Source organism: Bufo bufo, chromosome 8 (genome assembly GCF_905171765.1).
Source record: "Bufo bufo chromosome 8, aBufBuf1.1, whole genome shotgun sequence".
NCBI lineage: Eukaryota > Metazoa > Chordata > Amphibia > Anura > Bufonidae > Bufo > Bufo bufo.
In genome coordinates this window covers 135,252,808-135,829,523 of record NC_053396.1, presented here as the reverse complement: position 1 = coordinate 135,829,523, position 576,716 = coordinate 135,252,808, and the positions used below count along the sequence as shown (strand labels likewise).

Sequence of the window (576,716 nt, the reverse complement as noted above, 5' to 3'; positions counted from 1 at the left end):
CAAAACGTTGACATTTTGGGTCCATGGCCTGGAAACTCCCCAGATCTTAATCCCATTGAGAACTTGTGGTCAATCCTCAAGAGGCGGGTGGACAAACAAAAACCCACTAATTCTGACAAACTCCAAGAAGTGATTATGAAAGAATGGGTTGCTATCAGTCAGGAATTGGCCCAGAAGTTGATTGAGAGCATGCCAAGTCGAATTGCAGAGGTACTGAAAAAGAAGGGCCAACACTGCAAATACTGACTCTTTGCATAAATGTCATGTAATTGTCGATAAAAGCCTTTGAAACGTATGAAGTGCGTGTAATTATATTTCACTACATCACAGAAACAACTGAAACAAAGATCTAAAAGCAGTTTAGCAGCAAACTTTGTGAAAACTAATATTTGTGTCATTCTCAAAACTTTTGGCCACGACTGTAGTAGCAACTGTTTCCTGACTGTTTCAATTGCCTCTGTAGTGTGTATGCCGGTGAAGAGGGATGTAACATCATAGGAGACCATTGTTTCTTCTGTGCCCAATACCAAGTTCTGGATTTTGGTGGTGAAATCCTGAGTGTTCTGTATGTGATGTTGTGCGTTTCCAACCAAGGGCACTAGGATTCTGGCTAAGTATTTTGCCACATTGTAGGTCACAGAGTTGATGCTGCTGACAATTGGCCTGAGAGGGGTCCCATCCTTATGTATCTTAGGAAGTCCATAAATACATGGAGGGGCTTCCCCAGGGTAGAGGCGATGATACATGGCTCGATCAATGATTTTGTGCTTTTCTATTTGTTGTAGTAGTTCTATAACCTTCTTGTAGCCACTGGTTGAGTCTCGTCTTAGGGCCTCATATGTGTTATCATCCAGGAGTGTGGTCACCTTGGCATCGTAGTCAGATGCATTAAAGGATAACTGTCACATTTAGACCCTAATTTCAATTTTCATATATGTAGTTAATAATAACATGATATTCCAGAATCAGTTACTATTAGACTGACTTACCCCATATTTAATAAGATTCAGCCCTTAGCAACCAGTCTGCATAAAACTGCAATTTCACTATTCAGTTAAAATGGCCGCCACTGCCCTCACCCTGAGGCTAATCCCACCTGCCCTCACTAGCCAGTAACAATAGCCCCCGAAAAATGTCAGTAACCAGAGCCCTCCCCCCTAAAGGGTTAATCTCCTGCAGCACAAAGGGGTCCTCTTACCACATGTTGCTTTCATTTATACACTGAGCAGACAGCAGATCTCCCTTCCCTGGTCTGCGCTGCTTCAACTCTACTTCTCCTGCTCTGCTGAGTGAGGGAGCGTCTGCCAAGCGCAGGGACAGGGAGAAGTGCACACAGCCCAGGCACTGTAATCAGCTGCTGGGGAGGACCTGGCTTTAATCATTTACTTACAGTCCCTGGCTGTCAGTAATGTGACCCACATGCATCAGTCATGAACGGATTTGGTTTTATGTCTAGCAACTCTATTTTAAGCACAGGTAAAAGTAGGCAGTACAGGGGACAAAAATGTGGAATTAAGGGGTAATTGAATACACAGTAAAAAATTGAAATAGGGCCACCAAGGTGATATTAATCACCACAATCCAATACTCCAAAATACAACAGTTATACTTTAAGTACAACCGTGCATCTTCCTTTATTCGCAGGCAGGATGCTGATGTTTGTGTCTTTCTTCAGGAATGTAACCACCTTCCTTTCTTCTCTAGTCAAGTTTGAAGGAGGTGGCTTTGCACTGCCCAGAGCTGCAGACACTTTAAGGCAAAGTTGTTCAGCCTCACTCTGTGGTAGTTGGTTGTTGTGGATTGAGGCTTCAGTGGCTGAAATATCAACTATTTGTATGGTTCTTGGTGTGATTGCGAAATTCAACCCTTTAGCAAGGACATCCATCTCAAACAGATAAGGATCTGGCTGTACATGTAGGCACAATATCAAGCCACAACATAGCAGTGGTAATTTCCCATGAGTGCTTCAGGAGATTCTCACATTTTTAGAGCCTACAATAACCCAAAAACTGAACCTCACTCCCCCAACTTACTGCAACTTGGTACAAAAAAAGAGCAAGGATATTAACAAGGTAAAAAAATCTCATTTTATTAATTATAATATCAATGGACATTACAGGTGAGACTCAAAAGGGACAGAACATGTAGACTGGGCCACAAAAGGGCTCTGCAATGTGGAGAATCACAATGGGGGATAATGTGACCATATACAGCAGGTAACAGACAATAAACAGAAGCTGTGAACATTGGAGTAGTTGCTGGGTGCAATTGCTGTCCCCTAGTGTTGAACAACTACCTAGCTCTTATTCACAGCGTCCAAGCAATGGATCCTGTAGGGTGAAATTGGACGGTGCAATACTACTCATAAAGATGGCATATAACAATAACTGTAAATCACTAGTCCCACCCTAATCCAGATACCATGTTACCTACCCATGTTTGCTCGCTGAAAAATGGTGACACGGTTCCCCCACTGCTTCGACCTCAACACGTGTTTCGCCACGTAGGCTTCGTCAGGAGGTACAAACACACTAAGACAAATTTGGGCATATAAATGCTAAAGAGGAGGGATTAATTATCACTAACCATGATCATCTGTACCAAGGGTATTCATGTTGTGAGACAGCCTCCTTCAGTGCTTCTGGTCATTAAAATGCAACTGATCCAGCACTTCCGGGTGGCAATCACACAGCACATATGTCAGCCAATCACATAATCGCTACCTGGTCACATGGTCCTGATGTCATTCTCACATTTTTATCCATGGGATCCCTTAGGCTACTTTAACACTAGCGTTTTTTGCAGATCCGTCATGGATGTGCAAAAATGCTTCTGTTACAATAACACAACCACATGCATCAGTCATGAACGGATTTGGTTTTATTATGTGTTATATAGCCAAAACGGATCAGTCATGAACACCATTGAAAGTCAATGGGGGATGGATCCTTTTTCTATTGTCAGAGAAAATGGATACATCCCCATTGACTTACATTGTGTCTTAAAACGGATCCGTCTTGCTCCGCACCACATCACGGACATAAAAACTTTATTCTGTTTGCGATGGGAGTGCAGCCAAAACGGAACGGAATAACCCAGCGATATTTCTTCACTGCTGTAGGTCAGCTTTAAAGGGGCAGGGTGCTGTGGATGACACTGTTAAGGGAGTGGAGGAAACCCAACACCATTACAATGAGGAGCAGGAAGAGCAACTAGGCCTGAGAGATAGGATAAGGGAGCAGGTAACCTCCTATTGCTTCCCTAATCCTGGCCCTTTCTCCTCACCGTATGAACAGACCTGGATGGTAGGACATCTCATACCCAGGAACCTGGGACCCCGAGTTGCCCTAATAATACCTCAAATAAAGAAAGGGTTGAGACGACCTGTTCATCCCAGACACGGGTGAACAGGAGTCTCACTGGCCTAGCTGCCAGGGAAGGGACAGACCGTGCACAGCTACTGAATCGGCAGGCAAGTGCCCAGAAACAACACGCACTTACCTGCTGCGACAACGACAAACTGAGCCCCATGCGGACAGGATGCATGGCGGCCCCCCCCGACAGAGATGCACATTGACTTGTGCCTCTGGAAGGGGGTCTCAGTGTTCCTCGAAGGGGGAACCACAACACACAGGAAACATGTCTAGCAAACATGCTGGACTACTAACAACCACTAGACAAGACAACAACCACCCATACATAAACATCACCAAACATATGCAAGGGTAAAGACATCAAGACATTGATGTCTAGCTAGGAGGCCCTCCTACTGGACAGATGGCATATCCAGGATAGGAGCAGCACTCCAGCTCTCACAAAGGCTGAAGGGCAACTGACCTCAAGATCACAACACTACATATAAAGAGCCAAGAGGCCACACCCAAGACACACCTAATACCACACCCAGCCAGATAATTAACCCCTCCAGCACCAGACAGGGAAGGACCCAGGGGAAAGGAGGGGCCACCCACATGCTGCACAACACACGTTGCCGCAGGCAACAGCATGCACGGCAACCGTGTCAAGGCGCACACAACAAAGACAGTGACAGGTGGCCAATTAGGCCACCCTCAAAAGACGGACTTAAAAACCCCTCCCCAGGCCCCACTAAGCCACACCCCCATCTGGTAAGGCCACACCCCTCCCACTCCGCAGCCAACGGGGATTGAAAAAATGAAGGTAAAAATCAACTTCTGTCAGCTGCAGGGGTGGAAGGGAAGGTTACTTTCTCCCTGCAGCTCACGCTCAGACAGCGCAGTGCTGCTGTCTGAGGGAGCTGTTCAAAAGGACATCCCTGTGCGCATCCAGGCCCTGTGCCGGACAGAGAACGGAGTCTGAAAACCAGACCTCTGGCCACCTTAGGGGCAGGCTGCTGTGGAGGTCACAGTTAAGGGAATGGTCCGCTATGGTGGTCAGTGTCAAGGGGCAGATTCCTGTAGAGGCCACTGTTAAGGGGACAGCGGTGTTGTAGAAATCACTGTAAATGAGATGGGGTATTGTGGAGGTCACTAATAAAGGCGCGGGCCGCTGTGAAGGTCACTTAAGTGGGCAGGATGCTGTGGAGGTCACCGTTAAAGGAGTGGGTGCTGTGGATGTTACTGTTAAGGGGGCAGGCACTGTGGAGGCCACTATTAAAGGGGCAGCGAGGTACTGTGAGGTCACTTAAAAGGGCAGTCTCTGTGGAGGTCTGTTAAGGGGGACGGGAATGGTGGAACACAGTTAAGACGACTGTAACCTATGGTCAGTGTTAAGGGGCGGGTGCTGTAGAGGTTACTGTTAAGGGGACGGAACCCGGGGGAGGTCATTGTCAAGGGGGTGGGGTGCTGTGGAACTCACTGTTAAAGGAGCAGGCTGCTGTGTAGGTCAAAGTTAAGGGGGTGGGCTATTGTGGAGGTCCCATTTAAAGGCGACGTGCAATGTAGGAGGGGGGAGGAGCTGTGGAGGTCACGGTCATAATGGATATGGTCAATTTCTTTTATATTTTAATGACACAAACATTAAATGAAATATACCCGTGCGAAGCCGGGTCCTTCAGCTAGTCCCGAATAAGAGAGAAACAGAAGACGGCAGCAATGAAGTGGGTGTGTGTAAGAGCTAGCTGAGCTGAACCTGATAAATGAAAGCACTAGCAGATTCCAAAAAAGGGAGCCGCCCTCTACTTGTCAGAGAAATGCATCGAGCTGTGCAGCTGAAGTAGGGAATAACTAGGCTGAAAAAGTCATTAGGGAAGCCCAAAAAAAGACCACTTCCTTCACACTTGTACAAAGAAACAAGGCCATTATGCAAACTTTTATTTTTTTTATTCAGGTATGTTTTAAACAGACCTATATCTTCAAAATGAAAGGGAGGATTTTTTTTTTAATTTTTTTTTTTTAAATGCAAGCAACTGGGGGTTCAATTGTAGGAGTCTTATCCTACAAAGCAATATCTTTTGCTGAAAAGGCATACTTCCTTTTAAACACGTTATAGACTGCTGTTCTCCCCTCTGGGTCCCTCTATTCTTTAGAGATTAACTTCTTGACATTAAAATGGATTGAGAAGAATATCTTTTTCCTTTCACCTAGACCTTGGAACACCTGATCCTGAATGGATTGAGACTCTCTAATGTTCTCAATATTCATTGTAGTCCTAATGGTTTTAAGGAGTGACTATGTACCTAGATAGGTGGAGGCCAGACCCATTGTCTGAGGAATGAGAATCGAAAACAATTACTTCTTCATCAAGATCAATACAGACATTAGAAGCATCTGAGGCCTGTTGTCTGATGGATATAGAAGGACCAGGAGAAGAGGGGGCTGTCTTAATTCAATTACAGAATAAATCTGTTCCTTAATGAAAGTTCTTAAAGCTATCCAGTAGGAGTATCCTTCAAAACAACTTTATCCATGCATTTAAAGCAAAGCATCTTTGTATAAGTGGGAGATAAGGCATTTCTTCAAATGACAATACTTATGAAAAAAGTCCCCACCGGAGGACTTTGAAAAAGAGGTTTCCCTGCCCTAAGGGCCCATAAGAATATGTGAACGCATTGAAACCTAACATAAAAGGATCATGTAAGGGGACACTTGCATAAAAGTGAACTTGAGAAAAACCACACCACCAGATGAAGAAATAGCCCATCTCTGTCCAATAGGTTAAAATGGAAAAGAGGAGGAGGTTTACCAGTCTCTAGGCAATACAGGGATCAACAGACATGCTGGAGGACGCTTGGGCTTTTCTGGGCACAGACATCTTGAATCCACAGGTACATATATACTGCAGCTAAAAGAAGACGACACCAGCAGCCCACCATCTGGCCCGGCACACTGCTGGCCATACTTCTAATGTACAGCACAACTGAAAGAGAAGCACCAGAAGTAAGGAGGCAGAATATTCTGAGCCTGGCAGGATTCCCAGTCTGAAGTTTGCACCCATCTCGCAAGTGATCCCCAAGTGCCGGAACTAGTGTAGGGCTGGAACACGATATCGGGGGCTGCTTCCAGGCCGAGGAACAGCAGCCACAACGACCCTGAATCCCCTAGCCTCTGCACCAGCCTTTTCAGCAGACTGGGAAAAGGACAGGCTGGGCACTTAAAATTGTACCAATAGATGCCCTGGCAGGAAGGCTTCCACACATCCCTTGAGGAACAGGAAACAAAACTAAAGCAGGCAGAGGGTGAGGGAGCTTTAAACCTTTTGTGCTTTTACATTGTTTCTTGTCCCTAGGAGGTGGGGAACCCTTCTGTCAGTGCAGTTGTTGATGGGAAAATTGCAGCTGTATCCCCCCTCCTCACCCCTATCTTCTATTTATCATACTACTCTATTCACAGGAAGACAGATATCTAAACAAAGGAAAGTAACCACTCAGAGAATCACTGGGTGAGGTGGGTTATTATTGACCATCAATTGGCTGAGCAAATACATTTCCTATGTCGAGACTGACCATAAAGTAGAGGCCAGTGGAGAATATCAGACACATCGGAAGGAGAACGGCAGTGGATTGGTGAAGTGAGCCTTTAAACACTATTTTTGCCTTCAATATAATTCCTGGCCAGACAACACATTTATATCTGAAAATACAAAAGTTAGTAAAAAGTTTTGTTCAAGTCACATTTTGCCCAAAAAACAAACAAAAAAAACTTTTTAAAAAGGGGTTTGGGCATGGCCTCTCGACCAATATATTTACATAAAAAACAGCTGTAAAATAGAGCAAATCTACGCCAGCTCATAACTGGAGAGATTTGCTTTTCTGGTACATGGACTGCCAGACAATGTTCCAAATGTATTAAGAGGCCTGCGCCTCTTAATCCAGCACACTGCTTAACACTGGCACATAATTCCCTCCCATAATGTGGAACTCTTCTTGTAATTGCCTTGCTGTTGCCCCTCTGTAAATGTAAATACTATGCTACAATTAATTCCCAGCCGTCTGCAAACTATGTACAGCATTAAGCACATTATTGAAGCAGAAGATCAAAAAACTAATTCAGCATTAAAAAAAAAAAAAAAAAGGCAGAAAAAAAATTATATATTAAATATATACACTGCTCAAAAAAATAAAGGGAACACAAAAATAACACATCCTAGATCTGAATTAATTAAATATTCTTCTGAAATACTTTGTTCTTTACATAGTTGAATGTTCTGACAACAAAATCACACAAAAATAAAAAAATGGAAATCAAATTTTTCAACCCATGGAGGTCTGGATTTGGAGTCACACTCAAAATTAAAGTGGAAAAACACACTACAGGCTGATCCAACTTTGATGCAATGTCCTTAAAACAAGTCAAAATGAGGCTCAGTAGTGTGTGTGGCCACCACGTGCCTGTATGACCTCCCTACAACGCCTGTGCATGCTCCTGATGAGGTGGCGGACGGTCTCCTAAAGGGTTCTCCTCCCAGACCTGGACTAAAGCATCTGCCAACTCCTGGACAGTCTATGGTGCAACGTGACGTTGGTGGATAGAGCGAGACATGATGTCCCAGATGTGCTCAATTGGATTCAGGTCTGGGGAACGGGCGGGCCAGTCCATAGCATCAATGCCTTCGTCTTGCAGGAACTGCTGACACACTCCAGCCACATGAGGTCTAGCATTGTCTTGCATTAGGAGGAACCCAGGGCCAACCGCACCAGCATATGGTCTCACAAGGGGTCTGAGGATCTCATCTCGGTACCTAATGGCAGTCAGGCTACCTCTGGCGAGCACATGGAGGGCTGTGCGGCCCTCCAAAGAAATGCCACCCCACACCATTACTGACGCAATGCCAAACCGGTCATGCTGGAGGATGTTGCAGGCAGCAGAACGTTCTCCACGGCGTCTCCAGACTCTGTCACGTCTGTCACATGTGCTCAGTGTGAACCTGCTTTCATCTGTGAAGAGCACAGGGCCCCAGTGGCGTATTTGCCAATCTTGGTGTTCTCTGGCAAATGCCAAACGTCCTGCACGGTGTTGGGCTGTAAGCACAACCCCCACCTGTGGAAGTCGGGCCCTCATATCACCCTCATGGAGTCTGTTTCTGACCATTTAAGCAGACACATGCACATTTGTGGCCTGCTGGAGGTCATTTTGCAGGGCTCTGGTAGTGCTCCTCCTGTTCCTCCTTGCACAAATGCGGAGGTAGCGGTCCTGCTGCTGGGTTGTTGCCCTCCTACGGCCTCCTCCATGTCTCCTGATGTACTGGCCTGTCTCCTGGTAGCGCCTCCATGCTCTGGACACTACGCTGACAGACACAGCAAACCTTCTTGCCACAGCTCGCATTGATGTGCCATCCTGGATAAGCTGTACTACCTGAGCCACTTGTGTGGGTTGTAGACTCCGTCTCATGCTACCACTAGAGTGAAAGCACCGCCAGCATTCAAAAGTGACCAAATCATCAGCCAGGAAGCATAGGAACTGAGAAGTGGTCTGTGTTCACCACCTGCAGAACCACTCCTTTATTGGGGGTGTCTTGCTAATTGCCTATAATTTCCACCTGTTGTCTATCCCATTTGCACAACAGCATGTGAAATTGATTGTCACTCAGTGTTGCTTCCTAAGTGGACAGTTTGATTTCACAGAAGTGTGATTGACTTGGAGTTACATTGTGTTGTTTAAGTGTTCCCTTTATTTTTTTGAGCAGTGTATTACATACAGAACTCACAAAAAGTTAGGGACACAGGTGAAATTTATGGAAAACGTAAGAAGTTCACACTAGTGATATTATATCATAAAATTAGGGCATTTAAGTAGAAGCAGCAATAGTGTTTGATGAGGAAATCTATTTATTGAAACAAAAGCCAACAGTGGTAGGTATACCCTCATAACAAAAAGTCAATGTCTAAAAAACTTGTCACGTGGCCTTATGCATCAATTACAGCTTGACAATGACATCTCCTGCTGTTCACAAGTCTACTTCTGGTCTGCTGAGGCATGACATCCCACTCTTCTTGAAGGGCGGCCCTTACAGAGTAACGAGCCTCTACACGACAACTCAGCTGGTCCCATAGGTTTTCAATGGGATTTAGGTCTGGAGAAAGTGTAGGCCACTACATTTGTGGTACCCCAGTCTCTAGGAGCCGTTCCCTAGTGATGTGACCTTGATAAGCTGGCGCATTGTTGTCCATGAAGATGAAATTAGGCCTGCATTGTTCATGCATAGGCACTAAATGGATTAATGATTTTATTCAACTAGTATGGGCTTGTCACTGTACCACTCAAAGTGTAAGGCAGTTCTGTATTGACTACACACACCAGCCCACATTAACACCACCACCAAACGCAAAAAGTGGCTGATGCATAGTGCTCTCCTTGATGCCTTCAACATCGTTGGCAGCTATCATTACTGCTCCGTGTGAATCGACTTTCATCAGTGAACAGCACTGAGGCCCACTGGTCCTCCATCCAGTATAGATGCTCCCCAGTCTATGCAAGACGAGGATGCCTGTGCCTGGTGGTGTGCAGGTACACTCTGATGTTAACAGTTTCAAATGGTCTGACATGACACATGGGTGCCTCTCACCTCCCTTAAATGAGCCTGGAGTTGTGTGTGGCATTCATCATACGGCTCCACAGGGCATTGTTCACAATGAAGAGGTCATCAGTGTGGGATGTGGCCAAAGGACATCCACTTATATGCCCGTCTGTGACTCTCCCATTCTCTCCCACTGTTGCAACCTGCTGATGACACTCTAAGCTCAGTCTGTACCTGGTGTTTTCTGCCCCGAAACACATTGTACCACCTACTAAACCATCAAGTTTGTGTCGTCAAAGATTGGTTCTTTGCGCCGTGGGATTCTTCTCTCTATTTGGATCTATCCGCCTTCTTGGGGAATCCAGGCATCCCTATGTGGAAGTGCGTACATCCCTGGCTGCATGACCATCTGCTTTGGGTTCGATTGCACCTTTTTTTAAGCCTTCAGTAGTGTTGTGCCTATCTATTGCACAACTCATTAAGGTGAGCCTCCAACTTGGAGTAATTCACGTTTGCTTATTGATCTGGACTGTACTACCCTATGGTGCGCCTATTGTGTTTTTCATGGAGAAACACGGCCTGTTACACCGAACTCTAAAGCTCAGTGGCCACTTCCATCTGAGAATATCCCGCTTAAAGACAGGCAATGGTGAGGCACTGTTTATCAATTGTTAGGTATCGTCTTGGTCTCATGATGTCAAAATGTGAACAGCATGATGAGGACTATTTAAATACGAATTGTAATTGAGCCAGGAAATTTATTGGGCGATTCATAGATTAAACACCTTTTGCCATTAAGCTCCTTGTTAGAGAACAAGTTGTTCAAGAAGTACAGAAATGTTGGACATGTGCATTCAAAAGTTTAGAGAAAGTCACATTAAGTTCACATGTAAAGGTTAGAGTGCATTTTAGGTTCATTCAGAAATTTCCCCCACAAACCAAATATCCCTAACTTTTTGTGAGTAGTGTACATATACATACACACTGTATATAACAAATACATTATATGTATCGAAAATAGAAACACAACACCATTTGGTTATATGATAAAAATCCTATTTATTTTTTTTAAAATGTCTGATAAATAAGCACATAAATACCCTAAAAATGCCTGTTTACATTAAATTTCATATAAAACCAAACACATTTTTTATATTACTTTAAGGGGTACAAAAATACACAATTTCTAAACTCTAACCCCTGGCTGAAGAGGATCAGGTACCCATGCCTATGGTGGGAAAAAGAAAACAAATACCATACCGAAAGATGACGCAAGAGTCGGCACAGACAAAAGGAGTAGGCAAGTATGATTCGTTCAGTAGGGTAGGCAGGCTGCCAGCACCTGTTAGAATTGACTGCTGAACAACACCTTTGGCTGCTCCCTGCAAGTGCACTTGTTGGCTCCACAGGCAAAGAACCAAGAGGAACAAAGGATATTTGAAGAGGTTGTGACTTCAAATCAAAGTTAGATAGGTGTGGGTACCACCTCTGAGACCCACACCTATCTGGAGAAAGGCCCCCTGAATGTGAAGCAGGGGGAACTGCATTCACCATAATGGGATTTCTGAAATTTGAAGAGCGATTGTGCTTGGCTATTTTCAGAAGTCCCATAGAAATTAATGGAGCTTACCCCATGCACTACTTCATTAACTTCTCTGGGACTGCCATAGATAGTAGAGCCAGTGCTCCACTATTTTTGGCAGTCCCATAGAAATGGAGGGCAGCTGCACAGGCATGCTCACTTTGTGGGTCCTGTTCTGGAAATAGGCGCAGGTCCCGCCCTTAACTGACAAAGGTGGCATATCCTAGCGATACACAACCAATGTCTAGAATGAGATAACCTGTTTAATACAAGGTACCTTTATTATTTTGTAGCTCCCTATTGATCAAGAGTTCCTCAAAACTTTAAAGGATTTGGTCACTTTGTGGTTTATGGGCAGCAATTCACAAAGGAAGAAATCAGCAATAAGTTTTTAATAACAATATATTAAGTTGAACTTCATAAAGTAGTTTACAACATATTTATTAAAATAAATAAAGTGGCCACCCCCTTTAAGGCTGGAATTGTATGGTAGTGTTGTACTTTTAACAAACTTTACATAAAGTTTAAAGTCAAATAAAGATATATTGGACAGTTTCTTATATCAGAGGAAAATTCCATTTTCTCCCTCTAGCAGCTCTCCTTCTCACCACACCCCTCTCCATAGACTTTTATAGGCAGCACATAATCTGATCCTTCAGTGAGCTGGCAGTTTATGAATATTCATTTAGGAGGGAGGAAGTGGAGAAAGACATTTTTCTATGATAAGATAATATTACACAGCTTCTTGCATTCGCCTGTACTATCAATTTATGAAAATTCTGTTCAAAAGTACATTGACCATTTAAATACGTCAGTATTCAGCTTAAAAACTTAGTGTGATTCCAGCCTAAAGAAAGTATATTTACTCAACATAAAATACAATTAAAAGTAGAGTTACGATAAATTACAATACAATTTACATTTTAATACTGTGAAATATTTCTAATAAATTAACACATGGGTTTCCAGAATGCTCTTAAAGGGGCTGTGGTGAGATAAACGTATTTCCTATTTCAAGGATAGGGGGTAATGGTGATTGGGTGTGCGTCCAACAGCTGGCATTCCCCACCCATCTCAAGTACTGTGCCAGCATATTATTGGAGTGGCAGGTCAAGCATGCATGATGCTACTCCATTCATTCTCTATAGGACTGCCCTTGATGGAGTGACCTGAGCAGCAGCACACCTGCTCCTCCATTCAAAAGGAATCCCACCGATCAGATACTTATACCCTTAACCTATGGATAGAGGATTATCCGATAGGTTTGTGCAAACATTTTAATATCCTTGTTCAGACTATGGCGTTTCCTTCAGGGGTTGCACACAGGATTTTATCACAAAGAAATTGGTGTTTACAGACATGTTTATGGGGAATACAAATAGAGGCAGATATACATAAGACCCTAACCGCAATATAAAAGTGAATACATTATAAAGTGTATGATAGAGTACAAATAAAGCTTTCATACTCTACAAGTAATGGTACTAACATAACACACCCATGACACAAGCTAGAGTGCACCAGATAACAGCAGGGGTATTCTGAAGGCATTATGATAGCCAAAAGACTACCACATAAATGGAAATCTTTTACCAGGTAGATACCCTTAATAAAAGAGCTGCCATCAACACCATATGTCTTATGCAAATTAAGCAGTCTCCTAAGGCCTCTTGCACACGAACTTTGTGGCTGTATTACACTGGCACCATCCCACATGCACTACGGAGTGCTTCTGTGGTGTTCCTGTCCGTGCCTCTGCACCGCAAAAAAAAAAAAATAGAACTTGTTCTATTTTTTGGGGGCGCAGACAGATCACGGACCCATTCAAGTTGAATGGGTCTCTATCCGTCCCAGCCACCGCACGGACGTGCATTGGGGACCGCAGATTGCGGTCTCCAATGCACGGAACGGATGCACAACGTTCGTGTGCAAGAGGCCCAAGTCTATGCTATGGCTACACTTGCTTGAGGAGTCTTATTTACTAAGACTGGTGGGTGCCATAATTCTGAACACGCACAAAATGGGTGTAAAGGCCACTGTTCAGAAGGAGCAATATAGAGGGAATCTTAGAAAATCAAAACAGTATCACTTAAAACAATGCCACACAAACAAAATAGTGCCAACAAAAGGTTAGTTGTATAATCGGTGGTGGTTGTAAGCAGTAAATTAATAGTAGTCTAGGATGGTGAAGTGGTTAGTGTCAATTTGTTTTGTTTAAACTAGACTAATAATTTTGTGCAAATTAAGTTTATAGATTTTTTTTTTGCAGGTACTGTGTAAATAAATAAGATGCTGACAATTTCATAGTTTGGGTTGTCATAAATGTGATCGTTTGAGATAAAGCATGTTTAATTCAGAAAAGGGTTTGTTGTTATTTTAAAAAAAGAAAATGTATATTTGCATTTTACTTCGTTTAGGCTAAACATTTTTTTCAATTGGTCTTTATTAAAAACATTGAGCCGTTCTTTCACAAAGGGTTAACCATTTGTCTAGCTGTGTGAATAGTTCTCACTTTTTGCTTCATCTAATAACCCTCATCTCTAAATTACTAAAAGGTCATAGCATGGTCGCTCAGTGGTTAGCACTGTTGCCTTGCAGCACTGGGGTCCTAGGTTCAAATCAGACCAAGGACAAAATTAGCATGGCGTTTGTATGTTCTCCCAGACTTACTGATTGGGGCTCACAATCTATGGTCCCTTACAGGACAGCATGATGCTAATGTCTCCAACATGAAGTAATACTGATGGCACTCACTATGATCGTCCAGATAATCTTTATTTTCATCCAAAGGATTATGCAGTGGCAGCAGGGGTACAAAGCGCCACACAGGCACCAATGGCAGTTTCCCGTCAACCGGCTTCCTGATACTAATGTCTGTAAAGCACATTATACTATAAGAGTATAAAAAATGATAAACACTTATTTAATCCACATTCTTATCCGTAAGATAAGAATTGAGCTTTAATGAGTGCTTATAAGGTCAGAGATAAGGAACCAGTCGGTTCCCTGCCTGACAAAGCAGCCAGAAAATACAGTACGTAAACTGAAAGTTGTGCAGGGAAAACAGCTCATTTTTAATAAAGACAGTCGAAAAAAAAAGATTTTTAGCTCAATAAGTAAAATATATATATATATAAATATAAATATATATATATATATATAAAAAAAAAAACACAAAGGTGTACATAGCCTTTAAGTCCTGTTAGAGGTCTTCACCACTAAGAGACTTGATCTTTGTTATAATACACTGCAGTAAATATGTAATGCAATATTTTATGTATACATATGTATGCAGTGTATACTAAGAGGCATATTATAAGACCCTTGGGGTGATGGGAATGTAGGTCACTCAGCAACTACACATAAGGAGTTTAGCAATCAATTCCATCCGAGGAGTTTTATGGCCAGGATTTGAGTTCTCGCCAATCCTGCTAATTCCAGGAGGCTCAACTCTGGCAGTCACAGCCAGGTTCTCAAACTGTTTCTGTACTCCAGTATACATAGGTAAATCTTCAGCAGGTACATAAAGCAAATGTACATATACGTTCTGCATTAAGGGATTAAAGGCTAAAATTGTGTCCGCTTGCAACAGCCACTGGAGAATCCCATTTATAAAGCTGCCACAGACGTTAAGAAAGGAAGGTCTAGGTTGAAAAAAAATGGCTGCCTTCTTCTAAAAACAGTGCCACACCTGTCCACAAGTTGTATGTATTATTTTAAGCTCTGTTCTATTCAGTTCAAAAGGAGCCAAGCTTCTAGAAGAAGGCAGCCATGTTACTGTAATTCTGAACATCCCCTTCAAAGTGGTGTACTTAACCTTTCAATAAATTTTGCATTAATCAATAGTACAGTGTGAATGTGCGCATGAGGGAAAACCCTATTTCTGTTCATTATTTGACTTGTATCTGGCATTTTTACCAGTTTTAATCTGTGCATGCTGAATGTCTAGTTTGCGGTTCTCCAAGATCTGGTGGGTGGAGACCAGCTGCCCTCCACTGCACATAAAAAGGAGAATCTGCTTCCAAACTTTCTCACACTCATTCATAAGCAGAGCCAAGATCATGGATGACATTACAGAGAGGAGCTGACCTGTATGGATGCGAATTTAGCACTTGGCTGATACAAACTTTTTAAGCAGTCTTTCTTGCCATATCCTGTCTCTAAGCTACTGCTCACTCCTTCCCTTCTCCATAGACTTATGTGATTATGTAGTCTGATCCTTCAGTGGGCTGCTCTGTTCTGGACTGCTTCAAGAGAATTTTCATAGAAAAACCTTAAGCTATCAGAGAAGGGAGGTATACAGATAACCAGGAAAATGTAACACGTCTTTATCAGAGAAATGCTACTAATAGTCTCTTGTACTATTGATTTATACAAAGTTGTGTGAAAAGTTAGTGACTATTTAAATGTGAACCGTGTAAATAAATGTGTTCAGCTGCCCCAAGAAGTGGTCAATCGCAGAAGCAAATGTAAACATAGTTACTCCACTAAGGGATGAAGGCGAGTGTAAACCTCTTATTTCTTTAGTACAAAACATCATTTGTTTGTCCATATACAACTGTAAAAATGTAATCTTCCTGCTGGCACCACTAGAGGGTGAATCTGTGTCTACCATTATATTCAATCAGAATCAATTTTTCTCATCAGCAGGGCTTCTTCAGCTGTGAATGCTGTGCTGGCAGGTGATTAATTGCCCACCCACCGCCACAAGATTTACAGCGTCGGACATTTTACCTAGCCTTGACAGTTTTACTGCCTGCATCCCGGGAGAGGGAGAGAATAAATGTTATACAGGGTGGGCCATTTATATGGATACACCATAATAAAATGGGAATGGTTGGTGATATTAACTTCCTGTTTGTGGCACATTCGTATATGTGAGGGGAAACTTTTCAAGATGGGTGGAGACTATGGCAGCCATTTTGAATCCAACTTTTGTTTTTTCAATAGGAAGAGGGTCATGTGACACAAACTTATTGGGAATTTCACAAGAAAAACAATGGTGTGCTTGGTTTTAACGTAACTTTATTCTTTCATGAGTTATTTACAAGTTTCTGACCACTTATAAAATTTGTTCAATGTGCTGCCCATTGTGTTGGATTGTCAATACCACCCTCTTCTCCCACTCTTCACACACTGATAGCAACACCGCAGGAGAAATGCTAGCACAGGCTTCCAGTATCCGTAGTTTCAGGTGCTGCACATCTCGTATCTTCACAGCATAGACAATTGCCTTCAGATGACCCCAAAGATAAAAGTCTAAGGGGGTCAGAGCAGGAGACCTTGGGGGCCATTCAACTGGCCCACGACGACCAATCCACTTTCCAGGAAACTGTTCATCTAGCTGGCACGTTCCCTGAGTTTTTCCAGCAAGATGGTGCACCACCAATTATGGGTGTCAGGTCCGAGCATTCCTAGATGAACAGTTTCCTGGAAAGTGGATTGGTCGTCGTGGGCCAGTTGAATGGCCGCCATGGTCACCACCTATCTTGAAAAGTTTCCCCCCTCTCATATACTAATGTGCCACAAACAGGAAGTTAATATCACCAACCATTCCCATTTTATTAAGGTGTATCCATATAAATGGCCCACCCTGTACATTAAAAAGGCTTACTAAAATATGACAGATTATAAAAATAAAAGCAAGAAACAAGAAATACAATAACAGGAAGCGAAAATATAAATATAGTTCAAATATTAAAAAAAGTCACAAAATCTTTAGTGGTTTAAAAACCACATCACATAATCTTAGGATTAAAAAAAACTTACCAATAAAAATATCATTTATCATAGTTTCCAAATGTTTGATAAATGACAAAGTGCAATAGAAAAATAGGACTGATTATTGTAATGCTATATTTTAATCAGTGCAGTCTATTGTTGGATAATATACTCTGTTTAAGAAAACTTCCACTTTGCTTTCTCCAAGGTGACATATGTCCAAGATGCAGATGACATGCAGTCTGTCCCGTGTTCTTGCATATTCTACAAGCTCACCTGAAAATAAAAATGTGCTGTTTGACAGTGGTGTAAAGTACATATACATTTAAAAAAAAATATATACTAATTTGATCAGTTAATGGTGAAGGGTGAGGAGGTCATGACAAGCACATCCCTAGAGAATTAGCTGATCTACTGTAATTAAAATGAGACAGTAACATTTTTCTACATCAGAATTACACTAGTAATGCACAGTAAAGGGTACACTTCGCAAAACATGAATAATCAGAGCAAGCTTTATTGAACACAATGAGCTAGCAAGGAATGCTGGGATATTTTAAAGGGGTTGTCTGGCCTTGGTGCTGACCCATATGGTGGGGACTTGTGCCCATTAAAAGGTGTTCTCTCACTTCAGCAAATGGCATTCATCATGTAGAGAAAGTTAATACAAGGTGCTTACTAATGTTTTGCAATTGTCCATATTGCCTCCTTTGCTGGTTTTATTCATTTTTCCATCGCATTATACACAGCTTAGTGCTCCAATGGTTACAATCCCCTTGTAATCCAGAAGCAGTGGTCGCGCTTGCACAATAGAGGAAGAAACACTGGCCTATGTGCACTCTCGCGGTCCTGGCCACCAGAGATGCCAGCACTTCTTCCTATAGTGTGCCAGCACGGCCACCGCTGCTGGATTTCAGGGTGGTCGTAACCCCAGAAAATGAGAAGTGTATAATGTGATGGAAAAATTCACCCAGCCAGCAAAGGAGGTAATATGAACAATCACAATACATTAGGAAGTGTTTGGTATTAAAGTGTAACTGTCATTTATTTTTTATTTGCTAGTTTATTAGAGCTAGGCATGTATACCTGAGTTAGTCTGTCAATGATTGTCAAAAGATCTGTAATCACCTTATAATAACAGCTTTCATTAATGTCCTCTGTCCCTTTCCACTGCTCCCTTAAAAGACAGTTGCTATGGCTTGTCTGTCTCCGGCTAAGAAGACAGAGACAGAGGGGCGGTCCTTCACACTGCATGCCTGCATTAGGCTTCAGAGTGAGGAGGCGTGTCTCTCAGTAATCCAATCTCATTGGCTGGCAGGGAGCTGCTGGCTACAGCAAGTGTGTATGGGAAGTGAGGGGAAGCAGTTTTGGCCTCAGAACTGGCAGAGGAGCCATCTTGAGAAGGTCCTTATATTGTAAAATGTTTGAACAGCCATAACTAAGGGAAAAACTCAAGGGAAACTGTGGTATGTGAAGAAACTAAAGATTGCTTTATGCATAATGCTGCATCAGCAGTAACATATGTTAAAATAGATTTTTTGATGAAAACATGACAGTTACCCTTTAACTTTCCCTTCAGCAAATGGCATTTATCATGTAGATAGACAACCCCTTTAACATAAAAAGGCAGACTCATTTGCCAGTGGTCCCACTGATGCTAAATTCCTGACCGCTTGTGGTTGCTATCCACAGGCCTAAACGGTCTCATCAGCTTGAATGTTTTGTCACAGCTGTGAGGAGACGTAAAATTCAAAACCATAACGGTCATGGGATCCAGCCGCTTCTTGGTCCTGCAGGAATCAGAAGCAGCCAGGAATGGAGTGGTGACGTGGCCACTGGCAGATAAGTCTGCTTTTTTTTTTATGTTCAGGGGCACAGGGTGACAAGGGTTGGCGGCTTCAAGGTCGGACAACCTCTTGGAGCCTGCAGAATTGTATAGTAGCTCTGGAGTATGAATGTTTGAGGTGGGCTGGGGGCATGCGACGCAGGACCAACCTCTTCATATAGTGTGGGGGATTTGTGGGCTCAAGTATATAATATAGTTTAGTATCTAATAATTCGCATTTTCTGTTACTTAAATAACCAAAAAAAAAACAACCTATTTTTCTTTGCTGGGTAGGTTTTTTTTACATTTTGGCAACCAGATGTATAGTTAACTTTTCAGTTCAATAAATTTTGTGTGTGTATATTTGGTCTAGGGTGTGATATTCTAATAAAATGGGGCATAGGAATATATATATTGATTACGGTTGATTATTTCGTTATTTATTTATTTTTTGTAACAGGATTACAGGCTATAACCCAGGTGGTCAGTAGTAAATACACCTTAGGATTCTGTGGTTCTGTAACTCAAGTTGGGATGAACCAAGGAAGGTACGCGTTGTGTTCACAGAAAAGCACCTGTATTACAACTGTCTGAAAGTCTGTGGCAGAGTTATCAAAGCTGGTGTAAAGCAAAACGGGCTTAGTTGCCCATAACAACCAGATTAACTCCGAAAAATTTAATATGTAATCTGATCGGTTGCTATGGGCAACTAAGCCAGTTTTCTTTTACACCAGTGTTCTAAATTCCCCCATGTGTCGGTAACGTGGCACTGCTCATTTAGTTATTGGGTCTTTAAGGGGACCCCATAAGCACCAACACAGCAACTAAACTGCCTGCAGTACCTTACATCGGATGCCATCTGGTTTCTACTGATGCGCTCTTCTAAGTCGTCTGATGGGCATGATTGCTGTAAAACAAGTTTTAATTCACTGCAAGATGTATGCAAATAAAGATTGGCTTTCTTGTGGTCTTCATGTGCGATTCCTTCTTGAGATCTTGTGAAAGCACACCACAGATCATATGGCTCATGCACAAGATCTCAAGAAGGAATTGCACATGAAGGGGCACAGCAAGCTTGACTTCAACATCCTCATTTGCATACAGGCTGCAGCGAAATAAAACTTGTTTTAAAGCAATCCGTCGACTTGGATAAGCACATCATTAGGTACGGCGGGCAGTTTAGGGGCCATTTTGGTGCAGACAGGTTTCCTTTAAATGGTAAAATATCTCCTTACGTTATTACAACTATCTTACCTCTTAGAGAAAGCCATTGGTGGCCTTGGATTTCATCATTAATACCCGATCCAGCAGGTTGGAGACGATTAGGAAGATAGTTCTTACCAAACACACTGAAGTTTTCAAATGTTGGTAAAGATACATCTATTGCTATATTCTGATTTAGTCCTGTTGAGAAGAAAAGGCAAAACCTTCAACATTAAAAATCTGCTCATAGCAACTGAACTGCAATACATAAAAAAAAATAAAAAAATTAAAAGGTAAAGTAGTAAAACAAAACTACATACACTTTGTATCATAATCATGTCGACAAACAGAAAATTTAGCATGTCCTTTACAGCACGTTGGACCCAGTAATCATTCACCTCTTCTGAATGGTGTGCACAAGCTCATCAGCCCTGTTATGCAGATAGGCAGTACTGAGGTCTCCCCATCTGCTCGGATATACACCATCCCAGGCAGCATGGGAGCTGCTGAATATGAATATTCAACAGGAGGTAGAGAATGCCTGGAAGGAGACTGTGTGGTTGTACTACTCAAATCCTTAATTTATGAGAAAATGCAGGTAAGTTTTACTAAAAGTAATACATATTAGAATCAGTCTGTCCCACTATGCATTTTCTTATGTTCATTTGGAGGACCGCTCAGCCATGTACTGTATTTTACACCCTATAAGACGCACCTAGGTTTTTAAGGATAATAAAAAAAAAAAAAAATTTCCATTACACCTCAGGTCAGACCAGCAATCAGACACCCAATGTTAATCAGACCTCAGATCAGCCATCAGCGCTTAACTCTCCTGCTCCTGGACACCGCCACTCCTCACCACCAGTGCTCTCTCTTCTTATGATTCTCGGCTGTCAGCTTCGAAGGCTGCGCACAGTGAGGTCACATGGTGCGCAGCCCTGAGGACCAGGAAGCGGCGATCTTCACCGCTTCCCGGTACTAATTAAGCGCTTCCAAAATGGAAGCACTTCATTAGTATTCACCCCATAAGATGCAGGGGCATTTTTTCCCCCCACTTTGGGGGGTGGGGGTGGGAAATGTGTCTTATGGGGCGAAAAATACAGTACATAAGTTCTCAATGGGGTTAGGGAAGTAAACTGCCAGACACGTCTGATGCTGGCTTATCTCCATGAGAACAGCTGAAATCGACATTTCAACATACCCAACCCATCTCCCTCACGACATCAGCCTTTGGGAGGTTCCATCCAAATTTGGTAGGCCGGTTCCAAAGTTATCGGCAGGTTTGGCCAACATAGACCTAATGAGCATGGCTAGTTTTAGTTTTCACAGTTAAGTTCATTATTTCACTTACCTAGAATTGTCAGTTGGTAGTGGCCAAGCGTGCTGGCACTGGTAAGGCTGGGGCGATGTCTTGTTAGGCTAGTGACTTTTGCTGAATGCAGGTTATATTGCTGTATCAGCAAGTCTTTCATCTCCTTTTGTTTATAGTCATATTTCTGAGTTAAACTTTCTGGAAATAACTTGCTGTAGCATAGATGTTCCTTTACATTCTGCTTAACCTCAGACCACAAAGGATTCTCCCAGGACAAACTAACACATGAGGTTTCATCACTTGCATCACTTTCTGCAGCACAGCTTCCAGCTCCTTCATCTGCACATGTGGTAACAAAGTGCAAGACACACAGTTAGCAAATGTCACATCCCGGCCAATTTACAAACATGTAGATATTTTGTGATCATGTCGATTTCTGGACACTGATTGGAACATTGGTCCAAATACGAAATGACACTAACCTACATGAAGACGGCAAAATACTGCTTGGCAGAGGAAGAGGCAAATGCTTCCGCTTACCATATAAACGTGCCTGAAAAGTTACATTTTGTTCAAGGATATCCTGGCCATAGCAAACAACTTGCTGATCAGTGGGGGGGTCAGAAGAAAATGGGTGGCCAATGCGGATCCATTCATTCTCTATGGGACTAATGGAAATAGAGCACAGCACGCCAATTTCAGTCAGTCCCAAAGAGAAAGGAGTGACAGTGTCCAAACATGAAACACAGGCGCCTCACTGTCATGAACCCCCAGCAATATAACAATCATCACTAATGTACATAGGTGATGTTATGGCAGGAGAACCTGTTAAATGAACTAATCACACTGGCAATTTTTTTTATTTTATTTTTTAGAAATTTAGGTCTTTGAGGATCTGACTCTCGGCATCACTTATGACCAGCTGTTTTAAAAGGGCATCTGTCAGATTTGTTCCTATGAAACTGGCTGACCTGTGCGCTTGGCAGCTGAAGTCATCTGTGTTGGTCCCATGTTCATAGGTGCCCGCATTGCTGAGAAAAATGATGTTATATGTAAATGAGCCTCTAGGAGCAATGGGAGCGTTGCCATAACTACTAGAGGCTCAGCGCTCTGCAACATCAGTCAGGCCTGGCCCTGTCAAAGTGCAAAGGGTGCAGTAGAGGGAAGAGCCTACAGCAGGGCATTGTGGGAGTTGTAGTTTTGTAACGGATGGAGGGCTGCAGTTTGAGGGTGCCTGCTCTAGGTGTAATGGCAACGCCCCTGTTGCTCCTGAAGGCTCATTTGCATATATTAAAACATTTTTCTCACCAATGCAGGCACACAGGACCAACACATATGCCTTCAGCTGACAAGCGCACGTGCAACAGGTCAGACAGTTTCATAGGTACAAATCTTCTGACAGAAGCCCTTTAAAAGGGCTGCTAAACGTGTGCAATCACTGTGGCTTCTTCACATCATACTTTTTGTAGTAGCCGTTCTTGGAATTGCAGCTTTGTACCATTCAAGTAAAACTAATGTAAAAAGGATTGTTTAAATAAAAAAAATGCACCATATCCGATATGGAAAACTACGCTAATGTCGTATAGAGTTAACACAAAAATACCTTCAAAGTGTAGGGATTCCCAAGACTCAGGGTTCACTTCTTGGCCTAAGTGCTGTGTGCCTGTGATATTCTCAGGTTTGGAAACTGTACTAAATGAAGAGAGAAAATAGTAAAGACCAACTTATATGATACTTTTCTCTTTCACGAGTATTCTCTCTGGTGTGTGATGGAAAATAAGCCTACCTAACCAAGTCCTCCATCTCTCCTGCCTCGATTTCCACTGCTCTCCACTTCCTGGTTCAAGCCTGACATACAGGAAATGTCTCCTCAGCTTTTTTTTTTCATTAAAAAAAATTCTTCCCCAAAAAAAAATCCTTTAAAAAGGTGTATTATGAATCAAACGAATAATATTTTTTTTTCAAATTGGACTGAAGTTAAACTGGAGCCTCTTAGGGTCCATTCACACGTCCGTTGTTTCTTTCCTGATCTGTTCCGTTTTTTTGCGGAACAGATCTGGACCAGTTCTGTACCCATTCATTTTCAATGGGTCCTGAAAAAAAATCGGACAGCTCAATGTCTGGACCCATTGAAAATGAATGGGTACAGAACTGGTCCAGATCTGTTCCGCAAAAAACGGAACAGATCAGGAAAGAAACAACGGACGTGTAAATGGACCCTTAAGCGCACATTAATGGAATTATTAGAGGTTGTATTATCAAGCTAAGGCTATATTCACACGTCAGTATTTTTCTATAATCCGAATTTCGGTCCGTTTTTTACGGATCCGTTGTTCCTGAAAATGTTTCCGTATGTCATCCGTTTTTTGCGAATCCGCAAAAAACAGAAACATGTATAAATTTCAATAAGCTAATAAAGTTGTTTGGATTTCTTTGAAAAAAAAAAAAAAAATTTAAAATGTAATTTCCAGGAACGGAATCCGCATAAAACGGATGACATACGTAATGACATCCGAATGTCTTCAGTTTTTTGCGGATCCATTGACTTTGTATTGTACCAGGATCCGAATTTTGCGGAAAAGAATAGGACATGTTTTATATTTAAACGGACACGCGGAACGGAACAACGGAAACGGACAGCACACATTGTGCTGTCCGATTTTTTCCAGGACCCATTGAAAATGAATGGATCCAGATCTGTTCCGCAAAAAACGGAACAGATCAGGAAAGAAAAAACGGACGTGTGAATGGACCCTAAAAGTGACTTTTATTGGCTTTGCAGAAATGGGACATTTAAGAAACATTTTATGAAACATTGGATTAAAGCAGGGCTGTTGTAATGGAGGATCATCAAAGCTTTTTCTTGACCCCAGCCTAATAGCTTAGACTTAGTAGGGTGCCATTTTTAACCTTGGCTGGGACCATGATGGGGGGCCTTTTCAGCCTCCACACCCAGAGCAAAGTTAAAACTTTTCGAATGCTGCAATGTAATGGTTAAATTACTATTTGGAAATCCTGATAATATCCAAAATATTTAAAAGGAGTTTTCTGGTCCTTTTATATTTATGGCCTATCCTGTAGTGGACGAAGCTGGTTACTGCAGTACTGTTCCCACTGAACTGAATGGGAGCAGTGCTGCATTAACCAGCTGTAGTTCTGGCACTGACTTCTTAACTTCAGACTTAAATCTGCATTTATTTTCAGCCTTCTCATTCAGTTGACAACCTGCTCCTAGTTTCAGACTTTTCTTATGTGGACGTGTCCCTCCCAGTAATATAGGCTGGATGTGAGATCTGTGTGTCAAGGATGCTGCTGCCTTCACCACGTCTCATGTATAGGGATGAGCAAACTTGTGTTTTCAAGGTTTGGGTTCGTGTGCAACTTATGGTCCGTAGTAGCGGAATCCATAATTTAATTCTTCGATAACCCGAACCTTGCATGCCAAACTTGAAAAGACTAGTTTGCTCAACACTACTCATGTATACATCAATCTTTTAAAGGGCTGTCTGGCCTAAGAGCTGATCAACCCAAATGTGCCCCATTAAAAAAAATATATATAATTATATAAAAAAAAAATAAAAAAAATACAGGCCTGTGTGCCTGCACCACTGCCCCATACCAAATTAAAATCTAAATGCTGGACAACCCTTTTACGAGTGTTTCAAACAGTGTTTTTAGGAAGAAAAAAAAAAAATTCCACAAAAATGCTGCAGCCAGATATATGCTAAAAGCAATTAGTTAAATATAAAATGCACTATAGGCAAACAAAATAAACCCCACTAAAAACCTGTATGTGAAAGAAGCATACAGGGGGTTTCCAGCACCAGGCCATCAGTATTCTATCCTTAGAATAAGATATCAATATATGATCAATGGGGGCTCTAACTTCCAACACCCCCATCAATCAGCTGAATACTGAACGGGTCTCAGTGGTCCAGCTCTAGTGGCTCTGCCGGGTATTGCAGTGGGGTACCAGGAGTCATACCCCGAACTATCTGATATGGATGGCCTACACTAAGCATAGGTCATCATTGTACTACTACAGTCCCATAAAACCCATTTAAAAAGTGTAAATGAAAATTCACATTAAAACAATGTACTGATGTACTGCAGGATTTATCAAAAAGTTATATTTACTTGAATGTCTTAGCAGGTAATCCATGAAAAAAGTGGTATTTAGACAGGTAAGATTGTAGGGAGGAAGAACTCTTTGGTGGTTTAAAAAAATGTAAGTTTCTTTCTTTTTTAAGTTGGATGGCAACCCAGGTTGGTAAACGATGTAAAAATTTTGTATTTAGAATGTACAGGCAAATCCTGGTGAGGTCAATTCCCATGCTTCTACTGCAAAACCTATTTTTTTTTTTTTTAGCAAGATAAAAAAGTGGGAAATTTCCACCTCATTTTTTAAGTAGCATCTAACCATCTGTGTGATGTCCGGCCAGCTGCGTGTTCAGCCTCAAACGTTATCACTACAGAGAAAACCATTTGGTATCTGTGGTTTTTCACAGAACTAGATGTAAACCCTCTTTAAAGTGAATGTCTTATGTATTTAAAGGCAACCTGTCACCATGAAAATGTGGCACAATCTGCAGGCAGCATGTTATAGAGCAGGAGGAGCTGAACAAATTGATATATAGATTTCTGGGCAAACATTTCAGAACTTGTAATTTATGCATTTAAATTTCCGCCCTTTCTGAGCACAGTGGCCAAGTGGGCGACTAATACAGGGAAGGCTGATCACATGGCTACTGAGCTCAGAAAAAGCAGTTTTACATTAACCACCTCAGCCCCCAGTGCTTAAACACCCTGAAAGACCAGGCCACTTTTTACACTTCTGACCTACACTACTTTCACCGTTTATTGCTCGGTCATGCAACTTACCACCCAAATGAATTTTACCTCCTTTTCTTCTCACTAATAGAGCTTTCATTTGGTGGTATTTCATTGCTGCTGACATTTTTACTTTTTTTGTTATTAATCGAAATTTAACGATTTTTTTGCAAAAAAATGACATTTTTCACTTTCAGTTGTAAAATTTTGCAAAAAAAACGACATCCATATAGAAATTTTGCTCTAAATTTATAGTTCTACATGTCTTTGATAAAAAAAAAATGTTTGGGTAAAAAAAAATGGTTTGGGTAAAAGTTATAGCGTTTACAAACTATGGTACAAAAATGTGAATTTCCGCTTTTTGAAGCAGCTCTGACTTTCTGAGCACCTGTCATGTTTCCTGAGGTTCTACAATGCCCAGACAGTACAAACACCCCACAAATGACCCCATTTCTGAAAGTACACACCCTAAGGTATTCGCTGATGGGCATAGTGAGTTCATAGAACTTTTTATTTTTTGTCACAAGTTAGCGGAAAATGATGATTTTTTTTTTTTTTTCTTACAAAGTCTCATATTCCACTAACTTGTGACAAAAAATAAAAAGTTCTATGAACTCACTATGCCCATCAGCGAATACCTTGGGGTCTCTTCTTTCCAAAATGGGGTCACTTGTGGGGTAGTTATACTGCCCTGGCATTCTAGGGGCCCAAATGTGTGGTAAGGAGTTTGAAATCAAATTCTGTAAAAAATGACCTGTGAAATCCGAAAGGTGCTCTTTGGAATATGGGCCCCTTTGCCCACCTAGGCTGCAAAAAAGTGTCACACATCTGGTATCTCCGTACTCAGGAGAAGGTGGGGAATGTGTTTTGGGGTGTCATTTTATATATACCCATGCTGGGTGAGAGAAATATCTTGGCAAAAGACAACTTTTCCCATTTTTTTATACAAAGTTGTCATTTGACCAAGATATTTCTCTCACCCAGCATGGGTATATGTAAAAAGACACCCCAAAACACATTCCTCAACTTCTCCTGAGTACGGGGATACCAGATGTGTGACACTTTTTTGCAGCCTAGGTGGGCAAAGGGGCCCATATTCCAAAGAGCACCTTTCGGATTTCACTCCTCATTTTTTCCTGAATTTGATTTCAAACTCCTTACCACACATTTGGGCCCCTAGAATACCAGGGCAGTATAACTACCCAACAAGTGACACCATTTTGGAAAGAAGACACCCCAAGGTATTCCGTGAGGGGCATGGCGAGTTCCTAGAATTTTTTATTTTTTGTCACAAGTTAGTGGAAAATGATGATTTTTTTTTTTTTTTTTTTTTTCATACAAAGTCTCATATTCCACAAACTTGTGACAAAAAATAAAAACTTCCATGAACTCACTATGCCCATCAGCGAATACCTTGGGGTCTCTTCTTTCCAAAATGGGGTCACTTGTGGGGTAGTTATACTGCCCTGGCATTCTAGGGGCCCAAATGTGTGGTAAGTAGGTAAATGACCTGTGAAATCCGAAAGGTGCTCTTTGGAATGTGGGCCCCTTTGCCCACCTAGGCTGCAAAAAAGTGTCACACATCTGGTATCCCCGTACTCAGGAGAAGTTGAGGAATGTGTTTTGGGGTGTCTTTTTACATATACCCATGCTGGGTGAGATAAATATCTTGGTCAAATGCCAACTTTGTATAAAAAAAATGGGAAAAGTTGTCTTTTGCCAAGATATTTCTCTCACCCAGCAAGGGTATATGTAAAATGACACCCCAAAACACATTCCCCAACTTCTCCCGATTACGGAGATACCAGATGTGTGACACTTTTTTGCAGCCGAGGTGGGCAAAGGGGCCCATATTCCAAAGAGCACCTTTCGGATTTCACAGGTCATTTTTTACAGAATTTGATTTCAAACTCCTTACCACACATTTGGGCCCCTAGAATGCCAGGGCAGTATAACTACCCCACAAGTGACCCCATTTTGGAAAGAAGACACCCCAAGGTATTCGCTGATGGGCATAGTGAGTTCATGGAAGTTTTTATTTTTTGTCACAAGTTAGTGGAATATGAGACTTTGTATGAAAAAAAAAAAAAAAAAAAAAATCATCATTTTCCACTAACTTGTGACAAAAAATAAAAAATCCTAGGAACTCGCCATGCCCCTCACGGAATACCTTGGGGTGTCTTCTTTTCAAAATGGGGTCACTTGTGGGGTAGTTATACTGCCCTGGCATTTTCCAGGGGCCCTAATGTGTGGTAAGTAGGTAAATGACCTGTGAAATCCTAAAGGTGCTCTTTGGAATATGGGCCCCTTTGCCCACCTAGGCTGCAAAAAAGTGTCACACATGTGGTATCGCCGTATTCAGGAGAAGTTGGGGAATGTGTTTTGGGGTGTCATTTTACATATACCCATGCTGGGTGAGAGAAATATCTTGGCAAAAGACAACTTTTCCCATTTTTTTATACAAAGTTGGCATTTGACCAAGATATTTCTCTCACCCAGCATGGGTATATGTAAAATGACACCCCAAAACACATTCCCCAACTTCTCCTGAGTACGGCGATACCAGATGTGTGACACTTTTTTGCAGCCTAGATGCGCAAAGGTGCCCAAATTCCTTTTAGGAGGGCATTTTTAGACATTTGGATACCAGACTTCTCACGCTTTGGGGCCCCTAGAATGCCAGGGCAGTATAAATACCCCACATGTGACCCCATTTTGGAAAGAAGACACCCCAAGGTATTCAATGAGGGGCATGGCGAGTTCATAGAAATTTTTTTTTTTTTGGCACAAGTTAGCGGAAATTGATATTTTTAATTTTTTTCTCACAAAGTCTCCCGTTCCGCTAACTTGGGACAAAAATTTCAATCTTTCATGGACTCAATATGCCCCTCACGGAATACCTGGGGGTGTCTTCTTTCCGAAATGGGGTCACATGTGGGGTATTTATACTGCCCTGGCATTCTAGGGGCCCTAAAGCGTGAGAAGAAGTCTGGAATATAAATGTCTAAAAAATTTTACGCATTTGGATTCCGTGAGGGGTATGGTGAGTTCATGTGAGATTTTATTTTTTGACACAAGTTAGTGGAATATGAGACTTTGTAAGAAAAAAAAAAATAAATTCCGCTAACTTGGGCCAAAAAAATATCTGAATGGAGCCTTACAGAGGGGTGATCAATGACAGGGGGGTTGATCAATGACAGGGGGGTTGATCAATGACAGGGGGGTTGATTAATGACAGGGGGGTGATCAGGGAGTCTATATGGGGTGATAACCACAGTCATTGATCACGCCCGTGTAAGGCTTCATTCAGACGTCCGGATGCGTTTTGCGGATCCGATCCATGTATCAGTGCATCCGTAAAAATCATGCGGACATCTGAATGGAGCTTTACAGGGGGGTGATCAGGGAGTCTATATGGGGTGATCACCACAGTCATTGATCATGCCCCTGTAAGGCTTCATTCAGACGTCCGGATGCGTTTTGCGGATCCGATCCATCTATCAGTGCATCCGTAAAAATCATGCGGACATCTGAATGGAGCTTTACAGGGGGGTAATCAATGACAGGGGGGTGATCACCACAGTCATTGATCATGCCCCTGTAAGGCTTCATTCAGACGACCGGATGCGTTTTGCGGATCCGATCCATGTATCAGTGCATCCGTAAAAATCATGCGGACATCTGAATGGAGCTTTACAGGGGGGTAATCAATGACAGGGGGGTGATCAGGGAGTCTATATGGGGTGATCACCACAGTCATTGATCACGCCCCTGTAAGGCTTCATTCAGACGTCCGGATGCGTTTTGCGGATCCGATCCATCTATCAGTGGATCCGTAAAAATCATGCGGACGTCTGAATGGAGCTTTACAGGGGGTTGATCAATGACAGGGGGGTAATCAATGACAGGGGGGTGATCAGGGAGTCTATATGGGGTGATCAGGGGTGATTAGGGGTGATCAGGGGCTAATAAGGGGTTAATAAGTGACGGGGGGGGGGGGTGTAGTGTAGTGTAGTGGTGCTTGGTGCTACTTTACTGAGCTACCTGTGTCCTCTGGTGGTCGATCCAAACAAAGGGGACCACCAGAGGACCAGGTAGCAGGTATATTAGACGCTGTTATCAAAACAGCGTCTAATATACCTGTTAGGGGTTAAAAAAAACACATCTCCAGCCTGCCAGCGAACGATCGCCGCTGGCAGGCTGGAGATCAACTCTCTTACCTTCCGTTCCTGTGAACGCGCGCGCCTGTGTGCGCGCGTTCACAGGAAGTCTCGTATATGCGTGACTGTGCGCAGCGCTGCCACCTCCGGAACGCGATCCTGCGTTAGGCGGTCCGGAGGTGGTTAATTACAAGTTCTACTGAAATCTTGTCCAATAAAACTATATCTAACAATCTGCTCCGCTCTTTCTGCTGTCTGCAGATTGCACTACATTGTCACGGTGAGAGGTTCTCTTTAAAAGGCTTGGCCACCTAATATACACTCAGTACAGAGGAGTTGGTGAACAGGTTACTAATGGTCTTCAGAAATCTTACACCATTTTTTTCTTTTTAGTCTCACCCTTTTGCTATCAAAGTCTTCTCTGCAGACAGCCCGTTTCTCCAGCACCAAAAGTGGCCTCTGATGGAGGACACCAGACATAAGCTCGCCCATCAGCACTTAAAAGCATTAAAAGACGCTGTGCCGCAGCAGTCTCCTATCAAGATACAGGTCGTAGATGACCAGGAAACTTTATTAGGAGGCACTGACTGCTGAGGTCGCATGGCATACCCCTCCATCAGCAGTGGTAGGGCTGTGTGTGGAAAGGACTTGGATGGCTAGGGGGCGTGGCTATAGAAATAGAAAACGGCACAGAACATATGAAGACCATTGCATATTTTAAAGAAAGTGTGTAAAGAGGATATAAGCAACATATTGAGAAGATACGTAAGGTGACCAACCCATGCAATGTTTACATTTACCATGTAGAGGAGGTTAATACAAGGCACTTACTAATGTATTGGGATTGTCCTTTGCTGGCTTGATTCATTTTTCACATTATATATAAATCACATTATATAATGCTCATTGCCATGGTTTACGACCACCCTGCAAATCTATCAGTGGCGGCCATACTCACACACTTAGAGGTTTTCCGAGATTTATTTTTACTCATGACCTATCCTCTGGATCGGTCATCAGAATGTGAAAGGTGTAGGTCCACCCAGAACCCCTGCCAAATCAGCTGTTGAGCGCCAACGCATTCTCTCTGCTTTGCTTAGGTCATGTGACGGGTACTTGGTAAACTATTTTCTATGTTCTATTTTTTTGCGGTGCGGAGGCACGGACAGAAAGACCACGGAAGCACTCCGTAGTGCTTCCGTGCCTCCGTCCTGCACCACAGCTCCGGATTGCGAACCCATTCAAGTGGGCAGGCTGCAATACGGCAACGGCCATGTGTATGAGGTCTTAAATCAGATATAAAGTCTGTAGAAGAAAAAAATATATAATTTTTTTTAAATGTCGTATTTTATTTTAGTTATAGCTAGTGTTGAGCGAACTTGTGTTAAGTTCGGCGTCTAAAGTTCGGGTTATCGAAGTATCCAGTTATGGATTCCGCTACCACGGACCATAACGGAATTTAGAATCCATAACTGGATACTTCGATAACCCGAACTTTAGACGCCGAACTTAAAAACACAAGTTCAAAACAACACTAGTTATAGCCATATCGGTGAGACACACTTTCCTGTATTGAGTATATAGACAGTACATCAGTTTGTGTATCAGTTTCATGGAGAGCCATATCTGTGCGTTTATAGTATAGGGTCGATACCTCGCATTATCTAGATTTCCAGCAGTACGGCACAGCAGTCATTAAATGCCTGCTCTCCGCTGATGCTATTCAAGTCTACAAAACAAAGCTGTAAAGTAAGCTACAGGCACCCTACTGCGACTGCTCTAGTGGCTAGTGTGTAAATTGGAACACATTAAGTTTTTTTCCTGAAGGCAAGTCACAAAAAAAGTTAAAGAAATTTATAAATAAAACTCTGTTCAGTACTGAATTCAGTAAGTCCTGAGTACTGAAACAGTTCAGTGACTAAATCAGCTGTTACATCTGTACCTGAGATGTACATAATAATAATAATAATAATAGTAATATATTTTGCAGCACTTTACAAATTTAGAGGGTTCATGTACAAACCAAAAGACATCAAAATATAACTGGCTAATACACAGCTGAAACACTAAGACCTCTTTCACACGGGCGAGTTTTCCACGCGGGTGCAATGCGTGAGGTGAACGCATTGCACCCGCACTGAATCCGGACCCATTAATTTCTATGGGGCTGTGCACACGAGCAGTGATTTTCACGCATCACTTGTGCGTTGCGTTAAAAATCGCAGCAAGCTCTATTTTGTGCGTTTTTCACGCAACGCAGGAACCATAGAAGTGAATGGGGCTGCGTGAAAATCGCAAGCATCCGCAAGCAAGTGCAGATGCGGTGCGATTTTCACGCACGGTTGCTAGGAGATGATCGGGATGGAGACCCGATCATTATTATTTTCCCTTATAACATGGTTATAAGGGAAAATAATAGCATTCTTAATACAGAATGCATAGTACAATAGGGCTGGAGGGGTTAAAAAATAAATAAAAAATTATTTAACTCACCTTAATCCACTTTTTCGCGCTGCCCGGCTTCTCTTCTGCCTTCATCTGTGAGGAAAAGGACCTGTGGTGACATCACTGCGCTCATCACATGGTCTGTCACATGATCCATCACCATGGACGATACGGATTGGCTCAAGATGCATTCAGTGAAACTCGCACAATTTTGCAAGCAAGTTCAGTCAGTTTTGTCTAAGACTACTTTCACACTTGCGTTTTGGAGCGGATCCGTCTGGTGTCTTCACAGACGGATCCGCTCCTATAATGCAAACGATGGTATCTGTTCAGAACTGATCCGTCTGCATTATATTTCACCAATAAAATCTAAGTGTGAAAGTTAGTCAGATGGATCCGTCTAGACTTTGCATTGAAAGTCAATGGGGGGCGAATCCGTTTGAAAATTGCACCATATTGTGTCAACTTCTAACGGATCCGTCTCCATTGACTTACATTGTAAGTCTGAGCGGATCCGTTTGGCTCCGCACGGCCAGGCGGACACCCGAACGCTGCAAGCTGCGTTCAGGTGTCCGCCTGCTGAGCGGAACGGAGGCTGAACGCTGCCAGACTGAGGCATTCTGAGCGGATCCACTCAGAATGCATTGGGGCTGGACGGATGCGTTCGTGGCCGCTTGTGAGAGCCTTCAAACGGAGCTCACAAGCGGAAGCCCGAACGCAAGTGTGAAAGTAGCCTAAGACTGCATTCAGTTCAGTTTTTTCAGCACTGGTGCAATCCATTTTGATATGTTTTTCATGCGCGTGAAAAACTACTGAAGGTTTACAAACATGTCCTAGCAACAAACAGTGGAAAAACGAGATTTTTGTATAACTTACCAGTAAAATCTCTTTCTCGCTCTTTCCTTGGGGGACACAGAAGACCTTGGGTATAGCTCATCTCCCTAGGAGGCGTGACACTAAGTGAAGACTGTTAAGCCCCTCCTCCACAGCTATACCCTCAGCCTGGAGAGAGAGACTGCCAGTTGCGTGTCCAAGTAGTGAGAAAAGGCAAAGTCCAAAAACTGGAACCAACAAGCCAACTACCCAAAGGGTAAACAAACTCGGAAACAGTCAGAGAAGAACAAAGAATGGGTGGGTGCTGTGTCCCCCAAGGAAAGAGCGAGAAAGAGATTTTACTGGTAAGTTATACAAAAATCTCGTTTTCTCGCCCAGTTTCCTTGGGGGACACAGAAGACCTTGGGACGTTCAAAAGCAGTCCAAAGGGGGAGGGACCACAGCACCAAGGCGAAGCACCCGAAGGCATCAAAAAACCCGCCGCCTGCAGACCAGGCGGCCCGAAACAGCATACGCCGAAGCCCGAGTATGCACCCTGTAGAACTCGGTAAGGTGTGCAAGGAAGACCAGTGACCGCCTTGCACAAATGCATGGCCGAAGCCTAATGCCTCCGGCCCAGGAAAAAACCGACAACTCTGGCCAAATGAATGGTGACACCAAAAGCAGAACCCTGCCCTTGGTGCGGCAACCACAACAAGAGCCACTCTGAGAAAGCGGAGGAAAGCCACCCTGGAGGCCGTCAACCCTTTGCACGGACCTCCTGGAAACACAAGAGACCGAATGTCGACAAGAGTCGGAGATCTCCAACGTTCCCTGGGGTGGGAAGGGGAGGACGACTGCCTCAATGAAATGAAAGACAAACACCATCTTCAGAAGGAAGGAAGAGACGGAATGGAGAACAGCCCTGTCCTGGGGGAAGACAGAAGGCTCGGAACAAGAAGGGCCGCCACTCAGGCACCCATCAGAGACACGATGGCTACAGAAACCCAACTGTTAGTAGAGGGAACTTCTGTAACGGCTCCAAGGAAAAATTGGAGCGCCAAGAGCCTAGTATGTAGTTCCCAGGACGGTACCGGAGGACAGTACAAAGGAACCCAAGAGCCGCTCCATGGAAGAAGTTCCTGACAGGCCCAGAGGGCCTGGGAACGCTGAAAGAGGAAGGACAGGAATGACACTTGATACTTCAAGCAACAGAGTCCCAGCCCCAGGTCCAGGCCGGACTGGAGAAAGACAGAACCATGGAGAAAGGCAGAGTGGGGGAACGCCCAGCTTCCCACAGAACCCCAGGTAAAACCCTAAGTCCTACCACAGATCCTGGACGAAAAACTCGGCTAGAAGCGAACACTAGCGAGCCCACTAGAGTTGCCTGGGCAAGCGGGTGAAAACCCAATGATCAGGCGCAGACCCGTAACACGGGAAGAACAGTCGGTAGAACTGGTCCCGTCGGCCCCCGAGCAAGGTTGTCCCGTATCCCCCCAGAGTGGGGAAGCAGAAGGACAAACGGACAGGAACCGAAGGGTCCGCCCAGCAACCGCCAGGACAAGACAGGCTAAAGCCGAAGCCAATGTAGCCACCACAGGAAGACGGACTACAGTTCCGGTGTGGGAGATTTAAAAGACAATCCTGACCAAATGGTAGTCCTCCCAAGTTACCGAGAAGGTGAATCCAAAGCAGAAACATTGCCTAAAATGGAAAAAACGCAATCTGCACCCAGCGGGAGGACAGAAAACGGTAGACCCGGTAACTAGGCACACAGCTAGTACAGCCAGTGTGGACAAGGGAGACTCAAAAGGAACACCAGAACCATCCACATGAACAACCATGCTTTCCCCAGAGGGAAGGGCAGTGAAGGAACAGCCTCTGAAGCGTGGCCGGAACAGACGCCACATCGGAATGATCTGTACCGAGTGGGAGCCAAACAGAGCCGGCGAGAAAAGGCAGGCGAGACAGAGGCCGGTATAACACCCTCCAACCGAAAGGGGGAGTGGGCAACAGAGAGGCCATAGGACAGCTCAAAAGCAGAACACCGCTACACAGAGACGCCCGGTTCACCGCCTCGCAGAAGGCGAATACCCTGAAGAACCCAAGGTGGAGGTCCCCCAGACCTGTATAAGCGAGCACCCAAGAGAAGTTGGGTGACCTTCCCAAGAATAGCGGCCCGAACCTGGTAGCAGATCAGACTGAAGCACCGAGGGCGCCAATCCGGAAAGAATCATACCACACTGCACCCGAAGAGGAGGAAATGGTATTAGGCGAGGGGACCGTAGTCCCGCCAGAGCCAACATAAAATGCGAAGGGCGCTGCAGACAGCGCTCTCGACCATGTGACCACTAGCACAGGGAAACAATGCCGCGGAAGGACAAATGGGCCAACGAAATGAATGAGTACCACCCAGCTCTGTGCAGTAGCGAACAGTAGAGCCCGTCTACTTAAATATAAGGTATTCATTTGTTGTTTATTGGACAACACCTTAGGCTTACACAGATGGACAGAATGATCTCCTTAGAGAATAGTGCAAGGCTTGCGGCAATCATCGTATCCCAAGAGAAAAAGTATGTCGCAGGAGGAAAGGAGGCATACGTACGAGTAGCCCCGTAAGCAGTGAGAAGGCCAACCCACCTACGGGACGAGAAGGAAACAACGCACAAGAACGTCCGCTCACTGCAAAAATATATCACTCAGCGAAGAGGGCCAGCCACAGAGTGCCACAGTATCTACGGGAGTGCAAACTGAAAGGAGTTATGCACAAGACTAGTATGGTATGCGATGGAACGCAAACTGACCGCCCCGAAAAAGGGGGGAAATGTACCTGGCAAACTGCAGTGGGCAAGAATGCAAAGGCCTGCCCCAAAAAGGGGGTGATGCCCAAGGCCGTACCTACGTCAGAGAAGTAGGGCATACCATACTTCGCCCAGAAAGGCGCCATGCACATGGCCACACAGTATCCAGCAGGAACGCAGGAGGTCCACCTAGTGAAAAAGGGGGGCATGCACAGGGCTATCTTAGCATTAAGTGAGTGTGCAACAATTCACCCAACCCGAAATTTCGTGAGAGTGTAACTACTCCGCCAATGAAGGGGAACATGTGCAAGTCCAGTACAGCACATACAAGGACAGCCTTGAATCTTGTGAGCGTGCAAAATTCCACCCATGGAATGAGGGGTGGTCACGCACAAGGCCAGCACCGTATCCAATGGAAGCGCAAGCGTTCCACCCATGTTAGAGGCCATGCTCAAGGCCAGCAACGTATCTGGTGAGAGTGTAGTATGCCGCCCAGAAAAGGAAGGGGGGGGGGGGGGGGGGGGTCATGCACATGTCCAGCATCGCATCCAGGGAGAATGCGAGCAGTCGGTGAGAAAGTGTGTATGCCACCGAAGGAGGCATGCCCATGGCCGGCAGCGAATCCAGTGAGAGTGCGTACACCGCCCACAGAAGAGGGGTCATGCATATGGCCGGCCGCGGATCCAGAGAGAGTGCAAGCACCCCGCTATGTATAGGGGTCATGCACATGGCCAACAATGTACCGGCGAGAGAACAACCACCGACCGAGGGAGTGTATGTATGCCGCCACCCGGGAAGGAGGCATACCCAAGGCCGGCAGTGAATCCAATGAGAGTACATCATACCGCCTATGTAAGGTGGTCATGCACATGGCTGACAGTGAATCCAGTGAGAGTGCCGAATGCCGTCCACAGAAGGGAGTCATGCCTATGGCAGGCAGCGAATCCAGTGAGAGTGCCGTGTTCCACCTATGGAAGGGGGGCACGCACATGGCCAGCAGCGAACCCAGTGAGAGTGCCGTGTTCCACCTATGGAAGGGGGTCGTGCACATGGCCAGCATTGTATCCGGAGAAACTGCAGTAGGCCGCCAATGAAAGGGGGATCATGCACAAGGCCAACCCGCAGTTAGGGAGAGTGCAGTATCCCGCCCAGGAGGGGGGTCCTGCACATGGCAGGCACCATAACTGGAGAGGGTGACGAATGTTGCCTACAGAAAAAGGCATGCACTTGACCAGCGCCGTAGCGCGGAAAGGGCAAGAAAACCACCTAGAAGGGGAAAAAAAGACCCTGGCAGCGCCGCAGCCGGGGAGCGCGACACCATGCCGCCTATGGAAGGGGGGCATGTATACAGGCAGCACTCTGAGATGAGGCTGCAGCGTCCTGCGCAGCCCACAAGTCATATATATAATAAAAACTTTCTTTTTTTTTTTTTTTTTTAACACACAGCCTCACTGAGGCAGAAAAAAAAAATAAAATAAAAGGGGGGGGCCACCTACAGGGCACAGATCCACCCATACAGGCTCATCGGAAGCCGGCCTGTACCCAAAGGGTTAACAGGGATCCGGCCTGGGGGGCGGCACTGCGATCCTCTGGGGGCGGGGGAACCTCCAGGCGGGAAGAATTCGCGCCTGGAGAAGTTCCAGCCCCCTCCAACAGAGGCCTGAATTTGCGGCCTAGTAGCGTGAAGCTGGGGCCTAAATTTTTAGCGGCGCCCGGCTGACCGGGGCCGCACAGTATTTAAAGTACCGGCCGGCCTACGGAGCGGCACATACCGGCCGCGGGTGCCCACCCCGCGGGCCGTAAGAGCCGGGGCCTAAATTTTTAGCGGCGCCCGGATGACCGGGGCCGCACAGTACTTAAAGTACCAGCCGGGCCTACGGAGCGGCACATACCGGCCGCGGGTGCCCACCCCGCGAGCCGGGGACCCGGATAGAGCGGGATCGCGGCCTTGAAGTGGAACACAAGTTTTGTTCCGACGGTCGGCCGGGGCTGTTGAAGCGCTCATTTTGCAGGCCACGGTGCCCACCCAGCTGTCCGGAAGTGAGGACCCTGCACCCGGCAGCCATTTCACCCCTGGAGCGGGCACCTGCCTAGAACAGCGCTCCATATGGCCGGCAGCTACAACCTCCTTTCCCCTGGAACGGTGTCCGTGAGAGTAGGGAGGGTCAGTGGCAGCAAGGCGCGGGCCCTCTGGCCCTGAAGTAGTGGCCGGTAAGAGGGAGGGGGACCCTGAGACCGGGTCTGTGAGGGTGGACGCCTGCATAACCCCTCCATCAGGGGCAGCTAGTTGCGGACCTCCGCAGCTCCCTAGGCATTCTTCTTGTAGGGAGAAGGGTGCCAATGTCCTGGAGGCCAGGAGAGAGGGAGCAGAATGTCGCCCTGCGACAGCCCAGGAGCCAGCCTAGGTCTAGCATGGGCAGAAGGGTCCATAGGCCCAGTATAGGGTCAGGCACGCAGGAGACCGGGGGGGGACGGGGGACGTAGGGCTGGAGAAGCCTCTCTCTCACCATAGTCGTCTTCACCCTCGGTCCGTTCCAGCAGGGTCGCCCCTTCAGCTACTGGCACCGTAGTGGCAGGACGCTGGGAGAGGGACTTGGCGTGCGGGCGACCCTTGCGCTGGCGGGATGTAGGGGAGCGAGGCTGCCCTGATCCACCTTGCCTTCTGTGGGGGAGGCAGCAGTGCGGGTGACCGGCACTGGCGCAGCTCAACCCCGGGAGAAACAGAGAGGTCTAGTGCGTCTCTGTTATCCCTGATGATCTGGAACAAAAATAAAATAAAAAAGTAAAAAACTAAAATTGAAACAAGGAGAAAGCAGCCCTGCAGAGCAGGGAGTGTCTTGCCTCCTTGGACACTAAGCAAAAACTGGCAGTCTCTCTCTCCAGGCTGAGGGTATAGCTGTGGAGGAGGGGCTTAACAGTCTTCACTTAGTGTCACGCCTCCTAGGGAGATGAGCTATACCCAAGGTCTTCTGTGTCCCCCAAGGAAACTGGGCGAGAAAAACGCATTGCACCCAGACTGCATCCAGGTTACATCTGGATGCAATGCGTTTTTCACTGAACCACTTCTATGGAGCCAGGGCTGCATGGAAAAATACAATATAGAACATGCAACGAAAAAATAATGCGTGAAAAAAAACCAAAAAAAAAAACCACTCATAAGCACAGACCCATTGAAATGAATGGGTCAGGATTCAGTGCGAGTGCTATGCATTCACTTCACCCATTGCACCCGCTCAGAAAACTCACTCGTGTGAGAGGAGCCTAAGAGTGAGGGTCCTGCTCGCAAGAGCTTACAATCTATGAGGAATTGAATACTTATGCTTATATAGCAGCATGCTATATACTAATGTTTATACAGCCAGCATACCATCATGGAAAGTGCAGCCATTTCTTGTAAATAGGCAAGATCATTAAAAACTGAAATTGGGCACCAGCATTGGCTTAAATCCAAAAATTAACCTAAGAAGTACAAATAAGTGCCTCTCAGGAAAGCAGAGTGCACAGTGCCGCTAGGAAGCGCCTCACTTACGGGCCCACTCCTGAGTCCGGCAGTTTCCTTCTCTTTACCAGGTTAGGAGCTTCCTTCAGAGGTGTCAGCTGTTCTGCACATCGTTTTGAAATGTTGACAGAGTGGTCCGCCACTGCAGAGACCCCGCACAGAACCTGCTCCTGACAAACAAAGAAAAAAAGTTAGGGTCAAGTTAAAAAGTAAAGTACTAAAGTAAACCCAATTACAAATAAATAGCATTTATACGTAAAAGAGAAAAATGTATCTGCAAATGTTCCTCCTGTAGTTTCATCTTCAGGAAAATAGTTAGAAACCTGTATATGGTGCATAACTAAGCACATTTGCCATTCAGGAGTACAAGAACGTTTAGTGACCATCAATATTACGAGACCATTAAGGGGGTGGACTTTTAAAACTGGATTAAACAATTTATTTATTAGTACTTTTTACATTTTTTTGGGCACAAATGCTACTTTATTCTAGCGACTGCCAGGGGCCACGGCAGTTGGACCCCCACCCACTGGGGATAGATAGATAGATCTATATATATATTGCAGTCGTCTCACATAACTTTAGAAACAGGATGAGTGCTGACAAATAACACTTATATGCAGGGAAAGGATCAACGCCAAAGACAATGACATAATTTGGCCACTAGGAGGCACTCTTTTTGCATGGTACATTAACTTTCTTATTAGTTACACTCACCATTTCAGTTTTTGAGTCATTTTCCACAAATGTACAAGCAGCAATAATTCCCTGAACAGCAACACGCTTGTGCTCCCTGTAATGAAGCTGCTCAACCATTGCCTTCAGTTCCAAGATTGTAATTAATATTTCCTCTGCTGCAAAAAATAAATAGTTGGTAGGATACCATTGGTATGTTGTATTAAAGGGCACAACTGCCATTACATTTGAGGATAACGCAACTACTAACAGGACACCCTATACCAGTGATGGTGAACCTTTTAGAGACCGAGTGCCCAAACTGCAACCAATACCCACTTATTTATCGCAAAGTGCCAACACAGCAATTTAACCTGAATACCAATGTAGTATATCTTCCATGTACTTTATCATTTAGCTATAATAGCTTATTAGCCTACATTCAGTGCGCTGCCTGTGCTGTTCATAGTGCGTCCTGTGCTGATGAATGGCAAGAAAAGTCTAAAGCATATTGGTACGCCATAGACTTTTTCCAAGGTGTGGGTGCCCACAGAGAGGGCTCTGAGTGCCGCCTTTGGCACCCGTGCCATAGGTTCGCCATCACTGCCCTATACATCTGCATAATATGTAGTCTCTTGAGAGAGAGAGACTCTTGAGAGAGTTAAATTCCTGGATATTGGAACTGTCTTAGTAAGTGCTGTATTCTCTAGGGATTGGTCTGCTTTAGTAGGCCTCTTTCATATCTCAAAGTGAAGATATATGGGGAAGGCTTACTGGGAATTTGGATATAGTGACATGCAGTATCCCATCCCATGTGACCGTACCTTCAGGGTACGATGCCTACAATGTAAGGCCTCATTCACACGTCAGTGTTTTGGTCAGTGATTTCCATGGCGATTGTGAGCCAAAACCAGGACTGGAGCCTCAAACAGACATAAGGTATATGGGAAAGATCTGCACCTGGTTTTGGCTCCAAATCACTGACCGAACACTGAATAAGGCATAACACCCTACTCAGTGCTTTTTAGTGGGCTCACTTATACCCACAATTTTAAAAGGAGTTAGCTACCATTTTACATTAAGGGCCCATCCTTAGGCCTTGAGTGGGTAATTGGGAAGGCTTCCCCCTACACTATTGCAGGATGAAGGATACCTGTACTTCAGATACCGCTACTTCATTGCAGTACTTGAACCAAATCAGTCAGCAGGAAATTCACTGTTAAACCAGGCACAATGTCTTGAAGGGCTAGCTCAGCTGAATGTAATTCACTTGTTATATTCTGTGGAAAAACTGTTTTTAATCCATATGCAAATAAGCAGTTATGTGTACTAAGTGCGAGCCCAAGCCACTCCGTGCATCCTTGCTCCTGTACAGTAGAAGCCGTTGCTTTATGGTGCAGCGGGCGCCATAACCACTGGGTTTCAATGTCAGCGATCGGCCACAACACCAATATCATACACTTAACCCCACAGATGCAGCAATCAAATGTGAGCACAGCATCTGAGTGGTGGAAATGTGGGAGTCTAGCGCTCCCGCTCTGGTTGAGAATGGGGAAGCTGTTAACTTGTACTGAAAGGCCAGAACTTTCTTGAAGCTCTGATGCCCATCGTTGATATATTCTAATACAAACTGTTGCTCTATTCTGGAGAAAAAGTGCTTTCAATTCATATGCAAATAAGCAGTTAAGCACAGTGGGGGTGGCAGCCTCTGTGCACCCTTGCTCCTCCTGCTCCTTCTTCCAGCCATTCCCTCTTCTTAATAGAAATGGTCAGGTTCCTGCATAGTCATCTGGCCCTATCCATCAAGGAGAGGCTGGCAGAGGAAGAGTGCACGGAGTGGCTTGTGCACTTAACTGCTCATTTGCATATGGAATAAAAGTAGTTTTTTTCTCCAGAATGAGGCAACAGATTGCTAAGTGAATTCTGCTAAGCTAGCCCTACAAGGCATTGTGCCCAGTTAATCAATGAATTTCATGGTGGTTACAGGTCCCTTTAACAGAGTGACATCTATGTGTACGCATGCACTGAAATGAAGTAGCAACTAAAGATCAGCAATCAATGTAAAGTCTCAAAAAGTACTTAAAACTATAAAAACAAGATGTACATAAGTCACTTCAGTCAAGTTTATGTAAAGAGAAAAAAAATCATGCCTCAGTAATACAATGTACAGTATGTATTCATTATGTAGACCTTTCAGCAGATTGTACTTACAAGCAATATAGTGTGAATAAGGTATAAGACACTAACTTTTTCTATCATTAAGGAACTTGGAAAAGGTTGATGGGATTGGTGGATAGGGATGGTAGCCACCAATTGATGTTTTCTGCCCGATTTCAGCTTCATTTTGAGTTTTCATCCATTTTATATAGTTCTTTACTTTCTCATCGCTTGTATACGGCTGCCCTTTATGATGACCTGAAAATGAAAATGTCACCATCATAAATGCCACATGACAAAACGAAGGCAAGATTCACCAGCCTCACCTCAAGCAGAAGACAAAATTACTAATAACAGCGACTCCGGTGTGAAGTCCTAAACCCTAAGAATGACATATTTGAATCTGCCATACTATAAACATATTGCGGGTAATTTACCAACGACATTTTTTATATTAGTTGCATTTCTGGTGCAGATTGCAGCGCAAATGTTCTTTGCGTTACAATCTGATTTTCCCCACTCACGCCAGGTCTAAAAAAGCAGGTGGGGCTTGAACCAGGAAAGGGGACGGGCTGGCAGGCCCATCTCATTCATCATTTTCTACGCCTGTTTTTGGTGTAGAAAAATGGTCTAAATCTATGCCAGCAAGGGAGCTAGAGTAGATTTAGAAGTGGTGGTGGATCCACTGAAGTTATGTAGAGGCCGGTAAAATGCAGGTCTTTATAAATGACCCCTATTTTTTTTTTTTTTTTTTTTAATTCTTGAAAATTTTCAGGTTTCACACTGGCATCTAGAGCAGACATACAATAAACTGATGTTTCCAGTTTTCCTCAGCTAACTATCAGCTTTGCTGTGTAGCCTGGGACAAGATTGGCAGAGGGGATTTAATGGCAGCTTCTCTGTACTATTTGAGGTACAGATAAAGTAGGACGGCAACACAAAACTCTAGAGGTAGCACCCCTGTCACTTTCTTGTCTCTGGGAAAGGGATCTGTAAATCACTTCCTGGAGACTAATAGTATAGTGACATCTCACTGGCAAACTCTCTACAGACTTTTTTCAATATAATTCATGAAAATAAGATGAAATACATGGTATTTTCCGGAGATCACAAAAACGCCTGTACAAACGTCATAGATGGCCATTTTACTTGCTGAAAAAAAAAAAAAAAAATATTAAAAATAAAAAAATAAAAAGGCTGATGCATATCAATAAGTATTAGGCCTCTTTCACACGGGCGTTGCGGGAAAATGTGCGGGTGCGTTGCGGGAACACCCGCGTTTTTTCCGCACGAGTGCAAAACATTGTAATGCGTTTTGCACTCGCGTGAGAAAAATTGCGCGTGTTTGGTACCCAAACTTCTTCACAGAAGTTCGGGCTTGGGATCGGTGTTCTGTAGATTGTATCATTTCCCTTATAACATGGTTATAAGGGAAAATAATAGCATTCTGAATACAGAATGCATAGTAAAACATCGCTGGAGGGGTTAAATTTTTAAAAAAATAATTTAACTCACCTTAGTCCACTTGATCGCGATGCCTGGCATCTCCTTCTGTCTTCATCTGATCTCTGTGCAGCAACAGGACCTTTGGTGACGTCATTCCGGTCATCACATGATCCATCACCATGGTAAAAGATCATGTGATGGATCATGTGATGATCGGAGTGACGTCACCAAAGGTCCTTTACCTGTAATTAATGCTCACCACAGGTCCTGTTCAGCAAAGGAGACCGAAGAGATGCCGGCTACGCGATCAAGTGGACTAAGGAGAGTTAACATTTTTTTTATGTTTTCTTAACCCCTCCAGCGATGTTTTACTATGCATTCTGTATTCAGAATGCTATTATTTTTCCTTATAACCATGTTCTAAGGGAAAATAATAATGATCAGGTCTCCATCCCGATAGTCTTCTAGCAACCGTGCGTGAAAATCGCACCGCATCCGCACTTGCTTGCGATTTTCACGCAACCCCATTCATTTCTATGGGGCCTGCGTTATGTGAAAAAGGCACAAAGAGGAGCATGCTGCGATTTTCACGCAACGCACAAGTGATGCGTGAAAATCACCGCTCATGTGAACAGCCCCATAGAAATTAATGGGTCGGTATTCAGTGCGGGTGCAAGGCGTTCACCTCCCGCATCGCATCCGCGCGGAATACTTGCTCGTGTGAAAGGGGCCTTAGACTTTTCTCTCCTCCAACGAAGATGTGAACAAGCCCTTAACATTATGTAAGCCTACATATTATTTATTTGAATTACTGCAACTTTCGCACTGCTCCTCGGTCTGAAAAAAATATTATTAAAATGACGATCTATGTTAGAAGCCATAACTAAGGTATTGGAAAACTAAGACAAGTAATTTCCACCAAACTGCTTATTTTTTAAATCAGGTAACAGATACGATCAGCAAGAATATCTAAATCGAAAAAGTGTGAAATTATCTGCAGAATTAATGAGCCCTTTATTGTAGGCTGTATTTTGTCACCAAGGAGAGAAAAGGGGCTGTTGTAAAATCTTCAGTGTCTTAGTGGCTCCAACCAACCGTGCCCGTATTCTGACTATGGACTGCAGTGGTGGCATATACCAGTATGTACTAAAGAATAGGAAATATTAACCCCTTAAGGACAGTGCTCATTTTCACCTTAACCACTTCAGCCCCCAGTGCTTAAACACCCTGAAAGACCAGGCCACTTTTTACACTTCTGACCTACACTACTTTCACCGTTTATTGCTCGGTCATGCAACTTACCACCCAAATGAATTTTACCTCCTTTTCTTCTCACTAATAGAGCTTTCATTTGGTGGTATTTCATTGCTGCTGACATTTTTACTTTTTTTGTTATTAATCGAAATTTAACGATTTTTTTGCAAAAAAATGACATTTTTCACTTTCAGTTGTAAAATTTTGCAAAAAAAAACAAGATCCATATAGAAATTTTGCTCTAAATTTATAGTTCTACATGTCTTTGATAAAAAAAAAATGTTTGGGTAAAAAAAAAAATGGTTTGGGTAAAAGTTATAGCGTTTACAAACTATGGTACAAAAATGTGAATTTCCGCTTTTTGAAGCAGCTCTGACTTTCTGAGCACCTGTCATGTTTCCTGAGGTTCTACAATGCCCAGACAGTACAAACACCCCACAAATGACCCCATTTCTGAAAGTAGACACCCTAAGGTATTCGCTGATGGGCATAGTGAGTTCATAGAACTTTTTATTTTTTGTCACAAGTTAGCGGAAAATGATGATTTTTTTTTTTTTTTTTTCTTACAAAGTCTCATATTCCACTAACTTGTGACAAAAAATAAAAACTTCCATGAACTCACTATGCCCATCAGCGAATACCTTGGGGTCTCTTCTTTCCAAAATGGGGTCACTTGTGGGGTAGTTATACTGCCCTGGCATTCTAGGGGCCCAAATGTGTGGTAAGGAGTTTGAAATCAAATTCAGTAAAAAATGACCTATGAAATCCAAAAGGTGCTCTTTGGAATGTGGGCCCCTTTGCCCACCTAGGCTGCAAAAAAGTGTCACACATCTGGTATCCCCGTACTCAGGAGAAGTTGAGGAATGTGTTTTGGGGTGTCTTTTTACATATACCCATGCTGGGTGAGATAATATCTTGGCAAAAGACAACTTTTCCCATTTTTTTTATACAAAGTTGGCATTTGACCAAGATATTTATCTCACCCAGCATGGGTATATGTAAAATGACACCCCAAAACATATTCCCCAACTTCTGCTGAATACGGAGATACCACATGTGTGACACTTTTTTGCAGCCTAGGTGGGCAAAGGTGCCCAAATTCCTTTTAGGAGGGCATTTTTAGACATTTGGATACCAGACTTCTTCTCACGCTTTGGAGCCCCTAAAATGCCAGGGCAGTATAAATACCCCACATGTGACCCCATTTTGGAAAGAAGACACCCCAAGGTATTCAATGAGGGGGCATGGCGAGTTCATTGGAAAAAAAAAAATTTGGGACAAGTTAGCGGAAATTGATTTTTTTGATTTTGTTCTCACAAAGTCTCCCTTTCCGCTAACTTGGGACAAAAATTTCAATCTTTCATGGACTCAATATGCCCCTCAGCGAATACCTTTGGGTGTCTTCTTTCCAAAATGGTGTTATTTGTGGGGTGTTTGTACTGCCCTGGCATTTGAGGGTCTCCGCAATCATTACATGTATGCCCAGCATTAGGAGTTTCTGCTATTCTCCTTATATTGAGCATACGGGTAATGAGATTTTTTTTTTCCGTTCAGCCTCTGGGCTGAAAGAAAAAAATGAACGGCACAGATTTCTTCATTCGCATCGATCAATGTGGATGAAAAAAATCTCTGCCAAAAAAAGAAAAAGGAGGGGAAAGGCGTCTGCCAGGACATAGGAGCTCCGCCCAACATCCATACCCACTTCAGCTCGTATGCCCTGGCAAACCAGATTTCTCCATTCACATCAATCGATGTGGATGAATAAATCATTGCCGGGATTTTTTTTTTTATATATACAAAGTGTTTGCCAAAGTATAGGAACACCGCCACCTCCTCAGCTCATATGCCTCGGCAAACGTATCTTTTACTGCAGAGGAGAAATCTCGTCTTGCAGCGCCGCATACACCGACTTGCGTGTAATCTGACAGCAGCGCAATGCTTCTGTCCGAATGCACATCAGTGCTGCAGCTAGTCGATCGGTTGGTCCACCTGAAAGGTAAAAAAAACAAAACAAAAAAGAAAAAACCAGGCCGCAAAGCAATAACTTTATTAACTGTTGAACAGAACATAGAAACTTTTTTAAAACTTTAACTGAACATTTAACTTTTTTACTTACCGGTATTTTTTTTTTTTGTTTAGTTTTTTTTACCTTTTATAGAACAAACCTCTCCTTCCCCATGGGACAATGTGCAAAGCGCAAATCGCCCAAAGATGTGGCGAAGTACGTTATGCACTTTATCCCAGGTGAAAGGAGAGGTTTGCAGCAGCTGTGAGTGAATGGGCCCTAATAGCCCTGTGTGCCTGTCCTGGTGAGATGTGATCCCTATGCTAGGTGTACCTGTGTGTGGTACTTCCGGAAACACTCTCCATAGCATAGGGCAGGGTGGTCAGCACAGTCAGGACAGAAATAGCGGGTGTCACGCCTTATTCCACTCCTGCTACAGACACGACATCTTTTTCGGGGTGACGGTTGGGTTGAGGTACCAGGAACGACACTGGGGAAATGTCGCTCGTGTAGACGGCTAACTACACTGGTGGATGGGGCCACGGAACCTCCTGGGTAAAGGAGGTTCTCGATGATCTCTTCCTGGAATTTGAGGAAGGATCCTGTTCTCCCAGCCTTACTGTAGAGAACAAAACTATTGTACAGCGCCAATTGAATCAAATATACAGACACCTTCTTATACCAGCGTCTGGTTCTGCGGGAAACTAAATACGGAGACAACATCTGGTCATTGAAGTCCACCCCTCCCATGAGCGCATTATAGTCGTGGACACAGAGGGGCTTTTCAATGACACGGGTTGCTCGCTCAATTTGGATTGTCGTGTCTGCGTGAATGGAGGAGAGCATGTAAACGTCACGCTTGTCTCTCCATTTCACCGCGAGCAGTTCTTCGTTACACAAGGCAGCCCTCTGCCCCCTTGCAAGACGGGTGGTTACAAGCCGTTGGGGGAAGCCCACGCGACTAGTTCGCGCGGTGCCACAGGCGCAAATCCGTTCTAGAAACAAATGCCTAAAGAGGGCCACACTTGTGTAGAAATTGTCCACATAAAGATGGTACCCCTTGCCGAATAAGGGTGACACCAAGTCCCAGACTGTCTTCCCACTGCTCCCCAGGTAGTCAGGGCAACCGACCGGCTCCAGGGTCTGATCTTTTCCCTCATAGATCCGAAATTTGTGGGTATAGCCTGTGGCCCTTTCACAGAGCTTATACAATTTGACCCCATACCGGGCACGCTTGCTTGGGATGTATTGTTTGAAGCCAAGGCGCCCGGTAAAATGTATTAGGGACTCGTCTACGCAGAGGTTTTGCTCAGGGGTATACAAATCTGCAAATTTCAGGTTGAAATGGTCTATGAGGGGCCGAATTTTGTGGAGCCGGTCAAAAGCAGGGTGGCCTCTGGGACGGGAGGTGGTATTGTCGCTAAAATGCAGAAAACGTAGGATGGTCTCAAATCGTGTCCTGGACATAGCAGCAGAGAACATGGGCATGTGATGAATTGGGTGCGTTGACCAATATGACCGCAATTCATGCTTTTTTGTCAGGCCCATGTTGAGGAGAAGGCCCAAAAAAATTTTAAGTTCGGAAACTTGGACTGGTTTCCACCGGAAAGGCTGGGCATAATAGCTTCTCGGGTTAGCGGTTATAAATTGTGTGGCATACTGGTTGGTCTCTGCCACGACTAAGTCCAAGAGCTCCGCAGTCAAGAACAGCTCAAAAAATCCCAGGGCCGAACCGATTTGAGCCGTCTCAACCCGAACTCCAGACTGGGGGGTGAAAGGGGGAACTACTGGTGCGGCTGAAGTTGGTGACTGCCAATCAGGATTTGCCAGCACCTCAGGGACTCTAGGGGCTCTACGGGCCCGTCTTTGTGGTGGCTGCGACGGGGTAACTATTGCACGTGCCACCGTACCAGCTTCAACTGCCCTTCTGGTGCTCGCTACTTCACCAGGTTGTACGGCAGTGCTGGTACTAGGTCCAGGGAGGGCTGCGCTGCTGGTGTATGCCTCACCACGTGATCCGGCAGCGCCAGCCCCACTCTGCTGCTCTTGAAGCGGATCCTGCGTAACCTGTGGTCTAGCGACATGGGGCCGGGTACGCCTGGTGCTGCCAGGGACCTCCACCTCCTCGTCCGAACTTTGGGTCAGAGAGCCACTGCTTTCCACAGGTTCATATTCTGACCCGCTAGATTCGTCAGATGAGGGTTCCCACTCCTCATCCGACTGGGTCAGAATCCTGTAGGCCTCTTCAGAAGAATACCCCCTGTTTGACATTTTGGACTACTAAATTTAGGGGTATTCCCTGAGACTACCCAAGAAAAAAAGCAAACCTGTCTTACAAAGGGGAGGCTAGCGAAGTACCGGAGGCTGCTGCGGTTGATAAAAAATATCAAAACTGATTTTTTTATCGCCGCAGTGCGTGTAAAATGAATGTGCAGTGATCAAAAAATATATATTTTTTGTCACTGCGGTGGGGCGGGCGTGGGTGAACGCACGTGTGGGCGACCGATCAGGCCTGATCGGGCAAACACTGCGTTTTGGGTGGAGGGCGAGCTAAGGTGACACTAATACTATTATAGATCTGACCGTGATCAGTTTTGATCACTTACAGATACTATAAAAGTACAAATGCTGATTAGCGATACGCTAAACAGCGAATAAAAGTGACTGCGGTGCGGTGGGGTGGGCGCTAACTGACGCTAACTACCTAACCAAGGGGCCTAAACTATCCCTAAAACCTAACAGCCAATACCAGTGAAAAAAAAAAAGTGACAGTTTACACTGATCACTTTTTTTCCTTTCACTAGTGATTGACAGGGGCGATCAAAGGGGTGATCAAAGGGTTAATTGGGGTGCAGGTGGGTGATCTGGGGCTAAGGTGTAGTGTTGGTGTACTCACAGTTCAGTCTGCTCCTGTGCTGGATCCAACCGACGAAAAGGACCAGCACAGGAGCAGACAAGCCATATAAACAGATCATATTTACTAATATGATCTGTTATATGACTTTGGATTGGATTTTTTGAAAATCGCCAGCCTGCCAGCCAATGATCGTTGCTGGCAGGCTGGTGACGAAATACTTCTTTTAATTTTGCCGGCCCGCGATGCGCATGCGCGGGCCGGCTTTGAGCGAAATCTCGCGTCTCGCGAGATGACGCGTATATGCGTGACTCTGCGCAGCGCTGCCACCTCCGGAACGCAATCCTGCGTTAGGCGGTCCGGAGGTGGTTAAGGACCAGGCCATTTTTTGAAAATCTGACCAGTGTCACTTTATGTGTGAATAACTTTAAAAACACTTTTACTTATCCAGGCCATTCTGAGACTGTTTTTTCGTCACATATTGTACTTCTTGACACTGGTAAAATGAAGTAAAAAAAGTTATTTATTTATAAAAAAAATACCAAATTTACTAATAATTTAGAAAAATTTGCAAATTTCCAAGTTTCAATTTCTCTACTTCTATAATACATATTAATACCTACAAAAATTGTTATTACTTTACATTCCCCATATGTCTACTTCATGTTTGGATCATTTTGGGAATGCCATTTTTTTGGGGACGTTACAAGGCTTAGAAGCAAATCTTGAAATTTTTTAGAGAATTTCTAAAACCCACTTTTTCAGGACCAGTTCAGGTCTGAAGTCACTCTGTGAGGCTTACATAATAGAAACCACCCAAAAATGACACCATTTTACAAATGACACCCCTCAAGGTATTCAAAACGGATTTTACAAACTTTGTTAACCCTTTATGTGTTCCACAAGAATTAATGGAAAATAGAGATAACATTTAAAAATTTCACTTTTTTTGCAGATTTTCAATTTTAATATTTTTTTTTCCAGTTACAAAGTAAGGGTTAACAGCCAAACAAAACTCAATGGTCGTAAACTGCTGTACGGGCACACGGCAGGGCGCAGAAGGAAAGGAATGCCATACGTTTTTTGGAAGGCAGATTTTGCTGGACTGGTTTTTTGACACCATGTCCCATTTGAAGCCCCTCTGATGCACCCCTAGAGTAGAAACTCCCAAAAAAGTGACCCCATTTTAGAAACTACGGGATAGGGTGGCAGTTTTGTTGGTACTATTTTAGGGTACATATGATTTTTGGTTGCTCTTTATTACACTTTGTGAGGCAAGGTAATAGCTGTTTTGGCACAGTTTTTTTTTTTTTGTTATTTACAACATTCATCTGACAGGTTAGATCATGTTTTATTTTTACAGAGCAGGTTGTCACGGACGCGACAATACCAAATAGGACTAATTTTCTTGGTTGTTTCAGTTTTACATAACAATGCAGGGCATTGGGCAGCCTCTGCACGGCATCTGGCTGCCTTGTCACGCATTGGGTCCCCACCAAAGCAGCGCGGGGGACTCTATGCGATCACTCACCCGCCGCAAACCACTTCTATGTCGCGGTCAGCGCGGACCACGGCATAGAAGGGGTTAATCAGCAGGGGCCCGGCTACCAGGGACTGCTGGACCCCTGCAGTTATCGGGCGCGCACCGCTCCGGTGCCCGCCCGATCATCCCGCCGTGCATGTACGGCAGAATGCATTCTGGCAATGCATCCCTCGCCATACATGTACAGCGTTCTGCGTTAAGGGGTTAGAAATCATCCACTGGTTAAAGGGGTATTTCCAGCAATTTTGACTGCCCGCTAAGCCTCAGCGCTACCCCACCTCAGGCTACTTTCACACTAGCGTTCTTGCTGGATCCGACAGGGTTCAGCAAAAACGCTTCAGTTACTGATAATACAACCATCTGCATCTATTCTGAATGGATCCGGTTGTATTATCTTTAACATAGCAATGACTGATACATCAAACGCCATTGAAAGTCAATAGGGGACGGATCAGTTTCTATTGTGTTAGATTGTGCCAGTGAAAACCGTCCCCATTGACATGCATTGGGGTCATGACGGATCCGTTTTGCTCAGCATCCCAGGACGGAAAGCAAACTGCAGCATGCTGCAGTCTGCTCTCCGGTATGAGAACAGAACGGAATGCATTTTGGAGCACTCTGTTCTGTTCAGTTACTTTTTATCCCCATTGACAATGAATGGGGACAAAACTGAAGCGTTTTTCCCGGTATTGAGACCCTATGACGGATCTCAATAACAGAAAATAGAAACGCTAGTGTGAAAGTAGCCTTAGCCAGTAATTGGCAAAATGACCAGTCCAAGCAATTTTGCATCTAAGCCGGCACCAGAATGGCGACAATGGAAGAGAAGGCGAGTAATCACTGTATTCAGTTTAACCCCTTTTGCATTTTTTATCTTTAACACAAGAGGATTACTAAAATACTGTAGTTTGCTTAAAGGGAATGTGTCATCATAAAATGACATTATTTAAATCACTATGTTAAAACACATTTTTTAAGAATTTTTGGTTCTTTTTAATTTTCCATGTCAATATCTACATTTAAACAAAAAAAGTCTAATAAAAAGGCGTCACTTCTTGGCCTGTACAGATCACTTTACTGCAGGTATCTCATTACAGGCAGATTTAGAATGGCATATATCACTGCTGTGTACAGATAAGACCGTATTCGCCATTCACAATAGGTGATTGTCAGAGCTTATCTAGTCTTCCATTGTACAGTGACCTCTACACAGGGCACAGAGCATGCCTAGAAAGCTCCTACAGAAGTCAATGATGGCCCCTCCTGACCATTGTGTCTATGGACCATGGGGCTGCCATAAAGCAATTTTTTCTTAATGCTTTCTAAATGCTGTTAAATTCTACTATAAATCCCTTGAACAGGGTTATGTTCAATCTGAGTTAAAAGCTGTTAAGAACAGATCAGGAAAGATTGACACCCCCATAATAATGTTCAGGAAATGGAAAAAAATAAATAAAATAAAAAAACACAGTCACACATCCTTTCTAATCTGGTTTTAACTGGTAGAAAAATAAAAAATAAAATCGATGACACATTCCCTATAACACTCTTAGCAGCCTATGACATACCAGTTATAAATACTTGACTTTCATTGGTGGTTGTAAGATAAGCATTGTAGGTGGTATCATCCGGATATTCTTGGATCACGCGCATCTGAGTGCACACCAGATAAGACACTAGCATAAGAGAAGATAAAAAATAAAAATAAAAAAGTTAGGCCAAGTTCACGCTATATTTGGTCAGTTATTTCCACCAGTTATTGTGAGCCAAAATCAGGTGGGTGTCAAACGCAGAACAGGAGAAAATCTTTCTAGGATAGTTTAAAAACTCTCAGAAAACCCCTTTAAATGGCAGCCATTCAGATAAAACAGACTTTCATGTAGAAGTACACCCAGAAAAGGAGACAACGTCCATACGGCATAATAGGAAAGGGTGCACCTTAGGAGTGCCTTTCATTTGTGAAAGGAGCTGCCTCTGCCGATCGGCATCAGTGGCCTTGCAGTCGCTGACAGCCGAACCCCTGCTGTATACGCCGGCAAGAGTGAAAAACACCTGTTCTGCCTAGCAGGGTTAGAAAAGGATTCTAGCTCATTCTGCCACAGTAATGGTATTCTTGAAGTGGTTAGTGTGGTTATAGCACCATCTAGCGATGTTAAGTTGTATTACACTTTGTTTTTCTGTTACAAAGACTACTGCATTGTGGTGGTGAAAAGCATCCTGGTAAAGAGAAGTCTCCAGCCTCCAGGACACATTAGCAGAGCTGTCCTTTTGCATATCTCCTTCTTAAACTTCACCATCCTTGGAAAAGCATATCTGGTGAGAAATCTACTTTTGTTTCAGGTATTGTGTTATGCAAAGCTGTTCAGCTAGTTGTAATGGTTACTCAGGGAGTTGTTACTACTGTTAGCTAGACATGTAATCTTATGTACAGGCAGCCATTTTACCATGTGCTTCAGTGTTAATGCAAATGTTATAGTACATGCTATCTATACTTTATACTTGCTATTTGTATTCTTGTAGTTTTACCACACTTGTACAATCTCTCACTTAGGGTCCATTCTCACGTCCGTATGTGTTTTGCGGATCCGCAAAACACGGACACCGGCAATGTGCGTTCCGCATTTTGCAGACAGCACATCGCCGGCTCTCTTATAGAAAATGCTCAAATGCTCTATTTTTTTACGGAACGGAAGTGCGGATGCGGACAGCACATTTCGGGATCATTGAAAATTAATGAGTCTGCACCGGTTACGCAAAATTTCAGAATGGATGCAGACCCATTTTGCAGACATGTGAATGGACCCTTACGCGCATCGCGCAGAGTACAACCTGTTGATCTATAAACAAGTTAGACTTCAAAGAACGGGAAGACAGAAATGATTTATGCTGAATGTCAGACTGCACACTGTGTAAACGTGTATGAAGACAGAACACCGATGATTTAACCCTCTGTATGCCATGGGGCTGCCTTCTATGGAAGCCTGTGATACCCAGCCCCCTGGGTCTGACAGGCAAGCAGGCTGTGTATTACACTGGTAATACACTGACAGTCAATGCATTACAATACACTTGTATTGTAATGTATTTTAAAGGGGATAAGACCCCCAAAACTGGAAGTCCCACAGTGGGATAAAAAAAGAAAAAAGAAAAAAAAGGCTCTTTTCCCATAATTAAGTCATTTCGTGTCTGCAAATTGTGCATCCGCAAAACATGGATGCCGCGCGTGTGCCTTCCCCAACGGGCGGCCCATTATAGAACATGATCTATAATTTTTGCGGGGCCACGGAACGGAGAAACGAATGCTGACAGCACACATTAAATAGTAGGTATTGCCACGTCCGTATCGACTGGCTCTATAAAAATAATCACATGATCCATCCCGTTAGGTGAATGCCCAAAAAAAAAACAATGGCAATCTGTGAACTGAGTTCTGCCTCAGCTCTGCAGCACTGCGCAGCGCCGCAGAGTGAGGAGCGGTATCTATCAGGAGCATGCACGCACCCTGATTTATCACCAGGGCCGGGCGCGCACGACAGTACGAAGCTCCGCCCACCTTCTGGGAAGGAAAGACATTGCGGAGCCGGAGCAAGAAGAGTCGCCTGCAGTGTGCCGGCCACTTCAGGACTCCACAACCACAGGCAGCCTGAATGAATGAGCGAGAGCGACACAAACAAAGTGAGTGACTGACAGTCAGTGTCACAGACCAGTCAGTGTGACAGTACTCCCTGAGTGTTAGGTGTTGGGTGTCCAGGCGGTATATGAAGGGGCAATACTGCCTGGTATTATATGGACAGCAGATATGGCATCCTCTGGGCAGTACTGTCTATGGTCAATTCATCTTTCACAAGCACCTTGACTGCCACCTGCTTGGCTATCAGTGAGTGACAGTCAGTCAGTGTCACAGTGTGACTACTGAGTCACTCCCTGACCCTGAGTGTTAGGTGTGGGGTGAGTCACTGATAGCCAAGCAGCAGGCAGTGAAGTGCCATGAGAGCCAGGCCAAGCAGGTGGCAGTCAGGGTGCTGGTGAAGGATGACCATAGACCGTACTGCCCAGAGGATGCCATCTCTGCTGTCCATATACCAGGCAGTATTGCCCCTTCAATCATATACCGCCTGGTCAGGGTGACCAGGCAGGCGGTATATGAAGGGGTAATACTGGTGGTAGGTCTGGTATTCTGCAGACTATCTGCTTGTAAGTTACATATGACAAAAGCCTGGAAGCGTTCAGGTACAGAACACAACATTTCATTTGTTGGCGACAAAATGCAAATTAACATATTGCTGAATGCTGAGACTATAACAAAGGGGTGCAAAAATAATATCAAATTAATAGACATTCAAGTGAAATAAGAAGAATTGGTCTTTCCTTTTGTGGTGGCTTCCCATTTTAAAGTTTAGTCCCTGTACACAAACGGGGTTCCGTTCCACCCTCTTATATCTGCAGTTAGGCTTCATACACGTGCCCGTTTCAATGTCAAAATTATGCCCCGCCTCCTGGAAAAATTTCTGCGGACGCCCATGCCTACACGTATAACATGCTGCTGAGTATCCCAGCAGGCAGACATGTCACTCAGGGCAGATTTATTCACTCCCTTTGCAAGAGGAGGGGCAGAGATTGTTGTTACTGCAGATAAAGGGCCAGAAGAAAACCAGGGAAATGAGGAAATATTTTATATTGACTAAAACTTGCTTAGCTTCGTTATACATTAATGACCATCAGATTTACAGTGCTATATATTTTTTCATAACTTGGACAACCCCTTTAAGGACAGGCCAGCAATATTGTAGTCCTGGAAAGCCCCTTTATATAAAAAAATAAATAAAAAAAAAAAAAAAACACAACATACCAGACATAAATAAAATAGAGAATTTTTATGTGCATCACCAACGCAAGCCACCAATTGCCAGTTTTTAGTAGGTGGCACAATCGACTTTGTAGCAGTGCATCCTATCAACTAGACCACCACATTTATTAAAGGATATGTGGCAATACTAATCATTCATATACATACTTGGACATATATTTTCAAAAATATCCGGCTGTGAGGTTGCAAAAATTTCAAGTAGAAATGGCTGGTCTGAAGTCCCATCAATCATTTGAACCCATCGATATACCCAGAAATCTTCCCAGTCATCTGAAGAAATGACAGAAAACAATAAAACCCTGTTTAGCACTGGATGGCAAAAAACAACCTCAGGACTCAAATTTTCTAGGGCGTAATACAGACTTACGTCACACAATACCAGATTCATATGAACATGTTAAGGGATCCTGTCATCTAGCTTTAGCTTATAGAGCTATTTACATGTGCTACTAGATCTCCACTAGCATGTCCGTAATATACAAGCGCCCAGCACCGCCCACTGTGAAGGCGCCCAGCACCGCCCACTGTGAAGGCGCCCAGCACCGCCCACTGTGAAGGCGCCCAGCACCGCCCACTGTGAAGGCGCCCAGCACCGCCCACTGTGAAGGCGCCCAGCACCGCCCACTGTGAAGGCGCCCAGCACCGCCCAGCATCTTCCAGCTCCCCTCCGTGCTCCCCCGATGTCACATAGTTGAAGCGCCGTAATCTCGCACAGTTTGTAACCCGAGGCCGATGCCAGCAGATTTGTCCCTAGGAAACTGGCTGACCTGTTGTATGTGCGCTTGGAAGCTGAAGTCATCTGTGTTGGTCCCATAGCTGAGAAAAATTTGGTTTCATTATATGCAAATGAGCCTATAGGAGCCACAGGGGCGTTGCCATTAAAGAGGACCTTGGATCCCTGCTTTGTGCCCTACATATCCTGATACTTATTTCATAATGTCTGGATCCATGAAAGGTCCTCTTTAAAATCTGGAGGTACTGCTGTCTCTGCAACTGCCACAGACTCTCCACTCTGACAGGGCCGTGCAGTGAAAACATCATCATGCCTAAACCCGTCAGTGGAGAGCGCGGTTGCATCGAGGACAGAGCCTCTAGGTGTACGGGCAACGCCCCCGTCGCTCTTAGAGGCTCATCTGCATATATTGAAACAATTTTTCTCAACAATGCAGGCACATATGAACACGGGACCAACACAGATGCCTTCAGCTGCCAAGCACACATGTAACAGGTCAGCCAGTTTCATAGGTACAAATCTGCTGACAGATGCCGTTTAACACTTTGTCATATACAGATACAACCAGACCACCACTTGTGCAGAGTGGATGCTCATAACTGGTTACCAACACTACCGATGTAGCCATTCAATAGGTTCTCCAAGACATTATAAAAATAGTCTATGTACACATACCTTGACTTAGATACGTGCTGTATGTAACAAACAGTGCCATCTCTGTAGATGAGGCCCCTACAATCTGCACACAGGGTCCAAATTGCTGCAGAAGACAGTACAAAGTGTGAGTAGAGAGTTCTTTCTTCAATCAACTTTATTTACAATGTCCTGGAGAACCCCTTTTAAATAAAAAATGAGCCATAGTTCAGTTTTGCAAATCTGTGACTTACCCCTTTTTCGTAATCGTTCAGATCTTCCAACATAAGTTACAAGTCCTATGACGTCACAGACTCTGTTGTGAGGTAGGTCGTTAAATTCCAGTCTAAAATGCATAAAATGCCAATAGGCTATTAAAAAAAATACCAAGATACGAAAATACCATTTTTATCATGTTTTCTATGGAGCCTTGATTAAAAGGGAAATCCCAACTGAGACATTTAGAGGGGTTGTCACTTCAGCAAATAGCATTTATTATGTAGAGAAAGTTAAAGGGGTTGTCCGGGTTCACAGCTGAACCTGGACAAACCCCCATTATTACCCAGGCAGCCCCCCTGACTTGAGCATCGGAGCAGTTCATGCTCTCATTTGCCCTGCGCTAAATTGTACAGGGCAAAGGCTCTTGTTTACAATAACACACTGACGAGCGGAGGCTTCCGCCCGGCAGTTTGTATTCGGTGAAGTCACCAGCTCTGATGGGCGGGCTTTAGCACTTCCCTAGCCGTTTTACTGGCTAGAGCAGCACTAAAGCCCACTCATCAGTGCCGGAGAGGTCACCGGGCTTACTGAGCAGCCGGAAGAAGAGGCTTCAGCTCGCCTGCAAGAGACCCGGAACGTCACAGAGTATAAGAAAACAGTCACTTCCGGCTAAGAATTTCCTATATGAAAAGGAGACTTTTGTATTACTTACCAGTAAAGTCTCTTTCTCGCTCTTCCTTGGGGGACACAGGAAACCATGGGTATAGCTCTGCTCCCTAGGAGGCGTGACACTAAGTGAAAGCTGTAAGCCCCTCCTCCATCAGCTATACCCTTCAGCCTGGAGAGAGAGAGACTGCCAGTTGCGTGTCCAAGTAGTGAAAGATAACCACCAACCGGAAAAAAGAACTGTCGAGCCCCAACGGGGGCAACCAAGCCGGAACCACAACTGTAAACCCAAATGAAGGGCGGGTGCTGTGTCCCCCAAGGAAGAGCGAGAAAGAGACTTTACTGGTAAGTAATACAAAAGTCTCCTTTTCTCGCCCATATTCCTTGGGGGACACAGGAAACCATGGGACGTTCCAGAGCAGTCCCAGAAGGGAGGGACCAGAACAAACTAGACCAACACTAGAGGCATCAATCAACTGCCGCCTGCAACACCAGACGGCCTAAAGCAGCGTCAGCCGACGCATGAGTATGCACCCTGTAGAACTTGGTGAAGGTGTGCAAGGAGGACCAAGTGGCCGCCTTGCAAATCTGCTCCGTAGAAGCCAGATTCCTCTGAGCCCAGGAAGCCCCGACAGCTCTAGTGGAGTGAGCGGTAACACCAAGGGGCGGAACCTTGCCCTTGGCGAGATAAGCCTCAGTAACAGCCATCTTGACAAAACGGGCGATAGCAACTTTGGACGCCGCCATCCCTCTGCGCGACCCCTCTGGAACCACAAAGAGCGAGTCAGTACGCCTGAAAGAGCTGGTTACCTCCAGGTAAACCTTGAGCGCCCTGACAACATCCAGGCGATGAAGCTTCCTCTCCCGGGGGTGGGAAGGGGAAGGACACAAAGAGGGGAGAACGATGTCCTCGTTCAGATGAAAGGCAGAGACCACCTTAGGAAGGAAGGAAGGAAGGGACCGGACGAAGAACCACCTTGTCCTGGTGGAACACTAGGAAAGGTTCCAGACAGGAGAGTGCAGCCAATTCGGACACCCTCCGAAGAGAGGTGACTGCTACAAGGAAAATAACCTTGCAGGACAGAAGTCGCAAGGAAACCGTCCGCAGAGGCTCGAAAGGAGAAGCCTGGAGCGCTGAGAGAACCAGGTTCAGGTCCCAGGGCGGTACCGGAGGGCGGTACGGGGGAACCGCGTGAGCCACGCCCTGAAGGAAGGTCTTGACAGGACCAAGGGGTGCCAGTGGGCGCTGAAACAAAATGGACAGCGCAGACACCTGACCCTTCAAAGAACTAAGACCCAGACCTTGGGCAAGTCCGCTCTGCAGGAAGGACAAAACGGTGGGGAGAGAAAAGCGGAGCGGAGGAATCCCCAGATCGGCACAGAACCCCAAATAGGTCCTCCAGGTCCTATAATAGATCCTAGAAGAGGACGGCTTACGGGCGCGGATCATGGTGCGGACGACGTCCGCAGAAAAACCCCTACGTGTCAGGACGGTGGTCTCAACAACCACGCCGTCAAACGTAGGGACCTTAAACGCGGGTGGAAGATCGGTCCCTGAGAGAGAAGATCTTCCCTGGCGGGCAGCGGCCAGGGCGCGTCTGCCAGGAGCAGCATGAGGTCGGCATACCAAGACCGGCGGGGCCAGTCCGGAGCGACCAGAATCACCGAGACACCTTCCGCCGCGATCTTCCGAAGGACCTTGGGCAGGAGTGGGATGGGAGGGAATATGTATGGACGCGCGAAGCCTCGCCAAGGAAGAACGAGGGCGTCTGCTCCGCAAGCTCCCGGATCCCTGGCCCTGGACAGATAGGCGGGGACCTTGTGATTGAATTTGGAGGCCATGAGGTCCACATCCGGTATGCCCCAACGAAGGCAAATGGCCTCGAACACCTCCGGGTGAAGAGACCACTCGCCGGGGTCGACGGTGGTGCGACTGAGGAAGTCCGCCGCCCAATTGTCCACCCCTGGAATAAAAATTGCAGATAGAGCCGGGACGTGGGCTTCCGCCCAACGGAGAATGCTGGTGACCTCCCGCATTGCTGCAGCGCTGCGAGTGCCCCCCTGGTGGTTTTTGTCCGATTGCACACGAACTGGATGACCCTTCAGCAGATGAGTCCAGTGTCGCAGAGACAGAAGGGCCGCTCTCAGCTCCAGGACATTGATCGAGAGTTTGGACTCCGATGGAGACCAAATGCCCTGGACGGATCGGGGAGGAAACACGCCTCCCCAGCCCAAGAGACTGGCATCGGTTGTAACCACCAACCAGTTGAGCGGCAGAAAGGACCTGCCCAGAAGAGGGGACTGTAACCACCAGCGGAGAGATGAACGCACCGGAGGCGATAGATGGAAGGGATGATCCAGAGACTCCGGCGATTTGTCCCAGGAGGAGAGGATCGCCCGTTGGAGAGGGCGGGAGTGAAACTGCGCAAATGGGATCGCCTCGAAGCAGGCAACCATCTGCCCCAAGACCCGCATGCAGAAGCGGAAGGACGGTCGACGGTGGGTCAGTCGTTTTTCCGAGGGAAGACTTACCTCCGCCGCTCCCGTGTCTAAAAGCATTCCCAGGAAGACCAGTTGTCTGGAGGGGGGGAAGGGAGGACTTGGGGAAGTTGATGACCCAACCGAACCTCGCCAGAGTCTCGAGAGTGAGATCCACGCTGGCAACCGCTTGAGAAAGGGACGGAGCCTTGATGAGGATATCGTCCAAGTACGGTAGCAGAAAAACACCCCTGGAACGGAGTAAGGCCAAAACCGGGGCCAGGACCTTGGTGAACACCCGGGGGGCTGTTGCCATCCCAAAGGGAAGGGCGACAAATTGGAAGTGGAGGTCCCCCACGGCGAATCGGAGGAAGCGATGGTGACACCGGGCTACCGGAACATGGAGGTAGGCATCCTGTATATCGATGGAAGACATGAAATCTCCCCGCTCCAGGGAAGCCACCGCGGAACGGAGGGACTCCATCCGAAACCGTCGAAGGAGGAGAAAACGGTTGAGCTTTTTGAGGTCCAAAATGGGCCGCACCGAACCTCCCTTCTTGGGAACTACAAAGAGGTTCGAATAGAACCCTTGGAACCTTTCCTCTAGAGGAACGGGGGTAATCACCCCCCTGTCCAGTAAGGCTTGAACAGCCGTGGAGAACGCAGCCGCGCTTTTCGGGTCCCGCGGCGGGCGGGAGCGAAAGAACCGATCTGGAGGGAAGGACGCGAATTCGATTTTGTATCCGGAGGACACAATTTCGAGAGCCCAGGCGTCGGAGACGTGAGCCATCCAGATGTCCCTGAAAAGGAGGAGCCGGCCCCCCACCCGGGTGGGTGGGGGCGCGCCTTCAGGCAGAGGACTGCTTTGCTGCGGGTGTGCGGGCAGCCTGCGGCCTGCGCCCGAAAAAACGGCTTCCTACGCTTATCCTGGGGAGGGGCCGAAGCGGCAGCTGTGGGGGGAGCCCCAGAGGTCCTGCGGGAGGACCGAAAATGAGACGCACCAGGGCGTCCGCGGGGGGCGCCCCTGGCTTGGGGTTGAGGAAGATGGGTGCTTTTACCACCCGTGGCCTCCGAAATAAGCTCGTCTAGGCGGAGCCCGAAAAGGCGGGAACCCGTAAACGGTAGCCCCGCCAAGGAACGTTTGGAGGCAGCGTCCGCTTTCCAAACCTTCAGCCAGAGTTCCCTCCTGACGGAAACTGCCAGGGCGGAGGAGCGTGCTATAAGGGCTCCCGCATCAAGGGAGGCCTCACAAACAAAATTCCCGGCACGAATAATAAGCTGGGCCAAGGAACGTAGGTCCTGGATGGGGACGTCCGAGTCCAACTACTGTTCCAGCTGCGCACCCCAAGCAGAGATTGCTTTACCTGCCCAAGCAGAGGCAAAAACCGGTCTGAGGGCAGAACCGGAGGCAGCAAAAATGCCCTTGGAAAGGGTCTCCATGCGACGGTCCTCCGCTGACTGAAGAGAGGACCCGTCGGGAACAGGGATGGCCGTGTTCTTTGACAGACGGGCCACAGGGGGGTCCACCTTGGGTGGGGACGACCAGGTGGCCACGACATCGGCTGGAAAAGGATAGCAAATGTCCAGCTTCTTGGGGTTGACAAAACGGGCGTCCGGGCGAGCCCAAGCCTTAGACACCACGGAGGAGAAATCAGAGTGGATTGGAAAGACTTTTGAGGCCTGCCTGGGTCTGATAAAGGAGACGCTAGCTGCGTCAGAGCTAGGGGGGTCATCTTGCACCTTAAAGGTGTCACGAATATCAGAGATGAGTTGACCCATCGCTGAGGCTAGCTTGGACGGCAGGGCCGAGTCCATTTCCAAATCTGAAACCGCCAATTCACCTTCAGAGGGCGAATCCTTTGGAGAGGAGAGGCCCGTCTGAGTGCGCACGCGTGGCGGGGAGAGGGAGGCTTCCGAGGAGGAGGCTCGCTCTACTCTAAAACGCTTCTGAGAGTGCCTAGCTCGGGAGGGGTCACTAAGAGAGGGTGAACCCGCTGCAGCGGCAGAAGCGGTGGACCCGGAGGGCGCGACAGTAAGAGTGGCGTCCTGCGGGGTAGGCGGCCTGTCTATTAGGCGGCCCACGACATGAGTGAGGCTTTCCACGGCCTGGGACAGGGATCTAGCCCAGTCAGGCGGGTCAGAGGAAGCAGGGAGCGACACAGCGGGCGACTGAGGCTGCGGTGGAGCTCGGCATGCAGGACAGTGCGGATCAGACTGCCCCCGGGGAAAGGGTTCCCTACAAGCGGTACAGGCATGGTACCAAGGCTTGGCAGCTGCAGAAGGGTCTGACATGGTGGAAAAAATGTTGCCCTTAAAGTGGGAGACCCCAGGGAAAAAACGGAACGGGGATTACACCCAAGCAACAGTACTGGTGGCACGGAGGGGGTTAACAGTCCTACCAGACCCGGATGATGCAAGCGGCAGCAGCAAGGGCAGCAGACTGAAGGAGGCTGTGGAGGAGAGGCAGCAGGCACGGAGATGAATAGCTTCAGGATCGGACGGCAGAGAGGATTCCACGCAGCACTAGAGATGTGGAGCCCGACGAAACAGGAAGTAGCGGAGCGCATGTAGGAAGCTCCGCGCCCCCCCCCCCCCCCCTGCCGCGCTGAAGGAGAAGCAGAGCCGCGCGCGCGCGGCAAAATGATTTAACCCCCGAGGTAGATGAAGTGCCGGCCAAGATGAAATGGCGCCGTTCGCGCCAAGTAAGCGGCCCCCGCCGTGCCTGGATGTGGCAGACGGCCTCCTGCCTACAGCCGTCCCCCTGATGCCCTGCCGCTAAGGAAGACGAAGTCCCCCCCAAATGATGCCCGGTAAAGTTGCCGGCCCCGATATGCCCATGTGGGGGGGGGGGGGGGGGTTGATGATGGAAAAAACGCTTGCCTTCAAGCGTAGATGTAGCAGCGGTGGGAGGAGGGAAGGGGAGGCTGGAGCAGCCACTCACCATACGCTGTCTTCGCCCTCAATCCATCCAGCAGGGTCGCCCCTTCAGCTACTGGCACCGCAGTGGCAGGAAGCCGGGGGAGGGACTTGGCGTGCGGGCGACCCTTGAGCTGGCGGGACGCAGGGGAGCGAGGCTGCCCTGGTCCACCTTGTCTTCTGTGGGGGAGGCGGCAGTGCGGAATTACCGGTACTGGCGCAACTCAACCCCGGGAGAAACAGAGGGGTCTAGTGCGCCTCTGTTGTCCCTGTAAGTAGAAAAAAAAAAAACAAAAAAAAAAAAAACAACGAATTAAAAACAAATAACGCAAAAAAAATAAATTATAGGAAAACAACCCTGCCTAAGCAGGGAGTGTCTTGCCTCCTTGGACACTAAGCAAAAACTGGCAGTCTCTCTTCTCCAGGCTGAAGGGTATAGCTGATGGAGGAGGGGCTTACAGCTTTCACTTAGTGTCACGCCTCCTAGGGAGCAGAGCTATACCCATGGTTTCCTGTGTCCCCCAAGGAATATGGGCGAGAAAACAGGGCTTCAGAAACATGTGGAAAAGGTAGGACATGTATGTATGTATGTATGTATGTATGCATGCATGCATGCATGTATGCATGTAACTCTAGTACTATTACACCAATTTTCCCAATCCCAGACAACCCCTTTAATAAAAAGGCACTTACTAATGTATTGTGATTGTCTATATTTTGTTCCTTTGCTGGCTTGATTCATGTTTCCATCTCTTCATACACTGCTCGATTCCATGGTTACGACCACCCTGTAATCCAGAAGCAGTGGCTGTGCTTGCACACAATAGAAAAAAAAAAAAAAAAGCACTAGCCTGTGTGTCCTCCCACGGTCCCGACCACCAGAGGCCAGCACTTTTTCCTATAGTGTGCAAGCACAGCTACCACTGATGGATTGCAGGGTGGTCGTAACCATGGAAATGAGCAGTGTATAATGTGATAGAAAAAAGAATCAAGCCAGGGAAGGAAGCAATATGGATAATACAATAGTAAGTGGCTTATATTAACTTGTACATAATAAATGCCATTTGCTGAAGTGATAACCTCTTCAAAGTCCATCCTTGGAATAGATGTGGGTCCCTCCTCTACTCTCAGCAGTCAATGGAGTGAGCAAAACATCCGCAGCCACCTTTCCATTCATTCCTAATCTAGATGTGGCAATGGCAGCAGTCATCAGGTGCGGTGAGAAACCCTCATTTTCCACATTTCAGAACGTAGGACCATGCCTGTGAACTACTATCAGTCGGCTATATATGTGTACACACTTACACAGAGAATGCTTTCAATCAGGTTACACTGCATTTCGTGGTAACCAGTTCTATTTAAACGCTAAATATAATTTTTGGGAAATTTAACTCCTTAGTGACTACCAATGGGCCTTTTTATGGCAGTCACTATAAAGCCTTAGGCTAGGCTACCGCCTTTTTACAAACTGTGCAGAGGAGATAAGGGGCTCATCTCTCACATGAGAGCTGGGATACTGCTCCAACATCCTGGATCTGCAGAAGTGCCTATCTGGACCATTGAACTGCTAGGGGGGGGGGGGGGGGGGCTTTTTTACTAGCGTTTTTCTTTTCCGGTATTGAGTTCTGTCACAGGGGCTCAATACCGGGAAAAAAGTGATCAGTTTTACCCTAATGCATTCTGAATGGAGAACATTCCGTTCAGGATGCATCAGTTCAGTCCCTCTTACGTTTTTTGGCCAGAAAAAATACCGCAGCATGCTGCATTTTTCTCTCTGGTCAACAATCCTGAACACCTGCGGGATCCAGCATTAATTTCCATTGAAATGGCATTAAAATTGCCTCATTGACGGATCAGTTCTTCCGGTCCGCGCATGCGCAGACCTTTAAATCTGTGAAAAAAATTTAATACCGGATCCATTTTTCCAGATAACACCGGAGAGACGGATCTGGTATTTCAATGCATTTGTCAGACTGATACGCATCCGGATCAGTTTGCGTCCGGATTTCCGGATCCAGCAGGCAGTTCCAGCTACGGAACTGCTTGCTGGAATCCTCTGCCGCAAGTGTGAAAGTACCCTTAGATGGTTAATAGCCACTGCAGCATCTAAGTGGTTTAGATGCAGGGTGCTCCCTCGAATGAGAACGCAGTCGCCGATGTAGTCGTATGGGAGCCTAGGGCCTCATGAAGACTCCAGGCCTGCTTGCAGTGTATCCCTATCAGACTGCGCCTCTCTGGCACAGCCTGTTAGTGACAGTATAATACACTCTACTGCATAAGCAGTACAGTGTTATTATAGAAGTGATCAAAAGGTCACCTGTTAAAGTTCCTTTGTGGGACATAAAGAAACAAAGGTTAAATACAAAAAACCTCCAAGTTAAAAAAAAAAATTAAAAAAAAAAAAACAACAACTCGGAGTCTCCTAAATGAATAGAGTGATGGTCACACAGGCACGTTGCCACTCTATGGGACTGCCGAGATAGCCAAGTTCTCTACTTTTTTTTTATTTTTTTTATCACATTTTAGCATTTTTTTTTAACATAATACTAGGTCGCTGAGCACGTATTCACATGTTACATTAATATCTCAGTCTATCACCAAGGATAAGTCCGCACAAGGTGATTAAACTGCAGCATCCATGTGTCACATGAGGACTTTGTTGCAGATGCACTGCAGGATTTCAACCTTCTATACATAAGAGGTGAAATTTGTAGTAGAAATTTCAGCAACAAAAAAAAAAAAAAAAAAAAAATGGGCAAAATTTGAAAATACAGAACATTCTTGTTTTTATGCGCAAAACATTTCCACTAGGTGTTTCCGCCATGCTCGGGCACACTGCCAGGAGATGGCCATCGGTAGATTGCTTTTTGGCTGTTTTACGAACATGCAAGTCACAGGATGTCACTAGCTTTGCATTCCTAGAAGCAAAGTTTTCTGAGGTTTTTCTTTTTAAGTTTAAATTTCACGAGCTCAATATTTCTTAGAACCTCTGAGCAAAATACAAGTTTTAACTGTTATTTTTACCACTATGCACCAATTGGCTATTCTAAAAACAGCAGAGACTCCCCAGGATGCCCTAGGGTTGAGCGATATACCGGTATCCACGATATAAAAAAACCCGGTGATGTGGAGACATCAGTTTCCTAATAACCACAGTATTAAATGACGTCATAGGAGCGGTCGCATGTGTGCTAACCGCTTCTAAAATGTCCGTTCCTGCCACCTGCTTACGTTCCCTGGTCACTGGCCTCTGCCTCCTGCATTACTACTAGTGGGCGGAGGGCTGGACATGGCTGCAAGTGCAATGGAGGGAAGGAACGAGCAGGTTCCCCCCCCCCCCCCCCCACACTTTATTTAAAGCTGTCAAACTGCTACTCCACAGCTTGCGTCTTGCTCTGCTCCTCCGCCTCTGGTCATTGCAGTAGTTTGAGTGACATATGACTAGAACTCGGTGGGACCTAACAAATAGACTTCTCTGTCCCATGGGGTAGCTAACATATAAAGCAGTAAGTGATCTTGATGCCATCTGCTGCAACATTACCAAGACTTTGTACAAACATTAATATGTGTCACCAACACATGTGTTTTCACTCCAGTGTCACTGGTTGTCCACCTGTGATGTGATGCACATAAATAGAGACGCCACTGTGTACACACATGACGTGTACAGTACAGACCAAAAGTTTGGACACACCTTCTCATTCAAAGTTTTCTTTATTTTCATGACTATGAAGGCATCAAAACTATGAATTTTATCACAAGACACGGAGGCTTCGTATTGCTTTAAACTTCCTTTACTGTTACCATAGCAGCAAAGAAATGAACATGTCAATCAAAAGAAACACCATAGTAACCGACTCCACCCCCTTATCCCAGTATATATAGACTCCACACTCTGGGATCATCCTCTTTCTTTGCTGCTGCCATAGCAGATAAGTATCCTCTTTGTTAATAGGATCCTTACTTGTCATTTTGTCGATACAGCGTTTTATGTGTATTTTTACATCCTTCCAGGTTTGCTGTGGGGGGCTTGCCTTTTCCCACTTCACTGCGGCGTTCCTACCTAGTATCGGTAGTTATTTTGCCCTTTTGGTTTTTTCTCTTTTCCCCTTTTGAGTCCGCTCCCCAGTTCCCTTATTTTTCGTCTGTTTGCAGACTTTTCCTATACTCCTTATCGGTTCTCTCCGGTCCTTTTCGGCCTGCTCGTGCCCGCCCCGGCCATTATCTCGCGTCACACGTGACTTCCTCCTCCTTCCTGATTCTCCCTGCGCTTGCTGTGACGGCCGAAGTCTCGCGATCTGCGAGATTTCGGCCTCGGCTCTCCCGGCATCGGCGCTCCTATCCTGGACTGCGGCCACCTGAGATCTCGCGAGATCTCGGCCTTTCCTCAGGATTTTCGCGCCGTTTGTCTCAGCTTGTGCTCCGGCAGCTCCCACCTTACTCGGTGCCGGTGCTCTTCTTAGGCGAGTGTTTATCTTTGCGCCCTGTTTTATCCTTTGGCGTCTCTGGTCCTCATTGCCTTTTCTTCTTTCTTTCAGGTCTTCGTTCCTCTTGTGGTCTGGGGTGACTAACTCCTTTCCACTCTACTCACAATGTCTCGCCGCAGTAGTTCCTCTTCCGTTAGGCAGGACCCTGCTGCCCCCCCCCGTCCTTAGCCCCCCTAATGCTCTCAGCCTAAGGAATGATTCCTCACAGGAGAGACATAATGCTGCGCTGCAGCAATCTATTTCTGAGGCGATCATGGTTGCTATGGGCTCCATGTCCTCAGCTTTATCACAGTCATTATCTCAGGCCTTATGTGTTCAGCCCCCTAGGGTCACACAGGATCCTATATTGGTCTCTGAAGGACCATCCGCCTCCAGAACGCTTAGAACCGATGGTAATCCATCACATGACCACGCGGTTGTACCGCGAAAAAGAGCCTGTGCACGACAGGCAGAACATTCTCGTGCTTGGAAATCGGCCAGGACCCTTCCTGAGCCTTTGACTGATTCTGACAGGGAATCGATTGAGGAGGTTCAGAATGAGTCCCATTATGACTCAGGGGAGGAGCTTGAGGACGTCGAAACTGACCCTCTGAATATATTACCAGCTCCCATCCCACCCACGCCTACAGGCGTCTTACAGGAAGGCCTTCCAATACCTGACGACCTTATGATTGACCCGCTAGGTGCCCCCCTGTTTAATCCGGATGAGTTACATCATCCCAGATCAGCAGAATGGCTTCCCGCCACACATGTAGCACATTATTTGGAAGAGAAAATCCGCGCTCCCCTAAGCAAGGAGTCCCGCAGTAAATTGCGAGCGGAATGCCCCCGCCCTTTGATCCCCAATAAAGTGTGTGAAACACCGACTGTTGACCCTAAGATGGTCCAATTCCTCACGAAAACAAAGTTTAACCCGAAAAAAGGGCTTGACTCAGCTTTGCGGGCGGTTCAGGATAAACTTCTGGACATCACGGGCCCTCTTGCAAAAATATTCGACATGGCCGAGTCCGCCAAGGCGGAGGGTAGACAGGTAGATCCTGTCGAGTTAGGAGGATGGGTTCAGAGGGCCATTTGCATTGCAGGCAATGTAAATACCTCCTTAGCCATCGAACGGCGTAAAGCCATCTTGATGAAGGTGGAGCCTAAGCTCTCCAACCTTGCACTGTCAGAAGCAGGAAAAAATGCTCAGGGCCTCTTATTCGGAGACTCGTTTATTAAAGAACTGGGCAGATATGTCGGGGCCTTTACGGCTTTAGATAAAGCCCAGACATCAATGAAAAGGGTCTTTAACACCCGTTTTTCCAACAGGGCCGGCAGCTCTAGGGGCAGTCTGTCCGGCCGGTCCGATTTCCATTCCCGTGGTACAGGAAGAGGCTCCTTCAACTATAGATCCTCCCTCCAGGATGCCAGACATCAACCATCCTTCTTCCCATCCAGGGGTTTTTCAGGACGGTCCAGGAGCTACCGTGGAGCTCCATCCTATCGACAACCAGTTGGTAAGTGCCCTTCCCGTCCTACCGTTGCTTTCTTCAACAGGTTGTGTCGGGGGCAGACTCCGTTACTTTTCCAATGCCTGGTCCGAGATCACCTCAGACCGGTGGGTTTTAGACACCATCATGGGTTTCACTATAGACCTGGTAGCCCCTCCAAGCCTACTACCAATCCCCAGACACGTTCTATTCACTGGGTCGGTGCAACGACAGCTGCACAGAGAACTGAAGGAACTCGTCCTCAAGCAGGCGATAGAACGCACTTCACCCCATTCAGCTGCGGTATTCAGCAGTATGTTTCTGGTGCAGAAGAAGGGCGGCCAGTCGCGCCCAGTTATAAACCTAAAGTCTCTCAACTCTATAGTCCAATATCGCCATTTCAAGATGGAGGGCATCCATCTTCTGAGAGACATGCTCCTTCCAGGCGATTGGATGGTCAAACTGGACCTCAAGGATGCCTATCTCACGGTCCCGGTGGCTCCGACCTCCAGGAACCTGCTTTGCTTTCCTTGGGGAGACCAACTTTGGCGTTTCACTTGCCTGCCTTTCGGTCTCTCGTCCGCCCCTTGGTGCTTCACCAAAGTAATGAAGCCCGTAGTATCTTGGCTCCGCAGCAGAGGGGTACACATGATAATTTATCTAGACGATATTCTGATCGTTGCACGGAGTCCGTCCCTTCTTCACTTACACCTGTCTATGACCACCAACCTCTTATCCAGGTTGGGTTTCATCATAAACCAGGAGAAGTCATGTCTCAATCCATCGACTTCTATAGAATTCCTGGGATTCAGGATAGATTCCTCTTCTCTGACCCTTCATCTTCCTCTGTCCAAGGTCCGCGCTATTCGCAAAGAGCTGCGACATGCACTGCTTCGACCCCAACTATCCCTGCGACATTTAGCACGCCTTATAGGTCTTCTAGCATCGTCCATCCAGGCCATCTTCCCGGCCCCCTTACACTACCGAGCTCTCCAGAGGCTCAAAATTGCACACCTCCGGTCCGGAGCCGCATACTCAGACATGGTCACGCTCGATTCAGAAACGAGAGACGAGCTTCAATGGTGGATCCAGAATCTATCAGTCTGGAATGGCAAAGCCCTGTTCGGTCCCCTACCGGATTTGATTATAGAATCCGACGCCAGCTTACACGGCTGGGGGGCACATTGCAATGGGATATCCACCAGAGGCCCTTGGTCCCCAGAGGAGTCGCGCCTCCACATAAATGGCCTGGAATTACTGGCAGGGTCATTGGCGATTCGCAGTTTCGCCAACGGCACAGTCACGACCTGTATCAGATTACGGATGGACAATGTCTCCGCGGTCCGATACGTAAACGGGATGGGCGGCACTCGTTCTTCGGTTCTGACTTACCTAGCTCAAGATTTCTGGGAGTTCTGCCTTACCAAAGGCATTGTGGTCATAGCGGAACACCTGCCTGGTCTCCGCAATGTGGTAGCAGACTGGAATTCTCGATATATTGCGGATTCCAGCGATTGGAAGTTAGACGAGGGAGTATTCCTAGCTTTATCGTCTCACTGGGGTCCTCCATTGATAGACCTATTCGCGAACCGTTTGAACGCCCAGACTCCCAGGTTCTTCAGCTGGCGTCCGGATCCGCTGGCGGAAGCGGTAGATGCTTTCCTACAACAGTGGGGGAAGGGGGGGGGGGGGAGCACGGATGTATGCATTCCCGCCGTTTGCTTTAATTCCCCGGGTTCTCCTCCAAGCCCAACTCCAATTGGCGGATCTGATCCTGATCGTTCCACTGTGGCAGTCTCAACCGTGGTTTCCACTGCTTCTGGACTTATTGGTGGATTGTCCAATCCTCCTCCCGAACCTCCCCTGGCTCTTGCGGGATCCTTTGGGAGAACAACATCCCCTCATTCGATCAGGCGGTCTTCGTCTTCTCGCTTGCAGGATCTCGGGTGTCCCATCTCACTGTCTGGAGTTTCGGACACGACTCTTTTCTTGATGGAGAACGCATGGGCTCCAGGAACTAGACGGGCTTATCGCTCCGCCTGGGACGCTTGGGCTCGCTGGTGCGGAGAAAGGGACCTGGATCCCCTTCGGGCACCTATAATGTCGGTTTTGTCTTTTTTATATGACTCAGGTAAGGCCTATCGCACTATTAATCTTTACAGATCGGCCATATCTTCCCGACACGAGGGTTTCGAGGGTACTCCTGCGGGTCAACATCCTTGGGTGTGTCGTCTGTTGAAGGGCTCTCGTTTGTCTCGACCTCCCAGACCTCGCTTCTCGACTACTTGGGATATGGGGTTGGTTTTAAATTTTCTGATTTCCTGGTCTTCCAATGACCAACTATTACTACGTCAGTTATCAGCGAAGTTAGTTACGCTGTTATGCTTAATTTCGTGTAAGCGGGTGTCGGATGTGCGAGCATTAGATCACGATGCGCGGTCTTTTACGCCGGAAGGGGTTTTATTCAACATTTCCAGACGCACTAAGACGAACATTCGTTCAGTGACTTTTCCCGCTTTCCCTCAGTCCCCACAACTATGCCCGGTGGCGTGCCTTCAAGAGTACGAATCTCGTACTGCGCCTTTTCGGGTCTCTTCTTTCCCTAATCTGTTTATCTCTTTTCGGAGACCCTATGCTCCAGTCGCCAGTGTGACTTTGTCTCGTTGGGTTAAGGAAATTATGAGTCAGGCTGGTATTGACACCAATATCTTTACGGCTCATTCCGTCCGCAGTGCTTCCGCTACCTCTATGTCGGTCTCCGGGGCCCGTCTGGAGGATGTTATGCATTTAGCGGATTGGTCTAGGGTGTCCACTTTCCGGGAGTTTTACTTTCGCCCGGAGTCTCATGCCTTTAATGCGGTTATCTCTCAGCTTTAAACTAGCAATACGAAGCCTCCGTGTCTTGTGATAAAATTTCATGATTTTCCTATTACATGACGTAAAGTCATGATTTTATTAAAGACACGGAGGCGAGTATTGCCCTCCCTTACCCACCCTGTTGGGTTTTTTCAGTAGAATCTATTACGGTCATTTTATCTATTTATGCATTATTTGTTGTTTGATATATTCTGAGTATTTTGTATGATTTACCTTTCTTTCATGTAATATCCTTGTGATACTACCTCGTATTTTGTGTTCTCGCCCGCAGGTTGAAGTTCCTCCTCAGCGTTTTTGGCCTAAACCCGCACGATGGCGCGTTTCTTGCTACTAAAGTTCGACTGTCTGGTCGGTTGATGTGTTGGTCCTAGGTTCAGTTTCGTTCAGGAAGATCCAGTTCCGGAAGGGTCAGCGGTTAGAGTGGCTGTTCAAAGAAAGAGGATGATCCCAGAGTGTGGAGTCTATATATACTGGGATAAGGGGGTGGAGTCGGTTACTATGGTGTTTCTTTTGATTGACATGTTCATTTCTTTGCTGCTATGGTAACAGTAAAGGAAGTTAAAGCAATACGAAGCCTCCGTGTCTTTAATAAAATCATGACTTTACGTCATGTAATAGGAAAATCATGAAATTAACACATGTGGAATTATATACATAACAAACAAGTGTGAAACAACTGAAAATATGTAATATTCTAGGTTCTTTAAAGTAGCCACCTTTTGCTTTGATTACTGCTTTGCACACTCTTGGCATTCTCTTGATGAGCTTCAAGAGGTAGTCCCCTGAAATGGTCTTCCAACAGTCTTGAATGAGTTCCCAGAGATGCTTAGCACTTGTTGGCCCTTTTGCCTTCACTCTGCGGTCCAGCTCACCCCAAACCATCTCGATTGGGTTCAGGTCCGGTGACTGTGGAGGCCAGGTCATCTGGCGCAGCAACCCATCACTCTCCTTCATGGTCAAATAGCCCTTACTTTCAAAAGTTTTCCCAATTTTTCGGCTGACTGACATTCATTTCTTAAAGTAATGATGGCCACTCGTTTTTCTTTACTTAGCTGCTTTTTTCTTGCCATAATACAAATTCTAACTGTCTATTCAGTAGGACTATCAGCTGTGTATCCACCTGACTTCTCAACGCAACTGATGGTCCCAACCCCATTTATAGGGCAAGAAATCCCACTTATTAAACCTGACAGGGCACCCCTGTGAAGTGAAAACCATTTCAGGGGACTACCTCTTGAAGCTCATCAAGAGAATGCCAAGAGTGTGCAAAGCAGTAATCAAAGCAAAAGGTGGCTACTTTGAAGAACCTAGAATATGACATATTTTCAGTTGTTTCACACTTGTTTGTTATGTATATAATTCCACATGTGTTAATTCATAGTTTTGATGCCTTCAGTGTGAATCTACAATTTTCATAGTCATGAAAATAAAGAAAACTCTTTGAATGAGAAGGTGTGTCCAAACTTTTGGTCTGTACTGTATATCTGCATATATTGTGTGTACTGGGCTCCGGTAGACTGATGGTTTACATTGATGGCATTTTCAGTTGCGTCGCCCTTTGTGACCGACAGCCCACTACTGACTGCTAACATAACCCCTGGCTATTTCACTACTCCTTCAGGTAATGACTGCAAGTCGCTGTCCATGAAGGTCTCCCAAAGAAGACATCCTACACGAATTACCCTAATAGGATCTTACCCCAGTTACATGGATCGCAAGAGGCGTCCCTACACTACCACACACCGCCCCATACAGTGCAACGTCTCCTTGTGAAATGCCGCCCCCATACAGTGCAACGTCTCCTTGTGAAATGCCGCCCCCATACAGTGCAACGTCTCCTTGTGAAATGCCGCCCCCATACAGTGCAACGTCTCCTTGTGAAATGCCGCCCCCATACAGTGCAACGTCTCCTTGTGGCCCCAAGTGTTTTTTTTTCTTCCAAATGGGTATTTATCGTGATATACATAGTTATCGCGATAAATTTTTAATATAATTATCGTGGGAATATTTTTGATATCACCCAACCCTAGGATCTGTCATACTTTGCATTGGTGATAAAGGGGTAATCCAGGATTTTTTATATTTTTACCCTATTCTCAGGATAGGCCATCAATATTTGATTGGCAGGGCCATCATTTTTTGGTGGGGCACTTGTGTGTTTTTTGTAGGGCTCCATGTGTGGTATGAATATTTTTCTGTGGTACGTTGTATGTGGCACTATTATTTTTGTGGGGCGCTGTGTGGCACTTCTTTTTAATAGGGCACCTTGAGGCATTAATTTTGTGGGACTGTGTAGCACTATCATTTTGTCAGGGGCACTAAATGTGGCATTTATTTATGGGGTGCTACAATTGTTTGGTGTTATATTAAAGGGGTTATCCAGGAATTACTATTAATGACCTACCATCTGGATAGGTCATCAATATCAGATCAGTGGGTGTCTGACACCCAGGATCCCTGCTGATCAGCTGATAGAAGAGACCTGAACTCTGAGCACTGAGGTCTCTTCCTAGGGCATAGGCTCCATTGAGGTGAATAGAGAGGAGCTGCATAACCAAGCACATGCACTATACGGTACTATGTATGGGACTGTGCTTGGAGAGATGCTGGCTGCGTACCGGTGAATGCGGCAGCTCCCTGTAACAGCTGATCAGCGACCGGTACTCAGACCCCCACTCATTTGATAAGGATGACTTATCCTGAGGATAGATGATCATTATATTTTCCAGGATAACCCCTTTAAGAGGCACAGGGCACGGCACTGAAGATTTTGTGGTAGCATACAATGCAAAAATGTTCTGCAACAGTGATGAACCAAAAGATATCAGCAAACTCTAGACTAGTCATAGTGGTCTGGGCCAGATGGAGCAGAAAAGGAGAACGTCTCCAATTAGAGAAGACTTCACTGAATGTCATGGTTTACTCTCCCTCTGACTGCAGTGTATCAGCAGTGGATTCAATTATGGTTTTTAGTGATAATCTAGTTTGTGAAGGAGCAACTCCCATTATACCATTTATTGGTCAGATAATACTGGAAGCATTACTTTTAGATGGTAGATACTTGCATACCAAGGGTTCTCCCGACTTGAACGTTGTGCTGAGCTTGGCTCTAGCACTGTATTTCGGTTATGACCCTAGTTCTGGTTATCATATATGTAATGACTTTGGCTCTTTTTACTGCATTTATACAGTAGTCTAAGCTCTGGTACGATACTGTGTACGTAAAAGACTTTTTTCATAACAATCTTTTTGCAGGGATTATAAAAAGCATGGCCCAGCAAAAATATTAAAGAAAAAAAGAAAAAGAAAAACAACCCCCCCACCCCTAACTGATCGATAACTTACAACTGTTGGCAAAAGTAAAAAATACAACATATTACATAATAAAAGGGGATTCACAAACAATTATGTAACTCACTACCTTGTGACAAACAGATATTTCACAGCTGGCAAATTCCACTCAGATTTCACATTACTTTCAGAGAGAACAGTAATTTTGGGTGCAGGATCTCTGGCATTCAAGCTTATTTCTGAAAAAAAAAAAAAAAAAAAAAGTCAATTTGAATCATCAATGTTTGGACTTCGACACAGAGTAAGGCCTCATGCACGCAGCTGATTGGTTCTGCAGCTAAGCCGCATTTTTTTGCAGCTCGGAAGCGGACCTATTAACTTCAATTTGACTGCAAAAGATGCCGACAGCACTCCATTGCTCTGTTCCGTGCCCCCCCAAAAAATAAAATAAAAAATTTAACAAGTATTTTGCGGTAAACAATGGGCATCTCTATTATGGGCGGCCCGTTCCATTCTACAAATTGCGGAACGCACACTGGCGGGATCCATGTTTTGTGGATCCGCAATTTGCCCAACGCAAAACATGGTGCGGTTGTGTGCATGAGGCCCAAGTGACAGTCTTTACTAGATTATTTTTTGATAGGCTTTCCATTTAGAATATTTTCAGACATCTTAGATTTATCAGAAATCCACACCATAGATCAGTGACAATTTACAATAATTGTGAAGGAGTTTTTCAAAACTCCATCCACACGTCGAGGAATAAATCCATGCAGATTTCAAATCTACAATATGCCCATTATGCTGCTGAACTGTTGTGGATTTATGGTAGATGTTGCACTACAAAAGGTGAAATCTGCAGCAAAGCTAATTATCCCCAAAAAAATAAAAAATTTGTAAAAATGTGCCCAAAAAATAAGTAGGAAACCTTTTGGATCCATTTAAGTCTACTGAAGCAAAAACGGACTTGTTTTGAGCTAGGCTCCAGTAGTAGACAGAGCCCATACACAGAGTGAAAGGGGGTTGAGCATTTTCTTGCTACTGGATACCAATATGTGTTAAATCAACTGTGGATCCACTAATTTCGGGGCTCCCCCGCTGTTGCACACGGTGCATATAGTCGCCTTCCTGCTCACATGAACAATGCTGGCTCTCTCAGCAGGAAAGGTCTTGGACTACTGATATAGGCAGTATGAGAAGTGGTGTGGCCATCTAAGAGGACAAAAGAAGATCCCGATAATCAGCGGATCTGCAGTTGAAAAGATGAGAAGGAGGTCACCAAGTAAGTGTTCTGTTCTCCAGTTAGCAAGATTTTTTTTCTTCAACCAGAGGATCACTTTAATGTCGGCCATATGACATTTCCCAACAAACCCTTTTTTTTATTTGGCCTTCTCCAAGAGCCAACAATGCTCCCTTTCCCATGGCTGCATATGGAGGAATACGGGACCAAACAAGTCATGTATTCTCCACTGGAACACAGAGCTATTGCCATCTGCCCAGGTACTGGACATTGGGAAACTAACGCACTGCGTCTCAATGGAGGAGACATAATGGCATGCTTTGTCACATGTGCCCCATTTTATGGAAGAGAGCACCAAATGGATGGACAGGAGGCGGACTAAGCTGGGGAGATGGCTTCAGTGATAAGGAAACAAATGAAGAGGTAAAAATAACAAATAAAACACAAACACACACATTAGTAAGTGGCATATACTCCTAACAGGAGCAATAAACTGCCCAACCCTATGTTGGGCTGATCTGTTACATGTGCACTTGGCAGCTGAAGTCATCTGTGTTGGTCCCATGTTAATTTGTGCCTGCAATGCTGAGAAAAATGATGGTTTTATTATATGCAAATGAGTGTCTAGGAGCAACAGGGGCGTGGCCATTACACCTAGAGGCTCTGCTCTCTCTGCAACTGCCGCGCCCTCTCTACTTTGATAGGGCCAGGTGTGATGACATTTACACTGTCCTGTCAAAGTGGAGAGGGCATGGCAGAGGAAGTTGAGCCTCCTGGAGTAACAGTAACGCCCCCGTTGCTCCTAGAGGCTCATTTGCATATTATAAAACATCATTTTTCTCAGCCATGCAGGCACATATGAACATGGGACCAATACAGATGCCTTCTGCTGCCAAGCGCACATGCAACAGGTCAGCCAGATACATAGGGACAAATCTGCTGATGGATGCCCTTTAACACTGTACCAGTAGTGCTAAATAGACCCACCTTTCCATACACCCTATTAAAGAATATGGAGGCAATGAGTGAACACATACTCGTTAGCCATATGCTAATTGCAAGTCATTTACCACTAGACTATAGTAATGCAAGTTACCACCTACTTCTCCGCTTCATACTAAGAGTTAAAAAAAAAAAAAATCCTGCCGTCCACTAGGAAACTAATTGACAACCAGCAAAGATGAATGAATATTTACACCAAGTTATACTCTGCGTTCTCAGCATCATAAATCACAATTGTGCCCCGATCTAAACCCTAGAAACAAGCTGAATGAGCTGGGATGCTGTCACTATGGGGCGTTACAAGGCTTAATAGGTCAGGTTTATTGGATTAGTGATGGTCACATGCGCAGGTAACGGCGGAAAAGTATCGCAGGTGGATTAGAGAATATTTAATAAGGAAGTCTATTATAGACGGATTAGAACAAGCTATATTATCTGAAAAGATTAAATATGGCGGAAATGAGGAGAAGGAACAGACACGTTCCGTTTTCATCCATAAATAATCCAATGATGGAAGGCGAGACTGCTTACAAATGTGGTTTAAATAGCGATAGATCATATTAGCCGCATTGCGAGGCGTCTCACCCTGGCTGTCTAAAGCCAGCCCCTTCCTTGTAATGAGGCCCTTGACTCATCCATCAGTCTCTGACAAGTAATTTGCTTAGTTCATGCAGGGAAACAGAAACAAATCCCATCTACTTGTCAACAGGCAAGATAGTTCACGAGCAGGAGGATGGGAAGACCTCAGAATTAGCAGAAGACGGCGTATCTGACAGTGAGCAACAGCCATAGGATATGAACCCAAGACGAGACGTGCTGCTTGTGGATTTATGCAAAGCCCCAGGCATGGCGCTCCTGGAATATGGAAAGAGCTCTTTAATACCGAAAAGCAAGAGACACACATACCTTTTGGGCTTTGGGAAAGGAGACTATACATAAGTCTACTGTGAACAATAGAGAGCATCATCTAGTGGGGCAATTTTAGTTCCAAGAAATATATAAAAACTTTAAGAGTAAATTCTTAAAGGAGTATTCTAATTGCAACAATTCATCACCTATCCAGTCGGTAGAGGAAAAATGCTAGTCCGGTGGGTGTCTAACCCCTGGTGCCTATGCCTACACAGATTATGAGAATGGGGGTCAAGTATACTTTCTTTGAATGAAGCGACGCCTGCGCAAGAACACTGCCACTTCCTGCACTCCCATAGAGGGAAGCGGCCTGTTAGGGAGCATGCATCGCTCCATTCATACTGTGGACACAGTTATCACCCTCATTCACATAATCAGCACAGGTCCTAATGGTCAGACCCCTATCAATCTAAGGCTACTTTCACACTTGCGTTCGGGGCTCCGCTTGTGAGTTCCGTTTGAAGGGGCTCACAAGCGGCCCCGAACGCATCCGTCCAGCCCTAATGCATTCTGAGTGGACGCGGATCCGCTCAGAATGTATCAGTCTGGCAGCGTTCAGCCTCCGCTCCGCTCAGCAGGCGGACACCCGAACGCAGCTTGCAGCGTTCGGGTGTCCGCCTGGCCGTGCGGAGGCAAACGGATCTGTCCAGAGTTACAATGTAAGTCAACGGGGACGGATCCGTTAGAAGTTGACACAATATGGTGCAATTTTCAAACGGATCCGTCCCCATTGACTTTCAATGCAAAGTCTGGATGGATCTGTCTGACTAACTTTCACACTTTTTTTGTGAAATATAATGCAGACGGATCCGTTCTGAACGGATACCATCGTTTGCATTATAGGAGCGGATCCGTCTGTGCAGACACCAGACGGATCCGCTCCGAATGCAAGTGTGAAAGTAGCCTAAGGCTGGGTTCAGACGGGCGTTGCAGGTGACGTGCGGGAAAATGCACGATTTCCCCCCGCAAGTGCAAAGCATTTTAATGCGTTTTGCACGCGTGTGAGAAAAAACGGCATGTTTGGTACCCACACCCGAACCCCTTCACAGAAGTTTGGGTTAGGTGGAGTGTATATTATTTTCCCTTATAACATGGTTATAAGGGAAAATATTAGCATTCTTAATACAGAATGCTTAGTAAAATAGTGATGGAGGGGTTAAAAAAATAAATAAATAGGGAATTTTTTTTTTTAAAGTTATCTAACTCGCCTCATCCACTTGTTTGCGCAGCCCGGCTTGTCTTCTGTCTTTGATCTGTGAGGAAAAGGACCTGTGGTGATGTCACTGCGCTCATCACATGGTCTGTCACCATGTTGTTGGATCGTGTGATGGACCATGTGATGAACGCAGTGGCGTCACCACAGGTTTTTTTCCTCACAGATCAAAGAAGACGACAGAAGAGAAGCCGGGCTGCGCAAACAAGTGGATGAGGAGAGTTAAACTACTTTCTCCCCCCCCCTATTTTACTAAGCATTCTGTATTAAGAATGCTATTTTCCCTTATAACCATGTTATAAGGGAAAATAAAGATCGGGTCTCCATCCCGATAGTCTCCTAGCAACCCTGCGTGAAAATCGCACTGCATCCGCACTTGCTTGCGATTTTCACGCAGCCCCATTCACTTCTATAGGGCCTGCGTGTGAAAAACGCATAATATAGAGCATACTGCAATTTTCACGCAACGCACAAGTGATGCGTGAAAAATCACTGCTCATGTGCACAGCCCCATAGAAACGAATGGGTCCGGATTCAGTGCGGGTGCAATGCTGTTCAGTATCTGACGCAGGCGCAGTGAGGATGCTGGCAGCCTGTGAGCGTCTTTCCCTCACCGCGCCTGTGCCGAATGGCGCAAGATTTCACAAGAGCACAGGGCTGGCAGACAGAGGCGAGCGCTGCCTGGCCCTGTCAATCAGGACTTGGAGGGAGGCGACCAAGGTGGGAGAACGGAGCCTCTAGGAGGCTAATTAGCATATTATAAAAAGTTAGATTTCTGGCTTAACGGGGGCATAGATAAAAGTAGGAATAGGCTAGTTAGGTTTAGTTGACATTAGCACATCGCTAATGTCAGCTAGCTTAAACGGGTTTTGCACTTTGTTTTAACTGATGATCTAGCCTCTGGATAGATCAGCTTCTGATTGGCGGGGGTCAGACACCCGGGACCCCCGCCCATCAGCTGTTCGAGAAGGCAGCGGCGCTCCAGTAGCGCCGCGGCATTCTTACTGTTTACCGCCAGCCCAGTGACGTCACGACTAGTATCAACTAGCGTGGGCGGGGCTAAGCTCCATTCAAGTGAACAGAGCTTAGCCCCGCCCACGCTAGTTGATACTAGTCGTGACGTCACTGGGCCAGCGGTAAACAGCGAGAAGGCTGCGGCGCTGCTGAAGCGCCGCTGCCTTCTCAAAAAGCTGATCGGCAGGGGTCCCGGGTGATAATCAGTTAAAACAAAGTGCAGAACCCCTTTAATAGGGTAAAATCTGGTGACAAAAACTAATTTTTACTCTTTTTACCTTATTAAATCAAGTTAATCCAGTTTAACACTAGGTGGGGCACTAGCCATCCAGCCTCGTGCAATTATCACCCGAGCAAGTAAGATTACTTTAGAAATACATTTAGCCTTGCTAGTTGAACCAATAAGATACGTTAAATCATTAAGGATAGCCACCTTAATGTCAAAACAAAGCAAAACCCCCAACTTATTCTTAATGTATCAGAGAATTTTGGCAGGAAGTTTTTGAATGTATCTACAAGACCAGGATAAGTGAATGAAATCGGCAGAGTCTTGATCCCCACAGGGGCAAACTGCCCTCTGGCTTCCATACATCTTGGCTACTATCACAGGAGAGAGATCTAATGTATGTACAAAATTGAATTGCACCAAGACATGGTTACGATTAAGGCTACTTTCACACTGGCGTTTTGGCTTTCAGTTTGCGAGATCCGTTCAGGGCTCTCACAAGCGGTCCAAAACTGATCCGTTTTGCCCTAATGCATTCTGAATGTTAAAGGATCTGCTCAGAATGAATCAGTTTGCCTCCGTTCCGTCTCCATTCCGCTCTGGAGGCGAACACTGAAATGCTGCCTGAAGCATTTTGCTGTCTGTCTGACGAAACTGAGCTAAACGGATCCGTCCTGACACACAATGTAAGTCAATAGGGACAGATCAGTTTTCTATGACACAACCTGGCACAAAAGAAAATGGATCCGTCCTCCATTGACTTACAATGGTGTTCAAGACGGATCCGTCTTGGCTACGTTAAAGATAGTACAAACGAATCCAAACCAAAAGAGTGTGTGAAAGTAGCCTAATCAAACTACTACCCATATTTTTGTAAATTCTAACCCAGTCATCACGGTTTAACCCAGGAACACAGCGTTTCTTTAAAGGGGAGGTCTAAGAGCAGGACATTATAGGGACATGTCCACTCTATTAGCTCCAATGACTCCAAATGAAATATACTGCCATTTCACTAAGGCCCCTTTCACACGAGCGAGTTTTCCACGCGGGTGCAATGCGTGACGTGAACGCATAGCACCCGCACTGAATCCTGACCCATTAATTTCAATGGGTCTGTGTACATGAGCTTTTTTTCACGCATCAGTTCTGCGTTTTTCACGCAGCCCTGGCCCCATAGAAGTGAATTGGGCTGCAGTGAAAAACGCATTGCATCTGCAAGTGCGGATGCAATGCGTTTTTCACTGATTGATAAGAGATGTTGTTTGTAAACCTTCAGTTTTTTTTATCACGTGCGTGAAAAACGCATCAAAACGCATTGCACTCGTGCGGAAAAAACTGAACACAATCGCGGACAACTCTGACTGAACTTGCTTGCAAAATGGTGCGAGTTTTACTGAACGCACCCTGAACGCATCCGGACCTAATCTGTCACGCTCATGTGAAAGAGGCCTAATAGTAATAGTCATGAGGATGCGTCACTCACGAATACAGTGGACTCCAATATACTTGGATGCTGCTATTAGCTAAATGGCACAATGTCAGCCCAAGTTATGGGGAGATAGCCCATTTATACAGCAGATATGGGCCTACTAAGACATCGTAGCACTAGCTTCATGTACTGTAGAGACAGCTTTAATCCACTCAATTTCTAACATGTCTCTGGTTAGGCATAAAGGTGGTCATACACATTAGAGAAGACAATCATCTAATGTATATGCTCCTCAAACAGCAGATGCCAGGGTGAAGAGTCAGACATGTTGGGGGGCGAGATTAGGAAGTGTCTGGCCAGTCTAACTTAATCGCGAGCCTGCTAAATCATGGAGGCAGATCATCAATCAACAGTGGATGCTGGGAAAAGGGGTTGTCGGAGAAATCTGGTGCCACTTATCTTAGTGAAATAATAGGACCGGACAAGTTGTAATATTCATGCACCTATACATATAATCATAGAGAATCTCAGTATGTGCTGGATAACCATCTCAATTTTTCTTATTTTTAAGAATTACATGAATATATAATTGAGGCATACAACATGGCGGAAATACTTTACCAAGTGAAGGCAGTCTCTTCACCTGCGAATTCCCTGGAGTCGGGAGGGTTCTGCAGACGTAACCCTTCTTCACGGCATATTGGTGCAGTAAGACTACATTGCCAACCTGGAGTGTATTGTACCATTCTGGACAGATGGAATTCCAGAGCACAAGAGACATCATACCAGAGTGATCAGCAACCTCGAAATAAGCCTAGAAAGAAATAAGATATAAAAAAAATAAAATATATATATATATATATATATATATATATATATATATATATATATATATATATATAGCCATTCACCTTAGATAGCTAGCGGCCAAAAGCATCTTCTGTGGACAGCTGATCCTTTGGAACCTCCCATCCACATGCACGCTCAGCTCAGGAAATACAGAACTACCAAACATCTCAGCTGATCCCACTTTAGAACAAAAGGATCAAGAGTATCGAAATCCAACACAGCAACCTTCTCCCCATCCCTACCCGGAAGGACCGGACGGACAGTACTGCAAAGCATTGGTGCAGGCGCAAGATTGACAGGGCCACACAAGATTTCTGGCGGTGTTAATCAGAATGTCTTGAGCAGCGGGACCATCCCCCCCAACTGCTTAAGAAGTCAGATTTTTCTTTTTTAACAAATCCGATTCTCACAGATTGATTCGGTCATCTTTACCGCATGCTATACTTTTTTTTTCCCTCAATAGGACCCTATATGTAATGCATGACTCTATATGCCATTTGTCACAAGAAAAAAACATAATGGAAGCCGGGAACACCGTGTATACAGAGGCTAAGCTGATAAAAAGTCCTGCAAAAAAGAGACACCATTTGTAACCACTCCCACCAAGAGACAGAAGTGAACTCAGAATTTCCTAATAACATATGATAAGGGATGTTCCAGATTGGACAACCCCTTTAAGTTAAAGGAAGTGTATCACCGAAAAAAAAAAAAAATTCTGCCAGTTAAGGGAGTCGTTCACCAAAAATCACCATTACACCAACATCAGGATCTCAATTACATTCCCCATATTAAAATGCTACCTTCCATATTGCTGTCCAAACTTTTATTCGATACGTTAATTAGCTTCTGATGGTGCCCAAGGGCGGCGTTCATGCGGCCGATGCCCGGGCCCATCGGCACTTCTCATACGAAACCCCTCCCCTTTCACCCCTCTGGCCCGCCCTAAGTTCTTCTGATTACGTCCTCCTCTTTGTGAGAAATCCAGCGCTGTTCAAGAGCGTTTAATGCGCATGCGCCGGCCGGTACATACCAAGCTAGCCGGCCTTGTGCCTCTGTCCATAATGGGGAATGAAATGCGCAGGCACAGCGAACCTGTTGAACGGCGCTTGATTTCTCACTAAGAGGAGGACGTAATCAGAAGAACCTAGGGCGGGCCAGAGGGGTGAAAGGGGAGGGGTTTCGTATGAGAAGTGCCGATGGGCCTGGGCATCGGCCGCATGAACGCCACCCCTGGGCATCTTTAGAAGCTAATTAACATTGAATAAGTGTTTTTCTGAGAAAATCGGCGATGGACAGCAATATGGAAGGTAGCATTTTAATATGGGGAATGTAATGAGATCCTGATGTTAGTGTTCTATAATGGTGATTTTAGGTGAAGGACTCCCTTTAAAAAAAATCAGATATTAACACACATCCTTTTTTCTAATCTTTTTATTTTCTGACCGCAGATTTTTTAAATTCTATTTCCTGAACACGATTATGGGGGCTGCCATCTTGACTTTAAAATGCTGTTTCATGCTCAAAGCATTAAAAAAAAAAAGGTGTTATCCAACTTCAAGAACCCCCCTCCCCCCCACTTATGCCAGGGCCCCTCATCGGGTGGGACTAGGGGTAGCAGCCAAAGGCAGGCGGGGTCGAACCTCCCTAGCATCACGGGTGACACTAGGGAGGCTCGTCCCCCCGTCCCAGCCTGCCATTGGCTGCTCCACCCTCCCGAGGACTCCAGCATAACGGAAACCGGACGGATCAGTTATGCAGCCCATAGACTTCTATTATGACGGAATGAATAACGGAATGCCTCTAAAGGCATTCAGTTATGCTTTCGGTCATGGAATTGCGTTATGGTCCGTCGTAACGGAATTCAGTATATACCCCAACCCGAACTTCAAAATATGAAGTTAGCTCATCCCTACTGCTGACGAATGAAATTTTCTATCAGTGGCCACTTTTTGGAGCACAGCGTTGGGCAGCCAGGTGAGCGGACCAGCAAGTAAACCTAAATTATTCATATTAAACTATTGGTGGCGATAATTTGATCATATTTATTACTAGCTGCAAGCATGTGCTGTTCTTAAAGGGACTGTCCAAAATAAATAAAATCCCGGGGCAGCAGTATGCGTCTTCCTGCATCATGCTCCAGTCCTGGGTTCTTTTTCTGGCTACAGTGGTGACTTCCCATACACACCATGTCACCACTGCAGCCAAACATTGGCCTCAATAGTCATGTCCTGTATACTGCTGCCAGTGACTGGCTACATGTTGACCAGTTTGCACGGATCGTCACTACTGCAGCCAGGAAGATTGTGTCAGTGCTGCAATGCTAAAAGCTGAAGGGGCGAGTATGACTTTTTTGTTAAGGTATTTGCTGCTGACCAAGTTTTTACATACCTTGGACAACCCCTTTAAAGGGAACCTGTCATGTTGAACATGGCGTTTGAGCTGCGGGCACCATGTTATAGAGCAGGAGGAGCTGAGCAGGCCGATATATAGTTCTGTGGGGTGTTCATTTAAAGGTGTTTTCTCACTTAGACAAACTACATTTATTATGTGGAGAAATTTAATACAAGGCACTTACTAATGTATTGTGATTGTCCATTTTGCTTTCTTTGCTGACTGGATTCATTTTTCCATCAAATTATACAATGCTCGTTTCCACGGTTACGACCGCCCACCAATCCAGCAGTGGTGGCCGTGCTTGAACACTATAAGAAAGCATCAGCCCGTGTGAGCTCCCACAGTATAGTGTGCTAGCATGGCCACTGCTGCTGGATGGTCATAACCATGGAAACGTGCAGTGTATAATGTGATGGAAAAATTAATCAAGCCAGTAAAGGAAGCAATATGGACAATCACAGTACATTAGTAAGTGCATTGCATTAAATTTCTCTACCTGATAAATGCCATTTGCTGAAGGGAGAACACCCCCTTTAAATTCCTGCTCATTCTGAGCTTTGAAGTCAAGGAAGCTGTCCTATCAGTGATTGACAGCCTGCCCTCTATGACTGTGTATACAGAGACAGCTGTCAATCACCGATAGGACTGCCTCTGATGTCAAAGCCCAGAATGAGCAGGAATTGAAATCGATAAATTATATGTTATATTGAATCTTTTCCTATAAAACTTTATATCAATCTGCTCAGCTCCTCCGGTGCTATAACCTGCTGCCTGCAAATCAAACACCATGTTCAACGTGACAGGTTCCCTTTAAGATACTAAGCAAATTAACTTGATGTGTATGAGATAATGGGCACAAGTCCCTTACTCAAGGTATAATAAGCAAATTTATTTTTTTTCTGTTGCACGCTTACTTCCCTAGATTGGGATCAGTTCCTTTTTTAGAACAAAGTTTCCAGAGGAACACACAAACCAGAAATATGCAAACTGCCTTTAAAAGACAATGCACACCTACAAATCACATTTTTTATTGCATCAATTACGTAATAAAGTATATTTTGCCATTTAGGTTTTATTAAAAATGTTGCTCGGTTTGGCTTGTGTAACCTGACTGATTCCAATGCATAGCAAGCTCTAGAATATACTTCACCTTCTTTCTTCAGAGGTTTTCTCTCCTCTCCTGCGCGATCATTTGAAGAATTCTGATCAAATCTGTTTACGGCAATCTGATCAATCATTTGCAGATTTCTGCTGAGGAGAGGAGTGGGGCTGAGCAATCAGTAAGTGAGTGTGACGAATTAAGCACAGAACAGTATTCAGGAGATGCACTGGAATAAATGCAAGTTGCAAGAGCCAAATGGAGAAAAATGTTGAAAAAAAAAGAAGTACATAAGTTGTCCATTGCCTTTAAGTCTGCAAAGCCTTTATCTGCAGAGACTGCTGATATTTCACAGACAATGCATAAGTGGAATATGCATAAGTGATATACTGGTGTCTTAATAATATATTGAGCCTGTGACTAAACCAGCAATATTTATTAGCTTTCTAAGCATAGAAAACCTTTATTCAATATAGTAAAGAAATAGCCTTTTATTATGGGTTAAATGAGGCAGAAAAAAAAAATGAAGTATGTTTAACCTCTTAAGGACACATGACGTACCGGTACGTCATGAATGGTTCCGATCACTGCCGCTCGGCCGGCGGTGATCGGAACCCGGTGCCTGCTCAAATCATCGAGCAGGCACCTGGGGCAAATGCGTCGGGGGGTCCTGTGACCCCCCCATGTCGGCGATCGCAGAAAACCACAGGTCAATTCAGACCTGCGGTTTTCTGCGTTTCCGGGATATTCGGGTCTCTGAAGACCCGATAACCCGGAACAGGATGGTGATGGTGGTGTGATTTCACTCCACCAATCACCATCCAGCGATCCTGAGTGGTGATGGTGACATCACCACTCAGGATCGCTTTCTGATTGGTCTGTGGGCGGTCCGGCGGCAAATTCAAAAGAGGCAGGCGCTCCTCTCCTCCTTTTGTGTTCCGGAGCCGGAGGAGAGAGGAGCTGCCTGCACGTGTGTCTGCCAGCACCCCCAGGACCCGATCTGTGCCCCCAGGACCCGATCTGTGCCCCCAGGACCCCCCATCAGGTACATAGGGACAGCACAGGGAAAGTTTGGTTTAGGCAGGGAAAAAAAAGGGAAAGTTAGTTTGTGAACTTTTATTGCATCACCCTAAGTTAGGGTGTCTGGGGTCCACAGCACAGCTGTGTGACCCTAGACCCCCCAGGGGTGCTGCCACTTCCCCCCCCCCCCCCCACCTTTTTTGGGGTGCATTTTTTTCTTTTTTGGTGTACTCTGACTGTGGCCGGCACTTAGTGTCCGGCCGCTGTTAGCGCATCGCACACCTCACCGCTGATCAACTTCGGACGGTTGATCAGCGGTTTTGAATTTTTTTTTTCACATTTTTTGCACTTTTTTTAGTTAGTTGTTTTGTTTTTTTTTCTGTTAGTTTTAGGGTTAAGTCCGCGAACACCCGTGCCCCCACACACACGCACACAAAATAAAGAGTTACACACACGCACATATACACGCAGACACACACTCCCCTATGGCCCGCCGGACGTTCTCGGCCGAGGAGGCATACGCCCAGCTTGCCTCTGACTCCGAGAGTCCCAGTGAGGATGAGGATGACCCCACATTCCTGTTGTCATCCGCGTCCTCCTCATCATCTAGCGATGATGATGAGCCCCCAAGGCGGCGGAGACGCCGCCAGGCGGAGCAAGGGGACCGCCATGTTAGGGACCCTGTGGCCCAGCCTGGTACGAGCAGCTCTGGGGCTCGTACTGGTTTCCCGGCCCACCAGTTAAATCCACCGGAGCCCCCTGCCGGTGAACTTGTCTGGTGTAGCCCAGAGCGATACGAGCCTGTGATTCCTGATTTTGTAGGCCAATCAGGAATCCAGATTTCCACAGTGGGCTACACTGAATATGACTTTTTTTGTCATTTTCTCAGTGACCCACTGGTAAATCTGATGGTGGAGCAGACGAATCTGTACGCCCAACAGTTCGTCGCTCAACACCCGGGCTCCTTTTTGGCCAGGCCCGGTGGCTGGACGCCGGTCAGTGCAGCCGAAATGAGGACATTTTGGGGCCTCGTGCTGCATATGGGCCTGGTCAAGAAACCCAGTGTCAGGCTGTACTGGAGTGGGGACGTCCTATACCAGACCCCACTTTACAGTACAGCCATGACACGCTCCCGGTTTGAGGCCATCCGGAAATGTCTGCATTATTCCGATAATGCAGCATGTCCACCCCGAGGTGATCCTGCCCATGACCGTCTGTATAAGATACGGCCGGTCATCGATCACTTTGGGGCCAAATTCATGGAGGCCTTTGTACCTGGAAGGGAGGTCACAGTTGATGAGTCTCTCATTGCGTTCAAGGGGAGACTCATTTTCCGCCAGTATGTGCCCTCCAAGCGGGCGAGGTATGGCGTAAAGCTATACAAAATTTGTGAGAGTACCTCAGGGTACACTTACAAATTTCGTATATACGAGGGGCGAGATTCCCGGATTCAACCACCAGAATGTCCCCCCACTCTGGGTGTTACCGGGAAACTTGTGTGGGACCTTATGTACCCACTGCTGGATAAGGGTTACCACCTGTACGTGGATAACTTTTATACCAGTATCCCCTTGTTCCAGTCCCTTGCCGCCAGATCCACGTTCGCTTGTGGGACCGTGCGGAAAAATCAACGCGGCCTCCCTGCCCTCCGCCTCCAGGTACCTATCCCCAGGGGTGAGACCCGTGCCCTTACCACTGGAAACCTGTTGCTGGTCAGGTATAAGGACAAGAGGGATGTCCTTATGCTGTCCACAATTCATGGTAACGGCATCACCCCTGTCCCTGTGCGAGGTACCGCGGCAACGGTCCTCAAGCCCGATTGTATCGTCGCCTACAATCGGTATATGGGAGGAGTTGATCTCTCGGATCAAGTCCTCAAGCCATATAACGCCATGCGCAAAACCCGGACATGGTACAAAAAAGTTGCGGTCTACTTGGTGCAGGTTGCCATATACAACTCTTTTGTACTATCCCGAAGCGCTGGCAGCACAGGGACATTCCTGCAGTTCTATGAGGCAGTCCTCATGGCCCTGATCTTTTCGGACCGGGAAAGAGCAGGCCGGAGTACCTCGGGAACTGTAGGTGCCCGGATCGTCCCTGGCCAACACTTTCCAGGTGTGGTCCCCCATACTGGAAAGAAGGGACGAACCCAAAAAAGGTGCAGAGTGTGTCACAGGAGGGGGATACGGAAGGACACCACTACTCAATGTGACACGTGCCCCGATCATCCGGGCCTCTGCATTATTGGTTGCTTCAGGGAGTATCACACTTCCATGGAGTACTAAATTTATATCCCAATTTAGCACTGACATCGGATAAAAAAAACTGGTTCTCAGACTTGAGACATCCAAAAAAACGAAAATAATTTATTAAAAGTAGACATATTAGGTATTGCCGCGTCTGTAATAATCTCCTCTATAAAAATACCCCATGACCTAACCCCCCAGATTAACACGGTCAAGAAAAAAAAAAAAAAAGGTGCAAAAAAAGATTTTTTTTTGTCACCTTACATAACAAAAAGTTTAATAGCAAGCGATCATAAAGTCATATAGCCCCCAAAATAGTGCCAATAAAACCGTCCACTCGTCCCGCAAAAAATGAGCCCCCACATAAGATAATCAGATAAAAAAAAATAAAAAAAATGACACCTAGACTTTAGAGATCCAAAAATTTATTTTTTGTATCAATAAGGATAATAGTCTAAAACCTAAATAAATGTAAAAAAAAAAGTAGACTTATTAGGTATCGACGCGTTCGTAAGAATCTCCTCGATAAAAATACCCCATGATCCAACCCCCCAGATTAACACGGTCAAAAAAAAAAAAAAAAAGTGCAAAAAAAGATTATTTTTTGTCACCAAACATAACAAAAAATTTAATAGCAAGCGATAAAAAAGTCATATAGCCCCCAAAATAGTGCCCAAAAAACCGTCCGCTCGTCCCGCAAAAAATGAGCCCCCACATAAGATAATCGGATAAAAAATAAAAAAATGACACCTAGACTTTAGAGATCCAAAAATTTTCTTTTTGTATCAAAAAGGATAATAGTCAAAAACCGAAATAATTGTAAAAAAAAAAAAGTAGACTTATTAGGTATCGACGCGTCCGGAAGAATCTCCTCTATAAAAATATCCCATGACCTAACCCCCCAGATTAACACGGTTAAAAAAAATAAAAAAAACGGTGCCAAAAACGCAATTTTTGGCACTTTTCCATTTCAATCCGTTTTTTCCGGTAACAAAACGAGGGTTAACAACCAAACAAAAGTTAAAATTTATTACCCTGATACTGCAGTTTACAGAAATGCCCCATTTGTGGTCGTAAACTGCTGTATCAGTAAAAGGGAGGCCGCAAAAGGAAAGGACCGACATGGTTTCTGGAAGGCCGATTTTGATGGCCTTTTTTATTGACACCATGTCCCTTTTGAAGCCCCCCGATGCCCCCATAGAGTAAAAACTCCTTAAAAGTGACCCCATCTAAGAAACTACACCCCTAATGGTATTCAAAACTGATTATACAAACTTTATTAACCCTTTAGGTGTTTCTCAACAGTTAATGGCAAATGGAGATGAAATTTCAGAATTTAAATTTTTGGTAACCTTGCCTCACAAAAATGTAATCTAGAGCAACCAAAAATCATGTGTACCCTAAAAATAGTCCCCCAAAAAAATGCCACCTTATCCCCTAGTTTCCAAAATGGGGTCACTTTTAGGGAGTTTCGACTCCAGGGGTGCATCAGGGGGGTTGAAACAGGACACGGTGTAAATAAACCGGTCCATAAAAATCAGCCCTCCAAAAACCAAACGGCGCACCTTTCACTCTACGCCCCGCTGTGTGGCCGTACAGTAGTTTACGGCCACATATTGGGTGTTTCTGTAAACGGCAGAGTCAGGGCAATAAAGATACAGTCTTGTTTGGCTGTTAACCCTTGCTTTGTTAGTGGAAAAAATGGGTTAAAATGGAAAATTTGGCAAAAAAATGAAATTTTCAAATTTCATCCCCATTTGCCAATAACTCTTGTGCAACACCTAAAGGGTTAATGACGTATGTAAAATCAGTTTTGAATACCTTGAGGGGTGTACTTTCTTAGATGGGGTCACTTTTAGGGAGTTTCTACTCCAGGGGGGCATCAGGGGGGTTGAAACAGGACACGGTGTAAATAAACCGGTCCATAAAAATCAGCCCTCCAAAAACCAAACGGCGCACCTTTCACTCTACGCCCCGCTGTGTGGCCGTACAGTAGTTTACGGCCACATATTGGGTGTTTCTGTAAACGGCAGAGTCAGGGCAATAAAGATACAGTCTTGTTTGGCTGTTAACCCTTGCTTTGTTAGTGGAAAAAATGGGTTAAAATGGAAAATTAGACAAAAAAATGAAATTCTCAAATTTCATCCCCATTTGCCAATAACTCTTGTGCAACACCTAAAGGGTTAACGACGTATGTAAAATCAGTTTTGAATACCTTGAGGGGTGTAGTTTCTTAGATGGGGTCACTTTTAGGGAGTTTCTACTCTAGGGGTGCATCAGGGGGCTTCAAATGGGACATGGTGTAAATAAACCAGTCCATAAAAATCAGCCGTCCAAAAACCAAATGGCGCACCTTTCACTCTACGCCCCGCTGTGTGGCCGTACAGTAGTTTACGGCCACATATTGGGTGTTTCTGTAAACGGCAGAGTCAGGGCAATAAAGATAGTCTTGTTTGGCTGTTAACCCTTGCTTTGTTAGTGGAAAAAATGGGTTAAAATGGAAAATTAGACAAAAAAATGAAATTCACAAATTTCATCCCCATTTGCCAATAACTCTTGTGCAACACCTAAAGGGTTAACGACGTATGTAAAATCAGTTTTGAATACCTTGAGGAGTGTAGTTTCATTTTTGGGTGGTTTCTATTATGTAAGCCTCGCAAAGTGACTTCAGACCTGAACTGGTCCCTAAAAATTTAGTTTTTGTAAATTTCTGAAAAATTTCAAGATTTGCTTCTAAACTTCTAAGCCTTATAACATCCCCAAAAAATAAAATATCATTCCCAAAACAATTCAAACATGAAGTAGACATATGGGGAATGTAAAGTCGTCACAATTTTTGGGGGTATTACTATGTATTACAGAAGTAGAGAAACTGAAACTTTGAAATTTGCTAAATTTTTCCAAATTTTTGTTAAATTAGGTATTTTTTGGTGCAAAAAAAATTTATTTTTTGACTTCATTTTACCAGTGTCATGAAGTACAATACGTGACGAAAAAACTATCTCAGAACGGCCTGGATAAGTCAAAGCGTTTTAAAGTTATCAGCACTTAAAGGGACTCTGGTCAGATTTGCAAAAAATGGCCTGGTCCTAAGGTGTAAAAAGGCTGTGTCCTTAAGGGGTTAAAAAAAAATAAAAAATAAATCTACAAGTCTTGTGATATCTACATGCAATGCTGTCCACTTACCTCCAGGCTAAAGCCTTATTATATTAAGAAGAATGGTTTTCTATACTTGGAAAGCTGATACATATTACTGGTGTCTTTATAATCATATTGTTCCTGTAAATAAACCAGTAATATGTATTCGATTTCTAAGCATAGACAACCTATCCTCAACATGGTAATGCTATAGTAAATAGTGTATACGATACGTACATGCCAGGAAACAGCTCTGCCCTCAGCATGTCTAGCACTGTCAATCAAAGAGAAGGGAGGAGTGTGCAGAGCACAGGGGTCTTACAAAAGCAGTGATCCAAGGATTCAGCCCTGCCCTCTGGTGCTCCAACGTACTTGTTTAGATATGAATAAAAATGCAGATCTCAGCAGCTGCTTAACATACAGAAACAAGAAAGGTATTGTTTTAATCAGCAATTAACCCTACCAGGCAGTATGCCTGGTTTGATCATGCAGACAGTCTCTTTAAGGACTTCTAGGACTGAAAGTAAGGGTAGGTCCGGTTTCCTGCTCCTAATCATATAAACCTAAATGTGCCAGAGCTCAGCTTCTCTCCCTCAGTCATAGGCTCGCTATAAAGGACTACAGTTTGCATGCCATTATCTACTGAGGTCTTTTCTTACTTGATAAGGGTAGTCAGTTCTCTTCTCTGCTTTGCCAAAATAGCGAAGTCTGGATTTGTGCATGACCCGTACAAGCAGGGGAGGTAAGGTTACTCTTGACAGCCCCATCATTTCCAGCTTCTGTAATGAGCAGACTTTGGTGACTATGAGGAAACAGAAAATGGGACATTAGTCATAATAACTAACACTGCCTCATTGAAAGGCATGACTCTACAAAACTCCTATCTGCCCGGAACAGGAGGAAGCTGCAACATCTGTTAGGCGTTCTGGCAAGATCTTCAAAATGATACAGAAACCATGAAAACTAACACCGTATGGAAACCTTTGTTTGCTTTTAGCCTTCAATTAAATACATAAAACCATGCTGGACACAACTGATCCTGCTGAAGGCTGCACAGTTTAGGGTACTTTCAGACTAGCGTTTTTCTTTTCAGGGATTGAGTTCTGTCACAGGGGCTCAATACCAGAAAAAAACTGATCAGTTTTATCCTAATGCATTCTGAATGGAGAGCATTCCTTTCAGGATACACCAGGATGTCTTCAGTTCAGTCCCTCTTACGTTTTTCGGACTGAGAAAATACCGCAGCATGCTGCAGTTCTCTCTCCGGCCAAAAATCCTGAACACTTGCTGGAATGCAAAACTATGACTTAACACATGTGGAATTATATACATAGCAAACAAGTGTGAAACAACTGAAAATATGTCATATTCTAGGTTCTTCAAAGTAGCCACCTTTTGCTTGGATTACTGCTTTGCACACTCTTGGCATTCTCTTGATGAGCTTCAAGAGGTAGTCCCCTGAAATGGTCTTCCAACAGTCTTGAAGGAGTTCCCAGAGATGCTTAGCACTTGTTGGCCCTTTTGCCTTCACTCTGCGGTCCAGCTCACCCCAAACCATCTCGATTGGGTTCAGGTCCGGTGACTGTGGAGGCCAGGTCATCTGGCGCAGCACCCCATCACTCTCCTTCATGGTCAAATAGCCCTTACTTTCAACGTTTTCCCATTTTTTCGGCTGACTGACTGACCTTCATTTCTTAAAGTAATGATGGCCACTCGTTTTTCTTTACTTAGAATTTGTATTATGGCAAGAAAAAAGCAGCTAACAGTCTATTCAGTAGGACTATCAGCTGTGTATCCACATGACTTCTCCTCAACGCCACTGATGGTCCCAACCCCATTTAGAAGGTAAGAAATCCCACTTATTAAACCTGACAGGGCACACCTGTGAAGTGAAAATAATTTCAGGGGACTACTGCTTTGCACACTCTTGGCATTCTCTTGATGAGCTTCAAGAGGTAATCAAAGCAAAAGGTGGCTACTTTGAAGAACCTAGAATATGACATATTTTCAGCTGTTTCACACTTGTTTGTTATGTATATAATTCCACATGTGTTAATTCATAGTTTTGATGCCTTCATAGTCATAAAATAAACAAAACTCTTTGAATGATAAGGTGTGTCCAAACTTTTGGTCTGTACTGTGTGTATATATATTTTCATGACTGAAAATTGTAGATTCACACTGAAGGCCTCAACACTATGAATTAACACATGTGGAATTATATACATAACAAACAAGTGTGAAACAACTGAAAATATGTCATATTCTAGGTTCGTCAAAGTAGCCACCTTTTGCTTTGATTACTGCTTTGCACACTCTTGGCATTCTCTTGATGAGCTTCAAGAGGTAGTCACCTGAAATGGTCTTCCAACAGTCTAGAAGGAGTTCCCAGAGATGCTTAGCACTTGTTGGCCCTTTTGCCTTCACTCTGCGGTCCAGCTCACCCCAAACCATCTCAATTGGGTTCAGGTCTGGTGACTGTGGAGGCCAGGTCATCTGGCGCAGCATCCCATCACTCTCCTTCATGGTCAAATAGCCCTTACTTTCAAAGTTTTCCCAATTTTTCGGCTGACTGACCTTAATTTCTTAAAGTAATGATGGCCACTCGTTTTTCTTTACTTAGCTGCTTTTTTTCTTGCCATAATACAAATTCTAACAGTCTATTCAGTAGGACTATCGGCTGTGTATCCACCTGACTTCTCCTCAACGCAACTGATGGTCCCAACCCCATTTATAAGACAAGAAATCCCACTTATTAAACCTGACAGGGCACACCTGTGAAGTGAAAACCATTTCAGGGAACTACCTCTTGAAGCTCATCAAGAGAATGCCAAGAGTGTGCAAAGCAGTAATCAAAGCAAAAGGTGGCTACTTTGAAGAACCTAGAATATGACATATTTTCAGCTGTTTCACACTTGTTTGTTATGTATATAATTCCACATGTGTTAATTCATAGTTTTGATGCCTTCATAGTCATGAAAATAAACAAAACTCTTTGAATGAGAAGGTGTGTCCAAACTTTTGGTCTGTACATATTTTTTTTTAAATATAGTAAGAAGTAAAATGTTTTTAATCAGATATTACAATTTTATGAGCAGCGTAAAATACTAAACAAAACCCAAACCCCATACCTCCTCCCCACTCAGGTTTAAAAAAATAAATAAAATAAAAATTAAAAATAATAAGTTGTATCATACATCATATACAAGATAGAGAGAGATATCATACATACACACAGTCAGGTCCATAAATATTGGGACATCGACCTAATTGTAACATTTATGGCTCTATACACCACCACAATGGATTTGAAATAAAACGAACACGATGTGCTTTACCTGCAGACTGTCAGCTTTAATTTGAGGGAATTTACATCCAAATCAGGTGAACGGTGTAGGAATTACAACAGTTTGCATATGTGCCTCCCACTTGTTACGGGACCAAAAGTAATGGGACAAAATAATAATTATAAATCAAACTTTCCCTTTTTAATACTTGGTTGCAAATCCTTCGCAGTCACTTACAGCCTGAAGTCTGGAACGCATAGACATCACCAGACGCTGGGTTTCATCCCTGGTGATGCTCTGCCAGGCCTCTACTGTAACGGTCTTCAGTTCCTGCTTGTTCTTGGAGCATTTTCCCTTCAGTTTTGTCTTCAGCAAGTGAAATGCATGCTCAATGGGATTCAGGTCAGGTGATTGACTTGGCCATTGCATAACATTCCACTTCTTTCCCTTAAAAAACTCTTTGTTTTCTTTTGCAGTATGCTTTGGATCATTGTCCAATGAGTTCTGAAGCATTTGGCTGAATATGAGCAGATAATATTGCCCAAAACACTTCAGAATTCATCCTGCTGCTTTTGTCAGCAGTCACATCATCAATAAATACAAGAGAACCAGTTCCATTGGCGGCCATACATGCCCACGCCATGACACTACCACCACCAGGCACTGAGGAGGTGGTATGCTTAGGATCATGAGAAGTTTTTAGAACTTTCCTTCTCCATACTCTTCTCTTCCCATCACTCTGGTACAAGTTGATCTTGGTCTCATCTGTCCATAGGATGTTGTTCCAGAACTGTGAAGGCTTTTTTAGATGTCATTTGGCAAACTCTAATCTGGCCTTTTTTTGAGGCTCACCAATGGTTTACATCTTGTGGTGAACCCTCTGAATTCACTCTGGTGAAGTCTTCTCTTGATTGTTGACTTTGACACACATACACCTACATCATGGAGAGTGTTCTTGAATCTGGCCAACTGTTGTGAAGGGTGTTTTCTTCACCAGGCAAATAATTCTTCTGTCATCCACCACAGTTGTTCCGTGGTCTTCCGGGTCTTTTGGTGTTGCTGAGCTCACTGGTGCGTTCCTTCTTTTTAAGGATGTTCCAAACAGTTGTTTTGGCCACGCCTAATGTTTTTGCTATCTCTTTGATGGGTTTGTTTTGTTTTTTCAGCCTAATGATGGCTTGCTTCACTGATAGTGACAGCTCTTTGGATTTGGAGAGTTGACAGCAACAGATTCCAAATGCGAATAGCACACTTGAAATGAACTCTGGACCTTTTATCTGCTCATTGTAATTGGGATAATGAGGGAATAACACACATCTGGCCATGGAACAGCTGAGAAACCAATTGTCCCATTACTTTTGGTCCCTTAACAAGTGGGAGGCACATATGCAAACTGTTGTAATTCCTACACCGTTCACCTCATTTGGATGTAAATACCCTCAAATTAAAGCTGACAGTCAAAGCACATCTTGTTTGCTTCATTTCAAATCCATTGTGGTGGTGTGTAGAGAAAAAAATGTTAGAATTGTGTCAATGTCCCAATATTTATGGACCTGAGTAAAATATATATATATATATATATATATATATATATATATATACACATATATATATACATATATATATATATACACACATATATATATATATATATATACACACACATATACATATACACACACATATACACATACATACACCATCTCAACGTTCGGGTCTTAACAGGTCGGTAACGCTATAAATCCTCGTACCGATTCTGAGCTGTGTCACTTTTTTTGTAATTCTGTCAGCTCCTTCTTAGAATGTACGGTTGGAGGAAAAAGAAACAAGCATGAAAACAGCATTTAGACTGATTTTATGTTCCTCCCTCATAGGTAAAAAGGGAATCAAGACCCTTCATTCTCAGGGTCAGTGAGGGTCCCTGAAGTACAACCCGCACTGATCACAATGTTGTGTCACATGCTAGTGATTTTTTTTTTTAAGGAATCAAGCTGATTTCACAGCTCATATCATTGCTTTTTAACCGCTTGCTGCCACTGTTACGCCGATAGGCGTCAGCGCTCTCAGGTTTCAGCGACGCCTATTGGAGTCATCTCGTGAGACCCGAGATCTCGCGTGAACGCGCGCGCATGCGTTCACAGCGGCGCGCAGCTCTGAAGTTAAACTACAGCCTGCCAGCGCTGATCATTCGCTGGCAGGCTGTAGATGTTTGAAAAAAAATAAAAATAAAAAAATAAAATAAATAGCATCAGAAAAGGTATATTAGACGCTGTTTTGTTAACAGCGTCTGATATACCTGCTACCTGGTCCTCTGGTGGTCCCTTTTGCTTGGATCGACCACCAGAGGACACAGGCAGCTCTGTAAGTAGCACCAAGCACCACACTACACCCCCCCCCCCCCCGTCACTTATTAACCCCTGATCACCCCATATAGACTCCCTGATCACGTCCGTATGTGTTTTGCGGTTCCGCACATTGCCAGAACTATATAGCAAATGCCTTTTCTTGTCCGCAAGAATAGGACATGTTCTATATTTTTACGGAACGGAAGTGCGGACCCAGAAGTTCAGATCCGCAATTCCGGATCCGAGCAGGACAAAGTCTGTCCCCATAGAAATGAATGGGTCCGCAATTACGTTCCACAAAATGCGGAACAGAATTGCGGACGTGTGAATGGGGCCTAAGGGTCCCTTATCACCGCCAGTTAGTTAGCTACTTGTTAGGTAGTTAGCGCCCACCGCACCGCAGTCACCGATTAGTCGCTGATTAGAGTCATCGCTGTCGCTAATCAGCACTAGTACTATATAGTATCTGTAAGTGATCAAGACTGATCGCAATCCTCTATCAGTACATTAGGGTCACCTTAGGCTCTACAAAAAACGCAGTGTTCACCCGATCAGGCCTGAACTTGTGTGCACACTTGCGTTGAGTCCGCCCCACCGCAGTAACAGAATTTTTTTTTTCTGATCACTGCAAAAACACCGTAAAATCGCTGCGGCGCTATAAAGATCACTTTTGAGCTTTTTGGATCTTTATTAGCGATCACAGCTTTACTTCGCAAGCACTCCTTTTTACTAGGCAGGTGAGCTCTTTTTCGTGGGTAGTCTCAGAGGAATACCCCCTAAATTTAGTTAGCCCAAAATGTCAAAAAGGGGTATTCTGCTGAAGAGTACTTTTAGGATTTCACAGGGCATTTTTACGCATTTGGATTCCAAACTACTTCTCACGCTTTAGGGCCCCTAAAATGCCAGGGCAGTATAAATACCCCACAAGTGACCCCATTTTGGAAAGAAGATACCCCAAGGTATTCCGTGAGGGACATGGCGAGTTCATAGAAGATTTTTTTTTGGGCACAAGTTAGCGGAAATTGATAGATAGAGATAAATATATATATATTTTTTTATATGAACTCACCATACCCCTCACGGAATACCTTGGGTATCTTCTTTCTAAAATGGGGTCACTTGTGGGGTATTTATACTGCCCTGGCATTTTAGGGGCCCTAAAGCGTGAGAAGTGCCCTGTGAAATCCTAAGGCTGGTTTCACACGGGCGTTGCTGGAAAATGTGCGGGTGCGTTGCGGGAACACCCGCGATTTTTCCGCGCGAGTGCAAAACATTGTAATGCGTTTTGCATGCGCGTGAGAAAAATCGCACATGTTTGGTACCCGAACTTCTTCACAGAAGTTCGGGCTTGGGATCGGTGTTCTGTAGATTGTATTATTTTCCCTTATAAGATGGTTATAAGGGAAAATAATAGCATTCTGAATACAGAATGCAAAGTAAAACAGCGCTGGAGGGGTTAAAAAAAAAAAATTATCTCACCTTAGTCCACTTGATCGCGCCCGGCATCTCCTTCTGTCTCCTTTGTTGAATAGGACCTGTGGTGAGCATTAAATACAGTTACAGGACCTTTGATGACTTCACTCCGGTCATCACATGATCCATCACCATGGTAAAAGATCATGTGACGTACCATGTGATGACCGGAGTGACGTCATCAAAGGTCCCGTAACTGTATTTAATGCTCACCACAGGTCCTATTCAACAAAGGAGACAGAAGGAGATGCCGGGCTACGCGATCAAGTGGACTAAGGTGAGTTAAATTATTTTTTATTTATTTTTTAACCCCTCCAGCCCCATTTTACTTTGCATTCTGTATTCAGAATGCTATTATTTTCCCTTATAACCATCTTATAAGGGAAAATAATAATGATCGGGTCTCCATCCCGATCGTCTCCTAGCAACCGTGCGTGAAAATCGCACCGCATCCGCACTTGCTTGCGGAAGCTTGCGATTTTCACGCAACCCCATTCACTTCTATGGGGCCTGCGTTGCGTGAAAATGCAGAATATAGAGCATGCTGCGATTTTCACGCAACGCATAAGTGATACGTGAAAATCACTGCTCATCTGAACAGCCCCATAGAAATGAATGGGTCGGTATTCAGTGCGGGTGCAATGCGTTCACCTCACACATCGCATCCGCGCGGAATACTCGCCCGTGTGAAAGGGGCCTAAAAGTACTCATTGGAATTTGGGCCCCTTTGTGCACCTAGGCTGCAAAAAAGTTGCACACATGTGGCATCACCGTACTCATAAGAAGTAGGGCAATGTGTTTTGGGGTGTATTTTTACATATACCCATACTGTGTGTGAGAAATATCTGTAAACTTTAATTTTTTTTATACAAAGTTGTCAATTTACAGAGATATTTCTCTCACCCAGCACGGGTATATGTAAAACTACACCCCAAAACACATTGCCCTACTTCTGAGTACGGCGATACCACATGTGACACTTTTTTGCAGCCTAGGTGCGTAAAGGGGCCGAAAGTCCAACGAGTACCTTTAGGCTTTACAGGGTTGCTCACAATTTAGCCCCGCCCAAAATGCCAGAACAGTAAACACACCCCACAAATGACCCCATTTCAGAAAGTAGTAGGGATCGACAGATATTGATTTTTTAGGGCCGATACCGATAATTTGTAAACTTTCAGGCCGATAACCGATAATTTATACCGATATTCTGTGAATTTTCATTTTTGAGAGAAAAAAAAAATGTTGCTACACAAATCTGCTGAAAATGAATGTTTATTGTTAATGTGCATTTTTTTTTTTGTAAATCTTTTTCATTTATACTTAATATTTTTGTGTTTTTTTTTTTTTACTAACTTTTAGCCCCCTTAGGGACTAGAACCATTGTCCTATTCCCCCTGATAGATTTCTCTCAGGGTGAATGGGAGCTCACACTGTCCCTGCTGCTCTGTGCTTTGTGCACACAGCAGCAGGGAGCTGAACATGGCAGCCAGGGCTTCAGTAGCGTCCTGGCTGCCATGGTAACCGATCGGAGCCCCAGGATTACACTGCTGGGGCTCCGATCGGAGGAGCAGGGGAGAGGGGATCCTGTGGCCACTGCCACCAATGATTAATACTAGGGGGCTTGGGGGTGGGGGGCGCACTGCGCCACCAATGATTAATGCTTGGGGGGCGCACTGCGCCACCAATGAAGATAAGTCTCTCAGTCATTCATATACAGGAGGCGGGAGCTGGCTGCAGAATCACATAGCCGGCTCCCGACCTCTATGAGCGGTAGCTGCAATCCGCGGCACCTGAGGGGTTAACTACCGCGGACCGCAGCTATTGCTCATAGAGGTCGGGAGCCGGCTATGTGATTCTGCAGCCAGCTCCCAGCTCCCGCCTCCTGTATATGAATTAATGAAAGACTTATCTTCATTGGTGGAGCAGTGGACACAGCCCCTCCCCTCCTCTTATCTCCTCTCCTCCCATTGGCGGCAGCAGCAGCACAGGGGGAGGAGACACTGCTTCCTTCTCCCCTGTGCTGCTGAGGGAACACAGAGAGCGCTGAGAGCAGCGCGTTCTGTGTTCCCAATACGTTATCGGTATATCGGCAAAATAGATGCCGATAACGTTCAAAATCCTCAATATCAGCCGATAATATCGGCCAAACTGATAATCGGTCGATCCCTAGAAAGTAGACACCCCAAGGTATTCACTGAGGGGCATAGTGAGTCCGTGGGAGATTTTTAATTTTTTTTGCCAGAAGTTAGCAGAAATAGAAACTTTATTATTATTTTTTTTCCCTCAGAAAGTGTCATTTTCCGCTAACTTGTGAAAAAAAATTAAATCATACATGAACTCACCATGCCCCTCCGCGAATACTTTGGGGTGTCTTCTTTCTAAAATGGGGTCATTTGGGGGGTATTTATACTATCTTTGCATTCTAGCACCTCAAGAAACATGACAGGTGCTCAGAAAGTCAGAGCTGCTTCAAAATGCGGAAATTCACATTTTTGTACCATAGTTTGTAAACGCTATAACTTTTGCGCAAACTAATAAATATACACTTATTGGATTTTTTTTTTTATAAAAGACATGTAGCACAATAAATTCTGACAAACTTTTATAGAAATGTAATTATAATTGAACAATTTTACCAGAAAAATTAAACACTTTTTTTGAGAAAATTGTGTTTTTTTTAATTAATATCAGAAAAATGAAAAATCTCAGCAGCAATCAAATACCACCAGAAGAAAGCTGTATTTGTGAGAAGAAAAGGAGGTAAAATTCATTTGGGTGGTAAGTTGCGTGACCGAGCAATAAACCGTTAGGGTCCATTCACACGTCCGTTTTTTCTTTCCTGATCTGTTCCGTTTTTTCAGGAACAGATCTAGACCCATTCATTTTCAATGGGTCCTGGAAAAAAATCAGACATTGAGCTGTCCGTTTTTTTCCAGGACCCATTGAAAATGAATGGGTCCAGATCTGGTCCAGATCTGTTCCTGAAAAAACGGAACAGATCAGGAAAGAAAAAACGGACGTGTGAATGGACCCTTAAAGTTGTGAAGTGCCGATTTGTAAAAAAGGGCCTGGTCACTAGGGGGGTGTAAACCTGTGGTCCTTAAGTGGTTAATTTGTCATAATATTTTTTTAAAATAGAGGTCAGTTGGAACTCAAAGTGAAAACTATAGAGGTTTTTTTTTTGGTTTTTTTAAACTCTCCTAAGATACAGTAAATGGAACACAATTCTGGACAATTTATAAAAGGTGTGTATAAAAAAAAAACACTTCACGCTTGTCTTGTAAAGCTTCCTTTAGGCCTCCGTCACAATGTGGCTAACCACTGTGCTGCCTTCACATACTTTCTTTAGAGAGTTGAAGTCTATGACTGCAGATCATATTAGATCATCACTGGGCTCTGCTGTGGACATTGTGATTGTGAATCCAGCCTTAACATAGGCTACACCTGCACAAACATTTCTTTGTTAGTGTCCACTCCGGGTTTTTTTTTTGCGGCCCATACACTGAATAATAATAATAATAATCATCCATGTCCTGTTATTGTCCACTTCGTGGACAAGGATAGGACTGTTCTGTTAGGGACCGGCTGTTCCATTCTGCAAAATGCAGACCGCAAAACAACAACGTTTCTGTGCATAAGCCCTAAGGGTATGTCCACACATGACAAATGCCACTGATTTTCTGCAGCATTTTATGGAAATTCGTCTCAGAAAATTGTGCGTTTTTTGTTGTTGAGGAAATGCTTCATTTTTCATGTAGATTTCATTCTTTGCATTGCAAGGGGTTAAACTGCCAATGAAAATCTGCAGCATAAATTGACGTCCTGTCTGTACCACAGGACAAAATCCACTGCGCATTTTTTCTCCCTTATGACATGGACGAGTTTCTGACAGCCCATTTACTTGGCTGGTCCTGCACCGCACGGCAGAACTCTTCACTATACAGAGATTACTGGAAAGAGCTTCATATAGAAAAGAAAACTTATAAAAATATCTGTAAATGACCCCCATCATGTGAAGACTTTATTGCAGTTGTTTGTGCATCAGCTCGTACCAGTCAAGCAAAATTGTCTAAGGCTGTGTTCACACAGGCGTTGCGGGAAAATGTGCGGGTGCGTTGCGGGAACACCCGCGATTTTTCCGCGCAAGTGCAAAACATTGTAATGCGTTTTGCACTCGCGTGAGAATAATCGCGCATGTTTGGTACCCAAACTCAAACTTCTTCACAGAAGTACGGGCTTGGGATCGGTGTTCTGTAGATTGTATTATTTCCCCTTATAACAGTTATAAGGGAAAATAATAGCATTCTGAATACAGACTGCATAGTAAACTAGCGCTGGATCTTTTACCACGGTGATGGATCATGTGATGACCGGAGTGACGTCACCACAGGTCCTTTACCTGTAATTAATGCTCACCACAGGTCCTGTTCAGCAAAGGAGACAGAAGGAGATGCCAGGCTACGCGATCAAGTGGACTAAGGAGAGTTAAATTATTATTTATTTTTTAACCCCTCCAGCGCTAGTTTACTTTGCATTCTGTATTCAGAATGCTATTATTTTCCCTTATAACCATGTTATAAGGGAAATAATAATGATCGGGTCTCCATCCCAATAGTCTCCAGCAACCGTGCGTGAAAAATCGCACCGCATCCGCACTTGCTTGCGATTTTCACGCAACCCCATTCACTTCTATGGGGCCTGCGTTGGTGGTGAAAAATGCAGAATATAGAGCTTGCTGCGATTTCCACGCAACGCACAAGTGATGCGTGAAAATCACTGCTCATCTGAACAGCCCCATTGAAATAAATGGGTCGGGATTCGGTGCGGGTGCAATACGTTCACCTACAGCATTGCACCCGCGCGGAAATCTCGCCCGTGTGAACGCAGCCTAAGGCCTCCTGCACACGACCGTATGGCTTTTTCAGTGTTTTGCGGTCCGTTTTTCACGGATCCGTTGTGTTTCCGTTTCTGTTCCGTTTTTCTGTATGGCATATACAGTATACAGTAATTACATAGATAAAATTGGGCTGGGCATAACATTTTCAATAGATGGGTCCGCAAAAAAACGAAACGGAAGACGTACGGATGCATTTCCGTATGTGTTCCATTTTTTTGCAGACCCATTGACTTGAATGGAGCCACGGAACGTGATTTGCGGGCAATAATAGGACAATGTTCTATCTTTAAACGGAACGGAAAAACGGAAATACGCAAACAGAATGCACACGGAGTACATTCCTTTTTTTTGCGGAACCATTGAAATGAATGGTTCCGTATATGGACCGTATACAGAACGAAAAAAAACGGCCAGTAAACGGGGGAAAAGAACAGTTTTGTGCAGGAGGCCTAAGGGCTCGTCCTCGTTATGGCCAAGGATAGGACTATCCGTTCTGCTCCGTGGAATGCACACAGCCGGTATCAGTTTTGCCGATCTGCCAACATTGGGGGCATGATCCCTTTTCTGCATGAAATCCACAGCAGAAGAAAAAAAAAAACAGCAAATAGTGATTATTTTTTTGTTGCAGATTTCATTGCACAAATGCTGCCGATTTGACAGATTGCACTTTCCGAATTGCAAAGTTAACAAGGAAAATCTGCAGTACGAAGGGACATGCACCGCAGATCAAAATCCACTGCAGATTTATTTTCCCACAGCAAGTGGATGAGACTTTCTAGAAACCCATTGACGTTGCCGGCACTGTACAACACTGCAGATTTGCCGCACAAAGATACGAAACTGCAAATCTGCGGGTGCGTTGCGTGAAAAACGCAGAATATAGAGCATGCTGCGGTTTTCACGCAACGCACAAGTGATGCGTGAAAATCACCGCTCATCTGAACAGCCTATAGAAATGAATGGGTCGGGATTCAGTGCGGGTGCAATACGTTCACCTACCGCATTGCACACGAGCCGGAAATCTTGCCCGTTGTGAACGCAGCCTTAGGGTACTTTCACTCTAGCGTTTTTCTTTTCCGGCACTGAGTTCCGTCCTAGGGGCTCAATACCGGAAAGGAACTGATCAGTTTTCTCCTAATGCATTCTGAATGGAGAGTAATCCGTTCAGGATGCATCAGTTCAGTCCCTCTTACATTTTTTGGACGAGATAATATCGCAGGATGCTGCAGTTTTCTCTCCGGCCAAAAATCCTGAACACTTGCCGGAAGGTCGGATCCGGCATTAATTTCCATTGAAATGCATTAAATGCCGGATCCGGCCCCAAGTGTTTCAGGCAAAATGGATCCGTTCTTTCCGTTCGTGCATGCGCAGACCATTAAATCTGTGACAAAAATAAATACCGGATCAGTTCTTCCAGATGGCAACCGGAAAGACGGATTTGGTATTGCAATGCATTTGAGAGACTGATCAGCATCCGGATCCGTCTCACAAATGCATCCGTTTGCCTCCAGATTGCCGGATCTGGCAAGCAGTTCCGGCGACAGAACTGCCTGCCAGAATCCTCTGCTGCAAGTGTGAAAGTACCCTTATTCGGCAAGCAGAGCAGGGGGGCGTCTTGCAGGTCGTGTGCTCGCCCCAGACATGATACCAGGACAGAAATGAAGCAGGACTATTGAGCCGCAGACACGTGTCTCTGCTGTTTGCAGGCGGATGTGATGCAATGACTTGGCCACAGATGAGACGGTGACCTTCGATGGAAAACCATCATGTGGAAACATCACGCTCTGTCTCACAGCTCCACAATACAATGGTAAAGGAGTCAAACAGTAAGGCTAGTTTCAAATATGTGTTAAAGCTATCCAGCAAAGGAAGAGCCTGCCGGCGTTCACCGTATCCGGTTACTGCCGCTCAGCCGCTGGGAGCTATTGACTAGAATGGGACCTGGAGGGGATCCAGCCAGACTATCACAAGCACTGGTTTTTTGTCCGGCCAGATCCCCGCTGGGTTCCATTATAGTCCACTAGGGTCTGACAGTGCGCGCAGTCCGCTACTTTCACATCAGTATCTGCAAACCAAAACCAGGGGTGCTACATATACACCAGGGGGGGCACAGCCTTTTCTGGTTGGAGGCCACATTATCAGACTGAAGGAATTCTAGGGGCCGAAAATAAAAGTTAGGGCTCCATTCACACGTCCGCAAAATGTGTCCGCATCCGTTCCGCAATTTTGCGGTACGGGTGCGGACCATTCATTCTCTATGGGGACGGAATGGATGCGGACAGCACACAGTGTGCTGTCTGCAGCCGCAATTGCGGAGCGCGGCCCCGATTTTGGGTCCGCAGCTCCGCAAAAAGATAGAGCATGTCCTATTCTTGTCCGCAGCTTGCGGACAAGAATAGGCATTTCAATGGGGGTGCCAGGCTGGTGTGTTGCGGACCCGCAATTTGCGGGTCCGCAACACACAACGGACGTGTGAATGTAGCCTTAAAGGGAACCTGTCAACATGTTTATACATATAAAAGTAAAGGTACCTCCAAACTTTTCTTCTAATACTCTTTAGGCTACTTTCACACTTGCGTTCGGGGTTCCGCTTGTGAGCTCCATTTGAAGGCTCTCACAAGCGGCCCCAAACGCATCCGTACATCCCCAATGCATTCTGAGTGGATGCGGATCCGCTCAGAATGTATCAGTCTGGCAAACGGATCAGTCCAGACTTACTATGGAAGAAAATGGGGACGGATCCGTTTGAAGAAGTTGACACAGTATGGCTCAATTTTCAAACGGATCCGTCCCCCATTGACTTTCAATGTAAAGTCTCGACGGATCCGTCTGAGCAACTTTCACACTCAGAACGTCATAGCCTATTCCCCGCCCCCTATTCATAGGATCTTTAGTAGATCTTGTACTTTCTGATTAATCTCGCGCATGCTCTCTCCTCTCTTTTCTTTCCACCAATAAAATAGCTTCTTTTATGTATCCTCCCCCTCACGCCACAACGTCCTAGAAAGTTCCGAACAATCCTGTCCCCCAGCCAGGGCTGGTGCAAGGATTTTTGCCACCCTAGGCAAAAGCTAATTTTGCCGCCCATTGACCACACCCCTTTTTCAGCCACCTATTGCATGCAACATTAACTATGGTCGTGTACCCTGTGCCAGTCTATGGTCATGTACCCTGTGCCAGTCTATGGTCATGTATATATAATATCCAGCCATTGTCTGCCACCTAGTACCATCCCAGTGATGCCAATTACTCTGCGCTGTTCAGCAGGTTGGCACACCAAACACGAGCAATGCCACCTATTTACTGCCAGGCGCCATTCAGCCACTGTCTGAAATCCTGTGCCACCAGGGCAACATAAAACAGTATGCTGCCTTGTGCCCTCTGCCAGTCTGGCACTGTCCTGCACCCTATACCATTCATAGCCCTTTAGACAGTCTGTGCCACCTATTAGGCTCCATGTGCCACTGCTGGGCACCCTGTGTCAGTCAGAATCTATGGCCCCTAGTCAAGCAGCAGGTGTGCCCTGACCCCTGTACACAAGTGTGTGCCACCCTGCTGCCAGTCACTGTCCTGCAGCATCTGACACCCTAGTGCAGGTTGTCAGAGTGCGGTTGCCAGGGGTGCTCACCAGGTTCTGCTCCTTGCTGTGCTCCAGGTCCGCATTGCCTTGGCTCTTGCCAAGATCATGTGTCTTTGGCGCGTGATCCCGCAAAACCCACCTCTGGAGGTCACTGGTCTCGCGGGATTGCGCGCCCGAAGTCAGGGCCGGTGCAAGGATTTTCTCAACAGAAGCAAATGTACATTCCCCCCCCCCCCCCCATCATTTCACATTTCTGCCCCTAATGATTCATGTCCATTTCTTGCCCCCCCCCCCACCCATCATTTCACATTTCTGCCCCTCATGATTCATGTCCATTTTCTGCCCCCCCCCCCATGTGCTAATATCATAGTGCCATCCTCTCCCCCTGCCCACTAATGTGCCAGTATCAAGTGCCTCTCTCCTCCACGCTCCATGTGCCAGTATCATGGCACCAATAAAATATGCAATTACCTTTGCTACCAGCAAGTAGGGCGGCTACTTGCTGGTAGCCACCCGCATCCTCCCATCCTAAAGACGTCCCATCTGCATGGTTGATTGACAGGGCCAGCGGGATGAGATCTCTCTCTGCTGGCCCTGTTTGCATTCAAAATCTGGCGCCTGCACCGTACCTGTCTTCAGTCGGCGCAGGCGCACTGAGAGGCGGACGCTCGCTCGGCCGGCTCCATCCTCAATGCGCCTGCGCCGATGAACGATCACATCTACACCCGGCGCAGGCGCATTGAGAAGGGGGGACGCTCGCTCAGTCCGCTCCTTACCTCAATGCGCCTGCGGCCGGTGTAGATGTGACGTCATCGAAGCAGGCGCATTGAGAATGGAGGCGGCCGAGCCAGTATCCGCCTCTCAGTGCGCCTGCGCCGACTGAAGACAGGTACGGCGCAGGCAAGCGCCGCACAGACCTTTCACTTACCAGTAGGAGGAGCGGCCCGGCCGGTCACAGACTCGCAGGTAAGTATAATGCTTCTAAATTTGCTAAGGTAACCATGGCAGCAGGACTGCAGTAGCTCTTGGCTGCCATGGTAACCGATCGGAGCCCCAGCGATTTAAACTGGGACACGGATCGTAACTCTCCGCTGCCACGAAGATAGGGGGGGGGGGGGGTAGGCCGCACTGGCCACCAATGAGTTAAATACAGGGGGGTGGAGGGGGTCTGCCCCCAGCTGCCTGGCAGCAGTCATGTACACAGTTCTTTTAGTATATTCTAACCTGAAGCTTCCCCAACGCCATGGGAACGCCTCTTTGTTAGAATATACTGTCGGATCTGAGTTTTCACGAAGTGAAAAATCAGATCTAAAAAGTTTTTATGCAGACGGATCAGCGGATCCGTCTGTGTGAAAGTAGCCCTACGGACAAGGATGACAGAAGCGGATAGCAATCTTGTGTGCATCAGTGTTTTTCTCACGGACCCATTGACTTGAATGGGTCCGTGAAACCGTTGTCCGTCCAAAAAAATAGGACATGTCATATTTTTTTGGACGGACAGGGAAACACGGATCATGGATGCGGCTGCAAAACGGTTGCATTTTCCGATTTTTCCAAGGACCCATTAAAAGTCAATGGGTCAGCGGAAAAAAAAACGGGGAAAACGGAACGACCGCGGATGCACTCAACGGTCGTGTGCCTGAGGCCTTACCCAAGGACTTCAATGGGCGTGTTTAGCCCACATCACTGACCAAAACAGTGGCATGTCGCCGTGGTTTTTTTTAACTGACAAATGCATTGGACTCAATGGTTTCCATGTGCAGTCTATGCAGAACACAGAACCGCACACGTCCGTGAGTTTGAAGTGTGAAGGAGCCTTTGGCCTCCTTCACACGGGCGTCGCGTGTGAAGGCCGGATAGGATGCGGGTGCATCCGCGGGAAAATGCAAGATATTTCCGCGCAAGTGCAAAGCGGTTTAATGCGTTTTGCACACGCATGAGAAAAATCAGTATGTTTGGTACCCAGACCCGAACTTCTTCACAGAAGTTTGGGTTAGGTGTTGTGTAAATTTTTTATTTTCCCTTATAACATGGTATAAGGGAAAAAAATAGCATTCTTAATACAGAATGCATAGTACAATAGGGATGGAGGGGTTAAAAAAAATTTGAAATATTTTAACTCACCGCATCCACTTGTTCACGCAGCCCGGCTTCTCTTCTGTCTTCTTTGATGACCTGGGAGGAAAAGGACCTTTGGGGACGTCACTGCGCTTATCACATGGTCCATCATATGATCCATCACCATGGTGACAGACCATGTGATGAGCGCAGTGACGTCACCAAAGGTCCTTTTCCTCACAGGATCATCAGATGACCGAAGAGAAGCCGGGCTGCGCAAACAAGTGGATGAAGTGAGTTAAATTATTATTAATATTTTTTTAACCCCTCCATCCCTAATTACTAAGCATTCTGTATTAAGAATGCTATTATTTTCCCTTATAAACAATGTTATAAGGGAAAATAATAATGATCGGGTCGCCATCCCGATCGTCACCTAGCAACCATGCGTGAAAAATCGCACCGCATCCGCACTTGCTTTGCGATTTTCACGCAGGCCCCATTCACTTCCATGGGGCCTGCGCTGCGTGAAAAAACACAGAATATAGAGCATGCTGTGATTTTCACGCATCGCACAAGTGATGCGTGAAAATCACCGCTCATCTGCACAGCCCCATAGAAATGAATGGGTCGCGATTCAGTGCGGGTGCAATGAGTTTACCTCACGTATTGCACCCACGTGGAAACTCGCTCGTGTGAAAGGGGCTTTATTCAAGGAGGAACACCGAGCACATATCCATTGACTCTAATGTGTTTACTCACACCTCTTTGCATACAACCTCATGCACACAATATGGACGTACACCTCTGATCTGCATTTTTTGAGGGTTGGGTGTGGACCCATTTATTTCCATAGGCGGCAAAAGATGCAGACAGAACACAGCGTGCTGTTCACATCCGTATGTCCATTGTCGCAGCCCCGCAAAAAAAAAAAAAAGTCCTACAAGGATGGGGACATTTCTAGAGGAGTTTGAAAAAAAAATTGTGGACCACAAAACACTTAGGGCCCCAATTCAGACGACTGTATTTTTTCTTTCCTCATCTGTTCCACATTGTTTGAGGATCGGATGCAGACCCATTCATTTCCATGGGACCGTATAATCCAGACAGCACAGGCATCCGCTTCCGTGTGTCCGCATAAAGATAGAACGTATCCTGTACTTGTCTGCAAAATAGCGGTCCGTGGGCCCATTTAAGTCTGAGGATTGAATTCCCGTATGCAATACGTATTTTTGATGGAAACTTTAACGCCCTGTCAGGTCATCTTTCCTTTGAATCTTTATTAAATGATAACCTCCCATTTTTTTGCGGATCCGCAAAAATAACAGAAGAAAATACATTCCATTTTGTTGTGGACATGCAGAAGATTTAGCTGAACTGATCCAGATATCTGCGGACCGCAAATAACATACGGCCTTCTGAATGGGGACTTAGGGCCTCTTGCTCTGAACGTATTTTCCTTTCTGTGTCCGTTCTGTTTTTGGGCGCGGACTTTATACTGAAACCATTCATTTCAATGGGTCCACCAAAAAAAAATAAAACGGAAGTTACTCTGTCCGTTCCGCAAAAGAATGGAACATGTCTTATTATTGTTTGCATCCACGGACAAGGGTAGGGACTGTTCTATTAGGGGCCGGCTGTTCCGTAAAAAACTGAATGCACAAGGACGTCAATCCGTTTTTTTTCGGAATCAGTTTTTTGCGGACCGCAAAATACATAGTTCATTTGCATGAGCCCTGACTTTGCACCAAACTTACCCATTGAATTCTATGTGTCTGAAAACCCTGACAGAACACATGTGCATCAGTGTTCCGTCAGTGATTTTTCAGAAAATCCAGAAACATGCGCCCCTCACAGACCATCGCTCACGTAGACAACCCCGACTTTCCTGTCACAGACGGGTTTGAGCATTAAACCCGTGGTCGGAGCCGAACACGATACAGACAATAATCCAGCCTCACACTACACTCTGCTATTATAACCCCCCACATCTAGATAAGGGTACGGTACTTTCACCCACTTGCGGCAGAGGATTCCGGCAGGCAGTTCCGGATGCTAACGGATGCATTTGTGAGGACTGGATCCGGATCCGGTCCTGACAAATGCATTGCAATACTGGATCAGTCTCTCCGGTGTCAATCCGGAAAAAACTTATCCGTATTATTTTGTTGCATTTTTAAAGGTCTGCACATGCACAGACCTGTAAACCAGATCCGATTTGCCAAAACACTTAATGCCGAATCCGGCACTAATACACTTCAATGGAAATTAATGCCGGATCCGGCAAGTGTTCAGGATTTTTGGCCGGAGAGAAGACTGCAGCATGCTGCGCTATTTTCTCCATTTAAAAAAAGCGGGACAGAACTGAAGACATCCTGAACAGATTTCTCTCCATTCAGAATGCATGGGGATAAAACTGATCAGTTATTTTCCAGTATTGAGCCCCTAGGACGGAACTCAGTGCCGGAAAAGAATAGCACTAGTGTGAACGTACCCTAAGGAAGAAAATAAATAAAAAAAATATATATACTTTTGCCACCGTCTACTAGCCGTACAAAATTGGGCAATCCCGTTAACTAATTAGATGCCAGACAGAGGCAATTCCGTGATTGATAATGGGCCCCCTCTCCCCCATGACTCAGCCTGACGCCAAGGGCTCCACCTAAACTCTTTGTCCCCAGACTGTCGTGGTATAATTGTGAATTAACCCAGTAGATTGGAGTAGTCCTGCCACACGATCAGAGTTGTTGTAGGCCACGTCTTCCTGCCAGGAAAAGCCACAATTTTACCATAAGGATCACGTGCCCCATCCTAAGGCTACTGGTTTTTGCTTGCAAAAGTTTGTCATTTTTGACAGGTTTTAGAGTTTTTTAGTTTTAATAATTTTTTGATCATTTTTTGTTGCTGAGTGTTTTATGGTTTTCTAGCTAAAAATAAATTTAAAAAAAAAAAGCATAATTTTTTTTTTTTTTAAGAAGCAGTATTCAAGCCCCCTGTCACCTGCCCAGACAGATAGAAGACAGCACGATGACGTCACAGCACAGCCCATGACGTCACGGAGAGGCCTCACCGTCCACGCCGCCGTCCTGCCCCTGCTCTCGCCTCCTCCACACGTCCCCGTACGGGTCCTCGTTATTCCACAGCGGCAGATAATGCCTCCTGTCCCCGGAGAGCGGGCTGGCCGGTGGCCGGAGCTGCTGCGGCTCCCCGGGGGGGCCCCTCCTGGCCCGGGCTCCAGCTCCTCTATGCACCACCAGTCCGCTGGCCACCTTCTTCTCCAGGTAGCGGTACAGGCAGCAGCGGACGAGCACCGAGCAGCCGCAGCGCAGCCGGTTCCCCTGCACCAGGTGCCGGAGCTCCGGGGACAGCAGCCAGGTGTCCTGCTCGGCTCCGGCCCACAGGGTGACATCGTATGAGTAGCCGGAACTGCTGTCCCCCAAGTACCCGCTGCACGGCCAGCACGGCCCACCGGCACCGGCTCCCGCACCGCCGCACCTCAGTCTCAGGGACACACGTTCCCGGGTACGCCGCAGCCAGGAGGACCGGGGCCTGCCCTGCCGGGGGGACTGGGGGACCGCCGGACGAGGGACCGAGGGCTCCCGGGGGCATCGAATTCAGAGAAGGGCTCGTACATGTTGTCCCCCGCGGGTGGAAGGCGCCGGGGGGGGGGGGGGCCGTCCGCTCTTCCGTACACAGCACGTTTGAAAACAGCACAGAAAATGTGGGGCTGGCCAAACAACCGCCCACCGGCCTCATGCCGCCTTCTTATTGGTCAGTTTCTCTCACGTGATATCTAGTTTTCTTTTTATGAATATTTGAAAAGGACATTTCAATTAGTTGCGGTGACGAGCTGAGGTAAATCAGCTGCAAGGGACTGGCACAAAAGACTGTGATATAAAGGGTTAAATGAATTCAGGCCACTGATGAGGGCCTTACCTAAACTAGTTCTGGGCGCAAAGCATAGCTGCCAGCTGTCCCAGGCTGGAAATGGGTGGGGCTTACACAGACCCCACCCACAAGAGGGTGTTCCTAGGCAGGGGGAGGCAGCAACTGTCAACATTGACCAACTGAACAACTGTCAACATTGACCAAACATGTCAAAGTGGGCAGATGGACTCTTTTCACCGATTGGAATTAGTAAATGGTGTTTTTAAGGGTTAAATGAATTTAGGCCGCTGACGCTGCCAACATACACAGGGTGGTCCCCGCACCATATATTCGTTAATTTCTAATGATAATTTGTTTTCCCTTAGTCCTAACAGTGGCACAGATGGGGTATTCTGCCCCTGTGGACTGGTTAGAACAGGTGGAGGTTTTAATGAAATAAAAGAACTGAACATATACACGCCCTCCCAGCCCCCAATAAAGAGGGGCGTGACCCTCAGGACATTGTGTAATTACAAGTAGACAAAAATAACCACAATTACTAAAAAAAAAGGGGGGGGGGGGAATTTGTGTGCCACTGTTAGGACTAGGGTTGTCCCGATACCGATACTAGTATCGGTATCGGGACCGATTCCGAGTTTTCTCGGCGGTACTCAGCCGCCGATACCCCGCCCCGATACATAAATAGAATACTATGGGCGTAACTATGGGCGGGGCCCGGTGCAGTCACTGTACTCTTACACCGGGCCCCGCCGCTCACCGAAGTATTTATAAACGTGAATCCTTATCCTGTTGTTAAGTTGAACTAACGCTGCCCTCTCCCATGTTCCCATGTCCCCCCTGTATCCCCACAGCACTTACTTAAGCTTCCAGAGCAGGCAGAGCAGACGGCAGCAGTAACGTCACTCACTGACGTAGAGCGCCTGCTCCGCCCACTTATGAGTGAAGCAGGCGCGGCAGGCGCGCGACGTCAGTGAGTGACGTTACTGGTGCCGTCCGCTCTGCTGCTATGGAAGCTTAAGTAAGGTGCTGTGGGGATACAGGGGGATACAGGGGAACATGGGAGGAGGGGCAGCGTTAGTTCAACTTAACAACAGGATAAGGATTCACGTTTATAAATTACTTCGGTGAGCGGCGGGGGCCCGGTGTATTGGGGGACACCTGTTATGAGGGGGATCTGTGGATGACATATAGCAGTGTCATCCACAGGATCCTCCCCATAACAGTTCCATCACAGATCCCCCACCAAATAACAATGCCATCCTCAGATCCCCCCACCCCATAACAATGCCATCCACAGATTATCCCACCCCATAGCAGTACCATCCACAGATCCCCATAACAGTGCCATCCACAGATCCCCCATAACAGTGCCATCCATCAGATCCCCCTTAACAGTGCCATCCACAGATCCCCATAACAGTGCCAGCCACAGATCCCCCATAACAGCACCATCCACAGATCCCCATAACAGTGCCATCCACAGATCCCCCATAACAGTGAGCCAGCCACTGAGCCCCCCATAATCAGTGCCATCCACAGATCCCCATAACAGTGCCATCCACAGATCTGCCCATAACAGTTGCCATCCACAGATCCCCCATAACAGCACCATCCACAGATCCCATAACAGCGCCATCCACAGATCCCCCATAACAGGTGCCATCCACAGATCCCCCATAACAGTGCCATCCACAGGTCCCCCATAACAGTGCCATCCACAGATCCCCCCACATGACAGTGCGTCATCCACAGATCCACAGATCCCCCAAACGGTCACATGACATTTATAAAAAGTATCGGTATGCGGTATCGGTGACGTACTTGAAAAAAAGTATCGGTACTTGTACTCGGTCCTAAAAAAGTGGTATCGGGACAACCCTAGTTAGGACTAAGGGAAAACAAATTATCGTTAGAAATTAACGATTCCCTTACGTCCTAACCAGTGGCACAAATGGGGATTTAGCAAGTAGAAACCCCCATGGGAGGGTCCTCATGCCTGGCGGAAGATAACACTGTCCAGCCAAATGAGGAATAACTATGTATTCTAGCTTCAACTCTATAGTGTGAGATAAAAGTGGAGTGAGAACTCCAAGAAGTTGACTTACAGATCACGTCCAATGGGATCGAGCTTCTCTCTGCAAAAGAAGTGGCCACTGCTCGAGTAGAGTGGGCCCTTCCAAATTCAGGGGGCTCCGAGCCCTGAGACATATAAGACTCCCGAATTGCCTCTTTAATCCAACGACTGATGGAGGGCTTAGAGGCTTTCCTCCCCTTATGGGTACCGGAAAAAAGGATAAGGAGGTTTTCATCCTTTCTAAATACCTTGGAGCGTTCCAGGTAAATCCTAAGACATCTCGAAATGTCGAGGGTATGGAGCCCTCTTTCCTCAGAGGAGGGGGGTGGAGCCAAAGTTGGCAGGGAGATCACCTGGTTGATATTATCAAAGGAAGGAACCTTTGGAAAGAAAGTAGGCAAAAATTTGAGAAGTACCCGATCCTGCAGGAACTTTGTATAAGGCTCAAAGGCAGAAAAAGCCTGGAGTTCCCCAACTCGCTTTGCAGAGGTAACAGCCAACAAGAAGGTGATCTTCCAGGTCAGGAACTTGAATCCCGCCTCCTCTAGGGGCTCAAAGGGGGGAGATGATAACCCCCTGAGCACGACCGATAAATCCCAAACAGGGATAGGTCTGATTACTGTAGGCTTTAATCTTGAGGCTCCCTTCAGGAATCTCTTGATAAGGGGGTCTTGAGAAACAGCTCTGTTGAGACAAGCAGAGATTGCTGAAATCTGCACTTTAAGGGTAGCGGATGATAGCCCCTTGTCCAGACCGTCTTGTAGAAATTGGAGAATTATCGGGATGGAAGCTTCAGCGGATGTTTGCTGATGCCTAGTACACCAGGATGAGAAAATCTTCCAGATTCTGGAGTAGGCCTTATTGGTAGCTTCTGATCTAGAATGCTCTAAGGTTCTGAAGACAGACCCTGATAGCCCTTCTATCCTTAGAAGGGACTGATCAACCTCCAGGCCGTCAGGTTGAACATTTGAAGATTTTGAGGAGATCTGGGTGTCCCCCGACACCAGTACTCTCTATGGGGGAAGCCTCAGAAATTGACCCCGACTCATCTGTAAGAGTTGGGTAAACCAAGCTCTTTTCGGCCAGTATGGGATAATGGCGATGACTGACGCTTGGTCCTGCCTGATTTTCATCAAGGCCCTTGGTATCAAGGAAATTGGAGGGAAGATGTAGGCCAGCCTGAACCTCCATGGGATTGACAGAGCATCTATAGCCACCGGGTTGTCCTCCCTGTAAAGGGAGCAATATCTCTCCACCTTGGTGTTGAACCTCGTTGCCATGAGATCGATCTCTGGCATGCCCCACCTGAGCGTTATCTCCTTGAAGACCTCTGGATGAAGTGACCATTCTCCGGTTGGAAGACCTCGGCTCAGGCGGTCCGCTATCACATTGTGAACTCCGCGGATGTGAACGGCTGACAAGTGGGTGAGGTTCATTTCTGCCCAATCCAGTATCACCCCTATCTCTCTCAGGAGACTTTGTGAACTCGTGCCTCCCTGCTTGTTGATATATAGTACAGCAGTCATGCTGTCTGATTGTATCTTCACGGCCTTTCCTCGAATGGAGGGAGCAAAATGAAAAAGAGCTAGTCTGATCGCTCTGATCTCCAGGAGATTCGATGACAATAACCTCTCCTGAGGTGTCCAAGTTCCCTAGACTGTCTTGTCCTGAAGATGCGCACCCCAGCCTACTAGGGATGCGTCTGAAGTAAGTATGATCCAAGAGGGCTGGATCAGGGACTTGCCGTCCTCGAGGTGGGACCACCACCTTAGAGAGGATCGGACTTTGTAAGGCAGGGAGAGCACGGAATTGAGTCCCACTGGACCGTGATTCCACTTGGCTAGTACTTCCGACTGGAGCGGACGTAGATGCCATAATGCCCAAGGTACCGCTTCTGCGGTTGAAGACATTAGTCCTAACATCTTCATCCATGTTCGAATCGTTACCTATTTTGGTACAGAGAGAGAACGGGCTGTTCGTTGCACGGATTGCCTTCTTGCGGGAGTGAGATGAATCGTCATCCTGACTGAATCCACCATGAACCCCAGGAACCTTACCGAGGTGGCTGGTTGAAGTTGGGATTTGTCCCAATTGATTATCCATCCCATCTGATGCAGGAATGTAACAACCTGTTGGATGTGTTGGGACAGGATCGCTTGGGAAGGAGCTCTGAGGAGCCAGTCGTCCAGGTATGGAACTATACTCAGGCCCTGAAGCCTTAGAGCGGCCACCACAGAGACCACCACCTTGGTGAAAGTGTGTGGGGCTGAAGAAATCCCAAACGGGAGGGCCACAAACTGAAAATGTCTTAGGACCCCGATCCTACCGCGATCCTTAAGAATCTTCTGGACCCAGGATGGATGGGAATATGGAGATAAGCATCCTTGAGATCTAAGGTTGCCAAGAAATCTCCCGGCAAAAGAAGATTGGTCACCGACTGGATAGTTTCCAAACCGAACTTCTTTTGTTTTATGAAACGGTTGAAGAACCTCAAATCTATAATCATCCTCCAACCTCCGGTATTCTTGGGTACCAGGAAAACTGGGGAGTAGATACCTGTTCCCCTCTCTTGGAGAGGAACCTCTTCTAAGGCCCCCTTCTGAAAGTATTCTAGCACATAATTCTCTAGAATCTCTTGCTTGTTGCTGGGAAGAGGCCTTGTTTGGACGAACTTGTCCGGAGGCGGACTGCTCAAGTCCACAAGGTAGCCCTGAGAAATTATGCGCAGGACCCAAGCGTCCTGGATATGAACCTGCCAACAAGGTAGAAAATGCTGTAGGCGACCGCCTACGGGAATGTGGGGAGAAGGGAGCCTGGGATTTCCAGTCAGACCGGCTAAATACCAAGAGCCTCGAGGAGGCCCGCAATCAGAGCGCCGAGGATTTCTTGGGGGGTCTAGAACCCCGAGAGTATTTTCCTCCTCTACGGGAGCCCCAATCCCTCTGGGCTCTGGGTTGAGGTTCAACCTGGAACCGAACCTCTTGCCCCGACCACGAAAGGTCTGCTGGGGAAGGGACTTGCCCTTCTTGTCCGACAGCCCTTCCATTATTTGGTCAAGCTCTGCACCAAAGAGTTTGCCGGGTTCGTATGCCATGGCACAAAGATTGTGCTTCGAGGTCGTATCGGCCTTCCATGGTTTCAACCAAAACGGACGCCTGCCCGCGGTTGAGAGAGCCATGGACTTAGATGCCAGCTTCAACTGTTGTGGAGCTGCGTCACACAGGAAGTCTATGGCAAGGCTGGCCGTTTTACATGAGGCCAGAATGTCGTCCCTAGAGACCCTCTGGTCTAGGTCATATTGAATCTGGGTGAATCTTGTCTTTAGGAAATTCGCCACTTCAGAAGAAGAAATCGCGACTGAAGCGGAGGCCGAGGCTGAGGAATAAGAGCGCCTAAGGGCGCAATCCGCCTTCCGATCCATTGGATCTTGCAAACTTGACCCGTCGTCTGATGGGATTAGGGTCCTTCTTGATAGCTTCGAAATCGCCATGTCCACCTTTGGGACAGGCCCCCAGGAAGATATCTGATCCTCTTTGACCGGAAATACTGCCTTAAATATTTTGGTCAACACTGGACCTTTCTCCGGCTTTCTCCATTCCGTCTTCATCAGAGACAGGAGAGAATTGTCTGCTTTAAAGGCCTTAGGCCCCCTAGAGGCAGAAGATGAGGCTTCCCCCGGATCAACGTCCTGGTCCCCCGACCGGATGGATCTTAATAGCCGCTGGGCTTTTTCAGGTGGAAAAAAATACGAAAAAAACCGTCCTCCTCCTCAGGGAGGAAGAGGCCTGAACCTATCTCTCGCATCCTGAACCACCCCGATACCTCCATCGCGGTGATGGGGAGAGGAGGAACGACAGCGTTTAGAACCCTGGGCATCTTTCAACTCTTCTATGGAAGCGTTCACTCGGTTCATATTGGTCTCCATATAGCCCTTTACCCAATCGACAACGTCGTGGACCGTCGGCTCCAGCTGGGGGAGTGTCTTGGCCTACAGGAGGGGGGCACCGGGAAAAGTCGTAGGTGTCCTCCAGCTCGATCTGGCAGTCATGGCAACTGCAGGTGACGTTTCTTGACAGTGGACTTCCTGCTGGGCTCTCGATCACCGTCCCCGGTAGAAGACATGGCTGAAAATAGAAGAGATATGAATTAACCATAAATTCAAAGAAAAAAGACCTTTAACAGTAAGCTTCAGATCTTTACCCAGAAGATCCTAGCAAGGTCAAAGAAAAAAGCTTATTAGCAATAACAGAGGATTTGCAAGTAAACGGCACTAGCCAAACCAACACACACGGACAATCTCAAGGTTGACAGAAAACTGCGCTCCGGGAGACTGAACCTGGAGCCTCACCACGCTAAAGGGCTTCTGTCAGCCCACTAACCCGTTTATTTTTTTTTTGCTAATAATAACCCCTACACTGCGATTTATCCATACATAAGTAAAATAATAATTTTGTTCAGTAGAATTTGCTAAAACCCTATTTTTTATAATATGTAAATTACTTTGCTACCAGCAAGTAGGGCGGCTACTTGCTGGTAGCAGCCGCTCCTCCGTGGTAATGACGCCCCCTCTGCTTGTTGATTGACCAGGGCCAGCGGACGGGATCTTCTCCGCTGGCCCTGCCTGTTTTCATTCCATATCTGGCGCCTGCGCCGCGGCCGTACCTATCTTCAAATCGGCGCAGGCGCACTGAGAGGCGGCCCACTCACTTGGCCGCTTCTATCCTCAATGCGCCTGCACCGATGACGTCACATCTACACCCGGCGCAGGCGCTTTGAGGATGAAGCGGCCGAGTGAGTGGCCGCCTCTCTCAGTGCGCCTGCGCCGATTGAAGATAGGTACGGCCCGCGGCGCAGGCGCCAGATATTGAATGAAAACAGGCAGGGCCCAGCGGAGAAAGATCCCGGGCTGATTAGTGGGCTGACAGAAGCCCTTTAAATAGAGTGTTTGGGTGCCCAAACAGAAGCTCCCGCCCACTAAAAGGCCCGGGGTAAACTTTTAAAGCCTACTACCTTGGCTTTATATAAAACATCCTCTGGACCCCAGAGAGGTCCCCTAAATCTGATAAAGGCGCAAAAAAAGCCCTTAACACAGAAATTATTCCCCGGCCGAAGCTGCTGCCAATCGGCCGGAGAGAAAACCGGAACGTGACGTCACTGACGTCACTTCCGCAAGATGGCGGCGCCCAGCAGAAACTGTGGGACGCCAGTACCGCCGCCTTCAATCCTCGGAACGAGGTAAGGCCGAGCGATCCAGACCTAAGGGAGCATTAGACCTCAGACGGCATAGAAAGGAGCGGAAAAGCGCTCCCAAAGGGAATATAAAAACACTCTCTCCACCGCTAGGGATGGAGGAGTAGCCACCCGACCTGTCTTGTCCGCAGGACAGAAAAAAACACGATGTCCTGAGGGTCATGCCCCTCTTTATTGGGGGCTGGGAGGGTGTGTATATGTTCAGTTCTTTTATTTCATTAAAACTTCCACCTGTCCTAACCAGTCCACAGGGGCAGAATACCCCATCTGTGCCACTGGTTAGGACGTAAGGGAAAGTGGAGTTCAGCCTGGGCAATACAGGTTCTGGGCACAAGTACTCTCCTCACACTGGGCAGACTGACACTTTCTCTTTATTTAAAGGGAACCTGTCACCTGGAAAAGACCATTTACACTAATCACAGTACCTTAAAGTATCTCTCATAGTGTGCCCAAAGATTTATTCATATCTTCTTTCTGCGTTGTGCTGTCTCATAAAATCGACTTATAAAACTGTGTTTGGCATCTTTTTGAAGTCGTGCTGAAGTCACGGGGGCAGTGGCCTCCTTGACTCAACCGTCGGATAAGCCCGCCCTATACCGCTCCTCCGCATATTGATGGACATTTTTCCCTGTAGCCGTGACCGCGCTCTTCTCGCGCATGCGTCGTGCGTGTCCTGCCACAGCATGATCCCGGCTACGGCTCCCTCCCTGGCATCTTCTTGTTCACTGCGCCTGCGCCGTTCCTATACAGCGCGCTCGCGCCCATCGCTTCTCCCCTGCGGCGTGAGCGCGATCACTGTCTGCTTGCACTGCAGCACAGGCGCAGTGAACATGCATGCATTACTATATTACTATAATATAGTAAATTAATATACTATTACTACATTGTTTGAGTCGCATTGCCTACCTAGTGAACCAGGTATATGAGTGCCCATTCTATTTTTATCAATATACTGAATACTATGAATAGCCCCTGGCCCTATCTTATATGAAGGATGGCCTTATGCCTATCCCATGCATGCTTAAACTCCTTCACTGTATTTGCAGCTACCACTTCTGCAGGAAGGCTACTCCATGCATCCACTACTCTCTCAGTAAAGTAATACTTCCTGATATTACTTTTAAACCTTTGCCCCTCTAATTTAAAACTATGTCCTCTTCTAGCTGTTTTTCTTCTTTTAAATATTCTCTCCTCTTTTAACTTGTTGATTCCCTTTATGTATTTAAAAGTTTCTATCATATCCCCTCTGTCTCGTCTTTCTTCCAAGCTATATATGTTAAAGGGGTTATCCCACTTCGCCTATTTATACTTACCTGTTGCCAGCGCGCCTTTCACTTCCTGGATTCTGGTTGGGGGCGGGCTTCATCTTGATTGAAGTCTTCTCCCGGCCGGGTCGCGCGCTGAGCTGAACGCACACACGCCGCCGCGCATGCGCCATGGTGACTTATACTCACCTAAAGAATTATTAGGAACACCATACTAATACGGTGTTGGACCCCCTTTTGCCTTCAGAACTGCCTTAATTCTACGTGGCATTGATTCAAACAAGGTGCTGATAGCATTCTTTAGAAATGTTGGCCCATATTAATAGGATAGCATCTTGCAGTTGATGGAGATTTGAGGGATGGCACATCCAGGGCACGAAGCTCCCGTTCCACCACATCCAAAGATGCTCTATTGAGTTGAAGATCTGGTGACTGTGGGGGCCAATTTTAGTACAGTGAACTCATTGTCATGTTCAAGAAACCAATTTGAAATGATTTGAGCTTTGTGACATGGTGCATTATCCTGCTGGAAGTAGCCATCAGAGGATGGATACATGTTCTCATTCGGTTTACGCCAAATTCGGACTGTACCATTTGAATGTCTCAACAGAAATCGCAGACTCATCAGACCAGGCAACATTTTTCCAGTCTTCAACAGTCCAATTTTGGTGAGCTCGTGCAAATTGTAGCCTCTTTTTCCTATTTGTAGTGGAGATGAGTGGTACCCGGTGGGGTCTTCTGCTGTTGTAGCCCTCCGCCTCAAGGTTGTGCGTGTTGTGGCTTCACAAAGTTTTGCTGCATTACCTCGGTTGTAACGAGTGGTTATTTCAGTCAACGTTTGCTCTTCTATCAGCTTGAATCAGTCGGCCCCATTCTCTCTGACCTCTAGCATCCACAAGGCATTTTTGCCCACAGGACTGCCACATACTGGATTGTTTTTCCCTTTTCACACCATTCTTTGTAACCCTAGAAATGGTTGTGCGTGAAAAATCCAGTAACTGAGCAGATTGTGAAATACTCAGACCGGCGCCCGTCTGGCACCAACAACCATGCCACGCTCAGAATTGCTTAAATCACCCTTTCTTGACATTCAGTTTGGAGTTCAGGAGATTGTCTTGACCAGGAGCACACCCCTAAATGCATTGAAGCAAACTGCCATTATGATTGGTTGACTAGATAATTGCATTAATGAGAAATAGAACAGGTGTTCCTAATAATTCTTTAGGTGAGTTTTTTCTGTCCAGTATAGTACAGAGCGGCGTGCACGTTCGCGGCTCTGTACTATTCTGTCCAGGAAGAAGTCACCATCGTGCATGCGCGCGGCTTGCGTGTTCAGGACAGCAAGCGGCCCCGGCCCGGGAGAAAAGGAGGAGTCTCTGCGGAAGCGCGGCCACAGGATTCCGAGAAGAGAGCGGTGGCCGTAACCAGGGGAGGACCAAATTGCAACAACGAGGTAAGTGGGGATGAATTTTATCCTAACGTGGGAATTTGTTAATCAAATATATTTAACAAAATGATCACTGTCAAATCATTAACAGATTGAACAGTGATCATTATGATGGAATACCACTTAAGGTCCCTTTAACCCTTTACTGTAGTTTTATCCTGAAATCCATGTACTAGTTTAGTAGCTCTTCTCTGAACTCTCTGCAAAGTATCAATATCCTTCTGGAGATATGGTCTCCAGTAATAGCGCACAATACTCCAAATGAGTCTCACTAGTGCTCTGTAGAGCGGCATGAGCACCTCCCTCTTTCTACTGGTAATTCCTCTCCCTATACACCCAAGCATTCTGCTAGCATTTCCTGCTGCTCTATGACATTGTCTGCCTACCTTTAAGTCTTCTGAAATAATGAACCATAAATCCCTTTCCTCAGATACTGAGGTTAGGACTGTATCACAGATTTTATATTCTGCTCTTGGGTTTTTACGCCACAGGTGCATTATCTTGCACTTATCAACATTAGATTTTAGTTGCCAGATTTTTGGACCATTCCTCTAGTTTTCCTAAATCCTTTTCCATTTGTGTATCCCTCCAGGAACATCAACCCTGTTACAAATATTTGTGTAATCAGCAAAAAGACACACCTTACCATTGAGGCCTTCTGCAATTTCGCTGATAAAGATATTAAAACAATATGGGTCCCAGAACAGATTCCTGAGGTTACCCCACTGGTAACAAGACCATGGTCTGATATACTCCATTGACTACAACCCTCTGTTGTCTGTCCCTCAGCCACTGCCTAATCCATTCAACAATATGGGAGTCCACGCACAAAGACTGCAATGTATTGATAAGCCTTCTATGTGGGACAGTATCAAAAGCCTTACTAAAGTCTAGATAAGCGATGTCTACTGCAACTCTGCCATCTATTATTTTAGTCACCCAATCAAAAAAAATCAATAAGATTAGTTTGACCTGATCTCCCTGAAGTAAACCCATGCTGTTTTTCATCTTTCAATCCATGGGATTTTAGATGTTCCACAATCCTCTCCTTAAGTATGGAAAAATTCCCCATTGTTGATGTCAGGCTTACTGGCCTATAGTTGCCCGATTCCTCTCTACTACCTTTCTTGTGGAATTGGCAACAACATTTGCTAATTTCCAATCTTTTGGGACGACTCCTGTTACAGTGATTGGTTAAATAAATCTGTTAATGGTTTTACTAGTTCACCGCTAAGCTCTTTTAATAGCTTTGTGTGTATCCCATCAGGCCCCTGTGACTTATTTGTATTAATTTTAGACAGCTGACTTAGAACCTCTTCCTCTGTAAAGACACATGCATCAAAAGATTCATTAGTCTTCTTTCCTAACTGAGGTCCTTCATTTTCCTTTGTAAAAACTGAACAGAAGTATCATTGAGGCAGTCAGCTAGTTCTTTATCTTCTTCCATATACCTTCCTTCTTTTGTTTTTTAATTGGTAATTCCTCGTTTTAGTTTCCTTTTTTCATTTATGTATCTGAAGAATGTCTTATCGCCTTTTTTCACTGACTGTGCTAATTTCTCTTCTGCCTGTGCTTTAGAAGCTCTTATAACTTGCTTGGCCTCTCTCTGCCTAATCTTAAAAATTTGCTTGTCATCCTCGTTTCTTTTATTATTATAATAACTAAATGCTATCTTTTTGTTTTAATGATTTTGGCCACTTCTGCTCAGTACTACAGTGGTCTCTTCTTTTTTTGCTTTTACTGACAAGCCTAATGCAATTATCTGTTGCATTCAATAGTGCCACTTTTAAGTAGTCCCATTTCTCCTGGACTCCATTCGAAACTGTTCCAATCTGATAGGACTCGTATATCAATAATCTAATTTTAGAAAAGTCTGTTTTTCAAAAATCTAAAACTTTTGTTTTTGTGCTTATAGTAACCACACTGACTGGTGATCACTAGATCCCAAGCTTTCCCCTACAATAATATCAGATACCAAATTCCCATTTTAAATACTAAGTCTAAATGGCCTCCTTCCGGGTTGGCTCCTCCACTACTTGCTGTAGAGAGAATCCCAGTAGGAATTTAGAATATCTGTACTCCTGGCGAAACTAGCTATTTTGGTTTTCCAGTTTACATCAGGAAGATTAAAGTCTCCCATGATAACTTCCCTTTCAATTTCATTTAACTATTTCCTCAACTATTAGATCATCTAATTCTTTGACTTGGCCTGGTAGTCTATATATCACACCTACACGAGTTGCCTTATGATTATCAAGCTGCAAGGTAACCCAAACTGACTCTAAATTGGTCTCACCAACTTGTTTAGAATAGATTTTATGCTATCTTTCACATACAGGGCCACTCCTTCCCCTTTCTTGCCTTCTCTGTCTTTCCTTAAAATATTGCTTCATTAAATAATTCCCAAATACCTTACATTAGTTATAATGCTTGTTTTGTCTGGGGAGCAATTATTAGGAGAAACAAAATTGCCGCTGTCCTATTAGTCCACACAAAACCTGTCCTAATCACACAGGATGACAAGTTACTTCAGAACACTGAGCTAAAGAACTGCCTCATCTTCTCTCTGCTTTACACTGTCAGGATTATGATCCTGAATACAGATGATAAGAGCTTTATCTGAATCCCTGTTGGAATTGAGTTCATGAGCAGATGTGGCTAATAAGTCAGCAGCACTTGTATGCAGTCTCCATTACCACAGCCCCACATTACCACAGTCTGGCCTGTCCTTCCTCTCTGTACTTCATGTCTCCTCATGAACTCCATTCCACAAAGATTCAGCTAAATATCATAATTAAACTGTTAAGCAGAGCATAGAGGATAATGAGGCAGCTCTTTATCTCCAGTGTTGTGAAGGAACTTGTCCTCCATGCGTCGATTAGGACAGGTTTCTGTGCATTAACAGGACAGCGGCCATATTTTTTCTCCTGATGATTGCTCCCCAGACAAAACGAGCCATTATAATTAATGTAAGGTATTTGGGAATATATTTATATAAAGTAATATTTACGTATTTTAATTTTCTTAATTCCCAGAGAACCCCTTTAACATTGGGGGTCTGATTGCTGGTCTGACCTGAGGTCTAATGCAAAATATTTTTTTCTTATTGTCCTCTCTAAACACCTAGGTGCGTCATATGGGCCGTATAGTACAAAACATGCGATAACGTGTTTTCAAGGGTTAAATCCAACTCGGCCACTGACCTCGCACTGCCAACATAGAGACATAGAGCGTGATGTCCTGCATCATGTGCACTTCAGTTCAGCTGGCTCAAAGAGGTTGGGCACAGGATCTGGCAATAAAGTGGCAGATGGACACTTTTCACTGATTTAAATTAGTCACTGATGTTTTTAAAGGGTTAATGAATTTGGGTCTCTGATCTCTCACTGGCAACATATAGAAAGTGCAGTTGAATTCAGCCTGGGCCGAACAGGTTCTGGGCACAAGAACTGACATCAAAGTGGGCAGACAGACACTTTTTAGTGATTAGAGTAACTAGCTGTGTTGATTGACTTTGAGCCACTGATCTTTGTGGGGGTTCACATCAGGTTTTTTAAAATATATGCACATGATGTATACATTCAAAGGGTTTCTCAGATGCGATACAGTGGGATTTGTCAGGAGTGGGTTGTAATAAAAAAAAAGTTGAGTACAGGCCAAGGTCAGGGCAGGCAGATATTTGCAATCTGACAAACAGTCCAAGGTCAGGGCGGGCAGCTCAGGGTCAGAACAAGGATGAGGTAAGAAATGAGGTCAAGAAGTGAAGGCCAAAGCCGCAGAACTAGCAGAAATCAGTACACATGCAGATGAATGTAGAACAGCACACCTTTGCTAGACACTAGCAGACTAGAACCTGCTGCTCAGTCAACCCTCCCACAGGAGAAGGTACCTTAAGGGCCGTTTCAACATGAGCGAGTCCATTACGGGAATCACATTCTGTGTGAGCGTGATCCTCCTTTCTGGACTTGCAAGAGCGCAGGGCATTACACTGATTTATAATGCTATGTGCCTCTGATTGACCTTACTTCTATGGGATCATACTGACAGCTTTATGTGTCGTCCTCTCTGGTGGCCGGGACCAGATAGGTTAGTGCTTTTCGCTATAGTGTGCAAGAATGACCACACTGATGGATTGCAGGGTGGTCATAACCATGGACACAAGCAGTGTATAATATGATGGAAAATTAATCCAGCCAGCAAAGGAGGCAATATGGACAATCACAATACATTAGGAAGTGTCTGGTATTAACTTTCTCTACATGATGAATGCTATTTGCTGAAGTGAGGCATCCCCTTTAAAGGTGTCCTCTCACTTCAGCAAGTGGCATTTATGTAGAGAAAGTTAATACAAGGCACTTGCTAATATATATATATATATATATATATATATATATAAAACCTATGAACAGTCATTCAGAGAACACAACATATCAGTACAGCTAGTCCAGGGTGTAGACACTTTGGGGGTCATTTATTTAGACCAGCGTTTTAGACGACGGTCTTAATAAGCCCCCTGCACTAGCAGTGGATCTGCCGAAGTTATGTAGAGGCACACATAACTTTGGTGTATCCACCGCGGCCTAAATCTACGCCAACTTCCTAGCTGTCTTACATTTAAGACAATTTTCAACACCTAAAACAGGCATAGAAATGATGAATGAGATGGCCTGCCGGCCCGTCCCCTTCCCGGCCCAAGCCGGGTTGCAAATGACCCCCTTTCTCTCTTCCTTTATACTTCATTTTATGACATGGTCTCTCACAGTCTCAGCTCCTACCTCAGTGGAATATGTTCCTATTCCACTGAGGAAGGTGTTGAGACAACACGAAACGCGTCTGAATATATATGGCAGCAGCATCGCCAGCAATATTTTAATATATCAAGTACTGGCATTATTGCAAAGATACATCTGTGTCCTATTTGCGGAAGCCGTGACTCTGGGTTCCAACCGTCACAGCAATCTGGCAACGTACAGGAAGATTCACAAGAATGAGGAGCTGGCGTACCAACATACACCTGAGACGTCAGGGGTAAGCAGGATGCCGCACGTGGGGAGAAATTGTGGCGGCTCCACTCTCAGCTGGAGGGACATCGTGGACCTACTGGCAACTGAGAGGTACGGGCGTGTTTTACAGAAGCAGAATTTGGAATGTGGGATCCACCAGACTATATAAGGGAACATAGAACTCAGAAGGATTCATCCACACAGAGACTCCACCACTACATAAGGATCAACAGGGCAGTAAGGCGCAATGGCACACCTCTCCATCTTTATATTTTCAAAATGATTAGTTCTATATGCATGGGAATAACAGTGCACCGCATATATTAATTGTGATGGCACTATGAGAAATATTTATACTACAAATCAATCTACAACATGAGATTTATAAATATATGATTTGGGAACTATTTGATTATTCAAATTTTTTAATTATTTTCATTTTTTATTCTTTTTTTAAACATATTTTTTAATGTGTAAATAACCAAAAACCACGTGGGCCCAGCGGTAAATATTACATTACCCCTTAGAAAGGACTGATTAGAAATTTAGTTATACCACCATTTATCAGTTATAGGTATTGATTTACAGTTGCAAGAAAAAGTATGTGAACCCTTTGGAATGATATGGATTTCTGCCACAAATTGGTCATAAAATGTGATCTGATCTTCATCTAAGTCACAACAATAGACAATCACAGTCTGCTTAAACTAATAACACACAAAGAATTAAATGTTACCATGTTTTTATTGAACACACCATGTAAACATCCACAGTGCAGGTGGAAAAAGTATGTGAACCCCTAGACTAATGACATCTCCAAGAGATAATTGGAGTGAGGTGTCAGCCAACTGGAGTCCAATCAATGAGATGAGATTGGAGGTGTTGGTTACAGCTGCCCTATAAAAAACACACACCAGTTCTGGATTTGCTTTTCACAAGAAGCATTGCCTGATGTGAATGATGCCTCGCACAAAAGAGCTCTCAGAAGACCTACGATTAAGAATTGTTGACTTGCATAAAGCTGGAAAGTGTTATAAAAGTATCTCAAAAAGCCTCGCTGTTCATCAGTCCACGGTAAGACAAATTGTCTATAAATGGAGAAAGTTCAGCACTACTGCTACTCTCCCTAGGAGTGGCCGTCCTGTAAAGATGACTGCAAGAGCACAGCGCAGACTGCTCAATGAGGTGAAGAAGAATCCTAGAGTGTCAGCTAAAGACTTACAAAAGTCTCTGGCATATGCTAACATCCCTGTTAGCGAATCTACGATACATAAAACACTAAACAAGAATGGATTTCATGGGAGGATACCACAGAGGAAGCCACTACTGTCCAAAAAAACATTGCGTGCACGTTTACAGTTTGCACAAGAGGACCTGGATGTTCCACAGCAATACTGGCAAAATATTCTGTGGACAGATGAAACCAAAGTTGTTGGAAGAAACACACAACACTATGTGTGGAGAAAAAGAGGCCACAGCACACCAACATCAAAACCTCATCCAACTGTGAAGTATGGTGGTGGGGGCATCATGGTTGGGCTGCTGTTACGACCAGAGGATGTGGATCCTCTGTGTCAGCTGATAGAGGACTGGGAATAGTCCAATATTGCTGACTGCTGACTCTCAGAGACAGGACCCTGGTGTCTGCCACTGGTTACCTTGAATGCAGCTACCTGCAGTAGTGTGAACAGAGTCAACAAAGGCAGAATAAGGAACAGATGGTCCTTACTGGCAGACAATATTCAAAAAGTCACTTGACAGATACAGGCAACACAAGTTCAGAGCAATATAGCATGCAGATATAAGCAGTCTCATAGGCAGCGCAGGGTCTGGATCCAGGCAGACTTACAGGAGGAGATGGCGATGAGTAGCCAGGCTGTGCAGATATAAGCAGTCTCGTTGTCAGGCAGTGCAGATATAAGCAGTCTCATAGGCAGTGCAGGATCTGGATCCAGGCAGCTTACAGGAGGAGATGGGCAGATGAGTAGTCAGGCTGTGCAGATATAAGCAGTCTCGTTGTCAGGCAGTGCAGATATCTATAATCAATGGTGATCCAATAAACAGACAGCAGGCAGATGCGTGGTCAACGAAAGCAGAGGTCAGAATCCAGGAAATCCAATAACAGACACAGATGAATGCTTCAGCGGGAGTCAAGAGGTACAACAACCACGCTTGGCACTTCATGATGAGTGAAGCTGCCTTAAATACAAATAGTCCCGCCTCGGTGTGGGGATGGTAATCAGGACCAGCAGCCTACTCCTATAAGAAAGGGAGAGGTGCGCGCGCGCATGCTATAGCACATCAGATGACACCTGGCAAAGAGGACGGATGCGGCGGTATGCTGGCGGGCACCTGCGTCTCCTATAAGGTAAGCCAGTACTGGGACCCATAGTGCTGCAATGTGTAGACAGCGGTCTGCCACCCTGCAGTGGAGATGCAGATCCCATACTGACAGTACCCCCCCTCTTACGCCCCCTCCTCCACACGGCTGACCTGGAGAGGAATTTCTTCAGCAACAGAGGGGCATGAATATTCTCTGCAGATTCCCATGACCTTTCTTCAGGCCCGTAGCCCTTCCAGTCCACCAAATAGAAGGTCTTACCTCTGACAATCCTCCTGTCTAGAATGTCCTTAACTTCAAACTCATCATCCATAGTGACAGGAGGAGGGTTCTGTGAAGTGCCTTTGCAAAACCTGTTAAAGACAGCTGGCTTAAGTAACGAAACATGAAATGAGTTGGGAATCCGCAAGGTAGCAGGTAGTTTGAGCTTGTAGGCAACAGGATTAATTTTCTTGATCACAGAAAAAGGTCCCAAGAATCGCGGAGCCAGTTTGTAGGAGGGAAGTCTGAGACGGATATTCTTAGAAGAAAGCCATACCTTGTCTCCAATGGCAAACTGAGGAGGAGGTCTGCGCCTCTTATCCGCAGACCTTTTCATCTGGTCCGCTGCTCTCCGAAGCGATACTTTAGTGTCAGACCAGACCTGAGACAGCTGCTCCACACAGGAATCTGCCGCAGGAACTCCAGAAGAAGGCCGCACGGGAAGAGGAACACTTGGATGTCGTCCATAGACCACAAAAAATGGAGATTTACCTGTGGCTTGGTTGACTCTATTGTTATGAGCAAATTCCGCCCAGGGAAGAAGCTTCACCCAGTCATCCTGATGGGCATTGGTGAAATGTCGCAGGAAACTGACCAATATTTGGTTCATGCGTTCCACCTGGCCGTTAGATTGTGGATGATAGGCAGAAGAAAAGTCCAAAGAGACATTCAGAGACTTACATAAAGATCTCCAAAACCGGGAGGTGAATTGTACTCCTCTATCCGAGACGATATGGAGGGGAAATCCATGAAGGCGGAAGATATGTAAAATGAATAGTTCAGCCAGACGAGGAGCAGATGGCAGACCTGGAAGCGGAATAAAGTGCGACATCTTAGAAAAACGGTCAACGACAACCCAAATGACTGTACAGCCCTCTGAGACAGGTAAATCAGTTATGAAGTCCATACCAATATGCTGCCAGGGGACCTCAGGCACCGGAAGAGGCAATAATAAACCTGCAGGTTTCAGTCTGGGAGACTTATTCTGAGCACACAAGGTACAGGAAGCCACAAAGTCTACAATATCCGCGGTTATGGATGGCCACCAGTAATGTCTGGAGATGAGATTCAAGGTCCCCCGTTGACCTGGATGGCCAGCAATCTTGGATGAATGCCCCCACCATAAAACCTTCCTTCGTTTAGATTCCGGAACAAAGATCTTACCTGGGGGAACCTTGGACAGGTTAACTGGAGCCACTGGGACTACTTTAGTTGGTTCAATGATGAACTGGGGTTCGTCTTCTGAATCTGTGGTTTCAAAGGACCTCGAGAGAGCGTCCGCTTTGATATTTTTGTCAGCGGACCGAAAATGCAATTGAAAATTAAATCGGGCAAAGAAGAGAGACCAACGGGCCTGACGAGGATTAAGTCGTTGAGCTGTCTGCAAATAGGTGAGGTTCTTATGATCGGTGTAAATTATGACCGGTAGGCTAGAACCTTCTAGAAGATATCTCCATTCCTCTAGAGCCAACTTAATTGCTAGGAGTTCCCTGTCCCCAATAGAATAGTTTTTTTCGGCAGTGGAAAATGACTTAGAAAAAAAACCACAAGGAGACATACGACCTGAGGCATTCTTCTGTGACAGGACCGCCCCGGCTCCCACGGAGGATGCGTCCACCTCCAAGAAGAACTGTTTGTTGGGTTCTGGGCGTCTAAGGACTGGAGCTGAAGAAAAGGCTTGCTTGAGGGAGGAAAATGCCGTCTCTGCTTCAGGGGACCATTGTTTGGGATTGGCACCCTTCTTGGTCAGACCGGAAATAGGAGCTGTCAGGGTAGAAAAATTACGGATGAATTGACGATAATAATTGGCAAAACCCAAGAACCTTTGTATTGCCTTCAGGCCGGAGGGACGGGGCCAGTCGAGCACTGCTGCCACCTTTCCAGGATCCATTTTGAGACCAAGATCTGAGATGATGTACCCCAGGAAGGGCAGGGACGACTTTTCAAAGACACACTTTTCCAATTTAGCGTACAGACGATTCTCTCGTAAGCGTTGTAAGACCACCTGCACATGCCTGCGATGAGTTCTGATGTCACTGGAAAAAATAAGAATATCATCCAAATAGACAACAACACAAGAATAGAGGAGATCTCGAAAAATGTCATTGACAAACTCCTGGAAGACAGCAGGGGCATTACTGAGCCCGAAGGGCATCACGAGGTATTCATAGTGGCCATCCCTGGTATTAAAAGCTGTCTTCCATTCGTCACCCTCACGGATCCGTATTAAATTATATGCCCCCCGCAAGTCCAGCTTAGAGAAGATCCGAGCCCCACGGAGTCTATCAAATAATTCTGAAATTAACGGTAAAGGGTATTTATTCTTGATGGTGATCTTATTCAGACCACGGTAGTCTATGCAGGGGCGAAGAGACCCATCTTTCTTTTTCACAAAAAAGAATCCTGCCCCTGCAGGTGAGGAAGACTTCCTGATGAAACCCCTCTCAAGGTTCTCCTTAATGTAATCTGCCGTTGCCTGCGATTCAGCAGGAGACAGAGGATAAACACGACCCCGAGGAGGAGAAGTCCCAGGTAGTAAATCAATTGGGCAGTCATAGGGGCGATGGGGAGGTAGTGTCTCAGCCTCTTTTTTATCGAACACATCCGCAAAGGAATGATAGACCACCGGCAAGGCCTCCAGGTTTTTAGGGAGGGATATAGAGACCCTTCGTTGAATAGAACATAAGCACTTGCCTTGGCACAGCTGACCCCACTGAAGAACCTCTCCAGAGCTCCACTCGATTACTGGATTGTGCATCCTAAGCCAGGGCAACCCCAGCAAAAGAGAATGGGACAGTTCAGGGAGCACATATAGAGAAATCTTTTCAACATGTAACCACCCTACCTGCAGTTCCAACGGCTCAGTGATGAACCGGACTGGATCCGTCAGTACTTGTCCACTGACGGCAGTCACCAGCAGGGGATTTTTAAGCAGGCGTACAGGAATGTGGTATTGACTCACCATAGCTTGGTGTATGAAGTTCCCCGCAGACCCGGAATCTAAGGAAGCAGATATGGAGACCTTGGTGCCCCCAAGAACCAGAGTCACAGGAATTTGAAGAGTGGAACAGTTTTCGCCTAGGGCCGCCTCTCCCAAAGACCCTAAGCATTGGAGTTTCCCGACTTCTGGGGACAGTTTCGGACACGGTGACCCGGACCACCACAGTAGAGGCAGAGTCCAGAAGACATGCGAAGACGACGTTCCTCATCCGAGAGCCGAGTGGAATTCACCTGCATGGGTTCAGGATCCGAAAAGGAGGTGCGTAATGGAGGTTGAGACGTATTAGACTTAAACAGTTGTTGTGGAAGTCTTTTTTCTCGACGGGCCTCCCGAGCTCGCTCCGAAAACCGTATGTCGATTTTAATAGCCAGAGAGATCAGAGCCTCAAGGGAGGTAGGCACATCACGACCTGCAAGTTCATCCTTAATACGTCCAGACAAACCTTCCCAAAAGGCCGCCACCAAAGCCTCCTCATTCCACGAAACTTCAGACGCTAAGGTGCGGAACTGAATCGCATATTGGCCCACCGACCAGCTTCCTTGACGGACGTGCAGCAGAGAGGAGGCCGCAGAAGAAGCTCGACCTGGCTCCTCAAACACCCTCTTAAAAGAGTCCATAAATAGTGCCACATTATTGGTGATAGGACCAGATCTCTCCCATATTGGATTCGCCCAGGCCAGAGCCTCACCCTCGAGATGGAGATAATAAACGCCACTTTAGCGCGGTCTGATTGAAGTGATGAGGAAGCAGTTCAAGTGAATTGTACACTGGTTAAGAAACCCACGACAGACTTCTCGGTTGCCGCTGTAACGGGGCGGAGCAAGATAATCGTGGTCCGGAAACGCTTGGCTGTGCTGCAGCGCAACAGGGACAGCAGAAGCAGTAGAGCCTGTGCAGACTGTGCTGTAGAAAGGGAGTCCAGGCGAGCAGCTACATGCTGCAAGTAATTAATCACTTGTTTCTGGGTGGTACGCTGTTGTTCAAGTTCATGTAGTACTTCAGACATTCCTGGTTTAGAGCCAGCGGGATCCATGGCCCAAGCGTACTGTTACGACCAAGAGGATGTGGATCCTCTGTGTCAGCTGATAGAGGACTGGGAATTAGTCCAATATTGCTGACTGCTGACTCTCAGAGACAGGACCCTGGTGTCTGCACTGGTTACCTTGAATGCAGCTACCTGCAGTAGTGTGAACAGAGTCCAACAAAGGCAGAATAAAGGAACAGATGGTCTTTAACTGGCAGACAATATCAAAAAGTCACTTGACAGATACAGGCAACACAAAGTTCAGAGCAATATAGCATGCAGATATAGCAGTCTCATAGGCAGCGCAGGGTCTGGATCCAGGCAGACTTACAGGAGGAGATGGGCAGATGAGTAGCCAGGCTGTGCAGATATAAGCAGTCTCGTTTGTCAGGCAGTGCAGATACAGCAGTCTCATAGGCAGTGCAGGATCTGGATCCAGGCAGACTTACAGGAGGAGATGGGCAGATGAGTAGTCAGGCTGTGCAGATATAAGCAGTCTCGTTGTCAGGCAGTGCAGCTAACTATACATCCAGGGTGATCAATAAACAGACAGCAGGCAGATGCGTGGTCAAACGAAGCAGAGGTCAGAATCCAGGAATCCAATAAACAGACACAGATGAATGCTTCAGCGGAGTCAAGAGGTACAACAACCACGCTTGGGCACTTCATGATGAGTGAAGCTGCCTTAAATACAAATAGTCCCGCCTCCCGGGTGGGGATGGTAATCAGGAACCAGCTGCCTACTCCTATAAGAAAGGGAGAGGTGCGCGCGCGCATGCTATAGCACATCAGATGACACCTGGCAAAGAGGACGGATGCGGCGGTATGCTGGCGGGCACCTGCGTCTCCTATAAGGTAAGCCAGTACTGGGACCCATAGTGCTGCAATGTGTAGACAGCGGTCTGCCACCCTGCAGTGGAGATGCAGATCCCATACTGACAGCTGCTTTGCTGTGTCAGGGCCTGGACGGATTGCTATCATCGAAGGAAAATTGAATTCCCAAGTTTATCAAGACATTTTGCAGGAGAACTTAAAGAGGACCTTTCACTAGAATAAAACATCTAAACTAACTATACAGACATGGAGAGCGGCGCCCAGGGATCTTCCTGCACTTACTATTATCCCTGGGCACCGCTCCGTTCTCCCGTTATAGCCTCTGGTATCTTCATAGTTAGGCTCCACCCAGGGGAACCTGCGGCGTCTCATTCTCCCATGCTGTGCGCTGACCAATCGCAGCGCACAGCTCATAGCCTGAGAGGCTTTTTTTCTCTCAGGCCATGAGCTGAGCGCTGCGATTGGCCAGCGCTACAGCATGGGAGAAAGGACACCGGCAAGTTCCCCTGGGTGGAGCCTAACTATGAAGATACCGGAGGCTATACCGGAGAACGGAGCGGCGCCCAGGTATAATAGTAAGTGCAGGAAGATCCCTGGGCGCCGCTCTACATGTCTGTATACTTAGTTTAGATGTTTTATTCTAGTGAAAGGTCCTCTTTAAGGCCATCTGTCCACCAGCTGAAGCTCAACAGAAGATGGGTGTTGCACCAGGACAACGACCCAAAGCATAGAAGTAAATAAACAACAGAATGGCTTAAACAGATGAAAATACACCTTCTGAGTGGCCCAGTCAGAGTCCTGACCTCAAATCGATTGAGAAGCTGTGGAATGACTCAGAAAGCGATTCACACCAGACATCCCAAGAATATTGCTGACTGAAAACAGTTCTTTAAAGAGGAATGGTCAAGAATTACTCCTGACCGTTTGTGCCACGTCTAATCTGCAACTACAGGAAACGTTTGGTTGAAGTTATTGCTGCAAAGGAGGTTCAATCAGTTATTAAATCCAAGGTTCATATACTTTTTCCACCTGCACTGTGAATGTTTTACATGGTGTGTTCCAATAAAAACATGGTAACATTTAATTCTTTGTGTGTTATTAGTATAAGCAGACTGTGATTGTCTATTGTTGTGACTTAGATGAAGATCAGATCACATTTTATGACCAATTTGTGCAGAAATCCATATCATTCCAAAGGGTTCACATACTTTTTCTTGCAACTGTATCTGTCTTCTATTTATTGTATCTTATTTGTTATTTTTATCTTTTTTTTTTTAGTAAATTTACTACCATTTGTTCAGTGTGTGTCAGCTTGAATATTCAGTATAAAATTTTGTTCTAATACTGTGCTTGTTTTTTTTTTTTTTTTTACTTTAACTTGTCTTTGGCGTTGTGAGCAGTCAGAGACAAAGCTGCCTGACTGCGTGTGGATTGTAGCTAGTCCTATAATACTTAAATACTGCTAGAATTACAAAGCAGTGGTTATTGTAATATCTTCTGGGAAGCGCTGATAAAAAAGATTCTAGCCTAGTATAGGGCCAGCAGCATTTATTATTATTATATTGTTTTATTATTTTTTTCATCATTTTTTTAATCAACCTATGTCTATGGTTATTCTAATAACTGTGTATTGTAATGAGTATTTATCAGTAAATCTTTAGGATCTTCTCATACTGGATTTGGTTTGATTTAGGCTAATTTCACATTAGTGCTAAAATGTTCATCGAAATTCATCGTATCCGGTATGAAATTCATCGCTTAGGCCAGGCTGGATCCCCGCCGAAACATTTTAGCCCTAGTTTGGAACTAGCTCTATGCCTTGGGTGCCATTATCTTGCTATACAATTTAGAATTTGTGCATAATTTTTGTGTGCTGTGTTTCCTGAGTAGGTATAATCATTATATAATTAGCATTGTCAAGTATAAAATGTCATAATCCAAGTCTGATACATTTGTCGCAGAGTATACAGCATCCATTCCAATGTAACCTGCTGTTGATTCATTACCCGGCCCTGCTGTATGTACAGCTCCTCGTGCTTGATACATATACATTTCCTGCGGTATTGTGTATGACACTTGTTTCATACCAGGATCTCCATAAAATGAATAATACCACTTAACTCCTCCATTGCAGAGAACCCCACCTTGGTGCCTTGTTGTCAGGGGAAACATTCAGTCGCTGGATTCCTTTTGATACCAGGTGGGGTACATTGTCCTTATGATGCCTGCTGGATGCCCTCGTATCCCCCGTTATTCTAGTAGTTGGTATTCCAGTTGGTAACATGGCATCTGCCACATGGTCTATTGTAATATTACCATAGGTACGCGGCATGTCTTCCCGCAAGAAAACTGAGCCATTCAGATCAGGAAGTCTTACAGCGTGGGCTCACCTTTGACACTATTTTACAGTTTAGATCTAGATGAAATCTTTGTCAAAAGTTGTGCAACTTCAATGTAATTCAAAAATACAACCTTAAAGGGGTTGTCAGGCTTTACTATTGATGACCTATTCCTCAGGATAGGTCATTAATATCAGATCGGCGGGGGTCCGACACCTGGCACCCCGCCAATCAGCCGTCTTTCTTCTCTCTCCCTGTTCGTCGCTGCTGCTGTCTATGGTCTTTGCCATTGACAGCAACAGAAACAGAGAAGGGAGACGGCACGTGTGCACTGTGCGCGCCGTCTCCTGATCCATATATCAGCGGGGGTGCCAGGTGTCGGACCCCCACCAATCTGATACTGATGACCTATCCTGATAGGTCATCAATACTAAAAACCCAGACAACCCCTTTTAAAGAGCTATAATGCAATGCGCCAATTAGCATACACTGCTTTAAAAAGAAACTGAACATCAGGGGGTGTTCACCAGCACATCTTAGTCATTATGGAGACTAGACCCAGATGTATAACCCCCTCAGTTGCTGCGGTCAATAGCAATCATGGGACAGGGAGGGGGCGCTTTCTGTCCCCCAGTGCACACATTGCACAATTAAGGGTTGTTGAACTATTGTCATGGCATGCGGGGGCCTAGGTAAATGCCTTAGTCCTGTCGTGGTTAGCACTCCTATTACACCCACACAGAAGTATTGGAGTGTATTGCACAAGCAATCAGTGAACCCAGGTTCGAGTACCCTAGGGTGGGCTAAAAAAGTAATAAAAAGATTAATTACATTTCTAAAAATATATTAAAATGACCTCAAATATTACATTTAAAAAAAACAAACCTTTTCTATTATCATATAAAAAATAAAAAACTATACAAAAATAAACATAATTGGTATCGCTACATCTGAAAATTCTGAATTAGGCTACATGCACACGAGCGTTGTTTGTTTCCGTGTCTGTTCAGTTATTTTTGCGGATAGGATGCGGACCCATTCATTTCAATTGGTCCGCAAAAAATGCGGACAGTACACCGTGTTGCTATCCGCAATCAGTATGTCCCGTTCCGTAGCCCCGCAAAAAAATAGTCCTATTCTTGTCCGTTTTAGGCATTGTTACAATGGATCCACAAAAAAAAAAAACGGATGGCATACGGATGGCATCCATTTTTTTTCTTTTTCGGATCCGCAATTTGAGGACCACAAAAACACATACGGACGTGTGCATGTAGCCTTATTAAAATATCACGTTATTTATCCCACAAAATGAACACTTTAAAAAAAATGGCATTACCCTGCACTCTCACAGCTCAAGTGTTTTGGGCATAGCTGCTCTGGACACTATGCAGTGTACGGAGCTGGAGCTGGAAGCAGACAGCTCTGTGCCAGGGTACTGCAGCTTCCATTCAGGTAACTGGCAGTTGAGTTGCACTACATTGGCACTTAAAACTACAGCTTCTGATTCCGCTTTGCACACTGTATAGTTTTCAGGAACTGCGCCTGCCCAAAACAGCAGAATGGAGGGGGGTGCCCTGTGTTGGACCCTACATATCTGATATTGATGACCTATCCTGATGATCTATCTGATCCTCCTGGATAATCCCTTTGTCTGTTATGATGCAAAATCTCCATTGAGGTCCCTTTACATACAATTTACATGCCTCCTAAATGTCCCTCTTTTGGAGGTACAGTCCTTCTTTTTGACCCAAGTCCCTCTCTCCCTCTTTGATATTTAAATGCCCTCTTTTGGACCTTAGTAAAAATCGAAAAGTGGCCCCATGTTGTAGGTAGGTCCAAACTGACAGAAGGCGGGGCAACATAATAGGCAGAGCCAACAGAAGTAGGCACGGCCAGCAATACCATAGTGCAGAGCAATATACCGCCTCAGCTGAACCAAATACCACAGTGCAGCACAAAATACTGCCACCTGCTGAACAGTATTCAACTGTATTGTTGTCCTGAGGACATAGATGCAGTTCAATTCAGGAGGACACCTGCGGCTGCTGGCCAGGTGCGTAGGAGAGAATCGGATCATTGTGTACCTGGCTAGCGGCCGTGAGGAGGGCTGAGTGGCCCTCCCAGGGATCGGCCCCCTGGAAAATTTCACTGTATGGTCTATGGCCAATCTGCCCCTGATGCCCACAGAAGCAGGAGCGGGACTAACTGAGAATTTAGGTTCCCATCAGAATATCGTCCATCCCAGTGCCGGAGCGCTGCCCCTAGTGTCTGTAGCACAATACTCTAGGTTAGCTCTGTAAAAGAAAATACGTTACAGGGTGGGCTCCTGATGATACTTGTTATGTAGAAACGCGTTGAGCCAGGCACCATGTTTCTGTAACCACAATTAGAGCATGGCCTGTGTTTTACTTCGAGCGGGAGAATTCTTTTTTTCTTCCTTTACATGTGGTCTGCAATAAGCTGCAGCTGGTAAACGTCGGCGTGTCCGTGTGGCGTGTATCCGCGTTCACATTTTGGACTATAGAGTTACATTGAGTCCATGTTGTGATACTTCTAGTGGATGCAAATTTACACGATTGTTGCGGACCACATTTGTAGTGATTGTAGGTGGCTGGTCAACTGTCACGGTGGTGTACATGACCATAGCCTCCTTTCTGTACAGTGAGGTGGAGTTCAGGGGCTATTTTCCACCATTGTGATACCTGTATGGTGGGCCTCTGATAGATTTTTCTCCCCCTGCCCTGTGTATTTCATCAAATCCCCCCCTTCCTTTTTTAGAATGTATATTTAAAGAAACTTTTTTGTTTTGTTTTTAAGCATTCCCCACTACTGGACTATATCCCATCAGAATATACATAATTCCTGATATGGAGATATCATTTTCTTTTTTATTTGCACAATTTTATACATGATTTTGGTACAATATAAAAAGATAAGATCGTAATAATTAAAATAATCACATTAGCTGTTAGTAAGCAGAAAATAGAAGAACTGAATGAGTTAACAAAGCTGCCAATATCCAAAGGGAATTAAACTTATTTTATGTCTATATTTGAAAAGGGGATTTTCGTGAGTTCATCTAGCAATGTGATGCAAAGTATCCATTTGTGCAGTGAGTCAGAACCCGCCGGGCATCCGGCTTGTGATAACACTTTCCTATTATGCATACTCTGCAGTAAAATATTCTCCTATGGCATCGGCCGAAGACAAGATTCGGCGGCTTACGAAGGCGTTCCCGTGTATCATGCTTTGTGCATGTTCGTTCTTAGCTCTGGAGTAAAAATTTAACTTATTTCATCAGTTCATTTCTTTTTTTACAATAGACATTATTTTCTCCTGCACAAAAATATTCCGACCCATTCATACTGTTTATCCCTCATGCATACAATACAGTACTGCCTTTGTATAATGTGGAGGAGACCCTCTAAATATTGTTAGAACCGCTCTACCATTTGTAGTGTTCCCTGTGTTGAGGCTTAGGATTTTATATATCTTTTATGGATAGTAGTGTGCAGGGGCGTAGCTAAAGGCTCATGGCCCTGGTGCAAGAGTTTATCTTGGGCCCCCCTTCCCTCAGTGCTTTGTGGCCAGGGGCACGTAGGCTTTATGCTGCCTGAGGCAAAATTGAAACAGCACCCCCATCCCCATGCCAAATTCTTGACCTAACCCCTTCCTTCAGCCAGAGGTGTAACTTGACCAGCATGCACTTTCTGTAATACTGGTGTTTTCTTATGCGGCACAAGGGTGCTTGGGCCCCCTTAGGCTCCTGGGCCCGGTAGCGACTGCTATCTCTGCACCCCCTATAGCTAACACCCCTGGTAGTGTGGTGATGTGTACAGTATAAATGCTGGGAGGCGTGTATATTCCACCCAGATACCTCAGCTGGGTGAGATAACTGAAATCCAGAAAGCTGCAGTGGTTTCAGCAAAGTGTAGTTTGCTGAGACAGTTTTGTCTAGATGTTGTTCTGGGCTGGATTTCATGTGGACTTGGGGATAGGTTTGGTAGTGGGATCTACCAGTCCACACCCTTCCACTACATGTATTGTCTTTTGCCGGAGGTGATCGCAGGTGAGGCCTGCTGCTGTAAACACGGAGAGATAAAACAACCCTCTGTGTATGAGGTAGAGGAAGAAATGCTGAGGAAGCCTGAGAGGCTCTGTGTGGTCTCAGCCAGGAGGGCTGAGGGGCCATGGGGCTTTGTAAGCCTGAAGTTTGGGGGGCCCAGCGACGCCTACGGAAAGAGGGTCGCACGGTCAGAGTCAGGAGGACTTCTGGACCATCTCCCCACCCCCAAGGGTGCTGGCGTGGTCACAACCTGCAGGCTGCTAGACCGCATATGGCTGAGGAAGCCGGATCTAATCCCGTGTGTGAACGGCGCTCTATTGGTGAGGTAGAGACAACACGTGTATTAGGTAGAGCCCAGACTGGCAGGTGTTTATTTTCGATGTTTATGTGTGTGATAGTGCTGAAGTGCCAAAATAAAGCACCTTTTGGACTTGAACCCCGTTGTCAGAGAAGTCTGTGATTGCGACCCCCCTGTGAGAGAGCGATCCCTTACAGTAGTTATACTGTGTATCTTGCATATTACTGTATGTTGGCTCTCCAGTTACAAACACTTGATGTTGACTGTGCCCTTTCCAATGTAGCGACAGGTGAAAACACAGCCCCAGATTGCCATGATTGGCGGACAGTAGTGTATACAGTGTTGGCCCTTTTCAGTGTTGGAGCACACAGACATAGCGGCACCATACTGCTCTCCTGGGCTAATGGCTAACTGATAAAAGAGGATGTCCTTCCTCCAGGGAACCTGATTGGGTTGTAAGCCCATGTAATTGCATTGGCCCTGTGATGATCTGGGTCAGAGGCCAGAGGATACAGTGATGTTGCTGCCAGCTGGTGTTTTCCAGGATTCTGCTGCAGTCCATGTGGCAATATCAGCCACACAGAGACCAATGCAGTAGGAGGACCTTGCGTTGAGAGTCTTAGGAGACCTCTATAACATCAAGTCACCATACAACGACTGAATTACTACTGCATTTATTGCATTATTCTAAGTTGAAATAGAAATATATTGGGCGAGCACTCTAACATCAAACACACATTTATTATATAAAATGATATCAGACACTATAAAATCAATTTAAAATCAATTAAATCACAATGTCCACAAAGGAGGCAACTACTGTGTGCCACTATGAGAGTCCGTAATGCAAATGAAGATCTCTTTTACCATACAAGTGCATATACTGCTCTTTGTTTCCTTATGGAGCTTAGAAAGTTGATGTTATATCGACAAAAATAATCGCAATTGCTGCAAGTAGTGTTGTTACTTTTGGGTAAGTTCTGATACAATCCGAAGGGTCGTAGTATCAATAGTGATCGTATTTAGTCAAATTGTAACAGATGGTAGTGTCGGCTATTCAGCCGCTTACCTCCTCTCCTTCAGGAGTTATTCTGGCATCTCCGCTGATGTTACCGACGGGCGAGCGGTGATGTTCTCGAGGTCTGTATTGACAAACTCTCACGGAATCACGCTTACAGGATTTCTCTCTCGTCCGGAACTGACGTCTCTGGTATGTTGAGTCAGAGCCCGATTTTCGAATTCTTTTACGATGATGTCTGCATGGCCATGCGACTAGAAATATTTGACAGGTGTGTGGCGTTACCAGATGCGTTTCGGGATATGTCACTACCCCTTCCCCTTCCACACACCTGTCAAATATTTCTAGTCGCATGGCCATGCAGACATCATCATAAAGAATTGAAAAATCGGGCTCTGACTCGACATACCAGAGACGTCAGTTCCGGACGAGAGAGAAATCCCCCGTGAGCGTGATTCCGCGAGAGTTTGTCAATACAGACCTGTGTTTGATGTTAGAGTGCTCGCCCATATATTTTCTATTTCAATTTTCTTCTCTTTTGAGAGGTAGGGTGTTCTCTCTATTGGGTTGGCAGCAACCATACCATAGGTAATAGGGAGTGAGCCACCACTACAATCGATTTTCATTATTCTAAGTTGGACAGTGTAATGTTTAAGACTGTGCCTCTCTTGTGTGTAAAAAAGTGTTGCACTGCTACATGTCCGACCGAAATTGCCATGTTTCCATGTTGTGTGATTTCACTATGGAGGTATGTGGGAGCTTGGCTGTAAGTTGTATCTTAGCACCATTCAGACCGTGTTCACACACTGTAGGTAGCTTAATGTAGGAACCCATGCCACACTGAGATACCTTGACGGTGGTGCTAAAGGGCTCCGATGTGTTCCTGACAGGAATACATTGGCTAAAGTCTCAGTTCTTAACATCAGCTTGAGGGATTAGCCAGGTTTGTCAGTTGCATATCATGGTGGCGCACCTTTCGCAGTGATTTATGTATTTTTATGTTTGCATCCACACATTATTCCATCTTGTGCAGGATGCTTTTGTGGTGCATGTGGTCCACTGCCGACATCCTCCATTGTATGCATTTTTGCTGGGGATCACCATTAGCAACGGATCACATGCGGAGGAATTATAAACACGCCACAGTGTTTGGGGTTTTTGAGAATTTCCTCCATTTAGGCCACTTTATTTCAGTTATTTTTCTTGATATGTTTCCATGTTGTCATCAGATCTTTCTGTTCTCCAGTCTCAGACTTAGGGGTGACCCAATAACTTCTGGAAACTATGTATCACTTGTATAGGTTTCTTCTAATAAGCAGTATGCTTTCTAGCATTAGTTAGCTGTTTATGTTGTTTACCTCTTTATACCACGTCTTTTGCTTTTAGTCATCCGCAGTATATCTACTTTTGAAAGTACCTAATCAGCTGTGTGCTGTAACATTTGCTACTCCATAAAAAAAAAGACAGTTTGATGACTAATTCTTTGAGTAAACAAAACGTGGGGGTTTCTAAAAATGACACCAAGGTTACAATTTTCTGGTGTTATTAATGGGGTTTTAACCAAAAATATTAAAATAAGCTAAGTATGTGTATTTTAAATCCCCTGCCACTCCTGCATCTATACCATTCCCATCTGCTGATCTTTGTCTATATGTCTGCAGATATGACATGTCAACCCCGGCAAGAGGTAGCCGATTATGTGCTGCATTAGTGACCATACCTGATTGACTGTTGTGGTCATATAGGAGTCCAGCACACTGGTGGAGTGGAACAACAAGGTGAGTATATAATTTTGTTATTTTAGCACCACATACATTAGAGATGAGTGAATCAGTTAAAAATAAATTTGTTAGAAATTTCACAAAAGTTTATCTGCCATATGAATCAGAGTTTTTTTTGTGATTCGTCTAGGACAAATTGTGTAAACATGCCCCCAGCGCCATTTTACTGTGAGTATTGGCAGGTAAAACCATGAGGAGGAACAAGATGGAGGATCCCACAACACTGGAGGAAGTGGGGGGGGGGGGGGAGGCTTGCCTTGATTGGTTTAGAGGCTTACAGACAGCCTGTTCAGCCAATCAGGGTCAGGATTCGGAATGGTCCTTTGCTTTGAACATCATAGAACGCCATTCTGTGATCAGCTTGTGACATGGAAGTAGGTGTTGTGGCAGTATCTGGCTAAAAGCAATTGCGCACCATCAGTTCTGACTAGTCAACCGTCAGATGGTCAGATAGTGAAGAAAGTGGAGAAGAAAGGAATATAATTCACTGAAAGCACTTCTAAAACGTAACTTTTAATAGAGATATCATCCCTGATAAAATCTGCAATATTCACTTGGCCATTTGTATAAGGCCTCATGCACACGACAGTATTTTTTCACGGTCCGCAAAACGGGGGGTTCCGTTGTTCCGTGATCCGTGTCCGTTTTTTTTCCCCGTGTGTTTTCCTTGATTTTGGAGGATCACCAGACAAGAAAAGTGAAAAAAAAAGTCAAGTTTGCCTTGAGAATGATAGGAAAAAAAACAGACACGGATCACGGACGCGGATGACAATCTTGTGTGCCTCCGTGTTTTTCACGGACCCATTGACTTAAATTGGTCCGCGAACCGTTGTCCATAAAAAAAAATAGGACAGGTCCTATTATTTTGACGGACTGGAAACACGGATCACGGACGCGGATGACAAACGGTGCATTTTCCGAGTTTTCAACGGACCCATTGAAAGTCAATGGGTCCGCAGAAAATCACGGAAAACGGAACAACGGACACGGATGCACACAACGGTTGTGTGCATGAGGCCTTAAGCTGAGTACATAAAAAAAAAAATTAAACAGTGCATGCAGACTAATAGGCACCAGTGATGGCCAGTTCGCAGTGTTCGCCGACGAACACATGCGATCTGCTATCTTTATTCCCAAGCCCAGCGATGCAAAGGTAAGTCCTTACCTGTGCCTGAGCCGCTCTGAAAACACATGCGGTCACCGGGAGCAGGCAGTTCCGAGAACAGCCCGTTGAAGGCTGTTCTCGGAACTGCCTGCTCCCGGTGACCGCATGTGTTTCAGAGCGGCTCGCGGCGCAGGCACAGGTAAGGACTTACCTCTAGATCGCTGGGCTTGGGAATAAAGATGGCAGATCGCATGTGTTCATCGGCGAACACTGCGAACTGGCCATCACTAATGGGCACATATAAATATCGCTATATCGTTAATCCTGGTGACAGAATCCCTTTAAGCCCTACCTATAGGCGGAATAGCCGCCCTGATAGGGGCGATCCCGCGTCAGGAACCTACTAATTGCCCTAAAGGTCCCTGGCACAGTGATAGATCCCATCACCAATGAACTCGCGATGTCCGTCAATCAGGTAGAGTATAAACATCCACTGTATGGTTAACTTGTAACGTACAGTTATAACGAGACATACAAAAAATACAAGAAAAATCTTCAGAGAGTATATATATATAGTGATGTAAGGTTATTGCCACACCAAATTATTTCTAAATCACGTTCACGACCCAACACGTTTCACTGTGCCAGAACAGGCCACAGCCCATCAGGGGACAAATCACATTAGATTGTATCCTGAGGATAAGATACACACATACAAATAACTCAAACAAATTTTTCCCCCAGGTTTCAATGAGAGATGTGATAAAAAATATACTGGTCTTATAAGTCATGTTTATATACCAATCTCCGTGAGCCTATTAGGGACCAACAAGTAGAGCACTAATTTAAAAGGTATAGACAAAAGGGGTATACACAAAAGAGCCCCAGCAGATATTCAATGATAAGGGGGATAAATAAATGCTTTCAATAGATCATTTGCTCAAGGACCTGTGGGATTCGCTCTGGTAGGCAGGTTAGCGGACACAGTATAGAGGCAATCACAAAGTCTTTAACTTAACCCCTTCAACCCCGGGCCTGTTTCCACCTTCCTGCCCAGGCCGTTTTTTGCAAATCTGTCACTTTATGTGGTGATAACTTTAAAACGCTTTCACTTATCCAGGCCATTCTGAGATTGTTTTCTCGTCACATATTGTACTTCATGACAGTGGTAAAAATGAGTAAAAAAATACATCTTTTTTATTCATAAAAAAATACAAAATTTACCACAAATTTGGAAAAATTAGCAAATTTCAATTTCTCTACTTTTATAATAGATAGTAATACCTCCAAAAATAGTAATTACTTTAACATTCCCCAAAAGTCTACTTCATGTTTGGATCATTTTGAAATGACATTTTATTTTTTGGGGACATTAGAAGGCTTAGGCTACTTTCACACTAGCGTTCGGGGCTCCGCTTGTGAGTTCCGTTTGAAGGCTCACACAAGCGGCCCGAACGGATCCGTCCAGCCCTAATGCATTCTGAGTGGATGAAGATCCGCTCAGAATGCATCAGTCTGGCAGCGTTCAGCCTCCGCTCCGCTCAGCAGGCGGACCCCTGAATGCAGCTTGCAGCGTTCGGGTGTCCGCCTGGCCGTGCGGAGGCAAACGGATCCGTCCAGACTTACAATGTAAGTCAATGGGGACGGATCCGTTTGAAGTTGACACAATATGGCTCAATTTTCAAACGGATCCGTCCCCCATTGACTTTCAATGTAAAGTCTGGACGGATCCGTTTGCATATCATGAACAAAAAAAATAAATAAAATATATATATATTTTTTTTTGGTTCATGGTAATGCAAACGGATCCGTTCTGAACGGATCTAAGCGTTTGCATTATAGGTGCGGATCCGTCTGTGCAGATACCAGACGGATCCGCACCTAACGCAGGTGTCAAAGTAGCCTTAGGCTACTTTCACACTAGCGTTCAGAGAGGATCCGTCTGGTGTCTGCACAGACGGATCCTCTCCTATAATGCAGACGTTTGGATCCGTTCAGAACGGATCCGACTGCATTATAGTTTAGAAAAAATTCTAAGTCTGAAAGTTGTTCAGACGGATCCGTCCAGACTTTATATGGAAAGTCAATGGGGGACGGATCAGTTTGAAAATTGAGCCATATGGTGTCAACTTCAAACGGATCCGTCCCCATTGACTTACATTGTAAGTCTGGACGGATCCATTTGCCTCCGCACGGCCAGGCGGACACCCGAACGCTGCCAGACTGATGCATTCTGAGTGGATGCGGATCCGCTCAGAATGCATCGGTAGCTGGACGGATGTGTTCGGGGCCGCTTGTGAGACCCTTCAAACGGAGCTCACAAGCGGAACCCTGACGCTAGTGTGAAAGTAGCCTTAGATGTTTGGAAGCAAATCTTGAAATTTTCGGAAAATTTCCAAAACCCACTTTTTAAGGACCAGTTCAGGTCTAAAGTCACTTTGTGAGGCTTACATAATAGAAACCACCCAAAAATGATACCATTTTAGAAACTACACCCCTCAAGGTATACAAAACTGATTTTACAAACTTTGTTAACCCTTTAGGTGTTCCACAATAATTAATGGAAAATGGAGATGAAATTTCAGAATTTCACATTTTTGGCAGATTTTACATTTTAATATTTTTTTCCAGTAGCAAAGCAAGGGTTAACAGCCAAATAAAACTCAATATTTATTACCCTGATTCTGCGTTTACAGAAACGCCCCTCATATGTCATCATAAACTGCTGTACGGGCACACAGCAGGGCGCAGTAGGAAAGGAACGCCATATGGTTTTTGGAAGGCAAATTTAGCTGAACTGGCTTTTTAGATGCCATGTCCCATTTGAAGCACCCCTACAGTAAAAACTCAAAAAAGTTACCACATTTTGGAAACTACGGGATAAGGTGCCAGTTTTATTGGTACTATTTGGGGTACATATGATTTTTAATTGCTCTATATTACGTTTTTGTGAGGCAAGGTAACAAAAAAATTTATATTTTTTATTTTTACAGCATTTACCTGAGGGATTAGGTCATGTGACTTTGTTATAGAGCAGATCGTTACACACGTGGCAATATCTAATATGTCTACTTTTTATTATTTATTTAAGTTTTACACAATAATAGCATTTTTGAAACCGAAATAATGATATTTAGTGTCTCCATAGTCTGAGAGCCATAGCTTTTTAATTTTTTGACCAATTCTCTTAGGTATGGTCTCATTTTTTGCGGGATGAGGTGATTGGTACTATTTTGGGGGGCATACGCCTTTTTGATCACTTGCTGTTGCAATTTTTGTGATGTAATGTGACAAAAATTGCTTTTTTTTTACAAATTTTTAAAAAATTTTTTACGGTGTTCATCTGAGGGGTTAGGTCATGTGATATTTTTATAGAGCTGGTTGTTACGGACGTGTCGATACCTAATATGCATTTTTTTTAATGTATTTCACTTTAGCACAATAATAGCAGTTTTGAAAAAAAAAAAAGATGTTTTAGTGTCTCCATGTTCTGAGAGCTATAATTTTTTAATTTTTTGGGTGATTGTCTTAGGTAGGGGCTAATTTTTTGCGGGATGAGGTGACGGTTGTATTGATACCATTTTGTGGGACATACGCCTTTTCTATCGCTTGGTGTTGCACTTTATTAATATATCACATGATCCACCCTGTCCGATAAACACCATAAAATGGCTTTTTTTTACACCGTTTTTTTTTTATGGTGTTTATCGGACAGGGTGGATCATGTGATATATTAATAGAGCCGGTCATTACGGACGTGGCAATACCTAATATGTGTGGGTTTTGTTTTTGTTTTTCTGTTTTTTATAATAAAATAGGGGGAAAGGGGCATTTTTTCTTTTTTACTTTATTCATTTTATTTCTTAACATTTTTTTTTACTTTTTTTTCTTTACTTTATTTATGACATTCACTTTTGGGGGTCTGATCCCCTCTGCAATGCATTACAATACATCTGTATTGTAATGCATTGCCTGTTAGTGTATGACACTGAGCTATACACTAACAGGTTGCCTAGGAGACGGGCCTGAGGCTGGATCTCCTCGGCACCCGTAGAAGGCAGTTCCCGATGCCGCGCAAGGCATTGGGCAGCCTCTGTACGGCATCGGGCTGCCTTGTGTCGCATCGGGTCCCCTCCACAGCAGCGCGGGGACTCGATGCGATCACTCACCCAACACAAACCCCTTCTATGTCGCGGTCAGCGCAGACCGCGGCATAGAAAGGGTTAATCCGCCGACATCGGCTTTTACAGCGATGCCGGCGGATACAGCAGGGGCCCGGCTACCACGGACTGCCGGGCTCCTGCAGTGTTCGCGCACGCACTGCTCCGGTGCCCGCGCGATCACTATGACGTACTATTACGTCAAATTGCGGGAACTCACTGGTTCCCATGATGTAGTAGTATGTCATAGGTCAGGAAGGGGTTAAACAGTTCAGTGTTTATTCACACAGAAGGCAAAACAAAATAACAGTTCGCAGTCTTGGTGTTTGTTCACACCATGCAAAGTCCACAGAACACAAACATTCACCTTGTTAGCAGTTTTTCATCAGCGGTCCCCAGCAGACTTTAGGGGCCTAATATGTATACTTTTTTTTATTTATGTAAGTTTTACACAATGATTTCATTTTTGAAACAAAAAAAAACATGTTTTAGTGTCTCCATAGTCTGAGAGCCATAGTTTTTTTCAGTTTTTGGGCGAATATCTTGGGTAGAGTATAATTTTTGTGGGATGAGATGACGGTTTGATTGTCACTATTTTGGGGTGCGTATGACTTTTTGATCGCTTGCTATTACACTTTTGGTGATGTAAGGTGACAAAAAATGGCTTTTTATTTTACACCGGGTTTTTTACGGTATTCACAATGATTTTAGTTTTTTTTATTTTACACAATGATTTCATTTTTGAAACAAAAAAAACATGTTTTAGTGTCTCCATAGTCTGAAAGCCATAGTTGTTTAAGTTTTTGGGCGATTATCTTGGGTAGGGTATGCTTTTTGCGGGATGAGATGACGGTTTGGTTGGCACTATGTTGGGGTGCGTATGACTTTTTGATCGCTTGCTATTACACTTTTGTGATGAAAGGTGACAAAAAATTGCTTTTTTTACACCGTTTTTGTTTTTATAGTTTTTTTACGGTATTCACCTGAAAGGTTAGGTCATGTGATATTTTTATAGAGCAGGTTATTACGGACGCGGCAATACTTAATGTATACTTTTTTTTATTTATGTATGTTTTACACAATAATATCATTTTTATAGCAATAGTTTTTTTTTTTTTTTAGTGATTGTCCTATGTAGGGGCTCATTTTTTGTGGGATGAGGTGACGGTTAGATTGGTACTTTGGGGGCATATGCCTTTTTGATCACTTGGTGTTGCACTTTTAGTGATGTAAGTTGACAAAAATGGCTTTTTTTATATTTTATGGTGTCTATCGGACGGGGTGGATCATGTGATATTTATAGAGCCATTCGTTACAGATGCGGAGATACCTAATATGTGCGGTTTTTCATTCAATTTTTTCATTAGAAAATCAGGGGAAAGGGGCGTGTTTTTTTTAACAATTTTTTTATTCAAAACACTTTTTTTTACTTTTTTTTAAACTTTATTTCTGTCCCACTCTGGGACTTCAACTTTTGGGGGTCTGATCCCCTCTGCAATGCATTACAATACATCTGTATTATAATGCATTGCCTGTTCGTGTACTACAGTGAGTAGTACACAAACTGGTTGCCTAGGAGACCCAGCCTGAGGCAGGTCCAGATGCCGTGCAAGGCATTAGGCAGCCTCTGCACGGCATCTGGCTGCCTTGTCAAGCATCGGGTCCCCGCCACAGCAGCGCGGGGACTCGATGCGCTGCTTCACCTGCCGCAAACCACTTCTATGTCACGGTCAGCGCGGATAAACAGCGATGCCAGCGGATACAGCAGGGTCCCTGCTACCAGGGACTGCCGGACCCCTGCAGTTATCGGGCGCGCACCGCTCCGGTGTCTGCTCGATCATCCTGCAGTGCATGTTCGGCGGAATGCATTCTGGCAATGCATCCCCCGCTGTACATGTATAGCGTTAAGGGGTTAATGTTGCTGTAGGCCTCTTGGTAGCCTCCCAGACCAGTTTTCTTCTTGCCTTTTTTTAATCAATTTTGGAGGGACGTCCAGTTCTTGGTAATGTCACTGTTGTGCCATATTTTCTCCACTTGATGATGAATGTCTTCACTGTGTTCCATGGTTTATCTATTTCCTTGGAAATTCTTTTGTACCCTTCTCCTGACTGATACCTTTTAACAATGAGATCCCTCTGATGCTTTGGAAGCTCTCTGTGGACCATGGCTTTTGCTGTGGGATGCGACTAAGAAAATGTCAGGAAAGACCAACTAGAGCAGCTGAACTGTATTTGGGGTTAATCAGAGGCACTTTAAATGATGGCAGGTGTATGCTGACTCATATTTAACAGGATTGTGAATGTGATTGCTTAATTCTGAACACAGCTACATCCCCAGTTATAAGAGGGTGTGCACACTTATGTAACCACATTATTTTAGTTTTTTTGTTTTCTTCCCTCCACCTAAGACCGAATGCACACGGCCGTGTTCCGCGGCCGAGAGCGGTCCGTGGTATGCCGGGCTGGATTCCTGTTCAGAGCAGGAGCGCACGGCGTCATTGGTTGCTATGACGCCGTGCGCTTCATGCCGTCGCTGCTGTACAGTAATACACTATACGAGTGTATTACTGTACAGCAGCGGCGGCATGAAGCGCACGGCGTCATAGCAACCAATGACGCCGTGCGCTCCTGCTCTGAACAGGAATCCAGCCCGGCATACCACGGACCGCTCTCGGCCGCGGAACACGGCCGTGTGCATTCGGCCTAAAAGATTTCAGTTTGTTTTTTAATTGAGTGGTACAGTTTATAGGTCACATTAAAGGTGGAGAATGTCCAGGGCGGATATTCTGTCTATAGGTAGGGCTTAAATAGATATAGGGTGAGAGATAGGGAATTGTTTTTCTTTTCCTTTTTTCTTTGATGTACTCAGCTTTATACAAATGGCCAAGTGAATATTGCAGATTTTATCAGGGATGATATCTCTATTAAAAGTTACGTTTTAGTGGTGCTTTCAGTGAATTAAAAAGCAATTGCAGACACAAATAAAATACAATAGATTTAAGGGGCTCACCAGAGTGGACCTCAGCCAGCTAGAACCACTTAGCTAATTTAAAACAGTACAAACAATGGCCGGCTCACAGATTCAAAATACAAAAATACAATTTATTACACCATTCACAAAATTCATATCATATAAAATGTCTAAAACCTTCTAATTCATACCAAATACTGTAGTTAAAGTCTCGGTCCCTTTTGATAACTTATTGCGGAGCTCACGCAAACAGAACCAAAATCAATTCACACAGTGCGTTATATAGTCTCTGCTTCAATGTAAATCTTTACTTGATCTCTATATGTATTATTTATTTATATGTGTCAAGTAAAGATTTACATTGAAGCAGCTTTTAAAAACAAACAAGGGGGTCATTTACAATCAGAAATACGCCTGTATTAGGTATTTCTGGCGCTGATTGTCACGCAAAGGTTATTTGCGCCGCAATCTGTGACTTTTCCCTGCTCATGCCAGGTCTAAAAAAAGTGGGTGTGGTATGCACAGGGAAGGGGACAGATTGACAGGCCCGTCTCATTCATCATTTTCTACGCCTGTTTTAGGGAAGCTGGCTTATAATTAGACCGGTGCTGGATACACCGAAGTTATGTAGAGGCTATCACCGCTACGTAACTTCGGCGGATCCACTGCCAGTGCAGGGGCATATTAAGACTATAATATTAAGCACATTATAAGGGAGCATTTTTCTACTGTCACACATTATAAGTAGAATTATTACTACCAGGGGCATGGTGAGGTTTATTACATGGGGCTATGGGGAATATGAATACTAGTATGGGCACTATGGGAGCATTATTACTTCTGGGACACAGTGGGGACATTAGTACTGTTGGGGACACTGTAGGAGCACTATTACTACTAAGTGCACTCTGGCAGAGAATTATTACTATTGTTGGGACTTTGGGAGCACTATTACTGTGGGGGGCACCCTGGCACTGTATCAGCTTAGCACAATTCTTTTTGGATGACATGTTTACACTATTAGTGTCAGGGACAACATTCGCTGGGTGCAGTTATTTTTTAGGGCACTATCCACTAATTATTGAAAGGGCACTATCTGTGTGGTACTAGAATTTTCAGGGGGTTTATCTGTTTCTACAGTATAGTATTGGGGAGCACAGTGGGCACAGTATTGGTGGTGCACAATGGGATGTTGAGAAGGTGGGGAGGATGATGGAAAAGTAGGAAACTAAGATGTCTTTTTGTCAAACAGACATCTAACGAGAGATGGCTGTCAGGCAAGAGATGGCTAAGGCTACTTTCACACTTGCGTTCAGAGAGGATCCGTCTGGTGTCTGCACAGACGGATCCTCTCCTATAATGCAGACGTTTGGATCCGTTCAGAACGGATCCGTCTGCATTATAGTTTATAAAAAATTCTAAGTCTGAAAGTTGTTCAGACGGATCCGTCCAGACTTTACATTGAAAGTCAATGGGGGACGGATCCGTTTGAAAATTGAGCCATATGGTGTCAACTTCAAACGGATCCGTCCCCATTGACTTACATTGTAAGTCTGGACGGATCCGTTTGCCTCCGCACGGCCAGACGGACACCCGAACGCTGCAAGCAGCGTTTTGGTGTCCGCCTGCTGAGCGGAGCGGAGGCTGAACGCAGCCAGACTGATGCATTCTGAGCGGATCCGCGTCCACTCAGAATGCATTAGGGCTGGACGGATCCGTTCGGGGCCGCTTGTGAGAGCCTTCAAACGGAGCTCACAAGCGGAGCCCCGACGCTAGTGTGAAAGTAGCCTTAAAGAAATCATCATGGTGGTCTGGTCTGAATAGAGAAGATGAGGAAAGAGAACATCTACATCAAGGAAGATGTCATTGCATGCAAGAGGTATGTAGCGCTGTATTAGATTACCTTCACATCTGTTTTAGTCATTCACTGGATCCGGCAGTGCTGGATGCAGCCGGAATACTGAGGTTCTGTGTCAATTTGGTGGATGTCTTTTAAGTGCTATGACCTGTCCTGGTTGTGCAATCATGTCTTTCTTTCTATGTACTCTGTTTGCTTGACATTTTCATGGATAGTATGTCCTCTGCAAGAGTCGGTATGGAGCTTATCTGTCTGTGTGTGCCTGCTTCAGTTCATATTCCTGCAGCGCTGTGTCTGTACTGTATCCTGTAGTAACAGTGTGAGCGTCTTGTGCTTCCTTCTGCCGAGATGTTTTGACCACTGCTGTCCAGTATCCGATAAGTATGTCTGTAGCATCTACGGAGTGTGATCGAGTTCCCACAGCACCTTCTAAGGGTCCATTCACACGTCCGTTGTTTCTTTCCTGATCTGTTCCGTTTTTTGCGGAACAGATCTGGACCAGATCTGTACCCATTCATTTTCAATGGGTCCTGAAAAAAATCGGACAGCTGAATGTCTGATTTTTTTTCAGGACCCATTGAAAATGAATGGGTACAGATCTGGCCCAGATCTGTTCCGCAAAAAACGGAACAGATCAGGAAAGAAACAACGGACGTGTGAATGGACCCTAAATGTGACCATGTTCCTGCAGCCTTTATTGAGTGTGATTGGGTTCTTGCAGTATGTGACAAGTGTGAACGAGTTTCTGTGTCCATCAGCATGGGTTCCTGATCTGTTCATCTGCCAATACTCCGTGTTTTATGCCATGCTTGTGTCTCTGGTGTTGTTGCCAGTGTCCATGACCATAGTAGGTCAGCTGTCAAGTACACTGGGACCATCCCAGGAGGTAGCAGTTTGGTTGTTAACCACATCACAATACAGAGGTGAAAGGGTGAATACTGGGAGGTGCCAGAATAACGCTTTTACAGTTTGGCCCAACACCAAACCGATTACTTAGCATAGTGGTTCCACAATCATTAGTCGTACTGATGTCCCTAACAAAAATGCTGAGCAATTGCACATTTTCTTTCTTCCAAAAAACAGTTTAAATTTACTGTTTGTAATTGGGCAAATCAGTGTATTGAACATGTTTCTTATTACTGCAAGATAATGGATAGTTACATCAAAAGCAATACTGCAATGCCATTTTTTACCCATTTTACAGTAAACATTGCATTCTTATACCCATGTTAGTGAACGCTTAGTTCAAATACATTCTACCACAAACATTGTATTCTTATAACCGTGTTAGTGAACGCATTACTGCAACAGCCAGTAAATTGTCAATACCAGTGTGCAGTTGTCATGCCCTGCTCTGACTATGAGCGGAGGTCGGCCAGAATAGCAGCACGTGTTTAGTTTTGTTTTGGAGTCGTGCTGGACCCGCCTCCCATCAGGTGCACTGGGTGGGGTCATTGGTTTAAATATCACTCTAGTCCAGTGTTCTGAGCGGGTTATAGAAATCAGTCTGGCCTTGGAAGCAAGGAAGGAAGGTTGTCTGTTCCAGCTCAGAAAAGATAAGTGTGGTTTCAGTTTTTGTTGATTGCTATCTAGGTTGTGTTTGTGTCATCTTTCCCATCCAGGTTCTGTGCGAGCAGGCTGCTCCTTTTCCCCTTTTCACCATCTCAGGGAATCTAGAGTGTTTTAGCCCAGGCACGAGAACACATCATTCCTACTTTCAAGGTCTGAATGTGGGCTGAGCAGTGCAGGAAAAGAGGTCAGGGTTTAGCTAGGAGGTGACCCTTCCCCTGCTTCTCGCCTAGAGCCTGGTTGTTGGTTTATCTGTGTGTCTGAGTTCCCCGTCCGCCGTGACAGCAGTGTATTTTTGCATGGGGAGAGACATTTATTTGTGCCTCTGTCTTTAAATTAAAGAAAAAAAAACACTTCTAATTTTGCTAGTACCATTTAATAAACGGTGTACCAAACCCATGACATTTCATTTATAGGAAGCCCATGACTTTTGATTTAAAGGCTTGATAATAAAATGTCTTGAAAATGAAAGGGTAAAAAAAGGAAAGACCCAGGCCTCGTCATCCAAGAGTCAGAATGTAGGTAGTATTAGTAGTAGCAGCACCAGTAATCAGGCCAGTTGTAGTAGTAGTGGCATTTTTAGCCACGGTGGTTTCAGTAGTGGCAGTAGTATCGACAGTGGTACTTGGGGAAAATACTAAGCAGAATGGGGAAGGAGGCCAAAGAGCTAAACAATGACATATCAGAGTCTGATAAAAGTGGAGGGGTGTGTGAGGATTATGACGATAATTGAACAGGTCTTGAACAGGACCTGGGAGCCGGATCAAGTTGCTGAGGAGGAGACATCCATAACAGAATGTGCGGCAATGAGAAAACTATTTGCGACCAGCAATTAGATTGTGTGCAAGCTGCACTTCCACTTCGCCAGGTTGCTGACGGTACAGTTGTTGCCATACCACTTATGGTAATGGTGGCGCAGTTCTGCACCTTCCCCAAAACTTCATTCTACAGTATGATAGTCATACTCCTGCCCAGCTGTCAATTTCTTTTTCAAAACAATTGTTTAAAATTGCAATTCTCATTGTGCTGCAAGGTGCAAACCACTGTGGACACCGCGGGCAGTTGTTACGGGCAGGGTCAGTACATGTCTTTCATGGACCACTGGGTCACTGTTTTTCATGGTAGCACCAAGGCAGCACCACAGCAACAAGGCCAGGTCCTCTTGACACATTTGTGTCAGTCTGGTTTCCATATCAGGCACTTATCCACTTCCTCCATGTCCTTCTCCATGGACATACTGGTGAGAATGGAACCTGTATGCTTACTTGCTTACTTAATGACAGGCTTATTGTTCACATGAAGCAGTCTGATGATTACTGGATAGCTATGCTTTTAGACCCTCGCTATCAAAGCAAAATGGGGGAATGTTTTCCTGTTGCCTAAAGGGGGGCCAAATTGCTTTATTACTAGGATATATTGTGTACACAACATGCTGCAGCTTTCTGTGAGCAGACTCCTGCTGCCTGCATATGTCACCAAGAGGCTCCTCTCTCAGCCAGTTCAGTATCATCAACATGAAGCAATTTTTCCATGTGCTGCACGAGAATGTGATCACGTTTACACTGCGGCAACACCCCCGTTGCTCCTAGAGGCTCATTTGCATATATTAAAACATTTTTTTCAGCAATGCAGGCACATATGAACATGAGATCAACACAGATGCCTTAATCTGCCAAGCGCACATGCAACAAGTCAGCCAGTTTCATAGGGACAAACCTGCTGATAATGTTGTTTCCGTACAGCATTAAAATGTATTGGCTCCGTGTAGCCAAACTTCGTCTTGCGTACCTTTGGTGAATTACTATGGTATTCCTATTTGCGTATTTAATAACATTTTAGAATAGGAATCCGAAGTGGGCTTTGGTACTGGCTAGTGCCTCGGTACTAGTGTTAAGCGAAGCGAGGTTCAGGTCATAGATCCAAAGTCGCTTCGGTCAAAACTTTTTTTTCGATACTATTCGGTACCGAAGCCAACTTTGGATCCATGTTTTACAATGGTTTTACATTTTAAAAATCAATGGCCGAAGTTATTCACCGAAGTCTTGTGAGACTAGGGTGATAACTCACTTCGCCTCGCCGGTGTCCGTACAGCATTAAAACGGAGTTTGGAACGATTTTACTTCGGTTCTGGGATCCCAAGCTTAATTCACTGAACAATACTCGGTACCAAAGCCCACTTCGGATTTATATTTTAAAATGTTTATTTTATTTTTTTTTCAGGCCAATTGGAGCATATTTGATTTGTGCAGAATTGATTCTGTCACGCCTTGCCCGGTGAATGTGCGGAGATCTGCCAGGCTGGCTGCACATGTCTGACTCTTCTCTTTGTTTTGGTTTGGGTTTGAGCTGGATCCACCTTCCCTCAGGTGTACTGGGTTGATTGTTAGCGAGGCTATTTATTCCTGCTTCTCCCAGTGGCCTGTGTGGGTTATAGTTCATTCCTGTTGGCTTTGGATGTGTTGTGGATCGTCTGCTCCAGCTCAGCTCAGCTCAAGATAAGTCCTATCTGTTTGTTTCTTCCCCTGGTGTCTTTTATCTAGGCCTCTAGGGAGAGGCTTGCCTCCTCCTGTTTGAAGAAGCAGGTCGCCTCTTCCGCTTTCCCTACTGCTCAGGGTTTTCCCAGGGTATATAGACTTAGGCACGAGGGGATGTGCATATCCACCATAAGGCTCCATTCACACGTCCGCAAAATGTGTCCGCACCCGTTCCGCAATTTTGCGGAACGGGTGCGGACCCATTCACTCTCTATGGGGACGGAATGGATGCGGACAGCACACAGTGTGCTGTCTGCAGCCGCAATTGCGGAGCGCGGCCCCGATTTTGGGTCCGCAGCTCCGCAAAAAGATAGAGCATGTCCTATTCTTGTCCGCAGCTTGCGGACAAGAATAGGCATTTCTATGGGGGTGACGGGCTGGTGTGTTGCGGACCCGCAATTTGCGGGTCCGCAACACACCACGGACGTGTGAATGTAGCCTTAGGGTATGCACATGTGCACAGCAGTATAGGGAAAGCCTTAGGGATCCCTAGGAGGTGACCCTTTTCTCCCTAGCTTTTGGGCCTAGTAAATTGTTCTAGTTGTTTTCCCTGTGTTTGGTTATTTCCCTGCTTACCTACCTTCCGTGACAGATTTGGACACAAATAAAAGTTTTGGAAATATTCAACAAATCAGACCCAAAATGAATTTCAAGAAATTCTCTCATCTCTAACTTAAATATACATATATTAAAGGGAATCTGTCAGTGGGAAATCCACTGTTCATGGAGGCACAATGCCTTGTAGGGCTAGCTCAGATCACTTAATAATCCGTTGCTTCATTCTGGAGAAAAAGTACTGTAAATCCATATGCAAATGGACAGTTAAACGGGTTATCCAACCCCTATAATGACCCCCCAATGCATGGGCCCCTCAGATAGTTAAAAAAAAAAATTATAATCACAATAAAATAAAATTACAACTTGGATAAAGCATCCTAATTGGTGCGTAGAAAGCTATCAACAGTAAAGGAAGGGCGGTAAAAGGCTGAGAAACTGGGATACAGGGAATAACTATCCCTAAACTTCCCTCCACAGCTGCTCAGCCCAGAGATACACCTTAATGGTAGGTGTACTCTGTCCGCGTAACAAGGACTGAACTGTCTTTGAAAAGACCCTATTACAAGATGTAATTGCAAGATGTATCCCAATTTCACAAGTTCCAACGTGTTTCCCCCTATTAATCTAGTAATGCAACAGAGGGTTCATCAGGGGACAATACCTAAATGGGTCAATACAGAAAAAGTGTGCGGCCTCTTAATGGACTAACAGCGCATTGATATAGGGGCATAACGCACAAAAATGGAACCAGTGGTAAACACATGTACTCCTAAGATACAGAGTTTATGGCAAAACAATTCGGCAGAATTGTAACCAACAGATAGAAACAACATTAGTCACAGTCCCTTAGCATTCATGCTATGCAACAGTGCAGGGACTAATATTACATGCACCATATATTCATGAAATGCTGAGTTTGAAACAGAGGGGTTATAAACAAACCAATCAATGAGACCATAATCACAATTGCTTGACAGTCATACTGTGACACAATGCATGGGCTGATATTACCTGCATCACTGCGTCCTGTTTTGTTTCCATTAGATACTAAATGGGATCATACATACCAAGCCGCTTGAGGTGCAAGTAGAATTAATACAAACTCTCAATCTGCCAACTGTGTGACCAGAGATGTGTTCCTGGGGCCAGATGATAGCTCCATTATACCTGGGAAGTGTCTGATTTAAAAAGGGGGGCAAGGAGGGTGTGGGCTTCACATGCAATCTCCTGATTTGCTGGCTACCTGATCACTCAAGCAATTTGCTACAAGATTAGCAGGGTGAGTAATGAGAAACACACCCACAGTCTCCAACATGCCTCCAAACAATATGCGTTCCAAGCCTCCTTCTCATGTGGAGAAAAAAACAAAAAACAAACAGGGGAATTGGGAAAAATCCGCAATCTAGTGCAGTTAAATAGTTATTACCCCCCCCCTTATTACACACGAGAGAACCGCAACATCACGTTCATGTTGATATTAGCCTAAAGTACACTTCCCAGGAAAATGACATCAAAATATATTACAGATTTATAATTAATGGATATCAGAGGAGGTCAAAATAAAGAGCCACCATAGCAATAAAGACTATTAACGCTTCTCGCGTAGATACATGGATTCCTATACTATTGGAGATGAGGTTACTTATAAATAAGGGCCAAGGAAAACTGGGTTAAATGAAGCATGAGAATGTCAACCTCTCATTAAGTCCTCCGGGTGACTGGTACCGAAGCCTATAGATCCAATCATGTTTCTTTCTGAAGGATTCTTCAGTCCCAGTCACCCCTTCTAGGAGAGGGTCTCACCAATTCCAGTGCCGAAAATGATATGGCCTTGGGATTGCTATTATGGTGTTCCCAAACATGGTCGGCCACCGGAGTATTATTATTTTTTTTTATGTCATTAACATGTTCCAGAATCCTACGTCGGAACTCTCTAACTGTTTTTCCGACGTAGTCAAGGGGGCAGGAACACTGACACAAATAAACCACTCCTTTACTCCGACAATTAATAAAGTCTCTTATCACATAGCTAATCTTCGTAGCCGAACATACGTTAGATTTAGTCTTGTTGATATAACCACATGCCAAACACGTACCACAATGAAATGTACCTAATGGTTTACGATCAAGCCAAGTGCCTGATGGTTTTGGGCGTGCAAAATGGCTGCGGACAAAACGATCTCCTAGACTTCTACCCTGTCTGAAGGTGATGCCTGGGCTAGATGGAAGGGCTTCTGCTATGTCTGGATCCATGAGAAGGATGGGACAATACCTATTAAGTATTTCCCTGATACCCCTATTCTCTACATCGAATGTTGAGATGATTCTCATAATTAAATTTTTCGGGTCAGAGTTCCTGAGCACCAGGAGATTTTCTCTGTCACATCTTTTGGCATTTTGGAATGCATCCCTTAGTATATTTTTGGGGGTACCCTCTTGTTCAAAACCGGTCCTGCAATTTCCTAGATTCGTCATGGAAACTTTCAGTGTCTGAGCAGTTTCTCCTCATTCTAAGATATTGGCCTCGAGGTATCCCTCTCTTCAAGTTCGTTGGATGATAACTATCCCAATGTAGTAGACTATTTGTGGCAGTTGTCTTTCTGTAGGTATTGGTTACCAGTCTATCCATGTTTTTGGTGACCCTGACTTTCAAAAAGGTGAGTGTCTCATGATGGAACTCGAACATAAATGACAATCCTATCTCATTGGAGTTAAGGATTTTTACAAACTACTTAAATTGATCCAAGGCACCACTCCAAATGAGAAACACGTTGTCAATATAACGAGTCCAGAAGATAATTTTTTCACACCACCATGGTTGCACTTCAGGGAAAACCAACTTATCCTCCCAGCAGCCCAGGAGGAGATTAGCGTAATTGGGGGCACAGGGGCTCCCCATCGCGGTCCCCTTGAGCTGGTGGAAGAACCTGGCATCAAACAGAAAATAATTGTGCATAAGCACAAATTCAAGCAACGTGAGAAAAAAGTCATTGTGTGCGTTAAAGCTGACCGCTCTAGTTTTCAAAAACTGTTACTGCCATAAGACCCTTTGAGTGAGGGATGGAACTATATAACGATTCGACTTCAATGCTAGCAAGGGAACACGTTGGATCTATCTTGATGGTCTCGATCTTTCTGAGAAAGTCCATCGTGTCCCTTGTGTATGATGGAAGAGCTGACACAAAGGGTTTTAAAATTTTGTCAATATACAGGGTGGGCCATTTATATGGATACACCTTAATAAAATGGGAATGGTTGGTGATATTAACTTCCTGTTTGTGGCATATTAGTATATGTGAGGGGGGAAACTTTTCAAGATGGGTGGTGACCATGGCGGCCATTTTGAAGTCTTACATTTTGAATCCAACTTTGTTTTTTTCAATAGGAAGAGGGTCATGTGACACATCATACTTATTGGGAATTTCACACGAAAAACAATGGTGTGCTTGGTTTTAACGTAACCTTTTTCTTTCATGAGTCATTTACAAGTTTCTCTTTGTTTACAGCCATTGACATGTCGCCAAGGTTAACACGTGAGGAGCGGATAGAAATTGTGTTGATATCTGGTGAACGCAGTAACCGGTCATTGCAGCAGATTTCAATGCAAGACACCCTACGAGACCACCCATCTCCCATGCTACAGTTAGAAAACTGCTTGCTAAGTTTCGTGATACTGGTTCAGTATTGGATTTGCCAAAATGTGGACGCATGAAATCTGTCTCTAATGAAGAAACATCAGTGGCTGTCCTTGCTTCATTCAGCAAGAGCCCACAGCGTAGCACTCGCCGCATGTCACTGGAGAGTGGCATTAGTCGAACATCCCTTTGGCGGATATTAGCTACTCACAAATGGCACCCTTACAAACTCCAGCTACTGCAGCATCTCAACGAGGATGACCCAGATCGGCGCACTGAATTTGCAGAATGGGCAAAACAAAAATTGGAACAGGACCCTCAGTTTACGCAGAAGATTTTGTTCAGTGATAAGGCAAACTTTTATGTGAATGGTGAAGTTAACAAACAAAACCACCGCTATTGGTCTGACACTAACCCACATTGGATAGATCCCTCCAAGACTGTTGGAACAAAAAAATTGATGGTATGGTGTGGTATATGGGGTACAAAGATAGTGGGGCCTCTCTTCATCAATGGAAACATCAAGGCCACTGGATATGCAAAATTGCTACATGATGATGTGTTTCCCTCTTTATGCACTGAAGCTGGCACGTTCCCTGAGTTTTTCCAGCAAGATGGTGCACCACCACATTATGGGTGTCAGGTCCGAGCATTCCTAGATGAACAGTTTCCTGGAAAGTGGATTGGTCGTCGTGGGCTCCCGATTTGACCCCCTTAGACTTTTATCTTTGGGGTCATCTGAAGGCAATTGTCTATGCTGTGAAGATACGAGATGTGCAGCACCTGAAACTACGGATACTGGAAGCCTGTGCTAGCATTTCTCCTGCAGTGTTGCTATCAGTGTGTGAAGAGTGGGAGAAGAGGGTGGTATTGACAATCCAACACAATGGGCAGCACATTGAACAAATTTTATAAGTGGTCAGAAACTTGTAAATAACTCATGAAAGAATAAAGTTACATTAAAACCAAGCACACCATTGTTTTTCTTGTGAAATTCCCAATAAGTTTGATGTGTCACATGACCCTCTTCCTATTGAAAAAACAAAAGTTGGATTCAAAATTGCCAACTTCAAAATGGCCGCCATGGTCACCACCCATCTTGAAAAGTTTCCCCCCTCACATATACTAATGTGCCACAAACAGGAAGTTAATCACCAACCATTCCCATTTTATTAAGGTGTATCCATATAAATGGTCCACCCTGTAGATCCCACAATTCTGGGTAATGGAGTCTACCCCCGAAACAATCAGGCGACCCTTTAAGGGGGTCAGACCTTTGTGGATCTTCGGTAGCCTGTAAAATGTAACTATCTGGGGCAGGGTGGATTTGATTTAAATCAAAATGATTTAAATCACGATTTAAATTACTAGTCAGTAAGGCTTGATTTAAATCATAGTTTTCTACATAAAGACTAATTCTTGCTGGTATAACTTATAATATGCAAGTAGATGAAGATTTAAACGACTTTTCATATTAGTTTGATTAGGTTGATTCTGCATTCATAGGTTTGTAGAAGTTAGGATTAAGGTATTTTTCTCAACTCTGTTCATGTTATAACATTTTTGCTGTGAAGAAGAGGCATGTGATCTCTGCTGAGTCAAATTCAGTTTTGAGAACTGCAAAAGTAAACCAAGCATCTGTGATAATATCTTGTAGGCAGAGAAACTGCCCAATAATCTTACAAATACCTCTGGAAGAGCATGACATTGTGAATGGATTAATGGAATTTATTTACCAAAAAAAATTACACATATAGAAACATAGAATGTGTCAGCAGATAAGAACCATTCGGCCCATCTAGTCTGCCCAATATACTGAATACTATGGATAGCCCCTGGCCCTATCTTATATGAAGGATGCCTTATGCCTATCCCATGCATGCTTAACCTCCTTCACTGTATTTGCAGCTACCACTTCTGCAGGAAGGCTATTCCACGCATCCACTACTCTCTCAGTAAAGTAATACTTCCTGATATTACTTTTAAACCTTTACCCCTCTAATTTAAAACTATGTCCTCTTGTAGCAGTTTTTCTTCTTGTAAATATTCTCTCCTCTTTTACCTTGTTGATTCCCTTTATGTATTTAGCAGTTTCTCTCATATCCCCTCTGTCTCGTCTTTCTTCCAAGCTATACATGTTAAGGTCCTTTAATCTTTCCTGGTAAGTTTTATCCTGCAATCCATGTACCAGTTTAGTATCTCTTCTCTGAACTCTCTCCAAAGTATCAGTATCCTTCTGGAGATATGGTCTCCAGTACTGCGCACAATACTCCAGATGAGGTCTCACTAGTGCTCTGTAGAGCGGCATGAGCACCTCCCTCTTTCTACTGGTAATGCCTCTCCCTATACACCCAAGCATTCTGCTAGCATTTCCTGCTGCTCTATGACATTGTCTGCCTACCTTTAAGTCTTCTGAAATAATGACCGCTAAATCCCTTTCCTCAGATACTGAGGTTAGGACTGTATCACTGATTTTATCTTCTGCTCTTGGGTTTTTACGCCCCAGGTGCACTTATCAACATTAAATTTTAGTTGCCAGATTTTTGACCATTCCTCTAGTTTTCCTAAATCCTTTTCCATTTGGTGTATCCCTCCAGGAACATCAACCCTGTTACAAATCTTTGTGTCATCAGAAAAAAGACACACCTTACCATCGAGGCCTTCTGCAATATATATTAAACAATATGGGTCCCAGAACAGATCCCTGAGTTACCCCACTGGTAACAAGACCATGGTCTGAATATACTCCATTGACTACAACCCTCTGTTGTCTGTCCCTCAGCCACTGCCTAATCCATTCAACAATATTGAAGTCTACGTACAGCCTTATTCTACATAATTAAAAAACAAATCTTTATTTCATGATGGAATAACCTTTGGATGGTAATATATTTTCCTCAAAAAGCATTTTATATAAAAAAATCATTGATTTTTATCCACCCTGATCTGGGGTGAGTTTGGTTTAAAGTATACCTACTAAAATTTCCATAAATGTCTCTGTGGGGTCAGCTGGCGATAGCAATCACGGTCGCTAAGTAAACGTTCACACATTTATACTGACAAATGTCCAATACGACCAGGTTCCCACCCTTATCAGCCGGTTTTATTATTATTGAAGTGTCTTTTTCAAGACATAGCAAAGCCTCCATCTCTAGCCCAGATAGATTACTAAATGGCCGTGCTGAGGAATTGATACCCTCAATATCAGTAGTCACCATCTGTAAAAAAATGGCAATGTGGTCGTAATTCATCGGTGGTGGCAACCTATTCCTCTTTGGATATAAGTTGGTGAAAGAGAGTGGATCTATAGGCTTCGGTCCCAGTCACCCGGAGGACTTAATGAGAGGTTGACATTCTCATGCATCCTTGTCCCTTATTTATAAGTAACCTCACCTCCAATAGTATAGGAATCCATGTATCTACGCGAGAAGCGTTCATAGTCTTTATTGCTATGGTGGCTCTTTATTTTGACCACCTCTGATATCCATTAATTATAAATCTGTAATATATTTTGGTGCCATTTTCCTGGGAAGTGTACTTTAGGCTAATATCAACATGAACGTGATGTTGCGGTTCTCTCGTGTGTAATAAGGGGGGGGGTAATAACTATTTAACTGCACTAGATTGAGGATTTTTTCCAATTCCCCCGTTTGTGTTTTGTTTTTTTTCTCCACATGAGAAGGAGGCTTAGAACGCATATTGTTTGGAGGCATGTTGGAGACTGTGGGTGTGTTTCTCATTACTCACCCTGCCAATCTTGTAGCAGATGGCTTGAGTGATCAGGTAGCCAGAAAATCAGGAGATTGCATGTGAAGCCCACACCCTCCTTGCCCCCCTTTTTAAATTGTAGCATTCAAACCGCACAAACACTGTGCGGTTTTCGATATTTTGATACTATTTGTATCTATTACTCTGTATCTTTACCAGCATGAATGAACAGTATGAAATAGACTGGTATATGCAGAGTGAAGATGGAAAATAGTAAATATAAAATATAAAATAAAAAATAAAAAATAAGAAATAAAAAGCCACAACTTCTACAAGAGTGTATTGTATTCTATGAAGGTGTTGCGGTTGTATTTATATGCGTATATGTGTTTATATAGACATATGTGAATCTTTTAGATATGTATTGCCACAATTTGTAGTGTGTAAGTGATATACTCATTCTATATATTTAATTTACTTTTATTGGTTTTATATTGAACTAGTAAGGGATACATTTGCACTTTAGACTTGAGAAAGAACATATGTCACTTCCGATTCCAAGTTGATTAATCTAATCCGCACCTGGTTCAGGTGTATAAAAGTTAGTCATTTCCATGGAGATTTTAGCCACTGATGAAGGAGTCGTAGCCAACTCCGAAACGCGTTTGGTAACTATCCCATGGAATAAAGTACAGTACCGGAGGACCGAAAGCGCTTAAAGAAAAAGAAAATAAAGAAGCAAAGGATCGGTGATTTTCCATCTTGAATAAGCAAAGATAAGCCGGATACCTGTTTGTCTGGAGAGTCGGCCTTGTGGCTGAGTCCACTCCTGCTAAAATATCTGTCCAGATGCAGAAGGAAGACACTACCGACTGATCTCCAACACAGTACGGCTATATAAGAACACCGAGGATCCTGAAGTCGCACCATCTTTACATGCTGGTACCTGTGTAACAACTGCTTACCACACGTGGGACGCCACCTGTGACGCAGCAAAAGCCGATATCACTGCATAATAAACTGTGAGTACAATAGCTTCGGCTCTTCTCTATTAACAGGCAGCAGCAGTGTAACACTTTAATACGGATAGCGACTATTGAGTCGCAACAGTCGCAAAGACATTGGTGACTATTTAAAAAGACTCTATCCAAATAACGGATTCACTCCCCACTCCATGCATTGGAGCATCGATTGGGTTAATTAACCCATTTGGAAGGACATTATTCACCTCCTTAACGCACCTTGGTATATATTTAGTAGAACTATTGAAACCTTTAGGCGTAAAGTGTAGAAGTTATTTATACAATACTGCATACTTTTATACACATTATTGCAGATCTAATTATTGTATTTAATAGTTTTACTACTTACTATGTTTATATTGTATTTTTAAGAGTGCAATTTTTTATGAATCTTTTATGAATTTTTTATGACATTTTTATGAATGGTTATTGAATGGTTATTTAATAGTATATCACTAATAAAAATTGGTTTATTAATCATCCGTGTGGTACCTAATATTGGTGGGCCCTACCATTTTTCTTCTTGATTCTACCATTGCATTAAGAGGATTGGGTGAATCCTCTTGGTAGGTGCACCCTTTTCCACTCTTGATATACAGGTGAGCCCTCTCTACACATTTATAATGATAAAATAGTTGAAATATTTATAAAAAATAAGTTAAGAGTCGACCTATGCATTTCTTTATCATGGTGTGTTTATCACCAGGTTTGCACTGCGTATTGTTAAGTCCCTTTATTATCTGGGGGTGGGAAACTGCATTTATGTGTTGTAATATTGCATCGTATTTCTGTACGTTGTTATTAGAATTTTTATTAGGTTTTTAATAGCTTGATAGGTGTTTTTTAGTATTTTTATAGGAATTTATTAGGCTTTTTATTAGTTTTAATAGCTTGATAGGGGTTTTATAGAAATTTATTAGGATTTTTATTAGTTTTAATAGCTTGATAGAGGTTTTATAGGCTTATTAGCTATAGACAGAGATGAATTTATGAACAGCTACACATTTTTTGCATTTGTGTTTATAGAAATTTAGTAGGATTTTTATTAGTTTTAATAGCTTGATAGGGGTTTTATAGGATTTTTAAAGGAATTTGTTAGGATTTGTATTAGTTTTAATAGCTTGATAGGGGTTTATAGGATTTTTATAGGATAAATTGGTAGATAGTAGATAGATAGATAAATAGATAAAATAGATATTAAATTAAATTAGTTTTAAATATTTTATAATAAAATAATTTTGTAAGAAAACTGTTAGAAAATACTGACACGCATTTATCACTCACACCCGATAATATTGTTTGGTTTTATGCTTGTTGGCAAAAACTTTATGACGAACTTTCTCTATGCTTTCCACACATCAGGTTTATTGAAGGTCTGCCCCATACGTTTGTAGATGATGAGTTATTCCCACCCGACAAGGTAAATTTAACTATTGTTGATGATCTTATGGATTCCGCTAGTGAAAACAGCGAGCTTGAAAAGGCATGGTTCTCTTTAATAATCCGCCTGATAAATTGCAAATTCTAACATTAGCGAGACAAATGTATCCTGGGAAAACACACTTCTTCTTGGATGCTTTTGAGGATGCTACGCGGGATCCTTATGGCCACCTGCTAGTAGATTTAAGGGCTACTACACCAGAGCAAATTCGTTTAAGGTCGGGGTTCTTACCGCCAGCATTGCCGGCTGTGTATATCCAGAAGAGAAATAGAGGGTTACGTGCATTCTAGGACGTTTACACAGCAGCGACAAGATGTCAGAGAGATTATGCTGTAATTGGGCTCTCTTAAAAACGCTTGTAAAAGCGACACCATCTGTCAGAAAATCTTGCGCCATGCGAGCGATGATTTAATAGCCGCCATAGGCGAGATCGCCTTAAACATCCTAAAAGGACGAATTCCGCTAAAGGAACGTCAGAAAAAGATACTAAAGAAGTGGCGTAAGGCTATAAGGCGGCTGTGTGATAAAACAATCCCCATAATGAAAAAGAAGCGCTTAGTGAATCAGACAAATGGTTTCATAGGACCGCTATTGGGGTTTGCAATTCCATTAATAACGAGTTTGCTTTTTAACAAATAATGGATCATGCGGAGAAAATGTACTTGGTTCCAAAACACGAGCTCAAGAGGATGAGTCAGGTCTTTACACCGCCGACCGGTGTAAGGCAGAGCGTGATACAACGCTTGGATGATGAAATTAACGGTATTTTACACAGCTCTGGATTGCCGGATGATGTGAAAATTAAAAGATACACAGATATAATGCCAAACAGGAGACTAAAGAGCTAGCGACTTTAAACCTTGTTAACCAATCTGATCCTGATCATCAACAACTGCCAAATACACCTGCTAATAAATATGATTCTGTCCTTGAAATTGTAACACATGTCAACCCCCGTTTTAAGAAAAATGCTGAACTTTTGTTAAGCAGGTTGAAGCAAAATGCCAGTGTTACAACGTGGAATGATAAAGGTGTATTTATTTATAAGGGTGATGTTATTCCTGGTTCTAACATGATGGATCTTGTGCGCAATGCGACGCAAAACCACAGACTGTCAAAAAACAAAAACCCGCCAGGCTGGGTTGCATTTATGCATGCCATGGCGGACATAAATATGGCGTCTACTGTTGTGGGTAATTCATCTACTAGAGAGATTCTGGACGGTTTAAAAACGAACTTGAATGAGTCGCCTGTAAGTGCCACACCTAATCGCACACTCCTGACCGCCCCCTCCACACCTATGGGTATAAGACAGGGTATTCTGTTACCTAAAAGAAGGACATCGCCAATGTTACAATCTTCTTGGTTAAGCTTGTGAATACGGATTATGTGTAGATATTATTAATGTAATGTATATTGTAACCCAGCTAGACGTATTTTTGTGTGAATACTGATTATGTGTAGATATTATTAATGTAATGTACTGTATATTGTAACCGTGCTAAACGTATTTTTGTATTTATATATGTGTTGTAACATTGCCGCTTTTCTGCAAGTTGTTTATCTGCTCAATAAAGTTTTTAAAACTTTTATTTTGTTTGTGCTCAATTCGTTTACTGTCAATAAGGGGCTCGCTGTGCGGGCCTCTAGACATGTCCAGGCACGCATCTACCATAATAATATAAGTGCAAAATACATGAGACCCCTGCCCTGAGAGGAGGTCGCTATCTACCATAATAATATAATGTGGTCTCTAGACATGTCCAGGCATGCATTATTCAGATTTGGGTGGGTAATAATATAACGCGGTCTCTAGACATGTCCAGGCATGCATTATTCAGATTTGGGAGGGAGGAGGCGAATGGGCGGGAGGAGGCGAAGGGGTGGGGGGCAGGGGACCTGTAAAGAGGACGAAAGGGGCGTGTTGACGAGAGGGGTTTGGTAAACAATGAAAGGGGTGTGGTACCTGTCACTTTTTGACAAATAATATAGAAGCTTCACTACTTGTATGATCCCATTTACAGGACACAGTGATGCAGGTAATATCAGCCCATGCATTGTGTCACAGTATGACTGTCAAGCAATTGTGATTATGGTCTCATTGATTGGTTTGTTTATAAACCCCTCTGTTTCAAACTCAGCATTTCATGAATATATGGTGCATGTAATATTAGTCCCTGCACTGTTGCATAGCATGAATGCTAAGGGACTGTGACTAATGTTGTTTCTATCTGTTGGTTACAACTCTGCCGAATTGTTTTGCCATAAACTCTGTATCTTAGGAGTACATGTGTTTACCACTGGTTCCATTTTTGTGCATTTTGCCCCTATATCAATGCGCTGTTAGTCCATTAAGAGGCCGCACACTTTTTCTGTATTGACCCATTTAGGTATTGTCCCCTGATGAACCCTCTGTTGCATTAAGAGGGGGAAACGCGTTGGGACCTGTGAAATTGGGATACATCTTGTAATTACATCTTGTAATAGGGTCTTTTCAAGGACAGTTCAGTCCTTGTTACGCGGACAGAGTACACCTACCATTAAGGTGTATCTCTGGGCTGAGCAGCTGTGGAGGGAAAGTTTAGGGATAGTTATTCCCTGTATCCCAGTTTCTCAGCCTTTTATCGCCCTTCGTTTACCGTTGATAGCTTTCTACTCACCAATTAGGATGCTTTATCCAAGTTGTAATTTTATTTTATTGTGATTATAAATAAAAGTTTTAGGTCCTTGCCCTCAGTGATACATTATATACATTAGCAAGGATCAATTGCCAATATACCTTCAGTGATTACTTTGTGGCCCCCCAGATAGATTATACTTACCCCGCTCTCCGCGGATCAACGCAGGCCTTAACTGGATGAGCCTCCCTAGCATTGCGGGTGACGCTAGGGAAGCTCGTCCCTGTCACAGCCTGCTATTGGCTGCCCCCACTTTCTATGCGCCGGATGTTTTGCCGTGCTGGGATCAGGAGCGACCCTGATGCTGGGGAGCGGGTAAGTATCATCTATATGAAGGGCCGAGGCATTAGGGGGTCATTATAGGGGTTGGATAACCCCTTTAAGTGCACCAAGGGTGGGCCCAAGCCTCTCTGTCGACCCTTACTCATCCTGCTTCCTTTTCCAGCTCTTCCCTCTTATTCTTCATTGACAGGGCTGGGTGAGATGACCATGCAGTAACCTGAATGTCAGATATTCATATTGTGGGGAACTGGAGCGATGACTGACTGTGGGGTTCCAGCTGAAATGGGTGGAATCAGAGATAACTCCAGTCCAGATGTTTAGTCCCTTAATATTAATATTTTAATATCTTAATATTTTACAAAGAAAGGGGCCTCCCTCTATCGCACCAGTGGAGTGATGGGGTGACTGTGGTTGGTATGGCAGCTGGGAGCCTAACACTGTCCCCTAAGTCTGGTATCTTAGTATCTCTATTAAATTCTTCCCAATAAGCAGCCCATGAAACATTTCTCGGGAGCTGCCAACTGTGTCATCATTACACTGTGAATGGAATAATTGTCTCCAGGCTATTGCCCAGTTGACTGCCTGAATGTTATTCAAAGAGAGGGAAAACTGGCTTAGTTGCCTATTGCAACCAATCAGATTGCTCCTTTCATTTTCAAAAGGAGCTCTGAAAAATGAAAGGTTGTATCTGATTGGTTGCTATGGGCAACTAAGCCAGTTTTCCTTTACACTAGTTTTGATAATCCCCGTCCCCATTTTATGACATATGCATTTACTATATTTATGCACAAGGTATTAATAGGCCATATTCTCAGCCACCACTAGATGGGGTTGGTGTCTCCGTCTCTATATAAAGAGTGAGAATATTCTGGTCAGTCAGTCTAATCAGCCAGTCTAAACCAGTTTTAGGTCTAGCCAGCAAACATTTCAGATCAAATGTAGAAGCTGACAGTTTAGCCTGTCCTGGAGTAAGTACCAACCAGGACAAGGCCAGAAAAAGAACATCTACATAAAGCAGGCCAGAAGAGAGGGAGAGGCATAGAGTAGAAGTTGTGTATAGGCTTCTGGCCATTGAAATACTTAGCAGCTTGATCACCTATGTGAGAAGATATCTACATCCAGCAGTGGAAATTGTGGACTCGCAACCTGTTCAAAAAAAGCTCAGAGAATAGTCTGATGTTTAGTGTCCGCTCTGTTTATTTAATTTCAAACAGAAATATGCGCACCCCATGCCTGGATGCTTAAGTCAATGTCAGCATAAGAAGTGCAGCATATGAACCACTTGTATATAAATGAATTGACACCGCGCTCAGCCTATCACTGGTGACCCTTACTGCCACCTTAATAGGACCGTGTTGTACCGTTCCACATCAGCCTTGTCATCAAGATTACCTTGTTTCCGATGTATGGAGTCGTGGTTCCGCTTAGTCCAAAGTACCGATCTATACAGATTCTTTTACGCAGGGGGTCTTGCAGATGTTAGGCTGGTAGTTAGGAGTTCGCACCGGCCGGTAGCGAAACTCCGCTTGTCCTCACGCTCGCAAAGGGAGCCGGTGACGTCACCACTTTGAGCTGTTGTGAGCACCAAACAACCACCCAACGCGTTTCGAGCAGTGTGCTGCTCTTCGTCAGGGAATCACTCGGGTGCTGTTGATGGCCTCCTTTTATTATCCCCACTTTTCGATGTTAATTTCCTCCAGTGTCACAAATCCGATAGTATGTTATTCAAAACCGAATAATTTGATTTCTGTATTTAGACCCTTGGATATCAATGTATCCATATTAAAAATCCATTGCGTTTCTTTCTTTGACATACTTTTAATATAGTCTCCTCCCCGTGTGTCCATTTTAACTATTTCTAGCCCAAAAAATTAAGGCCCCTCAAACTTCCCATTATTCTTTTCTCTAAAGTGCCTTGAAAGAGAATGCCCTTCGGATTTTTTATTAATGTTATACAAATGTTCGCTCACTCGTTTTTTTAGCTGTCTCTTTGTACGTCCGATATACAGTTTTTCACATGGACACTTTATTGCATAAATAACTCCTTTTGTACTGCATGTTATATAATCTCTAATGCTATATTCATACACCTGAGTATGCCGCCACACTGTGTCTGGTTGGTGGTATACCCATTTTCTTGTGTTTATCATTTTTCATTGTGTTCCAAAGTGTGTACTCTTTTCCTGCATCAATCATTTGATTAGGGCCTTAACAGGGCTATTTACTAGGATCAGAGTTCCTGTCTGGGCCACCCCTTGTGGGGCATTTTGGACCCCGTCCTTTGGATACCATACAGGGTGTTACAGGACAAGTAGGGAGGTATTAGGGCCAGTGGATGGTACACATTACAGCCCTTGCCCCTATATTTACCTACCCTCTTCTTGACCTTCTCCCTTATGATATATATTTTTTGTATGTTGTGTCGTTTTTGCCCAACCTACCAAAAGGGCACGTCTTATTTGTTGTTTGTGTAGTAGGGGCCTTTTTATCTCCTATTTAAATTAAAGCGAAGTTTTATATTAGTCTACTGCCCCTTTAGTTTCTTTTTTGCATCTCTTGAGCAGTATATCAGGGTGGCTCTGACTGCCCCTCCTGAACGACCACTTATTGTGTATTTCATACGTGCCGTCCCTATTTTTTATATGAGTCAGTTTAATATTGTTCTTCTGTGTTTTCTTTCTTGCGGGCCTCGTCCTCTGGCGGCGTTTTATAGATGATGTTATTTTCATTTGGGAAGGGGGAGAAATTGTTTTAAAAGAGTTTTTAAAAGAAATCAATAGAAATGAGTTTTATTTGGATTTTACTCCTACTTATAGCTCAAAAGAAATTAATTTTTTAGATCTCACTATTTATACAATGGGGGAAAAGATATGTACTAAAACGTATGAGAAACCCACAGACTCCAATAGTTATATCTCTAGGGGCAGTTGTCATTTAACCCGATGGCTGGATAATATACTGAGGAGTCAATGCCTGCGCATTCGGATTTGTGACGCAGGAGGAAATTAACATCGAAAAGTGGGGATAATAAAAGGAGGCCACCAACAGCATCCGAGTGATTCCCTGACGAAGAGCAGCGCACTACTCGAAACGCGTTGGGTGGTTGGTGCTCACAACAGCCCGTAGCTCAAAGTGGTGATGTCACCGGCTCCCTTTGCGAGCGTGAGGACAAGCGGAGTTTCGCTACCGGCCGGGGCGAACTCCTAACTACCAGCTTAACATCTGCAAGACCCCCTGTGTAAAAGAATCTGTATAGATCAGTACTTTGGACTAAGTGGAACCACGACTCCATACATCAGAAACAAGGTAATCTTGATGACAAGGCTGATGTGGAACGGTACAACACGGTCCTAGTAAGTTGGCAGTAAGGGTCACCAGTGATAGGCTGAGCGCGGTGTCAATTCATTTATATACAAGTGATTTGTAAAGTTTTTTGTGACAGCTATTACGGAGCTGTGACGACACTGCTGCTTGATTGTTGTAACTAGCGCCAGTGGCCAATACATTTTAAGTGCAGCATATGGCCCATTAACTACCTATGAAGCTATGAAACCAGTACATCTGTGGAAAGTGCATTTTATGTACCAGCTGCCAGTCCATGCATGGTAAGAACTATCCTAATATGTTTGTATTTGCTTTCATCAGTAAATAACTGTTCTACTGCACAACTGCCTCATCATTGCTTTCTGCACTGGCACCAAGGGGCCCTGCCTTTCACCTCAATACTCAGGGCACCTTGTATATAAATGGGTTACTTTAGATTTTCCCTTTAAGAGTGGCACTTCCCTTTACCTGGAAGGGTTAATTGTCTAGTAGACACATGGCTGTTCCCAGCCCCCCAGCCTCAACAGAGAAGACTTGTTAAGAGCCCCCAGTCTTTTCTCCTAGTACTGGAGGCACCATAAACATTCCTTAGAGAAGGGATTTTAGATTCTGCTCAATGCTGATTGCTTTGTTAAGAAGGCAATGCAGTTGCCTGACCCCCAGCAACTTGCTACCCAAATTGATATCTCAAGTTATGATGCATCACAAAGACAGGCCACTGCAAGTGTGGGCTGGATTTGTGTCAAAGCTTTGAAAAAGTTTCCAAGAGCAGAATAATAGTTTATATCTTTAGCTGCAGGCAGATTTGGAACAAAGGGTTAATTTGCAATTAGTCTTGAGAGTGCAAATAAGGTTACAAGCTTATAGCAAAACTTTGAAGCATATAGGTGAAACTCCAAAAGTTAGAATATCGTGCAAAGTTCATTTATTTCAGTAATGCAGCTTAGAATGTGAAACTAACATATGAGATAGACTCATTACATGCAAAGTGAGATACTTCAAGCCTTTATTTGTTATAATTTGGATGATTATGGCTTGCAGCTTATGAAACCCCAAAGTCACAATTTTGAGGTCCCCTTTGCTCAGGATTATGGATTAATTAGCTGACTAGAGTGTGACACTTTGAGCCTAGAATATTGAACCTTTTCACAAAATTCTAATTTTAAGCTGCATTAATGCAATTCCTTTTCATTTGCATTACTGAAATAAATGGACTTTTGCACAATATTCTAATTTTTCAAGTTTCACCTGTATATTGCAACGCGTTAATAAGACTAGAAGGAGAAGGAAACAGCAGCCTGTTGCTTCAAGCATTGGTCACATTAGAATCCTCATTGCTTCTGAAAAGTGGGAAGATTTGCTTGAATGGGTGGGGTTCTACTGTTGAGCTAGAAGATACAGATGTGAAAATAGAGGCTAGGCCTATAGTTACCACAAAGACTAAGTGCCACTTAATTTCTTATTTCTTTGACCGGCTCATTAAGATGGCTGCACATGCTCAGTTTCATCCTTCAACTGCCTCCTGAGCTGTGATAGGGAGAGAGCTGCAATGAAATGGAATGGACACACCCATGAGTTGTAGCAGAAAAGACACTCCCCTTGAGCTGTCAGCTTGATATAAATCTAGCAGAGCTTTTATAGAAAGGTATTGTCATGTACTATATGGTAGTCTGGTTTTTATTTTTTTAATTATCCATGGGATAACCCCTTTAAATAGCAGAGAGGCAATATGAATTGGTAGTATCACAACTGATACTAGGGTACACCTGAAAATGAGGCATGCTCGTGGCATATCTGAGAATTTATCTTTGTTACACTTGGTGAGAGATTAAATAGCTCAAGTGTATGATACGCCAACTGATTTAGTTGTAAGTGAACAATGAAAAACTCCAAATGGAGTATAAAGATTACGAGAAATAGCTTGTATCAATGGTATAACATGTAATCCTTTGTCTAACTGTGAACTGGTTGAGATTGTGGGTATACAGCATTGGAAAGGTCCTGGCATAGCTCACTTCACTGTTCAGATGAGGAACAAACTGATAGAGACTGCTCCATCTTCTTACCAAGCATCTTTGTTCACAATGTTTAGTGCTCTGACAGAGAATGCTCCCACTGTTTATACTGCCTATAATTTGATATCCCATCTAGCTGCTCTAGAGAAAGCTAAGAAATCTGAAAACAGCGTTATAGAGCAGAAAGGGAAAAGAGATGGGACAAAGGCAGAGAGAGGAACTTGCATTAAAAAGAGAAGGAATGAACTGTTTTATGATTTACTAGCTAGTGGGGTCCCATTTGAAGAAATAGTTGGGATCAGTAACAGTGAACTCTTGGCTAGATGGAGGGAACTGGAGAAAAATGAGAAGTTGCAATTTGCCAGAGCCAGGAGAGTGGCAACTACTGACATAGAGAGATGGGAGGAGAAGAGCAGGACACAAAAACAAAAGAGAGATACATACAAAAAAGCTCAGACAGAGAAAGCCCCTTCTGCTCCTCTCTTATCACATATGTCATTCCCTGTTCTCCTCCCAAAAAGATACACCGACAGACTTACCCATATGCAGAGGCAAAGGAACTGTTGGAAGAATGGAGTCTGTCACAACCATTATGACTTGAAGTTGGGTCCCCCTTCCCCAAGTGTATTAAAAGTGGTGTCCATTCAAGCCATGGAAGCTGTGGATCTAGGCCCTTATGTCTGAGTAACTCTATATTGGTGACACTTAACCAGACCACAACATATAACTGCTTTGTTAGACACTGGGGCAGAAGTATCCTTGTTTCAGGGTTCAGGAAAGGAATCATGGCTGTGTGCTGATACAAACCATTGACATACATGGTGAGCGTTATACATTTGGTACTCTGTACTCTTTGGTACTCTGTACTCTATTTGGTTATCTGTACTCTTTGTATTGCAGCCATCAAGCCTATTGTAAAAGGGAATGCCAAGTGGACTCCAGTGTACATCCCAGCCCCAGCGAGTCCATGGAACACCAAGCAATACCGCATCCCAATGGGACATAAATCACATAGACAATACAGGCTTTGTTATAGTGTGGAGTCTTCAGACATGCAATAAGCCAATGGAATTCGCTGGTGTTCCCAGTGAAGAAACCAGATGGTTCTTTCAGAATGACCAAAGACTATAGGGAGTTAAACAAGGTGGCTTCACCTTTATATGCTGTTGTTCCTGATATGGTTTCTTTGGTGGAAATGAGTGCCATGCAGTAATTGACTTAGCAAATGCCTTTTTCTCTATTTCAATTGATGAGAGCTCCCAAGATTAGTTTGCTTTCACCTGGGAAGGACATCAGTATGCACCAACAGTATTGCCTCCAGGGTATATGCACTCTCCTTCCCTTTGCCATGGACTCATAGCTAGAGATTTGGAAAATATACCAATGCCTTTGACCTACAACATCTATGATTATATTGATGACATTATGTTGTCAGGTGATTCCAAAGATATTGTGCAAAAAGAATTGGAGGGGTTGAAAGAATGGATGTTGAACTGGGAATGGGCCATAAACAAAGTCTAAGGGCCTTCCCAACAAGTGAAATTTCTTGGAATGATGTGGCATGGACCAGAGAAAACCTCAACCAGTTCTGGATACCATTGCCAATCTAAAAGATCCCACTAATTTTAAAGAGGCTCAAGCCATAGTGGGACTTTTTTGGATTCTGGAGGTCATTTGTACCTCATCTGGAACTCATTCTACGACCTATCTATGATGTCACCAGAAAGAAAGCTCACTTTTTCCGGGGCAAGGCTCAGGCAGACGCATTAAACTGTGCTAAACAGGCCATCCAGGCCCATAACAGACTAGGGCCTATTAGACCAGGCATGTCTTTGGCATTATGGCAAAAGGTTCCAATTTGGTTCAAGTCTAAGCAGTTTACACTGGCCCAAATAAAGTATAGCCTGTTAGAAATGCAACTTTTGCCAGCCTGTACAGCTTTATAGCATACCGAAGCCACTACAGGACTTCAGCTTGTCACTGTTCGCACAGATCTACCGATAGGTAACTGGGTTCGTCAAGCCGTATGTCAGTTGCCCAGATGCAGACTTTTCAACAGTGGAAGTGGTATTTACTTATGTACTTTATATTGTACTTATGAGTCTAGTAGAAGCAACACTGGATATCTGCTGTAGAATTTAATGACATTTATACACGATTATTTGAGTATGTATTGTGTGGTGAAATTATTATTTGCTTAAACTTTGATCCATATATTTTCTATTATTGGTTCAGTCTATTGTGATATTGGATCGCATATACATATATGGGAAAAGTATTCATTGGTTGCCCAAATAAAGTATAGCCTGTTAGAAAAGCAACTTTTGCCAGCCTGTACAACTTTATAGCATACCGAAGCCACTACAGGACTTCAGCCAGTCACTGTTCACACAGATCTACTGGCGATTCTGGATCAAGTTAGAAGAACTCATGGCTATTCTATGGTCCTTAAAGAAGCGAAAGGTGAGGTGTATATCTACACTGATAGTTGGGCTGTATTTTAAGGTCTCACTACTTGGATATGCATGTAAGCTGTGTACCAGGATGGGCTCCCCAGGATACATCGAAATCACAAACAAGAAAAGAAACTGAAACACCATTTTTGCCAAAGCCGTTTTTTTTTTTTTACTTAAACATGGTCATGAACGCAACCCCAGATGCTGATTACACACAAATAAATTTACATACACCCAGCCAGGGGCTTGGCCCCTTTTGCTGTGTGCACTCGGCTGGTTGCAGGGGAATGAGTCATGTGGCACTGGCCACGTCATATGACTCTTCTTGCTGGGGAATGAGTCATGTAGTGCTGGCCACGTCACATGACTCCTCTTCCCCACTATATATACAGGCAACCTGTTGGACACAGGTTGCCTGAGAATAAGGTCCTTTCTAGTGTTCCTTAGTGTGATTCCGTGGCTTTTGACTCCTGACTGGTTTATCATCTCCATCCTTGCTTGCTCCTTGTGTCTGCTTCGTTTCTCCTGGTATTTGACTTTGGCTTGTTTTTGACCCGTCTTTGCTTATTCTCTGGTACTCTAGTTATCTCCTGGTTCTAACTCGGCTTGTTGACCATTCTATGTTTGTCTGTCTTGTTTGTCCCTCTGCACTTACCAAGGCTAGTGAATGCCTCCCAGTTGTGCTCCATTACCTAGGATGGATAGTGCAAGTAGGCATGGACAGGGGTGTTGGTGGAGTCAGTGGTGCTCCATCCCTCCCCCTCTTTGTGATACCATTGCAATATGGCGCTGGCACCTAGATGTTTACATAGTTTACATACCAAAGTTTGTAAAATAATGCGCAGATGCCAAGTGTTATCTCTTTTCTTGTTTTTGTATTTTAGCCAATGAAATAATGGGATGAGCCTCAGTAGATGAACACCCTCTCTGATGATATAAAAACTGCTTAAAGGGCTTCTGTCACCCCACTAAACATTTTTTTATTTTTTTTTGGTTACTTATAATCCCTATACTGTGATTTATGCATACATACTGTAATTAATCATTTTGGTTCAGCAGATTCTGTTAAAAACTTACTTTTTGAATATGCAAATTACCTTGCTACCAGCAAGTAGGGCCGCATCCTCCTATCCTAAATACGCCCCCTCCGCATGTTGATTGACAGGACCAGCGGACGGGATCTTTCTCTGCTGGCCCTGTTTGCATTCAAAATCTGGCGCCTGTTCCGTACCTGTCTTCAGTCGGCGCAGGCGCACTGAGAGGAGGTCTCTCGCTCGGCCGCTCCTTCCTCAATGCGCCTGCGCCGGGTGTAGATGTGACGTCATCGGCGCAGGCGCATTGAGGATGGAGCCGCCGAAGGAGCGTCCGCCTCTCAGTGCGCCTGCGCCGACTGAATACCGTTACGGCGCAGGCGCGAGATCTTGATAGCAGACAGGACCAGCCAGAGGACGATCCCGTCCGCTGACCCTGTCAATCAACATGCGGAGGGGGCGTCTTTAGGATAGGAGGATGCGGCTGCTACCAGCAAGTAGCCGCCCTACTTGCTGGTAGCAAGGTAATTTGCATATTATAAAAGTATGTTTTTAACAGAATCTGCTGAACCAAAATGATTAATTACAGTATGTATGCATAAATCGCAGTATAGGGATTCTAAGTAACCAAAAAAAAAAACTGTTTAGTGGGGTGACAGAAGCCCTTTAACTTCCTGTAATAAATGAGAACTGCTTTGACCCTGCCTGGTGTCAGTGTTGTTTCTTCCATGCATGTAAAATCCTAGGATTAAGACAATTTGGAGCAGTAGAGCAAATACATTTGGCTCTGATTGAGAACAGCTTTAACAGTTTGGCGCCCAATGTGGGGCTCGAGAGAACGTAACATCAGTAGCCGACGTAGATGACCTCCGAGACCTAACGAAAGGCACTTAAGGAGGGGACCGCGGCCCCAAAAGTAGGTAGGAAAACTTGTTAACCCTGCCTGCCTCTCGTTGCTTTGTTTCGTTAGGTCACGGCTGTCTGTTCTGCTGGACGATGGTTACACTGTGAGTAACAGCTTCGGCTGATGTTGAAATCTCAAATCCCTAGAACCTTATACTGAGAAGGAAGATTTGCTCTACTGTGGGTACTTCTTTTCTATGTTTTTGTGTCAGACGCCTTCCCGGGTAACAATAAAGCAGAGCAAGAAAAATCCCCTGGGGACTACAATAAATTTCTGCCTGAACTGGGAAATCCCCAGAGGCGGTGGCAGATGGATTAGTCCTGTGGAACTACAATACATTTCTTCCTGAACTGGGGAATCCCCAGAGGCGGTGGCAGATGGATTAGTCCCGGCTGGCAGACCAGATGTTGGAGCCAGGAAAAAATACTGCCAGTAGAGGTGAGCCCTGCTTGTTGTTAAAAAGGGGGGAGGTACCAGCTGTTTTTGTCTTTTATACTTGTTGATTGTGTGTCTCACCTGGGAGGAAGGGCTGTCAAGAGTTAAGTCCGGTTGTGACTGCCAACCCTCTCAGAGAGTATCGTGTCTCGTCTGTCTGTGTACCATGGGAGATACCGTGTCTCTGTTGCCCGGTAAATATACCTTACCACAGCTGGTGGCTGAGGTGTATGAAGGGAGACAGTGGGGGAGTGACATCATGATATTGGAATGTGTGATAGCGAGTACAATGTCTGCATCACTAAGACATAATAACAAGGCAATGTGTGTGAGGTACTGAGTGTGTGTGTATGGAGCTCCAGAAAATGTTATTTGTTAGTAAGTTCAAAGACTTGTGTGTGTTAATGTATGGGAAATGTTTCTTTATGTCAGTCTGTTTCTAGGTCTGTTCTATGTTGAATGTTATGTCTGTGTGGACCAAGAATCTGACCTTGTGTGTTGCCAAATAGAAAACTGACTAGTAGAGGAAGGTCACACAGCCAAGTTTAATGTGAGCGAAATCACCTCTACTGATGTGTTGATGAGGCCAAATTAAGAGTTAAGTCGAGAATGAAAGAAATCATCACAGAGACACAGGGAGGTGTGTGCTCTGGCTTTAGGCCAAAAAGGAGTGAAATTATTACAAAGTTTCTCACAGGAATGAACACAGGACATTCAGCCTTGAAGTTAGAACATTCTATTCTAGATAATATAAGAAATTAGGCTGGACAGAAATGTATGATGAACAGACAAGTAATTATTTTTACATGCCACTGATACTACCCTCCAAGGTGGTGCTGAGAAACCCTACCGCCCCCTTAGCAGCCATCTTAACTGAGGTAACTTCCTCACCAGCGGACACCTTAACTAATCCAACTTCCGGCCTGGCTGATATCTTAACTCCTGCAACATCCGGTGGCCATCTTAGTTACTGGTATTTTTCCTGATACGGCTACAAGCACGAAAAAATACACATAGATCTAAGTAGTACAACATAGAGTATTCAACTCAGTAAGTGAAGGATACACATATACCTATAATTAGTTATTACTTGTAGTATTGTTTAATTAGATAAAATGCCTTAACTAGGGATGAGCGAACCCGAACTGTATAGTTCAGGTTCGTACCGAATTTTGGAGTGTTCGTGACATGGACCCGAACCCGAACATTTTCGTAAAAGTCCGGGTTCGGTGTTCGGCGCTTTCTTGGCGCTTTTTGAAAGGCTGCAAAGCAGCCAATCAACAAGCGTCATACTACTTGCCGCAAGAGGCCATCACAGTCATGCCTACTATTGGCATGGTTGTGATTGGCCAGTGCAGCATGTGACCCAGCCTCTATTTAAGCTGGAGTCCCGTAGCGCCGCATGTCACTCTGCTCTGATCAGTGTAGGGATAGGATGCAGCTGCTGCTGTTAGGGCGAGATTAGGCAGTGATTTAGTCTTCAAAAACAATTACTGACGTGATCGATGTACAGCTGTGTATCATTCAACCTCTGCTATTTAATTGCTCACTGTTTTAAGGCTGCCCAGAGCGTTTTTCTGTCACTTTTTTCTGGGGTGATCGGCGGCCATTTTGTGTCTTGTGGTGCGCAAGCACAAGCTGCCACCAAGTACATTTAACCATCAATAGTGTGTTGTTTTTTTTTGCTATATCCTACATCAGGGGCTTGGCTGTGCTTGCTATTTTATTGAGGGGTGAACTACAATTGCCAAAATAGCAGTACCCTAAATCTGGTGTTTCAGCTGTAGCTAGCCAATTGTAATACTGTCTGCTGTCTGGCAAAGGTTATATTTTTTTCTGGGTTGAAATACGATTCCCAAATTAGCAATTCCCTAAATCAGTGGTTTCTGCTGTAGCAGGCCAAGTTTAAATCTATCCATAAAAGGGTATATTAGATTGAAGGTGCGGATAGGGTCATTCTCAATAACTTCAAATGCTACTGTGCATCTCCAAGTCTAATTCTGCCCGTAAACGTATACCTGTCACCCAGCGCCTAAATAATAGGCCTACAATTTATATTCAGCTAAATCTGTGTTTACTGCTGTGGCTGGTAAAGTTATTTAGTGTCCGTCAAAACACAGTTTTTGTTCTGGGTTGAAATACAATTCCCAACTTAGCAATTCCCTAAATCAGTGGTTTCTGCTGTATCAAGCCAAGTTTAAATCTATCCATAAAAGGGTATATTAGATTGAAGGTGCGGATAGGGTCATTCTCAATAACTTCAAACGCTACCGTGCATCTCCAAGTCTAATTCTGTCCGTAAAAGGGATACCTGTCATCCAGCGCCTAAATAATAGGCCTACGATTTATATTCAGCTAAATCTGTGTTTACTGCTGTGGCTGGTAAAGTTATTTAGTGTCTGTCAAAGCACAGTTTTTGTTCTGGGTTGAAATACAATTCCCAACTTAGCAATTCCCTAAATCAGTGGTTTCTGCTGTATCAGGCCAAGTTTAAATCTATCCATAAAAGGGTATATTAGATTGAAGGTGCGGATAGGGTCATTCTCAATAACTTCAAACGCTACCGTGCATCTCCAAGACTAATTCTGTCCGTAAACGTATACCTGTCATCCAGCGCCTAAATAATAGGCCTACAATTTATATTCAGCTAAATCTGTAATTACTGCTGTGCCTGTATTAGTGTAATACGGTACCTAAGTAGATAGCCAGATACTGTTAGGTGCCCGTAAAAAATGGCCTGAATTTGAATTCAATACATTGGGCCAAATAATTTTTTTCTTATTGTGGTAAACGGTAACAATGAGGAAAACATCTAGTAAGGGACGCGGACATGGTCGTGGTGGTGTTAGTGGACCCTCTGGTGCTGGGAGAGGACGTGGCCATTCTGCCACAGCCACACGTCCTAGTGGGGCCCAATGCCATTCTAAGGATGGTAAGGCATGAGCAGGTACAGGCATTAGTCAATTGGGTGGCCGACAGTGGATCCAGCACGTTCACATTATCTCCCACCCAGTCTTCTGCAGAAAGCGCACAGATGGCGCCTGAAAACCAAGCCCATCAGTCTGTCACATCACCCCCATGCATATCAGGGAAACTGTCTGAGCCTCAACTTATGCAGCAGTCTCTTATGCTGTTTGAAGACTCTGCTGGCAGGGTTTCCCAAGGGCATCCACCTAGCCCTTCCCCAGCGGTAGAAGACATAGAATGCACTAACGCACAACCACTTATGTTTCCTGATGATGAGGACATGGGAATACCACCTCAGCACGTCTCTGATGATGAAACACAGGTGCCAACTGCTGCGTCTTTCTGCAGTGTGCAGACTGAACAGGAGGTCAGCTAGGAAGACTGGGTGGAAGACGATGCAGGGGACGATGAGGTCCTAGACCCCACATGGAATGAAGGTCGTGCCACTGACTTTCACAGTTCGGAGGAAGAGGCAGTGGTGAGACCGAGCCAACAGCGTAGCAAAAGAGGGAGCAGTGGGCAAAAGCAGAACACCTGCCGCCAAGAGAGTCCGCCTGCTACTGGCCACCGCCATCTGGGACCGAGCACCCCAAAGGCAGCTTCAAGGAGTTCCCTGGCGTGGCAGTTCTTCAAACAATGTGCTGACGACAAGACCCGAGTGGTTTGCACGCTGTGCCATCAGAGCCTGAAGCGAGGCATTAACGTTCTGAACCTTAGCACAACCTGCATGACCAGGCACCTGCATGCAAAGCATGAACTGCAGTGGAGTAAACACCTTAAAAACAAGGAACTCACTCAGGCTCCCCCTGCTACCTCTTCTGCTGCTGCCTCGGCCTCTTCCTCCACCTCGGGAGGAACGTTGGCACCTGCCGCCCAGCAAACAGAGGATGTACCACCAACACCACCACCTCCGTCACCAAGCATCTCAACCATGTCACACGGCAGCGTTCAGCTCTCCATCTCACAAACATTTGAGAGAAAGCGTAAATTCCCACCTAGCCACCCTCGATCCCTGGCCCTGAATGCCAGCATTTCTAAACTACTGGCCTATGAAATGCTGTCATTCAGGCTGGTGGACACAGACAGCTTCAAACATCTCATGTCGCTTGCTGTCCCACAGTATGTTGTTCCCAGCCGCCACTACTTCTCCAAGAGAGCCGTGCCTTCCCTGCACAACCAAGTATCCGATAAAATCAAGTGTGCACTGCGGAACGCCATCTGTGGCAAGGTCCACCTAACACAGATACGTGGACCAGTAAGCACGGCCAGGGACGCTATATCTCCCTAACTGCACACTGGGTAAATGTAGTGGCGGCTGGGCCCCAGGCGGAGAGCTGTTTGGTGCACGTCCTTCCGCCGCCAAGGATCGCAGGACAACATTCTTTGCCTCCTGTAGCCTCCTCCTCCTACTCAGCTTCCTCCTCCTCTTCTTCCACCTGCTCATCCAGTCAGCCACACACCTTCACCACCAACTTCAGCACAGCCCGGGGTAAACGTCAGCAGGCCATTCTGAAACTCATATGTTTGGGGGACAGGCCCCACACTGCGCAGGAGTTGTGGCGGGGTAATGAACAACAGACCGACGAGTGGTTGCTGCCGGTGAGCCTCAAGCCCGGCCTGGTGGTGTGCGATAATGGGCGAAATCTCGTCGAAGCTCTGGGACTAGCCGATTTGACGCACATCCCTTGCCTGGCCCATGTGCTGAATTTGGTGGTGCAGAAGTTCATTCACAACTACCCCGACATGTCAGAGCTGCTGCATAAAGTGCGGTCCGTCTGTGCGCGCTTCCGGCGTTCACATCCTGCCGCTGCTCGCCTGTCTGCGCTACAGCGTAACTTCGGCCTTCCCGCTCACCGCCTCATATGCGACGTGCCCACCAGGTGGAACTCCACCTTGCACATGCTGGACAGACTGTGCGAGCAGCAGCAGGCCATAGTGGAGTTTCAGCTGCAGCACGCACGGGTTAGTCGCACTGCGGAACAGCACCACTTCACCACCAATGACTGGGCCTCCATGCGAGACCTGTGTGCCCTGTTGCGCTGTTTCGAGTACTCCACCAACATGGCCAGTGGTGATGACGCCGTTATCAGCGTTACAATACCACTTCTATGTCTCCTTGAGAAAACACTTAGGGCGATGATGAAAGAGGAGGTGGCCCAGGAGGAGGAGGAGGAGGAAGAGGGGTCATTTTTAGCACTTTCAGGCCAGTCTCTTCGAAGTGACTCAGAGGGAGTTTTTTTGCAACAGCAGAGGCCAGGTACAAATGTGGCCAGACAGGGCCCACTACTGGAGGACGAGGAGGACGAGGATGAGGAGGAGGTTGAGGAGGATGAGGATGAAGCATGTTCACAGCGGGGTGGCACCCAACGCAGCTCGGGCCCATCACTGGTGCGGGGCTGGGGGGAAACACAGGACGATGATGATATGCCTCCCACAGAGGACAGCTTGTCCTTACCTCTGGGCAGCCTGGCACACATGAGCGACTACATGCTGCGCAACGACAGCAGAGTTGACCACATTTTAACGTGTGCGGACTACTGGGTTGCCACCCTGCTGGATCCCCGGTACAAAGACAATGTGCCCACCTTACTTCCTGCACTGGAGCGTGATAGGAAGATGCGCGAGTACAAGCGCACGTTGGTAGACGCGCTACTGAGAGCATTCCCAAATGTCACAGGGGAACAAGTGGAAGCCCAAGGCGAACGCAGCTGTGTCACGGCCAGCTCCTCTGAGGGCAGGGTTAGCATGGCAGAGATGTGGAAAAGTTTTGTCATCACGCCACAGCTAACTGCACCACCACCTGATACGGAACGTGTTAGCAGGAGGCAACATTTCACTAACATGGTGGAACAGTACGTGTGCACACCCCTCCACGTACTGACTGATGGTTCGGCCCCATTCAACTTCTGGGTCTCCAAATTGTCCACGTGGCCAGAGCTAGCCTTTTATGCCTTGGAGGTGCTGGCCTGCCCGGCGGCCAGCGTTTTGTCTGAACGTGTATTCAGCACGGCAGGGGGCGTCATTACAGACAAACGCAGCCGCCTGTCCACAGCCAATGTGGACAAGCTGACGTTCATAAAAATGAACCAGGCATGGATCCCACAGGACCTGTCCATCCCTTGTGCAGATTAGACATTTATAACTACATCCCCTTAACAATATATTCTTGTACTCCAGGGCACTTTATTCAATCCTCTTTTTTTAATTTTACCATTATATTGCGGGGCAACCCAAAGTTGAATGAACCTCTCCTCCGTCTGGGTGCCGGGGCCTAAATATCTGACAGTGGCCTGTTCCAGTGGTGGGTGACATGAAGCCTGATTCTCTGCAATGGGACCTCTCTCCTCTGTCTGGGTGCTGGGGCCTAAATATCTGACAGTGGCCTGTTACAGTGGTGGGTGACATGAAGCCTGATTCTCTGCAATGGGACCTCTCTCCTCTGTCTGGGTGCCGGGGCCTAAAAATATCTGACAGTGGCCTGTTCCAGTGTTGGGTGACATGAAGCATGATTCTCTGCTATGACATGAAGCCTGATTCTCTGCTATGGGACCTTTCTCCTCTGTCTGGGTGCCGGGCCTAAACATATCTGACAGTGGCCTGTTCCAGTGTTGGGTGACATGAAGCCTGATTCTCTGCTATGACATGAAGCTTGAATCTCTGCTATGGGACCTCTCTCCTCTGTCTGGGTGCCGGGGCCTAAAAATATCTGACAACGGCCTGTTCCAGTGTTGGGTGACATGAAGCATGATTCTCTGCTATGACATGAAGCCTGATTCTCTGCTATGGGACCTCTCTCCTCTGTCTGGGTGCCGGAGCCTAAACATATCTGACAGTGGCCTGTTCCAGTGTTGGGTGACATGAAGCATGATTCTCTGCTATGACATGAAGCCTAAATCTCTGCTATGGGACCTCTCTCCTCTGTCTGGGTGCCGGGGCCTAAAAATATCTGACAATGGCCTGTTCCAGTTTTGGCTGACGTGAAGCCTGATTCTCTGCTATGACATGAAGCCTGATTCTCTGCTATGGGACCTCTGTCCAATTGATATTGGTTAATTTTTATTTATTTTATTTTTATTCATTTCCCTATTTACATTTGTTTGCAGGGGATTTACCTACATTTTGCTGCCTTTTGCAGCCCTCTAGCCCTTTCCTGGGCTGTTTTACAGCCTTTTTAGTGCCAAAAAGTTTGGGTCCCCATTGACTTCAATGGGGTTCGGGTTCGGAGCGAAGTTCGGGTCGAGTTCGGATCCCGAACTCGAACATTTCCGGGAAGTTCGGCCGAACTTCTCGAACCCGAACATCCAGGTGTTCGCTCAACTCTAGCCTTAACTTCTATGTTTTTTTTTCCTTTACTAGGAATAAGTCAGCACTTGGAGGCAACTTCATCTCCATTCATAACAGGTTGTTGTGGTTGGTGCAGATGTTCAGGACTCCAGGTCAAGTGAATTAAGCGGCCCTGGGGGTCCTGCCCATCTGCTAGAATCGCAAAAGGAGGGGATTGTGATGGAAATGGTCAACTGTGGTAAACTGAATCCAGAGTAGTGAGAAAAAGCATGTAGGGAAATAAAGGGTGGCTGAAAGATAACAAGCTCACAGAACAGGCAAAGGTCTGGCTGTGATTAGTGAGGGAAGGTTATAGAGGAGGTGTAGAGAGACAGAGAAAGTCGAAAGTATTATTATGAATTTTATCATGATAATGTTAAACTACCTCTCCAACAGAGAAAGGAAAAAGTAAGTCTGCCACCCTATAATGGTCCTGGGGGATGGACCTGCAGAGTCTGCGAGACCCAGAACCCAGATGGGAGAGAGTGTTGTGTTGTGTGTGGTACTCCTCGTCCACACCATATGAGAGGATTGTATTCTTTGTTGACCATGCCCAGATTACTGTCCGTCCCCACAGACACCCATGTTTTTAGGGATGGCTGGGGAGGCAGTGAGGCTGACACAAAAATAGGTGAGGAGAAAAAGTTAGACTAAGATTAGGAAACAGGAAATCCAGTATCGACTGTGCCCTTAAACATTTTAGCAGATTCAAGTCCGGCCCCAATGATATCCCTTATTCTGGGTGATAAAGAAGTAGTCCCGTTTTTGATTGATAATGGAGCAGCCAAGACAGTTGTGCACAGCAAACATTTGCTCCCCTGACCTTATCTCCACGGACACCCGTTCTTGTGTAGGAGTGGATGGGAAAACAGTACACTCCACTTTTAACATAACCTATCCGTGTTAGATTTGCTCTTAACCAGGAAGTGCTTGCCCGTTTGCTGGTCAGTGATAACGCCCCCTGTTGCCTCCTGGGTGCAGATTAGTTTGCAAAAGTACATGCCAGCATCTCATACCAGGAGGATGGTACTTTGAAACACACAGGTGCCTTTTCTGCGTCAGAGCTATAGCAGTTGTACAAGATAAAAGCTCTGAGATAGTCCTGAACCACAGTGACAGTGCTTGCTCCTCATGATATTACATCTATCCTCATGAAAGTACAACTCAAAAATCTTTTTGTTGCCCGCCATTTGAGAATGCAGTGTTCCATTTTGTTGCCTGACAATGTTACTGTCCAAAGGTGTAATACTTTGAATCTGGCCACCCTGTTGCCTCTGGAGCAAGGGGGGAGGGAAAAGTTAGGACACTTAAAAAACTTTTCTTCCAGAGGAAGAGGCTCATGACTGTTTGCAGATGATGTCACGAGAGACAGCGGGATTTTACCATATGGTAAATCAGCCATTAGATAATCCAGATCATGTGCTCTTTGTGTATGGATCGAGGTATGGCCAGAATGGCAGGTACTACACAGGTTGGGCAGTGGTGACTAAACATGACACTAATAAAGCATAGTCATTACCACCACACATGTCTGCATAAGAAGGAGAACTAAAGACTCTGAAGATGGTTTTCAGATATGTAGAGGGAAAAGCAGCCAACATTTACGCTGATTCCAGGTATAGTCCATGACTATGGGCCCATTTGGAAAGCCAGAAACTTCCTGACTGTTTCAGGTAAACCCATCAAAATGGGGAAGCAGTGAGGTCTCTTATGGAAGCCCTCATGTCGCCAACTTGAGTGGCGGTGATAAAAACAAAGGTCACTGTAAAACAGACTCAGAGGAGGTAAAGGGAAAAGCCAAGGCAGATCAGGCAGCAACAATGACTGCCAAATTGCCTTGGCAGACCCCTGCCTTAGTGGACATAGCTCACGTCCCTGAAATAACTCCTCCTGTCTCCCTGGAAGTTCTTAAGACCTTGCAGAACCAGACAGGGAAGGAGGAAAGGGACTAGTGGATGTAAAAAGGAGGGACTGCAAATGAGGAAGGCCTAATGCAGTTCCAAGGGAAACTCTTCCTTCCCAGGTCCCTCTAACCCACGATGGCACAGGCAACCCATGGGGTGATGCACCAGTCAAAAAACTGATTTGTGTGATTTAGTACATGGTTCGCCCCAGGGTTCAGCACTGTAGCAGCCAGATATACTCAAGGATGTATTATTTGTGCCCAGAATAACGTGGGCAAGGTGGTTAAGGTACCCCAGAAACACACGTCTTGCCCTTTGTATCTGTTTCAACGCTTGCAGACTACATTCAACTACCCAAGATGGGTGTGTATGAGTATGCATTGGTATGTGATGACTTGTTTTCAGGATGGCCAGAAGCATACCCTGTAGCTAAGACCACAGCAAAGAAGATTATGGCCAAAGTTGTATGCAGGTATGGGGTACCTGAGACCATTGAAAGGGACAGAGGTGTTCACTTCACAGGTTAAGTGATGCAGGAGATGATGAAGATTTTGGGTGTAGAACAGGCCTTACATGCTTCGTACTATCCACAAAGCAGTGGTAGGGTAGGGAAAAAAAAGAACTGAACGGGACACTAAAGTTAAAGATTCAAAAAGCCTTGGCAGAGAAGTAAGCCATGGACAGAGTGCCTGCTGGTAGCCCTCTTTTCAGTAAGGTATACTCCTAACCATAAGACAGGCCTTAGTCCCTATAAGGTCCTTTTTGGGTCAGCCCCTAGGACAGGATTGTATTTCCCACAGCAGCTCCAGATGCAACATGGTTGTCTGACAGATTATGTGATCAGTTTGCACAAGCATTTGACTAAAATATATTCTCAAGTTTTTGCTTCACTTCCAGATCCTGATAAAGTACCAGGAACCCACTTGTGTATGGAGATTGGGTGGTGGTAAAAAGACACGTTAGAAAAGTCCTCAAACCCTGTTTTGATGGTCCATTCCAAGTGTTGTTGACCACAAGCACATCAGTGAAGCTCAAAGGAAAGCCTAATTGGATCTATGCCAGTCATTGCAAGAAAAAAAGTCTGGAGACTTGAAAGGATGGTGTTTCTTGTTCCCCCTTGTGTGACTGCTGATCCTGACTCAAAGAATATGGATTTCAAATGAGTAAAAATAGGTTTCTGGGCCGTAAAAAAGTTGTGTAAAAGGAAGAACAAAGCTGTTACAGTTACTTCCAGCCCAGTGACCCATGGATAGTATTGCCCAAAGATTCTCAGTATTAATAGTTTTATATGTTCACAATAATTGAGAAGTTGAAGACTGAAACCCAACTAAGCATCCACCACTCAATATCACCCCCATATATTCTGTATTAGGGATAGGTGAAAATCTGACTTCCCATTGTATAAGTCCATTACGAGGGAGCCTATCCAATAGGAATAGGTTTTCTCCAAAGTGGTGAAACAACCAACAGGTACAATGTGACAGATTGTAGAACCTACGTAGATTAGGGACAGCGTCCAGCCAATTAAAATGGCTTCAAAAGGGGGGACTGATAGAGATGTGGATATCATTCATGATATTAATGTGAAGCCATTGCAATATGGCACTGGCACCTAGATGTTTACATAGTTCACATCCCAAAGTTTGTAACATAATGCACAATGCGCATATGCCAAGTGCTATCTCTTTTCTTGTTTTTGTATTTTAGCCAATGAAACAATGGCATAAGCGTCAGTAGAGGAACACCCTCTCTGATAATATAAAAACTGCTTAACTTCCTGTAATAAATTAGAACTGCTTTGACCCTGCCTGGTTTCAGTGTTGTTTTTTCCATGCATGTAAAATCCTAGGATTAAGACAATTTGGAGCAGTAGAGCAAATACATTTGGCTCTGATTGAGAGCAGCTTTAAAGGGATTCTGTCACCCCTTTTTACTCTATAGCGATGTGGACATGCACTGCTAGATCGCCGCTAGCATGTCCGCAATATACCTGTCCCATATCTCTGAGTGGTTTTATTGAGTGTAAAAAATGATTTTATATATATGTAAATCAGCCTGGTAAGGAGCCCAAGAGGCTGTACTAACCGTTCTGGAGCCTAGCCATGCCCCCCTGTGAAGGAGCCCAGCACCGCCTGTATACAGGAATCTCCTCCTTGCTCACGAAGTCAGATCGCCGTAATCTGGCGATCCGCAAGCTCGTGTTCCTTCCCTGTGCTGGCATCAGCCTCAGGGAAGGAACTGTTCATGCGCGAGCTCGCGGCCATCTGACTTTGTGAGCAAGGAGGAGATTCCTTGATACAGACGGTGCTGGGCTCCTTCACAGGGGGGCATGGCTGGGCTCCAGAACGGTTAGTACAGCCCCTTGGGCTCCTTACCAGGCTGATTTACATATATATATATATAAAATAATTTTTTACACTCAATAAAACCACTCAGAGATATTGGACAGGTATATTGTGGACATACTAGTGGCGATCTAGCCGTGCATGTCCGCATCTCTATAGGGTAAAAAGAGGTGACAGAATCCCTTTAACAGATGCGTCCATGAGGAGGTGAGGAACCCAGAACCAAGTCCATAGGGCAGTCATATGGCTTGTAAGGAGGTAGCGTCTCAGCCTTTTTCTTGTCAAAGACTTCCGCATAAGCATGATAGGCTGCTGGCAGACCCTGGAGATTGGGTGGGACCTGAGACAATCGAGCCAGCTGAACAGAAGAAAGACACCTCCCAAGACAGGACTGTCCCCAATGAAGCACCTCTCCGGACCTCCGGTCAAGAACAGGTTCATGAATACGAAGCCACGAAAGTCCCAGGAGGATAGAATGAGACAATCCACGGCACACCAATGTCTTTTGTTTTGCAAATTTATTATTGGTACAAAAATATTCACAAGTTTGTCAATATATGACTGGTCGCGCCATCATAGTAATATCAGCATAATATATCTTTGTAGGCCGTGATGTATCCCAACGTTTCGGTCCTGTCAAAGACCTTTCTCAAGGGATCATGGCCGGGTAGCAAACGGTTTGAAGCAGGCGCCTGCTTCAAACCGTTTGCTACCCGGCCATGATCCCTTGAGAAAGGTCTTTGACAGGACCGAAACGTTGGGATACATCACGGCCTACAAAGATATATTATGCTGATATTACTATGATGGCGCGACCAGTCATATATTGACAAACTTGTGAATATTTTTGTACCAATAATAAATTTGCAAAACAAAAGACATTGGTGTGCCGTGGATTATCTATACATCATTTACGACTCAAGTCCTCTGCGAGCACCCACCACTATATTAAGGTGTGCGGACTCCACAATTTCCCTCAATCGATAGAATGAGACAGACTTGACATGACAGTCATGAAATCTCTTCAGTATGAAGTGCTCCCTCTCTAAATTTTACAGGTTCATTGATGAACTGTATGGACTCAGATAGAGCCCTTCCATCGAACAGGAATCTGATGATCCACTAGGCCTTGTTGTAGGAGGTTCCCTGTTGATCCAGAATCCTCAAGCGCTGTCTCTGTGAATCGAACATCTCCCAATGACAGGGTTACCGGCAGAGTCAGAGGGGGAGAGGAATTGTCTTCATCTAGTGTTGTCTCTCCAACAGACCCTAGGCTCGGGAGTTTCCTGGCTTCAGAAGACAGGAACAGAGAAGATGTCCAGCACTGCCACAGTAGATATGACGGTGATCATGTTGTTCAGTCAGCCCGACTCAGTCAACCTGCATGGGTTCTGGTGAAGCAGTATACGTGGAAGGCTGAGGGACTGAAGACCACTGGAAAGAGGACACTGAATGATACAGTCTTCTCTCATGTGCTCCCTTCTTATCACGTTCCTGAAAGTGCAGCTCAATCTGGGTGGCCAGGGAAATAAAGTCATCCAGAGTAGAGGGGATATCCCGATCAGCCAATTCATCCTTAATTTTCCCAGAGAGACCCCCCCCAGAAGGCCGTCACTAAAGTCTCATTATTAGGTGCAAGGTTGTTGGATGTCAAGTCATTAAGGCGCATGTTCATATTGCATAGATAGGACAGAATTTGATCCTGAAATTCTCACTGCTGAGCCACCTCCCGGTACAGTTCGGTGAGGTTTGGCAGGTTCTGATTTGACAAACTGTTATCTAAATGGATGTGGACCCACTGTGCCACTGACTGGCTATACCCTGGAGGGGCATGACTAAGTAACTATTTAGAATCTCTGATGGTGAGGATAGGCTTGGGCCATTGGAGTAGTCACCAGGTACTAGTGCAAAGCACCTAGGGTAAAGATGTGGTCAAGTAGTCCGGAGTCAGGGCAGGCAGGGCAGGCAGGGATCAAGTAAGGTCCGTAATCGAAGTCCAAGGTCAGGGGCAGGCGGCAATCCAGCAAAGCCCATTTAATCGAGAAGCAGGGTCCTGTACACAGTAAAGCAGAAACTTACCAAGCACCTTCACACAAGGGACTAGACTAGCTAGTGACCAAGATTACTCAGGCGCCTTCCTGAGGCAAGAACCACCTTTAAATACATTCTGCAACCCAGCCATATGCCGGGGACATAGTAAGTGTGCATGTGCTGCCTCACAAAAGATGGGGAGACGCGCTTATCCTAACAAACAGTACAGGACTCTAAGCAGGAAGGAGGATGACAGAGACACATAGCTACACTCGTGCCAGCAAGAAAGAAAGCTCCGGCTTGGACGCAGATATAACAGTTTAAATTACCTGCTGCCCGCACTTATCAACACGGCGCATGGCAGCAGGAGTGAGGGAGCTGGCACCCTTGCCTGCGTGTAGGGGCAGCGGCGCAGGCACAGAGCACCAGGCTAACACCAGTTGACAGACATTGTCTTTTTAATGTGTATAACTTTTTATCTGCAGCATATCATTTTACAGTCAGCTGACTGTTTGTATATCAGCAGGCCGCAGAACCTTTGTGGTGTAATATACACAACAGTATAGGTACAAAACTTTCATCCCTTTTGTATAAAGGAACTAACATATCTGACATATTTCTAGGTGCTAGTAATATATTTCAAAGAGTGGGTACAGTGGTGACCACCAATGAAGTAATTGGTATGCTTATGCTTATAAACTCATGCTTGTAAATTCTACCCTAGGAGAAATGAATTGTACCAACAAATTACTGGTGTTACATTATTTTTTGTTATACAATCCAAAGTTACCCTTCAAAACACACCTAATCCGTCATCAGGCAGGAGAACCCCAAAACCAGAGTATTCCCCAAAGGGAAGAACGGTGTGCCCTTCCAATTACTGCATGGCCTAGGGGAGCGACAGAGTGAGTACCACAACAATTACTCTTGCTACTATCATTCCTATCCTGCTCCTCTGCTCTCCTCCCTTGCAGCACATTGCACAGCTCCAATTTGTCTCCAAGATACTACAAACAAACCTTATATAGTATGAATGTGCAATTGTACTCCCTTTTACCTGTTCTCTGTTTCTCACAAACATAGATTAGAAAACACATAGGGGATGGATAGAAAGTAACATAACTGAAAGTTCAGACTACACATAAGTTTGTTTGTAGTCTGAAGCTATAGAGACATGGTGTTGTTAAGGGGTTTTAGACACAAATTGATAGATTTTTCTTTTTCAAAAAATGTATGCTTTACAGAACAAAATAACAGTTTCTTGGCATTGTATGGTACAGACAACAAAATGGCTCAGCTTGCCCAATCCTAAATTTGGCGTAAGCTTAGACAGGCCATCTAGACTCATCACAGTGGCTAAAGCTGGATGATAAATTTGGTGCAGGGACAGACACTGTTCTCTGACTCTATACCAACTATTGGTTGCCTTAGTTTGATACAGATTTGTATGCCAGAATTGTTGTCCAGTCCCTTTCTAATGAAGCTCCCCCATTTCCGCTAAGCCCTGCCCTACACTTGAGCATGTCTAAACGAAGTGTACAAACCATAGACGCGCCAATTTGCACCAGTTTTTAGACACATTTTTGGTGCAGACACATTATTGTCTGTGCCAATGTTTGTACTATAATATGTCCATTATTCAGAGGTAAACAAGTGTCATAAAATTATCAGTGGTTATAAGAGGTTAAGGTAAATCATCATGTATTTACGTTGAACAATAAGAAATCAAAAGTGTGTGAACATTAGCCCTATAAGAGTTGGGGCAAATTGATACATAGTGAACTAAAGTGTTTCAAGGAGTACAATAAAGAGAGAAAAGAAATAAAAAAAAGATAAAAATAATATGGTGGAAAGGGAAAATGAGAAGGGATGGAATGTTAATGGAAAGAACTGTGGGAACTATACCTGGAGTGTACCTCTAAGAAATAACAACTATGTATAAGAACAGTCATCAATTTAGGTGGCTGTAAGAGATCCAAGGACATTAGACTCTTTAAAATCAGGTGGCAGTATCTTTCAGTACACTCATTAACCATATATTTATCAATTCTGACTTTAACCACATGCAAAGGTCAGACTGGCGACTTCAAGCCTGTGCTATAGTTTGTTTTGCTGCTATAGAAACATTTGTCAGAAGTTTAATTTGATAGCAGCCAAACTAGAGACAGAGGGATTCATTATCAAAGAGAGTAAAACTAACTCTTAAATGTTCTTCAATTATATAAATGGTAAAAAGTATAAATCTGAAGGTGTCGGCCCTTTACAAAATGATGATGGGGGAGTTGCAGACAGTGATGAGGAGAAAGCAAAGGTATTATTTTTTTCTACACTCTATTCACTGAGGAAAATAAACTGTCAGATGAAATGCAGAATGTAAAAGTAAATTTCCCATTAAAAGTACCCTGTCTGACCCAGAAAGAAGTACGGCGGCGTCTTAAAAAGATCTGCAACACCCGTCTGTGTGACTAGGGTCCTTTTAGTATGTGGTAAATATAATTTTCCGTGACGCCAGTTGCATTTCAGCAACGAGGGACAAGATCCCCCTATGCAGAAGGTGTTGGTGGGACCCAGGTGTAGGAATGCCAGAATGGTGTAAGGGTTGCCTATAGTGTCCCTTTAGGTGCAGCTTGTCACTTGTCACGGTGCTCCTACCTGGATATCTGGAACCCCAGGCGTCGCCAGACGAAGCAGAGCAAATAAGGTGAATAGGTGGTGGAGAGGATAATGAAAGAGATTGAGTCCAGACTTTGTATATAGTTCAACTGCAGCTTTACATTGCAGAAATGTTTCTTCAAACAGTTTACAGACTTGGTCTTGGTTTCCAGCTAGTTTTAGCATGAAAATGGCAGGCAAACACATTCGGCTCTGCTACATCTGTCAGGATTAAATAGGAACTTTTCCTTTTGCTTTCTGCTGCAACTTCTCTCTTTTGGTGTGACTCTATGGCAAGGCACAGGGCAACTTCTTCCTGGCTAATGAGACTTCTAGAAGTGGTCTCTCTGCTCCAGCAGAACTGAAGGTGTTCTGGCTGGTGTGGGCAGCACACGTCCAGGAGGGACGTAGCACTGCAGACCTGCACTCCACTAACTGGAAGTCACTGGTCCCCACCCTTCCTGCAGGACATGGGACTCACCCACTCCTCAACAGGGGAAGGGGGGGTTAGAATGGACTGGAAGGCTCCATTCTATTCTACATACTGCTCTGCCATATTCGCTGCCACCTGCTGGTGAACCTGGCACATTACATTTGAACATAAACAGATGCATAACAGGAAATGCACATTATATGGGACCTGAAATAAATGTATAAAATGACATTGAGATTGCATACCCAGACAGAAATACTTAAGAGGCAAGCCGTCCCTGGCTTGTGCTTAGGAGGTGCTCTAAGGGTACAAAGTAAATGTTAAGGTGCTGCATTAAACTATGTACTATTACTCATTGATAAAGCAACGGCTACCAAAAGGTCTCTGCCCATGTGAGTAGGTTATACATTCACCGTTTTCCCTCTTGGTATAAACCACAGAACCAAAAGGTGTGCAAAAAGCACTCATGACTGTCTTTCTTTTGAATATTGTGGCCACTAATACCAAAGAAAGCATGGGGGTGTCTTCACTCCGTAATCCCACCATAATGCAATGAAACGCCCGCAAATAGAAGGGTGGCCTAATCCTGAACTCCCCTCTAGCACCAAGGTCTAATCATGCTTTACGCTTTGTCATCTTGATATATGTAGAGGTAGCTACAAAATTTCATTATGGCGGCGCGCAAGGCCTTAGGACATAAATAACCTTGGCGTTGTCAGACCTGCCTGTGACGTATATTAACGTACTCAGAGGCAGTCCATAATAACTAAGCAATACAATGCTAACTATCTGACAAACGGTATAAAGTCCAAAGTCCATATAAAAAGTGCATAAAAGATCACATTGCGGTACCTGCAAACGAAATACACATAATGGGCTATATACTTGAAATGTTGCTGAAAAGGTAAAAAGTTAATGCAAAAATATGACAGTAGAAATCACAAAGAGTTTAGGTATACGTTTAAGTCTATTCTTTGGGTGCAGGCTTTTAACGTTGCTAAAATGGAACACATAACGCAAAAAGTTATTTGTAATCCATATGAGGTAGCCAAACTGGTATTTGTAATCCATATACAGTAGGGTATGGTGTCAAACTGCATAGGATGATGAATAAAGTCCATGAAGTCCAGGCACATAAGGGCGGATGAAAAGAAACCAGTCAAAATATAACCACAAAACAAGTGGAAGGTTTCTCAAGATGTGTCCATCGCTAAACGCTGGTTTCAAAGAATTCCCAATAACGGGCAGGTGGTTTACCTTTATTGTTGGGACCTCCGCAAGGGCAGTTCTGAGTCTCCAGGGGTAGAGGTAGGGTCCTGGACTTGTGCAGGAGGTTCAGCTGTTTGACTTGGAGTAATCTCAGCATCAGGACTCGAATTTGAGGCTGGAGTAACCACTGAAGGGGGTCAAGAATGAAAGGCAATTCTGTTAGAGTTTCACTTTCTGAAGGCAATGGCAGTTCGGGTGCCTTATCTACTTCACTTGACTGCTCCTGAACAGGTTCCTGCAGGCTCGCTGAGTACCTTTATCTCCTCTGTGGATCTCGTAGACTTCCGATGAGGGGACAGCCACTACAGTATATGGCTCGTGATCCCAGTGACTATCCAGCTTGCTCACTGGGTGATTGTTTCTGAGCCAGACCTTGTCTCCTGGTTGTAATGGCTCAGCATGTGCATGTAGATCAAAGTCCTGTTTTTGTTTTTGCTGGGCCTTCTTTATTTTAGAGTCCAATATTTCTCTGGCATCCTCTAGGCACTTCTGATGCTCTTTGACCCACTAAGATTGAGGAAAGAGTGGTTCAGAGTCTGGCACAGGGACGTCAAGGGCAAGGTCTGCAGGTAAATGGCCCTGTCTTCCGAACATGAGGTAGTATGGGGTGTACCCAGTGGAGCAATGAGTTGTGTTGTTGTACAGGTACACTAATTCAGGGAGAAGCAAAGGCCACTCGGCCCTCTTGTGAGGTGGCACAGCCTTGAGCATATTGATCAGTGTCTGGTTCATCTTTTCGCACAGTCCATTTCCCTGTGGGTGATATGCGGTGGTCCTCAGTTTTTTGCAGTTGTGCAGTGCACAAAGTTCATAGAACAACTGAGACTCAAATGCGGATCCTTGATCAGTGAGTATCTTGTCAGGACACCCATACGGCAGAATGAAGATCTTCCACATGGCAGTTGCTGCAGTTTTAACAGTTAAGTCCTTGACAGGTACAGCCACTTGGTGTAGTGGGTGATGATTGTCATAGCATAAGTGTATCCGGATATGCTGGGTTCCAGTTTCACGTGGTCGATAGCCATGATTTCTAGAGGACTTACTCACTATTTGATGAAGGGGTCCCGCTGATCATGTTTTTCTCTTCTGGCCACAGCACAGGTGGGACACTCCCGGCACCAGGCTTCAATATCACTTCTCATCCCAGTCCAGTAGAAACGCCGCCTGATGGTGGCTTCCATTTCTTGGGTTCCAAAATGACCAGACCTGTTATGGTACACGTCCATTACCATCTTAGCATCTTTTTGGGGCACCACTATCTGATGGAGGCGCTCACAGGTGACTGGATCAAGTATTCTCCTAAGGAGCAGATCTCTTTGTAGGAAGAGCAGTTTCTGTTGTCGCCAGAGGCGAATTAGCTCCGAGTCAGCTCTCTGCTGCCGGATTCTCTCAGGTACATGCCCACTGGAAAAATAGTCCAACAGTTCTCCGATAACTCTGCTCTTTGCTTGTAATTGGAGCCAGAGCTCTTTCTCAACTGGAGGTGATGGACCACAGGTCTTTTGAGAACTAGTGGCTTCGGAGACCTGGTGTTTAGTGCGTAGAGCTTCCTGTCGGGTAAATCGGGAGTAGAACATTGACATTTCCACATCTTCTGTAACATCCCAGAGTATGTCACGAAACTCTGTCACCCAGCTTCATTATGTTAAGATGTGAATGTGTTAATATCTGATGTAATCTCACTGTGCATTGCCATGTATTATCTGTATTTTATATATTTGCTGTAATTTCCATGTACACCAGCAGGTGGCAGCAGTATGTAGCAGATAGTCTGTAGGAAAGTTAGTATACCTAGACTGGAATAGACCATTCCAGCCTAGCTTCTCCCATCTGAGGAGGAGTGGAATGTTCCCACTCTTACTTCAGAGGGAGGACAGAAGGTTCTATGCAGTGTACCAGCCACCCCCTGTTGGGGAAGGCTGTGTGAATAGGAGCTCCCAGAAACAGGGATCCCAACAAAGGATTCAGGCCTAACCTGAGGCCTAAAGCAACATTCCCAGCCTGAGTTCCTTACCTCAGCTGGAGGACAAAGAAAGCAGCAACTGCAGTACTTCTAGATAGATCTCCAGGATGAAACCACCATTCCCTGCGAGCAGTCCTGTAAGTACAGATTCCAGAACAAGGAGAAGATAAGTACCTCCATAGCTAGTCAGGCCCAAACAAAGCAGAACCCAAGACAGAGCAGAAGACAGATACCTGCCAGATCTATAGGCGTATGTTCTAGATGCAGAATATAGATATAATTCCTGCCACATATTGCCAATACCTGCTGGGACCCCAAGACTATTGCTGTATAATTGTATGGATCTAAAGCTGCATATAGTAACATCAAGTAAAGACAAGTTGGACCCTATTATCTGTGTGGAATTCCATCATTCCTATTTACAGCACTCATTTTATTGCATGTGAGCCAGCATACAGGAGTTCAGCCGTACTACAGGTAGGAGACACCGTTGACACTACAATATCTACCATACAGAGATAATATCCCCCTCTGGCATTCCTCACCTAGTACGTGTGCTCATAACATCTTAAAGGGCCCTGCTACAGTACCTGCGCAAGCTGCAATTGGCGTCACAAACTAAAAACTATTAATATTGCGCCAGTGTGCATTAGTCACAATCCGGCTTACTGCACTTTCCACTGATAATCTTTAGAAATTAGCTCTTTCTGGGCCTGTAGCCTGGACAAGGCGTCGGTAATGTCATTCGCTTTGCCAGTCCGGTACCTGATGGTGAAGTTGAAGTTCGCCAGACTAGAGGCCCATCTTTGCTCTAGAGCTCCCAGACATGCAGTGTTCAAGTGAGCCAGTGGATTATTATCAGTTTAGACAGTGAAAGGTGTGGCCGCCAGATAATCCTTAAACTTCTCAGTTACAGCCCACACCAAGGCTAGGAATTCCAGTTTGAATGAGCTCTAATTGTGGTCATTCCTCTCCGGCTCTCGTAAAGATCTGTTGGCATAGGCGATGACTCTATCAGTTTCGGCTTGTGTCTGAGATAGTACAGCTCCTAAACCTTTCTTACTTGCGTCAGTATAGAGGCAGAAGGGAAGGCTATAGTCAGGGTAGCCCAGGACTGGTGGCTCAGTAAGTTTTTCTTTTAACCGTTGGAAAGCAGTCTCTTGCTCTTCGTTCCACTCTACCGATATCTTAGAATTCTGACCACCTTTGGGATGACCTTTTAAAAGCTCCTGGATAGGCTCCGCAATTTGGGCGAAGTGTGGGATGAATCTCCGATAGTAACTTGCAAATCCAAGAAAGCTCTTGACGGTCTTAAGGGCTGGCCAGCTTTGTACTGCAGCTATCTTACCAGGGTCTGGTTTCACGCCCACTGCACTCACAACATGTCCCAGATATTTCACTTGGGGCTTCAGTAAGTGACACTTTGAAGGTTTTACTTTCAATCCATACTGGGTCAGAGTCTGGAACACCTCCACCAAGTGCTGTAGATGCTCTTCGTAGGTCTTGGAGTAGACAATCACATCATCCAAGTACAGCAATACGGACTTGAAGTTTTTGTGCACAAGACATCTCTCCATGAGTCTCTGGAATGTCCCAGGGGCATTGTACAGCTCGAATGGCATGTAATTGAACTTAAACAAACCCATTGGGGTAGTGAAAGCGTTTTTTTCTTTATCTACCGGTGCCATGGGGACTTGCCAATAGCCACTGGTTAGATCCATCGTTGAGAAATAAGCAGCAGATCCTAGGGGTGCTAGAGACTCCTCAATTCGTGGCAGGGGGTACGCGTCCTTGTGCGTAATGTTGTTAATTTTGCAATAATCCACGCAGAAACGGATGGTTCCATCCTTCTTTTTTACTAGAACCAAAGGGGAAGCCTAGGGGCTGTGACTATCCTGGATGACATTAGCTGTCTTCATGTCCTGAACCATCTTCTTTACCTGCTGGTATAGGGCTGGAGGCACTGGCCTATATCTCTCTTTGATTGGAGGATGAGCGCCGGTTGGAATAGTGTACTGTATTAGGCTAGTTTGACCATAGTCCAGGGGGTGTTTGCTGAAGGCTTGATGATGCTCCTTGGCTAAGTCCAACACACCTTTGAGCTGTTCGGCAGAGGTTGTGGCATCTCCAGTATGCAGTTCGGCCCACCAGGGTTGTTCAGGCGGAACGTTGGCTGCATCCGCTGTTTGAAGCGATTGTTGTGCAGCTGCGGTAAAGGAATCCAGGAAGTCTTGCAGACGGCCATGATGTAGACTCGCTATGGGATAGTACTTCTTTAATTCCATAGCTTCATCACTTAGATTAACCAAGAGTATGGGTAGATTTCCGCGTGACACAGTGACCAAGCTCCTGGCGACTCGGACAAGAGGGTGATCTTGTAACTGTAGGAGTTCCACGAGGGACTGGTAATCCTGGCCTCGGACACCGATGCAAGCCCTGCACCATATCAGGGTCTCTGCTCCAGGCTGGACTCTAATAGGTTGAGAATACTTGATGCGAATGCAGCAGATTTCTCCCTTCGGTTGCTGAATTTTTGTTGGGCGGTCAGCACTTGGATGGTCTGGGTTATGACCCGTTGAGTTACACAGGGTGTAGTTAGTAGGGTTTTCTTCAAGGCTTCTTGTACTTCAGTGTAACAGTTACCAATTACATTCATCCCGAGGACCACAGGGCACTCCTCGTCGTCTGGAACCTGAATCACGATAACTCCTTGGTGTAGGAGATCTGTAAGTTGGGTTCCCAATAGCCTAAGATGGGTACCGTTTGGCCATTAGTAGCTCTGAAGTGGATCCAGGATTTCGGGGGTTTCGGGAGAAAATGTCTGTATGTGGGTAATTAACTGGCTCAGTGATAAAAGGCAGAGGGTGGTTATTAACGGTACACACTCAGATCAGGTCACTGTCATTAGTGGGGTGCCTCAGGAGTCAGTATTGGGCCCTATTCTCTTCAATATATTTATTAATGATCTTGTATAAGGCTTACTCAGTAAAATGTTAATTTGTGCAGATGACATTAAACTGTATACTGCTACAGAAGGATCTGGATAGATTGGAGGCTTGGCCAGAGAAGTGGCAGATGAGGTTTAACACTGACAAATGTAAGGTTATGCACTTGGGAAGGAAAAATACAAGTTACCAGTACATACATACTAAATGGAATTTTAGTGAACAGCAAACTAAGCTGTAGAAACCAGTCTCAGGCAGCTTCTCCCACGACCAATAAGATAATAGGTTGTATCAAAAGGAGCATAGATGCCCGTGATGAGAACATAGTCCTGCCATTTTACAGATCACACACATAAAGTATTGTGTACAGTTCTGGGCTAGTGTTGAGCAAGCATGCTTGACCGAACTGCTGTTCGGCTCGAGCATCGCTATGCTCGGCACATCTGAGTGCTCGACCAAATACTACGGGTGCTCGAGTACAATTTAATACAATGAAAGTCAATGGGAGACCCGAGCATCAAACCAGGCACCCCCTGCTCTGAAGGGTGTCTGGTTCACAAAAAAAGGTTAGAAATTGATGGAAACCCCATGAAAATGGTTTGGAAACAGCATTCGGAGGATGGCTGGATGTGTCTTGGACTCCTATTATCTACGACATACAATAGACAACCACACAAAGGCTACATGCCAAAAGCCAGCTATATGCAAGCCATTAATCTTTTTATGAGACAGATGACAGGCTTAGTCAGCATACCTTACAATGGCAGCCTTGTGCACTATGAGACATTCCAAACCAGCTCTCATCTGACTGAGAGCCAGTAAACCTCAAAGTTACTTCAGATCTGTTGGATGGCTTGGGTGGACCTGCGCATCTAGATCAATATCATTAGGGAGACAAAAAGTTTTCTGATTGTCCTAACATAATATTCTTTCTATACAGTTTTGTCATGTAAAAACTAATTTGCATAAACATGGGCATATAGGAAAGACATGCAAATGAGCAGAATCTGCCTTGTTTTTCAGCTGAAAAACCATTTTCATGGAAAATTCATGATCTACACTACTCATGAACAGCGCCATCTATCGGTTTCATAGTCTTATGACAAGAGTAATAGTATTGTCATAAGACTATGAAACCAATAGATGCCGCTGTTCATGAGTCATGAACAGTGCCATCTATTGGTTTCATAGTCTTATGACAAGATTATTACTCTTGTCATAAGACTATGAAACCAATAGATGGCGCTGTTCATCTTGTTGGGGCGCTAGTAAGTGGGGCACACTGCTCAACAGACTCCACACATCGTGTAGCACTCAGCCTATAATAGCCTGCGCTAACACTGAGGTGTATATCGGATTGCTGCTATCATTCACACATCTTCTAGCACTTTATCTACGGTAATATAAGCTTGCTAGGGTGTTTTTGAGGACTATTGCCCTGCTTGTAATGACTCATGAACAGCGCCATCTATTAGTTCCATAGTCTTATGACAAGACTATGAGTCCACTAGATATTCTAATCGCGAATTTTTATCAAGAATTTTACATGCAAAAGACTACACTAATAATCTTGTCATAAAACTATGAAACCAATAGATGGCGCTGTTTATGACTCATGAACAGCGCCATCTATTGGTTTCATATTCTTATGACAATACTATCACTCTTGTCATAGGACTATGAAACCAATAGATGTCGCTGTACATGAGTAGTGTAGATCGCAAATTTTCCAGTCAGTCAGATGAGAGCTGGTTTGGAATGTCTCATAGTGCACAAGGCTGCCATTGTAAGGTATGCTGACTAAGCCTGTCATCTGTCTAATGGATAGATTGATGGCTTGCATATACCTGGCTTTTGGCATATATCTTTTGTGTGGTTGTTTATTGTATGTCATAGATAATAAGAGTCCAAGACGCATCCAGCTATCCTCTTAATGCTGTTTCCAAACCATTTTGAAGGGGTTTCCATCAATTTCTAACCTTTTTTGTGAACCAGACACCCTCTTCTCTTCCATGCAGGGGGTGCCTGGGGTTCTCCCATTGACTTCCATTGTGCTCGGGTGCTCGGTAGAACGCACGAGCATACCGATGTGTTCAGTCAGAGCACCCGAGCACACAAGCACTTTGGTGCTTGATCAACACTATTTTGGGCTCCTCTGAACAAGGCAGACATAGCAGAGCTGGAGAGGGTTCAGAGAAGGGCAACTAAAGTAATAACTGGAATGGGTGGACTACAGTACCCTGAAAGATTATCAAAATTAGGGTTATTCAGTTTAGAAAAAAGACGACTTAGGGGAGATCTAATAACTATGTAGAGTATAACTATATCAGGGGTTAGTGTACAGATGTTTCCCATCATCTATTTATCCCCAGGACTGTGACTGTGACAAGGGGACATCCTCTGCGTCGAGCAGAAAAAAGGTTTCTACACAAAAATAGGAGAATAGGAAAAGCGGAGAACCCCTTCAAGTTGGACAACCTGTAATGCCTGTGCCATTGACAACTTTAGCAATATGTAGAAGATCTTTATTTGTACACCAAAAGCACTGATGTAGGCCAGGGGAAATCCCAGTTATTATCAAGAGGTGAGAGGAGTGACAAGGAGAGCAGAGTTGATATTGTAAAAAATATTACTGTAGGTTGGAAAGAAGGGTTGGACAAAAAAAAGTTTTTATATAAACTGATAGGATATTTTTAATCATACTACTTACTAATTTACATTTTTTTGTAGGATGTACGAAAAATGGTCGCATAGGTGAGCATCGGTCCTATGCTGGTGCCGAAAATTCTACATCAGTAAACCATACTGACAGTGTTCCTAGATGGTTGTGTCCCCCAATCGATAAACTCACTTTTCCCCTCTTTCTTTACTCCAAGAAAACAGCATAAAATGATTTATGCAACATAAATGTATAAAAGCTTTTAAAGCAAAACTGCTGTTACGCATCAAAAATGCTCCCTTTGGCAAAATGAGTAAAAATGTTAAATGGATTATTTTCCATATCTGTGACATTTTCCGAAAAGCATTTACATAATAAAAGCAAAGCCAGACAACAATAATGTTTATTCAGTCCCCATGTTTTATTTATTCATTCATTTATTATTTTCTTTGCCTAGAATTCAGAAAATACGACTTCTCCTGAATAAGCGCTTCCGCTGCGCTTCCTGTGTACCGGAGAAATAGCAATGCACTTATTGTGTAAATAGGAAACATAAAGGTGAGTTTTGCATGCGGCACTACAATGAAGACTCCCAGGCAAGCTGTTACTGGTTACTATGAATGAATCAATGCAGCGCCTCCATATTTTAAGACCTTTGTGCACTTGTGTTTGGGGGCTCATTGTTGGATATAAGACACAAATAAAGCTGCAGAAATTCAACTTGATGAAGTGTTTAAACGCAAAATTTGGTTTGCCGCTTTCATTTATTTTCCATTTATGTGCAAAAGTATCCTTACCTGTAGACCAGAACCTATGTATCCAGGTTGTGAGTCCTAGTAATAAACATGCAGCTACCTGCAGTTAGTAACCCCTTCTATTTTTAAAATATATGTATTCATGTGAATTTTGCCAGGAAAACATAGTTTTTAACCCTCCAGGCCCAAAACTTAACTTGACATCATTTTTCTCAACAATGCAGGCACATGTGAACATGCGACCAACACAGATGTCTTCAGCTGCCAAGTGCACATGTAACAGGTCAGCCAGTGTCATAGGAACAAATCTGCTGGCAGATGCCCTTTAAAACAAACTAAAAAATGTATTATGTGTTTGACCTTTTCTAACTTGTAAATTGATCATTTCCTCTCAACAGTATTTTATTAAAATTATATACACTGACCAAAAATATAAACGCAACACTTTCGGTTTTGCTCCCATTTTGCATGAGCTGAACTCAAAGATCTGAAACATTTTCTACATACACAAAAGACCCATTACACTCAAATATTGTTCACAAATCTGTCTAAATCTGTGTTGCCGAGATAATCCATCCCACCTCACAGGTGTGGCATATCAAGGTGCTGATTAGACAGCATGAATATTGCACAGGTGTGCCTTAGACTGCCCACAATAAAAGGCCACTCTGAAATGTGCACAGTTTTGCCTTACTGGGGGAGGAGGGTCAGAAAACTAGTCAGTATCTGGTGCGGCCACCATTTGCCTCACGCAGTGCACGATGACGTCACCTCTAAACCCGAAAGAAAAGACGTCATCGGAGCAGGCGCACTGAGGGAGTGCTGAGGAAGCGAGCGTCCTTCTCTCAGAGCACCTGCGCCGAATGAAGACACGTAAGGCGCAGGCGCGGGATTTGAAATGCAGACAGGGCCAGCCGGAAGAGGAGAGCGCTCGCTGGCCCTGTCAATCAACAGGAGGAGGGGGCGTTTTTTTGAAAGGAGGATGCGGCGGCTACCAGCAATTAACCGCCCTACTTGCTGGTAGCGAGGTAATTAACATATTATAAAAGTGCGGTTTTTAAAGAAACTAAGCCACAGAAAAAGGTAATAGCACTATATATTGAATAATTGCACTATAAGGATTTTAATTAGCCCAAAAATGAAAAATGACTTTTGGGGGGTGACAGAAGCCCTTTAAGGGCTGTTGGTATTTCTCACTTCAGGCATTTTGGATAACTTACTTCCAGATACATCTTTTTATTACATTAATTTTAGGTATATTACCCAATCAAGCCAGCAACTCTTTTAGTGGCAGAGCCTGCTGTATTCCTTTATTTTTGTCTACTGGTGAATGATGTTTTTGAGGTCTCAGTTGGTGAAGTCTGCAGGCTGGAGCAGAGGCCGTGAAAACCAGAGAAGCACTTCTCAGAATTGTGTCTGTTGCACAACTCATTCTTTGTTTTTGCAAGAATGGAGGAAAGACTGGTCCAGGGAAATGCCATGCAAGCTACAGGAGGTACCATAGCTATACTTTCAATAGCAATGTTCCATGGGGCAGATTTACTAATCCTATATATGGTGTAAGCTTAGACAGACTGTTTAGACCTGCACCAGGAGCTCAGGCTGGATGATAAATGTAGTGCAGGGATAGACACTTTTGTCTAAGTCTACACCATCTAATGGTTGGCTTAGTCTGAGACTGAATTTTACACCAAAATTAAAGGGAACCTGTCACCGGGATTTTGTGTATAGAGCTGAGGACATGGGTTGCTAGATGGCTGCTAGCAAATCCGCAATACCCAGTCCCCATAGCTCTGTGTGCTTTTATTGTGTAAAAAAAACGATTTGATACATATGCAAATTAACCTGAGATGAGTCCTGTCCCTGACTCATCCCGGTGACAGGTTCCTGTCACGGCTGTATGTGAGCAACAAGAGCATGCACAGAAAATAGAGCTACTGACCGGACCCAAACTAGGGAGGATAAAGGGTTACCCCTGTCAGACCCTCGAAAGCTCTCCCTATGCTGCTAAGCCCATGCCCGGATCCAAATGGTGGAAGGAGGCATGCCCGCGTACCTAAGACTGATGAGCACTGTAACCCCTACAATAGTGGAAGGGGCACGGCCACCGGTGCCCTGCTCAGTATATGGAGGGAACCGTGGTCGCCTCGGATCCAGTCAGAAAACACACAGATACACAACAATGTCTGCACACTTAGCTGAAGGGGCTGCAGCCGCAGTGAAGACGGATCCAAAGACAGGCTGGCAATATCCGGAGTACTTGCTGCAGCAGAACACAGGTCCAGTGAAAGGATAGCATGCAAGGGAAGGTACTCAAGCAAGAGCTACAACCCAAATGAGAAATATAATCCACACCTACAATAGGAGGAGGGGGAATATAAAGGCAGGGAAATCAAACGCAGCTGGGAGGAAGGAAACAGAAAACTCCTCCCTGCTCTAGTAATGACATCATCACAGGGGTGGAGAAACAGAGCTGTGAGAACGTCCCAAAGCTCTGGTAGTGACAGTTCCCTTTAAAGCACAATTTTGGTGGAACATCTCACATATTAGGCCATGACCTGTTTCCTACTAAGCAATGCCTCTTTGTCAGGCACAGATAATTTTTCTAAGCAAAGATGTGCCAAGTTACATCACATTTTGGCGCAATTTGCACCAAAATCAAGGTGCACTAACATTAGTAATTTTGGACCATTGTGTGAAAAAGGACAATGAAGCCTCTAAAAAAGATCGGGGGAGATTTATCAAAATCAGTGCAAATGAAAACTGGCTTAGTTGCCCATAGCAACCAATCAGATTGATCCTTTTATTTATTTTTTCAGGAGCTCGTGTGCCTGGGCCAGGAACAACATTTACCCAGTGTGCTCTGAATGACATATATTGTCCTTGACCATAATTACAACTCCATATGTCAGCGCTGGCATAAACTCTACCAGACCCCGACAGGCCCAATGTCTTGCCCACCTTCTGCTCAACGTACGTGTGCAGGGCTAGTACAGCTTTTTGGGAAAAGTAATTTCGGCTTGGGACTCTCCACCTTGGGTGGGCACAAGCCATCAGTTCTCTGAAATTTGCAGAGTCAACTACATGGAAAGAGAGGGAGTGTAGTACCAGCAACTTGGCCAGGTTTACATTGATGATGAGTGCTTGCATACTGTTGTCTTTTTGCAATGGCCTTGGTGATCGTTTGCTGTCAAAACAAATGAGGAGGAGGAGGAGAAGCATCAGGAGCAATACAAGACATTGAAGTTGATGGGAAGGAATGACAGCTTCCTTCTGCTGACATTGATGAGCCCTGACTGCTGGAGAGGGGGTGTGGGCCAGTGGGAGATTCAGCGGTTCCTGCATCAGGCGGTAAGACTAAATGAGTAGCACGGTTTTCCCATGCCATTTTATGGTGATGCTCCATGTGTTGACGCAGGGCTGTCGTGCAAACATTAGCACCCTGACCGCCCCTCACCTTCTGCCCACACATCCTCCATACCACCACGCTAACGTCCCCCAGTGACCGTGTGAAATATTCCTACACTGAGTATCGCATTTTACTTCCACCACTGCGTGATGCCTGCTTACCGCTGCTTTTATGAACCCGTGCACTGCCATTGTGTTCCTCACAGGTAGTTTTCTGAGTAGCAGATATTGTACCGCTTCTGCTTCAGATCTCCCACTCTGCTGTCTCACGGGCATGCTGCCACCATTGCCCCCTGATGATGACGATGTCCCCTCTTCATCCGGCTCCCAAGTGCGATTGGCTACATCATCATCTACATATGTTTGCGAGTCACTTGTGTCACCCTCACCTATCTCTTGCGCATGTCCCTGACCTCTCGCAACATGTGCTCCCACCCGATGGTCATCATCGGTAGTTGCATGCCTAAAGGTGTCCGCAGCGGACCATTCCTCCAAGTCTGTACTGGCTTGTAACTGTTGACTGTCCTCACAAAGGTCATTGTCGCTGTAAAGCGGAGCAGAGCTAGTGGCTACCATTGGCTAACAGATGGAGCAGCAGAAGCAAGAGGCAGGCTCAGGACAAGTGAGGGCATAGAGGCAGTTCCTGGGCCATGCCAACTAAGAGTGGTGTCAGAAGAACCCACCGATTCCTGGCTGTGTGTATCTGTTGTAACTTGAGATTATCGTGAAGAGTGAGTCAACCGTTCCACTACAGTTGGATTGTTGGTCAAAACACGACCGCTGGATGACAGTGGCAGCTCTGGCCTGTTGCTGCGGCTACTAGCACCGCCCGTTCTTCTGCTGCTACTTGTGCCAGCTACAGCATAATTTTTGTCACAGCCTGTTCCTTTGAGGGCCCAGGCAACTGTCTGTTGGCCATGGTGTATAACAACTGTATCGCTAACAAAACGGATTAGCTATGAATTTTGGTGCACTGCACAGTTTTGTATATGGCGATACATTAGACCTGCCGGTAACAGTGGCCTGTATTACTGACGCACAGTAACTCTACAGCTAAGAGAAAGGATTAGCTATGAATATTGGTGCACTGCAGACTTATGTACATGGCAATAAATTAGACCTGCTGGTAACAGTGGCCTGTAATACTGACGCACAGTAACTCTACAGCTAACAAAACGGATTAACTATAAATATTGGTGCACTGCACAGTTATGTACATGGCGATAAATTAGACCTGCCTGTAAGGGCTCATGCACACGACCGTATGCCCTCCAAGACATACGGTCCGTGAGCGGGCCATATGTCCCGGAGCGGCATACATCGTGTGCATGGGAGCGCACAGCATCATAGGTTACTATGATGCTGTGTGCATCGGGCCGCCCGCGGGACTATTGTCCTACACTCATAATATCCTACACTCATAATATCATGAGAGTGCAGGACACTAGTCCTGCGGGCGGCCCGATGCACACAGCATCAAAGTAACCTATGATGCTGTGCGCTCCCGTGCACACGATGCATGCCGCTCCGGGACATATGGCCCGCTCACGGACCGTATGTCTCGAAGGGCATACGGTCGTGTGCATGAACCCTAATACTGATGGTACAGTAACTCTACAGCTATCAGAATGGATTAGCTATGACTCTTGGTGCACTGTACTGTTATGTACACGGCGAAAACTTGTAGCAGAGTTCGTAGTTCAGCAGTCTCCTATGCTCTCCCTTCATTCTCCCTGTACTCTCCCTCTCCAATACTGTCCTACAGTCTCTGTTAACAGTTTGCAGCAACACTGTCCCTATTGCATAAGCGTCTTGTCACATCTCTCCCTAAACTCAGCTCACAGGAAAATGGGTTGTATAGGGCTCTGCCTAGCTGTCACATCGCAGGGGGGTGGCTACCTGTGGATTGGCTGGCTGCACGACAGTATGCATTCCCGGGTTGTCTCCTCTACACTTGCTTTCACTTTTTAACACGTGCAGCCGCCATTTTAGGAAAACTGATTTGTTATCTCGAAGTGTGAAGAATTTCGGATTCATTTAGAATCGAAGTTTTCCTAAACTTTGGACCGAAGTTTGCTTCGCATGCTTTGCTTTGATCAACACTACTCATTATCTTTTCATCATCTTACCTCCTAGAAGACTACTTTTTAATGCAATTTTCAGTGGTCAAAGAAGTTTCACTTTACTTACGTGTACTGTATCTGCTCAAGGTGCATGTGTCCTATTAATATGTGCAGCATCAATCTGGTGTGTGAGTGGTGTGTATGTGTGTGTAATATATGAGTGGCATCTGTGCAGTAGGTCACAATTTGTGTGGCTTGTGTGCAGCATACGTGTATATATATTTGTGGTCAGGGCGACGGCCCCTGGACGTAGGAACTAGAGCTAACCTCAGGCTGGGAAATGCCGGGAGCCCGTAGCGAGGATAGGCCTAAAAGGGGGCCTATCCTTAAGGAAGAGCTAAGAAAAGGGAAGGGAGGGAGGGGTACCTGGCCACACGTCCCGTCCCCTGACCTGCGTGGGGGTTAATATAGCCAAGGGGCGTGGCCTCTGCCCCTCCCACAAATACAGGCTGCACGGCAGCCTTAACTACTTGTGGTCAGGGCGACGGCCCCTGGACGTAGGAACTAGAGCTAACCTCAGGCTGGGAAATGCCGGGAGCCCGTAGCGAGGATAGGCCTAAAAGGGGTCAAAAAGGAGACCCAACCATACCATCAAACACTCATTGCACCGTACAGGGCAAGTGAACAGAAACCATCACGGATCTCCGACCGGAGGATTTGGACCATATCTGGAGAACACGAGTACCTCCAACGTCCCATGCACCTGATAACCTGAGGAGGCACCTGGTGCTTAGACACCGCCTCAAAACGAAAGGAGTGAAGCAGACCCTGTTTAGAGTAAATATACCCTACCGTTACGACACCCGTTTTGAACGAAAAGACCCTTCAGGATGGAGGTGCGGGATATACCGTCTCATATCACAGTGACTTCCATTTACCTTACCTCCTTGTCATGTGTACCGCCACACCGTTCTTGGAGCTGGTTAAATGCTGATGCAATTGAAAGAGTGTCTGGAACCAGGAACGATTTACTCCTATGTTGACTAACAGATGACCATATACGAGAAGGTCTGAATCCTTAGAGCTGCAGACTGAAACAAACAATGGTGAAACGGTTGGAAGTGCCTAGATCAGGCATCCCAAACCGCGGCCCCTCAGCTGCCGCAACCACAACCCCCACAACGCCCTGCTGCAGGCAGATACCTGCAGGCTGTCCGGGCACCGCGGGAGCCACAACCCCGCAACAGCCTGAGGGCCGCAGCCCACGATCCCCGGCCCAGATGAACCCCAACCATCCACCAAGGGCCCCGATCGGGCACCAACTGTTCCTGGTGGCAAAATACTTACCTCTACTTATTCCCCAGGCCACACTTCCTAATAAGGGCCAAAAGACAGAACATGGTGCCTGTTGTCCTACCGAAGTAGCAAACTCAGTGAAGTGTAAACCCACCAGGCCTTGGGAACCATCCTCAGAAATATATGGCTATTTCGAATAATGAGCTAATGAGCTTGTACTAAGGACAGGACGTACCCCAATACCTGCAGTTGAGACATAAAAATGCTTAAGGTCGTGATAAACTATGTATGCTGCGCCTGTAGTCGTGATAGGACTTGTCGTGTCAGGCGACACGACAGACTTCGTAACTTGCGCCTTATTACTGTACCTCCTACTGGAAGATGGACCGATACCCAGGACTCAGGCCGGACACCAACACCCTCAGCCCGAGTTTGTAGATGAAGTAAGCCTGCCTGGGGGAAGATGATGTCCGCAAAGGCCGGCTTGGAATGACTGCTTACAAAGAAAACAATGAAACCCAACAACCTAGAAAATAAAAGAGTCAGAGAAAACAATAACGAGAGTGGGACTCTAATGGCACCAGCCACACGTGCGAGCCACCCCAAGAAAATTGTATTGCGAGCTGACCGAGCCATGCGAGCGGGACTGAGGACAGAAAAGACATGGAGCTTACCTGTTATGGGACCACGCAGCCGGCCTCGACTGGCGTTGTGTGTTTTTTTTTTTTTGAGAAGCCATGCGTGAGAGACTCTAATGGCAAAACACATGTGTCACCCTAAAAGGGGGAAGCCAAGCGTGAGAGACTAATGGCGGCATCATATGTGTACAAACTAACACGGAGAAGCCATGCGTGGGACACTTAATGGCGGAGACATATGTGTAACACTAAAACGAAGCCATGCGTGGGAGACTAACGGCGGAGTCATACGTGTAAGACTAAATGGAGAAGCCATGCATGAGAGACTCTAATGGCAGAGACACGTGTAACCCTAAAAGGGAGAAGCCCTGCGTGAGAGACTAATGGTGACTTCATATGTGTAACACCAAAAGGGGAGAAGCCGTGTGTGAGAGACTAATGGCAGAGTCATATGTGCAACACTAGAATGGAGAAGCCATGCATGAGAGACTAATGGCAGAGTCATACGTGAAGACTAAACGGAGAAGGCATGCGTGAGACTCCAATGGCGGAGTCCTATGTAACACTGAAGGGGGTAACCATACGTGAGAGACTCAAATGGCAAAGCCATGCGTGAGAGACTCTAATGGCGGAGTCATGTGTAACACTCAAAAGGAAAAAACACACGTGAGAGACTCTAATGTCGGAGGCATATGTAACCCTTAAAGGGAGAAGCCATACGTGAGAGACTCTAATGGCGGAGTCATATGTGACACTAACAAGGGAGAAGCCATGCGTGAGAGACTCTAATGGCACAGCCATACGTGAGAGACTCTAATGGCGGAGTTATATGTAACACTAAAAAGGGGGAAGCCATACGTGAGAGACTCTAATGGCAAAGCCATGCGTGAGAGACTCTAATGGCGGAGTCATATGTAACACTAAAGGGAGAAGCCCTACGTGAGAGATTCAAATGGCGGAGTCATACGTGACCCTAACAAAAAGAGAGGGAAGCCATGCGTGAGAGACTCTAATGGCAAAGCCATGCGTGAGAGACTCTAATGGCGGAGTTATATGGAACACTAAAAGGGAGAAGCCATGCGTGAAAGACTCAAATGGCTAAGCCATGCGTGAGAGACCCTAATGGCGGGGTCATATGGCGGCTTAATTTCCCTCTTAATTAATTAACAACCACTATGCCGCACCAGTATGACCTGGAGACTCGCATAACCATTATCCTCTCCGACAATGACCTAGGACGCTACCCAGCCTACAACCATATTGCCCCCCACCGAACAACATGAAGAACGAACACCGGGCCCCCGAAACCCTGCGGCCCCCCGAAGCCAAGGGATCGACCCGGAATACCTCACCGTGATGATAAGTAATTAAACGTGAGCCCGACCTAAAGGCAAATGCATAGACATTAGTGATCCGAACCACTTGCATGAATGAACATAACCAACCGTGAAATTGAAACAGATGGGAGAAAACCAGAGCCAGAGGCATTGCAGTTAGCTAAGAAAAGCCCCTAGTCGTGACAAACACATGAATAACTGTGAAACATAGTAGTAACTTACTCCTATCGGCCCACTGTCCGCTAGGGAGCTATTTGGTTCACTGGGGCGGGAGATCCAACTGCGTAAATGCGAACCAGAAGTACAGGAGATCAGTCTGCGCAACCCACCACCGAGGAAAGAAACTCAAGCCTGAAGAAGCAGCTACGTTTAACGGAAGAGCAGAATTAGAGTGGTGCGCTGATAGCCCTAGCAAGAATACTGAGTAACCATGATGTAGAAAAGAAAGAAATGCAGCTTAATGTGGAAGCAGAGTAGAACACATAATGCAAGAACAAGTGGGTAAATGCAGCTCTGGATGTGAGAGGTGCCTAAAACATGGTATGGGCACAGCTCTGAGTATGAGCATGAGGAGCATGGTATACTGCAGCTGTATGAGTGCAAGCTGAAAGGAACCGAGTATTAATGTAATGCAACCGCGACCGCTGCACTAGAAGTGAATGGCGTATAGGACAAAAATGTAAAAGCAGACACACGGCTGTAGCTTGAAGGTAACAATCCTAACCACGATCGTCTGACCATGGAGCCCAACTCCCTTCGCCCAGAGCGCTACAAGTCACTGACCGTGGAACCAAGTCCGATCCTACGGTGAATGTAAGCACATGATCCCAGTGAGAACTGTGCCACCATGAATTCATGTCTAGGTTCCCCGACGTGTGTCATATTTCTCCGACCCGCCAATTCAACTAAATGTGGTGTTTAGGAAGTATACTGAATATTAACTGTGTCTTGACTGCACAACATTACCCTATGGGAACTAATAGCAGATCTATGTGGTATGTAGGAAGACAGCGGCATACGTTTGAGCGAATATGCCCGTGAATAAGCTAAAATCCCCGCCACGATATCATGGCCCATTAGATTTGAAAGAGGTTGTGTTCAGTAATGTATAGCACCTATAACAATAATACCCATCTGTGGAACACTGGGAACCGGGTAAATGGGTGACAGCTCCCATGAAACCAGCCCCGAGCCTAGGAATGTGCCCGTGCTGGTGTACCTGCGCCTCTGTACGTGCGGCCGGCGGCGGGGTTACCAATACCGTGCGAGCCCCAGGACTGCCAAGTAGGCATGCAAACGTCACATATTTGGCCACAATTGAAGCGAGACTGGAACAGTGAGTGGGGAACAACAGAATGTTCCCCAATGATGATCAGCAACGTGCCTGACCGAAAGCACCAGACGAGCCGCCGCAGCCAATACTCACCCAGCCGAGACGACAAAAAAAAAAAAAGAGATTCTCAATTGGATTCAAGTCTGGACTATGGCTGGGCCACTCCAAAACATTAATGTTGTCTGCTAACCATTTCTTCACCACTTTTGCTGTGTGTTTTGGGTCATTGTCATGCTGAAATGTCCACTAGTGCCCAAGGCCAAGTTTCTCTGCAGACTGCCTGATGTTGTCGCTGAGAATCCTCATGTTTTGCTCTTTTTTCATGGTGCCGTTTACTGTGATTAGGTCCCTGGTCCATTGGCTGAAAAACACCCCCAAAGCATTAGGTTCCTAACACAATTTTTGACAGTGGGGATGGTGGCTTCTCCTTTTTTACGCCAAATGAAGGAAACATCATTGTGACCAAACAATTCAATTTTTGTTTCATCTGACCATAATACAGAAGACCAGAAGTCGTCTTCTTTGTCCAGATGAGCTTTTGCAAAGGCCAAGCTAGCTTTTGTGTGCCTTATCTGGAGAAGTGGCGTCCTCCTTGGTCTGCATTGTGCAGTGTCCGTTGGATTGTCTGCCTTCAGACATTGCCACCAGCAGAGCCCAGATTCACCAGGATGGCCTTGGTGGTGATCTTTGGATTCTTTTTCACCTCTCTAACTATCCTCCTGGCCAGCACAGGTGTCACTTTTGGCTTCCGACTACGTCCTCTGAGATTTTCCACAGTGCGGAACATCTGGTATTTTTTGCTCAAATGTAAATAAAAGCTGAGAAATGTTTTTTTTCTTCACAATAATGCTTCTTGTTTATCGTCTTATTATCTTTTGGGAGACACCTATGTCATTTCCCGTCAAAAAAATACTTACTGGTTAAATAAAAGTAACTTTAAGTCAAAATTTGCCAGAGGTATGAATAATTATGGGCAGCACTGTATATATACAGTACAGACCAAAAGTTTGGACACACCTTCTCATTCAAAGAGTTTTCTTTATTTTCATGACTATGAAAATTGTAGATTCACACTGAAGGCATCAAAACTATGAATTAACACATGTGGAATTATATACATAACAAACAAGTGTGAAACAACTGAAAATATGTCATATTCTAGGTTCTTCAAAGTAGCCACCTTTTGCTTTGATTACTGCTTTGCACACTCTTGGCATTCTCTTGATGAGCTTCAAGAGGTAGTCACCTGAAATGGTTTTCACTTCACAGGTGTGCCCTGTCAGGTTTAATAAGTGGGATTTCTTGCCTTATAAATGGGGTTGGGACCATCAGTTGCGTTGAGGAGAAGTCAGGTGGATACACAGCTGATAGTCCTACTGAATAGACTGCTAGAATTTGTATTATGGCAAGAAAAAAGCAGCTAAGTAAAGAAAAACGAGTTGCCATCATTAATTTAAGAAATGAAGGTCAGTCAGTCAGCCTAAAAATCTATTTGACCATGAAGGAGAGTGATGGGGTGCTGCGCCAGATGACCTGGCCTCCACAGTCACCAGACCTGAACCCAATCGAGATGGTTTGGGGTGAGCTGGACCGCAGAGTGAAGGCAAAAGGGCCAACAAGTGATAAGCATCTCTGGGAACTCCTTCAAGACTGTTGGAAGACCATTTCAGGGGACTACCTCTTGAAGCTCATCAAGAGAATGCCAAGAGTGTGCAAAGCAGTAATCAAAGCAAAAGGTGGCTACTTTGAAGAACCTAGAAATATGACATATTTTCAGTTGTTTCACACTTGTTTGTTATGTATATAATTCCACATGTGTTAATTCATAGTTTTGATGCCTTCATAGTCATGAAAATAAAGAAAACTCTTTGAATGAGAAGGTGTGTCCAAACTTTTGGTCTGTACTGTATATACAGTGGGGGAAATAATTATTTGACCCCTCACTGATTTTGTAAGTTTGTCCAATGACAAAGAAATGAAAAGTCTCAGAACAGTATCATTTCAATGGTAGGTTTATTGTAACAGTGGCAGATAGCACATCAAAAGGAAAATCGAAAAAATAACTTTAAATAAAAGATAGCAACTGATTTGCATTTCATTGAGTGAAATAAGTATTTGAACCCCTACCAACCATTAAGAGTTCTGGCTCCCACAGAGTGGTTAGACACTTCTACTCAATTAGTCACCCTCATTAAGGACACCTGTCTTAACTAGTCACCTGTATAAAAGACACCTGTCCACAGAATCAATCAATCAAGCAGACTCCAAACTCTCCAACATGGGAAAGACCAAAGAGCTGTCCAAGGATGTCAGAGACAAAATTGTAGACCTGCACAAGGCTGGAATGGGCTACAAAACCATTAGCAAGAAGCTGGGAGAGAAGGTGACAACTGTTGGTGCGATTGTTCGAAAATGGAAGGAGCACAAAATGAACATCAATCGACCTCGCTCTGGGGCTCCACGCAAGATCTCACCTCGTGGGGTGTCAATGGTTCTGAGAAAGGTGAAAAAGCATCCTAGAACTACACGGGAGGAGTTAGTTAATGACCTCAAATTAGCAGGGACCACAGTCACCAAGAAAACCATTGGAAACACATTACACCGCAATGGATTAAAATCCTGCAGGGCTCGCAAGGTCCCCCTGCTCAGGAAGGCACATGTGCAGGCCCGTCTGAAGTTTGCCAATGAACACCTGAATGATTCAGAGAGTGACTGGGAGAAGGTGCTGTGGTCTGATGAGACCAAAATAGAGCTCTTTGGCATTAACTCAACTCGCTGTGTTTGGAGGAAGAAAAATGCTGCCTATGACCCCCAAAACACCGTCCCCACCGTCAAGCATGGGGGTGGAAACATTTTGCTTTGGGGGTGTTTTTCTGCTAAGGGCACAGGACAACTTATTCGCATAAACGGGAAAATGGACGGAGCCATGTATCGTGAAATCCTGAGCGACAACCTCCTTCCCTCTGCCAGGAAACTGAAAATGGGTCGTGGATGGGTGTTCCAGCACGACAATGACCCAAAACATACAGCAAAGGCAACAAAGGAGTGGCTCAAGAAGAAGCACATTAAGGTCATGGAGTGGCCTAGTCAGTCTCCGGACCTTAATCCAATCGAAAACCTATGGAGGGAGCTCAAGCTCAGAGTTGCACAGAGACAGCCTCGAAACCTTAGGGATTTAGAGATGATCTGCAAAGAGGAGTGGACCAACATTCCTCCTAAAATGTGCGCAAACTTGGTCATCAATTACAAGAAACGTTTGACCTCTGTGCTTGCAAACAAGGGTTTTTCCACCAAGTATTAAGTCTTTTTTTGTTAGAGGGTTCAAATACTTATTTCACTCAATGAAATGCAAATCAGTTGCTATCTTTTATTTAAAGTTATTTTTTCGATTTTCCTTTTGATGTGCTATCTGCCACTGTTACAATAAACCTACCATTGAAATGATACTGTTCTGAGACTTTTCATTTCTTTGTCATTGGACAAACTTACAAAATCAGTGAGGGGTCAAATAATTATTTCCCCCACTGTATATACACTCACCTAAAGAATTATTAGGAACACCATACTAATACGGTGTTGGACCCCCTTTTGCCTTCAGAACTGCCTTAATTCTACGTGGCATTGATTCCACAAGGTGCTGATAGCATTCTTTAGAAATGTTGGCCCATATTGATAGGATAGCATCTTGCAGTTGATGGAGATTTGAGGGATGCACATCCAGGGCACAAAGCTCCCGTTCCACCACATCCCAAAGATGCTCTATTGGGTTGAGATCTGGTGACTGTGGGGGCCATTTTAGTACAGTGAACTCATTGTCATGTTCAAGTAACCCATTTGAAATGATTCGGGCTTTGTGACATGGTGCATTATCCTGCTGGAAGTAGCCATCAGAGGATGGGTACATGGTGGTCATGAAGGGATGGACATGGTCAGAAACAATGCTCAGGTAGCCCGTGGCATTTAAACTATGCCCAATTGGCACTAAGGGGCCTAAAGTGTGCCCAGAAAACATCCCCCACACCATTACACCACCACCACCAGCCTGCACAGTGGTAACAAGGAATGATGGATATATGTTCTCATTCTGTTTACGCCAAATTTGGACTCTACCATTTGAATGTCTCAACAGAAATCGAGACTCATCAGATCAGGCAACATTTTTCCAGTCTTCAACAGTCCAATTTTGGTGAGCTCGTGCAAATTGTAGCCTCTTTTTCCTATTTGTAGTGGAGATGAGTGGTACCCGGTGGGGTCTTCTGCTGTTGTAGCCCATCCTCCTCAAGGTTGTGCATGTTGTGGCTTCACAAATGCTTTGCTGCATACCTCGGTTGTAACGAGTGGTTATTTCAGTCAACGTTGCTCTTCTATCAGCTTGAATCAGTCGGCCCATTCTCCTCTGACCTCTAGCATCCACAAGGCATTTTCGCCCACAGGACTGCCACATACTGGATGTTTTTCCCTTTTCACACCATTCTTTGTAAACCCTAGAAATGGTTGTGCGTGAAAATCCCAGTAACTGAGCAGATTGTGAAATACTCAGACCGGCCTGTCTGGCACCAACAACCATGCCACGCTCAAAATTGCTTAAATCACCTTTCTTTCCCATTCTGACATTCAGTTTGGAGTTCAGGAGATCTGTCTTGACCAGGACCACACCCCTAAATGCATTGAAGCAACTGCCATGTGATTGGTTGACTAGATAATTGCATTAATGAGAAATAGAACAGATGTTCCTAATAATTCTTTAGGTGAGTGTGTATATATATATATATATATATATATATATATTTATATGTAATTAAAGGCACACGGGCAGGGGTTTAGCTAAAGGCTCATGGGCCCTGGTGCAAGAGTTCAGCTTGGGCCCCCTTCCCTCAGTGCTTTGTGGTCAGTGAAGCACTTATCCTTCGTGTTGGCTGAGGCAAAAATTGAAAGGGTACCCCCCATGCCAAATTCTTGACCTAATTCCTTCCCTCCAGCGAGAGGTGTAGCTTGACCTGCATGCACTTTCTATAATACCAGTGTCCTCTTATGTGGCACAAGGGTCTTTGAGCCCCCCTCAGGCTCCTGGGCCCAGTAACGACTGCTACCTCTGCACCCCCTATAGCTACGCCCCTGCATACTGACCCAGACACTCCTCTTGCACAGGGGCATTTGCTGCCATTGTTCACCCCTAAAGCAGAAAGATTTACCCAACTGAGATAGACCAAATCCTCCTCCTTTTGGGTAGTGTGGACATCATGCACAGGCTTCTTTCTCTGCACTGGCTCTGAAATGTTAGCAGGAAAGCAGTCCTGAGGGTCTCACTTAGAATACGAGAAGTAAGAAAGGCAAAACAAGTACTGATGTTCCTTGAACTGCAGGTAGAGGGTTCCCATTTTGCTTTTTGCTCTGCATCTCTTTATGTAAGCCATTTTTCTTGATTTTATCTTTTACAGTTTCATGATTTTTGAAAGAATATCATACTCTGAGCAATGTGTATTCTAGTAGGATGTAAATTATGCTTTAATTTTCTTACCATTTGTACCATTTGTACAGACAACTTCCAAGGCGCACCACCAAGTCTTTGTACAGCTGCTGCTCGAGGCACAGTAATCTCACTTTCCCATGAGGTAGTGTAATGTGTATTTTACCACAGTAAACAGGCAGTGGAGCCATTTCCAATATTCACATTTTGAAAGACAAGCTTATAGCTGAGTCTTATGAGGCTTCACTGCCAATTAAGTTGCATCTGTGGTAATCAAACACAATGGCAGGCAGGAAATATTCTTCGTTTGATGGTCAGGCAGTGCCCATGTGGATATTTGCCACTTACCCAAAGAAAACAAAAGCACACAAAGCAGATGCGCCTTTGGCAGAATCATTTTATTATTAATTGGCAAGTGATTTCACATAATTCGGAAGTATGATGAACATATGTTTGATTGAAATTTACAAAGAGAGAAAAGATGTGAGATTTCAGTATTGCTGGTCATGGGTGAAAAGAAGACTTTTCGAGTGACTCACATTTTTGCTTTATTCAATATTTTATGTACAGGGTTTCACAAAGTATTTCCTGTGTAATGTAGTCACAGTAGCTAAATGACAAATTCACAAGGAGACATGTCAGCACATGTTCGCTGACAGTATGAAGAATAGCGTTAATTTTTTACCATTTTTCATGACAATAGTTTTAAAGGGAATATGGAGGGTAAAAATCACCTCAATCTCAGATATAATTTAGAGGGTAAAAAACAACCAAGTCACCGTCACCCGTAAATTCCCTTATTAAAACATAACTTTTACTAGATACATAAAAAATACAAAAAACCCACATTGGAGCTATATAAATTCAATAATGCACAACTAATAGTTCACAAATGGGGACTTAGGAGATTTTCAAAACATTTAATAATTGGGGACAGTGTACTCAATCATACATGGTCCAGTCCTACTTACAAGCAAGCAAAATGGTGGAGAATGGCCATCTGGCTCAGGTAGTGCAGCGTAGGATGTTAGTATAATGACGCAGATTAGGACACCAGAACTCTCCCTCAGGTGCCCCTAGCACCTCGGTGGCTAAGCCCTCACCTGCTCCAATAGTGTCCCTCTCAGGTGTGTCGACGCATTTCCCCGATGGCCGACCTCCACCACTTTGCTTGGTCGTAAATAGGACTGGACCATGTACGATTGTGTACAGTGGCTTAAACTATTAAATGTTTTGAAACTCTGCTATGTCCCCGTTAGTGGAGTATCAGTTGTGGATTATTAAAGTATATAGATCAAATGTGGGTTTTTTGTATTTTTAATGTATCTAGTAAAAGTTATGTTTTAATGAGGTTACGGTAATTTGAATATGGAGTGTAGCCCCCTTACTCAGAGACCAGGGTAGATGTACAAGGAACCTATTCATATTGTGTATGATGTTACTATTTTATCTTATTTAGTCCTCCTACTGTTGATAGAGATATCAATAATACCCCCTGTTCTTTAACAATAATGAGATGACTTTGCTTATTGTGACACAAACTATGCAGTAAAGCTGAGGTGAGCTGCATAAAACAGAAGTAACATATTATTCTGACTGAAAAATGACAAAAATATTTTTATAATAAAAAATTTGATTTAAATAATATGTAATTTATTGATGCATTTTCCCACTTCAACAACTTAACCCTTATGCACAAGATAGGGAATACGTGTCTGATCGGCAGAGGTCGAACAGCTGGGTCTCCTGCTGATCATGAGAAGGGGGACCCTTGATCCCACATCTGAATGGAACAACGGATGCACATGCAGGCTGCCACTTCAAGCTAAATTCAAATGGGGGAAAATGGCCTCCATTCTCGTGCCCAGCAGGTCCCAGCTGTTGGACCTTTACCAATTAGACACTTAACTCCTACCCTATGGATAGGGGATATGTTACTGTAATGGGACAATCCATTAAGAAGTTAATAAACATAATTCAGCATGACACAACAAGAGTGGAATGTGAACATAAATTCCCCATATGTTCCCCAAACTTCGCTCCGTACAGTATTACAACAAAGTTTTATGCGAATCGACTTCATATGAAGCATCCGAAGTCGATTCGCTCACCCCTACTGCCGATATATTGAATTAATTTTCAATTGCAAAAATTTCTGCAACAAATCTGTCTCATGTGGACATATCCTAAGCTTGAATTTGAAGTTTAATTATGCAAATCATCCTTTCATCTGAAATGTAAGTATCATCATCAGTAAGAAGAGGATAACTGTGGGAATCTGGGAGCTAAAACTGCCTATTGACTTCATCCTTTGGCAGGTCAGTAGATTCATTTGAATACTTTTCAAAGGGAGTGTGTCATTAAGACAGATAACTTTAGGGTATATTTACATGCGACAAAACATGCTTAAAGTGGTTTTCTGGGATGACTATGGTTTTTAACAGATAAGCTCATGTAGTTGCTTACCTCATGTACATTTTTCCCATTTTTTTTCAGTTTTCATCATGTAAGGATACTTTCACACTAGCGTTTTTGTTTTCCGGTATTTAATTCCGTCACAGGAGCTCAATACCGGAAAAAAACTGATCAGTTTTATCCTAATGCATTCTGAATGGAGAGCAATCCGTTCAGGATGCATCAGTTCAGTGCCTTTTACGTTTTTTGGACGGAGAAAATACCGCAGCACGCTGCAGTTTTATCTCCGGCCTAAAATACTGATCACTTTATGACATGTACAATAAAATATTTTACAAACTAAAATACTGATCACTTGCCGGAATGCCAGATCCGGCATTAATTTACATTGAAGTGTATTAGTGCCGGCATTAAGTGTTCCAGCAAAACGGATCCGGCTTTTCGGTCTCTGCATGCACAGACCTTTAAAAATGCAAAAAAAAAAAAATTTATACCGGATCCGTTTTTCTGGATGACACCGGAGAGTCGGATCCGGTATTGCAATGCATTTGTCAGACGGATCCGCATCCGGATCAGTCTGACAAATGCCATCAGTTTGCATCCAGATTGCCTGACGGAATTCTCTGTCGCAAGTGTGAAGGTACCCTAAGGCAGTCACTCTGGTTTCATTATATCCTGTATGTCGCACTTCTGGTTGCTGTATAGTTACATAGACACTCCCCTATCACTGCCCCTAACAATGCCCAGCTAGTTTATAGCTCCTCCCACCAGCTAATTACATAGACACTCCCCTATCACTGCCCCTAACACCCAGCTAGTTTATAGCTCCTCCCACCAGCTAATTACATAGACACTCCCCTATCACTGCCCTTGTTGCTGCTTTGACACACCCATGGCTGTAACATCACAGGAAATAAGGAAGAGCTGCATGGACATGGTCACACAGCTCAGAACGGGAAGTAGGAGAAATAAAGGTAAAAGAAAAAATCACAAAATTGCAGCTATCGTCATAGATGATTACTGGCTGTTGAAGCAATTTGGAAAACCCCTTAAAACATGTTAATAGAAACTGGAGCATCGGAAAATCCCTCATGTAATAATGGACTAATGGAAAAATTTGCAGTCTACTCCTTCCAAAGCACATGGACAAATCAGAATGTCTTGTGTTACCCATATTTATATAGCACTAACCCATTCTGTAGCTCCATACAGAGGGAATGATCTAACATAAGTCCTTGTTCCCAGAGGGGCTTTGAATAAAATGTATCTTTCTTAAAGGGGTTATCTGCTTTGGACAATCACTTTATGTTAGAAGAGCCTCCTATGATAAGCTGACCACAGTGATCGTCTATGAGGGAATCCTACTGCAAGTGTTCAATTTCACTGCAGTGCCACCACAGGAGAAACGAAGCATTACACAGTTCCTATTGAAATTAGTTGAATGTCCATGTTATGTAGGTTGACCAGAGAAAGAGACAATCCAACAACTTCCCAAAAAGCATATGATATCAGTATATGTACCATGCTTTACTACACTTTGTGTACAATAGCATCTAGTTACGGATTCACTAACTTTAATGGGTCTACCCTGGTGACTCTGAAGAACAGAGTTTAACCAAACATTGTATTATAGAAAAAGAGAAGAAACCCACCATATGACACCTAGTCATACACAAGATAATATAATTCTTTCTTCTGGTGTGAAGTACTTTTGTGAGGGTTACATTCTCATTATTCCTGTTTCATATTAGCATAATGCTGCAGAGATGTGATCTAGAATTACTTTAAAAAGTGACTTCTTCCCACCTTCCTGTTATGTAATTTGGCACACTTACAAATAAAGAAGAATAGATGGTGAAGTTACTTATAGGATGTACAGAGGGGAAGCGGAAACTATGTTCTTTTATAAAGAGGAAGGATTACCTTGGGAAGAGAAAATCTTATCTAGCGGGGGCACAGCAGGGTCAGGTGACTGTTTTAGAAACTGTATCTGGGAGACTGACATAAAGGCATCTAAGGGTCCATTCACACGTCCGCAAAATGGGTCCGCATCCGTTCCGCAATTTTGCGGAACAGGTGCGGACCTATTCATTTTCAATGGGGCCGGAATGTGCTGTCCGCATCTGCATTTGCAGATCCGCACTCCCGTTCCGCCAAAAAATAGAACATGTCCTATTCTTGTCCGCAATTGTGGACAAGAAAAGGCATTTTCTATGAGAGTGCCGGCGATGTGCGGTCCGCAAAAGTGTCAGTGTTTTGCGGATCTGCGATTTGCGGATCCGCAAAACACATATGGACGTGTGAATGGACCCTAACACTGGTCATTTCATGGTATTATGCTATGCACTCTATATAACAGACTGTGTTCAGAATAAGGCCTCATTCACATGACCGTATGTATTTTTGCGGTCCATAAATCCATGACATCCGTTTTTTGAGGACCCATTGTAACAATGACTTTTTTTGTCCACAAAACGGACAAGAATAGGACATGTTCTACCTTTTTGGGGATCTTCAGAACGGACATGCAGATGTGGACGGCACATGGTGTGCTGTCCGTATTTTTTGCGTCCTCATTGAAATGATTGGATTGGATCGGATGTGGAGCAAAAATACAGTCGTGTAAATGGAGCTTTACACTATACAACCAAACTGCCTGAGCATTTACTATTTAGCTGCAGAGAGGCCAAGGTTATACTTTTCCATTGGATGCCATTTTTTCTATAGCCTGAAGTGAAGGGAAGGATAACTGTAATCTTTATATGACTCCTCTGATTAAAATGTACAGTATGAACTGGTAACATACTTGCAGCGTGTGTCTAAGTGGGAAAGGTTTTATATATGAGTAAAAGTTATCCAGTTGGGAGCAAATTGTTAATTCAGAATCGCTTGTTGGAGATGCACCAGATTTAAAGAGGACCTTTTACAGATTATTACACTATGAACTAACTATACAGACATGTAAAGCGGCGCCCGGGGATCTCACTGCACTTACTATTATCCCCGGGCGCCGCTCCGTTCTCCCGTTATGCCCTCCGGTATCTCCGCTCACTAAGTTATAGTAGGCGGAGATTCCAGTCACTAAGTTATGGTAGGCGGAGTCTGCCCTTGTTCTGCTCTAGCGCTGGCCAATCGCAGCGCAGAGCTCACAGCCTGGGAGGTTATTTTCTCGCAGGCTGTGAGCTCTGCAATGCGATTGGCCAGCGCTACAGAAGAACAAGGGCAGACTCCGCCTACCATAACTTAGTGACTGGAGATACCGGAGAACATAGCGGGAGAACGGAGCGGCGCCCAGGGATAATAGTAAGTGCAGTGAGATCCCCAGGCGCCGCTCTACATGTCTGTATACTTAGTTCATAGTGTAATAATCGGTGAAAGGTCCTCTTTAATGAGGTATACATCTCTTTTTGGCCCATCTGTGACCCTAAACTGTGCCTGACTCTGAAATCTAGGCCAGGCTTGAGCTGGTGTAGATTACACCTATAAATTGCACCAATTTTTTGGCATAAATTATAGTGAATATGCATGGCCCACTCTCTCCCCATCTCACTCTAGCCCATTTAAAAATAAAATGCCACACTGGGGGTACAAATGGGAAAAGTGACAATTTTATTAAATGTGACTTGCACCACTTTTTAAGACAAAAATGGTCAAACAGCCCATGATAAAGTACATCAGACCAGGGTATTACTGGGTAAATGAGAATTTTGAAATTTGGTATTGAGTACTCATACTTTCTTATTCCTATTTGGGAATTAAAGAGTTTGTGCCAAATTTTCAAGTTATCCAAAGAATAGGGATAACTAACTGATTGGTGGGGATCCGACTGCTGGGACCCCTACTGATCCCAAGAACGGGAATTCCGTTCCCCTGTTCTGGTTGAGTGGCAGGCCGCACGTGTGCCCTCCATTTCCTAATTCAATCTGCTTTATATTTTCTTCCTACATTTCCTACACCTTCTTCAACTTTCATTTTCTATTAAGTAAACAAACTTTGGCCTCATGCACACGGCCGTTGTTTTGGTCCGCATCCGAGCCGCCGTTTTGGCGGCTCGGATGCGGACCCATTCACTTTAATGGGGATGCAAAAGACTGCAAAACACACCACGGTCGTGTGCATGAGGCCTTTATCTGACATCTATCACTTTCAACAAAACTTTCCTCCCTTTATCTTTCTTATATACACGTGCCATCCCCGCTATCATGTGTTTTTCCAATAGTATATGGTTCTTACATCAACACAGGTTCAGTTCATCATAAGACTTATGCCTTGACCATCCATTTTTACTTTTATAACCTTTCAATCAGCCAGGTCATGAAAGTAAGTTAGGTGTGGATATGCCTTGTAGAAAACCCACTGTTGCTGAGAACAAGGGACCCCTTTCATTGCCATTTTTTCATTTGTTAACATGGCCCTACTGTTTATGACCATAGAACACTTTCTTTTGCAAACATAATTTCACATACATATTCCCTCATTGCTGTCAAGCATTAATTTGTTTTATATAGAATGATAACTGCACATAAGTGGCAACACAGGTCTGGATGGCCAAATGAGTGATGGTGTGCATCCACGAGGGTCAACACTGGGGATGGTGGACTTAACCATTGGACACCAAGGTGAATCATTTTTAAACAAATTGAAAAGGAGTAGCTATAGGAGGTAAAGGTGTTGCAGTTGGACATGGGCTCTGGTATCTGGGGGAGCCCAAAAGCTCCCTTGATCCTCCTGAAGAAGCCACAAATGGTGCATAGTATGTTGGGGACCCTGATACAACTTTAGGGTTCAGGTGCTTTGTGTTATACTTTTATTATTTCAGGTTCACATTGTAAACCATGTGGGATAAGAATGATAGTTGTAAGGCAAATAAAAAATGCGGTTCATTTAATAACACGAGATGAAGGTTATAATGGCATACTGTAAACTGCACTTAATAACTAAACATAGGGGGACATTTATTAAAAGGGGAATTTTAAATCTTAATTTTGCAGGAGTCTGTGTTGCTGTAGTTTGGGCCAAATATATCAAAAGCGCAATGTCTGATAAATTTTGGGCATCTTTAAAGATGTACTGAGATATACAGACGTCCCGGCGACAGTGAGTGGCAGGAGATCTGTGAGACTGGCAACACGTGGTTTGATCTGACAGGTTTTCCTTGTGGTAATTGCCACACCCCTTGCCTCCAGGTGTTGCTTATGTGGTCATTTAACCTTCCTTATTCATAGTTGCTTCTCCCACTATGCTGTGCGGTTTATAGCTTCTCTGCCTGTGGATTGTTTGTGGTTGGATCTTGGCTGAGTTCCTGATGCTTCCATAGCCTCTTTGAAGTTATTTTGTTTGGGTTCTGTGTGTTGCATGTCCCTATTGTTTGTATTAGGTCTGAAGTAGACTCCTGTTAGTCCTTCATTTTGGAGGAATAGGTAGTCCCGTCTCTACCATTAGTACCAGGGTCCTATAGAGCTAGATAGGACTCTAGGTATTCCTGCATATGAATTCACCTACCTTTGCGGTCTGTTCATACTGGTAGTCAGTCAGGATTTTGGTTAGGGTTTTCACTAGGAGGTGTCCATCTTCCTTCCCTAGTTCTCAGGCCTGATTCCCTGCTTCCCCCTTCCCTCCTATGCTCTGTGTGGTGTTTCCCTCCCACACCAAAGCGTGACACACACATACACATTCAATAGCTGTCAGCTGACAGCTCTCCCTCCTGTCTCCCTCCTGGTTTCCCATACACATACATGTTCAGCTTGGTTAAACATGTCTGAGTATGCTATGGATGGAGCCTAAAAAGCCACTGCCAGGAAGTTCTGGTGGTGGCTTATCTCCCCATAGTACAAAAAGATCAGGCAAAAATATTCATTTAGCCTGATCCTTGTCTTCCCCACCTTCATCAGTCAGGGAAGAGTCATGAGCTCCCCAAACACATTGGTGTGTCATCCGAACCAACCATTCTCGGCTGACAAAAAAAAGTATAATGTGTATGGCCAGCTTAAGACTAAAAGCCGGTTTACAGGGCCTGATGAGGCAGGTGCCTGCTCATCATGCAGTGATCCCCTCTACTGTATGGGGATGAACGATGGCCACCGCCATCGCTCAGCCTCATTCCCATACAGATTCATTGTTTCTAGGCAGCAGATCTCTGTTCACACAGCAAAATCTGCTGACCAGAATTGCTCATTGAGGTTTAAACATGAATGATTGCTTTACACAAAGAAGGAGTGGTTCGCTCATTCATCCAGTGATCGGCAACAACTTCTCATAGATTATCTGGAACAAGCGTTTGTTCATATGTTCGCCCCCAATAATCGGGCAGTTTAAACCCATCTTTACACTTCTGTCTTGGGATATTACTCCACTTTTTACCCCCCCCCCATTTACTGGCGTAAGACTGAGACAATTTTTGTCACAGTTGATAAATCCTGCCCTAAGTCAGCTCAACTGGCTAACCACGCCACTTTCCCAACACTTTTCAAAACTGGAGTGAGTGGTATAAAAACACAAAATTTCACAAACACGTGCCGATAAGTCCAAAAAGTCACATAACTGTATTCTGGAGCTTTTTTAAGCCAAAATTCTGTATAGCAGAGTTGGATAGATTCCCCCCATAGTCCTAAAGGTAAAATACTTTCACAAGTAAAAATGAATATAAAAAATTAAGAAACCATACTAATTTTATACTAATGTTGAGTTGTATTTCTCTATTCACATAGAAAGCTTTTAAAAATGCTGCATTAAGTAAAGGAAAGGTAAAACTACAATCTACAAAATTGCTCAACTGTGAAGATACACGTTCTGCTTCTTAAAAGGAAAGAATGCTATATCATTTTATTAGTATTATCTTGAATTACTGTGCATGTCATTTTAGAAATCATAAGAAATGGCTTCACAAATGTAACTCTGATTAACTTTCCATGCAGTCATTTGCTAACTAAAATATCATTCAAACTATATTACAGGAATATTTTACATTGCCGACTATAGGCTTTCTACATTTTAATAGAATTTGCAGTCTTTCAAGTAAGATTTATATTACAGTGTCAGCGAAGCATGATCAAATTCTGAGACAAAAGTGCAATATCATAGAGTTTGCTAGTTACCCAGAATACACAATTTTTAGATATGTCTTAAATTTTAAGTAGCAGTAGATTCATAGCAATACAGTAACCGTTCTAATATTTAAAGAGGTACAGGACGAAAATAAATTCTTCTTTATCAAGTGGACATCCAGCATACCTTACAACATTGTAGTTGGTAAAATAAGGGCATATAATCCCCACCTGGGAATTCCCCAAATCAATCAGGACTGCCCACTTGTTGGCTGGTTTTATGCAAGTCCCATCCATTTGTGGCCAGCACAAATTTACTGGAACTGTCTCTGACAATTAGGAACAGTCTTTGCAATTTCCTATAAAGGGCAAGTCTAATAAGATATAAAACTACAAGACTGATAAAGTCTAAATACTTGTCCATAGGAAGGGTATAGGGGGTAATTTACTAATTGATATACGCCAGTTTCCTGCCATATATCTGTCGCAGCTTGTGGCACAAAGGTTATTTGCGCAGCAATCTGTGACTTTTTCCCGCTGACGCCATGTCTAAAAATGGGGGCGTGGCATGGGTGGGGAAGGGGACGTCCTGCCTTGGACGGGATGGCCCGCAAGAAAGCTGGCTTACATTTAGACCGGTGGTGGATGTACCAAAGTTATGTGGAGGCCGGCCGGATCCAGCGCAAGGGGTCTGAAACGCCGGTCTTAATAAATATCCCCCATAGTACATACCACTTAGGCTATGTTCACATTCGCATGCATCACAGTTTGTTCCATCAAAACAATGGATGCCTCAGTGGAATAGACCTCATTATAAGGCAATGGGATCTGCTGGGTGGGTTGTAGTCTGTTGTGCGACAGATCTGGTAGAGCATTGTGAATTCTATTGTATATAGAAGCCGTAATCTAAATAGAGTAAGGCTTAAAGGAAACATGTGACACTGATCTACAGGCAGCATGTTATAGAGCAGGAGGAGCTGAGCAGATTGATATATAGTTTTATGGGAAAATATTCAGTAGGACTTGAATTCATTTTTTTACAGTAAATCTCTGCTCTTTCTATGTTTAAGTGTCCAGGTTGCTGTCGATAAGTTTATCTCCTATTTACTTTTATCATTTATTTCTAGGTTTAGTGTTCCTTTAGGAATGAATGTTAACTGTATCATTAATACTAAAGGAGTCAGAGGTTAGAATGCCATTGATAGATTTCTTGTTTGAAAACCCATTTAATACCTGTCCTGACTGAGATTTCCCTATTATACACTGCTATGCAGATCTAATTCATGAGATATTGTACCAGTATAGTGTGTGCAATGCTTGTTTCCTCGGGGATAAATGTATCTAACCTTAATCTATATGTCTTCTGCTACATTAACTCTATGACCTCCGGCACTCAGCAATATTGGTTCACCAATAGCCAGAGAAACAATTTCTTCAATAACCTGAAAATGGCGTGTGCAAACTGTAGATGTAACCACAAGATATAACTAATGCTACAAGCCATTCCCAGACTCTGTTTCTTCTTACTTCATACTCAGGAGTTACATTCACTACAAATGTGCAGCTCCTCTGGGTTCCTGGTTTATGGTGCACACTTTTAGGAGGCTTGTCTCACAGCCACCGCTGTGGTCTGCAATTCCCAAGATGCTTGACACCAAGTTACCAGTTGAAGAGAACATTTTGTCCTAGGGTCATGAAGTAAATCTGACTGCTGCCACCAGATTGTATCGATGAAAAAAATACCTGAAAAAGATCACATAAAATTATAATCAGGGCAAAAAAATGACAATTTATAAAAATACTGCTCACAGAACAGAAATCAGGAATCTATATATCTATCTAGTATATAACTAATTATCTATCATGTACCTATCTTTCTATCTATATGATTATCTATCTATATGATTATCTATCTATATGATTATCTATCTATCTATCTATCTATCTGATTATCTATCTATCTATCTATCTATCTATCTATCTATCTATCTATCTATCTATCATATAACCAATTATCTATCATGTACCTATTTTTCTATATATCTGATTATCTATCTATCTATCTATCTATCTCTTTCTAATATCTATAATGTATCTATAGTGGGGATTCGCTCTGCTAGACAGGGTATACAGACGCAGTACAGAGGCAAATTACCAGTTCTTGAATCAAAATTCCATGTTTATTCACACGCAAGACAAAACAAAACGTCACTTCGCAGTCTTGGTGTTAGTTCACACACAATGGAAAGTCCACGTAGCAAAAATCACCTTGTTAACAGTTCTACCTCCAGCAGTCCATAGCAGGCTTTTAGGGGGCCTGTTTCCCCTAAACACAGGTCTCAGCTCTCTTGCACGGCACAAGCCTCAGATTCCAGCACACACACCTTGCTGCTGAGCCCAGCTGTCTTTTAAGGACAGCTAGGTACTGCCAAAACCTGGACCGGCACTTAGACGCCAGTCTGGTGTTTGACCCCACCTGGCTGCAAGTTAGCCCAGCAGCACACGCTGGGAGGAAAATACCTGTTTTCCCAGACCATACCCTTCACTGTGTCACATACCCCCCCCGTTTGTTCAACCACGAGGGGGTGAACACTCGTCAGACAATGTACTCGGGACAGGGAATCCGCGTTTCCCTGTAACCGGCCTGCCCTGTGTTCCACTGTAAATTTAAAGTTCTGTAGGGAAAGGAACCATCGGGTGACCCGGGCATTTCTGTCTTTGGCCTGGCTCATCCAATTAAGAGGAAAGTGGTCGGTCACCAAGCGGAATTTTCTCCCCAACAAATAATAGCGGAGAGACTCGAGTGCCCACTTGATAGCCAGGCACTCTTTCTCCACTATACTGTACTTGGTCTCGGCTGGGGTGAGCTTACGGCTGAGGAAGACAATGGGATGCTCCTCCATGTTGACTTCCTGGGACAGTACAGCACCGAGGCCTACTTTAGAGACATCCATCTGTACTATAAATTCCCTCTTGAAATCGGGCGTCACCAAAACCGGGGACCCACACAGGGTCGACTTCAAAGCGGAGAACGCCTCTTCTACCCAATCATCCTAGTGAACCATCACGGACTTATGTCCCTTAAAGAGCCCTGTCAGTCAGTGGCCCGGCTATTGTAGCAAAGTGGGGGACAAACCTCATGTAATAGCCCACCATCCCCAGGAACGACTTTACTTGCCTAGAGGTGACAGGTCGGGGCCAATTCCGTATCGCCTCTATTTTGTTTACTTGGGGTTTGATGACTCCGCGGCCAATGACATACCCTATGTATTTAGTCTCCTCTAACCATATCGCACATTTCTTTGGTTTAGCTGTTAGTCCAGCCTTCCGAAGGGAGTCCACTACGGCCTGTACTTTGGGCAGGTGACTTTCCCAGTCGGTACTGTGAATGACAATATCATCCATGTAAGCTGAGGCGTACCGCCGATGTGGATGAAGATGAAGCACAATGTCCATTAGACGTTGAAAAGTGGTGGGGGTACCATGCAGGCCAGAGGGTGACACCTTATACTGATACAGCCCCTCAGGCGTGATGAAGGCAGTTTTCTCTTTGGCAGCCTCCGTTAAGGGAACCTGCCAGTACCCTTTCATGAGGTCCAAAACAGAAAAATACCGTGCTTGTCCTAACTTCTCTATTAGCTCATCCACCTGGGGCATGGGATATGCATTGAATTTAGATATCTCGTTCAGCTTACTAAAATTGTTACAAAACCGTAACATCCCGTCCAGCTTGGGTATTAAGACTATAGGACTGGCCCACTCACTTTTAGACTCCTCGATGATGTCTAGCCGCAGCATTAGCTGCACTTCCTCCGAGATGGCTTGTCGACAAGCCTCGGGTACCCGCTATGGCTTTAACCAGACTTTTGCCTGAGGCTCAGTGACAATGTCATGCTGGATTGCGGAAGTGCATCCAGGGATGTCCGAGAACACATCCATGTTCTGACTAACGAACTCCCTGGCCTCTTGAGCCTGTTTAGAGGAGAGGCTGTCAGCAATTTTTACTGTGGCAACCGCTTCCCTTGCATCAGACAGAGGGGTCGGAACCTCTTCCCCTAGAAAACCCGGTCGCGGGCTGTCTTCAGTACAGGTCTCCCTATCTTTCCAAGGTTTTAGTAAATTAACATGTTAAACCTGCTCTGGCTTTCGCCACCCTGGCTGGTGTACCTTGTAATTTACCTTTCCAACTTTCTCGAGTACCTTGTAGGGCCCCTGCCACCTAGCCAGGAACTTACTGTCCACGGTCGGGCCTGCCGATTATAGATCCGACTTTGTGCTTGCTGAGCTGCCTCCATATGCTCTCTAACAAGAGGTAACACTGTCTCTATCCTTTTTTGCATCTGGGTAATGTACTCAAGGACACTTTTGTGCGGAGTAGGTTGCTGTTCCCAAGCCTCTTAGGCTACGTCCAACAAACCGCGAGGATGTCTGCCATATAGCAGTTCAAAGGGCGAGAACCCAGTAGGGGCCTGGGGTACCTCCCGCACAGCGAACATGAGAAAGGGCAGAAGAAGGTCCCAGGCCTTCCCATCTTTAGACACCACCTTTTTTAACATGTTTTTTTATGTTTTGCTAAACCTCTCTACCAGACCGTCCATTTGCGGATGATAAACGGACGTCCGTAGCTGTTTTATGTGCAGTAACTTACAGCCTTGGACATAAAAGGGGTCCCCTGGTCGGTCAGAACCTCTTTAGGTAGTCCTACATCTCCATTAACTTCTTAGCTATGAGTTTGGCCGATATATGTCGCAGTGGCACCGCCTCCGGGTACCGAGTGGTGTAGTCTAGGATGACCAAGATATGTTGGTGCCCTCTAGCGGACTTCGGTACTGGCCCATGAGATCCATAGCGATTCTCTCAAACAGTACCTCGATGATCGGGAGAGGTACTAAGGGACTGCGGAAAAGGTGCTGGGGGCTAGTTGTCTGGCAGGTCGGCCAAGACTTACAAAATTATTCCACCTCTCTAAACACACTGGGACAGTAAAACCGCTGTAGTATACGGTCCTGTGTTTTCTGCATTCCCGGATGACCCCCAAGAATGTGTTGGTGGGCTAGATCTAACACAAGTTTGTGATAAGCCTTGGGCACCACCAACTGTTTAATATGCTAACCCCGTAGTTGGTTTACCCGATACAACATATTCTGTTGAACCACAAAATGGGGAAACACCATCTTGGCTCCAGGTTGTTGTGGTTCACCATCAACTATTAATACATTTTCCCAGGCTCGGGATAGGGTTTGGTCCCGGTGTTGTGCGGTACCAAAATTATCCCCGGAGACATTGAGGTCTGCCAATTCAGGACCCGGCGGCAAGTCCTCCACGTCTCCCACCATTACACTCAGCAGGGTTGTCTCCCCCTCTTCCACCAAAGTGGCGGTCGACCCCTACCGCTGGCCTTTCGGCCTCGGGTTCCAAGCGTTCTGGCCTTCCTCTTGAACAAGGCCACTCTACTAGGCTTACCCCTGACTCATGGGTATCAGTCACTCTCGAGGCAGGCCACAGTGTCGGGAAGCACGGGAAGTCTCTCCCTATTATAAGTTCATAGTGTAAGTTTGTGGCAACTGCCACTTCGTGAGTCGACCTGCCGACCCCCTTGGCTAGAGACACCAGGGCAGTGGGAAAGTATTTTAAGTCCCCATGAATGCACATGACCCCGACTTTCCGGCCAGGATACTCAGCGTACCGTACCAGTGAAGCCCTTACACCAGACTCCCTGAGTCCAGCAGGTCCTCCACTGGAGTGTCTCCCACTTCCACCTGGCACAAGTGGTTTAGAGTTTCTGGGGTACCTGTTGGACACAGCTTCCTGGCATATAGCGACTGACAGTAGCCATAGTTAGTGTCCATGAGCTCAACCCGATGGGGACAGTCAGCCCTTTCATGGACAGGCTCCTGACACCGCCAGCAGACTATCAGAGCCAGGTCCGCAGTGGGTACATCCTGAGCAGGTTTTATCGGCTCAAAACTCTTGGCCTGGGGTGGAGATTACCGGGGTTTGACTGGCCCCCTCCCGAAAGAGCCCCCCTTTAGATTCCTGGTAGCCTCATAGCGTTCCACCAGGTCATTGCCAGGAGACACCTGGCTGATCCAGTGCTGGAGAGGGGGTGGCAAAGCCCTCCAGAACATATCAGCTAACAGATGATCCAGCATAGCAGTGGGGCTCGACACGTCAGGCTGTAGCCACTTTTGCAAGAGGTGAAGTACGTTATAATACTGGAACCCCCACTGATGCACCCACTGGGCCCGGACCAACACATTCACCCCCAGTCTTGTCAGAATCTCACCCTTGACTTTCTGGTAGTCAGCCGCTTGATTGTCCGACAAGCTGAAATACACCCGCTGTGAATCGGATGCCAGGAACGGAGGGATGACCTCAGCCCACTGATCTCGGGGTAGATTCTCCGTTGTGGCCACCTTCTTGTACATCGTCAGGTAGGTTTCGATGTCATCTGAGGGTGTCATCTTGGGGATCGCCGCACGGACCACTTTCCAGACATCATGGACACTTTGGGACGCTCCTGCCGTCTGTAAAGCCATCACGTGTTGTAACAGCAGCTGGTTTGTTTCTTGCTGGTGTTGGTTAGCCTCCACGAGAGCTTTCATTACAGCATCCATTTTGTCACTTGACACAGGTTTGAATTTAGCTTGTTTAATCCAGGACATCCAGCCGTACCCGGAAAAAAAAAAAATTGGCGTTTATGCCAGCCTCTCTGTGCGTGCCCGCATCCTCCACCAATTGTGGGAATTCGCTCTGGTAGACAGGGTATGCGGATGCAGTACAGAGGCAAATAGTACCAGTTCTTAAATCAAACTTCTGTGTTTATTCACACATAAGGCAAAAACATTCTTGAGAAAATTAATGTTTTATAATATGCAAATAAGCCCCTAGGAGCAACAAGGGCGGTGCAGTTACAGCTCATTGCTCCCAGAAGCTCTCCTTACTGCCCCCATGACATTTCCCATCAATGACTGACAATACCAGCTAATGAAGATGTGAGGATGTACTCACACTTAGCCCTGAAGCCTCACGGGAGCTCATTTGGCGCATGCGCTGTACGGGGATGGAGCACCACCTTCCTTGTTGCTCCTAGTGGGCTCATTTGATTATTCTAAAATATTGATTTTCTCAAGAATGTGGGAGCAATATCATGATGTTCAACTGTCAAGTGCACGTCTCAGGTGAGATGGTTTTAATGCGACATATCTGACGATAGAACCCATTTAAAATCAAACTTCCTGATCCTTCTCTTCCTCAACAGGAGGCCATCATACAATAGATGGTAATCCGATTTACTCTTTTTGTTCATCTGATTATCCATCCTTTTACCAGCAACTCTTTTATGAAGGACACTTCCATTGAGTGGACTTTTTATATGACTTCTAGAGTCGTATGTACTATTTTGTTCCCCTCGTTAAAATTGGATAAAACATATAATATAACATGTCCAAGCTTTAAATAGAATATGTGGATGGAGACGCATTTCATGCTGTTTGAGAAGAGTCGTCTCTGACAGCTTTCCCCTCAAGACATAGATTTTCATAAATAGTTCACAGCAATAAAGGAAATAACTCAGGGTCGGTCAGACTGCTGCCATTAATGCCCAACCCCTGTCCAGTTTATTAGATATGTCCCCGTCACATGCAGTACTCCTCTAAGACCATTATATGGGATAATTATCAGATGACAGTAGAGTTCATATTGTGACAGGGGCATTAGCTTCTCTTATTTATTAGCCAAATCCAGTTTGTGATTTCGAAGGCGTGAGGAGAATGGCAAGTAAATCATCCAAACTCAGTATGTCCAATTATAGGCAATCAAATCATAATTCCTAAAATACAGAGCTGGACGGATTATTCATGCTGACATCAACTCGTTCTTTAATGCCTTGTAGGAATACAGATTTTACAGTTATATAAGCGATTATAACATTTCACGGTTTTATTTTCCATTTTCATTTGTATGGTGTAGTACAGTGGTGCCCAACTTACGGCCCGCGGGCCACAACCGGCCAGCGAAGCTGTGTGATCCGGCCCGCGCAGTGACGGGAGGCGGAGCTTGCGCCCAGCTGGAGAAGCAGAAGAAGGTACACTCCAGGGCGGCTGCAGTGGCGCAGTACAGAAAGCCTGGAGGCAAATCAGGGAACGAATGTGAGTAGTAAATGATTTCTGTGACTGTAGGGTGTTGTGTGTGTGTGGACTCTGCAGGGTGCGTTGTGTGTGTGGACTCTGCAGGGTGCGTTGTGTGTGTGGACTCTGCAGGGTGCGTTGTGTGTGTGGACTCAGCGCGTCTCTCACCGCTGGGTAGTTGCTTGCAGTGCTGGGGTCCTACTGTGCAGAGGGCTCACAATTCCCCATTTTGTGCGAGTGCTGTGTCTGGATGCGTGCGCTGTGCTGGTCTTTGTGACCGGACTGTACCAGAGGAAGGAAGGGCTGACTCTTAATGGCGGGCACAGGCAGTGTGGTTTCAGGAGGGCTGTCCCTGTAAGTGTGGCTGGTTCCTTAGTGAGGATAGTTGGGATATCCTGAAGGGCCAGTGGAGTCCATTTGGCAGGGTCCGGCAGTACATGGCTTTGAGGGGTAAGAAGGGAACCCCTCCTTGTTGTTTGGGAAGGCCAGGACATGAGTGGTGTTCATTGGTCTTGGTTGGAATTAGTGTCTGGTAGTGGTGGTCTGCGCTGTGGTAGAGAGAGTGCCCCCTTCACAGTAGTAATGCTCACATGTGCCCCTTCACAGTAGTAATGCTCACATGTGCCCCCCTTACAGTAGTAAATGCTCACATGTGCCCCCTTTACAGTAGCAATGCTCACATGTGCCCCCTTCATGGTAAAAATGCCCAGATGTGCCCCCTTCACAGTAGTAATGGTCACATGTGCCCCCTTCACAGTAGTAATGCCCACATGTGCACCCTTCACAGTAATAATGCTCACATGTGCCCCCTTTACAGTAGTATTGCTCACATGTGCCCCCTTTACAGTAGTATTGCTCACATGTGCCCCCTTCACAGTAGTAATGCTCACATATGCCCCCTTCACTGTAGTAATGCTCACGTGTCCCCTTCTTAGTAGTAATGCTCACATGTGCCCCCTTCATGGTAAAAATGCCCAGATGTGTCCCCTTCTCAGTAGTAATGCTCACATGTGCCCCCTTCACAGTAATAATGCTTACAGTTGCCCCTTCACAGTAGTAATGCTCACATGTGCCGCCTTCATGGTAAAAATGCCCAGATGCACCCCCTTCACAGAAAAAATTTCCAGATATTTGCCCCTTCACAGTAGTAATGCTCACATGTGCCCCCCTCACAGTGTTTGCATTTCCTTCTGGCAAAGCTACCTGGTTCTGGCCCGCAAAATTTATACCATGTCTAGTGCGGCCCTCAGACGAAAAATGGTTGGGCACCACTGGTGTAGTAGATCTGTTTTCTAAATTCTGTCAGTACAGTTAGCCACCAAGCAAATTTTCATTATTCTTTTATTAATGATTGTTTCTTTGTACAGAGGTTGCAGTGTCACCATTTTGGCAGAGACCTCCAAATATTCTGATTCCTCTCACGCAGTCATAGTTACATGATACAATTTTGTCTGTGTGCAGCTACCACTAGGGGGAGCTAATGCCATATGAATTTATACAGTAATATTTAACACACTAGAAGCTGTATAAATCTAGATGCAATGAGCTCCCTCTAGTGACAGCTCTAGAAAAATGCCCTGACTGTGTCAGGAAGCAGTTCCTATGCCATAGGAATAGGGTAGTGTCTAAACTCCATGCTCCTTGAAGTAGCACTCCCACCAAAAATTTATATTCTGACCTGTAAGAAAGGTATATGATGTAAACTGTAGAGTAATTTTCTAACCTGTGAAATTTTGATTTGCCGGTTCAGCGATTTTATTTTTTTACATTTTGATCCGAATACATTAGCGGCGAATTTCGTTAAAAAACTGCTATTTGCTGGCTGCAGAGAGCCTGTATAGTGGTGTAGAACACTGTGCCTTGCAGTAACACGCATAGGGAGTCTGCTTTGGTAGTAAAATAATACTGTGACTCCGTATGACATGCAGATGACAGGCGGCGCTCTTAGAATCATTGCATACTTCACTTATTTGGGCAGTCACGGGGCCAAAACTGACCAAATAGCTCAAGTATGAACTCAGCCTTACAGGTTGATGTTAGCGCCAAGAAGAAGCGCACTCCTTTTAAACCGTCGTCAGCTGATTCCACATTGATGTCTACAGAACCTGTTCTGTTACACGCTTATACATGTAGAGCCCCCTGGCAGGGGAGAGGGTGTTAGCAGTAAGTTTGTGTTGACGTCACTTATTATTTTGCCCTTCCTCTGATCCATCAGAACAATAACCCACAAAAAACGAATCCTGTCTGTTGAGCATCCATCAGCATTTGGTCAGTAATCTATTAGTATTGCTAATGCCAAAAAAACAGGAGTTGTCCAAAACAGTGATGACATGTGAACGGAATATTTGCAAGTCTTCTGTGTTTTGTACCCACTCCTGCTTTTGGCTACCAAATCATAAGCCAATTATGATGGGACCATACAGGCCTTACAGCTGCTACACAGAGATGATCCATTGTGCGTCTCATTTTACCTTCCTTCCGACAGATCAGAAGAAGGGTCGAATAAATGATGTCAGCCAAGCCAAAAAGGCAAAATAGTGGCCCAGTCATAAAGTGGGGAGGGTGGGAACAGCATGAGAAGTCCACAGAGTGGCCCTATGACATAGTGGTGAGGTGGAAGCAGCATGAGGAGACCACAGAGTGGCCCAATGACAGAGTGTGGAGGCGGCAGCAGCATCAGGAGGCCACAGAGTGGCAAGGTGACATAGTGTGGAGGTTGAAGTAGCATGAGGAGGCCACAGAGTTGCAACACGACAAAGTATGGAGGTGTCAGCAGTATGAGGAGGCCACAGAGTGGCACGACGACAAAGTGTGGAGGTGTCAGCAGCATGAGGAGGCCACAAAGTGGCATGACAACAAAGTGTGGAGGTGGCAGCAGCATGAGTAGGCCACCTTAGCTCAGCACGATTCAATAATACACGTTCTCCGGCACAAAAGGCTTGGCAAATTGATTGTCAGGGAATTTCCATCGAAGATTGGGATAATATATTGGCGAATTTAAGTTTAGTTGCTTATAAGTGTAATCAAGTTTTGGTTCAATTGAGTATTAAATATTTAATAAATTTATTAGAAAAAATTAAGTGTTGCCTAAGACAGGAGAGCATGGGCCAGTCTTCTGGTTATTCGACGACGTGGTTGCGATGGAGAAAGCATTCCAAAAAACAATTTCTCCCCACCTGGAGACGAATCCTGTCAAGATTGATGCAAGTGTCATCGAGCCAGATACTTCTGGGGGAACCTGCCTGGCATGAACAGGCCTCTAGTAGCTACAGACAATGAGAAGACAAAGCTTCAAGATTGCTTGGAGCCCGGAAGAGTCGCAAAGTTCATCAAGATTCAAACCATAACTAACATCCCCTGGTCTCTTCGTCAGGAAAAACATCACGAGTTTCCAGTCATCATGGATGGTAAGGAGGACATCCTGTGGCACACGGAGATAGAGAGGGTCTTTGGATACCCCACGCACTATACGGACGTCTCAGAAGCTCCTGGGAAGGTCATGGAGCGCCCTGGTCATCCGGCAACTATTCGCCCCGCTGAAGGATTATTTTGAAAGTGTGTAGAAGCCACACAGGGCCCCCACGCTACAGATTTATCATGGAGACACCGGATTTTATAATATTATATTATTATATAAAGAGAAAAAAAAATGAAGCCCCTTCGTCACCCGGCTCCCAAGTGCGATCAGCTACATCATCATCATCGAGTACTGTTTGCACGTCACTGATGTCCTCCTCAACCATCTCTGGGTCAGGAGCCTGACCGCTCACAACACCAGCTCCCACACCACTCTCCTCATCACTACTTGCCCGCCTAGTGAAGGAAAGGACAGACGCAGGTTGAGGACAGGTGAGGGCATAGGGCCTGCTCTCGGGCCATGCCAACTAAGGGTTGTGTCTGACGAACCCACTGACTCTTGCCTGGGGGTGTCTGATATCACTCGCGACTAAGTCGAAGGTCGAGTCAGCCACTCAAGAACCGCTGGGTTGTTGGTCACGACACGACCACTAGCTGACACTGGGAGCTCAGTCCTCTCGAAGTGACCTCTGCTGCCACGGGCCCTTACTTTGCTGCGACCACTGCCTGCGCCAGAAACATTTAGGCCTGTGCCACTCCCCTTTGCAGGGCCTGGCATTTTTCTGCCTGACATACTGTTAGAGCAAATAAATAAAAAGGAAATTAAAACACCCCACAAAAGCCTTTACTGCAGATAACTACACCGCTGAGCCGCAAATATATTTTTTCTTCTTCTGCTAATACACGTCACAAAAGGCTGTACAAGAAATAACTTCACCGCAGAGCAGGAAATTTATTTTTTCTTTTTCCGCTAAAACACCCCACAAAAAGCCTTTACTACAGATAACTGCACGGCTGAGTGGCAAATATATTTTTTCTTTTTGCTCCAACACACGTAACAAAAAGCTTTAAAATAAATAACTGCACCGCTGAGCGGCAAATATATATATTTTTTTCCACTAAAACACCCTACAAAAGCCTTCACTACATATTACTGCACCGCAGAGTGGTAAATGTATTTTTCCTTTTGGCGCTAATACACGTCACAAAAAGCTTTACAAGAAATAACTACAATGCTGAGCGGCAAATATATTTTTTCTTTTTGCGCTAAAACACCCCACCAAAGCCTTTACTACAGATAAGTGCACCGCAGAGCGGTATATGTATTTTTTCTTTTTGTGCTAATACACGTCACAAAAGGCTTTACAAGAAATAACTGCACCGCTGAGTGGCAAATATATTTTTTCTTTTTGTGCCAAAACACCCCACCAAATCATTTACTACAGATAAGTGCAGTGCACAAGGGCAAATACGACATATAAATATTTCCTTTTAATAACCCTTGTTAATGCCTGTATCAAACAGCACTTGCACCCTAATAAGAACGGCTTGCTGGAATTTCAGAGCGGTATAATGGCAATTTGGGTGCCCAGTCAGTGCTGCAAGGTCTAATAGAAATGTTCCTATTACCCAGGCTGTCACCTCCCTGAATGAACCCAGTTCAACAGAAATGCGGTGGAATGATTCCTCCCTATCCTTTCCCTACACCTTGAATAATCTTTCTCTGCACTTGTAAATGTTTTTTTTTTAAGTAGAATGACGATTTTTCTATCACTGTCCCTAGCATCTGCAGACACATCTCTCCCTGCACTAAGTACGCTGGTGAATGGCAGCAAGAAAACCAGTCATTTACTGGTGGAGCAGATTGCTATATTGAGAGAGACTCTTGTAGCTCCAGCCCAACGGGTGGCGGTAAGCCCCCCAGAGACTTTAGTTGTGATGAGGAGAGCTGTGCAGCGGGCCTTGCAAAAGCTGATGCCCAAAGACGATATTGAGGCCTACCTGAACATGTGTTATCGGTAATGGGGAGGGGATAACACTAAATGACACACAGAAGGAATAGATCGGAGTCTAGGCCCCAAAGCTAAGGGAGAGGGAAGGTGACTTCCTAGGAATCCCTAGACCTCTCCCTGACTTCTGCCAGTATGAGTAGACCCTGAAGGTGGAAATACTCATACACCGGAACCTTATCCCTGAAGACCCAGGAAGGCCCTAGGAGTGGTGGTAGGGAATAAGACTACTGGTTCCTCCCCAGATGAAGGAACCAGCGTCTCCCTGAGGCCTAGACAACAACACACACAAGCGAACAACAAAATGCAAAACAAAATGCACTTAGCTTCAAGAAAAATGGAGGAGCAGGAGATCCAAAGGAACAACACACCAGCTCAACCAACTCCAGCAGGAAATATCAACCGCATGGTAAGCAGTGTGAGTCAGGACTAAATAGAGCCTCAGTATTGACTACAAGCTGCACCTGCTAAGAAGTTTGGTCATTACAGAACAACAACACTGCAAAAAGAAAACAGAGACTGTCAGATACCCTCACATGCCGCCAGTCTTTTCAATCTTCTCACCTCTGTCATGGGAGGGACCGTGACACCATGTTTGAGAGAGTGGCGGAGAGAGAGAGACTGCCAGTAGCAGAGTGGGCAGAGGTCCTTGTGCCCTTTCTGTCCAATGAACCAAAAGGCCTACTATGACCTCAGGGAGCATGATATCCGGGACTATGCCAAGTTCAAATGGGAGGTCCTGGCTCGCTTGGGCGTTACACCGGCTGTTCGCACCCAGAGGGTCCACACGTGGAGCTTCACCATGGACAAGCCTGCACGATCTCAGATGCATGACCTCATCCATCTCGTATGGAGGTGGCTGGAACCCGAGTCTTCTACATCGGCCCAGATCGTGGAGAAAGTAGTGGTGGATTACTATTTCAGAGCCCTCCCTCCAGAGCTACAGTGGTGGGTCAGACATGGAGACCCCAAAACTGCGAATTTTTTTGGCGAATATCGCCACTTCCAGCATTCGCGAATATTTAGAATATAGTTCTATATATTCATATTTGCAAATAGTGTTGATCGCGAATATTCTAATAGCGAATTTTTATCGCGAATATATTACATTGCCGATTTTCGCAATCAAGTAAATAATGACCGTAGTTTACGAATTTTCGAATTTCCTAATTTATGGCGAATATTCGACCAATAATTCGGAAATATCGTTAATTCCAATATTGCCTATGCCGCTCATCACTACTGCTGACCAGTTCGTTAACCTGATGGAAAGATTCCTGGCAATTGAGGACTACCTCCGTGATGTCCCTGCCGCTTCAACACCTCTCCGGAGTATAAGACCCATCTATGGGTAAGAGTTCCGGCTGTTGGGGGTGTATGGAAGGGTGCAAGAGGGAGCAAGGTTCTAGAGGTTGGGAGTGGGCATAAGACTGAGTCCCACGGGCAGTCTGGTCCTGGAGAGGTGTTCTCACCAAGGAGACCTGGGATGCTCCAGTGCTGGAGGTGCCGTGAGTGGGGACACATTGCTGCCCATTGCCCTCTTACCTCAGAGCCCATGGAGTGTGGAGCTAGCCGGAGACAGTCGCTGTATGCGGTGCCAGTTTGTGCGGCCTCACCAGGACTAAAAACTGAGCCGCAGATATGTACTCTGGTAGTAAACGACTGCTCCGTCAGGGCTCTTTTGGACTCCGGTAGTCTGGTCACCTTGGTGCGTGCAAGTTTTCTGGCTAGGAATTATGTGCCGGACAAAAGCATAAATGTGCTGTGCATCCACGGGGATGGCAAGTCTTGCCCAGTGGCTCGGGTTAAGCTGGTGACTCCGGATGGGACTGTAACCTATGAAGGGGTAGTCAAAAGACTTTTGCATGATGTGATATTGGGCCGGGACTTCCCATTGTTTTGGAAATTATGAAAGAAGAAAGACTCCTCTGCAGCCAGTGAAGAAACCCCTGCAGAATCTGTGCCTTCCCCTTTAAATGCTTCAAGTGAAATGCATGTTGATGATGAAATTTTTCCGTTGCAGGTGTTAGCAGGGGAAGAGGAAGCTTGCCCATCTGGGCAGAATGTGTTGGACTTAGAAGTGTCTTGAGGTAGCTTTGAATGCTCGAGGAAATGTTACTGTGTTAGATGGTGTACCACAGGAACCAGAAGCTGAACAGAAATTTCCGCATTTTGCCATGAATGGAAACCTACTGTATCGAGGTACCAAATGCAACGACGAAATTGTGGAGCAGCTTCTGTTACCAAAACCCCATCGCCGTATGGTACTAGATTTCACACATAACCACTTACTTGGGGGTCATTTGTGCACTAGCAAAACACAAGAGAGGGTACTACAAAGGTTTTACTGGCATGGAGTGTATGAGGAGGTAAGATTATACCGCGAGTCTTAACCCCACCTGCCAGATAAGTGCCCCGGCCCCACATTTTCGTAGTCCTTTAGTATCTCTTCCCATCACTGAGGTACCTTTTGAAAGAATTGCGATGGATTTGGTGGGTCCCACTGTTAAGTCGGCTAGGGGACACCAGTATATCTTGGTTGTATTGGACTATGCCACTCGGTACCCGTAAGCAGAGCCCCTACGAAACATGGCGGCCAAAAATATTGCCCGGGAGTTGTTATTCATGTTCCCCCGCATGGGGATCCCTAAAGACATTTTCACAGACCAGGATACACTCTTTATGTTAAAAGTCATGAAAGAATTATGTAAATTGCTTAAAATCACCCAAATACGTACATCCGTGTATTACCCTCAGACAGACGGGTTGGTCGAGAGATTCAACAAGACCCTGAAGCAGATGTTAAAAAAAGTGGTAGAAAATGATGGCCAGGACTGGGACTGCCTCTTACCCTACCTTAGGTTTTCTATCAGAGAGGTGCCCCAGGCTTCTACAGGGTTTTTGCAGTTCGAGTTAGTATATGGCCGTCACCCAAGGGGTTTACTAGATGTGGCCAAAAAAACCTGGGAGACCGAGGCTATTCCCTATAAAAGCGTCATCGAACATGTCGCTTAAATGCAAGACCGGATAGCAACCGTTATGTCCATAGTTAAATAGCATCTGCAAAGAGCTCAGAAGGCTCAAAGCAGAATCTATAACAGATCTGCCAGGGTAAGGGGCTTTAATCCCAGGGACAGAGTCCTGATCTTAATTCCCACCGTAGAGAGTAAGTTTCTGGCAAAGTGGCAGGGTCCCTACGAGATTGTGGAAAAAGTGGGCGAGGTGAACTATCAGGTGCACCAACCAGGAAGGAGAAAACCCTTTCAGATTTACCACGTAAGTTTGATCAAGCCGTGGAAAGATCGGGAATCCTTGGTGGCCACACAGACCATGACTAAGGAGGTGTCGCAACCAATTCCCCCGGTAAAAATTAGTGAGGCATTGTCAGGTCACCAGAAACAAGAAGTAAAGGAGTTTCTGCAGAGAAATAGAATGAGGTTTTCTGACCTACTAGGCTGTACTCACCTGATAAAACATTACATGAGAACTGATCCCCACAGTAAGGTGAATCTAAAGCCCTACAAGATCCCAGAAGCATGCAGAAAAGCGGTATCCTCGGAAGTCAAGTGTATGCTTGAATTAGGGGTCATTGAGGAATCTACCAGTGAGTGGTCGTGACCTATTATATTAATCCCGAAGCCCAATGGGACTTAGAGGTTCTGTAATGATTTTTGGAAGCTAAATGAGGTGTCGAAATTTGACGCGTACCCCATGCCCAGAGTAGATGAACTAATTGAGAGGCTTGGGAAAGCAAGGTACATTACGATCCTTTACCTTACAAAGGGTTATTGGCAGATACCATTGTCATATGGGGCTAAAGAAAAGACGGCATTCTCCACTCGTAAGGGGCTGTTCCAGTACACAGTGATGCCGTTCGGGTTACATGGAGCCCCTGCCACTTTTCAAAGGTTGATGGACCTAATCTTGAGGCCACATCGTGACTATGCTGCCGCTTACCTTGATGATGTGTTAATTTTTTCACCTGATTGGAAAAGTCACCTCTGGAAAGTGCAGGCCGTGATAGACTCCATTAGTGATGCTGGCCTAACCACAAACCCTGAGAAGTGTGCAGTAGGGCTAGAGGAAGCAAAATACCTGCGCTACATTATTGGTAAAGGGCTGGTTAAACCCCAGGTCAATAAAGTAGAGGTAATACAAAACTGGCCTAAGCCCTTAATGAAAAAACAAGTCAGGGATTTCCTTAGCATAACTGGGTACTCCCGCCGGTTTGTACCGAATTTTGCCTCCATGGCAGCACCATTCACTGACTAAGTCAGTAATGGTGAAGTGGACCCCAGAGGCAGAAAAGACTTTTCAGACCCTAAAGTCTGTCAACAACCAGTGCTCATTTCCCCAGATTTCAGAAAGGAGTTTCTGGTCCAGACTGATGCGTCTCATACAGGCTTGGGAGTGGTCCTGTCACAAGTGATAAATGGGGAGGAGTACCCAGTGATGCACCTAAGCAGGAAGTTGACCCCGGCAGAGAAAAATTATGCTATAGTGGAACGAGAATGTCCGGCCATTAAATAGGCTCTAGAGTCACTTAAATATTACCTGCTGGGTAGAAAATTTCTGTTGGTGACAGCTCATGCTCCTTTAAGCTAGATAAAAACAAAACAACTGAAAAATATAAGAGTGACAAGGTGGTTTCTCCCCCTGCTAAATTTTAATTTCAAGGTTGAGCATAGGCCAGCGAAATTGCAGGGAAACGCTGATGCTTTGTCCAAGATACACTGTATGGTTGCTGAAAGCGCCCAGACCTCCGGTCTGGAGAAGAGGCGGGGGTGGGATATGTGGTAAAGTCTTGGAAGGGGTGTATATCTCACCCAGGTTCCTCAACTGGGTGAGGTAAGTAAACCAGAAAAGCTAAAGTGGTTTCAGCAAAGTGTACGTTGCTGAGATAGTTTTGTTAAAGGTTCAAGGGCTGGATTTTACTTGGACTGGGAAGGTAGGTTTGGTAGTGGGACCTCCCCAGTCCACCCCATTTCAGGGCAGATTTCCCCCTAGCCTGAGGGATCCCCAGGTGTAGCCAGATGGGATCGTTAGGGGGAAATAAAAGCACATCCCAGGCTGTCAGTCTGGGAGAGTTGTGCCTGGAAAAGTCTAGGAAGCTGGCTGCCTTGCTGGCTAGAGACGCCAGATTCTCTGTGTGTGACCTGAACTCAATAGGTGAGCTAGAAACTAATCTGTATTAGTTAGAGCCCAGATTGGTAGGAGTTTATTTTGTTTGATTTATGTTTTGTGGTGCTGGAACTTCACCGTACCTAGTGAATTATAACTGGGTTTGCCTGTAAATTGCCGGACTGTCATAAAATAAAGCATCAATTTGGACTTTAATTCTGTTGTCTGCAAAGGAATCTGTCATCGCCGCCCTGCTTGAGAGAGAAAACCCTTACAGCAGGTAAACACCCCCAACTGGTTACCACCCCTCTGTACCCTTACTGCAGACTGCTAGCAATTAATTCAGAACTTCTAGTTGAAATAATAAAGGAATGGCACAACATAGAGCCGTAAGAATAGATGTTCCAGAATTGTTATTACAGTATGTGGGGAATGCATGTAGCTATTAAAACAGGCATTTCAGGAGTGGTGACAGGTCCTCTTTAAAAAACTGAATTAAAAGAAAGAGAAATGCTCTCTAAAGTGTGATCTATTTGTTAGCACTATGGATGGAGCAATTAATACTAAGTTATTGGTTTTCTAGAAATGTATATTTTCATCTTATTTGTTTTCACTTGAAATAATCATTTCTTATCCTGTATAATTCTTCCAAGAAACTGCACTAAATGCATCTCATGAGTAACAACCTAGCAGTGAGTGCCTATAAACATCATATATTTCCTTTATTCTGCACATAAATAGTTGCTATCATTCATAGATATGATTTACCTTGTCGTTTCTTTCACACAGAAATTTTAACTTCTGTGCCTTTTTGTGCATGAACACTCCTTCTAGAGTTCCCGTCTCTCCAGAACGCAGTTCAATAGCCTTCTCACCCCAGCCCATGATTTGATTGGACTGAAGATATGCTGGAAAATGAAAAATGTATATAAAAAATTTCATTAATGTTAAATATATGACTGCTGCATTTTCCTAGTTACAATATACATTGGAATTCATTTCTTCAGTGGGTTATATTTGCCAAGGAATTTAACAAAATATGATACAGTATGTGTGGAAATTACCAAAGCTGGGTACTTCATCAGCATTTCAAGGGGGTGTCTGGTTTCAATAGAAATCTCGATAACTCAGGGGATTGACCTGTAATAAAGAATAGATGATTACTTACCTGCAAGATCCTGCGCTGCTTCTCCTCTACCAGCAGGGCGTCTGCAGCAGTGACATAATTAACACATGAAAATGGCAGCCAATCACTGGCTTCTTTGGTGCACCCCTGAGGTCAGTGATTGGCTGCAGTGGTCACTTGTTGAACGTGACGTCACTGCTGCAGACGGGAAGACATAGCCCTGCCAGAAGAACTTGAGTTGGGGAGCCGGATATGTCAAGTATGTAGTGATCTATTCTTTATTATAGATTGATCCCTTGAGTTGTCCGATTTCCTCTTAAAACTGGACAACCTCTTTAACTCACTGTGCTATTTGCATGTGAACAACTCTGTGCCCAAACACTAAATTATGCAGCTACTCCTGCCTCTCTCAGAGCGCTGAACATGAAAGCCATATTACAACTGAAAAGCAGCACTGATACTCTAATATTTTAGAAGCAATATTCAGATGCTTCATATTTTCTATGAAAATCACACAAACTGAATCTCCCATCTTATTTCACTGTTGGCAGCATGTTGAAATTTGACTACTTAAATTTTAGTACTTTAACCCTGTTATTTTTTTTTGTAATGGATTAAAAAAAAAAAAATCTGCTTAAAAGCCTCCACTCAATTGATGAGAGGACATGCACGAGGGAAGAAAGGTCAAATATAAAGATCTGCCCATGCTTTTTAATACTTTAAAGAGGGTGCGGCCAACAGCGTAGAGCAGCTGAGTGTAATGAGGCATACGAACTCAGTATGACATCTACAGACCTGCACCTGATGCCATGTTCAGATCACATCACGGAATGTCCTTTCACAGGGTTGATGTGGGCATTATTTATAGTATCTGCATTTATACATGAATATTCATAGCTCATTTTTCACTGTAAATTTAAAACTCATCCTGACTATGAAACAGTCGTAAAAAGCTTACCTAAAAAGGTAATAATACTATATAGATTTAGACAGCACTCCAATGGTAATGATGATAATCAGTAAATGTTTATTTCATAACATTTCAGCCGGGCACAGTGGAACACAAGTTGCAACGTTTCAGGCTAACATTAGCCCTTCATCAGGCAATAACGAGACCACATGTCAAACGCTGCCGGTTTGACATGTGGTCTCGTTATTGCCTGATGAAGGGAAAATGTTACCCCAAAACGTTGCGACTTGTGTACCACTGTGCCCGGCTGAAATGTTATGAAATAAACATTTACTGATTATCATCATTACCATTGGAGTACTGTCTAAATCTATATGATACATACAGTTCTTGAGGTGGAGTTAAAGAACAAAACCCGGACGTGCACCCACTTTTGCCAGATTTAGAAAGAGTGCTGTGGTCTAACAGATTTGAAATTACTGAACAATAATACTAGACAGGGGAATATACATGCAAATGATGTCCTGCTGCTATAATGTCCAATACTGATATGTTTGTAGGTAATATTAGATAATATAAATGTAAATAGATATAAATGCACAAAAATATTAACAATCAATAGTTTAATAATTAGGAGCATAGCCCCCCCCCCCCCCAAAAACACAAACAAGTAAGTAAAAATATCAATCCATAAATTGATATTTATGTTTGAAGTTTACCTCCATTTAGAAAATGTATTGATATGCCATAAATATCTGGTGGGGAATAAACCACTGGGACCCCCACCTATTAGGAGAACATGGGTCTCCTGACACCTATTCCACCAGGCCTGGCAATTTGCAGGGTAAATATTCAGTTGCAGGTCTGCTTGACTGTTTCGATAAGGCTGGTTTCACACGAGCGTTGCGGGAAAAGGTGCGGGTGCGTTGCGGGAACATGCACGATTTTTCCGCGCAAGTGCAAAACATTGTAATGCGTTTTGCACTCGCGTGAGAAAAATCGTGCATGTTTGGTACCCAAACCCGAACGTCATCACAGAAGTTCGGGCTTGGGATCGCTGTTCTGTAGATTGTATTATTTCCCCTTATAACATGGTTATAAGGGAAAATAATAGCATTCTGAATACAGAATGCTAAGTAAAATAGGGCTGGAGGGGTTAAAAAATAATAATATTTTTTTTAACTCACCTTAATCCACTTGTTCGCGCAGCCCGCATCTCTTCTGTCTTTAACTGTGAGCAATAGGACCTTTGATGATGTCACTGCATTCATCACATGGTCCATCACATGATCCATCACCATGGTGATGGATCATGTGATGAGCGTAGTGACATCATCAAAGGTCCTATTGCTCACAGTTAAAGACAGAAGGTCCTATTGCTCACAGTTAAAGACTTGCGTACAAGTGGATTAAGGTAAGTTAAATTTTTTATTTTATTTTTTTTAACCCCTCCAGCCCTATTTTCTGTATTCAGAATGCTATTATTTTCCCTTATAACCATGTTATAAGGGGAAATAATAATGATCGGGTCCCCATCCCGATCGTCACCTAGCAACCGTGCGTGAAAATCGCACCGCATCCGCACTTGCTTGCGGATGCTTGCGATTTTCACGCAACCCCATTCACTTCTATGGGGCCTGCGTTGCGTGAAAAAGGCAGAATATATAACATGCTGCGATTTTCACGCAACGCACAAGTGATGCGTGAAAATCACAGCTCGTGTGCACAGCCCCATAGAAATGAATGTGTCATGATTCAGCGCGGGTGCAATGCGTTCAACTCACGCATCGCATCCGCGCGGAATACTCGCCCGTGTGAAAGAGGCCTAAGGGTGCATTCAGATGACCATATGTAATTTGCTGTCCGCAAAATGCGGACCTGCAAAAAATACAGATGACGTCCATGTGGCGTCCGTTTTTTTTGTGGATCCATTGTAACAATACTTATTCTTGTCTGCAAAACACACAAGAATAGGATATAAACCAAACAAGGCATCTGTGGATCACTACAGCTGGGTAATTAGGATAAGGTGCTCTTGGTCTATGTGACCCACCCAGTCACAAAAAGCAGAAGTACAAAGAAAATAGTAAGACCAGGCACTCAAATATGGAGTCAAAAGTGAGAACAATTTAATAGAGATTTTGCCCAATTGGTAATATAGAGCAGTTAAAATCAATACAATAAATCAATACAATAAAATAAAGCAGCATATAAATAAATAGATCGTATATACACAGCAGCATATAAATAAATAACAGCGATCGGTGTAGCGTATCAGACCAGAGTCATATTCATCAAAAGCGTAGATATAAAAGGCGTAGATATAAAAGGCGCAGATATGACAAAACCGCAATTCCTCTTTCTAATAGATGTTACTCTTTCAGATAATCGTATAATCGCATATAACTCCAATAGGGTGATCAGTCCTATGTGCCGCCCCCACCGACAATCAGCAGAGCATGAGCAGGTATCGCAAACACTATTGGAAAGTCACGAAGACACAGTGTGATAGTATATCGAGGTGGCGTCCCACCTGTTCACGCAACTGTGTCGATTTTTACCTAGATCGAACCGGTGTCTTCTTGTCCTTATCCGAACTTAGAATATTCGCAGTAGACCAGACGCCAACTGGATATCCGTTCACGTGGCTCCAACGGATATCCAGTTGGCGTCTGGTCTACTGCGAATATTCTAAGTTCGGATAAGGACAAGAAGACACCGGTTCGATCTAGGTAAAAATCGACACAGTTGCGTGAACAGGTGGGACGCCACCTCGATATACTATCACACTGTGTCTTCGTGACTTTCCAATAGTGTTTGCGATACCTGCTCATGCTCTGCTGATTGTCGGTGGGGGCGGCACATAGGACTGATCACCCTATTGGAGTTATATGCGATTATACGATTATCTGAAAGAGTAACATCTATTAGAAAGAGGATCTGCGGTTTTGTCATATCTGCGCTTTTTATATCTACGCCTTTTATATCTACGCTTTTGATGAATATGACTCTGGTCTGATACGCTACACCGATCGCTGTTATTTATTTATATGCTGCTGTGTATATACGATCTATTTATTTATATGCTGCTTTATTTTATTGTATTGATTTATTGTATTGATTTTAACTGCTCTAAATTGCCAATTGGGCAAAATCTCTATTAAATTGTTCTCACTTTTGACTCCATATTTGAGTGCCTGGTCTTACTATTTTCTAAGAATAGGATATGTTCTATCTTTTTAGCGGCACTACGGAACGGACATACAGATGTGGACAGTGTTTCCGTCTTTTTGGTGGACCCATTGAAATGAATAGGTCTGCATCCAATCCGCAAACAATGTCGATCGGATGCGGACCAAAAAGATGGTCGTGTGAATGGGGCTTAATGCCCATAGACTTGAATACAGAGTTGTGTGTCGACACCTCCTCACTCAGCCTGTGGCCCCCAACTATTAGATCTCTATGACATATATTGCAGATACACTGTGAGGTGCCAACTTTAGCGCTTCTCCAAATGCCAATTCAGTGTCTGCCCCGTGTGCTCTTTCACTGTCAGTAGTGTTGAGCACGAATATTTGAATAGCGAATTTTTATCGCGAATATCGCCACTTCGAGAATTCTCAAATATTTAGAATATAGTGCTATATATTCGTTATATTGACTATTCAGCATTTTTTTTCCATCTGAACACGATTCCTCTCTGCTTCTTGCTTGTGGGCCAATGAGAAGGATGCAATGTCAAGTTCACAACAATACTTAGTGCACCAATCAGTAATCTGTAGTCAGACCTGCAAAAAGTTGCACGTAGTGCGAAAAAATATTCTAATCACTGCCGATTAGCGCAATCGCGAAAATATTGGAGCACTTGACTCTATCTGCATGTAAAGCTACTGTAATCTTCTGCCGTGCCAACCATTTTCTCCAGTCTCAGGAGAAACTCATGAAACTTCTAGCAGCTTGAAAAATGTAGCCTAAGTGACCCACCCTGTATTTCATGTTACGAATTTGCATTATGCGATTTTTACATTGCCATTTTTCGCATTCAATAAAATAATCTTGAATTCTCGAAATTCGAGAATATATGACGAATATTCTACAAAATATTCGTGAAATATAGCGAATTCGAATATAGCCCCTGCAGCTCATCACTAACTGTCAGTGTAAAGTGTTAAGAAGGTGGATATATTGGGGGATCATAAAATTGAACAGCAAGAACAGAAAAGTTTTAGGGGTTGTTTGTAATCTGTAACCACGGAAACACATAGGTTTGCATAGGAGCTGTGTACACAAAAGATAGGAATTGCAAAGTGGCTTCAGGAGAGATGAGGAGAGTGGTTGTAATAATGCACATATTGTATCTTTAAAACCAGGCATTTTAGAGTTTCACGTGCCCACACAATATTTATTTAGCAATAACTGACTAAAGCACATTGGGATTTGTACAGATAGAGATCCTGCCATATGAAAGAAGCTCAGAATCAAAAACCTGCCCTGCTAATCTGCTAATGTATTCTTGCAAATTGATCTAACAAAATAAAAAGAGTCTTAGCATCCATGGGAGATTACAGCTGACTGTAAACCCTGATAAAACATGGCACGTGTATATACTACTACAGCTGACAAGATAGTAAAACACGTCTGCCCTCCAGACGGATATGGGAAAAATGGTTGCAAACGACGGCCAGAAGGTTGAAAGCGATTAAGCTATTGATTAACATTAGGCATGATCTCTAAGGGAAAAGTCAAATATTGACTGAATAAAGAGCCTCTTGCCGCCTTTTATCGCTGAACTTTCGTGTTTACATTGGAGAAATGGCTGCGCAGACAAATGTTCTTCTCGCTGGTCATATTCCGACTCATAGAAAGTGTGTGATAGATGCAAACGTTATCCCTTCACTGCAGGCACATGACTTGTCTGTATATGAAGTTAAAGAGGTATTCCTGGTAACTATCAGATCGGTGGGGGTCCTGGGAACACCACTGATCATGAAAAACGGGGGCCCCATGCCCTGTACAGCCCCCCTTAAATGGATGGAGTGGCTGGTTGGAAAAGTGCGCCGTCGCTCCATTCATTTCTATGGGAGTGCCGGAGATAGCCGAGTACTACTACTCCTATCCTGCACTTTACTACCACTGGCCTGGTTACTGACTCCTCAAACATCTGCCAGCCAGTCCATTCACAATCCTGCCTTGCACCCTGCCAAAACACCTAACAGGGGCAACCCATTCATGACCAGACAGGAACCCCAATATCAGGGTTTCCCCCGAGGAAAAAAAGGTTATATGCCCTCCTGTCACTGCCCTATGAAGCATTGAAGGGTGGTGTGTGGTCCGTGTGTACAGCTACCATTGCCAGAGTTACTACTACTCCCATCCTCCACCCACTTCCCCTGGGCTCACTGCAGTAGTTTTAGATACATATATAATTAATAGATTGATTTCAGAGGAAAATTAAATATGGCTTTGATATGATCAGTTAAAGAACACAGCAGTTAAAGTAATGAGCGATGTTTAATTAAAAGGGTCCACTTGTGTGTAAATGAAATCCTAATGACGGTCACAGCTTTTCTATTTCCATGTGTCATGTTTCACAATTCATTTGCTGCCCTCTCTTAAACAAAGTTCTGAAGGTCATATTATGGCCTGTGAAAACTAATTAAACTGAAAAGTCCCCTACAGTTAGACTTCAGATGACATCACTGCAGACTTAGAACTGAACCCTGGTTGTGCGTGAGTATGCTGATAGCTCTTTGGAGAAATTAAAGGACAAGAAATTAAATTTTTGAATATAAACAGCCCATATAATGGAATTTATTGTGCAATTCCTGATAGGCACAAATCACTGCCTTAGATTTGATTTGATCAGATTTATTTCTATAGGTGGCCATAGACAGATAATTGTGATTCTTCATAGACAGATAATTGTGATTCTTCTGACAGCTATCAGCTCCAATTCTCCCATTAAGGGCTCTTGCACACAAACGTATTTTCTTTCCGTGTCCGTTTGGTTTTTCTGCGGACCGTATGCGGAACCATTCACTTCAATGGGTACACACAAAAAAATGGAAGTTACTCCATGTGCATTCCATTTCCGTATGTCCTTATTTCGGTTCAGCAAAAAAATAGAACATGTCCTATTATTGTCCGCATTACAGACAAGGATAGTACTGTTCTATTAGGGGCCAGCTGTTCCGGTCAGCAAAATACGGAATGCAAACGGATGTCATCCGTATTTTTTGCGGATACGTTTTTTACGGACCGCAAAATACATACGGTCGTATGCATGAGCCCTAACACACATTTTTTGACTCAACTGCACATAAAGATTATTTTATTGAGGCAAATAATCAGCTGCTTGACACATCTGGCACCACTGATCTTCGAGGGTAGCAAAATAAAAATTTTGACTACATTTTGTATTATGGCAATGAAGAAAGTAGGCCTGGGAAATCTGACATCTGTTTAGTCCTACAGCTGCTCCTACTTAATAACCATGGACACCTTTGGGGGCATTGTTTATAAATGCAACGTACTTAGTTTGGGCTTAAATCCATGTTTCTAATGGGTCTTTATAAAAAAACTAGACAGTTACAATAACGAGCGCTAGAACAGTAGTGCATAAACATTAGTAGGAACAGCCTATATTAAATGGCAAGGGGACAGCTGGCACTGACTTATGGCACTGACTGGTGGTGCTGAGACTGCTGGCAGTGACTGGTGGCTGAGACTGCTGGCACTGTGACTGGTGACTGTGGCTGGTGGCACTGACTGATGGCTGAGACGGGTGGCACTGGCTGGTGGTTAACCCAAAAGGCATGACCATATTTTCAAAATGACCTTCAGGGGTATTAAAGGCTGTCTTCCATTCGTCCCCCTCCTTGATCCTTATCAGATTATATGCCTCCCTCAAATCCAACTTCGAGAACACCTTGGCACTAAAAATCTGATTGAACAAATCCGGGATCAAAGGAAGGGGATAAGTATCACGGACAGTAATGCGATTAAGCTCAGAGAAGTCTAAACATGGCCTAAGAGTTCCGCCTTTTTTCTTAACAAAGAAGAACCCTGCAGCCACTGGGGATTTGGAGGGTCTAATATGACCATTGGCCAAACTCTCGGTGATATATTCTCGCATGGCAGCTCTTTCAGATTCGGAAAGATTATACAACCGAGACTTGGGCAATTTAGCTCTGGGAACAAGGTTGACATGGCAATCATACTCTCGATGTGGAGGTAACTCCTGGTCTCTTTTAGAGAATACATCAGAAAAATCCGAAATAAACGAAGGTACAACTTTAGTGGTTACACCAGAAAGCGACGTGCTAAGACAGTTGTCTATGCAAAAATCACTCCAATCAAGAATCTGTCTCGCTTGCCAATCAATGGTAGGGTTATGTTTGGATAACCACAGTAAACCTAGCACCAGAGGAGCAGGCAGACCCTCCAGCACAAAACATCAAATGGATTCTTGATGAGAATCTCCCACCTTTAGGTGAATGTCCTGCACTATTTGTGACAAATACTTTTGTGAGAGTGGAGCGGAATCAATTGAAAACACCAAAATATTTTTGTCTAATGTGCTTGTTGTCAAACTATGCATACGGACGAATTGGCCATCCACTAGGTTAGCCACTGCCCCACTGTCAATAAATACTTCAATTCCCACAGTTTTACAGTCTAGCGCCACCTTGGCAGGCAGGAGAAATCGGTTACTACCGGTAAAAGACAAAAGAACATTCTCAGATTCCCCACCCACACCACCAAGAGTGAGAAGAGGACTAAACACAGTTTCTTTTTTTCCTTTTTCACCTTGACGTTTAACATAAGGACATATGTTAACAAAATGTCCCCCTTTACCACAGAAAATGCCTCTTTTCTTAACACTAACGTCTTTATTACCAGGTCCAGGAGTGACTTCTCCCGACTGCATTGGCTCATCACCAGACATGAGCTCAAGTGCCTCCCTACCCAAAATGTCAGAAGAGGCCGCCTCCCCATATGATAGTGCGTCCTGAGCGAGAGAAACCTTAGATCTCTCCCTCAGGCGTCTATCAATACGTATAGCCAGAGACATGGCTGCCTCTAATGACTCTGGATATTCGTGAAATGCCAATGCATCCTTTAGGTTCTCGGATAACCCTTGACAGAATTGACTATGGAGGGCTGGGTCATTCCACTCAGTATCAATTGCCCATCTCCTAAATTCAGTGCAAATAGGACCCAGCAGAACGCTCTCCCTGCCGTAAACCACGCAACTTAGTCTCGGCCAGGGAGACACAATCTGGGTCATCGTAGATAAGTCCCAGAGCTCTGAAAAATGTATCTACCAACCGGAGAGATTGTGATCCGGTCGGCAAAGAAAAAGCCCAAGACTGAGCGTCACCTTTCAGTAGTGTAATAATAATCGCCACTCTTTGACTCTCGTCCCTAGAAGAGTTAGGACGTAGTCTAAAATATAGTTTACATGAACCGAACAAAGTTGTCACTTCCCCCGGAAAATCCGGGAGAACGACCTTAGGTTTCGGGCAGGCCTGGTTCCCACTGCTGGAAGCCACTGCCTGTGGTCTCTGAAACTGCAGGACGGCCTTGCGGAGGTCAGCCACCTCCAAAGACAGCCCCTGCATACGATCGACCAGTGCATAAACAGTATCCATCTCTGCACTGACACAAACAAAATGTCGGTTTTAGGCGGTTGATAATATCACATGTATAAGTTAGGGGAAAACCAGATGACACACAGAAGGAAATAGACCAGAGACTAGGCCTCAAAGCTAAGGAAGAGGGATGGTGACCTCATAGGTATCCCTAGACCACTCATTGACTCTTGCCAGTATGAGTAGACCCTGAAGGTGGAAATACTCATACATCGGAACCTTATCCCTGAAGAACAGTCGCAGGGAATGAGACTACTGGTTCCTTCCCAGATGAAGTAATGGAACAGAGATTACTCCAAGAGGTAGCAGCCCAGTGGTTCCCCTGCAGCAAAGTACAGATCCCTGTATAGGAATTAAAGAGTGAACATCTGGGGCCCAGTTAGATAATGTCCTTAGGAGTAGCCGCAAGCCAAATCTTCGTAAAACACTTCTGTCTGAGAGTTGCTCTGATGGCATCTTCTGTAGCCCTTACCTCTGGTCTCCTGATAACTTAATATTCATAGAATTTTTTTTAGAATTTTTGACTGTTTGTCTTTTTAATTTCAGCAGTACTATGCTATTGAAAATAAAATATAAAATATTCCTTTAAAATACTTCTATAAAATAACCTTCTGTAGCAATCAACAAAAAGGATTAAACCTCCTAAGTAAATGGGTAATCCATTACTGATCCTGTGAGGGGAAGACCTGCAAGTAAATCCTCATGATAATAGTAGGTGTAGAATTGGAATAAAAATATGACAAATCTATTGTTCTTATGATGGGTCTAGATAAAAACGCATACAGAAGAAGTGGGAAGGTGTATGAGAAAAGGGGTAGGAAAGTGCACATATGAAAAATGGGAATATGGAAAAAAAATATGCAGTGTTTGGGGTACTCTGAGCAGATAAATAATCATTATGAAACCGGAGAACTCTTTTGAAAGGTCACTAATTTTTGATATGTCATAGAGACATATCAAAAGTTTAGATTGGTGGGCGTCTGAGTGCTGAGACCCCCATCAATCCCTAGAATGACGGACGGGAAACATGCAATCTCTCTCCTAGCTGCTGAAGACTGAATTGATACGGGCTTATGGACTTCTATGGAGCCTGTCTTGTGCAGTAATAAGAGAGACCACGCTATGAGCATGCTTCTCTTCCCTCGTTATAGGAATTGTGGGGGTCTCAGCACTCACAACCCCGCCAATCTAAACTTATGATATGTTTCTATGACATATCAAAAGTTTTTTGAAAACTTAGTGACTCTATACAATCTAATAGTTACACCTCAGCACTTCCAGTAGGTGAAAATAGTGGGATCCTTTTATTCACCCATGCAACGTTTCAATCCACTTGCTGGGACCATTTTCAAGGCTTGAAAATGGTCCCAGCAAGTGGATTGAAACGTTGCATTGGTGAATAAAAGGATCCCACTATTTTCACCTACTGGAAGTGCTGCGGTGTATTTTTTTCTATTGAACATCACTTTGGTAAAGTGCAATACCGCCGGCACCCGCTGCTACAGGTTGTTTTACAAGGTGTGCTGCCCTGAACTTCTTTATTTGCTGCAATCTAATAGTTAAATACAGGTGAATTATTGTCATAGTTATGGAAATACAGAGTTAGGCTACATGCACACGACCGTATGTGTTTTGCGGTCAGCAAATTGCGGATCCGCAAAAAAATGGATGACATCCCTATGCCATCTGTTTTTTTGGGCGGATCCATTGTAACAATGCCTAAGGCTACATGCACATGAACGTTGTTAGTTTCTGTGTCAGTTTCATTTTTTTTGCAGATAGGATGTGGACCCATTCATTTTAATGTGTGCTGTCCGCATCAGTATGTCCGTTCTGTGGCCCCGCAAAAAAAATAGAACATGTCCTATTATTGTCCATTTTAGGCATTGCTACAATGGATCCGTAAAAAAAAAAAACCAACAGATGGCATACGGATGTCATCTGTTATTTTGGGCGGATTCGCAAATTGCGGACCGCAAAACACATACGGTCGTGTGCATGTAGCCTAAAAAGGACAAGAATAGGACATGGTCTTTAACTGAATACTTATTCATAAGCTTATACTCACCAACAGAGGCTGGCATTTCACCCCACTGTAAAACTGTTTCCTTTGTGAAGTGTCCATATGTATCAATATAAATGCCTTCATCTTCATAACTCAGCAGGAGCTCCATGCCGTTTGTATTGGGAAGTATGATAATTGCATGAGGGTGAATATTTCCCTGGATCTGAAATCATAAACATACTTTTCAATAAGCATTTTCCAAAAATGAGGATGATGAGGATAATGTAGTACAAATAGGCACATTAAAATGGACATTATTCAGGGCTGCAGAGAAAGTATGTATGCCTGCAAAGCACATTTCCTGTGGGTCAAAAAAGACCAAGAAGAGACCGGCATGAGTTAAAGTGTAACTTTTGTTTCAGTTTATATTTAATATAGTGTAGGGATGTAAAATATTTTTTCTATGTACTTTAATAGTGAAAGATGTTTCTTCTTTTTGAAAACAGTGTAAAAAGTTTTCTTAGAAAATATCTAACATAGAGTTGCTAAGAATAGCTAATCTCCAGTCTTCAGTTCTACTGAGTGCTGAAGATTAGAGATGGCCCGAATAGTTCGCCGGCGAATAGTTCCCGGCGAACATAGCGTGTTCGCGTTCGCCGCGGCGGGCGAGCATATGCAATGTTCGGTCCGCCCCCTATACATCATCATTGAGTAAACTTTGACCCTGTACCTCACAGTCAGCAGACACATTCCAGCCAATCAGCAGCAGACCCTCCCTCCCAGACCCTCCCACCTCCTGGACAGCATCCATTTTAGATTCATTCGGAATCTGCATTCTCAGTGAGAGGAGGGACAGTGCTGCTGCTGATTCAATAGGGAAAGCGTTAGCTAGGGCAGTGTTCTGTGTCCAAAGACTCATCTGCTGTAAGGACAGCGTCCTGACAGCACCCCAAAAAGCCCTTTTCAGGGCTGGTACATCAGTCTGCTTTTTTTATTTTATTTTATATATACATATATTGCAGTTGCCTGCCCGTGTGTCAGAGGCTGCAGGCTCAGTCACAGACAGTACTGTGTGCACACCATTCATACAGGGTGTGACAGAAAATACCTTGCAGATAAAAAAAATTATATTTAATATTTTTCTGTGATCTAATCCCATTTGCAAGCCCGTGTGTGTCAGGCCCACACAGACTGTATTGTGGCCACTGGCTAGTGGCTAGACCTCCACTTATACCGTTACAGGGTGTCATTCACTCACAAATACCTCGCAGATAAATAAAAATTCTATTTAATTTTTTTCTGTGATCTAATCCCATTTGCAAGCCCGTGTGTGTCAGGCCCACAGACTGTATTGTGTCCGCTGGCTAGTGGCTAGACCTCCACTTATACCGTTACAGGGTGTCATTTACTCACAAATACCTTGCAGATAAATAAAAATTCTATTTAATATTTTTCTGTGATATAATCACAGTTGCAAGCCTGTGTGTGTCAGGCCCACACAGACTGTACTGTGCCTACTGCCCACCACTTATATAGGGTGGCACAGTACCTTGCACGCATAGTAACACTTATCTAATAAAAAATGACAGGCAGAGGCAGGCCACGCCGCAGGGGCCGTCGTGTTCGTGGTGCTGTGATTTCCACTGGCCCCGGAATAATGCCCAGTGTTCAGAGGCCACGTACCCTGAACCCAAAAAATTCGGAGAAAATAGTTGACTGGCTTACACAGGACACCCAATCTTCAACAGCTTCCGCTAAGAACCTTGACGCACCATCCTCCTCCAGCTCAGCTTTGGTCACCTGCTCTCAAGTTACCACTCTCCCGCCCGCCGCCACCACCACCACTACCACCACAGCCACCACAGCCGCTTCACTTGATCCCTCAGAGCAGTTATTTACACATCATTTGGATGAAATTAGTGATGCGCAACCATTATTGCCAGAGGATGGAGATAACAGGGATATGTCTCAGTCAGGCAGCATTACACACATGGACGTACAGTGTGATGATGATGATGATGTTGTACCCGCTGCTGCTTCCTTTGCTGAGGTGTCAGATACAAGTGAAGTGGTTGATGATGACGATGTGTCCATGGATGCCACGTGGGTGCCTGCTCGAAGAGAAGAAGAAAAGTTCAGAAGGGGAGACAGAGAGAAGGAGGAGACGAGTTGGAAGCAGGGGGAGGTCGTCGCAAGGAGCTAGTGGCACAGTCAGACAGCATGTATCGGCACCCGGGGTCAGCCAGACAGCACGCCAATCAACACATGCTGCTGCCACCACCAGAATGTCGTCATTGCAAAGCTCAGCAGTGTGGCATTTTTTTTGTGTGTCTGCCTCTGACAACAGCGATGCCATTTGCAACCTGTGCCAAAAGAAACTGAGTCGTGGGAAATCCAACACCCACCTAGGTACAACTGCTTTGCGAAGGCACATGATCGCACATCACAAACGCCTATGGGATCAACACATGATGACGAGTAGAAGCAGCACACAACCTCAAAGCCACCATCCTCCTCCTGGTCCAGCATCTTCAGCCACGTCAACCACTGCTGTCCTCCTTGCCCCCTCTCAACCACCCGCCACTCCGCCTCTCACCTTTAGCAGTTCCATCTCATTTGCCCACAGTCAGGTGTCTGTAAAGGAAATGTTTGAGCGTAGGAAGCCAATGTCCCAGAGTCACCCCCTTGCCCGGCGTCTGACAGCTGGCTTGACAGAACTCTTAGCCCGCCAGCTTTTACCATACCAGCTGGTGGAGTCTGAGGCCTTCAAAAAATTTGTCGCTATTGGGACACCACAGTGGAAGGTACCCGGACGAATTTTTTTTTCAAAAAAGGCAATCCCAAACCTCTACTCAGTGATTGAAAAGGAAGTCATGGCATCTCTGGCATACAGTGTTGGGGCAAGGGTCCATCTGACCACTGATACCTGGTCTTCAAAGCACGGTCAGGGCAGGTATATCACCTACACTGCGCATTGGGTCAACCTGCTGACGGCTGACAAGCATGGAATGCGTGTCTCTGCAACGGAGTTGGTGACACCGCCACGACTTGCAGGCAGGCCTACTGCCACCTCCTCTACTCCTCCTACTCCATCCTCTTCCATAACCTCCTCGGCTGAGTCCTCTTCTGCTGCGGAGTCTGGCTGCACATCAACTGAATCCCCCCAGCTCCCCAGGGGCTATTCCACATCCCGGATACGACAGTGTCGCGCTTTCTTGGGGCTGACTTGCCTGAAATCAGAGAACCACACCAGACCAGCACTCCTGTCCGCCCTGAACGTACAGGTGGATCAGTGGCTGACCCCGCACCAACTGGAGATCGGCAAAGTGGTGTGTGACAATGGAAGCAATTTGTTGGCGGCATTGAATTTGGGCAAGTTGTCACATGTGCCGTGCATGCCGTGCTTTGTGTCTAAGTACCCAGGCTTACAGGACGTCCTCAAGCAGGCCAGGAAGGTGTGTGGCCATTTCAGGCGTTCCTACACGGCCATGGCGCACTTTTCAGACATTCAGCGCCGAAACAACATGCCAGTGAGGCGCTTGATTTGCGACAGCCCGACATGTTGGAATTCAACACTCCTAATGTTCGACCGCCTGCTCCAAAAGGAAAAAGCCGTCAACGAGTATTTGTATGACCGGGGTGCTAGGACAGCTTCTGCGGAGCTGGGAATTTTTTTGCCACGTTACTGGACGCTCATGCGCAATGCCTGTAGGCTCATGCGTCCTTTTGAGCAGGTGACAAACCTAGTCAGTCGCACCGTAGGCACCATCAGCGACCTCATCCCATTTGTTTTCTTCCTGAAGCATGCCCTGCGAAGAGTGCTGGATCAGGCTGTAGATGAGCGTGAAGAGGAAGAGTTGTGGTCACCATCACCACCAGAAACAGCCTTGTCATCATTGCTTGCTGGACCTGCCGCAACGCTGGAAGAGAAGTGTGAGGAAGAGGAGTCAGAGGAGGAATGTGGCTTTGAGGAGGAGGAAAACCAACCACAGCAGGCATCCCAGGGTGCTTGTTGTTGTCACCTATCTGGGACCCGTGGTGTTGTACGTGGCTGGGGTGAAGAACAGACCGTCAATGACATCAGTGAGGACGAGGTACGGGAAATGAGTAGCTCGGCATCCAACCTTGTGCAAATGGGGTCTTTCATGCTGTCATGTCTGTTGAGGGACCCTCGTATAAAAAGGATGAAGGAGAACGACCTGTACTGGGTGGCCACGCTACTAGACTCCCGGTATAAGCAGAAAGTGGCGGAAATGTTACCAACTTACCGAAAGTCAGAAAGGATGCAGCAGTTCAAAACAAAACTAAAAATATGCTTTACACAGCTTATAAGGGGGATGTCACAGCACAATGGGAATCTAACAGGGGAAGAGGTGAAAGTAATCCTCCTCCTACCACGACCACGGCGGCAAGGACAGGACGCTTTACAGATGTGTTGTTGATGGAGGACATGCAGAGCTTTTTCAGTCCTACACATCGCCACAGCCCTTCGGGATCCAGCCTTAGAGAACGACTCGACCGACAGGTAGCAGACTACCTCGCCTTAACTGCAGATATCGACACTCTGAGGAGTGATGAACCCCTTGACTACTGGGTGTGCAGGCTTGACCTGTGGCCTGAGCTATCCCAGTTTGCGATAGAACTTCTGGCCTGCCCCGCTTCAAGTGTCCTGTCAGAAAGGACCTTCAGTGCAGCAGGAGGCATTGTCACTGACAAAAGAAGTCGCCTCGGTCAAAAAAGATGAATGAGGCATGGATCCCGAAGGGACAGACAGTGGGGGATACGTTTGACTTTGACATGCCTTGGCCTCAAAATGGTCCCCACGCTGCTGTATTTAATGTCTGCATACCGGATGACTTTCGTGAATTCTCCGCCTCCAACTAGGGTTCAAGCCGCAATGTTTTAGTCACCTTTCTGCCTTGAAAACATCAATTTTTCCGGCCGCTGCTACAACAGCGGCTGCAACAATAACATTATTTTTCAGGCATGTGTACATGCCTAATTTTTCTGGCCTCTGGTGCTGCACTGTGGCTGCAAAAACAAAAACAAAAAAAAAAGGCACATACAAGTGTCAATTCCCCTTCGTGATCGTTACCTTGTTGTGGTGAAGGGGCTTGCATATCACAATGAAGCGATTATCACCTCTATGAGTGTGTTGGCCATGATGCCACACCCCAGATGATAAGGCCGTTGCTTCATTATGATCAGACAAAAAGCGATCGGCTGGATAATTTTTCATAGAAAAAACATAAAAATTTTTATATATTTTTTTTAAGTGTTATGGGTGGGTTTTTAATACATAAAATAAAAAAATCATAATAAAGTCTCTTAATAGTTTATTAGAAATAATGCAGACAATTTAAAAAATCCCCATCAATTCCAATACAAAGCAAGTACAAAGCTCAGAACTAAATTATTCCAGGATGTCGTAATGGTTCGTTAATTCGACAATGGTTAATCAATTCGACACACGTCCCCGGATAGGGGACGTAACAGGGATTAAACTGATAGGAATAGTACTAGTTAAGACACCACTCATATAGGGTGTCACAGCAGGACCGACCAAGCTGATTTTTCCATCTCCCGGTTCCTAAAATCAATTCATTTTGGTGTATCAGAGTTTGGTCTGTCACTGTGAAGGCAGTCGAAGGTACCCGGCCTAAAAATTTTTTCACAAAAGGCAATCCCACCCTGATATGGGACGTAACAGGGATTAAACTGATGAGAATAGTACTACAGAAAATAGCACTCATATCGGGTGTGACAGTAAATTGCACGGCGCAGACGCAGTGACCGTGGCGTGGATTCGAACAAAGAGGAGGGAGCCACCATTTTTTTAACCATCTCCCCGTTCGAAAAATCTATTTAATAAATTGACCCCAGATTGGGGACATAACAGGGATTAAACTGATGAGAAGAGAGAACTACAGAAAATACCACTCATATCGGGTGGGGCAGTAAATTGCACGGCGCAGATGCAGTGACCGTGGCGTGGATTCAAACAAAGGGGAGGGAGCCAGCATTTTTTTTAACCATCTCACCGTTTGAAAAATCTATTTAATAAATTGACCCCAGATTGGGGACGTAACAGGGATTAAACTGATGAGAAGAGAGAACTACAGAAAATACCACTCATATCAGGTGGGGCAGTAAATTGCACGGCGCAGATGCAGTGACCGTGGCGTGGATTCAAACAAAGGGGAGGGAGCCAGCATTTTTTTTAACCATCTCCCCGTTCGAAAAATCTATTTAATAAATTGACCCCAGATTGGGGACGTAACAGGGATTAAACTGATGAGAAGAGAGAACTACAGAAAATACCACTCATATCGAGTGGGGCAGTAAATTGCACGGCGCAGACGTAGTGACCGTGGCGTGGATTCAAACAAAGGGGAGGGAGCCAGCATTTTTTTTTAACCATCTCCCCGTTCGAAAAATCTATTTAATAAATTGACCCCAGATTGGGGACGTAACAGGGATTAAACTGATGAGAAGAGAGAACTTCAGAAAATACCACTCATATCGGGTGGGGCAGTAAATTGCACGGCGCAGACGTAGTGACCGTGACGTGGATTCAAACAAAGGGGAGGGAGCCAGCATTTTTTTTAACCATCTCCCCGTTCGAAAAATCTATTTAATAAATTGACCCCAGATTGGGGACGTAACAGGGATTAAACTGATGAGAAGAGAGAACTTCAGAAAATACCACTCATATCGGGTGGGGCAGTAAATTGCACGGCGCAGACGTAGTGACCGTGGCGTGGATTCAAACAAAGGGGAGGGAGCCAGCATTTATTTTTAACCATCTCCCCGTTCGAAAAATCTATTTAATAAATTGACCCCAGATTGGGGACGTAACAGGGATTAAACTGATGAGAAGAGAGAACTACAGAAAATACCACTCATATCGAGTGGGGCAGTAAATTGCACGGCGCAGACGTAGTGACCGTGGCGTGGATTCAAACAAAGGGGAGGGAGCCAGCATTTTTTTTTAACCATCTCCCCGTTCGAAAAATCTATTTAATAAATTGACCCCAGATTGGGGACGTAACAGGGATTAAACTGATGAGAAGAGAGAACTTCAGAAAATACCACTCATATCGGGTGGGGCAGTAAATTGCACGGCGCAGACGTAGTGACCGTGACGTGGATTCAAACAAAGGGGAGGGAGCCAGCATTTTTTTTAACCATCTCCCCGTTCGAAAAATCTATTTAATAAATTGACCCCAGATTGGGGACGTAACAGGGATTAAACTGATGAGAAGAGAGAACTTCAGAAAATACCACTCATATCGGGTGGGGCAGTAAATTGCACGGCGCAGACGTAGTGACCGTGGCGTGGATTCAAACAAAGGGGAGGGAGCCAGCATTTATTTTTAACCATCTCCCCGTTCGAAAAATCTATTTAATAAATTGACCCCAGATTGGGGACGTAACAGGGATTAAACTGATGAGAAGAGAGAACTACAGAAAATACCACTCATATCGGGTGGGGCAGTAAATTGCACGGCACACACGCAGTGACTGTGGATTCAAACAAAGGGGAGGGAGCCAGCGTCTTTTTAACCATCTCCCCGTTCGAAAAATCAATTCAATTCCCCTTTCGGGGACCCTTGGTGTTGTACGTGGCTGGGTGGAGGAAGAAACCTTCAATGACATCAACGTGACATGGCTAGCTTGGTATCCAACCTTGAACAAATGGGGAGTTTGCGGTTGGGCAAATGGACTGTTTGCGGTTGTTTGCGGTGCATTAAAAGGGGAGTTTGGTCTGTCAATGTCTGTGAAGCGGGCGTAACCCTTACACTACCTGATCGATACAACATCATACCTGATCGTATACACACACTGGATGTTTTAAACCACGTTGTTCAAAAAAAAAATTGTATTGTTAGGTGATTTATGCCCTTTATGGATTAAAATCCAACTCTGCGTCAACTACATAATTTTCCATGGGAGTTTTGCCATGGATCCCCCTCCGGCATGCCACAGTCCAGGTGTTAGTCCCCTTGAAACAACTTTTCCATCACTACTGTGGCTAGAAAGAGTCCCTGTGGGTTTTAAAATTCGCCTGCCTATTGAAGTCTATGGCGGTTCGCCCGTTCGCGAACATTTGCAGAAATTCGCATTTGGCGTTCGCGAACGGAAAATTTTATGTTTGCGACATCACTACTGAAGATGCCTGTGTGTAACATACAGAGGCTTCCAGCCTGCCTCTAGTCACTACTCCTTTTGCTGATTATGTATATTTGCCCTATCACTGCATATCACCCTGCCTACCTAACTTGTTATACACAGGCATTCTCAGCCCTTAGTAAAACACTGAAGACAGCTTTGCTAAGAAGACTCTTTAAAATGAAACATGGGGGATCGGTGAGGTGAGTTTGACCATGTAAAAAATACCACCCAGATATCCCATTTGGCTTGATCCTATAATTGTTCTATATTCCAATTTACTTCATTTTTTACACTGTATTGTATCCAGTATTCATATTACGTTGGCAAAAATTTAATGGCTTGTACACTTTATACAAATTATTTCTTTATGTGTTATATATACAGGTCCTTCTCAAAAAATTTGCATATTTTCTGTCATGTACTGATAAACATTAGACTTTCATATATTTTAGATCCATTACACACAACTGAAGTAGTTCAAGCCTTTTCTTGTTTTAATATTGATGATTTTGGCATACAGCTCATGAAAACCCAAAATTCCTATCTCAAAAAATTAGCATATCATGAAAAGGTTCTCTAAACGAGCTATTAACCTAATCATCTGAATCAACTAATTAACTCTAAACACCTGCAAAAGATTCCTGAGGCTTTTAAAAACTCCCAGCCTGGTTCATTACTCAAAACCGCAATCATGGGTACGACTGCCGACCTGACTGCTGTCCAGAAGGCCATCATTGACACCCTCAAGCAAGAGGGTAAGACACAGAAAGAAATTTCTGAACGAATAGGCTGTTCCCAGAGTGCTGTATCAAGGTACCTCAGTGGGAAGTCTGTGGGAAGGAAAAAGTGTGGCAGAAAACGCTGCACAACGAGAAGAGGTGACCGGACCCTGAGGAAGATTGTGGAGAAGGACCGATTCCAGACCTTGGGGGACCTGCGGAAGCCACCGTGTACAGGCGTGTGCAGGAAATGGGCTACAGGTGCCGCATTCCCCAGGTCAAGCCACTTTAGAACCAGAAACAGCGGCAGAAGCGCCTGACCTGGGCTACAGAGAAGCAGCACTGGACTGTTGCTCAGTGGTCCAAAGTACTTTTTTCGGATGAAAGCAAATTTTGCATGTCATTCGGAAATCAAGGTGCCAGAGTCTGGAGGAAGACTGGGGAGAGGGAAATGCCAAAATGCCTGAAGTCCAGTGTCAAGTACCCACAGTCAGTGATGGTCTGGGGTGCCATGTCAGCTGCTGGTGTTGGTCCACTGTGTTTTATCAAGGGCAGGGTCAATGCAGCTAGCTATCAGGAGATTTTGAAGCACTTCATGCTTCCATCTGCTGAAAAGCTTTATGGAGATGAAGATTTCATTTTTCAGCACGACCTGGCACCTGCTCACAGTGCCAAAACCACTGGTAAATGGTTTACTGACCATGGTATTACTGTGCTCAATTGGCCTGCCAACTCTCCTGACCTGAACCCCATAGAGAATCTGTGGGATATTGGGAAGAGAAAGTTGAGAGACGCAAGACCCAACACTCTGGATGAGCTTAAGGCCGCTATCGAAGCATCCTGGGCCTCCATAACACCTCAGCAGTGCCACAGGCTGATTGCCTCCATGCCACGCCGCATTGAAGCAGTCATTTCTGCAAAAGGATTCCCGACCAAGTATTAAGTGCATAACTGAACTTAATTATTTGAAGGTTGACTTTTTTTGTATTGAAAACACTTTTCTTTTATTGGTCGGATGAAATATGCTAATTTTTTGAGATAGGAATTTTGGGTTTTCATGAGCTGTATGCCAAAATCATCAATATTAAAACAAGAAAAGGCTTGAACTACTTCAGTTGTGTGTAATGAATCTAAAATATATGAAAGTCTAATGTTTATCAGTACATTACAGAAAATAATGAACTTTATCACAATATGCTAATTTTTTGAGAAGGACCTGTATACATGAATTTTTAAAGCTCTGCAGAATATAGGGCACTATATCAATACATATATATATATATATATACTTTACAAATGACGAGGCTGCGCTTCCAGCTTTAAGGTGACAGGGTGAAGACCCCAAAAAACTTTAATCCCGCCAACGTTTCGGCCTGCTCAATGAGGCCTTTATCAAGCTACATAACCATGACCCTAAATTTGAAGTGATGAAGGTAATCACTAGAGTATTGGATAGAGCCAAAATGGGGGGTCTGATTGATGAAGCTCTGTATAAGTACCTAATAATAACTCAGCCTAAGACACCATTGATATACGTGTTACCTAAGATTCATAAGTGTGTAAAAAAAAAACCCGGGGAGACCCATTGTCTCCGGGAGGGAGTCCGTATTCTCCAATCTGGCGATCTTTCTAGATAAGATTCTACGGAAGTTTGCGGTTGGGACTAGATCTTACATACGTGACACAGGTGACTTCCTGGATAGAATCGCTAACGTGGGGGTAACGGCAAACACACTGCTAGTTTCATTTGATGTGGTGAGCCGCTACACCTCTATCAATCACGACAGGGGTGTAGAGGCAGTCAAGAAATGTTTGATTGAGACAGAATACACTGAAGAATGCAGGGAGTTCATTTTGGACCTGCTCGGTGTAGTACTGAGATATAATTACTTTGCGTTCCAAGATGGCTACTACCTTCAACAGCGGGGAACCGCAATGGGTTCAAATATGGCGCCGACTTACGCCAACATTTTCATGTCGGGCCTGGAGGCTGAACACGTCTATGTGTCCCACCACTTCAGCCATGTGCGGGGGTGGTGGAGATACATAGACGATGTTTTTGTCATCTGGGACGGCACTGAGAATGAGTTGGCCAGTTTTCATGGATTTCTAAATGAAATGGATCCTGAGATCCAGTTCACTCTCACGTACTCCACCGAGCAGGTCCAATTTCTGGACACCATGGTTATGATGCAGGACACTGTACTTGTAACCGATTTGTTTACCAAGCCGACGGACTGTAACAAACTATTGAGGTTTGAGAGTTGTCATCCGCGGTCCATGGTTAAGACATTGCCACGGAGTCAGTTCCTCCGTGTGCAACGTATAGTAAAAGACCCACAGGTACGAACTAAGAGACTGTCTGAGATGGCAGATAAGTTCATCAATAGAGGGTACCCCAGAAGACTGGTTCGTAGACAATTGGATGAATTGGAAACAGAGAGTCCGAAGGAAGTAAATAAGCAGGATAGGGTGCCATTCATTTCGACATTTACTGAAGGCAGTTACAAAATAGCAGGTGCCGTTAAAAAACACTGGCCCATACTAAGCAGCAACTTTGGTAAAGTGAAAGAATTCACTGTACCCCCCCTAATGTCATATAGGAGAGCAGATAGCCTGAGGGACAAGTTAGTCAGAGCAGAGGTGGCTGGTGATAAGGCTAAAGTCCAGACGTATATAGGTCGCAAAAAATACGGATGTTATCCGTGTTTGAGCTGTGTTAACTGCAGCTATATGCTAAAAAGGGGAGAAATTCACACACCCAGTATTAAATACGCAGTTTGACATACGGCACTTTCTAACCTGTGATAGCTCATATGTGAATAAAATGAAAAAATGCTCCGGCACCCAAGGACGTTCTGTGCAAAAAATCCCGGTCTTTATTTATTCTTCACCAAAATACAGGTACAGACAGCAACAGTGACACGAGGACCCCACTGCTCCCCACGATCTACGCGTTTCGAACGGTGTCGTTCTTACTCATGATCTAAGGTGTCTGGCGTGCACCTCGCTGAAATAAGGCCCACCTTCGGGACATCCGCCCATAAGGAGGAGTCTCAAACCAGGGTGAGTCAAAAATCAGCTCGGTGGACGCAAGACACCTGTGCAAACAGGTTCACCCGTGACATAAAAACATTTCCATACCTGAAGTGCTACAACATAATTATATAATATAATACAACAGATAAAAAGTAGCGAAATGTAATTGCTCTACTCCCAAAACAAAAACCAAACTGTATAATACCAGAAAGCATGTATGCATAGGATTTGCAATTTGACAGTCCAGCAAGATATAAGTACATTAAAGTTGATCACCGGGAACGAACAAGTGATATATACCACTTGTTCGTTCCCGGTGATCAACTTTAATGTACTTATATCTTGCTGGACTGTCAAATTGCAAATCCTATGCATACATGCTTTCTGGTATTATACAGTTTGGTTTTTGTTTTGGGAGTAGAGCAATTACATTTCGCTACTTTTTATCTGTTGTATTATATTATATAATTATGTTGTAGCACTTCAGGTATGGAAATGTTTTTATGTCACGGGTGAACCTGTTTGCACAGGTGTCTTGCGTCCACCGAGCTGATTTTTGACTCACCCTGGTTTGAGACTCCTCCTTATGGGCGGATGTCCCGAAGGTGGGCCTTATTTCAGCGAGGTGCACGCCAGACACCTTAGATCATGAGTAAGAACGACACCGTTCGAAACGCGTAGATCGTGGGGAGCAGTGGGGTCCTCGTGTCACTGTTGCTGTCTGTACCTGTATTTTGGTGAAGAATAAATAAAGACCGGGATTTTTTGCACAGAACGTCCTTGGGTGCCGGAGCATTTTTTCATTTTATCTACTTACCGCTGGACTGGCTTGAGTCCGCCCCGTGCACCATCGCATAGGATCGAAAGGTGAGCTGGCTGTAACCTTTTTCTATAGCTCATATGTGGTCTATCTCTTGTCTTGCCCCTGCAATCTTTTGTATGTAGGGGAGACTATATGTGATGTCAAGACCAGGATGAACTATCACAGATATTCTATTCGCCAAAAGAGGAAAGATCTTCCTGTGCCCAAGCACTTTATTGAAGCTGGACACAGGGAGAAGGACCTCAAATTCAGGGTGATAGATCATATCCCACCACTGAAAAGGGGAGGTAACAGGGAAAAGCTTCTCAAACAATGTGAGATTATGTGGATACACAGGTTACATACATTGAAGCCTGATGGCCTCAATGCAGAATGCAGATGGGAATTATGTGGATAGTAGATGTGCAGTTAGCTTGCTAGACGTGGGGGTCCTCTTCCATTTTGTTTGGTGTGGGGGATATGTAACAGTGTATATTCTTTCTTGAATCTAGCACATTGTTTATAAGTTGATACATTTTTTCATCTATTTCAGATAAATCTGTAGATGAGCCCAATGACCCTTTATCTGTTTCATTACATGGAGCCGCCTATGGACCCTTGAACACGCTGGTGAATGAAGTGACCACAGTGAGGAGATTAGATGGACGGTGGCGGATATGTGTCCAAGTGGGCGACTTGATGCGCAATGTGCCTATTGACCTCGATAAATTATTTTACAATTAGCGAACTACATGAGTTGATATACGATGTTCACTGGCCACAAGCCGGATAGCGAGTGGATATATACTGATGTCAGAGTTCGCGGTGCAGATATATGGGAAGGGTTTGTCCCATTGTAATTGCACATATAGAATGATTTTGACAGTTGGGGACCCGGTGGAGGAGATGAGATCGCCTCTGGCTAGGGGCCGAGTTCATTTTTTCCACCCCGTCCGCCCTCTATACATTGAGGTTGTAGATTTATTGTAGCATGCAAGGTTGCGCACTGTTACTACAGGCACCTCCGCGATTGTCCACATTGAAATATTTCATATCTCCTTGGACACTGAATACGCCCTCTGATGCAGCGAGGTGTTTTCGCCGTGTCACATGACCTGGCCCTCCTCCCTCCTATGCTGTTGTCCCTGCGATGCGCTCCATTGGATGACGCTGTGGTCCATGGAGTTGGCACGTAGGGGCGCGGCGACGTTGGGGGCGGGACCAGTGACGTCTGACCCGGAGCATGAACACGCCCTCGGATGTTGAGTGATGCTTGGCCATGTCACATGACCTGGCCCTCCTCCCCCCTTTGCTGTTGTTCCTGCGATGCGCTCCATTGGATGACGTTGCGGTCCATGGAGTTGGCACGTAGGGGCGCGGCAACGTGGGGGGCGGGACCAGTGACGTCTGACCCGGAGCATGGACACGTCCTCCGATGTAGCGTGACATTTTGCTGTGTCACATGACCTGGCCCTCCTCCCCTCTTTGCTGTTGGTCCTGCGATGCGCTCCATTGGATGACGCTGCGGTCCATGGAGTTGGCACGTAGGAGCGCGGCGACGTCGGGGGCGGGACCAGTGACGTCTGACCCGGAGCATGCGCGCTGCAGACTGAGGGACGCCAACGCCGGCTTGTTCTATGGGTCCATGAATGGTGAGCTTCAACAGGTTGTTTTTAAGTTTAGATATGATGCAGCTGCATCACAAATAAAAGATTTTAACTCTTTATGCACGGAGCACATAAGCACTTTATGTACATCTTGGGGTTATGTATGCAGGAGACATAAACTCTTTTTAAACTAGATGTACGTACATATATTGATTGAAATGCACATATCTATTGTAATCATGGATGATCACTATTTGTAATTTTTATATCTTTGTATGACTCTTTTGCAAATGTTTACTATGCACAAATGTCACGTGACGATGGAGTTAGAGATCATGTGACCTGATTGATGACATGTGTAATCACTGATTGTAATTGTTTTGTATTGGATTGTGGGTATATATACCTGGTTGTATACACTGTTATGTAGCTTGATAAAGGCCTCATTGAGCAGGCCGAAACGTTGCCGGGATTAAAGTTTTTTGGGGTCTTCACCCTGTCACCTTAAAGCTGGAAGTGCTGCCTCGTCATTTGTAAAGTATATATCTTGGAGGAGGGGCCGGCCTCTGTGAGGAATTGCACCCAGTGCACAACGTCTGACTGTGCTGCTGCAGTATTTGGGATTTTATATATATATATATATATATATATATATATATCACTATAGGGGGCTTTAGGACTACTGTGAGTTCTATAGGGGTGTCTTATAGATCAGCCTTATTACTACAGGGGGCTCTAAAGGGGTGCCTTATTATTGCTGGAGGCACTATAGAGAGCTTTATTTCTGTTAGGGGCCTTATGGGGGCATTATTAATATTGTGAATACTGTGGGGCATTATTATTGGGCACAATATGAAGGGCATTACTGAGTTTTGCTATGAGGCCCCATGACTTCTATGTACGCTCTGGTCTATAGTAATAATTAAATGCAGCACAAATGTGTTTTTATAGTGCTTTTTGACACTTGAGGAGTCAATTTTTGGGTCAATAGCATATTTTTGAATTTGATGTGCTCTGGGAGTGGCTTTCTTCCCTAATTTTCCAGCATGTTTGTGTCATAGACATCTACAGTAAGTTAAAAAATAAAAATAAAAGATTTCCTATATACTTCCCCTCCCTTTACAGCCTTTACAGCTCACTCCTGGCATATGGGTGTCAAAACAACATCAAAGGCATGTAAGAACGTTCCCTAATAATTGTAGAAAAGCGCACTGGTTTGTATGTAAATAACACAGGAAATACATGCAAATACAAGATATGCATTATTATATATACATTATATATTAAAATGTATATTATATATCCAACATACATTAGCAAATTGTAAGCATGCACATAGCAGCTGTTTCTTGCCCCCTAAATACAATGTAGGTTAGCCAATAATTATATGGAACAAATACAGCACAAAAAAATCTAGTAAATATAAAGATTTTTTACTTGCCAGGAACAACAATTGGAGGCCAACCTCTGATGTCCATTTCTCTGCTACCACTATCCGTAATACCAATACAGGTATCCACAGCTGGAGAGAAATCTTTATACGTTGCCTTGGTATTTTCATGAGCAGATGAGCCAATGACAGATATGGGCAGAGGACCAAAAAAACATTGGCAGTAAAAGAAGAGAAAGAACAGCTCTTCTGCTATCTGTAAATGCACTCCTAAATCAAATGCCCCTTTTAGATCACAGCTGCCGTATCTGGACCATGGGCTGTAGAAGAACTGTGAAGATCCACGCATTATTTCAGATCATTCACGCTGAACAGGGAGGGAAGATGTTTATTTTTAGATGAAAAAAAAAAAAGAAAAAGACACAATTGCAAGAAAATCTCTGAGGGGAACCTTAAATTAAGGACATAATTTCTTGAGAAATATTCAGTCTGTTTTTTTTTTAACAAGCTGCTCTACTTTCTATAAGTAAGGCCAGAAAAAAGACCTCAATTAGTTTGAAATTCAGGTAGCAATTTAAATAATTACAATGTCCCCCCCCCCTCCCATTTTTTAACCTTGTCGCTTACAAAGTTCCTTGCTCAGGCTTCACTCTGACAATAGAGAAGATGATGATGGTTGATTTTACTTCTTCTAATAACTGCCACAACATGTTCATATAGGCATTTAGGGGGTTTAAGCTAAACAGCTGGCTTTAATTAATAATTATATGTACCCAAAATGGAGCATTAAAAACTATAACTTGTGTTGCTCAAAATAAGCCATTATACAGGTACATTGATGAAAAAACAAAAAAGTTATAGCTCTTGGAATGTGATTATTTTTATTTTATTTGTGTAGTTACAATGACCGGTCAGGGGATCGGTCAGTTATTTTAAGTCTTAAAGATGCTCCTCTCCAGCCCCAAGGAACCAAGTGCCTCTGCTGATTGGGAACTCATCTGCTATTCATCTTCCAATATTGTAAATTTTTATGAACAATGGTCCATATTGTGCTGGAAGAATAAATCCTTATTCTGACTTGTTTCAGTGAGACATGATGTTGGAGAGCATTGGGGCCACACAGCAAAAAAAATCACCATGTACCATTGTCACGGATGAAGTTGCAGATAGCTGGAACTTATAAATAAACGACTGACTGGCTTGATCCCAAACTAAGGAGCATATAGGTGAGCCCTTAAAAACCCTAAGAGCTCTCCCTGACTGCTATGCACATGCAAGGGTCTCAATGGTAGACGATTGCATGCCCACGTACCCAAGACTGTGTGACACCTGAAAACCCTATAATAGTGAGGGGACACGACCACCGGCTCCCTGCACTTAATACGGACAGAGTCAGGGTCACCTAGAATCAAGCCAGCAAGGAAACACAATAAAGGAAAAGACTTATCTGAGCAAACAGCAGCAGCCTCCAGCAGTGAACACTTCATCCAGGAAGTAGTATAAACTGCAAAGTGAGGCAGTATGGGAGGGAATATAAAGGAAGGCGATTAGTCTAAATAAGTGACACCTGGCAGAAGGAAAGGAGATGACAAAGTGAAACCAAAATAAAGAACGTCATACAAGAGGTAGAGAAGAACGCCTGCCAGACCTTCTCACAGAACTGGCGGTGACCGTACCCCTCCCTCTACGGGTGGACTCCGGACACTCAGAGCCCACCTTCTCAGGATGAGACCTATGGAAAGCCCTGATGAGACGAGTGGCCTTAATGTCCGCCACTGGGACCCACATCCTCTCCTCAGGACCATAACCCTCCGAATGAACGAGGTACTGAAGAGAACCGTGGATAATGCGAGAATCCACAATCCTAGAGACCTGAAATTCAAGATTACCATCAACAAAAATCGGAGGAGGAGGCAAAGAGGAGGGTACAGTGGGTTGGACATAAGGTTTTAATAGGGACCTGTGAAAAACATTATGGATCTTCCAAGTCTGAGGAAGATCAAGACGGAAGGCAACGGGATTGATGACGGACAAGATCTTGTAAGGCCCAATAAACTTAGGACCCAACTTCCAGGAGGGAACCTTCAGTTTTGTTTTTTTTTATATAATTTTTATTCGATTTTACCTTTACAAGCATCTGGGTAAACAGGTACAAAATGTCCAGCATTTCATTGATTACAGGTAATATTACATAACCAATAGAGATTGATCATTGATTTGAAACATTAATAAACGTTACAACAGTGAGAAAACTCTTCCCCCTCCCCCCCTTCAACCTTCCCTTTCTCTCATCTCGCGACCCCTTCTTCCACAAAAAATTTTTTATTTTTTTTTTACCAAACTTTTCAGTCCCCAATTAGTCGATTAGGAGTTTGCCTAGAGTATTTGCTGTCTTTCCTTTCAGGTACCATTCTGAGTATATAAAGGGTGTCATTATTTCCTTTATTTCCTCATTGTTAAATGCTATTGCAATAAAGACCTCCCATCTACGGAAAAAGGTGTCAATGAATCTCCCTTGGAATTGTTCCGCCTCCGTTCTTTCCACGAGAAAACAGGATTTTGTGTGGACAAATACATCTGTCATTGATGGCGTGTTGGGTTTTAGCCACTCTCTGAATAAACATCTTTTTGCAGCGAGGAGTAAGAGATGTATAAGCGGAGTCAGTTTTACTTTTTCTGGACCTACATGAAACAGGACAGTTTCAGGAGTGCAAGGTATTGTTACTTTTAGATGCTGTTTAATCTGGTTCCTAATTAAGGCCCAGAATCTCTTTGTCTCTGGACATGACCATATTCCATGGTAAAGATCGGTGCCGTTTTCCTGACATTTGGGGCACCTCGTGATTCTATCTAAGGAATGTGCCGGAGAGGCAAACTGGAAACCATATATGGCTTTGTGTATCATCTTAAAGTGTGTTTCCCTCCATATTTCATTTGGCGTTACTTTCCTGACTGTGTCCCACCCTCGCAGAATAAGTTGTCTGATGTCTATGGACGGAAATTCCTTCTTCCATTGGGAGAAAGTATTCTCTGCTACTTGCCTCTGTTTCCTGTCTCTAATTCCGCGATATATTTCTGATAGGGACTTCTTCCTAAGCCCTTGTCCCACTAATAGGTCAAAGTCATTTGAGGCTATATCCCTAGATAAATTCAATACTCGTTTTGTGAGAAAGCCCCTGACTTGCAGGAAGGCCAGCAAGTGCTGGTCTGAGTTCAGCTGGAAGTTATTTTTGAATTCTGGGAAAGAGCAGTATCTAGTTTCCTGCGTGTTCCATATTTCCCTCACTGTGGTGATCCCTTTCTCTTTCCATAGTTTAAAATGTTTAGCCTCCACCCCAGCTGGAAATTCTGGATGGCCCCACAGACACATGTATTTGGAGAGTGCAAAAGGTAAAGAAAACAGCTTACGCGTTGCCTTCCACACTGCCACTGTGTCTTTCACCAAGAGGCTCTGCTTAATTATAGAAGGCATGGCACCATATTTGGTATGAACTAACCCAGACAAGTTCCATGGATATACTAACTGTTCCTCTATAGGTGTATTCGTGTAGTAATTTGTTTTAAAAAACCAATCTATACTATGTCTTAGGAGGCTTGCTAGGTTATATGCCCTTATATCAGGGAACATCAGTCCCCCTGCGTTTTTGGGTAGCTGGAGTTTTGCTAAGGATAGTCTTGGTTTCTTCCCCGCCCATAGGAATGATCTGAATGCTTTCTCTAGAGAGTTTACATCAGCGTGTTTTAGGAGAATAGGCATTGTTTGCATGGGATATAAAAGTTTAGCTACACACATCATTTTCAGGAGTTGGCTTCTACCTCCCAGGGATAAGGGAAGTTTCCTCCACCTTTTTATGTCTTCGAGGATCTTTTCTGATTAACGGCGGGTAATTTAGCGAATATAACGTCTCAGGGGTTTTCCTTATATTTATACCCAGGTATTTAATCGAACGGGAAGCAATTTGAATAGGAACCCCCAGGGGTTGTTTATAAGAAGACGATGTCCTGGTTCCCAAAAACATTAGTTCCGACTTATCCGTATTTACTTTAAATCCTGACTTGGAGCCAAACTCTGTCAGCAGTCGGAATAAATGTTTGATGTCCCTATGCGGATGTTCTAAGAATATCAAGAGATCGTCTGCGAATAGTGCATGTTTACCCTCCGTTTGCCGAGTGAGCCAATTTTGATGCCCTCTAGTTTGTTGTCCTTCTCTATCTGTCGGGAGAGAGGCTCCAGTGCTAGATTGAATAGGAGCGAAGACAGTGGGCATCCCTGCCTAGTACCTTTCCCCAAGGCTATAGGTCCAGATATGAAACCCGGCGTAAGAACTGTTGCCTGCGGATTCGAGTAGATAGCGTTTACATATTGTCTGAAGGGGCCTGAAAATCCCATGACATCTAAGACTTCCCCCATCCATCCCCATTCCACATTATCGAATGCTTTTTCTGCGTCTATAGTAATTATGGCCGGAGATGGATGACTGGCAGGCCTGATTTTGACCTCGTCCAGCATCATCAGCACTTTTCTTATATTCATTACCGCTGCCCTCACCTGGATGAAACCCACCTGGGCTGAAGACACTAGTTTCGGCAGTAATCGGGACAATCTGTCAGCCAAGATCTTGGATATGATTTTAAGGTCGACATTAATAAGGGAGATTGGGCGATATGAAGCCGTATTGGTGGGTTCCTTACCGGGTTTTGGCAGGACTCTAATATAAGCTGTATTAGTTTGCGTTGGAATCCGTTCTCACTTCATGTAGTTCGAGTAGACCTGTGAAAGGATTGGGGCTATATCTTGGGCGAGGATACGAAAAAATTTGCCACTAAAACCGTTCCGTCCCGGGGCCTTCTCTAAGGTTAAATTTTTGATATATGTTAGTACCTCTTCTGATGGGACTGGGGCATTTAACGATTCTCTATCCTCATCTGTCAGTTTTGGAAGTGGAATCTTTTTTAACCAGGATTTCCCCTCTGCCAGCCGGTGCGATTGGGATTCATATAGGTCTGCATAAAATTCCTTCAGAATGTCATTAATCTCTCTTGGATGTGTGGTTAATTTCCCCCCCTTATCTCTAAGAGATTGGATAGTGGAAATCAGTCTCTGCCCTTTTGCTAATCGTGCCAGGAGCCTACCCGCCTTGTCCCCATGCCTATATAAAGTCGCCTCCCATCTAGACTGCGCCAGGCTGTCCCATTTGTGAATCCATTGCTCATATTCAGTTTTAGCGTTCCACCATTTCAAACGAGCATCCTGATTTGGATTTCCCTGGAAAGACGTGAGAGCCTGCCTTAGGTCCTCACTTAGTTGATACATTTTTTGTTTCATCTTTTTCCGTTTGCTGTACATATACGCCATAATCTGTCCCCGTAGGACCGATTTGCCCGCATCCCATAGAAGCTGAGGGTTGTTAATATTTTTATTTTCCTGTTTATATTCTAGCCACCATCCACTCAAGATCTTTTTAAACTCCTCGTCTTTGATCATGTTTGATGGGAATCGCCAGAGAAAATCAGTGCCTCTAGGAACATCTCTTTTTAATAAAACTGAAACTGGAGAATGGTCTGAGATGACCATATCCTCAATTTGTGGGTCGGAGAGGTGATTGACCCCTCGTTTGTCACATAGTATATAGTCTAATCGCGACCAGGATTGGTGCGCACATGAATAGTAGGTGTATTCTCTGCCTTCTGGATTGCGGATCCTCCACAGGTCTACCAGATAAGTATCTTCCATGAGCTGTAGTAATCTGTTATCTTTACACCCCTGTTTCTTACCCCTCCCTTGGGCTTTCCTCCTATCTTCCTCCTCATGGACAACGGCATTTATATCCCCAGCGAGTATTCTTAGCTTCGACGTGTCTCTTGATACAGTACTACCTAACAAGCTGAAAAAGGACTTATCTGGATCATTAGGGCCGTATACATTATAGATACTGATATCACCTCCTGGTCCTGTCATTCGTATGTTGGAGATTCTACCTTGGCTATCATGAGTATGACCTGTTACTTTGTACGGTAGGCCCTTTTTCAGTAATGTTAACACCCTCGCCTTTTTTCCCAACGCCCCCGAACCATGTACTTCCCCCACCCAGTATCTTTTCATTCTAATAAAATCATCTGCGAGCAGGTGCGTCTCCTGCAAAAGGGCCAAATCAGCGCCCAATTGTTTAAGGTGCTTTAGTATCAGTCGACGCTTGTTAGGGGACCTCAGTCCCTTTACGTTCCAGGATATAATTTTAATAAAACTATCCATTTGGGGGACAATATGATTCTTTAGCAAGTCCCATGGTCACGAGTGAGAGATGAACAACCCCCCCTTCCCTTTTCCCAACCAGAAAGAACGGCAAATAACCTAAATTTCTAATATCCATTTCTTGTCTTAACCGACAAAGCCTTCCCTTAACAACAATTCCGACTTCGCCTTTTTCCAGCTGAGAAAACCAGTAATAGTGTTGATAATAACTTTCTATCTACCCCCCCCACCTGCACCCGTTTGGGCTAGATGTACATTAACAGCAGCAAAGGTACTGTAACATCAATAACATAACATCAATATATATGGTATCGAACATAATACTTATCCCCATTTCTGTGAGAACAAGTCCCAGCTAATCCCAGGTCTGAGTCCTTAGAACCAAAGCGTGATTAATTCTGGTTCCTTCCCGGTGTGGGCCTCCTGACGCCAGGGTGTTCCTTGCCTTCAGCTTGCAGCGGTGATGGTGGTGTTGGGTCGTCTGCACAAGTAATAGCTGGTAGCTGGCGTGGGCCCGTATGGCTGATCCTCAGTGCTCTTGCCGCTTCCTCCGGGTCCGTAAAGGTTTCCACAGTTCCATCCGAGGATAAGACCTTTAATATGGCCGGGTACATAAGAGAGAAGCGGATTTGATTTTTAAAGATGGCCGAGCACAAGGGTGTAGAGGCTCTCCTGCGCTTCGTGACCGCCACCGAAAAGTCGCCAAATAGTAGTACACGATGGCCTCTTAGCATGACAGGCTTTCCTCCCTGCTTGTACTTTTTCAAGATGGCGGTTTTGTCAGAATAGTCGAGGAACTTAACTATGACCTGGCGAGGTCTCGTCGCTCATATGGAGGCTGAAGGTAAACTCTGCCACTTGCTGGGATTGTCCATTGGCACGTACGGACCAACCCTGTGAGCTCTCTCCACTTTGCAGTGGGCTTGCGGGAGTTCATTGCTGCAGATATAAGTCAGCTCTTTGGCCGGTATGTTTTCAGGTAGGCCTATCAGACGGAGATTGCTCCTCCTCGAGCGGTTCTCCAGATCTTCAATTCTTTACCACAATTTAGCATTCTCCCTCATAGCGTCTGAGAGGCGAGAGCGATTAAGGTCGTTATCAGATTCTAGCGTTGCCACTCTCGATTCCAGGTCTTCTAACCTCGTGGTGTGCAGGCTCACTTCTGCCTGCTATGCCACAAAAGACTGTGTGACTGGGGACGCCAGCGATTCTTGGAGGTCGGGTAATATACGAGACGCCACTTCGACCACCAAGTGTTTGTAATCAATTTCTATGTTGTCGTCTCTCCCGTTCTGACCTTCCGTCATAGTTTCCCCCATGGAAGAGGACTGCAAGTTATCGTCCCCTTCTAGAGGCGCTGTCATTTCATTTTCTTTTGGCACCCTCCCGGGCTTTGCCGAATTCTTCTTTGATTTGCTCCCCATCTGAAGTATATAACGGTCCATAGACCGGCTGTAAAGGTGTAGGTAGGCAAAGCAACCCTTATTAGCAATTTTAGGGTCAAGATATCTGGGGATTTTGCGCTTTTAGGTGCAGATATTCTCGGAGCTCTTAGTGGCTGCGTCTTCTCATGCTGGCGCCGGAACCGGAAGTCGGGATCCGGAAGTTTGATATTTTTTTGTAGACAACCACACCAGATCACCCACATTCAGGTCCGGACCAGGCACACGTCTCTTATCCGCCACACGCTTATATCTCTCACTCATCCTCTTCAGATTACCCTGAATCTTTTGCCAAATAAATGACAAAATCTCTCCTCATCAGGTAAACTGGAAGACCCCTCTCCAGAGAATGTCCCAAACTGCGGATGAAACCCATATGCACCAAAAAATGGTGACTTATCAGAGGACTCCTGGCGACAGTTATTTAAAGTAAACTCAGCAAGGGACAAAAAAGTATACCAATCCTCCTGATTCTCCGCCACAAAACAGCGCAGATATGTCACCAGATTCTGATTGACACGTTCGGTCTGACCATTCAACTGCGGGTGAAAAGCAGAAGAGAACGACAACCGAACCCCCAAGCGAGAACAGAAGGCCTTCCAGAATCTGGAAACAGGGCCCCGATCAGAAACGATGTCTGAAGGAATGCCATGCAATTTAACAATGTGATCAACAAACGCTTGCGCCAGCGTCTTAGCATCGGGTAACCCAGGAAAGGGAATGAAATTTTTTGCTAAAACGGTCCACTACCACCAGAATCACAGTCTTCCCCGAGGAACGAGGCAGGTCCGTAATAAAGTACATAGACAGATGCGTCCAAGGACGGGAAGGAATGGGTAACTGGCGGAGAGAACCCGATGGCCGTGAATGAGGGACCTTGGCACGAGCGCAGGTCTCGCAGGCTGCTACAAAACCCTAAACCGCCTTATGAAGAGCCGGCCACCAGAATCTCCGAGCAATGAGATCCACTAAGGACAGTATCGTGGTGCTCCTTAAAAACCTTGTGTCGTAAAGCGAGAGGCACAAACAACCTCCGAGGAGGATAAAGATCCGGAGCCTCTGCCTGGGCTGCCTGAACCTCTGCCTCCAAATCAGGATAAAGAGCAGAGACGATCACCCCTTCAGCCAAAATGGGACCCGGGTGTTCAAAGTTCCCCCCTCCCGGAAAACAACGTGACAGGGCATCCGCCTTCACATTTTTAACCCCAGGGCGGAACGTACTAACAAAATTAAACCTAGAAAAGAACAAAGACCATCTGGCCTGTCTCGGGTTCAGACGCTTGGCCGATTCCAAGTAGGCCAGATTCTTATGGTCGGTAAACACGATAATAGGGTGTCTGGCTCCCTCTAACCAATGGCGCCATTCCTCAAAAGCTAATTTGATGGCCAACAACTCCCGATCTCCCACATCGTAATTTCTCTCTGCAGAGAATAGTTTCCTTGAGAAAAAGGCACACAGTCGCCATTTGGCAGGAGAGGGACCCTGAGATAAGACCGCACCCACACCCACCTCAGAAGCATCCACCTCAACAATAAAAGGTAGAGAGACATCAGGTTGTACCAAAATGGGAGCGGAAGCAAAACTCTCTTTAATACTAGAAAAGGCTTTAAGCGAATCTACCGACCACGAGGAAAAATCCACCCCCTTTCTGTAATAATTGGCAAACAACAAAAACCGCATCAGCGCCTTCTGATTCTCAGGAAGCTCCCAATCAAGCACAGCGTGGACCTTCTCAGGGTCCATCCGAAAACCAGAAGCGGAGAGAAGAAAACCAAGAAATTGAATCTCCGGGACCGCAAACACACATTTTTCCAGTTTAGCGTACAATTTATTCTCCCGCAGAATCAGCAAGACCTGACATAGGTGGTCCCGATGAGTCTTGAAATCAGGAGAAAAAATCAAAATGTCATCTAGATACGCCAGTACAAATTTCCCCATTAAATGATAAAAAATGATGTTCACAAAATGTTGGAAGACGGCCGGAGCATTCATCAAACCAAAGGGCATAACCAAATTCTCAAAATGACCCTCAGGGGTATTGAAGGCCGTCTTCCATTCGTCCCCTTCCCTGACCCTGACTAGGTTGTATGCCCCTCTTAAATCCAACTTAGAAAAAACTTTAGCCCCAACAATCTGGTTAAACAGGTCCGGGATCAGAGGAAGCGGATATGGGTCACGAATCGTGATACGGTTCAGCTCCCAGAAATCCAGACAAGGTCTTAAAGAAGCATCTTTTTTCTTAAAAAAAAAAAACAGCAGCAACAGGTGACTTCGAGGGTCGGATGTGTCCCTTTCTCAGGCTCTCAGAGATATAAGTACGCATAGCGACTCTTTCAGGTTGGGAGAGATTGTATAGTCGTGATTTTGGCAGCTTGGTGCCTGGGATGAGATTAATAGGGCAGTCGTACTCTCGGTGAGGGGGCAACTCCTGGACACCACTCTCGGAAAACACATCAGAAAATTCAGAGAGAAAAGATGGCACAGTCTTGGTAGAAACCTCTTAAAGAGACGCCGTGAGGCAATTCTCTCTGCAAAACTCACTCCAACCATTTATTTGCCTTGCTTGCCAATCAATGGTGGGGTTATGTTTAGTGAGCCAGGGTAGCCCCAACACTAGAGGAGTAGGTAATCCGCTTAAGACGAAACATGACATATCCTCAACATGAGCGTCACCCATAGTCAAACGGATATTGTGAACTATGCCCTTTAACGATCTTTGAGAAAGTGGAGCGGAATCGATAGCAAAAACAGGTATATCCTTTTCCAAAGTGTACACCTGGAAACCATGCGTTGTTGCAAATTGATTATCAATGAGATTAACAGCTGCTCCACTATCTACAAAAATCTCACAATGTTCTTGCTGTCTAGCGCCACCCTGGCAGGTAGGAGAAAACGGGAACTACAAGCAAACGGCAAACCTTCAATTTCCGCATCAACCTTGCCAATAGTAGCAAATGGAAAGTTTTTAGAGGGTTTCTTTTTTTTCTTTTGAATCTCCTAAAGGGCAAACATTAGCCAAATGATTTATACCCCCACAACAGAAACAAACCCTCCTCTGAGAGCTGAATCCTCTGCTATCAGAGGCAAGCAAACCCAGCTGCATGGCCTCCTCCTCAGAGGGGATTAAGACAGACTGAGACCCCTGCGCACTGAATGAGACAGCCCCACTGTCCTTGGGCTGAATATGACAGGAAAGAGTATTCTCCTCTCTCTCTCTAAGACGCCTGTCAATACGAACAGCTAGAGACATGGCAAACTCTAACAACGCTGGTCTCTCATGAAAAGCAAATGCATCTTTTCAATCTTTCCGAAAGACCATGGCAAAATTGACTTCGGAGTGCAGCATCATTCCAACCAGTATCAGCTGTCCATCTCCGAAATTCAGAACAATATATCTCTGCGGACTGTTTACCCTGGCATAAAAGACGCAGTTTAGATTCAGCCAGAGCAATACGATCCGGGTCATCATATATCTGCCCCAGGGATACAAAAAATTCATCCACCGATCGGAGGGGCCGTGCCCCCACCGGCAGCGAAAAGGCCCAAGACTGAGCGTTATCCCTGAGCAGCGAGATGATGATCCCCACCCTCTGCTCCTCATCACCAGAGGAATGGGGAAGTAGGCGAAAATGGAGTTTGCAAACCTCTCTAAAGCGAACAAAATTCTCACTACCCCCGAAGAGCGTATCCGGAAGCGAGATCTTAGGCTTGGAACAAACTCCATGAACTATCTTCAACACAATTAAGAATAAGGAGTCCTGGAAGTGATGATATGGCTCCCACAGAGCCCTGATGTCTGAGATTACATAAAGAATTTCAGCAAGCCTACATCCACAGAAGAGCTGTGGTTAGTTGTCCAAGATGTTTGGAACAACCTCCTTGACTAATTCCTTCAAAATCTGTGTGTAAGTGTACCTAGTAGAACTGATGCTGTTTTGCAGGCAAAGGGTGGTCACACCAAATACTGATCTGATTTAGATTTCTCTTTTTGCTCATTCACTTTGCATTTTGTTAATTAATAAAAAAAACTTTTTTAAAGCGTTCTTACATTGCAGTATTTTTTCAACACCTGCCTAAAACGCATACTGCAAAAGATCCTGTGATAGAACTGAAGCATTGCTGTTTTTTTGTACATGGAAGAATAAACAGCCTTCTTGAAGTTGATATTTTTGGAGTGCTGCAACATTCTTCATTTATGTTTCATTCATTGGGCAATACATGCATACGTAAACAACAATATGGAGTAAGTCAGGTGCAAAAGCGCATATTAAAGCATTAATGGGTCAGCTCAAAGAATCATGAGTAGGCCTTGCACTCTTCCTGAAAATATTTTACCCACCAAATTTGGGATAGGGGACGGATGTTCAATCCCCTCCTCTGCATGTATTGGATAGAATGTTATGTAACATTGTGAGCTAAAAAGGCAGGTTTACACCACATGATGTAAAAGCCAATTATCGGGAAGGAAGCGTTCTTTCCTGACAGTCTGCTGCACATTCAATGAAGGAGACTGCTGCATTTACATGTAAGTATGAGGACGAGCTATCGCTATTGCTGCCCAGAACCGATGATTGGTGGTGCCTGCATGAATTACAGGATCACCCCATGAACGAGTGTTTTGCTCATTCAACGGGTGATCGGTGGCACATTTAGATGTCGGAAAAGAGTGTTCGCAGGAATGGTCGTTTTCCGATAATCTGTCTGAAAATCTGGCAGTCTAAATCCACCTTAAAACTCATTATAGCTCAGTTCTTCTCAAACTGATAATAATTTTGTGTTTCTGAGCTGTTGGGAGTTCAGAGATAAAGACTACACATGAGCAGCCTGGGCTTCAATCTGACAGGAAGGACTTCCTGTGAACAGAAAGCTTGCTTCTCTGCAAATACACAGGGAATGACATCTTTACAGAGAAAAGAGCAGACATTTTTTTTATGAAGACCAATTGAAAAAATTATTTGTGGCCCAAAATGAATAGAAAGCAATAATAAAAAAAAAAACATGGTCCCCGTAGCCTTGATAACAATAACCTACAGAATCATAAATAGCACTGAAATAACCTAGTGCAGAAGAGCTGTTAACAATGATCCTTACAGCCCATAAGACCCGGCTGCCAACAGATTCTTGTACCTCTTCCACTTCTCACCCAGAATTTAGAGGGAGTGGGCACTGCAATAAGTGGTTATGGAAGATGTCACACTTCAGATTTTTCCTTCTTGATCTGCTGACTGTTACTGTTTACAACAATTAAGCAAAGTGGATAAAGCGCTACTCGAAAATCTAACTCTATTGAAATCAATGGTATCTGACAATTACCTGGCATGCAAAGCCTAATCAATGCAGTTAGGCAGCTGTTATTTCCATGCATTTCAAGCCTAAACATTGCTGAGAAAATGATGAATTTTTACAACACTGATGTATAGCTTAAAAGTTTGAATGTGGGTTTACACAAATATACACCAAGATATGATCGGCTTGATTATGTTCTATGTGATACTGAATGTTCTACCCACAAAACGAGATACCAGTCTGCTCAGCTTCTTCTGCTCTATAAGGCCCTCTTCACATATTTCAGTGCTCTGACAGTTGTTTTGTGGCATGGTCAGACACAGCTGATACAGTATATTTGTACTCCACTTCAGTGATATAGACTGATAGCGCCGGACTGAAAAACGTAGCATGCGGTCTGGTGCTACTTGACATCATAAGTGATGCACCGGATGTATGAGCACAATCCCATAGAATACGATGGGATCAGTATAGGCTTCAGTTCCCCTCCCCCATTTATTGCAACACGCCAGAGGGGAACCGAGCTGGATGGCCTGATAAATGTGGAGCAGGCCTAACATGCTGCACTGCATTTTCATGGTCACAGATTTTCTTTAATGTCCTGATTTAGATTTTTTAAATGTTAGTAAGTATAATAAGATAATAGCTGTGTTCCTGCTTTTATTTCTAGACTGTATTGTTAAACGTTACAAAAGTTTAGACTTGGACTCAGTTCTGCATACACGTCACTCGAGATGAGGATGTACCTATCACAGCAACAGATCATGTTGCTGCAATGGGGCCCTTAGAGATAAATCTTATTGTCGCCATCATGCCCTTTGCTCCATGAAAACAGGACTCCTTTATCCTGAAATGCTGTATAGCCCAGTGGGACAAGGGAATTAAGATCCCTCCAGTGAAATTCATAGGGATTCCATTTATTCTATGGGAATGATTTTCATTGTTATTTGCTAAATTTGCATTAGCAAACAGGAAACTGACTACTGAATTTCGGACCCATAAATGCACCCAGAATACTTGTCAGTGACCTCACCCCACCAAGAATTGATGGTAGGATCGCCACATAACATCACAGAAGAAAATTTTGGTTCTTCAGTGGCGCATGGAATATCAAGACGGGCATAGCTGAAATGATGACTGAGATTTCAATCTAGGCACATGGACTGCTGCTGGATGGGCTTAATTTATGATGTGCGCCTCTTTAAAAAATTAATTGCATCCTCCAGCAGTGCAAGAGATGTCAAGACCGGTGTAGCAAATGTTAATCTCCCCTTATGTGCTTTTTTGTACAGTAGTTCGAGCTCACCCACTCCTTTGGAGTCACCATGTCTATGCGCATACATTGTGTCAGTTACATAATCCAAAGGTAGAAAGTAAGTCCAGCACCAGGTCTGGAAATAAAATTCAATTCTTTATTGAAACATTGTAAAATCAACTGTAGGATGTTAAAGGCTATGGACACCTTTCACATGGAAATAATTATTTTTACATATGTTAGTAATTACCTTGAGTAACAAAGGATGCAAAAAAGTTTCAGTCTGCAATCTTTATTCCTTGTTTCCTTGATGCTAAAATTTAGTTTGTATGCCATGCCTAGTTTCTGACTTTTTACATGAGGATTCCGAGTTCCGGCAGAGGATTCCGATTCTGAGTGTTCCGGCAAAACTGATCAGTTTTGGGGCCGGATCCGGCATTAATGCATTTCAATGGAAAAAAATGCCGGATCTGGCATTCAGGCAAGTGTTCCTGAATTTTGGACGGAGATAAAACCGCAGCATGCTGCGGTATTATCTCTGTCCTTAAACGTCAAAAAGACTGAACTGAAGACATCATGAACGGATTGCTCTCCATTCAGAATGCAATAGGATAAAACTGATCAGTTCTTTTCCGGTATTGAGCCCCTAGGACGGAACTCAATGCCAGAAAAGAATGACATTAGTGTGAAAGTACCCTAATACATGCTGAATCTGTGTGTTCAGGATGTTGCTGCCTTCCCCCTGTAAACTTCCTTGTGTATGCTTTCTACCCTATCTACAGCCTGTCTATGCAGCATTCCTTGGATCCCCCCCTCCTTTTTTTCACACACATCTGCTGTGTACACCCACCTCCATCTATGCTGCTATCTACAACAGTGAGAAAAGGGGGATAGAGCAGACAGAGCTGTCAGACACAGGAGCAATGCACTGATGAACTTGTGTCAGATTCTGCAGCAGCATCAGCTAGGTGCAGGAATAACACAAACTATGCAGAGGCAAAATGGAAGGATATTTTTAATGAATACTATTTAGAAAGTTGTATTATTTTGCATTTAGGAAGCAAACAAGCAATAAAAAAATATCAATGCAAAGGTGTCCATAGTTTCTAAGCTCTCACTGGGGTTCCAGATCAGTCATCAGTCTAGTTTCTCAGATTCAGTTGAATAATAATTTTAGTATAATTATACCCACCTAATTTGCATAATTTGTACTTTCTTCTAAGAATTGTTGGAAAGATGCCTCCAAATCTAAAAAAAACACCAGTTGCATATAATACTTACATGTGTGGGCAGGTAAAGGTCATACACTGTCCCAGAGTCAACATCAATGGCATGAAACCCCACTGCAGATCCAAAAATAACCTTCAGCCTCTGCCCATTTTCCACTGTTAGGTCGACAAATAATGGTTTTTGATGCAGAGATGAAAATGACTAAAACAAAAACAGACAAATAGAAAATTACACAGTAGCAATTATTTCAGAATGACTATTCAGTTAGTAATGCAGTCTATCAGTTGACCATAAGTAAACAGAACTGATCCACTGCAGCATCATAATTACAGTTGCAAGAAAAAAGTATGTGAACCATTTGGAATGATATGGATTTCTGCACAAATTGGTCATAAAATGTGATCTGATCTTCATCTAAGTCACAACAATAGACTATCACAGTCTGCTTAAACTAATAACACACAAAGAATTAAATGTTACCATGTTTATTGAACACATCATGTAAACATTCACAGTGCAGGTGGAAAAAGTATGTGAACCCCTAGACCAGTAATAGGCAAACTGCGGCTCTCCAGCTGTTGCAGAACGACAACTCCCAGCATGCAAAGACTGCCTACAGCTTTCAGCCTACAGCAGGGCATGGTGGGAGTTGTAGTTTTGCAACAGCTGGAGAGCCGCAGTTTGCCTATCACTGCCCTAGACTAATGACATCTCCAAGAGCTAATTGGAGTGAGGTGTCAGCCAACTGGAGTCCAATCAATGAGATGAGATTGGAGGTGTTGGTTACAGCTGCCCTGCCCTATAAAAAAACACACACTAGTTCTGGATTAGCTTTTCACAAGAAGCATTGCCTGATGTGAATGATGCCTCGCACAAAAGAGCTCTCAGAAGACCTACGATTAAGAATGGTTAACTTGCATAAAGCTGGAAAGGGTTGTAAAAGTATCTCCAAAAGCCTTGCTGTTCATCAGTCCATGGTAAGACAAGTTGTCTATAAATGGAGAAAGTTCAGCACTGCTGCTACTCTCCCTAGGAGTGGCCATCCTGTAAAGATGACTGAGAGAGCACAGCGGAGACTGCTCAATGAGGTGAAGAAGTATCCTAGAGTGTCAGCTAAAGACTTACAAAAGTCTCTGGCATATGCTAACATCCCTGTTAGTGAATCTACGATACGTAAAACACTAAACAAGAATGAATTTCAAGGGAGGATACCACAGAGGAAGCCACTGCTGTACAAAAAAACATTGCTGCACGTTTACAGTTTGCACAAGAGCACCTGGATGTTCCACAGCAGAACTGGCAAAATATTCTGTGGACAGATGAAACCAAAGTTGAGTTGTTTGGAAGAAACACACAACACTATGTGTGGAGAAAAAAAGGCAAAAGCACACCAACATACCAACATCAAAACCTCATCCCAACTGTGAAGTATGGTGGTGGGGGCTTCATGGTTTGGGGCTGCTTTGCTGCATCAGAGCCTGGACGTATTGCTGTCATCGAAGGAAAAATTAATTCTCAGGTTTATTAAGACATTTTGCAGGAGAACTTAAGGCCATCTGTCCACCAGCTGAAGCTCAACGGAAGATGGGTGTTGCAACAGGACAACGACCCAAAGCATAGAAGTAAATCAACAACAGAATGGCTTAAACAGAAGAAAATACGCCTTCTGGAGTGGCCCAGTCAGAGTCCTAACCTCAACCCGATTGAGATGCTGTGGCATGACCTGAAGAAAGCAATTCACACCAGACATCCCAAGAATATTGCTGAACTGAAACAGTTCTGTAAAGAGGAATGGTCAAGAATTACTCCTGACCGTTGTGCACGTCTGATCTGCAACTACAGGAAACCTTTTGTTGAAGTTATTGCTGCCAAAATAAGGTTCATCCAGTTATTAAATCCAAGGGTTCACATAGTTTTTCCACCTGCACTGTGAATGTTTGCATGGTGTGTTGAATAAAAACATGGTAACATTTAATTCTTTGTGTGTTATTAGTTTAAGCAGACTGTGATTGTCTATTGTTGTGACTTAGATGAAGATCAGATCACATTTTATGACCAATTTGTGCAGAAATCCATATCATTCCAAATGGTTCACATACTTTTTTTTGCAACTGTATATAAAAGCAACCTCCAGAAATCAAAAGGACTTACTTGCTGACGAAAAGGCCACCTACAATTGCCCAAAAACATTCTGGTATAAAAAAAAAGAACATGTTGCAGCAACTGAAACCCCTAGTAGTCAAAAATGACTTAGTAGAATAAGAAATAATAGTAATGCGAAGGCATCAGCTATATAGAAAACATAAAATACCTAGGACAAACCAATGTGGAGGTCCCTTTGTGTGTTACTCCATTGACCTACTTTCATAGACACTGCTGGACTCTACCACCCACATTCTTGGGCAGCTAGAACCACTTGACACAGAAGCCGCTAAGTATGGACTCCCTTGTACTTGCTAGCACCCGCAGTACATTCCTGTACAGCACTTCAATGTGGACACTGAATGCAGCAGGAGCCATTGTGCACAGAAGCCATTGAACACTGCCCCCCAACTTGATACTGCCCACATCACTCTGTGCATCCCTGTACAGCGGTTCCATGTGGGTGCTGAATGCAGCCTCCCTCCCTGCTTAGTACTGCCCACATCACACTGTCTATTCCTGCACAACACTTTTATGTGAGCGCTGACTGTGTGTAGCAAGAACTGCTCTCCGCCACACTGGACAGTGAGTGGTGCAGCATTTTTTTAACTCACCCCCCCCCCCCCAAACTGGTAAGTGCGGACCACAGTGTTCACTAAATTATAAACAATTAAAAATTGGTCCAAAAATTATCTCTTTTTGCTTGCAAATGCTTTCCATTTTGATTCATCTGATTTGCTACAATTAGAATTTTTTCATAAATTTGTTAAGAATAGAATAAATCCATTATTTAAGCTATGGAGCTTTCTTGAAATAACCCTATATATTGGTATACCAGAACTGTGACCGAAAGAATGAAATAAAGGTCTTTAACATCTTCCTAACATGCACACACTTCATCTACACTATTACATTTGAAGTCTGTAATCTAGGCCAAATGGCTTATTATAGATCAGGCCTAAGACTTTTTTCCAAACGGTCATCATTGTTTGACTTACATTTCTCATGAAAGATTTTGTAGAAAAAAAGCAGTGAATGTATTAGAAACTAAACCTGACTGAAAATAAGATGTCTCCTATGACAATGTTCCCAGTGTGTGTTTCTTCTGAAATCCCCTGTTACATCTATACTCGAATATCCGCTGTTTGAAGACTGTACAGGGGATTGTATCTTAGAACTCTAAAGACTTCCAATCAGTTTGATCTAGGACCTTGCAGCTTGTGTGATGCCCGCCGCTGATCCCTCTGCTGATACTCAGATATAAAGAGCACAGTCTCACATAACTAACCTTTGATTTGAAGGTTATAGCTTTGGATTGTAGTGTTCAACTGCACTGAGCTTTATGCCTAAATTATTTTATTTCAAAAGCAATACTTCTCTAGATCATTCACAAGACGCCACCAAGTAAACCTAATTTTAATTTTAAATATCTTTGATGCAAATGTTTAATGTTGCATTAAGATAAGATGCAGATATTTTGTATATTTAGAAATTTAATCTGACTCCTTAATACAATTTATTAGCATTACCTACTAATTAATAACTGCTACTTTGCCCTTGGATGAGCAATGTCTAACTAATTTCTCTGACATCGGAAGTAAAGTCATAAAAATGCAGGTCACCAGCCATGACAGATTAAGATCTTTTGAGGTCAGAACTAGCTTAGGCCTATTTCACACTGCCAGCAGGAGTTCTGGCAGGCTGTTTCAGTAGAGAACAGCCTGTCGGAGGTCTCTGGATCTGGCTTTGCAGGACATTACTGGAATACTCTCCGGCCCCATTGACTATAGTGGGGTCCTGTAGAGATACGACTGCTACCTGGCAAATATGCCTGGATTTGGACGGACAGATACCGCTATGTGCTAGAGCAGCCTGCCAAAACTCCTGTGGGCAGTGTGAAAGAAGCTTTAGGCAATGTTCTAGGTCTTCTTAAAAAGATCAAATATGAATGGAGACTTATAGACAATGGGAAAGCAGCATGCAAAGTAGTATCTTCCAAAGAAAAGAACCACTTTGTCACAAACCAGTGGGTGGGAACCCACTGTGCCATGTGACCAACCTCCTCTAAGGGCGTTGTCTAACTGAACCGCTTGTTCTTCACATACCCCTGATGGTGGGGATAAACTTTCCCAAGAGGAACACCAGGTTGCTACCTATTGAAGAGGATTGGCACACGAGGCAGCTGGTCCAGGTAGACCAGGAGGTACCACAGCAAGGTCACTTCGGATATGAGATCATTCTTTCAACCAACCCATCGACAGCCGCCCTCCAGATCCAGCCTCCGGGAACGCCTAGACCGACAGGTGTCTGATTACATCGAGTTAATGGCTGATGTCGACACTCTGAGAAGCGAGGAACGCCTGAACTACTGGGTGTGCAGGCTTAACCTGTGGCCAGAGCTGGCACAATTTGCCATGGAACTCTTGGCTTGCCCCTCGTCGAGTGTCCTGTCCGAAAGGACATTCAGCGCAGCAGGGGGGGTCGTGACTGATAAGCGCACTCGCCTAGCTCACGACAGTGTGGACTACCTCACATTTCTAAAAATTAATGAGACATGGATCTCGGAGGAATTCAACACCTGTGATGGCCACGTGTAATTGAATTTCCTCATGCCAGCCCACACATATCCGCCACCACTTAGAACAAAGAATTGTCCTTGTCTTATGTATATACAGCACTGGCCGACAGTAAAATTAGCATCCAGTGACCGCCTAATGTACCTCCAGCCACATCATCACAAGTTCTTTTCTGTCAGGTGAATGCCAAATTTTTTGGGCCTGTACTCCCCTTGCCTAAAATAAAAAATGTTTAGGCTCCAGCAGGGAACATTTTTGAGAGTTTCCCTTTAGGATGCATAAAAATGGCCCCTGATTAAAATACATATTTTTTTGTGGGAATTTTTGCCAATGATCCACCTTTGGTATGTCACTGTCCATGTTGTGGGACTATTTTTGCACTTCTAGTAAGTATTTGGTGGCTGCAAATATGACCTGAAGGTTTTTTAGGTTCGCCTGCCATTAACCCCTTAAGGACACAGCCTTATTTCACCTTAAGGACCAGGCCATTTTTTGCAAATCTGACCAGTGTCACTTTAAGTGGTGATAACTTTAAAACGCTTTGACTTATCCAGGCCATTATGAGATAGTTTTTTCGTCACATATTGTACTTCATGACACTGGTAAAATGAAGTCCAAAAATTTTTGCATAAAAATATACGTAATTTACCAAAAATTTTGAAAAATTAGCAAATTTCAAAGTTTCAGTTTCTCTACTTCTGTAATACATATTAATACCCCCAAAAATTGTGATGACTTTACATTCCCCATATGTCTACTTCATGTTTGAATTATTTTGGGAATGATATTTTAGTTTTTGGGGATGTTACAAGGCTTAGAAGTTTAGAAGCAAATCTTGAAATTTTTCAGAAATTTACAAAAACCCAATTTTTAGGGACCACTACAGCTCTGAAGTCACTTTGCGAGGCTTACATAATAGAAACCACCCAAAAATGACCCCATTCTCTAAACTACACCCCTCAAGGTATTCAAAACTGATTTTACTAACTTTGTTAACCCTTTAGGTGTTGCACAAGAGTTATTGGCAAATGGGGATGAAATTTGAGAATTTCATTTTTTTGCCTAATTTTCCATTTTAACCCATTTTTTCCACTAACAAAGCAAGGGTTAACAGCCAAACAAGACTGTATCTTTATTGCCCTGACTCTGCCGTTTACAGAAACACCCCATATGTGGCCGTAAACTACTGTACTGCCACACAGCGGGGCGTAGAGTGAAAGGTGCGCCGTTTGGTTTTTGGAAGGCAGGTTTTGCCGGACAGTTTTTTTTTACACCATGTCCCATTTGAAACCCCCCTGATGCACCCCTAGAGTAGAAACTCCATAAAAGTGACCCCATCTAAGAAACTACACCCCTCAAGGTATTCAAAACTGATTTTACAAACTTTGTTAACCCTTTAGGTGTTGCACAAGATTTAATGGAAAATAGAGATACAATTTCAAAATTTCACTTTTTGGGCAGATTTTCCATTTTAATATTTTTTTTCCAGTTACAAAGCAAGGGTTAACAGCCAAACAAAACTCATTATTTATGGCCCTGATTCTGTAGTTTACATAAACACCCCATATGTGGTCGTAAACTGCTGTACGGGTACACGGAAGGGCGCAGAAGGAAAGGAATGCCATACGGTTTTTGGAAGGCAGATTTTGCTCGACTGGTTTTTTGAAACCATGTCCCTTTTGAAGCCCCTCTGATGCACCCCTAGAGTAGAAACTCCAAAAAAGTGACCCCATTTTAGAAACTATGGGATAGGGTGGCAGTTTTGTTGGTACTAGTTTAGGGTACATATGATTTTTGGTTGCTCTATATTACACTTTTTGTGCGGCAAGGTAACAAGAAATAGCTTTTTTGGCACCGTTTTTTTTTGTTATTTACAACATTCATCTAACAGGTTAGATCATGTGGTAATTTTATAGAGCAGGTTGTCACGGACGCGGCGATACCTAATATGTATACAATTGTTTTTTATTTATGTAAGTTTTACACAATGATTTCATTTTTAAAACAAAAAAAAGTTTTAGTGTCTCCATAGTCTAAGAGCCATAGTTTTTTCAGTTTTTTGGCAATTATCTTAAGTAGGGTCTCATTTTTTGCGGAATGAGATGACGGTTTGAATGGCACTATTTTGGGGTGCATATGACTTTTTGATCGCTTGCTATTACACTTTTTGTGATGTAAGATGACAAAAAATTGCTTTTTTTACACCGTTTTTATTTTTATTTTTTTATGGTGGTCACCTGAGGGGTTAGGTCATGTGATATTTTTATAGAGTCGGTCGATATGGACGCGGTGATACCTAATATGTATACTTTTTTTTATTTCTGTAAGTTTTACACAATGATTTCATTTTTGAAACAAAAAAAATCATGTTTTAGTGTTTCCATAGTCTAAGAGCCATAGTGTAGGGAATTTTATTTTTTTCATTTTTTATCAGTGATAAATGTTTTTTTTTGATTTTTACTTTTTTTTAACTTTTTTTTACTTTTTTTTTGACCCAGACCCACTTGGTTCTTGAAGATCCAGTGGGTCTGATGTCTGTATAATACAGTACAGTACACTATATAGTGTTTTGTACTGTATTTTACTTACACTTTGTCTGAACAGATCTATGCCTTTAGCACAGATCTGTTCAGCACCATGGACAGCAGGATGCCTGAGAAGGCGTCCTGTTGCCATGGGAACCTTCCCCGTCAGGTCAGTTGTGGCCACAACTGCGCAGACGGGGAAGGGTAAGGAGGGGAGCTCCCTCCCTCTGTCACCCCATCCTGTCTGGGGGCTGCAAAGGCACAGCAGCCCCCCGATGGGAGAGGGAGGGAGCTCCCCACTGTTAACCTCTGCTTAAGTACCAGGACATCATGACGTACCGGTACGTCATGTGTCCTAAAGAGGTTAAAGTCAATGGGGCCTGCCGCGAACATGCGGTTCGTGAACATTTGATCGTGAATGCGCGTTCGCGAAACATCCCGGCCAATGTTCGTCCATCACCAGTTCTAGGCAGGTGTGGAGTCCTTGGACTGTATTCTGACTACGTCCTTTGTCTGGTCCCTTGCTGCTTCAAACCAGTGTATCTGAACCCCCAGTAGTGTTGAGCGAACTTGCGATTAGCAAGTTCGGCGTTCGGGTTATCTAAGAATTCCGTAATAGATTCTATTACCACGGACCATAACAGAATTCTATGATGGCAGGCACCAGGGATGCCTATATGAGGTATTCCGTATTACATTCTGTCATCATTGAAGTCTATGGCCAGCAGTCTATTATTCACAGGGCCCTTTGTGTAAATATGAAGCAGGTTTAGACAGTTGGTCCAAACACTTACCTAATTTACAGGATTAGTACAACTGCCCTAATAATAATTTGTCCATACAGTACTTATTCTCCTATTTTCACACCTCTGTGATTAAAACTATTGTGGTGTTAGTTTAAAAGGGGTGATGCCTAAATGTATCTTTTTGCTCCAACATGCACCAGGATATCTATAGATATGCGAGCTGTATCTTATTGAGCAGCTGTGATCATTCTGGTGCATTTAAAGGGATTATGTAAGACCTGCAGTGGTGATCATACTTACCTGGTTACATTCGGGGAAGGGAAGGAGATCACTGATGCAATCAGTGATTGGCTGCATTGTCCTTGCGATGCACCACTGTCAACAGGATGTTCATTTCAGAGCAGCAGGTAGATGAAGAGTCGGCCGGGGAGAGATGAAAACCAAACCCAGAGTTGGGGACCAGGTAAGTATGATCACCACTGTGGGTCGGCCAACTTGGGATATCTGTTATATCTGTAAAGAATAAATCAAGGCAACTGGACTTACTGTAGATTTCTTGAAAACAAAATCTACAGTAAGTCCAGTTGCCTTGATTTATTCCATGTTGCCTTGTCCAGTTGCCTTGATTATACCATGACCTGGATAAATGAGAACCTTCACAGAGATATCTGTTATAGTCTTGTATAAACTCTTTAAAGACTCCCCGTCTACATATCTACCTTGTCTAAAGGCCTCTTTACACTGAATAATTTAGCAGGTGATTGTCGGGAAGGAAGCATTCCTTCTTGGCAAGTGCCTGCTCATCAGTGCAACTAATGCCTCTACGTGCAATGATCTCGACCACATTATGTGGAGGAGCTATCGCTAATGTCATTGCTTGTCCCCATACAGAATCATTATTTGCTGGCAGCAGAATGTGATTAGACGGCACTATCTTCTGCCGGCAAACAATGATTTTGGTGTCCTCACAAATGATCATATAATCCGATGAACGAGCATTTTGCTTGTTCATCAGGTAATCAGCGGCACATTTACACCGGCAGATAATCGCTAACGAGTGTTCCTAAGAATGCTTGTTAGCGATTATCTGGCTGATTCTCTGCCAGTGTAAAGAAACCTTAACATCATAGTAAATCTCAGCCTGTATTTTTTTAAAAAACATCACTTTTTGCCATTTTGCCATTTTTCACACATATTTTTCTAGACTAAAAAATGTTGCAACCAGATGTTACGTGACAGTCTACAATTAAATGTAAAAGACAATACAAATTGGTGTTTTGGTAGACTTTTTTTTAGATTTTTTGGGTGTCTGAATTGGGTTTTTTAACAGCATTTTTGTTTTTTTCCCCCAATGGCTTTCTCTTTAGGACATGAAAAATACCCGATAAAAATGCATGTTACGAATGTAACAAGTTTCAAAGCACCCAACAAAAGTGCTTGTTAAAGACAGACCAAAAGAAAATGTCTGGTATTATTTTATCAGAAAAAAATAAAACTCACTAAAAAAAATTGCAAGGGAAAGAGACCTCAAAGAAAACTGGAATACATTTCTATATTAAATGTCACTTCAGAGTTATGAAATGGCAGATTGACGCACAAAGAAGCCTATAAACTCATATATCCGAGTAATAACCTAATAGTCCTAGGTCACTGAAACTTGTGAATAGTTAGATAAACGACCAAACTGTCATAGAAATACTGAAAATAAATCAATGACTTCAAATACGAGTATTGTCCAATTTTCTGTTTGAGTCATCTCAGCAGTGGTTAATTTCTGCTGGAGCAAGTCACTGCTATAGTGCTAACGTAAGTTATAGAAAAGTGCAATAATCTGAAATAAAATTAAACGAGGAAACACTTTTAGGGGAAAGAAGAAGGAAGAGGAGAAAGTGTATTTTGGAAAGCGCAATTTAACGCTAGTTGGACTGACACTGTTCAGTGCACAACTGGCACATTTTATACAGAAATGATGGATGACTCACCTTAAAAGCCATAAATTTATGGTATGGCTTTGGTGCCCATGCATACACTTCCACAGAGTTCTTCAGAGCAATAACAAGGAATTTTATTCTTTCATATTTAACTGCAATGAAAAAAAAGAAAAAGAAAGATCATGTGAAGAGCAAGAAACATGTTATCTTACAGGATCTTCATGAAAGTATCCTACAAATATATACCTACCAAATTGAATGTGTCCATTACCATAATACTTTTTATAACATCCATAAGTTTTGTCCTATACTATATGGTAAGCCTTATTCACACGTCCGTGATGACATCCGTGACAAGATGGTCAGTGATTTGGTCTTCGTGTCCATTTTTTGCCTTCCATGTGTCGTCCGTATTTCAGGGAGGGAAGGGATGCAAATGAGCTCTTAACAAGCTTTGCCTCTAATGCCACCAGATGTAAGGCAGCTATCCTAGAAGTCAATGTTCAGCTCTTAAAATAAGCCTTGAGACACGACTTGGATATTAAATAGGCCAGCACCTCATCTGCAGACAGCTGCTTCGGGGTGATTGCCCCTCATCAGTGCAAACCAGAGAGTACTGGCTTAACTGGGTAGGAGGCCTGTGTCCGAGCAAGGGGGAACTAACTCTCCTTAGGGAGATAGCACCTTAATCAGTGTGAGGAGACTTACAGGCCATACATGCTCCTCTGGAATTCTGGGAAGGAAGGGATGCAAATGAGCTCTTAACAAGCTCTGCTTCTAATGCCACCAGATGTAAGGCAGCTGTCCTATAAGTCAATGTTCAGCTCTTAAAATAGCTGCCTTACATCTGGTGGCATTAGAGGCAGAGCTTGTTAAGAGCTCATTTGCATCCCTTCCTTCCCAGAATTCCAGAGGAGCATGTATGGCCTGTAAGTCTCCTAACGCTGATTAAGGTGCTATCTCCCTAAGGAGAGTTAGTTACCCCCTGATCCGTATTTCATTAAAACTGCTAGGCTACTAATGGTCCCTGAAAACCACAGACCTAATATGGATGGCATCCGTGTTATGTCTGTGGTTTTCACAGACCCATAGACTATACCGTGTATGAGGAATCCATAATCTCAGACAAAATAAGGCATGCTTCTGTGGTGTCTCCATGGACCCACAGTCCATGGAAGACCACTGATGTGTGAAAGTCATTGGATACAGGAGCAGTCCTTGGAGACCATGGACAGCATACTTAGGCGAATCACTGACATGTGAAAGAGGCCTTATTCAGAAATACACATAATGAGCAGAAATGCAATAATTTGGGGTTCTAATCTAGAAAAGAATATGATGGTTGAGCCATCAGTAGTGTAAATCTGTAGTGTGTTATTTCCAAATAAAAGCTAGAAAGCAGAATTGGCTAAAGATCGTTGGTGAACAGAAATAGAAGTAGGAGCGTGGGGGCTGCAGGTGAGTATGGCTTCATCAGTAAGGTGCAGCTTGTGGCCACAACACTACTGAAGCCAGTTATTGGCTGCAGCAGAGTATGTGACCGTGCCCATGCAGCACCTGCTGTAAACATTCAGTGGACCGGAACATGGACACAGGAAGCAGCGCAGAGGACTGGAGCAACAGAGAACAAGTATGAATTTTATTTTTCAGGAGGCAGGCTGCGGACATTACATAAAATGTAATCATTGTTGGAAAAACCCATGAAGTGTATGCTTGTCCAGATCTTAAAGAGATAGAACCCCTAACTGTGTGGACTCAGGCTGGAACTGTGACTGTCCTGTTGGGTCTAGAACCATTCTCTAGTTTGCAGCATACAGATCATGCAACCGGTACATTGCATACTTATGGCTGTGGTAGGTCAAGGGTCTGAAAGTTTGTTCCGTAGTGGCCATAGTGACTTTGGGAGATACAGAGTATTTATTTTTAAAGTGGTTGGAGCACTCCTGCAAGTGTCATCTAGGCAGGTGAGGCTGTGGCAGAAGGTAGTTCCTCAAAGACAACACGTAGCATGGTATGGAAGGCAGCATAACTTATAGTCAATCTGGCACAATCCAACCTGGTGGGAACTGCTGCAGAAGTGGAGTTCTCCAAACCTGGTTTCAGAACATGATGTAAATGTAAATTGTTCCACTTGCTTCTAGTAAAACTGTTATTCTATAACATCTGTCTTCCTTGGAAGCTCCCCTTACATGTATGTCTCAGTTACTAAAATTTGGAAACGTTTGTTAATATGCCCTGGACTGGCCATACTATATAACCGATATCTAGATTACTGCTAAGATTAGTCAAAGGGATTATGAATGATCCTTCTCCCAGGACCTGAGCTGATTCATTGATGGAAACCAGGCTTATAACAGATGGGTGTCTTATGAAGACAAACCCTGAACATACCTGAAGATAACCTTTAAGTGATGACGTTTAATGACAGTACATCTCATAATCCAGAAAAAAATGATGCCGTGTTTATAGAGTTCCGGAATATTCTGGATTATCAGGTGCTTCTGAGATTTCTACTGTATCGTGAATAGGCCAGCATTACCTCAGATGCCTTGTACAGTAGTAAACAATTTAATGCCATCTGAATTTACAATGAATACAAGAAAATGATATAGTAATTTCATTTATTTTTCATTTTTTAAAGTATACTTATGCCTATTACACAATGCACATTATCACTTACTGAAGTGTTTTATTGCACTAATTTAATACAATTAACTGTAAATGGGCTGCAGCCCACATGGTATTTATATTATAATTAGGCATTTCCTGGAATTAGTTGGATTAAAAATTTGGGAGTACCTACACTCGAAAACTGTTCTTTAGAGCAAAATGCAAATGACCAGGCTTTCTTTTTATTGTGCTAATAGGTGAGCATCTGCTTTGGAATTGTAACAAAAAACTATTGTGCAGTTTACCTTTCATTGCTTCTCATTTTATATTCTATTCAAGCTGGAGCAACAGAATTTGTACTTAGTATTGTCACATAGATCAATTCTTTTCCTTGGATTTGTGTGGAAAAATGAACCATTATAATAACAATAAAAAAAATGGTTGTCAATTTATCTTAGAGAGAGATGTTTATTCCACATAGTCTCCAGAGATCCAGGAGCAGGCAAAATGGATGGATGGAAATGACAATATTAAAAATTAGCTGTAGCTTCAGATATATTCCTTCACGATACAGTACCTCTGTCACATACAGACAAAGCCTTATCAGGTCAATATTAGAACTAACAATGTTAGTTTTTGTTGTTTTTGAAAAAGAGCTGCTGGTCATGCACTGGTCAAATTTATTTTGAGAAAATAAATCAGGGATATGCCAAGAAATATACGTTCATCATCCTTGTTAAAATGTCAGGTTTCTGTGATGTAAAAAAATTAGACAAAGATAAATCATTTCAGAACTTTTTCCACCTTTAATGTGACCTATAAACTGTACAACTCAATTGAAAAACAAACTGAAATCTTTTAGGTAGAGGGAAGAAAAAATAAAATAATATGGTTGCATAAGTGTGCACACCCTTAAACTAATACTTTGTTGAAGCACCTTTTGATTTTATTAGCATGGCACATTTTGACTTGGCAAGATTTGCCCACTCTTCTTTCCAAAAACACTCCAAATCTGTGAGATTGCGAGGGCACCTCCTGTGCACAGCCCTCTTCAGATCAGGTCTGGGCTCTGGCTGGGCCATTCCAAAACGTTAATCTTCTTCTGGTGAAGCCATTCCTTTGTTGATTTGGATGTATGCTTTGGGTCGTCATGCTAAAAGATGAAGTTCCTCTTCATGTTCAGCTTTCTAGCAGGAAAGACCAACTAGAGCAGCTGAACGTTATTTGGGGTTAATCAGAGGCACTTTAAATGATGGCAGATGTATGCTGACTCCTATTTAACATGATTTTGAATGTTATTGCTTAATTCTGAACCCAGCTACATCCCCAGTTATAAGAGGGTGTGCACACTTATGCACTTATGCAGAATATAAAATCAGTGATACAGTCCTAACCTAAGTATCTGAGGAAAGGGATTTAGGGGTCATTATTTCAGAAGCCTTAAAAGGTAGGCAGACAATGTCATAGAGCAGCAGGAAATGCTAGCAGAATGCTTGGGTGTATAGGGAGAGGAATTACCAGTAGAAAGAGGGAGGTGCTCATGCCGCTCTACAGAGCACTAGTGAGACCTCATTTGGGAGTATTGTGCTCAGTACTAGAGACCATATCTCCAGAAGGATATTGATACTTTGGAGAGAGTTCAGAGAAGAGCTACAAAACTGGTACATGGATTGCAGGATAAAACTTACCAGGAAAGATTAAAGGACCTTAACATGTATAGCTTGTAAGAAAGACGAGACAGAGGGGATATGATAGAAACTTTTAAATACGTAAAGGGAATCTACAAGGCAAAAGAGGAGAGAATATTTAAAAGAAGAAAAACTGCTACAAGAGGACATAGTTTTAAATTAGAGGGGCAAAGGTTTAAAAGTAATATCAGGAAGTATTACTTTACTGAGAGAGTAGTGGATGCATGGAATAGCCTTCCTGCAGAAGTGGTAGCTGCAAATGCAGTGAAGGAGTTTAAACATGCATGGGATAGGCATAAGGCCATCCTTCATATAAGATAGGGCCAGGGGCTATTCATAGTATTTAGTATATTGTGCAGACTAGATGGGCCAAATGGTTCTTATCTGCCGACACATTCTAGGTTTCTATTTTAGTTTAGGAGTCAGCATACACCTGCCATCATTTAAAGTGCCTCTGATTAACCCCAAATAAAGTTCAGCTGCTCTAGCTGGTCTTTCCTGAAATTTTCTAAGTTGCATACCACAGCAAAAGCCATGGTCCACAGAGAGCTTCCAAAACATCAGAGGGGTCTCATTGCTAAAAGGTATCAGTCAGGAGAAGGGCACAAAAGAATTTCCAAGGCATTAGATATACCATGGAACACAGTGAAGACATCATCAAGTGGAGAAAATATGGCACAACAGTGACACTACCAAGAAATGGACTTCCCTCCAAAATTTATGAAAAGACGAGAAGAAAATTGGTCTGGGAGGCTACCAAGAGGCCTACAGCAACATTAAAGGAGCTGCAGTAATATCTGGCAAGTACTGGCTGTGTGGTACATGTGACAACAATCTCCCATATTCTTCATATGTCTGGGCTATGGGGTAGAGTTGCAAGACAAAAGCCTTTTCTTACGAAGAAAAACATCCAAGCCAGGCTACATTTTGCAAAAACACATCTGAAGTCTCCCAAAAGCATGTGGGAAAAGGTGTTATGGTCTGATGAAACCAAGGTTGAACTTTTTGGCCATAATTCCAAAAGATATGTTTGGCGCAAAAACAACACTGCACATCACCAAAAGAACACCATACCCACAGTGAATCATGTGGGTGGCAGCATCATGCTTTGTGGCTGTTTTTCTTCAGCTGGAACTGGGGCCTTAGTTAAGCTAGATGGAATTATGAACAGTTCAAAAAATTTGTCAATATTGGCACAAAACCTTCAGGCTTCTGCTAGAAAGCTGAACTTGAAGAGGAACTTCATCTTGTTGAAAAATTGCTCCAAAGATTTCCAGCTGACAAGGCTGGCAGCAGAGTACGTAGTTCCTTGGGCAACCGAGGAGGGGAGACGAGGAGAACACACAGCAGTTTCAACAGAGGCAGGGCAACACTTTCCAAAGCCTGGGACAGTTTCATGACACCCCACCAGCACCCTCAACCTTATACGCGGCCTAGTGTCACAAGGAGGGAACATTTTTGGAAGATGGTGAAGGAGTATGTAGCAGAACGTGTCAGCATCCTCAATGATCCCTCTGTGCCTTACAACTATTGGGTGTCCAAGCTGGACACGTGGCACGAACTGGCGCTCTACGCCTTGGAGGTGCTGGCCTGCCCTGCCACCAGTGTTTTGATAGAGCGGGTATTTAGTGCTGCTGGTGGCTTTATAACAGATAAGTGCATCCGCCTATCAACTGAAAATGCTGACAGGTTGACTGTTATAAAAATAAACAAGGCCTGGATTGCCCCTGACTTCTCTACTCTACCAGAGGAAAGCAGCTGAACATAAAGGCACTTTAAATGTGTTTTTTATAATGTACTGAATACACTGTATTCTCATGCACCCCTTCCACCACAAAAAAAAGAGTATATGATTCAATCTTCCTTTTCTCGTCCTCCTCCTCTTCCATCATATCAACATGCTTATTAGTCTGCCCTCGCTCCTAATGTTGTAGAGGGTCAGCTCACCTGCAGGCCCTCACATATAATGTTTTAGAGGGTCAGCTCACCAGCAGGCCCTCACCTACAATCTTTTAGAGGGCCAGCTCACCTGCAGGCCCTCGCATGTAATGTGCTAGAGGGTCAGCTCACCTGCAGGCCCTCGCATGTAATGTTTTAGATGGTCAGCTCACCAGCAGGCCCTCACCTACAATCTTTTAGAGGGCCAGCTCACCTGCAGGCCCTCTCGTGTAATGTTTTAGAGGGTCAGATCACCAGCAGGCCCTCACCTACAATCTTTTAGAGGGTCAGCTCACCTGCAGGCCCTCGCATATAATGTTTTATATGGTCAGCTCACCAGCAGTCCCTCAACCATAGTGTTTTACAGATTGAGCTCACCAGCAGGCCCTCGCCCATAATTTTTTTAATGGTCAGCTCATCAGCAGGCACTCGCCCATAATTTTTTCGATGCTCAGATCAGCAGCAGGCACTCGCCCCTAATGTTTTAAAGAGTTAGCTCTGCAGCAGACCCTCACCCCTAATGTTTTAGATGGTCAGCTCAGCAGCAGGCCCTCGCCCTTAATGTTTTAGAGGGTCACCAGCAGGCCCTTGCTCCTAATGTTTCTGAGGGTCATCAGCATGCCATCAATCATAATTTTTCAAGGGTGTATGATGCCCTCCTTTATGTGTAATAAAGGGTGTATTGTAGTGCCGGTTTCTTGTAATTTTTGGCAGCCCTTTCACTTAGTGCATAGGCTTTATGAGTGTAGGAGTCCCACTACCTGAGCAATTGTTCCACAATGTGAATTAAGCCCTCCTTTATGTGATATTGAGGTTGTATCGGAGTGCCTCTTCCTTGTAATTTTTGGCAGCACTTGCACTTTATATACAAGTAAATATACAGGAATGTTTACTAACAATTTTTCCTCTAAAATCTATTTTATCTTCGGTTTTGTGTCTATTAGTGTCAGTCTGTAAAAGTGGCGTACTACTACAACCTGGGAGTCCAAGATGCATCCAGACATCCTCCCCATGCTGTTCCCGAACCATTTCGGTGGTGTTTCCATCTATTTCTGACCTTTTCCTATGAACCAGACACCCTCCCCTATTCAGAACATGGGGTGCCTGGTTTAAAGGGTTTCTGTCATCAGAAAAATCGTTATGTATCTGGCTGACATTAGCGATGTGCTAATGTCAGCAGAACATAACTGTATGATTTTTAACTCCCTGACTGCCGCCGTTTCCTTAAAATAAAGACTTTTATAATATGCTAATGAGCCTCTAGGTGCTAGTGGGGCGTTGCTGCAGCACCTAGAGGCTCCGTCTTCTCACCCTTTGGCACGCCCATGTCCAGTTGATTGACGACCTAGTTCTCATCTGTGCCCGTAAAATCCTGCGACTGCGCCGTCCCGTTTAGTGTTCGGCGCAGGCGCAGTGAGTGAAGCCGGCAGCAGTAGCGTGTCCTTCACTCACTGCGCCTGTGCCGAATACTAAACAGGACGGCGCATTAGCAGGGTTTACGGGGCACTGAGGAGAACTAAGACGTCAATCAACTGGACATGGGCGTGCCAAAGGGTGAGAAGACGGAGCCTCTGGGTGCTGCAGCAACGCCCCAATAGCACCTAGAGGCTCATTAGCATATTATAAAAGTGTTTATTTTGAGGGAACGCGGCAGGCGGGGAGTTAAAAATCATACAGTTATGCTCTGCTGACATTAGCACATCGCTAATGTCAGCCAAATACATAACGATTTTTCTGATGACAGAAACCCTTTAATGCTCGGGTTCTCTGTGCTCGGGTGCTCGGTAGAGAACCCGAGCATCCCGAGGTGTTCGACCCGAGCACCCGAACACCCGAGCACTTTGGTGCTATATCAACACCAATGATAACGTTTGTAAAGCGCTGTGGAATATGTTAGTGTTATATAAGCAAGTTGAGATTGAAAAACAAAAAATGAGGGAGCACTCCAATAGACAGTGAATAGGGTGTCGGACCTGGTTTATTCCCCAGGCAATGTTTCAGCCCAGCACAGTGAAGCCTTTGTCAAGTTCATTATGCTAGGCTGAAACGTTGCTTGGGGAATTAACCGGGTTAAAACCCTATTCACCGTCTATTGGAGAGCTGCCTTGTTTTTCTGTTTTTGGATCTTGTGCTTGTGGTCCTGGGACTCCTGGGGGATTGCACCCTTCCAATTCTAGTGACTTTGCTGCTGTTTTTTTTGTTTGTTTTGTGATAGATAGATAGATAGATAGATAGATAGATAGATAGATAGATAGATAGGAGGTGCACTGTACAGCTACTTTATTACAGATAAGCATCAGTTAGCTAACAGCTGATCTTGGCCCAAGTTTACAGTCTATGAGACAATTAAAGGGGTTTTCCACAGCTCATTGGCAGAGGCATATGCAAATCAGCACATGACATCACATCATTCCATGACATCATGGCATTCCATGACATCACAATGATGGCCCTTGTATAAGAACATCAGAGCCAATTTGGCTGCTCATTCCTTTGCAGCAGGGCGACCTACATAGTCAGAGGCTACAGCAGGTATGTATGGAGATTCTACAGCTTCATCTATGCTCATAGGACACACTGGGGGGGTTTCATCATTGGAACAAGATAGATAGATAGACAGATACGTAGGTAGGTAGATATGTAGATAGATCTCTCTGTTGCCACTCTTTCAGTGTGTCATTTGCTGGCCCTCAGGGTTTAGCCTAAGGTCCTCTCCTCTTTTCTCTTTACACAGCCCCAATTAGACAGACTATAAGTAGATTTGGTCTTCAATACCATCTCTATGCTGACAACACCCAACTATATAATTTATCTTGTGACCTCATCACTGCTGTACTACAGAACACTAGTGAATGAATGTCCACTGTCTCCAACATCATGTCTTTTCTTTATCTGAAACTGAATCTTTCAAAAATTAAACTACTTGTGTTTTCTCCATAACTTGTCTAAACTTTAGTGATGAGCGGCAGGGGCAATATTCGAATTTGCGATATTTAGCGAATATTTGGGCGAATATTCGCCATATATTCGAGAATTCGTGAATTCATGATCTCCAGGCATTATTTTCTCGATTGCGAAAATCGGCATAAAATTTGCATAAAATATGTGCATACAAAAATTGCATGAACTGGTATTTAAAAAAAATCTAATATTCACAATTAAAATATATTTTGCGATATTCTAAATATTCGCGAATTCTCGAAGTGCCGTTATTCGCGATTAAAATTCGCAATTCAAATATTTGTGATCAACACTACTAAACTTGATATCCCCCTCTCAGTGTGTGGAACTACCATAACGCCTAGGCAGAACACCCACCGTTTGACACTGATCTTTTCTTCACCCCTTATATTCAATTGCTTGTGGCCTACAGCTCAAATGGTTGCCTTGAGCCATTTTTGACTTGATTGCTGTAACTCACTGTTAATTGGTCTTCCCCTGACTAAACTCCCCCCTCTCCAATCCACCCTGAATACAGCAGCTAGGCCCATCTACAGTATCTGTCTAACCACTACTCTGATGCCTCCACCTTGTGCCAGTCATTGCACTGGTTACTCGTACGGTGTAGGATTCAAGTTAAAATTCTCACCCACAGAACTGCACCCGCCTATATCTCTGTCTACCACCCTACCCCTGCTCTATGCTCTGCAAATGATTTAAAGGGAACCTGTCACCATGAAAATCCAAATTAATCTGCAGGTAGCATGTTATAGAGCAGGAGAAGGTGAGCAGATTGATATATCATTTTGTGGTAAAATAATCAGTATAAACTTATATTTCATTCATTTAAATTCCTGTTCATTCTGGACTTTGAAGTCAAGAAGGCGGCCCTATCAGTGATTGACAGCTACCTCTATGTGCACATAGAGGGATGTCATAGAGGAAAGGCTGTCAGTCACCGATAGGACCGTCTCCTTGACTTCAAAGTCCTAAATGAACAGGAATTTAAATGAATGAAACACAAGTTTTACAAAATCTTTTCCTTTGGAGGAGGGTGACCTGTGTGCTCAGAGGATATAGCAAGCATGTAAGTAGGTTCCCTACTTTCCTTTATGCTCACAGGACACACTGGGGGGATTTATTATTGGTGATAGATATATAAAAGAGGTTTTGATTCTAAGGAATAGACCCTTGTGGCAAGGAGCTTTGGTGCCCACCATGGTAGAGCCTTGGCCTACTGTAGGATCCTCTGGTACTGTGGTGGGTCAGTCCAATACCAAGTAAGTAAAATAAATAATTAATACACAGATATATTGGGTCCTCTAGAGAAAGAGGCGCTCTTTGTAGGCACTCTTCACTGCAGTCAATAGATGAGAGTCCTCCATGGAGCACCTTCTCAAACAATTCTAATGCCCTAATAGGGTATTTATAAAAGGGCTTTCTAAACCTTCTTTATCTTTAAAGGAAATCTGACAGCTCCAAAACAACCCCAAAACTAGAGTAAGCGGTGGAGGCTTGAGCAGAGAAGTGGCAGATAAGGGTTAACACTGACAAATGTAAGGTTATGCACATGGGAAGGAATAATGCAAGTCACCCGTACATACTAAATGGTAAAACACTCGGTAACACTGACATGGAAAAGGATCTAGGAATTTTAATAAACAGCAAACTAAGCTGTAGAAACCAGTGTCAGGCAGCTGCGGCCAAGGCCAATAAGATAATGGGTTGCATCAGAAGGGGCATAGATGCCCGTGATGAGAACATAGTCCTACCACTTTACAAATCATTAGTCAGACCACACATGGAGTACTGTGTACAGTTCTGGGCTCCTGTAAACAAGGCAGACATAGCAGAGCTGGAGAGGGTTCAGAGGAGGGCAACTAAAGTAATAACTGGAATGGGGCAACTACAGTACCCAGAAAGATTATAAAAATTTGGGTTATTCACTTTAGAAAAAAGACGACTGAGGGGAGATCTAATTACTATGTATAAATATATCAGGGGGCAGTACATCTATTTATCCCCAGGACTGTGACTGTGACGAGGGGACATCCTCTGCGTCTGGAGGAAAGAAGGTTTGTACACAAACATAGAAGAGGATTCTTTACAGTAAGAGCAGTGAGACTATGGAACTCTCTGCCTGAGGAGGTGGTGATGGTGAGTACAATATTACGGAATTCAAGAGGGGCCTGGATGTATTTCTGGAGTGTAATAATATTACAGGCTATAGCTACTAGAGAGGGGTCGTTGATCCAGGGAGTTATTCTGATTGCTGATTGGAGTCGGGAAAGAATTTTTTTTCCCTTTAAGTGGGGAAAATTGGCTTATACTTCACAGGGTTTCTTTTGCCTTCCTCTGGATCAACTTGCAGGATGACAGGCCGAACTGGATGGACAAATGTCTTTTTTCGGCCTTACTATGTGTAAGTGGTGCAGTCCAATTATGTAATTTGTATCTTTGTATTCATTTGCATTTTGATGTAGTGCACACAAACCAGAAGTAAAATGCATTTTTTTTTAGTCCTCTCCTATATGTGAATGAGCTCAGGAGTCCTCTCATTGCATTTTACTGCTGTTTTGTTGGAGCACAGCATCGAAATGCAAGTGAGTATGAAGATAAAAATTACATAACCGGACTCGGCATCATTTATACTACACCCCACTTACTTTAGTTTGCAGATGTTTCAGAGCTGATAAATTTCCTTTAAAGGGTACTTTTCAGCACAGTGAACAAAGTGCATAAGAAATTATAGTATGTGTGAAAAAAAAGATACAAAAATTTTCATATATACATTTCACTGATCTATATTATTTACTCGAATAAAAAGAGAATGCATGTAATAAAATGATACTATGATAAACCAATACTATTATACATGCACTTACCAACTTTGTAGTGTACACAACTTTCCAGGTCCCCCACAGATACCCAGCCTTGTTTCTTTTCTACTTCTGGATCATTCCGTAGAATTTTATTTCTCAACCATGATAAGTAATAAACCCGCAATTTGTTCTTCTTGCCTTAAGATACAAAAATAGACACATATTTTAGCTTTCCAGTAAAGATAATAGGTAGTATGTACAGCAGGTGTCCGTGACACATTATCATTACAGGTTTTATCTTGCCATGTTGGTTTCCTTCCATAAAAAATATGCTTTTAAGTTTAATGGCCTGACTGCGTATGTGTGCCTTTTGTAGAGAATGAAGAATTAAAGAGGTTGTCGGCTGATCGGATAAAAAATAAATAAATCAAAAGGCTCAGAAGAGTGTAAAATAATAAAATAAGTCATACCCAACCGATCCCAGCTACTCCTGTTCCAACTTATCAGTCCTCCGCTAGTCAGTATTTTTTGGTGCCTCTCGACAAACAGGAATTTACCGCTCAGCCAATCACTGGCCGCAGCAGTGACCTGAGCCATTGTTCTTAAAATTTCTAGAGGGACCAGGAAGTAGAGACCACTGGGGACTGGGAAGCATCGGAAAAGGAAAATCAGGGAATGGTAAGATGACTATGACTTCTTTTATTATTTTACACTGTTCTGTTTATGGATTTATTTATTTTTTAAGAAAATGAAGTTGTTAGTAGCCCCCTGTTCACTGTTGGTAAAGTTCTATATCTTAACAGACCTATCTCCTGAAGAAATCCTCTTTTACAGGGACATATTCTGGTTTCTTTGATTGTAACTAATGTTGAGCAAACTTCTGTTTCAAGTTCAGCGTACAAGGTCCGTGGTAGCGGAATCCATAACAGAATTCTTAGATAACCCAAACCTTGTACGCCGAACTAGAAAACCGAAGTTTGCTCATTCCTAATTGTAACCCATTAGATATGATCAGCAATATGAGGTGAAGTAGGACGTATGATGTGTATTGATTTAGGAGCACAGCCCACAGAGGAGGTTTTACCTTATGCAAATATTCTGCTATGTTATGGAGGTTTAGCAAGGTATTTATTATTAGCAATATTTAACACCCATCTCATGCATATGGCCCATGGAGTCCCTATGCATTGCATATTAAGGACCAGTAGGTACTCTGTATCCTACTACGTTTGTGCTTGCGGGAGGACACATATTCTTCACTAGAAGCAAGGATCTCAGAGGAGTATGCCTCCATTATACAGCCTGTGATGGATTTTTTTTCTCATGGATGCCTTTGTATGAAAGCAAGGTCTATAGCAATCTATGGATGCTGTATCATGGACCCATGCAACGCGGGTCTATAATACGTTATCTGCTTGTTATCTTATTCCTTTTAAAGGTTTCCCTGTATGGCGAACATCCTATCATTCCTATAAATTTGAACATTGTCAGGAGACTGGACTTTACTGGGTAATGCCAGATAGAAATACGTTCAATCGCCCGACAATGCAGAAGCATTAGATACTTTTACAGTCATTAATGACATTATAATTAGAGATGATGAGCGAATCTATTTGCAGATTCGGAGATTCATTCCAAATTTCCGATTTTTTAGGCATTGAATCTTTTCTGGTACGATTCGGACAAATCTTGAAAAACGGCACCCAACACATAATCAGTCGATAGTGTTCTGTCACCACCAGGCAGGAGGTAATTACAGTCAGTTGCAGCCGAGCAATAACGGCAGTTTGCTTGTAGATACAGTTACACCTGATGCTGTATCAGACCGAGGGGACGGGTGAGGGAAAATGAAAAAGAAATTCGTAAAAAATTTGTGAAACGAGATAGAAGCTTCTCATTAAAAAAAACTGGGTTTTAGAGGACTAGAGGGGGTTATATACCAATTTCCAGGGCAATTGGAGCAACCTTGGTTTGGAACTAATAGATTCGGACCCGAACCCAACTTTTTGAAAAATTCGGCGAATCCGAAACTAAACAAATCTTGGAAGATTCATTCATCTCTAATTATAATTATGAGTGAAGAGCAAATATAAGGATGTGAACATTCCAGTGATATCAAAATCAGTGTGTAAAGTCCACTTGTAAAGACTTGTGGTGCCATCACCCACCTGAAATGGTGATGAGAATATTCAGTCCTTCCAGAACATCCATTTGGTAGAAGCGTCTTCTGCTTATAAGGGAATAAACTCTGCCTTGTCCACTCCTGTCCAGGAACCATAGGCCATGCTCTGTTCCAACCAGAAGGTTCACACCTGCAATAACAGGGCAAAATGTACACGAGGCACATCGCACAAAATAAATACCACACAACTCACACGGGCATCATAATGTATATACCAGCAACTAAATGGCATAGGAGTCTTCTAGAGGGCACAATGCCAGCACTTTTCTCTATTACAGAGAGAAATGCTCCAGGAAGTTTAGCCATTTCTCCCATATTGATAATTTAATTTCACTGCAGCAAGTGTATTCTTTTTTTTCTTGAATAGCTAAAGTAAGAGTATGACTTAGACAACTAATTTTCTCTGTATGAATCAACTGAATAATTAGGGTGTTTTTACAGTGGGTGAAAAAACTACCAGAAAATACAAAGGTGTGGATTTTTACAAAGTTAGGCCTATTGCACACGACCGTATGGTGCACGGCGAAAGGCCGCCGGACTAAAATTACTGCATGTCAGGCTTTTTAGTCTGCCGGCTTTCGCCGTGCACTGCCGTGCTGCGCCGGAGCTCCGCCCGCGTCCCCATTATAGTCAATGGGGACGGAGCGGCGGTCTGGCAGCACGGCGAAATAGCCGCAGGACAGATCCGACATGGTGAACAGCATGTCGGATCCGTCCTGCCGCAAGTGTGAAAGTAGCCTTAGAGCCTAACAAACATGTTTATTGGGGGAAGTCTTCTGAAAGTGTTTACATGGGGTACTTTGATGGTGCTGTTGTTACTGTTCTTGTTACCCCTATGAGTAACATAACGGATTAGGAATAATTTTTATAGGCTCTTTTTTAAACTCTTTTGTCACACTCATTATGTCTTGTTTTATAGTAAGCTCTTCAGGTTCAGTTTTTTTTTTATTGAATACTCCGTTAGTGTATATTTGCCACATATTGTTGATATAAGGTAATTTCAACAATTCAGAAAAGGAAATGTGTACATTTCACTATTGAGATAATCCTTGTATGTTTTCTGTAAAATGCAGAATTGCTTCAAATAAAAAGAAACTCAGGGTTATTATATTTTCAATGAATAAATAGCTGCTGTACACCTTCAGTTTGGTAATAATATTCAGCCCCAGTGAAACAAATATTGACTTTGTGTTTGTTCTTATAACTTGCTGCCTCAAAATGTATCATTAATTCCACTGAAAATAGGTAGAACCAGCTGTGTGAACATATTTGTAAGACATTTGGAAAAGATTTAAGGTCAGTAGAACAGGTAAGACATAGTCCTAATGTTATGAGATCCTATTACCGGTTACGTATTGCAGGTCCACCTATCAAAGGATGGTCACAAGATGTCTTGGTCTAACCACACATTCTCAATTTTTCAATTTCCATCTAAAATTAAATAGTTATTCCCATCTAGTACATTTATGGCATATCCACATAATTTTCCATAAATGTCCAATAGGTGTAGGTTCCTCCTCTGGGACTTGCTCCTATGTCTACAATGGAGACCCCCCCCTCACTTGGCTATTGAAGTGAATGGAGAGGCCATGGCCACCTCTCCATTCCCGGCTGAGCATGATGGGTCCCGTTCTGGAGATAGGAGCTGGTTCCAGAGATGGGACCTCTACCCTATCGGACACATGGTATATCCTGTGTGTATGTCATAAATGTCCCAGATGGAGCAGCTTGTTGTATTAGTTTATCTGTCAACGCAGTGTTGACAGATTTCAATAGCAACCAGCAGAAAGCTAAATGAAGCTCTAGGTTAATTGGGTAAAAAAACACTATACACACTATGAACAGTGTTAATGACATATGGACAACACACTACTGCAGTTTTCTTTATATGCTGAAATTGCTGCTGTTCTACATTGAACATCACTGTAAATAGTTGTTTATTGCACCAGGAAACTTTTGTGCAAAACATCTTTGTTACATTTACATAGTTGTGAATTGACACAAAAATATCAATTTCCAGTTTCCTTCAGTTAAACCAATAAAAGCCCCGAGAAACATTTTGAGGAACAAGAAAGATGGTAATGTGTGTGCAATCTCCTACTGAGAGTTATATTTGAAGGAGACAAATGGAGATGGGCCTTAAATAGTCATTTGCAAAAACAAAAAATATATTTATATTGCTATACGTGTAATTCCATAAACTCACCCCATAGAGCAGCGCAGAGGATCTCAGAATTGAATTTCTTTTTATACTTGCGAATCTCAGGGCTGTCACTTTGAGGTCGAATATTTGTTGGATTAACATTGACAACCGATCCTTTCCTAGCATTTTCTCTGCGGAAAGGCTCAACTTTTGTGCCACTAGCTAAATGTAAAGGACAAGGGCAAGTTAGACATGAATATGACTTTAAAAACATTTAAACATTGTGCATGCAGAAACTTTATTTAGGGCAAGACAAAGTACTAATTAAAAAAGGAACAAAATTAAAATATATTTATATATATATATAAACTGTGTATGGTAAAGTACTGGAGGGGGTGTATATCTCACCCAGAATGCTCAGATGGGTGAGGCAAAAAGAGTCCAGGAAAGCTGTGTTGTTTCAGCAAAATGTAGTTTGCTGAGGCACATTTCTTTAAAGTGTTTTTATAGGCCTAGATTTTTATGGAATGGTGGGTACCTTGGTAGCTACTGGGCTCATTGCGGTGAGGCTGAGTGCCTCATTCAGGGTCAGAGCCTGGAAGCTGCATGACCTGTTGGCTGTGCAAAGCCGGATCTTCCTGTGTCTTGGAGTACTTAGGTGAGGTAACCTGATGTATAGTTAGTGCCCAGATGGGCAAGGTGATTTATGTGTACATGTGTATGCTGAAAAGTGAATAATGGACTTGAATGTCACTATCTTGTGTTGTCTGTCATTGCTGACCCCACCAGAAGCACACAGACCCATGACTATATATATATATATATATATATATATATATATTTATTTATACGTATATATATATATATATATATATATATATACATATACATATTTATTCTTGCAAAATAAAATATCCTGACTTGTGAATGTTACTGTCGCCATTTGGCCCTATTCCACCAGCTTTTTGGACCTCAGTTTGAGAGTTGGGCCACAGATGCTATGGCTCATCTCCATCATGAGTGTGCATGCCTTATGGGCTTCAGCCAATTGTCCCACAGGGTCTAAAATGTGTAGCTTTTGCCATGACTGACTTTGTGGTTGTAATCAGAATGAACAGTTTTATGATATGTTAGGACTAAAGACCGCACATCATTGACTGTTATCATCTGCAGACCCACATCTTTCTCAAATGTACTCACAGGAACATGTAGGGCTTGTTGGAGGTGAGAACTGCAGTAGCCGTGGGTCGATGAATGCACTAAATGATGAAGTGGAGGATGAGCTATTCTTTGGCAGTGGACTCTCGCCATTTGGCATCTAAGATAATTGTAGAGAAAATATAACATTAAATACAATTATGAGGATAATTTAAGTGGTTATCTACTGTATGAAAACATAAAAAATGCTGCTTTCAGGCAAGTTCAGTCGATAGTCATCTCAATGACTAGGATTGACATCTACTGATATATAAATGTAAACTCCAACTTGATTAGCTAATCAATTGAATTAATTGGCAGAGCAAGATTCTAATTAATATATTTTGTATCTAATTGCATTTTAAATAGCCACACTGGCCTCAACATGGTTAGGTGAAGCTAATAAAACTCATGTTAGATTAGCCATACATTATGATGAGTAAGGATTTCCCGAAATAGTTTTTATGTACAGTACATGTGGAAGTAAACTGCTGCTATGCAGTGGGATTATATTGGAAATTGGGCACAGTGAGGCTTTTAATGTTGCTATAAATCAAACACGTTTTTGATCTTCAATTTCCTTTTTATGAAATAAAGTAGGCGTATCCATACCTAAAGCTGTCCATGCTGTCCATGCACATTAGATGTCAGCTGAACCCAACGATTTTGAGACCAGACGACCATCCTATGAGCAAAGGGTGACCCAAATTTCGACTGAAGGCAGACGTCAGGGAAAGAAGGGAATAGGACATGTTGGGTTTCAGCATGTCCAATGATTTGCTCTCATGGGAGATAAACCACCACCAGAGGTGTTTTCCAGCAGCTTATTCCTCTTTCCAATGGCTCTTTAAGGTGTATGGTCACATAGAGCCATTGCTCCCAACTGACTGGGCCCCACAGCACATTTTTAAACAGGGCTCCCCCACTCCCACTCCTGTGGCTAGTCAAGATCGCTCTTAGGCTGGGTTCACACCTGAGCGTTTTACAGCGCGTTCCTACGCGCTGTTAAACGCTCAACAGGCAAGAACCAATGATTCCCTATGGGAATGGTTCTCACCTGAGCGTTTTACAGCACGTACGAACGCGCTGTAAAACGCCCTACGTGTAGTTTTGCGCGTTCCCGTACATAGACTTCCGGGAACGCGCGACAATGGGCGTTCGCTTGCACAGGAGCCGCGTATGTGAGACGCCCATAGAATCGTGCATACAGAGTGCTCCATCCAGTACGCTCAGGGCTGAACCCAGCGTTAGACCAGGCCAGGCAGCAGCTCAGTCCATTTCCTACAGTGTCTGTATATAATGTAATTTTATAATACTGTTAAGGAAGCCTTAACAATAAAATATTTTAGTCCTGGGTGAGCTCCTTCTGAGTTTGGGCCCCAAAGCAGTCGCTTCCCCTGGAGAGTTGGGTGCTCCCCATTATTGTGTACGGACCCATCCCATGTGGGGACCCACTCAATGATTACTTCAGGGTTGTCCACCAATGTAGATACAATTCTGTCCACAGCACATTACATATTTTTGGTTGCTAAGAACCCCCGTTGCCACTTTTATCACATCTTACATTTTACGACAACTAATGAGTAAAGGAAAGAGTTGTGTCAAGCAAAGAGATTGCCAACAAGGTGAAAAATTAACTTGTTTAATATTTATTAGCACAAAGGCAGAACATGAGTCTTAGGCTTCATGCACACGCCCGATGCAATACGCGGGCACCGGCCGCGTGCTCCCCGGATGCGGACCCATTCACTTGAATGGGTCCGCAATCCGGAGCTGCGGTGAGGAACGGAGACACGGAACCCCACGGAAGCACTACGGTGTGCTTCCGTGATGTTTCTGTCCGTGCCTCCGCACCGCAAAAAAATAGAACATGTTCAAGTTGAATGGGTTTAAAACCGTCCCGGCCGCCACACGGACATTGCCCGTGCATTGGGGGCCGCAAATTGCAGTCCACAATGAACAGAACGGCCGCACAACGGCCGTGTGCAGGAGGCCGTACTGTGTTATGTCAAATAAAAAGTTGTCTCATTTTCATTTCAAATGATGTTTACATCTAATGCGTAGTTTCGGTCAGCATCTAATCCGCATTTTGTGCTGATCGATCCACATCCATTTGTCCGTTCCGCAGCCCCGCAAAAAATAAATTAAAAAAACGGACAAGAATAGGCATTTGAAACATATTGCTGTACCTGCAGGAGGGAAAATGTGGGATGCAATCAGCCGGTGCATGATGCCTTAATGATATTGTACTACATATATATTATTACCCTGTAATACAGTTTTTTTGTTATGCCTTTGGTCTGTTAGCAAATTTGGTAATGACAACTAACAACCTATAGATGTCACTATTGTGACAGTTTTTAAGAAAGAGTTTTGGTCTACAACTAAAATAACACAAACTGTATATTAATAAATGCCAGCAACGTAAGAAACAACTATTTCAAACCTGTACTTTTATTTGTAACGTTTATAAATGGTATATCAGACAAATTATTTTCTGTGTATCTCTTGTGACACTTTTGTGCAGCTAACAGACTTCTGCATTATGTAAATGATTTATTATTACCTTATTTGGACTTTTTTAGTTTAGTACAGGGTTATTTTTAAATCCTATAAAGTCGCTTCTGCTCTTACAGTTTTTTTTTTTTTTTTACTGAGATAAATGTAGAAAACAAAAATAAGAAAGAAAAAAAGGAAACATTTAGGATCTGTCACCATCGATCACTCTGGTAAAAATTCTATTTAGCCACTTCTTAAGATGGCCATACATAGGGAATAGCAGCTAGACAGCTAAGACTTTAATTGCCACAATAAGCACGTACACCTGAATTGGCTGAATATGTGTACTATTATAGTGAGACCATATATTGCATGTGTTCAAAGCCCCTCCAACACGCGCTGTGGCCAATGGCTGTACAAGCTTAGTGCAAAATCTTGCGGCTGTTGCCTGCTACATGAATTGTTTGGTAACCTGCAGCCAGCCACGCCTTGTGGTGGCAAAACTGTCTTATCATTGAATTAGGATAGGTTACACTTCAGTTTAACTGATTTGGCAGGCTTTTCGGGCAGAGAACAGCCTGCCGGAGTTTACAGGATCCGGCCCAGCTGGATACTGACTCCGCACCTCGTTGACATTGGCCCCTTTCAGACGAGCGACTTCTGCACTCTGGACTCACAGCATGAATATGCAGCAGCTCCTATCCTAACCTTTCAGCACTAACACTTGCAGCATTATGTACTGTATAACACTTGCAGCATTATGTCAGTGTTATCCAATACATTCCAGAACTGTAAGGAATCAGTATAATGCTATGCAACCCGTCAGTGCTGGGAGGTCAGGACGGGAGCCGCCGCATACTCACGCTGCGAGTCTGGAGTGTGGAACTCGCTCGTCTGAAAGGGGCATATAATGCAACAGTTTTTGTCTGGTTGAAAACCTGCACTTATGCCAGAAGGTGACTATATCCCAAACGGATCCCATTATAGTCAATAGGGTCTGGTGGTGAATGGCAGTATCCATCTAGGAGGCATCCGGTGAACTCAGACAGGCCGTTCTCTGCCGGAACAGCTTGCCTGGTCAGTAAAACAGAGCTGTGAACCTACTGGGGCTAAACCGCAATCTTGAGCGAGAGGTGTTGTGCGACCAAGGAATGCAGTGTAGCAGTGCGGCCATAGAAAACAATGAAGTTGACCCCAGGGTTGGAATAAAAACTGCTACACTGTGATCCTTGGTAGCATGACAGCCATCGAGCACAAGATTGCTGTTTAGTCCTAGCCTAAAGTTGGGAGTACACATTAAACAAACGCTGGCCAGACACGATTTCAGTGGAACAGATCAATCATCTAATGTGTTTGAGGTTGGTCTGACCATAATCTGATGGGAGATATCGTAGGGAAGAAAGAATCTGTATGCTGTCTTTAAAGATACACTAACAATTGTTCTAATGCAGTATACCAGTACTGGGGTATCTGCAATTATTTGGCAATGTACTGTACGGCAATGTAAGGCAATGTTATTCTATGCAATGCAGTGTATACTTAGTATGTCTATGCATTCGGTAAGCACAAGCAGGTTTAATTATCCAGGCTCAGCCCTCTTTGGAGGTAGCTAAGAGATGGCTGGCTCCACCCCTAGCTCTAGATAGATCTAGGTAGTCTTAAGGAGGCTCCTCAGGCCTCCAGCTTCAAGAATTTGCAGACTAACAGATATCCATGGGATCCTCTGCTTTTGCTATAGCAATAGAGGAAGAAAGACAAAACTGGAAAATCTGCAGGGCCAGGAGAGGAGTCAGCCAGCAAGGAAGAGTGCATAAATCTTTCCAGACCCTGTTGCTGCAGAAGGGTAACGTGTTAAGACACCCTATACAACTCAGTAACGATTTGGCTAGTTGTATTATTGAACCTGCATGTTGCAATGTGCATTGTAGGAGTTATTGATAGAATACAGTCACCAAACAGAGATTCTTTCAAAAGAGACTTTATCAAGAGATATTGTAATCAGAGAGCCATTACTTCCAACATTGCCTAACTGATGCACAGACATCTGAGGAGAATGTGCACTGTGTACAGGCTGTTGTTGGATGTACCACAATTCCTATTTTGTATTCAACTAAGGAAGGACAATGTGTTGAATCTGGCAGGGATAATGACTCCTACTACATCACATATTGGCCATTGGACCATTTAATGTCCTGCCTTTCACTCATACAACCACCAAAATCAAAGACTAAAAAAACTACCATCAGGCAGGAGCCTTAGCTAAAGGAAGTCCCCAGAGGAATGAAAAGGTGTGTTTTCATCTCACTGCACCCGCCCTAGGGAGCAACGGCCTGGGGAAGACCACTGTAAGACATCCTATAGTCAGGGCCACTACCACTCCCATCCTTTATCTTGGCTCCCCATGGACTTACTGTTGATAAGGCACTGTCAGATGTTGTATCAGTCGGCTATACTCCCACAGGCTGTCACTTAGCTTTACATTTCTGAATGTGAAATATGCCTAGGAATCCAGTGATATGATAACAACTAAGAAAAATGGTCATTTGGCAGCAGATAAAACTAAGAAATGGCTGAATCAATTTTTTTTATAAATTTAAAAAAGGGACAAATCATGAATTTATATTCTCCACATCTCTTTTTTGGATTTTAAGGGGAAGTGTTCTGCAGAAACCTGATAGTACTGGAACATAAGTATTCTGCACTGACAGGATCTACTCTGTTGAGAATATAGGTACGAAAGGTGACCTGCGGAAAGGAAGACAAGTGATCATTCTCTTTGTCTCTTTCATGTTTGGGTGAACAAGCAGAGCAGGATATAAAACATAATGATTTCACCTGATCATTCAGAGATTTGTTCACAGGCTTGTGACTTTTTTGAGGAGTTTTGTGCTGATTCACTGAGGTCTCTGAAGGATGGCTCTGTTGCAGAAGATCTGGCAGGAGATAATTTTGATTGTAAGAGCTCCAGAGTCCTTGATTGCTGCTACAACTTTGCTGTTCAGCCGCCTGTTAACACATAATGCAGCAGATTGAAATATAAACTAACCCGGATCCCTCTGCACCATGAAAGATAAATCTGTCATCATTCCAAAAGAAATGTAATCTGTGGCAAAGACAAATGTCAGAGCGGAGGACTATTCGCTGTACCTGGCAGCAGCAACTCTCTTATTTATGATGTAATAAACCTATTTCTCATGTGTGTCGCTAATACAAATATTTGGTTGTACACTTAGTATGATATATAAGATAATAATGGGAATACAGCACAAACCCAAACAGGCTCAAAGCAGAAATTATTCCTCCTGTATTCACTGTGCCAACATTTTCACACCTTTCCCTCATTCGATCAGAGGAAACCTCCGTTTTTGTTAACCCCCTATTCAACCCTCAAAATGATTGTGTCTAGTTCCCTCATCCCATGTGGGTAATGTTTTGCTTATAGAAGTGTGAGGAATATGGATTATTATTTTATGTCAGCCATGTTCCCACACCAGCCATCAGTTGTTAGATAGCGGCTACAGGTTAAAAGGCTTGTGCCAGCAAGCGGGCATGTTTTTCTCTGAAGGAAGGTCACATTGTGCCATGTGTTTAGAGGGACCTGAAACCAGCTGACATCACTGCTTCCCATGTGACCACAGCTTAGAACTCATCACAACCCAAAGGACTCCTATACCTGGTAAACTGACTTTTGTTCTGATTAACCCCGTTGTACCCTATCATCTGTATTTGTAACCTCAGACCACTGTATATATTCTTTGTGTGTATAGTGTAAATTCTAGTGAGCCCTTACGGACAGGTATGGAAGGGGGCTCTAGGTCCCTAGAAACCCCCAAGGTACGGGTGCTATGCTGGCCCTATCGTCCTAGCCATGGAGCAGCCATCCTAAAAAGAATGACTCTGTCCGGAACCTTGCCCCCAAGCTACTTGGCCCCAGAATGCCCTAGTGCAGCTTGTCCCTACATGCATGTTTCGATTTACTCTAGTAAGGACTAGACGCACTAGGGTATTCTAGGGACAAGTAGCTTGGGGGCAAGGTTCCGGACGGGGTCATTCTTTTTATGGCTAGGACGATGGCTAGGACGATGGCTAGGACGATAGGGCCAGCATAGCACCCGTACCTTAGGGCTTTCTAGGGACCTAGAGCCCCCTTCCGTACCTGTCCGTTACCTGCCTTGATTTTTCTGGATCATATTATCTGTTTTGTATCCACGAAGTCCAGAAGAGCTCCACGATATGGAAGGACTACCGGTTATTTTTTTAGGTGGCGCCGTGCACCACAATGTTTGAGTGTCATTGAGCACTCCTATTGAACTTTTTTTCTTGTCGATCTGTTATATTATTAGGGACTTTTTATTAATTTAACTGATTAAAAGTTATGTTTTACTAGGGATCACCATTCACAGATGTAACTAAAGTACAGATTATATAATAGAATAAAAGCTAATTAAAAGAGACTTTTTTTTCCATATGCTTCTATTCAACAAGATCTATTGACAATGTTATACATGGACCTTCCTCTCACTTTTATCACCCTTCTTCACCTTAAGGACATAACATGCACATTTGGGTGAGCAAAGTAAAGGTCCCATACACATAAGCAGGGGTATAGCTAAAGGCTCATGGGCCCTGGTGCAGGGGTTTAGCTTGGGCCCCCCCTCCCTGAGTGCTTATTGGTCAGGGGCAGGGAAGCACATAGCCTTTGTGTTGCCTGAAGTAAAAATTTAAATGGCACCCCCGCCATGCCAAATTCTTGACCTAAACCCTTTCCTCCAGCCAGAGATGTAACTTGACCAGTATGCACTTTTAATAATACCGGTGTCTTCTTATATGGCACAAGGGTCTTTGGGCCCCCTAAAAGCTTTTGGGCCCAGTAGCGAATGCTACCTCTGCACCCCCTATAGCTACGCCCCTGCACGTAAGTGTATTGCTGGCTGAAACCACAGATGATGTCAGGCAAGAGAAGGATTGACAAAATTGTTGTGGATAGCTCACCCCCTTCCTCTGTATGGCCAAGGTGCTCTAGCCAGAAAACTGATCACCCAATCAGTCAAGAGCAAGAAAAAATGAATAAAAAAGTGGCTGGCACTCACTATATGGTTCACATCAACAGCAATTTATTCGCCTCTCACTCAATATTGGAGTGTCGACAGCAATGCTGTCGACACTCCAATATTGAGTGAGAGGCGAATAAATTGCTGTTGATGTGAACCATATAGTGAGTGCCAGCCACTTTTTTATTCAAGAGAAGGATTGGGCAAATTGATTTTTTTCAACCAATCCTTTTGCTTTCCCAGGAGAAAAGCCACCACCAGAAGTGTCTGTCAGCGACTATTTCCCCATTGACAACACATGTATGTCTATGGGAGGTTCATAAAGACAGCTATCTCCCGAACAATCTACTGAATGTGTGGCCAGCTAAGGCTTCGTTCACATCACCGTTCAGCCTTTCCGTTCTCCGGGGCAGGAAAACGGAAAGGACGGATTCGGCACATAACTGAGCCGAATGGAATCCACGGGCCCCATACACTATAATGAGGTCCGTTAGTTTTCTGCTCAGAAGAAGATTTTGGAGCGGAGATAAAAAGTGTGCATGCAGGACTTTTGTCTCGGCTTCAAAAATCTTCTTCTGAGCGGAAACTAAACGGACCCCATTATAGTCTATGGGGCCCGTGGGCTCCGTTCAGCTCAGTTATGTGCCGAATCCGTCCTTTCCGTTTTCCTGCTCCTTAACAGGGCAGGAGAACGGAAAGGCTGAACAGTGATGTGAACAAAGCCTTAAGCATGTTAATGAAGGCTTTGAGGGATCAAGTACAGCTTAAGCCTCTAAAGAAAAAGAACAGATTTTACAGTTGGGGCAGCTATAAGACAAGAAGGCTTACGCTGCAAATCTTCTGTAATTTTTTAGCTAGAAGTGTGCCTTTTAACTGCCTTAAAAAAAACTGTGAAAACTGGCTGCTGCCTGGGAATGTGAGTCCGGCAATGGACCAGTTTGCCAGTTGACTCATAAGGGAACAGAACAGATGTTATTTTTCCAGGACACCCCCTATTATGATATCACGAAGTTGGTCATAAAATATTTCCTGTTCTAATGATCCGAGTGTCTCATAGGAAGTGATATCAGTATTAAAATCAGTCTATCCCAAGGATGGTTGACTTTCTGTACAACCTAACTACTAAGGTTGGCATAATGTATGTAGCAGTTAAATTCAGGGCACTGAATACTGAACAAATTACTTTAGTGCTGATCATACCACCTGACGGCTAGAATGACACTATAAATGTCACAAGACAGCCAAGGGTAAATATTCAATAACCCGAGACAGGGCATTGACTGGAATCTCAATATTGTGGGTACTATATAATTATCAAAGACCAACAGGGATCAGATGCTGGAAGTAAGGGACACAAAAGTTTAAAGGCGTTGTCTCAAAAACAAATATTTAATCAAATTTGTCTATATCGCGCTACCTACTGTTTGTACTTTTCCTTATTTCTCTGTCCACCTTGCTGAGGTGGTCGTGCATGCCCAATCCCATCCCTCAACTGCCACCAGCCTTATTTACTGTTAGAAGCTGTGACAGTTTACGGGGAGAGAGCTGTAGCAGATAGGACACACATCCTAAGAAAAGACACACAGTCTGAGCTTTGATAGGTAGAGAACTGCAGCAGAAAGACACACCCTCTGAGATGCCAACTTGAAATAAATCTAGCAGAGCAATTAATGAGGAGATTGCTGAGGCGTATGAGGACCAGGGCTGGTTCTGGCATTGTTAGAAAGAGATCAGCATATACGGTATGTACGGTATGTATATGTACTATAGATCTGATTTTAATTTTTTTACATTAATCATGGGCAACACCCTTTAATTTCTTGGGCTAAACACATAAAAGGTTGAGGATCCAGTTGGGCAAGGAGCTAACATTGTATATATTTCATAGAAACATGGATGCAACCATTATTCAATAAATTGCATTTATCACAGCACCAAGTCCCTGTCAAAAGTACTTGATTGCAAGGCTAAACTTCTGCCAAACTTTGTAAGGCAATTTCATTTTTCTAACAAAAAGTGATCAAAGGAAGAAATAAAATAGCAGTTTAAAACAGTGCAATGTACAAGTCTACTGACGGTTGCTTATTTCATGAAAAAGACCCAAGGGTAAAGTGCTATAAGCGATTCCAGAGCTTTCTTTTTATGTGAGACTCTTATCAGCTGCAAAGAAGGGGGGAAAGTGGCCTTTTAAATTATAAAATTAATTTGTATGTAATGTGGGTCACTTAAATGCAATTGTTTAAGCCCATTGAAGAAGATAATATCTTGAACAAAACGGAATTAGATTTTAGCGCATACAGTCCTTGGAGCATAATGTAGTATTAACGAGATCTTTCAGCACAACTTAAAAGTGATTTTCAAAAGATGGAAGGAAATGGCCTAGTGCTGCCATGTAATAAACAGGTGGAAATTTAGAGGCTGAAGAAATGGATATGTCTGTAAATTTCAGTATGGTGTAGCATACCCTGAACAGAAATGATAGCACATTGGTGGAGTTAGACATCATGGTGTTGGGTAGCACACGGTCCTAATGATTAGCAATGTATTCAAACCCCGAACTGGAGTTTCACAACTAAGGGCAAAATCTGCATGGACCACGCATGTTCCCTTTTTTGTTTACTCCTAGGTTTTCCCCCAAGATATACTGACAGATTAGGCTACTTTCACATCTGCATTGTTGATTCCTGTTTTCAGATTCGGCAGAGGATCTCAAAACCAAAATTAAACGGATCGGTGCCATTTAATACATCCGGATTCATCTGTTTTGGGCGGATCTGGTTGTATTAAATCAAAACTGAAAAAAACTGATCCAGTATGGAAATCATTGTAAGTCAATGGGCGCCAGATCGTTTATTTTCGCTAACAAAAAAAATACTAATACAAAACCGCAGCTTGCAGTGGTTTTGTATCCAGGACCAAAACGCAACAAAACAGAATGGATGCATACTTATGCATCCTGAGGAGTTTTTTCCCTATTGACAATGAATGGGGACAAAACTGGACCGTTAAATTCTGGTTTTGAGATCCTCTGCCAGAATTGAAAACGCAGATGTGAAAGTAGCTTAAATTGATCTTAGTGTGCATGTATAGATGAGGCAAAGTAAATTATTAGACTCACTGGGGACAAGGACCGACGTGAATAGTGACTATGAGAGAGAGATTCGAGAGATCTGTACATCTATGGAATATCTTGATCATATATAAACAACTTAATAGAAATTTTTAAGAATAAACGTATTGCCAGACATAACAATATAGAGAACCACTCAGGAAAAGAGTAGGAACTTAAAGTGGCCCTGGAAAAATTCTAAAAGTGGCCCCATGTTGTAGGTGGGTCCAAATTGACAGAGGGCGAGGCAACATATATAGACAGGGTCATCAGTACCAAAGCATCAATGCACAAAATGCCATCAAAGCAGAACCAAGTATCACAGTGCAGCACAAAATCCCTCCCCAGAAACTGCCCTTTTTTGATGGTCAGCACTAGTGATGAGCGAAGCTAGCTTTGGATCCTAGATCCGAAGTCGCTTCACTCAAAACATAGGATTATGGCTGTACGTAGATCCATCCCCGTACAACATGAAAATGTACTTAGTTGAATAAATTCGGTATTTGACTTTAAAAAAACTGTTTCAAACTTGGTCCAAACTTGGCTTTGGTCCCTTGACAGCTGAAAGATTACACAGGCCATATATAAAGTATCTCTTGATAACTTTCTCTGAAGGATTATGGGAATAAAATAAATAAGAGACAGGATGTAAAATAAGAAATAAAAACCATAAGCCCTCATGTGGAATAAATGCACAGTAATTGGATGATTTTCACTATATTCAACTTTGATCTTTTAAAATGTTTAAATTAATATTTTTTCTAAATAATACATTGTAAAATTTAGAATGATAACATGATTGATGTAAAAGCTCTGTCTGCATTTGCAAAGATTAAAAAAATGCAAATTGGCCAAGAGATGATGATCTTGAACAGGGGATCCCACTCTATTAAGGCTACTTTCACACTAGCGTTTTTACTGGATACGGCAGGGTTCAGCAAAAACGCTTCCATTACTGATAATACAACCGTCTGCATCCGTTATGAACAGATCCGGTTGTATCATCTTTAACATTGCCAAGACGGATCCGTCATGAACTCCATTGAAAGTCAATAAGGGACGGATTCATTTTCTATTGTGTCAGAGAAAACGGATCCATCCCCATTGACTTGCATTGTGGGTCATGCCGGATCCATCTTGCTCCGCATCCCAGGATGGAAAGCAAACTACAACATGTTGCGGTTTGCTCTCCGGTTTTGGGAACGCAACTAAATGGAACGGAATGCATTTTTGGAGCATTCCGTTCTGTTCAGTTCAGTTTTGTCCCCATTGACAATGAATGGGGACAAAGCTGAGGCTTTTTTTTCCGGTATTGAGCTCCTATGACGGATCTCAATACCGGAAAACTAAAACGCTAGTGTGGAAGTAGCCTAAGTCATAAGAAGGTAAATCAAAATGGACACTACCTACCTTCAAATACAATTAATATATAAAGGCATCTTGATCTTGTGGTTATCTCCATTAGCAGACCATGCCTTCATTCAGTAGTAATTCACACCAGGCTCCCCCCACTGCATGGCTGTAATAACATTCAAAAAGGTGCTCTGTCTCATAGGCGTCCATCAGAACTCTCAGTCTTGCTAGGAGCTGAGCAGCAGAGACCTCAGAGTAGATATTGGTGCCCAGGCTTAGACTAGCCCACAGGGGAACAGGTGAATCCCCCAGTGACCCCTGACAAAGAAGGGCCCCCAGCACAGCATCTCAGCCAAACTATATCCATATAAAAACTGGGTAGATTATTTAAAAAACTATTTATTATTATAGATGCATCAGGTGACTAAAATATCTTTTCCCTGAGCCCAAACTTCACAAAGTTGTTGGACCACCAGAATTGATCATCTTGAGTATCTTATTGCTGCCTGCCACTGGGTGGGCAGGTAGTATTTGCACGTAGCTGTATAATGGGTGCCCAGATTGAATTTTATTAGTGGGCCCTAGGCACTCCAGTCCAACAGTGTTGCCAATTAGGTAGACCCCGCCAACTGAGCATACATGTTCATGATGATAACACCTTGCAGGACTGAGTTATCTAACTACGTGGGGCAAAGCTAATGTAAAGGGGAAAAGGTTACAAATCATATCGCGATCTATGAAGAGCACCTTGTCTTGATGCTTGCTGCTCGGAGGTTTCTCTGCTTTTCCATCTGCAGGTCTTGTTCTTGAGATGTCCAATATACCATTGCTCAATGGTTGCCTGAAAACATTAGTCAATCAATATAGCATGGTTTTTATGAAAGATATTTTTAAACATAAAAAAAAATGAAAATCCACAATAAGTTTTAAAGATGGTAATATGTCACCAGAGGCAGATGCCTCTAGGGAAAGATTAGGTCTATGTTAGTGGGTACAATGGAATCTGCTGCATTTCCCCAGTATATGTCTGTCACTGGGTGAAAAGAATCACTGGACTGGCACACTAACACTTTTCTGATGGTCAGATTATACCTGTTGGGATAATCAGGGGGAGAGTTGTGCTGTTCTGCCCAATGAAAACAAGCTCTTATCCAGGAGGACAAACGTTGGCTTGCTAGTGCGATCTATTGAATGTCTACCCTATAAGTCAATGTCTAGCCCTTTATAGAGGCCTTGGAACATGACGTAGATAGAAGCCAAAACCAAAATCTTTTCCATAAAAAAAGGCATCCATTTCAGGGGTTTCACTGCTTGTCGGTAAAGATCAGGGTCCTGGTTTGGCTGGATAAGAACTTATTTTCATTCTCTTTTTCCCAGGGAGCTTTGCTTGGCCTATAAGACTTGTTACTCTAACTTGGTGGTCTCCACAAAGAGGGAATTTATTCCACCAGTCATTGAGCATTACTAGCTTGGTGCTGTAATGGCAGCGGTGGCCGTGCTTGCACACTTTAGGAAAAAGTGCCAGCCTCTCTGGTGGTCGGGATGTTTGGAGGGTCCATGGGCACACATGCAGCAGCTCCCGTCTGGGCCACCTCACCTCATATCTGTGCTGCAGTGGTGGCCGTAATTCCTGGAAACAAGCAGTGTATAAAGCGATGGACAGGGCACACTGAGAACTTAAAGTGGCCCTGGAAAAAAAGCTAAAAGTGGCCTCATATTATAGGTGGATACAAATTGAAAGAAGGCAGGTGGGTAAGGACACGTAGGCAGGGACAACAGAAGTAGGCAGGACCAGCAATACCATAGTGCAGTACAAAATACTGCTGGCCTCAATTGAGTTGAGGAGGGCTTCTTCGGCTAATGCTCATAGCATTAATTAATGCTTAGACCATTAGATCATTATGTACCTGTTGGGCAGCCATGAGGAGGGCTTGGGAAGCCCTCTGGGAATCGGTCCACTGGGAAATTTCCCTGTAGGGTATATGGCCTTAGGGTATATCCGCCCCTGGCAATGGAAAAATTAATCAAGCCAGCAAAGATGAAGCCAGCATTTGGTGAAGTGAGACAACCCCTATAACACTGTACACAGTCACATTTACAGTACAGACGTAAGTATCTATATGATTGCTATTTTTAATCCACTAGGGGGAATCAACACCCCACTGTATATATTTCGGATTTTGCAAAGGATAGACTTGGTTAGACTTTGATTAGAATATGGTTAGAAAAATTGATGTTAAAATATGTGCAGTAACAGTTAATGTAAAATCTGAAATCTGAGGAACATATAATGGGAGCTTTCAGAAAATTTTATGAAAGCATAACTATCACTATAACTATCATAAGGGACATAACTATGGTATATACTAAAATCCCCATACACGTCAGCATATTGTTAATCTAATGTGTATGTGGAGAGCCTACTCCCACCTAGAAAAAGATCATAAGTGGATCCTTTTGTTCTTCTGAGAGATAACGGCTTTCTCTCCTCTCCCCATTGAAAACACATACATGTTCAGTGAGAATGCATATGTACAGAGGAGTCATGAGTGATAGCTGTCGGCATTTAGCTGCAAATACTTGAAGGTGTCAGGCAATTTAAAGGGGTTGTTTTACTTCAGCAAATTACATTTCTAATATAGACAAAGTTAATACAAGGCACTTACTAATGTATTGTGATTGTCCATATTGCCTTCTTTGCTGGCTTGATTGACTTTTCCATTGCATTATACACTGCTTGTATCCAGGAATTACAACCACTGCTGCAGCCCAGATACGAGGTGGCCAGGACAGGAGTTGCTGCGCATCCGTGCCTATGCACACTCCCATGGTCCCGGCCACCAGAGAGGCCGGGCTCTTTTTCCTATAGTGTGCAAGCACGACCTCCACTGCTGCCCAATTGTAGTAGTGGCCATAATCACTGGAAACGAGCAATGTATAATGCAATTGAAAAATGAATAAAAAAAACACTCCAAAACCTATTAAGATAAATCCATGTTCTGTGTCTGTGGACATCTGTGTGTAAACCAGCCCTGACCCATTCCTTTAAGCATTTGTAATTCAATATGACAGAAACCAACCTTTTTTTCTGGATATCATCATCACTGCTGCCAATCTCATCACTGGAAGAGGAGTAATATGATGCTTTTAAGTAGGACCTGTTACTTTCACTTCCTTTTGCCACAAAATTGTGATTCTGGGTGACAAATAATAAAAAAAAAAAACGATTTATATAAAAAAAGAGATTGTGAATATAGTAAACCACTAGTATATAATATGTATAAACTAAACTACATAAATATTACTCCGCTCAATTTTACACCTTGTAAGATATTCACTGAAACAATGCCAGGCCCTCAGAAGGATAAACCCTGTTCCATGGATTTCTTCCAAGAACTTGGATAAGACAAGGTTGCAGTAAAGCACATGCATTGTTATAGGTCCAAAAGTTGTGGTGACTCAACTGATATTTCCTTCTCTGATATATGACAGGCACAGTTCTCTTGTAAAAAAAAAGTGTGGATTCAGATTACTATTCCTATAGAATGCCCCAAAACGATGGCAGCCAGAATACCTCCTTTAGAGAGACCCCATATAAGCAACAGCCATAAATAAATAAAGCCAAACAGAGAGCCTCTATATACAGTGACAGGCAGATTTAAAGTTTCCTCTTTTTGGGAAGACAATCTAGCTTGGTACAATATACAGCTGCAAGAAAAAGTCAGTGAACCCTTTGGAACTACCAGGATTTCTGCATTGATTGCTGAAGAAATGTGGCCTGATTGATACATAAGTCCCAATTGTACACACTGACGATCTAAACTAACAACACACTCAGTTGTACCGTTCAAGCCTTTTACTGAGCACATCGACAGTGTAAAATAAAAAAGTAAATGAACCCTTTAGTAACCCTTGTTAAATTAATAATCTGTAGATTTCCCTTTAAAAGCAATCAATTCCACCAAACTTATCCTGTAGCTGCAAATAAGATTTGCACAAGTAAAAGATATACAGTATATCAGAGAAGCTCGACCAGTATGTGCTGGAGCTCAGCCCATCAACTACCAATTAGTGATTTATAATAATAATCAATATGGGAGTGCTAACAAATTTAATACCATTCAGACTCCTAAATAATGAATCACAAGTGTAACAAAACCGTACATTTTGTATTATCATTATATATACATTTTTATGCGTGAGCTCCGCATTTAGAAATATATAAAGGGACCGAGAGTATGTTTTAATATTTTTATTATTCTTTTAATTGAAACATTGTTTTGTAATATTGAGGTAGTAAAATTATATGCAAATTGACTGTGAGCTAGCCAAATTTTCTTATTTTAAGATTTGCACAAGGTTGTAGGGGAAAATTTGGACCATTCTTCCCTTCAAATGTTTTCAGTTCATCAATTTTTCTGGCATTCCTTGTATGCACAGGTCCTGCAGGTTCTAACGCCAGGCTAGGATCACGTGTCCAATGTACGGCACTTGATCCCAGAAGTGGCCGCTACACGGGATTGTGGAACAACCTGGACATGCCTTTAAGTTCAGAACTCTAACTTGGCCGCTCCAAAACACAAATCTGTTTCAGACGCTTTTTAGTTGATTTACTTCTGTGTTTTAAGTCATTATCTTGTTGCATCATCTAATGACCCTTCAGCTTGAGGTCATAGACTGCAGCCCTTACAGTCTCCTGTAAATTGTTTTGATACACGTTCAGATTGATTGTTTCTTCAATGGTCATAAGGTGTCAACTCGGAGTTAGCAAAGTAGTCCCAAACCATGTGTCACGGGGCGCCGAAGGCTTCGGGAGCGAGGATCTGTGTTCGGCCTCGTTCCCAGGGCGGCTTTTGCTAGCTGGGAGGCTCCCTGCTCCTAGGTCTGCCTTGAGCACCTAGCTGATCACTCGGTGCTCGACTTGTCTGTTTGTCGGTCATGTGACGCTGGCCACGTCACATGACCTTCACTCCCCATTATAAATACAGGCAACCTGCTGGCTACAGGTTGCCTGTGATTTTGGTCCCTTATGCTGTGTATTATTATTGTTATTAAGCTTACCTTTGGATTTGACCCTTGATCTGCTTCCTGACACCTCTTCTGCCTGCTCCCTGAACCTTGACGCTACCTCTCAGATTTTGACCTCGGCTTGCTTTTGGATTTTGTCTTTGCCTCTTCTCTTGCACTGACGTGACCTCACGGATTTTGGCCTCGGCCCGCTCTCGGATCTGTCTCTGTCTACTCCCTCGTACTGACGTGACCTTCTGGACTGACCCCGGCTAGTTGACCCGCCTCGCCCTTCCGTTTTTGGTGGTACCTTGCTTGTTCCACCTTTCTGTCCGCTCTAGTGCTACCTCTCAATGGCTGTCCACTTCCCTGCTGTCTCTATCTCTCTGCTTGCACTTACTCAGGTCAGGGACTGTCGCCCAGTTGCGCCCCGTCACCTAGGGCGGGTGGTGCAAGTAGGCAGGGACAGGGGACCGGGTGGCAGCTCAGGGGGTGCACCTCCGCTCTATCTTTATACCCGTGGCACTACCCCGTGACACTATGATGCTCTCTCTACTATTCTTTACAGTTGGGATGAGGTTTTGGTATGGATGTGCAGCGTTCTTTTATCCTCTATACATAGCATGCACAGGTGCTAAAAAGCTCAAATTTTGTCTCAGTTGACCATAGAAAATGAGCATCATATAGCATTTGTTATATTATAAGTTGTCTGGGCCAAACTTAAGATACCGTAGCATATTCCTTTTTGGTGCCCTTACATGAACTCCATTCTTTCTAATAGTGGACACATGAGCAGAGGTTTTTGCAGTGTGTAGATATTTCTGTCGGTCTTTTGCGGTTACCCTTGAGTTTTTTTTTTTAACCTCCTTCAGGATACCCTATTGTGCCCCTGGCATGATCTTAACAGGACACCCACCCCTAAAAAGAGTAGCAACAGTCCTAAAATTGTTTCCATTTGTAGATGCAAATTTGTCTAATCATTGATGTAGTCCCAAGTCTTTAGCAATGCATTTGCAGCCTTAAAGGGTGTGGTTACATCGAGGATTTTGTCCATGACTATCCCATGGCAAAAACTGTGGAGCTAATGGAGCTAAAGCGCGAGCAGGCTCCCACTGCAGTGGTAAAAATCCTTGGTGGCATGAACTGCAGCGGGGCCTCACCGAATCCACGCTAGAACTGGATAAGGTTTTCTGAAACTTGTTTGCATCAAGGCATGGTTTACACTAACCAATCTTAATTGAGAAGAACAGATCTGTCAGTAACCAGGCTTTGTGTGCCTTATTTTTTATGGTCAAAGCACCAGCAAAGCCCATGCTTCCAATCTCCTTAATTGAAACACCTTTTGTCAAGACGGGCAGATCATCGGGCAGAAACAAACGTCGCTGCAAACACTTGTTCCCGAAAACGTGCCCGTGTAAGGGTGCCATCAATCACTGGATGAAGAAGCAAACCGCTTGTTCATCGGGTGACCCTGTCGTTCGTGCATTTCTGGCATCAGATTGTGCTTTCTAAACATCGATCTGCTGCCCAAAAACAATGCAGCCCTATGAGGACAAGCAATCGCAATAGTGATTCCTCATTCTCATACTGTGGAGGTGATCACTGCATGTAAATGCAGCGCTTGACCTCCATGGTGCGAGCAGCTCTCTGTCGGGAAGGAACTTTTCCTTCATGACAATTGGCTGTTCCTCAGCGCCTTAACTGTTCATGTGCTATTAGTTTACTTAGATTGTTTGTGTCTATAATTGTGACTTGGTTAACAATCAGACCACATTTTATTAAAAATCTGTGCAGAAATCCAGGTAATTCTACAAGAGTCGCTTACTTTTTCTGTAATTGTTATGACACTTACTGAAATCTTTCTGAAATCCAGATGTAATTCATTTTCAGCCTTCTCTAATTGCTGGGGATAATTCTGTACCACTTGCTTATCTTTTGGAGACTCTAAAACAATAAAATGAAATTATATGATCTTAATTGTCACATCTTTTTGTGGAGTGTTCTATCATTCATAGTTAGTGTCATTCACCATTGTGGCATCTGGTACTCTATGTCACTCCTCATTCATCAAGCATCTTTCTTTTATCTTAAGGGAAATCTCGTCTGAGTTTTAAGCCATGCATCATAAAAGCACTCAAGCAGCGCTCTTGAACCTTTGCAAGATTCTAGAAATCCAAAGTGACTTGTAATACAAGATGATCAGCAAATAGAGGAAACCTGCTGATAACCATGTGAAACCAACAACAAAGTGTGCTATGAAGTATAATATAGTATGATCAATGCACTTCACAATACAAAATATGTCAGGAGATACAATAAAAACGTGTTATGTAAATTTTTAGTGAATTCAGGGAATTGCAAAAAGTCCAATATTTTCTAATTCAATCCCTATTAGGCAAGAGAACATTCTGATATTAACCCTTGTCTGCAAAGGAATTTTAAATACCCAACAACTGGCTAGAGCTGGCTATACACATACGATAAATGATCGTACTGTATGTATATTGGGCCTCCTAACAGCAGATGACTGGAGAAAGAGAGATTGGGTATGTTGGACCTCAAGACACCTTATCTATGTTCCAGAAGTTAAGCCTCTGCCAGATGTGTCTGGAATGGCTTATGTCCCTCTAACCTTTGAAATAATCATACAGACTTGGCCAAACGGGCTGGCTGTGCAGGAACAGTACATGTGCCCCTTGTTTTACTGTTTTACCTTTGCCAATTTGATACCACCATAGAGCTAGCCATAAAACGCCTCTATTAAATCTCTCAAATGCAGGCTTGGACTGGCCCACAGGGATACAGGTGAATCCCCCAGTGAGCCCCTGAGCAAGGTGGTCCCCTAGTCTCCCACCCTCTGCACAAGTGGCACATAACACAGTAGACTTACTGCAATACATATATATATTCAATGTACAGCACCTCAACCAGCCTATGTTCATATAAAAAAAACTTAATAGATTATTTTAGAAACTGCCCAGTTCATTATTATAGACACGAGACCAACCAGTGTTTTCTTTTCCCAAGGACCTCCCTTCTCAAAGTTGCTGCAGGGACCTCCATAATCAATCATCTTGTAGCGTCTTGCTGCTGTCTGCTGCTGTGTGAACAGGTAATATTTGAATGTATCTGTACGGTGGGCACCCACAATAAATTTTACTGGGGGAACAAGTCCAACCTGAAATCCTGCTATATTGATCCAGGGGAAGGCAAAAAAATACCCTATGAGGGTAAAAAATCCTTTTATTGTGCCCTGAAAAAAGAAAGGGGGAGTGTGACTCACTTCACATTCGGAGTCCTGAGGAGTTCCGGGGGAGTCCTATCCACCATGAGGACTAGAGACGAAGTGCAATTCGATCCGAATTTCAGGATAAATTTGATTCGCCTCGAAGCCAAATTTCCTTGTGCTTCATGTTAGCGAATCGATTTAACCTGAAATAGTGTGAAAAACAAAAAAAGAAATCACACTTACCTCCTCCATTTGCGGAGGGCCGCTAGCAGCCATCTTCATCTTGAAGATCTCAGCCGAAATCCCGTGTGTGGTGACAGATGACGTCACCACACCGGTCGGCGTGATGACATTATCTCGCGCCGTGCAAGATTTCACACCAAATCTTCATGACGATGGCCGGACCGTCGCGAGCAAATGGAGACGGGAAGTTTGATAAAAAAAAATGTTATGTTCATTTCACCCTGTTTTTACACTAAGATGCCGCGATCATGTATGAACGCGGCATCTGAGGGGTACAATAACGCAGCTCCCTGTCATTGCACCCACTACTTTACAAAAATATGCGCTTCGCAACAAAGTAATTCGTCACAAAGCGATTTTTTTATTTTTTATTCAGCGAATCAGCCGAATCTAACTTTTTAGAAATTCGCTCATCTCTAATGAGGACTGCAACCACAATCACCACAACTCCGGTGTGCTGCATAAATGCTCTTTAAAATGTAGCTTCACATCATGTAATATTCCTTGTTTACCTGGTTAAGTTCTCATTTGGGGATATGAGTAAAGTTTTGTGCACGTATTAAACAAAATCAACTTTTTTGTACGTTTAGGATTCTGAAATAAACTGTATTTGGATGCAATATTCCATATATTGACCAGTACATGTGCTTACAGCTGAAACACACAGTTAAAAGTTTCCAGCATCTATAGGATAATACTGCTGATGCTAGTAGGAGGCTTAAGTGCTGAAATCCCAGCGGACAAATAACTTCCAGCAGTACATGCCAGAGGGACAAGTACATGATGGAGAGCACTTTACTGAAATGCTAGCAATGTAACTTTAATAATAAGAAAGAATTATGTTTATATAAGGACAATGAGCAAGTTAAAATGTACGAGTTGTGGGACTTAGCAGAAATCCCCTGGAAGCCTCTCTACTTCAGCACATTTTTACTGTAAATCTGTTTTTCTCATTGTGAGGGAAGCAGCGGTGTGAAGAGCAGTCAATCGATGGGCAAACATCAATTTTATTTATACCTTAACCAAAGTACAGTACATCACAATACCGAACTGGATGTCAAGTATGATTAGAAACTCTTCGGGTACATGCACACGGCAAAGTAGTATATGCAGATTTTTCACGCAGCTTTTCATGCAGATTTCGCTAACTTTCCATACACAAACTGCACCAAAATGTGCATGTTTTACTTTCGGATTTTGTAGCAGATTGAAATGGGTAAAATCTGCACTGAAAATTTGCACAAACAATTGACATGCTGCAGAGCTATGCTAGTTTGAGAAGTTGCAAAGTAGAGAGGGAGAGAAGTGAGGGAGCCTGCGATCCAACTCCCACTCTTCCTGGCCATAAGGCAGCTCATCTAGGAGGCCCTCTACTCCATAGAGCCTGCAGGGTCCCAGGCTACAGAAGACCTGTAAACTATGGCATGCTATTGTAAGCAGAGTGATCAAGCAATCAAGCTATACAGACTCTGCTGCAAGGTGAGGGGAAACATGCTAAGACACCACCACTGCAGTTCAGGACAGGCATAGCTAGAAGCCTGCATCATACAGTGGATACCTACAGCCACAGGTGCCAGAGTACAACTGTAGGGAAGGGAATCAGGGGAAAGATACTGTCAGCTAGCAAACTTCTGAGTGTCAAACTGCCACATTACCAGCCACCATAACCCTTTATCTGGGGGGAAATGCACTTTGTACAAACTGCTGCGAGATGTGCTGCTATTTGCTCTTACACTAAGTAAAGGAAGATGTTCTTTGCTGTATATTCTATGTCTGGTTCCTTCATCACACACTGGGGGAGATTTATTATTGGTGACAGATATATAGATGATACATAAATAAATAAATGAACAAATGCAGATAAAGCAGCAGCACAGTCAGATGGTGTGAACAGGGTGCAAATCCTCAAGGAAGGCAGGATTCTCCTCCACTATAGACACATCCAAAGGACGAGGCAGCACTCCAAATATAGCGTGAAAGGGTGATGATGACCCCAAATTTTAATCCCCAGACAACATTTTGGCCTACTTAATGAGGCCTTTGTCAAGCAATACAACAGTGTTACAACTGGGTATATATAAGCATAAAGCACATCTTGTTCCTTTCATTTCAAATCCATTGTGGTGGTGTATAGAACCAAAAATGTTAGAATTGTGTCAATGTCCCAATATTTATGGACCTGACTGTATATAAATGATAAGATAGACAGATAGCATGGCGACTTAGTGGTTAGCACTCTTGACTTGCAGCACCGGGGTCCTGCGTTTCGAATCCGACCAAGGACAACATCTGCATGGAGTTTGTATGTTCTCCCCATGTTAGCGTGGGTTTCCCCTGGGTACTCAGGTTTCCTCCCACACTCCAAAGACATACTGATAGGGAACTTATTGAGATTGTGAGCTCCATTGGGGACAGTGTGATGCTAATGTCTGTAAAGTGCTGAGGAATATAACAGCGCTATATCTGAGCTTAAGAGGCAGCTGATTCGCAGTGGCATATGCAAATGAACACATGACATCACAGCATTCCATGACATCACAATGAGTGGCCGTGAATTAGAACACCACACACTATTAGGACTGCTCATTCCGTTGCAGGAGGGTGACATGAGGTCAGAAGCTACAGAAGGTATTCAGTCCGGATTCAGTCCGGATTCTATCCGTTTGCAACATGTATAACATCTGGACAAAAACTTGCGTGCATGGAAGAGGCCTTAGGCTTTGTTCCCATTTCCATTCTTCATTGACACATATCCATTAATTTTAATGTGTTTGTGCACACATTGGTGTTTTTCCACTGACGTGGGTGGTCCAAACGCCCAAGTCTTCGAGTCCGTAAAAAACCCACTACCAAGTGGTGTAATAAGCTGGTCTTTTATAAATGACACCCCATATCACTTTGGTGCGGGATATTTACCAAAACTGGTGTAAAGTAGAACTGGCTTAGTTGTCCATAACAACCAATCAAATTGCACCTTTCATTTTCCAAAAGAGTTCTGAAAAATAAAAGATGGAATCTGATTGGGTGCTATAGGCAACTAGTTCTACTTTACACCAGTTTTGATAAACTGTGTGATAGCATCCTTAGGACCCTTTCACACGAACAATAGGGATAGTGTCAGGATGTGTTTAGTAAGACTCACACCGTTTCGCAAGCATGTTCAGTCAGTTTTGTCTGCATTTGCGTTCACGGTTTCAGTTTTTTCCACACGGCGTGCAATCCATTTTGATGCGTTTTTCAAGTGTGTGAAAAAAACCCTGAAGGTTTACAAACAACATCTCCTAGCAACCATCAGTGAAAAAAAAACATTACATCCAGATGCAATGCGTTTTTTTGCTGAAGCCCCATTTACTTCTATGGGGCCAGGGCTTCTTGAGAAACACTGAATATAGAACATGCTGAGATTCTCACGCAACGCAGAACTGATACGATGAAAATAAAATTAATGGGTCAGGATTTACTGCAGGTGCTACGCGTTCACTTCACGCATTGCACCCATGCGGAAAACTCACAAGTGTGAAAGGGGCTTTTTTCGACCTCATTTTTCGGTCACATTACAAAAATGCACTTTAAAATGCATGCGGCTACTAACATTTGGAGGCAGTTTTGGTGCGTTTTTTGCATCTGCTCTTCGTGAATGCTTATCATAAGTGAGATTACAGAAAATGCAAAATGGACACATGCAAATATTCAGGGCCCACTCAGGTCTAATCCCAGATCGCTGAACAGTGGGGAATCCCAAAGAGTCCGGACTCTTCCTGGCTTAGAAGTTCCTGCTTTGACTCCATATATGGATATGTCCATATATGGATTCAGTGCTATAACCAAAAAGGGGGTATCCCCAAGCATTTTCAGTATGCTTGGGGACACCCTGTGTATTTAAGTCTAATTACCCTCTCTTTCTAAAAAGTTCCTGCTGGGATTTGAACTCACAACCTTCTACTTTAAAGGCAAGAAACTTAACCACTGAGCTATTGAGCTCAATGCTAAACTGTAACAAAAAAAACTCATAGTAGTTTGTCATGTATTAGGTATTCCAATACAGCAGAAGTATCATTTTTTTTAATTTATTGTAAAAAAATGTATGTCACAAAATAAATGTGTAATTACAAAAAAAAATTAAATATAAAATCATACCTCTAATATATATGAATGCATAATATGTAGGATACTACTACTGAGGTTTTTAGCCATAATATAGTTAAAGCAAGTTAACATGAAGCTCTATAGCTCAGTGTTTAAGGTTCTTGACTTTAATGTAGAAGGCTGTGAGGTCGAATCCCAGCAGAATCATTTAAAAAATAGATGCTAAATAAAACTTAAATCGACACACAAACCTTTTTATTTGTGTAACTATTATTTTTTGTTGGAAAAGGTGGCAACCCTAACAGAACCCCTGCTCCCCGGTGACCCCAATAACTTTTTTATAGTTATGTCTACAGAGATGTGTGGGGGCTCATTTGAGGGAAATCTGTCTTTTTTGACAATACAATTTTGGGGTGTGTATGTCTTGATCACTTTTTATTCAATTTTCTTGGGAGATAAAGTGATGAAAAAACTGCAAATCAGCCTTTTTTTAATTTTTTTTTCTGTTACATCCTTCCCCATATGGGCTAACTTTTTTTTAGATTATAATAGTATGGGTGTTTTCGCATGCGAAGATGCCCATAATGTTATTCTTTTTTTGTTATTTATATTTTGGGGAAAGTGGGGTGATTTTACTTTTTAAGTTTTTTTTAATATTTTCAAAACTTTTTTTTTTACTTTTTTAATTACTTTTCATCAGATTGCAACTTATACAGAATAATGGAAATTGCTCCATTATTCTGTATAGAATTCACTATATCACAGTTTAGTGCTGTCACCTAGTGGCCTGAACTGGGATATACCAATACTGAGACTGGAAGCCTAGTACAGACTGCGGCTCATTTTTAGAACAGGGTGCTTTCCCCGATCTCCGCTGGGGAAAGGCGCATCTGAGCAGGAAGCCCGCGCTTCCGTTTTTTTAACACTCCCAGATGCTGTGGTGACATTTGACATATGCCACAAGGGGGCCCACTGAGATTTATCACTCAAGGACCCACATGAACCTGGAGCCGGCCCTGCAAATATTCCCTTAGATCTGCACGGCTAAAGACTGCACCAGATCATACAGCACACTACTACCATATAATAACCATGGCGATCTGTGGTAAATTGTAAAATTTTCCGCGACTGAAAATAAGTTCCATACATTTGAATGGGGCGGTAAGCACATGGATTTCCACAAGCCTCATTGAGGTGAATGGAACTAATCTTCAGTGCTGGAAAATTCTGCAAATAATCTGCAGCGTGTGAAGGCACCCTTAGGCCCCATGCACATGGCCGTTGCCCGCATGCTCCCCGCATCACGGTGCGGACCTATTCACTTGATCGCCACACAGATGTTGCTTGTGCATTGAGGACCGCAAATTGCAGTCCCCAGTGCACGGAATGGCTGCACAACGGCCGTGTACATGAGGCCTTAAAGAGATATTCAGACAGCACAGTTATGCTGCAATTTAACACAGATCGCCATGGTTTTATGGTAGTAGTGTGCCAGATCATCAGAAGCTGATTCAGTGCAACCTAATAAAGTTCAGTGCTTTCAGTACTTGGGAGGAACAATCACCTGGTTTTAACCTGCTGCTCTGATTGGCATTCCCAGCCATGCTGCTACATTTTGCTGGGTGGTCAGGCTGCTCCTTGGACTGCTGGAGGAAGCTGCTGCAGGAGGAATAATAATACGAGGTTAGAGTTTAGTCGTTTACATATAACATTTATGCAGTAAAACACTGGGGCACATTTACGAAGACTGACTTTTTACAACAGTCTTAGTTTCCCCCCTGTGCTGCCATGGTAGACGGCCGAGGCCCAATTCAGATATTTCGTCAGGTATTTTCATCAGTCTGGGCTCATGCGCATGTAACACCCCAGAGTGGTGTTCCCACTCCTGCACCCTGCTACTGTCTTTAACCCCTTCAGTACCAAGCCATTTTTCACCTTAAGGACCAGGCCATTTTCTTTGCAAATCTGACATGTGTCACTTTATGTGGCGATAACTTTAAAAAGCTTTTACTTATCCAGGCCATTCTGAGATTGTTTTCTCGTCGCATATTGTACTTCATGACAGTGGTAAATTTAAGTCGAAATATTTCATTTTTATTTATAAAAAAAAATACTAAATTTACCAAACATTTGGAAATATTTTCAAAATTTTAATTTCTCTGCTTTTAAAACAGATAGTGATACCTCCTAAAATAGTTATTACTTTACATTTACCATATGTCTACTTCATGTTTGGATCATTTTGTAAATTACATTTTCTTTTTTTGGGACGTTAGAAGGCTTAGAAGTTTTGAAGCAAATCTTACAATTTTTTGAGAAAATTTCCAAAACCCAATTTTTAAGGACCAGTTCAGGTCTGAAGTCCCTTTGTGGGGCTTACATAATAGAATAAACACACATAAAATGCCCCATTTTAAAAACTACACCCCTCAAGGTATTCAAAACTGATTTTACGAACTTTGTTAATCCTTTAGGTGTTCCACAAGAATTAAAGGAAAATGGAGATGACATTTCAGAATTTAACTTTTTTATGAACTGATCCGATGACATCCGTGTGCATTCCGTATTTTGCGGAACGGAACAGCTGGCCCTTCATAAAACAGTACTATCCTTGTCCGTAATGCGCACAATAATAGGGCATATGCGGAACGAAAATACGGACATATGAAAACGGAATTCACATGGAGTAACTTCAGTTTTTTTTGCAGACCCGCTGATGTGAATGGTTCTGCATACGGTCCGCAAAAAAAAACCGGAACGGACACGGAAAGAAAATACGTTCATGTGCATGAGCCATAATTCTGTTGTTTACAGAAACACCCCATATGTGGTCGTAAACTGCTGTACAGGCATACGGCAGGGCGCAAAAGGAAAGTAACGCCATATGGTTTTTGGAAGGCAGATTTCACTGGGATAATTTCAAGTTGCCATGGCACATTTGAAGACCCCCTGATGCACCTCTAGAGTAGAAAATCCAAAAAAAGACCCCATTTTCGAAACTACGGGATAAGGTGGTAGTTTTGTTGGTACAATTCTAGGGTACATATGATTTTTGTTTGCTCTATATTACACTTTTTGTAAAGCAAGGTAACAAAAAATTGCTGTTTTGGCACGGTTTTTATTTTTTGCTATTTACAATGTTCATCTGACAGGTTAGATCATGTGGTATTTTTATAGCCCAGGATGCGACAATATCAAATATGACTACTTTTTTTGGTTGTTTGTTTCAGTCTTACATAATAAAGCATTTTTGAAAAAAATTATTTTTTTAGTGTCTCCATATTCTGAAAGCAATATTTTTTTTCTTTTTTGGGCGACTGTCTCATGTAGTGGCTTATTTTTTTTCGGTATGAGATGACTGTTTTTTTTTTTTTTTTTTGTTTTTTTACGGTGTTCACGCAATATTTTTATACAGCAGGTTCTTACGGACATGGTGATACCTAATATGTATGCTTTTTTTAATTTAAGTTTTACACAATTAACAGCATTTTTGAAACAAAAAAACTCATGTTTTAGTGTCTCCATATTCTGAGAGCCATAGTTTTATTTTTTGGGCGATTGTCTTAGGTAGGATCTAATTTTTTGCGGGATGAGATGACGATTTGATTGGTAATATTTTGGGGGGCATACGCCTTTTTGATCGCTTGGTGTTGCACTTTTTGTAATGTAAGGTGACAAAAAAATTATTGTTTTAGCACAGTTTTTATTTTATTTTTTCTACGGCGTTTAGGTGAGGGGGTGGATCATGTGATATTTTTGTAGAGCCGGTTGTTATGGATGCGGCAATACCCAATATGTCTGGTTTTCTTTTTTTCAATTTTTTTTTTTTTTACAATTTTATGTGTTTTATTTTGTGATTTCTTTTTTTTTTTTTTTTTTTTTACTTGAAACTTTATTATGAAAAAACCCTTTTTTTATTTATTATTTTTTTTTTAAACTTTTTTTTTGTCTCACTCTGAGACTTCAACTTCTTCTGGGGTTTGATCCCCTCTGCAATGCATACAATACAACCTGTATTGTAATGCATTGGCTGTCAACTTTTATGCTGACAGACTGCCTGTGAGACCCAGCCGTTTTGGAGAAGGTTTATGAAAGAAAAACAGACATATTGGGTATTGCCACTTCCGTAACGACCTGCTGTAAAATAAATATCACATGACCTAACCCCTCAGGTGAACACTGTAAAAAAATAAAATAAAAACTGTCAAAGCCATTTTTTGTCAACTTACATCACAAAAAGTGTAATACCAAGCGATCAAAGTCATACATACCGCCCAATAGTACCAATCAAACCCGTCATCTCATCCCGCAAAAAATGAGCCCCGACATAAGACAGTTGCCCAAAAAATAAAAATAAACTATGGCTTTCAGAATATGGAGACACTAACAAAATAATTTTTTTCAAAAATGCTTTATTATGTAAAACTGAAACAAACAACCTAAAGGAGTTGTCATTTTTGATATTGTAGTGCATGACCTAACCTCTCAGATGAACAAAAAGTTAAAAAAAGTTAAAAAAAAAAGTAAAAACAGTGCCTAAAACCTCTATTTTTTGTTACCTTGCCTCCCAAAAAGTGTAATATAGAGCAACCAAAAATCATATGTACCCTAAACCCTAACAAAACTGCCACCTTATCCTGTTTCCGAAATGGGGTCACTTTTTTGGAGTTTTTACTCTAGGGTGCATCAGGGGTTCTTTAAATGTGACATGGCAGCTTAAAATTATCCCAGTGAAATCTGCCTTCCAAAAACCATATGGAGTTCCTTTCCTTCTGTGCCCTGCCATGTGCCTGTACAGCCGTTTGCAACAACATATGGGGTGTTTCTGTAATCCATAGAATTGGGGTAAAAAATATTACATTTTTTTTGGCTGTTAACCCTTGCTTTGTTACTATAAAAAATGGATTAAAATGGAAAATCTGCCAAAAAAGTGAAATTCTGAAATTTCATCTACAATTCTTGTCGAACACCTAAAGGCCTCTTTCACACGGGCGTTGCGGGAAAATGTGCGGGTGCGTTGCGGGAACACCCGCGATTTTTCAGCGCGAGTGCAAAACATTGTAATGCGTTTTGCACTCGCGTGAGAAAAATCGCGCATGTTTGGTACCCAAACCCGAACTTCTTCACAGAAGTTCGGGCTTGGGATCGGTGTTCTGTAGATTGTATTATTTTCCCTTATAACATGGTTATAAGGGAAAATAATAGCATTCTGAATACAGAATGCATAGTAAAACAGCGCTGGAGGGGTTAAAAAATAAAAAATAAAAATTTAACTCACCTTAGTCCACTTGATCGCGGCCCGGCATCTCCTTCTGTCTCCTTTACTGAACAGGACCTGTGGTGAGCATTCATTATAGGTCAAGGACCTTGGATGACGTCACTCCGGTCATCACATGGTACGTCACATGATCTTTTACCATGGTGAATCACCATGGTATAAGATCATGTGACGTACCATGTGATGACTGGAGTGACGTCATCAAAGGACCTTGACTTATAATGAATGCTCACCACAGGTCCTGTTCAGTAAAGGAGACAGAAGGAGATGCCGGGCCGCGATCAAGTGGACTAAGGTGAGTTAAATTTTTATTTTTTATTTTTTAACCCCTCCAGCGCTGTTTTACTATGCATTCTGTATTCAGAATGCTATTATTTTCCCTTATAACCATGTTATAAGGGAAAATAATAATGATCGGATCTCCATCCCGATCGTCTCCTAGCAACCGTGCGTGAAAATCGCACCGCATCCGCATTTGCTTGCGGATGCTTGCGATTTTCACGCAACCCCATTCACTTCTATGGGGCCTGCGTTGCGTGAAAAACGCAGAATATAGATCATGCTGTGATTTTCACGCAACGCACAAGTGATGCGTGAAAATCAATGCTCATCTGAACAGCCCCATAGAAATGAATGGGTCGGTATTCAGTGCGGGTGCAATGCGTTCACCTCACGCATCGCATCCGCGCGGAATACTCGCCCGTGTGAAAGGGGCCAAAGGGTTAACAAAGTTTGTAAGATCAGTTTTAAATACCTTGAGGGGTGTAGTTTCTAAAATGGGTCCTTTTATGAGTGGTTTATTTTATGTAAGCCCCACAAAGTGACTTCAGACCTTAACTGGTCCTTAAAAATTTGGGTTTTGGAAATTTTCTTAAAAAAACTTCTAAGCCTTCTAACGTCCCAAAAAAATAAAATGTTATTTACTAAATGATCCAGACATGAAGAAGACATATGGAAAATGTAAAGTAACAACTATTTTAGGAGGTATCACTTTTAAAAGGAGGTCTCTGTTTTAACCCCTTAGTGACCAAGCCTGTTTGGGCCTTTATGACCAAGCGTTTTTCGTCCTTTTTTTATGGTCTCGTTCCAAGAGCTATAACTTTTTTATTTTTTCGTCTATATAGCTTTATGAGGGCTTGTTTTTTACGGGACAAGTTGTAGTTTTTAATGGCGCCATTTTGGGGTACACATAACTTTCTGATTAACTTTTATTAACTCTTTCTGGGAGGGAGATGGGGAAAAATAGCAATACTGCCACTGCGTTTTTACATTATACATTTTTTGGCGTTCATTTTTCGGTGCAAATAACATAATATCTTTATTCTCTGGGTCAGTACGATTACAGTGATACTAAATACTTATAATTTTGTTTACGTTTTACTACTTTTTTTTGCAATAAAACACCTTTTATTAACCCCAAAAATTATTTTGCATTGCCACTTCACAAGACCCATAACTTTTTTTAATTTTTTTATATGGAATTGTGTGAGGGCTTGATTTTTGAAAGACGACTTGTATTTTTCATGGGTATGATTTTGGAGTAAATGCCGCTTTTTGATCGCTTGTTATTACGTTTTTTTTCGGTGGAAACTAAGAATAAATTAGAAATTCTGTCTTTTTTTATTTTTTATTTTTTATGGCGTTCACCATAGGGGATAATTTATGTAATATTTATGTAGTCCCGGTCGTTACGGACGCGGCAATACCAAACATATGGGGGATATTTTCTTTTTGCAATTTTTTTCATTGAAAAGCGTATTTTCAATGGAAAAAAAGGCATATTTTTTTATTTTATGGAATTTTTTTTATTTAATAAATGTGTATTTTTTTTCTATTTTTTTTACTACTTAATAGTCCCACAAGGGGACTATAATATACAGTATTTTGATTGCTTTTAAAATGTAATGCATTATCTCTATAATGCATTGCATTTCAATAGCAATGCTATTCGAACATTGACCAGCAGGCTGCGCCAGAGAGGCACAGCCTGCTGGAAGTAACTGAAGACAGGCTCGGGCCCTCATCGGAAGCAAGGTAAGCTTCCCAGCACATCAGCACCCCGCGATCGCATTTTCGGGGTGCTGATGGGAGACAGAGGGAGTCCGCTCCCTCTGTCACCACTTTACATGCAGCGGGCGCCATTGCGCCCGGCATGTAAAGGGTTAAACAGCCCGGATCGGCACTCCTGCCGTTCCGGGCTGTTAGAGCAGGGACCCGGCTCTCATGTGAGAGCCAGGTCCGCGCTCCCCGCTGCACGGGGGAGCCGCGCGGCGCTTAAACTGTGCCGCCGTAAAAACGCGGCGGCCCAGCCTAAGGCCCCTTAGTGACCGCCGTAAAAACACGTATGGGTGGTCACTAAGGGGTTAAAAGCGAGAAATTGAATTTAGAAAATTGCGATTATTATCTATTTATTTATTTCTCCAAATTTTGGTACATTTTGTTATTTTTTTATAAATAAAAATAAAATATTTTGACTCAAATTTACCACTGTCGTGAAGTACTATATGTGAAGAGAAAACGATCTCGGAGTGGCTTGGATAAGTAAAAGCGTTTTAAAGTTATCACCACCTAAAGTGACACATGTCAAAAAATGGCCTGGTCCATAAGGTGAAAAATGGCAGGGTCCAGAAGGGGTTAAGAAGGCAACGGCACTTGCAGTACTAACACAGCCTTCTCGCTGCTTAGGCCAGTGACATCTTGTTTATCGGTCACATGGGCTAGGCGCATCTCAGCCCCATTGAAGTGAATGGGGCTGAGCTGCAATACCAAGCACAGCCACTATACAGTGTACAGCGCTGTGCTTGGTAAACATGGAGAGGGCCGTGGCGCTCAAAAGAGTGCCGGTGCCTTCTCAAACAATGGATTAGCAGGGGTCCTGGGTGTAGAATCCCCATGATCAGATACTGATGACCTATCCTCTGGAGGATAGGTCATCGGTATCAAAGTCCTGGATAACCTTCTAAAGGGGTTTTCTCATCTTGGACAATAGGGGCATATGGCTAGGATATGCCCCCATTGTCTTGTAGGTGCGGGTCCCACCGCTGGGACCTGCACCTATATCGAGAACGGAGCCCCAAAAGTGAAGCATGCGCAGCCGCTCTCCATTCATTTCTATTGGACCGCCGAAAATAGCTGAGCGCTGGCTCGGCTATTGCCGTCTGCCCCATAGAAATGAATGGGAGCATGGGCCACGCATACGCGGCACGCTCACATTCACTTCTATGAGAGAGACTGGGATTAGCGCTTGGTGGTGGACGGACCCTGGAAAATCTGGGGTCCTCCAGCCACAGCGCTCCCTGCTCCGTTCTCGATATAGGTGCGGGTCCCAGCGGTGGGACCCACTCCTATCAGACAATGGGGGCATATCCTAGCGATATGTCCCCATTGTCTAAGATGGGAATACCCCTTTAAGTAATAAAATCAATCAATTGTGCTACAAAGTCACAGTGTAGCTGAGGTTAAAAAAAAATGAAGTATGCTGCATCTTTTGGGATTTTCCAGGTGTCCATAAAGCAAAAACAGCATTTAGAAAACTCTAGTGGTAAGATACACTGGGGGAGATTTATTAAAACTGGCTTAGCTTCCCACAGCAACCAATCAGATTCCACTTTTCATTTTCCAAATGAGCTGTGAAAAATGAAAGGTGGAATCTGATTGCTTGCTTTGAGCAAATAAGCAAATTTTCATTTCCACCAGTTTTGAGAAATCTCCCCTACCAGGTGTCCTTTTTTCAAAGACTTTATCATAAATCAGTATGATGTAGTCATTTCAGGTCAAGGGAGCCGCAATCAGTCTGGGAGATGTGGCCGGCACACAGGCCTCAGGGCACATTAACTATAGTGTCTGCGCCTGTTTTCATGAGTAAAAAGCCTGTTTCCAACTGTCTATTTTTTTTTAAAGTCTCATTTACCAACTGATTTTGTGCCTGTTGTATCTATTTTTAGTTTTAAGAGTAATTCAGACGTTTCAAAACTTTTTCACCTATTTTTCGACCAATTTCTGTAGGTGTACCTTATTTTGTGCCTGAGTTAGTCGTAAAAACATAGGGGGAGATTTATCAAACTGGTGTAAAGTAAAACTGGCTTAGTTGCCTATAGCAACCAATCAGATTCCACCTTTGAGTTTTCACAGCTCCTTTGGCAAATGAAAGGTAGAATCTGATTGGTTGCCATGGGAACTAGGCCAGTACTACTTTACACCAGTTAATAATTTGGAAACCTACACAATATTGTGGGGATATCAGTAAGGATTGCAATGAATAAGGTGAAATCCACAACAGAATCCGAATTGTAGAAAGTTGTTTGTAAAATATGTGGATTTGGTCCCAAGCACACGGTGAAATTTGTTTTGCGGTACAGAAATCGTAGATCCACAAAATATAGATGCAGTCCATGTGCCGCCCGCATTTTATTTTAATTCCCATTGTTTTAAATGGATCCGTGGTCCTCATTTCTTGGACGTAGGGGGAGATTTATCAAGACCGGCACTTTCTACGCCGGTCTTGATATCCCCTGCACTACTGGAGGCTGTGCCTCATCTATGACTAGGTGCAGGCCTCTTCATAAATTAGGCGCATCCCCCGGTAATCCAATCGGATCTTTATTCATGTAAAAAAACTGGTGTAAATATGCAATTGTTTAAGATATTGCCAACACCCCTTTTACACGCCCCTTTTAGAAAAGTAGTATTAAAAGAGGCACTTTTTTTTCTTCAAAAAGTCACATTTAAAAAGTTACAAATCCATTAAAACACACAGCGTGGGACTTTTAAAAGCCACTTTTCTAGTGCAAGGGAGATGAAAAATCTTTGCGAAACGGACTTTAGGCTGTCCGTTCTGTATGTCGGTTCTGCAAGAAGTTAGAACATAGTAATATACTTGTCTGCAAAATGCGTCAACGCGTCCGTAAAAAATGCGGATGCCACAAGGACCTCATCTGTATTTTGCGGATCCACGATATAGATAGGGTCACTTGCATGAGGCTTTTTTCAGTGAATTCTACCACATTCGGTAGTGAGTCTGCAACACATTTTTTCCATTCAATTCACACATCACATAGGGTGGATAAATTGTGATAAATTGTTTATTGATGTGTTTATCACAATAATGTGGAAAAAAAACTCAATTTTGAGGCAATTGCGGAAACTCATCACCATTTGACTGCATTTGAAAATATTTGTGCTATAGTAGATAGAGAAGATAAAAACTGAGCTCAACAACTCTCAATTTTTTATCTTCTCCGTTAGACTGCACTACATGAATGCTTCCTGAAATAAAACCTTTATAAAATCTGCATAATAGGAAGGCTCTTTGTTTCTGATCACTTGCTACATTCTTCTGAAGACTGAATTCTTATGTCTATCATTTATATCCCTGTGTATGTGTGGGTGTCAGGACTGACTCATAGGAGAAATTTATGTTCTCGAGTTGCATGGCTTGAATTGTCCCTAAATAGATTAGTTATAATTAGTATTTGTCAGAACGTATAAAAGGAAGCTTGCAATTATTTTCCCAGAATTGTCTGTCTGGTTGTGCTTGCATGTCATCACACAACTACAATATATTATTTTGCTTTGATTTACCCAGATGGGCTTCTTTGGTGGCCTCGGTTGTCCTTATAAAACTTTGATGTGGTCCTCTCTGGAACCTGCATAAGAAGAGACATTTCAATAGTGAGCCCTGGCTGACATCATAGTCTTCTTATAGTAAGTAGCTATTAGAGAGGTTCTGTGGTTTGAAGTTTTTTTGGGGGGGAAAAAAAAGAGCTAAAATAAGAAAAACAACATGTAGTAATGTAGTATTCAAACATCCTACTATACAGTGATGTGAAAAGTAATTCTTAATCAGTTTTGGAGAACAATTGACTTTGTTGATCAGTGACCAATGGGAGTCCATGCTTTACTTTCAAAGCGAGCGATGTAGAACTCATGCGAGTACTGTCAGTGGAAAACTGTCAGTGGAAATTTAAACCCTGAGTTTTCCTGCAGTTTGCTTTAATGCTTTTTTCAAATCTGTTAAGTTCTTGCATTTTTTTTTAAATGCAGTTTTTGATGCATTTTTCAGGCGTGTGAAGAATAAAACTCAACATCTCCTAGCAACCATTAGTAAAAAAAAATGCATTGCATCTGGATGCTTTGCGTTTTTCACGCTGCCTCATTCATTTCTATAGGACCAGGGATTCATGAAAGACAGACAATATAAAACATGCTACGTTTTCTCCTGACCATAAAGATGGCCAGTAAAAACTAATGATCCTATGCACATACTTAATGAAATGAATGGGTCAAGATTCAGTCTGTATGCTGTCACTCCGAAAAACGGGTTGCATCTGGATGGAAAACTGGATCATGTGTAAGAGACTTAAGAGTTGTGTTAGGCTACATGCACACGAAAAAAAACAGATGACATCCGTATGCCATCCGTTTTTTTTTCTTCAGATCTATTGTAACAATGTGTAAAACGGACAAGAATAGGATGTTCTATTTTTTTTTGCGGGGCTACGGAACGGACATACTGATGCAGACAGCACACATGTCTGTTCCATAGCCCCGCCAAAAAAATAGAACATCCTATTCTTGTCCGTTTTAGGCATTGTTACAATGGATCCGCAAAAAAGTGGATGGCATACGGATGTCATCCGCTTTTATTTTTGCGGATCCGCACTTTTCGGATGGCAAAACGCATACGGTTGTGTACATGTAGCCCTATGCAGTCAGTGAAGCCAATAGTCTCCCCATATGCTACATCACTGATTTCAAAACCTTTCTAAATCGAAATAGTATAATGTATAGTCTTTGAGTTTTAATATTGGCTTGGTCACACTGGTCGATCCTTTTACATCTAATTCTGCCACATCGAATGGATTTTATGGATTCCAAAGGATTTTGCTTTGTTCTGAGTCTCTAAATGCACCAACCCTATCGTCGCCCATGGTGGTGATGGACTTCAACCACCTTGGACAATTAAACTCTACATGCCATTGTTTTCTCGGTCACAGCAGATCTTGTTGATCTATTGGTGAACAATAGTGTTGATCGAGCACCATAATGCTTGGGTACTCAGGCCGAACACATTGGGATGCTCGGGTGCTCTACAGAGCACCCGAGTATAATGGACGTCAATGGGAGAACCCGAGCATTAAACCAGGCACCCCCCTGCTCTGGGAGGGTCCCTGGTTCATAGGAAAATGTCAGAAATTGATGGAAACACCACCGAAATGGTTCAGGAACAGCATGGGGAGGATGTCTGGATGCATCTTGGACTCTAAGGTCGCTGCTGGGAACAATGTTGTCCGAGTAGTACGCCACTTTTACAGACTGACAATTAAGCCTCATTCACATGTTAGTGTTTTGGTAAATTTTCATCAGTGATTGTGAGCCAAAACCAGTATTGGCGTCTCCACAGAAGTAAGGTATAAGGGAAAGATCTGCACCTGTTCTGTGTTTAGAGCCGCACCTAGTTTTGGCTCAAAATCACTGATGGAAATCACTGACCGAGCACTGATGTATGAATAAGGCATAATACGCACAAAAACGAAGATAAAATAGTTTTTAGAGGAAACATTGTTAGTAAACATTCTTTCCTGTATATTTACTTGTATATAAAGTGCAAGTGCTGCCGAAAATTACAAGGAAGAGGCACTCCGATACAACCTGTATATCACATAAAGGAGGGCCTCATTCACATCAGGTAGTGGGACTCCTACACTCATAAAGCCGATGAGCTAAGTGAAAGGACTGCCAAAAAGGACAAGGAACCGGCACTCCAATACACCCTTTATTACACATAAAGGAGGGCATCATACACAGCCTTGAAAAATTATGATTGATGGCCTGCTGGTGACCCTCAAAAACATTTGGAACAAGCGCCTGCTGATCTGACCATCTAAAACATTATGGGTGAGGGCCTGCTTCCGCTTTGGTGACTCTAGATAACCTGGGGCCGATCGCACGTCCCAGTGATGGCGACGATCCATTCGGATGTTTGCCCTATCAACTTTCAATGTTATTTTCAGCAACAACCACGGTGACCACGAGTAAGGGGGAATCAGTGTTCGATTCCGAAGAGGGAGCCTGAGAACGACTACCACATCCAAGCAAGGCAGCATGCGCGCAAATTACCTATTAGGTATAATTAGGTGAGGGCCTGCAGGTTTGCTGACACTATAAAAGATTGTAGTTGAGGGCCTGCAGGTGAGCTGACCCTCTAAAAAATTATATGCAAGGGCCTGCTGCTGAGCTGACCCTCTAAAACAAGGGTTGAGGGCCTGCTGCTGAGCTGACCATTTAAAAAAATCATGGGAGAGTGCGTGCTGCTTAGCTGACCATTGAAAAAATTTACAGTGTTCAAAGAAGGTCGGGTTGCCTGAATACTTTAGCTAGCAATAATGGAATAGGACTCCGGTTCTATTTTGTTGGTTTTCGGAACTGGGGCGATGATTAAGAGGGACGGCCGGGGGCATCCATATTGCGCCGCTAGAGGTGAAATTCTTGGACTGGCGCAAGACAAACCAAAGCGAAAGCATTTGCCAAGAATGTTTTCATTAATCAAAAACGAAAGTCGGGGGCTCGAAGACTATCAGATACCGTCGTAGTTCCGACCATAAACGATGACATCCGGCGGCGTTATTCCCATGACCCACCGAGCTGCTTCCGGGAAACCAAAGTCTTTGGGTTCCGGGGGGAGTATGGTTTCAAAGCTGACAAAGTACACAGTATGTCATAGATACATTTTTGAAGCACACGCGTTACACTGCAGATTTGGCCCTGGTATGGTCACTGTCAGAAGCGGACACAGTCTACAGAAAAATTGCAATGTATGTCACAGATATATTTTTGAACACACACGTTACACTGCAGATGTGGCCCTGGTACACTGGATGTCACAGATATTTTTTTGGATGCGCACACTTTACACAGGAGATGTGGCGCAAATAATTAAACGGTCCGCAGCGGCCTATTACACGGTATTTAGCGCAGGATTCGCTAAAAATATATATTGCTGCTGTCACACACAATAGTCCTTGAAAGGACTTTTGGGTCTCTGAAAAGTTTTTTGTATAAAAATCCTCCTATTACACTCCCTACACTGTCTGTCCCTTCCTATGCACAGCTCTCACTAAGACTGAGCAATTTAGCGCAGGTTGCGCTGCAAACATATATTGCTGCTGTCACACACAATAGTCCTTACAATTACTTTTGGGTCTCTGAAAAGTTTAAAAAAATATATATATTCAATTACACTCCCTACACTCTGTCCCTTCCTATGCTCAGCTCTCCCTGACTACGAATGAGGCGAACATGTGTCATCGGGTGCTATATAGCACCCGCTGACGCTTTCCGGCCAGCCAATCGCTGTAATGCCAGTAGCCAACATGGCTACTGGCATTACAGTGAGGGCAGTACTTACCTGCACGTTTATTGGCTGCATAGCAGCCAAGAAACGTGCGGGGAGGAGACTTGAGCATGGCGCTCGAGCACATGCGGTACTCGGCTGAGTACCGCCATGTGCCGAGCATCAAAATGCTCGAGCCGAACAGGTGTTCGGCTGAGCATGCTCGATTATCACTAGTGAACAACTTACAGAAGCCCTGTATCATAGGTTCTAAATGTCAGAGTCAATATGTAGAAACAGCAATCAGGAGATTAATTGCCAAAGAGAGTAAAACTAACCCTAAAATGTTCGTCAATTATATAAATGTTAAAAAGTATAAATCTGAAGGTGTCGGCCCTTTAAAGAGTAATGGGGGGGGGGGGGAGTCACAGAGAGCGACGAGGAGAAAGCAAAGCTGTTAAATATTTTTTTTTCTCCAATGGATTCACTGAGGAAAATAAACTGTCAGATGACATGCAGAATGTAAAAATAAATTCCCCATTAAAAGTGTCCTGTCTGACCCAGGAAGAAGTACATCAGAGACTTAAAAAGATGAAAATAGACAAATTGCCAGGACCGGATGGCATACACCCCCGTATCCTAAGGGAATTAAGTAATGTCATAGCCAGACCCTTATTTCTGATATTTGCGGACTCTATACTGACAGGGAATGTCCCACAGAATTGGCGCATGGCAAATGTGGTGCCAATATTCCAAAAGGGTCCAAAAACAGAGCCTGGAAACTATAGGCCGGTAAGTTTAACATCTGTTGTGGGTAAACTGTTTGAAGGTTTTCTGAGAGATGCTATCTTAGAGCATCTAAACGGAAATAAGCAAATAACACCATATCAGCATGGCTTCGTGAGGGATCGGTCATGCCAAACTAATTTAATCAGTTTCTTTGAGGAGGTAAGTTCTAGACTTGACAGCGGCGAATCAATGGATGTCGTATATCTGGACTTCTCCAAAGCATTTGACACTGTACCACATAAAAGGTTAGTATATAAAATGAGAATGCTCGGACTGGGAGAAAACGTCTGTATGCGGGTAAGTAACTGGCTCAATGATAGAAAACAGAGGGTGGTTATTAACGGTACACACTCAGATTGGGTCACTGTCACTAGTGGGGTACCTCAGGGGTCAGTATTGGGCCCTATTCTCTAATATATTTATTAATGATCTTGTAGAAGGCTTGCATAGTAAAGTATCAATTTTCGCAGATGACACTAAACTGTGTAAAGTAATTAACACTGAAGAAGACATTATACTACTACAGATGGATCTGGATAGATTGGAGGCTTGGGCAGATAAGTTGCAGATGAGGTTTAACACTGACAAATGTAAAGTTTGCAGAATTCGCACAGATGTTGCCCGTGCATTGGAGATCGCAAATTGCCATCCCCAATGCACAGAATGGCCGATCAACAGCCACGTGCATGAGGCCTTACAGAAAGATCTTTTGTCCAGGAACATCACTAGACCTGTCCATGAGCTGTCTCTGGTATTGTAGATAATCCCCATTCCAGTGAACTAGAGTACCAATCCAGACACAAGCTATGGACAAATGTGCTGTTATGGCACTGTTTCCTAATCCTGGATTGGAAATCCCTTGAAACTGAAAACAGCACAAGGTGACAAATAGCTATGCTCGCAACCTTAGGGAAAATAAAGATCCCATGTGGTTAAAAAAAATTGCAGTAACTGAGAAACAAACAAAACACTTACATGGTGCCTTCATTTTCATTTTTAGCAGCAGATCTGCTAACTCTCAGGCTTCTCTGCATAATCAAAGATGACTGTACCGCTTCTCGGACCGATACACACTGTGCATCAGCAGCTCAAGATACTTCTTGTCCAGCATTGCTCTTGGATTGACCAGCACTGTTCATATGAGCCTGCCAATCCAAGAGCATTAGGAAGTGTCTTGTGCAACCTTGAACTGGGGGGTCGCTTTAACTGAGTTAAAATTGATGGTTTAGTAATTTCTGACATAGTGTTCAAATACACCTATAATATTTTATGTATGAACTAGCAGATGGACCCGGCTTCGCACAGGTATATTTAATCTATTTCATTTAACGTTTGTGTGTGTCGATTGTGTGCAAGGACCCTAACAGTGAGTTTCACAGCACTCCATTCCCTTGACCGTGACCTCCCCAGGAGCCTGCCCCCTTAACAGTGACCTCCACAGAAGCCTGCCCCCTTAACAGTAACATCCACAGTGAACGACTCTTTAACAGTGACCTCCACAGTGCCCGCCCCTTTAACAGTGACCTCCACAGCTCCCTGCCCCTTTAATGCTAGGGCTACATGACATTTTGTCTCAATAATTTTTATAATGATAGGCTATGGTGTTGCACTGCGACATGTGACATGCTGCGACACAACAATTGCCAAAAATCGATCAAAGATGGATTTTTCTGCGACTGTTGCGTCGCAGCATGTCACATGTCGCAGTTCAACACCATAGACTATTATTATAAAAATTTTCGCGCGACATCAATATCGTGCCACACATGTAGCAGTGTAGTTATGCTCCATTTGTCACGCGACACATGTTGTCGTGTAGCCCTAGCCTAAAGCTAACCTACAGCAGTTAAGAAAAATGGCTGGGTTGTTATAGAAACCTGGAGTAAAACTGTGTGTATGTGGAGACTAAGGGCCTGCAAGCTTCTATTGGCTGATAAAGGGACATGTGACCGTGTGTATGGCAGTTGAGATATGAAGAGAAAGACTTCGCAGGCTTGTAGTGGCTAATGCAGGTCATTATTTGGGAATATCTTAGAGAGCTGAGACCCGGTCTAAAACCTTCCCGGACACCTGATGTACCTGTGTGCCAAATTTGGTGAAGATCGGTCCAGTCGTTTGGTCGCTCATAAAAAACAGACAGACGTCGGGACAGACAGAAACTCATTGTGTACCGGCATGTTTCCTCCACAGTATTCTTATGCAGATAGTAAGTGATATGTGTACCAAGTTTAGTAGAAATTGTTCGATGAGTTTTTGAGTTACAGAGCAATATGTGTAGCAAAAACAGTTAGAGCATACAAACTCCATGCAGCTGCTGTGTAGGGGCGTATGACCCCCACAAGATTTATTTCCATGTAGCAAGGGATGTATATACAAAGTTTTGTTGAAATCAATGGTTGCGTTTTTGAGTGATCGCAGAACATACATACATACATACGTCCTTCTTTATACGATATATATATATAGTGTGGTTTCGCCCTGGTAGACAGGATTAGCGGACGCAGTATAGAGGGAACAACAAGTTCTTTGGATCAAACCGTTCAGTGTTTTATTCACACTTTAGCTAAGTAACAAAACAAGCAGTCATAAACAAGCAAAAAGTCACCTTGTTGGTGGTAATTCACACCATGCGGCAATTCTGCCTCAAAGAGTCCTTAAGCATAGCAGCACCAATCTGTTTCAACGCCAAACAGGTAGCAAGCCTTCATCCAGACACAAGGCTCCCAGATCCCAACACCGAGACATGGCTTCTGAGCCCAGCTGCCTATTTAAGGACAGCCAGGTGCTGCCAAAACCCAGATCGGTACTTAAAATCCGGTCCGGTATTTGACCTCACCTGGTTGTAAATCAGCCCAGCAGCACATACTGGGAGGAAAATACCTGTTTTCCCAGACCAAACCACTCACTATGTCACATACCCCCCCCTTTGTTCAACCCTGAGGGGGTGAACACATGCCAGGGGATAGGGCATCCGCGTTTCCCTGTAATCGGCCTGCCCTGTGTTCCACCGAAAATGTAACGTTTTGTAGGGAGAGAAACCATCGGGTGACCCGGGCATTTCTGTCCTTAGCCTGGTTCATCCACTTGGAGGGGAGTGTTCAGTCACCAGGTGGAATTTTCTCCCCAATAAATAGTAGTGGAGAGATTCTAGTGCCCATTTGATAGCCAGCCTCCTCTCTCCACTATACTATACAGGTGTCATGGCTGAGGATGGGGGAAATCCTCAGCCGTGCGTGCCCGGGGATGTTATGGCTGCTCAGCCAGGAGAACAGGATAGGGAGCAGGTCACCTCCTAACAGCGTCCCTACCCTGACCCTAACTCCTAACTGCATGGGCCGACCTTAAAGGTAGGAGGACCCATGCGCAGGAACCTCGGATCCCTAACTCACCCTCCGTCCGGTCCCTGCGCTAGGAGTCAGGGTAAGACGACCTACTCCTCCTAGGCACGGAGGAGCAGGAGTCTCACTGGCCAAGCTGTTGAGAAAAGGGGAACAAATGCAAGCCTATGTATATGGCAGGTGCTGCACTAGTTCCAGCCACCTGCCACAGCCCTGCTGACTGGATCCGTGTGCAGGAAAGCTGAAGTCCACAAATAGCAAACAGAAGTCAGCACAAACTCATCCACACACCGGAACCCAGATACATGGCAGCACTGAATAATAGAGGAAAACATAAACCGAACATCACACAGACTTAGCTAAACTTAAACTTAAACTTATGACCACAGTGGTGGCTCTCACAGGCGGATAGAAAAGACAGGAGGCTGCTCCAGCTAGCAAGACTGAAACAACCTACTGAGCCCTGATAAAGAGAGGGTCTATATAGGCCCAAGTGGCCACACCCAAGGGTTGGACACACCCAGTGACATCACACACACACTGGGAAGGAAGTTAACCCTTCCAGTACCACAGAAGGGAAAGACACATAAAGGGGAAGTGCACACAATACAAAATACACCATGCACACAACACACACACCTAACATAAAGAAAGTCAGGTGAGACCGCATGCCAGGGCAGCAAGCTGCCTAGCGACGCTCAGGCTGCTCTGCTGCTAAATACAACACTAGTTGCCCGCGGCAACCACAAGTGAGGCCACAAACAAGCGGCCCTCACCCGTGGTTGAACACCCATACAAAACCGCAGGCAACTGCATGCGGTAAAGAAGTCACGGTCATGGGCATGGCCGTGACAACAGGGTCTCAGCTGGGGTAAGCTTACAGCTGAGGAAGACAACGGGATGCTCCTCCCCGTTGACTTCCTGAGACAGTACAGCATCGAGGCCTACTTCGGAGGCATTGGTCTGTACTATAAACTCCCTTTTGAAGTCGGGCGTCACCAAAACCGGGGACCCGCAAAGGGACAACTTCTAAGCGGAGATGTCACGGCCACGGTTATGGCCGTGACTCCTTGGGAGCCGCATACTGTTGCCCGCGGTTTTGGGTTGTAGTGTCAACCGCAGCTTGAGGCATAATGTAGTTGGCCTCAGGTGCGGTTGCCGCGGACAACAGCTATGTGTGCGGTTCCCTTGGAGTTATATGCACGTTTGTATGCACTTTTGTATGTCTGTGTGCACTCTGTTTTGTGTGTGGTGTGCACTGACATCTTCCCTTCACTGTGTTTGCCCGTCGCAGCGTTTGGTTGTATGTGTACATGTGGTGGCAGTGTCCCGGCCTTCGGGCTGACTCCCAGGACACGCTTGCCACCCATGTCGTTGCCTGCGGCAACAGCCACAGTGTGTTTGTAGTTTTGACACTTCCCCTTTAAGTTATGTTTTCCCTTCTGTGGTATTGGAAGGGTTAACTCCCTTTCTGTGTGTCTGAGTCACGGGGTGTGTCTGATTGTTGGGTGTGGCCTCTTGGCCCTATAAAGCCTCAGTTGTAGGCAGTAGCCAGAGAGGGTGTTTCAGCCATGCTGGCTGTAGACATCCTCCTGGTTACTTACCAACTGCCAGTGGGGGCCAACCTTCTGGTCATAAGCTTATATATGTCCTTTGGTGTCTGAAGATGTGTTTGCTTTATGTTGTTTTATTGCACCTGTGGTCCTGGGTTCCCGTGTGTTGTATGTTTGTGTGCTGAGTCCTGCTGTCTGTGGGCAGTACACCCATATGGGTTCCAGGCTTGGTTGTCTGTGGCAGGTCAGTGTGATGTTTGTGGCAAGTACCTGCCACTGCCACAGGTTGCACTTGTTCTCCCTTCCTTGCAGCTTGGCCAGTTAGACTCCTGTTCCTCCGTATCCAGAAGGAACAGGATGTCTTACTCTGACTCCTAGCCTAGGGACCGGCGGAGGGCGAGTAGGGATCCGAGGTTCCTGCGCATGGGTCCTCCTACCTTCAAGGTCGGCCCATGCAGGTAGGAGTTAGGGTCAGGGTTAGGGACGCTGTTAGGAGGTGACCTGCTCCCTAATCCTGTTCGTCCTGGTCAAGCAGCGACCATCATCCCCCGGCACACGGCTGAGGGTTTCCCCCATCCTCAGCCGTGACAGGAGAAAGACTCTTCCGTCCGATCATCCCAGCGAGCCATCGTTGACTCGTGTCCCTTCAAGAGGTCCTGTCAAGGGCACGACTAGCGTAGCAAAGTGGGGAACAAACCTCAAGTAATAGCCCACCATTCCCAGGAATGGCTTTATTTGCCTAGTGGTGACAGGTCGGGACCAATTCTGTATCTCCTCTAATTTGTTCACTTGGGGTTCGATGACTCCATGCCCAATGACCTACCCCAGGTATTGTCTCTTCTAACCCTATCACACATTTTTTGGGGTTAGCAGTTAGGCCAGCTTTGAAAGGGAGTCCTCTACAGCCTGCACTTTGGGTAGATGACTTTCCCAGTCGGTACTGTGGATGACAATATCGCCCAGGTAAGCCGAAGTGTACCGACGATGTGGACAAAGCACAATGTCCATTAGTCTCTGAAAAGTGGCGGGGGTGCCATGCAGACCAAAGGGTAAGAACTTATATTGATACAGCCCCTCAGGCGTGATGAAGGCAGTTTTCTCTTTGGCAGCCTTCGTTAAGGGCACCTGCCAGTACCCTTTCGTGAGGTTCAAAACGGGCTTGGGATGGGATACGCATCGAATTTGGAAAGCTCGTTAAGTTTTCGAAAGTCCAGGTAGGTCCGAGAAAAATCCATGTTCCGACTAACGAACTCCCTGGCCTCCCGAGTCTGTTTGGAGGAGAGGCTGTCAGCAATTTTTTACTGTGGCAGCCGCCTCTCTTTTGCATCAGACAGAGAGGCTGGTACCTCTTCTCCTAGAAAACCCGGCCGCGGGCTGTCTTGTGTACAGGTTTCCCTATCTTTCCATGGTTTGGTTAAATCCACATGATAAACCTGCTCTGGCTTTGGCCGCCCTGGTTGGTGTACCTTGAAGTTTACATCTCCAATTTTCTCGAGTACCTCGCAGGGCCCCTGCCACCTAGCCAGGAACTTACTGTTCATGGTTGGCACCAGAACCAAAACCCGATCACCATGGTTAAAGATCCGGGCCCGAGCCTGCCAATTATAGACCCCACTCTGGGCTCGCTGAGCTGCCTCCATATGCTCCCTAACAAGAGGCAACACGGTCTCAATGACACTTTTTTGTGGAGTGGGTTGTTGTTCCCACGCCTCTTTGGCTACATCCAAGAGACCTCGAGGGTGTCTGCCATATAGCAGTTCGAAGGGCGAGAACCCAGTAGAGGCCTGGGGTACCTCTTGCACTGCAAACATGAGATAGGGCAGAAGGAGGTCCCAGTCCTTTCCATCTTAAGACACTACCTTTTTCAACATATTTTTTAATGTTTGGTTAAACTGTTCCACCAGACTGTAGTTGTTTTATGTGCAGCAACTTACAGAATTCCCTCATCACCTTGGACATAAAAGGGGTCCCTTGGTCAGTCAGAACCTCTTTAGGTAGTCCCACTCGGGAAAACATCTCCATTAACTCCTTAGCTATGAGTTTGGCCAAGGTATGTCGCAGTGCCACAGCCTCCGGGTACCGAGTGGCGTAGTCTAGAATGACTAAGATGTGTTGATGCCCTCTGGCAGACTCCGGTACTGGGCCTATGAGGTCCATAGCTATTTCAGTCAAACGGTACTTCGATAATCGGGAGAGGTACTAGGGGACTACGGAATTGTGGCTGGGGGCTAGTTATCTGGCAGGTCGGGCAAGACTTACAAAACTCTTCGACTTCTTTGAATATTCTTGGCCAGTAAAACCGCTGTAGAATGCGATTCTGAGTTTTCTGCAGCCTCAGGTGACCCCCGAGAACGTGTTGGTGGGTTAGATCTAACACAAGCTTGCGATGAGCCTTGGGGACCACCAACTGTTCGATAGGCTCACCCCGTAGTTGGTTTACCCGATACAACATATCCTGGTGAACTACAAAACGGGGAAACACTGACTCTGCCCCAGGTTGTAGAAGTTCACCATCTACTATTATTAACACATTTTCCCAGGCGCAGGATAGTGTTGGGTCCTGACGTTTAGCAGTACCAAAATTATCCCCAGAGACATTGAGGTCTGCCACTTCAGGACCCAGCGGCAAGTCCTCCACGTCTCCCACCATCACACTTAGCGGGGATGTCTCCCCCTCGGTCTTAGGTTCTCAGGGTTCTGGTCTCCCCCCTGAGCCAGGTCACTCTGCTAGGGTTACCCCTGTCTCATGAGTATCAGTCACTCTCATAGCAGGCCACAGTGCCGGGAAGTCTCTCCCTATTATGAGTTCATAATGTAGATTTGTGGCGACAGCCACCTCGTGGGTCTATCTACCGGCCACCGTGGTTAGAGACACCAGCGCGGTGGGGTATTCTTTTAAGTCTCCATGGATGCACATCACCCCGACTTTCCGGCCAGTATACTCAGTGGACCGCACCAGGGTAGCCCTTACTAGGGTCACCAGACTCCGAGTCCAGCAGAGCCTCCACCGGAGTGTCTCCCACTTACACCTGGCACAAGTGATCTAGAGACTCTGGGGTACCTGTTGCACACAGCCTCCTGGCATATAGCGACTGATGATAGCCATAGTTAGTGTACAGTCGTGGCCAAAAGTTTTGAGAATGACACAAATATTCGTTTTCACAAAGTTTGCTGCTAAACTGCTTTTAGATCTTTGTTTCAATGGTTTCTGTGATGTAGTGAATTATAATTACACGCACTTAATACGTTCCAAAGGCTTTTTATCGACAATTACATGACATTTCTGCAAAGAGTCAGTATTTGCAGTGTTGGCCCTTCTTTTTCAGGACCTCTGCAATTCGACTGGGCATGCTCTCAATTAACTTCTGGGCCAATTCCTGACTGATAGCAACCCATTCATTCATAATCACTTCTTGGAGTTTGTCAGAATTAGTGGGTTTTTGTTTGTCCACCCGCCTCTTGAGGATTGACCACAAGTTCTCAATGGGATTAAGATCTGGGGAGTTTCCAGGCCATGGACTCAAAATGTCAACGTTTTGGTCCCGGAGCCACTTAGTTATCACTTTTGCCTTATGGCACGGTGCTCCATCGTGCTGGAAAATGCATTGTTTTTCACCAAACTGTTGTTGGATTGTTGGAAGAAGTTGCTGTTGGAGGGTGTTTTGGTACCATTCTTTATTCATGGCTGTGTTTTTGGGCAAAATTGTGAGTGAGCCCACTCCCTTGGATGAGAAGCAACCCCACACATGAATGGTCTAAGGATGCTTTACTGTTGGCATGACACAGGACTGATGGTAGCGCTCACCTTTTCTTCTCTGGACAAGCCTTTTTCCAGATGCCCCAAACAATCGGAAAGAGGCTTCATCGGAGAATAGGACTTTGCCCCAGTCCTCAGCAGTCCATTCACCATACTTTCTGCAGAAGATCAATCTGTCCCTGATGTTTTTTTTGGAGAGAAGTGGCTTCTTTGCTGCCCTTCTTGACACCAGGCCATCTTCCAAAAGTCTACGCCTCACTGTGCATGCAGATGCGCTCACACCTGCCTGCTGCCATTCCTGAGCAAGCTCTGCACTGGTGGCACTCTGATCCCGCAGCTGAATCCTCTTTAGGAGACGATCCTGGCGCTTGCTGGACTTTCTTGGACGCCCTGAAGCCTTCTTAACAAGAATTGAACCTTTCCTTGAAGTTCTTGATGATCCTATAAATTGTTGATTGAGGTGCAATCTTAGTAGCCACAATATCCTTGCCTGTGAAGCCATTTTTATGCAACGCAATGAAGGCTGCACGCGTTTCTTTGCAGATCACCATGGTTAACAATGGAAGAACAATGATTTCAAGCATCACCCTCCTTTTAACATGTCAAGTCTGCCATTTTAACCCAATCAGCCTGACATAATGATCTCCAGCCTTGTGCTCGTCAACATTCTCACCTGAGTTAACAAGACGATTACTGAAATGATCTCAGCAGGTCCTCTAATGACAGCAATGAAATGCAGTGGAAAGGTTTTTTTGGGATTAAGTTAATTTTCATGGCAAAGAAGGACCATGCAGATCATCTGGTCACTCTTCATAACATTCTGGAGTATATGCAAATTGCTATTATAAAAACTTAAGCAGCAACTTTTCCAATTTCCAATATTTATGTAATTCTCAAAACTTTTGGCCACGACTGTACATGGGCTCAACCCGATGGGGAGAGTTAGCCATTACATGGCCAGGCTCCTGACATCGCCAGCAGACTATCGGAGCCAGGTCCGCTGTGGGTACACCCCGGGCGGGTTTTATCGGCTCAAATCTCCGGGCCTGGGGTGGAGATTTCCGGGGTTTACCGACCCCCTTCCCCTCTCGACAGAACCCTCCTTTAGATTCCAGGTAGCTTCATAGCGTTTCACCAGGTCCAGCATCTCCAGGGCATCACCAGGAGACACCTGACTGATCCAGTGCTAGAGAGGGTATGGCAAAGCACTCCAGAACATATCAGCTATCAGACGATCCAGCATAGCAGTGGGACTCAGCACGTCAGGCTGTAGGCATTTTTGCAAGAGGTGAAGTAAATTATAATACTGGGGTCTTGCAGGCTCAGCCAAGATGAACCCCCACTGATGCACCTGCTGGGCCTGGACCAACACATTCACCTCCAGTCTTGCCAGAATCTCATCCTTGATTTTCTTGTAGTCGGCCACTTGATCATCTGGCAAGTCGAACTACACCCGCTGGGAATCAGATGCCAGGAACGGAGCGACGACCTCAGCCCACTGGTCACGGGGTAGCTTTTCCCTGATGGCCACTTTCTCGTACATTGCCAGGTAGGTTTCAATGTCATCTGCGGGGGTTATCTTAGGAATCGCGGCATGGACTGCTTTCCAGGCATCATGGATGCTCGGGGTTGCTCCTACTGTCTGCAAAGCCATCACGTGTTGTAGCAGCAACTGGTTAGTCTCCTGCTGCTGCTTATTAGCCTTGCGTTGCTGCAGGTTTGTATCTTGCTGCTGCAGATTAGCCTCCATGAGGGCCTTCACAACAGCCTCCATTTTGTCGTGGGGCACTGGTTGTAATACAGCTGGTTTAATGTACGACATACGACCGTGCCTGAAAAATGCAGAAACCAAAAATATTGGCGTTCACGCCAGCCTCACTTTTCTTGCTCGCATCCTCCACCAATTGTGGGGTTTCGCTCTGGTAGACAGGATTATGGGACGCAGTTTAGAAGCAACAAGTTCTTTGGATCAAACAGTTCAGTGTTTTATTCACACTTTAGGCAAGTGACAAAACAAGCAGTCATAAACAAGCAAAAAGTCACCTTGCGGTAGCAAGCCTTCATCCAGACACAAGGCTCCCAGATCCCAATTATGCCTGGGATGGACGGACGATTCATAATTCCTTATGAATCGCCAGTTCCATGCTGTCTGCTAGATCTGATTGAACTGTGGAATGGCTTAGACTCCCTGCAGGAAGGTTTTCCTGCAGGGTCCGTGCTGTCTGACTGGAGGTGTAAAATGTAACCAAATGTGGCCTGCTAGGCGTTTTCTGCAATCTGGCTGCGGCTTTAAAGCACGGCCCTCCTGTGGAGTTCACTACCTCTGCTATCTTTCAGCAAATGGTGGGTGTGAGGACATAGCTGACAGTAAATATTAATCCATATTTCTCACAAGGATGAATATGGAATATAAATATGATCATACCCATCAGTTTTTAATCACTGGCTACAAAAGAGTTAATAATATCAGATGTCTGTATGGTTAATTTATTTTTCGAGAGGCATGAAGAGCAGTTCTTGCTATCTCTGAAATGCGGATGTGTACAATGTGTTTACAGCACAGCCTCTGTTCCTCTGCTCTAGTTTGTTTGAAGAGTTCTGAAGTTCTAATAGGTTTGAAAGCATCATTTGCAACACATGGCTGAATTTTAGAGATACTTAGAGCAGTCACAAAGATTTATTCCCATGTTTAGTCAGGCTAACAAAATATACCAACTTTTGTAGCAATGTCTTCAAGTAGAGATATATATATTTTTATGTGTATATATGTTTCACTCAGAAATCTGGGGCATCATCAATATTCTCTGCACATGAATTCACACATTTCATTCCTTAGCTGTTCTGTATAGAAAAGTTTCCATCCTGGTAACTTTGAACCCACTTGCTTTTATCAAGCTCAAGCAACACCTACTGTACTAGCGCTTTCTTCTTCTTATGACACAGATATGTTGTCTGCAACACTATCTTCTGTACCTTTTTAAATACTGTTGCCCCTTGATGGTACATGTCAATTCTTTAAAGATGGCCCCTGGAGTGGGAGATAATGCCGATCGTAGACATTTAATCTCCCAGATACTGTGGTCAGTTGTGACCACAGCATCTGAGGTGCCCTCTCCCTAACAGCTTCCCTGCTTTGAGATCGGGGAAGCAATTTGTTTGTGTCCCTCTAGAGTTCCATGCTATTACAGCTGTAGTTCTTTATGGCGAATCTGCCATACGTTTTAATGCTAATTAATTTCAGTGTTAGGGAGAAGTGATCTTTAGATTGCATATTCAAGTAAAAAAAAGTAAAAAAAAAATATAACAAATCAAATCACCTCTCCTTTCGCCATAATAAAAATAAACAATAGACCTGGACTATTGACCCTTACGATACTGGAGTTTTTTTTGTCTTTGCGTTTTAATTTTTCTGCCCTATCTTCCTTGAGCCATCACTTTTTTTATATTTCTATTCATATACCAGTATGAGGGCATATTTTTTGCGGGACAAGTTGTACTTTCTAATGCCACCATTAATTATGGTAATAATTCCTCTAACATTTTACGAGTTTTTTTCCCCACGACGTTCCGTTTGCGGTAAAATTGACCCACACCTTTCATTCCCTGGGTCAGTACAATTACAACTATACCCCATATGTATAGGTTTTTATGTCTAAATACACCATTTTGGAGTGTGTGCGCGACATTTTATTACATGTTTTTGGGTAAGAGAATCAATGAAAAAATGGCAAATTGGCCATTTTGACCCTTTTTTCCATTATGCCATTTGCCATATAGAAAAATATTTTTAGATTTTAATAGTACAGGCGTTTTTGGTAGCAGTGATACCCATGAGGTTTATCTTTTAGAACACTATAGAAAAGCACAAAGATGCAACGAAGCAGATGTCTACAGAAACCAAGCAGATAACGGCATTTGAAAACTGGCACTGTTTTAGCAAACCTTGGGGGGCGTTTATCGTAGTTCTGGCACAGAAAAATTGCTAATTTTGATGCATGTGCACAATTTTGTGACACTTTTTGTAATTTTACTTTTACACCCGTCTCACTACTTTTGAAAAATGGTTGGGAAAGTGGGCATGGTTGGCTGTTAATTAGGTGCATGCCAGTTTGATCACTTAAACTCACTTCTCAGCGCAATATATAAGTGTACAGCCCCCTATACTGCATGATGTACAAGAGGCATTAGTGTACATTTTGATACATTCACCAACTATATATCTGCACTCCTGGCCCATTAGATAGGGGACATTACATCTTCAGCAGAATAGAGGGATATACAGAGAAACATGGAGAAAGGGGAGCTGCCAGGAGGGATTTGGTTGGTGATGATGTCATCCTGTAGTTCACAGGAAGTCAGCCTTAATACACATTAGAACACACAGTCAGAATTGAGGCCACATGATCAGGTTCCTATGATAAAAAGGTTCAAACTGTTTGGATGCACTGGAGTCAGGGTGTAACAAATTACACTACTAGAATTCTGGTGGTCAATTAACAATATATGTAAAAATGAAACCCTAAATATAGTGTCATATTGTAGGCAGGTCCAAACTGACAGCAGGACCGGCTGACAAAAGTAGGCAGGTGGGAGCATTAGATCATCATGTCCCTGGCTGGCAGCCATGTGGAGGGTTCGGCCCGGCCTCCTGGGAATCGGCTTACTGTAATTCTTACCAGTAAGGTCTACAGCCAGTCTTCCCCTGACAGTGGTAAAGACTCTTAGTTGTCAGAACAGACTGGAGTACATGCTGTCCACAATAACTGGAAAATGTATGCCTATTGCTCCTCATGCACATGGCCGTTGTTTTGGCCGTTGTTTGGCGGCTCGGGTGCGGACCCATTCACTTCAATGCGGCCGCAAAAGATGCGGACAGCACTCCTTGTTCTGTCCGCATCCGTTGCTCCGTTCCATGACCCTGCAAAAAAAATGTATAACATGTCCTATTCTTGTTCGCGCTTTGCGGACAAGAATAGGCAGTTATATTAAAAGCTGTCCGTGCCGTTCCGAAAATTGCGAAACACACACGGACGCCGACCGTGTTTTGTGGTTTACGGACCGCAAAAAAACGGAACGGTCGTGTGCATGTAGCCTTAAGCTGATCAAATCTAAGTTCCATGAACAGCATTTATTACCTATGCATAGGAAAGGTAATAAATGTTGGATAGCTGGGAGTCTGACTGCCGGAACAGAGTCACGCGTTTGAATGGTAGAGCAGTGCGCATGTTGGTCAAGCACTCCATTCGCTTCTATGCAACTGATGGAGCCTCTCCCTATTTTTGGCAAGAGATATGTGGACTTTTTACTATACCCTTGGTAAATAGTAATGAAAAATTCAATTTGGCTGCTTAGCCGACTTTTACAAAAAAGTGCATTTCTTTGTAATTAGTGGGTGAAGTGATATGATTGCGGAATCTGATATTAATAAAAGTATTTAAAAAAAAATTATCCATTTATTTGCGACAGGCCGGCTGTCGCCATCCTGCTTGAAGGTCTGGCGCAAAATCTCACGTGGTCAGAGATGACGTTATCACACTAGCTGGCATGGTGACATCATGCGTCACAGCACACGGGATTTCGGCCGATATCTTCTAGCAAGATGGCCGTGGCCGGCCCATTGCGAGCAAATGGATCAGATAGTAAGGTTTTTTTTCCCCACTATTTCAGTTTAAATCAATTTGCTACCGCAAATCACGAGGAAGTTGGGCTTTGCGGCAAATTGAATTTATCCTGAAATTCGGAACACTCATCACTAGTAAGGCCCCTTTCAGATGAGCGAGTTTTCCAAGCGGGTGCAATGCGTGATGCGAACGCATTGCGCCCGCACTGAATCCGGATCCATTCATTTCATTACATGTTTTTTACGCATCACTTTTGCGTTGCGTAAAAATCGCAGCATGTTCTATATTCTGCGTTTTTCTTGCAACGCTGGCCCCATAGAAGTGAATGGGGCTGCGTGAAAAATGCATTGCATCCGCAAGCAAGTGTTGATGCAATGGATTTTTCACTGATGGTTGCTAAGAAATGTTGTTTGTAAACATTCAGTTTTGTATCACGCACGTGAAAAACGCATCAATGCGCATTTCACCAACGCGATAAAAACTGACTGAACTTGCTTGCAAAATGGTGCGAGTTTTCCTGAACGCATCTGGACCAAATCCGTATCGTTCGCGTGCAAGAGACCTAAATGGCACTGGTGCCTTGCAGCCCTGGGCTCCTAAGTTCAAATCGGAGTAAGGTCACCATCTGCATGTTCTCCCTGTGTTTGCCTGGGTTTCCTCCCAAACTCCAAAGACATACTGATAGGGAACTTATTTTGAGCTGCACTGGGGACAGTGAGTGATGATTATGTTTCAGTAAGGCTACTTTCACACTAGCGTTTTCAATTCCGCTATTGAGATTAGTCATAGGATCTCAATGGTGGAAGAAAACGCTTCAGTTTTGTCCCCATTCATTGTCAATGGGGACAAAATAGAACTGGACGAAACGGAATGCACCAAAATGCGTTCCGTTTGGTTGCATCCCCATCGCGGACGGAATAACGCTGCAAGCAGCGTTATTCTGTCTGCGATGTGGTGCGGAGCAAGACAGATCCATCCTGACACACAATGTAAGTCAATGGGGGCGGATCCGTTTTCTCTGACGCAATAGAAAACTGATCCGTGACTGAGATCCATGACTGATCCGCAAAAAAAAAACGAAAAAAAACCCGCTAGTGTGAAAGTAGCCTTTTATATGTCAGTGCTATATAAGTCAGTAAAAGAGCCCTCGCTGTGTATGGTATAACATGAAGTAGTGCTTCTCATCTATAAAAAAAAAACTGCAAATGAAACTGAATTTTTGAAAACTGTGACCAACACAAATTGCAGATTAGTTTTCCACCTTCCATCTACCTTAGGTGGCTGTTCTTCACCTTGCGCTGAGCCCCAAAACACTTCATCTTTTCCTGGGGTCAGAGGACTTCTGATCATGTCAGAAAGGGAACTGCTGCAGTGATTGTCTCGACTGGAACGGAGATTTTCATTCTTTGTTTAAGAGAAAAGACAAACACATGGATGAAATAATAATGGTGGATCACAGGATACGAACGAACAAACCATTTCCAGCCTTGGTCTCAGGAGAATGTATGAGCTATACATACTAATATTAACCCTTTCCTTTCTGGTCTAAGGGGAGAACATAGAAAAGCAAACAATTCTCATAAGTAGAACCTCTTCTTCACCTTTCTGTATGCGATTTTATATTATGGGGTGGCAATTTATAGACCCTTTTTTTACTGGCCGATGATCAGGTCAATGATTGGGGATGAGCATTTGAAGAAACGCTCGTTCCCGATAATTGTCCAGTGTAAAAGTATCGTCACTCATCCCATGAAACGAGCAAACGCTCAATCATTTGGGGATCATATCACTTGGAAGCTCCCAAAATCATCATTTCTGGGCAGCAGAATGTCCTGTGTACAACACAATGAATCTGTATGGGGACAAGTAATCACATAAGTTATCGCCCGCCCCCCATACAAGGGGAAAGATTGCTACATGGAAATTCAGCTCTCCCCTCTGTTCAGCAATAGGCAATTATTGAAAATGATTCATTTCTGATAATTGCCTGCTAAATCGTACTGTGTAAACGGTACCCATCTCCCTTAGGATCTGTTCACACTACATTTTGGTGTGTACATACTCTTAGCACATATGCTGTATGAATCTATAGAGTACTGTGGAGGCCAAAAGAGCATCTTTTTGGGCTCTGGCAGGTAGGTATACTTTGATATACCTTTCTTTTAACTCTATAGTAAAGTGTAGGCTGCTGTTTTTTTACATATATAGAGGCATCCCACAAAAAGTTTATCGCATCGTTTATAACTGGAGCCTATGGGTTCCACATATCCCTATGTGCCTTTACATTGGGATCCTTAGTGAGTGCCTTTTAAAGGGGTTGTGTGGGCCTTTTACTATTGATGATAGACGGGGGTGTCGGACCCCCGTCTATCATGAATATCAGATCGACGGGGGTCCGACACCCCCACCAATCAGCTTTAGGAGGAGACAGCGTGGACAGTGTGCATGTGCGATGTCCCTTCTCTCTTCCTGCTTCTGCTGTGTCTATAGCAAAGCAGCGGATGCAGATTTTCCTCACATCTCAGCCTTCCATTGAAAAGAACACGGCAACAATGGACATGCTGCAGATTTGAAAATTTGCACAGAAGGTACATTTTTGCAAAACAGACTGTTTCCGGGCTCAAATAGGCACATGTAAGGGTATGTTCTCCTGTGGCATTTCCATGTGGTAAATATGCACCATTGTACCGAAGCAGCAAAGTGGATAATAGGAACCTACCTCCAAAATGGCTCTAGGCAAAGCTGGTGTACATGGACTAGAACTGCTTCCAGACCCAAGTCTGGAATGTGCCTGTTGTACAAAGCCTGTCCATTTAAGATTGCACTGGTCAACATTTGGGATTCTCTTTTCTGAAATCTGAAAGTGTAACCAAGTTAAAGTTAGTCTTAATAAATCTATTTTCTTAAATGACTACTGAAGACCATCCAAAACATTTCCGTTGATCACCTTTAGGCCTCATGCCAACAACCATGTCTGTATTTTGGTCTACAAACAATGGATCCACAAAATACAAATAACTTAATGTGCATTCAGCATTTTTCGAACTCCCATTAATAGAAAGGACTATTCTCATTCACAGTATGGACCAGAATGTGAGATCTGTACAGATGTGTGCATAGTCCCATAGAAATAAATGTCTCGATGTGCTAGCCACAAAATAATCAGATCGCAAACAGTTGTATCTATGAGTAGTTTAAAACAAGCTATCATTACAAGGCACTTATTGTAACTTTTTAAGTTTTATATTTCTTGCCTTTAATTCATTCGTGGCTCCAATGATTTTAAGATCTGAAGCGATCTTTGGCGACTGTACATTCTTCTCCATATGGTCATGTTGAAGAAACAGTAACTGGCTCTGATCTTTGGGTAAAGTCCGATGAAGCTTCCTCTGATTATGAGTTTCCTCAGTCTTTTGCTATTTAAAACAAAGTTTTATATAACTTTCCATTCAGCATTTGTGCGAAAGAGCTAGAGTAGATATTCATTTCCTGAGCACATTCATTCTCAGATGAAAGCGTTTCTTGTGATCCATACAACTGGCCGAAGGAAACAAGTAGGCAATTCCTACAGCTAATATTAATTATAAGGAGTCACAATTCGTTAATTCTCCCAGGGAGAACTCAAATGGTAATTTAAAATGGTTGCAGTTGGAAAAATGAAATTATGAGAAGGGTTATCACATCTTAAAAGGATGGATTTATCCATTTATTATAAGAATATAAATGAAGCAAGCTTATGAGGAGTGTGAGTGCAACTCAGTTAGGAAATGTTTAACATTAGAACAAGGACTTTTTTTTCTCAATAGTCAAACATCTGTTTCTTTTTTTTTTAGAAACATGTACAAAGTATTATAGGCTGTAAATTGGCTAAGTGTGGCATCTGACATTAACCCGTAGGATACTAGTGCCAACTGGGCCAGAAATACCAGCGCTGTACAGCCACGGCTGTGATCGGATGCGGGGTGTCCATCGGGTCCCCATGCTGCTGTGACGGGGACCCGATGGCAGGGAAGGCAGCCCGATGCCTTACTTAGGCATCGTGGCTGCCTTCTGTGAGAGCCTGTGAGATCCAGCCCCCTGGATCCCACAAGCAAGCAGGCTGTAAGCGTATTACAGTGAGTAATACACTTACAAAGTAAGTATTGTAATGCATTGTAAAGTGGATCAGACCCCCAAAAGTTGAAGTAAAAAAAATAAAGCGTCCATATCGACCAGCTTTATAAAAAGATCACATGATCCAACCCGTCAGGTGAACAGTAAAAACAAGCAAACAAATAAAAACAGTGTAAAAAAAAACTTTTTCTGGTCACCTTGCCTCACAAAAAGTGTAATACCAAGTGATCAAAAAGTCTTATGTACCCTAAAATGGTAGCAATCAAACCGTCATCTCATCCCGCTAAAAATGAGCCTCCAAATAAGACCATAACTTAAAAAATAAAAACCAGTGGTCACAGTGAAGAAACCGTGTAATATTTTACGAGGTTTCTTTAATCAAGATGCCTCTCCGGAGCAAACTGATGAGGTAATTTTTCCTGAAATTCGGATCAAAGTCAATTACTCTGAGCTCAGCAATCCGGTTCTGAGCCAGCTGAACTCCCACCTGGCCAAGTTGCTGGTGGTGCCGTTTCTACCGTACTGGTTAGTTGTGATAAATGTGGTTTACTTCCACACCATGACCAATATTTCATTCAGCAGCCATTATTGCTTCTGGTCAGCTGTCCATAAAAAAATGAGTTATCCAAAAGTTCTGTGCCTTGAGCTACATTTTATTCTTCTCTATGGCATTCATTCTTCACAGCTGTCCAAAAAATGTTTCTTATTCTCAAAGTGTGTCACAGTTCCACACTTTCACCCATATCTTATTGTTCTCTATGCCATTTGTATATTTGGCCAGCTGTCCATAAAATGTGTCTCGTGGCACATTTCAGTGCCTTCACTAAAATGTTATTCATCAGTCAGCAGTACTTCTGGCCAGCTGTCTGTGATTATTGTCTATTATTTTTATTTTTTTATGACTGTGTGCCCTTTCTGAGGCACATACCCTGTTCCCTGAACCCATGGACCTCTGGGAAGGCATATTGAAACAGTGGCACAGTTAACATAAAATTAATGAGAGTTTGTGATTAGAAACTTGGGGTATTTTTCAGGGAAAGGAGTAGATTTAATATTTTTGTTGCACTTCTGCAAACTGCACCCTATTTTTGGCACAAATCAAAGTAGACATCTTATTTGCCCCCCAAAGAACAGATTCATTTTTCAAAATGTCTAATAAAAGGGCATAGTTTTGGCAAGCTGTAAAGCTTGGTTTGTTATAAACTTCCTTACCATTTGAGAATGTGAGATTCCAGTAGGAGTGCTTTTTCCATCTGTTTTCTGCCTGAGATCCTCATACTGTAAAGTAAGAATTAAATATGCAATTACAATAAAATTTTGAAACAAACGTCCTATATCGGAATAATGAGGAAAACAAATCCTTCTGTAAGGTAGTAGCTCCACATATGCATCTTTCTCTGACAACCGTCTCTACTTATTATCATGGCTTCTTTTGGAATAAGCCATGGAAATGCTGTGATATTCAGCATTTTACAGCATACTGAAGGCATGAAACAGAAGCACATCTTTTAGAGTCTCTTTGGAACCAAAAACAGGAACTGTTTGGATATTTCACACATACTTATTTTAGTGAGATCTTATTTGAGAGATCTTGTTTAAGCAATGTGGCCAAAAACTGCAACATAATAAAATTAGATGTAGAAACTAATGCTAAAACCATATGTATTAACATATGGTTTAATGCATTTTATGAATAGTTTTACTCATCCTTTTGAAACATCATCAATTTTCGTTAAAACAATCCATAAAAGCAACACTGTGAATCTGGCCTTATACTCCATGACATGTGGTAGAGAGCCTGGTGTTCTTAATAACTATTTGAGATGCAAGTTGAAGGAGGAGTATGTCAAAGGGGTAGTCCAGTTTAAAGAGTAAATGGGACCACCCGCAGCATCTATTTGAAATAAAGAACAGGTAACTACTTGGTTCACAGATCCCACAAAGCTGCTCTGGTTCTCCTGTCTGTTCGCTGTTAACCTGGTTGTAGTGGTGAGATTATGTCAACAGCATGTGGCCCCAGGAGCCAATCACTGGCCTCATCGGATGCATTGCTGAGGCCAGCAGTGAAACCGGACAACCACTTTAAGGGACAGGCCTGGTGCTCAATTTCACATTAACACTCACAGGTATATATGATGGTTTTGTTACATTGAAAAATCCCCCAATTTTTTTAAAATTCTAAGTGTTAAGGGAAATATGGCTTTCAGCCAGAACCTCATCCTGATGACTACACAAATTTGCCTAATAATTGGACCCAGTGGTATTATGGCCAGTAGCATTGTGTCCCTTGTTAGCATATCTAAGGCAGGAAGGGCACATTGTAAAAGCAGTTGAACAACATTTTCTTGTCCAAGAGATGGGGGAAGATATTTGGGTGGTCACAGGGTGGAGTCTATGGTGGGGGGCTGGGACACAGGAACATATAGGTGAAAGTTGGGAGTCGGGGTCTCTCTTCTCTTCCTGGACACTCATGGATGAACAGCACTTCAGGAGCAAGCTAAGTTATTTGTGTGCTTATGTGGGTATGTATATAAGTATAATATCCCAGTAGACTTTATATGTGTACATATAGATATCTGTAGTCTGCAATTGTACTACCAATAGATTATATATGCTGTTTATGCATGAGTCTCTATATGTACATGTACTAATGGTCAGGTAGTGGATGTGAGTAGGTTAGAAGAGTAGATCCAGTAGACTGTAAATTAGTGGACTCTGGATATACTGGATATACATACACATTATTGGCCACATTTGCTTAGCATCCAGGGTGGGCAGGAACGGAGGTGGCTGTGTGTGGTGGTGTACTCCTATGTATTGTGTTATCTGTATCTTTATGTATATTGTCCATTGCTTTGTCATCTTTGTTATCAGTAAACTATTTTTATATATAAGTATCTGCGAGGGTTGTGTGTTGCTCCTGGGGTATATGAATGACTGGAAGAGGTGTATTAATACACAGAATAATCGGGTTATATGGGAAACAAGGGCGACATGCTAGGAATAGAAAAGAAGGGACGGAAAACAGAGATATACATAAATCTCCAATTTCCAATAAGCAAAAATCCCCTCATCACTAAGCATGTGGATATATAATAAACGAATGGACGATTGAGACCTGATGCTGAAATTCACTCACTGGTAAATTGCTGCCCTAGGCTGTGCATTGTTGTAGTAATCAAGTATATATGCTGACTTAATTAATTTGAACAATCCCCCAAAAAATAACATTCCATCCATGTGGAAATGGAATTCACGGAAATGGACAATTGAGGCCTGACGCTCCAAATTCACGTTAACACTCACAGGTACATTTTTACTTATCACTTCTACGCTGGTTTGCTGCACTATTTCAATACCCCCCCCTCCAATAAATAAATAAATTGGAACTGAACTGTGTGTGTATGGAGATAATAAATATAGAAAGTAAAATTGCAGCACTCACTTGCGTATCGTATCAGAGGCACGGATGTGGCCAGGTCAAAGTCAACATAAACTGTGTAAAAAGTAGAGGGGTCCAGCTTCTGATAAAAAATTCAATGCGGTAACATCTATACAAAACAAGACGGATGCAAAATCGGCGCGTTTCGGATCTCACGTTAACGATCCTTAACCGAAATGCGTTGATTTTGCATCTGTCTTGTTTTGTATGGATTTTACCGCATCAAATAAAGGATATCGTTTTATCAGAAGCTGGACCCCTCTACTTTTTACATATGGAGATAATAAATGGTGTGAGCCCTAATATTTCGTTCTCGTTTACTCATTAGTATTCTGTATGCTATGCTAGATTGATGGTAGAACACATGTTGTACAGTTTTTACTTATTCAACTCCCCCCCCATTTCTGCAAATGAGGAAAAAATAACTAAAAAGAAGTCCTTTCAGGTATCTGCTTTTTAGGTTTGCACCAGCTGAAATTCTGCTAGGAGGCACAGCAGCCACAGCTCCTCACTCCTTGCCTGGCTGTCAGCTTCCCTGCTTGTTCGTATTCCACATGCACAATTCTAGCCTGGCAGTAGAATACAAACTTGATTGATTTTCTTCCTGACTCCCTAGGATCCTTTTTCTGGCAGATAGTGTGAGACCCAACCACCCTCATTCATAGCCCAGCACGGAATGACGTTCAGCTTGTTCTGCTAGGGCACCTCCCTGCCTGCTGCAGCATTTGATTGGCTCATCGAGGCTCTTTGTCGGCCTAGGAGCCAATCAGGACAAACCCTCCATCCACTTCCTCTTGTGCTCATGTGAGAACCCTTTTTCTTTTTCCCTAGTGTTTTCTCCCGTGGGCATGTGCACTAAAATGGTGCTAAGCGCCATTTTGGAGGATTTGTCTGAAACAAACCTGAAAACATTAGGGTTCGTCTGCTCAGAAATAGCAAAGTTCGGACTGAACTGGTTCGCTCATCCTTTAATCCAAGCTCTGGTCCTTATGCTGATTCATAGACATTTTTCCAATGTATGGTGTTTGCTATTCCTTACTCTATTCTAATCACCTCTACTCTGTTTTGGCACAAGGTTTGTTTTCTGTTGTGCATGTGGTACCCCATCAACGTAGTTGGTAGCAGTATAGACAGTTTTCTTTGACCATTCTCTAGTTAGCAGTGCAGTCACATGCTCTTCATAGTAACTGTTTAAGTGGCTTGGAACATCTCCAGATGTGGAAAAATAAGTGCTAGGTACTATATGTGACTTTGGCCTAGTGGAAAAATGGAAAACCGGGGTAGGGTCAAGTACAGTTGAGCTGGTTCCCTGCATTGGAAAAGGTTTACTAGAACTGGAGGTAGAGTCTAAGGCCATGTGACTTTCTGAAGGCGGCCTTATTCTGCAACACAACACTTGCATGCACATTTTGTAAAATGGAGCTATTATATTTTTTGCCTGTTCCTTTGGGTATATTGATTTGGCAAAGTATATTGCGGAGAGTTGTACTTTTTATACATTTTACTTAGTCAGCTGAGTATGATATAGATATATAGCGTATAGAGTGTGTGTGTAAATTATATACAGTACAGACCAAAAGTTTGGACACACCTTCTCATTCAAAGAGTTTTCTTTATTTTCATGACTATGAAGGCATCAAAACTATGAATTAACACATGTGGAATTATATACATAACAAACAAGTGTGAAACAACTGAAAATGTCATATTCTAGGTTCTTCAAAGTAGCCACCTTTTGCTTTAATTACTGCTTTGCACACTCTTGGCATTCTCTTGATGAGCTTCAAGAGGTAGTCCCCTGAAATGGTCTTCCAACAGTCTTGAAGGAGTTCCCAGAGATGCTTAGCACTTGTTGGCCCTTTTGCCTTCACTCTGCGGTCCAGCTCACCCCAAACCGTCTCGATTGGGTTCAGGTCTGGTGACTGTGGAGGCCAGGTCATCTGGCGCAGCACCCCATCACTCTCCTTCATGGTCAAATAGCCCTTACTTTCAAAGTTTTCCCAATTTTTCGGCTGACTGACTGACCTTCATTTCTTAAAGTAATGATGGCCACTCGTTTTTCTTTACTTAGCTGCTTTTTTCTTGCCATAATACAAATTCTAACAGTCTATTCAGTAGGACTATCAGCTGTGTATCCACCTGACTTCTCCTCAACGCAACTGATGGTCCCAACCCCATTTATAAGGCAAGAAATCCCACTTATTAAACCTGACAGGGCACACCTGTGAAGTGAAAACCATTTCAGGGGACTACCTCTTGAAGCTCATCAAGAGAATGCCAAGAGTGTGCAAAGCAGTAATCAAAGCAAAAGGTGGCTACTTTGAAGAACCTAGAATATGACATATATTTTCAGTTGTTTCACACTTGTTTGTTATGTATATAATTTCACATGTGTTAATCAATAGTTTTGATGCTTTCAGTGTGAATCTACAATTTTCATAGTCATGAAAATAAAGAAAACTCTTTGAATGAGAAGGTGTGTCCAAACTTTTGGTCTGTACTGTGTGTGTATATATATATATATATATATATATATATATATATATATATATATATATAAAATTATACTGTATGATATATAAACTGTACATTTCACTACTTTGAGTTTTCCTTCTTTTATTAGCTACAGCTAATTCTATTAGAAACCTAAAAAAAAACTACAGTATGTTAATGCTTAATATATTACAGCTCTTAAAATATTAATTACCTCAAGTAATGAAGATTCCAACTGACCATTGCCTCTTGTGAGGATCAGAAGCCAAGGAGATGCAGAAGAAATAAAAATTTATAAAAAAAATAAAAAAAAAGCCATTTCCACTATGTCTTTTATCTAAGTATGGGAAGGATGCACAGTGCCTATTCCCTGAAGTGGCATACTCGGCTATGTCAAATTCCCATTAGTGGATAGTGAGTGGATGTGTGGCATCTCTGTCGTAAATGGTTAGTCAGTCACTGAACAACATTTATGATCTATCTAGCTGCTATATCATAATAGTGATGGGAAAAACTTTTGCTCTCTAGATCTTTTCCAAAAAAAGTGGGACACTTTAAACACTGAGATAAAAAATGAAACATTGAACATGTTGTGAACTGATTCTAGGATGGTCAGTGTCTATTGTTCCTCGAGTTCATCACTAGAAGTTAATCTTATGGCACATACTTCAGTCTGTGGCTACTCATAAGTGACTAATGAAGCTTCATAGTTAGTTTAGAATGATCTTTTCCTCTCGTAGATGTGCACCGCTATGTCCGGGCCCTTTTATTATATTAGAATACGGGTCCCCTGGAAAGTCCTATGGTTGACCAGTTTGAAATGGAGCAAGAATATTTGGTCAAACTCATAAAATCTCTCCAGCTTAGGTAGGAGCAAGCATTCCTCTAAAATGCAGAAGTCTCTACGGAGATATACATTAAACTATGGATATCTGAACTAATAAGCTATTGTATAGCTCCCCAAACTATACAAACCAGGGCTGCACCCTTTTAAAAAAAAAAAAAATCCATAACGTACAGGCATGTGAATCGATACTAGCTTACCTCCTGCCTACTGGAGAATTAGCATTGCTGTGTAGGCTCACATGAAAAAGGACAGGCGACAGACTTCTTTCCTGAGCACTTATATTTGATTGCCACTGTTGGTGGAAACACAGAGTACCTTCTCTCACCATGTCTAGTGGGTACTGCTAATTCTTTCCTCCAGCTAAAACAGTCTATTATGCTTGCCTGGAGTTAGTTGTACTTTAAATCATGGAGGAAAATAATAAATGTAATACTAAAATGTTGATGTATTTGTATAAAGTGCATTTTTTTCATATAGCAGGAGAAGCTATTTTTGTTATAATTTTAGTTTGTACTGCTTCTTCCAAATGTGTATTTGCTAGGTCTAAAATACAACACCTATTTCTTTGTGCTCTGACCAAATAAAATCCCTATGGGACTGATACCCTGCTGATTCGAAAGTGACCCTTTCATGCATTCTACTCACTTTGAAATTTTAGTTCTTTTTGTACAGCTAGTGATGTTTAAATCTTTTTATTTATTTATTTATTTTTCATTTTTGCATCCATCCTGCCCTTTTTTCCTTACCAAAGTATACATGATTACCTGCTGGCTCACACTTGCCTATTCTTTAACAAGAGAAAAAATGCCTCCTTCCCATCTGATATAAATGTTCTACTCCCTTTTTATATGTAACAATATAGCACATATGCTATTTCACTGTGCTGCATTGCATATTGTTAGTAAAAGAATTGTCCTGTCATCAGGTATAATAAATATTTTTATAACTTTTTTCTTTTTCTAAAAATAAATTAATGACGTAAATGACAGATTTTTATAAATTGAAGTAAATAAGGGAGGCTGAAAAGGAATGTTACAATTAGATGCAAGCAAAATGTTGTACAAAATGTTTCATTTCTGGACGGGTGTTAGGCGGAGACAATAAAAAAATATTTTTAATAACATTACGTGAGCCAGCAATAATGAGGTCGCTTAAGAATTTAACTAACTAAAACTTTAAATAAAATTATTGTAATTAGTGACCTGCTTTTAATGACATTATTATATGAAATAATCCTTCCTCGGAAGAAGCTAGCACTGCATTTTTGTTTGGCTCTTTAGCAATTTTCATAATCTAAATTATACAGTTTCCAATTGCAAGCTAAAACTGTTTTGATAGCGGCTGCTGGCTTTCTACTTATTACATTTATGGCATATCCACAGCACTTGGTACTTTTTCTAATAGACTTCAATGTATATCGCAACACACAAGCAATCTATGATGCCTCTATGAATTGGCATGTGCGTGTCATGATTTCTGTATTCTTCCCTCATATCCCATTACAGCATAACCTGTGGATATGTCATAAATGTATACAATGGGAATACCCCTTGGGCCAATTTTACACAAGCATAATACAAGTATATTTCTGTCCTCGTATTATGGCCACCAATTCCAACCCAACTTCTGTTCTAAATTCTTGAACGAATAGCATAATTATCCCCTGACAGGGCCCAATAGGCCTGCACATGGCCGAAGCAATTTTTGATTCTGCACTGGCCAAATTTTGTTACAGATTTGCTTTCCAGCTAATCTGAATTTTTGGGGATTTGTCTTGTGCAAATTGCTCAAAATGGCATCCATTATCTTACATATAAGAATACAGGGAAGATGAAGAAGAAGAAGGTCCACGTGACCCTATCCAAGTGGGCTTGCCCATAGTTCCTTGAAGTCAGTCTCGAAGGATCATTTGGAACTATAGCTGTGATGTCAGTGGATGTGGCATAGGCACTTTGTAACATCTCATGTGTTGTCTGCACATACACATTGCAAGGATAGGGTGTCTGGTAGATAAATGAAAGCGATCTTAAAACATAGAATTCTGTTAGTTTAATCTCATAGGTTTTCACAGTAAGGATAAGACGATGGCGGCTAGGTTTATAATCTCTTCACATAGAGATTTTAGAGACAGAGGTCAGTGTGTCATATTGTGTAACTTATTCAGGCTGCCTGAGGAAGACAACCATTTCAGTACTGGGTACAAATGCAGCATTTAAAGCTATACTAATCAGTTTATTATTAATCTGAATCAGTAAACCTTAATCACACAATTCACAATCAGACATTCTGCTGTTCTATACTGTTCTGCTGCTCCCTCTAATACTGCCCCTATACATATCTATGCCCCTATGCAATTGCATATCTCTTGCTTTGTACATCATGTTTCATACTGTACTGCTGCACCCACTAATACTACTCTTATACAGCTGCACAGCTTCTGCTTTGTCTGTCATGTTCCATACTGCACTACTGCTGTCGCTACTACTCCTACACAGCCGCACAATTCCTGCCATTATATTCCAAACAGTACTGATGTTGCTGGATAGGGAGAGAGCGAGAGATGCTTTCCTGTCTTTAAACATGCTAATGTAGCAAAGCAGGAAAAATAGCTAAGTCAGCTTTACATCTGTAATTAGTTCATTCAGGACAAAAACCCTTAATCAGAAAAAAAGCAGATGAGAACATTATTTCTAGTTGCAAGGCCTTAGGGGGAACCTCTGGGTGGGTAGTATTTCTATTATGGATACCAGTTGATTATATACGTGATGATTATTGTAGGCTAGACAACACCCCTCTTGATTTCTGGGTAAATATATGCAAATTATCATGTCTAACATCTGCTGGCATCAGATCAGGTTTAGGAAAGCTACCAGAAGAGCATCGCCTGGCCTACAATATTGCGCACAGGCACACTCTGTGTACCAGACGCATCACCTGGACTACAATACTGCGCACATGTACTTGGCTACTCAGGATAGTAGCCTACAATAGAGCACAAATGTACTCTGAGTACCATGGTCTCTCCATAATGAAAGAGTACTCCTTAGACAATGCATGTATTTTGTTGAGAAATGTACATTTCTGTACTAGTCTGTCTCTCTCGTTGGCTCTGGAAGAATAGATTCGTGCTCAAACCAGGCATATTGTATTTCATTCCAAATTTTAAAGTTAATCAATTATTCCTCTAATTATTTGGGTGTCAGTCAGTATAGAAAAAAATATAATCCAGTTAGAAAGTAAACTGTTTGGTGACAACTAGTGTTGGGCACAAATATTCGAATAGCGAATATTAATCACGAATATCTGCACTTTAAGAATTTGCGAATATTTAGAATATAGTGATATATATTCGTAATTTTGAATATTCTAGATTATTATTTTTTCATCAGTAACCTCCCTTCTTGCTTGTGGGCCAATGAGAAGGCTGCAATGTCTTTGTCTGAGCTTAGCAACATCCCTAGCAAACAATAGGAAAGTTGCCTACCCCTTACTATATAAGAACCTCCCCAGCAGCCCTTGTATGCAGTATTTTGCAAATCTGAGAGAAAGCAGTGCTATTGCTGGGCAATCTGCTTTCCTGTGTCATTACATTAGTTAGTTAGTTAGTTAGTTAGTTAGTTAGTTAGTTAGCTTATATATATAATACAGATAGTTAGTGGGAGATAGTGTAGGTTAGATAGTGATATAGTGTAGCTGCTAAGTTCTGCTGTCCATACATACATACATGCTGCGTACATAGTGCTGTATGTATGCTACATACATACATACAGTCGTGGCCAAAAGTTTTGAGAATGACACAAATATTAGTTTTAACAAAGTTTGCTGCTAAACTGCTTTTAGATCTTTGTTTCAGTTGTTTCTGTGATGTAGTGAAATATAATTACACGCACTTCATACGTTTCAAAAGCTTTTATCGACAATTACATGACATTTATGCAAAGAGTCAGTATTTGCAGTGTTGGCCCTTCTTTTTCAGGACCTCTGCAATTCCACTGGGCATGCTCTCAATCAACTTCTGGGCCAATTCCTGACTGATAGCAACCCATTCTTTCATAATCACTTCTTGGAGTTTGTGAGAATTAGTGGGTTTTTGTTTGTCCACCCGCCTCTTGAGGATTGACCACAAGTTCTCAATGGGATTAAGATCTGGGGAGTTTCCAGGCCATGGACTCAAAATGTCAACGTTTTGGTCCCCGAGCCACTTGGTTATCACTTTTGCCTTATGGCACGGTGCTCCATCGTGCTGGAAAATGCATTGTTCTTCACCAAACTGTTGTTGGATTGTTGGAAGAAGTTGCTGTTGGAGGGTGTTTTGGTACCATTCTTTATTCATGGCTGTGTTTTTGGGCAAAATTGTGAGTGAGCCCACTCCCTTGGATGAGAAGCAACCCCACACATGAATGTCTCGGGATGCTTTACTGTTGGCATGACACAGGACTGATGGTAGCGCTCACCTTTTCTTCTCCGGACAAGCCTTTTTCCAGATGCCCCAAACAATCGGAAAGAGGCTTCATCTGAGAATATGACTTTGCCCCAGTCCTCAGCAGTCCATTCACCATACTTTCTGCCGAAGATCAATCTGTCCCTGATGTTTTTTTTGGGGAGAAGTGGCTTCTTTGCTGGCCTTCTTGACACCAGGCCATCTTCCAAAAGTCTTTGCCTCACTGTGCGTGCAGATGCGCTCACACCTGCCTGCTGCCACTCCTGAGCAAGCTCTTCACTGGTGGCACTCCGATCCCGCAGCTGAATCCTCTTTAGGAGACGATCCTGGCGCTTGCTGGACTTTCTTGGACACCCTGAAGCCTTCTTAACAAGAATTGAACCCTTTCCTTGAAGTTCTTGATGATCCTATAAATTGTTGATTGAGGTGCAATCTTAGTAGCCACAATATCCTTGCCTGTGAAGCCATTTGTATGCAACGCAATGATGGCTGCACACGTTTCTTTGCAGGTCACCATGGTTAACAATGGAAGAACAATGATTTCAAGCATCACCCTCCTTTTAACATGTCAAGTCTGCCATTTTAACCCAATCAGCCTGACATAATGATCTCCAGCCTTGTGCTTGTCAACATTCTCACCTGAGTTAACAAGACGATTACTGAAATGATCTCAGCAGGTCCTTTAATGACAGCAATGAAATGCAGTGGAAAGGTTTTTTTGGGATTAAGTTAATTTTCATGGCAAAGAAGGACTATGCAATTCATCTGATCACTCTTCATAACATTCTGGAGTATATGCAAATTGCTATTATAAAAACTTAAGCAGCAACTTTTCCAATTTCCAATATTTATGTAATTCTCAAAACTTTTGGCCACGACTGTACATACATACATAGTGCTGGGATGTCACAAGTTCACAACAATACTTAGTGCACCAATCACTAATAAGTAGTTAGACCTGTTAAAATGTGAAGTTGCACGTATTGCGCCAAAATATTTGCATCATTATTACTGATTTTGCAATCGCGAATATATTGGAGCACTTTATCTGCATATAAAGCTATTGTAACAGTATCAACTGTTGGCGACGTCCTTCTCCCCTAGTAAGAGTGGTGCTGTAGAGTTGCTCCAGCGACTTCCAAGGCAGAGTTGTGATTCCCAGTAGCTGTGCAGCTCTTACAAGAGCTAGTAGTGATATAGCTGTTCCCTACAACACTAGACGAGGCTGCGAGTTGAGGGCAAGAAGAGTCACCTTTATTGGTGCCATACTTGGCCTTATATACAAGTCCCCTGCAAGGGGACCTCCCCTCTGGACCTGATGGAGAACTGTGTGACAAACACACAGACCAATGGAAATAACCACACAATCTGGGACACTCCCACACAATGCCTCCCCTCTGCTTGGAAGATAATTAGGTCAGATACTGTATATAACCCAATCATCTCCAGACAGTAAAACCCCATTGTTTATAAAAACTCCCATACAGGACACACAATGCCTCCCCTCTGCCTGGGAGATAATTAGGTCAGAAACTGCATGTAGCCCAATCATCTCAACAGACAAACAGAGGGCTTCTGTTACAGTAATGTTCTGCCGTGCCAACCATTTTCTCCAGTCTCAGGAAACTTCTAGCAGCTTGAAAAATGTAGCTATAGTGACCCACGCCTGTATTTCGCGCGCAATACGCAAATATTACATTGACGATTTTTCACGATCATGAAAATAATCTCAAATTCGCGAATATATGACGAATATTCTACCAAATATTCGAAAAATATAGCAAATTCGAATATTGCCCTTGCCGCTCATCTCTACTGACAATTCTAAAAATAAAGAATGAAATGTTAGTGTGTGTGGAGGTGGACTAGCAATACTGACAGTGATGGATGACAGACAGCTGAATTGACAGATGTACATGTATCAAAAAAGAGAAGAGAAACAGGAAGGAGGTAGTAAGTGTCCCAAGGGCTATGTAAAGACAGACCTTGCCAGTGACACAATCTTCTTTCCATTGTCTGCAAATAGTTCAGTTTTCATATGTACTGAGTACCGGGAGATTGTGGAATAAATACTTTGTTTCCTTCTTTACAGTTTGCAAAACTTTCAGATGAATTGCTGCTGAAATTGCAGTCTGTCCTAAACAGTCATTAGTAAGTTCTTCTTAGAATGGAGGTTCAAAAATACAGAAAAAAATCCTCTTTTAACAAGAAGATGATGGTGCTGAGATCTTGTTCATACCTGCACTAGAGGCTACTCAGCGGCTGCTCTATTTTGTCTGATAAGATGAAGGACACCATGATGGAAATCTGACAGGTTTTATTCTAGGCAATGGAGTCTGTTGGGCACCATTGGTGACCATCATGGGACTGCTACGTATATCTTGGATTTACATTTCGTTTTTCTGTTTTGTTTTGTTTTTATTATTGGAGTTTACGCATTTTGGACTAATCATTTTTTTTTCAATTGGTCTTAATTATTGATTGCCGGATCCGGCATTCAGGCAAGTCTTCAGTTTTTTTGGGCCGGAGATAAAACCGTAGCATTCTGCGGTTTTATCTTTGTCCTGATCAGTCAAAAAGACTGAACTGAAGACATCCTGATGCATCCTGAATGGAATGCTCTCCATTTAGAGTGCATGGGGATAAAACTGATCAGTTCTTTTCCAGTATAGAGCCCCTAGGACGGAACTCTATGCCGGAAAAGAAAAAACGCAAGTGTGAAAGTAGCCTTACAGTGAACTCTATAATATTAACTGTTTTTTTTTAAGGGGTTGTCTCATGAAGACAAGCCTTTCCATTTGAGCTATTAAGGCATATGGACATTATAGTGTGGGGAATCCCCCTCTTGGGACCCTCGTATTTGAGCCAGCGCTGAGCTCCTGGGCTCCTATTCTGGCAGACTGCAGATGTCCTATTGCATGGATAGCCATTCATCTGTATTCATTTCTGTTGCAGTGGTAAAACAGAAGGAAATCCTTCCTTCCTTCCCCAGCAGAATTATCTGTTTGATAGGGACATTGTGAGTGGGACCCAGGTAACTATCTGATCACCACATATTTTCAAAGTGGTTGCCTCAACAAGACAACACTTAACTATGAAGCTACTGCCTAAATCGCCACTGGCCCAGCTTCTCTGATCCTCTTCGATAAGCTTCCATTGTAGCAGGAAGCTGTGTCTGGCCAGCCATTACAACCAAAGTAGCCAGGGAAGACGTAGCATTACATACTGGTCCCTTATATGAATATAAAATTGGGCCAGGTAATGCATGGAGGGGCTATGTAACATACAAAAGACTTCCACCAGAGTGGGAGCCAATCTCCTCATGTAGTTCTACATTCTGACTCATAGGAAGGGTCCCCAGCTGGGTCCACATGACCTAATAGGGCATATGGACAAGAGTCCTTTTTATGAGGAACTCCTTTAAAATTTCAAATTTTGTTCATCTGAGGGATCTGACAGAATACAGTTTGCAGTGCCCAATGTCTTCATAAATGAAATCTTTTATACAAGGGTATAACTTCTAGGATAGCAGGCATGGCATAACTATGGGGGACATCTTCATGGGGGACATAAGCTGCAGTTATTGATAATTGTTGACAGTGGAAGGTGCCGGCCCAGTAGACGTGAGCGAAATTATTCTACAGAATCAATTTGTCCAATCAGCAGGGCTCATGCAAATGCGTAAAATCAAATCCGTAGAATCGTTTCACTCCTCTAGAAGGAGGTGTTACATTTTGCCTGTACTGTAACATCATGTTCTTTATATCTACATGGTGCATCCTGATGTTTTTCATTCCTGTGGGTTGATGTCAATGACTTTTTTGTGTTATGCCTGCTCTATATGATGTATCACGGTATACCTTATTCCTGTACTGTGAGATCACTGTTCGAATATTCCCTCTGCGGTAACGTCACTGTGCCAACTATGACTGTCGTGTGACATCACTGTGGACATTATCCCTTTTCTGCAACCTCACTGCATTATGCCTGTGTGTTAGGGAAACCAAAATAATTATAGGCTTTTATCTTCTAAACATGCTGCTACATATACTCATGGTGGAGTGGAGTCTCTTTCAAAGTTTTTTTGGGGTCCCATAGCTACTTGTTACACTGCTGCTTTGAAAAATGTATTGTCTATGTGCACATATAAATAAGCACTACCAGCTATAGTCTGAAGAAGCCGTAATACTCCATATAAGCCTTTGCAACTAGTGAGGGACCTGAGTACAGTTTTTGGAAGGTGTCCAGATAAACAGTGCATACAGTATCCAGGTCAATAACCTAATACAGGGTCCAGATAAACAGTGTCTTATTGTGCCAAAGACAATCGAACATCAAATGGTTTTCATTCAGAAATGTCTTGTACCTTCAGAACATGTCAGTTAAAGGTGTTTTCCAGCTTTAAGGGCCATTTTAAATCTGGGCTTGTCAGCATGGTACCTAAAGATGAAAAACACTCAACTGCTCCCTGCCATTCAGTTCCTGCACCAAGGAACTGCACTGAGTTAGCCCTCGGTGCAGGAACGGAGTGGGGGAAGCAGGTGAGTGTGTGTGTGTGTGTGTTTTACATGACTAGATTTAAAATGGACCTTCAAGAGGTTGTCTATCTTTTGAAAGCTTTCTCTCATTCACACTCCTAGCCACTAGACTTTTGGAGGGAAACTTGGGGATGTCACCGTGGCATACGTGACCCCTGGAAGTTTATAAGCAGTAACCGGAGTGCAAAGAATACAGTGGTGAACCAAAGTAGTTGGAACCAAGCGGTAGGGAGAAGGTAAGTATGCTTCCCTCCATTGGAGAAAGGGGGGGGGGGGGGCAAAAATGCTTAAAAAAGCTGGACAACCCCTCTCATGCAGTTAGTGCTTGGTCATTTTGCATTAGTATTTGGTTAGTATTTGTAATCAAAACATAGAAGAGACACAAATATTTCCATTATGCTTTTCTTTGTAGGTTCTACTACTGGTTTTGGCTTACAAATTTTAGGATTGGCCATGTGAAGGGGGCTTAAAGCTAGAAAACCCCTTTAAAGGCCCCCTCCAAGCTCTCTGTGTATCTGCCAGTGCAGTTCAGATCCAGTGCATGCAGGATATGGTGGGAAGAAGAGTAGCCATTGAACTAGTTATGGAAGGTGAGCTATATAAGAAGAGCAAAGAGCTGTAGGAACACTACTGCAACATAGTGCAGAAATGTGCAATGTGGCCTCCACACAGTTGACTGCAACTTGATATTGTGAACCAGAAGTGGAAAGCACCCATCGTGATTCACAATGGTGATTAATAGCCAGTATATGCAGTATATTAAGTTATGTCTACCTGTTTCTTTTCTACCCCATCAGGTATTTCTGCCAGGAGACATCTCTCCTTATCCATCTGTTTTCGGTCGTTTTTTCCTCTTCCAGCTCTTATCTGCTCTTCCCATTCTGTTGATCGTTGCTCATATCCTTGGATCTTTCTTAGCTCCAGCTCCCTCTTCTGGTGCTGTCAATGTGCAAAATAAAAAAAAATTAATTGGGCATTACAAAGAATATGCTGGCCGTATCTAACCTACTGTGATACTTTTATATAGAGATACGGAAGTTGGACATGTTAAATATATGCATTAAGAGGAGTTTGTACTAGTGTTTACTTAGTATTGTAATTGTATCTGCCCTAAGGGGCTCCTCCAAAAGCTAACACTACTGTGCAAGCCTAAAGGGGCTTTCACATTGTCTAATCTAGTAACATGCCTAAATAACATTTGTCGTTGAACAGAAGGTTACCAATAAAAGGGCTAAGAGAAAACAGTGCAGGTTCAGACTACATACAAGGGTTGTTTGTAGTCTGTAAACATGGAGACCTATAGGCGTGCATAAAAGCTGTAGGTACAAATTAAGATATATTTAACATTATTTACTAATCTGCTTATTTTTAATGTTTTATTTATTGGAGCAATAAAATGTGCACATAGTCTTCAAATAAGGGCTTTAAGCTGTATGTGACCTAGAATGGGTCAAACTGTTTTCTACGCCCCCTGCCTCAGACTGCACTTGAATCACACTTTATAGGTTCTGCTTTGTTGTTACCCTAGTGTACTATAGATGACAAATAATCTGTTTGTGTATTTAGTAAAAAGGGGAAAGATGCTCAATTCCTACATCCTCCAGCTTTTTCCTCTGCTCCTTCTGCTGCTCGATCCGTTTCTGGCGTTCGGCCAGGAGCTGTTTTTTGTATTTCTCCTGGTCTTTTAGCTTCTGTAATTGCTGCTGTCTCTGAGGATCTGATCTGTTCTTGTTTTCCTGCTGCAATCGCAAGAATTCACGACGGAGAGTCGATTCACCGGGAAGATTAACAATGGAGCTTAAAAAAATAAGATAATGGAAGTTGATTTTTATTTTTTTTGTATCCCAGTCCTGCAAAGATTTCACTTTCCACAAAAAAAAGAGTTCTGCTGTTTTTAGCAAAATTACTAAGTACAAGTGTCTCCATGCAACCAAAAAGAGGATGTATGGACTTAGGGAAACATGGCTGCTATCTAACAGAAAAGCACCACCCCTAACCTCAGACTGTTGCTCAGTCACATATATGGAACTGAACTGCAATTTTGGACACAACCCATGGACAGGTGCTGTGCTATTTTTGAAAGGTATCAGCCATATTTTTGTAATCCTGGAAAATTCCTTTTAAAAGTAGTGTCGGCTCCTAAACAACCCCCAAACTACATTAAGCATTGCCTAGTGATTGTTGATTCCGATTATTCAATTTGTATGCTTATACTATGCTTATACTTGTTCTCCTGTAAACCACCAGTAACATGCATTTAGAGGACTGCTGAGCATGTGCACATAATGGAGAGGACTCCAGCAGGAGTCCTCTCAATGCATGTTACTGGTGGTTTGCAGGGGCATAATGGGAGAAGTGTAAATATATACAAATTACATAATCTGAATCAATGATTTACACTATGCAATGATTACAATTTTGGAGGCTTTTTATGAGATGTCATTTTCCTTTTAAAACACTATGAAAGTGTGAGAAAAGACAAACTTAGTCTTTCATGTGAATAATTTTAAATACAATGAATCTTTTTCTCCATAGCACTTTAATACATTCACGCATACACATAACAGATTTGTTTCCCTAAACACATACACAGCTTTTTCTAAGTCTAAGTCTTACCAAAAGGTTTAGCTCTAGATTGAGCCACCGTTGGTGATAACTACTGTGAACTAATTAAAAGAACACAAAATGTAGAATAACCAAAAGTAAAAGACATCTACAGAAAATGCTGAGTATCCTAAAGACTGACAAACATTGTAATTTTTTTCTTCCACCTACATTTATCATTCATTTCTATGTTTAGTCTGCCTTTAAATAAAAAATGTATGAATGTACCGATGCAGGGCTCATGGGTTTGTCACTAAAACGGCTATTCTAAAAAGCTTGAACATTTCCATTACATTGTCACGAAATGTTAATCCGTCTAAAGTACAGATCTATGTGCCATTAAAGGAACACTCTATGCAAAATCTGGGAGAGCCTGAGGAGATGGCTTCTCTTTGATATCCCAGGGTCATTCCAGATTCCGCACTATTCGGGGGAATACTATTTTTCCTTTATTGAGCGTCTATAGGCATAAAGAGTCTTATAGGCCAGGCAAAGCTCCTCTAAGAATAAAGTATGTAAATTGGCTCCCTTTCCAAAAAAGAAAAGAAAGCTGAGCCTCCATTGTTACCAAATGCAAGGTACTCAATTCTGGCTTATAAGACTCCTTATACCTACTATGCACTCTCCTTAATGAGAAATAGTACCCCCAAATCTTGACTAAGGGGTCTCACCCAGTAAAACCAGTTCTCTCTTTTCTTTTAAGGGCCAGTCGCCCTTAAACAGCGGTCTGCAGATGAGGTACTGGCTTAGCTATAATCCTATGCTATGTCACAAGGCCTGTTGAAAAGGTTGAGAATGCTCTTCTTTTTGAAAAGAGAGCTAATTTGCAGACTATGCCCTAGCCTTATCACTATGAGTTTTCTCCCACCTAGAATGGAATGTAGACATTAACATCTGTTTCCATTCAAGTCAATGAGAGTTAAAGAAACAGCAGAACTAACCTGTTGGTGGAACGCTCAGTGATCAATATACTCGCCTTACCAATTCCTCACAGTTCCCTCCCTATCTTTATTCTGGTCCCTTGTTTAATCTTGGTTACATACATGAGTGAGGAAGTCCATCACGGGGACGACATGTAATGTGAGCTGGCCGAACAGTCATGACCTGCTGTAGTGGCATTGTTTTGGCCACCTTGCTCACATGGCCACCTCGCTCACGTGACCACATGCAGACATGGAAAACTGAGTTGGTGGTGGACCCAAACCTTGGCTTGTTTCTTGTAACCTTTTTCTACCTTATATATTTGCAATTACTTTTTGTTGCAGCTTTTTCTACTCTGTTAACGTTAGTTGTTCATAAACATTACAATTTCTTCTAAGACACCAAGGCTAAACTCCAGTCTAGGGAGGGGTCACTCTGAAAATCTAGTGCTCAGGTGAATGGTGTGTTTTTTTTTTTTTGTTGTTGTTGTTGTTTTTGTTCCTCCACTAGACTCATTTACATGTATTTTTACAATTTTAGAAGCTTTTGATTGTAACGATAACTGTCCAGAGTAAATGCACCAAAAGATCAATGACACAATTATTGCTTACTGGAATAAAGTTGATTATTTATACATGAAAAAAATCATTTATTTTGGAACCTATAACTGATTTTCTGACTTTTTCCATTGTGGTGCATTTTAGGTAATGTTCATATTTTTATTTGCAAATGTTGTAATGAGGAAAATGTTTATCCACTGCTTGTCGAAATATTTTACCCTCTGATAATTTGCGTTAGTTTTGGTGAATTAAAGTTTTCCTTTGTTAAAACTAAATAGGTCAAAAATTTTCTTTTGTTTTTAATTTTGTAATATATTTTTTGTTTTGCTAATTTATCTTCAAATCCTCTGTATAGATGTAGATCTAAAGGGGTTTTCCAGGCTCAACGTATAGATGACCTGTCCACAGGATAGGTCATAAATATGAGATCAGTGGGGGCGTTTGGCACCCCCAACGAGTAGCTGTAACCGGGGGATGTGCTGCTGACAAATGTAAACTGAATTGGAACCTGTGATTTGTATTAATAGTTTCAATTCACGGGATGATTGCTTTGTTTTAAAAAGGTTTAAAGGCCCAATACACATTACAGTATAGTATAATGTGTATGGGAAGCTCCTGACAGTTGATGACAGGAGAGAGACGTATTGGTCAAATGTTTCGCCCAATTCGTTTGATCTTCCAGGTGAGAAGCTGCATTCAGAAGGGTCTGGCAGAGGATTTCTCCTTTCTACCCTTTCAGAACATATACATGCTCAGCTGAACTAAGTGTGTATGTATATAGTGGATTCTGGACGGATTGGCTGTTGGCCACTTTTAACCCCTTAGTAAACACCAATACTACTAACCCCTTAGTGACCACAAATGTCTACTCTCTACAGCGGTCACTACAGGGCTCTAGGCTTGACTGCCTCAGCTCTAATATTAAAGCCATGCTCCTGCTCTAATGGCTCAAATGGACAGAAGCGCCAATCCAGGTGGTTTAACCTCTTAGATGCTGGAGCCAATAGGGACTGCAGCATCTAAGCGGCATACAGTGGTGTGGGGTGGCAATGTCTTGGCATGGCAGTCTAGGCCCTAATGAAGACCCGCCTGTCTGTATCCTAGCAGGCCGTGCCTCTCTGGTGCAGCCTGCTGGTGACTGTCAGTATAGCACTGAGCAGCACAAGAGATTTATAGAAGCAATCAAAATATCGCCTATTAAAGTCCCCTTGTGTCCCACAAGGGGACTTTAATAGGCGATATTTTGATCGCTTCTATAAATCTCTTGTTAAATGGTTAAAAAAAGTAAAAAATAATAATTTTGTTAAAAAAAAATACATTGTGTACACCAAAATGGTGCCATTTAAAAACTACAACTTGTCCTACAAAAAACAAGCCTCTATGTGGCTACCTTGATGGAAAAATAAAACCGTTGTGACTTTTGGAATAAAAAGATGAAAAAAATCATTAGGTCTTTAAGGGGCTAAGTGAATCGCCATGCTGTATCTGTGCTCTGCGCTTGTTACAGGCAGGAAATTTGCCCGTGTAAAAGGATCCTTGATTATCACATTTTATTTTACTAATATTACATTATGTAAATTGACTAATTTTTGCTCCTAAAATAGGTAAATTACAGTGTATTATGAGCCTAAGGGGAGATGGGCTGATGTGAAAGTAATCTCTGCACAAGGCTGTGGAGTATATTGGTGCTGCTGTATAATTTACAAGAAATAATTCAATTAAGATGTAATTCCTGTAAAATCTGGTAAATGCTATGTTTATCTCTAATGACACTTTGTGCTCTGCCGTGATGATCGTGCGTCTCTTTAAGCTTCTAAAATAACTTTTTAATCTACTTTGACTTTGACAGCCAATACAGTGCTTATACAGTAGCAGAGTCCGTTATCTTCTGTGCCGTAGTTTATATCCTTGGCAGGCCGGATAAGTCCTGAGCGATTTACCTGAAATGATCTTTTGTGCCGATACTTTGTCCTCTGCTGATGTGTTGTGTCATAAAGCAGAAATGGTGCCTTTACTTACCTTGGCTCGCCTTCATCTTCATTCATCTCCTCGTCATCCTCCTCACTTCCACTGTACTCATATCCTGTTTCATCTGAAAAAACAAAAGCCATGGGTTGGTATATCTGTCAGCAGTGTAATTATTCCTACTGGCTGCATGTATGCAAATGCGTGAAAAAGGAAGATTTCTTATAAATGACTTCATCAAGAAGCGCATTTCTTTGTAAGTAGTGGGTGCAATGACAGGGAGCAACGATTGCACTGTTCCCTGCCATTGTACCCCTCAGATGCCACGTTCATCGCTGATTGTGGCATCTGACATTTAATATTCAAGTGTAAAATAAAAAAATAAAAAGAATCATTCTTGGCTCTTCGCAATCAAATGAATGAGGCAACTGCCGCTATCTTGATTGAAGATCCAATGCAAAATCTTGCGTGGCCTGTGATGATATCCCCGTGCACGAGATTTCGTGCAGGATTTTCAATTAAGATGGCGGAGGCCAGCTCTTTGTGCTCAATGAATAAAGTATGATTTTTATTTTTTATTTTTATATACTGCCATTTCAGGGGAATTGATTCGTTACCACGAAGCACGAGGAAATTAACCTTCGCAGCAAATCAAATTTTCCCTGAAATTTGGATCGAAGTCCGCAAGTGGACTTCGATACACTCAACGTTAGAGGAGATTTATCAAAACTGGTGTAAAGGAAAACTGGCTTAGTTGCCCATAGCAACCAATCATATTCCAGGTTTTATTTTTCAGAGCTACCTTGGAAAATAAAAGGTGGAATCTGATTGGTTGCTATAGGCAAGTAAGCCAGATTTCCTTTACACCAGTTTTGATAAATCCAAATTCCACACTAATGATTTTTGGTTTTGGCTGAAAGACTCGATCATGTGATGAATGAGCATATATCAAGGGGAGAAAAACAGAACTGGATCGCACATCCACAATGCTTATATCTAATTAAACTCGCTTCTCAGTGCAATATTAAAGTGTACAACCCCCTATACTGCATGCTGTACAAGAGGCATTAGGGAACATTTTGATGAAAAGGCATAAGCCCGCTCACCGCGCCAAGGTTGCCTCTTTGAGTGGGACCTACTCTGACAAAAAGGCACAGCACAATGGCATTGTCAGACAGCAGGGTTGCTGTTTGACTCCTGGGTCCTGCTGCCTACTAGGGCAGTGCCGCTTTATCACCACAGTGTGCTGCGCTTTTTTTGTCAGAGTAGGTCCCACTCAAAGAGGCAACCTTGGCGTGGTGAGTGGGCTTATGCCTTTTCATCAAAATGTACACTAATGCCTCTTGTACAGCATGCAGTATAGGGGGCTGTACACTTAAATATTGCGCTGAGAAAAGAGTTTAATTAGATCGAAGCATAGTGGATGTGCGATTTCAGTTCTGTTTTTCTACCCTTGATATATGCATTTGATGAATGAGCGTTTGCTCGTTCATCGGGTGATCACCAGCACCTTTTATACTGATCCGTTATCAGGAATGAGCATTTCAACAATCTCTCATACCTGATACTAGGCTTGATTAACAGTCAATGTAAAAGTTATTTTACTTAGGCCTTTTTGGTTCCGTTTTTGCGGATTCCGTTTGCGGTCCGTATGCAGAACCATTTATTTCAATGGTTCCACAGGAGAAAAAAAAGGAATATACTCCGTATGTATTCCGTTTCCGTATTTCTGTTCCGCTTAAAGATAGAACTTGTCCTATTATTGCCCGCAAATAACGATCCGTGGCTTTATTCAAGTCAATGGGTCCGCAAAAATACGGAATGCCTACGGAACACATCCGTATGTCATCCGTTTTTTGCGGATCCATGCCCACTTTGACCATGTGTATATTGTTAAAACACATTACTGTACATTACATTAATGATTAAAAATTTTATGTTTCTGTTCGCGAATCCGCAAACAACGGATTGCATACGGAAACCATACAGAGATTTTTTACAGGAACGGAAACGGAAACAAAAAACTGAACAACGAATCCGTGAAAAACAGACCGCAAAATACAGAAAAAGCCATACGGTCGTGTGCAAGATGCCTTAAAGGAATATTTTCGTCTCAGATATGCCACATACGGTATGTCTTATACTGTAGCTGTGGGAACCTGCATCTAACTCTCTAGAACAGGAGTCCTCTGCCTGAGATGAAAATACCCCCCACCTCAGATAAAAATGCCTTACGACTGGGTACCAGCCAAACAATGGAGGGAAACTGATGCCAGAAGTAATCCCATGGTTGAAGGCATCTGATGCATCAATAATGCCAGATGTCTCTCTGCATTGGACAGAAAAACGGCTGGCTATCTTCAGATATGGATCAGTGGGGGTTTGTTGACTATAGATTTTATTGATTTCTTTTAAAGGGACTGTACCATTACAACAACATATCCCCTATCCTGTGTCTGATCGTCAGCGGCCCGACTGCTAGGGTCCCTGCTATCACTAGGACAGAGGCCCCTGCTCCCCCATTGGAATGGAGAGGCAGCCGTGCCATTTAACTCTATGGGGCTGACAGAGATAACAGTGCTTGTGCTCGGCCATCTCTGGCAGTCCCATAGAGCTGAATGGAGAAGAGGACAAGCACGAGTTTGGGCTATTCTGACCCCTGTCAATCAGATACTTATCCACTATCCCGTGGATAGGGGATATGTTGTTATAATGAGTCAACCCTTTTAAATGGAGTTGGTAGGAAGGAATCTGTCTTCACTAGCGGCAATAATTACACACCTTTTTCCTTCTTCTTTCTTGTCCTGTCCAAATGATCTTTCAGCATGATGCGTATCTGGCGTTCATTTGGTAGATCTCGTACAAAGGAATGTTTAAGCAGGGTCTCGGTTGTAGGCCGATGAGTGTAGTTCTTAATAAGGCAGGTATCGACAAAATTAAGGCACTTCTTTGACCTGAGGAAATCAAGCAAGTTCAGTAAGAAGCTACAGGGTATTTAAAGAGGACCCGTCGCCTCTCCTGACATGTCTGTTGTAGTAATTACTTGCATTGCCCATGTAACAATTCTGGAGCATCTATTCTTATGCCTCTATGTTGTGCCATTCCTTTATAATCCCACTAGAAGTTATAAATGAATTATCATTAGCTTGCAGTAAAGGCACAGATGGATGTTACCAGTTGGGGGTGTGTCCCTGCACAGTCTGACAACAGCAGCACTCATTGGACAGAGTCGGGCGCGCACACTATTGGTAACACCCAGCAGCACTCTTACTGTAGACTTCTAGCAGAAATAATACAGGAATGGTACAACATAGTCATATTAATAGATGCTTCACAATGGTACAGTCCTGATCAAAAGTTTAAGACCACTTGTAAAATGGCAAAAAATCTTATTTAGCATGGCTGGATCTTAACAAGGTTCCAAGTAGAGCTTCAACATGCAACAAGAAGAAATGGGAGTGAGACAAAACATTTTTGGAGCATTCAATTTAATGAAAACAACGAATAAACTGAAACAGGCTGTTTTTCAGCTGATCAAAATTTTAGGACCACATGCCTCCAAAAGGCCAAATCTGTGCAAAGATGTGGATTCATTGTCATTTTCTGTCAGGTCGTCACACGTTGTGATGGCAAAGGCAAAAAAACTCTCCCTTTTTGAACGTGGTCGGGTTGTTGAACTGCATAAGCAGGGTTTCTCACAGCGCATCATCGCTGCTGAGGTGGGACGCAGTAAGACAGTCATTTGGAATTTCTTAAATGATCCTGAGGGTTATGGAACAAAAAAGTCAAGTGGAAGACCCAAAAAAATTTCATCAGCACTGAGCCGGAGGATCCAATTGGCTGTACGTCAAGACACTGGACGATCCTCGACCCAAATTAAGGCCCTTACTGGTGCTGACTGCAGCCCCATAACCATCAGACGGCATCTGAGACTGAAGGGCTTCAAAAACAAAAAACGTCTTCAAAGACCTCGTCTCCTTGACCGCCACAGAACTGCTCGTTTGGACTTTGCAAGCGAGCACCAAACATGGGACATTCAAAGGTGGAAGAAAGTTTTATTCTCTGATGAGAAAAAATTTAACCCTGATGGTCCTGATGGTTTCCAACGTTACTGGCATGACAAGCAGATCCCACCTGAGATGTTTTATACGCGCCACAGTGGAGGGGGCGCCATAATGGTCTGGGGTGCTTTTTCTTTCAGTGGAACAATGGAGCTTCAGGAAGTGCAGGGGCGTCAAACGGCCGCTGGCTATGTCCAGATGTTGCAGAGAGCATTCCTCATGACCTGAGGGCCCTCGTCTGTGTGGTAACGACTGGGTTTTTCAACAGAACAACACTACAGTACACAATGCCCGCAGGACAAGGGACTTCTTCCAGGAGAATAACATCACTTTTTTGGCCCATCCTGCATGTTCCCCTGATCTAAATCCAATTGAGAACCTTTGGGGATGGATGGCAAGGGAAGTTTACAAAAATGGACAACAGTTCCAGACAGTAGATGGCCTTCGTGCGGCCGTCTTCACCACTTGGAGAAATGTTCCCACTCACCTCATGGAAACGCTTGCATCAAGCATGCCGAAACAAATTTTTGAAGTGATAAACAATAACAGCGGAGCTACTCATTACTGAGTTCATGTTTGGAAGTTGGATTTCTGTTTTGGGGGGGTTTAGAGGTTTTTTGGAGGTGTGGTCCTAAACTTTTGATCAGCTGAAAAACAGCATGTTTCAGTTTATTCGTTGTTTTCATTAAATTGAATGCTCCAATTTTTTTTTGTCTCACTCCCATTTCTTCTTGTTGCATGTTGAAGCTCTACTTGGAACCTTGTTAAGATCCAGCCATGCTAAATATGATTTTTTGCCATTTTTCAAGTGGTCTTAAACTTTTTATCAGGACTGTATCACATGGGAAATGCAAGCAGTTACTAAAACAGACATTTCAGGAGAGGTGACTGCTCCTCTTTAATTTCTTCATATCAGGCTAGCAGCTATAGAAGGTCCAGTTGTACCCAGACTCTGAGGGGCCCAAATGACTTCCTGCCACATGACAAGGCACCAATATTATAAATGGGAGATAGTAGGTATATAGCCTTATTACAGATATAGCAACATTTAACTTGACGCTTTAAATGCATGGTTCTAGCAAAACTTTTGCTTACCTTTTTCATGATCTTTTGTTGAGTCAATTTAAAGTTTGCTGCAACAGTGTATTTAACATTTCCTAGGTCTATAACACTGTGATTGAGACAGGGATGTACACAGATCATGGCGGGCCCCATAGCACAACCTAGTATGGATCCCCCTGCCCCATCCAATTTCCCAGTATGTGTACATCAGTCACTCCCAGACCATGCAGAATGAAAGCTCAAGGTCCCAGATCTCCAATTAATTTCCCTTTTTTTATTTTCTTTTATTTAAGTGGACAAAAGTTAATAAAAAAAATTAATTGTACAAAAAATAAACCTTTGGATTCAACAACTTAATCCGAATTATATGTCAGTAAAATAGAACCGGTGCTTCATAAATATGACACTCATTCTTGCCACCATATTTCTCAATGTATTCACAAGACAACATTAAATACGTTAATAAATCTCCTGCTTCCTATCTATTACAAAGCCGGCTGCCACCACTAGAGGGAGCTCCGTGCATAAAAAATTATGTAATGATTGACTGCAATGGAAGCTATAATCGTATGTTGGAACTGAGCTCTCCCTAGTGGTGGCTGCATGAAAATGTTTTCACATTGGTAAGAGAATTTATGCTACTTAGTCAATAAGCCTCAATTTACACTTCTGCTTTCTATTACCCTCCAAATCCATCAGCTGTACAAAAGCCTGTATTATTTCTTGGAAGTAACAGCCACAACTAGCCGATGTCCATAGCTTCCGTTTCAGCACATTATAACATAGTTACTGCACGTAAAACTGATAAATTCCTGTAATATGAAGATCTACAGGATGTCCATTCATATGGGACGACAGGAACTTCATTCTCATAATTATGATCCGGTAGGACCCCCACTAGATAAAAAGTAATCGGTAACTACATAGTGGCTGAAGCCAGAAGCAGCGGGCTATGTCCACTGTGCAGTAACTCACCATGGCCGTGGCACAGTGGACAGAGCCTTCTGCTTCTGGCTCCGCACACTGTTATGTCCTTAGCGCCAGCTGCTGCCGAAAGCAGCTGATTAGTGGGTTGGCTAGGTGACGGACTTCCACCAATCTGATATTGCTGAGCCTGTCTTAAAACTAGACAACCTCTTTAACACCTTAAGGACCTTGCCATTTTTCACCAGGCCATTTTTTGGAAACTTGACATGTGTCACTTTAAGTTGTGATAACTTTTAGAATGCTTTTACTTATCCAAACCATTCTGAGATTGTTGTCTCGCGATACATTGTGCTTCATGATTTAATTCAACTTTATTTATAAAAAAATCCCAAATTTACAGAAAATTTGGAAAAATTTGCAATTTTCAAAATTTGAATTTCTCTGCTTTTAAGGCCTCTTGCACATGAATGTTGTGCATCCGTTCCGTGCATTGGGGACCGCAATTTGCGGTCCCCAGTGCACGGGCAACATCCATGCGGTGGCCGGGACTGATTAAGACCCATTCAACTTGAATGGGTCCATAATCCGTCCGCACCGCAAAAAAATAGACCAAGTAATATATATATTTTTTTTTTGCGGTGCGGAGGCACGGACAGAAACACCACGGAAACACTCCGTAGTGCTTCCGTGGGGTTCCGATCCGTGCTTCTGTTTCGCATCTCTGTGATTGCGGACCCATTCAAGTGAATGGGTCCGCATCCGTGATGCGGACTGCGCACGGGCCGTGTGAGGAGGCCTAGTGATACATCATAAGAGAGTTATTACCATACATTTCCCATATGTTCACTTTCATGTTTGCATCATTTTGTAAATATAATTTTTAGGATCTTATAAGGCTTAGTTTTAGAAGCAAATTTTTAAGAAAATTTCTGAAACCCATTTTTTTTAAGGACCACTTCAGTTATGGAGTCACTTTGTGGTGCTTACATAATGGAAACCATCCATAAATGACCCCATTGTAGAAACTACACCCCTCAAGTTATTCAAAACCGATTTTACAAACTTTGTTAACCCTTTAGGTGTTCCACAAGAATTAAAGGAAAAAGGAGATGACATTTTTAAATTTTACTTTTTTGGCAGATAATCCATTTTAATTAATTTTTTCCTCTAACATATCAAGGGTAGAGTTGAGCGAACACCTGGATGTTCGGGTTCGAGAAGTTCGGCCGAACTTCCCGGAAATGTTCGGGTTCGGGATCCGAACCCGAACCGAACTTCGTCCCGAACCCGAACCCGAACCCCATTGAAGTCAATGGGGACCCGAACTTTTGGGCACTAAAAAGGCTGTAAAACAGCCCAGGAAAGAGCTAGAGGTCTGCAAAAGGCAGCAACATGTAGGTAAATCCCCTGCAAACAAATGTGGATAGGGAAATGAATTAAAATAAAAATAAAAAAAATAAAAATGACCCAATATCAATTGGACAGAGGTCCCATAGCAGAGAATCTGGCTTCACGTCAGCAGAGAATCAGTCTCTTCATGCCATAGCAGAGAATCTGGCTTCATGTCACCCACCACTGGAACAGGCCACTGTCACATATTTAGGCCCCGGCACCCAGACAGAGGAGAGAGGTCCCGTAACAGAGATTTTGGCCTTATGTCAGCGCAGAATCAGTCTTCATGTCATAGCAGAGAATCAGGCTTCACGTCACCCACCACTGGAACAGGCCACTGTCACACATTTAGGCCCCGGCACTCAGACAGAGGAGAGGTTCATTCAACTTTGGGTTGCCCCGCAATATAATGGTAAAATGAAATGAAAAATAGTATTGAATGAGGAAGTGCCCTGGAGTAGAATAATATATTGTTAAGGGGAGGTAGTTAATATCTAATCTGCACAAGGGATAGACAGGTCCTGTGGGATCCATGCCTGGTTCATTTTTATGAACGTCAGCTTGTCCACATTGGCTGTAGACAGGCAGCTGCGTTTGTCTGTAATGACGCCCCCTGCCGTGCTGAATACACGTTCAGACAAAACGCTGGCCGCCGGGCAGGCCAGCACCTCCAAGGCATAAAAGGCTAGCTCTGGCCACGTGGACAATTTGGAGACCCAGAAGTTGAATGGGGCCGAACCATCAGTCAGTACGTGGAGGGGTGTGCACAGGTACTGTTCCACCATGTTAGTGAAATGTTGCCTCCTGCTAACACGTTCCTTATCAGGTGGTGGTGCAGTTAGCTGTGGCGTGGTGACAAAACTTTTCCACATCTCTGCCATGCTAACCCTGCCCTCAGAGGAGCTGGCCGTGACACAGCTGCGTTGGCGACCTCTTGCTCCTCCTCTGCCTTCGCCTTGGGCTTCCACTGGTTCCCCTGTGACATTTGGGAATGCTCTCAGTAGCGCGTCTACCAACGTGCGCTTGTACTCGCGCATCTTCCTATCACGCTCCAGTGTAGGAAGTAAGGTGGGCACATTGTCTTTGTACCGGGGATCCAGCAGGGTGGCAACCCAGTAGTCCTCACACGTTAAAATGTGGGCAACTCTGCTGTCGTTGCGCAGGCACCGCAGCATGTAGTCGCTCATGTGTGCCAGGCTGCCCAGAGGTAAGGACAAGCTGTCCTCTGTGGGAGGCGTATCGTCATCGTCCTGTGTTTCCCCCCAGCCACGCACCAGTGATGGGCCCGAGCTGCTTTGGGTGCCACCCCGCTGTGAACATGCTTCATCCTCATCCTCCTCCACCTCCTCCTCATCCTCGTCCTCCTCGTCCTCCAGTAGTGGGCCCTGTCTGGCCACATTTGTACCTGGCCTCTGGTGTTGCAAAAAACCTCCCTCTGAGTCACTTCGAAGAGACTGGCCTGAAAGTGCTAAAAATGACCCCTCTTCCTCCTCTTCCTCCTGGGCCACCTCCTCTTCCATCATCGCCCTAAGTGTTTTCTCAAGGAGACATAGAAGTGGTATTGTAACGCTGATAACGGCGTCATCGTCACTGGCCATGTTGGTGGAGTACTCGAAACAACGCAACAGGGCACACAGGTCTCGCATGGAGGCCCAGTCATTGGTGGTGAAGTGTGTCTGATCCGCAGTGCGACTGACCCGTGCGTGCTGCAGCTGAAACTCCACTATGGCCTGCTGCTGCTCGCACAGTCTGTCCAGCATATGCAAGGTGGAGTTCCACCTGGTGGGTACGTCGCATATGAGGCGGTGAGCGGGAAGGCCGAAGTTACGCTGTAGCGCAGACAGGCGAGCAGTGGCAGGGTGTGAACGCCGGAAGCGCGAACAGACGGCCCTCACTTTATGCAGCAGCTCTGACATGTCGGGGTAGTTGCGAATGAACTTCTGCACCACCAAATTCAGCACATGCACCAGGCAAGGGATGTGCGTCAAACCGGCTAGTCCCAGAGCTGCAACGAGATTTCGCCCATTATCGCACACCACCAGGCCGGGCTTGAGGCTCACCGGCAGCAACCACTCGTCGGTCTGTTGTTCTATACCCCCCCACAACTCCTGTGCGGTGTGGGGCCTGTCCCCCAAACATATGAGTTTCAGAACGGCCTGCTGACGTTTATCCCGGGCTGTGCTGAAGTTGGTGGTGAAGGTGTGTGGCTGACTGGATGAGCAGGTGGAAGAAGAGGAAGAGGAAGCTGAGTAGGAGGAGGAGGAGACAGGAGGCAAAGAATGTTGCCCTGCGATCCTTGGCGGCGGAAGGACGTGCGCCAAACAGCTCTCCGCCTGGGGCCCAGCCGCCACTACATTTACCCAGTGTGCAGTTAGGGAGATATAGCGTCCCTGGCCGTGCTTACTGGTCCACGTATCTGTGGTTAGGTGGATCTTGCCACAGATGGCGTTGCGCAGTGCACACTTGATTTTATCGGACACTTGTTTGTGCAGGGAAGGCACGGCTCTCTTGGAGAAGTAGTGGCGGCTGGGAACAACATACTGTGGGACAGCAAGTGACATGAGCTGTTTGAAGCTGTGTGTGTCCACCAGCCTAAATGACAGCATTTCATAGGCCAGTAGTTTAGAAATGCTGGCATTCAGGGCCAGGGATCGAGGGTGGCTAGGTGGGAATTTACGCTTTCTCTCAAATGTTTGTGAGATGGAGAGCTGAACGCTGCCGTGTGACATGGTTGGGATGCTTGGTGATGCAGGTGGTGGTGTGGGTGGTACATCCCATGTTTGCTGGGCGGCAGGTGCCAACGTTCCTCCAGAGGAAGAGGCCGAGGCGGCGGCAGCAGCAGCAGAAGAGGCCGAGGCGGCGGCAGCAGAAGAGGTAGCAGGGGGAGCCTGAGTGACTTCCTTGTTTTTAAGGTGTTTACTCCACTGCAGTTCATGCTTTGCATGCAGGTGCCTGGTCATGCAGGTTGTGCTAAGGTTCAGAACGTTAATGCCTCGCTTCAGGCTCTGATGGCACAGCGTGCAAACCACTCGGGTCTTGTCGTCAGCACATTGTTTGAAGAAGTGCCATGCCAGGGAACTCCTTGAAGCTGCCTTTGGGGTGCTCGGTCCCAGATGGCGGCGGTCAGTAGCAGGCGGAGTCTCTTGGCGGCGGGTGTTCTGATTTTGCCCACTGCTCCCTCTTTTGCTACGCTGTTGGCTCGGTCTCACCACTGCCTCCTCCTCCGCACTCTGAAAGTCAGTGGCACGACCTTCATTCCATGTGGGGTCTAGGACCTCATCGTCCCCTGCATCGTCTTCCACCTAGTCTTGACCCCTGACCTCCTGTTCAGTCTGCACACTGCAGAAAGACGCAGCAGTTGGCACCTGTGTTTCGTCATCATCAGAGACGTGCTGAGGTGGTATTCCCATGTCCTCATCATCAGGAAAAATAAGTGGTTGTGCGTTAGTGCATTCTATCTCTTCCACCCCTGGGGAAGGGCTAGGTGGATGCCCTTGGGAAACCCTGGCAGCAGAGTCTTCAAACAGCATAAGAGACTGCTGCATAACTTGAGGCTCAGACAGTTTCCCTGATATGCATGGGGGTGATGTGACAGACCTGATGGGCTTGGTTTTCATGCGCCATCTGTGCGCTTTCTGCAGAAGACTGGGTGGGAGATAATGTGAACGTGCTGGATCCACTGTCGGCCACCCAATTGACTAATGCCTGTACCTGCTCAGGCCTTACCATCCTTAGAACGGCATTGGGCCCCACAAAATATCGCTGTAAATTCTGCTGGCTACTGGGACCTGAGGTAGTTGGTTCACTAGCACGTGTGGCTGTGGCAGAACGGCCACGTCCTCTCCCAGCACCAGAGGGTCCACTAACACCACCACGACCATGTCCGCGTCCGCGTCCCTTATTAGATGTTTTCCTCATTGTTCCCGTTCACCACAATTTTGAGAATGGCAAATTTGGGAATAGTTTTTCAACCCAGAACAAAAAGTGTGCTTTTACGGTCACTACAAATAACTTGACCAGCTAAAACAGTACAGATTTGGTTGAATAGAAATGTGAGGCCTGTTTTTTTTTGCGCTGTGTGACAGGTATAGGTTTAATCACAGAATTAGACTATCTGCACGGTAGCGTGTGTCTTAGGTTTTTCTGAATGACACTATCAGCACCTTCAATGTAAGATATCCTTTTTGGGATAGATTTCAAGTAGGCCTCATATAGCAGAAACTAGTTATTTTGAGAATGGCAAATTTGGGAATAGTTTTTCAACCCAGAACAAAAAATGTGCTTTTACGGTCACTACAAATAACTTCACCAGCTAAAACTGTGCAGATTTGGTTGAATAGAAATGTCAGGTCTATTTTTTAGGCGCTGGGTGACAGGCTCAACTTGCCCCTGATGTAGTATATGGCCAAAAAATAACCACACTATTGATGGTTAAATGCACTTGGGTGACACAGGCTCAGCCTGCAGCTGATGTAGTATATGGCCAAAAAATAACCAGACTGTTGATGGTTAAATGCACTTCGGTGACACAGGCTCAGCCTGCAGCTGATGTAGGATATAGCACAAAATAACCACACTATCGATGGTTAAATACACTTGGTGATAGCTTGTGCTGGCGCACCACAAGTCACAAAATGGCCTAAAACGCTCTGGGCAGCCTCAAAAAAGTAAGCAAGTCGATATTAGCATTACAATGATCCACAGCTGCAGATCGATCACAGAATGAAGTCTTTTGGAGGAGTTAATCTGCCTAATCTCGCCCTAACGTCGCAGCTGCAACCTCTCCCTATGCTTGAATCAGCAGAGTGACGTGCAGCGCTACGTGACCCAAGCTTATATAGAGGCTGGGTCACATGCTGCACTGGTCAATCACAGCCATGCCAATAGTAGGCAAGGCTGTGATGGCCTCTTGGGGCAAGTAGTATGACGCTTGTTGATTGGCTGCTTTGCAGCCTTTCAAAAAGCGCCAAGAAAGCACCGAACACCGAACCCGGACTTTTACGAAAATGTTCGGGTCCGTGTCACGGACACCCCAAAATTCGGTACGAACCCGAACTATACAGTTCGGGTTTGCTCATCCCTAATCAAGGGTTAACAGCCAAATAAAACTCAATATTTATTACCCTGATTCTGGAGTTTACAGAAACACCCCATATGTGGTCGTAAACTGCTGTACGGGCACATGACAGGGCACATAAGGAAAGGAGCGCCATATGGATTTTGGAGGGCAGAGTTTGCTGGGATAATTTTAAGTTGCCATATGACAGTTAAAGACCCCCTTATGCACCCCTAGAGTAGAAACTCCAAAAAAGTGACCCCATTTTGGAAATTATAGGGTAAGGTGACACTTTTATTGGTACTATTTTGTGGTATATATGACTTTTGATTGCCCCATATTATTCTTTTTGTGAGGCAAGGTAACCAAAAAATGGCTGTTTTGGCACAGTTTTGCTATTTTTGTAGAGCATTTTTGCTGTTCTGGCCCAGTTTGCTATTTTTATAGCATGTTGTTATGGAAGCGACGATACCAGATATGTCTACTTTTATTTTTCTTTTGTTTCAGTTTTACATAATAAAGCATTTAAAAAAAAATAAAAAATCATGTTTTTGTGTCTCCTTTTACTGAAAGCCATATGATTTTTATTTTGCGGTCGATTATGCCCAAAATGTAGGGGCTCAGTTTTTGCAGCATGAGGTGATGGTTTGATTGGTACTATTTTGGGGGACATGCACCTTTTTGATCGTTTGGTATTACACTTTTTGTGATGTATGGTGACAAAAAAAAATGTTGTCACAGTTTTTTTACGGTTTTCACCTGACAGGGTAAATCATATGATATTTTTATAGAGCAGGTTGTTTCGAACGTGGCAATACCTAATTTGTCTTTTTTTTTTTTTTTTATATATATTTATTTTGGTTTCACACAATAAAAGCATTTGTGAAAGAAAAACAATCATGTTTTTCTATCTCCATTTTCTGAAAGCAATATCTTTTTTATTTTTGGCAGTTGTAGGGACAAAATTTTTGCAGGATGAGACGACTATTTTATTGGTATTATTTTTGGGTACATATGACTTTTTGATCGCTTGGTAATACATTTTTTGTGATGAAAAGTGACAAAAATGGCTTTTTTTTAGCACCGTTTTTATTTATTTGTTTTTTACGGTGTTGACTGGACGGGGTGGATTATGGTATATTTTTATAGAGCAGGTTGTTAAGGATGCGGTGATACCTAATGTGTTTTTACAATTTTATGTCTCTTTTTATGGGGAAGGGGCTTTTTTTAAATTGAAACTTTAATTTTTTTTTATTTTAAAAAATCCTTTTTTATTTTACTTTTATTAGTTTTGTCCCACTATGGGACTTCAACATTTCAGGGTCTCATCCCTGTTTCAATACAGCACAATACATCTGTATTGTGCTGTATTGAACTGTTAGTGCCTTACACTGTAAGATGCTGACAATTGCCTAGGAGACCCATGCCTGGTGCTGGATCTCTTGGACTTCCGTAGCTGACAGTCCGGATGCCTGTGTAAGACATCAGGGCTGCCATAGCAACCATCGGGTCCCACATCACCGCAGCACGGGGACCCGATAGGGGATGTACAAGCTGCCGCAAACCCACTGTATGCTGCGGTCAGCGTGACCGGGCATACAGGGGGTTAATCCGCCGGCATCAGTGTTTTCACCATTGCTGGCGGATACAGTAGGGGCCCGGCTGTCAGTATCAGCGGAGATAGACAAATACAGCCTAAAGGATGACAAATTGTGTCATTTCCGGTTTTCCATACATGCATAACCACCATTGGCAGCCTTCCCTTATCTCTAACTTTTCACCCTGTTCGTCCTTCGGCGCCCTGCAGTTATTCCTTGATCCCTCTGGAGTCCCACTCAGGGTTTCTTTGATTTACACTCTCTTTAGATTTTTTCCTTATCCCAGACTGTGTTGGGGACATGCCCAATAGTAAAACCCACTTGGTAATTCATTCATAAACCTGTTATTAGGAATAACAGAAGGACAGCACATCAGATACAGTCAGGTCCATAAATATTGGGACATCAACACAATTGAAACATTTTTGGCTCTATACACCACCACAATGGATTTGAAACAAAATTAACAAGATGTGCTTTAACTGCAGACCGTCAGCTTTAATTTGAGGGTATTTACATCCAAATCAGGTGAACAGTGTAGAAATTACAACAGTTTGCATATGGGCCTCCAACTTGTTAAGGGACCAAAAGTAATAGGCCAATTGGCTTCTCAGCTGTTCCATGGCCAGGTGTGTGTTATTCCCTCATTATCCCAATTACAATGAGCAGATAAAAGGTCATTTCAAGTGTTCTATATGCATTTGGAATCTGTTGCTGTCAACTCTCAAGATGAGATCCAAAGAGCTGTCACTATCAGTGAAGCAAGCCATCATTAGGCTGAAAAAACAAAACAAACCCATCAGAGAGATAGCAAAAACATTAGGCGTGGCCAAAACAACTGTTTGAAACATTCTTAAAAAGAAGGAACGCATCGGTGAGCTCAGCAACACCGGAAGACCACGGAAAACAACTGTGGTGGATGACCGAAGAATTCTTTCCCTGGTGAAAAAAACACCCTTTACAACAGTTGGCCAGATCAAGAACACTCTCCAGGAGGTAGGTGTATGTGTGTGTCAAAGTCAAAAATCAAGAGAAGACTTTACCAGAGTGAATACAAAGGGGTTCACCACAAGATGTAAACCATTGGTGAGCCTCAAAAACAGGAAGTCCAGATTAGAGTTTGCCAAACGACATCTAAAAAAGCCTTCAAAGTTTTGGAACAACATCCTATGGGCAGATGAGACCAAGATCAACTTGTACCAGAGTGATGGGAAGAGAAGAGTATGGAGAAGGAAAGGAACTGCTCATGATCCTAAGCATACCACCTCATCAGTGAAGCATGGTGGTGGTTGTGTCATGGTGTGGGCATGTGTGGCTGCCAATAGAACTGGTTCTCTTGTATTTATTGATGATGTGACTGCTGACAAAAGCAGCAGGATGAATTCTGAAGTGTTTCGGCCAATATTATCTGCTCATATTCAGCCAAATGCTTTAGAACTCATTGGACAGTGCTTCACAGTGCAGATGGACAATGACCCAAAGCATACTGCAAAAGCAACCAAAGAGTTTAAGGGAAAGAAGTGGAATGTTATGCAATGGCCAAGTCAATCACCTGACCTGAATCCGATTGAGCATGCATTTCACTTGCTGAAGACAAAACTGAAGGGAAAATGCCCCAAGAACAAGCAGGAACTGAAGACAGTTGCAGTAGAGGCCTGACAGAGCATCACCAGGGATGAAACCCAGCGTCTGGTGATGTCTATGCGTTCCAGACTTCAGGCTGTAATTGACTGCAAAGGATTTGCAACCAAGTATTAAAAAGTGAAAGTTTGATTTATGATTATTATTCTGTCCCATTACTTTTGGTCCCTTAACAAGTAGGAGGCACATATGCAAACGGTTGTAATTCCTACACTGTTCACCTGATTTGGATGTAAATACACTCAAATTAAAGCTGACAGTCTGCAGTTAAAGGGGTTCTACCACCAGAAATACTGTTATGTAGCTGACTGACATTAGCGAAGCGCTAATGTGAGCACTACATAACATTATGTTTTTTACCTTTTCTCCCTGCAGCCGTTTTGCTAAAAAAAGTACTTTTATAATATGCTAATGAGCCTCTAGGTGCTATGTGAGCGTCAAATCAGCACCTAGAGGCTCCGTCTACTCTCCCTTTATCCCGCCCAGGTCCCCTGTTCTGCCCGCCCCGCTCCTCTTAAATGATGGCACGGTCCGCCGCATCGCTGCCGAAATCCTGCGCCTGCGCCGTTCACTTCTGTATTCGGCGAAAGGCTGCAGGGAGAAAGGTAAAAAACATACTGATATGTAGTGCTGACATTAGCCCATCGCTAATGTCAGTCAGCTACATAACAGTATTTCTGGTGGTAGAAACCCTTTAAAGCACATCTTGTTTGTTTCATTTCAAATCCATTGTGGTGTATAGAGCCAAAAATGTTAGAATTGTGTCGATGTCCCAATATTTATGGACCTGGCGGTAGTTGTATGAAACGAAGGTCCAGAATTGTTATTGCATGGAAAAAGCAAGTAGTGTCCTGACATGTTTGTCTTAGTAACTATTTGCATTCCCTGTGTACTAAGACTCTTGAAGCATCTATTCTTATGATTCTGTATTGTGTAATTCCTTTATTATACTTGCTAGAAGTTATGAATGAATTGCTAGCAGTTTGCAAGTTTGGGGTGTGTCTGATACTGGCAGCACTGATTGGATCATGTCAGACTGTGGAGACCCCCCCCCCCCCCCCCCCAAATTGGTAGCATTCATTCCTACCTTTCTTGCAAACTGCTAGCAAGTCATACATCACTTTTAGCAGGAATAATAAAGGAATGACACAGCATACAGTCCAAAAGACTAGATGCCCCAGAATTTCTATTCCATGGGGAATACAAGTGGTTACTGAAGCAGACATGTCAGGAGAGGTAACAGCACAGGTTCTCTTCTAGCTTGTTCACCCATTGCTTAACACATATAAATATTACAAACCTACCTACCCTGTTTCCCCGAAAATAAGACAGTGTCTTATATTAATTTTTGCTCCAAAAGATGCGCTAGGTATTATTTTCAGGGGATGTCTTATTTTTCCATGAAGAAAAATACGGTACACATTTATTGTTAAACAAAAAAAAAGGAAATCAGGGTGGGGAGGGGGATCACTTAAAATGGCACAGGGTGATCAGAGAAGGGAATCAAAATGACACAGGGGTATCAGGGTGGGGAGGGGGATCACTTAAAATGACACAGGGGGATCAGAAGGGGGAATCAAAATGGTACAGGAGAATCAGAGGGGGGGATTACTATAGCATTTTAGTACCCCCTTATAATCCTCCTGTGTCATTTTGATTCCCCCTTCTGATCCCCCTGTGTCATTTTAAATGACCCCCCTCCCCACCCTGATCACCCTGTGTCATTTTAAATGATCCCCCTCCCCACCCTGATCACCCTGTGTCATTTTGATTCCCTTCTCTGATCACCCTGTGTCATTTTGATTCCCCCCTCTGAACACCCTGTGTCATTTTAAATGATCCCCCTCCCCACCCTGATACCCCTGTGTCATTTAGATTCCCCCTCTGATCACCCCGTGTCATTTTAATTACCGTTTTTAGTCTCCCTCCCCCCATCTTCACCAGACATCCCCCACCTTCCATCAGATATCCCCCCCCCACCTGTCACCCCGTCCCCTGTGTGTCCGTGCCAGCCAAGTTGTGAGACTCCATCAGGGCAGAGCGAGCAGCGGACGGAAGAAGGCGGCAGCTTGTCCTGGCGGCGGCTGCGGCCAATCAGTGAGCTCCTTACATTCTGGGGTGGCTTGCTTTATAATCGGGGAGGCATTATGTTCGGCGGATTCTTTATAATCGGGGAGGTATTACGGTATGTTCGGCTGATGCTTTATAATCGGGGAGGCCTTATTTTCGGGGGATGCTTTATTATCGAGGAGGCCTTATTTTCGGGGGGATGCCTTATATTACAGCGATAGGCAAAACTAGAGGTAGGTCTTATTTTCGGGGGATGTCTTATTTTCGGGGAAACAGGGTATGTAACGTCTACTACACAGTATGCTGAGAGGCCTCGGTCACATTTCCATTTTTCACTAATGGGTGCTATCTGCATTTTCCGTGGACTTCATAGGTAACCAACGATTTTAATTATACGTACAGAGCTATGGAATGAATGGCGCTTTAATAATAAATAATAATAATAATGTGTTTGTTCAGTGGTTTTCCCCAAAAAATAAAAAATCAGGAAGACATGCACCATTTTGGTCCTTGATGTGGACCAGACACTCCCATTGAGGTCTATGGGTCAGTGAAAAAACAACTGGCACAACATGGATGGCATCCGTGTTCTGTCAGTGTTTCACAGACCATTGGTAGGAGGTTCTCTGGAAACTAATTGTCACCCGAACCGTGTCGGTGGAACACAGATGACACACAGACCAAACATGGATTCTTTAGGGACATGTTTGGGGCTGAAACATGGATGTATTTGCCATGGACGTAAAATGGACATGCAAATGTGAACTAGGTCTTGGTGAAGGGGATTTTTGTCCAGCTATTGCTGTTCTGGGATAACAATGGATGACACTAGAGGAGTTTTTCCTGCTTATGGTGAAGCTGATACAGCTAAAATGTGTGGGTGTAGTTTTGACATTTCTAAATTGTTAGATTAAGTAGCTTTCACCACACAAGTGCAAGAGGTCTTCACTGAGCTCCGAGTCTCACATGTAATAAGAAAAGCAGACAAAGCTTTCTGCTGGGGAAGTTTCATAAATAAAACAGTGGTCGGTCAAAGATCATTCATGCCCCATTTACCACTGGAGACTACGAGAGGATTTCTTAAAATCTGATTTCTCTTGCTGGAGCAAGCCAATATGTGTGTGTGTGTGTGTTTAAATTGGAATACTAGTGCTTGGTTATGTAGGATGTATGTATTTTTTTTATTATTATTATTATTTTATTAAAGAGAATTGGTCCACTGCTCCCTGCGCTAGATAACCCCTTAGAGGTTACGCCATCTGGATATTTATGGCATATCCACATGTCCTAAATGTCCAATGGGTGAAGATGCCAACTGTAGCTCCTGCTCCTTTCTCAATAATGAGAATGATGTAATTCTGTAGTTCACAGCAAGTCGGCGATACAGGGGAGACATTTTCGTTGTATGCAAAGGATTGTGGTCAGACTGGAGATCATCACATGAACCTGCAGTGGTTAGCACTGGTGCCATGCGGCGCTGGGGTCCAGGGTTCGAATGGACCAAGGACCACATCTGAATGGAGTTTGTATGTTCTCCCCGTGTTTATGTGAGTTTCCTCCGGGTACTCCGGTTTCCTCCCACACTCCAAAGACATACTGATGGGGAACCTAAATTGTGAGCTCCACTGGAGATAGCTGATGTCTGTAAAGTGCTTCGGAATATGTCGGTTCTACTATATGCAAGTGAGTAAAAAAAAAAAAAAAAAGCTTAAAATGTATGGACTCAAGTAGCTAGACACTGGTGGAATACTGGTGGTCAGATTCATTAGATGTGCACAATTAAAAGAAATAAAAATTGGCGGAGTCCTTCTTTCTACTCACACTAGTGTTTGCCTTTACCATGATTCAATTTAAAGGGGTTGCTCAGGGAGTTTATACTGATGACCTATCCTCAGGATAGGTTCTTAATATCAGATTGGGGGGGGGGGGGCTCCAATCATCTGTTTGAAGAGGTGGCAATGCTCATGTGAGTGCTGCTTCCTCTTCAAGATTACACTACTCGTTGTTTCACTTGCTGACGGTGCAGTGTAATTACAAGTGCCGATCTGCTGATCTGCAGTTGGGAAACAGACCCCAGCCTATCTGATATTGATAATCTACCCTGAGGATAAAAACCAGACAGCCTGTTTTAAGAAGCAGAATCTGGCAGATGAAAACTTCATATTGTCACTACTCCTGTTAATCAATCTAGTGCTGCCAGGTGAAGGCAGTTTAAATTGGTCAAAACTGATGACTTTAAGGCCTCATGCACACGACCGTTGTGTGCATCCGTGGCCGTTGTGCCGTTTTCAGTTTTTTTTGCGGACCCATTGACTTTCAATGGGTCCGTGGAAAAATCGGAAAATGCACCGTTTTGCAGCCGCATCCGTGATCCGTGTTTCCTCTCCGTCAAAAAAATACCTATTGTCCTATTTTTTTGACGGACAACGGTTCACGAACCCCTTCAAGTCAATGAGTCCGTGAAAAAACACGGATACACACAAGATTGGCATCCGCGTCCGTGGCCGTAGGCTACTTTCACACGGACGGATCCGCAGATCCGTCTGCATAAAAGCTTTTTTAGAGCTTCGTGAAAACTCAGATCCAACAGTATATACTAACACAGAGGCGTTCCCATAGTGATGGGGACGCTTCTAGTTAGAATATACTTTGAACTGTGTACATGATTGCCCCCTGCTGCCTGGCAGCACCCGATCTCTTACAGGGGGCTGTGATCTGCACAATTAACCCCTCAGGTGCTGCACCTGAGGGGTTAATTGTGCGTATCACAACCCCCTGTAAGAGATCATGTGCTGCCAGGCAGGAGGGGGCACACCCCCTCCCTCCCCAGTTTTAAATTCATTGGTGGCCAGTGGGCCCCCCTCCCTCCCTTGTATTTAACACATTGGTGGCCAGTGCGGCCAGCCCCCCCTCCCTCCCCTGTAGTACTGTAGATTCATTGGTGGCCAGTGGGCCCCCCTCCCTCCCCCTCCTAATTAAAATCTCCCCCCCCCTATCATTGGTGGCAGCGGAGAGTACCAATCGAAGTCCCAGTTTAATCGCTGGGGCTCCGAACGGTAACCATGGCAACCAGGACACTACTGCAGTCCTGGTTGCCATGGTTACTAAGCAATTTTTAGAAGCATTATACTTACCTGCGAGCTGCGATGTCTGTGACCGGCCGGGCGCTTCTCCTACTGGTAAGTGACAGGTCTGTGCTATAAGCAATGCGCCGCACAGACCTTTCACTTACCAGTAGGAGAAGCGCCCAGCTGGTCACAGACATCGCAGCTCGCAGGTAAGTATAATGCTTCTAAAAATTGCTAAGTAACCATGGCAACCAGGACTGCAGTAGCGTCCTGGTTGCCATGGTTACCGATCGGCGCCCCAGCGATTAAACTGGGACTCCGATCGGTACTCTCCGCTGCCACCAATGATTGGGGGGGAGATTTTAATTAGGAGGGGGAGCCCACTGGCCACCAATGAATCTACAGTACTACAGGGGAGGGAGGGGGGTCCGGCCGCACTGGCCACCAATGTGTTAAATACAGGAGGGGGGGGTCTGCCCCTGCTGCCTGGCAGCACCTGCCAGGCAGCAGGGGGCAGTCATGTACACAGTTCTTTTAGTATATTCTAACCTGAAGCGTCCCATCACCATGGGAACGCCTTTGTGTTAGAATATACTGTCTGATCTGAGTTTCACGATCTAACTCAAATCCGATGGTATATTCTAACATAGAGGCGTTCCCATGGTGATGGGACGCTTCAAGTTAAAATATACCATTGGATTGGAGAAAACTCCGATGGTATAAAAGGGACTCCTGACTTTACATTGAAAGTCAATGGGGGACGGATCCGTTTGCAATTGCACCATATTGTGTCAACGTCAAACGTTTGGCTCCGCGCGGCCAGGCGGACACCAAAATGACTTTTTTTTCATGTCTGTGGATCCTCCAAAAATCAAGGAAGACCCATGGACGAAAAAACGGTTCCGGATCACGGACCTACGGACCCCGTTTTTGCGGACCTTTAAAAAAAAACGGTTGTGTGCATGAGGCCTTAACTGCATTTACTAGAGTCCTATACGCTGGGCAATGATCGGGAACGAACTTCTTATTTCCAAATATATTCATGATCATTATCCACTCATTCAGCACCATTGCTGCTGTATGGGGATGAACAAGCTTGGTCGTTCGTCCCCCATAAAGTTTCATAGTTTGTCGGCAGCACATCTGTTTACTTGATGAGTTTACTTTTGTGGGGCATAAATAATTGGATCCGCTGAGCATTTGCTCATTTGTTGGCTGATTGTCACTTATTGGGACCAACATTACACAGACAATGCTGGAAGGAAGTGTTGTTGTTTGTTTTTTGTTTTTTTTCAAATCTGGCTGCCCCCAGGGATCAGTTGATAACCATACCTGGACTAGGTTCTGAGACTTCCCATCAGTCCCCTAATGATTTGGGCCACACTATCCAAAGAAACACTTTGGGACACATTTGGATATCTGGGATGAACCTGCCGTGTATCCTTATCGATTCCCACACAAACCTGGGATCTGTTGTATAATAGGGCACAGCAGGGAGTCCTAGGAAGCATTGGGGATGGTTTACAGAATTACAGGGATCGCCCTTTTAAGGGCGAGTGCTCCTCTACCTGAGTGTAAAGAGTAGCTCAGGCTAAGGGCACATTCACACGACCATAGTATTTTATGGATCCACAAAACAGGGATACTAGAAAATTTCTATTGTCCGCAATTCCAGACAAGAATAAGACATGCGCTGTCTTTTTTTGCGGAGCCGCAGAACGGAACTACAGATGGGGACGAACCCGTTCATACGGCCGTGTAAATGGGCCCTAAGTAGTGGCAATCAGGGAAAGGCACATGGCTCTGTGTGGGGGACCCTCAGATACTGTTTGTCTCTACAGACTGATTACGGTAATACCGTTCCCTTTTTTTATGGCGCACTGGCATTATTTGCACTGTATACTGTGTTTGTTCGCTGTTACATAAACTATAAACTTATGGGCTCTATCTTTTAAATGAATAAAGGTTATCTTGTTAAGGCCACCTCACATTTTTAAATCTATATTAATGACTGGTTGCCCATTTTGAGATCATAATAACCATTATTGTCAGAATAATATTTACCATGTAATAAAATAAACTGAGACCTAAATCATTCCACTGGGTCCAGGGGACCCATTATGATTATGTTACTGTTTTAATCTGTTTAAGATGGATCAGTCAGCACTGACACCTTTCTTACAGAAGTGAACAAAGCCTAAGCTCCTGCTAGTCACAAAGTTATTGTAAATGGTCTTGAACACATTGCTAATTATTATATATTGGGCCTGTAATATATGGCGGTATGACAGAAGAAGGTAATTATATAGTGTTTTCAATTGTATCCAAGCAGCTCTCTTTTCCTCAATGACTGTTGCCACCATGGCGGTCCGTAAGTGCATCACCATCCCCGAAGTATATGTTATTCCGCCTGCTGAGGTGTCTTATAGTAAATCCAATTATCAAGGCTACTCTTGTAATATGCAAATAGACAAGAAGAAAATGAAGGCCCTGGAAAGCAATAAATTGCTCTTAACCAGCCATCTGTGTGATTATTAATTCATTATTTCTCGTAGACGCCTTATCCGTTGAGTAAGCACATTAAACCTTTTCATCTTGTATGGACTTTTCTGTCCCACTTATCCAGCTCATTATAAAAGGGGAAAAAAGGAACATGACTGAAACCTTATGATTAACCCTGGCATTGCCAACAACGTCACTTGTATATGTGTGTGTGTATATAATATATATATATATTAGAGGAGTTTGTGTATGTATACATATATATGTGTATGAAGATATGTGTCACTGAGGTTCCTGGTCTCGGTGAGGTAAGTGGTATTTTTCCCTGAAGTGTCAGTTTTGCAGTTGCAGTCTGACACTTCAGCTGTTAGTATGGCTGTAAAGCCGATCGGGCCGGTTCTTATTGGGAGCAGCCAAAGAGCAGGGTGGGTGGCTGTTCCAAAGGGCCAGTGGTAGGGGTGACCGCCACTTCGGTGGAGGAGGGGGAGACAACCCCGCTGAGTGTGATGGTAGGAGACGTGGAGGACTTGCCACCGGGTCCAGAGTTGGCAGACCTCAACGTCTCCAGAGATAATTTTGGTACAGCACAGCACCAGGACCTGACTCTTTCTCAAGCCTGGGAAAATGTAGTGGTGGTTGAGGGTGAGCCGCAACAACTGGGGGCAGAGTCTATGTTCCCCCGTTTTGTGGTTCAACAGGAGATGCTGTACCGAGTAAATCAACTACGGGGTGAGCATATTGAAAAGCTGGTGGTGCCCAAGGCGTATCGCAAGCTCGTGTTGGATTTAGCCCACCAACATGTTCTTGGGGGACACCTGGGCCAGCAGAAAACGCAGGACCAGATTCTACAGCGGTTCAACTGGCCCAGTGTGTTCAGAGAGGTAGAAGAGTATTGCAAGTCTTGCCCAACCTTCCAGATAACCAGCCCCCAGCCACATTTCCGTAGTCCTCTGGTCCCTCTCCCAATTATTGAGGTTCCATTCGAGCGGATTGCTATGGATCTCATAGGCCCAGTACCGAAGTCAGCTAGAGGGCACTAGCACATCCTGGTCATCCTCGACTACGCCACGCGGTACCCGGAGGCGGTGCCACTGCGTCATACGTCAGCCAAACTCATAGCTAAGGAGTTAATGGAGATGTTTTCTCGAGTGGGTCTGCCTAAGGCCGAATGCACACGGCCATGTTCCGCGGCCGAGAGTGGTCTGTGGTATGCCGGGCTGGATTCCTGTTCAGATCTATACGAGTGTATTACTGTACAGCAGCGGCGGCATGAAGCGCACGGCGTCATAGCAACCAATGACGCCGTGCGCTCCTGCTCTGAACAGGAATCCAGCCCGGCATACCACGGACCGCTCTTGGCCGCGCAACACAGCCGTGTGCATTCAGCCTAAGGAGGTTCTAATTGACCAAGGGACCCTGTTTATGTCCAAGGTCATGAGGGAACTCCACATAAAACAGTTACGGACATCCGTGTATCATCCGCAAACGGATGGCCTGGTAGAAAGGTTTAACCAGACGTTAAAAAAATATGTTGAAAAGAGGTGTCTAAGGATGGGAGGGACTGGGACCTTCTTCTTCCCTATCTCATGTTCGCTGTGCGAGAAGTGCCTCAGGCCTCTACCGGGTTCTCGCCCTTCGAACTGCTATTTGGCAGACACCCTCGCGGTTTGTTGGACGTCGACAAAGAGGCGTGGGAACAACAAACCACCCCGCACAAAAGTGTTGTTGAGTACGTCACCCAGATGCACGGACGGATGAAAACAGTGTTACTTCTGGTGGGGTACTATATGATATTTGTCCCCAATTTTGCTACAGTCGCCGCACCATTGACAGGCCTTTTGAAGGGACGCAAGTCAGTGACGGTCCACTGGAATGAGCAGGTGGAAAAGGCTTTCTCCGCTTTGAAGTCGGCCCTGTGTGGGTCCCCGGTTTTGGTGACACCCGACTTAAAAAGGGAGTTTATAGGGCAGACCGATGCCTCCGAGGTAGGTCTCGGTGCTGTACTGTCGGAAGATGTTGACGGGGAGGAGCATCCTGTTGTCTTCCTCAGCCGGAAGCTCACCCCAGCCGAGAATAGGTACAGTATAGTGGAGAGAAAGTGCCTGGCCATCAAGTGGGCACTCGAGTCTCTCTTTTGGGGAGAAAGTTCCATCTGGTGACTGACCACTCCCCTCTCAAGTGGATAAGCCAGGCCAAAGAGAGGGATGCTCGGGTCACCAGATGGTTCTTATCTTTACAAAACTTTAAGTTTTCCATGGAACACAGGGCAGGCAGGTTACAGGGAAAGGCGGATTCCCTGTCCCGGGTCCACTGTCTGGCAAGTGTTCACCCCCTCAGGGTTGAACAAAGGGGGGAGGTATGTAAGAAGGAACAAGGGGCCGTCATTGACGGAAGATACGTGTCACCGAGATTCCTGGCCTCGGTGAGTTAAGAACCGGATTTTTCCCTGAAGTGTCAGTTTTGCAGTTGCAGTCTGACACTTCAGCTGTTAGTATGGCTGTAAAGCCAATCGGGCCGGTTCTTATTGGGAGCAGCGAAAGAGCAGGGTGGGTGGCTGTTCCCCACGGTTCCAGGCCGGGTTTTGGGCTGGGATATAAAAACCCAGCCAGCACTTTCAGCCGGGTGGATTATCCTCCATGTCAGAGAAGCTGTGGAGTCTGTGTCTTGAGAGCCGCATGCTGGGGAAACAGGCCTCTAAAGCCTGCTGTGGACTGCGGGTGGAAAACTGCTGACCAGGTGAAGGTTTTTTGCACTGTGAACTTTGTGTGGTGTGAACAGGCACCAAAACTGCACACCGTTACTTTTGGCTTGTTTTTCCTTGTGTGAATAAACACTGAACTTTGCTTTACAACCTTGTTTTTGCCTCTGTACTGCATCCGCTTACCCTGCCTACCAGAGCGAATCCCCACAATATTTATATATATATATATATATATATATATATATATTACCATTGTACTTACCACTTCCTTGACTTCAATTTTGGAGGCGGGTTTCGAGGGATTAGGAAAAGTGCTCTCATAGGATGCATGTCACATAAAGCTGAAAAAAGAAGAAAGGTGACCAGGTCAGTGACCTCTTATAAGTGAGACCTGGAACTTGACCATTTTTATCTTCTGGTTTTAAATACCAGTAATCCATTGTATATTGTAGTATACAATTTATGCAAACAACTCTCCTCCAGAAGGAAGGAAAATGCCTCTCTAGCACCACCTGTAAGGGGGGGGTGGGTGGGTACAACTTTAAAGAGCCATGGAAGGCGACCAGAGAACATTGTCCGTCTCTGGATCTCTGCAGTAAAAATCAGTCATTCCAAAAGGCACGAACAGGAGGAGGATATTTTCTTACTGAAGGTTAAGCAAATTGCAGATACAAGTGTTTTGTAGCAGTGGTCACTAAGATTAGGGCTCTAAAGAAAAAATATTGTCACTTTGTTGTAGTTGTGGTTGGTATAAATGCTAAGCTGCAATAAAACACACAACCCCTAGAGAGGTGTGGCACTGGAGAGCTCCTTTAAAGGGGTTCTCCAGGAATTAAAAAAATTAAAATACTTAAATATTATTTTAGAATAAATATACCGTATTCACAAATATCTTTCATTATTTAGAACGGCTTGTTTTGTCTAGGGAGCAATCATTAGGAGAAATAAAATGGCCACCGTCCTATCGGTACACACAAAACCTGTCCTAACCATACAGGAGGACATGTTACTTCCCCACAATGGGCCATAGTGCTGCGTCACCCTGCTCTCTGTTCTGTTTGTCAGGAATCATGATCCTGAATACAGGTGAATCTCTGTGGAAATGAGGATGATGAGACATGAGGAGGGTGAGGTGTGACTAATGAGCAGCAGCACTTGTATGCAGTCTCCATTACCACAGCCTGTCCTGACCGTCCTCTCTGTTCTGTTTGTCAGGAATTATGATCCTGAATACAGGTGAATCTCTGTGGAAATGGGGTTGATAAGACATGAGAGGAGGGTGAGAGGGGGCTAATGAGCAGCAGCACTTGTTTACAGTCTCCATTACCACAGCCCCACATTACCACAGTCTGTCCTGTCGATCCTCTCTGTACTTCATGTCTCCTCATGAACTAAATTCCCCAGAGATTCAGCTAAAGATTTTCAGCTGTATTCAGGATTATAATGCCTTACAAGTAGAGCAGAGAGGAGGATGAGGCAGCTCTTTACCTCAGTGTTGTAAAGTAACTTGTCTTCATGTGTGATCAGGACAGGTTTTGTGTGAACTAATGGCCATTTTTTCCCCCCGATGATTGTTCCACAGACAAAACGAGCCGTTATAAATAATGAAAGGTATTTTAAGAATATATTTATAATAAAGTAATATTTAAGTACTTTCATTTTTTTAATTCCCTGAGAACCCCTTTAAGGTTCCAATTACACAGAGGCACACATATGTTTCCGTTTGTGCCATGGACTGTCTCTCAAATTTTTTAACACTTCGGGGGGGGATTTTTAAGACCAAAGTTTTCTGGGCTGGTCTTGATATCCCCTTCACTGCCAGAGGATACACCTAATTTATGGTGAAGCTCATACCTCATCATAAATTAGGTGCATCCTCCTGCAGTCCGTGCGCCTAAATAGAAATCTACGACAGCTCTGAGCTGCTGTAGAATTCTGGCTTCATTTGTGCCAGAAAACTGGATTAAATGAAGATTAATTTGTCCCGGCTGCTGGCTGTGCCCCCTTTCCACAGTTGCCACGCCGTTTAAGAAAGGTGGTGAGGACAGCAAAAAATTCTGAGATATGACAGTTTTTTTCAAAAAGTCAGTAAACAAGTTGCAAACTCATACTGTAGTTTGCTACTTTTTAATGCCACTTTTCAGGCGCAAAGGAAATAAATCTCCCTTTTTGTTTTTAGATCTGAAATTCTGTATTGATATTTTTATGTATCTTTGTAGTGGTTGCAGCTCCATTTTTCTTACATAGAGCTCCAAATTACATTAAAAACAGAGGACCTCACTTGCCTGAAGTCACCACTGGAGGGAGCTGCAGAGCTTACTGAATTCTGAATTGAGTTTTAAATATACTGTATGTCAGTTCCCTCTAATGGTGACTACAGATGACCAAGGTGCTATGTCCTAACTATATGCAAATTATAAGACATTATACACTTCAGCATTATGAAACAATTTAGGATAGAAAAATATAAAATGGACATTTTAGGATGGACATTCACTTTAAAGGCAGAAGGAGAAGTGTTGGGTAGGTTCATACTGCCAATTAGTATGGGTGATAATGAACCTGGGCTCCTTCTCCATAGAGCAGTTATATCTGCCTTTATTATAGCTATGTCTTCATATACTATAACTATATATAAATATTGTAGCTGTAATTTAATGATAACTGATCAGCCATGGAGATCATATTTATGCCCCTACAAATATTTATGTAAGAAAGGAAAGACTTTTCATGACCCATTTTAAAAACTGTCTTTTAGCGTCTACGGGCCGTCTTTTACTGAAAGCGTAAAATCCATCACGGCATCAACAGTCATCACAAAACTGGATATCCCAGAAGGACATTTCAGAAATGTCACAATTTAGTTCAAATGGAAAATGTTTGGATTAAATGTTTTGACATTTAAGTATTATCTCCAAGGACTGTTCTAAGGACGGCCTGATAGACTGTCCCTTTTTGTAATTTTAATGTTGAAACATACATTACTGAACTGTCGGAGATGTACTGGCTGCCAAATACCTCCGTATCTTATCCTACAGAATGATCAAGCTGTGCTGGTAATAACTAATTATTTTTTGACTAATTTCTTTCCGGAGCATTTTGTTCACTATAAATGTCAAGATAATGTAAAGTAAAAATTTATATCTGAAGTGAGGGGGCCTTTGTACAATATAAATACCGCCTGTGTATCAAAAGTTATTGAATCTGTCACAAATAGAAGTAGGTTATTAAATACACTGTACTAGACTGTCCTGGAAAGTTGGAGGCCTAAAATAAAATGGTGATGAAAAATTCTGCCCTCACTCTGTCTTTATGATGGATGATTTACATCTATATGTGTCAGTCTGCCGTGTTCACCGCATCCAGCAGAGCCAGACACGGCTGTGCACCACCGGACCCCATTGATTATAATGAGATCTGGTAGTGATCTGGCCACTTTCCCAATTAAGTGCCATCTATGGCTGGACAAAAACTTGTGCCAGAAAGCGGCCAGATCACTGCTGGATCCCATTATAGTTCATGGGCTTCAGTAGTGCACATTTGTGTCCTAGCTCTGCCGGGGATCTGGTGAGCTCTGGCAGGCTGGTTTTTCTGCCAGAACAGCCTGATGGATCGGTTAATGCTGATGTGAATCAGCCTTAATAAAGGATATTACATCAGCATTATATTTAGAGTTATGCCAGATCTGATCAACTCCGGCAGGTTGTTCCTCTGCTGCAACAGCCTGCTGAAGCTCTCTGGATTTGGCATAGTCAGATCTTACCGCAATGTCCTCCTGCCCCCAATGACTATTATGGATTCCCGGCAAATATACTGGGGTACGGCCAGACAAAAAACGCTGCACAATGGGGCTGGTGGGCATTGTGGCAACATCCAGTGATGCTGGATCCAGAGAGTACATCTTAGATGTGAAAGAGGCCTTAACTGGTTATCTACAGATGTGTCCATTAGGCTTGAGCGGATCGAGCTTCGGATCATAGATCTGAAGTCGATTCCCTCAAACACTTTGGTTTAATGTTGTCTGGAGACCTTGTAGCATTAAAATGTATTGCCTCCGTGTAGGCAAAATTCAGTTTACCTGAAGTCACGCGAGACTATAGGTGAATGAATTCGGTAATCATTTCTGCATCTTTTAAAAACATTTAAAATTAGCAATCCGAAGTCTGGTTTGGTACCAGTTCGTACCTCGGTACCAAACCCAACTTCGGATTGCTATTTAAATTTTTTTTTTTTAAAGATGCAGAAGTGATTACCAAATTCATTTACTGAAGTCTTGCATGACTTTGGCTGAAACAAATTTTGCCTACAAGGAGGCAATACATTTTAATGCTGTATGGAGTGTCCACCCTTTAACTTTTTACAAATTTTGTTAAGGACTCCAGTTTCTGATGGACACATTTTTAATACAGTATTGCATCTAGCAAAATTCTTGTGAGGGTGTAACTCGCATGACAACCACCACGTGGCCACAAATATTGCATGAACACCTCCTGAGAGAGTATCGCAAAATCATGTTTAGTTTTATTTTTTTTCGTTTTGTTTCAAAGCCTGTCATCTCACATCACACATCTTGGGATATGCCGAGCCAAGAGGAAAGTTAAGGAACGATACCTCTGTATAACAGTCTTCTGTTTCTTTTTTTCTCAGATTCCAGAATATTTTTCAGTGCTGGTCCAAAAATACACGTCATATCTCTTAGGGCTAAAAATGGTGTTTGTAACAGGCACAGCACAGGCTGTTCCTCCTGTCGGATCCGTCCTTCCGCTATTTCGCCGGACCGCCGCTCCGTCCCCATTGACTATAATGGGGACGGGGGCGGAGCTCCAGCGCAGCACGGCGAAAGGCCGCCGGGCTAAAAGTCCTGAATGTCTGACTTTTTAGTCCAGCGGCCTCTCACCGCGAACTGCCGTACTGCACCGGAGCTCCGCCCCGTCCCCATTATAGTCAATGGGAACGGAGCGGCGGTCCGGCGGCACGGCGATATAGCGGAAGGACGGATCAGACAGGGTGAACAGCCTGTCGGATCCGTCCTGCCGCAAGTGCAATCCCAGATATGCACTTTACAGATAATAGTAAAGCTACTTTCACACTGGCGTTTTGGCTTTCCGTTTGTGAGATCTGTTCAGGACTCTCACAAGCGGTCCAAAACGGATCAGTTTTGCCCTAATGCATTCTGAATGGAAAAGGATCCGCTCAGAATGCATCAGTTTGCCTCCAATCAGTTTCCATTCCGCTCTGGAGGCGAACACCAAAACGCTGCCTGTAGTGCTTTGCTGTCCACTTGACGAAACTGAGCCAAACGGATCCTTCCTGGCACACAATGTAAGTCAATGGGGATGGATCAGTTTTTTCTGACACAATCTGGCACAATAGAAAACTGATCAGTCTCTCATTGACTTTCAATGGAGTTCATGACGGATCCGTCTTGGCTATGTTGCAGATAGTACAAATGTATCCAGAAGTCTAGCTAGCAAAATGGGGGAGCTAGAGGCTATGGTACTAGAAGAACACATAGATGTAGTTGGTGTGGCTGAGACATGGTTGGACTCTTCGCATGACTGGGCTGTAAATATTGAGGGTTTTACACTATTTAGGAAAGACCGGGTCAATAGAAAAGGTGGTGGTGTGTGCCTGTATGTGAGGAGTGATCAGAAGACAAGTGTGAAAGAGGCAATTGTGGGTGAGGATGTGGAAACCTTATGGGTGCCAGTTCAAATGGATAGAAACACTGAAAAAATAATACTTGGTGTAATCTATAGACCCCCTAACATCACAGAAGAGATAGAAATGCAACTATATAACCAAATAGAACGGGCGACACAGGCTGGTACAGTAGTCATAATGGGAGATTTTAACTTCTCAGACATTGACTGGGGTCATGGTTCTGCCTCACCCACTGCAAAGAGGAGAAAATTCCTCAACTTGCTGCAGGACCACTTTATGAGCCAGTTTGTAGAAGCTCCCGCTAGGGGCGATGCTCTGTTGGATTTGGTAATTTCTAATGATGCAGAGCTTGTTGGTAATGTTACTGTTCGAGAAACACTCGGTAATAGTGTAGATATGGTCCAAGATAAGTTAAATAAGATAAATGTGAACAAGGCTCCGTGGTCCAGATGGATTACACCCAAGAGTGCTTAAAGAGCTCAGTTCAGTCATTGCTGTGCCCCTGTTTATAATTTTTAAAGATTCTCTAGGTACTGGTACAGTGCCAAGTGATTGGCGCAAGGCAAACTTGGTGCCCATATTCAAAAAAGTATCTAGGTCCTTCACAGGTAATTATAGACCTATAGGCTTGGAAAGTATAGTTTGTAATTGGATTGAAAACTGGCTGAAGGACCGTGTCCAGAGAGTTGTGGTCAATGATTCCTATTCAGAATAGTCCCGGGTTATAAGTGGTGTACACCAAGGTTCAGTGCTGGGCCCTCTATTATATAATTTATTTATTAATGATATCGAGGACGGGATTAATAGCACCATTTCTATTTTTGCTGATGACACTAAGCTGTGTAGAACTGTACGATCTATGGAAGATGTCCATAAACTACAAGCTGACTTGAACACTCTGAGTGATTGGGCATCAACTTGGCAAATGAGGTTCAATGTGGACAAATGTAAAGTTATGCATCTTGGTAGTAATAATCTCTGTGCTTCATATGTCCTAGGGGATGTAACACTGGGAGAGTCACTTATAGAAAAGGATTTGGGTGTCCTTTTGGATGGTAGATTAAATTACAGCATACAATGTCAATCAGCTGCTTCTAAGGCCACCAGGATATTGTCATGCATTAAATGAGGCATGGACTCGCGGGGCAGGGATGTAATACTACCACTTTACAAAGCGCTGGTGCGGCCTCATCTGGAATACGCAGTCCAGTTCTGGGCACCAGTCCATAGAAAGGACGCACTGCAGCAGGAAAAAGTACAGAGGAGAGCGACTAAACTGATAAGCGGCATGGAGGGTCTTAGTTATGAAGAAAGAATTTATTTAGTCTTGAGAAGAGACGTCTAAGGGGGGACATGATTAATCTGTACAAATATATAAATAGGCCATACAAAAAATACGGCGAAAAACTGTTCTATGTTAATGCCCTCAAAAGACAAGGGGGCACTGCCTCCGACTGGAGGAGTTCAATCTCCAGAAGCGTCAAAGCTTCTTTGCTGTAAGAACTGTGAATCTGTGGAATAGACTTCATCAGGACGTGGTCACAGCAGGAACAGTGGACAGTTTTAAAAAGGGTTTAGACGAATTCTTAAAAGGAAACAACATTTTAATGCTTATGAAAACCGTGCAGAAATCTGAGTCTCGCTTCCTTCTGGGATTCGCGTCCCCACTTGTCCCCACTTATCCCTTGATTTAACTTGATGGACCTATGTCTTTTTTCAACCGTATCAACTATGTAACTATGTAAATGTTACATGAGGTTTATGCTTGTTCCTATTAGACTTGTGATGGCAATGGGTCACAGACATTGTGTAACTTTCCTTTCCTTTAAACTTTTGCTCAGATTCATCATGTAGCTACAGCAGAATATTTAATATTTAGTGCTAGATTTACTATTATTTTGAACACCATTTTGTTAATCTGGTTTGGGCTCCATTTTTCTGACACACAATATTCTCTATGTAGCCATTAAATTAAATCATAACATCCTGTCAACCTGTTCCACCAGGAGGGCAAGCTTAGAGAAAACAGAACTTAGTTTTCTGCTCATCTCATCCTTTTTCCATCTTGGAAACAGCTCGGGGGCAGGACTTAGTCAAGGGGCAGGAGCTTATCAGTTTTTGGGCAGAGGGGGAGGCTTTTACTGCAGCCTGTTTTCTAACAGACAGAGGGTAGTGAGACAGAGGATGAGGACAATGGCTAAGGTCTAGGGACAAAAAAAAGATTTCTTAATATACGTATTACTTTTATTTGCAATATGAGACAAAATGGGAATGGGATAGTCATAAAAGGATTATCTGGTCAGAATATTGAGAAAACCGTCACAGATTCCCCGTTGCTCCTGTTCCAATACTTCTTGGGTCCTATCCCTTCTTCCTGGGTTCTCTACACACACAGAAATTATATGCCCAGTCAAATACTGACAGTGGTGTTGTCCATTCTCAACCATTATAAGGTGAGTGTTCATTTCCTGTGTGTTGAGAGGATTTAAGAAGTGAAGACCTGGAGGTGTTGGAACAGGAGCATGGAGGTATGACTTTATAAAATCTATTTACAGCATTCTGGCCTTTAATTTAAATGTTTTTTTTTTAATTGGCTGATGGCTGTACAATACCTCGAAGTGTGTGATGGGAGCACTGAGCTGAGCTCCATCATTTATAACGATGCTGCATGTTGAGGGAATCCACACAGCATGGTCCTGAAAAGGACATGACCTTAAAGGTGCACTTTCATTTTAAACCTAAGAACAGTTTCGAAATGCCTTTACTGTGTTCCAAGCAGCCATACAGAATTTTATTTTAGCATTCAGATGTTGACTTTTCTTTGAGGTGTTTATGAATCGTACTAATATTAGAGCAGGATTTAAGATAATGTGTGACAACTAGGGATGAGCGAACTTGTGTTTTCAATTTTGGCGTACAAGGTTCGGGTTATCTACCACGGACCAATTTCGCTCATCCCTAGTGACCACTCAGGGATGACTGTGTCCTACTTACGTGGAGCTCCCTCTGCCATCTCTATAGCTGTGATTCCCAAAGACCAGAGATCGCTCTGTGGACAAAAGCACAATCGGTTCAGAATCTGAATGATATCTGTATGATGTAGAAAAGTATAATGTGCTAGGCTGTAACAATGATAATGCCTAACATTTCCTTTTCACATGCTACAAAATGTACAGTAATTATCCTAAAAAATTGTCATGCAAAGCTGCAGAAGGAGTGCTCATGGCACTCAGCTCACATAGCTTCTTACTAGTACTGGAGTGCAACTACTGGCTTAAAGGGGTATTCTGGCTATATAAAGTTATGCCCTATTCAGTGGATAGGAGATATCTATCAGATTGGTGGGCGTGTGACCACTGAGACCCCCCCCTAATCACCAGAATAGGGACAACGTGGGGATCCCTGAAATGGAATGGTGGGTGGAGCATGTACACTGTTGCTCCAATCCTCCTTGTGGGACTGGGGGTGTAAGTGATTAACTATTTCCAGCGGTCCCATATAGAATAAAGGGGCATTCACTCGACGACTGTATTTTTGGTCCCCATCCGATCTGCATTTTTGCGGATCGGGTTCTGACCTATGCATTTCAATGTAGCTGTAAAAGATGCGGACAGCAAACTATGTGCTAGACCTGGTTCAAGGTCAGTCAAGGGGATACTGACAGGGTCTCCAGGACAGAACAGTCTAAGGCACAGGCGAGGCACCAGGGTACTACTGAAGAAAGTGTTTGCTGCAATTTTAGGGATTTGTGAATGGGAGTCAGGCAGTATTTGCATGTAACTGTACAGTGGGCCACATGAGTAAATTTTATTGGAGGGCCCTAGGCACCAGACACTGGGCTGAATGAATGTCAGCTAAATATGAAATATACTTTACAAAAATGGCCTGTCTAAATAGTCAGGTTTGGCTGATGTTATTCTTATGTGGATGGACACTTTTTAGGTCACCTATACACAATAGTCTAAAGTTTATCAAAATGGATGATTTCAACCAAACGAACATTTGTTCAGTGAAAGATCATTTTTAACTGACCAATGACAGATCATTATCGCTTGAAAAAAAGTTGGCTGTGTCCAATATTATGTTCTGATAGTCAAAGAAAGATTTACACTATTAAGGAGGAATGTTCCCTGGAGGATCTTTTGTCCATTGCCCAGTTTCATTAAGCATTTGATCAGTTTAAACAACTGTAACGGCCAATATAGACTAAAATGTGTAAGGCCGTGTCTGTGAAAGAAATGTTCATCAGATGTTTGTTCAGCCACTGTTTAACCATCAACCCACTTCTATCTGGTTGCTTTCAGACTACATTGTTGAGCAGAAACATAGCTGGTGAGGGAGGGATCTGGCAGAGCATGTATCCAGGTTGTCAGGAGGGACACCACCAAGCCACTCTCTGACTCAAGATTATTTAGAATCGGGGCTAGGGCAGCAACCAGGAAGAGGGAACATTTCTTTTGGGACCATCATTTCCCTTATCCTGTACTAGAACCATTTTGTGCTCTGTGGTTGTGCTCTGGAATCCCAATGATTACTAGACTGCACCACTCTTATAAGCACTGAGCCCCTTCTGTACATCTGAGGAGTCTTAACTATGCCCACATTGCACTATCAAGGTTTCTATTGAGTTCAATGGAAGTCTCTCAGTATTGTTTTCTTTATAAGGATTTTCCAGGAGTTCAATATTGAGGGCCTATCTTAGGATAGATCATTACTATCTGATTGGTGGGGGTTTGACTCCCAGCACCTCTGCCCATCAGCTGTTTAAAGAGGCCGTGGTGTTTTAGTGACGTCAGGCTGGCGACGTCACGTTCATCAGTCATATGACCTTAGTGCAGCTCAGTCCCGTTCAAGTGAATAGGCTTGGGCTGCTATAATGAGCACAGCTGCTATACAATGTATGTTGCTGTGATGACCTGTGAGGAGGCTGCAGTGCTCAATGGAGAGCCACGGCCTCTTCAAATAACTGATCTGTGGGGGTACTGGGTGCTCAACTCCCACCAATCGGATAATGAAGACCTATCCTGAGGATAGGCCATTAATATGAAAAACCTTTTCGAATATTAAAATGTTCACTTCATCATTGTTTATAGCGCTATATTGACCATGAGCTCTGGCGTCTATACACATATGCAGATCTCGCCTACATTTTCCACTGTGCTTCTTGAACAGCTGCAATAATGTTTTCTGTACAATTTTTTTCATTTAAGTGAACTCTTAGATATAGTGCAAGGGAATATTATACAGCTCTAACCAGCAGACAAATGCAAAAGTCCGAGACAATGCTGATTTGTATGAACAGCTGGCCTCCCCAATTCCCAGGGGTGCACAGAGCATTTCAACAATAATGTTTCACCAACAACCTATTAGGAAGTGATTCTTACTCAGTCAGCATACTTCCGTTAGGAAAGTCTGGTGAGTCCAGTGTTTATCAGAATAGGAGATGACTAATGACACAAAGAATTTCTTTCTTTCACATCATCCCATTGCGCTTCCTTTGTGAAATGTGCCTTGTTAGAAGAACTCACCCGATAGTCATATGTGGAGTCTGGATTCTCGTCACATGCAATGACCTCAGGTGCCATCCAGTAGGGAGTTCCAATAAACGTGTTTCTTCTGCCTATCGTTCTGTCCAATTGGGCGCTCACGCCGAAGTCAACTGGAAATACAGACCCAGGAAATTCTCATTACAAAAGAACAGTGTACAAAATCCTAGCGAGCAAGCCAAGTGGGCTTTTGATGTTCTTGTGCAGGGAATGCAATGGTAACGGCAAGAGAAATCGCATAATAAATCAACCAAACATTTTGGTAGAACCTACTTTTGGCCAAGGCAAAAGCCCCTTTTCCTCTCTTTTAAAAAAGCACTTACAATTTGAATTCGTAGAAGAATTTTTGTGAGTGACAGATACCAGCATAAGGTTCGTTCAGACTAATTGCTTTGCGGGGGTAACTAATTCTGAAATAGCATCTTTGTGGTAATGCAAATAAAAGAAATGTCACATTTTTGCACGCAGCCGTCAATTATGTATTTATACCAATCTATCATGCCGCTCTTGCTTTGCCACGGTTTACCTGGAATGTTTTATAATCATCTCAAAACAGATGAATGCACTGAAATAATTGCCTGTGGATAAGCTGTCTAAATATAGTGTTCTATTAAAGGACTGGGAGGTAAAGCAATGGCAGGTTACTATTATGTAACACAAGCAATTTAGGCACCTGTACTTTATATTACATTTTACATTGCACTCGCGTATCATTTAACTGCTTATTTAACACCGACGTTGAAAGTGTCATATGACTCTGCCTCACTGAAGTATCCTCAGAAAATGACCTCTTGTTTAAATCTAGTTTTATGTTAAACATCTTTAAGAATTTTTTTTTTTTGTGTGATTATTTTTAAAGAATACTAAATCCTGAAACCCTGCAGTTATCACCCCGGCCGCTAGGCTTTATAATATGCAGACAATTCCTGTTCTGTAGTAATCACTTTTTCAGGAGTCATCTCATTATCATGACTCCTAAAACGCCTTATATATTGGCATAACAAAGGATCCACATTCATAATAGGTGATGGTCACAGCTTATCTACTCCCCCTTACTGCACAATGACCTCTGAACAGGTCACAAAGCATGTCTAGTAAACTCTTTCGGACAAGTTAAAGGGGTATTCAGGTTGTTTGAAGTTATCCCCTATCCACAGCAGCCCCCCTGAAATGATTAAAGAGGCTGGTCGCATATGCACGTAGCCCCTCCGTTCATTTATATGAGAGTTCCAGAGATGGCGCCCGGCTATCTCTGGAATTCCCAAATAAATGGAGCGGGCACATGAGTGCCTGACTGGTCGCTCTGTTCATTTCAGGGGGGCAGCAGGGGGTACGAGGGCCCTGTTTTCATGACCGGTTGGGGTCCTACCGGTGGACAGGGGATAACGTCAAACAACTGTAATACATACCTCTTTAATAAGTCATCTCCTGCCCATTGTGCTTACAGTCTATTTGGCAGCTGTAAAGCATATCTGTAAATGCTGTTAACAGCAGCTCAGCCAAGATGGCCGGCCCCATAATCATGTACAGAAAATAGAATAAGAAATCTACAGTCAGAAAATAGAAACAGATTAGAAAAGAGAATATGCTTCTATGTGATCCGGTTTTAATTAGTGTAAAAAAAAAAAAATATATATATATATATATGGGTGATACATTCCCTTTAACACGAGGCAATGGGTTTCCTTGCAGCCCAATGTAAAGCCACAGATGGTACATTACCATATCATAATGAGCTATGCCAAATATAAAACCTCTCTCTACTACCTCCAGGGTTCATGGAGAGCCCACGAGGTCCAGCCACCGACTTTGTCATTTGATAGTGATGGCACATAACGTGGATTAGCACCTAGCATTGTTTTAGGTTATATCCGCTTTATTCCACCATCGGCACCACTCTTGTCCATGTGCAATGTCTGGTATTACATCTTAGTCCCAATCACCAGGCTGAGGCTAAGCTGCAGTAGCAGACACAACCTGTGTGCATTAGTGGCACTGTTTAAATGACTTTTGCACCGTGTGTGAAAAAAGAAAATAGGAGCAACAAGTATTAAGTAATTTAAAGTGGACATAAACCTGTTTAGCATAGCTGGAGGGAGTCCCTTCAAATCCTTTTCTTTTGGGGGGCCCGAGGAACCCAAATGCATGACTGGCTTCATCTAAAGTTCTGCCTGAAACCAGTGTATTATTTTTAGGCACAACAATTACTGGAATGTAATGTCTGCAATTGAGCAACGACTATAAGAGATGAGTAAAGTCAGATTTCTCATGTGAAATGATGCACTGGGTAAGAAGTGAGATACACATGAAGCGAAGGGTGTTGAAAAACATCCTGGGCGTTAAAGACCCGTAGGTTAATATTTTAACCCAAGGGTGTGTCAGAAACCACCCAGCATCCTGTTTCATTTTAACTGTGACTCTGTGCATTGATTTGGTGACCTTAGGTGACTGTATTAAAATCATTGAAATATGTACTGTTTCTGGCAAAGCCGTCTTCTTGTATTATGGAGCTCTAGACTCCCTGGTGCTTCCACCGAAGTGAATGTGGCCGCAGCACAACTTGCTGTAACCTCAGAATCGCACAAAATCCTGGAACTTGAGTCACGCTGTGACCACATTCAGTTCAGTGGCTGCATGGCTACACAGAGATCTTTGGTTGTGCAATGGGTGCTGTGGCCAAGATCACCTGTAGTCCCAGGCTTGGTCTTACCATATGTGTCATGTGATCAAAAAAATTGGATGTAAAAACAGAACCAAATCGAAGAAAAGTCTCAGGCAAGTAGCAGTCACACACAGCTTGCATTGTGGTCTGGAATGGTAAAGTTGAGTTGCATCCTACGACCAAAAACCCGACCGTGTGAGATTTTCTGTGACCGTCATGTCGCAGTTGCATCGGGAGTCAGGACCCAGTGTCGGACTGGGGTACCTAGGGCCCACCAGTAAAATTTATTTTGGGGGCTCACCGTACCGTACAGTCGAATATAATAAATAATTTTACAAGTTTTTTATATGAACATAGGCTGGTTGAGGTGCTGTACATTGAATATATGTATGTAGTACAGTAAATCTAATGTGTTATGTGCCACTTGTGCAGGGGGTGGGAGACTAGGGGCCCACCTTGCTCAGGAGGCCACCGGGGGATTCCCCTGTAACCCTTTGGCCAGTCCGAGCCTGTCAGGACCCCATTGACAATTATAAGATGCAATGCGACAATGAGATCTTCAAGTTGCTTGAGAAATTTTGCCATGTTGCCCCAGCCTTAAAGGGGTTGTTCTTCCCTGGGGACCTTTTCTACAGACTCCCCAGCGTGGCCAGACATGCAATGGTGCACTTGCCTGATCCCTGCCGGTGAGTTCCAGCTCTGCGGGTCCTCAACATCCATTTTGACACCGGTCATATAACTGCCGCAGCCAATGAGTGGCTGCAGTAGGGACATGTCACTCATGTGTCAGGTCACTGGGTCATGTGACACATGGGTAATATGTCACCGCTGCAGTCACTCATTGGTTGAAGTGGTCACATGACCCACACCAAAACGGACTTTAATGCAACGAGACTTGGGACCTGTAGATCTGATGGAGCCAGATTCCAGCGGCAGCGGTCAGGTAAGTATGATTAACTTGGATTAGGCCACACTTGGGGGTTCCTGTAGAAAAGGTCCCCAGGGGTGAACAACCTCTTTAACACAATGTAAACGTATCCATTCTTTGGATTATGAAATTCCATTACTCATTTAGCAGATTCTCACTTGTCTCCTCACTGTAGTCTAGGACTTCTCCACCACAGAAATGGGCAGAACTGGTAATTTTATGACTTATGCCTATATCTATTACCTTATTTATAACTAGCTACTTCACCGCTTGTGAAGTTATTAAACATCTGTGTCTAATAAAACAATATTCACTCGATTTGTGTAGCATTTTGCCCTGTTCGTGCCAAGTCCTAACCGGTTCATCTAAAAGAGCTGGCAGCCTAATTAAAACCATTCACCCTTAGCATCAGTCTTTACTTACACTGCAGTTTCAAGCTTATGGAATGAATTGACTTCTGATTGTATAAGGGCCTGATTAATAGCATCCTACTGCATGTGAAGCTCTCTTCCAGAGGCATGGGGACTACTTTGTGTAGTGTATGGAGAGTGTATTAAAGTAACACTCCATGTGATATTATATATTATACTGTATGAATGTAGACAACATGCATCCGCTGCTTGTCTTCTACCACACAGGGTTCAGCAAGGCAATGGTTAATAGGAGTTATTTTTTAAGCATTCTTACATTCGTTAATATTTTTTTTAATGAGCGCTTATGCGAAAATAAGTGTAACTTGTATAATGTCTCATTTATCTAACCTTTTAAGGGTTTGGCCAGTTCTGAAAGCCTATTTCCATATCTCTTTTGGGGAAGTCCGAGAGAGGAGCAGTTACATAGATCCCATCTTGCTATGTAGGACCTATCCTATGTTTCATTACACAGTTTACCTGTTGATTTCAATGTCCACGGTGTGATACTTCATTTACCCTCTGGTGGCGCTGCTTGGAAATTGAATCCTTACCGTCGGGTTTCTCCACACATTACAGCTGATTTGCTGGGGGATCTAGTAGGACCAGACCCTGTGATCAGCTTATTGTCAAGGGACCTTTCTAATAAAGTAGGGATAGTTGAAAGTGGAGAAGCCTTTCCTATTAATTTGAAGATCAGTGTGTTTGGTTTAATATGGCCATATTACAACTGCAAAACCATTCTGTGGTTTTATCAAACCTACTTTAGATGACTTGCGTTCTATAGTGATACATTTTGGTTTAGTCAAACTGCAGTAGGTCCAGGACCAATCGCTTAAATGAACAGTAAAAGGTTTTGGAGGCTAATTATAAAATAAAATGTTAATTTTGATATTCTTTAACAATGAGAGTGCATTAAGATCGGGTGTTACTATTAAATATTTTAGAACCTCAACAACAATACCTCATTAATGGGGCTTTGCTACCATTAATGGAATAATTACGGAATAATTTTCACTGTTATCGTTGCAACTTGGCGTGGCGATCTCCTTGGAGTCATGCACACCTGACCAGTCAATCTGTCCTGGAGGCTGGTTTTAAAGTCAGTATAAAACTGAGTCTGCTTATATAGCACCTACCAGTAGCCATTTGGCTCCAGGAGAAGTATATGGTGGGCTCAGCTTGCATGTTGGTACTTGCATCCCTGGATCCGATGAAAGCTGTACTGGCACCGGACGGGGTTAAAAGCAGAGTGTGCTTGGCATGCATGCTGCACCTGCATTCCCTGGATTTTGTGTGGCTGTCATGGCCCATAACAGGTAGGTACTAGTGTTAGGGACCACTCCATAAAGGCGACCTTGACGTGGTGAGTGGCTTATTACGCTTTGGCCAAAATGTACACCAATGCCTCATCCAGCATAGAGGCAGGGCAGAATGCTGGTTGCAGAGTGCCATTGCATTTGTGTCTTTATCGTTGCAACTTGCCTTCTTAGAAACATGCCCATCTGATCAGGAAACAAAGTTTCAAATTGGTAGACAAATGTACACCTAATCACTAGGAGATGCATCCTCCAGTCTGTTCTTTAATGGTGGACCCTGGACCCTTTATGAGGGAGACCCATAGGATTGGTAGCATCCACTGTTATAACAAGAATTTTCCTACCTGGGTAGGGTAGGTAGTGGTGACAGATGTCGGTGGTCCAAATGTGGACCAGCATCATCATTGTAATCAAAGATTCAGGAGAATATGGTCTCCTACGCTTGGTGACCACTAGAGAAGCAAATTTACTAAAATTCGATTTGGGTCCTTGATTGCCTGGAAAAGTCTTTCCTCAATTGTCCCAAAATGAATCACTAATTTTTTGGGGAAAATTTGGGTCAAATTCATTAATTTTATTATCTGTTTGCTCAACTCTAGTTACAATAACTGATTGGACAAGGGGAAAGAGAGCTAGCTGGTCCTTTAAAAAATATATAGTGCATAAAATAAAATATAAGCAGCACTGAATTCTTGGTAAGCTCTTCATGATTATAAAAGAGCTGCCCACTCACCCCCCCCCCCCCCCCCCATTGTGATTGGTAATATATTGTCAGAGGTATAGAAACCTAATTTTTTTACTGAGCAGAAGAAATTTAATTAAAAATGTCATAAAAATAAGTTGACCTCCGCCTTAACCACTGCATCTGACTTCCAATGTTGGAAATAGTGGAATAAATGCTTCATAAATATGGTGTTCATTGTGAGCATATTTTTCAATGTGCCACTGCTTCCCTTCACAAATTACAAAACTGGCTGCCTGCAGGCACCACTAGGGGGATCTCATTGCATAGGAATTTATACAGTAACTGCAATCTCCCCCCCCCCCCCCCCCTTAGTGGTAGCTGCATAAAAATGCAGTGCTTTTATGTCCGAAAGAGTAAGTTAAATGCCAGGCCCCGAAGCAGCTGCATTGTCTGCACCACTGTATATTATGTCATGGCTCTTTAGGGAGTTAGTTGCTCATTAAGTGAATGGACATTTGATGATTGTGTTCGGCTAAAGAATGTAGCTAACCCATAGCAGTGCAAGATCATTGTACCTTTTTGTGAGGAATAAAAATATGGTAATTTTTGGTAACATGTGGGTTTCTGATATACACCGACAAGCAAAAGGGTAACAATGTTTTGAACCTTTGACTTTCAGGCTCCATATCTCTCCATCCACTACAGCTTTTAACGTGAGATTACCATCATTGTATAGACAATCATCTTGGCTATCTGATACATAAATTGGACTTGCAACTATTTAGCATATGATTTAGTTATGTAGATTCTTGTCATGTAACAGCATTGTTACTGTTTTGCTTCTAAATTTCTAAATTTTAGATTTTTATTATTTTGCTAGTATTTTGCAAATCCACCTTTTTGGCTTTCAACACTGCCTGAATCCTTCTGGGCATGCTCTATATCATATTCAAGCGTGTCTCAACCAAAATCTGTTCTAAGTCTCTTCTACACATTCCCAGTGTTGGGGCATACTGGTCAGCTTTTTCTTCAACTCTACCCGCAAGTGTTCGATTCGGTTGAGGTTGGAGTACTGTGGGTGCCAATCCAGCACCTCTACTTCATTGTCATTGAGCCATTTCTTTGCCAATCTTGACGTATGGTCGTAATATGAAAACTTTTGACTGAAATTTACCACTATCATGAAGCACAATGTGTCACGAGAAAACAATCTCAGAATGGCCTAGATAAGTAAAAGCGTTCCAAAGTTATTACCACATAAAGTGACACATGTCAAATTTCCAAAAAGCGGCCTGGTCCTTGAGGTGAAATATGGCAGGGTCCTGAAAGGGTTAATAAAGATTGTTGCCAGAGATGAGCGAACTTCTGTTTTAAGTTCGGCGTCTAAAGTTCGGCTTCCGGTTAGCGGAGGATCCCGATATGGATTCCGAATTCCGTTGTGGTCCGTGGTAGCGGAATCAATAATGACCATTATTGATTCCGCTACCACGGACCACAACGGAATTCGGAATCCATATCGGGATCCTCCGCTAACCGGAAGCCGAACTTTAGACGCCGAACTTAAAACAGAAGTTCGCTCATCTCTAATTGTTGCCCATTTTATTTATCACCAATGTGTGTCCTGTTTGGATAAGTTATGTAATCCCTTGCCTGATAATGGAAATGAAACCCAACTAAATGGAGAAATGAAACATTCCCAGAGGATGTCCTTTGTATTATTCCTCTTCTCTTCTGAGCTGGCTTCTGTTTCAGAACCAGGTCCACTAGGGAAAGGACAAAACAGGTTTTGCAGTTTCTTTCAACCTTTTTACCTGTAGAAGCTATTTCTGCTAGAAATTGTGAGTTTTTGCCGAGTACCAAAAAGCACCATTTAGTATGTTGTTAAGCATCCTAAAATATGGGTTCATTGTTTCAATAAACCTAAGATATACGGTAGCTATTGTTGGACACTAGGAAACTGCATACACAAAGATAAACAATTATCTATTACTAGAATCTAGCAATGCAATAAAAAGGCAATCGAAAAGGAATACACAGTATAATGTGGACTGCCATGTCTGCTGACAGATTATTTCATTTTCATCTTGTTTTATCAACTGGATGAACTAAAAGTTTCTCACCAGAAACTTCTAACAACTTATTTCTTTTAAAATATTTAAGAAAATATTGTGATCAGTATAAGTTTAAAACAACATTAGCTGATAAGCCTTGACTGTATTATCCATTGATTAATATGTAACAGTTGGATACTCACCCAATTTCACTTCTGCGTTTTCTGTCAGGAGAACATTTTGCCCTTTGATGTCCCTATGAATAACGTGGTGAGCATGGAGGTGAGTCAGACCCTGCAATACACAAATCTGGCTTGTGAAATACTAGAATTAAGTGGAAGGAATGTACGGTATTATATGACATACAACAAAGTCATGAGATAATATACACTGCTCAAAAAAATAAAGGGAACACTTAAACAACACCATGTAACTCCAAGTCAATCACACTTCTGTGAAATCAAACTGTCCACTTGGGAAGCAACACTGAGTGACAATCAATTTCACATGCTGTTGTGCAAATGGGATGGACAACAGGTGGAAATTATAGGCAATTAGCAAGACACCCCCAATAAAGGAGTGGTTCTGCAGGTGGTGATCACAGACCACTTCTCAGTTCCTATGCTTCCTGGCTGATGTTGTGATCACTTTTGAATGCTGGCGGTGCTTTCACTCTAGTGGTAGCATGAGACTGAGTCTACAACCCACACAAGTGGCTCAGGTAGTGCAGCTTATCAAGGATGGCACATCAATGCGAGCTGTGGCAAGAAGGTTTGCTGTGTCTGTCAGCGTAGTGTCCAGAGCATGGATGCGCTACCAGGAGACAGGCCAGTACATCAGGAGACGTGGAGGAGGCCGTAGGAGGGCAACAACCCAGCAGCAGGACCGCTACCCCCGCCTTTGTGCAAGGAGGAACAGGAGGAGCACTGCCAGAGCCCTGCAAAATGACCTCCAGCAGGTCACAAATGTGCATGTGTCTGCTCAAACGGTCAGAAACAGACTCCATGAGGGTGATATGAGGGCCCGACGTCCACAGGTGGGGGTTGTGCTTACAGCCCAACCCCGTGCAGGACGTTTGGCATTTACCAGAGAACACCAAGATTGGCAAATTCGCCACTGGCGCCCTGTGCTCTTCACAGATGAAAGCAGGTTCACACTGAGCACATGTGACAGACGTGACAGAGTCTGGAGACGCCATGGAGAACGTTCTGCTGCCTGCAACATCCTCCAGCATGACCGGTTTGGCATTGGGTCAGTAATGGTGTGGGGTGGCATTTCTTTGGAGGGCCGCACAGCCCTCCATGTGCTCGCCAGAGGTAGCCTGACTGCCATTAGGTACCGAGATGAGATCCTCAGACCCCTTGTGAGACCATATGCTGGTGCGGTTGGCCCTGGGTTCCTCCTAATGCAAGACAATGCTAGACCTCATGTGGGTGGAGTGTGTCAGCAGTTCCTGCAAGACGAAGGCATTGATGCTATGGACTGGCCCGCCCGTTCCCCAGACCTGAAACCAATTGAGCACATCTGGGACATCATGTCTCGCTCTATCCACCAACGTCACGTTGCACCACAGACTGTCCAGGAGTTGGCAGATGCTTTAGTCCAGGTCTGAGAGGAGATCCCTCAGGAGACCGTCCGCCACCTCATCAGGAGCATGCACAGGCGTTGTAGGGAGGTCATACAGGCACGTGGAGGCCACACACACTACTGAGCCTCATTTTGACTTGTTTTAAGGACATTACATCAAAGTTGGATCAGCCTGTTTTTCCACTTAAATTTTGAGTGTGACTCCAAATCCAGACCTCCATGGGTTGAAATATTTGATTTCCATTTTTGTATTTTTGTGTGATTTTGTTGTCAGCACATTCAACTATGTAAAGAACAAAGTATTTCAGAAGAATATTTAATTAATTCAGATCTAGGATGTGTTATTTTTGTGTTCCCTTTATTTTTTTGAGCAGTGTAGTTTCCAATGCGCATCTGCATTTACAGATAATTATACGTGTAGAAGGGAGCGTTTCAAGGTGTCAGAGCTCAATTCCTGTAATATACGTATAAGTCACAGAGCCTATTCTATGTTGACATTGGTATAGCTCTACGGGGCCTTGACTTTGCAGGACAAGTAAAACATTTCTTATACTTAATTTTGAAATACAGTACATATCAGTTCATGTTTTATTCTGGGGTGAGTTTAGATGGGGGAAAAAAGCATCCTGCAAAAAAATGTGTTAGATTTAGAGTATGGGTTGCTGCAGCTAAAGGGATATCACATGTATTTATTATGCACTGTTATTTGACATGTATAACCTCTAGGGATCGACAGATTATCGGTTTTACCTATATTATCGGCCGATATTCAGGATTTTGAACGTTATCGGTATCGGCATCTATTTTACCGATAACGTATTGGGAACACAGAACGCGCTGCTCTCAGCGCTCTCTGTGTTCCCTCCGCAGCACAGGGGAGAAGGAAGCAGTGTCTCCCTCCCCCTGTGCTGCCGCTGCCGCCAATGAGAGGAGAGAAGACAAGAGGAGGGGAGGGGCTGTGGCCACCGCTCCACCAATGAAGAAAAGCCTTTCATTAATTCATATACAGGAGGCGGGAGCTGGCTGCAGAATCACATAGCCGGCTCCCGACCTCTATGAACGGTAGCTGCGGTCCGCGGTAGTTAACCCCTTAGGTGCCGCGGATCGCAGCTACCGCTCATAGAGGTCGGGAGCCGGCTATGTGATTCTGCAGCCAGCTCCCGCCTCCTGTATATGAATGAATGAGAGACTTATCTTCATTGGTGGCGCAGTGCGCCCCCCCCAAGCCCCCCAGTATTAATCATTGGTGGCGCAGTGCGCCCCCCACCCCCATCCCAATAGTAAAAACATTGGTGGCGCAGTGCGCCCCCCACCCCCAAGCCCCCTAGTATTAATCATTGGTGGCAGTGGCCACAGGATCCCCTCTCCCCTCCTCCTCCGATCGGAGCCCCAGCAGTGTAAGCCTGGGGCTCCGATCGTTTACCATGGCAGCCAGGACGCTATTGAAGCCCTGGCTGCCATGTTCAGCTCCATGCTGCTGTGTGCACAAAGCACAGAGCAGCAGGGACAGTGTGAGATCCTATTCACCCTGATCCATGCGAGCGCCGCTTCTTGGTATTCACACTACTTCTTCTCGTCTCCTGTGGAACTGTGGTGTAGTGTAATTACAAGTACTTGCTCTATTCACTTGAATGGAGCGAGTACTTGTTATTTCACTGCAATTCCAAGATGACAGGCAGTGTAAGCCTACATGACGAGCGCCGCCTCCTCTTCCAACAGCTGACTGGCAGGGGTGCTGGATGTCAGACCCCCACCCAGGGGCAGACATATCGCTTGTGCAGCTGGTATCATACTAGTGAGCGCATCCAGAAGCGCTCACTAGTATGAATGGCCCTCTAGTATGCAGGAGAGAGGCGGTAGCGGTGGAGAGAAGCGCTTACTTACCCCTCCGACTCCGCTTTCTTCCTGGTCTCCTCTAGCCTGACTGTGACTGTGCAGCGTGGGCTGTTGGAGACCAGCAGGGCAGGCACTCGCATCAGGACACCCCAGTGGACATGGAGAGCAGCGGAGCAGGAGAGGTAAGATTTAATTATTTATTTTTAGTCTGATCTGAGGTCTGATGGGGGTCTGTCACATCGATATGGGGGGCCTGAATGAGCATATGGGGGTGCCTGAATAAATAATTAACTGATATTGGGGGGGTTCTGAGCAAGTGACATATGGCGGTCCTGCCTATTTTATATACTGGCACACATGGGGGGAACTATGGAGGGAGAGGAGCAATATGGGGGCCAAATCTTATATACTGGCACACATGGGGGGCACTATGGAGAAGGGGGGAAACTAGCACTATGTGGGCATCTTCTGGGGCCCTATCTTATATACTTGCAGACATGGGGCGGACTATGGAGAAGGGGGAGCACTATGGGAGCATCTTCTGGGGACCCTATCTTGTATACTGGCACACATGGGGGGCACTATGGAGAAGGGGGGAGAGGAGCACTATTGGGGTAATTATATAGGGAAATTATACTGGCACACATTATGGGGGCATTTTATTCTGGCACATTGTCAGGCACCATGGGGATAAGGGGAGGCGCACTATTGGGGCACGATATAGGAGTATTTTATACTGGCGCAAATTATAGGGTACTATGGGGACCTTGTCTCAACTGGGGGCACTAAGAGGGTTTTTTGGGCACACAGTAGGGGGCATTGGCACACATTGTGCGGGCACTATGGGGACATTGGCTCTACAGGGGGCACTAAGAGGAGGTATTTTTTATACTGCCACACAACAGGGCATTTTTATTTTTACTGTAACACATTATAACGAGAATTATTATTACCATGGGCATTATGGTGAGCTTTATTACAGTTGAGGGACTATGAGGAACATGAATACTAGTATGAACACTATGGGAGCATTATTACTTCTGTGACACAGTGGGGACATTATTACTACAGGGGCACTATTACTACTACGTGTTGTCTGGTAGATAATTATTTCTATTGGTGGGACTTTGGGGAGCAGTATTACTGTGGGGGGCACCCTGGCACGGTATCAGCTTAGCACAATTATTTTTGGGGAACATTATGTTTACACTATTAGTGTCAGGGACACTGTTTCCTGGGCGCAGTTATTTTTTTAGGACACTGTCTGCCAATTATTGAAATGTGTAACTTGTATAGGAAGCACAGCGGGCACAGTATTGGGGGGGGGGGGGCAGGATGGGGTGTTCAGAAGGTGGGAGGATGATGGGAAAAGTAGGAAACTAAGATGTCTTTCAAACTCTGCAGAAAGAAGAGATGGCTGAAAGAAATAATCATGGCAGTCTGGTCTGAAAAGAGAAGATGAGGACAGAGAACATCTACATCAAATGAGACGTCACTGGATGGAAGGGGTATGTGGACCTGTATTAGGCTACTTTCACATCTACATTAGTTATTCTGGCAGGCTGTTCCAGGAGAGAACAGCCAGGAACATTCTTTCCACAGGGGCCCTCTGCTGTCTGTGTCCGCCACTGCCCCCACTGATCAGATATGGATGACCTGTCCTGACGATAAGTCATCAATATTAACAGCTGGACATCCCCTTTAATCCCTTTTATCCCTGGTGGTCTAGGCAGATAAAGGTTCCATGCCAGAAACCCTGCTGGCCTAGGGTTGTAGAAAGATTAATGTTGCATATAGACTATACCCCCCTGTCACATAGACTGAAAATCTTAAAGTCTAGTAAAGGGGGCAGCATCCCCTGTGAGAGCTGTATTAATGGGTACTGGCAATCACTAATCTCTGACTTGACAGAATGTTTAACAATGTGACCATGAAGAGGATCATGGATTTATTTTTACTGTCAAATACTCTTTCATAGAGCTTCATTGCATAACATTTTCTCCAATTGGAACGATCTATTGGGATATGGAGAAAGACTGTGTGGATAAACAGAATTGAAACACATTTGTAATGTACATTTTTCTGCTTAGGCCATGCACAATCTGTGATATATAATTGATACAAAGCTGCATCACATGCATTTTAAATGTGTTTTTTGCCTTAAAATGCTGTAAAATCCTTCAAGAGTGAAAGTTTCATGCTGATTTTCAAATGCTTACAAAGCTGTCCTCTAGCTTGCAATATTCCTCCAGTATTAGGTAAATTACAGTATGTACTAATTATAGAGGGTCAGTGTGCTAATTTAAAGTGTTCCTAAACTTTAGAAAAACTTCATTAAAAACTATTCTAAATGACATGAAATACATTTTTGTAATTTACTTTTATTTATTTTTTTATTTTCCATGCAAAATAGGCACCTGGATTTCAGGCGTCTGTCTCACTTTGGAATCCATACACTCGCAACTTGCCTGTGCCACTCGGCTAAAGGTTGGCATCTATGCCCTTGAATGTGTAACACCCCAGAGTGGTGTTACCACTCCTGCACCCGACTTCTATTTGTGTCTGCTAATGTCATCTATGCATTCTGTTCCAGGTTCACCACACTGTGCATTTCTAATGTTTGCGACTGTTTATATGTAATGTGCCTGGTTCACCATCAGGTGGCAGCAAACATGGCAAATCTGCAGTTAGATAGAATGGAACCTTCCATTCCATTCTAAGTCCCACTGACTACAGGAAGGGTGGGAATTAGTGAGAGTTAGTCTAGCTTACCCCCTGTTAGGGGAAGGGTGTACCTTAAGCTCTGCTGGCCATGGAGGCCAAAGCTTAGAGCCTCAGGAACAGGAGGAAAGTTACCCTGGCCTAATCTAGAGACAAACCATACAAAGAGAAGTGCAGCATACAGGAAGAAGCAAAGTCATACAGTCAGCCTGTCAGTACAGCAGAGCCAGAGAGAAACAGATGTAGTAGAGTTGAGTTCGCCTGCCAGTTTTAATGCTAAAGCCTACGGGGACCAAGACAAAGTCTGTAAACTGTTTAGAAAAACGTTTACTAAAGCAAAGCTGCTGCTCAACTACCTACAAGGTCTGGACTCAATCTTTCTTTCAAATCCCTAAATTATTCCCCCTATTTATTGCTTCGGAGCCAAACCCTGGGGTCCAGCAGTATCCAGGTAGGAGCACCATGACACACATAAAGGGACATTTGAGGCCCACTATACCACTCGGCATTCCTACACCTGGGACGCGTATATATATTTATATTTATTTATATATATATATATATATATATATATATCCATCCCTAGGGAGAGGCTGCCCATTGCAAATGCAGCGTTCTTTGTCCAACCGGCATTTAAGCCGGAAAGCTGCTAGATGATGGCCGGATCCCATTATGGTCAATGGGGAACTGGCGGTGAAGTGTAGAATCTGACAATATCCAGCAGGCTGCTCTCTACTGCAACAGCCTTCTAGATCCGCTGCCAATATAGCTCTCTGGTTACTGTACTGAAGGGGTTGTCTGCATTATACAATCCATATTATATATTTTTTTAAATCAAAGTAATACATGGGTATCTTGGGTGCTCCAAAACTGTAAAGTTTTTAGTAGCTAGGCTCTACTCCAACTCAATAGATATTCCAAATGAGGGACAACCTTCTACTACTGCCGGACGTCATAATAGGATATTATAAATAAGGTACAGATCATTAGAAACCATTTGGTAGCTGTCTTTCAATAACCATACAATTTAGAAGGTAAATGTGTATTCCTAAAATATATTACATTTAACTTTGTTTGAAAAGGCTGGGAGTTGTATTAGGTAGTTTTTTGTACTAAATTATATAGGTTGCATCAGATAAAAATACTGTATGGTGATGTTTCTAAAAAAAGGAACTATGTTTTTCTAATATTATACTGTTCACTACTTTAAATGGACAGCCCGACCATGAATGTTATCTCCTATCCACTAGATAAAAATGTTAGATCGGTAGGGGTCCTACGGGTTAGGAACCAGACTGATCACTAGAATGGAGGACCCTAGTCGTCTCTCCTCTCCAGGAATACAGCATTGGTTGAGCATGCACACTCCATTCAAAATCTGTGGGAGTGACACAAATATATGAGCTCAGTGCAGTGATCTAGGGTTGAGAAGTGACAAATAACTTTTGTCCCAAATACCCTTTTAACTGGAAACAAGTGGAAAGTAGATTAAAGATCAGAAAGTATTATCAGGTGGACCTGGGGACAGAGATTCTGAGCAACACGCTTGGTCACTTGAATTGACCCAATTGTCTTGCTTAGATCCATATTAAACAGCTCCAGTGTGAGCTGAGCACTGCAGTCCACCTCATAAACTGCACAGGTTCCTGAGTCCTCATAGATAAGAGCTCCTTGCCCTCCGAGCTTCACTGTCACTGAATGAAGTAGGAAGAGAGTTGTCATCTGCAGGGGAGACTGGGAGAGCCGGTGGCTCATGAACATGAAGACCAGTAGCTTGTTCTCAGTGTTGAGAGGACTTTAGTGCTCAGCCCACTCTGGAACTGTTAGGCTACATTCACACGTCAGTGGTGTGTTGCGGACCCGCAAATTGCAGGTCCGGAACACACCAGCCCGTCACCCCCATAGAAATGCCTATTCTTGTCCGCAAGCTGCGGACAAGAATAGGACATGCTCTATCTTTTTGCGGAGCTGCGGACCCAAAATCGGGGCCGCGCTCCGCAATTGCGGCTGCAGACAGCACACTGTGTGCTGTCCGTATCCATTCCGTCCCCATAGAGAATGAATGGGTCCGCACCCTTTCCGCAAAATTGCGGAAAGGATGCGGATCCATTTTGCGGACGTGTGAATGGAGCCTAAATCATAGATTTTTTCAAAATGACTGGTTCAATAAAAAAAAACTGTATCATCAGAGTATCTGTCACCTTCCGCCTCGGATAGGCCAGTAAAGAACTAGTCTCTTTCATAAAACAATCATTACAGCATATAAGAAATTAGCTGTTCTATTGCTACTAGAGATGAGCAAATTGAGTTGCACAAATCTAATTTGTTCAAAAACCAGCCCCCCTTGAGTAGCGACAGGCTGACCCCACTGCTTAAAAGACTTTCCTCTCCTATTTGATTGATGGGGCCAGACATCGCACCTGACCCTGTCAATCTCACACCTGCACAGTTGCTCCAGCATCTGCCACAGCGCAAAATGCAGTGGCAGATGCTAACTGTGCATACACCGCTACATTTCCTGGTGTACTCAGACGTGAGCGGCGCATGCACAGTCGGCATCTGCGCTGCTCAGGAATCAATCCTGGAGCCTGTGCGCTTGCGCCTCTGCTCTGAACAACTGTGTAGGTGAAACTGATCAATTTGACCCTGTTGAGGCTGATTTCTGAACAAATCTGATTTGTACAAATTGATCTGCTCATTTCTAATAACTACCACTCAATATGGTGTTTCAAGGGTCTGAACTTCAGGTTTCTTGATGCAGTTCTGGAAGCCAAAATAAGGAGTGGATCATAAGTAGAGAAGAAAGAATAAAGGACAGATACTATGTCTCTTCATTCTTGATTTAACTCATGTTTTTGGCTTCCAGAACTGCATCAGGGAACCTGATCATGTGGCCATACTTCGAGTGTGAGTTTTTCTGATTCTACTTGATCAATAATATATTAGGTAATTAGAAAACCTGTAAGAACCTACCCGCAGAACCTCTCTGCATATGTATGCAATCCAATCTTCTTTAAAGCAATTGCCTTTTGTCTTCTTGACCAAGTCGGTAACTGACCCTGCTCCACAGTATTCCATTACCAGCTGTAACAGAGGGAGAACATCATGCAGCATCAACGTTAGAGAAACTTGCTTGTTTTCTTGGCATCAAATAATCCAGGAAACATTTTTTTAACAAATGGTGACATAACACTTGGCCTTCTTGATGTTAGACACAGCAGGTAACATTCAGATCAATAATGCCAGTACTGTACACTATCCCAAGCCTATTTAACATGTTATATAGTTGGAAAGCAGGGGTGTAGTTAGATTTGTTTTTTCACCTCTGGCATGGATTCAGTAGACCTCTCTAGCCCTGCATTTTTGCAGAATGACCTGTTGGTGCCCCTTTTGGTGTCCATCACACAGGGCACTCGTCCCACTTGCCCATCCCTAGCTAAATATATATTTTTGAGGCGCATGCGCGAGGCTCACGAGGAAGACATGATTCTGTGAGCTCCGCACCGCACGCCGATTTACCCTCACTTTAGCGCCTGAATCAGGCTCCAATACGCCTGCAACTACATGCAACGGACCCCTAAGATGACCCACTCCAAGGGGAGGTCGAAAATACCTGGTACACCCGCTTCTTCACAGACCTTACCGGAACTTTTCCGGCAGACAAGGCATACTGTCATGGCGGATGCCGCCGCTGAACCACCGAGCCCTGTCTCCTCTTCTGAAGGTGAGCCGTCTCCGGACATTAATGACCATAATGTGGGTCAAGAGGACCTTTACAAGAACATTGCAGCATTGTTCCGGTCTGAATTGTCCCAGGCGGTCACAGAGTTTTCCCGCCAGATCCAAGATCTAGGGAACAGAGTCTCTGAACTAGAGACACGCACGGATGACATCTCAGACGCCATAGGCCGCGATAGGGATGACATTAACTCACACGAGGCCCAACTGGCTGATTTGGAGCTTAAGATTGAAGACCTAGAGAATAGGTCCAGGAGAGGGAATCTACGGGTCAGGGGACTCCCTGAATCATACCAAGATCTCCAAGCCACCCTCTCCTCCCTGTTTTCAGCGCTCCTACCACAGGAAGAAATCAACTACCTAAAGATGGACCGGGTTCACAGAGCACTAGAGAAACCCCGCAGCTCGGACTTACCTCGAGACGTAATTCTTAAATTTCACCATCCTGGGACCCGAGATAAAATATTATCTGCAGCCAGAGGCATCCCGGCCCTACCCGGACTACCTTCCTCGGTCCACCTGTATGCAGACCTTGCTCCATCCACGCTTCGACGAAGGCGGGAAATGAGACTGGTCACCCAAGCTCTTCAGAAGGCCCAGATCAGGTATAGATGGGGCTTCCCTTTTAGCCTGACTTTCCAAGTGAACTCTCGCTCACATACGGTGCGTTCACCGTCAGAAGGGCTGGAAGCGCTACAGCGGGCCGGAGTGCAGTGTGAGCTCGCATCGCCTCCTAGTCCCGCTCCACAACCGCAGCGACCGGCAAGAGTTTGGACCATGGTCACTCCAACATCCTCCGGATCGGGCAGACCGAAGGCCTCTTGATTTCCATATCTCTTCCTCATACCTAGCACACCGATGAGGACTCTAGATCCGCTTGGATCCATTTCGTTGTTTGTCTATCGACATATGTTAAGTTAATACAGTTTAGGCCTCTTTAACCTTTTTTCCTATAGGGTACCGGCGATGTGGACTTTCATGCTGACCTTAACCATGTGTTTATGTGGAGGGACGAGGCTAGCCAAAGTTTGGCTGTTTCTCCTTCCGCATCTACCAACCAAACAGGTTGTAAGTTACGGGCCCCAAAGCCCTTTATGTTATTTTTTGTTGTTTTATACCCATTTTTATGTTGTTCTTCATTTTGAGGCATTGCATATGTATGTGACTATGGTGGATGTTGTTGTCCAGACAGTTGGGGGGGAGGTGTGGCGTGAGGCGGATGATGTCTGGCGCGTTCAGGTTTCTCATTCACTCCTCTAACTTTTCAAGATGTATAACATATTAACCCATAACGTTAGGGGATTTGACTCCCCTAGGAAGAGGAAAACTGCATTCTCTTCATATCTCAATTCACGCGCCGGATGTCATCTGCCTTCAGGAGACCCATTTCTCACACACCTCCCACCCTAAATATCTTCACCCTCAGTACTCAAGATATTACTCATCCACTTATCATTCTAAAAGCAGAGGTGCGGCAATACTTTTGAGAAATTCCTTTCCCATAACTATTACCCATACCAGTATTGATCCAGAGGGAAGGTTTGTTATTCTAGTGGGGATATACAGAGAGGAAACTCTATGTCTGGTTAATACTTACGCCCCCAATGATAGACCCATCTCATTTCTAGAGGATGTAGGTAAAATAGTTGAATCTCTTTCCTACCAAAAAATAATTTGGTGTGGTGACTTTAATATTACCCTTCACCCTACATTGGACCGTTCTGCCCCACAACCTATTCCACGCTCTAAAACTTTGTCCAGCAGGATAAACCAACTTCTACAATCCCTTTCTTTGGCTGACACATGGAGAGAGCATAATGGCTCTCAAAGGAGCTATACATATTACTCCCCTGCTCACCAGGTATACTCCCGTATTGATTTGATCCTGGCTTCTACATCCAGTCTCCCTAACCTATCTTATTCCAGACATATTGTGTCACCCTGGTCAGACCATGATATGGTCCTATCAGCTTTCTCAGCACCTCACCAAAACTATACCAGAGCAATATGGAGACTCAATGAATCCATTTTAACACAACCTGCAATTCTTTCCCAATTGCAAGAAGATATTTCACACTTCTTTGCTGACAATGCTACCCCCGATATGGACCCCATGAATCTTTGGCTTACACATAAAGCTTTTATTAGGGGTAAATTGATAAGTATAGCATCCAGACGAAAAAGAGAACGTATGCAGACTCAAACTAATCTGGAGTTTAAACTTAATAGGCTTGTATGGGCACACCAAAGGAACCCATCTCTATATCTCCTAAAAGCTGTTAAAGATGTGAAACAGCAGCTAAATATGTTACTTACTAATAACACAGAGAAAGCTCTCCGCTGGACAGGTTCTTTTTATTATAGGTACGCTAACAAGCCTGATAAACTACTTTCCAGTCAACTTAAAGCGAGACAAAAGACCAACCAAGTATTTCAAATCTAGGCCTGACCATGTCACTTCCCACCCAGATATTATTTATAAAACTTTCCATAAATATTATGAGCTTCTCTATACTCCACCAGGGGGGGATACTGTTCCTCAGATAGACGATTTTATTTCATCAACTAGGCTACCCATACTATCCCCAGAGGCGCAGTCTGAACTATGCAAGCCAATTTCGACAGACGAGGTGACATTTGCCATTAAGTCCCTTAAACTTGGAAAAGCCCCAGGCCCCGACGGGTATACTGCTCTCTATTATAAAAAAACTGGCTCCACAACTTATCCCTCACATTACTAACATATGCAACCAGCTGATGCAGGGAGTCTCGCCCCCGGAAGAATTTCTTAATGCGTCCATTACGGTCATCCCTAAGCCTAATAAGGATCCTTTGCTCACAACTAATTTCAGACCAATTTCTCTACTGAATATTGACAACAAGCTTTTTACATCAATATTAGCTAACAGACTCAATAGGTTCATTCCAGACCTCATCCATAGAGACCAGGTGGGATTCATCCCTGGTAGGGAAGCTCCAGATAACATAGGAAAAATAATGAACATTATACACTCATCTCATAAACAAAAGACCCCGCTAGCCCTCCTGGCATTGGATATTGAAAAGGCCTTTGACACTGTTACCTGGCCATACTTGTATAAGGTCCTTACAGTAATGGGTACTAAGGGACCCTTTCTTAGGGCTATCCAAGCTCTCTACTCCAACCCTAAAGCCAATCTCAAACTCCCGACCACTCTAGCCCAACCTGTTCATATTGGGAGGGGAACGCGTCAAGGTTGTCCCCTATCCCCAGCACTTTTTGCCTTGGCCATCGAGCCCTTAGCGGCCCGTATCAGAGCACACAAAGACATCACAGGCTTCTCGATTGGGGCCACTGAACACAAATTAAGTCTGTTCGCTGATGACTTAATGTTATCAATTACTAACCCTATTATTTCCTTCCCTTCACTACTAAAACTACTTGACTCTTTTTCCAAAGCATCGGGCCTAACAATAAATCATACCAAATCTGAAATAATGCTTTGTAATACACCAGAAATAACAAAAACCTTACTTTTACAAAAATTCCCCTTTCAGTGCAGACCGAAGCACGTCTCCTACCTGGGGGTCTCGATACCGAGTTCACTAGAGGACACATATAAAATAAATTACCTACCAATGTTTCGTAAGATACGCCAGGATCTAGCTTCATGGCAGAAACTTCCAGTATCCTGGGTGGGGAGGATTAACATAATTAGGATGGTTACGCTTCCAAGCTTATTGTACTTATTTAGAGCCCTCCCAGTACCTGTCCCACTATCGGACTTGAGGTCCCTTCAGGGAGACGTGCTTAGGTTTATATGGGCGAATAAACGCCCTCGCATTGCCAAATCAATTCTGTCCCGGACCTGTTAAAATATTATAAAGCTGCCAGACTAGCCCAAATGTTCCTAACCCACCTAGATCCGAAACTACATCCCTTGTGGATTGAAATGGAGGCCTCTAGTTTCTCTCCATATTCCTGGAGGGCTTTGATCTGGAATGTTAGCAGTATTCCGCGTACTATTAAGTCTATCTCACCGCTATCTTATTACTCAGTACTCCTGTGGAGATCGGTTAGATTTAAGAGTAATCTTCAATCCAAACCCTCCCCTCTAGTCTACTTATTAGGGAACCCGCAGTTCTCCCCGGGTCTCCAGCATCGCAACTTTTCATGGTGGTTAAACAATCGATTATGTATGCTTCATATGTATGCTTCATAAGTTCCTATCTAGAGGTAAATTGTTAACAATTGACAACTTCAGGGAGATACACTCCCCCCCGCCTGGGGAGAATTTGCGTCTGAATCAAGTGTTCTCTTTCTTGAAGTCATTGCAAATGTCAGATAGGAACATTTTGTTCTCCCCATTTGAAAGATCAGTTACATATTCCCTTTATAGGCAGGGGTTACTCTCTCGTATTTATGGCTTACTCTGTTACGTACCTGAAGAGGTTAAATTACCTTATATGAAGGCCTGGGAGAAGGACATGCAACTGGAATCCTCTTTCCCCAAATGGTATCAAAGATCGCAGACCCTTACAAAAGGATCCTGGCAGGTCACATTAGCTGAAACCTCAATTAAATTACTTCACAGAACCTATATGGTCCCTACTAAACTCAATCGTATATACCCAGAGGTTTCTCCCAATTGCTTTAGAGGTTGCGGAGAAGAGGGATCTATGCTCCACATTTGGTGGACTTGCCCAATTGTTAGAAGGCTATGGGCCCAAACAACTGCACTATTGTCTACAGTTTTACAATGTGATTACCCTACGACACTTCCCTTGTGCTTATTGGGCGATAAACCACATTGGCTGACATTCGCCAAGTTTAAACTTTCCCAACACATATTGATGGCTGCCAGGATCCACATAGCCTTTAAGTGGCGTACTGATGCTCTTTGCTTCCAAATGGTGCTTGACAGGATTAACAAAATTCTACAATGTGAAAAATTATCTGCCATACGTACTGATACATTCTGTTCATTTGAAAGGGTTTGGGAACCGTGGCTGTCCTCTTCCTATGCCCCGGATATACGCTACAGTATTTCCTTATAAGCCCCTATGTCAAACTTCACTCAATGTTTGGGTCTTTATCTGATACACGATGCCCTCACCCGGGTCTGATGGAACTTCATCTACTATGAATATACCGAATTTTGAACAAACATGTATATGCCTTAAACATTTATTATTTTTTCTGTATTTCCTTTGAAATATTTTGTTATGTATGTCTTTTTTGCTTAAATTTCTCAAAAACCAAATAAATGTTTTTTGAAACTAAATATATATTTTTTTCTTTTCTCAGAAGTCGCACCACACCTGTGCATGAGCTATGATGTTGATGCAGTTCAGCCCCTTTCACGTAAAAGGAGAAGGACTGCAATACTAGACATAGCCGACAGGCAAACACTGCTCTGTTTCTAATTTATTTATTTGTCAAATTTTCTAGGTAACCATTTTACACTGGTAATTTCCTGCTGGTTCTGTGCACCTTCTAAAAGTTAAGTGTAAAAAAAAGAAAACAAAAGAATAGGAATTTCTCCAACAGTGCGGGACATGCGTAATCGGAAAGTGCGTGGAGCACGTGGACAGAATCTGTGTACGGATATGGATGTGTACATGAAGCCTAAGTGTTGATAGTGAGGCATAGGCAAATTACCTTGTTGCACTTGTATTAAAAGATTATTTGAGGAACTAGCCAGGGGTCGAGTCGAGGGGGAACGTGTGGGAACGGCGTTCCTGCACTTTTTTCATGGCAGGAACGCCGTTCCCTTTCAGGTCAAAAGGACCAGGAGGGGAAGCGGTGAAATCAGATTCACAGGGGGCGGAGCGGAGGAGAGGTCCTGCGTGACTCGCACTGTGCAGGGCAGGCTAAGTGAGGAGGGAAGGGGAGCGGCTTCAGTTGAGGACGGAAGAGGAAGCTGTGTGCAGCGGTGCTGGCTGCGAGTGACTCACTGACTGACTCCACCCCCCTCCTGGCTGAGAGCTCCCCTCCTCCTATCCTGAGCCTGCGACTGCCTGACTCCTGTCTGCTGAGGTGAGCGTGGCTGGACTATCCGACCAGACCGCGGTCCTGGTGGTCCGGTCCAGACCAGTCTAAGTGTCTGTGACTGTCCCTGAGTGAGTCCGGGGGCCCTGACCCGCCTGGTGGGAGCGCCGGTGGCCAGCAGCCCCAGACCAGACCAGTCAATACCCCCTCTTTTATCTCAGTCAGTACTCTCATCAGATGTGACTGCAGGCAGCACAGCAGCAGGCCAGAAGAGATCGATCAGCCAGGATTAATGTGCACAGCCTGGGTTGGGAGGCCCACCTTACCCTGGCCTTAGGCAAGTGACAAACTGCCCCCCCCTCCTCAATCTTAGGCAAGTGACAAACCCAGCTCTGCTACATCTACAATGAGCAACTACAACAAATGTAATGCCAAACTGCAGTTCCTCTATGTGATTGTGATGCCTCAGATAGCTTCCACTGGACCCACAGCCTGTGGGTCCAGTGGAAGCTATCCAAGGCATCACATAGAGGAACTGCAGTTTGGCATTACATTTGTTGTAGTTGCTCATTGTAGATGTAGCAGAGCTGAGTTTGTCACTTGCCTAAGAATGAGGGGGGCAGTTTGTCACTTGCCTAAGCGAGGCCTCCCACTGTGCACATTAATCCTGGCTGATCGATCGCTGCTGCTCTCACATCTGATGAGAGATTTCCTAAGGGGGTATTGACTGGCATTAGGGACGGGCTGGTGGATGAGGGCAGCCACCCGGTCCTGCCTATGGATCACCCAGTTTGCACTTAGCTATGCCCAGGCCCCATGCCAGGGGGTCCCTGATGTATTAACTGACCAATAACATGGAGATCCCAGTGCCAGCTGCCTTGCTGGTGGACGATTGGCATATACTTATGCTGTGGGCCACGGCCACAGCAGAAGTATATGCCAATCGTCCACCAGCAAGGCAGCTGGCACTGGGATCTCCATGTTTATTTCATGTTAATTTTGCAGTTGTTTGTGTAAACTGGCACTTTACAATAAATTTTGCACTGAATTTTCAGCGAAATATATATATTTTTTTTGGGGGGGGGGGGGGTTTGCAGTGGATCTTGGGTAAGTTCCCACACTTTTTTCCCCAGGACTTGACCCCTGGAACTAGCCATCCAAACATTAATAGTTACCCAAAGCTGATCATCCTGACCCGCTAGACTTTTCTTGACAAAAGCTCCGTAGTATGTAGCAATGTTTCTGTGATGGGAGTACTTCTTCAGCATGTTAATTTCAAGTTTTATTTCTTCTTCTTCATCCTAAAAAACAAGATACAAATATCAGATTTTTGGAATTCATTGACGTATATAGTTCAAGGGGTTGTTCAACTTTACCCCCTTGCTAGGATGGTTCCCATAAAGGAGATGGCTACCTTCAGGAAGAAACCAGATGGCACACGGGATCCTTCTGTAAAAAAGAGCTGAGCATTACTTAGCTGAAAGATCGTCCACTGCTGCTCCAGTCCTAACTGCCAGGTTCTGTTTACCCGGATGAAGCAGTGACATCATATCAAGAACACCTGAGTGTGATAGCCAATGACTAGCCTGCACCATTGAGGCCAGCGATTTGGCTACAGCAGTCACGTGTTGTCAACATGATGTTACCGAATCTGTCACGTAAGTAGCGCTTAGTACTTTTTTGCAGGAGGATCTTGTGTGTTGTCTGTCCAGTACCCCGGACCTGGGCGTATCTGCAATTATGTTATATAGTTATGCATTAATGTTGTATATTATTTTATGTTTCTGCCCTGATCATAAGCATGTGAGGTATGGTTGGGAGGAACAGGGCTAACATCCCTGTTCCTCCCCTCTTGGTAGGAGTGTTGCAGCTGAGGGAACTACGGCTCAAACACCGATCACCTAGACCTCTTCCAGGCCAGTGAAACACCAATCCTATATCACATTGTGGACACCTATATCCACCATACTTCATCTCGTGACCGAAAGTACACTTTGTACCTACTACTGTTGGATGTACCACAAGTTATATTTTATACCTATGGAGTGATGTCCTGAGGGCATACACAGTGACACATCTCATCGAGGCAGCTAAACCTGCCAATAGCCTTAGTGCAGTTCCTATGTTTATGTGTTCAAGACAAAATCAGAGTTATTTACTGTGACATCATGTTTTGGATGTCATATAACTGTTTTATTTTGTGTTCACAGAAGCAGAAAAAGATAATATGCCTTTAAGATTCATTTTGTAATGTAAGGTAAGCTCAGTGACACAGCAGAAACAACAGAAAGTATAGTGTTAATCTGTTGTTACTGGGCAGAAGTCTAGACCAATCACAGCCAGCTTCTTATACAGCAAGAATTTTCACCCATCACAGCCAGCCCCACAGACAGCCTGTCTGGGAATTCCCCCAGCTCCTGCTGCTAGAATCATTATTTACCGGAGACAGGAGCTGAAGAGGCATTCACTCCACTGAGAGCTTTATGGGAACAAGAGGCCAATATAGGTATTTAAAACCGTTATATATCTAGTTCAGTATACAGTTCTAAACACAATACTAACAATATGAACATTATATATGTGTCTACTTACAGTTACACCAATTGCAAACTACAAATATTATTATTATTTTATGCACTTATATAGCGCTACTATATTCCGCAGCGCTTTACAGACATTAGCATCCAATTGTCTCCAATGGGGCTCACAATCTAAAGTCCCTATCAGTATGTCTTTGGAGTGTGGGAGGAAACCGGAGTACCCGGAGGAAACCCACGCAAGCACTCCATGCTTGTCTTTGGTCGGATTCGAACCTAGGACCCCAGTGCTGCAAGGCACTAGTGCTAACCACTGAGCCACCATGCTGCCCATAGCATACAAATAGCAATCCATACAAAATTGCATACAGATCAGTAGAACTATCGGTCGAATCTCAGATATACCTCTCAGAGAGATCATAAAGTGCTTAAATAACTTAAAGTGAGAGTACAGATACTCAAGAGAGAAATATATCCACCATTTTATGTTGAATGACAAGATTGAACAGTTAAACCACCATCTTATGCATACCGCCATTTTGTGATATATTTTCAACACGTGTTTTGTACATGGACTATCTGCTGCGGAGGCGGCAGTGTTATATATGAAGAAAAGTTGAAGTTAATAAAAAAGTTATTTGAAGCATTTGGTGTGCTCTTTAAACCTATTGTTTCCATAGAACAGTGCTAGAGAAATTACAGAGTAATAGACGGTCTGGTTAGACTAAAAGTCAGAGATATCAAAATTCTTCTAATGCCACAGCGCAAAAAGCACTTAATAGTGCCGCGCCTGCCACAGGGGCCACTACCACTCTCATCCTCTGCAACGGCTCCTCGGGGACTCACTGGATCAGATCTTTCTTGAAAATGGACAACTCCTTTAACTGTAAAGATCATTTACAGGCTTTTTTCCCCCAGAGTGGCTAATAGTCACAGGAGCGAGAAATTGCTAAATTCTATGCATTATCAACGTGTGTAGAGCTTGGAAGCCTAATGTTAGAAGTAGGGAATATTTGGACTTGATATGACTATATCGGGGCTGCTTGTTTTTGGGAACAGAAATTGAGAAATATGACTGGTCATGCTGGTCTTGCTTCTCTTACCGTAACTCATATCTATAAAAGTGTAAACCATGAAAGACCTTGAGATAATGAGTCGCAACACCAGGAAGTGCTGTGAACTTCAGCTCCTCAATAGGAGGCCGAATAGGTCACCATACAGTGCCTAGAGATATTTGACAAAAAATAAATATTGCAGAAGAAAGAAAACACACTGTGATTTTAATATTTTTTTCAGCACACCCTAGAATCTCTGCAGAATTTCTCTACAGCATGTGAACTGTATTTTGTAAAAGACACAACAATTTTGTTGCCTGTGAACACAGCCATAGAACTTTAACAGCACTGACGCCCTGCATTTATGTGGGTGTTTTTTTTTGGTTTGTTTTTTTGGCTTGGCTGAAACGCTCTGAAATCCATGCATTTTTGCAATCATTTTCTGGGATTAGAGAATTTGCCAAAACTCGTATCGTATCCGATTCGGTCAAATCAACCATATCAAAAGTGCCGCGACTGCCCTGTAAAGTCATGCATGACACTCTGGGGTCTCCTAGGACTGTATCTAACCCCTTTCAAGATCTTCAATACCATAACAGCATTAGTCATGTCAGAGTGATAGCGAAATATATGGCTATGGTTAAATAGATAGTAGGCGGTATTAACAAACAGCCTACTTAAAAATCACACTGTGCTGTCGGATTTTATTTTCGGCCCAAAAATTATCCCATTTTAGTGGCAGATGCCTTCTCTGCCATTTCATCTGTAAAGCAGTGGCTACCGCTGTGAGTGATTTGTGCCATTTAGGCATTTTGCCAAAATTAGAATCTATTGGGAAATTTGTAACAAATTTGAATTATTTAGAATTGATACATTCCGCCCTTTGTGTCCTGAACATCAGCACCCTGGCTGTTCTAAATCCTGCTCAGACGCAGAAGCACTCTATTGACCCCTGGGATCCTGGCATCAGACCGCTTGAAGTGGAGGTATATACACCTCTGTTCACTGCTCATGTTAGGAACCCTGTGGTCATTTCTGCACCTGCGCAAAAGTTTGAATGGCCAGGCATTGACGTGCAGGATTCAAGGGGTGGACTGTAACAGCTTTTTCTAGTTTTATATGATAAAAACTGAGTTGTATAAGAACTTGGGTTACCCCTGTAAATGGCCTAAAATAACAAATGAATGAATACTTGCCCATTTTCTCCTCTGCTGCTTCCTGCGCTGAGCTCCAGTCCTCACCACTGCTCCTTGTTTTCCTGGCTGCAGCAATGACATTGTGTGCGCACAGGTCACCACTGCAGCCAATCACTGGCCTCAGCAGAGATGTCCCAGCTGGAGCACCAGAGCTCAATGCCGGATAAAGCAGGAGAGAAAACATGTGAGTATGCATTAGTTTGTTATTTTAGGCCATTTACAGAGGTTGCCCATATATATATATATGGGGGAATTTATCAAAGGATGTTCATCAGAGAACTGGCATGCAAAGTCACAATTTGCAACTTTATTGAATTTCTACACAGATGTAGGCACTTTTGAGAAACTGGGTGGGGCTTAGCAGGTGGGCGTGGCTTCCACTGTCCAACAGAAATGGCCTAGATGTGCTTTTCTGGGGCACAGACTGCCAGGATGATGGAGGGGGGTGCGCCTGTTTGGCTTTTTCAATTTACTTCTATGTTAGTTATGGAGAAGAGAAGAAAAAAAAAACCTGCGGATCCATGACTTCCATAGAAGTGAATGGAGAGAGCAGTCCACATATTAAGGCTACTTTCACATCTGCGTTTTTGCTGGATCCATCATGGATCAGCAAAAACACTTCCGTCGTGATAATTCAACCGTCTGCATCCGTTATGGACGGATCCGGTTGTATTATCTCTAAATTTGCCATGACAGATCCGTCTCTAAAACCATTGTAAGTCGATGGGGAACTGATCCGTTTTCTTTTGTGTCAGAGAAAACTAATCGGTCACCATTGACTTACATTGTGTTTCATGCCGGATCCGTCTTGCTCTGCATCCCATGACGCACTCAAACGCTGCTTACAGCGCTTTTGTGTGCGTCGTGGGAACGCAATGGTACGGAATACATTCTGGCGCACTCCGTTCCCTTCAGTTCAGTTTTGTCCCCATTACAATGAATGGGGACAAAAGTGAAGCATTTTCCCCTGCTCTTGAGATCCTATGACTGATCTCAATAGCGGAAAGGGAAAGCGCAGAGGCAGGGGTGTAACTATAGGGGAAGCAGGGGATACTGGAGATGGGTGAAGGCCCCAGAGGTGTGACTGACATTTATCAGACATTTATGGCACATTGCCTTCTGCTTTTTATCAAAAGGAAGAATTCTGCATGTTATCTGTGCTTCTATCATATCATGTATATTTTAATCATCACAAAAATTTGCAAGATCTAGCAGTGGGTTGTAAATCTGTTCCTTGTTTAGGTGAGATAACGTTCTAAAAAATGGCAGTAGATGATGATGGATACCAGGATATGAAGTACTGCTGCATAAGCATCGGGGAGAGGTAACGGAACCCTTTGCTTGTTTTAGGATCTGTGTTTCATCCCCGCCCTGTAAGATGATACAGCAGCATTTCCTGACAGAAGTCCTGATGACCCCACACTAACCCAGAGCATCCTGCAGTCACATAAAGCTCTGTGCCGCAGTTATACACTATATACAGAAGGCATTTGTTATAATAACTGGCTCAAAAAATGTACAAGAAAAAAAAAGAAAAAAAGGTCATTCCATAAAAGTCAGCAATAATAATTGGGATGCAGAGGTTGCAGTGACACAGGGAAGACGAGAACCACTATACCTTATATAGCAATTTCATTTTTAATTAATCTACTATGACACACCACTATGTGCATTATCCTTGTGCTATGACATCACTGTGGATCAGTGCCATTATATATGAACAGAGACATGGCCTGAAACTCCTGGGACCTAGTCCAAATCTCTAACAGGGCCCCCCCCCCCAATGTCCTATTCCATCTATGGGACTTCTGTCTATCTGTAGCTGACGAACTGTATATGTATTATTCCTGTTCTGTGGCATCACTGTGTGCATTACTCCCAACTTGTGACATCGCGGTCTGCAATATTCTTTCCTATCACAGTTTATTATCCATGAATAGTGATAATACTTGATAATAGTTTGTTATTCCTGTACTGTGACATCACTTTGGACAGTATTCCTGTGCAGTCATACGCCGCGAAATGGTCAGTGTGATCAGTGTAATCCTTCTGTGACATCACGGTGACTATTCTTCCTGTGCTGCTTGTGTCAGTAGAAGGGTATTCAAGCGAGCGCTGCACAAAGAGACTGTTTATTCAATAGTAAATCTTAAAATGACATATAAAAGATTAAAAACTAGACATTAAAACTAAGCGATAGTAAAAGGTGGAAATGTTGGTCGGCTCATGACTCAGTTCATCAACTGACCACTGCTTTCCGCTGATAATTAACAATAGATGTTTGTGATTCACTTTGTAGAATATTCCTGTGAAGTCACAAGCTGTGAGATGATCAAGGTGCATAATCCTTGAACGGTGACATCACGGTGACTATCATTCCTGTGCTGTAACCTTTCTTTGGCCCTTACTGCTGTGCTGTGACATTATTGTCTTTTTTTTATCCTTTTCAAAGATATTATCTCTTAATTATGGCATCACTGTGTTCATTGTCGCTGAATGGTGACATCACTGTGTTCATTGTCGCTGAATGGTGACATCACTGTGTGTTTATTGTCCCTGAATGGTGACATCACTGTGTTTATTGTCACTGAATGGTGACATCACTGTGTTTATTGTCCCTGAATGGTGACATCACTGTGTGTTTATTGTCGCTGAATGGTGACATCACTGTGTGTTTATTGTCCCTGAATGGGGACATCACTGTGTGTTTATTGTCCCTGAATGGTGACATCACTGTGTGTTTATTGTCGCTGAATGGTGACATCACGGTGACTATCATTCCTGTGCTGTAACCTTTCTTTGGCCCTTACTGCTGTGCTGTGACATTATTGTCTTTTTTTATCCTTTGCAAAGATATTATCTCTTAATTATGGCATCACTGTGTTCATTGTCGCTGAATGGTGACATCACTGTGTTCATTGTCGCTGAATGGTGACATCACTGTGTGTTTATTGTCGCTGAATGGTGACATCACTGTGTGTTTATTGTCCCTGAATGGTGACATCACTGTGTGTTTATTGTCCCTGAATGGTGACATCACTGTGTTTATTGTCCCTGAATGGTGACATCACTGTGTGTTTATTGTCCCTGAATGGTGACATCACTGTGTGTTTATTGTCCCTGAATGGTGACATCACTGTGTGTTTATTGTCGCTGAATGGTGACATCACTGTGTGTTTATTGTCCCTGAATGGTGACATCACTGTGTGTTTATTGTCCCTGAATGGTGACATCACTGTGTGTTTATTGTCGCTGAATGGTGACATCACGGTGACTATCATTCCTGTGCTGTAACCTTTCTTTGGCCCTTACTGCTGTGCTGTGACATTATTGTCTTTTTTTATCCTTTGCAAAGATATTATCTCTTAATTATGGCATCACTGTGTTCATTGTCGCTGAATGGTGACATCACTGTGTTCATTGTCGCTGAATGGTGACATCACTGTGTGTTTATTGTCGCTGAATGGTGACATCACTGTGTGTTTATTGTCCCTGAATGGTGACATCACTGTGTGTTTATTGTCCCTGAATGGTGACATCACTGTGTTTATTGTCCCTGAATGGTGACATCACTGTGTGTTTATTGTCCCTGAATGGTGACATCACTGTGTGTTTATTGTCCCTGAATGGTGACATCACTGTGTGTTTATTATTAACAACCTTAAATGAATCCTTTGGCCAGAGCCAGAGAGTGTAAAGTTGGTACATTTTCTAATGCTGATCTCTGATTGGGAAGATTAGGACAAGAAGACACTAGCTACATTTTTATGGCAACTCACATGTAGATTCCTGTTAAGGAAGTTTTCTTTGGACTCTCCTGATCTGACTGATTTAGGCTACATGCACACGACCGTATGTGTTTTGCGGTCCGCAAATTGCGGATCTGCAAAAAAAAAAAAAAAAACGGATGCCATCCATATACCATCCGTTTTTTTTAAAACGGACAAGAATAGGACATGTTCTATTTTTTTTTGCGGGGCTACGTTTCGGGGCATACTGATGTGGACAGCACACGCATTTCTTCCGGACCCATTGAAATTAATGGGTCCGCATCCTATTCGCAAAAAAAAGGAACAGACACGGAAACAAACAATGCTCGTGTGCATGAGACCTTAATGTCATAATTTGTACAGGTGCCAGATAACATAACCACACATTTTGCCACTATAGAGGAAATGTTATCAGTAGTTAGACCCACAGTTATTGTACTGGCAGTACTGTCTGCCCAACACTTAATCAAAGCTCAATTGTGAGGAAAATATGAAATGTGGCAGCACTATTCAGGTACTATTCGGTAGTAGTATGGGAATAGTTTGTTGTAAGGACTATTATTTGTAATATTTCAAAGGTGTCATTTGCGTTGGTATGTCTTGTAAATGATGGAGGATCTTTGTTGATGTTGGTCTTGTAGCCACTCGGGAAGTGTGTAGGACCCAAATAACAAACACATGGATGGTTATAAGATTGTTTTGACTGTGGATTTTTCCAACTAGGAACACCTGTTGACAGTAAATGAACCTTCCTACTCCCTCAGTATGGGAACTGAGTAGTATAATCATGAAGACACAGCCTGGAGGTCTTGCAACACGGGGGTCCTGGGTTTGATTCCAACCAATGGCAACATCTGCATGTAGATGGTTTCTACCAGGTATTCTGGTTTACTCCAATATGACACAGGCAATGCTGATGGGGAATTTAGATTATTAGCTCCACTAGGGACAGTGAGTGTTGACAATGTTGAATATACTGGCACTATAAAAGCAAGGTAAAAGAAAATGATTTACTCAGTGTCATTTGAGGGCCTCACATCTCCAGAGCACCACAGATGGCTCCATGTAGCTGTTCTATTTTTAAGCTCCACTGATCAATAAAATGTTAAAATACAATACAAGCTGCTCTTTCAAAGAGTCTTCAGGTGAACATCTGAACAAACAACTAATATTTGCAAGCCATGTGCTATTTAGTTTTTATTGCTCATTGACCTTCAACCATAGAAGGAGCTCACCTTTCTCTCTGGTAGACAACACAGCCTTCCTAATTGCAGACTTGGATCACTGGATATTTAAAGAGCACTTTGTCACCATGAAATGCAGTGCAATCTGCAGGCAGCAGGTTATAGAGCAGGAGGAGCTGAGCAGATTGATATATAGGTTTGAAATTCAGTACAACTTATAATTTATACATATAAGTCTTTGCTATTTCTGAGTTCAGTTGTATGCGGGGCTGTCTTATCAGTGACTGACAGCTAAGGCTAATTTCACACAAGTAAGTTTTCTGTCCAAGTACATTCTGATTTGCGAATAGACGGCATGAAGACAGAATATTGATCCATTAATGTCAATGGGTCTGTGTACATTGTTTTACACTGATCATTTTTGTGGTCAGGAAAAATCGCAACATGGTTTAAATTGTCAATTTTTCACAAAGTCCTGGGCTACACGAAAAACAAAAGGCATCCGGATGCAAAGCGGTTTTTAACGGTAGATTAGCTAGGAGATGTTGTCTTCAGTTTTTCCTCACACGTGAAAACTGAATGCAAAATGAATGCAATCTGAAAAAACTGAAATGCTGAAAACAATTGCAGGCAAAGCTGACAGAACTTGCATGAAAAACCATCAGTTTTTTTGGCTTGGAGATCCTGACATATTCCTTTTCGGCTGTGTGAAAGAGGCCTAACTCTGTTTAGACAGTTATGCTATCAATCATTGATATTAGTCGAATGGGCCATCTTAACCACCTCCGGACCGCTGTACGCACAGACGCGTCCTGGAGGTGGTTGATTCATTCCTCCTGGACGCGCCGGCGCGTCCTCTCGCGAGACGCGAGATTTCCTGTGAACGCGCGCACACAGGCGCGCGCGCTCACAGGAACGGAAGGTAAGAGAGTTGATCTCCAGCCTGCCAGCGGCGATCGTTTGCTGGCAGGCTGGAGATGTGTTTTTTTTAACCCCTAACAGGTATATTAGACGCTGTTTTGATAACAGCGTCTAATATACCTGCTACCTGGTCCTCTGGTGGTCCCCTTTGTTTGGATCGACCACCAGAGGACACAGGTAGCTCAGTAAAGTAGCACCAAGCACCACTACACTACACTACACCCCCCCCCCGTCACTTATTAACCCCTTATTAGCCCCTGATCACCCCATATAGACTCCCTGATCACCCCCCTGTCATTGATTACCCCCCTGTAAAGCTCCATTCAGACGTCCGCATGATTTTTACGGATCCACTGATAGATGGATCGGATCCGCAAAACGCATCCGGACGTCTGAATGAAGCCTTACAGGGGCATGATCAATGACTGTGGTGATCACCCCATATAGACTCCCTGATCACCCCCCTGTAAAGCTCCATTCAGATGTCCGCATGATTTTTACGGATGCACTGATAGATGGATCGGATCCACAAAACGCATCCGGACGTCTGAATGAAGCCTTACAGGGGCATGATCAATGACTGTGGTGATCACCCCACATAGACTCCCTGATCACCCCCCTGTCATTGATTACCCCCCTGTCATTGATCACCCCCCTGTAAAGCTCCATTCAGACGTCCGCATGATTTTTACGGATCCACTGATAGATGGATCGGATCCGCAAAACGCATCCGGACGTCTGAATGAAGCCTTACAGGGGCATGATCAATGACTGTGGTGATCACCCCATATAGACTCCCTGATCACCCCCCTGTCATTGATTACCCCCCTGTCATTGATCAACCCCCTGTAAAGCTCCATTCAGATGTCCGCATGATTTTTACGGATGCACTGATAGATGGATCGGATCCACAAAACGCATCCGGACGTCTGAATGAAGCCTTACAGGGGCATGATCAATGACTGTGGTGATCACCCCACATAGACTCCCTGATCACCCCCCTGTCATTGATTACCCCCCTGTCATTGATCACCCCCCTGTAAAGCTCCATTCAGACGTCCGCATGATTTTTACGGATCCACTGATAGATGGATCGGATCCGCAAAACGCATCCGGACGTCTGAATGAAGCCTTACAGGGGCATGATCAATGACTGTGGTGATCACCCCATATAGACTCCCTGATCACCCCCCTGTCATTGATTACCCCCCTGTCATTGATCAACCCCCTGTAAAGCTCCATTCAGATGTCCGCATGATTTTTACGGATGCACTGATAGATGGATCGGATCCGCAAAACGCATCCGGACGTCTGAATGAAGCCTTACAGGGGCATGATCAATGACTGTGGTGATCACCCCATATAGACTCCCTGATCACCCCCCTGTCATTGATTACCCCCCTGTAGAGCTCCATTCAGATGTCCGCATGATTTTTACGGATGCACTGATAGATGGATCGGATCCGCAAAACGCATCCGGACGTCTGAATGAAGCCTTACACGGGCGTGATCAATGACTGTGGTTATCACCCCATATAGACTCCCTGATCACCCCCCTGTCATTGATCACCCCCCTGTCATTGATCACCCCCCTGTCATTGATCACCCCCCTGTAAGGCTCCATTCAGACATTTTTTTGGCCCAAGTTAGCGGAATTATTATTTTTTTTTCTTACAAAGTCTCATATTCCACTAACTTGTGTCAAAAAATAAAATCTCACATGAACTCACCATACCCCTCACGGAATCCAAATGCATTGGATATTCCAGACTTCTTCTCACGCTTTAGGGCCCCTAGAATGCCAGGGCAGTATAAATACCCCACATGTGACCCCATTTCGGAAAGAAGACACCCCCAGGTATTCCGTGAGGGGCATATTGAGTCCATGAAAGATTGAAATTTTTGTCCCAAGTTAGCGGAACGGGAGACTTTGTGAGAAAAAAATTAAAAATATCAATTTCCTCTAACTTGTGCCAAAAAAAAAAAATTTCTATGAACTCGCCATGCCCCTCATTGAATACCTTGGGGTGTCTTCTTTCCAAAATGGGGTCACATGTGGGGTATTTATACTGCCCTGGCATTCTAGGGGCCCCAAAGCGTGAGAAGAAGTCTGGTATCCAAATGTCTAAAAATGCCCTCCTAAAAGGAATTTGGGCACCTTTGCGCATCTAGGCTGCAAAAAAGTGTCACACATCTGGTATCGCCGTACTCAGGAGAAGTTGGGGAATGTGTTTTGGGGTGTCATTTTACATATACCCATGCTGGGTGAGAGAAATATCTTGGTCAAATGCCAACTTTGTATAAAAAAATGGGAAAAGTTGTCTTTTGTCAAGATATTTCTCTCACCCAGCAAGGGTATATGTAAAATGACACCCCAAAACACATTCCCCAACTTCTCCTGAATACGGCGATACCACATGTGTGACACTTTTTTGCAGCCTAGGTGGGCAAAGGGGCCCATATTCCAAAGAGCACCTTTCGGATTTCACAGGTCATTTTTTACAGAATTTGATTTCAAACTCCTTACCACACATTTGGGCCCCTAGAATGCCAGGGCAGTATACCCACCCCACAAGTGACCCCATTTTGGAAAGAAGAGACCCCAAGGTATTTCGTGATGGGCATAGTGAGTTCATAGAAGTTTTTATTTTTTGTCACAAGTTAGTGGAATATGAGACTTTGTAAGAAAAGAAAAAAAAAAAGAAAAAATCATCATTTTCCACTAACTTGTGACAAAAAATAAAAAGTTCTATGAACTCACTATGCCCATCAGCGAATACCTTAGGGTGTGTACTTTCCGAAATGGGGTCATTTGTGGGATGTTTGTACTGTCTGGGCATTGTAGAACCTCAGGAAACATGACAGGTGCTCAGAAAGTCAGAGCTGCTTCAAAAAGCGGAAATTCACATTTTTGTACCATAGTTTGTAAACGCTATAACTTTTACCCAAACGATTTTTTTTTTTACCCAAACATTTTTTTTTTATCAAAGACATGTAGAACAATAAATTTAGAGCAAAATTTATATATGGATGTCGTTTTTTTTGCAAAATTTTACAACTGAAAGTGAAAAATGTCATTTTTTTGCAAAAAAATCGTTAAATTTCGATTAATAACAAAAAAAAGTAAAAATGTCAGCAGCAATGAAATACCACCAAATGAAAGCTTTATTAGTGAGAAGAAAAGGAGGTAAAATTCATTTGGGTGGTAAGTTGCATGACCGAGCAATAAACGGTGAAAGTAGTGTAGGTCAGAAGTGTAAAAAGTGGCCTGGTCTTTCAGGGTGTTTAAGCACTGGGGGCTGAGGTGGTTAAAGTGTAAGGCCTCTTTCACACGGGTGTCGCGTGTGAGGGCCAGATAGGATGCGTGTGCGTCGCGGGAAAATGCGCAATTTTTCCGTGCGAGTGCAAAGTGTTTTAATCCGCTTTGCAATCGCGTGAGAAAAATCGGCATGTTTGGTACCCAGACCCAGACCTTCTTCATAGAAGTTCGGGTTTGGGTTAGGTGTTGTGTAGATTTTATTATTTTCCCTTATAACATGGTTGAAAAAATAAAATAAATTTAATTCACCTCATCCACTTGTTCGCGCTGCCCGACTTGTCGTCTTTCTTCTGCTTTGGTGATGTCACTGCGCTCATCACATGGTCCATCACCATGGCGATGGACCATGTGATGGATCATCTGATGGACCATGTGATGAGCGCAGTGACGTCCCCAACTGTCCTTTTCCTCCCAGGTCATCAAAGAAGAAGAAAGACGACGAGCCAGGAAGTGCGAACAAGTGGATGAGTTTTTTTTTTTCTGTATTAAGAATGCTATAATTTTCCCTTATAACCATGTTATAAGGGAAAATAATAAAGATCTGGTCCCCATCCCGATCATCACCTAGCAACCATGCGTGAAAATCGCACCGCACCCGCACTTGCTTGCGGATCCTTGCTATTTTCACGCAGCTCCATTCACTTCTATTGGGCCAGTGTTGTGTGAAAAACGCAGAATATAGAACATGCTGCGATCATCACGCAACGCACAAGTGATGGTTGAAAATCACCGCTCATGTGCACAGCCCCATAGAAATGAATGGGTCCGGATTCAGTGCGGGTGAAATGCGTTCACTTTACGCATTGCACCTGCGCGGAAAACTCGCCCGTGTGAAAGAGGCCTAACTGTTTTGGTTTAAAGAGTCTTCTTAGCAAAGCTCTGAGTGTTACTAAGGATAGCCAGTTGTCAGTTCTACTGAGCACTGAAGACATCTGTGTGTAGTAAGTCATGTAAGCAGGGTGATGTTCACATGTACACAATAAGGGACTTAGGTAGTATAACAGGCAGTGGACTCACTGTGACATCTTTTTGCTTTGGGCTAAACCTAAGGGAGTTATCCTAGGGTTTCCCTGTTATTTATGCTTTAACCTTTTATACAGGGATCTGGACTTCACTGCAGGCAAACAACTAGGCTGCTACCTCCTGGAATAGTCATGTGTAGTTGTCAGCTGTCCGCTCGTGAGCTCCGTTTGAAGGGGCTCACGAGCGGTCCTGAACGCAGCCGTCCGGCCCTAATGCATTCTCAGTGGAGGCGGATCCACTGAGAATGCATCCGCCTGCCAGCGCTCAGCCTCCGCTCCGCTCAGTGAGCGGACACCTGAACGCTGCTTGCAGCGTTCGGGTGTCCGCCTGGCCGTGCGGAGGAGAGCGGATCCGTCCAGACTTATAATGGAAGTCAATGGGGACGGATCCGCTTGAAGATGACACTATATGGCTCAATCTTCAAGCGGATCCGTCCCCCATTGACTTTCAATGTAAAGTCTAAATGGATCCGTTCAGGCTACTTTCAGACTTAGAAAATTTTCTAAGTTATAATGCAGACGGATCCGTTCTGAACGGATGCAAACGTCTGCATTATCGGAGCATCAGACGGATCCGCTCCAAACGCTAGTGTGAAAGTAGCCTTAGTCAGCAGCTGGACAGAGAGCAAGAGGGAAAGATTAACTCTAGCAATACCACAGAAAAGTTCACTGAGCATTAGCCTCAGTACACACAGGGAAAGTGGAGCAATGCTTGAGTCTGACCGGGATAGTGGAGCAGTGGGGAACATGGGCCACCAAGATAATGGATAGAGGCAAGAGACCGGATAGAAGCCTATGTATATTAACCCCTTTCAGAGCCCTGCTGTACATGTATGGCGGAAGTCCAGTCTTTAAAGATGGCACCCGCTCTGCAATAATGCCAATCTCAGACATTTAACCCCTCAGATGCCATGGTCAAACGTGACCATGACACATCTGAGAGAGCTAAAACCAAAAGCCTGGTGCTTCCTGGCCCAGACCACCTTTCCTTGGCTGAAATCAGGGAAGGCATTCCATACTAGTAATAGGTCCGAGCCTGTACAAGGATTCTAGTACGATTACTAGTACATTCCAGTGCTGGCATGCAAGTGGCAGGACTGCATTGGAATATTCAGTATTCTGCAATGGATACAAATCCATTACAGAATACAAGTGGCAATCTAATGAGCGCATGAGCACCACCGCGTTCAAAAATGCCCATACTATTAAAATATAAAAATATTTATCCCATACGGTGAATGTCATCATTGGGGGGCGGGGAATCAAATTGGCCAATTCACAATTTTTTCGTCACTTCACTTCCCAAAAGAATTGAATAAAAAGTGATGAAAATGTCATACACACTCCAAGATGGTAGCAATAAAAACTAGGGAACATCCTACAAAATGAGCTCTTATACAAGTCCAGTTGTTAAAACACAATAAAAACTATAGAAATGTGGTATCATTGTAATCATACTGACCCAGAGAAAGAGGGGCACAAATCATCTTGCTGCATAGTGAACGCCATAAAAAATGAAACCCATAAAACTGGTGGAATTATGTTTTTTTTTCCAATTCCACCTATTTGGAATTTTTTTTCCAGCTTCCCACTACATTGTATGCAACTGTATATGATACCATTAAAAAGTACAACTTGTCCTGCAAAAGAAAACCCTCATACAGCTATGTGAACAGGAAAATAAAGTTAATGCTTTTGGAAGGCAGGGAGTAAAATGTGAAAACATAAACACAGAAAAATGGAAGGGATGTTTATTATCCCTGACCAGAAACAATATTAAAAATAAACAGAAAAAACTTACACTTTAAAGGGGTATTCCGGGTACAGAAAGTAATCCCCTATCCATAGGACCCCCACCAATCACAAGAACGGGGCACTATACCCCATACGGCCACCCTGAAATGGATGGAGCTGGTTGGAAATGCGCGCTGCCACTTCAATCATCTCTACGGGCAGTGGTGGATTATAATATGGGCGTTTGGGTCTGTAGCCCCGGGCCCGGCATCCCTGGGGGGTCCAACGCCGACCCGAACGCCCACATACTGTGGCAGGGCACGAGAGCGAATAGTTCCCTGCCCCGCCGCCGATCACCGCCATAGGCTTCAGGCCTAGCAGGTCTGAGGCCTATGTGGTAGTGAAATCCCGGCGCAGGTGTGATTGATGACGTCATCGCTCGCCTGTGTCGGGAGGGACGCAGGACAATGAAGAATGCGTGCCTGACTCACCATGCCGGACACTCTTTAATTTTTTTTTTTTCTGTGTGTGCCAACTTTAGGGGGGTAGAGGAGGACATGGGGCAGTGTGGTAGCAAATCAGTTCGGAGGGGGGGCAGATTATTAAATAGGGGCAAATCACTTAATGTGGTGCAGTGTGGGGGCATATTATTACTTGGGCAAATTACTTCATGGGGCAAATTACTATATGGGGGCGGTGTAGGGGCAAATTGTTCATGGTGGGCAGTGTGGGGGGCAAATTACTTCAGGGGGTTCAGTGTGGGGGCAAATTAGTTCATGGGGGTGCAGTGTGGGGGCAAATTAGTTCATGGAGGTGCAGTGTGGGGGCAAATTACTTTATGGGCACCAGTGTGAGGGCAAATTATTTCATTGGTGTGCAGTGTGGGGGCAAATTACTTCAGGGGGTGCAGTGTGGGGGCAAATTACTTCATGGGAGTGCAGTGTTGGGGCAAATTACTACATGGGGGCAGTGTGGGGGAAATTACTATATGGGGGCAGTGTGGGGGAAATTACTATTAGGGAACATTATTTTTGGGGACACTATACAGGCATTATTACCTGGAGCACAATATAGGGTGTTATTATTACTGGGGGCACTCTAGAGGACATTATAACTGCTGTAGACAGGGACCTTTGGGATAATTTATCAAACTGGTGTAAAGTAGAACTGGTTAAGTAGCCCATAGCAACAGATTCCACCTTTCATTTTTGACAGCTTCTTTAGAAAATGAAAGGTGGAATCTGGTTGCGGTGGGCAACTAAGCCAGTTCTACTTTACACCAGTTTGATAAATGATCCCAATTATGAGAAATCTAACGTGTCTGTGTAACAAACTCTGCAGAGACGAGATGCGGCTGAAAGTAACGGTCATGGTGGTCTGGGTCAAACGGAGGAGAAGAGGAAAGAGAAGGTCTACATGACAGGAGATGTTACTGGAAGTAAGAGGTATGTGGTGCTGTATTCTCCTATATGTAGAGCGGGCTAAGATTTTAATTTGTAGTTGTCACCTGCAGTCCTATGTAACAGCCCAGATAACAGTGCTAACTTTCTGTGTGCAGAAAATGTAGTAGATGTTCCCTGCAGTCCTATGTAACACCCCACATAACAATAATTCAATGTGTTATGTGGGGTGTTACATAGGACTGCAGGTAACATCTATGACATCTGTACACAGAGTTAGGAGATTGGTGGGGGTCTGACTCCTGGCACCCCCACCAATCAGCTGTTTGAGGAGACTGCGATGTTAATGTGAGCGCCGCAGACTCTTTGCTCCTTACCAAGCACAGCGCTGTCCATTTGATAGCACTGTTCTTGGTACTGCAGCTCAGCCCCAATCACTCAGATGGGACAGAGCTACACCAAGACCATGTGAACGATGAATATGATGTTATATGGCCTAGGAAGAGACTGTGACGCTCACGTAGCACCGCAGCCTCTTCATACAGAAAAAAATGTAATTAAAATGGAGGGAGGGGCCCATGTGGGGTAGACAGCCCTGGGCCTCACATGCACTTAATCCGCCCCTGTCTACGGGCACACGAAAGAGAGCCGGAATACCCCTTTAAGCTTAGAGCAGAAGTCTATATTTTATAAATTACAACTTTCACTGAATCTTTTCCCATAAAGCTATACATCCATCTACTCAGCATCTTCTGCTCTATAACATGCCACCTGTAGATTACATAGCATTTTGAGGTAACAGGTTCCCGGTAGTCAGTGTTCCTCAACTCCAGTTCTCAGGGCCCACCTACCGGTCATGATTTAAGAATATCCCACAGAATGAATACCTGGGGTAAGTCCTGAGGCACTGACACTAATTATATCACCTGCTCAATACTAAGGAAATCCTGAAAACATGACCGACCGGTGGGCCCTGAGGACTGGAGTTGAGGAACACTGCTGTTAGTGATGAAGTGGATTCTTAGATGCAGGTTAGTTCTCAGTAATGTCTTTCCTGCGGACCTTGTAGTAAATAAATACAGCTGGTTTGACCTCAAACTAGAGTCACTCAGTCATTGGTTTAAGGATGAGTCACACTTGGGTGTGTACCTGCGATTAGGGACACAAGCCTGTTTCATTAAGTTAGGTTTGAGGAAACCGCTATTTGTTAGAATGGTTTGCAAAAGAGTTAGCACAGTTAGTATAATCTAAGAATGAAAACTATCCTTCAGTCCTTCATACCATATAATGTTAGAATGTACATCATTTCAGCACACAAATACAAATGACTATTTTGTCTTTATGCAAGAAACCATTTATTCTAACTATATTAATGTGCATGTCACTTCATATTTACTGTATATAGTGGTAAATGGTGTCTTCATAGCCTCCATGCAATAGGATAATCATAGAGTGGGAGTTTATCCATGATCAAGATGGCTGCTGTAATGGGAAAAGCACCTTTTAGGTCTCATTTAGATGGGTCAAATTATACATGTGTTTAACCTTCATAATCTACGTGAAATACCTGGACACCCCATGGGGAATTTTTTTTCCCCCCCTTGAGTGGGGAAAATTGGCTTCTACCTCACAGGGTTTTTTTTTGTTTTTTTTTGCCTTCCTCTGGATCAACTTGCAGGATAACAGGGTGACCTGGGTGGACAGATGTATTTTTTCTGCCTTCTAGAGTATGTTACTATGTTGCTATGTAACTCAATATCTGCTTGTTCCACTGAGGACAAGCTCGCCTGCTTCCACTGAAGCACTAGAAATCCTGTCGTCTTGGAGAAGCCAAAAACAGGTCCCCTCCTTCTGCAGATCTAAAGGCCCTTCTACACATTAGTATATTGCCAGAAAGCTTTGGCAGGACTAGCTGACAATTTAATATGTATGGAGATCTTCCAACTTTCCCCCAACAGATGATGTTGAGGGGGAGAAGGATCAGGCAAATTGACATTTTTTGTCCTATCCTTTTGTTCTCCTGGGAGATGAGTGCAACCAGAAGTGTCTGTCAGCGGCTTTCTTAAAACAGATATATGCTAGGACAAACCGAACATGTGTATGGGGGACTTGGGAGAAATAGCATTGGTTGAATGAGCATTTGATAGGTATGAAGGTGTGTTGGCACTTTAAAGGGAATCTGTCAGCAACAAAACACTCCCAAAAATGAGAGTAAGAGGTATACAGTATAAGTGGCGCTGAGTCCGGTTATGTAATTTTTATCTTCACACTCGCATTCTGACACTGTACTCCCATAAACCAGCAGTAAAATGCATTGACAGGACTCCTTTTTGAGTCCTCTCCAATATATACATGAGCTCGGGAGTCCTCACAATGCATTTTACTGCTGGTTTGTGGGAGCACAGCATCGAAATGTGAGTATGAAGATAAAAAAATTACAGAACCGTATTTTGCGTCACCTACACAATATACCGCTTACTCTAGTTTTTTTTTTCAAGTTAGCAGTGGAAATCCATCGATCAGATAAGTCTGAAACGTTTTTCAAAAAATCTTTCGACTAATATGAAATACACTTATTCCAAAAAAATATATACTAAAAACTAGTCAAAATAAATGTGTTGCCTATTGCAAACTAAAGTCACAATAAGAACTTATATTTGCTCGCTTTTTAATTGGGTACTTTCATGTTATTGAGTGTGTGGCATAGCGATGGTTCCCCAGATGGCAGCATTCACCAGGCAGGAACCTCTCATTGCATTGACGTATGCCCTTAAAGTGCCTCCAAGTGCCTGCAGACTTGATAGCAGCTGGCATTTTGTTTAGATTATTTGGCTAATAAAATGCCCTGTCTATTCCTCGGCAGCCCTTTCCTGAAAAGCCACAGGGATATGGGACGCTGGATGTGTCTAAAAGAACACAATAGACTGTAGTCCATGTGAAGGAAAAGGATATAGAGGGTCGCGACAGGAGCAGCATAGTGTTACAGGAAGCTATCTGTGATCTGTCACTGGGAACAGATAAACTGGAGGCCACCAGGAAAGTATTTTTTAAAGTTGTTTTTTCCTGATAAATAATTTTACAATTAAATCTCCCACGAAACACCTTTAGAGGAGAGGATGGGAGATGTAATCCAATAACGTGCCCTCATACCTCGCTTTATAGAACACAATGCTTATTTCTATACACTTTAATCTTGCACTATCATTTCTAAGCCTTGTACCTACAGCCACAATTGCATCAATGTCTACAGTAATTCCCATTTTAACTGATCAGTACTGACACAAGCGCTTTCTTCTGCCGTGGAGTGATGCACTCCTTGTAAACTAGTTGAGCACTCAAGGGCAAGTAACAGATTATTCTGTACACAGGTTATTTTTCTCTGCAGAGAGATATGCTTAATAGACTACTCAAGCATGAAAATTGAAAGTGACCATGAACGGTTTACATTCTTTTAGTGTATTTCTTATTTCTGTGGATTCCAAGAACAATACCAAGAATAAAATACTTAAAGGGAATTTTTGACAAGGGCATGCACTCTCCTATTACAATGTCATATGGTGTAATTGTGCACAGAATGGTGGACTGACTTCTCAGGCAATTACTGGCACTTCTTCAGGACTAGAAGGATAGAGGGGCCCGAAACCTACCACTTATTGCACCTAAAGATAAATCAATACCTGCGCATAAACTTTACGTTTTCTGTAAGTAGATGACGAAGCAGCCAAAATATTCTGTCTGTTTGCTGACATCATGAGTAGAGATGAGCGAATTTCCACTTATGAAATTTGTTCACACTTTGTTGGTAAAAGGTGAATTGAGTTATGGATTCCGTTACCACAGACCATAACGCAATTCTATGACTGAATGCATAACGGAATGCCTTTAGAGGCATTCCGTTATTCATTCTGTCATAATATAATTCTATGGGTTGCAAAACGGATCCATCCTGTTTCCGTTATGCAGGGGAGAACTCTTGCGTGGCTCGCGAGGACGTTATCTTATCAGCCAGCATGGTGACTTCATACGTCACCGCGCACAGAATTTTCAAGTTGGCGTTGGCTGGCTCTTTGAGGTAAAAGTGATTTATTTATTTATTGATTATTTTATTTTTACCGCCATTCTGGGAAAATTGATTCGCTACCATGAAGCAGAAATTCGGATCGAAGTCCACTTTCACAAAACACTAGTAATAACCAAAGAAAAAATGTGGGTGATTCAGTCAGCACAACCCTGTATGCAGATGCACATCGCTATGGCGAAATACATATACAAACGCAAAACACAAATGCAATAGCACTCTGCAACCAGCACTCCGCCCTGCCTCTATGCTGGATGTTGAATGAGGCATTGCTGTACATTTTGGCCAAAGCGTAATAAGCCACTCACCACGTCAAGGTCGCCTCTATGGAGTGGTCCCTAACACTAGTTCCTACCTGTTTATGGGCCATGACAGCCACACAAAGTCCAGGAAATGCAGGTGCAGCATGCATGCCAAGCACACTCTGCTTTTAACCCCGTCTGGTGCCATTACAGCTTTCATCGGATCCAGGGATGCAAGTACCAACATGCATGCTGAGCCCACTATATACTTCTCCTGGAGCCAAATGGCTACTGGTAGGTGCTATACAAGCAGACTCAGTTTTATACTGACTTTAAAACCAGCCTCCAGGACAGATTGACTGGTCAGGTGTGCATGGCTGCATGGAGATCGCCACACCTCCAATATAACCACTAGTAAACACTAGTAATAACCACTGGGCATGAATACGTACAGAACATCAGACTTCCTCTACCTCAGTGTTCTTCAGATCTAGTTTTTCAGTATTTCCTTAGTATTGTGCAGGCGATATAATTGGTGTCGACACATCAGGACTTACCACAGGTATTTATTCTGTGGAATATTCTCAAATCATGATCAGCAGGAGGGCCCTGAGGACTGGAGTTGAGGAACACTGCTCTACTGGCTTGTCTTCTTTTCATAGTTCATTCTGGTACCATCCCTTCCCCAGGTTAGCGACACACATACTTTCTGCTGTCTACATGACCTAAAAGAAGCTATGATTCTTTATACCAGGGCTCCTTCTTTTATTGCTCCATGGACCAGTTGTGATGTTTTTATGCAGTTTGAAGGTATTTTGGCAGTAGACAGTGGTCAGCATGGGCAGATAACCAGTCGAACATTTTCAGCAATTTGCACTTAAAACTTATATACTGTAGCCCAGTGGTTAGAACTGGTACCTTGCAGTGTTGGGATCCTGAGTATGAATCTGATAAGGGACAAGTTTGTATGTTCTCCCCGTTTGTGTGGGTTTCCTCTGGGTACTTAGGTTTTATCCTACACTCTAAAAATATACAAATAGGCGAAATTGGCTTCCTACGAAATTGATGTTAATGTGTGTTGGGGCAGTCACTGATTTCCCAGGGAGTCGCCCCAATTACACAACTATCTTTGCGTTTTGAGTCCCTGTGAGAAAAGTGCTGAAGCTGATATGCTTAGGTGACAAACAGCACACCGCCACAGAGCTGTGGCAGGGGATAAGAGACCAGACTGAGCTGTGGCTCTTGTCACTCAGCCTAGAACCTGGCATGGTTGTGTCTGATGATGGCCATAACTTGGTGGTGGCTTTGGAGCTCGGCAAGCTCACACACATCCCATGCCTGGCTCACGTCTTAAACCAAGTGGTTCAGCTGTTTCTCAAAACCTACCCTAATTTGCCTGAGCTACTGGTGAAGGTGTGCCGCGTATGTGCACATTTCCGCAAGTCATCAACCGCTCCAGCTGGTCTGTTAATGCTTCAGCAGCGCTTGAAATTGCTGTTGTGCATTGTGAGCACGTGCTGGAACTCGACGTTCCACGTGTTGGCCAGGCTTTGTGAGCAGCAGAGGGCAGTAGTGGAATACCAGCTGCAACATGGTCGTCGCCTTTCCAGTCAGCTTCCACTATTCACAAGCAGAGTGGGCATGGATGTCTGACCTCTGTGAGGTTTTAAGAAAATTTGAGGAATCAACACAGATGGTGAGCGGCGATAACGCGTAACCATCCCACTTCTGTGTCTATTCAAACGCTTGCTGCTCACAATTAAGGACGACACTTTGCATGTGAAAGAGGTGGAAATGGGGGAAGATATTACACAGGATGATAGCCAGATCAGCCTCAGTTCATCTTCTCAGCGCAAATTAGACGATGAAGAAGAGGAAGAGGAGCAGGAGACAGTTGCCTCCTTTACAGAGGGTAGTACCCATGGAAGTATAACTCCATCTGTTAAGCGTGGGTGGGCAGAAGAGGAGGAAGAGGATGAGGAGATTGAGAGTGATCCTCCTGATAACGACAGCGAAGTCTTGCCTGTTGGTACTCTGGCACACATGGCTGACTTCATGTTAAGCTGCCTTTCCAGCGACCCACGCGTTATACACATTTTAGACAACACGGATTACTGGTTATTCACCCGTCTCGACTCCCGCTACAAAGAGAACTTCTCATCTCTGATTCCTCTGGTGGAGAGGACGAGCAAAACTGTGCAATACCAGAAGATGCTTGATGAAAAATTGCTCCAAAAATTTACATCTGACCACGTTGGCGGCAGAGTCCGCAGTTTCTTGGCCAACCGAGGAGGGGAGACAAGGGGAACACATAGCAGTTCCAACAGACGCAGGGCAACACTCTCCAAAGCCTGGGACAGTTTCATGACACCCCGCCAGCACCCTCACCCTGATGCGCGGCCTAGTATCACAAAGAAGAACATTTTTGGGAAGATGGTGGAGTATATAGCGGACCATATCAGCGTCCTCAATGATCCCTCAGTGCCTTACAACTACTGGGTGTCCAAGCTGGACACGTGGCATGAACTGGCGCTCTACGCCTTGGAGGTGCTGGCCTGCCCTGCCGCCAGCGTTTTGTCTGAGCGGGTATTTAGTGCTGCTGGTGGCATTATAACAGATAAGCGTATCCGCCTGAAAATGCTGCCAGGTTGACTCTTATAAAAATGAACGAGGCCTGGATTGACCATGACTTCTATACTCCACCAGAGGAAAGCGGCTGAACATAAAGGCACTTTAAATGTGGCTTTTATGGTGTATTGAATACACTGTATTCCCATGCACCCCTTCAGCCACAAACAAGGGTATATGGTTGAACCTTCCTTTTCTCATCCTCCTCTTCCATCATATCAACATGCTTATTCATTGCATATAATGCCATCGCATATATGCCCTTCGCATATAATGTTTTACAGGGTCAGCTCAGCTGAATGTCCTCGCATATAATTTTTAAGAGGGTCAGCTCACCAGCAGGCCTGCACCTAAAATCTTTTACAGGGTCAGCTCACCAGCCGGCCCGCACCTAAAATCTTTTACAGGGTAAGCTCACCTGCAGGCCCTTGCATATATTTTTTTAGAGGTTTAGCTCACCAGCCGGCCCTCACCTACAATCTTTTACAGGGTCAGCTCACCTGCAGGCCCTCACCTAATTATACCTAATAGATAATTTGCATGCATATTGCTTGCTTGGAAGTGGTAGCCGTAGCTGTTTCTCAGACTCCCTCTCTGGAATCAAACCCTGATTCCTCGTTACCCATGGTCACTGTGGTTCGCGCTGAAAATAACATCGAAAGTCGATAGGGCAGACATGCGAATGGATCGTCGCTGTCAAGGGGACGTGCGATTGGGCCCAGGTTATTTAGTCACCAAAGCTGCAGCAGGCCCTCGCCCATAATGTTTTAGATGGTCAGATCAGCAGGCACTTGCTCCAAATATTTTTGAGGGTCACCAGCAGGCCATCAATCATAATTTTTCAAGGCTGTGTATGATGCCCTCCTTTATGTGTAACAAAGGGTGTATTGTAGTGCCGATTCCTTGTAATTTTTCACAGCCCTTTCACTTAGTGCATTGGCTTTATGAGGGTAGGAGTACCACTACCTGAACAATTGTACCACAATGTGAATGAGGCTCTCCTTTATGTGATATACAGGCTGTTTTGGAGTGCCTCTTCCTTGTAGTTTTTGGCAGCACTTGCACTTTATATACAAGTAAATATACAGTAAACAATGTTTACTAACAATGTTTCCTCTAAAATCGATTTTATCTTCATGTTTTTGTGTATTATTGTCAGTCTGTAAAAGTTGCGTACTACTTGGACAACATCGTTCCCAGCAGCGACCTGGGAGTCCAAGATGCATCCAGACATCCTCCCTATGCTGTTCCTGAACTATTTTAGTGGTGTTTCCATCAATTTCTGACCTTTTCCCTATGAACCAGGCACCCTCCCCTCTTCAGAGCAGGGGGTGCCTGGTTTAATGCTCAGGTTCTCCCATTGATTTCCATTATACTCGGGTGCTCGGTAGAGCACCCGAGCATCCCGATAAGTTCGGCCTAAGCACCAGAGCACTATGGTGCTCGATCAACACTAATAAGTACTCCACATGGTATGGTTTTCCATGTCAAATCGGAACATGCCCCGGAGCCTCCAATACAGCTGTCAACAGAGCCTTGGCAATTTAAATAATTTTTCCTGACCCTTCCACCATTCTACTGAAAATAGAGTTTAAAGTACTGTCCTTGGGAAGGTTACAAATAACACCTGATACAAATACCTATATGTCATATATATAATTTTATTTTTGTTGGGATTGGCTGATGGTCTCTACCCAAAGAGAATGCATGGTCAAATACATTGCTATAGAAAAAAAGGGGGTTAGTCAGCATATTGCAGTGCACAGGTGCACATCACCATGGCTGAAAACACAACATAGAACAAAACATACAATGCAACAGCACTCTGCAAACCAAATAAAGTACAAAAATGAATTATATTGCTTATGCTATGCTTATAAATTAGAGATGCTTGGCAAATAATTTTGTACAAAATTATTTGAGCCCGTCTGCCGCACGTCAAGGCGATCTCTGTAAGACGGGAACCTAACACGAAGTTCAACCTGTTATGTGCCATGACAGCGACCATGAAGTTCAGGGGGTGTAGGTTCCGCATGCATGCTGAGCCCCCTATGGTTTTTATCATTTTCGGTGCCAAAATGGCCTCCATTGAATCCAGAGACTAAAAGTACCAACATGCATGCTGAGCAAACTAAGCTTTATACTCATGCTAATTTAAAATCAGCCTATGAGGCAAACAGGCTAATCAGGAGTGCACAACCAAATAGGAGAGTCAGCCACACCTCCAGCACAAACTGCAAAGAAAAAAAGCATGAGTATAAAGCTTAGTTTGCTCAGCATGCATGTTGGTACTTGTAGTCCCTGGATTCAATGGAGGCCATTTTGGCACCAAAAATGATAAAAACCATAGGGGGCCCAGCATGCATGCGGAACTGACACCCCCTGAACTTCATGGTCGCTGTCATAGCACTTAACAGGTTGAACTTCGTGTTAGGTTCCCGTCTTACAGAGATAGCCTTGACGTGCGGAAGACTGGCTCAAATAATATTGTACAAAATTATTTGCCAAGCATCTCTAATTTATAAGCATAGCATAAGCAATATAATTCATTTTTGTACTTTATTTGGTTTGCAGAGTAATGTTGCATTGTATGTTTTGTTTATGTTGTGTTAAATACATTGCTATAGGCAGGACTGATAGACCTACAGTACAGACCAAAAGTTTGGACACACCTTCTCATTCAAAGAGTTTTCTTTATTTTCATGACTATGAAGGCATCAAAACTATGATTTAACACATGTGGAATTATATACATAACAAACAAGTGTGAAACAACTGAAAATATGTCATATTCTAGGTTCTTCAAAGTAGCCACCTTTTGCTTTGATTACTGCTTTGCATACTCTTGGCATTCTCTTGATGAGTGTTATGAACCGGCAGGACAGGTAGTGAATCCTCTGGACCAGAGAGGCGATGGCGCGGGTTGTACTAGAGGACCGGTTCTAAGCAGTTACTGGTCTTCACCAGAGCCCGCCGCAAGGCGGGATGGATTTGCAGCGGCGATAACTACCAGGTCGTGTTCCCTAGTAACAACTCAACCTCTCTGGCAGCTGATAAGGCGTGGTACACAGGGAGAAGGTAAGAGCGTAGTCAGACGTAGCAGCGGTCAGGGCAGGCGGCAAAGGTTCAAAGGCGAGTGGACGGTAGCAACGGGTACGGCAACAGGTAAGGCAAACTAACATCGTAGGGAACGCTTTCTCTGAGGCACAAGGCACAAAGATTCGGCAGAAGGCTGTGGGAGGAGAAGGTATAAATGGGCAGTGCACAGGTGCAGCCTAATTAAGTCAGCACTGCCTCTCACAACCTTAACCCTTAATAACCCCTTTGGACCAGGCACCAATCACTGGTGCACTGGTCCTTTGAATCTAAGAGTCCCGGCGCGCGCGCGCCCTAGAGAGCGAGGACGCACAAGCCGAGACGCTGGAGTGCTGACTGGGGGCATACGCTGTGAGCGCTCCGAGGCCAGCAGGGGACCCTGAGCGCTCAGCGTAACAATGAGCTTCAAGAGGTAGTCCCCTGAAATGGTCTTCCAACAGTCTTGAAGGAGTTCCCAGAGATGCTTAGCATCACTCTCCTTCATGGTCAAATAGCCCTTACTTTCAAAGTTTTCCCAATTTTTTGGCTGACTGACCTTCATTTCTTAAAGTAATGATGGCCACTCGTTTTTCTTTACTTAGCTGCTTTTTTCTTGCCATAATACAAATTCTAACAGTCTATTTAGTAGGACTATCAGCTGTGTATCCACCTGACTTCTCCTCAACGCAACTGATGGTCCCAACCCCATTTATAAGGCAAGAAATCCCACTTATTAAACCTGACAGGGCACACCTGTGAAGTGAAAACCATTTCAGGGGACTACCTCTTGAAGCTCATCAAGAGAATGCCAAGAGTGTGCAAAGCAGTAATGAAAGCAAAAGGCGGCTACTTTGAAGAACCTAGAATATGACATATTTTCAGTTGTTTCACACTTGTTTGTTATGAATATAATTCCACATGTGTTAATTCATAGTTTTGATGCCTTCAGTGTGAATCTACAATTTTCATAGTCATGAAAATAAAGAAAACTCTTTGAATGAGAAGGTGTGTCCAAACTTTTGGTCTGTACTGTACATGTATGCCCATTGTCAAAAGATGTATATCCTATATATCTCTGAGTATCATAAAATCTTTTTTTTTCTTAAAGGACTTCACCCCTGGGGCCCATGTTTCTGGCTCCTTTGCTCCACCCAGGCAGCTGCTGCTCTGAATGCCCCACGTCAACATCTGGTTTGATGTGGGTCACGTGGCTGCTGCATCTGTGATGTGTCTCTTATGTATCATATCACTAGGTCACGTGATGCATGGGAGACATGTAACCTCTGCCGTTAGTCATTGGCTGCAGTGATCATGTGACCTATGTCAATCAGGATGTTGATACAGGGAGACCTGAGAACGGCATTGGCTGGGTGGAGTGAAGGAGCCGAAACCCAATGGTCATGATCATGTAAGTATGACTCTCTTTGCAGGTTCAGCCATGCTGATGGGTCTGCCCATGAGGGTCCGAGGGGTGAACAACTTCTTTAAAGTTGGTTCCTCTCGCACTACACATTTCAAGATCTGTTGAGCCAAGAGGATTGTCAGACCCGCACCTATCTCCAGAATGGGACCCCAAAGCAAAGGACAGAGCACCATGCATGAGCTCTCCATTCATGTATATGGAATAATTTCAGAACTTGCATAGGAGTGAATGGAGAGTGCACCACACATGCACGATCACCTCTCCATTCCGCTCCATAGGACTGCTAAAAATAGTTGAGCCAGCACTCGGCTATTTTCAGAGATCCCATAGAAGTGAACAGAGGACAGCCACATTTGCACAGGGGGAGGGGGGGGGGGGTCACTTTGGCCACCAATGTCTGAGATGAGAATACCCCTTAAATAAGAAAATGCCTTATGCTAGGTTCACATTTGCGTTCACAAATGCAGGATTTTTTATCCGTCCAAAAGGCGGCATTTCTGCTGGAAACCAAAAATGTCCCATTATTGTCAATAGAGGTCCATCCGTTCACAGAATTATCCATCTATGCCAGATGCGATGAATTTCGGTAGGCTATTCCCTCCGCTGGAGCAGCCTGCTAAATTTCTGAATGCATACCTTCTGGTATGTTTAATTGGTAAAACTATTTGATAAAAAAAAATGGCAGGTGTGAACGTATCCTACAGAATCTAGATAAAACAAGAAAATAAAATCGCTAAACTGTATTATTTGCATTTTGCTGTTCAATTCAATAATTATGAAGACAAAGCAAATTATAAATGTTCTAATCATCTTTGCTATTGATAGACTACAATGGGGGATTTTAATTCCTCACAGGTGCCCTCCTGACTTCCACTATTAATTTGAATAGATATCGTAATACTTCAAGAAAAACACCTGCAAACCAGAGGCAAACTCTGATAACAATTGGTACTGTCACATTATAAGACAGAAAACAACCAACTTACCTCCGTGACATTCATAAGCTTAATTGCTGCTAGCTGTCCCGTTTTCACATGCCGCCCCTGTAAAGATAAAGACCAGAGTGACTAAGGAACCTCATTATAACAAATGATTAAAGAACAGCTCTTGTATAGAAATGCATTATTCCTGTAGCCAGCTGAAGACTTTAAAGCCGGTCCTCAGATCTCCAGCTTGTACCAAACAAGCAACTAATTTCTAAATCTATCCTTTTTGTTGATTAAAATTAAAAAGTCGTTTTACTGATGGGTTATTCTTCTTTTTTTTTTTTTTACATTATGGTAGTGTAACAAATGAATTTAACTTGAAGCAATTTATATACTTGTTGACATTTGAGGTGCAGGACAGACTAGATTTTAATTCTGTTAGTTTGCATTTGAGAACAGATTTTTAATGAATAGATGGCTTTAGGTTCAATCAATGCTTAAGTGTTGTTTTCTCACTTTTCTCCGGCTTTTAATACATTAGTGTTTGGCGTAAATGGGACTTTAGGAACAACATTTTAATCCTAATCATGTCGCAAATAAAAAAATAAAAAAAGTCCCGCTAATTAAGTTTTGGTAGCAACAAAGAAAAGCGAGACACCTGATAAAACATCTCCCATGCTTCCACTAATGAACACTGTTCTGTGACACAGCCGTGTGTGCGGTCATTATCTGCTTTATTTGATGTAAGTTATGGTTAGTACATCTTTTGTAGCTTCTCTATTGAAGGCCATTGTCTGATATTTCAATCACTCCCCGGTCAGATTTTATACTGGATGCTCAAAAGGCTGTTATTTCAGACCTTTAACTATAAAATATCTAAAGAAAATTATATTAAATTTCAATAAATTGTCCCATTAAAATAGATGGATGAAAATGTTTGCCGGGTTCGAGAGTTGGGGTGAAATTCGGTGTTTCAAACGGTTCGCCATGCTCTTTCATAGTCCTCTATTTTGCCAATTACCTACTAAACTGTTACTATATAATATATGAATATTGTAAGTACAAGGAACTCAAATTGCCATGTGAGTTAGGACTCCTGGAAACTGTAGCACTGTGATCTGTACATGAGATGTAGTGTCATGGATGAGATCAGTCCCAAGTTGTGACTTCCAGTCAGTGGAAGGAATGTATATTTGGCCTTAAAGGGTTTCTACCACTTCGTTTCACATAATTAGCTGTCAGACACTAGCGATCCGCTAGTGTCTGCTCTGCCAAACCATCCTAATATAATTGCTTTTGGGGCAGCCGTTTCGCTAAAAAAATAACTTTTATTAATATGCTAATGAGCCTCTAGGTGCTATGGGGGCGTCATTAGCACCTAGAGGCTCGGTCTACCTTCACAAACTGCCGCCCCCTGCTCGTCCCTCCAGCCCGCCCATCTCCTCCTGAATGCGATCATCCCTGTGAGCGTATGTATTCGGGGCATGCGCAGTGAATGTCTGACCGCTTCCCTGCTCAGACATCTCCACTGCACCTGTTCCTCGGAGCACTATGACGTCATCGAGCAGGCGCAGTGGAGATGTCTGAGCAGGAAAGCGGTCAGACATTCACTGCGCATGCGCCGAATACAGGCACTCACAGGGAGGATCGCATTCAGGAGGAGATGGGCGGGCTGGAGGGACGCGCTGGGCGGCGGCAGTTTGTGAAGGTAGACGGAGCCTCTAGGTGCTAATGACGCCCCCATAGCACCTAGAGGCTCATTAGCATATTAATAAAAGTTCTTTTTATAGCGAAACGGCTGCCCCAAAAACAATTATATAAGGATGGTTTGGCAGAGCAGACACTAGCGGATCGCTAGTGTCTGACAGCTAATTATGTGAAACGAAGTGGTAGAAACCCTTTAATATGGACTAATTAAAAAAAAACTTTAGAGAAGGTGTAAGTTCTCTTTCCACAATAGGATGACCGTGCCAACTTTGAAAGATGGTACTGGTGTAATAAAGTCTAGATAGTCTAAGGACTAAAACAACTGAAATAAAATTTCTACAAAGTCTACATCTGAATGGCTAAAGAGGAACCAAACTACAGTTTTGAATTGACCTAGGAAAAGTCCTTACATTAACCTGTTAGAGATGTTGTATGAAGACCTGAAATAAGCAGCGCATGTCCAAAAAACTGCAAATGTGTCTGAAATCAGTTCTGTAAAATTCCTTGACAGTCATGAGATTAAACATTAATCACATACAAAACTGGTGGGTTGATCCTGAACTAGACTTAGAGGATACATATACCCCAAAAAAATGATGCAGTGGTATTATGGAGGTGATAATGGAGTACCCCAGACCTGGAGGTATCTGCAATTGCTAATGTTGTTTTATGCATTATTGTATTATGTATTCTAGCAGATGTGCTATGGTTGACAAAAAAATGGCTAACCACCCTGTTTCTCGGAGTGAGTTCTTCCTAGTTCCTGCCAAGAGAGAGAGAGTCATTTGAATCTGGACTGAGAGGAGAGGGGAAGTAGAGCTCCTACTCTAAGGTACTGTAACCAGTTCTCCTGTGAAGTCAAGAACATTGCTTTAAAAGTACTTCAGTGTGCCTAGTCAGCAGATTGATGAGCAAAACCACAGCTTTACAAACCCCGCTGCAGGTGAGGGGCTATGGTTCACAGCCATCACCTAGACCTCTTCAAGGCTATATCACATCACGGATACCTATATCAATAAATGCCTGCTAATGCCATTTAATTGCCACCTAACCAGCCACCATACCTAATCACTTGGTGACTGAACCTGCACTTTGTACCTACTATTGCTGGATGTACCACAAGTTATATTTTGCACTAAGTAAAGAGAGACTTTCATACTTTTTCTTCTGGCCTGCTTCTTCATATCACCTTTCCACTGCACTGATCCCCAAGAAGCAACATCTTAAGGGAGTACTGTGACACATCTAATGAGGGCCACTATCATTCCTATCCTTCGCACCGGCTTCTCAGAGGCTTGCTGCACTAAGATATATTTAAATGTATTTTTATTTTTTAAGTTACTATATTTTTTTTGTACTTGAATTTAAAATTAAATTGTATGACTCATCTATGGATCTATAGACAATCTGAATGCAAAGCATGACTGTACTCATGTTCAATAGAAAAAATATGCATAGTACAACCCAATTCCAAAAAAATAAGGGACGCTGTGTAATATGTAAATGAAAACCGAATGCAATGATTTGCAAATCTTGTAGGCCCATATTTTATTCACAATAGATTATAGAATACATAGATTTTAAAAGTTAGGCATTTTAACATTTCATTAAAAGAAATTAACTCATTTAGAACTTGAAAGCAGCATTACATCTCAAAAAATTTACGTCGGGGCCATGTCTACCATTGTGTAGCATCCCCTCTTCTTTTAACAGTCTGTAAATGTGTGGCTTATAGGGAGGAGACTTATAGCTGGAGTCTTATCAGAGGAATATTGTGCCCGCCATTCTTGTCTGATTTAGAATTTTAGCTGCTCAACTGTCCTAGGTCTTCTTTGCCGTATTTTGTTTCACAAATGTGGGCCAAATGTTTTCTGTTGGTGAAAGTCTGTATTGCAAGCTGGCCAGATCAGCGCCAAGACTTTTCTTCTGCAAAGCCATGCTGTTGTGATAGATGCATTGTCTTCCTCAAATATGCCAGGCCTTCCCTGGAAGAGATGTTGTCTAGATAGAAGCATATCTCATTCTAAAACCTCTATACACTGTTCAGCATTGATCGTGAATTTTCAGATGTGTAAACTGCCCATGTGATAGGCACTAATGCAACCCCAAACCATCAGAAATGCAGGAGTTTGAACTGTGCACTGATAACAAGCTGGATGGTTTCTCTCCTCTTGAGTCTGCAAAACACGACATCCATATTTTCCAAAAAGAATTTTAAATTTTGATTTAATATGACCAAAGAAGAGTTTTGCATTTTGCCTCAGACCATTTTAAATGAGCTTTGGACCAGAGAAGACTATGGTGTTTATGGATTGTATTGACATACTGCATGGCTTCTTTGTATGATACAGCTTTAACTTACATTTGTGGATTGCACAGCAAACTGCATTCCTCGACAATGATTTTTGAGCCTATGCAGTGATTTCCAAATCATGCCTGTTTTGAATGTAGTGCCATCTGAGGGCCTATAGATCATGGGCATCCAACTTTGACTATTGTCCCTTGCACACATGGATTTCTCCAGATTCTCTCAATCTTTTGATGATATTGTGTACTATAGATGGTGGGATACTCAGTCTTTGCAATTTTACGTTGAGGAACATTTTTATGAAATTGTTGAAGTTTTAGATAGTTTTCCAGAGATTGGTGAACCTCTGCCCAGGTTTGATTATCTTACATGCTCTTTTCATATCAAGTTATGTGACTTGCATCCAAATTGCTCCTCTAGACACTTTTTATTAGTGCTGCTTACATTCTCAGCTTTTTGTTCTCTATGACCCCACTTTTTTGAGATGCATTGATGTCCTGAAGCTCAATTATTTTATTTTTTTCATAAAATTGTAAAATGTCTCCCTTTCAACATCTCATCATGTGTGCTCCATGATCTATTGTGAATAAAATATGGATCTATGAGATTTGACAATCATGGCATTTCGTTTTTATTTACATTTTCCACAGCATCTCAACCTTTGTGGAATTGGAGTTGTACTAAGACTAATAATGCTATTTCATTATTACATTTTTTACATTTGCATGAATTCGGATTTGTATTTTGATGAGATCAAGTAAAACATTCTCTCCTGCATGCGCAAACAATGGGCACCTTTACTTTTCCCCAGCTGTTTACCCAAGGCATCTGACTTGGTTTATGTAATGTTTGCAGAGGTCCACTGAATGCAGACATTACGAAATTTTCTCTGTAGACACAAAGAATAAAAATAACACCTGTGGTGTAAGCAGCATACAATACAATGATGATAAACAGTCATTTAAAAATGTCCAGGAGGCAGGAAAGGGTGGAATAGAAATCTCCTTTGATATAAACAAGAGAGAAGGAAGCAGTGAAAATATCCTGAACGATTAAACATTTTAGGTTTGTCGCACTTTGTGTAGAATTCCTCTCATGGGGAGCCAGATGTTTTCTTTTTATGTCTGCTAGAAATTATTTTTATCTGCTGCTGCTCTGTAGTATACAGTAATCTTGTGTCTGTGGCATAAATCATATAGAATATACTTCACTGTTCACTATGGAAATAAAATGTATTGTTTGTCATATTATCTAGCTCTTTAGAGAGGGTTCATGTGGTGTAAATTGGAAGCTTAGTTTAGAATTCATGTAAAATTATTTAAATGCTGGATGCCAAATCTGAAATAAGGCGCTGTCCACACTGGTATTATTCATTTCTATATAAGCAGTGACAGATCTCAAAGATCAAATGATCCCTGGTGGAAGTGAACTCAAGTGTCCTGGTTTTGCACGTAGTGATCTAAGGGATCAATCCGGATGCACAATATGGCTTTTTCTTCCATTTTAGTTCCTTGTTATATGATCTAAGGCCATCTAAAGGATCCTTATTATATGATATAAGGTCCTTATTATATGATCTAAGGGATCCTTCACGAGCAGCTTTTTCCCATTTTAGTCCCTTATTATATCTACTTTTTCCTAGTTTGTGGTATTTTGTTTTTCACCTGTACTCATCCCTTATTATAAGTTTTAACTATTTTTGTTTCTGTTTTTGTAAGGTTTCTGAAATATGGATGCAGAAAAACCCCAGAACAAATGCACCCATCTGAAATATGTAAATATAAAATGATGAGCAAATTTCTTGAAATTAGTTTTTAAGTCAGATTTGCTGAATTTTTTAAGAACTTTCTTGTAGAAATGAATTTGCCTCCAATGAAATATGCTCCACTTGCCTTGAAAGTTGGTATATAACATTCTTTGGGTATCTACAACTTGCGTATTATTTTTTTTCTCGAAAGACTATAGTGATGGTACTCCAAAGTTGTCCATGCAAATGAAATATTTGTCAGAAGATCTCTGATGGAAACGGTAGACAATTTACTATATATTGGGTTAGCCCTGACAAATTGGATTTTAACCAACATTAAAGGGGTTATCCCATGACTCGTGTTAAAAATGAAAATCAGACATCCTATAGTACATGACCATCTCTTTCTAAAAAGCTAGAACCTGCCCTGTCCTTCACATGGATCCAGAAAGTTCCCTATTCATTGATCCAATTGCTCTGCTAAATTTACTTATATTTGGCATCTCAAGAGGTATATCTTTTCTCAGAGGGTGTATCCTTTCTGAAGCAACTCTCTCCCCATCATAGCTTAGAGGGTATGTCTTTTATTAGAGTTGTGTCCTTTCTAAGGGGGAGTTTCCTTTCTGCTGCAGCTCTATTCTTGAAACTGTTACAGCTTTTAACAATATTTATGGCTGGTGGTACTTGAAGGATGAAACTGCGCAGGTGCATCTTTAGCAAGGTGGGCAGAGAAATAAGAAAAATAATAAACAGGGGGCACTATACAGATTGTCGGGGGCACGGCCAGAATTTGCTTTGCCCTTCATGGTGTCATTGAAAACATAGGATGTTTTGTGTTTTTTCTCCCCCCCCCCCCCCTCCTATTTTCTCTTAATTTCTCCTCAGATTTTCAGTAAGCCAGTGACAAGACAGACGGCTTCAGGATTGGTCAATTTGGTTGCTGGATGGTTGCTGGGCAAGTTTACCCAGCGTTACTATTGGTTAGATCTGTTGCTGCCTGGTTGCTGGGCATATTTTTTATTTTTAAATTGAGCTTTGATTGGTGATGGGCCCTTTGTGGCGGGAATTTCGTCTATTTATGGAGCAGTACTTACATTGAGGATTCAGTCATAGTGTCAAGATTCAAGCTGAAAGTTCGTCCCACCCGCCCTCCCGAAAGATATGTTGCGGCCTTTGGAATTTTGTGTGTGTGTGGGGGGGGAAGGGGGGGGTTTGTCGCCCAGCCTTCTGGGTGGACAAAAGATAAGTTGTAATGGACTTTATTATTTATGGGTATTTCAAAGTTATAATGGTTTATTTGCTTTTGGTTTGTTACCCCCAAAATTGAATAAAGACCGCGGCCATTTCATCCATACTGGAGTTTGTTATTATCTACTAGGTTATTTATGATATTTGATTGTTTATTGCTGAATATGACACCATGAGTTATTCAATAAAACCTGTGTCTATCCTACATTTAATGATGTGCACAGAACTATCTAGACCCAGATTTGAAATCTATAGAATATTTTCTGTGGGATAACCCTTGCATATATTTATAGACCAGCGCTGACAAGATATATTGAAGTGAACCTTATAGTCCTGAACAATAGCTCCGGATATGATAGGTTTCTGTACATCCTTCACACATGGAAATGACTGTTATGATATAAAAATACATTTTGGAAACTCTGTCCTGTGTCTGCTGGCTTGCGTTAAGGGAAAGACACGTTTCCGACGTCCAGTACTTCTGTTCAGTCTGTCTCCTCAAGGGTTCAGATAAATCGGGATACTCTCAAAGCTGAGCTATGACTGGAAGCTATGCCTCCTTTTACCTAAATGTATCTAGTAAGATCTTTAGATTACAGTAATATGTGCTGCATGTAGGTCTTGTACATTGAAAGCTGATCTACAAGATCTAAAATGAGCTCCCTCTTGGGGGCAAACGTGGAGTACAGAAGGCCTTGTAATAAATTTAGGAGCCACTCTCACATTGCTGACTCACAACCCAGTCCTTTTATTACTCCCCCAAAAAAAGGAATCTGATCACTCTCCACTTATCTTCATCCCCTTTTGCTAATGTTACTGTTCCTGGAGCAGGGGAATTTTATTTAGGCGCTCAATGGAATGAAGATACTGTGGGGGTCATTTATTAAACTGGTGTAAAGTAGATCTGTCTTAGTTGCCCATAGCAACCAATCAGATTCCACCTTTCATTTTGAGCAACTTCTTTGGAAAATTAAAAGCGGAATCCAAGGCAGTTGTGGAGGCAAAGGAAGGTGCAGTATAGGACAGTGGTGGTGAACCTATGGCACAGGTGCCTGAGGTGGCACTTGGAGCCATATCTGTGGGCACCTATGCCCTGGCAAAATTCTATGGTGTACCAATATGCCTTAAACTTCTCCTGCCATTTATCAGTGCAGGGCGCACTATGAACAGCACAGGTAGCACATTGAATGTATACAGGCTATTATAGCTAAATGATAAAGTACATGAAAGAGATACTATACTGGACTGTAGTATTCAGGTCAAATTGCTGTGTTGGCACTTTGCTATATGTGTGTGCTTTGGGTTACAGTTTGGGCATTCGCTCTGTAAAAGGTTCACCATCACTGGTCTAGGCCGTTACAGAACCATACAATACAGATCCATCATTTGGAAATTTGTTCTTAGTATGAGGTGTCCAGGAGCACACACCAGTGATGTGGATTTATCATATAATTGGTGCTATTAAAGGGTTTGACCACTTAAAATATATATATATCTGATACTGGTGACCGACTTTGCATGGACTAGTTCCCCTGTCCATTCCCAGTGGAAGGCCTCTTTCACACGTCCAGGATTTCCATCAGTGATTGTGAGCCAATACCAGGTGCAGGTCAGAAACACAGAACAGGAGCAAGTCTTTCTCATTATACCTCATATCTGTCTAGACTCCACTCCTGATTTTGGCTCATAATCACATAATACTGACCAAACTCTGTGTGTTAGTCAGGCCTAAATGAAGTGATGGATGGTCACATGACCCTCGAGGGTGGTCACTTGCTTCACCCCAAAAAGCAGGACATTCTAAGTTACACCCCAACTCTGCAAAGTCATGCCCCTCTCCCAGTTACAGTGACCGCAAAAGAAAAGAAAAAGGACTGGAAGACCTTAAAGGGAGCTGTGAAGGCCCGAAGTGCTTCTCTCCCCCCAGTCGGTCACAAAGTGACATGTCCGTCGGCTGTAGTGACTGACTGGGGGTGAGAGAATACCTCAGTCAGTTTGTGCCTGGAGCCACAGAAAAGGGCACCTCGGTGTCTGGCCAGGTCTTGAAACAGACAGAGAGGATAGAGAGCCAGGACCCCGCACTATCCAGCCTAAAGCTGGACATCTGACCACCCTAGCAACAGTACCTGCTAGTAAACATAAATTAGGCATATAAAACCACTGCACATTTAGGTTGGTAAAATCGTGGCCCCAGGAATGCTCCAACTCCATTTGGGACCATCCACTTATAGGAGGGCTTATTACTAATCACACCCATTTTTGGCCCGGAACAGCCCAAATTTGCCTGGACAGTCCCTGAAAGTTCAGAACAGTTGGTTAAGTAAGAAGCCCTGTTACCAGCTGCATGTATGTGGGGTTCCCAGCAGATGTGCAGCTACTAATACAGTGACGAACCCCTTTAAGATGATGGATAGAAGATGATAGTTCATGCATAATCTGTTTTAGTAATTTTATTACGGCTGTCTTTTTTTTTTTTTTTTTTAGAAAAGCTGCAAATGTTGCTTGTGCCAGTTTGTGACCAAAATTAGAAAATTTGCACCTTTAAAACTGTTTCTGACACCCTCGCCACTTTTCCAGAAAGTTGTCAGACATGGGTGGGGGGAGATGGCCCACAGACTTGACCTCGACGGCTCCACACATTTGACAATGTGCGTGCCAGAAAACTGGCACACATTACACCAGGCATCAACTATTGGAGATTTCAGTCAGGCGCATGGACCTCTTTTAATAAATTGATTGGATCTTCCTCCAGCTGAGTTTTTAGAGACTGGCGTATGAAATGCAGGTCTTTAATATCTGACCCCCATTATGTCTTTGTTTCTTTATCCTTTTAAAGTACTCTCCTGTGATGTAGCCTTCCCTCTTGTATGCTCTCCTAACAGTTTTGTCTTATGTTCATCTTACATTCACTGTACATAACCCAAGTACCAGCAAAGTATTGATCCTGACAGTCATTCTGTACTTTTACATGCAGTCACAGACTGCCACCCCTAAAACATAGCCTTTATTATATATCATTAAAATAAAAAAAATAACCCTAGTGATAACATAAAGAAAACAATAAAAGAAAAACAAAATTAGATTTAAATGAGTCAATCCTCTGCACTTAGGGACACGGATAGGCATGTGTGGGCCACATATAATATCCTATGGACTCTGTCCCTCAAACTGGCCTAACTCTATAATGCCCTGCCTAAGAACGGAATGGCCGCTCCGATAGGGGCGATCCCGTATCAAGAACCTCCTGAGCGCCCTAGGATGGCCCTGAATAGGGGAAAAGCTAACAGTTAGTATATGCTAACTGAAAAAATTTCACTAGCACAAGTAGTAGCTCAATATACTCTCAATAAAAAAAAATAAAAAAAAAATATATATATATATACACAGAAAATAATAAATTGATGAAATAAATAAGATTTAAAGTTTGTATATCACTAACGTAAACCGATCCTGATAATAGATAGCTGTAAAATTGATATTATAGCAAATACATGCCGTGTTAGTTTATCATGCCATCGGCCCGACGCGTTTCACCCATACATAGTTGGGCTCATTAGGGGACCCGTTGGGTAGATACCTGACCAGGATGAGGTCAAGACTTAGATCTGAAAACACTTAAAGTAAACGAGTAGGATATTTCCAGTTTATAGAACAAAACTGGAAATGGTACGTTGGTCTCAAAAGAGTAAATACAGCAGATATCAATAGCAGCTCACTAATATGGTATATTCTCCCAATGACGGGGAACTATTCAAAATGAAAATAAACCAATCGGCTACTTGCGTGTCCACTAGGTAAAGATCGGATGATACTGTTGTACAGGAGCCACACTCCCTGATGTATCAATCACGAGGTGGACAGCAGTAGACTAAAATCACAGTCACCTATAAATGAATTAGGCGCTGTATACAGTGGTATATGGGAGAGCTGGTGGAGTTAACTTGCAAAGCAGCAAAGCACAGTCATAGATGTGTGACACAGTTCCCTGTAAGTGGATGAGGCACCTCCATATACTGGTCCTGTGTCACAGTGGCAGAGGGTCTCCTGGCGTCCGTAGTGTATTGTAGGGATTCTCTCTGGTAGGCAGGGTAAGCGGATGCAGTACAGAGGCAAAAAACAGTTTGTAAAGCAAAACTTCAGTGTTTATTCACACATAAGGTATAGCACAAAACGCAAGTCACTTTGCAGTCTTGGTGATTGTTCACACACACGAAAAGTTCATAAAGCAAGAAAGTCACCTTATCTCCTGGGTCTTAGTTCACACCCTCCCTACCTCAAGTCCATAAGCAAGCTTTTAGGAGGCCTGTTTCCCCTACACCCGGGTCTCAGCTCTCCTTGTATATATGTGTGTGTGTGTATATGTAAATATATATATACACACAGGTGAAACTCGAAAAATTGGACTATTCATTTATTTCAGTAATGCAAATTAAAAGGAATTGCATTAATGCAACTTAAAATTAGAATTTTGTGAAAAGGCTCAATATTTTAGGCTCAATCTGTCACACTCTAGTCAGCTAATTAATCCATATCCCCGGAGCAAAGGGTACCTCAAAATTGTGACTTTGGGGTTTTATAAGCTGTAAGCCATAATCATCCAAATTATAACAAAGGCTTGAAATATCTCACTTTGCATGTAATGAGTCTATCTCATATGTTAGTTTCACCTTTTAAGTTGCATTACTGAAATAAATAAACTTTGAACGATATTCAAATTTTTCAAGTTTCACCTGTGTATGTGTGTATGTATGTATGTATGTATGTATATATATATATATATATATATATATATATATATATATATATATATAATTTTTTTTGCAATGGAACTCTATGGTGATGAACACCACTATATGGCATTTGTCAGAGGCATTCATTTATACATTTTTGTTCTATAAGGCCTCACGCACACGACCGTTGTTTTATTCCGTGTCCGTTGTTCAGTTTTTTGTGATTTTCTGCGGACCCATTGACTTTCAATGGGTCCGTTGAAAACTCGGCTAATGCACCGTTTGTCATCGTGTCCGTGATCCGTGGTTCCAGTCCGTCCAAAAAATATAACCTGTCCTAATTTTTTCATGGAAAACGGTTTGTGGACCCATTCAAGTCAATGGGACCGTGAAAAAACGCGGAGGCACACAAGATTGTCATCCGCATCCGTTTTTTTCCTATCATTTGCATGGCAAACTTGACTTAGACTTTTTTTTATCTTCCTTTATGTCTGGTGGTCCTCCAAAAATAAAGGAGGACACACGGAAACAAAAACGGAAACGGATCACGGAACAACGGAACCCCATTTTGCGGAACGGAACACAACAACGGTCGTGTGCATGAGGCCTAAATTAAACGTAAGACGAAAAACGTGATAGCTCAGTGTTTTATGATCTATAGATACATTTATGTAGAAAGTTTGAAGCAGATGATGTATGACTGGCCACATAACCATAAGTATATTCTAATTCTGTTATTTTTCTGTTCACGTAGCCATATCAGGGCTTTTTTTTTTTTTTGCAGAATAAGTTGCAATTTCTAATGGCACCATTTAATATTGCATATGAGGTAATGGGAAACTGGAAAAAAAAAATACCAAATGCACTTCCTTCAGTTTTATGGGTTTAGTTTTTCTGACTTTACCTATGCGATAAAACTGAGATTTTACCTTCGATCTATGGATCAGTACGATTACAGAGATACCACATTTATATATATATATTTTTTGTGTTTTAATACTTTTTATTTTTATACATTTATTTTTTATTGAGATCTCCATATTCTGACACCCATAACTTTTTATTTTAGTTATATCTGTGGAGTTACAGCATTCACCGAATGGGATAAATGTTTATACTGTATTTCAATAGTACCAGTATTTTGGGATACAGCAGTGCAAATTATCTTTATTTTTATTATGGGGGGATGATTTGAATTTGTACATTTTTTTTATTTTTAAATAAATAAGCCACTTAGGGGACTTGCATGTGTGATCGCTTCAGATTACTTCTATACACTGCAATGAATTATCATTGCAGTGTATGGGAGATTTTTTATGTTCTTATCGAGCCTTTCCACATGCAAGTGAACTTTTGCTAACCTAGGTTAGATAGTAGACTGCATCTATAGGACCTCCATAAAACTAAGCACCATTTGTACTGGACAGCAAGAAATAACATTTAATGATGAACAAGATTATCTGCTTTTTGATTTTAAAAAGAAAGAAAAAATTGAAGAAAAAATTACTTAACCCCTTAAGGACTCAGCCCTATTTCACCTTAAGGACTTGGCCATTTTTTTGCAAATCTGACCAGTGTCACTTTAAGTGCTGATAACTTTAAAACGCTTTGACTTACCCCGGGCGTTCTGAGATAGTTTTTTCGTCACATATTGTACTTCATGACACTGCTAAAATTGGGTCAAAAAAGTAAAAATTTTTGCATAAAAAATACCATATTTACAAAAATTTTTGAAAAATTTGCAAATTTCTAAGTTTCAGTTTCTCTACTTCTGTAATACATAGTAATACCCCCAAAAATTGTGATGAATTTATATTCCCCATATGTCTACTTCATGTTTGTAGCATTTTGGGAATGATATTTTATTTTTTGGGGATGTTACATAGTTTTAAAGTTTAGAAGCAAATTTTGAAATTTTTTAATCATTTTCCAAATCCCACTTTTTATGGACTAGTTCAGGTTTGAAGTCCCTTTGTGAGGCTTACATAATAGATACCATCCAAAAATGACCCATTCTAGAAACTACACCCCTCAAGGTATTCAAAACAGTTTTTACAAACTTTGTTAACCCTTTAGATCTTCCACAAGACTTCATGGCAAATGGACATAAAATTTAAGAATTTAGATTTTTTGGAAAATTTTCCAATATAATAAATTTTTTCCAGGAAAAAAACAAGGGTTAACTGCCAAACAAAACTCAATATGGGTTGCCCTGATTCTGTAGTTTTCAGAAACACCCCATATGTGGTCGTAAACTACTGTTTGGCCAAATGGGAGGACATAGAAAGAGGGGAACACCATATGGGTTTTGCAAGGCAGATTTTGCAGGACTGGTTTTGTTTATACCATGTCCCATTTGAAGGCCCCCGTTGTACCCCTAGAATAGAAATTTCAAAAAAGTGACTCCATCTAAGAAAGTACACCCCTCAAGGTATTCAAAACTGGGTTTACAAACTTTGTTAACCCTTTAGGTTAATGGCAGATGGAGAAACAATTTAGAAATTTCTATTTTTTTAAAATTTTCCATTTTAACTCTTACTTTATTACTGGAAAAAATGGGTTAACAGCCAAACAAAACTCAAAATGGGTTGCCCTGATTCTGTAGTTTGCAGAAACACCCCATATGTGGTCGTAAACTACTGTTTGGCCAAATGGGAGGACATAGAAAGAGGGGAACACCATATAGGTTTTGCAAGGCAGATTTTGCAGGACTGGTTTTGTTTATACCATGTCCCATTTGAAGCCCCCCGTTGCACCCCTAGAATAGAAATTTCAAAAAAGTGACTCCAGCTAAGAAAGTACACCCCTCAAGGTATTCAAAACTGGGTTTACAAACTTTGTTAACCCTTTAGGTTAATGGCAGATGGAGAAACAATTTAGAAATTTCTATTTTTTTTAAAAACTTTCCTTTTTAACCCTTACTTTATTACTGGAAAAAATGGGTTAACAGCCAAACACAACTCAAAATGGGTTGCCCTGATTCTGTAGTTTGCAGAAACACCCCATATGTGGTCGTAAACTACTATTTGGCTAAACGGCAGGACATAGAAGAAGGGGAACGCCATATGGTTTTTGGAAGGCAGATTTTGCTGGACTGGTTTATTTACACCATGTACCCTTTCAAGCCCCCTGATGCACCCCTAGAGTAGAAACTCCATAAAAGTGACCCGATCTAGGAAACTACGGGATAAGGTGGTTGTTGTTTTGGGACTATTTTAGGGGTAAATATGATTTTTGGTTGCTCTATATTACACTTTTTTGAGGCAAGGTAACAAAAAATTTAAATTCTAAAATTGTTTCTACATTCGCTATTTAGTTTTGTCGAACACCTAAAGGGTTAACAAAGTTTGTAAAGTAACATTTGAATACCTTGAGGGGTGTAGTTTCTTAGATGGGGTCACTTTTTGGAGTTTCTAGTCTAGGCTACATCAGGGGGGGCTTCTAATGGGACATGGTGTCAAAAAAAACTGTCCATCAAAATCTGCCTTCCAGAAACCATATGGAGTTCTCTTCGTTCTACGCCCTGCCATGTGGCTATATAGCCATTTACGACCACATATGGGGTGTTTCTGCAAACTACAGAATCAGGGCAATAAATATTTAGTTTTGTTTGGCTGTTAACCCCTGCTTTATTACTGGAAAAAAGGATTCAAATGGAAATTTTGACCAAAAATTGGTGTTTTGGCCCAGTTTTTAATTTATATTTTTAACGCTGTTCATCCGGGGGGGTTGGGTTAAATGTTGTTTTTATAGAGATGATTTTTATGGACGCGACCATGCCCAATATGTATGGCTCTCAGACTTTGGAGACACTAAGCAGGTATCCTAAAACTGCGGCCCTCCAGATGTTGTAAAACTACAATTTGAGGATGCCTGCACTAAAACAAATATTTTTTTGGGGGAAAAAAATTGTTTCCGTGTCTCCAAAGTCTGAGAGCCATAGTTTTTTATGTTCTCTAGGGGACTGCTGAAGATTATAAAAATTTAGTACTCCATGGAAGTGTGATACTCCCTGAAGCAATCGATAACGCAGACGCCCGGGGCAAGTGTCACACTGAGTGATGGTGTCCTTCCGTATCCCCCTCTTGTGACACACACTGCATCTTTTTTGGGTTCGTCCCTTCTTTCCAGTATGGGGGACCACACCTGGAAAATGTTGGCCAGGGACGGTCCGGGCGCCTCCAATTCCCGAGGTACTCCGGCCTGCTCTTTCCCGGTCTGAAAAGATCAGGTCTTTGAGGACTGCCTCATAGAATTGGAGGAATGTCCCTGTGCTGCCAGCGCTTCGGGATAGTACAAAAGAGTTGTACAAGGCAACCTGTATTAAGTAGACCGCAACTTTTTTGTACCATGCCCGGGTTTTGCGCATGGCATTATATGGCTTGAGGACTTGATCAGAGAGATCAACTCCTCCCATATACCGATTGTAGTTAACGATACAATCGGGCTTGAGGACCGTTGCCACGGTACCTCACACAGAGACGGGGGTGGTGCTGTTACCGTGGATTGTGGACAGCATAAGGACATCCCCCTTGTCCTTATACCTGACCAGCAACAGGTTTCCACTGGTAAGGGCACGGGTCTCACCCCTGGGGATAGGTACCTGGAGGGGGTGGGCACGGAGGCCGCATTAATTTTTCCACATGGTCCCACAAGCGAACGTGGATCTGGCGGCAAGGGACCTGAACAAGGGAATGCTGGTATAAAAGTTGTCCACGTACAAGTGGTAACCCTTATCCAGCAGTGGGTACATAAGGTCCCACACGAGTTCCCCGCTAACACCCAGAGTGGGGGGACATTCTGGGGGTTGAATACGGGAATCTCGCCCCTCGTACACACAAAATTTGTAAGTGTACCCTGAGGTACTCTCACAAATTTTGTATAGCTTCACGCCATACCTCGCCCGCTTTGTAGGAATGTATTGGCGGAAACTGAGTCTCCCCTTGAACGCAACGAGAGACTCCTCAACCGCGACCTCCCTTCCAGGTACATAGGCCTGCTCAAATTTGGCCCCGAAGTGATCGATGACCGGCCGTATCTTATACAAACGGTCATGGGCAGGATCACCTCGGGGGGGACATGCTGCATTATCGGAATAATGCAGACATTTCCGAATGGCCTCAAACTGGGGACATGTCATGACCATACTGTAGAGTGGGGTCTGGTAGAGGATGTCCCCACTCCAGTATTGCCTGACACTGGGTTTTTGCACTAGACCCATATGCAGCACAAGGCCCCAAAATGTCCTCATCTCGGCTGCACTGACCGGCGTCCAGCCACCGGGTCTAGCCAAAAATTAGCCCGGGTGCTGAGCAACGAACTGTTGGGCGTACAGGTTCGTCTGCTCCACCATCAGATTCAAAAATGTGCTACACCAGCTAAGTTCATCGACAGGGGGCTCCAGTGGGCTTATTTGGTGTGCCGGGAAACCAGTACGAACCCCAGGGCGGCTCGTACTAGGGTGGGCCACAGGATCCCTAGCATGTGAGGCCCCTGGCTCCGCCTGGCGGCGTCTCCGCCGCCTTGGGGGCTCATCGTCATCAGATGATGATGAGGAGGATGCGGATGACAAAAGGAATGTGGGGTCATCCTCATCCTCACTGGGGCTCTCGGAGTCGGAGGCAATCTGGGCGTGTGTGTGGGGGCACGGGTGTTCGCGTACTAAAAAGTCCAAGGAAAAAAATGGGCAAGTGTTAGGAAAAAAAAAAAAGTTCAAACTTGCTGATCAGCGGTACAACGCTGATCAGCGGTGGGGCGGGCGATGCGCTAAACAGTGTCCGGACGCTAAGAGTGCCGGCCAGTCAGCGCACGCAGAAAAAAATTTAATGTGTTGGTGGGGGGGGGGGGGAATGCTGGTGGTGAGTGTGGGGGGGGGGGCTGGTGGGGGGGGGGGGGCTGGTGGTGAGTGTGGGGGGGGGGGCTGGTGGTGGGGGGGCAAGTGGCAGGGGGGGTCTGGGGTCTGAAACAAAGAAAGTTTAGAATAAAAGTGCTTTTTTTTTTTTTTCTAACTAACTTTTCCCTTCTGTCCCTGCCTAACGGTGCCTCTCCCTCACTGACCCTAACCTACCTGGAGGGCGATGGGTGCAGGAGGGTGATGGATTACGATTAGGGGGACTAAGGAGCTGGTGCTGGATGGTGCTGCAGGGTGCTCGTGCAGAACAGGAAGAGGAGGGGACAGAGGAGCGCAGGAAGTTTGAATCTCGCGCCTCTCTCCCCTGCACCAATCAGCACCCTGGACAGCAGCGTTCAGCACCAGGGCCAGCACCGCCTCTTCAAATATTCAGACTGTGATTGGTGGTGTATAATCATGCCACCGATCGCAGTCTTTTTTCGGTTCATCGGGTCACCGGAGACCCAAATGGACCGGAAACGCAGCAAACCGCAGGTCTGAATTGACCTGCGGTTTTCTGCGATCGCCGATATGGAGGGGTCAAATGACCCCCCCCGGCGTTGTTACAGGATGCCAGCTGAATGATTTCAGCAGGCATCCCGTTCCGATTAACCCCCGCGGTGCCGGAATCGCGATTTAAAGCCATGAGGTACCGGTACGCCATGGGTCCTTAAGGACTTGGGAAACATGCCGTACCGGTACGTCATGCGTCCCTAAGGGGTTAAAGGAGTTTTGCCACTTTTGAAAATAGTATTTATTAGGCAGAGAAAGTTTCCATGGTTCCAACCACCCTGCAGTCCAGCAGCAGTGGCTGTGCTTGTACACTATAGAAAAAGGACCAGCTTACGTGAACTCACACAGTCCCGGCCACGAGAGAGGCTGTAATTTTTTCCTATAGTGTGCAAGCACGAGCACCACTGCTGGATTACAGGGTGGTTGTAACCATGGAAACAAGCAGTTTATAATATGATAGAAAAATGAACCAAGCCAGCAAAGTAGGCAATATGGATAATAAAAATACATGAGTAAGTGCCTTGTATTACTTTCTCTACATGATAAATGCCATTTACTGAAGTGAGACAACCCCTTTAAGACTGCCCCTGGTCAACTATCAGTGACTGAGAGCTATGTACATATGTACAGTTGCAAGAAAAAGTATGTGAACCCTTTGGAATGATATGGATTTCTGCACAAATTGGTCATAAAATGTGATCTGATCTTCATCTAAGTCACAACAATAGACAATCACAGTCTACTTAAACTAATAACACACACAGAATTAAATGTTACCATGTTTTTATTGAACACACCATGTAAACATTCATAGTGCAGGTGGAAAAAGTATGTGAACCCCTAGACTAATGACATCTCCAAGAGCTAATTGGAGTGAGGTGTCAGCCAACTGGAGTCCAATCAATGAGATGAGATTGGAGGTGTTGGTTACAGCTTCCCTGCCCTATAAAAAACACACACCAGTTCTGGGTTTGCTTTTCACAAGAAGCATTGCCTGATGTGAATGATGCCTCGCACAAAAGAGCTCTCAGAAGTAGTGTTGAGCGAACAGTTCGAGCATAGTTCGGGTCCGTACCGAATTTTGGGGTGTTCGTGACACGGACCCGAACCCGAACTTTTTCGTAAAAGTTCGGGTTCGGGTTCGTCGTTCGGCATGTATTTTGGCGCATTTTGAAAGGCTGCAAAGCAGCCAATCAACATGCATCATACTACTTGCCCTAAGATGCCATCGCAGCCATGCCTACTATTGGCAAGGCTGTGATTGGCCAAGTGCAGCATGTGACTCAGCCTCTTATAAGCTTGTGCGCACGTCGGGACGTGCTCACTCCCGATGTGAATAGAACAGGGTTAGACGCAGCTGATGCTAGGGCGAGAATAGGCAGGGATAATTGAATAACTGGAAGCAAATTTCTCTCCTCCACCTGTGATTCATCTGAACAACTGCAGCTGAGCTGCTTTTTTGATAGGGATTGGCTATTTTTAGAGTGGCCAGAGTGATTTTTCCATCCACATGTACCCGGGCTGACCGCCGGCCGCCATTTTGCGACTTGTAGTGCTGCAGCAGAAGCTGCCACAGTGTGCATTCCAAAGCTCCAAACAAGTCAGACATCTACACCTGGGATTCAGACCAATAGCGATTTAGCAGCACAGTCCAAGGCTATTTTTTTTAAAGGTTGTGCAGACCATTTTGTGGCACATGTTACTGGGCTGATAGGCGGCGGCTATCTTGGGACTAGTGCTGCAGCACAATCTCTCCCAACGTCCATTAATCACTTGTAATAGTGGTCTGTGCCATAGAAATCCTACATCAGGGACTTGGGTGTGCTTGTGTCACCCCTACTAATACCAGTCCACCTGTAATCCATACAGTGAAAAGCCATAAAGTATTCCAGTGAGGGAATTTTTTTTTTATTTAAAAAAGGCCAAGTTAGTTTATCTGGCATTCAATATACTAGATACAGTTAGGCCTGCGTTTCATACATCTGGAATTAGCAAACTAATGTGCTGGGGTTGGGAAAACATATATGTACCCATACTAGAATCTGTCAAAGAAAGCGGTACTCACATATAACAGTCATTCCATCTGTAATCCATACAGTCAAAAGACTGAAAGTATTCCAGTGAGGGAATTTTTTTTATTTAAAAAAGGCCAAGTTAGTTTATCTGGCGTTCAATATACTAGATACAGTTAGGCCTGCGTTTCATACATCTGGAATTAGCAAACTAATGTGCTGGGGTTGGGAAAACATATATGTACCCATACTAGAATCTGTCAAAGAAAGCGGTACTCACATATAACAGTCATTCCATCTGTAATCCATACAGTCAAAAGACTGAAAGTATTCCAGTGAGGGAATTTTTTTTATTTAAAAAAGGCCAAGTTAGTTTATCTGGCGTTCAATATACTAGATACAGTTAGGCCTGCGTTTCATACATCTGGAATTAGCAAACTAATGTGCTGGGGTTGGGAAAACATATATGTACCCATACTAGAATCTGTCAAAGAAAGCGGTACTCACATATAACAGTCATTCCATCTGTAATCCATACAGTCAAAAGACTGAAAGTATTCCAGTGAGGGAATTTTTTTTATTTAAAAAAGGCCAAGTTAGTTTATCTGGCGTTCAATATACTAGATACAGTTAGGCCTGCGTTTCATACATCTGGAATTAGCAAACTAATGTGCTGGGGTTGGGAAAACATATATGTACCCATACTAGAATCTGTCAAAGAAAGCGGTACTCACATATAACAGTCATTCCATCTGTAATCCATACAGTCAAAAGACTGAAAGTATTCCAGTGAGGGAATTTTTATTTTATTTAAAAAAGGCCAAGTTAGTTTATCTGGCGTTCAATATACTAGATACAGTTAGGCCTGCGTTTTATACATCTGGAATTAGCAAACTAATGTGCTGGGGTTGGGAAAACATATATGTACCCATACTAGAATCTGTCAAAGAAAGCGGTACTCACATATAACAGTCATTCCATCTGTAATCCATACAGTCAAAAGACTGAAAGTATTCCAGTGAGGGAATTTTTTTTATTTAAAAAAGGCCAAGTTAGTTTATCTGGCGTTCAATATACTAGATACAGTTAGGCCTGCGTTTCATACATCTGGAATTAGCAAACTAATGTGCTGGGGTTGGGAAAACATATATGTACCCATACTAGAATCTGTCAAAGAAAGCGGTACTCACATATAACAGTCATTCCATCTGTAATCCATACAGTCAAAAGACTGAAAGTATTCCAGTGAGGGAATTTTTTTTATTTAAAAAAGGCCAAGTTAGTTTATCTGGCGTTCAATATACTAGAAACAGTTAGGCCTGCGTTTCATACATCTGGAATTAGCAAACTAATTTGCTGGGGTTGGGAAAACATATATGTACCCATACTAGAATCTGTCAAAGAAAGCGGTACTCACATATAACAGTCATTCCATCTGTAATCCATACAGTCAAAAGACTGAAAGTATTCCAGTGAGGGAATTTTTTTTATTTAAAAAAGGCCAAGTTAGTTTATCTGGCGTTCAATATACTAGATACAGTTAGGCCTGCGTTTCATACATCTGGAATTAGCAAACTAATGTGCTGGGGTTGGGAAAACATATATGTACCCATACTAGAATCTGTCAAAGAAAGCGGTACTCACATATAACAGTCATTCCATCTGTAATCCATACAGTCAAAAGACTGAAAGTATTCCAGTGAGGGGATTTTGCTTATAAAAAATAATATATTTCATTGTGGTGCGAGTTGAATCGCAACAATGAAGAAAAATACTATTAAGGGACGAGGACGCGGTCGTGGTGGTGTCCGTGGAGCCTCTGTTGCTGGTAGAGGACGTGGCCGTTCGGCCCCAGGCGCACACAGTAGGGAACGAACTCCCTCAACTAGCCGGCAGAATGTACCGCAATATCTCGTGGGGCACAATGCCGCTCTTAGGATGGTAAGGCCTGAGCAGGTACAGGCATTAATCGATTGGGTGGCCGATAGTGCTTCCAGCACGTTCACCACATGGTCTTCCACCCAGTCTTCTGCGGAAAGCGCACAGGTGGCACCTGAAAACCAAGCCCATCAGTCTGTCACATCACCCCCAAGCATATCAGGGAAACGGTCTGAGCCACAAGTTATGCAGCAGTCTCTTCTTCTGTTTGAAGACTCTGCTTCCAGGGTTTCCCAGGGGCGTCCACCTAGCCCTTCCCCAGTGGAGGAAGACATACCATGCACTGACGCACAACCACTTATGTCTCCAGATGAAGAGGACATGGGAATACCACCACAGCAGAGTCACCGACTCTCTGATGATGACGAAACACAGGTGCCCACTGCCGCGTCTTTTTGCAGTGTGCAGACTGAACAGGAGGAGGTCAGGGAGGGAGACTGGGTGGAAGACGATGCAGAGGACGATGAGGTCTTAGACCCCACATGGACTGAAGGTCGTGGCGATGACTTTCACAGTTCAGAGGAAGAGGTAGTGGTGAGACCGAGACAACAGCGAAGCCAAAGAGGGAGCAGGGGGCCAAAGCAGACGAGCCGCCGCCCTCAGAGTTCGCCTGCTACTGGACATCGCCAACAGGGACCCAGCCCCACAAAGGCAGCTTCAAAGAGTTCCCTGGCATGGCACTTCTTTAAACAATGTCCTACCGACAAGACCCGAGTGACTTGCACGCTCTGCCATCAGAGCCTGAGGCGAGGCATTAACGTTCTGAACCTCAGCACAACCTGCATGACCAGGCATCTACATGCAAAGCATGAACTGCAGTGGGGTACACACCTTAAAAACCAGGCACTCGCTGAGGCTCCCCCTGCTCCCTCTACCGCTGCTGCCTCGGCTTCCGCCTCGAGAGGAATGTTGCCACCTGCCGAGCAGCAAACAGAGGATGTGCCACCGACACCACCACCACCGCCACCGTCAACTAGCGTCTCCACTATATCACACAGCAGCGTTCAGCTCTCAATATCTCAAACCTTAGAGAGGAAGCGCAAATTCCCCCCGAGTCACCCTCGAGCCCTTGGCCTGAACGCCAGCATTTCTAAACTGCTCGCCTTTGAAATGCTGTCATTCCGGCTGGTGGACACAGACAGCTTCAAAAAGCTGATGGCCATGGCTGTCCCGCAGTATGTGGTTCCCAGCCGCCACTACTTCTCCAAGACAGCCGTGCCTTCCCTGCACATGCAAGTGTCCGATAAAATCAAGTGTGCACTGCGCAACGCCATTTGTGGCAAGGTCCACCTAACCACAGATACGTGGACCAGTAAGCATGGCCAGGGACGCTATATCTCACTAACTGCACACTGGATGAATGTAGTGGCGGCTGGGCCCCCGGCGGACAGTTCCTTGGCGCACGTCCTTCCGCCCCCTAGGATCGCAGGGCATCATTCTCTGCCTCCTGTAGCCTCCTCCTCCTACTCGGCTTCCTCCTCCACTGCTTCCACCAGCTCATCCGGTCAGCCACACACCTTCACCACCAACTTCAGCACAGCCCGGGGTAAACGTCAGCAGGCCATTCTGAAACTCATATGTTTGGGGGACAGGCCCCACACCGCACAGGAGTTGTGGCGGGGTATTGAACAACAGACCGACGAGTGGTTTCTGCCGGTGGGCCTCAAGCCAGGCCTGGTGGTATGCGATAATGGGCGAAATCTCGTGGCAGCTCTGGGACTAGCCGGTTTGACGCACATCCCTTGCCTGGCGCATGTGCTGAACTTGGTGGTGCAGAGGTTCATTCACCACTACCCCAACATGTCAGAGCTGCTGCATAAAGTGCGGGCCGTCTGTGCGCGCTTCCGCCGTTCACATCCTGCCGCTGCTCGCCTGTCTGCGCACAGCGGAACTTCGGCCTTCCCGCTCACCGCCTCATATGCGACGTGCCCACCCGGTGGAACTCCACCTTGCACATGCTGGAGAGACTGTGCGAGCAGCAGCAGGCCATAGTGGAGTTTCAGCTGCAGCACGCTCGCGTCAGTCGTACTGCCGAACAGCACCACTTCACCACCAATGATTGGGCCTCCATGCGAGACCTGTGTGCCCTGCTGCGCTGTTTCGAGTACTCCACCAACATGGCCAGTGGCGATGACACTGTTATCAGCGTTACAATACCACTTCTATGTCTCCTTGAGAAAACACTTAGGGCAATGATGTTAGAGGAGGTGGCCCAGGTGGAGGAGGATGAGGGCTCGTTTCTAACACTTTCGGGCCAGTCTGTTCGAAGTGGCTCAGAGGGAGGTTTGTTTAAGCAGCAGAGGACAGGTTCACAAGTCGCCAGCCAAGGCACTGTACTGGAGGACGAGGAGGATGAGGAGGAGGAGGTGGAGGGGGACGAGGATGACGCAAGTTCACAGCGGGGTGGCAGCCCAGGCCCATCACTGGTGCGTGGCTGGGGGGATACGGTGGACGATGACGATACGCCTCCCACAGAGGACAGCTTGTCCTTACCCATGGGTAGCCTGGCCCACATGAGCGAATATATGCTCCAATGCCTGCGCAACGACAGCAGAGTTGCCCACGTTTTAACGTGTGCAGACTACTGGGTGGCCACCCTGCTGGATCCTCGGTATAAAGACAATGTGCCCACTTTAATTCCTGAACTGGAGCGCGACCGTAAGATGCACGAGTACAAGCGCACGCTGATAGAGGCGCTCTTGAGAGCATTCCCACATGTCACAGGGGAACAGGTGGAAGGTGAAGGCAGAGGAGTGGCAAGAGGTCGCCAACGCAGCTGTGTCACGGCCAGCTCATCTGAGGGCAGGGTTAGCATGGCAGAAATGTGGAAAAGTTTTGTCTCCACGCCACAGCTATCTGCACCGACACCTGATACGGAACGTGTTAGCAGGAGGCAGCATTTCACTAACATGGTTGAACAGTATGTCTGCACACCCCTCCACATCCTGACGGATGGTTCGGCCCCATTCAACTACTGGGTTTCGAAATTGTCCACGTGGCCAGAGTTAGCATGTTATGCCTTGGAGGTGCTTTCCTGCCCGGCGGCCAGCGTTTTATCTGAACGCGTATTCAGCACGGCAGGGGGCGTCATTACTGACAAGCGCAGCCGCCTGTCCACAGCCAACGTGGACAAGCTGACCTTCATAAAGATGAACCAGGCATGGATCCCACAGGACCTGTCCCTCCCTTGTGCAGAGTAGTCCTTATTAACTGCCTAAAACATGTCTTGTTGTGCTACGGGCCACTTCTTTATTTGATACAAATTTTATGAAACCCACAGTTGAATGAAACTCTTCTCTGTCTGGGCGCCGGGGCCTAACCAGATGAAAGTGGCCGGTTAAACTAACGGGTGACATGAAGCCATAACCTCTGCCATGCTACCTCTGTCTTCTGTCTGGGTGCTGAGGCCTAAGTCAAATAAAGCGGTCTTCTGCTGTGCTGGGGGATATGAAGCTAATCTCTGACCTCTCTCCTCTGTCTGGGTCCAAAGGCCTAAATCACTGAAAGAGGCCTTCTCCTGTGGTGTGTGATATGATGCCAGAATATGTGCTGTGGGGCCTATCTCCTCTTCCTGGGTGCAGGGGTCAAATAAACTAAATTGTGGCCTACTCCTGTGGTGGCTGATATGATGCCAGAATATGTGCTGTGGTGCCTCTCTCCTCTTCCTGGGTGCAGGGGTCAAAGTAACTAAATGGTGGCTTCTCCTGTGGTGGCTGATATGATGCCAGAATATGTGCTGTGGGGCCTCTCTCCTCTTCCTGGGTGCAGGGGTCAAAGTAACTCAATGGTGGCTTCTCCTGTGGTGGTTAGTATGATGCCAGAATATGTGCTGCTGTGGGGCCTCTCTCCTCTTCCTGGGTGCAGGGGTCAAAGTAACTCAATCGTGGCTTCTCCTGTGGTGGCTGATATGATGCCAGAATATGTGCTGTGGTGCCTCTCTCCTCTTCCTGGGTGCAGGGGTCAAAGTAACTAAATGGTGGCTTCTCCTGTGGTGGCTGATATGATGCCAGAATATGTGCTGTGGTGCCTCTCTCCTCTTCCTGGGTGCAGGGGTCAAAGTAACTAAATGGTGGCTTCTCCTGTGGTGGCTGATATGATGCCAGAATATGTGCTGTGGTGCCTCTCTCCTCTTCCTGGGTGCGGGGGTCAAAGTAACTCAATGGTGGCTTCTCCTGTGGTGGCTGATATGATGCCAGAATATGTGCTGTGGGGCCTCTCTCCTCTTCCTGGGTGCAGGGGTCAAAGTAACTCAATGGTGGCTTCTCCTGTGCTGATTGATATAAAGCTGATGGTTGTGCCATCTGACATGGTTGCCAGGGTCTGATTCAATGGGGGCCTACTCCTGTGGTGGGTGATCTAAATGCCTGATTCTCTGCTGTGAAACCTCTCTCCTCCGTCTGGGTGTAGGGGTCAAAGTCTTTCAAAGTCGCCTTCTCCTGTGCTGATTGATATGAAGCTGATGGTTGTGCCATCTGACATGGTTGCCGGGGTCCCATTAAATTGTGGCCTACTCCTGTGGTGGTTGATATGATGCCTGATTCTCTGATGTGGAACCTCTCTCCTCTGTTTGGGTGAAGGGGTCAAAGTAACTAAATGGTGGCTTCTCCTGTGGTGGCTGATATGATGCCAGAATATGTGCTGTGGGGCCTCTCTCCTCTTCCTGGGTGCAGGGGTCAAAGTAACTCAATGGTGGCTTCTCCTGTGGTGGCTGATATGATGCCAGAATATGTGCTGTGGTGCCTCTCTCCTCTTCCTGGGTGCGGGGGTCAAAGTAACTCAATGGTGGCTTCTCCTGTGGTGGCTGATATGATGCCAGAATATGTGCTGTGGTGCCTCTCTCCTCTTCCTGGGTGCGGGGGTCAAAGTAACTCAATGGTGGCTTCTCCTGTGGTGGCTGATATGATGCCAGAATATGTGCTGTGGTGCCTCTCTCCTCTTCCTGGGTGCAGGGGTCAAAGTAACTAAATGGTGGCTTCTCCTGTGGTGGTTGATATGATGCCTGATTCTCTGCTGTGAAACCTCTCTCCTCCATCTGGGTGTAGGGGTCAAAGTCTTTCAAAGTCGCCTTCTCCTGTGCTGATTGATATAAAGCTGATGGTTGTGCCATCTGACATGGTTGCCAGGGTCTGATTCAATGGGGGCCTACTCCTGTGGTGGGTGATCTAAATGCCTGATTCTCTGCTGTGAAACCTCTCTCCTCCGTCTGGGTGTAGGGGTCAAAGTCTTTCAAAGTCGCCTTCTCCTGTGCTGATTGATATGAAGCTGATGGTTGTGCCATCTGACATGGTTGCCGGGGTCCCATTAAATTGGGGCCTACTCCTGTGGTGGGTGATCTAAATGCCTGATTCTCTGCTTTGAAACCTCTCTCCTCCGTCCGGGTGTAGGGGTCAAAGTCTGTCAAAGTCGCCTTCTCCTGTGCTGATTGATATAAAGCTTATGCTTGTGCCATCTGACATGGTTGCCGGGGTCTGATTCAATGGTGGCCTACTCCTGTGGTGGGTGATCTAAATGCCTGATTCTCTGCTGTGTAACCTCTCTCCTCCGTCTGGGTGTAGGGGTCAAAGTAACTAAATGGTGGCCTACTCCTGTGGTGGGTGATATGATGCCTGGTTCTCTGCTGTGGGACCTCTCTCCTTTGTCTGGGTGCTGTGGTCAAAATAATAGTAAGTGACCTTCTCCATTGGTGGGTGACTTGAAGCCTGATTCTGTGCTATGGGACCTCACTCCAATTAATATTGTTTAATTTTTATTTATTTTATGTTAACTCATCATTTCCCTATCTACATTTGTTTGCAGGGGATTTAACTACATTTTGCTGCCTTTTGCAGCCCTCTAGCCCTTTCCGGGTGTGTTTTACAGCCTTTTTAGTGCCCAAAAGTTCGGGTCCCCATTGACTTCTATGGGGTTCGGGTTCGGGATGAAGTTCGGGTCGAGTTCGGATCCCGAACCCGAACATTTTTCGAAAGTTCGGCCGAACTCGTCGAACCCGAACATCCAGGTGTTCGCTCAACTCTACTCAGAAGACCTACGATTAAGAATTGTTGACTTACATAAAGCTGGAAAGGGTTATAAAAGTATCTCCAAAAGCCTTGCTGTTCATCAGTCCACGGTAAGACAAATTGTCTATAAATGGAGAAAGTTTAGCACTGCTGCTACTCTCCCTAGGAGTGGCCGTCCAGTAAAGATGACGACTGCAGGAGCACAGCGCAGACTACTCAATGAGGTGAAGAAGAATCATCCTAGAGTGTCAGCTAAAGACTTACAAAAGTATCTGGCATATGCTAACATCCCTGTTAGCGAATCTACAATACGTAAAACACTAAACAAGAATGGATTTCATGGGAGTATGCCACAGAGGAAGCCACTGCTGTCCAAAAAAACATTGCTGCACGTTTACAGTTTGCACAAGAGCACCTGGATGTTCCATAGCAGTACTGGCAAAATATTTTGTGGACAGATGAAACCAAAGTTGAGTTGTTTGGAAGAAACACACAACACTATGTGTGGAGAAAAAGAGGCACAGCACACCAACATCAAAACCTCATCCCAACTGTGAAGTATGGTGGTGGGGGCATCATGGTTTGGGGCTGCTTTGCTGTGTCAGAGCCTGGACGGATTGCTATCATCAAAGGAAAAATAAATTCCCAAGTTTATCAAGACGTTTTGCAGGAGAACTTAAGGCCATCTGTCCACCAGCTGAAGCTCAACAGAAGATGGATGTTGCAACAGGACAACGACCTAAAGCATAGAAGTAAATCAACAGAATGGCTTAAACAGAAGAAAATACGCCTTCTGGAGTGGCCCAGTCAGAGTCCTGACCTCAACCTGATTGAGATGCTGTGGCATGTCCTCAAGAAAGCGATTCACACCAGACATCCCAAAAATATTGCTGAACTGAAACAGTTCTGTAAAGAGGAATGGTCAAGAATTACTCCTGACCGTTGTGCACGTCTGAAATGTTTGGTTGAAGTTATTGCTGCCAAACGAGGTTCAACCAGTTATCAAATCCAAGGGTTCACATACTTTTTCCACCTGCACTGTGAATGTTTACATGGTGTGTTTAATAAAAACATGGTAACATTTAATTCTTTGTGTGTTATTAGTTTAAGCAGACTGTGATTGTCTACTGTTGTGACTTAGATGAAGATCAGATCACATTTTATGACCAATTTGTGCAGAAATCCATATCATTCCAAAGGGTTAACATACTTTTTCTTGCAACTGTATACACACTTAGGCATCATGCACACGAATGTAAAACCCCTTTAAGTATGCTCACCACATTCTTCTAAACATGCAGTGTTTGTTTAAGAAGAGCTAGCTAGCTTTGTGTGTTGTGCAGTAAGAGAAGTAGATGTGGCTTGTGGTTTTATCATCTTAAAATAAAGATACCAAGTATTTTCCAGGCACCTGTGCTAAAACAGGAACCAAGCCCTTTACCACAATCATTAGATTTAGCTGGAGTATAAAAAAAAGGAACAAACTCCTGAGGGCAACCCAGCTGACAACTATTATTCAGTTTTTATTTACTGTATTTAGTAATTTCAGTGGAAGTTAACCTTTTCATGACCAGGCCTGAATGACCAGGCGCTTTTTTGTGATTTAGCGAACGTGGCAGTTTTTTTTTTGTTTTGTTTTTTTACACGACAACTAGTTTAGTTTGGGGAAAACTGCAATTTATTTTTCCATTTTTATTTTTCTAACTATAGCTTTTTATTTTTTAAATATACAATCTGACACAAAAAAAAAATTATTATTGCAATTGGTTCCCTATCTGTTGTCGACTGCTTTGATATATAATCTGTATCGTTTTGTATTAATGGTTGTAATTTTTTTTTTCCCGAATTATTTATTATATTGTTTTTACTTACTTTTTAATTGTGGCACATATGTCCTCCAAGAATTCCTTACAAGACCTCTGGGGCACATTGGTACTTTTTTACAGGGGAATAACGGCTCCCATCACACACAGAGCTAATCAGGGTCTGCTAAGACCTTGCAGCTTTGCTCTGGGCTTGAGACACCCGGTGATCACATGACCATTGGGTCCAATAGAGGAATCTGCTTAGCCACTTCTTCTATTCACTGCATAGTACTCATTGAGTGCTATGCACCCAGCACAGGAGAAGGCAGAAGCTGTAATAAACCGCTTCTGTCTTCTCCTTGGGGTTCTTGCTATGAACTACAGCCTGGCACCCAACTTGCTCCTGCTAGATTGCAGGAGTTTAAACCCAAGCATTTTACAGCTCTAGAAATAGAGACTGGCTGGCATGTATATACATGCTAACTGCACGGGGAATAGGCAGTTAGCATGTATATATTGTGAGGCAGTGACAGGCCTCATAGCTGCTTGGGGAGATTCATGGCAGCAGTTTGTGTCTTCCCTGTCAGTCAGTCATCAGGTCTGAGGCAGCACCAGGTGACACAATCAGTCTGGGATAAGAGCCCAGCCCAAACTGTCAGTCAAGGAGAGAGAGTCTTGGTGCAACAGAGGCCTGCTGGAGGCTCTGGATGGATGGTCTCGGCCAGGCTGGCTGAGGGGCCACGGGGCTAGGTGTTAGCCTGAGCTTTGGGGGACTCCGCGAGGTCTGGGAATTGACGATCGCTAAGCCAGAGTCAGGCGGACTTCTGGGCCACAATCCCCCAAAGGTATTGGACTTTGTTACAGCCTGGAAGTGCTGGAGTATTGGCTACGAAAGCCGCATGTTGGTAGTGTGTGTGAACGGTGCTATAAGTGAGGTAGGGTTATGTTCCGTTTAGGTAGAGCCCAGACGGGCAGGCTTTTACTTTGTACTGTTTTGTTGTTACTGTAAAATAAATCTCGCGTTTGGACCTGCAATCTGGCTGTGGCAAAGCTAATTGTGAGAATGACCCCTGATTATAGAGCTGATCCCTTACATTTGGTGGAGGATGCGGGCAATAACAGCAGGTTGCTAGGGGCAACGACCTGACGGAAAAGAGCAGGTGCTGCTGAATGTTGCTAAGGAATTGCTGTGTTGCTGTCAAGTGATTTAAAGGGCCGGAAGCACAGTAAAAGAAACAGTTTTGTTGTTGCTGTAAAATAAATCTCACGTTTGGACCTGCAATCCGGCTGTGGCGAAGCTAATTGTGAGAATGACCCCCGAAATAGAGCTGATCCCCTACAATATATATCGGTCATAAAAGGTTAATATAGCATCTCACAGGTTCATAATTTTTTGCTTGTGCAACACGTTGGTATGGCATCTCAACAGGACCTGTAACTTCTCCTGACATGTCTGTTTCAGTAACTACGTGCATTCTCTTCCCCTACTAGAAGATTATGAATGAATTGGCAGTTTGCAGTGAAGGTCCAGCTGGATGTTACCAGTTGGGGGGGGGGGTGTCCGTGCACAGTCTGACACTGGCAGAACTGATAGGATAATTTGAAACTGTGCAGGGACACACCACCAACTTGTAACACCAGATGGATCTTTATTGCAGACTGCTAGCAATCCAATCCTAATATTTTGGTAGGAATAAGAGAAGCATAGCACAAACTAAATGTCACAATACTAGTGGAATACTGCTGGAATCCAATGGCAGAGACAAGGTCTGTACACAGGAAACACTGGAGTCTTGAAGAATGCAGCAGAGCCGAGGTCAGACGAGCAATGGGTCAGGGCAGGTGGCACAGGAACGTAGTCAAACAATCCGGATCGGCAACAAGAGGTAGCAGGATCTTCACAAAGTAGCAGGGTAAACCGCAAGTAGGAGGAACAAACCAGAGAGCTAGTTCAAAGCAAGAGGAGTGCACGAGTAGAGGCTAAACACAATACTCAAGCAATTAGTAACAGGCTTGAGAGGTTTAAATGTGAAACAGGAAGTAAGATGGCACCCAGCTGAGACACAATCCACCATCTTAACTGAGGGAGAACTTGAGGGCAAGACAATCTGAACTAAACAGACGTAGCAAGATGATTCCTGACACTAAAGCAAGTAAAAACTGAACCTTTACTTTGCCCATAATTTCATAAGGAGGCATACAGAAGTACAGAGTCGGCCCATGTATTCCTTGGTGCCAAATGATTGTTCTGTAAAATATAGATTCTTAATACCATTGTGTGCACGAGCTCTTTAAAGGGAAGTTATTTTCCAGTTAAAAGTTAAAACCAGATAGCGACACACATCCTTTTTTCTAATCTGATGTTATTTGCCGTTTACATATTTTTTTTATAAATTAGTTTCTGACCATGATTATGAGGGCAGTCACGTCGCCTGAGCTGTTCTTAACAGCATTTACAAACAATAAAAAATATTGCTTTATGGCAGCACCATGGTCCATAGACACAATGGACAGGATGGGATCTCATTGACTTCTATAGGAGAGTTTTCTAGGCATGATCTGTGATCTAGGGAAGAATAGATAAGCTTCCACCTACTGTGAATGGTGGATCCTGTCTTATCTATACACAGAGGTGTTATCATTACAGGCAGGATTAGAGTAACATACAACTGCAGTACAGTGATCTGTACAGACCAAGAAGTGGCGCCAATTATTCGAATTTGTGGCTAGTTCCAAAACATCACCAAAAAAATCTTTAAAAATATGATTTAACATGATTTAAACAATTTTCTGATGACACATTCCCTTTAAGGAGATGATATTTTATATCCTGGTTTATTATAGCATCACTACCTATAGTTTGTGAGTTGCATCGGTTTTTGGGACAGTTGTGTCGAACTGCCTTATAATGGGTGAGTGGAGCTTATATTAAAACAGTTTATCCCTGGATGAATGTAACAAAATAATAATAAAAATAATATTCAGATCCAAGTGCTGGTCTAAACATGTAGAATATTTTTTGGGGGACAACCTCTTTAATGACCTATTTTTTAGGCAGCCCATAATCTGCTTGAAGGAGCTGTGGCCCTCCACTGGATAAAGAATGCATAAATTATGAAGCTGATTTGCATCAATGCCAGGAGTTGGCCCACCCTAAATGCAGATTTTCTCTATATGGGGAAGGGGAGAGAGCGGCCCTGTTTTTCTGGTACTGGCTAGATGATAACTAGAGATGAGCGAAGTTCTCTAAAATTCGATTCGGCTGCTTCTACAAATTTCACCCAAAAATTTGTTTCATGACTAATTACTTTGTCATGAAGCGCATTTCTTTGTAAATAGGGGGTGCAATGACAGGAAGTGGCGACTGCGCCACCCCGTCATTGAATCCCTAAGATGCCGCATTCATAGTTGATTGCAGCATCTAAGATCCATATTAAAGCATTTTAGTGTTTGCAAATAAAAATAATAATAATTAAATCATACTTAACTCATCCATTTGATTGCAAAGAGGCCGCCTCATCTATCTTGCATGAAGATCCAGTGCAAGATCTTGTGCGGCATGTGATGATGTGATATGTTACCACGCACAAGATTTTGCACGGGATCTTCAAGCAAGATGGCCGTAGTGGCCTCTTCGCGCTCAAATGGATGAGGTAAGTATTTTTTATTTATTTTTTTACCTCCATTTCAAGGAAAATCGATTAATTGCACAAGGAAATTCGGCTTTGTGACGAATCAAAATTTTCCTGAAATTCGGGTTGAAGTCCACTTCACTCAACACTAATAATAACTTATGACTGGAGGCAGATGGGTCAACGTTTTCTGCTTAGTGTGCTGCATACCTCAAAGTGACTAATGATCATCCCTTGGCAATAAAATTATTATTATTACAAGGTGTCTTGCTCATCAAAAATAAATGGAAATTAAGTTTTGAAGATGAAATAGTATTTTTTGCCCCTTTTTTATTTCCGGCCACAATAGGGAATCCCCATTATTGATGAACAGTGTGACATAGTGTATGAACAATATGGCATAGATTGGGCCTGATCTAAATGAGACGAGTTACATTTGTCTGCATCCACTGATATTTGTTAGAGGTTACAGATAAGTCATGAGAACTTTTCTATACAGCAAGTTAAGTGTTGACCACAAACTGCACATAAACATTAGCAGATGGGCAAGGAATGTTTTACATTGCTAAATGCAGTTGTGAAACTCCCTGAGTGAGGGACAGAACTGTAGCATCAAAGGTCTTCTCATCTCTCAGCACAAATTCATTGCTGTACAAGTCCAACATTGATGTTGATGTAGAATATGTAAGTTAAATGAAAAAATTGTATAGTTTATTACAAATATTCACACATATATATATATATATAGACTAGTGTTGGCAACACATCACAGGGAGTAGGAGACACCATTGGGTCTCCATACTTTTCATGACTTTTTGAGTTATTCTAACTGCATAATACATAAAAATTACTATTTCTTCTCTGTCATCTTATACATCACCCATTTCAAAACAGTTGTAGTATGTGTATATATTGATGTATGGCTTTTATTTAGTGTGTGTGTATATATGTGTGTGTATGTAATTATATATATAAATTCTCTCTTTTGCCTGTAGATGCCTAACGTCTTGATGTATGCATGTGGTCTATGTTTCTGCTAAAATTGTCAGGCTCAGCCAGAAATGCTTTTATGTATCCTTATCCTGATACTTTTTAATTTAGCAATCCGTTCATTCACTCTGGAGAAAAAGTATTTTTATTCTAAATGTATATGAACAGTTAGGTGCACTGAAATCGGGGCCAAGCCACTCTGAGCGCTTTCTCCTCCTGCTACCTCTGCTAGCCCCTCCCCTCTTCTTGATTGACAGGGCCAGGTCAGTCCAGCAATATTGAGGAGGGGGGGTTCTAAAGCTGGCAGGGAGAGCAAGGGTGCACAGTGGTTTTGGCCTGCCCTCAGTGCACTCAACTATTCATTTGCATATGCATTAAAAATACTTTTTTTTTTCCAGAATGAAGCAATGCTGAAAGTGAAAGGTGTCATTACATTCAGCTGAGCTAGCCCTACAAAGCATTCTGGTTTAACTAAGAACTTCCTGGTGACAGGTACCCTTTAATATGTCAGGTTAACCACCACTAGATAAACCCATTTTAGATATATATATATATATATATATATATATATATATATATACTGTATATATATATATTACAATACACTAGATTAGTTATGGGCTATTTTCCATATTCATAGTCTTATCAAAAGTTTTGATCAGTGGGGGTCTGAGTGCTGAGACCCCACTGATCCGTAGAACGAGAGGATTGAAGTGTGCATATCCTGGTCTCTACATCCCATGCAGAGAACAGAATCGAGACTGGCTCCTAGGCTCCTATTGAACCTCTCTCCTGCAGCGAGGAGACAGCACAATATGCAAGCACTTCCCTCTCCTTGTTCTAGCGATCGGTGGGATCTCGGCAATAAGAACCAATCTCCACCAGTCAAAACTTTTCATATCAATAGTTTGGCCAAAACTGAGACTCTGTAATGATATCTGATGACTACTTGAACCAGTCACTCCAAAGTGCCATTAAATTAGTGGTTTACTTGTTGCCTTTCTTTCTATTCTAAGCGTTAAGTAACGTTTTCTCTGGAATCCGAAAAAACTGTTAATGTTCTAAAATGAGCGTTGAATTGGAGTAATGATTGCCTTCTGTGGGACTGCACTACTGGAGACCATAAAGAATGATTTATGACCCAAGCGGTGACAGCTGTGTCAGAAAATCCATCATCTCTTGGCAGTTAATTACCAGGTTTCCCCCTGCAGAATACAGGGTGAGTCTTGATGGGTTTATCATTGTGATTGTATCAGGGTTTTACAGTACCACACTTCTATATCTAAGTAGCTTCCTTCTATCGGGAGCAAAAAATAGCACCCTTTACCTGTCACCAAGCAACAAGTAGAGGAAAGTACACCATGAACTGTTCTCTGGAAAGACACAAAGCTGGACATCAAAATGATATTTGGTCATTACATTAGCTGTAGACAAGTATCGCTAGTTTCTTTACTTTTTACAGATAGATGTTGTAACGTGGATTTCTAGAAGGATCTTAAAGTTTAGAAGCTTGACTCATTCCCATGGATCAGGGATAAAGAGTTTGAAAGCCATCAACACTTGACAAACCCAGACTTCACTCTTTCCTTCCACTGTTCAATTGTCTTCATCGTTGACAAGTAACAAGAAGAGGCTGTCGAAATGGATTAACTGGTTTTCATGAAATGAAAGGGCAAAGATCTTCCTTTCCTTTTTGACTGTGTAGCAATATGTAAGAAAATTGCCTTGTCCTTTGATGCATGCACATATATTTAGTGGCCTATATTTCTATTTCAACTGTAAGGTCAAGTCCATGATCCTTTAAATTCTACGTATTTGTAAAGGCAGAAATTGCACATTATTGTAATAATTATTTTGAAAAATAAATGAAAATTTTGATAGCAAAAATGCGGATACGTTCTACTTTCCACTGGTCTATAGTGCTTTACTTACTTACTTTGTCACCCCATAATTTTGCAGTGACCGACAGGGTGAGAGCTGGGAGGAGGATGGGGCGCAGCCTGGGCCCCACCCTCCTTCCTGGTTCTTGGATTGCCCTTGATAGTGAACGGTGGGCAGGGTGCAAGCAGAAGAACACGTGCAAGGCAGGAAAAAGGTTCAAGGTGTTGTCTGGTTTCATAAATTGATGACCTGTCCTAAGAATAGGGCTTCAATACCAGAACGGCAGGGGTGTTGGCAGTCAGCTCAGCTGTTTGAAGAGAACTCAGCTCATTAATGAGGAGCAGATGTAGTGAATGGGAGGGAGGTGCTGTATTACACCTGCTCCCCGCTGCAATGTCGATAAAGTGCACGATGACGTGCAGGTAAACAATTCAGAAACGGTGCTCGCTTCAAACAGCTGAACGGTGGGGTGCCAGGAGTCGGTCCCCAGCTGATCTGATATTGATGTGCCATAAACGAGCGGTACCTTTTGTCTGCCCAAAGTATGCCCTTGTGATTCTCAACCAATGGAGTCTGGTCACTTTCTCTCAGAGGTGTTATGAGTAGAGTTGAGCGAACACCTGGATGTTCGGGTTCGAGAAGTTCGGCCGAACTTCCCGGAAATGTTCGGGATCCGAACCCGACCCGAACTTCGTCCCGAACCCGAACCCCATTGAAGTCAATGGGGACCCGAACTTTTGGGCACTAAAAAGGCTGTAAAACAGCCCAGGAAAGAGCTAGAGGGCTGCAAAAGGCAGCAACGTGTAGGTAAATCCCCTGCAAACAAATGTGGATAGGGAAATGAATTAAAATAAAAATTAAAAAAATAAAAATTAACCAATATCAATTGGACAGCGGTCCCATAGCAGAGAATCTGGCTTCACGTCAGCAGAGAATCAGTCTCTTCATGCCATAGCAGAGAATCTGGCTTCATGTCAGCACAGAATCAGTCTTCATGTCATAGCAGAGAATCAGGCTTCACGTCACCCACCACTGGAACAGGCCACTGTCACATATTTAGGCCCAGGCACCCAGGCAGAGGAGAGAGGTCCCGTAACAGAGAATCTGGCCTTATGTCAGCACAGAATCAGTCTTCATGTCATAGCAGAGAATCAGGCTTCACGTCACCCACCACTGGAACAGGCCACTGTCACATATTTAGACCCAGGCAGAGGAGAGAGGTCCCGTAACAGAGAATCTGGCCTTATGTCAGCGCAGAATCAGTCTTCATGTCATAGCAGAGAATCAGGCTTCACGTCACCCACCACTGGAACAGGCCACTGTCACATATTAAGACCCAGGCAGAGGAGAGAGGTCCCGTACCAGAGAATCTGGCCTTATGTCAGCACAGAATCAGTCTTCATGTCATAGCAGAGAATCAGGCTTCACGTCACCCACCACTGGAACAGGCCACTGTCACACATTTAGGCCCCGGCACCCAGACAGAGGAGAGGTTCAACTTTGGGTTGCCCCGCAATATAATGGTAAAATGAAAATAAAAATAGGATTGAATGAGGAAGTGCCCTGGAGTAGAATAATATATTGTTAAGGGGAGGTAGTTAATATCTAATCTGCACAAGGGATTGACAGGTCCTGTGGGATCCATGCCTGGTTCATTTTTATGAACGTCAGCTTGTCCACATTGGCTGTAGACAGGCGGCTGCGTTTGTCTGTAATGACGCCCCCTGCCGTGCTGAATACACGTTCAGACAAAACGCTGGCCGCCGGGCAGGCCAGCACCTCCAAGGCATAAAAGGCTAGCTCTGGCCACGTGGACAATTTGGAGACCCAGAAGTTGAATGGGGCCGAACCATCAGTCAGTACGTGGAGGGGTGTGCACAGGTACTGTTCCACCATGTTATTGAAATGTTGCCTCCTGCTAACACGTTCCGTATCAGGTGGTGGTGCAGTTAGCTGTGGCGTGGTGACAAAACTTTTCCACATCTCTGCCATGCTAACCCTGCCCTCAGAGGAGCTGGCCGTGACACAGCTGCGTTGGCGACCTCTTGCTCCTCCTCTGCCTTCGCCTTGGGCTTCCACTGGTTCCCCTGTGACATTTGGGAATGCTCTCAGTAGCGCGTCTACCAACGTGCGCTTGTACTCGCGCATCTTCCTATCACGCTCCAGTGTAGGAAGTAAGGTGGGCACATTGTCTTTGTACCGGGGATCCAGCAGGGTGGCAACCCAGTAGTCCGCACACGTTAAAATGTGGGCAACTCTGCTGTCGTTGCGCAGGCACTGCAGCATGTAGTCGCTCATGTGTGCCAGGCTGCCCAGAGGTAAGGACAAGCTGTCCTCTGTGGGAGGCGTATCGTCATCGTCCTGTGTTTCCCCCCAGCCACGCACCAGTGATGGGCGCGAGCTGCTTTGGGTGCCACCCCGCTGTGAACATGCTTCATCCTCATCCTCCTCCATCTCCTCCTCATCCTCGTCCTCCAGTAGTGGGCCCTGGCTGGCCACATTTGTACCTGGCCTCTGCTGTTGCAAAAAACCTCCCTCTGAGTCACTTCGAAGAGACTGGCCTGAAAGTGCTAAAAATGACCCCTCTTCCTCCTGGGCCACCTCCTCTTCCATCATCGCCCTAAGTGTTTTCTCAAGGAGACATAGAAGTGGTATTGTAACGCTGATAACGGCGTCATCGCCACTGGCCATGTTGGTGGAGTACTCGAAACAGCGCAACAGGGCACACAGGTCTCGCATGGAGGCCCAGTCATTGGTGGTGAAGTGGTGCTGTTCCGCAGTGCGACTGACCCGTGCGTGCAGCAGCTGAAACTCCACTATGGCCTGCTGCTGCTCGCACAGTCTGTCCAGCATGTGCAAGGTGGAGTTCCACCTGGTGGGCACATCGCATATGAGGCGGTGAGCGGGAAGGCCGAAGTTACGCTGTAGCGCAGACAGGCGTGCAGCAGCAGGGTGTGAACGCCGGAAGCGCGAACAGACGGCCCGCACTTTATGCAGCAGCTCTGACATGTCGGGGTAGTTGCGAATGAACTTCTGCACCACCAAATTCAGCACATGCGCCAGGCAAGGGATGTGCGTCAAACCGGCTAGTCCCAGAGCTGCAACAAGATTTCGCCCATTATCGCACACCACCAGGCCGGGCTTGAGGCTCACCGGCAGCAACCACTCGTCGGTCTGTTGTTCTATACCCCGCCACAACTCCTGTGCGGTGTGGGGCCTGTCCCCCAAACATATGAGTTTCAGAATGGCCTGCTGACGTTTACCCAGGGCTGTGCTGAAGTTGGTGGTGAAGGTGTGTGGCTGACTGGATGAGCAGGTGGAAGAAGAGGAGGAGGAAGCTGAGTAGGAGGAGGAGGAGACAGGAGGCAAAGAATGTTGCCCTGCGATCCTTGGCGGCGGAAGGACATGCGCCAAACAGCTCTCCGCCTGGGGCCCAGCCGCCACTACATTTACCCAGTGTGCAGTTAGCGAGATATAGCGTCCCTGGCCGTGCTTACTGGTCCACATATCTGTGGTTAGGTGGACCTTGCCACAGATAGCGTTGCGCAGTGCACACTTGATTTTATCGGACACTTGGTTGTGCAGGGAAGGCACGGCTCTCTTGGAGAAGTAGTGGCCGCTGGGAACAACATACTGTGGGACAGCAAGCGACATGAGCTGTTTGAAGCTGTCTGTGTCCACCAGCCTAAATGACAGCATTTCATAGGCCAGTAGTTTAAAAATAAAGATCGGGATTGCTGCTGCTCTAAATGTGGATATATTAATGCGGACTATGTCCACTTGCTTTGGAGCTGCAGCAAAATAAGAAGCTATTGGGATGAGGTTTTCGCTACCCTACAAAGGGAGAGCTCAATGAATTATAACCCGGGGGTTTTGATAGTGCTTTTTGGAGAATGTGGGTCAGAAGTGGAAGTCCCGGCCCAGGTCAGACGGATTTGGATGCGGGGATTGATGGTCGCTAAAGCTATATTGATAAAGTATTGGGGCTCTGTCTCCCCGCCCTCAACAAGGGAGTGGGGGTCATACCTTCAAAAAATTAGAGTTTATGAGGACATTGAAAGGAAACGGAGAATTGCACGCAGATCTACATAGCCATAATTAATATTATTTTACACATTGATGAATGGAGTGGACGGCAGCCAATGGGGGTGGGGGGGTGGATATAGTTATTATTATATATTGTCGTGAGGGTGTTCTTAGGATGCTGTATAGAATTTTTCTTCTTGTAAGGATGTTTATGATTGCCATGCTAGGCATACCGTTGTGATTATTACTGTTTTATGTACTAATATCATGATTTGGAAAAATAAAAATATATATTTATAAAAAAAAAAAAGAAATGCTGGCATTCAGGGCCAGGGATCGAGGGTGGCTAGGTGGGAATTTACGCTTTCTCTCAAATGTTTGTGAGATGGAGTGCTGAACGCTGCCGTGTGACATGGTTGAGATGCTTGGTGACGCAGGTGGTGGTGTTGGTGGTACATCCCATGTTTGCTGGGCGGCAGGTGCCAACGTTCCTCCAGAGGCGGAGGAAGAGGCCGAGGCGGCGGCAGCAGCAGAAGAGGCCGAGGCGGCAGCAGCAGAAGAGGTAGCAGGGGGAGCCTGAGTGACTTCCTTGTTTTTAAGGTGTTTACTCCACTGCAGTTCATGCTTTGCATGCAGGTGCCTGGTCATGCAGGTTGTGCTAAGGTTCAGAACGTTAATGCCTCGCTTCAGGCTCTGATGGCATAGCGTGCAAACCACTCGGGTCTTGTCGTCAGCACATTGTTTGAAGAAGTGCCATGCCAGGGAACTCCTTGAAGCTGCCTTTGGGGTGCTCGGTCCCAGATGGCGGCGGTCAGTAGCAGGCGGAGTCTCTTGGCGGCGGGTGTTCTGATTTTGCCCACTGCTCCCTCTTTTGCTACGCTGTTGGCTCGGTCTCACCACTGCCTCTTCCTCCGAACTGTGAAAGTCAGTGGCACGACCTTCATTCCATGTGGGGTCTAGGACCTCATCGTCCCCTGCATCGTCTTCCACCCAGTCTTGATCCCTGACCTCCTGTTCAGTCTGCACACTGCAGAAAGACGCGGCAGTTGGCACCTGTGTTTCGTCATCATCAGAGACGTGCTGAGGTGGTATTCCCATGTCCTCATCATCATGAAAAATAAGTGGTTGTGCGTTAGTGCATTCTATCTCTTCCACCCCTGGGGAAGGGCTAGGTGGATGCCCTTGGGAAACCCTGGCAGCAGAGTCTTCAAACAGCATAAGAGACTGCTGCATAACTTGAGGCTCAGACAGTTTCCCTGATATGCATGGGGGTGATGTGACAGACCGATGGGCTTGGTTTTCATGCGCCATCTGTGCGCTTTCTGCAGAAGACTGGGTGGGAGATAATGTGAACGTGCTGGATCCACTGTCGGCCACCCAATTGACTAATGCCTGTACCTGCTCAGGCCTTACCATCCTTAGAACGGCATTGGGACCCACCAAATATCGCTGTAAATTCTGCTGGCTACTGGGACCTGAGGTAGTTGGTTCACTAGGACGTATGGCTGTGGCAGAACGGCCACGTCCTCTCCCAGCACCAGAGGGTCCACTAACACCACCACGACCATGTCCACGTCCGCGTACTCGTCCCTTATTAGATGTTTTCCTCATTGTTCCCGTTCACCACAATTTTGAGAGTGGCAAATTTGGGAATAGTTTTTCACCCCAGAACAAAAACTGTGCTTTTACGGTCACTACAAATAATTTGACCAGCTCAAACAGTACAGATCAAACAGTGATCTAAAAACGCTGTGGGCAGCCTAAAAAAAGTGAGCAAGTCGATATTAGCACTTCAATGATCCACAGCTGGAGATCGATCACAGAATGAAGTCTTTTGGAGGAGTTAATCTGCCTAATCTCGCTCTAACGTCGCAGCAGCAACCTCTCCCTATGCTTGAATCAGCAGAGTGACGTGCAGCGCTACGTGACCAAAGCTTATATAGAGGCTGGGTCACATGCTGCACTGGCCAATCAAAGCCATGCCAATAGTAGGCAAGGCTGTGATGGCCTCTTGGGGCAAGTAGCATGACGCTTGTTGATTGGCTGCTTTGCAGCCTTTCAAAAAGCGCCAAGAAAGCGCCGAACACCGAACCCGAACCCGGACTTTTACGACTTTTACACCCCAAAATTCAGTACGAACCCGAACTATACAGTTCGGGTTCGCTCATCCCTAGTTATGAGCAATTCCACCAGTTTTATGGTTTTGTTTTTATAGCTTTCCCTATGCGTTAAAATTTACCCCCATAACTTTGTTATTTTTACGACTACGGAGCTGTGTGAGAGATCTTTTCAGCAGGACGATCTCTAGTTTTCAGTGAAACCATTTTGGGGTATGTATGTCTTTTTGAAAACTTTTTAATCAATTGGGGAGGTGAAGTGACAAAAAAATAGCAAATCTGCCATTTTGATTTTTTTTTTCCTTTTATGGTGTTGACCATATGGGATCAATGCATTTATAATTAAAAAGTTTGGGCATTTTGGGAAGCAGTTTTTTAAATGATCATTTTTTTTTATGAGGAATAGGGGGCAATCTGAATTTTTATATTTTTTTTTAGAAGTTTTAAAAACATTTTTTACACTTCTATTAAGCCCCCATAAGGGTCTTTGACATGACTTAGATCGCTTATCCTTCACACTGCAATGCATTAATATGTGATATAAAGGATTTGCGCTATTTTCCTATGATCGCTGCCACCTGCAGGGCTCAATAGGAACTACTGCTCTATTAGCCTGGAACTCTTTAGAGAGATCCAGGCTATTAGAGAGAATGAATGGCTTCCCCAATCTCTGCATGGGTAAGCCATTCTGGTCCGGGAGCACAGAGCTCCCGGGGAAAGCCACCTCAGAAGTCATGGTCACAATTGACCACAGCATCTGAAGGGTTAAATGTCTGTCATTGATGTTACAGCCGATCACAGACATCAGCCCCAGGTGTTTGCTATTTGAAACAGCAGAAACCAGGAGGCTATGTTGTCCGTTTTGCTGAGGCATAGGCATCATCTTACTGATTTCTGCCGTACATGTATGGTGGATGTTGTAAAGGTGTTAAATATTTATTTTGTTTAACCACATTGGATTTCTTCTATCATGTTTATTCCAATATTGTTCACATGACCTAATTAAGATCATTTAAAAAAATGTCCCATTTAGCCTATGTACTTTTTTTTTTTTAGACAATTGTCCCAGTTTATTATATTAACTTCTTCTCTTAGCTGGTGAAATTTTTTAGCTCCTCTACTAAACATCTTAACATTGGATAATTGAAAACGTATTATGTTATAGCTACTGTTACACGAATCCCAAGCTGTACATTTGATATTCCATCTTGCCTGTTGGTTAGAATTAGGTCTAGAAATGCCTTATCCCTCTTGGGCAACAAAAACCTGTTACCTTTGTTGGACCTCCAAGTTGTAGTTGAAGTCCCTATTATAATTACTAAATTATCCTTTGCTGCCTCTTCTGTCTGCTTTATTAGTAGATAATAAAATAAAGCTCTTCGGGTCTGGTCTAGCCCTGAAACGCGTTGCTATTTTACACAAATAATGGCTATATCAAGACCACACAGTTGAAAGTTTCTTTGGCAAGTATCACCCGCAAGAAGTCTGTTTAATTTCCCTTGATAAATGTAGAACAGCACACCTTTACAGAACACTAGCACCTATTGCTTTGGCGCCCTCCCACAGTAACATGTGGATGTTAATTTGAGATGTACTATTGCACCTACCTAAACTTTGTTGCATACCAGCGACAGGACTTAAAGGTTCTTTTACTATAGTCTTGTTGCTAGATACCAGAAGACACCGTCAGTCCATGCCTGAACAGGTCAGAGCTGTTTTGGCAGTACAACGAAGACCTTAACAATATTAGGTTTTATTATTATTATGGCTGATGATAAATAGAATTTTCAAATGTGATATATATTTTTTTTTTGTTCTTTTTTTTTTTTTCTTTAATATTTGACTGTGCAGTTATGGTAATCTGAAGTCGGAGCTAAAAGTGAATGAGAGGAAAGCATTATACAATGTGTGGAACAGATAGGAAAGCAAAACTAATCTAGATGAAAGGAACTAAACCGGTCATCTGCTAGTTAGTAATGGTTTTTCAAATTTAGCAATTTACCGGAGGGCTACAAAGTTCACATTAGAATGAATAGACCCACAGTAACCAGCCCTACAAAAAGTTATTTATATAACCTGTAGACATTTTTCTAATGTAAATGGAGTCATATGAATCGATCCCTAATGATTATGTTAAAATGAGCCATTTCAGAGTCAAAATAAAATTAAAAAAATTCTGAAGAAAAAGTGAATGGAGCCAGAGGGAATTTAACAGAGCTTTGAATTATTAAGAAATCACTCCATATCCGACAACTACAAGAATACATCTGAATGTAAGATGAGAAGACACCCCCTCCCCCTTTAACAACAAATAGAAGAATAAAATTGTGCCCAGCATATCTCTAAAGTCAATTACTGAAAGATATCATCCAGAGTCGCAAAATGCACCTCTGTGTAGTTTAATGTATTTATCAAAGTCTCTGTTTTAAGTATCATTTTGCACGCTGAAGGGGAAGTGTTTGAAAAGTTCAAGAATATTCTCCGTCAAAAATCCACTTGATTAATCCGTTAGACAGCATGACCTGGGATAAATATTTTAGTTAAATGTTTGCTTTCAAAGCAAGAAAATGATTTTCTGATCAAGTGAATTAAAGGGAAAATGCATAGCGCATCGCAAAGGGAAAGGCAAAACTATGCTAGTAGTAGTTGCATGACATAGCCTTATGTATTCATTTAGGACTGGCCACTAGGGATGAGCGAATCTACTTCGGATGAAACATCCGAAGTTGAGTCGCATAACACTTCGCGAGCTTTGATGAGCTAAAGTTATTACTTCGCGAAGTCTCGCGAGACTTCGCATAACTTCAGAAATTGATTTATACTGTAAAAAAACATTTCCCGAACTCTGGTTCGGTTCCAAGTGGGGGGCCATGGGCAATGAGCGCTTTCATTGTGGCAAAGGGGTTAGATTAAGATATTGGCATTGGTGGGGGTGCCATTTCAGTTTTTGCCTCAGGCAGCAGAAAGGTTAGGTGCACCCCTGACTGTACCGATACATTTAAGTATTACCTGCTCACACAGCAGCAAGCCGCTACAAGATGATTGGTTATTGGGTCCCTGCAGTAAATTTGAGAAGGCAGGTCCTTGACAAAAGAGAGCACTGACTGTCCTGCCTCTGTACTGATAAGTCATCTCAGCTGCCTTTACATGTCTATAATAATAAACTGGGCAGTTTCTTAAATATTCTGCCCAGTTTTTTTATATGAACTTAGGCTGGTTGAGGTGCCTTACACTCCCTATCTATATGTAAGTCTACGTGTTATCTGCCACTTGTGCAGGAGGTAGTAGACAAGAGGCCCACTGGGGGATTCTCCTGTACCCCTGTGGGCCAATTCGAGCCTGCTAGTCTGTATGGCTAATTGTATGGTTAACTGTGGCAGGAGAGCCTCCCCATGATTGGAGCATAACTGTGGAATCCAAAAAAAGTCACGGGCTGAAATAAAATATTTTTTTTGCGTACCTACATGTGTGATCCACTGACGGTGGAGGGACGCTATACTAAAAAATTTACCTTTATTAATTGTTTATTAAAACAGTATGTAACACACTAGGGGGAAAGGATACACAAAAAGCCTGAGCACCTACACACAAGCACCAGGATTGAATACTTATATCTGAGATATCCAAAGGACTGTAAACACATAGGTCTTGGATAATCAGATCATGTGCAAATATCGCAAGGTGGGCAATTAGTTGGAAACTGAAGAGGATATCTCAGCAGTCCAGAAGGCAAAAAGCGTGACATCAGGATGTTCAATCCGAACATTCAGAACCGGGTGTCACTGCCAGACCGCTGACTATCACCCCAAGAGCAGGGTGTACAGGCTCACTGGTTGGGGGGCAACCAAAGCCCCAAGTAGCCTAATGTGAGCCAGTACCCTAGCAATGCATGTGCGGCATACATACACCATAAATGCCCGATGTAGTGCAGCACAGCATAAAACTAGTAAAAACACCCTGAGCTGCCTATTAGGAACTAATAACCTACATCTAAAGCAGGCATCCTCAAACTGCGGCCCTCCAGCTGTTGCAAAACTACAACTCCCAGCATGCACAAACAGCCTACAGGTATCAGCCTACAGCAGGGCATTGTGGGAGTTGTAGTTTTACAACAGCTGGAGGGCCGCAGTTTGAGGATGCCTGATCTAAAGCGTCATACTCGACGCGTTTCATTGGTCGCAAATCATCAGGAGTACATAGAATGCGCTGGTAGGTTAGGTAGCTAGTAGGTGCAGCTGCCACACTGAAGGTGTGTGATAGCCCTCTGCCACTGGAATGGCCGTAACAGTGGAATCACTATTAGGTTTTGTGGCAGTTTTTTTTTTTTTGCCAAGACCAGGAGTGGATCCAGCAGGAAGGAGAATTATAACTCATTCTTTTATACTTTTCATTCCCTTCCAACCCAATTCTTTCTTTGGTCTAAACAACTGCCAGAAAAACTGGCATAAAAATATATGTGAACCCACCCTTGATAAATATGTAAAATATTTGGTTCTCCGGCATGATCTTACTGGCCATAGAACAATCCGATGTATCTTAACGAACCGTTTACTATCACTTGACTTTTTTATGATCTCACTGAGGCTTTGAGTAATGTTTTTAAATGTAGCTTAAAGACAATCACTCGAGGCGATCCAGTCAATTACAGCTTTCAGAGCTCCATCGCAGACTGAGCGCAGAGCATTTAATCTAACCTTGTGATTTCTAATGTGATTTGGAACATGACCCCTTACAGGGTAAATGTGCTGCAAGTAGCATGAAAGCTTTAACACCACTATAAAATCCGAGTGGTGTAATGAAAATAAATAAGGTAAGCAACGGGTAGGACGTGCACGTAGAAAAGCCTTTATTATAGTGAGCAATGAAGCTGACGCTGGGAATAGAATGTAAGAATTATTTCAACAGGTTCTTTATTGGGAACTTTATTAAAAACTGCTTCTCTCTTGAGAGGTTTATAAGCCACCAAGCCAAGACAAATGTGAAGAACGTATAAAATAAAGCTACAGACGTTCTTACCACCCAAAAAGGTATAAAATTGCTCTTTTTGTAAGGAAGGGTTGTAGCTTAGGGGTGACTAGGCATGTACCCTGGGTGCTTGGAAGCACCAAAAGCGGTCTCCTGCGTCCTTCACAGAGTTGGGGTGCTACTGTGCACATGGTATAATGGACACATTATTTGAAATAAAACAGAGGAATATCATTCATACTCAGTTCTGCAATATAGCTGTAAAATGCACATTTGATAAAGAATATTGATGCCACTTTTTTCAGGTGTGCAGTCGCCCTCTCGCCCCCTCACTCCTATTAATGTTCATGCTTGGCTTTACAATAAGAGCATTATTAAGTTGCCCAATTTAGCTTGCACTGGAAAGAGACTGATATAGCTTATGAGTGGATTACATGGAGAGAAGCTCATTTAATGCTGATTTTTGGTCTATATTTTGAGGAATTAATGATCTTTAACCATAGTCTGAGTGCATTTGCCTTTTACAGCTATTTTTGGTACTCTGTGGAAGTTATGGAGCAGCACAAGATGATATCTGACACACATTTGTCTTACATTTATGCCCCAAGGAACTTAATGGTTCCATTTGTCTAACTTAAGTATCTTCTATCATTTCTTCTCCATCCATTTCCCTTGCACGTTTTCTTTCTTCTGTCAAGGTTGGCCTTGTAAAGGAAGCTAAACAACCCCTTGAATCAGATTAGTTTTGATATCCAGAACATATACTTTATCATAGGTGATAAATTTGCTATTGTTTTATTTATCCGTATACTGAATCATTTCTATCATCCGTTTCTTTTGTTTTCGCAGATCTGTTGAAGGCTTCATTGCGGTTGTGTAATATATTTATATATTTCTTGTCAATAATTAAACCTGTTCAGTATTGGTAGGAGACGTCTTTGTGTATATAGCCCTTATCTAGATTGTATGCAATTTCTTCAAACTGGAAGGGTTAACTCAAATTATTATTTTTTTGTATGTGGCTTAGGCCTCTTGCACACAAATGTTATTTTTTTCAGTTTACGTTCCATTTTTTGCGTTCCGTATACGGAACCATTCATTTCAATGGATCCACAAAATAAACGGAAGGTACTCCGTATGCCTTTCGTTTCCGTATTTCTGTTCTGTTCAAAGATAGAACATGTCCTATTATTGTCCACATAACGGACAAGTATAGTACTGTTCAATCAGATGTTCCATTCTGCAAAAAAACGAAATGCACACGGACGTCATCCGTATTTTTTGCGGACCGCAAAATACTGAAAAAGTCATACGGCCTTAAAGGCAATGTGTGATCAGAAAATTACTCATTGTTCAAATCACATTTTCTATGTTTAACTTGATGACCTTATTTTAAATTTTCCATGTCATTACCTATTTTTAAAGGGAATCTGTTACCTACATAACATGTTTTAAACTGATATGTAGTGCGCATGCGCTGGTTAAGTAACCAATAACCGGCACAGTGGGCAATGTACTGCGCATGCCCGATCCCGGTGGTGAAGCGCACAGGCGCTGGATTATGAATGGAGACGAGAAAGGCGCCGCAAGGATACAGGGCTGGCCGGACGATACATAGGCGAGGAGTCAGGCGGGGCTCACTGGGCACTCGCAGCACACTCTCCTCCCCTGGGCACTTGCGATAGGTAATTTGCATATCTTTTTAAAACTTCATTTTTGGCACTATGGAGACTATGAAAAACGAAACCCTGGTACCATCATTGTTATATATCTGCCTCCCACAGAGCTATATTTTAAACATTTAAAACATGGTATGGTTATGTAGGTGACAGACTCCCTTTAAAGGAAGTGCGTAATCAGAAAATGAGCTATTGTTTAAATCACATTTTTATGTTTAACATATTTTAAAATAATTTTTGGAGATGTTACTTTAACTTTTTCATGTCACTATCTATATTTGAACAAAAAAAACATAAAATCCTGCAGTTTTTTACACTGGCCACTTAGGCTACTTAACACCTCCAAGGATGGGCCAGACAAAAAAACTGCAGCGTGCAGCGGTTCTTCACTTGTCTGCTGGAATGCTTACTGATCAAGGCCGCACCCCATTATACTTAATGGGGCCGGAGGACATTCCATCTGCATCTGGCAGTGCTGGATCCGGAGAATTCTGGCAGGCTGTTCTCTGCCGGAATTCAAACCGGAGATGTGAAAGCAATCTAAGCCCACTTCTTGGTCTGTAAAGATAACTGTACTGAAGTCATCTGCTTATCTATACACAAAGATGATAGGGTTACAGCCAGGATTAGAATGACAGATAACTTCACCATTCACAATAGGTGATTTTGAAAGCGCATCTATTCTTTCCTTGTACAATGACCTCTGCACAGGTCACAGAGCATGCCCAGAACATGCTCACAGAGAAGCCAATAGGATCCCCTTCTGGCCATTGTGTCTATGGCCCATGTGGCTGCCGTAAATTTTCTTAATGCTTTGAAAATGCTGTAAAAAACAGTTTGGGCAAGATTGCCGCCCCCATAATCATATTCAGGAAATAGAATTTAAAAAAATCTGCAATTACAAAATAAAAACAGATTAGAGAAAAAGAAGGATGCGTGTTCCCATCTGGTTTTAACTGGTTTTAAAGAGGTCGTATAATATAAAGAAATGGTGCCTCAGTGGATGAATTTAGGAAGGATGACTTGTATACACCCAGTTCTAGTTCTGCCTGTGAGCAGAATAGGTCACACAGGGCACATCACTAGTTAGAAGCACAGGGAATGATGCCTGAGAACTGAAGGCTGGACCCTGGAAGTTTTATGTTATACCACTGCCTGCCAAGTCAATGTGACTTCATTCAAATGGGCCCCCACACCAACACTAAACCTGTACACGAGAATCGCCACTCTCTCCCTTGGCCTACGAAATGTAGGTTGGAACCAACCTTCTTTTACTAATTAAATTGGCCTTGGACAGATGAAATGAATGCACAACCAACCGTCCTCATCTGGTGTTGAATGGAGCAGCTCATCCTGGTACAGACAGGTTTAGGCTGCCTGTGTGTGAACTCTTCTTTGTGTATGTATGCTCCTCTCCCTGTTGTCTGGTTCTTGTGGGGTTAATGTCTTGGTCTGGGTGTGGTTACTAGGTGCTATATATTTCTGTTAGCTGTGGGGCCTGGAGGGTCAGTCTGTCTCCAGCTGTGCCTGGTGCAGGAGCTATGCACCTGACCTGGGGATGTTCCATCTGTCCGGTCTGCTTGGTTACCTAGTGAGACATCGCACTCACTTAGTCCGGTTCTGTCTGTTCGCCCATGGATTAACTCCGCATGGTGAACAGGCATCTGCAAATCCAGTTCCATGTCTTGTGCGCAGCTCTGTCTGTTCGCCCATGGACTAACTCCGCATGGGGAACAGGCATCTGCTAGTCTGAGTCAATGCCTTCTGTGAGATGGCTCCTGGGTTCTCCGGATGAAGGACATCTAGGCTGTGTGTGCATCTCTGTTTGTGACTGTCACGTGTTGTTCCTCATTGGGGTCCTGACATCTGCTTGTCTGCCTGTTTGTGCAGCTCTGCCCCTGCCTGTGACCCCCATGCATCCGTTCTGCATGGGGTCCAGGCATCTGCTTGTTCTGGTTCCTGTTATCCCCTGTCTGAACAGTGTCCTGAGTTAGTTTGGGTTCCTGTTTGTGTGCCTGGGCTCCAGTCCATCCCGTGTCTGTCTGATCCACTAGTGCTTGCACCAACGTCTGTCTTTTCAGGTAAGTGGCCAAGTGCACCAGGGCCATCCTGGAGGTGCGACCAGTGAGCTCTCTGCATATTGCTTGCTCATCAATATAATTATCAGTGATTGTGCAGTGTAATAAAAATACTTCCAATCCATGCATGCCCTACTTTGCAATGTAAGGTCATAAATGAGCCTTGGGCATCCATGACCCTTTCACTGATTCACTGGTTGTCCTTCTTTGAACCACTTTTGGTAGTTGCTAACTACTGCATACAGGGAATATCTGCTGTTATGGAGATCTTTAGATGCAGTTCTCTAGCTATTACAGTTTCGCCCTTATAAAATCTTCAGATGCTTCAACTTGCCAATTTTTTCTGCTTCTAACACATTAACTTCCAGAATGTTATATATGTTTGCTGCGGAATATAGACTTGTAAAGCTCTCAGTTGACCTTTTAAAGGGGTGCAACCTAAGATGTGACACATACTTTTGGTCCAATGTAAGCTAAACAATAGGGGGTATAGAGTTAAACAAAAGTGTCACAATGCAACAAATGTATCATTCAGCATGAGCCTCAGTAGTAAATTTAGTGTGTCTTTAGACTGTCTAGTCTACAGTTATGCTACCTAAATGTTAGGGAATCTAGGGGATGTTGGGAATCTGCCCCACTAACTGTGAGCGCCATCCATGCTGTATGGTTTTGTCCTTTTAAGTGAATTAATATTTTTTTCTCTGGTTAACCTTAGATTATATTGTAACATTAGCAAAATAGGCCTAATAGTGCCTTAAATGGGTATTCCGGTTGTTAGATGTTATCCCCTATCCCTACCACTGGGACCCCCACCAATCATGAGAACTGGGGCCCGTACCCTCTGCAGCCCCCTGAAAAAAAATGGAGCGGCCGGTTGCACGTGCGTGTGGCTGCTCCATTTATTTCTATGGAAGTTCTGGAGATAGCTAAATGCTGTACATAGCCATCTCCGGAACTGCCATAGAAATGAATGGGGTGTCTGCATGCATGTCCAAACGGCCGCTCTGTTCTTTACAGGGGGCTGCAGAGGGGCCCCCGTTCTTGTGATCGGTGAGGGTCCCAGCGGTAGGGATAGGGGTTTACATCTAACAACTGAAGTACTCCTTTAAGATAGTTGGCAAATTGAGAAACTTATAATTTTGCACCATTTTAGGAATTCATATTTTTCTAAAAACGTATTGGACCTAATTATAATAACAGTGTATTCCATTTCTAGTTAATTGGCTTAAAAATTCCCACATGGGTCAATGGTTTGTGTGGCAGCTGGTAATATTTTGCATGGCAAAACCATTCTGATCATACCATCGTCCTTTTTCATGTCAGTTTGTTCTTCAGTTATGCATTGCTTATCTTGGTCCACTTATTACTTTGTGCTCATAAAGGGCATGCACAGCAAAGATGTTGCAAAGTAAATCATCTAATGAAGAGCACAACAACTTCAGGTTGGTCTCGTCCCCATTTGTAAGAATGGACTTGATGGACCAATGTCTTTCAACCTCTGTAACTATGTAATATACCCACTGGTGATACATTGTTAGCAAGCAATGAAATGGTTATTCTCATCTAGGCATTTATAGCATATCCACAGGATATGCTAAATGTCCAAGAGGTGCTGTTCTTACTTCTGGCAGAATCGGGGTCCCATTACCCCTGTCTTACGTCTGCTGTGGAGAGGTGACCTTGCCTGTGCAGTCTCTCAGTTCTCTTTTATGGAAGTTCTGAAAATTGGTGATGAAAAGGGTTATGTCTGTTTGTAACTGATGACTTATCCTTTGGATAGATAACCGCCATTTGATCCGAGTGGTGTCTGACACCTGGGACCCCCACCGATCAGCTATTTGAAAAAGAACCTGGTGCTACTATGAGTGCCGTGGCCTTATCGCTGTTTACCCATGGCTTGTGGCATCACCACCATCAGTCACAGCATAGTCCCAGGCACAGCACAGCATAGTCACAACCAGGCACAGCATAGTCCCCACCAATGAGATGCTTATGATCTATCCAGCAGATAGGCCATTAGTTACAAACAGGCAGATAACCTCTTTAAGCATGCTCCTTTTCAGTGGTGGACCCACACTTAACTGGTATATCTTGTGGGCAGTGCAGTGGATCAGTGGTTAGCATTGGTTCCTTACATCACTGGGGACCTGACCAAGGAAAATATCTGTAAGGAGTTTGCATGTTCTTCCTGTGTTGGTGTGGGTTTCCTCTGCTTTTCTCCCACACTCCAAAGACATATGGGTAGGAAACGTAGATTGGAGACAGTGAGTGATGATAACGTATGTAAAGCTCTGAAGAATATGTCTGCGCTATATACCTCAGTAAAGTAAATAAATATGCCATAAATGCCCAGATGGGAATAACCTTTCAAAGTGTACTCAAGTCATGAGAAAGGGGTATATGCACCAGAAAATTCTGTTGGGAGCGTTTAGAAGTATGGTGGTGTCAATTAGCTCTTTAAAAAAAGCCAATTTTTTTTTATCATTGCTATGGGCCCATACTTATTACAGATAATAATTGTGAGTAGTGATGAGCGACGTTATCAGAAATTCGATTTGACTGCTTTGCCGAATTTCACAAAGAAATTTGTTATCAATTTCTTAATCATAAATTGCATTCCATTGTATGTAGCGTGCTCAATGATGGGGAATTGCAATCGCGCTGCCCTCCATCATTAAAGCCCATCACATCTCACCTTAAAATTGAAGCCTTTCAGGGGTTAATCAGGGTAAAAAAGAATAAAAATACTTACTCACTTTATCCATTTGCTTGCGTAGAGAGAGGATCTCATGGCAACTGCGTAAAATGTTGTCATGGCAAGATTTTGCATAGTTTCTTCAATCAAGATGGCCTTGACGGCCTCTCTCCGCAAGCAAATGGATGAGGCGAGTATGTTTTATTTTTATTTTTTCAGGAAAAATTTATTCATTGCCATTAAGTGAGAGGAAATTTTTCCTGAAGTTCGGATCAAAGTCAAATCATTTGACTTTGATTCGCTCATCTCTACTTGTAAGTCCTAAAAATGAAATAAACCAGATTTTGGTATGAAACCAACAGAGGGAATAATTTGATACATTTACCGCTGTAATTAGTAATCTGGGAATTGAAATTTAAAATGAGTCAAACCTTATAGACTTGTCCATATGTTCCATTTCCGACCACTTCCACCAGCTCAAAAATTCCTGCAGGATCCTGTATAGAGGAATAAATAGAGAAATAAAGATTAGGAGAGGCAGTTTAGAGGCTTAGGCCTAATGCACACGACCGTAGTTATTTTGCGGTCTACAAAAAACGGATCCGCAAAAAAATATGGATGGTCTCCGCGTGCATTCCGTATTTTGCAGAACGGAACAGCTGGCCCCTAATAGAACAGTCCTATCCTTGTCCATAATGAGGACAATAATAGGACATGTTCTATTTTTTTGCGGAACGGAAATACGGACATACGGAAACGAAATGCACACGGAGTAACTTCCTTTTTTTTTTTCTTTTTTTTTTTTTGCGGACCCATTGAAATGAATGGTTCCGTATACGGTCCGCAAAAAAAAGGGAACGGATATGGAAAGAAAATACGTTTGTGTGCATGAGGCCTTATTCATTCATTAACCAGCTTCCACTGAGAGGATTTCATGAATTCTGTATTAATCAATTTGCTGCAAAATTAGCTAGAAATGCCTTGGACTCTTGAGCTGACTTTTTTCAGTTTTCTGTGCCAGTGACTCATACAGTATTTGGTTTCATAAACTATTCAGACTTTTTTTTTTTGCAATGACATTTTATGTAATTTGAGACAGGACGAATCCAGATTTTAGAGCATAAATATATTTGTCTATTCATGTTTTTTAAAGAGCCTCATTTGCTCAGTATTTTACTCATTTAACCAGTGGTTTGCGTCCAAAGATGTGTGTCAAGCCGATATGTCGTGCCCACTGCCATTCCGCTCTCTGTGGTTGGCACGGGCATCAAATCTTTCACTTATCTTCTGTTCGGCCTACAGACTCCTATGTCCCATGCTATAGGCCGCAGCCTGGCTGCAAGGTCTCTTTCTGTGTGCATGTTAGAGAAACTTTTCCCTGCAGCACTGCATGGGTCAATTTCCTCTGATACTGGTCCTGTGCTGCGTGTTTGACTTTTGGATTATTTCACGGAATCGCACAAACTCCTCTGTATGTTCCTATGCGTATTGCTTGATCCCTCCCCTCAGTGCCATGCACCAGTGTCTCTGATCCTGGGTGGTCAGTAGCCAACATACGGGGGCTATTCCAAAAGGTAGTGTCCTGGTGGCTTTCCCCCACAGAGAGAGACAGATTCCTGTATAGGGGTTAAAGGGTGAATAGTTCTAGCCTAAAGTCAGACTGGTTGGTTGGCACAGTGGTTCCACATGAACTGCCCGTAACAGTAAGCATATTAAATGTTAAGTAGAGATGAGCGAAGTTATTAAAATTTTTATTTGGCTGCTTTGCTGAATTTCATTATTGACAAATTACTTCTTCACGAAGCACATTTCTTTGTATGTAGGGGACGCAATGACTGGGAACAGCGATTGCGCAGTCCCCCATCATTGAACCCCTCAGATGCCGCATTTATCGCTTATTGCAGCATCTGAGATTAAAATCACCTTATCTATTTGATCGTGGCGATCATGGCCTTCTTGATTAGACACCACATGGAATCTTGCACGATGACGTCATGACTCTGTCTGGGTGCGATGGTGCACATGTCACCCCGCGCGGTTTCTGCAATCAAGATGGCTGCAACGGCCTCTTCGCATGCAAATGCAAAAAGGTGAGTATGTATTTTTTTTACCACCAATTCAGGAAAAATAGATTTGTTACCATGAGGCGCGAGGAAATTTGGCTTTGCGGCGAATTGATTTTTCCTGAAATTTGGATTGAAGTCCACCTTGAATACTTTGATTCGCTTAACACTAATGCTAAGTATAGTTTTGGGGACTTTAGAAAGCTGTCTTTGGCACCCAGTCAACCTCTCTTTATGTTTGCCACTTTTGGCTATTTCTATAGTCAACCCTTGGGACCTTTGAACCGCCTTTGTACGTATGGAGAAGGCTCTCTAGTACTTTAGCAGTTGTCCCATAGGTTACAGTAGCTCCTATGCACTCTGGTTGTTAGAAATCCCAATTAGACTGAGTTCAGATATGGCAGAATATGTTTAACAAATTTTGCAGATGAGTTTGTCCCAGATAAATCCGCATGGTAGTGGGAAATCCACATCTGTTCAGATTTTTTTTCTACTACATGTGATTAGGGTTTTGAAAATCCAATTCATATACAGTGTGTTGAGCTGCAATTAATTGTAGATTTTTTGTGCAAAATCTGCATTTAAAAAATCCTGAGATAATCCACCAAATCCGAATGTGGCTTTATAATAAATGTGACATTTTTAAGTACAAATTATGGAGTTGCAATAATACACCTTCAGGCGTGATCATACAGGCAACATTATACGTACACTGTAAACTAAGGGCATGGTCCCATCTAGACAACCCCTTCTTTAGATGTGAACCCACTGGTGATCAAACTGTCTGCTGGACCTCTCACCTTAGGCTACTTTCACACTAGCGTTGTTTGAATCCGGCGGGTAATTCCGTTGCCGGAACTGCCCCCCGTATCCGGAAAAACGTTTGAAAACGGATTGCATTTGAATCCTGGTCAGGATTCTGATCACAATAAAAAAAATGCATTGGGAAAAAACGGATCAGCCATTTATGGACTTTAACTTTTTTTGCACATTTTTCGGGTTTAACATCCAGTTTGACGGAACACACGGCATTAATGCAAGTCAATGGGAAAAATGCCGGATCCGCCGTTCAGTCAAAGTGTTCCGGATTTTTGGCCGGAGGTAAAAATACAACATGCTACGGTTTTCTGAAAAGCCTGATCAGTAAAAAAGACTGAACTGGTTGCATCCTGAACGGATTTCTCTCCATTCAGAATGCATGGGGGAAAAAAATGATCAGTTCTTTTCCAGATTTGAGCCCCTAGGACGGAACTCAGCGCCGGAAAAGAAAAACGCTATTGTGAAAGTACCCTTAGGCTACTTTCACACTTGCGGCAGAGTGATCCGGCAAGCATTTCCGTCGCCAGACGTATTCCAACTGATGGCATTTGTAAGACTGATCAGGATCCTGATCAGTCTTAAAAATACCTGATCAGTCAGAAAAATTCATTGAATTCCGGATCCGTCTTTCCGGTGTCATCCGGCAAAATGGATCCAGCATTTACTTTTTTCACCTTTTTTCTGTCTGCGCATGCGCAGACTGGAAGGACGGATCTGGCATTCCGGTATTTTGAATGCCGGCACTAATACATTCATATAGAAAAAAATGCCGGATCCAGGCAAGTCTTCAGTTTTTTTTGGCCGGAGATAAAACCGTAGCATGCAGCGATTATATCTTTTGCCTGATCAGTCAAAAAGACTGAACTGAAGACATCCTGATGCATCCTGAACGAATAAGGCTACTTTCACACTTGCGTTGTTCTTTTCCGGCATAGAGTTCCGTCACAGGGGCTCTATACCGGAAAAGAACTGATCAGGTATGTCCCCATGCATTCTGAATGGAGAGTAATCCGTTCAGTTTGCATCAGGATGTCTTCAGTTCAGTAGTTTTGACTGATAAGACAAAAGAGAAAACCGTAGCATGCTACGGTTTTATCTCCGGCTAAAAAAACTGAAGACTTGCCTGAATGCCGGATCAGGCATTTTTTCCCATAGGAATGTATTAGTGCCTGTATTAATGGGTTTATATGACTTGGATAATGATCTCTGAGTAAATAGTAAAATAAATCCTGATGATGATTGACATCCAGGATGATTGACCCTTTGCTGTTTGTGTCCACAGAAGTCTGTCCATCATCCTGTGTGGGTGGGGTAATAAGGATTCTCACCGGTATGTCCTAGTCCAGTTTGGTCAGACACAGACGAGCGAGTTCAGTGCAAGAAACTCGCTGCGTGTGGCAGAGTGAGTTCCCGTTCTGAACTCTGCTCCTCAGACAGGATCGCAGAACAGCCACCCGCAGCGAGTTTCTCACATTGAACTCGCTTGTCTGTTTCTGGCCTTAGGATTTACTCTGCTTTTTATCCCAATTCTGCTCCAAATTATGAAAAGCTATATATCACACAGGTCAGAATCACCCCCTTCCTGTTCTCAGATAGGACAACAGAAATCATCTGACTGGTTCCCATTAGGGAGGTCTTCTGCTTTTATTAATCTCTTCTTTGAAAATGGTCCCTGGTCAATGACACAGGTAGTCCTGCTGCTAGAATCTACCACAGAGGAAATTAAACGGTAAAGGGGTTGTCTGGTTTAAAAGCTACTTAAAAAAAAAAAAACTTTTAAAGGAATTCTGAGCTAATATGTTTAGTGTCGGACTGGGGTTCCTTGGACCCACTAGAGGCAATTATTGTCGGGGCCCAAATCCTATATCATCCATAGTCTAATAGGTTTTTATTCAAAGAAATAGATCTTAATAGCTAGTGATTGGTTCCAAAGGTAACTCCAAATGAGTTTGTTTTTTGTTTTTTCTCCTGGATCTTTGGGGCCCACTATGGTATCAGAGCTTGGGCCAACCAGAGGATCCTCTAGCACTCAGGTGGGCCAGTCTAATGCTGAATACGTTGTGGTCCCCAGTTTAAAAGTTTAATTGTGTAGTGTCCCACTAGGTAAATGTGGGCACTACACAAGGGTCAATTGGGCCACGTTGTTCTCCACCTCCTGTGGAACAGTGGCATTGTATTTTACATCACATTTTATTGTGTATTGCTATGCTTTTATGTGAATGTTTCCCTGTTTGTCTGAGTATCAGGCCTGTTAGGGTGTAGTTCCTCCTCCAACACAGTAGAGGAAGCTAAGGAACCCCTAATATATATAGTCAGGTCCTGTTCAGGGAAAGTAGTGTAGAGTCAGAAGTGAGTGTGGACTTTAGCTAGGCAGCAGCTGAAGTGAGCTTCTGACATGCAGCTAGACAGCCCAGGCTTCTAGTTGTCCCCAGGGGAAGAGTTGCCTCCTGAAGAAACCTGCAGTTCCTGCCAAGTACAGTACAGAGCAGAGCAGAAGTGTTTCCAGCTGAACCCCAGAGCTGAAGGGCAGAAGGATTTAATTGAATGCAAGGAGATATATACCTGAGGAAGTTTCCCTAACCAAGGATAAAGCCATCAATAGGGCATACGGGCCTTGGGATAAAGACAGACAGGAGTTCTGAGGAATAGTGCACAGGATTTCTGAGGAAAAGGTGCAGCCTGATCTGTAAGTGTGTTAACCCTCTGAGTATCTTGCAAGAACATTGTGCCTGCCATTATTGTATAAGCCTGCTTGAGACTGTTTCTGTCATATTGAACTGAACCTAAAGAACTGTAAAAAGTTAACTGTTTCAGTAAACAAAAGTTTTGGTTCACTGCAACTTGTGTTCCTCACTTATTACTACTATAAATCGGTGTGCCTCCGTTATCGGCACTGGCGTCACAAACTTAAAGGGATCTTGCCACCGGCACTTTAAACCTGCAACACCTAGGCCACCTCACCTACCATCGGCCTGGTCCCTATATACAGAGAGTGCCCCAGAGGATCCAAGTGCCAGCCTCTCCATCACTGCTGTACGCTTGCCCAGGGTCTCCCATAAACTGTGAGTAACCAAGAATAACCCTCGTTTGCCTATTAACCGTGACCTCACCATCGCAATACCCTGCAGGGCTGCATACTGCAATTATGTAACTAGAATGGAGAGCAGCTACAAAGAGTGTCCCTTGGTCTGGAAGACCTGACTTGTCCATGCATTACACAGTCAGTTTCTTGATGGTAATCAGAACTGTGTAGTGTTTAAAGGGGTATATCAGGCTCATGAGATTGAACACAAATAGGCCGGGTCACAGTAATTTGCATGTGCCTTTACTTGTTCTACTATCAATAAAAATACATTTCATACAATTCACAAGAAATACATTATATGTACATTTGGACAATGCGTCCGTCCTACTCACTATTCTGTTGAATCGTTTTGCTCACAAATTGATTGTATTACTTCTTACTGTAGTGCTCCCCGACGGACATTTGATTTTACTTGATACTATTTAAAGCTCAGTATCAAGTCCCAGTACCTCATTTAATTTTGAACTTTATACCACTGAGGAAGGACTTTGTCTGAAACGCGTCTGATGGAGTGTCGTACTGTGGGGAACCAATGTGGATGGAAACTTAAAAGCCCAACCACGATCACAGATTTCAGCTAAATACTGGGGTCCCGGATATCCTGAGCGCATGCGCCAGAGAGCGTCTGACAGAAGACCAAGCCGGTGAACGAGCAGGTCCAGCGGGGAGCAGTACAGTAAGAAGTAGTGCAATCAAGTTGTGAACAAACTGGTTTAACAGAATACTGAGTAGGACGGACGCATTGACCAAAAGTGGAAAAAGTGATTGCCACAATACCAAGTGCTATATCTATGAATGTTAGCGCCGTGTAGACAAAACAGCTGCCGCATGAAAGCAGCATGTGGTGTGTGAATACACGGCGGGCTGCACGGACATATTTGTGACACACGCAGCTAAACAGATTATATCTGATGACATCCAACCTACTCACTTATTAATTGTTGACTAACAGCTCAACTATGACCGTGTTCTTATTAACAGCAGATCTGAAACTAATTCACGAACTATACGTGGAGGCATCTAACACCCAAGGCAAATCAACTGCTGACATATAGCAGAACTAAAACCTACTATAATAAAAACTGAACTATATAAGTGTTTATAAATATCCAAAATACCTATCAACAGTTAATTTGAAGCTATCTGCCATATTATAGCGCTAGAAAATATTTGAAAACAAAAAATGCTGGCAGGTAATTAAAGAATAAGATATTTCTAAGTTGTGTTCCATTAAGAACATTATAAAATCATGATAAAGCCGACACCAAGTGACTTTTAAGATGGCACCAACCGCATTTTATTATATTTAAATATTTTTTACATGCGTGAGCTCCGCATCTACAGGACTGTGATCACTGAAACAAATATATAATTTTTTATTCGTTTTTATGAATTGTACGTAATGTATTTCTTGTGAATTGTATGTAATGTATTTTTATTGATAGTACATGCAAATAACTGAGCCGGCCTATTTGTGTTCATATATATTAATACGTTTTCTACTGATAGGTAGTCAGCAGGCCAGGCACTGGTTAGCTGGTGAGCGTCCCCTAATTTGAAATTCATGATATTGAAGACCTGTTGGCATGAAGGGCGATTAATATCTGCTAGGTGAGGGTCTGACACCCTGCACCCCCACCGATCAGCTGCAGCCTCTGGATCTGTAACTAGAACTGTAAATGGAACAGGAAACACAGCTCTGTTCAAAGTGTAGTGAGTGTGCTGCATTACTGCAGCCCAGCTCCCCTTAAAGTGACTGGGGAGTTGATTGTGTGGGCGACGGACCCTTATATGTCGTATATTAAAGGGGTTGTTCGGGTTCAAAGCTGAACCAGGACATATCCCCATTTTGACCCAGGCAGCCCCCCTGCTATATCGCGCAGGGCAAAGGCATTTTTTGGAGTTCTGGTAACGTACAGAGCTCTCCATGGGGCTGCCAGGAACCCCGGTGACGTCACCGGCACTGATGGGTGGGCTTTAGCGCTGCCCTAGCCTGTAAAATGGCTAGGGCAGCGCTAAATCCCGCCCATCAGAGCCGGTGATGTCACCGAACACACTGCTGGGTGGAAGCCTCTGCCCGGCAGTGTGTTATGGTAAATAAAAGAGCCCTTGCCCTGCGTGATCCAGGGCAGGGCAAGGGAGCGCATCGGAGCATGACATGCTCCGATGCTAACAACAGGGCGGCTGCCTGGGTGAAATTATGGGTATGTCCGGGTTCAGCTCTGAACCCGGACAACCCCTTTAATTACCCATCTTGAAGATAAGTCGTCAATATCAGCGGCCTGCAAAACCCCTCTAAGCTTTACACAGTTCTGATTATTATCAAGAAGTTGACTATGTAATACATGGACAAGCCAGGTCTTCCAGACCAAGAGATACTCTTTGTAGTTTCTAAACCAGACAATCCCTTTACCTTTCTAATTGGCTTTATTTGCTAAAGCAAATGCAGTGCAACCAAGAAACAAGAGGTACATTTATCAAAGAAATTCTGCAGTAGTTGCATATTTTGAATCACAACTATAATGATTGCCAACTTTATTTTGCTAAGGGGTTTGGACAAAAATTATTAGGGACTTGCTCAGTTTTTTTTGCACTTAATGGGGTTGCCCCATCTCAGACATTGGTGGTATAACGGTAGGATACACCACCAATGTCAGGTGCAGGTCCCACCTCTAGAACCCACACCTATCTCTAGAACGGGGCCCTAAAGTCAAGGAGAGCATACCACGCATGTGCAGCCACCTCTCCATTCACCTCTGTGGGAGTTCCAGAAATGGCCAAGCCTGCTCCAGACTATTTTCAGCACTCCCATAGAAGTGAAGTGAGGGTGGCCACACTTGCGTGGTGCTCCCTCATTCATTTTGAAGCTACTTTTTTAGTTCCCATTCCTCCAACCAGACACCCCACCCCTACCTATGCTTGGCCAACTTCCTGTTCCATTTGGATGGCACAAGTGGTGTAACTAGAAGCCCCAGGGCCCCAATGCAAAACCTTTTGAGGCCCCCATTCAATGTGTGCTCTTCATAAGATTGGTTTCTTTTTATTGACTGTTCAGACTTTTTGAGTCCTCTTGCTCCAAGGCAGCTGATACGTTTGCACCCTGTATAGTTATGCTGCTGGATGGTGATCCCATCTATGAAAGGACTGCAGATGGAGGCAAATGTTGCCGAACACATCATCTTGGTTCCTCTAATGCATGGATGCCAAACCAGCGGCCCTCCAGCTGTTGCAAAACTACAATTCCCAGTATGCCTGGACAGCCTACATCTATTAGGGCATGCTGGGAGTTGTAGTTTTGCAACAGCTGGAGGGCAGCAGGTTGAGCATTCATACTCTAGTGTGTGCCTGCCATCTGCACATGTGCAGGACTGGAGGAGGCAGTCTACTGCACTGTGCTTTCATGAAGGAGGCATGATGATGTGTCTGGACTTGTGCTTCTCCACCTGTAGCCATTTTATGAATGGGACTCCCATCCCGAAAATGAAACAAAGATGTATATTCACACATTAACACTTGAAATAAACTGTCCAACCTCTTTAAGGAACTGAAGAATGTCAGGTAAGTTGTAATGGGAAATGTATGGGAAATGTATTATTTAGTACATACCATTTTAATAAATTTGGTGGCATGTGCACTTAATTAAGACTTCTGTTCAGAACTACACAGCTCCTTTATTCCAGACACTGGCCCTGATTTATCATCACTCCAGAATTCTGGTATCAAAAAGTCGCAAAACAGGGCTTTTGCGACTTTTTTTGCACTCTCTTGGGCAAAATGTTAGCGACTTTTTTCATTTTTTTCACCACTCACTCCAGTTTTGAAATGTGGGTGGAAAAGTGACTATGTTAGTGAGTTTCACTCCAGGTTTATCGCTGAGACTTTTTTTTAAGTCGCAATCTTGCTCCAGTAGGAGGTTGGAGTAGGAAAACTGGAGGAGCTGTTCTAGACAAAAGAATTGGGTTTAAAGATAAATTTATCAAACAACATGTGACATTTGATAAATGTGGCATAAAGTACGCCAACACAGACTCGCGCAAAACTGACTTCAAATATTCCCCTTATGATAAATTCCCCCCCACTGTGCCAGGCTTATTCTTTGGTTGCGCCTATTATTGCAGCTGAGCTCCATTGATGTTAACAGGGGGAGAGCTGCAATGCTCAAATCCTGGTGGACTGGTGATGAGGCACTGTTTTATACGTATAGATTTTGTTATATGTTACTATTCTAATAGGTATTTTGGATCTATTAGTAATATTTGCATTGCCTCATGCTGCGGCTTTCAGTTGCTGTGGCTTCCTTGTGAAGGCACGGCTGATTCAGGCTTTGTTCACATACACGAATTAGTCACATTGGTTGTTTGGCAGAGCACAGTAATTCCCTTGAAAACAAAGCACATTTGAAGTGATTTGACTGATCATTTGAGAAACCAGATCCACATGGCAAACTCCGCGCCAGATGATCCCTCTGACAGTAAAGCAGAGCCAGTCGTATTTGTCTTAGATTGCACAGCTGGCTGTCCTAGTTCTAGCACATTATGTAGGCGGCAGAGGTCAAGAGCCGCTGCTTCCAGGGATGAATGAGATACCTGGAATATATTGTCTGTAACGTCTGTGTAAATCTTATTCAGTGGCATTAACTCATCTGCTACTGGACACTGCCGGACTATGCATGGTCTTGTAAATGTCCCTTTACTGATGAGCTAGCTCCGGCAATTGTGGAAAATCCTGCTGATAAAAACCAAATCAGAGGATATTGTCAATAAATGGAAAAAAAATGCACATTGAAATTCAAGGGGCAACCGTATAAGGCTACCTTTACACTATTAAGATCCGTCATAGGATATCAATATCGGCGGAAACGCTTTCGTTTTGTCCCCATTCGTTGTCATTGGGGAGAAGACTGAACTGAACTAAACAGGATGCTCTAAAATGCTTTCCATTTGGTTGCATCCCCATCGCGGACAGAATGCTGCAAGAAAACTGATCCGTCCCCCACTGACTTTCAATGATGTTCATGACGGATCTGTCTTGGCTATTTTAAAGATAATACAGTCGTGGCCAAAAGTTTTGAGAATGACACAAATATTCGTTTTCACAAAGTTTGCTGCTAAACTGCTTTTAGATCTTTGTTTCAGTTGTTTCTGTGATGTAGTGAAATACAATTACACGCACTTCATACGTTTAAAAGGCTTTTATCGACAATTACATGACATTTATGCAACAAGTCAGTATTTGCAGTGTTGGCCCTTCTTTTTCAGGACCTCTGTAATTTGACTGGGCATGCTCTCAATCAACTTCTGGGCCAATTCCTGACAGCAACCCATTCTTTCATAACCACTTCTTGGAGTTTGTCAGAATTAGTGGGATTTTGTTTGTCCACCCACCTCTTGAGGATTGACCACAAGTTCTTAATTGGATTAAGATCTGGGGAGTTTCCAAGCCATGGACCCAAAATGTCAACGTTTTGGTCCCCGAGCCACTTAGTTATCACTTTTGCCTTATGGCACGGTGCTCCATCGTGTTGGAAAATGCATTGTTCTTCACCAAACTGTTGTTGGATTGTTGGAAGAAGTTGCTGTTGGAGGGTGTTTTGGTACCATTCTTTATTCATGGCTGCGTTTTTGGGCAAAATTGTGAGTGAGCCCACTCCCTTGGATGAGAAGCAACCCCACACATGAATGGTCTTAGGATGCTTTACTGTTGGCATGACACAGGACTGATGGTAGCGCTCACCTTTTCTTCTCCGGACAAGCCTTTTTCCAGATGCCCCAAACAATCGGAAAGAGGCTTCATCGGAGAATATGACTTTGCCCCAGTCCTCAGCAGTCCATTCACCAAACTTTCTGCAGAAGATCAATCTGTCCCTGATGTTTTTTTTGGAGAGAAGTGGCTTCTTTGCTGCCCTTCTTGACACCAGGCCATCTTCCAAAAGTCTTCGCCTCACTGTGCGTGCAGATGCGCTCACACCTGCCTGCTGCCATTCCTGAGCAAGCTCTGCACTGGTGGTACTCCGATCCCGCAGCTGAATCCTCTTTAGGAGACGAGCCTGGCGCTTGCTGGACTTTCTTGGATGCCCTGAAGCCTTCTTAACAAGAATTGAACCTCTTTCCTTGAAGTTCTTGATGATCCTATAAATTGTTGATTGAGGTGCAATCTTAGTAGCCACAATATCCTTGCCTGTGAAGCCATTTATATGCAACACAATGATGGCTGCACGCGTTTCTTTGCAGGTCACCATGGTTAACAATGGAAGAACAATGATTTCAAGCATTACCCTCCTTTTAACATGTCAAGTCTGCCATTTTAACCCAATCAGCCTGACATAATGATCTCCAGCCTTGTGCTCGTCAACATTCTCACCTGAGTTAAAGGGCTTCTGTCACTTCACTAAACTCATTTTTTTTTTTTGTCTCCTTAAAACCCTTATGCTGCAATTTCTCAATATATAGGGCGATTACTCAGTTTGGTTCAGTAGTTATATAAAAAAAGGACTTTTATAATATGCAAATTACCTCTCTAGCAGCAGGTAGAGCGGCTACCTGCTGCTAGCAGCCACATCCTCCATTCATAATGACGCCCCCTCCTCATGGAGCGGACGTGCTCGTTCTCTGACTGGCCCTGTCTGCGTTTTAAATCTCGCGCCGGTCTTCAGTTGGCGCAGGCGCACTCAGTGGAGGACGCTCGCTTGGCCGCTCCATCCTCAGTGCGCCTGCGCCGATGACGTCACATGTACACCCGGCGCAGGCGCACTGAGGATGGAGCGGCCGAGCGAGCGTCCTCCACTGAGTGCGCCTGCGCCAACTGAAGACCGGCGTGAGATTTAAAACGCAGACAGGGCCAGTCAGAGAACGAGCGCGTCCGCTGGCCCTGTCAATCAACATGAGGAGGGGGCGTCATTATGAATGGAGGATGCAAAGAAGGACTATGCAATTCATCTGATCACTTTTCATAACATTCTGTAGTATATGCAAATTGCTATTATAAAAACTTAAGCAGCAACTTTTCCAATATTTATGTAATTCTCAAAACTTTTGGCCACGACTGTACAACCGGTTCCGTTCACAACGGATGCAGACGGTTGCAGACACGTGTGCTGTCCGCATCTGTGGTTCCGTTCCGTGGAAAGGATAGATCATGTCATATTCTTGTCCACGGACAAGAATAGGCATTTTCTATTATGGTTGCGGCCATGTGCGGTCCGCAAATTGCGGAACGCACATGGCTGGTATCCTTGTTTTGCAGATCCGCAATACACTACGGATGTCTGAATGAGGCCTAAGGCTAATCACTGTACTAAAGCCTCATTATTTCTTACTGCTGGTGAGAAAGTTACTGTATTAGGCTTTTTTAATGTTTTCTCTTTTTATTGAAAATGAATAACTACTGTAAGAACAACAATAGGCATACAATGGAAATCCCGGAAGCTTTTAACATTCTATACATAAAAGTTTTGGACACTTTCTGCACTGAATTTATGTTTTCATTTGCTTCCTAAATACAAATAAATATATATATTTTTTTTAATGGTCTACATTAAAAATGTCCTACCATTTTTCTTCTGCACAGTGTCTATAAGACCTTCACCTAGCAGCTGCTGCTGATTCTCTCCTAGATCCATCAGAGCACTGCTCCTATTTCTGACTGTACTCTCTGCTATCCCCATTTCTTCACTCAGTAGATCTCAGCAAGGGAGAAAAAGGTTGTACACAGCATATCAGTGTGAAGATAGGGGAAAGAACACAGAAAGGGCAGCTCTCAAAGGGCTCATGCACATGACAGTATGGCTTTTTCAGTGTTTTGCGGTCCGTTTTTTACGGATCCGTTGTTCCGTTTTTTGTTTCCGCTGTGTTTCCGTTTTCTTTCCGTTCCGTTTTTCCATATGCCATATACAGTATACAGTAATTACATAGAAAAAATTGGGCTGGGCATAACATTTTCAATAGATGGTTCAGCAAAAACGGAACAGATACGGATGCATTTCCGTATGTGTTCAGTTTTTTTTGCGGACCTATTGACTTGAATGGAGCCAAGCACCGTGATTTGCGGACAAGAATAGGACATGTTCTATCTTTTCACGGTACGGAAATACGGAAATACTGAAACGGAATGCACACAAAGACACTTCAGTATTTTTTTGCTGAACCATTGAAATGAATGGTTCAGTATATGTACCGCATACTGAACTCAAAAAAAGGCCAGTATACTGAACGCAAAATACTGTCGTGTGCATGAGCCCAAAGGCTGTCACCTGTCGACACCTGTGACTCCTGCCGATCAGCTGTTTGAGACAGCGCTGGCCCTCGCAGTAGCGTCGTGGCCTTCTTGCGGCTTTGCCTAAGCCATGTGAAGTCACGTTCATCAGTCAAATGGCCTGGCCATGCATTTTACAGTAGGACAGCGGCTATATTGTTAGTTATCAAATGAATCTGGTTCGGACAAAGCAACCCAAACCCGATTCGCTCAACACTAGTGTTCACTATCTGGTAAAAATATGACAACCTTATTCTGAACATCAGTATGATATCGGCAATAAAAATAAAAATCAATTTGATCTTTATTATGTTTTACTTCTTAAAAAATATTTGCATATTCTGACACCTATAACTTTTTTTATTTGTCCATTTGCAGAACAGTGAGTGAGTTTGTTTTTTGCAGGGTGGGCTGGAGTTTTTATAGGTACTATTTTGGGTACATGTGACTTTTTGATCACTCTTTATAAAAAAATTTCAGAGGGCAAGATGACTTGGTCATTTTTATTTTTTCATTTTTTATTCACTGTGCATTTTTGGACACGGCAATGTCAGTTATGTATACCTTTAACAGCTCATGCACACGGGCGTAGTTTAGGTCCGCATCCAATCCGCGTTTTTTGCAGACCCATTCATATCAATGGGGCTACAAATGATGCAGCTTGTTCCGCGGCGACGCAAAAAATAGAACATGTCCTATTCTTGTCCGTTTTGCAGGCAAGGATAGAACATTTCTACAGGAGACAGAAATGGTGGCAGTCTCTCGACCTAATAGCGGACCACAAAAACTGATATGGTCGTTTGCAGGAGCCCTTATTGTTTGTTTATACAGTACAGATAAAATTAGGACGGGGGATTAAAATGTTTCATTCTTTTAGTTTTTATTAATGTTTAAATAACAGCTTATACCATAAAACTGCAGCAGTTTATGCACAGTCTTTCCGAATTCTTCATGTCTATGAGCAGGATATTTAGAGCACCCCAGTTGTATAGATAAGTCAAGGTGCGTGAAGGAGTTATCATTTTTCTACCTTGGCACAATAAAAACTTTTCATTCTGAAAATTATTTATGTTACTGAATTCAAAGGGGCACACACAACCAGCTTCAGACTGGCCCATCATAATACCAGAGGATCCTGCGGTGGGCCCCGGCTCTGATACTATAGTGTGCCCTAAGCGTCCAGAAAAAACTAAAATTTGGAGCTGGAGACAATAAATTGCCACTAGGCTCTACTTCTTTGAATCAAAACCTATTAGGCCTTTTTGATGATATAGGGGTTTGGCCCCAAGAATTATTTTCTCTGGCGGGCTCAAGGAAACCAATTCCGACCCTGCACACATCTTTTTGATCATTTTTGGTTTACCCCTTAAGGCTACATGCACACGACCGTTGTGTGTTTTGCAATCTGCAAATCACGCATCCGCAAAACACGGATGGCGTCCATGCGCGTTCCGCAATTTGCGGACAGCCTTTAATATAACTGCCTATTCTTGTCCACAAAGCGCGGACAAGAATAGGACATGTTATTTTTTTTTGCGGGGCAACGGATGCAGACAGCACACAGAGAGCTATCCACATCTTTTGCGGCCTCATTGAAGTGAATGGGTCCGCATCCGAGCCGCCAAAACTGCGGCTCGGATGCGGATCAAAACAACGGCCGTGTGCATGAGGCCTAAGAACCGGGCCAATTTTATTTATTAATTTTTTTATTTGCATTTTCATTTTTTACTCCCTCCCTTCCCGGAGCCATAACTTTTTATTAGTTTTTTTATTCACATAGCTGTATGAGGGATTTTATAGGACAAGTTGTAATTTCTAATGTTACCTTTTAATATTGCATACAATGAATTGGGAAGCTAGAAAAAAAATCTAAATGGGTTGGAATTGTAAAAAAAATCAAATAAATTCGGCCATATTTTAATCTGTTTTGTTAGGGCGTTTACTATGTGGTAAAACTGACCTGTTCCCTTCGTTCTCCTGGTCATTACAATTACAGCGATCCCTCATTTATATAGTTTTTCTTGTGCTTTAATTATTCACACTTAGGCTCCATTCACACGTCCGTAATTTGGGTCCGCATTCGTTCCGCAATTTGCGGACCCATTCACTTTCAATGGGGCTGGAACGGATGCAAATCCACATTTCCTGGATCCGCATTCGTTTTTTCGGGATCCGCAATTTCATTACTGGAAAAAATAGAACATGTCCTATTCTTGTCCGCAACTGCGGACCAGAAAAGGCATTTTCTATTATAATGTCTGTGATGTGCGGATCCGCAAATTGCAGATCGCACATTGCAGGTGTCCGTGTTTTGCGGATCCGCAAAACACTTACGGACGTGTGAATGGACCCTTAGGCCTCTTTCACACGACCGTATGGCTTTTTCAGTGTTTTGCGGGCCGTTTTTTTCCGTTCCGTTTTTCCGTATGGCCTATACAGTATACAGTAATTACATAGAAAAAATTGGGCTGGGCATAACATTTTCAATAGATGGTTCCGCAAAAAACGGAACAGATACGGAAGACATACGGATGCATTTCCGTATGTGTTCCGCTTTTTTTGCGGACCCATTATCTTGAATGGAGCCATGGACCGTGATTTGCGGACAAGAATAGGACAAGACTCAAAATCTAGCGGAACGGAATTGTGGACATACAGAATGCTCACGGAGTACATTCCGTTTTTTTGCAGACCCATTGAAATGAATGGTTCCGTATACGGACCGTATATGGAACACAATAAACGGCCCGTATACGGAACGCAAAAAACGTTTGTGTGAATGAGCCCTTAATTGTTTGGTCAGTGTTTCCATCAGTGATTAAGTAGAGATGAGCGAATCGAAGTTGGCGAAGTGGAATTCAACCCGAATTTCAGGAAAAATTTGATTCGCACCGAAACCGAATTTCCTCGCACTTCGTGGTAACGAATCGCATTTTTTCCTAAAATGGCTGCTGCACGTGTTAGGACATGGAGCAAGGAACTCTGGGAATGAGGGATCACCCACAATGCCATGCCAGTCAGCAGCCAGCCATCCCTGTGATGTCACAGCCCTATAAATAGCCTCAGTCATCTTGGATACAGCCATTTTGCAGTGTACTTAGTGCAGGGAGAGACATCAGCAGGCGCTAGGGACAGTGCTAGGAAAGACTTTAAAACTTTTATTTTGCTGTATAGAAGTTCAGGAAAAGGATAGGGAGGAACCATTCCACAGTATTGAAGCAGAACAGGGTTCAGTAGGGGAGTTTACAGCCTGGGTAATAGGAACATTCCCAATTACACCTTGCTGCACTGACTGCGGATCCAAATTTCCATTATACAGCTCTGTAATTCCAGCAAACCGTTCTTGTTATTGGGGTGTTACAGCCATTAACAGGGTTTATTACAAGGAAATATTTCTACGTCTTATTTGCCCTTGTGCGGTGCAGTTAAATGTTCTAAAGCATTTTTTGGCTTGTAATAGTGGGAAAAAAGGACTTATTAGCCATTGTGTGGTGAAGTGCGGAAATTACAGCCCTTTTTGGTGTGTATTAGTAGCACAAAAATATATATTATTTGCCGTTCAGCGGTGCAGTTATATGTTCTAAAGCCTTTTGTTTTGTGGTGTGTATTAGTGAAAAAAAGGGCTCATTAACACAAACGTACTGCTGACATCCTCTCCACTCTGTCGGGGGCTCTACTTGTATAATCGTTTAATAGAACAGGTTCTGTAGACATCTATGTGGAATCAGCTGCTGACGGTGTAAAAGGAGTGCGCTTCTTCTTGGCGCTAACATCGACCTGTAAGGCTGAGTTCATAGTTATCTGGTCAGTTTTGGCCCCGTGACTGCCCAAATAAGTGAAGTGTGCAGTGATTCTGCCTGTCATCTGCATGTCATACGGAGTCACAGTGTTATATCACTACCACAGCAGACTCCCAATGCATGTTACTGCAAGGCACAGTGTTCTACACCCCTATAAAGGCTCTCTGCAGCCAGGAAATAGCTGTTTTTTTACACTATTCGCTGCGAATAAATTAAAAAAGAACCACATTTTTTCGAAAAATTCGGCGAACCGGTCGAATCGAATATTCTTGAAATTTTCTAATTTCTAGTTGGAGTCTCCACAGACATAAGGTATAAAGAAAAGATCTGCACCTGTTGTGTGTTTAGAGCCGCAACTCGTTTTGGCTCAAAATCACTGATGGAAATCACTGACCAAAAGACTGACGTGTGAATGAGGCATAAGACCTAAGGCCTAGTTCACACGAACGTATGGCTTTTATAGTTTTTTGCGGTCTGTTTTTCATGGATCCGTTGTTCCGTTTTTGAGTTCCGTTGTGTCTCCGTTTCCTTTCCGTTCTGTTTTTCCGTATGGCATATACAGTATACAGTAATTACATAGAAAAAATTGGGCTGGTCATAACATTTTCAATAGATGGTTCCGCAAAAAACGGAACGGATACGGAAGACATACGGATGCATTTCCGTATGTGTTCCGTTTTTTTTGCGGACCCATTGACTTTAATGGAGCCACGGAACGTGATTTGCGGCCAAATATAGGACATGTTTTATCTTTCAACGGAATGGAAAAACGGAAATACGGAAAAACGTTTTTTTTTGCGGAACCATTGAAATGAATGGTTCCGTATACGGAACACAAAAAAACGGACCGTATACCCGCAAAAAAAACGTTCGTGTGAACTAGGCCTAAGGCTGATGGAGAGAGAGAGTCTCTGGTGCAGCCAGCATTGACACCTGGCACCCGCAGGTGATGGTGCAGGCACAGCTCTTCCTGAGCCCGCACCATCAGTGGGCTATGAAGTACTGCACAGGGGTTATCCAAGAAAAGATATTTATGACTTTTCCTCAGGATAGAGAAAACTTCAGGGAAGTCACGGCACTCTCAATCTTGAATCAAAACTTAGTGTTTAATCGCACCGAAAAATACAGCAACGTTTCGACACACAGGTCTTTCTCAAGCTACTCAAGAAAGACCTGTGTGTCGAAACGTTGCAGTATTTTTCGGTGTGATTAAACACAAAGTTTTGATTCAAGATTGAGAGTGCCGTGACTTCCCTGAAGTTTTCTCTACATTTGAGAGGTCCCTGAGGCCGGGATCTAACGCCACGAGCACCGCCGCCATATCACGGACTATTTGTTCCAGTAAGTGGTGCTGTCCTATTCCATTTTCTATGTTTATCCTCAGGATAGGTCATCAGTATCTGATATGGGGGTGGGGGAGTGCAACACTCAGGACACCCACCGATCAGCTGTTAGATGTTGCAGTGTGACACCATAGACTACCATTATAACAATTGTCGCGCGACATTGGTGCAACAAAATGTCGCGCGACAAATGTCGTTGTGTAGAACTAGCCTTATATTCCTGGTTTCGCCATTGCATTTCTTTAATCCATGTTTTCTGTACACATTATTGGATTAACCTTGTAAGTGACTTGGCGTCAGTCCGACACATCTTATGTCTTATAAAGTAGAAAACTATCAGTACCCAGTGTATAAAACCGGTTTAACTTTCATATGATCTTTATGCTGTCACTGCATATCTCTTGTATCTACACAAATAGAGCAAATGAATAAAGACTGCCTGTACAACAGCTTCAATAGACAGTAGGAAGAAACCAGCGCCCCCAGTCATATCTGCATGGAAACGTACTCCCAAATGAAGTACAGTATATAAGGAAACCTATCGAGGGCAAGCTAAAATAACCCAGGGAGGGAAAAACTGAGCCTTTAATGACTATACTGATCCTAGACGAGATACAGTAGGATGTGGATTACTTGCTGGTGTCTGCTAAGGCTACTTTCACACTCGCATTTTGGGCGGATCCGTCATGCATCTGCAAAAACGGATCCGTTGCAATAATACAACCGTCTGCATCCTTCATGAACGGATCCATTTGTATTATCTGTAACATAGCCAAGACGGATCCGTCATGAACTCCATTGAAAGTCAATGGGGGACGGATCCGTTTTCTATTGTGCCAGGTTGTGTCAGAGAAAACGGATCCGTCCCCATTGACTTACATTGTGTGTCAGGACGGATCTGTTTGGCTCAGTTTAGTCAAGCGGACAGCAAAGCACTGCAGGCAGCGTCTGGGTGTTCGCCCCCAGAGCAGAATGGAGACGGAACGGAGGTAAACTGATGCATTCGGAGCGGATCCTTTTCCATTCAGAATGCATTAGGGCAAAACTGATCCGTTTTGGACTGCTTGTGAGAGCCCTGAACGGATCTCACAAACGGAAAGCCAAAACGCCAGTGTGAAAGTAGCCTTAAAGGGAAATTCCACCTCTGGAGCTGTTTTACAAAATACATACAGGGAATTGTCCGGATAGCAATTTGTTGAAATCATGTTATTTTTGGAGACTCTTCCACGTCTTGCAGGAAATTCCAAATTTTGCCCAGATTTATATGTAGTTTATGTCCCTACAGTCTATCGGTGGACTTTAGGCTACTGCAAAGCAAAGCGGCTTGATGAAGGGTCTCCCAGGTATACACAGAATTGAAGATTCTCTTCGGCGCTTCAGCTAGCTGCTAGTGATAACTTCATATTAGTGAGACAGTTCCTGACTAGAAGTATGAATAGCTCCTTCACAAGTCAAATTTCCCTTTAACCTTTCCTTGTCAGCCTTCTTGCGCTGCTTAAAACAGCATCAGGCATCGGACGTACAATGCTGAGTATCACAGCACTGATGACATGCTATCCAACCAGCACAGTGTGAATTAACACTGCAACGCCAATCCAAAATCTGCCTGGACCAAAAATATCAAGGGCAAGAGCTGAGCTTTAATGTCCACCAGCGATAAGAACTTCACAAGCTAGCGAGTGGCACTGAAACTTCCCATCTCCTGGTTAACCCTTCCAGTCCTGGACAAGCCAGGCTGTGTCCCTGTTGTCGTAAAATCAGTCCCTAAATGACACGTCCTTTTAATTGTCAGCTGTAGACCACTGAGCAAGCCTTTCCCTCTAAGAAGAGCAAAAATCATTCACTTACTCTCAATAAGGCCAAGTCGATGGAGTCCAGGCTCTTGGTTGTCAGCATTCTTGCCATCTCTCATCTGCTTTCAAGAGTGCAAAAAAAAAAAAAAGTTTTTCTTTTTGATTCTTCCCCTTTAAACTTGTTTGCAGGGAATCGATTCTGGTAGCATATCGAAGAGTTGTCAGTGAGTGTCAGCCCATGGTTAGAACTGGAAGTGTGTGTCTCTGTGACAAACACAGGAAACTTCACATTCAGCACAACCCGGAAAACACACACAGAGGAAAGAAATCTGTTTTTCTTTAAGAAACGGCATTGCAGAGCGATTTGCTGGTGAAAGTGAGGGAAGGAAATGACGCTCTCGAATTTTGGAGCTACAAAAGATTTATTCTTAAAACTTTTTACTTATTACTTTCTAGCTCCAGCTTCTAAGTATCTGAACTCTGCTGCATGAATGACATTATTGTAAAATTGGGATCTGTAGATTAGGACAAAGCTGCAAATAGGAGGGAAAGCTAAAGAGCTGATAAATTATTGACAGGACAGGACAACTATCTATTGTATATGGGGAGCTAATGACTTTCCCCCGACAGATGATGCTTAATTTCTCCCGGGAACTTTTAACCATGCAAAAACAAAATGTCTACTTTTCTCAGAATCAGAATGGGGCTAATCCACATGCAGACTCGTGGCAGAAATCAGTTCAGCCTCAAATTTTCGGCCAGGGAGGGATTCCATGATGGCATTTTCTGATAGGAAAAATTTGCCATGTGCACAATCCTTCAAAGGCGTTGTCGCGTCTTGGCATTTATTGCATATTACAAGGATATGACCTAAATGTCTGATAGGTGCAGGATCTACCCATATGACCTGCTGCTAAAAAAAATATAAAAAAATTGACTTTTAAATGACGGAAGAGCAAGCAGCGCATGTGTGGTCACCTTCCATTTACCACAATGCGAGTTCCGAAACTAGTTGAGCTCTGGCTTGGCTATTTTCCGAAGTCCCATAGTGGTGAATAGAGGGGTGACCACACTTTGGAGGTTTGCTCTCTATTGACTGCTATGGGAGTTATGAAAATAGCTGAGTGCACTACTTCAGTTATTTTCAGAAGTCCCATAGCAGTGAATGGAGAGCAACCACCAAAGTGTGGTCACTAGAGATGAGCGAATTTCATATTTTGAAATTCGTTCACACTTCGTTTGTTGGTAAAAGGTGAATTGCGTTATGGATTCCGTTACCACGGACTATAACGCAATTCTATGACGGAATGCATAACGGAATGCCTTTAGAGGCATTCCGGTATTCATTCCATCATAATAGAAGTCTATAGGCTGCAAAACGGATTCGTCCCGTTTCAGATAACATATAATGGAAATATTTGCATGTCTTCTGTGTTTTGGACCCATTCCTGTTTACAAATCATGATCAAATCCTGATGCAAAATACTGACCATGTGATAGAGACCTTATAGAAGCTGAATGTTAATATCAACACACCCAAACAGGGACACTAGTGGCCCTGTACAGACTGGTGAGGGTGGCAACAGCATGAAGAGTCACAATAGTAGCTCCGGAACATAGTGGGAGGGGGTGACAACATCATGTAGTGTCATAATAGTGGCCCCGGAACAGACTAATGAGGGTAGCAACAGCATGAAGAGTCACAATAGTGGTCCTGGAAAGGAGTGGTGAGGGGAGTGCAAAAAAAGTGACAGTAACAGCAAAAGATGGTGACAGATCACAGTAGAGGCAGCTGGAGTGTGGCATCAGGCAGGTGATGGCATCAGAATAGTGGCTGCAGCATGTGGGCATAAGTAACGGGCCATTTGTCACAATGTTCTGGTGTGGCAGCACACTACATTCAGATCATTACTCTCAGAATGATCTGGTCTGTTGTATCCGGCACCGGTGTATGGAAATCCTGGTTGATCCAGGCCTCATTCATCTTCAAAAGGTTCTCTCAACATTTTGCATGGAAAGGCGAGTACTCTTTGGGGTAACTATGCACTGATCACTCGTTCTGTTGCCACACTACTGGCTGGGCAGGAAAGCTTGCCAAGGGCAAACTCAGGCAGTTGCAGCCACAATTCAAGTTTGGCTGCTCAATAGTCCAAGGGATCTTGGATCTAGGATGATTGGGTGTAGTCCAAGTATGTCACCACCTGCTGGTTCAGGTTCTGCTCCATGTCCTGCTGCTAGCTGGCTTTTTCAGTAGGTGGGTGAATTAAAGTGCTAGTTAGAGGCTCAAGACCCCCCTCCAGCAGTCATGGCAGTGGAGCGTGAGCTCAGAGGGTCTCCCTGGTTAAACCTTTGCAAGGATGGGAGATGGCGCATGTAGGCAGCTGCTAACCAACTACAAAGGATTTCTCGATAGTCATTGAGTTTTTTCATCCCTCGCAGAAGGTGTGAAAAAGTCTCCTATTTTGGACCAGTAGCAAGGGTCTAATATTGTGGAGAGCCAGTAATTATCCCTCTACCGAATGATGATAATGCGGCTGTCAGTATGCAAGTAGCTTGGCATGTATCTAGCCATTTTTGCAAGGGAGTCAAAGGGACTCCCTACCCCATCTCCGCTGCCACAGTCTGTTACCGCCACTCTCTAGCTCCTCCTATTCCTCTCCTGTCTCTTGGGCAGATAGACCACCTAGTTGTATATATAATTCCTGGGCATTTATGTCCTCCTCCTCCTCCTTTGCCAGTTCAGCCTCGACAAGGCTTAGGTCGCCATGAGATGTAAGCGCCTCCAGGAAGTGAAGGAGAGGAATGACTTAATTCATCCCGTGGACCTGGTGACTGACAAATAAAT

The 576,716-nt window shown here is 43.8% G+C and overlaps 2 protein-coding genes across 2 annotated transcripts; both read right to left on the bottom strand.

Annotated features, from left to right (window-relative positions):
* Positions 1–17,188: 17,188 nt before the first annotated feature.
* On the bottom strand, positions 17,189–121,988 carry RADX (RPA1 related single stranded DNA binding protein, X-linked). The gene is made up of 16 exons (XM_040406324.1): positions 121,898–121,988; positions 120,632–121,801; positions 115,184–115,717; positions 95,133–95,275; positions 84,349–84,541; positions 76,825–76,933; positions 58,546–58,637; positions 57,073–57,195; positions 53,627–53,734; positions 43,047–43,214; positions 40,842–40,978; positions 40,155–40,294; positions 23,180–23,268; positions 21,616–21,915; positions 20,316–20,465; positions 17,189–17,512 (listed from the first exon to the last, which is right to left on the bottom strand). Exons 1-16 carry the CDS (start codon positions 121,986–121,988, stop codon positions 17,376–17,378), a joined length of 3,684 nt encoding a protein of 1,227 aa, XP_040262258.1. The 3' UTR covers positions 17,189–17,375.
* A 115,420-nt stretch (positions 121,989–237,408) lies between these two features.
* Positions 237,409–574,131, bottom strand: NRK (Nik related kinase). The gene is made up of 32 exons (XM_040442402.1): positions 573,927–574,131; positions 553,150–553,215; positions 498,819–498,875; positions 469,424–469,549; positions 461,513–461,623; positions 452,599–452,689; positions 444,323–444,453; positions 441,789–441,843; positions 433,393–433,471; positions 409,834–410,006; positions 407,107–407,179; positions 402,598–402,799; positions 401,777–401,941; positions 386,454–386,519; positions 384,383–384,544; positions 383,848–383,985; positions 382,401–382,532; positions 362,320–362,384; positions 353,026–353,120; positions 345,756–345,847; positions 341,977–342,092; positions 339,644–339,737; positions 332,219–332,389; positions 326,888–327,005; positions 325,751–325,909; positions 323,531–323,674; positions 321,426–321,560; positions 309,416–309,516; positions 299,496–299,645; positions 268,309–268,468; positions 256,319–256,458; positions 237,409–238,677 (listed from the first exon to the last, which is right to left on the bottom strand). The coding sequence occupies exons 1-32, from the start codon at positions 573,981–573,983 to the stop codon at positions 238,594–238,596; spliced, it is 3,708 nt and encodes a 1,235-aa protein (XP_040298336.1). The 5' UTR covers positions 573,984–574,131; the 3' UTR covers positions 237,409–238,593.
* Between the last annotated feature and the right edge of the window lie 2,585 nt (positions 574,132–576,716).

Bases quoted from the DNA above. Each gene is read 5' to 3' on its own strand.
- RADX (XM_040406324.1), bottom strand. From the start codon at position 121,988: ATGAACCGAGTGAACGCTTCCATAGAAGAGTTGAAAGATGCCCAGGGT. The intron at 115,718-120,631 runs GTATCTACTCCC...GAATTCGATGCC, and splicing joins TCTCCAAGAGAGGGGAACAG to CCCGGGAGCCCTCGGTCCCT. The intron at 43,215-53,626 runs GTATGTCATAGG...TTTCATTTTCAG, and splicing joins AAGTCAAGTATTTATAACTG to GTCATCATAAAGGGCAGCCG.
- NRK (XM_040442402.1), bottom strand. From the start codon at position 573,983: ATGGCAAGAATGCTGACAACCAAGAGCCTGGACTCCATCGACTTGGCC. The intron at 553,216-573,926 runs GTAAGTGAATGA...TCCTCTATACAG, and splicing joins TCGACTTGGCCTTATTGAGA to GATCCTGCAGGAATTTTTGA. The intron at 469,550-498,818 runs GTAAGTTGGTTG...CTTGTTTTTTAG, and splicing joins AGCTTATGAATGTCACGGAG to GATGAAGAAGAAGAAATAAA.